The sequence below is a fragment of the Schistocerca nitens genome, chromosome 1 (assembly GCF_023898315.1).
Source record: "Schistocerca nitens isolate TAMUIC-IGC-003100 chromosome 1, iqSchNite1.1, whole genome shotgun sequence".
Taxonomy (NCBI): Eukaryota; Metazoa; Arthropoda; class Insecta; order Orthoptera; family Acrididae; genus Schistocerca; species Schistocerca nitens.
In genome coordinates this window covers 713,185,517-713,762,232 of record NC_064614.1, presented here as the reverse complement: position 1 = coordinate 713,762,232, position 576,716 = coordinate 713,185,517, and the positions used below count along the sequence as shown (strand labels likewise).

The 576,716-nt window shown below is 42.1% G+C and overlaps 1 protein-coding gene and 1 pseudogene across 1 annotated transcript; one reads left to right on the top strand and one right to left on the bottom strand.

Moving 5' to 3' along the window:
* The first annotated feature begins 209,779 nt into the window (after positions 1 to 209,779).
* Positions 209,780 to 508,014, top strand: LOC126196724 (fatty-acid amide hydrolase 2-A-like). Its single transcript, XM_049934590.1, has 11 exons — positions 209,780 to 210,122; positions 324,504 to 324,697; positions 344,512 to 344,722; positions 354,942 to 355,159; positions 381,016 to 381,127; positions 413,317 to 413,474; positions 422,875 to 423,018; positions 432,418 to 432,519; positions 448,258 to 448,425; positions 479,956 to 480,141; positions 505,706 to 508,014. Exons 1-11 carry the CDS (start codon positions 209,780 to 209,782, stop codon positions 505,889 to 505,891), a joined length of 2,022 nt encoding a protein of 673 aa, XP_049790547.1. The 3' UTR covers positions 505,892 to 508,014.
* On the bottom strand, positions 490,458 to 490,575 carry LOC126212631 (5S ribosomal RNA; annotated as a pseudogene).
* Positions 508,015 to 576,716: the final 68,702 nt, after the last annotated feature.

The window sequence follows — 576,716 nt, the reverse complement described above, 5'->3', positions numbered from 1 at the left end:
TGTGTGTATATATATCTTGTAACCTGACTTGTTCCACATCATATCGATAAAATAATCATGAAAATGATCTAAGGAACATGACATAACTAAACTAAACTGCTTTAAAGTTTTCTTTGTCTCTTCAATAGTTACTTTAACTGTTTTACATACTAATTCATTGCAATAAGTTAAGTTATTTAGCATGCCTTGTTATGCACCACAGTCAGACAGGCTACTAACTACTGGATAAACATTTAACCTACCAAAATGTTGTCTATTAATGTATGTGTACTGTTCTCATGTACCATTCTGGCAGGAAAATTAACAATAGAATTTATGCCATAAGTATTAAGAATATTTCCAAGTCAGGGGATATGTTTCTATATATTCTAAATTATATTGTAGATTTTTAAATATTTGCACATAAAGCACAATATCAGCTGAACAGCATGGTGCTGCACCTCAAGGTTTCTATGCACACTCACCCTTATGATCGGAAGATCTTTTCTCTCTTCCTTTGGCACAAATTCCTCCACAGATTGAAGCCTAAGCCATCCCCAATGGATACCAATCAAACTAGGTATCATTACAATGGCTACCAAGTTCCGGTTGACAAAGCTTCTTAATTTGGGGTTAGAAAACATTCCTGCAATGTTATCAATATAGTAAACAAATACGATTAAATGAAAGATACACAAACACTACAGTTACCACACTCAAAGGTAAATTGGAGATATAACTTTAATACTAAAAACACTGAAAATAAAATGTTGTTCTAAGAATTTACATTACACACACACATACACCACAAACAAAAAGGATCTAATGAGTTGATATCATAAATACAAATGGGAAAAACACTAAAGTTTATGAGCACAGATAATGACAGTAGATGTACCAGTTGATGCTAATGAGATATAATGTCAAATATTGAGGCATTAATTTACTATCAAGACAAGGTATCAAATGTTACTAAATTAATAAATTGAGTGTTGAACTTAGGAACAAGAAAATTATTTCACTTTGTACCCAAAATCTACAGAACATGAGATATAACAAAAATCTGAGAACTATTTGTAATAATCTCTCTTTATTTGTTTTCGCAAAAGACAAGGGTGTCTAAAAAGTAATTCTACCCAAATGTTCAGTAACTAAAGCAAGTCTAAAGAAAAATCATGAAAACCTAACTGCATTTCAGGACTTACTGACAGCCTTTTTTAGAAACAGATGTGTGTTAACAATTGCCACAAAAACCAGCTTTCTCTACCTAATATTATATGAGCTCCACTTCAAACTTGGGCACTTTTGTGAATGCTTCAGCAGTTAAGCAATAGGATTTTAATGCTCTCACTTGTAGGAGTTTTTCTTTCTATCTCATACTGACGCTTCTAGGTCCCCTACAGCAATTGTTATCTGGACTAGACAGACCGTCACCTAATCTAAAAGACCACTGTGTGCACCATACACAGTAAGCTACCAGGGTAGTAGCCTCTGATGGGAAGTGCATACATGAACTTTGCAGTTCTCTACCTTATGGCATACAGCCACAATGACACAGCCTTCCTTATCACAGAATTTTCAAAGTCTCTGGTTCACTCCTTCTGCTCAACTCAAAAGCAGGGGGCCACAATCAGTTCTGGGGACAATACTGCAGATGGTAATCTTTGTTGAAGCTCCATGTGGAAAGTTGGTTTTCTCAAACTTATTTGTCAGTCACTGGAATGACCCAAGTGCCGTTTCCCTAGGGTGTACCATGTTCCTGCTGGATTCTCACAATGTGACTGAAAATCAAAAAAGTATAATATCTATTGGTGTTAGGAAATGCTGGAAAAAAAACCCACTGAGGAAATGAAAAATTGATGTAAAACATTGTATGAACAGAAGATGAAATTTGTATACACTCATATGAGCTGAAAACCAGCCAACAACAAACTGCTTGTATGCTTCATGACAAACCAAAAGCACTTGTTTCTTTGGTTACAATGGCCATATTACGACCAGCAATTTAGAAGGCCAAAGAAAAGGCAATGCTGAACGGTATAAGATTCATTTGCCACAAGTCGTCATTGAAATCAGGAAAAGGAACCAAAAATGTCACATCATTCTTCATCATGATGGAGAAAAAAACATCAAATACTCCTACTCAACTTATTTATCATCTCATGACTTCTTTTTGTTCTCTTCCATTGAACCAAAAATATGTGGTCAATGATTTTCATTACTTCAAGAAGTTCTTGCATCTTCCCAAAATTGCAATTTGGGGTACCAACACCTGAGTGGGGAAAAATGTTTCCAAAATTGGTTTGAATTGATGAAAAAGTGCATAAATTTGAAACATGAAATTTTGAGAAGGAATAAAATTATTTGTAACAAAAAATTTGTTTCAAGTTTTTCGTAAAAAGTAAAAAAGCTGCCTTTGTAATGCACTTGCTATGGAACTCTGCTATATTACTGGACTTTCACATAATTATGTGAACTGCAGTATTTTTGCTGGACCATATAAAGTACCCCTCATGCTTACTGCGACAGTAGCCACACTGTACAGTACATTTTTGTTCATTGTGATTCCATAAACACCTCCCCCCACAAGCATAAAACTGGAATTGAATAACTTACGTTGTGAATGTGTATCAGAACAGTCAAAGATGAAGCAATGTAACAGTCCAAGACAAAGCAATAGAACAGGCCATTCTGAACAGTTGGATAAGTGCCGGAAACAATATGAAACCTGCTTACAACAGAAAATAGAACTGAAACAACAGCACCTCACACTTCAGGAGAAGTGCCACAAACAACGAGAGGAAAATTGTCTGCAACAACTGCAGCCACTTAGCAGCTCCAGCAGCAGCAGCAGCAACAACAACCAGAAGTATCACTGTCCCAGCATATTCATGAACACTGTCCCATGTCCTGCACCAGCACTTGCCTTGCTTGATGAGGTTAAAGAAGAGTAGGATACATCTATCCATCACCTCTGGCAGCATTTCAAAATATTCCAGGTAACTAACTTGCATAGTCATGAGACCATTAACATTTCTTGAACTTATCCTTAGGTTTTTTTTCCATTATGTAATCTGCAGTTGAGTCAGCATGAGATAACCCCTGAAAGTTGTAGTGTGCTGTGTGCAGCAGGTTCATAGACCTATGTAAACCAATAACATAATGCGATTTTGTAAATATCACTATGGCGATGCCTCAGTGTTGTCACGGCTCTGTAGATGGTTACTGTTTTTACCTGCAACCATTAGTGAACTACAGTTGAAAGCTGGCAACAGTGCTGCAAGCTGTCAGGGACCTCCTTATGCCATCTCATCTACAGCTCCCTGTGTATATTCTATATTTACATCTATTAGGTTTCACATAATTGCATATTGGATAAAATTTCATCAGAATCCTGCTCAGATTATCAAGGACTGAATTTCAAAATGCATTTTTACTTGCAAACAGTATTACATTAATACTATTTAATAAGATGATGTGTTCATGCAAGCCTTAAAACTATATGAACCTTTATTAGAAGATGTACTTTGAATCACACAAGCATTTGAACTAGCACTGACTAGAGATAAAACAGATTCCAAATTTCACTCTGACAGACAGTGTCACTTATCCATTTCCTCACCTGGAGAGCCAAATAAATCACAGTACTGTTTTTTGCACCAGCTCCTGTGCTCTCAATGATCAGCAAAGAATATATAAACAAGTTTACAGATAAGTCACTATATCACACCACATGCCTTACTGACAGTCACAACAGACAACTTCATTTCAGTAGTTTCAGATACACCTGAAGATAATTCCATAATTTTTCTTATCCATCCATAGATGGATGTGTTATATTTTTGGCATTAAGTAATGAGGTCGTCAGTACACGTTTTCAATATATTGGCACCAATAGTTACGAGACTGTACTGAAAAGTAATGCCTTCAATTTTTTCCTGTTCTCAATATCAGTCGAGGTATTACATGCCTTGCACATTATTCAGTTGACTTTCCTGCTTTGCTGAAGCAAATTGCAACTCTCTGTCGCTAGAAGGCTCCAAATTGTAGCATGTAACATGGTGATGTGTAACAGAACTATATTAGTTTGTGAGAAAGTGCTTTAATTGAGTTTTGCAAATTCGAAGAGTTCGTCCACACTTTGAGCACCCATTCCTTCAACATGACAATGCCATATGACGCACAAGTGCTGCAACATTTGCATTCGAAGTGTTGGTCATCGTCTATACAGCAACAACATGGTCCCATGTGATTTTCATTTGTTTCCAAAACTTAAAGAACATCTTAGAGGACTTCAATTTAATAGTGATGAAGCAGTGCAAGCAGAGGTGAGGTGGTTCCATTAATAAAGTCAAACATTCTATAGGGACAGTATCAACAGACTTGTTTCTCGTTGAGAGAAACATGTTTGTTGCCAAGGTGACTAAATTGAGAAATAAATATGTACACATGAAGAATAAAAATGTAGAACGTTAAAAAAAGTGTTTTATTAAAAAAACTTTAAGAGTTTTCAAGTAAAAAAATTGGAGGTATTACTTTTCAGCCTTGTACAATTGCTACCAATCAGTCATACACAGAATGTTTTGAGACTCTCATAAAGAATCAAATTATATATCAAATCAACATGTCCTCTCTGCTACTTGACAAGTACCAATTGTCAAACATTTTGGTATATAGCTAGTTTCTGTTAAAACTGCTACATGATGCAGGTACAAGCTGGAAAAAAGGAGAAACTCTTCATAGCACTTCTCACTGGCAACACAGGTATTAAATTGGAGTTCAATAAAGGAAAAGGTTTTACTGTAATGAATGAAGAACCATATTTTTACCTACGAGCCCTCTGGTATCTTAAGTAAACCTCAGGCTAGTGTCATTAGTGGAGTGTGGGGACCAGATCCAATTTGTCTGTTCCTCTGGACACAGACAAATACATTTTAAAATATGTATTGTTCTAACAGACATGACTTTGTGGAGTCCCTCAGATCTGGCAGTCAAGTATGCTTTTCATAATAAATGAGGTCCAGAGACCTCCTCACTGATTATCTACAATTTAAAACACTGTCCTTCATTTTCAACACTGGCAAATTAAAAACAGCATGAGAGTGATATACAAGAACACAGTCAAAAATTAAAAACCTGTTTTATCAACACACTCCTCCACCTAGCTGGGGATGCTGTGATAAGAAGGGATAAAAATGGAAAATACATCCATGAACAAGGAACACTGAATTGGGGAACACTCTATGGGCATAATACTATTAAGAGCAATTGCAAACAATGTCAGGTTTAAAACAAGACCTTGAAGAATACTGTTCTCTTGTTCAAAATGACTAGACAGAGCACTGACAAATCTAATCTAAAATAACCTGGGAAGCGGAATGACTGTACGAAAACTGGAAGATGTCCTTGGATGTACGAAACACAAAGATGTTCCCAACAGGCTTTCTGAACACAAATACATTTAAAAAAAACTAACTATTAGGTGGTGCCCATATATGGAAGCCTGTTATATTGCTGCCTCCAGTGGGGTTAGATTTTTGATGGTCAATCAATATCTCCTGACCCCATGCTGAGAGTGACAAACTGTCTGGCAGGTTACATCTAGACAAGACCATCTGCACCGATGTGTCTGGGCTATATCTCTCAGGTCAGGCTCTAGACTTTCACACTACAAGACTAGCTGGGCATCTCCCACTTCTTCCTGAAATCCTGAATGGTTTCCCATGCAACTAATGTGATAGTTTGCACTGTTCACAGGAACTGTTGCGATAATCTCTGTTTACTGTCCTACCAGGAAGCTGCTCGGCAATTGGTCTGTATTTATATCTCCAGATATAGGTGCAGATTCGCCCTCGCCCACAGTCTCACGCAGCAGAATGTCATTCATCACTTCACCAGGGAACACGCTACCTTCACAGTTGATGACTATTGAATGGAAGCTTCACTGGGTGGAAGATCATCCTTGCAGTATAATGCAACCATTCCTGCATAGTGTCAGGTTCTTCTAATATAGCATGTAGTCAGCCTTGTGTAGGACATAATTTGGGGGCATTGTTTTGATTGATAGATGTATCCAGGAACAGAAATGGTCACTGGAATGCAGACTGTCAGTCACTCATCACTGGGCAGTGTATGCATGTGCAAACAAGGGCAAAAAAGCATATAGAAAGATTAATGGATGGAACGACTCCATAGCAATGACAATTTTTATGCTCTACCCAATAATCAGATGATATATATCTTCTGGTAATGAGAAGCTCTCAACTGCTCTGCCCTGGGTATAGACAATAAAAGAGCTCCTCAGCATAGTGTGTTGCTTAAATCTCAAATGTATATGAACGGTTGGGGGGAGTTGTGTGATGGGGTTGCTGCCAGCCTTGTGATGTACTAATTGATAGAGGGGCAGAAAGTCATTCCATGATGGACATACACTACGGCAGTGATTACTGTGGTAGTAAGAGGGAGAAGCTGTCTCTCTACTGAGGTCATCTTTTCTTTTCGGTGCACACTATATTCACTTACCACAAAGCCATCAGTCAGTGCTGAAATTTCGGTTCCTCTGTGTGTGCCATGAAACCACTGCTGTTCCACTGAAGTATGGGAGCTATTTCTATGTCAAGGTGGGGATCAAAGAATTTTGTAGTTTCTGAAGTGGAATTATTACATTCATCAGACAGAATGAGATCTAGATAGTGATGGTTTACAAATGGCTCCTCTCCCTTTCCCCCAGCACTACAACCTCCACCATTACCACTACATCTCACAATACTTGTGAATAATAACTTTTAAGAATAGGGTGTGGAATGCTAATATGGAATTAGTAGCATGCACAGAGAATTCAATTCAGAATGCAATTCATACCACATTTCACCTAATAGTAGATAATGAGAACATAAAAATAGACAGCAGTACAAATGTTCACAGGCTTCCTTTCCTTTTATGCCAGTGTAACACACATGACAAAAATCACAAATGGTAGGCACAGCCTACAAAGATCCCATGGGAATCATAAGACAAAATGAGGTAATATCACCAAAGTTAATGGCACATACATATTCATGCCACCACACACTGACTGAAAATGGAATAGCAAAAAACCATAACTGAAGGCAGAGTGAATATTACCCTCTTCCACCCATTTTATTACTAATTAGCTGAGCCTATATAAAACTCTAGAAAGTTCTTAGTAAATAAGTTCAATAACTGTTGGTTGGTTTGTAGACTGAAGTTACAACACTGTATGGTTATCAGTTCCCCAATAACTGTAAAAAATATTTTAGGCTCAATGCGTATATTATGGAGACTCAATACGTATAATATGGTATCTATGTCACACTTCCAACATTTTGATGGATTTGGTTGTTACAGATCGTGAACCTTGTAAACAAATTAAAATAACTGAAAACTGAAATAGCTTGAAAAAGCCTATCAAACAAACAACTAGTTGAACAATGATGGCTGGCTGGCTCTGAGCACTATGGGACTCAACTGCTGAGGTCATTAGTCCTGAACAATGATGGCACTAGCTTATATGCTAAGATTTCACTAGCTACATAACAGGCCAACCAAGTCATCTGGGCTTCGAGCTCATTGTTGGGTCATACCAGTAACTGGCACAGAAGGATGAGAAGACCAGCCTTGGGCGTGGAAGTTCAACGAAGCTCACAATTTGCGGCGAACACCTGGTTCCAGCGGCCAATAGCGGTGCCCCTGATAGCGTACTTAAGCGCCTGCCTCTCGCTTAGCCAGCCAATCTAATCTCACGTTCGTCTGTTGACACCTCGCCTCGCGATAGACAGCTTACTTCCTTGTTCTGTGTACAAATGGACGTGTTTGTTTCCTTGTGACTCCGTTGTACGATCTTGTTGTATTCGTTCTGTCCTTCATTGGTCCTCTCCCGCTGTGTTGTTGTTGGCGAGCCTCTCCGCGGGTCCCGCCGCGCTTTCAGTCACTGCTACCCCGCGACTGTCCTGGTTGCAGTTACAACATTTTGGCGACGAGGTAAACGGTGGTCGTTGTTGCTATGGAGGCAAAGTTGGTCAGTCTGCTGGAGCAACAGCAGCAGCTCATGCAGCAGCAGCAGCTCCACTTAGACATCTTACAAAAGTCGCTGCAGTTGCTAACGGACAAAGTCGATGCCCGGGACGCGTTACTGCAACAGCTTCAGAGTCCTCGGGTGTCCGATGCTTTCCCACGTCCGCCGTCGTTTTCACCCTTTAAGAGGGTTAGGACGTCAAACGGGCTGACTTTCAGCAGGAGAGGCACCACAGGACATTTTAATTTCCACTGCCTATACTTTTACAAGTAAATTCATAAAAATTTGTCAGCATGACCAGGAAGGATTCAGGATTCACTCTCGTAGCAGCGGAAGTTCAAAAATATAACAAATTTTTTTTTACATGTGAAATTTCATCATTTTTTCACTTACTATTGGCTGCATTTGTTGCTGTAGGTACACTTTTTTTCATAAGTAAGAGAGACTGTTTGATGAATTTTGCACAGCATACAAACCATACTTACAGGTGTCTGAAACTCTAGAATCTATTTAATTTATGAAAAAATGAATGAGCTGTTATGTTTTAAACTTTATGTTAAGAAAAAAATCAAATTTTGTAGTTAATTATCTCAATTTTTACCACAGTTTTTAATAGATTTGGAAAATTCTAGAGTTTCATACACCTGTAAGTCTGGTTTGTATGCTGTGCAAAATTCATCAAAAATGATGGAATTTAACAAAAAAAGTTATGTTTTTGCACCTCCACTGCTATGAGTGTGAATCCTGAATCCTTCCTGGTCATGCTGACAAAGTTTTATGAATTTATTTGTAAAAGTATAGACAGTAGAAAATAAAACGCCCTGTGGTGCCTCTCCTGCTCCAAGTCAGCCCGTTTGACGTCCTGCCCCCCTTAATGACGCTAACGAGGACTGGGAAACCTACTTACATCGGCTGAAACAACAGCTCATGGCTTTTCAAGTCACGGACGACTTCTTGCAGCAGTAGTCGTTTTTGTCTTGGGCCCCTCCGGACACGTTCTTTCTTCTCTGCAAGTAGGCACCATTGTCTGATCCTGTGGCTCTCTCTTTCCAGGAGATCTGCCTTTTGCTGACAAACTATTATTCCCAATGCTACCATGTGGTCGCCTCTTGGCTGGCGTTCCATCAGTACCATAAAGAGCCTGGTCAGTCGTATCGTTCCTAGGTCACGGACTTGCAGGGTCTCAGCCGTCGATGCGATTTTACGTGCACCAATCAGCAGTGTAAGGCTTTGTATGCGGACTCCCTGATCTGGGATGTGGTGGTTCAGCTGGCTCCTGTTCCTGAGGTCCGTACTGCGGCGTTGAAACTCAACAACCCCTCCTTGGAAGAGATTATCTGGATTGCCCACTCCTTGACATTGCTCAAGTGGATAACGAGTGTTTTATGGCGCGAACGCAGGTGGTGGCGATCACGGCATCACGGTGTGTTCCGCCCTCGTGACGCTGACGTGGCCCGGCCGACAGAGGCCATCGCCATCAGGACTCCTCGTGTTCCGATGTCTCTATGGCATTGGCGCCTTCGGTCGCCCCTCATCGCCGGTCGCGCGGCCCAGTTCCATCTTGTCCACAGTGCTTTACTGCCCATTCGCAGGCTGATTGTCCCCACTGCTGGAAAACGTGCATGCTGTGTAACAAGGAGGGCCACATCCGATCGGTTTGTCGTAGTCGCTCGACTTGATCCAGTCCTGCCCCTCTTGGGCCTCAAGATACCGTCCATGCTCCGAAATCGGTCGCCCCCCAGGATGACCCATCAGCGCGGAAACTTTTCCTCACACCCCGGATTTCACAGAGGATGTCAGTTTTCAGGTCGACACTGGGACCACCGTCTCCCTGATTACTATGGTGACATATACTCAGCTGGGCTCTCCTGCGCTGCCGCCTCCCTCTCGCCGTTTGGTCACCTACGGAGATGGTTCCATTCCCCTTCAAGGGCAGTTCGTTGGCCAGGCAACGTACAAGCATGTTCCCCGGCTCCTTACCCTCTTTGTCGTTGACCATCCGTTGGCCTCTAATATTTTTGGCCTGGATGCGTTTCAACTGTTTGGCTTTCCAATTTCCGACAAAGTTTAGGTCATTTCCACGGCTGTTCCATTTCAGGACTTGGACGCTCTGTGCTCTGCTTTTGCACCGTTTTTTGCACCGGATCTCTGATGTGCTTCCGGCTTTCAGGCGCACATCACCCTCCGGCCGGATGCACAACCTCGCTTTTTCCGGGCCCGGCCCCTTCTGGTGGCTTTACGGCCAGCGGTCAAGCAGTAACTTGATCGGCTCCAGGCCGCTGGTGTGCTGTAACCTGTAACTTACAGTGCATGGGTGACACCACTGGTTGTCATAAAGAAACCCAAAGGGTCCCTTCGGCTGTGTGGGGACTTCGGCGCTAGTCAATGCACAGTCCCTCGTTGACACTTCCCCAATCCCCGACAGGAAGACCTTCTTGCCAAGCTTGCTGGGGGAGAGTATTTTTCCAATATCGACCTGGCTGAGGCATACCACCAGTTTCCCTTGGATGCCGAATCTCAGAACATCATGGTTATCAACACACCTCTCAACCTCCGGGTGGATCGGCGGCTCCCTCCCCCGCCCTGGACTCTGGATCGGCTGTCATGGATACCTCGGGCGTCCTTTCCTCCCCACCAATTGCGGTTGATATGCCCAGTTCATCTTCCCACTGCCACCCAACTCGGCACCGTCTGGGGCGTTTCCGCCCCTACATGCAAGTTTCAGGGGGGAGGGATCTGGTACTGCGTGCCGCGGAATTTGAATCCGCACCAGACGTCATGGACGTCGAAGACCCTTAGAGGTCTCTGCACCATCACGCCCTAAGCTGTGGCAGTGCGCGCCTCCTGGCCCGCTTTTAGTGTTGGTTGGTTGGTTGTTTGGGGGAAGAGACCAAACAGCGAGGTTATCGGTCTCATAGGGTTAGGGAAGGATGGGGAAGGAAGTCGGCCGTGCCCTTTCAAAGGAACCATCCCGGCATTTGCCTGGAGCGATTTAGGGAAATCACGGAAAACCTAAATCAGGATTGCCGGACGCGGGATTGAACCGTCGTCCTTCCGAATGCGAGTCCAGTGTGCTAACCACTGCGCCACCTCGCTCGGTCGCTTTTAGTGTGAGGGCGCCACAGTGGAACACCTGGTTCCAGCGGCCAGTAGTAGTGCCCCCGATAGTGTACTTAAGTGCCTGCCTCTCGCTCAGCCAGCCAGTCTAATTTCGCGTTCATCTGTTGACACCTCGCCTCTCACTAGACAGCTTACTTCCTTGTTCTGTGTACGAGTGGACGTGTTTACTTCCTTGTGACTCCGTTGTTCGATCTTGTTGTATTCGTTCTGTCCTTCATTGATCGTGTCCGTCCTCTCCCATTGTCTTGTTGTTGGCGGGCCTCTCCGCGGGTCCCGCCGCACTTTCCGTCATTGCTACCCTGCGACCGTCCCGGTCGCAGTTACAACACTGAGAACTGTAGGGTCCCCCTAAATAAGTCATGTGTGCACTACACATCAGAGGCTGCTACTCAGGTAGCTGACAATGTGTAGAATGCACAAAAGTCTTTTTTTTAGATTAGGTGACTCTCCATCCAATCCAGATAATGATAGCCGTAGGAAACCCAGAAATAACAGTTTGAGATCAAAAGAAATGCCACCCACAGGTGTGAGAATTAAAATCCTAATGGTAAACTGCTGAAGCATTCACAACGAAGTGCCAGAGTTTGAAGCACTTATGAAAAGAAGTGAGGGTCACATAATACTGTACACAGAGAGCTAGTTGAAACCTGAAATTAATAGCAGTGAGATTTTGGGGGAAAAGCTAGGTGTAAATCGAAAGGGTAGACAAATGGGAAATGGGGGTGGTGTATTTGTCACAGTAAACAAGAAACTCAAATCTACTAAGATAGAAATTGACCCTGTTTGTGAAACTGTTTGGGTAAGACTCAGTATCAAGGGTGGACATAAACTTCTAATTGAATCCTTCTATCACCCACCAGACTCATCTCCTGATGCAACCGAAAACTTTACAGAAAACTGCAGTTGACTTGTACGTAAGTCATCCAATCATACTGTAATCATTGGTGAAGACTTTAATCATCCAGCAATTAATAGGGAAAATTACAGTTTTGTTAGTGGAAAGCATGATTAGACATTCTAAGAAACTTTACTAAATGCCTTCTCTGAAAACTATCTAGAATAAATAGTTAGGAAACCCATTTATGATGGAAATACATAGGATCCAATTCCAACAAATAGACCTGACCTCTTTGAGGATGTCCACTTCAACACTGGTATCAGTGACCATGATGTGCTAGTGACAAAGGACAACTAAAACAAGAAGAAAGATATATATGTTCAGTAAACTAGATAAAAAAATCAGAAGTGTCATATCTCAGTGAGGAAGGTTAAACTTCCAGCACAGGGCATGAGCATTTAGGGAAACTCTGGCTTGAGTTTAACAGAATACTTGACCTCATACAGGAGAGATGTACCTATTAGAAGAGTTCATAATGGGAGAGAATCTCCATGGTATACAGCCATTCTCAAGAAACTTCTAAACAAACAGAGACTATTGCAAACAGGTGTAAAACGAAGCATAGGGCTATAAGTAGAGAGAGGCTGAAAGAAATGTAGCTGACTGCCAAGAGAGTAATGTATAATGTGTTCAATGACTAATGTAACAGAATACTGTCAAGTGATCTTTCACATAACCCAAAGAAATTGTGGTCATATGTACAGGCTGTTAGGGGCACCAAAGTCAGCATCCAGTCCCTAGCAAATGAGACAAGAACTGAAATTGAGGGTAGCAAAGCACAAGCTGAAATGCTTAACTTCATTTTAATATGTTCCTTTAGAAAGGAAAAGCCAGGAGAATTGTCTGAATTTAATCTTCATACAACTGAAAAGATGAATGAAATAAGTATTAGTCTCAGTGGTGTTGAGTAACAAATGAAACCATTACAATTGAACCAATTTCCAGAGCCTGATGGAGTTCCAATAAGAGTCTATATTGAATTTGTGGCCGAGTTAACTCATCTTCTAACTATAATCTGTCATAGATTCCTCAAACAAACACATGCCCAGTTCTTGGGGAAAGGTACAGGTCACACCCATCTACAAGAAAGGCAGTAGAAGTGATCCACAAAACTACCACCCAATATCCTTGACATTGATTTGTTGTAGAATCTTAGAACGTATTCTGAACTCAAATATAAAGTGGTATCTTGAACAGAATGGCTACTTCAAAGCCAACCAGCATGGATTTCAAAAACATCGATCATGTGAAACCCAACTCGCTCTTTTTTCACATGTCATACTGAAAGCTGTGGAACAAGGCTATCAGTTACATGTAGTGTTTCTTGATTTCTAAAAATCATTTGACTCAGTACTGCACCTGCGCTTATTGTCAAAAATAATGATCATATGGAGTATCAAGTGAAATTTGTGACTGGATTGAGGAATTTTTGTTTGGGAGGACCCAGCATGTTATCTTGGCTGGAGAGTCATTGTCAGATGTATAAGTAACCTTAGTTGTGCCCAGGAAAGTGTGTTTGGGAGCCTTGTCCAGGCTGTATATTAATGACCTAGCAACAATATTAATAGTAAAATCAGGCTTTTTGTTGATGATGCAGTTACCTATAATGAAGTACTATCTGCAAGAAACTGCATAAATATTCATTAATAGAGGGAAACATTCCACGTGGGAAAAATATATCTAAAAACAAAGATGATGTGACTTACCAAACGAAAGTGCTGGCACGTCGATAGACACACAAACAAACACAAACATACACACAAAATTTGCAACAAACTGTTGCCTCATCAGGAAAGAGGGAAGGAGAGAGAAAGACGAAAGGATGTGGGTTTTAAGGGAGAGGGTAAGGAGTCATTCCAATCCCGGGAGCGGAAAGACTTACCTTAGGGGGAAAAAAGGACGGGTATAACTCGCGCGCACACACACACACACACACACACACACACACACACACACACACACACACACACACACACACACACACACACACACACACACACACATATATCCATCCACACATATACAGACACAAGCAGACATATTTAAAGACAAAGAGTTTGGGCAGAGATGTCAGTCAAGGCAGAAGTGCAGAGGCAAAGATGTTGTTGAATGACAGGTGAGGTATGAGTGGCGGCAACTTGAAATTAGCGGAGATTGAGGCCTGGTGGATAACGGGAAGAGAGGATATATTTAAGAGCAAGTTCCCATCTCCGGAGTTCGGATAGGTTGGTGTTAGTGGGAAGTATCCAGATAACCCGGACGGTGTAACACTGCGCCAAGATGTGCTGGCCGTGCACCAAGGCATGTTTAGCCACAGGGTGATCCTCATTACCAACAAACACTGTCTGCCTGTGTCCATTCATGCGAATGGACAGTTTGTTGCTGGTCATTCCCACATAGAATGCATCACAGTGTAGGCAGGTCAGTTGGTAGATCACGTGGGTGCTTTCACACGTGGCTCTGCCTTTGATCGTGTACACCCTCCGGGTTACAGGACTGGAGTAGGTGGTGGTGGGAGGGTGCATGGGACAGGTTTTACACCGGGAGCGGTTACAAGGGTAGGAGCCAGAGGGTAGGGAAGGTGGTTTGGGGATTTCATAGGGATGAACTAAGAGGTTACGAAGGTTAGGTGGACGGCGGAAAGACACTCTTGGTGGAGTGGGGAGGATTTCATGAAGGATGGATCTCATTTCAGGGCAGGATTTGAGGAAGTCGTATCCCTGCTGGAGAGCCACATTCAGAATCTGATCCAGTCCCGGAAAGTATCCTGTCACAAGTGGGGCACTTTTGTGGTTCTTCTGTGGGAGGTTCTGGGTTTGAGAGGAGAGGAAGTGGCTCTGGTTATTTGCTTCTGTACCAGGTCGGGAGGGTAGTTGCGGGATGCGAAAGCTGTTGTCAGCTTGTTGGTGTAATGCTTCAGGGATTCCGGACTGGAGCAGATTCGTTTGCCACGAAGACCTAGGCTGTAGGGAAGGGACCGTTTGATGTGGAATGGGTGGCAGCTGTCGTAATGGAGGTACTGTTGCTTGTTGGTGGGTTTGATGTGGACGGACGTGTGAAGCTGGCCATTGGACAGGTGGAGGTCAACATCAAGGAAAGTGGCATGGGATTTGGAGTAGGACCAGGTGAATCTGATGGAACCAAAGGAGTTGAGGTTGGAGAGGAAATTCTGGAGTTCTTCTTCACTGTGAGTCCAGATCATGAAGATGTCATCAATAAATCTGTACCAAACTTTGGGTTTGTGTGTATGTTTGTGTGTCTATCGACGTGCCAGCGCTTTCGTTTGGTAAGTCACATCATCTTTGTTTTTAGATATATTTTTCCCACGTGGAATGTTTCCCTCTATTAATTTATATCATTAACTTGAACCCAACAATTACGTTTGTTATTGTCACTGTTGTATTTCGAAATATTTTCTGTCATCTTATTTTCTCTTTTTGTTTGTGCCAGTAGTTTCACTTTGTATTCACCTTCTCCTTTTTACCGTAATCTACTATACAATTTTATCCCGCCTATATAGACCCAATAACACGTCACCCACTTCCAAACCATAACCAAAAAATTTTTTTTTCCGCTTTCAACACTACCGCTGCTATAAAATCCACCGTTTCTTGTCCACAAACAGTTCATTTCACCTATTAAACAACCTTTTCGTCTAGTTCTGATAACTTTCGCTTTATTTCCATTTCCGTTCTTCCCACATCACTGATAATTTTTAGCCGCTTCCCACAGGTTTTAACGTCATTATTTCTTCGCCAGACAATTGTTAGCCTCATTTTCATAATCTGCCACCACAAAACCACTCTTTTTAATACATTTACACGCCGTTTTTTCGAAATTTTCCCGAATCTCTCCACCCTTTAACGTGTTTTGGCGGCAACACAACCACCTAACCTATGTGCACATCGTTCCCTACCAACCCAAGTTCACCACAGGATCAACATAGCCCAGCTTTAACCAACACTTTTTCGCCTTTTTTCACAACAGATCTCCAGTTACTTTCTCCAGTTATTTTCATTTTCATCTCAACCTCATGTTACACTTTCCACCTTCTAATACCATGTCACCCACACAACACCCCCACAACGACCCCATTAAGTTTTATTTACATTCCCTCCGCAAACATGCCTTCACCCTAGCCAGATTACGCTCGCATATTTTATTTTCTCAGGCTTGTCTGACATTTGGCATTACCCCCAAAGGCCTCACACTTAAAGTTCCAATCTCTGGCTGCAACCCTTCTTTCCATCAGTCCCTATACCAGTTCCAAACTGAACAATCCATTGCCCTCACCCACCTAATCCTTCACCTACACATCAACTCAGCCAATGAACACACCCGTCAACTCCTATCCATAATAAAAGTCCTCAATCTTTCCTCTCCCACATCCACACCGGCTGTTCAGAGCATCCTCCTACAGGCCAACTGCAAATTAGAACAGCATGCCACCCTTCACCTCAAAAAACTATCCAATCTCCTGGTTTCCCACCTCCGGAAAGGCAACTCACTCACCCTTCACAACCTTTCCAGCAAACCTCAACCTCCTCTCATTGCACACAAACCCAGTCTCTCCCATCTACTCAACCTCCCACTTCCAGCTCCACTCCCTCCAAAACCTCAAAATTCTAATCAACACAATCTGGAACCACAACACCCTAATTCAGTAGTTAACCTTTCCTCCAAACCTCTCTCCCAATCCGAAACCTCTGTCCTATCCAAAGGCCTCACCTTCAGCCCCACTCCCAGATTCAACCAAACAGCCCTCGTCAAAGATTTACTGTCCTACACTCGTACTCTCTGCTGGAAGTATCACTTTGCCACGAAGAAAAATGATCCTAATCCTACTCCTAATGATCCAACTCCCCAAGACACTATCCAAATTGAACCCTGCCTGGAACAGTTCCGTCCTCCGTCACAGCGGGACCCACCTCCTCTTCCTCAAAATCATCCTCTCCAAACCTTCCAGGAATTTCTGACTTCCTTGCCTCTCAATCCTTCTTAAAAAAACCTTAATCCTACTCCCAACATCACCACTGCTGAAGCCCAGGCTATCCGTGATCTGAAGGCTGACCGGTCCATCGTCATCCTTCCGGCGGACAAGGGTTCCACGACCGTGGTACTTGATCGTTGGGAGTATGTGGCTGAGGGACTGTGTCAGCTTTCAGACAACACCACATACAAAGTTTGCCAAGGTAATCCCATTCCTGATGTCCAGGCAGAGCTTCAAGGAATCCTCAGAACCTTAGGCCCCCTACAAAACCTTTCACCTGACCCCACCGACACCCCGCACCCCTACCTTCTTCCTAAAATTCACAAACCCAATCATCCCGGCCGCCCCATTGTAGCTGGTTACCAAGCCCCCACAGAACGTATCTCCGCGTACGTAGATCAACACCTTCAACCCATTACATGCAGTCTCCCATCCTTCATCAAAGACACCAACCACTTCCTCGAACGCCTGGAATCCTTACCCAATCCGTTACCCCCGGAAACCATTCTTGTAACCATTGATGCCACTTCCGTATACACAAATATCTCGCACGTCCAGGGCCTCGCTGCGATGGATCACTTCCTTTCACGCCGATCACCTGCCACCCTACCTAAAACCTCTTTCCTCATTACCTTAGCCAGCTTCATCCTGACCCACAACTTCTTCACTTTTGAAGGCCAGACATACCAACAATTAAAGGGAACAGCCACGGGTACCAGGATGGCCCCCTCGTACGCCAACCAATTCATGGGTCGCTTAGAGGAAGCCTTCTTGGTTACCCAAGCCTGCCAACCCAAAGTTTGGTACAGATTTATTGATGACATCTTCATGATCTGGACTCACAGTGAAGAAGAACTCCAGAATTTCCTCTCCAACCTCAACTCCTTTGGTTCCATCAGATTCACCTGGTCCTACTCCAAATCCCATGCCACTTTCCTTGATGTTGACCTCCACCTGTCCAATGGCCAGCTTCACACGTCCGTCCACATCAAACCCACCAACAAGCAACAGTACCTCCATTACGACAGCTGCCACCCATTCCACATCAAACGGTCCCTTCCCTACAGCCTAGGTCTTCGTGGCAAACGAATCTGCTCCAGTCCGGAATCCCTGAAGCATTACACCAACAAGCTGACAACAGCTTTCGCATCCCGCAACTACCCTCCCGACCTGGTACAGAAGCAAATAACCAGAGCCACTTCCTCATCCTCTCAAACCCAGAACCTCCCACAGAAGAACCACAAAAGTGCCCCACTTGTGACAGGATACTTTCCGGGACTGGATCAGATTCTGAATGTGGCTCTCCAGCAGGGATACGACTTCCTCAAATCCTGCCCTGAAATGAGATCCATCCTTCATGAAATCCTCCCCACTCCACCAAGAGTGTCTTTCCGCCGTCCACCTAACCTTCGTAACCTCTTAGTTCATCCCTATGAAATCCCCAAACCACCTTCCCTACCCTCTGGCTCCTACCCTTGTAACCGCTCCCGGTGTAAAACCTGTCCCATGCACCCTCCCACCACCACCTACTCCAGTCCTGTAACCCGGAGGGTGTACACGATCAAAGGCAGAGCCACGTGTGAAAGCACCCACGTGATCTACCAACTGACCTGCCTACACTGTGATGCATTCTATGTGGGAATGACCAGCAACAAACTGTCCATTCGCATGAATGGACACAGGCAGACAGTGTTTGTTGGTAATGAGGATCACCCTGTGGCTAAACATGCCTTGGTGCACGGCCAGCACATCTTGGCGCAGTGTTACACCGTCCGGGTTATCTGGATACTTCCCACTAACACCAACCTATCCGAACTCCGGAGATGGGAACTTGCTCTTAAATATATCCTCTCTTCCCGTTATCCACCAGGCCTCAATCTCCGCTAATTTCAAGTTGCCGCCACTCATACCTCACCTGTCATTCAACAACATCTTTGCCTCTGCACTTCTGCCTTGACTGACATCTCTGCCCAAACTCTTTGTCTTTAAATATGTCTGCTTGTGCCTGTATATGTGTGGATGGATATGTGTGTGTGTGTGTGTGTGCGCGAGTTATACCCGTCCTTTTTTCCCCCTAAGGTAAGTCTTTCCGCTCCCGGGATTGGAATGACTCCCTACCCTCTCCCTTAAAACCCACATCCTTTTGTCTTTCTCTCTCCTTCCCTCTTTCCTGATGAGGCAACAGTTTGTTGCGAATTTTGTGTGTATGTTTGTGTTTGTTTGTGTGTCTATTGACGTGCCAGCGCTTTCGTTTGGTAAGTCACATCATCTTTGTTTTTAGATATATGCATAAATATTCAATTAGATAAGATTTCCATGTGGTGTAGAGACTGGCAACTTGCTCTAAACATTCAGAAATCTAAAATTTGCATTTCAAAAAATGAAAAAACATAGTATCCTATGATAATAATATCAATGAGTCACTGCTGGAATCATCTAACTCATACAAGTACCAGGGTGTAACACTTTGAAGGGATATTAAAGGGAATGATCACACAGATTAAGTGGTGTGTACACCAGATCGTAAACTTCGGTTTATTGGTAGAATGCTGGGGGTAGTGATATCAATCTACAAAGGAGATTGCTTACAAATCATCCATGCACCCAGTTCTACAATACTGCTCGAGTGTGTGGGACCAGTACCAGATAGGACTAACAGGGGATACTGAATGTATATGGAGAAGGGCAGCACGAACGGTCACAGGTTTGTTTCATCCATGGAAGAGAGTATCACAGAGATACTGAAGGAACTGAAGTGGAAGACTCTTGAAGGTAGATGATGGAAACTACCCAGAGAAAATTCATTAAAGTTCCAGGAAACAACTTTAAATGATAACTCTAGGAATATACTACAACCCCTTATGTATCACTCACATAGGGATCATGAGAATAATAGTAGAATAATTACTGCATGCGGAGAGACATTCAAACAATCATTCGTCCTACACTCCATATGTGAATGCAACAGGAAGAAATCCTAACAACTAGTACAATGGGCTGTACCCTCTGCCACACAAGTTGCGGAGGTTTGGAGAGTATAAATGTAGATACTTCATTAGTTTCATTATTAATCAAACTTTCTGCTTACAAGAAATACTGCATAAATTGTAAGGGAGTGGAAGTAATTTACATTTAGTTCTATGTCGCAACTGCTTTTAGTGAGTGCATGAAAGTAAGTTACTTATGAAACAGAAGACAAAACTAGTTTCTATGTACGCTGGCATAACACAATGAGAATGGGTGTCATGTGAAAGGCCCTGGTAACGTGCATCAAACATATGACTCATCAAGAAATTAAATGATTTTGTCTACTCCATTTGTTTCTATCTTAGGACATATTACACTGAGACACCTGGGCAGCCACATTATTTTGACTTCACATATTCATCAGGCCCAAATAACACAAAAACAAAAAAGCATTTCTTTTTTTTATTTTATTTACACATCAAGTTCAGTAGGACCAAATTGAGGAACAAATCTCCAAGGTCATGGAACATGTCAGTACATGAAATTGCAACATAAAAGTAATAACAGAAAAAAAATTTTTATGAACCAGAAAAAAGTCAATCCATAATGCAATCAACAATACAACAAGAATCAGCTTAACTCTTCAAGGAACTCCTCGACAGAATAGAATGAGTGCCCCATGAGGAAACACTTCAATTTCGATTTAAAAGCTCGTGGATTACTGCTAAGATTTTTGAATTCAAATGGTAACTTATTGAAAATGGATGCAGCAGTATACTGCACACCTTTCTGCACAACAGCAAGGAAGTCCGATCCAAATGCTGGTTTGATTTCTGGAGGGTATCCTTTTAGAATGGGAAGAATTACCCCAAAATATAATACCATACGACGTGAGTGAATGAAAATAAGCAAAGTACACAAATTTTGTGTCAAACGATTACTCACTTCAGATACCATTGGAATAGTAAAAATGGTAGCATTCAGCTTTAGAACAAGATCCTGAGTGTGGGCTTTCCACAACAGTTTACTATCTATATGAACACCTAGAAATTTGAACTGTTCAGTTTCACTAATCATATGCCCATTCTGTGAAATTAAAAAGTCAGGTTTTGGTGAATTGTGTGTTAGAAACGGTAAAAACTGAGTCTTACTGTGATTTAGCATTAGTTTATTTTCTACAAACCATGAACTTAGGTCATGAAATGCACTAATTGAAACAGAGCCAATGTTGCACACAACATCCTTTACTGTCAAGTTAGTGTCGTCAGCAAACAGAAATACTTTTAGAGTTACCCATAATACTAGAGGGCTTATCATTTATATAAGTGAGGAGCAGGAGTGGCCCCAACACTGGTCCCTGGGACACCACCTACATGACCGTACCCCACTCAGACCCCACATCACAGCCATTCTCAACATTGTGAATAATGAACTTTTGCTGTCTGTTGCTAAAGTAAGAGGTGAACCAATTGTGAGATACTCCCCGTATTCCACAATAGTCCAACTTCTGGAGCAATATTTTGTGATCAACACAATCAAACGCCTAAGTTAAATAAAAAAATATGCCTAGCGTTCGAAACCTTTTGTTTATACCATCCAGTAGCTCACAGAGAAAAGAGAATATAGCATTTTCAGTTGTCAAATGACTTAAAAGGCCGAACTGTACATTTGATAGCAAACTGTGTGATATAAAATGATCAATTATCCTTACATACATGGCCTTTTCAATAACTTAAGCAAACACTAATGGCATAGAAATAGGTCTAAAATTGTCTACATTAACCCTTTCCCCCTTTTTATAAAGTGGCTTTACTACTGAGTACTTTAAAGGAAAAATTACAAGTATGGCTAAATACAGGGCTAACATATTCTGCTAGGCTCTCCATCATATCCATGAGAGTCCTTAGTCTCGAGTGATTTAATTATTGACTCAATCTCCCCCTTGCCTGTATCACAGAGGAGTATTTCAGACATCAATCTCGGAAAGGCATTTGTCAAGAAAGTTATATGATTCTCTGTAGAAGCTAAATTTTTATTGAATTCACCAGCAATACTTCAAAAATGATTGTTAAACACTGTACATACATCTGATTTATCAGTAACAGAAATATTTTTACTACGAACTGACTTTATATCGTCAACCTTGAGTTGCTGACCAGACACTTCCTTCGCAACTGACCATATAGTTTTACTTTTATCCTGTGAATTAACTATTCTATTTGCATACCACTTACTCTTTGCCTTCCTAATAACATTTTTAAGCACTTTACAACACTGTTTGTAATGGCCTACTGTAGCTTGATTGTGATTGCTTCTAACATTTTGATACAATTCCCACTTTGTTCCACATGATATCCTTATCCCACTAGTCAGCCACCCGGGTTGTCTATTACTGCTAGCACCCCGTTTAGAATGTTCTAATGGAAAGCAACTCTCAAAGAGTATGAGGAATATGTTAAGGAAAGCATTATATTCATCTTCTATGTTATCGGCACTATAAACATCCTGTCACTCTTGTTCCTTGACAAGGTTTAAAAAAACTCTCTATTGCTGTTAACTTTCCTACATAGTTTGTAATTATATGTGACATCTGTTTGATTACAAAAGCATTTTCGTGTTAAAATTTGTGCATCATGGTCTGAAAGGCTATTCATCTTTTGACTAACTGACTGGCCATCTAGTCATCAAAAATTAATAAAAATATTGTCTATGGCTTTGCTACTGTCCCCCTGCACCCTAGTTGGAAAGAACACAGTCTGCACCAGATCATATAACTATAGGAGATCTACTAACATCCTTTTCCTTGCATCATCATATACAAAATTTATATTCAAGTCACCACATGTAACTAATTTCTGTTACTTCCTACAATGTGATTCTCTAGCTTGAGCAGAAATGCTCTGAAGTCAGAGTTCGGGGACCTATAAACAACAACAATTAGAAGTTTAGTTTCACTAAATTCAACTGCCCCGGCACAACATTCAAATATCTGTTCAGTGCAGTGCTGTGATACGCCTATGGACGCAAATTGAATACTATTTTTATGTACATAGCCATTTCCCCACCCTGCAAGGAACTCCTTGAAAACCAGTTGGCTAATCTGTATCCTGGCAAAGGAAGCCTCTGAATTGTCAAGTTATTTAACTGGTGCTCTGATACACCAGTAATTTCAGAGTCAACATCTACAAGTAGTTCAATTACTTTATCTCTATCTCTAAGACCTCTTATATTTTATTCAGGCCCCAAATCACATTTCTGACAAGTACCTCTGACAGTTTAGTTGAACAAGTTCCACACACCCAGCTGTGGTTATTTTATTTATTTATTCAGCCATAGAAAATTCAGAACAATACTATTGAACTGACACATATATTACAGAAATAATATAAACATGTATGCAAGCAGGATAGGGTTAGGTGAGGACAGAGCAGGATGCAAAATGAAAATGAACAACTTATGATAATGTAAAGGACGAATCAAGATGATTACTATAGGAAACACTGGTTGTCTGTGTTACTTACCTACTTGCCTCTATCATTTCGGATCCCTATTCCTTCCCTTGTAAATATCTAGATTGGTAGCTATGTACTTGTAAAACGTTGCAGTTTTTTGAAGTGGGCCTATCAGTAAATAAATTGCGTCTACTCTGCAAAGTTTAAATTTCTAGTACTGATGTTTCTTATTGTGCTGTAAACAAAGCCCCACAGCAATTTTGCAACATCTAATATAACTGTGTGTAATGTTCTGTGTTTAGATTTATACATCAACTCCAACACAGTGGTAAATGAACGAAAGAATAAATGAAAGATTACAATACAGTTGGGGCAAGGCCGACGATAACATTATTCTATGACGAGAACAAATTTGCGCCAGTGATTAAGAGACAACTCTCACACACCTTACCGTCCATTTCTCGAATGGTAATACAGTGAGTGCTTGCAGTAATAACACGCAGAGTCGAAAAACTAGTGTAATGATAGAAGCAATGCAAAATGTATCCACTGCAGTCACATGGTGTATAACAAAAAAATTACTTAGTTCAATAGAAGAACCAAGCGGACCATATTAATTAGTGTCGAATTTCGGTGGAGTCGAATGACCCTTCACCATTAAATATTATTAAAATTTTAATTTACACCACAACATCTTCGAAATGCTCGAAGAGTAACTCGTAAAAACTAATATGTGCATGTGCCGTAAGTGGCATAAAAATAGTAGTTATAATTACTCAAGATTTTTTTAATACTTTTGATCACAATACTCCTGACGTTTCAGACGACTTCAAATTTAGCACACGACAAAGCACATGAATGAATACTAATAGATATGCTGTTAGCAGTGATGTAAGTAAAAGAGCAACAATGTATTTGTACTCTTTATTTTTTTTTAACTTGTATTTTAGATGTAACACAGCACTTGGTCGCAATGGTAATATTGTTTAGCGAGGCCCTTGATTACAGCTTTAAAATATTTTGATGAGTCACAATTTTGCTGAATAATAATATTTTGCCCGTCTTCGAGCAACGATCTGCCTGCGCAGTGACCACATCATATCTGCGCAGATAGATCGTTGCGTGTGGAGAGGAGATTTGCGCAGATATGTGTGCAAAGCTGGAAGTTGCAGCTGAGGTAGTAGTAGTAGCTTTATTCATCCGTAGATCTCTTTTTACAAGGATATAGGAAATGTCAAAGTATTTTCAAGCTCAGACCAATTTAAAATAAGCTAATTCGTATTTACAGACTTCTAGTTACCGACAATCATTAAATTTACTCCTCTGTACAATACTTTTTTGTAAATAATTAATTAAATAATGTAATGCCACACTGTTCACTCATATCCCACTATTCACTGCACACACTATACACACATTGTATCATAACACTTCACTCACTAAACACACACTGATGATCTCTGGGCCATTTTCTGTACTGCAACTTCCCATTTTCTATCCTGAAAAACTGAGTCAGCATCCCTCTGTAATGAGCGAGATGTTGAGCTCAGAAAGAACAAGAGGTGTTAGTATTGTGCTATGCATAGCTTGGGGTAAGGTTTTCTAAAGAAGGAAAAAAACATAGTGTCAAGGTGTTATGTGGAATGTTGGCTGTTTTATAATCATTATTATTGTTTATTTATACAACAATTTTTTTCCCAAACCCCTACTGTTTTAAAGGTAATGGCCTTGCTGCAGTGGATACACCAGTTCCCGTCAGTTTACCAGAGTTAAGAGCTGTCGGGAGTGGTCGGCACTTGGATGGGTTACCATCGGAGCCGCCATGCGCTGTAGCCATTTTTCGGGGTGCACTCTGCCCTGTGACGCCACTTGAGGAGCTACTCGACTGAATAGTAGCGGCTCCGGTCAAATAAAACCATCATAATGAGCGGGACAGTGGTGTGCTGACCACACGCCCCTACCATCTGCATCTTCATCTGAGGATGACACGGCGGTCGGATGGTCCCAATGGGCCATTTGTGGCCTGAAGACGGAGTTCTCTACTCTGTTTTATCCAAGTAATCCTTAAATGTATAAAACGTATTGTGTAACAGGTACTTTTTAGCTGCCTTCTTAAATAAGTGTGTTTTTGCAATTTAGAAATGGTGGAAAAATCTAAATTTTTCAAATGACTTTATTAAATTCTATAGTGTTTCCTGATTACATTGATATATACTTTATAATGTTTCAAATGATAAATAACCTATATACCAAATTTTAAAGTTACGGTCATGTATGCTGCAACACCCCCTTTATTTCTATTGCAGACACCAGTATTATTTCGAAAATAACTGTGAACATTCTGTTTCCAGAGATTATACGTATGATACATGGTATATGTTGGTAACTGTGCATGTTTGTAGTGTCTGTAAATGATTATCTTTGCTAGTATTTACTTTGTTTCGCTGAAGCAGTTTGTTCATGTGTTACTGAATGTTTCTTGCCCAAGTGCTACAGATACTTGTGGAAGTACATATCCTTTAGTGTGCAATAAATGCGAACTATGCCACACATCAAGAAATTCAATAAAAGCAAATTCTGTGGTAACCAGTTCACAAAAAAAGCACGCCACACTGTTGATAGTAACCTATGTATCAGTTCTTCATGGAAGAAGCTCCCGCATGGCACGCCTCCTGGTGATGCAAATTTTTATGTTAACAATGACGATGTTTCTAATGGATTTGTTGTTGTTGATGTGGGCATCTTATCTTCTTTGATAAAGGAAGTGGCGAAATGTAAACAATGTGATCCGCGCAGATAGATCGTTGCGTATGGATAGGAGATTTGCGCAGATATGTGTGCAAAGCTGGAAGTTGCAGCTGAGGTAGTAGTAGTAGCATTATTCATCCGTAGATCTCTTTTTACAAGGATATAGGATATGTCAAAGTATTTTCAAGCTCAGACCAATTTAAAATAAGCTAATTCGTATTTACAGACTTCTAGTTACAGACAATCATTAAATTTACTCCTCTATACAATACTTTTTTTGTAAATAATTTATTAAATAATGTAATGCCACACTGTTCACTCATATCCCACTATTCACAGCACACACTAAACACACAGGCTGTCTGGAAATAACTGAATAACAAAGTAGCAGGAATGGTTTAGCATCAAAATTAGTTGTTGTATGCAGATACTGCAATAAATCTACCTCGGAAATGACTTCTAACACTGTGCATAATTCATATGATGTGAATTTGAAGTTAGTGTATGCAATGTGTGCAGTAGGAACAGGATAAAAGGCTGCTCAAACGTTTTGTGGTTTCATGGACCTCCCTCCTCCTACCCTTAGGTTCAGCAAGTATATAAAAATACTTTTAGGTGTCTTGAGGGTTGTATCTAAAGCTTCTATGAAACGTGTAAATATTAGTGGAACCAGGGACATTGCTGTTGCACTAGATGGAACATGGTAACATCGAGGACATTTTTCCTTGAATGGTGTTGTAAGTGCTACTTCTCTGGAGAATGTAAAAGTTGTTGATGTTGATAGTGCTTATCTAAATTCTGCCACACTAGCCATGGTAACACTGAAGGACGTATTGAACATCAGTGTTCTAAGAATTATGATGGTTACAGTGGAGGTATGGAGTGTGACGGAAATCTGAAAATATTTGAGAGGTCTGTGCCCATTTATAATGTTAGATATATGAAGTACCTAGACGATGAGGTCTCCAAAGCTTTCAATGAAATTAATGAGTTTAATGTTTATGGTGATACCTTGTTAACAAAACTGGAGTGTTGTGGACATGTGCACAATAGAATGGGTGAGGAAGCTACGAAGAGAAATGAAACTTGCTATCTGATGGAAAATCTCTGTGTGGCCGAGGCAGATTGACAGAAACTGAAATAGACCTTCCTGAGAGTTATTATGGACTGGCCATTAGACGAACTGCACCTCTGACTGATGTTACAGCAATGAGAAAAGCTGTATGGGCCATCTACTTTCATGGCCACAGATGAGCACCCTGTTCATGGACTTTGCCCTAAAGGAGCAGATTGTTGGTGTAGCTGCCAAAAAGCCAAAGAAAGTGGTCAATACCATCATAAACATTGTCTTCCTGAGCTTGTTATGAATGAAATAAAACTAATTTTTAGAGACCTGAGCGACCCTGTTTTGCTTAGTAAATGTCTTCACGGGGGCAGTCAGAATACAAATGAAAGTTTCAACCATTGTATATGGGAGAGATTACCCAAGAATGTTTTTGTAGGGCTAAATACATCAAAAGTTGTTGTGCCAGATGCAGTGATATGTTTCAATGATGAAATGGTAGGAAGGTTGGAAGGCCTGAGAAATTTAGGCGTAAATGTGGCTCTAATATGGGAGATCAATTGCTTGCATGTGACAGTCAACAGGTACATGAAGCTGAAAGATTCGCTCTTCAAGTTACCAAACAAGCAAGAAGTGCTAAAAGGGATGCCAAGAGGAAGCTTGAAGTTGAAGAAATGCTGCAGGATGAAGACTATGCTTCAGGAATGTCCTGAGTCACAGTTTAATTGGACTCATATCCTCATTTGCAATTTCCTGCAAGTTGTATTTTACAGAAATCAGGCACAAATATAGCTCTAATTCTTTCTGTAACTTGTAATAGTCCGTGCTTATGTAGTATATCTAAGCTTTATTGCAGAATTAACTAAATCATTGAAAAGTAATATTTTTATTAGGAAAAAAATTATAACAGTTAAAATGTAAGATGTGATATTTTTTATCCTTGTAATATACATAATAGGTGGAATTAAACAGTTCTAGTACCTCAGCCATCATGTCATGCGTATCTGGTAAAAATCTGGTCTCCTTCAAATGTAAAACATTGCATTAAATGGATACCTCAATTTGATGAAGTATTTTGGAAAAAAATACATCGATTTTTTTGTAATTTTTAATAACCATATGCAGGTTCAAAAATATTCAAAATACTTCTAATTTGTCTAGAAAGTGTTTTGAATTACCTGACATCAATAAAAAATTTGTAAAACATATACATTATAAACAGTGCTTGGTAGAAATAAGGGTTGATTTTTATATAATATTGAGCCAGAAAAGTACCCTGTATCCTTAATCTCTTTTGGTAATTTATTGTACAATTTTCTTTCTTGGTAGAAAATGCTGTTTCAAGTTTTATGTTTATTTTTTCTTGGGTAATGTTGAGTCTAGCTCTTGTCCCATGGTCATGGACAGAGCTATCTGTGCAGTAATTACCAATGTTATTTTTTATGTGTACAACTGACTAGTAAATGTATTCACACAGAGCAGTTGAAATCTACAGTGTTTTCAACAGATATTTACAATGAGCTCTACTACTATTTTTGGTTATTGTTCTTATAGCTCGTTTCTGGAATTTGAAAATTGTGTTCTTCAACATATGTTTACAATGAGCTCAACTACTATTTTTGGTTATTATTGTTATAGGTCTTTTCTGGAGTTTGAAAATTAGGTTCATATTTTGTGCATTTTTTCCCCAAGAAAGAATGACGTGGCTAAGAACTGAGTGTACATATGAGTAACATGTAACTAAAAGACAGTGCATGTTACACACTGATGATAGAATTCTAAGGCATAACATGTTGATAAGATTCTGTTTGCAAGTACCTTTTGTGTGTTCACACCACTTCAACTGAGAATCAATATTCATTCCTAGAAATTTTGCATTTGTTACACTTTCTATAGAAGTGCTATCCACATTTAATTTAACATTGTTATTTTTCCCTCTTCAAACTGAAATTCATGGCATTAGTTTTCTTCATGTTCAATGTCACTTTATTGCTTATTGACCAGTCATAAACTTCCTTGAGAGGTTCATTTGATTTCTGTGCAAGGAGTTCTCTTCTTTCCTCAGTGACTATAATACTGTTGTCATCAGCAGCATGAGTAACACTACTGGGAAAGTCATTGACGTATATTAGGAATAGTATTGGTCCTAATATGCTACCTTGTGGAACCCCTATATTAATGTATTTTGGTTCTGATAAGTGTTTTACTAAATGTTTAGATCTATTTGAAATACGTGTTATCTGGACTCTTTGTACCCTATCTGCTAACGGTATGATGGAAACCCATCATTAGCTACCCCTCTTATTCCTAATTCTTCTAATTTATTTAATAGAATCTTGTGGTCGACTGTATTGAAGGTCTTTTAAAGATAAAAAGAATATGCCTGTGACACACTCATCTTTGTCTAGAGCATCAAGTACAACTCTTGTGAATTCTACTATGGCTGACTCTGTATTTTTACCACTTTGGAAACCAAACTGTGATTCGCTTAAAAGATTGTATTTATTCAGGTAATTTATTAATCTGTCTTTCATAGTTGCTTCTTTTATTTTTGAGAATGATGATAGCAAGGAAGTGGGCAGGTAATTTTCTATGTCTTATGCATTACCTTTCTTAAGCAAAAGTACAACTCTTGTTTGTTTTAACTGCTCTGGAAATATCCCTGATGTAAAGGGTTCATTTATTATATTTGTTAAGGGGCCTTGTATAATCTCTATGCATTGTTCCAGTACCCACATTGGTACTTCATCTAAGCCTACTGACTTTATTTTTTAGTTTTTGAACAGTTTTATTGACTTCATTCTCCATGGTTGTAAATAACATCATTGTATTTAGTGCAACATTATTTACAGGTGTTACAATTGTTTTGGGGAAGTTTTGCTGTAACTTCTCTGGAATACTTGAAAAATGCTCGTTTACATAGTTCGCTAAGTGTTGCGGAGCATTTATCACCTTATCACCCTCCCTTAGCAGTATGTTATTCTGCCATTGTTTGCCTCTCCCCATTTCCTTTTATTCTCTGCATTATATATTATTTTCTGATTAAATGACTTTTGCAGCAATCAGTACCTTCCTATTGATATTTTTGTATCTATGATAGAAATTTAAAAATTCTGAATCATTGCCATTCTTTTTCATGGAACTGAGGCATTGAAGTGTTTCGGAGAACTTCTTAATACCTGCTATTATCCATCCATTTTTGCGGAATGTTGATACAGACATGCATACTTTTGGAAATGCGTTTTCAAAGTTCAGATTAAATAATGTGGAAAATTTTGAGAATTTCATATTCAAATTGGTTTCCTTATACACTTCATCCCAGCTTTGCTTTGCTAGTTCTTTTGTGAAATCTTTTATTTTGATTTCTGATAGATGTCGTTTGTAGGCTTGTAGTTTAGGGAATGATTCGATGCCTGATTTTACTGTTGTTATTTGACAGAGGTTTGAACAGAATTGCTCAAATGTGTAGGTACAAATCATGTTTGCCCAGACAAGTTGAAGTATGTGGACAGGAGATCGGCGCAAATCTGACGCTAAAACGAGGTTGAGTCAGCTGTTTGTTCAGTCAGGTATTTCTTGTCTGTGTATGTAGAGTGAATTTTAAAGCAGCTGATACACGTCATTGTTTAGACAGTTCATTGCCGAATTTATTGTGATGTGCAGGAGTCATACATATTTGTGGAAAATTCAAAGCAGGGAATACAGCGGTAGTGATAACAAGGCAGCTGATTATGATTCTGTAACTGAGAAATTACGAGTGGTCGACAATACAGCAAACGGGAAAACGGCTTGTAATTAAAAATATTCATTGCAAACTGTTTACTACAAAGAGCTAAGCAAAATAATGAATTTTTTTCATTATTTTATCTTTGTATTATTTAAATTTAGCTTGTTTTCACTGAGTATTTTCCTGATCTAATGTGAACTGTGACAATTTAGGGAAAAAAGCTCTTATTTTTTCTGATAATGGAAGATCTTGGAACAGTGCCTTCAAAGACATACTTACTATTAGACACCTTTTACTTTATAATATAATATGTGGTTCCTTTTAAGAGTGTTTTAGAGGTAAACTGTGGAATTCACTACTACAATATTACAAGTAATATTTTCCGGGTATACTATGAATCCCTGTCTTGATTGCAGAATGGAATTTTATATTCTGGTGCAAAAGTTGCTGGTAGGCTTCCACTTAAAAAACAAATTGAATTATAGCTCATTGGCGACGCTTATACCTTCTAAGAATATACTGTGTCTCGGACGATGTCTAAAACTGTATAAATGTTGTCAGTAACTTGTCAGAATTGAAGTCCTGTACTTTATTTGCCTTTATGAAATCATCCTTTAGGACAGTGTAAATAACTCCCGTATGTTGAGTTTGATTTCACTCAATGCTTGTTTCGAAACAGTAGCAACAAATTCTAGATCCTTGTATTGTCAGAAATCTTAACATCACCATCAGTCACTCATGTGGAGAAATTTCATTATTATACTAGAAGCTACGAATGTCAAAGAATAATTATACATTTCTAAATCCATACTCAAATAATTATGCTAGTCGTTGAGTACGCCCTGCAGCTCATGAAATAAATTTATGTGCGAAAAGTGCCTTTGCTTAAGCAGCCACTGTGTAGACCACTTTTATCTGTCTTCCTGTTTCTCACATTTTGTTTGTTGTAACACAAGTTGCGAACATAGACTGTAAAAGAATTTTCTACATTTCTTAATAAATGAAATAAACTTTGAGGTTACTGTGAGATTGCAGACTCTTGCCACTGAAATTTCTTTTCTATACCGACGGATGGCGGATGCGCAGTTAATTGGCACTCAGGTCATATGAACAAGCTATATTTGGAGCAATGTGTTGCATGCACAGACATGTGCGCAGACAGATCGGTGCGTATAGGCTGGCCGTAAAGGTCGATTATGATGGGGGAAACAAAGTGACAAAACATAAAATTACTTCGGGGCCAATTCCTCAGGCGACCTACATTTATATCTGCATCTATACTCTGCAAACCATCGTGAAGTGCATGGCAGAGGGTGAGTCACATTGTACCAGTTATAAGGGTCTCTTCCTGTTCCATTCTCGTATGGAATGCGGGAACAATGATTGTTTGAATGCCTCTGCATGTGCGGTAATTATCTTACACTCACGATCCCTATGTGAGCGATACATAGAGGCTTGTAGTATATTCGTAGAGTCACCACTTAAAGCCGGTTCTTGAAACTTTGTTAAGAGAATTTCTTGGGATAGAGTCTTCCAGTTCAGTTCTTTCAGTACCTCTGTGACACTCTATCACGGATTAAACAAACCTGTGAATATTTTCAATATTCCCTATCAGTCCTTTCTGGAGCAGGTCTCACACACTGAGCAATATTCTAGGACGGTTCACGCACGTGATTTATAGGCAATCTCCTATATAAATTTATTCCTACAAAGTACACCCAGGTATTTGCACGAGTAGAACGATTCCAACAATGTCTCGTTGATAATATAGTCATAGAATACTATGTTTTTTCGTTTTCTGAAGTGCGAAATTTTACGTTTCTGAACAGATAGAGCAAGTTACCAATCTCAGCACCACACTGAAATCTTATCAAGATCTGACTGAAAATTTATGCACCTACTTTCAGATAATACTTGATTATAGATACCTGCAACCATCTGCAAAAAACGAGATGTTGCTATTCATATTATCTGCAAGGTCATTAATATACAACATGAACAGCAAGGGTCCCAACACGCTTTGCTGGGGTACACCCAAAGTTACTTCTACATCTAACGATGACTCTCCATCCAAGATAACTTGCTGTGTCCTACCTACCAAAAAGTCCTCTATCCAGTCACAGATTTCACTTTATACTCTATATGATCGCTTTTTGAAAATAAGTGTAGATGTGGTACTGAGTCTAATGCTTTTCGGAAATCAAGAAATACTGCATCTACTTAATTGCCTTGATCCAAAGCTTTCAGTTTCTCCTGTGGGAAAAGAGCAAGTTTGGTTTCACATGATCGATGTTTTCTGAATCCATGGTGGTTCGCTTTGAGGACGTTATTCTGTTCAAGGTACCTCATTATGTTTGAGTTCAGAATATGTTCTAAGATTCTACAACAAATCGATGTCAAGGATATTAGACAGTAGTTTTATGATCACTTCTACTACCCTTCTTGTAGATGGATGTGACCTGTGCCTTTTTCTAAGAACTGGGACCTACGATAGATTACAGTTAGAAGAGGGACTAACTCAACTGCAAATTCAGTATATCTGAGAATGATTCCACTAGGGCCTGGAGCTTTGTTCAGTTTTAACGATTTCAGTTGTTTCTCAACACCATTGAGACTAATACATATTTCAATCATCTCTTCAGTGGTTTTTGTTGTTCTGGTCTCCAGTCCAGAGACTGATATGATGCAGTTCTCCGTGCTACTGTATCCTGTGCAAGCTTCTTCATCTCCGAGGAACTACTGCAACCTACTTCCATCTGTATCTGCTTATTTTATTAATCTCTTCGTCTCCCTCTACCATTTTTACCCTCCACACTTCTCTCCAATACTAAATTGGTGATCACTTGATGCCACACATCATATCCTACCAACCGATCCCTTATTTTACTCAGGTTGTGCCACAAATTCCTCTTCTCCCAATTCTATTCAACACCTCCTCATTAGGTAACTAAACTTCAGCACTCTTCGATAGCGGCACATTTCTAAAACTCCTATTCTCTTCTTGTCTAAATTATTTATTGCCCATGTTTCACTTCCATACATGGCTGCACTCCATACAAATACTTTCAGAAAAGACTTTCTAACACTTAAATCAGATTTCTCCTCCTCAGGAACACTTTCGTTGCCAGAGCCGGTCTACATTTTATATCCTCTCTACTTTGACCATCATCAGTTACTTTGATCCCCACATAGCAACACTCATCTACTACTTTAAGTGTCTCATTTCGTAATCTAATTCCCTCAGCATCACCTGAATTAATTAGACTACATTCCTTTATCCTTGTTTTGCTTTTGTTGTTGTTCATCTTATATCCTCCTTTCAAGACACTGTCCATTCCATTCAACTGCCTTCCTTGGCTGTCTCTGACAGAAGTACAGTGTCATCGGCAAACCTCAAAGTTTTTATTTCTTCTCCATGGATTTTAATTCCAACTCCAACGTTTTCTTTTGTTTCCTTTACTGCTTGCTAACTTTACAGATTCAATAACACTGGGCATAAGCTACAACTCCCTCCCCAACCACTGCTTCCCTTTCGTGCCCCCTGACTCTTATAACTGCCATTTGGTTTCTGTACAAATTGTAAATAGTCTTTTGCTCCCTGTATTTTACCCCTGCTACCTTCAGAATTTGAAAGAGAGTATTCCGTTCAACATTGTCAAAAGGTTTCTTTAAGTTTACAAATTTTGGAAACGTAGGTTTGCCATTCCTTAATCTATCTTCTAAGATAATTCGTAGGGTCAGTATTGCCTCACGTATTCCAACAATAAAAACTGATCTTGCCCGAGGTCAGCTTCTACCAGTTTTTCCATTCGTCTGTAAAGAATTCATGTTAGTATTTTGCAGCTGTTACTTATTAACTGATAGTTCGGTAGTTTTCACACCTGCTGATACCTGATTTCTTTGGGATTGGAATTATTATATTCTTCTTGAAATTTGTGGGTATTTCACCTGTCTCATACACCTTGCTCACCAGATGGTAGAGTTTTATCGTGCTTGGCTCTCCCAAGGCTATCAGTAGTTCTAATGGAATGTCTTCTACTCCTGGGGCCTTTTTTGGGTTTAGGTCTTTCAGTGCTCTGTCAAATTCTTCACACAGTATCATATCTCCCATTTCATCTTCATCTACATCCTCTTCTATTTCCATAACGTTGTCCTCAAGTACATCTCCCTTGTATAGACATTCTATATCGTCCTTCCACTTTTCTGCTTTCCATTCTTTCCTTAGGACTGGTTTTCATCTGTGCTCTTGATATTCACATAGGTGATTCTCCATAGATCTCTTTATTTTCCTGTAAGCAGTATCAATCTTACCCCTAGTGATATATGCCTCTACATGCTTACATTTGTCCTCTAGCCATCCTTGCTTAGCCATTTTGCACTTCCTGTTGATCTCATTTTTGAGACGTTAGTATTCCTTTGCACCTGCTTCATTTGCTACAATTTTATATTTTCTCCTTTCACCAATTAAATTTAGTATCCCTTCTGTCACCCAAGGATTTCTACTAGCCATCGTCTTTTTACCTACTTGATTCTCTGCTGCCTTCACTATTACATCTCTCAAAACTACACATTTTTCTTCTACAGTATTTCTTTCCCCTGTATTTGTCAATCGTTCCCTAATGCTCTCTCTGAAACTCTCTACAGCCTCTGGTTCTTTCAGTTTATCCAGGTCCCATCTCCTAAATTCCTACCTTTTTGCAGTTTCTTCAATTTCAGTCTACAGTTTATAGCCACTAAATTGTGGTCAGAGTCCACATCTGCCCCTGGAAATGTCTTTCAGTTTAAAAGTTGGTTCCTAAATCTTTGTCTTACCATTATATAATCTATCTGAAGCCTTCCATTGCCTCCAGCCCTCTTCCACATGTACAACCTTCTTTCATGATTGTTAATCCATGAACTACGAAAAAGTTATGTTCTGTGCAAAATTCTACCAGGCAACTTCCTCTTTCATTCCTTACCCCCAGTCCATATTCACCTACTACTTTTCCTTCTCTTCCTTTCCCTACTACTGAATTCCAGTCCCCCATTACTATTAAGTTTTTCGTCTCCCTTAACTATCTGCATAACTTCTTTTATTGCATCATACGTTTCTTCAGTCTCTTCATCATCTGCGGAGCTAGTTGGCAGATAAACTTGTACAGATATTGTGGCAGGTGTGGGCTTCCTGTGTGGTTTGGCTACAATAATGCGTTTGCTATGCTGTTTGTAGTAACTTATCCTTGTCCCTATTACTACTCCTGCATTCTCCCTATTTGATTTTGTATTTATAAGCCTGTATTACCTGACCAGAAGTCTTGTTCCTCCTGCCACAGAACTTCACTAATTATCACTATATATAACTTTAACCTCTCCATTTCCCTTTTTACATTTTCTAACCTATCTGCTCGATTAAGGGATGTGACATTCCACGCTCCCATCCGTAGAACGCCAGTTTTCTTTCTCCTGATAACGACGTCCTCCTGAGTAGTCCCCTCCTAGAGATCTGAATGGGGGACTATTTTACCTCCAGAGTATTTTACCCAAGAGGACGCCATCATCATTTAACCATACAGTAAAGCTGCATGCGCTCGGGAAAAATTACGACGTTGTTTCCCATTGCTTTCAACTGTTCGCAGCACCAGCACAGAAAGGCCGTTTTGGTTAATGTTACAATGCCACATCAGGCAGTCACCCAGACTGTTGTCTCTGCAACTATTGGAAAAGGCTGCTGCCCCTCTTCGGGAACCATATGTTTGCCTGGCCTCTCAGCAGATAGCCCTACATTGTTGTTGTACCTGCGGTATGGCTATCTGTATCACTGAGACACGCAAGTGGCAAGGTCCATGATTCATGGGGGGGGGGGGGTGGGAGGGGGGGGTATGAGACTTAAATTGGGGCAATTCTCCTGTGTTATCCTTTGTAAAGGAACATATGAAAACAGAGTTAAGAATTTCAGCTTGTGCTTTGTCACCCTCAGTTTCACTTCCTGTCTAATTCGCTAGGTACTGGACACTATCTTTGTTACTGCTAACAGCCTTTACATACGAACAAAATTTCCTTGGGTTCTGTGAAAGATCATCTGAAAATCTTCTGCTATGGTAAACATAGAAGTCATCACACATTGCTTTCTCGACAGCCAAACGTATTTGATTGGGCACCTCCCTATCTATAGCCTACACTTTGTTTACATAGAATTGGGTGGATACAATGCTCTGTATTTTCTTGCTTTCTGGAATATGTTTCTAGTTTCTAAAGCCACTTGCAGTATGCAATGGTGTTTTTGTAGTGTTGAACACACTTGAGTGAACATTGATATTATGGCCACATTCAAAGTTACCGCCAAACAGGGAAGAACTGGCAATGCAGGAACCATCTACATAGATGTAAGTGAGGCTGTGCCTCTAATTAATCAGAATGAAGACAATGAGACCTTAAACATGGATGTGGACAGCACAAATTGTAAGTTGAAAAGCAAACGCTTCTCTGATGGAAATAAAGATAAGTGACAGGCAAACATAGTGAAATTACTGTATAAAACTGTCGAAGGGACTCAACAGGTATTGCAGTACAATAATTTGGAACACTGTGGAACCAGATACCGGTTGTACTGCTATGTGTAATGAAACGTCTTCCAAAACCGATATAGAAAACATGCTCAATACTTTCTGTGGTCAATAGTGCTGATTCACTTAGAATAACAGATGTAGAACATATGTGCACAGGATATAAAAAAAAATCGAAGAAAGTGGACTCATCAGGTTCTTTTTACATATATGTAGAGGGAAAGGCCAGAAATGTTGGCAATATGCACCTAATTGCGTTGGGAAAATAATTTTTCAAGCAAAACGAGAGTACAGAAGGAACATAAGAAACATCAGACCTGTAGGGAGAAATAGAATTAGAATAGACCTAAATTCCGCCAAGCTGCAAACCACTTAGTAGAATCGTCACTGTTTCAAAGTAAACAGTTATTAGCCTACATTCCAGCGCACAGATTAACCTGGCACAGTGTAATATGTAATGTTGATATGAATGTTATTGATAAAGAATTATTTCGAGCCATAGATCACCAACAAAAGTTCTCAGCATAGAAGGATGACTAAGCTTTTTTTACATGGAAATTCTTTGACATCTTTTTCAAACAAAACCTGTGATTTGACTGTTGATTCCCAAAACTTACGAGAACATGTAAGAGTGTACGGGATGATGTGTCAAGTCCAACTATATGTAGCAATAGCCAGACAATGTTTCAGTTACCTAAGATTCAAGCATGTTAGTAGTCAATGTGGTTCTCAGAAATGTTGTGAACATTGTGATGATAATTATTTAGCAGATGAGATCTCTAATTCAAATCCCATATGCGTTCTTGGTAAGAGTACAAGGAGCAGATAACAAATAAAAAAACTTCTGCTAGCTCTACATTCCATACGACAAAGCTAAGACTCTAGTAACTCACATACCTTAAGCAGAAGTATCGAAGGCTCTGTGGCTGAGAGGAGGCGAGCAAGCTTGCACCAGTTTACTTAACGTACAACACAGGTTCACAACATATCGGCAGCTCTGGTAACAAACAATATATCCAGTAACTTCTACTGGACCATGATTCCCAGTCATTCATCGTCAAAGTGAACTACCATTACGACCCACTGCAGTAAATGCATACTGTCTACGATACCATCAGTTCCCTAGCCAGAATGAAATAAATACAGGCAGCATTTCTTCTTCAGATGTGCCAAACAAATCACAAATTACTGAAGAACTTGTGAACCTTGTTTCCGCACTTATAAGAAAAGGCCCAACCACTGAACATGGAATCGATAGACTCATTAGCTATACAACAGCCTAATACTTTATCTTAGAAAGGAAGAACATTTAATGAAAATTTTATTGTCGAATGCCCACTCAGCAGTCTCAAATAAGGACGCTTTAGAGCATGAATTTATTCTAAAAAATATCAGTATCACAGTGGTTTGTGAATCGTGGTTCAAACCAGAATCAAATGTTTAGTTTAAAGGGTATCATGTTCTATGCCAAGACAGAAATTATGGAAAAGAAGGCATAGCTCTGTTAATAAGATCTGTGTCTTCTGCTGTACAGTATAAAGGTTTTACTAATACACATAATTTCTAAGTGGTAGCAGCAAAAGTACATTTATCATCTCATCATTTATAATCTCAGTGTATATTCTGCCAAGATCTAAAATAACAATAAGAGAATGGTACTCTTTATTTAATAAGTTAAGGAATGAATTTAATTGATTTACATTAAATGATGGGTCTCTGGTACCGCTTAGTATGCCACACTGGAGAAAACCGGCAGGTGATTTTTCTGTTTGTTCAGTATCGCTAGCAGATAGTTTGAGTGGAAAGTTAACTCATATCCAATCGGCTCCGATCATTTTACAGTTGAAATATCAGTTATGATTCCCCCAATTAATGTTGTTTACAAACCAAAATCGAGATGAAATGTAAAGAAAGCTAACTGGACTAGATACCAAAAACTTCTAGACACAGAATGTAGAACATTCGATCTCTCAGAAGGATGCCATAGTGTGTACAGTAAATTTGTATATAAGGTCAGTGCAGCAGTGTCCGCCTTCATTCCTAAGTAGAAGGCAACAAGAAATCCAAAATTTCGAACTGCACCATGGTGGCATGCTAAGTGTTCACGTGTAGTTGCTTATTGTAAATTACCATATACACATTACAAGCACAACAACATGTGGGAAAATTTTTGCAACTATAAGAAAGAGGACGCCAAAGCTAAACAATACCTTAAACTCCAAAAGAAATCTTCCAGGAAAACATATTGTGAAAGAATTGCGAGAAATACCTCTCTATCGATGGTCCACACAATGATAAGGAGAATCACCAATAAAACGCTTGTGGCAAAAATCTTTAAACAATTAGCTTGAAGAGTTAGAAGATATTACAGCACCTCCATCAGCAGAAAGGGAAACATTACAGTTCAAAAACAGCATTCATGAAAAAGCAAAGGCATCTAGCGAGTTTGTTACAAAACCTTTTACAATCCAAGAATTATAAATGGTGCTTAAATGTTCTACATCCATGACACTGGGAAATGATCAAATAAATTACCCTACGATATTCATCTTACTGAGAGCAGCAAAAAACACACTGTTGAAGTTCTTTAATGCAATATGGGCAGAACGTGAAGTTCCTCATGAATGGACCACACAAATCATTGTACCTATACTAAAGCCCAACAAAGATCCTTCAAAGCAGATTCATATCGTCCACATGCACTGTCATCATGCTTAGCAAAGACTTTTGAACGACTTCTTCATAACACCAAGAAATGATCAAATAAATTACACTACGATATTCATCTTACTGATAGCAGTAAAAAAACACACTGTTACAGATCTTTAATGCAATATGGGCAGAGAGTGAAGTTATTCAAGAATGGATCACACAAATTATTGTACCTATACTAAAGCGCAGTAAGCATCCATCAAAGCACATTCATATTGTCCGCATGCACTGGCATCATGCTTAGCAAAGACTTTTGAAACAGCTTCTCAAATTACGTTTCGAATGGTCGTTACAACATAATAAAATTTTATCACCGTTACAGCATGGCCTTTGGAAAGCACTGATGGACATTCTCATATGGACACTGAAAGAACATTCAACGAGAAACGTTACCTTGCAGCTTTATTCTTGGCTACGTCGGGAGCATATGACACTGTTGATGTTTTTTAATTTTGCACAAGTTAGACGACTTAGGTGTCTGACACATTTGCCTTCTTTTTCTTCAAAATTATTTACACCATAAATCCGTTTATATTAGAAAGTAAGACACCAGTTCATATGGACCTTTCTTATCCTAAGTCCCCTCTTATATGCCTTAGTCGTAGCAGATCTGTAGAACATAGACAAGTTCCAACTTTCAGTTGTAATCAAGGCTATAATAAAAATGACAAGGTAATGTTAATCAGAACACTGGGAGGAGTTGTGATCTAAATAACAATAGATTTATTCATTCTTAACATCACAAGACAAAAAAATGGCTAAAGAAATGGCACACAAACATATTTTTATGCACAAGCGCTTTCAATGACATACGATCGAGGGTGAACAAAAGTGAGCAGATGGGGATCAATAACGACACTAACCAGAACTAATCACTTTACCTGACTTCATTATGTGAATCCATGGTATGACCCAAAAAATACGCAACTACCAAGCACCTATACTCTACTATTCCATAAAGAAAGATATGGTTCCAAAGAACAGTGTGCTGACAAGCATATATTGGAGCCCTACACCACTTTACCCTTCTGCAAGTCATGGAAGCACACCGCGATGCGCTCGGCGACTGGAGTCATGGACGGCAGCCATCTGTTATTAATGGTGCGCGCCCGAAAAATTCAAGTATGCAATCTTGCGTTCCGGTAATTCGGAATGCAGGTACTTCCATATGAGTCCTGGGATGGAACCACAGCCCTCCCCTGTAGCGTCCATTTCGAACTTTCCAAATAACGGCCATAAACTCCCTAAAAGCCTCGTGCCTTCAGAAATATGTGTTTTAGCACAGTCTGGACGTCTGGGCGCCACTGACCTGTCCCACAGAAATTACCAGATACACACAGTCGTCTCATCGACTTCCTGCCTAACAAAGGCCCATACTCTGCTTTATTGCCGGTCATCAATGCTCTGCCCATAGCAGCAGGGACTCCTCGGTGCTAGTCAGCCTACCTGGACGCGGCAGCCGACCGACTGGAGCCATCCAACGTGTCTGGACAATCAAACAGAGGAACTGGTCAGTCCACACACGTTTTCACCCAGGTTCAGCAGAAAAAACACTCCCCTCGGCCCTCAGCCACCGTACGCTTTTATTGCATCGTTTAAATCGGCACCCTATTCCTTTGAATACAGGTAAAGCTTACTGTTATTACTTCACTAGACCACACAAGCAAGAGCGTTAATTACAGCCAACCATTCCATCATATGAATGAAGTCAGATCGTATCCAGGTATAGCAACCAAGTAACAAAGATCATCTTCCCTAAGAACATTAAGCGGCATGACGCAGCATCAGAAGTGAAAGTGTCCTTGCAATCTCTCGCATATTTGGCCCGACTATTCATGTGCTACAATATGCAGATTATGTCTGCATACATACAGTATTCATCAGCCTGGAACTGTGTTGCTCATGGATGAATAATGCCGCTAATCTACTGTCTAAATGGTTGCTGTGGAATGGTCTCAGTCTGCCATAATCAAACTCTTCTGCAGTTTTTTTACAAAAAAACACCGAACATACCCGATGAAAAAATAAGCCTGGGACCTTTTATATTTAATGTACAAACATCAGCAAAGGTACTGGGGCTTTTTCTGGATAGCAGACTAACTTGGACAGAACATGTGAACCATGTAAAGCTCTGCGGTGGGAAGTCCAACCAGACACACTACTTATCTAATTGTGTAGGCTTCTGCGGCCTGAGTCAGTCGACATAGAAGTTTTCTGGGTATAGTACCGCATCATAGTGTATAAAATTACTGTTTCTGAAGGAATACCAAAGTTTCGACCACGGTTGCAGCGGCCTTCTTCTGGATCTGTGGTGCATTCTAGCTATGCGGTGTCCCTTAATCTGTATAGCTAGAACGCACCAGCAGACGCAGAAGAAGGCCGCTGCAACCGTGGTCGAAACGTTGGTTTTCCTCCAGCAGCAGTAGTTTTATACACTATGATGTGGTACCACACACAGAAAACTTTTATGTCGATACTACTTATCCTGTATCATAGACTATTATGCTCTATAATGGACTAAGGAGGTTTTCTATTTGGAAATGCCCCACAAAATTTATTAGAAAAAGCAAATGTACTTCAGTACCAAGCTATCAGACAGTGCCTAGAAGCAACGAAGTCATCACCAACTAATGCCCTTCTGATAGAAGCCACAGGATTGCCTTATGATATCATACAGAACTACTTGCTAAAAAGTTTCTGCTTCAAAGGTCCATAGTAATTAATCATTGCATCATAGTTAAAGCTAAGCAGTTGGCAGAAAGAAGATATTCAGACGAATATAAACGAACACCACTGTTAGTAACAAACTTCTGATGTCTCAGATTTCGTTCCCTTTGGGTTGGAAGGACCGAATGTCACCAGCATGCACTAAAGAATATGAAACAACAATCTGCTAACATGAAGTTTTTTATCCACCAGATAGAATGGGGTTCATACAAGAGGCAGAGATAAAGCTCTGACATATAAAATAATGAATTTGTAACTGAATTTTGTAACTTAATATATGTATAAAGGGGATGTGTACTTAAAATTTAACTGAAGTCACTAACCTAACCAACTGTAATGGCTGTATTGTTTTGCTACAACAAGCCAATAAAATTAATTTTAAAAAATTCCTCAGGAATCAGAGTTGCAGCTGAAGTAAGTACTCCACAGGAAGACGTTTACTTACTTCACACAGTCTAGCAGACAAATATGTGGCACTTATTACTCGCAAAGAAAGTGAATAACAAGTTCTCACTCTTTTTTCAGTTGGAGCTTGGACCAGAGCCTTTAAATTGACAATTTTGATATTTGACGTTTGGTTGTGTTCAGAAACCAGTACTTAGTTACTGAGCCAATCCATTACAGTCACCACACAGAGTGGCCGCGCAGTTTAAGGTGCCATGTCATGGATTGCGCGGTCCCTTCCGCCGGAGGTCGAGTCCGCCCTCGGGCATGGGTGTGTGTGTTGTTCTTAGCATAAGTCAGTTTAAGTTAGTTTAACTAGCGTGTAACTCTAGGGACCGATGACATCAGCAGTTTGGTCCCTTAGGAATTCACACAAGTTTCAACATTTTTGAAGATTACAGTTAAAATTACAACCAGATTTTGTAGTTTTGTAATGCTTTGCTTAAAATTAATACTAAAAGAGTAAAACCGTGAAATAAAGTATTTTCACGTATTTAATTGCTGTAACAAAGAACAGAAAACAATTGCCTGAAATAATGTAGAATACGTTACTATAAAGTACAGACCTGCCAGTTTAGCCAAGAGCGCTAATGCGCTGCTTCCTGGACTCGGGTAGGCGCGCCGGACCTGCATCGAATCTGTCTGGCGGATTAACGACGAGGGCCAGTGTGCCAGCCAGCCTGGATGTGGTTTTTAGTCGGTTTTCCACATCCCACTAGGTGAATACTGGGCTGGTCCCCAGGTTCCGCTTCAGTTACACGACTCGTAGACATCTGAACACGTTCACACTATTCCACGGATTACACTGGACGTAGACAGCTGGGGTACACTAATTCCGTCCTAGGGAGTACAGGGTGGCGGCAGGAAGAGCGTCTGGCCACCCCTTAACATTAACCTTGCTAACTCCTATCCTAACCATGCCGACCTTGCGAAACTGCGAAACTGCGGGATACAGCACAGGCAAAAGAAAAATTTACCATAAAGTGCAGGCGACAACCCTTGTCCAAGTCAAGGTTTCACGGGAAGAAAGTTTTGACGTTAACGTTCGTGGAAAGGGATGGTACCATTGTCTGATAACCACACTTAAGGGCAATTCACACTGTCGGTCATGCCAGGTCAATTCAGGTAACATGGTTTCAACTAGGGTAACCTACTGTTCACAAGACTTGATGCAAACGTGACGAAATTTTGACATCACACGCTCTAACGACTTTATGCAAACGTGACGACATTTTGACAGCACACTCTGTGTCGAGATTCGTGATCATTCGGTTCACACAGTGGAGCAGCGAAGGGGGGAGGGGTGGCATCCATGGCCTCAGGGGCCACAATTATTGGGAGCGGCAGAAAGCGGCCGAGCTCGATAATCCTGCCGGGGCCACGGTCGTTAGACCAAATAAATGTATTGTCATCAAACTACACAGGTACTTATGCTTTGAAGGCAACTGGAGTAGTGGAGGTGCTTCAAAACAGAGGTGTGAAATTTGATCGAAACAAATATGACATAGACCAGCGCTACTTGAGCCCTGACTGTTATTTTGAGTACAAAAAGAAAAAAAGTTCCAGTATTTTGCCAGAGGCAACATTTACTGATGATTTCCCGACAGGCAACAGCAGTGTGATTGGTATTGGCAGGTTTGCTAAATCATACGTTGCCACCAGAGGCTCTGTTTGAATTATTGTCTTATTGTCCTTCAAGAAGTCAAAGTCGTGACAGTGACAGCCTTTTCGATGTTTGGAAGAGTGGTGCAGCACTGATACTGTTTATTTCTTACTCATACATCCATAAAATTTCACATGTACCTAAATTTTTTAGCTATTGTGAAGCCAAATTTATTTGTTTTACATGGCTCATTGAATATATAGAGGGATTTAGGTAAATATTCGTTTTGTTCATTTTTACACTTTTCAGTAGCTTTGTGGCTGTACCCACACAGAATGTTATTTATTCGTTTTGATGTAATAAACAATTAGTAATAAAATTTTACTTGCATGTAATGTGTTAGCGGTATTATTTTTTATTTCTGTCGTGGTTTTGTGTTGTTATGGCTCATCTAACAATGAAAAAGGTAAGAGAAGTGTAGCGTTGTATCGAAATTATAAGAAAGCAAAGAGGAGAGTACCAGAAAAAATGAAGTGGCTATAGTAATGTTTAAGTAAATTTCTTTGCGTACACCAGAATCTACAGGCAGTGAGAGCTTTTCGGAAGACTGAGCTGCCCAAAAACCAATAAGCTGAAGAAGTACTAGTACCCGACATAGACAAGTTACCAAATTCTGTAACTGATGCTACTAATTAGTCAGCTTCACGTGGTTCTGATGCCACTGGTGAAATTATGACACCTGAACAAACAGTAACCACATCAACTGGATCATAATTCGGCGGAAACGATATTGAATATGGCCTGAAAATATAGATTCAAGTATTTGATTGCTATTAATACAAGGTCCCAAAATCTTTCAGCATATTAATACACACTTCGCTGAACAACAAGCAGTACTACGCAGTGTTCAACCAGAGTCAGACACGGACTCTATCACATAGAAGACATTGTCAAGGAAAGGGCTAATGCGAGAATGGTTTACGCGCACACTGACAACTTGGGTGGCTTATTCTCCTACAAAGGCGTCATGGATTTGCTTCTGTTGTTTTTTCCAGAACGCAAACTCACCAAATATGTCAAAGTTTTACTTCTCTGATGGGCTTAATACTTGATGGTAGTTGGACCCCTGAGTCGAACTATGAATAAAGTACTACACATAACCAAAATATTTGGAAAAGGATATGTTGAAAACAAGACTTCAAAATGGGCAGACTATTGGAAAAAAGAACAATAAGTCATGGCAGAAGAAATGAAAATATTGTATGAAATTGCAACCGAATGTCTGATTCAATAAGATGGCTGGAAAGAGAGCATGTGGCTTCATGAGGCCACACAGGAGGTGACGCGAGCGCCAATAGAGGCAACTTTTAAGAACTGGTGCTTCTACTGACGAAGTGCTGTTCTGTTTTCTGAGAACATTTAGTAAGAATAAAAATGGGCCAAAAATTTCTTTTACTTACATGTCAGCAGAAATTCTAAACTAGTTAATTGAAAATTTAGGGAATAAAATTCGCCAAACCATTCTGTGATGTTCGGCAGTACATCAAGTATTCACTACAAATAGCAAACAAGCCAAGTATTACGATATATGATGATTGCGAATCGGGAAGCATGAGTAGTGGAATCTGTTATACATTTCAGTGAAACTACAAAAGAAATATCCAAACAAACGACTCACTGAACCTAGTTTGCTCGCATGCACTTTCGAGGAGATGAATTCAGTGACTTTTTTTCAGTACATTGGAACATTGTTATGCTTTCGTTCCTATGTCTACTCAGCGATGGGAATTTCCGATTGCTGTTACAGGCAAGAGTTTGAAGAGTACTCAGAACACAAGTTGGATCACAAGAGGTGATGCAGAAAATATGACTCGAAATCATTACAAAACCATTTGGCATTGCTACAGGAGCTAATAGAAATAGAAGAAAGCTTGAACACGTGAACAGACGCAGAAAATTAGTTAATGATGATGCAATCATTTGAGTTTCTATGTACCTTGTGTCTCAGGCAACTGGTACTGCCTGAAGCAAATGATACCCAAAATCATTTGCAAACAGAGGACTTAACGTTCATCAGTTTTTTCAGAAAAGGAGGGTCTTACAGATGGTACTGGAAGATAAAGGAGAGGAATTCGTAGACGAGACCTTAGGTTACGCTTAAAGTTTGTGTGAAAAACTTAAAATTTCTATTGAACTTCCAAACTGAATAAGGAGGAGGCACATTTGCGGCGACGGAAGCAGAGTGCCGGCTTATCACATGAAGAAGATTTAAAATGAAAAAATGTTTTCTTCATTAGATAGAGTAACTGCTGGAATTCGAAAAATTTGGCCTTAAAAACAGCGTTCCTAAGGCTTCCAACAACACTGGGTGTCGATTATGAGAAATACAACCTGGACCAAGCTCCTCAGCGCTCTGACAGAGAAGAGTGTGAGCTTGAGTGCAGGCATCTACAGGCTTTCGTAGTTACAACAGACTCTAAGAAACAATGTATTGACTCTGGTCCATTGCCTTTATGACAGTTTATCTATGAGTACAAACTTGAAGAAAGTTAGCTAACATGGTTTTACACTGAAACGCCAAAGAAACTGATACAGGCATGCGTATTAAAATACAGATATATGTAAAAAGGTAAAATACGGCGCAGCGGTCGGCAACGCCTATATAAGACAACAAGTGTCTGACGCAGTTGTTAGATCGGATATTTTTGCTACAATGGCAGGTTATCAAGATTTAAGTCAGTTTTAACGTAGTGTTATAGACGGCGCACGAGCGATGGGACACAGCATCTCCGAAGTAGCGATGAAATGGAGATTTTCATGTACGACCATTTCACGAGTGTACTGTGAATATTAGGAATCCCTTCCGCAGTTTGCTGCAAATTTCAATGCTGGGTTATCAACAAGTGTCAACGTGCGAATCATTCAACGAAACATAATCGATATGGGCTTCCGTAGCCGAAGACACACTCGTATGCCCTTGACGGCTGCACGACACAAAGCTTTATGCCTCACCCAGTCCCGTCAACACCGACATTGGGCTGTTGATGACTGGAAACTTGTTGTCTGGTCGGAAGAGTCTCGTTTCAAATTGTATTGAGCGGTTGGACGTGTACGAGTTTGGAGACAATCTCATGAATCCATGGACCCTGGATGTCAACAGGGGACTGTTCAAGCTGGTGGAGGCTCTGTAATGATGTGAGGCATGTGCTGTTGGAACGATGTGGGACCCCTGATACGCCCAGACACGATTCTGACAGGTGACACGTATGCAAGCATCATATCTGATCATCTGTATCCGTTCATGTCCATTGTGCGTTCGACGGAGTTCGGCAATACCAGCAGGACAATGCGACACCCCACACGTCCAGAATTGCTACAGAGTGGCTCCAGGAACACTCTTCTGAGTTTAAACACATCCGCTGGCCACCAGAGTCTCCAGACATTAACATTATTGAGCATAAGTTGGATCCCTTGCAACGTGCTGTTCAGAAGAGATTTCCAACCCCTTGTACTCTTACGGATTTATGGACAGCCCAGTAGGATTCATGGTGTCAGTTCCCTCCAGCACTACTTCAGACGAAACTCCACCCGAACAGGCCATGAAGGCCCAATGGTACCGACCGGCCGCCGTGTCATAATCAGCCCACAAGCATCGCTGGTTGCGGATATGTAGGGGCATGTGGTCAGCACAGCACTCTCCCGGCCGTATGTCAGTTTAAAGAGACTGGAGCCGTTACTTCTCAATGATGTAGCTCCTCGGTTTGCCTCCGGCTGAGTGCACCCTGCTTGCCAGAAACGCTCGGCAGACAGGATGGTTACCCATCCAAGTGCTAGCCCAGCCGACAGCGCTTAACTTCGGTGATCTGACGGGAACCGGTGTTACTGCTGCGGCAAGTCCTTCGGCTCCCTCCAACACTACTTCAGACATTAGTCGAGTCCATGCCAAGTTGTGTTGCGGCACTTCTGCACGCTCGTGGGGGCCCTAAACGATATTAGACAGGCAGGTGTACCAGTTTCTTTGGCTCTTCAGTGTATAACGCCGAGTATATTCCTCAAAGCTGCCATAAGTGATGATAGTTGTGAGAGGAGCTTCTTTGAGTTGAAACTGATAAAAAAGTATTTAAGATCAACGTTGTCTCACTTTGAAATGAACAATTCTAGGTACTTTCATAGTCAAACAAGGGGCACAAACTAACATTTACGAATATATTAAACAGTCTGCATTGCAAAAAAGGTGTAGAATATAATTTCGATTTTGGAAAAACGTTTTATTTTGAATTCATTCGAAATGTGAGGTATGTTCAAAAAGCAAAGCTACTTTTTATTTTTATGAAAAAAATATTTAGTTGTTCATCAATATTCATGTTGTCCCCTTCAAAGTAATCCCCATTGGATAAAACAGACTTTTGCCAATGCTTCTTCCAATCCTCAAAGCACCTCTCATAAGCACTTCTTGGTACAGCCTTGAGTACTCCCGGTATTGTAGTTTTTATTTCCTCAATCGCTGAAAATTTTCGTCCTTTCACAGATCTCTTCAGTTTCCGGAACAGGAAAAAGTTGCAGAGGGCCTAATCCGATGAATACGGTGGCTGAGGCATGATTGTCGTGTTGTTTTTCGCCAAGAAATCTCTCACAAGCAACGATGAATGAGCAGGTGCATTGTCGTGCTGCAAAAGCCATGAATTGTTTTTCCCCAACTCCGGAGGTTTTTTGCGTATTGCTTCTCGCAAACGGCGCATAACGTCAAGGTAATACTCCTTATAGACCGTACGACCTTCAGGCAAAAATTTATGATGCTCTAAGCCACTGTAATTGAAAAAAAGTGAGCAAACCTTTGACATTTGACGAACTTATCGTGCTTTTGTCGGTCTTGGCTCTCCAGGATGCTTCCGTTGGGATGACTGGGCTTTGGTTTCGACGTCATAACAGTAAACCATGTTTCGTCACCAGTTATGACCCGTTTGAGCAAATCAGGATCATAATTGACGTTATTCAAGAGGTCCTGTGCGATGATCATGCGACGATTCTTCTTATCAAAACTGAGAAGTTTTGGAACAAACTTTACTGACACACGTCTCAAGCCCAAAACATCCGAAAAAATTGCAGGGAACGAGCTGACCGAGATGCCAACACCCTCAGCAACTTCTCTTACGGTAATTTCACGATTTTCCAAAACAATTTTCTTCACAGCTTCGACGTTATCACCTGTTGTTGATGTGCTGGGGCGTCCAGATCGAGGTTCGTCATTGGTATATTCTCGGCCATCTTGGAAGAGCTTGTACCACTTGTAAACATTTTTTTGCTTAGATCATCGTATGCGACTGTCAACATTTCAATTGTTTTAGAGCACTTGATTCCGTTTTTCACACAAAATTTGATGCAAAATCTTTGCTGCCTTTTTTACAATAATCGAAAATCGCCGAGCACACTAAAACACGTCTGACCTTTCTATCTGACAAAAACAAACGAAGTACGCTGTACACTTGAAACTGTGAACTTGTGTTCGGGACATATGTACCAACATAACAAAAATATATCGATGGTTGAATGAACGTCGCTCGTGCAGTTTGAAAACTAACCTTACTTTTTGAACAGCCCTCGTAGTAACGGAGAATCACAGATTTTTTTGGCTTTTCAATTCTTTGCATGCATTTTACAGTCCGTATAAGGCAAGTCAGAGCTTATGTGAACTTGAGGTACCATGCTGATCCTGAATATGTTTGGAGTGATTGCATTTTACAGTCTGTGTAAGACAAGTTAGTGTTTCTGTGAACTTCAGATTTCATGCTGATCCTGAATACGTTTGGAGTGATTGCTGTATTTCAGGCTGATTAGTGAATACGTTTTAGTGTTTACAAGGCGATGTCTCATAGCCTCATATCACATGTCCTCTCTATAAGGGAGAACACAAAGGCACTCACAGATATTACTAGGAAATTACAGGGTATGAATATAATGTTGCAATTAGATAAATATATGTTCAAGATCCTCTTAAATTTTTCGTTGCACTATGAAAGCGCTCCCCACTGCTGTATATATCAATCAAATCTAAGTTATATCACGTTAATATTTATACTTGAGTCAAAATTTTGTGTAAAAAGGAAAATATTATCAGGGCATTTTCACTTACATCTTGTCAGTTACGTATCCACTTTAGTTCAAACAGGAGTAGAAGGCCATCAGACATCAGAATGTACACTCTAAGACACAAAAAAAGACGCAACCTGAAGGAATTATCAGAATGGGGCAGAAATCGGTAGTTGCGATGTCATGTAAAGACAAATAAGTTATTACAATTTCAGAAAAATTGGATGGTTTATTCAACAGAGAGAGCTCCAGAAATTGAGCAAATCAATAATGCATTGGTCTGCCTCTGGCCCTTATGCAAGCAGTTGTTTGGCTTGGCATTGATTGACAGAATCATTGGATGTTCTTTGGTTGTTATCTGTGGCACCCTGACAGCATGGTGGTACATCGACGATGTGATTGGTCAGTAAGGTTGCCAGATGTCTACCCAGTTGAAAGGGTTTGGAGCATTACAGGCAAAGCCCTCAAACCATCTCGCGATTTTGACGATCAAACACATGATTTGGACAGAATTTGGCACGATAGACCCTCAGGAAGAGACTGAAAACTGTAGCAATCAAAGCCAAGGCGAATAACTGCTTGCATGAGGACCAGAAATAGATCAACACTTTATTGACTTGTTCGATTTGTGAAGCTCTTTCTTTTGAATAAGTCATCCAGTTTTTCTCAAATTGTAATAATTTGTTTTTCTGTACACATTCATAAAATATGCTGATTTTCGTCCAATTGGGATATATCATTTATGATGTGTTTTCTTTTTGTCTTAGAGTGTATTTACAAAATTCAGACAGGAAGGATATATGCAACATACACAGAAATGTAATGTGTTCTGTAAGGTAGCGTATAGTTTCCCATTAAGGCGTCCCAAAACAAGTTTAATAATGTTCATTCCGTCTTTTTATTATCATTATGTTTTGTTCATATTAGTCAAAATACCGAGATCAATGCCACCACTCCTGAACACAGCACGTCGTTTTACACAGCAGAACTTCAAGATACAGTGAAGTTCGAAATAATGGTTGAAACAGCTTTTTAAATTGCTCGTGTGTAATAGGGTCAAGAAAAACGATCGATTGCAAGCAATATCGCTGGCATGAGTGAGGGGTCCTAACAAATTGCTTCTATAAAGCAGAAACATGTTACAAATAATGAAATAATCTCATTAGGAACTTATATAAAGAATGTTCCTAATTTTGATGGCGATAGTTCAGCTGTTGAACAGGCTCTAATTAAATTATAACTGCATGTGATGAACTAGTTTTATTTCTTGTAAAGAACAAAGTCTCTGGATGCCATCGCCTCCATGAAAGTTTATGGTTCATCAATGACAGCTACATAAGCTAATAGTTTTGGAAATGAAATGGAGTACAAAGTTCATCATGGTTTCTAAGATTAATTCCTGACTGAGCAGCCTTCTCAGTAGCATAGGGTCATTGCCTTGCACAAAACAGGTTTTTGAACTTCATTTCATTCTGCTTCTGTCAGGAAGTTGTAATCTTATATAATGTTGTTGGGCCTGAGTTCTGTGGGATACCTTGTGGTATTTTCATTGGAAACTACCTCTCATGGAACAGTTACCTTCGTTGTTACAGGATCATATAGCCTATAATTATTACTCTAGTCACTGCAACTAACCGTTACCATCTTCTTTGATTGATTGTGAAATTTGGATCGAAACTGTTTTGGAGTATGCATAAAGCATTCATCACCAAATATCCTCACGTACTTTAATCAGGTTTTCTTCCTGAATCATTTCTCATAAGGCACCTCATCACAATTAGGCTTGCACAGACATTTTAATGTTTAAACTGCTGTGTTGACAGATTCTGCTCAAAGGGTGTCTGGAAGACTCGAATCGATTAGCGTTGTGCGAGCACTTTCCACTATAGATCTGATTTCATGTTCAGCTTTAACATTCTGCTGTATATAGTCAAATGGTTTCATGGATGATATGAGTCTTCTTGAAATGATTATGAAGATGATGTTAATAAACTTTGTCCCATTATCAGTCCTGATAACTTCAAGTTAATCCCTTTTCTGCCTTTCCACCAACTGCTAAAAATCCAAGAACACAGGAGCAACATCGATTTTGTTCCTGAGAAAATATTCAAACTTATATGAAGTATAGTCATCTTTAAATACAACAAAACAGTTAGTTCCAGATAACGATGTGTATAGCATCTTCACACATACATCAGCATGAAAAAGTTCTCCTGGAGCAAAGGCATGAGTCTGAAAACATGATCTAGATCCCTTCCTACATAGCTTATCATACTTACATTACTCACAGAAAAACATACATAAAGCATTTCATGTTATTTCTGGAATCAAACCATAGTCAGTATTTTCTTCAAATTTTCAGAATTTACATGTCCCAACATCTTGTACCATAACAGAGCTAAGTCACATAATGCACAATTTGAATGTTCCACTTTGTCCATACAAAATAACAATCTGTAACATTGATTTCCAGCTCTGACATAACTTGCCACTAGCCTCTCACTAAATACCTCAATCTTATTATTGTTAAATGTGACATCCAAACCTTTACTAATTACGGCTCCCACTGAAAAAAGATCTTTTCCTATTCAAACCAGAAACCATGTATCTTTCAATGTATGATGTTCACATACACCATTTACTAGTGCATTTAACTTTATACTGCTCCAATAACTTTGGCATAGACAACTGTGTTACCTCGGACTTAGCCAATAGTTTTGCTTATATAATGGAATTATCCCCTATCTGAAGAGGAACTTGGAACTTCCCAAGTGGTTTAAGCCTTAACAACCATTCCCAATGTGATGTCAAGTGATTTGATGCCATGCTATCAGCAAGTCAAACATTATTACAATTAGGAGCCAAGATGTTTCTGATTTCTGTGTTCATAGCTTCTAATGAATTGTTTATTGTAATAATAGTACTCAAAATTCTTCTTATTCACAGAACTTTGGCTTAAATTGGTTTGCAAACACTGATCATTACCTTTACCCCATTTCTGACTACCATTAATGCAGTCACTGTTCATAAATCTGAGACAAACACTGCTCTTCTTTCAGTAATCTTGTTGCTAAATTATTGAAGGTGTGCCTGATTTCATCACACGATTCTCAAGCTGTAAGAAACGAACCAATTTTTGTCAGAAGCCCATCTAAAACCTCAAAAATCTTCTCTCTAATTCCCACTGGTTCACCGGCTTCTGCAAGAACCTGTGCTAATGCTTCAACTTTACTAATATGTTGTGTAGTAGTATCACAGAGTGACTTCTTACAACTAAAGAACTGTTGTTTCAGCCCTAGTTTATTTATTGTAGATCACTGTTCATGAATTATCTGAAGCTTATTCCATATGCCATTTGCTGCAGCACATGAAATGACAGTACACAGCTGGTCAAATTCCATAGCAGAGTAAATAAAAAGCATTGCTTTTTCACCAGCTCGTCCCACAAGTACTCTCATCTGTGCCTTCAACTTCAGTCAATAACATCTAGCAATTTCTCGCCTCGAAATATAATTTCCGTTTGATACTAGGAAATTAAACCCTGGATACTGGAAAGCTGTGTTCGATCTATCTTTTACCTTTTCACTATCCAAGTAAAAACCTCAATTTAATTGAATGCACTTTGAAGATTTAATCTAAACAAAGAAAATAATACATTACCCCAGTACATTAACACGTTGTTCTGGGCCCCTGACGTGTTGGACAGACTGTAATTATATTATAACAGCGTATGATAAACTAGTTTCATTTCTTGAATAAAATGAAAGCACTTAAAAAAATTAAAGACAAGAGCATTTCCTTGAAAAACGTATGCAAAGGGAAAAAAGACTGTGTGCTGGTCAGAGTGGCAAAGATAATTTTAAAAATCAACAGAAAAGACCAATTCACACTGACCATCATGTCATGTCCCATCAAAACATTCTGCAACGCGTTTCGAAAGGCAGCACACACACTGGTCATAATGTCACATCACATTACATCACAGTACCATCAAGGTCACTTGGGAAGAAAGTTTTGATGGGTGACAGCATCTGTGTTGATCATGTGACCTCCAACCTCATTTCCTCCCAATACACAGCCTTGCACTCATCCTCTGTACTTTGTTTTGTCATGTTTTTCGTGGTTTGTATCATTTGTTATTCTAAGTCTTTGTTACTATTTATTTTTGTTATTTGTTGTAAATTCTTTCATTTTTGCTAAAATTTATAATTTTATATTTAATGAGGAAATATTAATTGAGGCAGTAGTTTGAATTGTATGACATGAGTGATGGGAGGCACTTAGACTCTGTTAGGAAAGAAGCAGTGTGGAACGAATAAAGAATGTGTGAGGTCTGATTCCAAAACATTTTAAACTTTCTCACATTTGTGCTGTAATTGTCATTTGCACATACGGATTTTCGATAGCACTTGTAAGCAACGTACTCGTTACTACATTTATAAAAAGAATTTTTATACATTCCAGTGTTTAATATTTTACAATGAAATGAATTGCAACATGACACAAAATTGAAGTGAGAAATGTACTATGAGTAGAATCAGCTTGATTAGTAAGTGGAATTTATTTCTTATTGTCATGTATTTGTAATGTTTAGTAAAGAAAAGACTGAAGCCTTCAGCCAATGCAACAGTCACAAAATGCTTTTTTTCTGAAGTGTACATCAAGTAATGTATTTCAGTTGTTTGTTTAAATACGTACTTGGGGCAGGCTTATATGGTACATTGTTCAGCGGCTCTGTGGAGTATGTGTGAAATGATTTTACAAGAGTCAGTGGTCAATATTTATGTGGTTTCTCTAGCTAAACCCAGTACAAATAAACCACTTGGAATATTAAATGCCAAATACGAGATGTACAGAAAAGCTAGAAATCTTGAAGGGAAAAGTATTAAGGGAGATACAGGTAATGCCAAAAAATCTGCACTGGTCTGGCAACTAAACTTAACATGAAAGAAACTAATTTTTTACTGAGTGTGATTGCAGTTCATAATACTGTGCTCATTTTTGTAATTCTAGGTGCAATTTGACATAACAAATGAAGAAATTGGTGCTTCAATATTCTAAAATATTTATAAAATGCATATTCCTAGTCCTCAAGCTCCTTGTAGTGTGTGTGCAATTCCCCTTCTGTAACAAGTCATGACATCATTTTCCGATCCACAGTATTTTTTGCAATATTTTGCTCTTCTGTCTTCCTCCTCTAACATACAAGCTGTCCCTGCAAGCTGCATATGAGTCCGATAAATGGCATTTTTGTACAGATGTGGACTCCACCATCCATACACACAAACTACTGTGTTGTGTGTACATACTTTTCACATAAAAACAGATGAGAAAGCATTTTTCAGCCATGCAAGCAGAGATAAGGTGATCTGAATTGATTTGATGTGATGGATAGTGTAAATCTATCCTGATGTGGTGGTGCCACGACAGCCAGTGTCAACTGGCCTTTACTCTTACAATAATAGCAATAATAATAATTTATAGTCATTAGGACATTACAACAGTATGCAGCATCATTCATAAAAACCAAGGTTTTCAAGTAATTTTCCAGATTACAGAAACAGTTGACACCATTTTATTTGAGCTGTCATTCTATTGATTTTTCGATATATAGTATCTGATTCATGTTTTTGCGATTTACACAATAATTAAGCACTCTGATGATCTTCTTCCTCGCTCAGAATTAGTCAAGTTTGAATTGATAATTTACATTCTTCTTGGTTATTTATGAAAATTAGTTTTTCTACAGTTGTCGCTACAGAGTATAAAAATAAACTTGTTTTATTATATAGCTTCCTAAAATCAATGTAATATCATTCATAAGAGATGTCATTTGAATTTGATTAATTTACAAACTTATATAATGTAATGCTTATGATGTGGTATGTTTCATTTAAAAATATCTGAATTAGCCTGACACAGATATCTTTTATCTTGAAACTTCTTGGCAGATTAAAACTATGTGCACGACCGAGACTCGAACTCGGGACCTTTGCCTTTCACGGGCAAGTGCTCTACCAACTGAGCTACCAAAGCACGACTCACGCCCGGTACTCACAGCTTTACTTCTGCCAGTACCTCGTCTCCTACCTTCCAAACTTTACAGAAGCTCTCCTGCGAACCTTGCAGAACTAGCACTCCTGAAAGAAAGGATATTCCAGAAGCTGTGAGTACCGGGCGTGAGTCGTGCTTCGGTAGCTCAGTTGGTAGAGCACTTGCCCGCGAAAGGCAAAGGTCCCGAGTTCGAGTCTCGGTCGTGCACATAGTTTTAATCTGCCAGGAAGTTTCATATCAGCGCACACTCCGCTGCAGAGTGAAAATCTCATTCTGGATCTTTTATCTTTATTATATTTCCATTTTTTTTATGTACAGAAACATATTTTATTTATACATATCTTAAATCTTGAAAATGGAAATTATCATACAACTAATTTGATTCACCAAATGTCCTGGATGCTTCTAGAGCAAAATGTAATTCATATATACTGTGAAATTGATGCCAAAAGCATGCACATGGTCACTTGTAGTTCTGCAATTCAGAAGTTCATTTCACAAGATTCTTTGCTATGAAGCTCACTAAACAATTAAAAAATATGTATTAAATCTGCGTGTGAATACAGTAACATATTATTTGGAGAACATATCTGATTTTTTGTTTATGGAATTGCATAAAGTGGAAATAAGAAGTGTTTGTCAAGATCATAATATTATACTTCAGTCTTGTCTGACAACTAGGATCATATTTGAGACCTGAGTTTCTCCTGGCGTATACAATTCTCAAATAACTTCCGGGAATTCAGCCAGGTAACACTTTCAGCGACCGCCATTTTCAAGGCAAACTGCAACGGACAGGCAGCGTACATGCAAATTTAATACCTCGGTTCTCCGACAGAAGCAGGAAAGATAACCCACACACACACACACACACACACACACACTGAACACTAGTGCCACCAAAGATGACCAAAGTCAGAGCTATCGATAGTGAGACTAGGAATTCGCAGGTGAGGCAGCATTGACTCTGTTCCTCTGTTTTTTGACAAGGGAGAGAGCCGGATTCCAAACAGAGTTTAAACAGAAACCTCCATCCCTGTTAACGAGGTTGCCCGCTAATTTAATCTCAACTGCCTCCCTAATGACACCGTCCCAATAGCTGGACGTGCATGCCAATATCTCAGTGTTATTATATAACATGGGGTGACCAGTATCCAAGCAATGTTCGGCAATAGCAGATCTATTTGGCTGCTGTAATCGTGTGTGCCGTTTATGCTCAGTACATCTGTCCTCCACGGTCCTGATAGTTTGACCAATATATGCCATGCCGCAGCTACAAGGAATACGATATACACCCGCCTTACGCAGTCCAAGATCATCCTTAACGGAACTCAAAAGTGCTCTAATTTTAGATGGAGGTCGGAAAACACATTTCACATCGTATTTCCGTAAAATACGACCGATCTTATTGGACGTGTTTCCTACGTAAGGCAAAAAGGCAGTAGACTTAGGTGTTGACTCAGAATTATCATCAATCACCCGATGTACAGTTGGTCGATAGCGCAACGCACGTTCAATCTGTCTATCACTATAACCATTTTGACGAAATGTAACTTCAAGATGGGACAGCTCAGCTGGCAAAGTCTCAGCGTCAGAAACGACATGTGCCCTGTGTACCAAGGTACGAAGTACCCCTTCACGCTGAGCCAAATGGTGACAACTATTAGCTTGTAAGTACAAGTCGGTGTGAGTACGTTTCCTGTAGACTGCATGTCCCAATGATCCATCATCCTTCCTCCTAACCAACACGTCGAGAAAGGGAAGGCAACCATACTCTTCCACCTCCATTGTAAAACGAATGTTCGGGTGGATCCAGTTCAGATGACATCCACTTACTTTTAATGACCAGTATTACGAGCAGACAGATGGAGTTGCGATGGGTAGTCCGTTGTCTCCTGTGATCGCAAATTTATTTATGGAAGACTTCGAGGAACGTGCATTGGAGTCGGCGCCTTTAAAACCCGCCTGATTCTTTAGATACGTTGACGATACATTCGTTGTTTGGCCTCACGGTAGGGAGAATTTGAATGTCTTTCTAGAACATCTGAACTCGATCCACCCGAACATTCGTTTTACAGCAGCCAAATAGATCTGCTATTGCCGAACATTGCTTGGATACTGGTCACCCCATGTGATATAATAACACCGAGATATTGGCATGCACGTCTAGCTATTGGGACAGTGTCATTAGGGAGGCAGTTGAGATTAAATTAGCGAGCAACCTCGTTAACAGGGATGGAGGTTTCTGTTTAAACTCTGTTTGGAATCCGGCTCTCTCCCTTGTCAAAAAACAGAGGAACAGAGTCATGCTGCCTCACCTGCGAATTCCTAGTCTCACTATCGATAGCTCTGACTTTGGTCATCTTTGGTGGCACTAGTGTTCAGTGTGTGTGTGTGTGTGTTATCTTTCCTGCTTCTGTCGGAGAACCGAGGTATTAAGTTTGCATGTACGCCGCCTGTCCGTTGCAGTTTGCCTTGAAAATGGCGGGGTGTTCTCCCGCCGAAATATCGGCGGTCGCTGAAAGTGTTACCTGGCTGAATTCCCGGAAGTTATTTGAAAGGATCATATTTATTTTTAATAAGGTTCTTCAGTAGAAACAACATCTGGACGCTTTTGCACAATTTGAGGTTAAGTAAAATCATCAACATATAATGACTGCTCTTATGAACTTTACTACAAATATTGCAATAACTGAGTACTAAACTACACTGCAGTAAGAGTGTTTAATGAAATTACAATTAAAAAAAATAAAAATTTAAATAGTTACTTTTTTTAAAAAAAATTGTTTTTTGTTGTTTTATCTTCCTTTCCTTCTGTATGTACGAACTTTGTTGTAGAACCTCTTATTTACGTGTGATAATAAAAATTCATTTAGACAGAATTAAGTACATTTAAAATTACGTGAATTCATATTAACTGATTAAGAATATTTAGTTGAGAATTAAATCCTTTACATAATTCGGCCTTGGCACACATTTTCTAAATGCAGTGTTTTTTTTAAATATTTACTGAATTCTTTCCCGGCGTTAGCTATGGAACACCAGACTGTCTCTATTAGCAGAAAATGGTTAAATATTGCCAAGCCGACATTTAATTATCATTGATGAAACACACTTCACTATACATTTAAGTTATTTGAGAGAACCAACAAATTGTCAAATTTCAACGTTAACTATCCGCCTATGAATGCACAAATGTGAAACTAGTAATAAATTCTGTCAGTCTCAGGATCGCTGTAAAAGAAAAACATTTTCTTAATTCACTGCTAATTTTTATCTGCTCCCGATTTACGGATTTGGTTAATTTTTCTTAGCGGAACAATTTTTTAAATGTGCAGCCGCTGCAAATCGTTCGGTCGCGGCACAGCCCAGCAACACCGCTAAAAATACTGAAAATTCTTTAAAGAAATATTATAGATGACATGGGCAAGCTAATTTACATTAGTAATACACACTTTTGATAAATTATAATGTATTTAGACCACAACAATAATTCAACTTACATTAGTTTGTAATTTCTCCTCTAATGGCGGCTAAATCTAGATACAGACAAAAGAAGTCTACCCATTCATAAAATGCTACGTCACAGCTTCCTCTCACTCTCAGCTGTCGAGGAAGACGACAAAGAATGCACACTATGTATTCCTATTTATATCACTATCAACCGTTAATGTCTCTTTGCAATCTGCGGCTGTATTTTACATTTTTGTCATCGCAGATATTGACACATTTCGTAATTACATTATGAGTATAGAAATATTACAATCATAAATACATTGAGAATATTACTACAGAAAATATTACAATAATAACGAATGTCCTTTACACAAAATTAAATAATATTTTTTGTTGAATAATTACAGTATATAGAAATTGCTTCATAGCGGCGTATATAGTACAGTTAAATTTTAGTTTATTAATAGTGTGAGTGTTGCCAGGGAACGTTACATTGCCCCCTGGCAGCATTTGGCAAAGAGTTTCTATACTTTGACACAATGGTGCCAGTAACGTTCTTTACAATTCTGTATTTTTTTTTTATGGAATGGCTCTTTTAATTAGTCCCAGGGTTATATATGTTCATGGCTCCCCCATTTGGGCGAAGGCAGACAGGAAACCTGGGCAAAACTGTGCCGGAGCCCAGCCATCCTAGTTGGTTTATGATTAATCTTGTCTCTTTAACAGTCATTCTTTTGAATTGATTTAGCAGTTTGTCATCAACGGTTACATAATATCACAGTCACATACAGTTCAACGAAAGTTTTTTGTGTGTGATTAACAACTCGTTATTATTAATTTTGCGATATACTGCAAGGTCACTTGTCCTTGGATATATCACTTAGTTTTTTGAAATCATTTAGCACAGCGTCACTTTTTATAATGTTCCCACTACCTACGTGTTACAAATCCATCTCCTACACTTGTTAGTGTTCATTTCCTCTTATCAGTTTACGGGTATACATAATAAATGTTCAATGTTTATCAAAAATGGAGTCATTGATATTTTATGCAGTTTGTGTAAATATTTTGGAATATGTCAATAATGCTGTAGTTGGTGAGCGGTGCAGAGTGATTGTTGAGCGGCGCTGGGCGCGGCGCGTCGGCTCCGTGTAGGTCACCGCCCCCGGTGTTGACAGCTACGGCGCGGAGAGGCGTGTGGCTGGCTGGTCTGCTACGGGCTGCTGCGGCCGCTGCATGGCTGAGGTAGCCGGATGCGCGTTGTATATCAGCTCGCCCGTGTGACATCTTCTTGCAGTGCTCCAGCAAACATGCAACAAGTTCACAAACAGTGTACTGTCCTTATGGGCATTTTTCCTGCTGTGGGAAAAAACGCACACAGTTATTGGCAGTTATTATTCAGTAGGCCTTCACTAGTCTGGTTTGCACAATGTTTCGTTGCCACAGTAACACGTTTTATGGGCACACAATATTTTTTCACCATGTCATGACTTGTCATTAGTCACACGCAAGTTTTCACCTTAGGACAAAATGTATCTCTGTAGTCAATGCGCTTTCCTAACGTCCCTTGACACACAAAGAGTTATAGTTTGGCACTAACTTGGTGCACCGTCCGTTATCGGCTCACTGTTCGTGTCGTGCTGGTTCCTTGTCCACTTGCACACACGGCGATGATACAGTTTCTTATTGCTTGTTCAAAACAACCTCGTGACGTATTGCTGCAGGTTTAACAGTCACTGTCTGTCTCTGCCACACAATACTGCACTTTTGTTTAAGTTTTTTCAGTTACAATGTCCGTTGTGCAATTTTTGTAACAGCACATTCGTAACTTCTTTGCTCGCTCTTTACCAAGGTATGTGATATTTGCGTACATGGTAACAAATATTAAAATTTCGTATTAGTTTGCCCAAAAATCATCTATATTTATGTTCGAGTAGATTTTATTTGTGAATTCCAGCCGGATTCAGGCATATTGTTCAATAACTCATTTGAAATTATGTCTCACTTTACTTGCAAGGTCCTACGTAACTACAGTGTAGTCTCTGTAGGCTAAAATTGACTTGGACTGTATCAGGCTAGCTCCTTTTTACTGATTGGATCTGCACATGCTTCAATTGAAGCTTCTTTGTGCGTAACCTTGCGCTACTTAAATTTGCAATAAGTTTGCCTCCCATGGTGCTCTCGGGTCACTACTGGGTGCATTATTCTCTTTGATAACACTGGTTTGAAAATAAAGTTCTCAGGGTCTCATATTATTGGTATTATTCTGGGTTCGGATCTGTCAATCTGACAGCTACATATATACACATATACATATAATAGAAAAGATTGTACAAAGAAATATTTCAAGTTTGACACACATATAGAATATTATGCAGTACACAAACTAAACTACTAAAATGTTCCTCCTGACTGATCTCTGTCACAATTTAACACTATAAATATTTGCACTAATCAGGTTATCTGTGCAGACATTTAGAGCATGTTTAAGCTAACACTAATTAAAAAAAGACATAACACAAATATTCATAAACAAAAGAGAAAGTCAATCATATTCTTATAACTAAATACTTCTACACTAGTACATTATCTCTACAGATCACACATCATTAATGTTCATTCATTTTCAAAAGAATGGTGTCCCTTTTTTTTTTTACACATAACACATAGGACTATTAGTCCTTTACTGTAGGAATATTTTCACAACCTTACGCGGATACAGTCCCCGTACTCTCCCTGAGTGGGGATCTGCTAAGAGATAGCTACTATTTCCTTCTTGGACTTAGGAATGGAGTATGAGGCTCGACAGTAGGTTTTGTGAGGCTTCACCTCGATATTGTATTGATACCCCTTAACAATTCCTGGTCGTTCTGAAAATACATCTGCATAGTTAGATAATAACTGTACCAAATCCTGCTGTTGCATTGAGTACAAATTTTCGGACTGTGATACTTTGTTCACAAGTGCGTCCACATTTGCTTTTAATTGATGATTTTGTACGTCTGGATAATAGAGATTTTGTCCTAGAGAATGATTGTCTAAATGTAGTATCCACTGATTCCTACATTTTATGTTAATAGCATTACAATTAGGCACAGGTACCGCTTCAGATCTGAGCATGGACAATTCTATCCTCCTACCCGCGTTCATCAAACTTAATTTTCCCCGAGAAAGGTCGATTACTGCGTCCCTTTCTCTCAAAAAATCTACCCCCAAAATGCAGGCTACCTTTAAACCCTTTACTACCAGGAATGAGCACGCTATGGCTTCTCCCCCTATATACATCTCTACCCGCACTTGGAGTTTAATTATTTGTCGCTGTGCACTGATGGCTCCAGTGACTTTACAATTATTCACAGGAAAAGTCAGCATACGCTTTTCTTTCCCCAGTACTCTGAATAAGTCCATACTCATGACACTGACAGTAGCACCTGTATCTACGATTGCTTGCACATCAATATTGTTAATTTTGATCTCTATTATCGCTTGTACTTTGTCTTTGTGCTCCTTTATGCACGTGGGTGATTCAGTTATTAATTCATGTCCCATCTGTACCCCGTCATTATACCTGAGGATACAGATTCCCGATGTTTTGTTCTGTGTCGGGCTGCTCTCACTCCAAACCTCAGCCGACGATGGAGAGCGTATCTCGGCTGAATCTAGTTTGTTGGATTATTACTGGTGGATGGGTGTGGCTGCTCTGTGTCGCTGACCTCCACTATGTGTAAGTTGTGTTGCATCGGCCGCCAAGGTTGCGCAATTGGCGCATTTTGTGGTGGCGGTCGATTATTGTCATATCTTTCGCTGTTTTGCCGGTCCGGACTGGGCCTCTGGTTCTGTGGCCAAGTTCGGTTTGCATCGTTATAGGTATTAGTGTTCCACGGCCCCCTGGCATTTTTCCATCTACTGTTGCTTGGTGGGCCTGTTTCATATCGGTATTCTGACCTCCTTTTCCGGTCATTATTCACCGGCGGACTTATGCCGTTCCGGTCTCTACCTCTATTCCCGTTTTGTACATAATCTTGTCTCCTATTATTACCTCCGCCGTTTCCATTATTTGGTGGAGGCGTGTTATTTCGACCATTTCTGTAACCGTTTCCGTTACTTCTAGCCTGTTCAGAGGCTGCCTTAACATCCTCCTGAATCAGGTCAATTGAGTCCAGAACAGACAAGAAATGTTCCATGCCGTTCTCCGGTACGTGTATAAGTTTTTCCTTTACGTGTATCGGCAAGTGTGATTTCAGAAGTCTGATCAAATCCCGGGATGAAATCTGCTCGTCCCAGTAACGGGTCTTATTAATGTACTTCTCAAAATATTTTCGCAAATTGCCTAATCGTGGAGAATACGGCTCTGGATTATATACCTCTTTCCGTAATCTCTCCTGAATACATGTTGATCAATATTTGGCCAAGAATGCCTTTTCAAATTGCTCATATGTGTCGCAACTGTCAGCTGCTTCGGTTGCCCATAATGCAGCATCTCCTTGTATGTAAGACATACATCTGGGAAAAGCAGTATCATGCCACAAGAACATTATTTGTGAAAAAACGGTGGCAGATACAGAAAATTGGACCTTAAATTGTCATTGCCTGGGAAATTTCCATATATTTCAATGTATCAAATGTGTTTTTGTGTTTAGTTTTACAATATTCGTAATTCCTTTTGTCAAACATTGTTTTGAATTAGGCACTCATTTCGAGGGTGCATAGGGCAGCCATCTTTTATGACATGGAGTGGGTTCTAAGCGACACTAAGAGCCAGACGTGCCGCGAATCTGGGAGCAGTAGTGGATTGGTAGCCATGTTAGAAAGCAATCAAATGGAGCACAATATAGTGGTTTAGGACAGCAGACAAAAGGTTCAACAACAAAGTTAGGAAACTACTGCGAAAGCAAAGAGAGCTTCACTCCAAGTTTAAACGCAGCCAAAACCTCTCAGACAAACAGAAGCTAAACGATGTCAAAGTTAGCGTAAGGAGGGCTATGTGTGAAGCGTTCAGTGAGTTCGAAAGTAAAATTCTATGTACCGACTTGACAGAAAATCCTAGGAAGTTCTGGTCGTACGTTAAATCAGTAAGTGGCTCGAAACAGCATATCCAGACACTCTGGGATGATGATGGCATTGAAACAGAGGATGACACGCGGAAAGCTGAAATACTAAACACCTTTCTCCAAAGCTGTTTCACAGAGGAAGACCGCACTGCAGTTCCTCCTCCAAATCCTCGCACAAACGAAAAAATGGACGACATCGAAATAAGTGTCCAAGGAATAGAAAAGCAACTGGAATCACTCAACAGAGGAAAGTCCACTGGACCTGACGGGATACCAATTCGATTCAACTCAGAGTACGCGAAAGAACTTGCCCCCCTTCTAACAGCCGTGTACCGCAAGTCTCTAGAGGAACGGAAGGTTCCAAATGATTGGAAAAGAGCACAGGTAGTCCCAGTCTTCAAGAAGGGACGTCGAGCGGATGCGCAAAATTATAGACCTATATCTCTGATGTCGATCTGTTGTAGAATTTTAGAACATGTTTTTTGCTCGAGTATCATGTCGTTTTTGGAAACCCAGAATCTACTCTGTAGGAATCAACATGGATTCCGGAAACAGTGATCGTGTGAGACCCAACTCGCTTTATTTGTTCATGAGACCCAGAAAATATTAGATACAGGCTCCCAGGTAGCTGCTATTTTCCTTGACTTCCGGAAGGCGTTTGATACAGTTCCACACTGTCGCCTGATAAACAAAGTAAGAGCCTACGGAATATCAGACCAGCTGTGTGGCTGGATTGAAGAGTTTTTAGCAAACAGAACACAGCATGTTGTTATCAATGGAGAGACGTCTACAGCCGTTAAAGTAACCTCTGGCGTGCCACAGGGGAGTGTTATGGGACCATTGCTTTTCACAGTATATATAAATGACCTAGTAGATAGTGTCGGAAGTTCCATGCGGCTTTTCGCGGATGATGCTGTAGTATACAGAGAAGTTGGAGCATTAGAAAATTGTAGCGAAATGCAGGAATATCTGCAGCGGATAGGCACTTGGGGCAGGGAGTGGCAACTTACCCTTAACATAGACAAATGTAATGTATTGCGAATACATAGAAAGAAGGATCCTTTATTGTATGATTATATGATAGCGGAACAAACACTGGTAGCAGTTACTTCTGTAAAATATCTGGGAGTATGCTTGCGGAACGATTTGAAGTGGAATGATCATATAAAATTAATTGTTGGTAAGGCGGGTACCAGGTTGAGATTCATTGGGAGAGTCCTTAGAAAATGTAGTCCATCAACAAAGGAGGTGGCTTACAAAACACTCGTTCGACCTATACTTGAGTATTGCTCATCAGTGTGCGCACAGAGGCTTTCAGACAGTCGTTCTTCCTGCGAACCATACGAGACTGGAACAGAAAAGGGAGGTAATGACAGTGGCACATAAAGTGCCCTCCGCCACACACCGTTGGATGGCTTGCGGAGTATAAATGTAGATGTAGATGTAGATTGTGTGAAATTGTGAACAGACTGCCATGATCGCAACATATGAATTTTATAGTGAAGTGTTGTAGCATCAGTTGTCAAAGGCCGCCCTTATGTAAAAGCCCCTCAGACTGCATTTTAAGTGTTTACTCAATATATTGAAGACAAATAAACTACTTTTTCAAATTATAAATAAATGTGAGTGACGTAATTATTTAAATTTCACTGCAATACCTGCCTGCATTGTTTTGTTATATTTTATTTTAGCTTACAAACTGAGTTTGTGACAGGTATTAGCTGGCACCCTATGATGAAAAACTTAGCCAGACATTTGAGACCACCCACATCTCTGGACCACTCAATTAAGCTGAACATAACAAATATATATTTTGGTGCAATAACCTGTGGGGGCTCAAGCCAAACTATTCAAACTTCAATGTGTAGGGCCCAGTACAGTTGTAACACTCAGAGGATCACAAGCTCTTTTTCTGACATGGGTATGGCAAACTCAGTGCCTTAAAGTTCAGCAATATAATTTTAGTACTTTCTGTTCTCCAACTCATCCGTTTAATAGTTCATCTGAACGGTGCAGTTATCTTCTACTGTCAGTCTGTCTTGTTCTATTTTCTTGAAAATCATTTTATAAGTATATATAGGGCTAAAGTAATAAAATCACAGTGCCAGGAAAAATTACTCTGAAATGCACATGCTTAAACAGAAAATTTTCTGGGATATTGTTTGTTACTGTTTATGGGGAAAAACTTTTTAGATATAAATGTACATTTGTTGCATTTTGAATTTTTACTCTGTCTTTGGAAATGAAATTTGGTTTCATATAATGAGAAGTCAGACTAGAAATATTTTACTGTTTTATTGTAATGATAGATGTTTTTAATGAAGAGAAAATATCTAAAGTCTTAGCAAGTGAAAAACGTTTGTTGGAAAATGGAAATAGTACATTTTCTTGCAAACAATGTTAACTTAGGTATGTTTATTGTATCACTGTGAGAGGGAAGTTTAATACAGGAGGATGGTTGTCAGACCAAAAGACTGAACAAATTATCCAGTGAGATGTTCGAAAGATCAGATGCAATGTAAGGTGTTTTTTGGTTCAAAGTACATACTGTGTTGTTATGGGTGAGGTATGTGAATTGCACTCAGAGTACTTTTATACGGTAGGTATACATACTGAGTTGTGTGCAAGTTGTGGAGACATATTTAGTCTTATTTACGGTATTATTATAAGGTTTCTGAAGGTTATTGAATATGTTAAAAAGAAATTTTTGTAGTTTTTATTATGATTACGATGATCCAGAGATGCTGATGTGTTAAGGGCTTAGTGGTGCTCTGTTTAGTGATTTATTTCACTCTTACTGTATTTGCGACAGTTTGCTGCATATGGTTCTAGGAGATCACTAAGGCTATATGTTGACATAAAGTTTTGATCTGTGCTTATAGTGAAGATTTCTATTAGATGTTTGCAGTGGTTCTAATATATTTGTGGTATTTTGTGGAATTTCTGGTGGAAACTTTATTAAGATGACACAGTACTGGAATGAAAAAAATTCTATTATGATTTATGTGACGTACCAAACATAATGTTGTTACTGACTATAAAAAGTTAACACATAAGGAAAAACTTAGAAACTCTCTGATATACTTAATGGACTGAGATAAAAAATGGGGGATTATTCACTACTAAACAAAATTGGGAATTTATCTAGTTTAAAAATGTCAGAAATATTCATTGTTACAATAAAACTGAAGAATCTGACTGATACATTTTGCATTCTTAATATTATAGTGTGAGATTATTTAAAATTTTATATAAAAAGGAAAATAGGCAAACTTTACTGCTTTTTACAATATTTTCATTTTGTGTGGGCTAGGGGATGACGTCAGTTTATTTAAATGAAAGATAGTGACCACTTGTAGGCATTAGTCACCAACTCAAGCAGCAGCAGCCAGCCAATACAGACGCAGCTACATGGAAGTAACCGATTTTGTGACTTTTACTAGTTTATAACTAGGAGCGAAATTCATAATACCATCTGTATGCTGTAATAGTTTAGTTTCTTGAGTTTCTGCCTGCTAATTGCATATCTGATAGCCACAGTTCTTGCGTTTTCGTTTGCATCAGTAAGCAAACTGATTTTGTGACATATTACAAGTTCCTAATCAGGGGCGAATTATTTTGTTTCATCTGAGTGCTTTGGTAGTTAGGGTTTTCAATCTATATGTATTAATCTGATTTATTAGACACAGCTCCTGCATTTTCGTCAGTGTCTACAGTAGAGTAGAGCAACACATGCCAATAGGCCGTTTATGTGGCTAGTTTAGCTTTCCATGGTCTTTAGTATGGACAGGGACTGCGATTGTTGTGTGTGGATGCAAGCCGGGTTGCTGACACTTCGCTCTCAGCTCCAGGCTGTGATGGCTTCGGTTACACAGCATGAGGCTGCAGTGGATGGGCACCACTGTTGTGGGCCGGCCTTGGAGATCCAAACGACGTGCAGCACATCAGAGTCCTCCGATCGGTCCTCACCAGTGGCCAGCCCAGTTATTGCTCTCACTGAGGTTGACCCCTCACCTGTGATCGAGTGGGAGGTCGCCCCGGGGCATAACAGGCAGCGAAAGACTTCCCAGGCAGGCGCACTTAAGGCCTCCCCGGTTTGTCTGACAAACAGGTTCCAGGTGCTACATGTGGCTGACACTGTCCCTGGGTCAGATGCTGTCGTCTGTCTTGGAGGAAACCTCTCAGCCTGCAAGATCTGGATAATCGCAGAGCGTGGGATTATTGATAGTTGGGACCGCCAACGTTAGGCGCATTATGAGGCCCCTTAGGGACATGGCTGCCAAGAAGGGAAAGAAAATCAATGTGCACTCCATGTGCATACCAGGTGGTGTCATTCCAGATGTGGAACAGGTCCTCCCAGATGCCATGAAGAGCATGGGGTGCAGTCAAATGCAGGTGGTGGCTCACATTGGCACCAATGTTGCGTGTCACTCTGGATCAGAAAAGATTCTCTCTGGTTTCGAGCAGCTAAAAGAAGTGGTAAAGGCTGCCAGTCTTGCTTGCAAGGGTGAAAGCAGAGCTGACCATTTGTAGCATAGTCGACAGGACCGATTGCGGATCTCTGGTACAGAGCCGAGTGGAGGGTCTGAATCAGAGGCTCAGACTGTCTGCGACCATGTAGGCTGCAGATTCCTCGACTTGCTCCAAAGGGTGGTTGGGTTTCGGGTTCCGCTGAATGGGTCAGGTGTCTACTATACGCAGGAGGCAGCTGCATGGGTAACAGGGGCTGTGTGGTGTGGAATGGGCGGTTTTTTAGGTTACAGGGTCTCGGGAAAACACAAGAAGGGCTTCAGTCACAAAGGGTGGAGGTCGAACACAGGAAGAACGTAGATACAGAAACCTTTGGTATAACAGTTGTAAATTGTCGTAGCTGTATTGGGAAAGTACTAGAGCTCCAAGCGCTAATAGAAAGCACTGATGCTCAAGTCGTTATAGGCCCTGAAAGCTGGATAAAGCAGGAGATAAGTTCAGCCGAAATTTTCACGAAGTAGCCAATGGTATTCCGAAAGGATAGGCTAAACACAGTTGTTTGTGGCCTGTTTGTTGTTGTTAGAAGTAGTTTATCTTGTCGCGAAATTGAAGTAGATAGTGAATGTGAGTTTGTATGGACAGAGATCATTGTTGGCAACCGGAATAAAATAGTAATTGGATCCTTATACCGACCTCCCAATTCAGATGATACAGTTGCTGAAAGGTTCAAAGAAAACTTGAGTTTAATTTCAAACACATACCCAACTTATACGATTGTAGTTGGTAGTGACTTTAATTTACCCTCAATATGTTGGCCTACACGAATAGTAAACTGTTGTGAAAACACACTTGACCTCTTAGCAACAAATAATACTTAGTTAATAACAAGTGTCAAAAAAGATACAGGGATTATTGAACACTGGGTTGTCATAACGAGCTGATATTCCTTGGTACACAAAATGGGTCAGAACACTGTTGCAGAAACAACAAAACAAACATGACAAATTTAAACAGACCCTAAATCCCCAAGATTGGCGATATTTTACAGAAGCTCGAAATTTAGCACGGACTTCAATGTGAGATGCTTATAATAGTTTCCACAAAGTAACTTCGTCTCGAAACCTAGCAGAAAATCCAAAAAGATTCTGGTCGTATGTGAGGTATGTTAGCGGCAAGAAACAATCAATGCCTCCTCTGAGTGATAGCAATGGAGATACTATCGAAGACGGTGCTGCCAAAGCAGCGTTACTAAACACAGCCTTCCGAAATGCCTTCACAAAAGAAGACGAAGTAAATATACCAGAATTCGAATCAAGAACAGCTACCAACACGGGTATTGTAGAAGTTAATATCCTCGAAGTACTGAAGCAACTTAAATCACTTAATAAAAGCAAGTCTTCAGGTCCAGACTGTACACCAATAAGGTTCCTTTCAGAGTATGCTGGTGCATTAGTTTCATACTTAACAATCACTTACAACCATTTGCTCAACCAAAGATCCGTATCCAAAGACTGAAAAGTTTCACAGGTCACACCAATATTCAAGAAAGGTAGTAGGAGTAATCCACTTAATTACAGGCCCATATCATTGACTTCGATATGCAGCAGGATTTTGGAACATATATTGTGTTCGAACACTATGAATTACCTCGAAGAAAACTGTTTATTGACACACAGTCACCATGGATTTAGAAAACACCATTCTTGTGAAAGACAACTAGCTCTTTATCCATATGAAGTGTGGAGTGCTATTGACAAGGGATTTCAGATTGATTCCGTATTACTGGATTTGCAGAAGGCTTTTGACACTGTACCACACAAGCAGCCGGCTGGTCCCGGCGGAGGTTCGAGTCCTCCCTGGGGCATGTGTGTGTGTGTATGTCCTTACGATAATTTAGGTTAAGTAGTGTGTAAGCTTAGGGACTGATGACCTTAGCAATTAAGTCCCATAAGTTTTCACGCACATTTGAACATTTTGAACACACAAGCAGCTTGTAGTGAAATTGTGTGCTTATGGAATATCGCCTCAGTTGTTTGACTAGATTTGTGATTTGCTGTCAGAGAGGTCACAGTTTGTAGTAAATGACGGATAGTCATTGAGTAAAACAGAAGTGAAATCAGGCATTCCCCAAGATAGTGTTATAGGCCCTTTACTGTTCCTTATCTATATAAACGATTTGGGAGACAATCTGACAGTTTTAGGTTTTTTGCAGATGACACTGTCGTTCATAGGCTAACAAAGTCATCAGAAGATCAAAAGAAATTGAAAAACGATTTAGAAAAGATATCTCAATGATGCGAAAATTGACAGTTGACCCCAAACAACAGAAAGTGTGAAGTCATGCACATGAGTGCTAAAAAGAATCCGTTAAACTTCGGTTACATGATAAATCAGTCAATTCTAAGGGCCATAAATTCAACTAAATACCTAAGAATTACAATTACGAATAACTTAAATTGGAACACATAGAAAATGTTGTGGGGAAGGCTAACCAAAGACTGCGTTTTATTGGCGGGACACTTAGAAAATGTAACAGATTTACTAAGGAGACTGCCTACACTACACTTGTCTGTCCTCTTTTAGAATACTGCTGCATGGTGTGGGATCCTAACCTTATGGGATTGACACAGTACATCGAAAAAGTTCAAAGAAGGGTAGCATGTTTTGCATTATCGCGAAATGTGGGAGAGTGTGTCACTGAAATGATACAGGATTTGGGCTGCACATAAATTAAGACGTTTTTCGTTGCAACAGAATCTTCTCAAGAAATTTCAGTTACCAACTTTCTCCTCCGAATGCGAAAATATTTTGTGGACACCGACCTACATAGAGAGAAACAATCAGCATGATAGAATAAGGGAAATCAGAGCTCGTATGGAAAGATATAGGTGTTTGTTCTTTCCAAGTGCTATACGAGGTTGGTATAAAAGAGAATTGTGAAGGTGGTTTGATGAACCCTCTGCCAGGCATTTAAATGTGATTTGTAGCGTATCAATGTAGATGTAGGAGTTTACATTTAACTGAAAACTAAATGCTGCACCTATTATTCAAATATTTTTCATGTTTTTAAATACGGTTCAGACATTTTATTTCGTCACAAATTATTAACCAAAAATGTCTGAAACTGTTTTACAAGGGAGGAAAAAGAGATTGTATTCATGAGGCCTATTACATTTTCATAAAAACATATTTGTTATCCTTTAAAAAAAAAGAGAGTACAAAAAATCATAGAACAAAACATTTTGTGAACTGAAATATGTAGGGCGATCACTACACTGTTGTGATTACAGTTTCTTGAGAATATTACCTACCCCAGCCAGGTGATTTCACTTCTCCTTTCTTGAGTCAGTCGATTCTTTGTTTGTTCGGTCTTTGGATTAAAAAAATTATATAATTAACTTTTATAAAGATTTTCTGAATCTAACTTTATTTCCAAATAGTAGCCAAATGGAATATCTTCAAATTATCAATATGCCTGGTTATCATGTCAGTAATATCCAGTTGTATTTTGTTCCATTTTGCTTGAAATATTCTTTGTAGACAATATCTTTTTCAGTTTTCTTTGAAAAAAAAAGAAAAAAAGCTTCTCAGCATATTAGTCAAATCTTCATCATCGATTCTATATCTTGTGTTGTTATAAAATTTTATTACAATGACTTCAACAATGGATTTCTTGAATCATAATTAATAATCTTTTTATACATAAACATGTGTAAATTTGGTAATTTATAGGAAAACTATTAATTTCGAAATAATTGTTCCAAAACTATGGAAAATTATTTTGAATATGTTATTGCTTCATTAAATAAAATACGTCTGGAAGATACTTTAAAGATATTGTATAGCAAATAGATTTATTTGTTCTTGTTGTTGTATAAATCAGTAATGAAGCATGTTACTAACTTATGAGATGAGAATTAGAGTAAAAACATATAAAAAACTGAAGGTGTTACGAAATCTCATCCAAATTGTTCCAAACATTTACATAGTTGAATGAACAATAAGGTTCATATTGCTGGACGTGAGGTCCGCAATTATGCAAAACACCGCTTTTTCTCAGTACCCAAACATGTTTTGAAACCACTGAGCCATCATCAGAGGGTTTTCATTTTTATTTATTCTGCAATGTGAACATTTTTGTTAAATGATTATAAAATTATGTGCACATTTAGTTCAAACAACAGATCGTTTCTTTTTGTAAATACCTTTACATTTGGTGTACATGAATTTTCTGGATCACTTGTGTGTCAGTTACTACAGGTAGCTTGTCATCTGCAACCAAATGATGTTGAAGAGAAAGTTTTTTGCTGGGAGTTAACCTATCTTCTAGGATGTAATTTAGTTTGTCGCGATGTTTTCGCGCCTATCTTCGTTTTTACTGTCGTTTTCGTGTGGCAAGCACTTCCATTCTCCGCATCATGCTAAGGTGTTGTGATGCACACGTAACGATAACAAGTATTTTCCACAAATAACGTAGTAAAACGCTTTACACTTCACCAAAACACAATGTTATTGTGGTTTGTTGTGTGTCCCAGCCCAGTCAGTGTTCATTTGTTCACCAGAGAGTACGGTGCCAAATTTGAATTTTGTTTGTATTTTATCTTTGTGTGTGCATGTTGGTGTGTGTGTGTGTGTGTGTGTGTTTTCTGTGCGCTTCTTACAAGGGAACCTCTCCATCGCACCCCCGTCAGATTTAGTTATAAGTTGGCACAGTGGATAGGCCTTGTGTGGAAGTATGAAAAAAATGAGACAGATAAATAAACTGAGTAGTCCATGCGAAAGATAGGCAACATGAAGGTGAGTATAAGCCAAGGAGCGCCGTGGTCCCGTGGTTAGCGTGAGCAGCTGCGGAACGAGAGATCCTTGGTTCAAGACCTCCCTCGAGTGAAGAGTTTAATTTTTTTTTTATTTTCAGACAATTATTATCTGTCCGTCCGTCCGTCCGACGCGAGGTAATTACGCCGGGCATTCTACGGATCGGAGCGTGGAATGTCAGATCCCTTAATCGGGCAGGTAGGTTAGAAAATTTAAAAAGGGAAATGGATAGGTTAAAGTTAGATATAGTGGGAATTAGTGAAGTTCGGTGGCAGGAGGAACAAGACTTTTGGTCAGGTGATTACAGGGTTATAAATACAAAATCAAATAGGGGTAATGCAGGAGTAGGTTTAATAATGAATTAAAAAATAGGAGTGTGGGTTAGCTACTACAAACAGCATAGTGAACGCATTATTGTGGCCAAGATAGACACAAAGCCCATGCCTACTACAGTAGTACAAGTTTATATGCCAACTAGCTCTGCAGATGATGAAGAAATTGATGAAATGTATGACGAGATAAAAGACATTATTCAGGTAGTGAAGGGAGACGAAAATTTAATAGTCATGGGTGACTGGAATTCGTCAGTAGGAAAAGGGAGAGAAGGAAACATAGTAGGTGAATATGGATTGGGGGGAAGAAATGAAAGAGGAAGCCGCCTTGTAGAATTTTGCACAGAGCATAACTTAATCATAGCTAACACTTGGTTCAAGAATCATAAAAGAAGGTTGTATACCTGGAAGAATCCTGGAGATACTAATAGGTATCAGATAGATTATATAATGGCAAGACAGAGATTTAGGAACCAGGTTTTAAATTGTAAGACATTTCCAGGGGCAGATGTGGATTCTGACCACAATCTATTGGTTATGAACTGCAGATTGAAACTGAAGAAATTGCAAAAAGGTGGGAATTTAAGGAGATGGGACCTGGATAAACTGAAAGAACCAGAGGTTGTAGAGAGTTTCAGGGAGAGCATAAGGGAACAATTGACAGGAATGGGGGAAAGAAATACAGTAGAAGAAGAATGGGTAGCTCTGAGGGATGAAGTAGTGAAGGCAGCAGAGGATCAAGTAGGTAAAAAGACGAGGGCTAATAGAAATCATTGGGTAACAGAAGAAATATTGAATTTAATTGATGAAAGGAGAAAATATAAAAATGCAGTAAATGAAGCAGGCAAAAGGGAATACAAACGTCTCAAAAATGAGATCGACAGAAAGTGCAAAATGGCTAAGCAGGGATGGCTAGAGGACAAATGTAAGGATGTAGAGGCTTGTCTCACTAGGGGTAAGATAGATACTGCCTACAGGAAAATTAAAGAGACCTTTGGAGAGAAGAGAACCACTTGTATGAATATCAAGAGCTCAGATGGCTACCCAGTTCTAAGCAAAGAAGGGAAGGCAGAAAGGTGGAAGGAGTATATAGAGGGTTTATACAAGGGCGATGTACTTGAGGACAATATTATGGAAATGGAAGAGGATGTAGATGAAGATGAAATGGGAGATAAGATACTGCGTGAAGAGTTTGACAGAGCACTGAAAGACCTGAGTCGAAACAAGGCCCCGGGAGTAGACAACATTCCATTAGAGCTACTGATGGCCTTGGGAGAGCCAGTCATGACAAAACTCTACCATCTGGTGAGCAAGATGTATGAGACAGGCGAAATACCCACAGACTTCAAGAAGAATATAATAATTCCAATACCAAAGAAAGCAGGTGTTGACAGATGTGAAAATTACCGAACTATCAGTTTAATAAGTCACAGCTGCAAAATACTAACGCGAATTCTTTACAGACGAATGGAAAAACTGGTAGAAGCGGACCTCGGGGAAGATCAGTTTGGATTCCGTAGAAATGTTGGAACACGTGAGGCAATACTAACCTTACGACTTATCTTAGAAGAAAGATTAAGAAAAGGCAAACCTACGTTTCTAGCATTTGTAGACTTAGAGAAAGCTTTTGACAACGTTAACTGGAATACTCTCTTTCAAATTCTGAAGGTGGCAGGGGTAAAATACAGGGAGCGAAAGGCTATTTACAATTTGTACAGAAACTAGATGGCAGTTATAAGAGTAGAGGGGCATGAAAGGAAAGCAGTGGTTGGGAAAGGAGTGAGACAGGGTTGTAGCCTCTCCCCGATGTTATTCAATCTGTATATTGAGCAAGCAGTAAAGGAAACAATAGAAAAATTCGGAGTAGGTATTAAAATTCATGGAGAAGAAGTAAAAACTTTGAGGTTTGCCGATGACATTGTAATTCTGTCAGAGACAGCAAAGGACTTGGAAGAGCAGTTGAACGGAATGGACAGTGTCTTGAAAGGATATAAGATGAACATCAACAAAAGCAAAACGAGGATAATGGAATGTAGTCAGATTAAATCGGGTGATGCTGAGGGGATTAGATTAGGAAATGAGACACTTAAAGTAGTAAAGGAGTTTTGCTATTTAGGGAGTAAAATAACTGATGATGGTCGAAGTAGAGAGGATATAAAATGTAGACTGGCAATGGCAAGGAAATCGTTTCTGAAGAAGAGAAATTTGTTAACATCGAGTATAGATTTAAGTGTCAGGAAGTCGTTTCTGAAAGTATTTGTATGGAGTGTAGCCATGTATGGAAGTGAAACATGGACGATAACCAGTTTGGACAAGAAGAGAATAGAAGCTTTCGAAATGTGGTGCTACAGAAGAATGCTGAAGATAAGGTGGGTAGATCACGTAACTAATGAGGAGGTATTGAATAGGATTGGGGAGAAGAGAAGTTTGTGGCACAACTTGACTAGAAAAAGGGATCGGTTGGTAGGACATGTTTTGAGGCATCAAGGGATCACAAATTTAGCATTGGAGGGCAGCGTGGAGGGTAAAAATCGTAGAGGGAGACCAAGAGATCAATACACTAAGCAGATTCAGAAGGATGTAGGTTGCAGTAGGTACTGGGAGATGAAGAAGCTTGCACAGGATAGAGTAGCATGGAGAGCTGCATCAAACCAGTCTCAGGACTGAAGACCAGAACAACAACAACATGGGGACGCTACACCTAAACAAACATCGCATGGAAGAGAGAGTATTCCTGCCAACGAGGCTCCCTGGCTGGCAGTTGACTGTTCGCTACTTTGGACGAGAGTGCATTAAATACGTGAGATGAATCCAGTAAATATAGCGGACGGACGAACAGATAATAATTGACTGAAAATAAAAAATTAAACTTTTCACTCGAGGGAAGACTCGAACCGAAGACCTCTCGTTCCGTAGCTCCTCACGCTAACCAGGGGACCATGGCGCTCGTGAGCTCACACTTTCCTTGATGTTGGCTATCTTCGATGGACTACTCAGTTTGTATATTTTGCTTATTTTTTTCATATTTCCACACAACTTCTTCCTGTTTTCTCGATTGATCTGTGTTCAGTTTTTCAAGGCCTATCCACCGCGCCAACTTGTAACTAAATCTGAGGGGGGTGCGATGGGCAGGTTCCCTTGTTAGCTGTGCGTGTTGTCTTTTATGTGGTATTCGTTTTGTGTGTAAACGGTGCGTCTTTGCAGATTTTAGTGCATCTATTTTCCTGTGTGTGTGTGTGTGTGTGTGTGTGTGTGTGTGTGAGTACACTTTATCTGTTTGTGCAAATGCAAATTCTAAAAGCAATTTCAAAGGTAGGAAAACACATAATCAAGGGCAAGGTGGATATCCACATCAGTGAGAGCAAAACCAAATACCACCGCATATCAACCAGAATATAACAAGAAAAGAAAACAATAATTCTGCACAACAGGAAGAAAACAATCCGCCCCAAGGTATAATAAAAATTGTAATGTGTGTATTCGTAAGGTAACAGGTGACGAACGTCGAGGACCCTCGCATCAAACTACACATGGACGCAATTTGATCTTCATTGTTGGCCATGAGATGGAGTGAGAGCGACACCCGTTATGCAGAAAGCGAAATTAGTGTGTTGGGCTACAACGAGGGTATCAGAATAGAACAGGATTTGTTGACGGAACAATGTAAATGCAATCACCCAACACTGAATTGATACAAGCAGTGGTTGCGGCACAAATCTGTCAGGTACCACTAAATTTAATTACTGATACCTGTGCTTCAATGAATGTTATGGATAAGCAATTCTTCAAAACCATAAGTCAAGGTAACAAAATATCGCATTTCCAGTTAGCAGTTGTAAAATGACTAGTGCTATTGACATACAGTTACAACTTATAAAGCACCAAGTACAGATGGAGATTAAAATAAGAGAAGAAGCGATTACATGCTCTTTTCTTGTGGTAAAGTGTCTTGTGGTAGCTTGCATACTTGGTTGCGAGTTCTTGCATAAGAGGAAAGCAAAAATTGATCCCTCAAGTGGAGAACAAAGCATTGAGAATAGGGTAGGAGAATAGCTCTGGAAATGGTTCGGACAAAACCAATCCATGGTAAATAATGCCAGACTGTTCAAGTAAAATATGAATAGCTGAAGGTATTGCATATCACACATGAACTATCCAAGCGAGAATATTATTACTCAGACAAGGAATAGGAATTACTTGCCAAGCTACAACTGATAATCTCCAAAGTTAAGGAATCTGAATAGTCAACCATAGAACAAAAGAAGATCTCAATCAATTACCAACCAAATATGTATGTGTACTTTCTGAGCAATCTGGGATAATCAACGGCTACACATACCATATAGATGTGGTACCTCACAAAACCATCTGCCAAGTTGCTTACTCCATCTTATTGACAAAAAGCGAAGTAGTTACAAAAGAGATTATAAAAATGATTCATAGAGAATAATTGAACCATAAATGTCACCATATAGAAGTCCTCTAGTCGCCACAGCTAAGGCAGGGACAAAATTAGGCTAGTTCTGGATGCTTGCTATATTAATAAAATCGTAGTCCTGGTTCATACTAGGCTGGAAAACCTGGACGAGCAGATACAAAAATTCTTTGGTATGAAACATTTTACCTTACAGGACCTCTGCTTATCGTACTGGCAGATCCCACTATCAGAAAATTCAACTAAGTATACTTCTTTCATTTTTAGTGGGAGGAGCTATTAATTCAGAGTGTTGCTGTTTGGGTTGAACACTAGTGCAGGAGTATTTATAACTGCACTAGACTCAGTACTGGGTCCAGAGCTCTTAGATAAACTGACATTGTATATAAACTATCTTTTAATAGCCACACCCACTTGGCAGGAAAACATGGATATATTAACAATGTTGAAAAAAATTGCTGACTTAAAAAAAATCCAAGTTCTTAAGTCACATTATTTCACCCAGTACCCGACCCTAAGAAAATGATTGCAATAGAGTACTAAAAAGCAAGTGAAAGCCTTCATTGGCTTACTTTCATTTGTATGACGTTTTATGCCAGATTAAGTAATGAACAGTGATGCGCTACTAAATCTGTTACAGAAAAATTCGCTGTGGTTTTGTCGGCAGAGTCCCAGCAAGAATTTGTGAGAATGAGGCAAGCACTGTTAAACGCAAAAATCCTGTACCACCCCAAGATGGAGAATGATTTTTGCCTTGCTACAGACGTGTCCTCTTGTTGATTGTGAGCATGTCTGTTTCAAATAGAACAAGTGAATGATACGAAGGAGATATCAATAACCAGTTTTGCAAGCAGGGTCCTTTCTAGTTTGGAACGGGCATACACAATGAAAGAATTAAAAGCATTATCTGTAGTGTGGGCTATCAGGAAATTACATTACTGCACCTATGCAAAATGAATTAGAATCTTTTGCTACCATCAGATATTAAGCTTTTTATTAACATGTAAACTGTTGCATGCTATGTTAGTCAGATGGGCCTTAACACTGCAAGAACACCAGTTTCAAATAACAAATGCATTATCTCGATTACCGAGAGGTTTACTGACTTGAACAGAACTGATGGAGCAAGCAAGGGAATATAAGGTGTTGTTGATTGAGGAACAAACATTTGCCGGCTGTTGTGGCCAAGCGGTTCTAGGCGCTTCAGTTTGGAACCGCGCGACCGCTACGGTCGCAGGTTCGAATCCTGCCTCGGGTATGGATGTGTGTGATGTCCTTAGGTTAGTTAGGTTTTAGTAGTTCTAAGTTATAGGGGACTGATGACCTCCGATGTTAAGTCCCATAGTGCTCAGAGCCATTTGAACCATTTTTGAAGAAACATTTAAGGATAAATTCGCTCTCTCCTCTGTTTGATTTCGATATTAATGGTCGAACTTATCTGTTTTAGTAATCATGAGTGTGTGTGTGTGTAAATCTGTTAAATATTTCAATATATGATTACAGAACATTTGTTGGAATTATTTAGGTACTGCAAAAATCGTTGTATGTTAAATTCATTAAGTTTTTTCAGCATTTGGCATTTTTAGTTGTTCATGTATCATCGCAGACGAGCTGCAGCAGCGCCATTACGAGGCAAATGGGACTTTAAACAAACCGTGCAAAAGGCTGCACGGTCTGCAACGAATTAAAATGTTTCATTTTCAGAATTGCAGAGAAGCTGAGCAGTTCAATTTTTTAAACATTTGCTTACTGAATTTTGGCGTAAAGACCAACTTGATACTTGGCTCTTATAATATACACACTAAAAAAAGTTTTGCGTCACCCTGGTTCCCAGAACTTCTGAAGATAGACATTGACTGTGGATATTGTATCACAGACACAGTCCCTTTGACTGTTCAGAGATGTCATTAAACCCGCCCAAAGATGTAAACAGCCATGCATTAGCAGCGCCTATTAGACGGAGGGGGTCCGACAGCCAATCAGTTCCAGCCATTCCACCAGGAAGGAGGTACACGGCTCGCGTTGTCTGTAGTTCAACCATGCCTAGACGGTCAATACCGCGGTTCGATCGCGTCCGCATTGTTACTTTGTGCCAGGAAGGGCTCTCAGCAAGGGAAGTGTCCATATGTCTCGGAATGAACCAAAGAGATGTTGTTCGGACATGGAGGAGATACAGAGAGACAGGAACTGTCGATGACATGCCTCGCTCAGGGCTACTACTTCAGTGGATGACCACTACCCACGGATTATGGCTCTGAGGAACCCTGACAGCAACGCCACCACGTTGAATAATTCTTTTCGTGCAGCTACAGGACGTCGTGTTATGACTCAAACTGTGGGCAAGAGGCTGCTTGATGCGCAACTCCACCCCCGACATTCATGGCAAGATCCATCTTTGCAACCATAACACCATGCAGCGCAGTACAGATGGGTCCAACAACATTCAGAACAGACCGCTCAGATTGGCATCAAGTTCTCTTCAACAATGAATGTCGCATACACCTTCAATCGGATAATCGACGGAGACGTGATTGGAGGCAACCCAGTCAGGCTGAACGCCTTAGACACAATGTCCAGTGAATGCAGCAATGTGGAGGTACCCTGTTGTTTTGGGGTTGCATTAGGTGGGGCCGACGTACGCCACTGGTAGTCATGGAAGGTGCTGTAATGTCTGTACGATACGTGAATTCCATCCTCCAAACGATGGTGCAACCATGTCGGCAGCATATTGGCAAGGCATTCGTCTTCATGGACGACAATTCGCGCCGCCATCGTGCACATCTTGTGCATGACTTCCTCCAGGATAACGACATTGCTCGACTAGAGTGGCCAGCATGTTCTCCAGACATGTACCCTATCGAACACACAAGGGACAGATCGAAAGGGGCTGTTTATGGACGACGTGACCCACCAACCACTCTGAGGGATTCACACCGAACCACCATTTAGGAGTGGGACAATCTGGACCAACAATGCCTTGATGAACTTGCGGATAGTATGCCATGACGAATACAGTCTTGCATCGATACAAGAGGATGTGCTTCTGGGTATTAGAGGTACCGATGTGTACAGCAATCTGGGCCACCACCTTTGAAGGTCTTGCTGTATGGTGGAACAACATGCAATGTGCGGTTTTCATGAGCAATAAAAAGAGCGGAAATGATGTGAGAGAGGACAAATTACTCTCTCACATATTTTTCGCATATGGAAAACTATTGAAGATTTCATTACAACCTGACGCACCTTGAGTAAGACCCTAGAAAGTTAACGGCCTCAGCAGATTTTGATGGAGCGTCGTAGGGCGCTAAAAGCATGAGGTATTTTTATGATTATTAGCCCCCCAAGAACCATGGACCTTGCCGTTGGTGGGGAGGCTTGCGCGCCTCAGCGATACAGATAGCCTTACCGTAGATGCAACCACAACGGAGGGGTATCTGTTGAGAGGCCAGACAAACGTGTGGTTCCTGAAGAGGGGCAGCAGCCTTTTCAGTAGTTGCAGGGGCAACAGTCTGGATGATTGACTGATCTGGCCTTGTAACACTAGCCATAACGGCCTTGCTGTGCTGGTACTGCGAACGGCTGAAAGCAAGGGGAAACTACAGCCGTAATTTTTCCCGAGGGCATGCAGCTTTACTGTATGGTTTAATGATGATGGCGTCCTCTTGGGTAAAATATTCCGGAGGTAAAATAGTTCCCCATTCGGATCTCCGGGCGGGGACTACCCAGGAGGACGTCGTTATCAGGAGAAAGAAAACTGGCGTTCTACGGATGGGAGCGTGGAATATCAGATCCCTTAATCGAGCAGGTAGGTTAGAAAATTTAAAAAGGGAAATGGATAGGTTAAAGTTAGATATAGTAGGAATTAGTGAAGTTCGCTGGCAGGAGGAACAAGACTTTTGGTCAGGCGAATACAGGGTTATAAATACAAAATCAAAAAGGGGTTATACAGGAGTCGGTTTAATAATGAATAAAAAAATAGGAGTGCGGGTAAGCTACTACAAACAGCATAGTGAACTAGCTCTGCAGACGACGAAGAAATTGAAGAAATGTATGATGAAATAAAAGAAATTATTCAGATAGTGAAGGGAGATGAAAATTTAATAGTCATGGGTGACTGGAATTCCGTAGTAGGAAAAGGGAGAAAAGGAAACGTAGTAGGTGAATATGGATTGGGGCTGAGAAATGAAAGAGGAAGCCGCCTGGTAGAATTTTGCACAGAGCACAACTTAATCATAGCTAACACTTGATCAAGAATCATAAAAGTAGGATGTACACATGGAAGAAGCCTGGAGATACTGACAGATTTCAGATAGATTATATAATGGTAAGACAGAGATTTAGGAACCAAGTTTTAAATTGTAAGACATTTCCAGGGGCATCTGCCCCTGGAAATGTCTTACAATTTAAAACTGTGGACTCTGACCACAATCTATTGGTTATGAACTGTGGATTAAAACTGAAGAAACTGCAAAAAGGGGGAAATTAAGGAGATGGGAACTGGATAAACTGACTAAACCAGAGGTTTTACAGAGTTTCAGGGAGAGCATAAGGGAACAATTGACACGAATGGGGGAAAGAAATACAGTAGAAGAAGAATGGGTAGCTTTGAGGATGAAGTGGTGAAGGCAGCAGAGGATCAAATAGGTAAAAAGACGAGGGCTAGTAGAAATCCTTGGGTAATAGAAGAAATATTGAATTTAATTGATGAAAGGAGAAAATATAAAAATGCAGTAAATGAAGCAGGCAAAAAGGAATACAAACGTCTCAAAAATGAGATCGACAAGAAGTGCAAAATGGCTAAGCAGGGATGGCTAGAGGACAAATGTAAGTATGAGGAGGCTTATCTCACTAGGGGTAAGATAGATACTGCCTACAGGAAAATTAAAGAGACCTTTGGAGAAAAGAGAACCACTTATAAGAATATCAATAGCTCAGATGGGGTCCGCAGCTCGTGGTCGTGCGGTAGCGTTCTCGCTTCCCACACCCGGGTTCCCGGATTCGGTTCCCGGCGGGGTCAGGGATTTTCTCTGCCTCGTGATGACAGGGTGTTGTGTGACGTCCTTAGGTTAGCTAGGTTTAAGTAGTTCTAAGTTCTAGGGGACTGATGACCATAGATGTTAAGTCCCATAGTTCTCAGAGCCATTTGATTTGAAGCTCAGATGGAAACCCAGTTCTAAGCAAAGAAGGGAAAGCAGAAAGGTGGAAGGAGTGTATAGAGGGTCTATACAAGGGTGATGTACTTGAGGACAATATTATGGAAATGGAAGAGGAGGTAGATGAAGATGAAATGGGAGATATGATACTGCGTGAAGAGTTTGACAGAGCACTGAAAGACCTGAGTCGAAACAAGGCCCCGGGAGTAGACAACATTCCATGAGAACTATTGACGGCCTTGGGAGAGCCAGTCCTGACAAAACTCTACCATCTGGTGAGCAAAATGTATAAGACAGGCGAAATACCTTCAGACTTCAAGAAGAATATAATAAGTCCAATCCCAAAGAAAGTAGGTGCTGACAGATGTGAAAATTACCGAACTATCAGTTTAATAATTAACAGCTGCAAAATACTAACGCGAATTCTTTACAGACGAATGGAAAAACTGATAGAAGCCGACCTCGGGGAAGATCAGTTTGGATTCCGTAGAAATATAGGAACACGTGAGGCAATATTTACCCTACGACGTATCTTAGAAGCTAGATTAAGGAAAGGCAAACCTATGTTTCTAGCATTTGTAGACTTACAGAAAGCTTTTGACAATGTTGACTGGAATACTCTCTTTCAAATTCTGAAGGTGTCAGGGGTAAAATAAAGGGAGCGAAAGGCTATTTACAATTTGTAGAGAAACCAGATGGCAGTTATAAGAGTTGAGGGACATGAAAGGGAAGCAGTGGTTGGGAAGGGAGTTAGACAGGGTTGTAGTCTCTCCCCGATGTTATTCAATCTGTATATTGAGCAAGCAGTAAAGGAAACAAAAGAAAAATTCGGAGTAAGTGTTAAAATCCATGGAGAAGAAGTAAAAACTTTGAGGTTTGCCGATGACATTGTAATTCTGTCAGAGACAGCAAAGGACTTGGAAGAGCAGTTGAACGGAATGGATAGTGTCTTGAAAGGAGGATATAAGATGAACATCAACAAAAGCAAAACGAGGATAATGGAATGTAGTCGAATTAAGTCGGCTGATGCTGAGAGCATCAGATTAGGAAATGAGACACTTAAAGTAGTAAAGGAGTTTTGCTATTTGGTGAGCAAAATAACTGATGATGGTCGAAGTAGAGAGGATATAAAATGTAGACTGGCAATGGCAAGGAAAGCGTTTCTGAAGAAGAGAAATTTGTTAACATCAAGTATAGATTTAAGTGTCAGGAAGTCGTTTCTGAAAGTAATTGTATGGAGTGTAGCCATGTATAGAAGTGAAAAATGGACGATAACTAGTTTGGACAAGAAGAGAATAGAAGCTTTCGAAATGTGGTGCTACAGAAGAATGCTGAAGGTTAGATGGGTAGATCATATAACAAATGAGGAGGTATTGAACAGGATTGAGGAGAAGAGAAGTTTGTGGCACAACTTGACTAGAAGAAGGGACCGGTTGGTAGAACATGTTCAGAGGTATCAAGGGATCACCAATTTAGTATTAGAAGGCAGCGTGGAAGGTAAAAATCGTAGAGGGAGACCAAAAGATGAATACACTAAGCAGATTCGCAGATTCAGAAGGTGTAGGCTGCAGTAGGTACTGGGAGATGAAGAAGCTTGCACAGGATAGAGTAGCATGGAGAGCTGCATCAAACCAGTCTCAGGACTGAAGACCACAACAACAACAGCTCATAGAAATAGAATGTTGGGAGTTGAAAGCAATTGGCGGCGAGCCCATCCCTCAGTAAATCTTACCAGACAGGTCCACAGCCGTACAGGGAGACAGGGCAGCCCCTAGTGGAGACAGGTCTCCAGCAGAACATTGCTGCGATATCCGCCGAAGCCCGGGCTGTGGGCGACGGTCTGAAGGAACGCGTCTACAAAGTGGAGTCATAAACCAGGCATGTGAGCAGAACCACGCGTAATAAAAATTCACACGTTTTCATGTTCGCCGATCGTGCAAATAGGCCAGTAAACCACTTCCATCGGCCACCTCAGTTGTATAAGAAACTTCGGCGCCTGAGAAACGTTTAGAGATAGAATCTTTATTACACCTCATAGCTAGGACTAACAAGCTCCATGGCACAGGCGATTTACATAAATATGTTGTAACTGTTCACCTGTTGCTGTGGGAAGTGACATGGCTTTGGAGGAAATCAGCTCTTACCAATCTGCGAAAAGTTAAAAAAGTCAGAAATTGGCGGTTTCCTTTTTTTTTTCCGAGGCAGGTTTCTTAACTCTTGCCCTGGTTCGGCATGAGTTTGTTCTGTTGTGTGCGAAGGGAGATTTAGTGCCTCTAGAGCCTTGTGATTGGCTCAAGATAGGGTGAAGCCGGTGTCGTTCGTGCACTTTGCGGGAAAACGTAATTTTTTTCTGGAGTGGTGTGAAGCACTTGGGTGTGGGACTTTGGTCTGGTAAGCACTTCTGATCGAGGCTCTGGCACGTGTGGTTGGTACTTGGGACCTGTCCTGAGACTGACTTCACTTGCGAGTATTTAGACTGGGGAGCCTGTGGTGAAGTTCTTACTGTACTGAATGTGTGACTTCAAACGTCTCGGACTACTCGTTTGCCGAGGGCACACTTATTCGTTTCTGGTTTACCAGTCTTGACGTTTGGTATCCTTGAGCGCTCTGTCGTATAAGTGAGCCAATTTGGTCCTCGGTACAACCAGCGAACGGGTGTGTCACACACTGATACCTACTGTGATGTCATGGCTCTGGTATGGAGTAAATTGCGATCCGTCTCCCTGATCGCTAGACCGTGATGTTTTTGCATTTCTTTCGTGGCCGCGATCGATTCACAGGTGCCGCCTCCACGTTTCACCTCCGCCGCACACTTCTCGCCAGCTGCAAGTTACATCACGCACGAAGCAAACAGGGTAACATACTGCCGCTCCGTCATTGTCAGGGTGTACAGATCTCAATCGCCACTTGCTCTCAGCTGCACCTACGTAGAGAAACTGCAGTAGATTTGTTCATTCAAAGTCTGCTAAGCGTCAGATCAATTCAGATTGCGTAATCCACATTTTTAGGGTCAGAGTTAAACCGTCTTTGCCAACCCAGGATCCTTGTCCACTGTAGTCTGAAACCACCTGTTAGTTGTTTACGGTATTCTATCAATAACTTGTTTAGCATAATCTGTGTCTGTTTTAAAGAAAAAACAAATGTCGTTAGAACACTAAAACTATGCCAACACAATCAGTCATTTAAACAGTCCCCACTAGGGTTAACTTTCAGATGTTAATGTTGATCTCTGTTCCAATTTTCTGTACAGGTTCCGTAACTCTCGGAACCGAGGTGACGCAAACTTTTTTTGATTTGTGCATTTTTGTGAACAGTAAAGAGTTTTGCTAAAATTGTCTGACTGCAGAAACAAGAAGTGAATTTCACCGTTCGGACTACTGACAAAATCTGAAATTATTTTAGGGGGCCTGTCTTCGGCGACAAAAAATTGTTTTAATGGAATACAAAGCTTAAGAATTCTCTCAAGTGCGGGCATTCAAGGCAGCTACCGTATCCTGTTTGTGGGTGAGATACAAGAGCCTGATGATTGACATCGATGTATGAGGAAAACTCTTTCTGTCCTTATCTGAAAAATAATTGAATATTTTCATGAAGATTATTTCAACGTCGACGTTGAGACTCCAGCAGCGCTTGATAGAGTGTTGTGGAGAATGTGGGCAGGGCATCCAATTCCTTCTACATGTTTTCCTAGTTCTACTTCAGTTTTGTGAAAAACATTCCTCTGGTCGCGTCGATGAAGCCCTCCGAAACTGGTATTGATACTGTCTCCACAAAATGTGATTAATTTCTCTTATGGAATTTGCAGTCGTCTTAAAGTGACAAAACTTTGCAGTTGTCTCCGATGTTTCGTTAATCAGCGAATCAAAGTTCAACAGTATCGGTAAAGTATTGAATCGCCAAAGTATTGAACAACAAAAGGAAACATCTGTTCAGCCGTGTGGTTCGACGCGTTGGTGCTTGTGCTGTCAAATCAAATTTCTTGCAATTGTTATATACATTAGGACACGGAGTGCGGTGCAAGAATATTTTTAACAATCGCTGTAGCTTCGGTCCTGGCTGTAGACTGCTTTGCGGTGACTTTGGGGTCAGGATATACTGCGGCATTCAGTTTTAGAGTACCATCAATAGAACTGAAGGATTGACTATGCTTGAGGACTTTATAAGCTGTTGTTAGTTCTGCAGCAGCAACGAGCAATTCTTCCTGTGTATCTTCTTTAACCATTAATATAGAAATGGACTTTTATGTCGATGCTACCGCGAATCTATTTGTACGATTCTTCCTTATCTGTGTGAGATGAAACAGCTATAATTCTCACACAACGCTTCCGAATCCGGGCGCCCGTTCTTGAAAAAAGATCACTCTTTTGTGCAATCATCCGAGAAATGACACTTTATCTTTCCATCCTTAGACATTTTCGTAAGCTTTTGTTGTGGTCTTCAGTCCAAACACTGGTTTGATGCAGCTCTCCACGCAACTCTATCCTGTGCAAGCTTCTTCATCTCCGAGTAACTACTGCATCCTACATCCCTTTGAATCTGCTTACTGTTTTCATCCCTTGGTCTCCCTCTATGAGTTTTACCTACCCCCCACGCTTCCCCCCAGTACTAAATTGCTGATGCCTTGATGCCTCAGAATATGTCCTACTAGCCGATCCATTCTTTTAGTAAGATTGTACCACAAATTTCTCTTCTCCCCAATTCTACAGTAGCTCCTCATTAGTTACGTGATCGGCCCACGTATTCTTCAGCATCCATCTGTAGCACCACATTTCACAGACTTTTATTCTCTTCTTGTCTAAACTGTTTGTCCATGTTTCGCTTCCATACATGGCTACACTTCATAGAAATACGAGGGTTGGAACTTAAATATTGGCAACTATTTATTCACAACCGATACAAAAGAGTTACATGTTTGCACCTGTTACTGTCCTTCAAAGTAGTCAACAGCGTTGTGTAGAACCCGTTGCCTCTCGTGGTCGTGCGGTAGCGTTCTCGCTTCCCACGCCCGGGTTCCCGGGTTCGATTCCCGGCGGGGTCAGGGATTTTCTCTGCCTCGTGATGGCTGGGTGTTGTGTGCTGTCCTTAGGTTAGTTAGGTTTAAGTAGTTCTAAGTTCTAGGGGACTTATGACCACAGCAGTTGAGTCCCATAGTGCTCAGAGCCAACCCGTTGCCAGCGATGTGGAAGGCGTAGTATACCGTCAGCAGAGCCTGTCCTGTTGATGGTGCGAATGGAGCGTATTCGTGAGATATGAATCGAAGAACAAGAGCCTAACAATGAGAAAAAGACCCAGTTTTTTTCCCAATTTGGAAAATATTGTTCCGAGCTTGGTCCAGGTACTGAAGTAACGCCATCTGCAACAGTTCTCAGCACGGAGGGCTAAAAACCGCTGGCACATTATTTTTGTTTTTAGAAGTGTAGGTTACATAGAAAATGTTTGAAAATAATTGTTTTCCTAACAAAACTACAGAATCTGTGTATATTTCTAATATCAAGATGCATAGTGATTTTTTTTTTTTTTTTTTTTTTGACGTAGCCTAGCCGAAATGAGCCCCTTGGAGTTGTAACATTTGTAACAGTTATTGTCCACGTAGCTGGGTTCAGGATACGGTAGCGACTCGTCCCGATATATCGGGACTGTAGATCTTTTTGTCCCGACATGAGGACAAGACCCAATTTTGTCCCAATTTGGAAAACACTGTTCCGAGGTTGGCTCAGGTACTGAAGTAACGCCTTCTGTTAGCACAACATGTAAATGAATCTTCGGTTAGTTTTATTTATGTCAACATATTTATGTTGACAAGGTCGCCTCACAGATAGCGTTCTATGTTTTGTATCCTGTATCGGTGATGTAAGCACCTTCTAGATCTAGCACATTCATTCGTGAAAATACCGGACTTTTCCGGTAGTGCGTAGCTGGACTATTTAAGCAGCGCCACGCGGAAGATTCTAGCATTGGTTCAAATGGCTCTGAGCACTATGGGGCTTAACACCTGAGGTCATCAGTCCCCTAGAACTTAGAACTACGTAAACCTAGCTAACCTAAGGACATCACACACATCCATGCCCGATGCAGGATTCGAACCTGCGACCGTAGCGGTCGCGCGGTTCCAGACTGAAGCGCCTAGAACCGCTCGGCCGGCTTCTGGCACTTCCCATTTTAATAGCGATCTGACAAACACGAGTCTTTCTATACGTAATATGAACAAGGAATGGAAGTTAGAAATTTTTAAAATGTTTAAAGCGGATGTACAGGGCGTGAAGCGTATAGTGACGTGTAATTCGAAAGTGTTGTTAGTCGACTATTAATCGTCTAACAAACTTACCATAGCTTATGAAATGTCCCCCCATGAACCATGGACCTTGCCGTTGGTGGAGAGGCTAGCGTGCCTCACGAGTGCACGCGTATTTTAAAGTAAACTGCATGTTTATACCTGCTTCCAGTCCTGAGAAAAAATTCGGAGTGCTATAACTTGAATGCATCTCGTATTTACCACAATAGTGCTACTTAATGGCAGTCTTTAAGACTGTGCCGCATAGTGTTCAGCTTAACTATCAAAAGGTAATTTTTGGCTCCTAGCCACTTAGAATATAATATGTATGCTGATATTTCAGCCAGTGCTCGGAGTGTTTTGAACTGGAGTGTTCCTACTGTCTTCACTCCATCAAAGGTCGCTCGACTTCTGTGTCAACAACATTTTTCTTTTTAGCACAGATATCGTGACGTCTGCGTCTACATGTGTACCACGTTTGCTCCGAAAGTCACTGTAAAGTGTGTAGTGGAGAAGGTATGAAATACCTTCATTGCTCCCATTCATTCTTGTATTGTTCGGAAATAAAATCAAAGGTAAATGGATACTTGTGTGCCTGCACACAATTGCAATAATATGTCTTCTTCGTTGGCAATTGACCAAATACAGGACGACGAAATAACACCGTTTTGCAGTCAGCTCAAACAGTGGTTCTCAAACTATCAGTCAATAGCGTAATACTGCTACGTATATGTGAAGCGTGCGCCTCGGGCATTGCGTAGAACGTTTAGCTTTGAAATTGTGAGGCTATTTAACCACTGAAATATCTGTAACGGCTGACGTAGTAAACACATCAATTACTATCAATCACTCTAATACCGACAGCGATAATTTTCTGAGGACACAATTTTTTTGAGAGGGTCAAAAGCAGGGCCGCATTCACACTGAAGCGCCAAAGAAACTGGTATAGACATGCGTATTCAAATATGGAGATATATTAACAGGCAGAATACGGCGCTGCCGTCGGCAACGCATATGTAAGAGTACAAGTGTCTGGTGCCGTTGTTACGTCGGTTACTGCTGCTACAATGGCAAGTTATCAAGATTTAAATGAGTTTGAACGTGGTGTTAATAGTCGGCGCACGAGCGATCGGATACAGCATCTCCGAGGTAGCGATAAAGTGGGGATTTCCATAAGACTATTTCACGAGTGTACCGTGAATATCAGGAATCGTGTGGAACATCAAATCTCCGACATCTCTGAGGCCGTGTACCCTTGATGACTGCCCGACACAAAGCTTTACGCCTCGCCTGGGCTCGTCAACACCGACATTGAACTGTTGATCACTGGAAACATGTTACCTGGTTGGACGGGTCTCGTTTCAAATTGTATCGAGCAGATAGATGGACGTGTACGGGAATGGAGACAACCTCATGTTTCCATGGACCTGCATGTCAGCAGGGGACTGTTCAAGTTGGTGGAGGTTCTGTAATGGTGTGGGGCGTGTGCAGTTGGAGTGATATGGGACCCCTGATACCTCTAGATATGATTCCGGCAGGTGACACGCACATAAGCATCCGGTCAGATCACGTGCACCCATTCATGTCCATTGTGCATTCCGGCGGACTTGGTGCAATTTCAGTAGGACAATGCAACACCAAACTCGTCCTGAATTGCTACAGAGTGGCTACAGGAACACTCTTCTGAGTTGAAACACTTCCACTGGCTGCCAACCCCCCCAGACATGAACATTATTGAGCATATCCGGGACGCCGTGCAACGTGCTTGTTCAGAAGAGATCTCGACTCCCTCGTACTCTTACGGATTTATGGAGAGCCCTGCAGGATTCATGGTGTCAGTTCCTTCCATTACTACTTCAAACATTAGTCGAGTTAATGCCAAGTCGTGTTGCAGCACTGCTGCGTGCTCGCGGGGCCATATACGATCTTACGCAGGTGTACCAGTTTCTTTGGTTCTTCAGTGTAGTTATCTATAGATAGCTGTGCTGAAGCTGCGGGTCCTACCAGGGGTTATCATGTGAAAAATAACAATCAAATTTCAGAGCAGTTTCAATAACAATTTCAGAGCAGTTTTCTATTAAAAGCCTGCGAAGCCGTTCGAGGATGGTTCGATAAGTCTGGTAAAAAGCAGGAAAAAAAGCAGCGATCGTCCAGTTTTTCCATCCCATCGGAAAGCAGCTTCTGTGAAACTCTGCAAAATATCCGTTGACGGCAACTACCACTTCCTCATTTGACGAAAATTTCTTCCTAGGAAGCCAAAGGTTCAAGTTAGGGAACAGGCAGAAGGCACTTCGTGCTAAGTCTGATGAATGATGTGGGTGACGAAACAACTCAAAGCCCAGTTCATGTAATTTCTCTATTGTTTCGCTGATGTGTGTGATGGTGTATTATTCTGATGGAAGACCACTTTTCTATGTGCCAACCTTGATCTTTTATCAGACAACGTAAGTTTCAAACAATCCAACAATGAAGCTGTGGTGTCACCGCCAGACACCACACTTGCTAGGTGGTAGCTTAAATCGGCCGCGGTCCATTAGTACATGTCGGACCCGCGTGTCGCCACTGTCAGGATCGCAGACCGAGCGCCACCACACGGCAGGTCTCGAGAGACGGACTAGCACTCGCCCCAGTTGTACGACGACTTTGCTAGCGACTACACTGACGAAGCCTTTCTCTCATTTGCCGAGAGACAGTTAGAATAGCCTTCAGCTAAGTTAATGGCTACGACCTAGCAAGGCGCCATTTGTACCATTGCATGTATCTCAAGATAGTCTCACTTGTATCATCAAGAATGCTGTATACCAAAGGACGATATAGAAGTTAAGTGTTCTAGTAGCTACGTTCTTTTCTTTATCACATTCATCACGTATCCTGTTCCAGACTTAACGCCAGACGGCGTGAGTTGACGCGTGCCCTTTCGGCTACTTCACTGTGGACTGGCTGCCTTGTCAGTCCACTACAGAAGCATAATAGGGTAAAGCTATATTTCTACCATTCTCCAAGTAATCTATGAGGATTATTCTTTGGGAATTCCAAAAAACAGAGATCATCATCTTGTCAGCTGACAAAATGGTCTTTGCCTTCTTCGGTGCACTTTCAGCAGCCTTTGTCCATAGTTTTAACTGCCATTTTGAGTCTGGCTTGTAATGATACATCCAGGTTTCATCAAAAGTCACAAATGGTCGCAAAAAGTCATGTGGATTGCGATTAAACATCGTCAGAAATGGTGCTGAAATGTCGTGCGGATGCGCTTTTTGTCGACCGTGAACATCTGCGGCACCCATCCTGCACTCAATTTGCTCACAGATAATTCTCGGTGCAGTTTATTATACAAACGCTCAGGGATGTCTATAACCTTAGAAATCTCACGAACTTTTATACGGAGGTATTGGAGTACCATATAATGGATTTTACCAGTTGGTTCCTTTATGACGATCTCAACGGTACGGCAGGAGCTCTCCTCGTCTTCGGTTATCGTCAGACCAGTCATTACTCCAAAAGTAATTGGTCTTCAATGACGGTACAGAGTCCGCGTGAACTTCATCCAATTCTATTTTGATTTGTGTGACAGTCCTGCCCATCAAATCAAACGTTTAATAACAGTACGAAACTCGGTTTTCTCCATTTTCAATCGCAGTCGGCCCACTGACCAATACAGATGGGTCAACAATGAACTGTATGCTGCACATTGTTTAAATTATTTTTACGATCTTTCGAATAACTAAGCTTAGAAAGCACGAAGGCGCAACACAAATACTCCATTCTTTCATGGAAATTCACCAGACTTATCACCCCATATTCGTCTTTAAGGTTTGTTATTTAAATGTATAAAATTGTACTTGCACGATTTAGCGCATTGACGATATCAGAAAAAGAAGAGAATTGAGATCAGTGGGGTATGCAATACGATTTATTAATATCGCTAGAAATAACTATACCTATTTTAAAAAAGGACAGTAAGTTGATATCTACGTTCATGCGAAAATCTGTATTTCAAATTTAAAAATAACGTCTTCCAACTATAAACAAGTGGTATCGGTATAATTACTAAAACAAAAATATTTTTAGTGAAAGATATAAATACATTCGTATTTTTAAGAAGGCATTTATCTGACTTTTGAATTTCCCATTAAAACATTAAAGGTGGCCCGCATCTCGTGGTCGTGCGGTAGCGTTCTCGCTTCCCACGCCCGGGTTCCCGGGTTCGATTCCCGGCGGGGTCAGTGATTTTCTCTGCCTCGTGATGGCTGGGTGTTGTGTGCTGTCCTTAGGTTAGTTAGGTTTAAGTAGTTCTAAGTTCTAGGGGACTTATGACCACAGCAGTTGAGTCCCATAGTGCTCAGAGCCATTTGAACCATTAAAGGTGGTCGTGGTCGCGTGACTGAACTCACGAGTCAGTAAACCATCCGTCAGGTTTTTTTTACGTTACCCACAACACATCGTTAACGAATAGAAGTATCTGAAAACGTTTTCTCCGATAACACTGACGGACAGGAGGAAAATATGGACGTACTTCATACGTAGCCCTTTGCTGATAAATGTACTTCATCTGTAAATCAGACAACATTTTTGGCGTCAGACAATAGTTGGGTTCCCTTCACTAATTATTTACTTGGAGAATGTCTTCAAGCTGATCACTTCAGCAGCTGATTCCGCGAAGTACTTTTCTCTTAGTCTCATTCCAAAGTGACTCCCCGAAAACACCCAACTTTTGCACCTTGCTTGTGTTTTGCAAATAAATATGATTCTCCTAAGTGGTTGGCTGTGAGTGCATTCGTTCCTTCACCTTCACCTTGTTTTTAGCTACAGACGTAATAGTAATAATGTTTCCTGTAGTTTCAGGATGACCCAACAGATACTGGATGCATTTTGTTAGCACTATTTATACCGAGAGAAAAAAAATCGTAACACCAAGAAGGAGTTGTGTGACATAACCGAAAGCTGGTAGGCGTGCTTCTACATGCGAAAGATGATGTCCATCAAATTTCGCGTTAGATACACGTTGTAAAGGTCGTGAGCGGTGGTTATCTTTGAGATTGGACCTGGTGGGTTGATGTAGTAAAGAATTCCTTTAAGGCCACAAAGACGCCACTATCAAGACCTCACTGAGTTTGAACGAGGTCGTGTAATAGAGCTAACAGAAGCTGGATGTTCCTTCTGCGATATTGGAGGAAGACTGCTGGCAGCGGTGGTCACGAGAATGTACGGGGGCTGGAAGATCGGGCTCCAGACGGCCACGAGCCATTACCGAGGGAAAGACCATAGTGTTCGGAGTATGGCTCTGGCGCATCGTACTGCAACTGCAACAGCGGTCTGAGCAGCAGTTGGCTCTACAGTGACACAACGAACTGTTACAAATCGGTTCTTCAAGGACAGCTCCGAGCCAGACGATCTGTAGCGTGCGGTCCACTGCCCCCAAACCACCGCCATCTGCATCAGTGATGTCAAGCGTGTGCTCATTAGAGGGCAGATGGAGGTCTGTTGTGTTTTCTTATAAAAGCTGGTTCTGCCTCGGTGCCAGTGATGACATTGTGTTGGTTAGGAGGAGGCCAGTTGAAGGCTTGCAGCCAACCTGTCTGCGTGCTAGTCACGCTGGACCTACACTTGGAGTTACAGTATGACTTGCGATTTCGCAGGAGCACTATCTTGGTTATCCCATGCAACCTGAATGCAAAGTTGTCCGTCAGTCTGATGATTCGACCTGTTGCGCTGCCATTCACGAACAGCATTTTAGGGGGTGTTTTCCAATAGGATAACGCTCGCTCACATACCTATCTTGTAACCCAACATGCTCTACCGAGTATCGAAATGTTATCTTGGCGTGCTAGATTACTAGATCTGTTTCCAATCGAGCACATAATGGGACAACATCTGACACCTTCAGCGACATCCAGAAACAGCGTTAACTGACCCTGTACTGACCGATCAAGTGCAACAGGCATGGAGTTCCGTCCAATAGACTGACATCCCGCAACTGTACAACAAAATGCATGTACGTTGCATGCTTGCATTCAACATTCTGGCGGTTACAACGGTTATTAATGTGCCAGGACTTCATATTTGCAACAGCTTATCTCGCGCACACATTAACCTTTGATCTTGCAATGTTAATCACTTAAATTACCTAGGCAAATGTATTCCCGAAATTCCTTCCCCTACATTATTTTTTGGTTTTGCAATCTTTTTCCACTTGTGTATTTTACTTTCAATATAAACTTAGCAAGGGGCACAGTAATTTAGTTTATATATGTTACTTTTAACTAGAGTATATCTTGCATTAGCGGTTAGACTAATAGCAGCACTGTTAATTTTCCCATTTAGATTTTACAGAGTTCTTTTGAGAGGAAACATCTCCTGTTGCGATACTTGCGAGACTCTAGACTATTTTCTATTTTCTATAGTAACCTTTTTCTCGATAACGGGCTGATTGTCAGCCTAACTGGCTCGTTCCCTATTTTCAACTAGTTGCTGGGCTTCCATGCTGACTATATCCTAACAGCGTAAAGCTTACTGGCAGCTGCCGCAAAAACAGTACCTTGGTCATGTCCATACTCTGTGTGATGGGTGGATCGCCCCATTCTCTACACGGGGTGTGTCTCCTAAGAGTCGTCAGCTGCATTTTATCTGATGTTTCAGCAGATTTATGCAATTTAGTTTTTGTGTTGCGTAGGTGGAGTCAGCCAGGGCAAACAGTGTTCATCGCATCTGTCATGCTGCGTCCAGTGTCGACGTAAAGCGTCCGTTTGTTTCCCGTTACAGACAAACTGATTTTTAAGGCGAAATTTCACATGTCCATTCTATAGAGCGGTCCCAGATTAGTCTATTGCAATATTTTTTTCATCGATATGTATTAACAGGGACAGTAAAACTCGAAGAATAAGCAGTATTCCAGCAGCGACAGAACTGCCCTGTCCCGCACGGACTGCTAGCGCCAAGGAGGAAGGGCTACTAAGTCGCTGCTATTGTTGTTGGGTGGTAACTTCGTATGGGACCAAGCTGCTGCGGTCGTCGGTCCCTAGGTTTACACACTACTTAACCTAACTCCAGCTAACTTACGCTAAGGACAACACACACACACCCATGTCCGAGGGAGGACTCGAACCTTCGACGGGGGAGCCGTACGAACAGTGGCAAGGCGCCTCAGAGCGCGCGGCTGCTCCGTGCGGCTGGATTTCTGTTTATTCTTAGTGTTTCACTGTCCCTGTTAATACATAATGATAAAGGAAATATCGCACTAGACTAATTTGAGAGCGTTGTGACGAATGGGCACGTAAAATTTATTTTGTTTGTAACGGGAAACAAACCGACGCTTTCTGCTTACACCTTGGTTGCCGAATGAATGACGTGGCGAACTGTAATTGTTTGGACTGACTCCAGCTACACATTGCAAAAATAAAATTGCAAATATCTGCCGAAATACCACAGAAACTGCACCTCATGACTCTTTGGAGAGACACCCGGTATAAGCCGCTACTCGTGATGTATCACAGCGTGCTGCAGCTGTGAAATGATGATCAGATACCTAAATGCCAGACGACAGCACGCCATGTAGACAATATACACTGAAGCACTGCACAACTTATACAAGCGGCGCTAACTCCGTGTAAGAGCAGCCCAAATAGACTGCGCATTAAGGGGGACCTGGTCAGAAAAGGGAACAGCGTCTCCATGTGGGGCATTCTTAGTATAGGCAACCAAGCATTTACAAGAGCATTTGGTGTGGAAATAGGACAGAGACTGCGCCGGCAACACTTGCCTCTCTCAGCAAACGGTACATCACGCACACCGACCGAGGAATTGCAGAGCTTAGAACACTAGACTCGTATTCGGGGTGACGACGATTTTCTCCGATTTTCGTAATTCGCTTAAGGCGAATACCGAATGCGTCTGAAATGACACAGTCAATTTTCTCCCCGATTCTTCCCTAACTCGCTCTTTCGCCTTCTATAGTGACCTCGTCGAAGGGACGTTAAACCATAATCTTCCTTCCTTACTCCTTAAGATATATATTTTTTTATTTTTATTTATTTATTGATTTATTTAAGCTGGCAAGACTAGGGCCGTTGTAGCTGCCTACTGCACATCCTCGTCCGACAGCAACCGGCATTTATTAAAGGACAGAAGCACTGGGCATTCGGGAGGACGACGGTTCAATCCCGTCTCCAGCCATCCTGATTTAGGTTTTCCGTGATTTCCCTAAATTGTTTCAGGCAAATGCCGGGATGGTTCCTTTGAAAGGGCACGGCCGATTTCCTTCCCAATCCTTCCCTAAACCGAGCTTGCGCTCCGTCTCTAATGACCTCGTTGTCGACGGGACGTTAAACACTAACCACCACCACCACCAGAAGCATTGGGAGAGATTGGGAGTATACGATACATGCTCGAGTGTTTCCCACGTGTTTTCGCGTAACTTTAGGTTTGCGACATTTGCGATGTGGGGATGTCCTGTGCAGAATCGCGACCACCACGTAACTTGACGCAGCATTATACAAAGGTGGTTTCTGATAGACATGGTGGCCTGAACAGATTCTTCTTTCTCCAGTGGATGTCTAGCAGCGTGGGTCCATCAGCAGCCAAGAAAAGAATAACAGCACACTGGTCCTGTTTGAACGCATTTGGTAATAACATCGTTGTAGTTCACATTTCCGCATCTACCACACGCACGTCGTAAAGAGACAAATGACACACTAATGCCTTGCCTACATATCGGAGCTTATATACCCGGATCGGAGTCGCACTGTACTGGATGTATGCTGCAGCAACGCCCTCAAACGGAAACTTTTTGATGGCCCCTTACACGATAGTCCGCAGCTCCTGGACTGTACTCCATACACCGAGAGAATTCTTACAGTTGATGTGGCCTTGGCGCATGTGCTTCGCGCATACACGACAGCCAATCAGATAGCGAGCTTTTGTTTACATTACTGTGTTGCCATTGTGCTGGGTGACCGCTGCTTTCAGTCAGTTGCGCCACTTGCTATGTTCAGGTTTGTGTGAACATACACTCCTGGAAATTGAAATAAGAACACCGTGAATTCATTGTCCCAGGAAGGGGAAACTTTATTGACACATTCCTGGGGTCAGATACATCACATGATCACACTGACAGAACCACAGGCACATAGACACAGGCAACAGAGCATGCACAATGTCGGCACTAGTACAGTGTATATCCACCTTTCGCAGCAATGCAGGCTGCTATTCTCCCATGGAGACGATCGTAGAGATGTTGGATGTAGTCCTGTGGAACGGCTTGCCATGCCATTTCCACCTGGCGCCTCAGTTGGACCAGCGTTCGTGCTGGACGTGCAGACCGCGTGAGACGACGCTTCATCCAGTCCCAAACATGCTCAATGGGGGACAGATCCGGAGAGCTTGCTGGCCAGGGTAGTTGACTTACACCTTCTAGAGCACGTTGGGTGGCACGGGATACATGCGGACGTGCATTGTCCTGTTGGAACAGCAAGTTCCCTTGCCGGTCTAGGAATGGTAGAACGATGGGTTCGATGACGGTTTGGATGTACCGTGCACTATTCAGTGTCCCCTCGACGATCACCAGTGGTGTACGGCCAGTGCAGGAGATCGCTCCCCACACCATGATGCCGGGTGTTGGCCCTGTGTGCCTCGGTCGTATGCAGTCCTGATTGTGGCGCTCACCTGCACGGCGCCAAACACGCATACGACCATCATTGGCACCAAGGCAGAAGCGACTCTCATCGCTGAAGACGACACGTCTCCATTCGTCCCTCCATTCACGCCTGTCGCGACACCACTGGAGGCGGGCTGCACGATGTTGGGGCGTGAGCGGAAGACGGCCTAACGGTGTGCGGGACCGTAGCTCAGCTTCATGGAGACGGTTGCGAATGGTCCTCGCCGATACCCCAGGAGCAACAGTGTCCCTAATTTGCTGGGAAGTGGCGGTGCGGTCCCCTACGGCACTGCGTAGGATCCTACGGTCTTGGCGTGCATCCGTGCGTCGCTGCGGTCCGGTCCCAGGTCGACGGGCACGTGCACCTTCCGCCGACCACTGGCGACAACATCGATGTACTGTGGAGACCTCATGCCCCACGTGTTGAGCAATTCGGCGGTACGTCCACCCGGCCTCCCGCATGCCCACTATACGCCCTCGCTCAAAGTCCGTCAACTGCACATACGGTTCACGTCCACGCTGTCGCGGCATGCTACCAGTGTTAAAGACTGCGATGGAGCTCCGTATGCCACGGCAAACTGGCTGACACTGACGGCGGCGGTGCACAAATGCTGCGCAGCTAGCGCCATTCGACGGCCAACACCGCGGTTCCTGGTGTGTCCGCTGTGCCGTGCGTGTGATCATTGCTTGTACTGCCCTCTCGCAGTGTCCGGAGCAAGTATGGTGGGTCTGACACACCGGTGTCAATGTGTTCTTTTTTCCATTTCCAGGAGTGTATGTGCATTCCGCCACTTCTGAGTTTCTTGCGGTGTGTATAAGTGGAAAAGTGTGTGTAAGTGGAAAATAGCTGCCTGTAATACAGAGAAGAGGGCTTTTGGGAAAGGAGCTATGCTGAAATCCCAAGTACGCGAATTTTTATACAGATGGTGTGTTTACTTTAAAAGAGAAAGAGACAATGGTAGGCCTTTGATATCAGTGAGTAAAGTGGCTGACAGAGAGGGAGAAGCATTGTACATCTCTACAGCAACAGTGAAGAGAGTCACAAATGATAAAGAGTCCTCCAATTCAGCTGCGAGCCCTGTTATTGTGACGCCTGGAAAACCAAAGAAGAGATCATGTCGTGTAACTGAAACAGACAACTCTGACGAAAGTGCTATCAGGCAACACTTACACACTTACTACAGCAGGAAGGAATATCTGACACTTAAAAAGCTGATGGAATCACTGTCCGACAGTGGTTTGTTCACAGGCAAAACGACAAGTCTCTCCATTGTTTTGAAAAAATTGGGGTCAGTTCGAAAAAGTTTTCGGGACGAAAGGTATTAATGGAATACAGAGACATTGTAGCATGGAGATGTCGTTTCCTGCGCGAGTTGCTAGCAGTGAATCCGAAAAATGTAATATGGATTGACGAAACATGAGTCAAAGTGAATTATGCACGTTCTGTGTCGCATGAATAGACGACATGCGCCATGGAACTATGAGTGTGCCAACTGGTAAGGGGGGCGACTAATTATAGTTCAAGCTGGCTCTATGAGCGGTTTTGTGCCCGGTGCTATGATGATGTTTCAGTCAAAAAAACACTGTCAACTACCACGAGAAGATGAATGCAGATACATTCAAAGACTGATTCGTTACTCTCGTTTGCTACCAAACGTCAGTTCTGGTAGTGTTTTTGTGATAGACAATGCGCCGTACCATTCTGTACAATTAAATACGGCACCAAGGGCTGCTGAAAGGAGAGACAAAATAGTCCGCTAGTTGAAAGATGATAAAATAGGCTTTGAACAGAATATGCGGAAAGCGGAACTTCTGAAATTAACGAAACGATACAAGCCGCAGAAGACGCATTGTGTAATTGAAACATTAGCAGAGAACCACGGCCACAAAGCTATACGTCTTCTACCGTACCACTGCCAAACAACGCAATTGAACTCATTCAGGCTTCAGGCGGGGTGAAACAAAACCATTACGTTGCGAGACACAGAGAGGCTGGTAAATGAGGCTGTCACACGAATAACGCCAGAAAATTGGAAGAATGTCGTGAACCACGTGTGGAAAGAGATTGCAAGGTCAAACTTAGAAGAACATGTAATGATCTTGGGGTTTCCGTTCTCTCGCACGAAAAAAAGAGGTAACGTTCTCATTCGATATTTTACACATAACATTTGCGCAATTTGCTTTATCTTCTTAGTGTTGAAAATCTGACTGTGTATAATTTTTATTTTGGCTTGAACCATACTCATGGTAATATTTTGATGATGTTACCACCGTTTGACCGTAATTATTTTTAATTTATTGCTATACGATCCAGAGTTCGGCCATAGGCGATTTTCAAGTACAGTAATTTATTTACGTGTCAAAAGATATCAGACTGGTATGAAACACAGCGAAATCTGAACTGTATAACAGTAAAATCGAAATTGTTGCAGTCGCATGGCTGCGACAGCATTAAAGAAAACATTTATGTGTGTCCAGTATGAGATTTTCACTCAGCAGTGGAGTGTGCGCTGATATGAAACTTCCTGGCAGATTAAAACTGTGTGCCGCACCGAGACTCGAACTCGGGAACTTTGCCTTTCGCGGCCAAGTGCTCTACCAGTTCGGTGTTTATTATTTGCTTTAAATACACACTGTGACGGTCGTGAGCGTTAGTTACCAATTGAGATTGGACGTGGTTACTTGGAGTTAGTAAAGAACGCCTTTCAGGCGGCAAAGACGCCTCACTGGCAAAAGGGCTACAAGAAACTGGAAGTTTCTTCTGCGATATTGAAGAAAGACTTGGCAGGAATGTAGCCACTCTCCATGAGTGCTGGCAACGGTGGTCACGAGAATGTACGGTCACAAGGAGACAGGCCTCCTAACACCCACATGGCACTACCGAGAGGAAACACCATAGTATTTGGCGTATGGCTCTGGTGCATCGTAATGCATCTGCAGCAGCAATCTTAGCAGCAGATTGCACCACAGTGACGCAACTAATTGTTACAAATCGGTTACTTCAAGGACACTCTCTAGCGTGCATTTCTTTGACCCTAAACCACCGCCATTTGTGATATCAGTGATGTCAATGCTAGAGCTCAGTGGAGGGCAGGATGGAGATCTGTTATGTTTTCTGTTGAAAGCTGGCTCTGCCTCGGTGACAGTGATGGTCGCGAGTTGGTTAAAAGGAGCCAGTTGAGGACCCGCATCCAATCTGTCTGCGTGATAGACCCACTAGACCTGGGTGCGATTCTGTATGACAGCAGGAGTACTCTCGTGATTATCCCACGCAACCTGACTGCACACAGGTGATTCGACCTGTTGTGCTGCTATTCATGAACAGCATTCTATCCAACAGGATAACGCTCGCCCACGTACCGCTGTTGTAAACAAACATGCTCTGCCGAGTGTCGACATGTTGCCTTAGCCTGCTCGATCACAAGATCTGTTTCCAGTCGAGCACATATGGGACATCACTGGACGACAATTCCAGTGTCAACCACAACCAGCATTAATCGTTCTTGTATTGACTGACGTTTGCATGCTTGCTTTCAACAGTCTGGTGATTACACCGGTTATTAATATATCAGTATTTCACATTTGCAATGTCTTATCTCGCGCTAACAGTTACCTGTGATGTTGTAATGTGAATCACTTAAATATGTTACCTAGACAAACGTATTCCCGAAATTTCATTACCCTAAATTTGATATGTTTTGCTGTTGCGATTTTTTCCGTCGGTGTAGTTTAAATTCGTTCATGAGTACAACAATCTAGAGGAAGGTTACAGGAAGATATATTTATACTACGAATGTTAGCAGCAAAGGACATGAGAGAAGGGCTAGAAGAAGTGATAAAACACAACCAAGAAAGATAGGGGAAGACAAGGGGACGTAACTGAGAAATGAAAAGAGAAAAAAACGTAACGGAAAGAAGACCGGACCATGTTGTTTACTGTTTGACACAGGAGAAAAGCTGCCCATACACGATTACCTTTAGGAAACGTCGTGGAAGCAGCAAAAGGAGTGATTCACTTCTTAAAAATACAGGACACTGAATTCTTCGCAGAGGCAGGGTAGATCGTTCCACAAGTGAACGACAGCAACAGAGAAGATATTTGCGAAGATTTTGTTTAACGGACAGCAACAGCTATGATTCTAGATAAGTGAGACCTTGTGTTTCGGTTATGATGAGCTGACAGGTAGGTACTTAATGACCGATGCTAGGTACTGGGGTACATGCGCACTGAGGAACCGATGAAGTATACATAGTGTATGGTAGTCACATAATTTCACTGGCCGGAACCTACCTAGCCGAGCGTAATGAAGCAGTGATATGGTTGCAGAAATTAACCACGTATAAATGACTAGTTTTCTCATTACTCATTACCCAAATTACGCACCTGCTCTTTCCAAGATGCACGCTACTTAAAGTGTGCACATGGCAACTCTACTGCCAGTTGAGGGATGAATGCTATCACGGTTGCGAGCGAGTGCGTCCGGCCGAATCGGCGGACAATAAGCTTTCTAGTTGATACTTCACAGCGAACCGGTTCCTCGTACCATGTCAGTGTTGGATACCGTCGACTTCCCGTCTTCCTCAACCACTGCCGCCTTCCTCTTCCTGTTAGCCTTCAGCAGTCAACTACGACCTCTGCGCCAGGTTCCACTGTTTCAATTCAGACCGTCAGGACAGCAGACAACGACCTACAAGCCGCCACCAAATCACATCGCTGTCCATATGTCTGCCTAGCAGAGGCGTTGTTCTGTTCTATTACTAGTCTGATCTGTAGACCAACGAAAAATTGACGTCAGTTTCCAGCATGAAACTATGACTCCGCAGAGGAATGTGCACTTCCTCGGGGATTAAAACTGTGTGCGAACTGGTACTCCAACCGGCCTTTTGCTGACAATGGACTAACTAGCAGGGCTAGTCTGACATGGCTAACAACCAGCCCTTATACACTATCTGATCAAGCGTATCCGAACAGTTATTAGTGGACATTAATATTATTATTATTATTATTTATGAATTCTCCCAATAACGGAAGACATTAAGCAAATGACATTAAGCAAATGACAATCAACTTTTTTTCTGGTTCTTCTTGTTGCTCCAATAGATCTTCATTCTTTTTGAGAAGGCTTGCTTTCGCTCTTCTGACCACTTCGGTCTGTACTGTTTTTGTTTTGGTTGCTCTGGTAAAACTTTCCACTTCTCTACTTTGTGCTTAAAAGTATCTCTGTCTGAAATATCGGTTGCTGTTATATCCGCGTTGGTGAGGTCTTTTCTAACTTCGATCATCCAAGGTGTTGAAGCTTTAAGTGAGGTTACGTAATTTATTAGCTTTCTGGTCAAACGGTTTTCTGGTAATCTGCTAAGATGACCAAAGAATTTCAGTCGCCTTTTCTTAAAATCAATTTCTATGTTTGAAAACTTTTCTGTTGTTTTGATTGTTTGCAGTCTGTAGCCATCTTTAGTCTGTCTCGCTCCTAAAATTTTCCTAATGATTTTTCTCTCTTCTTTTTTGATGTCTTCGAGTTCTCGCTTTCTGTTCAGTACTAGTGTTTCACTTGCATAGAGGACTGTTGGTTTTATGACGGTATTGTAATGCCGAATTTTAGTTTGTCTTGACAAGGATTTCTTGTTGTAGAGGTTGTGGACTAACCAGAATGCTTTTTTGACTTTTTGTAAACGATTTTGCTGTGATACTATTTCTTGGCCTGTTGGTTCAATGTATTCTCCGAGGTACTTAAAATACGGGATTCTATTGATTTTGCCATATTTTGTTTTTAAGCTTGCAATTTCTACTTTTGAACATAGGAATTCAGTTTTTTCAAATGAGATTTGTAGCCCAACTTTCTCAGCACATTCTTTGAGTGTGTCAATCTGTTTAATGGCGGTCTGCTCATCCTCCGCTAGTATTGCTAGATCATCTGCAAAAGCGAGGTATGGAATGTAAAGATTGTTTTTGGAAAAGCCAAGTGAAATTGGTTTCCAACACTCATTTTTCCGTAGTTGTTTCTCCCATTCCTCCATAACTTTGTCAAGAACGATGTTGAACAAAAGAGGAGAGAGTCCATCGCCTTGTCTCACACCTGTCTGAATGCCGAAGGGCTCCGAAATTTCTCCCATGAATTTTATTTTAGACTTCGTGTCAGTTAGTGTTTGTTTTATTAGTTCTCGTGTCTTGTAATCTAATCCCCTTTCTTCTAAAATTTGAAATAATGAGGGTCTATCTATTGAATCGTATGCTTTCTTAAAGTCTACAAATGTGCATACTAATGGCTTTTGTCTGAGAGCTCGCATTTTGACTATGGTTTTGAGGTTAAAAATTTGTTCTGGGCATGACCTGTTTGTTCTAAATCCTGCTTGGTATTCAGATAATTTTGATTCTAGTTGTTCTTGTGTTCTCTTCAGGAGACAGGCTGACAAAATTTTATAGGTGACTGGTAAAAGCGAGATCCCTCTATAGTTGTTCACATCTGATTTGTCACCCTTTTTGTGTAGTGGGTGAATTAGTGCGATCTTCCAGTCATCTGGGATTTTTTCGGTTTGCCAAATATTTTGGATAATGTGTGTGATTTCTCTGAGTGAATTTGGACCTAAATTTTTCAGGAGTTCAGCTACAATTCCATCTTCACCTGATGCTTTGTTATTTTTAAGCTTCTGGATATGTGAATAAATTTCTTCTTTTGTTGGTGGTGCTGAGTTTTCTGATACGGTTTCTGGTTGTATTTTCGGAAACCTCTCCTTAGGTTCTGGACAGTTTAAAATTATTATGGGTTTAACTCTGCTGTGTACGCTTTCAATGAGGCGTCGGAATGTCTGTGGAGGAATGGCAGCCCATTCTCCCACAAGAGACGAAACCAAACAAGGTATAGATGTTGGAGGCTGGGGTCTGGAGCGAGGTCGACGTTTTAACTCATCCCAAAGGTGATTCATTTGCTACAGATCGAGACTCTGGGCGGCCCCGTCCACCTGTCCATTTCACGAATGTTATTGTTCACAAACCATTGCCACACCGATGTTGCTTTATAACAGGGTGAAGTCACATGCTGACATAAATAATCATCGTCTTCGAACTATTCTATTGTATGCAGTACACAATGCTGTAAAATGTTTTCTTATCCTTCCGCAATTACCGTTTTCTTAAGCGCAATAAGGTGACCACATCCAAAACACGGAACCCACCTCCACAGCATAACATCACCTCCTCCATGCTGTACTGTTGGCACTACACACGAAGGCAGGTACTGTTCTCCAGGAATTTGCCAAACCCAAATCCTTCCGTTGGATCGCCGCCGAGTATAGAGTGTTCATCACTCCAACTCACTTGTTACAGCCAGCTACTATCCAATGGCGTCACCATTAAACCACATTAAGCATCGCTTAGCACTGACCACAGAAACGTGGCTTATGAGGAACTGCTACACCACTGTACCCCATGTTTTCCAACTCCCCTACTCACAGTCATTGTCCTAGCTGGACTACTGATAGCACTTTGGAACTCACGAGTGATTCGTTCCTCCAATTTCATGCGATCTTTTACAACCACCATCCGCAGTGCTATACAGTCCTTGTCCGTCAGTACATGAGGTCTGCTGGTCTTTGTTTAGCTGTGATTGTTCATTCACGCTTCCACTTTGCAGTTACATCAGCCGCAGTCGAATTGGACAGATTTAGAAGGCTAAAAATGTCCCTGATGGTTTTTTTACTCAGGTGACATCCCATGACCAGTCCATTATGTTGTTGTTGCTTCCCTGCTTACACCACAATACTCCTCGTTTCTTCATCTACTGGCGGATCCACCTCTCGTGGTATCTAGTGCTCGGTTCCTCATTACTTGGCGTTCGGATAGTTTCCCGATCACGAAAACTGACGATGGCCGCGAGAGCGGTGTATCGACCACGGGCCCCTCCATATCCGCATCCAGTGACGCCTATCGACTGAGGATGACAAGGCGGTTGGTCGGTACCGTTGGGTCTTCCAAGGCCTGTTCGGACGGAGTTTAGTTCGGATACTTTTGATAAGATAGTGTAGATCCAATTTCCCCAGTATCAGTCACCTATTTCCTGAACTAAAAGAAGCAGTCTCACATATGTTGAGGACTGCGACTACTGGAAGAAAGGATATTGTGGAGAAATGGAGGCCGGCCGGAGTGGCCGAGCGGTTCTAGGTGCTACAGTCTGGAACCGCGCGACCGCTACGGTCGCAGGTCCGAATCCTGCCTCGGGTATGGATGTGTGATGTCCTTAGGTTAGTTAGGTTTAAGTAGTTCTAAGTTCTAGGGGACTCATGACCTCAGAAGTTAAGTCCCATAGTGCTCAGAGCCATTTTTTTGAGACATGGAGTAGACATAGCCTAGAGGTTGTTTCCAAGTTCCGGATTAATATCTTAGTCCCACTTAACGTTTATACCTTCCAGGAAGTTTTGAAATAGCTCCAGAGCCAAAGATTTATTCAACCCTTAGACTGAGGATAAGTTATTTCTGCGCAATATTGTTTGTTGCAGGTGTGCTAGCCCGGAAAAGTAAGCAGAAGAGTTCCTGTAAAGTGTGGAAGTTGGGAGCCCGCCCAGTTAGCCGTTCGGTCTAACGCACGGCTTTTCGGATTGAGAAGAAGCGTCCGACACGAATCCACCCGGCGGACTTGTGTCGAGGTCCGGTGAGGCGGCCAGTCTTTTGATGGTTTTTAGGCGGTTTTCCATCTGCCTAGGCGAATGCGGGCTGGTTCCCCATATTCCGCCTCAGCTACACTATATCGGCGATTGCTGCACAAACAAGTTCTCCACCTACGCGTACACTACCATTACTCTACCACGGAAACATAGGGGTTACACTGGTCTGGTGTGAGACGTTCCCTGGGGGGCTCCACCGGGGGCTGAACCGCACAATAACCCTGAAAGAGTGGCTTGGTGTGGGGCGGCGGAGGGGTGAAGTGGATTGCGGTAGTCGTCTTGGGGTTGTGGACCACTGCGGTTGCGGCGGGGACGGAGCCTTTCCGCCATTTCTAGGCCCCCGGTTAACATACAATACAATACAATTGGAAGTAGGGAGAGAGGTATTTGCAGATACGAAATTATGAGGGGGTAAGGTGGGGGAATAATTTAGTGAATCGAGCCTAGGACAGAATGGTTCCATGTTCGAGTCCTTGTTCGGCACAAAGATTTACTTTCCCAGTCTTCTAGGCGGGCTGAAAGGAGGGCGCAGAGAAGTATATGGCATATAGTGCCACGTGGACGGGCCGGAAATCAGTTTTTCGAACGACTGAAGAGAATGCGAGGGGTGTAGCAGCGTGTTCGTGGTCCCCACCAGGTTGTCAGGTAAACTAGTCCTACGTCTGTCTAGTAGCCTTGGTAGCTGCGTACTTTTGCTGGATTACCACCTGAAAGTTCCGCTATAGGAAAGAAAAGCCACAAGCTTCTTTTTTAGTTCAAAATTGAAGTAATCTTTAATCACGTTTTTAACATACTACAGGTGATGACCAGGTCTCTTACTGTCCCTGTAATGTTTACAGACAGATAGTACGAACATGAGCGGAGCTCAATTGTTCTCATCTCGTCAGAAAGCAAAATTTCACACAATACGTACATGAAGTGGTTGTCCCTTTGCGTTTCCACTTTAGTCACATCACCAAAAGTCGAAATGGGTAGCTTTAGAAGGGTATAAATGTCAATGATGTGTTTGTTTACTGAGGTAACAGACAACTGAGTAGAAAAAGTCACAGAATGTTTACTATAGTGACAAACATTAACAGTTCAGCCCTGGTAGCTGAGTGGTCAGCGCGACAGACTGTCAATCCTAAGGGCCCGGGTTCGATTCCCTGCTGGGTCGGAGATTTTCTCCGCTCAGGGATTTGGTGTTGTGTTGTCCTAATCATCATCATTTCATCCCCATCGACGCGCAAGTCGCCGAAGTGGCGTCAAATCGAAAGACTAGCACCAGGCGAGCGGTCTACCCGACGGGAGGCCCTCGTCACACGCCAGTACATTAACACGTATTTTGATGTCTATTGTTCATAACCGTAAAACATGTTCTTCAGCTTGACTTAAACGAACAGAGAGGCAACACAAACGGTTCTTGAGGCTGGGACATAAAACAGACTAGCTATAGAAGTTGAAGGCTAAGAGCGAAATGAAAAGAACTGAGAACAGATCGACCATGAACAGAATGAGCGAGAACGCAGACTGAAGCAAGAGTGAAAACTAAAAGCTGACTAACTGAAAATGGTGCGACCCAGTCTAGGATATTACTGAATTTTGTTAATTTATATTAGTTTATATATTCTATAGTTCAGAGAGTTCATCTGTTATTGGCTGTTGATTTGTAAATTATGTTTCATTTGTATATTATTTCTTATGGGATATATATATATATATATATATATATATATATATATATATATATATTAACCCTTTTGGTCACGAATTATTTTTTTCCTGAAAAGAAAAATCATGGCTTTGCCATCTAGTTCTTCGAATTTTTCAGATTTATAAAATATTCCGAGGTGCCCCCCAAAGGTGGATTCAACGCGTCCCCAAATGACATTGTGTTCAAGTGGGTGCAGTAGAAGTCGAAAACTCAAAGTATCAAACGTATCTCGGAAATTTACAGTAATATGGCTATAATTGGTACTTAAAGTTAGACCAGGTGAAACCTTTAATTAGCAATGTTTTCGAACTAATTAAGTTTGGGTTTATATAAATACTTTACTGTAAAGAGGAAAAATAGCTCTTTAATTTGGAAGTCGTCTTTTTTTCCGAATTTATCTATTAGCTCATAAGATTTTCTTCCCCATGGCTATTTAAATAACTTTTGATTGCCATAATTTCTGATGAAACCAATTACCTCATTACAACCATGGCAACATACTGAATGATCTGAATACTAAAGCTTATGGTGAGAATCTGTTTCTACCGTTTTGATAACAATCATGCTATGTATTTAATTTAGGGACTTTAACATCGGAATTTTGAAAAGAAAGTTAGCAAAAATTTTATATAGACCTTAACACATGAAATAGGAGTGCATACAGAGCAGATTGGTGGCAGTTGGCGTGCTTCGTCACAAAGCGTCCATAGTGTATGCAGTGATGTAGTGCAAAACTGAATTTTACATTATAGACAATCTTGAGAAAATTGTATTCAATCAAAAGAACATCTAGCAGCAGGGACCAACGGAATGAGGCAGCGCAGACACGGTGTTAAGACAGTGATATACTCGGGTGAATTGTTTGCTACGTCCGACTGTCCTCATTTGTCAGTGGTTTTTCTAGGTCATTTCGGGCAAACGCAAGGCCGGACCGACCAACTGTCCCAGCACGCAAAGACATACGTATTACTCTACGCGTATGTATATTTGAGACATCTATTTTCATTGTATTGTGATAACAGATCCTATGATATTGTGAATAAAGAAATAAATAAAACTTTCAAGTTAAGATTTTAAGGTCAAAACGACGTCGGCTTTAACTAGTTTCGTGGCCAGATTTTTACACTTTTCGTAAATTTCGAATTATAAACTACTAATGGTATTAACAGTCAGCGGTAAGTAGCCGATTTACACTGTTATATCTTGTATTCTTGTTCGATGAGGTATGAATACTCTTTCTTTAAATTAACTTCACTTTCATGAGAAGGAGCACTGATATATTTACGTAATGATCTTGATTGAAAAACATCGGATCTATACTCGAGCGTTCTTCTCGATCGTTGTCGAGTCTGTGGCTTTATCTGGGAACCCCACGATAGGATGTTAGGTCAGTTATGTAAATTAACTATGTCTCGGTTGTTGTCGTTTCGCTAACAGTGAGATTGGTTTACACATTTCTCTACTGCTGTCGCTTGCAATCTATCCTTTTCATTCCAAGATTTTCTTTTCGTCTGGTAGTTTCGTCTAACCAGATTACAAATTCAGTATTTTGTCGTTACGTCAGTTCAATCAGTCATATCGAATTAGAACTGGTTTTATGGTCTGTTTTTCCTAGTTAGCAAGCAGAACGTGTAGGTCACATGTAAGTGCCTCGGAAGCTGCGCCTGACACTTGCCCGGTTCTCCAGTGGCGCTGCCGCTGCTTCTCGCGTCCCTGATAAGCTGACACCTTGTGCTGTATGTCGACACGCTTTACCGAGAAGTGCGGATCGGAAGTTGTGACACTATAGCCAGAGCGGTAGTCATCCACTTCCTTCTCTTGTCAATTCACATACATTCGTTGTAGCGTCAGGTTCTTGGCCACTGCGAAAAGTATCTTGCGGTGTAGGTGGATAGCACTAATATCTCTGAAATCTACCTTTCGAGTCGTTCCAGCTGAGCTGAAATTCGTTGGAGGATTAATGAAAACGTCTGTCATAGAACATCCTAACAGGCGTTTCAGTGGAGAAAAAGGTAAATAGAAAAACTACAGTAGTCTCTTTTCTAATGTTTGGGAAGCACATTGCAGTTTTTTCGTTCATTGTGAATGCCACAGCATGGGTGTGAAGTTTTTATGAAAATTTTCGAGTTATATTTTTTTTGCATACAAGCAACAGATACAGTTTTATCTCTTTTTTCAATGCTAAATGATTTACTTTTAGCCAGAATCGATCATTAAAAATACAGATCGTAAACGCTAAGTAAAGCGTGAATGCATTTAGCATTCCACCGTTTCCGAAACATTTATTTCATCTGGCAAGGTAGGGCCTCCAGGACGGGTTATACATCTAACGGTACACTATGATAATAATAATTATAATAGTAGTAGTAGTTGTTGTAGTAGTAGTATTTCGACAACCTCATCATTCCTTTTATAACATTCTATGAACGCCTACACTTTACATCCAAAAGTAATGTGTGATATGGTCTCCTTTTCACGTTTCCTGCGGCCATTATCCATTCCTAGCTCCTTCAAGACACTTCTGCGAAGAGGAACAACCAGAGGTACAGTCGTGGACAAAACGAGCGAGACCCCTCGCCTTTTCGTTATGCTGATCCGCACGGCTTTAAAGTCTGCTACACAGCATAACAGGCAAGGCGACGAAGTGCTACCAACATACTATGCGCAGGCGTGAAATTGACAAACTATCTGAACTTTTTTAGACTGTATTCCATAATTTGTAAGACTATATTAATGCTGATTAGTGTGTTAAATACAACACGTAAATATAAGACAGAACTGAAAGAACAAACGCTAATTGGTATGAACTGGACAAATAAAAATGAATTTCAACTTATCGAGATGACTTAACTGTTTCAGTAAGACAAAGAACCCCAGATCGTTACGAAGTAGCAAAATATTATCCGCATTCGGCCGCGAAACGGTCTGTGTCAACGTTCAGACCAGTCATACTGGATTACCGTTGCTGACCTACCATGAAAGTGTGCAAATTTAGCAATGCGTGAAGATTCATAACGAAATTCAGTTAAAAATCATTCAGTGCCACACTTAAGTCAATTCCATTATTGACAGAAGCGGAAAAAGTAGGCAGTAACATGTATGAAATTCTACAAGAGTGTCATATTGACATGCATAGGGCGCCAGTACAGAATAAAGGTAGCGATAAAACGTATTGGGTGCGCGAGAATTTCTTAAAATTGCTTTACTGATATTCTACCTGCCTCCATAGAGATTAGAACCGAAAACAAACCAGACCTTCCTTTCACTATGCTAGCAGACAACCTAGGCAAACAGCCCTCTATTATTACCCCAGACATGAACAAGCAGGCAATTTCGAAATGAAAATCTGCAGTTTCTGTTGCATAGAGCTTTCTGGACTCAAAAACATGAATTTTCTTCCTTTATGTCACCGCTTATGTGACAATCATTCGGGATGTTTATCGAAATAACAAATTACTGTTATTAGAGAGTAAATTTTGTAGGATAATTCTGCACCACCCCAGGAAATAAACGGCTACATAGCTGCCAAACGTATTCTGCATTGTTTCGAATTCTCCACTAGACTCGCCACAGCCAGAAAACGTTCATTAGCAGAAGTGTTTCTTAAGCTAGCTAGCAATGAGAATGTTCGTACTTCTAAAACGCGGTGGCATTAATACTGGGATGTGAATTACCACGTGTATAGGCAAATACATTCTATTTGCATTCCTGTAAACGTGATTTGGATCGAAAACGTAGCTACGACTAATATGCTTATGTATCGACAGCAACTAGAACATTTCGAATAAAGAGTAGCGGGTGTTATTTATGCGGCCCTCATCTTCAGTGTTTTCGTTGTTAGGATTTCGTCACCTAAACCGGTAAAAACGGAACCCTACTAGTCTCACTTTCTTGACCGTCTATCGGTCTACCCAACCCTTAAAACCCGTTTACCTCCAGAACGGGTGGACATAATAAGCGGAAATGTATCGCACTTCTTGCTGTAACCGGTCCCATGCTGGTGTAAAAAAGTGAGCTTCTATGTCAACGCAATCAAAAGATACGACGGTTTATGTAAAGAAAATTTACGCGAAAGGTCAAAAAATGGCTTCAAGAACTATGCGACCTAACTGCTTAGGTCATCAGCCCCTAGACCTAGAACTACTTAAACCTAGCTAGCCTAAGGGCATCACAGACATCTATGCCCGAGGTAGAATTCCAACCTGCGACTGAAGCAGCCGTGCGGTTCGTCACTGAAGCGCCTGGAACCGCTCGGCCACCGCAACGCGGCGAAACCCTACTCACCTCATGTATAATGATAATATATACTGTCTAGTGAGGATAAACTGTATTCGCCAGCAACTCAGATCGTTTGCTCACGGAACTTTTACGAAGCTACATTCAAAATTTGTCGAAGTCGTCTGCAATATCCATTACAAACACCCTAGGAACTTCGTATGCGATATCCACTTCTGAAGACGCTGGCAGATACTGCAGTACTATAACAAGTAGGTGGGAATTTATTGTTATTAGTCCACGCATGACACTTTATTTCAATATCAATTTAACGCGCCTAGGTGTTTGTATATGCCTGAAACTATTGAACAAAAAGTAAATAAACAACAAACGAGCCGGCCGCGGTGGTCTCGCGGTTCTAGGCGCGCAGTCCGGAACCGTGCGACTGCTACGGTCGCTGGTTCGAATCCTGCCTGGGGCATGGATGTGTGTGATGTCCTTAGGTTAGTTAGGTTTAAGTAGTTCTAAGTTCTAGGGGACTTATGACCACAGCAGTTGAGTCCCATAGTGCTCAGAGGCATTTGAATCATTTTGAAACAGCAAACAACTTCGATGTTTAAATCAAATGAAAGTCACATGTCGTAATTAAAACATAATTTCGTCGTTACATCTACATGACTACATCAACAGGATTTCTTGGCAATCCGGACTTACGTGCCTGGCAGAAGGTTAGGGTTATTTCTCTACCGTCCCACTCATTAACAGTGTGCGGGAAAAAGGACCACTTAAATCTTTTCTTGCGAGCCTTGAATTACATTATTACTATGGTTTCTTCCTGTGTTCCCGAGGAAATACCCCGATCTTGCTGAAACTTCGCTCAGTGAAAGCGGGGACAAAATAAGCGAACACGTGTCTCGGCTTATCTGCTTACACTCTACCGCTTCTGAGAAAACGACGGTCAAAGTTTTCAATGCGCTGTTACTATAGTGTAGACACCTCTTAGCGGGTAAGCATTCAACTGGAGCGGTGGCTCTGCGGCTACCATAGCGATTTCTGAACTTTGCGCTGCGAGTTCGAAACCCGGTTTTTCCTTTTTTTTCCCCTCACTCTCTGAATTATCTACGAATGTTTATTCCAATTTATGTTGAAACACTGTTGTCGTTATTCGTCAGTTAATTTACTGTGTAAAGAAATAAGTTAAAAAGGGAACACACAGTGCGTAGTGGGGCGATCACTCTGTTGTAGAAATAATTCAGAAGCCAAGATCGCTTAAATATTGTTTACTGGATAACCGGTTTCAACACACTAAAGGTGCCATCATCGGATCTGAATGTAGATTAACATTTATAAAATATTTGGTTATAACGATACATGAGGCAGCCCAGATGATGTTAGATCAGCTTGTCTCATTCGTTTATTACTTTTTAATTCATTAATTACACATAAAGTTAATTGGCGAATAATGACAACATTATTTCAACATAACTTAGAAAAAAACATTCGTAGATAATTCTGATAGAGAGGCAGGAAAATAAAATAATTAAAAAACCCAATATGGTATCGAACACGGGAATCAGTGTTAAGAAGGAACGACGGTAGCCACCGCTTCAATTGCGTTCTCGGCTGCAGAAGGTATCTACACTAGAGCAACAGCGCGTTGATAACTTTGATCGTCGTTTTCTCGCAAACGGTCGAGTGTCTGCAGATAAGCCGAAACACATGTTCGCTTGTTTTGTCCTCTCCTTCACTGAGCAAAGTTTCGGGACAATCAGCCTATGACATTTGGCGAGTTCCCCTCGCTCGTCGAGTCGCTTCTTACGCCCGGCGAGAATTATGTATGCCTCCGAGTAAACTGCGCCACCTGGAAACACGGCGAGCGGGGATAAACACGTTTTCCTTCTTATAAGGCAACCTTCTACAGATAATATTCACGAAGTGTTCTTCAGGTTGCCTCAGATATTTCAGAAATGTTTCTTGCCTCAGGCCTGCCGCATATGCAAAACGTAAACATTTCATTTCATGTAATATTTATCAGGATAAGACATGACAAGAGTGGACCAGTCACTTCTGAGAAAAATTAGAGATTCTAAGTTGCTCCACTATGTAATGACACGGGTATGGGCTTGCGATCTGTCTTTTATGCCATCGATTTCCGTGTTACACATACTTGGCCACTGCGTTGCGGCTGCCATCTTGGAGGAGGCAGTCTGTTTCCTGCCAGCGCTGTTTCCGCAGCCAATATTAACCGCGACGAATCATTCAGTCAACGCTAAATGGCCCATCTGGCTGAGGCAGACAAGGGCGCTATAATACTCCATGCAGAGGGATCTTCAAATGCCGACATAGCGAGAACTATGGGTCTTCACAAGTCGACGGTAGCCAGGTGGATCAGACGAAAGGAAGAGAGTGGTAACTTGAATGGGAGGCCTCATGGCCGTCGCCGCAAAACAACGCAAGCTCAGGATCAGCAGATACGCCGTTTCAGTGAGAACCACCCATTTGTCAACGCACGACAAATCAGCAAATTCATGAAGCTTGGAATGAGTTACTTGAATCTCCTAGTTCTGTGGCTCGAGGTGTGGGCTCAATGCCCAACAGACTTCCAGCTGTTGTGGAAGCCAAAGGAGGCTATACGCGATTTTTTTTTACAGACTTATGTTTTATATAATTTCAAGGAAACGCAATAAGTGGAATGGGGACAAACAAATTAATTCACAGCAAGATATGTAATATTTAATTTGATAAGAGAAGAAATACTCACCTTATATATTCATTCAGTCTCTATAAAATACGTGACACACGTGTGTATGCAAGAAGGGTACAAAACAGTTCAGCACAAAATAAAAATGTTGAGGAGAAGCTCCCCGATGAAGACGTAATTGCAGAACAAAGGTTGGGCTAGAAGGAGAGGTAAGGAGGCCCGAAAAAGCAGAACAAAATCAAATACCCAATAGACTTTGAGTAGTTGTCGCAGCAAAGGGCGGTTGGTATATGCGATTCGGAGCAACTGTACAAGAATAGTTTTATTTACTGATTTTTGAGGCTTTATTTTGTGACGGCTAAACAGTGCTGCATCATGAGACCCGCTATTTTTCCACATGTGGCTAAACATCAGAGCTGAAAAAATTTTGAGAGGTACCGAAGTTCTCTGGAAGAGTAAAGTGTTTTAGACAAGAAGATGATTTTTAGTTCATTTCATTTTAACCATTCACACTATGCTTCGACATTCTAATCTTTGATTTCATTTTATTATTACGTATCTTTCCTTCAGTGAAAGTCAACGGTAGTAAGTTTCAAGATATGAAGAATAACTGGAAGTTTTTAATTTGTGGAATAGCGTATTTAACAGTTCATATTTTCAACAAATCTGTAGTTATAGGACATATTAAGAAGCAAGTAAAAATGGCACTGTGGAAAGATCAGGTTGGCCTCTAAAGGGTAACGACGGTAAAATAGCAAATACTAAACAATGGGTAACAACTATTGTTGATGGTGAGTAGCCGTAATCGATATGTCACTTTTCCGTAATTGTATTTCTGATGTTTATCGTCAATCCTAGGACTGACATCGATACTCTGTTTTACGTAAAGAATACAACCTTCAAAATTTATTTAGCAGCGCAGAATATTAAATCACAGTTTATAGATCAGGAACCTAATCCAACTGCCTTTAATTTTATTCTCACGGATGACATTGGGACAGTAAATAACAAGAGAAATAACAAAACTCTCAGAATCAATATATAGAATTCAAGTGTCCAGTGGATTCAAAAGTTTGCTATAATAGCGATTAATTGCTTTTACAGACTCCTTCATGCCTACATTTTCTATCAGACAATGTTTGAAACTAGGACTAAGAAGGTAAACAATTTTTCCACAAATTGTCAAATTGGAAGTCGGAGAGACAGTTACATAAATTACGATGACAACAAACGTTTTTCAAGTAAACTGATCACAGGAGGCATCCAACGCATTTATTGTGAGTTACATGCACAGTATGTAAACTGGCAACGCCACCAACACACAATACCACTAACAAGGGAACATCCCCATCGCACCGCCCTCAGATTTAGTTATAAGTTGATACAGGGGATAGGCCTTGAAAAACTGAACACAGATCAATCGAGAAAACAGGAAGAAGTTGTGTGGAAGTATGAAAAAAATAAGCAAAATATACAAACTGAGTAGTCCATGCGCAAGATAGGCAACATCAAGGATAGGGTGAGCTCAGGAGCGCCGTGATCCCGTGGTTAGCGCACGCAGCTGCGGAACGAGAGGTCCTTCCGTCAAATTTTCCCAGGAGTGAAAAGTTTAATTTTTATTTTCAGACAATTATTATCTGTCCGTCCGTCTGTCCGATGCGAGGTAACCGCGCCGTAGTATGATGACGCTACACCTAAAAAACATCGAAAGACATGACGTCAGTCGACTATAGCGCACGGAAGAGAGAGTATTCCTGCTAATGAGGCTCCCTGGCTGGCAGTTAACTGTTCGCTACTTTGGACGAGAGTGCATTAAATACGTGCGATGCATTGCGTGGGCAATATGAATCCAGCAAATATAGCTCGTGACTCCAATAACAATGTCAATGAATATTTTCCGAACTGTAAGGCATCGGAAAGTTCCTTAAGGGATCGAACGATTGTCGAACATTTGTATGATTATTTCCTACATTTGTTGAATAACAGTACGTGTGGTGATGATTGTCTGAAAATAAAAAAAATCAAACAACTAACCCGAGGGAAGCCTTAAACCAACGACCTCTCGTTCTGCAGCTCCTCACGCTAACCACGCGACCACTGCGCTCCCGTGCTCAAGCTATCCTTGATGTTGCTTATCATGCACACGGACTACTCAGTTTGTTTGGTTTGAATATTTTTTTCATAGGTCCACACAACTTCTTCCTGTTCTTCGAATGATCTGTGTTCAGTTTTCAAGGCCTATCCACTGTGTCAACTTATAACTAAATCTGAGGAGGGTGCGATGGGGAGGTTCCCTTGTTAGCTATGAAACAACTGTAGCAAAACGGAGCATCCTCGTTATCCATGTGATGGATAAGACGACTAATTCGCAACATAAATGTCAATGTAAGCATCAGTTTCTGTTGGAACGTGCTTCCCGGACCAAATAACATACATTTCCTACGTCTTCAATGCGAATCATGTAGCAAATGTAATTTAAAGGACATAAAAATATCGAGTGAATTTACTAAAATAATTATGAACCACTTGAATTTGCATTCAACAGGCAATGTTCAGAAGTCTGGTGTAGGAGTACTGCATGCTCTAATTCGAAACAACAAAAATCAACAGAGTAACTATTATTGAACGTCATCAGGTCACTCATCGAGCATTCCTATGCAGTACTGTTACTGGTGACGTGTTATGATGCCTTTATCGTTAACTTCCTAAGAAGAAATGAAAGGCTGAGCCCCACCAAAAGACGTAAACTCGAGGAAAGAGTTGCGTGAACATATTATTTTACATCTGATAAATCCAAAAGTGTGTTTTGGGCTACGAATTCTGCCCCCAGGGTGTGTGCAACACAGCTGGAATTTGTTGCCAACAACTGAGACACCTTTCGGTCACAGTGTAAGAAAATCGAGCAACAAAATTACATCACCTGTGCTACTGCATGATAACGCACTATGTTGATTTGAGAAACAAAACTATCCAGGAGATTGATAGGAAAGTCGTCTCTCAGGCACATTTGTATTGATAGGGAAGTCCTCTCTCAAGCACTTGTCCCTCTCGTCATATATTTGTAAAATTTTACCTTTCCCACTCTAGATCGATCAACCGTCAAGGCAATTCATTTCTAGACGAAAATACTTTTAAAACTACTCTGGTTTATTGACATCGTTAGAACAAATAGGTTTCTACAGGCGTAGAATTTGTAAACAACTTTAGCATTGTCATATCGTTTTAGATATCGTGAAAGAAAATTCTGCTGCTAATTAATTTCTCTTTGATAATTACTGTTGCGTTTAGTAAACTAATGGAAAATGCAATTAAAATATTCACTGTACTAATACAAACTAAAGTCAGCTTAATACAGAAACATCACGACGGCAGTCTATCTTAATAAAGCATTAAGTTTCTGTGAGACAATTGGGCTTATTTTAACACGAATTAGTAGGATATTACAGACTTTACACTTAGAAAAGATCTGTATTTATTTCATTTCCTGTACCATTCGTAAGTGTTATGAAAATGGGGCTTTTCATAGATAAAATTATGTATTCACAACAACAAAAAAATGTCGGCAGAAAACAAAAGTGGCATTATGAATCTGGCAGTACCGTAAGGTTTTCACTCTGACACTAAGAGTTACTGAAAGTAGCAAGAAGAATTTTGCTCGAGCGTTGTCTTACGATTCCCTTATTAAGTTTTTATCTGCCTGCTTGTAGCTGTGCTACAAAAGAATTAAAAATCTGGCTTTCAGCAAGTCTCGAAAGGCGAACAAAAGCAGCTTGCACCTGGTTACTAAGCATGTTACCTGGGGACTGGTTTTTTCTTAAAGCGGGAAGACATCCTTTTGTGGTTCAATTGGCAAATGTCAGTCAGACGTGTGACGTTAGTCTAAGCGTTTCGGTGTGTTGAATTTGTACCAATGATTTTTCTACACATTTTTTCTGTCCCAAATAGAGTTGAAGTCTCCCATTAGTATTTTCACGTCATCTTGGTGAATTTTGCTCATGGTATTTTCGAGTGTGTTCCAGAATTTTTCAACATTGTCGGTGTTTTTCTTATATTCGATGTTGGTGGGTTCAAATGGTTCAAATGGCTCTGAGCACTATGGGACTTAACTGCTGTGGTCATCAGTCCCCTAGAACTTAGAACTAGTTAAACCTAACTAACCTAAGGACATCGCACACATCCATGCCCGAGGCAGGATGCGAACCTGCGACCGTAACGGTCGCGCGGTTCCAGACTGTAGCGCCTAGAACCTCTCGAACACTCCGGCCGTCGATGTTGGTGGGGACACGTGCATTGATGAGTGTATATGTTTTACTGGGGCTCTGAATGACCATAGTCATAAGTCGCTTGTTGACGGGCCAGCCGCGGTGGCCGAGCGGTTCTTGGCTCTTCAGTCCGGAACCGCGCGACTGCTACGGTCGCAGGTTCGAATCCAGCCTTGGGCATGAATTTGTGTGATGTCCTTAGATTAGCTAGGTATAAGTAGTTCTAAGTTCTAGGAGACTGATGACCTCCACTGTTAAGTTCCATAGTGCTCAGAGCCATTGGAACCTTTTGATTGTCGATCGGTGTGAATTCTTTGGCAGAGTTGATAGATCGGTGTTCGAGAAATACGATGCCGAAGATTGGTACGCCTTTCGTTACCTTTTGTTGTATTCTGCTCTTGAAGATGCAATGGTTTCCCTAATACACGGTTTCATTGTCAGTTAGTCGTGGTTCTTGAAGTGCAAGGATGAGAATTTTTTGTCGGTCCATTTCTTTTGTGAAATTATTTAGTTTTCGTGTTTGGATCAAGGTATCGATGTTTACTTTTAAATGCATGTTTTTTGCTTGTAGGGAAATTTACCAGAGATCTTCGATATTCTCTGTCGTGCTAACCTGGACTCCCCAGAATCCGAAAATCTAACTGCCGCCTGTCGACAGCCGGGTTGTGTACCACCTGGGATAAAGTTGACTTTGCTTGCATAGTTTACGTTTGCTTGTGTTTCATTGGTTGTGCTTGGGTGATACCAGGACCGGACAGGACCAGAGGGTGTTGAAGCCTTTGAAAGCAAATATTTTCAGCCAAGCTCATTGAGCTAACACGGTGACCAGAGTAACGGTGATTTTCACTCAGACGTGTCTGGATTTTGCGTTCAACGGATTGAGTAGCCGTTCAGGATTGTGTTAGTATTTGGTTCACCCCTAGTATTTGATTTCCTCGGTACCACCCATATGGGGGAGGGTTTCCACTATCCGCCACACGCGATTATTATTATTATTATTATTATTATTATTGTCATTATGTCTCAGCAAATCCCATATGGTGTATCTTCCCACCACTGAAATAGATGTGTATTGTTCGATTCAGTATTTCCATCACATAAATGTGGTTTATAATTACGTTACATTGCTACTAGTAGACATATTTCTCACTTTTTCTTAGACAGTTGCTACCTGTTACTCCATCATAGGAATTTATGTGCGAAGCATTGTTGAAATACAGACGTTCAAATTATCCAATTTCTGTAATTTCATTTCGATACCAGATCGTTCTAATCGGATTCAGCCAGGTAGTCTTAATGTGGATATCCGACCACGACTGTCATCATATGATAGACTGTGTAAACCACATTCTTTATCGGACTGTTGAATATAGATCACTTATCTATGACAGGACCTGAATTCTTAAACACTGTGGAAAATAATAATCCGATGTGCTTATTACAAATACGTTATTCCAATATAAATATGTGAACTAACGAGATAACAGTTTATTTACAGGAGCAGAACTAATGTTCAAATGTTCAAATGTGTGTGAAATCGTATGGGACTTAACTGCTAAGGTCGTCAGTACCTAAGCTTACACACTACTTAACCTAAATCATCCTAAGGACAAACACACACACCCATGCCCGAGGGAGGACTCGAACCTCCGCCGGGATCAGCCACGCAGCTCATGACTGCAGCGCCCCTGACCGCTCGGCTAATCCCGCGCGGCTACTAAAAGTATACTCGTCCACAAAACCCATGTGGACAATTATCTGATAATCGGTCAAGCTTTGCTTTGTCGCAGCTCTTTAGGATACAAGTCCATTTACTTTCAGGCTCTTACATACAATTCTTGCAATGCAAGGTAATTGAAAAAACTCATCCACTCGACGCCAACTGAGGAACTGACTGGTGCATGTGTTGTTCAACACACAGTAGTTGTCACCCTCACTGGAATCAATGAGTGTGTGCGTGTGTGTGTGTGTGTGTGTGTGTGTGTGTGTGTGTGTGTGTGTGTGTGTGTGTGTCTGAGTGAGTTTTCGTGTTAATGCACAATCTGAATCAATACTATTAACATCAGACAGACAACCGGGCATCAAATATGACTGTAAAGTATGTTAATGCGATGGGAAGTTACAAACTGAATTTTCACCTAACCCACGTCCTGCATATTACGTTAAGTAAGATGTATTAACTCCATAGTATCGTTAGCAGAGAGTGCGCTCTTGTTGTCGAGGCCTGCGACAAGCGCAGCGATCAGCACTGCCCAATGCCGCCGCGATTTGTTTATGTTGGCTGAGCGTGGACACTGCAGCAGACGCTTCGCCATAAACAGAAAGAAATCACCTTGGCTCTGACTGCAGTGAGCGGATATCACTGCCTGCGTGTTCTTATAGTAACCAACGTGAGACTCTACTCACAGGTGCCATGGAGCAATTGCAACGGGTATCATGTCATTAGTCATGAGAATATTAACCAGTGATGAAATGTCCACTCTATTTGAATCCTAAGAAAATAGGAACCTTCTCACAAAGGAATGTGAGGTGATATCAAAATTTATCCAACATACAAAAATTAACTGCAGCGCTTTCATGTATGCAGTAGTAGCACACAAGGAAATAATATGTCTTGGAAGCGTATATTTCATTTCCTCTTCTCATATTAACGTCCTTGTTTTAGAATGAAGTGAGAAAATTAACGCGAAAAACTTAAGTTCCTGAGAAGCATATAAGTCATTTCCTCGTCTCATATCATAGCTTTTGTTTTAGTTTGAGGTGAAAAAATAAACAGTTTACGGCTCTGAAACATAATATGACACCAGATTCTTATCGTAGGCGCTATCGGAAACGCAAAAAGCAGGGAGCTGTCCATTCTTTTGTCCTAAAGAGCTGCGACAAAGCAAAGCTTGACCGATTATCAGATAATTGTCCACATGGGTTTTGTGGACGAGTATACTTTTAGTAGCCGCGCGGGATTAGCCGAGCGGTCAGGGGCGCTGCAGTCATGAGCTGCGTGGCTGATCCCGGCGGAGGTTCGAGTCCTCCCTGGGGCATGGGTGTGTGTGTTTGTCCTTAGGATGATTTAGGTTAAGTAGTGTGTAAGCTTAGATACTGATGACCTTAGCAGTTAAGTCCCATACGATTTCACACACATTTGAACATTTGAACATTAGTTCTGCTCCTGTAAATAAACTGTTATCTCGTTAGTTCACATATTTATATTGGAATAACGTATTTGTAATAAGCACATCGGATTATTATTTTCCACAGTGTTTAAGAATTCAGGTCCTGTCATAGATAAGTGATCTATATTCAACAGTCCGATAAAGAATGTGGTTTACACAGTCTATCATATGATGACAGTCGTGGTCGGATATCCACATTAAGACTACCTGGCTGAATCCGATTAGAACGATCTGGTATCGAAATGAAATTACAGAAATCGGATAATTTGAACGTCTGTATTTCAACAATGCTTCGCACATAAATTCCTATGATGGAGTAACAGGTAGCAACTGTCTAAGAAAAAGTGAGAAATATGTCTACTAGTAGCAATGTAACGTAATTATAAACCACATTTATGTGATGGAAATACTGAATCGAACAATACACATCTATTTCAGTGGTGGGAAGATACACCATATGGGATTTGCTGAGACATAATGACAATAATAATAATAATAATAATAATAATCGCGTGTGGCGGATAGTGGAAACCCTCCCCCATATGGGTGGTACCGAGGAAATCAAATACTAGGGGTGAACCAAATACTAACACAATCCTGAACGGCTACTCAATCCGTTGAACGCAAAATCCAGACACGTCTGAGTGAAAATCACCGTTACTCTGGTCACCGTGTTAGCTCAATGAGCTTGGCTGAAAATATTTGCTTTCAAAGGCTTCAACACCCTCTGGTCCTGTCCGGTCCTGGTATCACCCAAGCACAACCAATGAAACACAAGCAAACGTAAACTATGCAAGCAAAGTCAACTTTATCCCAGGTGGTACACAACCCGGCTGTCGACAGGCGGCAGTTGGATTTTCGGATTCTGGGGAGTCCAGGTTAGCACGACAGAGAATATCGAAGATCTCTGGTAAATTTCCCTACAAGCAAAAAACATGCATTTAAAAGTAAACATCGATACCTTGATACAAACACGAAAACTAAATAATCTCACAAAAGAAATGGACCGACAAAAAATTCTCATCCTTGCACTTCAAGAACCACGACTAACTGACAATGAAACCGTGCATTAGGGAAACCATTGCATCTTCAAGAGCAGAATACAACAAAAGGTAACGAAAGGCGTACCAATCTTCGGCATTGCATTTCTCGAACACCGATCTATCAACTCTGTCAAAGAAATCACACCGATCGACAATCAAAAGGTTCCAATGGCTCTGAGCACTATGGAACTTAACAGTGGAGGTCATCAGTCTCCTAGAACTTAGAACTACTTATACCTAGCTAATCTAAGGACATCACACAAATTCATGCCCAAGGCTGGATTCGAACCTGCGACCGTAGCAGTCGCGCGGTTCCGGACTGAAGAGCCAAGAACCGCTCGGCCACCGCGGCTGGCCCGTCAACAAGCGACTTATGACTATGGTCATTCAGAGCCCCAGTAAAACATATACACTCATCAATGCACGTGTCCCCACCAACATCGACGGCCGGAGTGTTCGAGAGGTTCTAGGCGCTACAGTCTGGAACCGCGCGACCGCTACGGTCGCAGGTTCGCATCCTGCCTCGGGCATGGATGTGTGCGATGTCCTTAGGTTAGTTAGGTTTAACTAGTTCTAAGTTCTAGGGGACTGATGACCACAGCAGTTAAGTCCCATAGTGCTCAGAGCCATTTGAACCATTTGAACCCACCAACATCGAATATAAGAAAAACATCGACAATGTTGAAAAATTCTGGAACACACTCGAAAATACCATGAGCAAAATTCACCAAGATGACGTGAAAATACTAATGGGAGACTTCAACTCTATTTGGGACAGAAAAAATGTGTAGAAAAATCATTGGTACAAATTCAACACACCGAAACGCTTAGACTAACGTCACACGTCTGACTGACATTTGCCAATTGAACCACAAAAGGATGTCTTCCCGCTTTAAGAAAAAACCAGTCCCCAGGTAACATGCTTAGTAACCAGGTGCAAGCTGCTTTTGTTCGCCTTTCGAGACTTGCTGAAAGCCAGATTTTTAATTCTTTTGTAGCACAGCTACAAGCAGGCAGATAAAAACTTAATAAGGGAATCGTAAGACAACGCTCGAGCAAAATTCTTCTTGCTACTTTCAGTAACTCTTAGTGTCAGAGTGAAAACCTTACGGTACTGCCAGATTCATAATGCCACTTTTGTTTTCTGCCGACATTTTTTTGTTGTTGTGAATACATAATTTTATCTATGAAAAGCCCCATTTTCATAACACTTACGAATGGTACAGGAAATGAAATAAATACAGATCTTTTCTAAGTGTAAAGTCTGTAATATCCTACTAATTCGTGTTAAAATAAGCCCAATTGTCTCACAGAAACTTAATGCTTTATTAAGATAGACTGCCGTCGTGATGTTTCTGTATTAAGCTGACTTTAGTTTGTATTAGTACAGTGAATATTTTAATTGCATTTTCCATTAGTTTACTAAACGCAACAGTAATTATCAAAGAGAAATTAATTAGCAGCAGAATTTTCTTTCACGATATCTAAAACGATATGACAATACTAAAGTTGTTTACAAATTCTACGCCTGTAGAAACCTACTTGTTCTAACGATGTCAATAAACCAGAGTAGTTTTAAAAGTATTTTCGTCTAGAAATGAATTGCCTTGACGGTTGATCGATCTAGAGTGGGAAAGGTAAAATTTTACAAATATATGACGAGAGGGACAAGTGCTTGAGAGAGGACTTCCCTATCAATACAAATGTGCCTGAGAGACGACTTTCCTATCAATCTCCTGGATAGTTTTGTTTCTCAAATCAACATAGTGCGTTATCATGCAGTAGCACAGGTGATGTAGTTTTGTTGCTCGATTTTCTTACACTGTGACCGAAAGGTGTCTCAGTTGTTGGCAACAAATTCCAGCTGTGTTGCACACACCCTGGGGGCAGAATTCGTAGCCCAAAACACACTTTTGGATTTATCAGATGTAAAATAATATGTTCACGCAACTCTTTCCTCGAGTTTACGTCTTTTGGTGGGGCTCAGCCTTTCATTTCTTCTTAGGAAGTTAACGATAAAGGCATCATAACACGTCACCAGTAACAGTACTGCATAGGAATGCTCGATGAGTGACCTGATGACGTTCAATAATAGTTACTCTGTTGATTTTTGTTGTTTCGAATTAGAGCATGCAGTACTCCTACACCAGACTTCTGAACATTGCCTGTTGAATGCAAATTCAAGTGGTTCATAATTATTTTAGTAAATTCACTCGATATTTTTATGTCCTTTAAATTACATTTGCTACATGATTCGCATTGAAGACGTAGGAAATGTATGTTATTTGGTCCGGGAAGCACGTTCCAACAGAAACTGATGCTTACATTGACATTTATGTTGCGAATTAGTCGTCTTATCCATCACATGGATAACGAGGATGCTCCGTTTTGCTACAGTTGTTTCATAGCTAACAAGGGAACCTCCCCATCGCACCCTCCTCAGATTTAGTTATAAGTTGACACAGTGGATAGGCCTTGAAAACTGAACACAGATCATTCGAAGAACAGGAAGAAGTTGTGTGGACCTATGAAAAAAATATTCAAACCAAACAAACTGAGTAGTCCGTGTGCATGATAAGCAACATCAAGGATAGCTTGAGCACGGGAGCGCAGTGGTCGCGTGGTTAGCGTGAGGAGCTGCAGAACGAGAGGTCGTTGGTTTAAGGCTTCCCTCGGGTTAGTTGTTTGATTTTTTTTATTTTCAGACAATCATCACCACACGTACTGTTATTCAACAAATGTAGGAAATAATCATACAAATGTTCGACAATCGTTCGATCCCTTAAGGAACTTTCCGATGCCTTACAGTTCGGAAAATATTCATTGACATTGTTATTGGAGTCACGAGCTATATTTGCTGGATTCATATTGCCCACGCAATGCATCGCACGTATTTAATGCACTCTCGTCCAAAGTAGCGAACAGTTAACTGCCAGCCAGGGAGCCTCATTAGCAGGAATACTCTCTCTTCCGTGCGCTATAGTCGACTGACGTCATGTCTTTCGATGTTTTTTAGGTGTAGCGTCATCATACTACGGCGCGGTTACCTCGCATCGGACAGACGGACGGACAGATAATAATTGTCTGAAAATAAAAATTAAACTTTTCACTCCTGGGAAAATTTGACGGAAGGACCTCTCGTTCCGCAGCTGCGTGCGCTAACCACGGGATCACGGCGCTCCTGAGCTCACCCTATCCTTGATGTTGCCTATCTTGCGCATGGACTACTCAGTTTGTATATTTTGCTTATTTTTTTCATACTTCCACACAACTTCTTCCTGTTTTCTCGATTGATCTGTGTTCAGTTTTTCAAGGCCTATCCCCTGTATCAACTTATAACTAAATCTGAGGGCGGTGCGATGGGGATGTTCCCTTGTTAGTGGTATTGTGTGTTGGTGGCGTTGCCAGTTTACATACTGTGCATGTAACTCACAATAAATGCGTTGGATGCCTCCTGTGATCAGTTTACTTGAAAAACGTTTGTTGTCATCGTAATTTATGTAACTGGCTCTCCGACTTCCAATTTGACAATTTATGGAAAAATTGTTTACCTCGTTAGTCCTAGTTTCAAACATTGTCTGTCTGACGGAAAACGTAGGCATGAAGGGGTCTGTAAAAAGCAATTAATCGCTATTATAGCAAACTTTTGAATTCACATGATACTTGAATTCTCTATATTGATTCTGAGAGTTTTGTTATTTCTCTTGTTATTTACTGTCTCAATGTCATCCGTGAAAATAAAATTAAAGGCAGTTGGATTAGGTTCCTGATCTATAAACTGTGATTTAATATTCTGCGCTGCTAAATAAATTTTGAAGGTTGTATTCTTTACGTAAAACAGAGTATCGGTGTCAGTCCTAGGATTGACGATAAACATCAGAAATACAATTACGGAAAAGTGACATATCGATTATGGCTCCTCACCATCAACAATAGTTGTTACCCATAGTTTCATATTTGCTATTTTATCGTCGTTACCCTTTAGAGACCAACCTGATCATTCCACAATGCCATTTTTGACTCGCTTCTTAATATGTCCTATAACTACAGATTTGTCGAAAATATTAACTGTTAAATACGCTTTCCACAAATTAGAAACTTCCAGTTATTCTTCATATCTTGAAACTTACTACCGTTGACTTTCACTGGAGAAAGGATACATAATAATAAAATGAAATCAAAGATTAGAATGTCAAATCATAGTGTGAATGGTTAAAATGAAATGAACTAAAAATCATCTCCTTGTCTAAAAGACGTTATTCTTCCAGAGAACTTCGGCACCTCAAAATTTTTTACACCTCTGATGTTCAGCCACATGTGGACAAATAGCGGGTCCCATGATGCAGCACTGTTTAGCCGTCACAAAATGAAGCCTCAAAAATCAGTCCACATTCCATTTACTGCGTTTCCTTGAAATTATATAAAATATACGTCTGTAAGTAAAAAAAAAAATGACGAAGAAGAAAGAAACAAAGCTTGAAACAGCTGATTGGTGAAGCCTCCTTTGGCTTCCACAACAGCTCGAAGTCTGTTGGGCATTGAGCCCACAACTCGAGCCACATAACTAGGAGATTCAAGTAACTCATTCCAAGCGTCATGAATCACATCAGAAAGCTGTCGGCGAGTCGACGGTGACTGCCCTTTTCTCGTATTACTCTGACCATTTCTGCCCAGATATTCTCAATGGGATTCGTGTCAGCTCCTTTAGGTGGCCATTCCGTTACAGTAATATTACTATGGTCGTCGACCCGCCTCTTAACCACACGTGCCATATGAATAGACGAGCGATCTTGTTGGAACATGATCTGATCATCGCCAAATCTTGCTGCCACAGCAGGCAACATCACGTTCTCCAGAATTGATATGTAATTGCGCGCATCGAATCTTCCTTCCACTTCCCACAGGAGCCCACACCCTTCGGCCGATATCCACGCCCATACCGTTACCGACTACAAATGGCTCTGAGCACTGTGGGACTTAACATCTGTGGTCATCAGTCCCCTAGAACGTAGAACTACTTAAACCTAACTAACCTAAGGACATCACACACATCCATGCGCGAGGCAGGATTCGAACCTGCGACCGTAGCGGTCACGCGGTTCCAGACTGAAGCGCCTCGAACCGCACGGCCACACCGGCCGGCACCGACAACCTGCCACTCCTTCGGCAACTGTAAATATATTTTCGATTATACCTAGCACATTTAGGCCGGTAAACTAGTACTTTTCCGGATGATGCCGTAGAGAAAACTTTTTGGTGCGTGAAAATCACTCGCCTCCAAAACTGGAGAGGTTTGTCGCCATTTTCAGTAACAAAAGCAAGGCAAGCTTCTCTTTGGGAAACAGTCAATGTCTCTTTCACAGCAGCGCTTCTTGCTCTCAGTCCACCTTCCCTTACACGAGGAGTGACGGTCTTACTGCTAACATTGAGACCCAAAGTTTGCTGAATTTGTCGTGCGTTGACAAATGGGTGGTTCTCACTGAAACGGCGTATCTGCTGATCCTGAGCTGCTGTTGTTTTGCGGCGACGGCCATGAGGCCTCCCATTCAAGTTACCACTCTCTTCCTTTCGTCTGATCCACCTGGCTACCGTCGACTTGTGAAGACCCATAGTTCTTGCTATGTCGGCATTTGAAGATCCCTCTGCATGGAGTTCTATTATAGCGCCCTTGTCTGCCTCAGCCAGATGGGCCATTTAGCGTTGACTGAATGATTCGTCGCGGTTAATATTGGCTGCGGAAACAGCGCTGGCAGGAAACAGACTGCCTCCTCCACGATGGCAGCCACAACGCAGTGGCCAAGTATGTGTAACACGGAAATCGATGGCATAAAAGAGAGATCGCAAGCCCATACCCGTGTCATTACATAGTGGAGCAACTTAAAATCTCTAATTTTTCTCAGAAGGGACTGGTCCACTCTTGTCATGTCTTATCCTGATAAATATTACATGAAATGAAATGTTTACGTTTTGCATATGCGGCAGGCCTGACGCAAGAAACATTTCTGAAATATCTGAGGCAACCTGAAGAACACTTCATGAATTTTATCTGTAGAGGGTTGCCTTATAAGAAGGAAAACGTGTTTATCCCCGCTCGCCGTGTTTCCAGGTGGCGCAGTTTACTCGGAGGCATACATAATTCTCGCCGGGCGTAAGAAGCGACTCGACGAGCGAGGGGAACTCGCCAAGTGTCATAGGCTGATTGTCCCGAAACTTTGCTCACAAGGGGAGGCCGCCAAATGTGAAATTCAGATTCGATTCATACTGCGCATAATAAAAGCTCATGGCCAGAGGTGTAATGTGGCAAAGCACCAAGATGCACTTCTCAGCTGTTGTCGAGAAAATCGACAGTTAGAAGAAACCGTTGCGGTGAAATACTCTCTACGATTAATAATTTTCTACAGCGTCATGGCGCAGCGGTAAGCGCTCGAGTTCGTAATCCGAAGGTCGCCGGATCGAATCTCACGCCATGCAACATTTTTTTATTATTATTATTTTTTTGTAATTCAAATATATATATATATATATATATATATATATATATATATATATATATATATATATAAACTATTAATGAATTGCTTATGCATGCTGGTGAAGGCGGATCGCTCTCCAATTGTACCGCCTCCATTTTACCGTTTGTTTAACAGGGTGTACCAAAGCTCTCACGTCCGCACTGATTTTCGACGGTGTTATAAGTTGTGCTAGGGACCGCATCTACCTTCTTTCGAAGTTAGCAGGCAACTACGCTGTTATGCGGCGGCTCGTTTCGGCCCATTCAACATCTGTCCTTCAAGTGTAACGAGCGATTAACGGAGTTTATATTTCATACCTGCCACAGCAAATTTGTGTTCGTGGGGTTTCTATTCTAATTCGAACGTTTGACTTACGCTATACGTATTCGTTTCGGAATATCGTTTCTACGTCTTCCGCTAACTATACGTGGTTAACATTATGAAGACAATTAATAACATTTGTGAAATACAAATTTGTTTGCGGAAAACATAATGATGTTCGAAGTCGCCAGTTTTTCCACGACAAACGACTTTCAACAACTTATTATATGCATAATTGTTGCAACCTGTTGCCGGGAATTATATATATATATATATATATATATATGTGTGTGTGTGTGTGTGTGTGTGTGTGTTTATACACACATTTGAATTACAAAAAACAAATACTAAAAAAAAAAAGTTGCATGGAGCGAGATTCGATCCGCCGACCTTCGGATTACGAACTCGAGCGCTTACCGCTGCGCCACGACGCTGTAGAAAATTATGAATCGTAGAGAGTATTTCACCGCAGCGGTTTCTTCTAACTGTCGATTTTCTCGACAACGGCTGAGAAGTGCATCTTGGTGCTTTGCCACATTACACCTCTGGCCATGAGCTTTTATTATGCGCAGTATGAATCGAATCTGAATTTCACAATTGGCGGCCTCCCCTTGTCAGTGAAGGAGCGGACAAAATAAGCGAACTTGTGTTTCGGCTTATCTGCAGACACTCGACCGTTTCCGAGAAAACGACGGCCAAAGTTATCAACGCGCTGTTGCTCTAGTGTAGATACCTTCTGCAGCCGAGAACGCAATTGAAGCGGTGGCTCAGTGGCTACCGTCGTTCCTTCTTAGCATTGATTCCCGTGTTCGAGACCATATTGGGTTTTTTAATTATTTTATTTTCCTGCCTCTCTATCAGAATTATCTTCGAATGTTTTTTTTCTAATTTATGTTGAAATAATGTTGTCATTACTCGACAATTAACTTTATGTGTAATTAATGAATTAAAAAAATAATAAACGAATGAGACAAGCTGATATAAAATCATCTCGTCTGCCTCATGTATCGTTATATCCAAATGGTTTATCAATGTTAATCTACATTTAGATCCGATAATGGCACCTTTAGTGTGTTGAAACCGGTTATCCAGTAGACAGTATTTAAGCGATCTTGGCTTCTGAATTATTTCTACAACAGAGTGATCGCCCCACTACGCACTGTGTGTTCCCTTTTTAACTTATTTCTTTACACAGTAAATTAACTGACGAATAACGACAACAGTGTTTCATCATAAATTGGAATAAACATTCGTAGATAATTCAGAGAGTGAGGGGGGAAAAAAGGAAAAACCGGGTTTCGAACTCGCAGCGCAAAGTTCCGAAGTCGCTATGGTAGCCGCAGAGCCACCGCTTCAGTTGAATCCTTAACCGCTAAGCGGTATCTACACTATAGCAACAACGCATTGAACACTTTGACCGTCGTTTTCTCAGAAGCGGTAGAGTTTAAGCTTATTTTGTCCCCTCTTTCAATGAGCGTAGTTAAAAGCAAGATCGGGGTCTGACACTTGGCGTGCCCCCTCGTAAATTGCGTGCGTTGGGATTCAGTAGACAGAATGCGTTCACTTTCCTCGACTACTCATTGACATGTTTGGAAACTTTCTTTGTTGTAGTTGCACTTTGCATTATGAGGGCTGGTTTTCCTGATGAGGATCTACTTATGGACTTTGCTCCTAATTTACGTTACTGTGTAGTAGACCTACTGCAACTACTTAAACCGGAAACGTTTGTTTGTTTGGATACTCCGCTTCTTAGTTGCTACATTTCGCTAAAATATTTTCCTTTTTTTCAAAACGGCAAGTTAAGATGACCACTGCAACATGGTAAGATCAGTAACAATTTAATACTTTGAAACAGTTATGTGTGGTGTACGAGGAGTCTACTGTTGTTGACCGAGGAATACATTAAACACGAAAGCTGCGTCCAATAACAATAATTAACTTTCGGTTACATGACAAAACACAAGTCGAAGCACTGTCAGTTCATCTCAGTACCCAGTAAAACTTAAACTGGAAAGATCGAAAACATACTTTTGTGGGGAAGGCAAACGAATGACTGCGTTTTATTGGCCGCACACTAAGAATACGCAACAGGCCAACTGAAAACACTGCCTACACTACGTTTGTCCGTCCACTGCTATAATATCCTTGACAGACGTGATTGACTGTGCACGCAAAAACGTCCAAGGAACGGTAGCACGCTTTGTAATGTCACGAAATAGGGGAGAGAGGATCCCAGATTTGATAATCGAGTTGGGGTAACATTCATGAAAACATATGCGTTTTTCGTTGCCACGAGATCTTTTCACGAAATTTCAATCACCACCATATGTTCTGAATGCCAAAACATTATTTCCTAGGGTACTTACACAAGAAGAAACCATAGTAATAATGTAATTCAAGGCTCGCAAGAAAAGATTTAAGTAGTCCCTTTTCCCGCACACTGTTAATGAGTGGGACGGTAGAGAAATAATCCGAACCTTCTGCCAGGCACGTAAGTCCGGATTGGTGGTGGTGGTTAGTGTTTAACGTCCCGTCGACAACGAGGTCATTAGAGACGGAGCGCAAGCTCGGTTTTAGGGAAGGATTGGGAAGGAAATCGGCCGTGCCCTTTCAAAGGAACCATCCCGGCATTTGCCTGAAACGATTTAGGGAAATCACGGAAAACCTAAATCAGGATGGCCGGAGACGGGATTGAACCGTCGTCCTCCCGAATGCGAGTCCAGTGTGCTAACCACTGCGCCACCTCGCTCGGTTAAGTCCGGATTGCAAAGAAATCCTGTTGATGTAGTCATGTAGATGTAACAACGAAATTATGTTGTAATTACGACATGTGACTTTCACTTGATCTGAACATCGAAGTTGTTTACTGTTTATTTACTTTTTGTTCATTAATTTCAGCCATATACGAACACCTAGGCGCGTTAAAGTGATATTGAAATAAAGTGTCATGCATGGACCAATAACAATAAGTTCCCACCTACTTGTTATAGTACTGCATTATCTGCCAGCGTATTCAGAAGTGGATATCGCATACGAAGTTCCTAGGGTGTTTGTAATGGATATTGCAGACGACTTCGACAAAGTTTGAATGTAGCTTCGTAAAAGTTCCGTGATCAAACGATCTGAGTTGCTGGAGAATACAGTTTATCCTCACTAGACAGTATATATTATCATTATACATGAGGTGAGTAGGGTTTCGCCGCGTTGCGGTGGCCGAGCGGTTCCAGGCGCTTCAGTGACGAACCGCACGGCTGCTTCAGTCGCAGGTTGGAATTCTACCTCGGGCATAGATGTCTGTGATGCCCTTAGGCTAGCTAGGTTTAAGTAGTTCTAGGTCTAGGGGCTGATGACCTAAGCAGTTGGGTCGCATAGTTCTTGAAGCCATTTTTTGACCTTTCGCGTAAATTTTTCTTTACATAAACCGTCGTATCTTTTGATTGCGTTGACATAGAAGCTCACTTTTTTACACCAGCAAGGGACCGGTTACAGCAAGAAGTGCGATACATTTCCGCTTATTATGTCCACCCGTTCTGGAGGTAAACGGGTTTTAAGGGTTGGGTAGACCGATAGACGGTCAAGAAAGTTTGACTAGTAGGGTTCCGTTTTTACCGGTTTAGGTGACGAAATCCTAACAACGAAAACACTGAAGATGAGGGCCGCATAAACAACACCCGCTACTCTTTATTCGAAATGTTCTAGTTGCTGTCGATACATAAGCATATTAGTCGTAGCTACGTTTTCGATCCAAATCACGTTTACAGGAATGCAAATAGAATGTATTTGCCTATACACGTGGTAATTCACATCCCAGTATTAATGCCACCGCGTTTTAGAAGTACGAACATTCTCATTGCTAGCTAGCTTAAGAAACACTTCTGCTAATGAACGTTTTCTGGCTGTGGCGAGTCTAGTGGAGAATTCGAAACAATGCAGAATACGTTTGGCAGCTATGTAGCCGTTTATTTCCTGGGGTGGTGCAGAATTATCCTACAAAATTTACTCTCTAATAACAGTAATTTGTTATTTCGATAATCATCCCGAATGATTGTCGCATAAGTGGTGACATAAAGGAAGAAAATTCATGTTTTTGAGTCCAGAAAGCTCTATGCAACAGAAACTGCAGATTTTTATTGCGAAATTGCCGGCTTGTTCATGTCTGGGGTAATAATAGAGGGCTGTTTGCCTAGGTTGTCTGCTAGCATAGTGAAAGGAAGGTCTGGTTTGTTTTCGGTTCTAATCTCTATGGAGGCAGGTAGAATATCAGTAAAGCAATTTTAAGAAATTCTCGCGCACCCAATACGATTTATCGCTACCTTTATTCTGTACCGGCGCTCTGTGGATGTCAATATGACACTCTTGTAGAATTTCATACATGATACTGCCTCCTTTTTCCGCTTCTGTCAATAATGGAATTGACTTAAGTGTGGCACTGAATGATGTTTAAGTGAATTTCGTTATGAATCTTCACGCATTGCTAAATTTGCACACTTTCATGATAGGTCAGCAATGGTAATCCAGTATGACTGGTCTGAACGTTGACACAGACCGTTTCGCGGGCGAATGCGGATAATATTTTGCTAATTCCTAACGGTCTGGGGTTCTTTGTCTGTTATCTGGATAAGCTGAAATTCATTTTTATTCGTCCGTTTCATACAAATTAGCGTTTCTTCTTTCAGTTCTGTCCTATGTTTACGTGTTGTATTTAACACACTAATCAGCATTAATATAGTCTTAGAAATTATGGAATACAGTCTAAAAAAGTTCAGATAGTTTGTCAATTTCACGCCTGCGCATAGTATGTTGGTAGCACTTCGTCGCCTTGCCTGTTATGCTGTGTAGCAGACTTTAAAGCCGTGCGGATCAGCATAACGAAAAGGCGAGGGGTCTCGCTCGTTTTGTCCACGACTGTACATATCGAAATTCTAAGGAATGTATGAAAGCTGCACGAAGTGTGACGATCGAAAGGAGACCATATCGCACTTTACCTCTGGATATAAAACCCTGGAATATTTGAAAAGGCATGATGAGATCACCAAAATAATTCACCACAAGGTGGTACTGCAGCATCAATTAATGCAAGACTCTTTTCCATTCTACATATACAATCCTCGAACTGTTGTCGAAAAGCCGGCCGGAATGACCGAGCGGTTCTAGGCGCTGCAGTCTGGAACCGCGCGACCGCTACGGTCGCAGGTTCGAATCCTGTCTCGGGCATGGATGTGTATGATGTCCTTAGGTTAGTTAGGTTTAACTAGTTCTGAGTTCTAGGAGACTGATGACCTCAAAAGTTAAGTCACATAGTGCTCAGAGCCATTTGTTGTCGAAAACAAATTTTCAAAATTTACTGGATCCACTGCATACAAACTGAAAACACAGTTCTTTGTGAAATTATGATCAATACAGCTCAATAACAAATCCCCCTTACAGCCAACTCCGTACACAACATCCATAATTTGCAAACCACCTGGAATGAGAAGATGACATGGCAGATGAGTTGAAGGTCATTCGGAAACAGAAGCCTATACACACCATCCCTGTGGTAGTGCCGGACATCGTTATTGTCCTAAAAGGCAGTTGTGTTGAACACTTACAGAATAGTGCACTGTGTCGTTGGAGAAAATAATAAACTTGGTTGTCATTTAAACGTTATCATTACCACAAATATTTTTATAGCTAAAAATCACCATAAATGCTCAAATATATGCTGTTATGACTAAAGCGATACAAAAACATCGCATAATAACATAAAAAAATATGACACAAAAATATTAAAATGAGGTAAAATGTCTGTTGTAAAATAAATCGGTAAGATAATGAACTATTTATTTAAGAATAAAATGCACATGGAAAGCAAGCTAAGCAAAGGAATTTGATAATTTAGTACGCTCTTTATTAGTATTATCAGAACATACACTCCTGGAAATGGAAAAAAGAACACATTGACACCGGTGTGTCAGACCCACCATACTTGCTCCGGACACTGCGAGAGGGCTGTACAAGCAATGATCACACGCACGGCACAGCGGACACACCAGGAACCGCGGTGTTGGCCGTCGAATGGCGCTAGCTGCGCAGCATTTGTGCACCGCCGCCGTCAGTGGCAGCCAGTTTGCCGTGGCATACGGAGCTCCATCGCAGTCTTTAACACTGGTAGCATGCCGCGACAGCGTGGACGTGAACCGTATGTGCAGTTGACGGACTTTGAGCGAGGGCGTATAGTGGGCATGCGGGAGGCCGGGTGGACGTACCGCCGAATTGCTCAACACGTGGGGCGTGAGGTCTCCACAGTACATCGATGTTGTCGCCAGTGGTCGGCGGAAGGTGCACGTGCCCGTCGACCTGGGACCGGACCGCAGCGACGCATGGATGCACGCCAAGACCGTAGGATCCTACGCAGTGCCGTAGGGGACCGCACCGCCACTTCCCAGCAAATTAGGGACACTGTTGCTCCTGGGGTATCGGCGAGGACCATTCGCAACCGTCTCCATGAAGCTGGGCTACGGTCCCGCACACCGTTAGGCCGTCTTCCGCTCACGCCCCAACATCGTGCAGCCCGCCTCCAGTGGTGTCGCGACAGGCGTGAATGGAGGGACGAATGGAGACGTGTCGTCTTCAGCGATGAGAGTCGCTCCTGCCTTGGTGCCAATGATGGCCGTATGCGTGTTTGGCGCCGTGCAGGTGAGCGCCACAATCAGGACTGCATACGACCGAGGCACACAGGGCCAACACCCGGCATCATGGTGTGGGGAGCGATCTCCTACACTGGCCGTACACCACTGGTGATCGTCGAGGGGACACTGAATAGTGCACGGTACATCCAAACCGTCATCGAACCCATCGTTCTACCATTCCTAGACCGGCAAGGGAACTTGCTGTTCCAACAGGACAATGCACGTCCGCATGTATCCCGTGCCACCCAATGTGCTCTAGAAGGTGTAAGTCAACTACCCTGGCCAGCAAGATCTCCGGATCTGTCCCCCATTGAGCATGTTTGGGACTGGATGAAGCGTCGTCTCACGCGGTCTGCACGTCCAGCACGAACGCTGGTCCAACTGAGGCGCCAGGTGGAAATGGCATGGCAAGCCGTTCCACAGGACTACATCCAGCATCTCTACGATCGTCTCCATGGGAGAATAGCAGCCTGCATTGCTGCGAAAGGTGGATATACACTGTACTAGTGCCGACATTGTGCATGCTCTGTTGCCTGTGTCTATGTGCCTGTGGTTCTGTCAGTGTGATCATGTGATGTATCTGACCCCAGGAATGTGTCAACAAAGTTTCCCCTTCCTGGGACAATGAATTCACGGTGTTCTTATTTCAATTTCCAGGAGTGTAGTTAACTTATGGTGTGGTTTATTGTACGTCGCCATTTTTACATCAACTTATGAACTCTGAGTTACAATAAAGAATAAATTCCTTTTCCAAATTTTTAAATAAAAACGATTTCATACTGTCAGCCGACAAGCCTTGTTGTTGTTGTTCTAGTCTTGAGTCCAAAGTCTGTTTTGATGGAGCTCTCCATGCTACTCTATCTTGTGCCAGCCTCTTCATCTCCGAGTAACTACTGCAACCTACATTCTTCTGAATCTGCTTACTGTATTCATCTGTTGGTCTACCTGTACGATTTTTATCCTCCACACTTCCCTCCTGTACCAAATTGGTGACGTCTGGATGCCTGAGAATGTGTCCTACCAAGCGATTCCTTCTTTTAGTCAGGTTGTATCACAAAGTTTTCTTATCCTCAATTTTATTCAGTACCTCCTCATTAGTTACGTAATCGGCCCATCTAATCTTCAGCATGCTTCTGTACCACCACATTTCAAAACCTTCTATTCTCTTCTTGTCAAAATTGTTCATCGTCCATGTTTCACTTCCATACATGGCTGCACTCCATACAAATACTTTCAGAAAAGATCTCTGACACGTAAATCTATGCTCTTCTTCAGTAACGCTCTTCTTGCCATTTCCAGTCTACATTTTATATCCTCTCTACTTCGACCATCATCAATTATTTTGCCTCACAAATAGTAAAACTCATTTACTACTTTAAATGTCTTGTTTCCTAATCTAATTCCCTCAGAATCATCTGATTTAATTCCACTGCATTCCATTATCCCCGTTTTGCTTTTGTTGGTGTTCATCTTATATCCTTTCAAGATATTGTCCATTCCGTTCAATTGCTCCTCCAAGTCGTTTACTGTCTCTGACAGAACTACATCGTCATCAGCAAACCTCAAAGTTTTTATTTCTTCTCCCTGGACTTTAATTCCTACTCCTAATTTTTCTTTTGTTTCCTGTACTGGTTTACTCAATACACAGATTGAATAATATCTGGGACAGGCTACAACCCTATTTCACTCACTTCTTAACCACTGCTTCCGTTTCGTGCCAATCGACTTTTATAACTGCCATCTGGTACCTGTACAAATTGTAAATAGCTTTTCACTCCTTGTATTTTACCCCTTCCACCTTTAGAGTTTGAAAGAGTGTCCCAGTCAACATTGTTAAAAGCTTTCTCAAAGTCTACGTAGGTTTGCCTTTCCTTAACTTATCTTCTAAAAGTCGTAGGATCAGTATTGCCTCCCGTGTTTACATTTTTCCGGAATCGAAACTGATCTTCTCTGAGGCCGGTTTGTACCAGTTTTACCATTCTTCTGTAAATGATTCGTGTTAGTATTTTGCAATCGTTGCTTATTAAACTGATAGTTCTGAAATTTTCGCGCCTGTCAGCACCTGCACCTTTGGTATTATAATTATTGTATTCTTCTTGGAGTCTGAGGATATTTCGCCTGTCTCATACATTTTACTCACGCGATGGACGAGTTTTGTCATGGCTGTCTCTCCCAAGGGTATCAGTAGCTCTCACGGAATGTTGTCTACTCCAACGGCTTTGTTTCGGCTTAAGCCTCTCAGCGCTTTGTCAAATCCTTTACGCAATACCGTATCTCCCTTCTCATCTTCATCTACGTCCTCCTCCATTTCCATAATATTGGCCTCAAGTTTATCTCCCTTATATACATCTTCTTTATACTCCTTTCACCTTTTTGCTTTCCCTTCTTTGGTTAGGACTGGTTTTCCATCTGAGTTCTTGGTATTCATATAGGTGGTTCTCTTTTCTTCAAAGGTCTCTTTAATTTTCCTGTAGGCAGTATCTACCTTATACATTCATACATTTGTTCTCTAGTCATCCCTGCTTTATCATTTTGAACTTACTGTCAATCTCATTTTTAGACCCTTTTTTATTCCCTTTCACCTGCTTCATTTATTCAATTTTTATATTTCCTCTTTCATCGATTATATTCAATGGCTCTTGTGTTACCCAAGGATTCTTACTAGCCCTTGACTTTTTACCTAATAGGTCCTCTGCTGCGTTCACTATTTCAACTATCAAAGCTACCCATTCTTCTCCTACTGTATTCCTTTCCGCTGTTCTTGTCAATTGTTTCCTATAGTTCAATTCTTTTATCTTGGCGGCTCGCGCATGCCCGTCTAGACGCGGGAGATTGCTGCGTTGCCAGTTGCACACGACGCACACGTCAAGAGAAGCAGCGCCATGGTATAGCATAGTTCGCAAGCTTACGTTTAGGGGGGAGCGCGCAGTTTATGAAGTAAAGCCACCAAGGCCGCATTAACCCTTTCGCTGCTACAAAGACGTGCTCCGTGCATTCCGCGCTGTGCGCGATTTTGTCACTGCACTGCTCGCCTGTGCAGACACATGGTGTTCCGACTGCTTTGACACTCTTATCATTCGAGTCCACAAAAACTATTTGGCCCGAAAATTTGATTTTTACATATCTTTTTGACTGATACCTTCCCCCCATAAATGACTTAATTTTGTTTCGATGTTCAACGCAGTTATTATGCAGCATTAAATATTGTAAACCATTGCACGAAATTTTGAAGAGTTTGCAGAGGAAAAAGTCCATAGAGTATACTTTTGTATGGTCGATTTTAGTTGCCACAATGTTGAGAATAAAATGTGGACAAGATACCTAAATTTCATATAAAATTTACTGTATAACAATATCTCATTTAATTTAAGTACCACATAGGTGTCGTATGTAATATTGAGAAATATTCCATCTTTCGCGACTGTAACAAAAGTTTTATTTACACCAGGCACATTTGGCTTTATTTTAAAGCACTTCAATCAAGCAAAAGGAAGTAGACAAAATACATTAAACAAAACTGTGGGCTTACAAAAACATTGTCCGCAGCTCGTGGTCTCGCGGTAGCGTTCTCGCTTCCCGAGCACGGGGTCCCGGGTTCGATTCCCGGCGGGCTCAGGGATTTTTCCTGCCTCGAGATGACTGGGTGTTGTTGTGTCGTCTTCATCATCATCAGTCAACCCCATTACGGTCGGAGGAAGGCAATGGCAAACCACCTCCACTAGGACCTTGCCTAGTAAGGCGGCACGGGTCTCCCGCGTCGCTCTCCTACGCTCTTTAAGGAAGTATGGGACTCATCATCATCATTCAAAAACATTGGGACTCGAATATACCGTCTATCAGTGAATTGCTCTGTGCTATGTCAATATAATTTTTGTGTGTGGCACACACAAACAGCATTTATTTGCTAAAACACTGATCAGCCGACACGAACGTTGAATATTGTGTTACCGCAGCCCAAAACTACGAAAGGTGACTTGGCAATGGAGGAGACAAAATACTGTCCACTGAAGATGCTTCAAATGAGAGAAACGCGTCTGGTCTAAATAAGCCGCTTATTACAGTTGCTGAAGAGGAATATATTTCAATACCATTGGTAAAACTGCGACTGTGGAACAAAAACAAGAAAGAGAACATGAGTACCATTGTGTATGTGCCATACCTTTCATTGGTTGAAGTGCTATAAAATAAAGCCAAACGTGCCCGGTGTAAATAAAACTTTTATTACAGTCGCGAAAGACGGAATATTTCTCAATATTACATACGACACCTATGTGGTACTTAAATTAAATGAGATATTGTTATACAGTAAATTTTATATGAAATTTAGGTATCTTGTCCACATTTCATTCTCAACATTGTGGCAACTAAAACCGACCATACGGAAAGTATACGCTATGGACTTTTACCTCTGCAAACTCTTCAAAATTTCGTGCAATGGTTTACTACATTTAATGGTGCACAATAACTGCGTTGAACATCGAAAACAAAATTTAGTCATTTATGGGGGGAAGGTATCAGTCACGAATATGTGTAAAAATCAAATTTTTGGGCCAAATAGTTTTTGTGAAATCGAATGATAAGTGTGTCAAAGAAATGGGAACACTATGTGTCTGCACAGGCGAGCAGTGCAGTGATGACAAAATCGCGCACAGCGCGGAATGCGGGGAGCACGTGTCTGCAGCAGCGAAAGGGTTAATGAAGAGACAAAGCACTATAAATTTCAAAAAACTGCATCAAACGATTAAAATTTGTGAAGTAAGACACTTCGATATTGTTTTTAAAAAAAGAAAACATTTTGCTCTGCACAAGGTTTTAACTCATAACCTTTCCCTTTGTAGCCCAACACCTTAACCATTACGCTAACGTTGCTCGTCGACCCCTACAACTCACGCAAAATACCAACAAACATTGTTGGTATGACTATGAATTACTCATGCTTCGTCGAAGTACAATAGGAAATAAACAATTACCGCTGTTCTTAATTGCGAAAAAGCGGTTCGTGAGATTGATACAAACGCCTTTCCTTGCTATCGCCTGAGTTAGGAGTCTTATTGCTTGTTTGGTTTAAGTAATTAATAGAATATGAAGCAATTGGTATAAAGAATGCTTTTTCCAAACTTTCTATAAAAGGAAGTCTGCTATCAAGACATTGCTTTTGTTCTATTACTTTATTTATGACTGAACGTTTCTAAAAGTGGAGCCACTCGTCCGTGCTCTGCACTGCAGTCGAGATCTGGCAACGTCGTTCTCTGTTCATTGGCTGACTGTGTTTTGTGACGTCACATGCGCAGAACGAACCTAAACTCGGCCGCCAAGTTTTTTCACTTCTTCCTCACTTTTGCGACAAAAGCTTCTAATTTATTCAGCATTTGTTTCACTTGTTCCATCCGCTTCACTAACGGTTCTTCTGATTGCTCCAAAGCACTTATGGCAGAAGGAATAAATCCAAAATTTTACTTTGTGTGCGATAGTATTGCTTGAAATTTTAACATTAGACTTTACTTCTTGAGCTAGTCCAATAGAAGTGATTTCACTGCTGTCAAATGAATCAATCATGCTTTCCACAATGTAGAAGTTCTGGCAGTAATAGTTGCTGACATCGATCCAGGGACCCATCATGTCACACTGGGAGATGGTAGCAAGGAAATGTCTGGAGCTAACAACTTAAATGCTACAACACGTGAAGCGGCTTTGAAAAATACGTTTTTGTCACAACCAATTAATTTTGTCAACATCACTGAATTTACTACGAATCTCTTCTGCAATTCTGAGTAGGGCGTGAGCTTAACAAGTCACATGCGCCCTTTTATTGTATAATTTTTTTAGGCAATTTTCACGATATAAAGTGCACAATCCGTTACGAAGACTGGTACATTTTTTATTTGCAATCTTTCATCCGATTTGTTGCATCGGTCTGTATGGCATTCATAGATCTGTCGAACAATTTCCAGTTTGTTACAAACGTTTCGTCTGAATAACCTTCTCTCAAAATTTCCACAATGACATTTGCTATACATCTTCACACAGAACGTGGTTTCATGAATTGATACCCATATTTTTTTATTTGCAACCAGTCATCCGATTTGTTGTATCGTTATTTTGTAGTTTCGGATTACATGGTTCTTTCTTAAAGTGGAAGAATCAGGAAAAGATATGCCTGTGTATACTTTTTTTTTAAGGATTAAGAAAGGTTGGGATGATTCATCTTTCACAAGGGAATTGCAGCACGAAGGCAAGCTGTACAAAGTTCTTCACAGAATGGTGAATAAGTTTGTCAAGATTCCTTGAGGAGGATTTGCTGTTTTTTTTTTTTCATTTCCAGTCCATTATGTTTGTGTTTTTCTGTTGCCACATGCTAAACTTAAATGACTTCTCCTTAGTTACTCTTACGTCGCACAGTTTACAATGTAACATTTTACCAAAAGTCGTAAATACTTCTCATCATACTGAGATAACGAAATTTTGTAATTTTACTTGAATACATTGCTTCACTTTTAGAAATTATTTCTGAACTATACTGCACAGACTCCCGACTTCAACAAGAATGGGTTAAACAACTACTTACTAATAGAGTAACAATAGGATACACAAACTCACTGTTGTGTAAGAATGAAATACAGATCGTGAATTCAAACGAAATAGGGGTATGAGGGTAGATATTTGCCATTTTCCAGGAAACAAATGAAGTGTGCAATTCTGAGAAATGTAATGCACAAGAAAGAAATTGCATAAGAAAAGTTGTGACCACTTACCAAAATATGTTCTACCAGAGAAATGGCCAATATGCGTAAATATGACTTAACAAATTACAGTAATTCATTTAGCTTTTTTTTTTTGAACACACATAGATAGTAGTTCACTGATGGACAGAAGAAGATCAGTTAGGATGTGGTGAGAGGGAACTTGCGCCGATGACAATAGATAATGGTTTAATCTTCTCTTGAATGCAGAATGGTTTCAAGTAAAACACGAGTTACAGGATAGTTTGTTCGAGAGTCGCGTGGTTGAAATTAACATGAAGATGCAGAAATATTCAGTGTTATGCAGAGATATAGTCAAGATGCTGGACGTATCAGATATGGTACTGCAGTTATGGAATGATTGTAAGTGTCTGATATGTTTGATGAGAGGGAATGAGCAGACCAGTAAGAAACCAAAGAAATTTGTCGGCGTTTAAAATCTTTCTTTGATGTGGTAAATAATTCAGGGACTGAAGGAACGTAACGACAACTTTGTACTTGCTTATAACGTTAGCACATTCACATTTTATTTCTGTACAAATATATATACGTTGGAAATTGGATGGTCACGTAGCCACCTAGAATAGAAGTGGGAATTTAAAATGGCCGTGATGAGTTTTATGATGTTTTTAGTAACCAGCGAGGCATGTAAGAGGGCGACAAGATTCGTTTTTAGCTTTCCTACCTTTTATGCATGGGTTCAATGTAACTCGACATTTCGCCACCATTTATTATACCCCCTCTCCCGAGAAAGAGGGACAGGTGTAGCATACGTCCGGTATTCTTGGAAGTGAAGTGCTGTTTTGCGCGAAACGTTCAGCAAGTATTAAACACTGATTGGAATTTACGTTCGACAGTACGTACGCATTATTAATTTGGTAATTTCTATTCACAATATTGCGTGTGAATTTGCGGCTCCTCTAAGTAAACCACTAGTCGTTTTTAATTCTATGCTTCATTACTAACAATTCATTGTAGTATGTTATCTTCACAGTCACAGAGTTTTTGAGAAAAACATTACGAATTTGAACTGTAAATTCTTCACAGCTGAAAATAAGGAAATCAATCCATGTAAAATCATTCTTGATTTATTAATGAATGGTAGTTCTTAAATCACAAAACCGTAACAAATGTTCAAAGAGTCCACTTGATTCTCGACATCAAACAGCAGCAAAAGTTGGATGACTCGACTGTCTTTTGTATGGAAACGCTTTTGAATACAGAAATGCAGTCTTATGTTCATTACCACACATGCGGGCTTAAATAAAAACCATAATCTGACCACGGAATGAATATACTGTCACGGACAAATCGAGCTCACTGCTACGACTCACGTGGCCTATTCGAACAACTCATCCAGAATTAATCGCATTTTGCTGTTATATCATCTACTCTTGTCATCATTTTAGTATTTTAAAACATTCTGTTTATGTGTTTAGTTTGTATGTGGGAGAACAGTCTCATAGCTGTTGCCAATCTTTTCCGATAGGAAGAATGAAGTAGTAAAAAAGACGCAAAAGCAATTAAATGAGGGAAAAGTGTCAGCGCTCAGGACACATGCAGTTCGTATTTGATGTGTCTAATAGTACGAGATATTTCACATTTGTTTATATATATATATATATATATATATATATATATATATATATATATATATATATATAATAGGAAGTGTGTAATATGTGCAGGATAAAATATTTGGTCGGATCACCAAAGTGTGCCCCAATAAGAGTGACTCTGATTCTTGTGCTGTCAGCCGTATCTGAATTCGAACACATGTACGACAGTCGCTATGTTCGCGCTAGTACTCGAAAGAAGTCGATCATGTTCACAAATGTATCCGAATTCTGTAGTAGTCATGCTAATAAAATGAAACCAATCCATTTGACTTATTTTAGAGGTTCCGTATAACAGGGCAAAAACAATGAAGCGGAATACTTTATACAAGTGTCTTTTAGATATCAGTATTGTAGGGACCCCATGAATTCCCAATTTCCCAAAAAAGGGATCATGGACGAACAAAACCAAAATATCTGATTAATTCCTAGGGAGTGCATCAGTAAAAAATCTGTGTACTAAGAAAAGTTCAGAGCATAATTTTAAGCAGAAAGGAGGAGATTCATACTACCATCTGAGTACAGTTCCACTTTTAAAAAAATGTTGACACGCGAAACAATGTATTTGGTCATTATCTTCCAGTTTTCTTTTTTTTTTTAAAAAAAAGAGTCTGTCACGGATTCACAGCTTAACATTGAGTAGATGACACGCAAACCTAATAGTGTCCATTGAAACTTTGGAAAGAATATATATAAAATGATCATTTCCATTGCATATGAAAACAGGAACCTTGTGGAAGTTATTCCTGTTCTTTTTAATTCGAAAAAAGCATTTTCTATACTATGATGCCAGTATTTTATATAAACAGTAGTAAGTTCTTCATATTGGCGTAAAATATTGTTTTCATATAATTGTGCATTTAATTTCCTTTCGAATATACAACAAATAATATAGGTTAGTTAGCTTACGGTTTCTGTTACTTTATTGAGAAAATATTTCATCATTAGATCGAATATTACAAGTTTTTCATAATCTAATCGAAACTCTAGTATGGAACATACATTCTTTCTGTTTAGATAATATGGCAAGTCTTATGATGAAGGAGGTGAATGTGGACCACCCACATCCAAAGAAAGCAAAACCAGGATAAGTGCGAGTAGGACTCAGGAATCAAAGGTTTCTTATAAATTTAACTGTGTGTATAGATAGTTCATCCATCCCAGGAATCGTATAATCTCGACGGTTTTTGCCTGTTATCGATATTGATACAGGCAAGACATATACTACCCATTCCTGAGAACATACAAAATTAGCAACAGATCTGAAATATAGTTACAGAGCAAAGTGTAAGATGTATGACTACACAATAAAAGCAGATATTTTGAGTTCTGATAATTAAGGGAAAGTCTGAAATATACAAAAATTGATAGCACTTTGTATGGGCAAAGTAAAACAATCAACGTTTTTTTAGATATAGAAAGTATAACAATAATAGAAACCCTAATCAGAGAGGGCCTTCTCACTGTACAATTTCAGTAATGGATCAGTTACACTGTACAACACACTTTTTGCCCTTTTGCATAAAAATAGATGATTATGACTGGTTTTCGTATGCTGAATTCAGATTTGTTTCTAGTTCTTCTCCATCACATACGGTTTCTCATAGATTTCAATTTTTTATCTGTTACGGAAATATGATTTACTTTAACTGAAATAAGTTTCAGTTCGCATACAATAAGGAAACTTTTTCTATATTTGTATTCTGATCTCTGTGTTTGTCCATGTTGTGTTAGCTACAAGTCACAATTCTGCCTGACAAGGGAACCTCCCCATCGCACCCCCCTCAGATTTAGTTATAAGTTGGCACAGTGGATAGGCCTTGAAAAACTGAACACAGATCAATCGAGAAAACAGGAAGAAGTTGTGTGGAACAATGAAAAAAATAAGGAAAATATGCAAACTGAGTAGTCCATATCAAAGATATGCAACATCAAGGATAGTATGATCTCAGGAGCGCCGTGGTCCCGTGGTTAGCGTGAGCAGCTGTAGAATGAGAGGTCCTTGGTTCAAGTCTTCCCTCGAGTGAAAAGTTTACTTTCTTTATTTTCGCAAAGTTATGATCTGTCCGTTCGTTCATTGACGTCTCTGTTCACTGTAATAAGTTTAGTGTCTATGTTTTGCGACCGCACCGCAAAACCGTGCGAATAGTAGACGAAAGGACGTGCGTCTCCAATGGGAACCGAAAACATTTGATCGCAAGGTCTTAGGTCAACCGATTCCTCCACAGGAAAACACGTCTGATATATTCTATACGACACATGACAGGAATATGTTGTCGACCCACCTAACTTGTAAACTTGGCGAATGGGTAAAAAGATTCTTCTACCTTGCCCGATTTAGGTTTTCTTGTGGATGTGACAATCACTCCCAAAAAAGTGATGAAATCACAAGAGTTTGTCTCATAAACTGCAACAAATGAATGCAACAGTTTCACAGTCGCACAGTTTTCCCTGTGCTCTGTCAAAACATATGTTTTTAACGTTTTCAAATTTTTCCGTGTGTACACCGTCAAATCCTGCATATGTCCAAGCATATCTGAACATGTCCTGGAACTTTGAAGAGCGAAGTTGATTGTGTGTGTGTGCCTGAACTTTGATAATTGTCTGAAAATAAAAAATTAAAATTTTCACTCGAGGGAAGACTGGACCTCTCGTTCCACAGCTGCTCACGCTAACCACACGACCACAGCGCTATGGAGCTGGTACTGTCCTTGATATTGCCTATGTTGGGTATGGACTACTCAGTTTGTATATTTTGCTTATTTTTTTCATAGTTCCACACAACTTCTTCCTGTTTTCTCGATTGATCTGTGTTCAGTTTCTCAAGGCCTATCCACTGTGCCAACTTATAACTAAATCTGAGGAGGGTGCGATGGGGAGGTTCCCTTGTGAGTATACAGAATGGAAACTGGTCTGCAATCCATGTACCAAAATTTAGTGCGCATACTGCCGTGTTGAAACAGAGTAAAGAGCTGTGTCTGAATCCAAAGGCGAACTGATTCTCAAAGCTTTAAACATGGCTGGGTTGTCAGCGAGCGTTACTAGGTAAAATTAAAACAACTGCAGCCCTCGGTCGCAAAAATGAAGTCTTTTTGACCTAGGTTTCGCCCACTTCTAAGAGTCCCTTTATCAGAAATAAAACATTTAAAACTGGCATGTCAAACATAAAATAAATATGAAGCGATAACGCTTTAGTCACGAAATATTAAAATAGAAAGCATAGAGGCAGGCCACTAAGGGCTGCAACACATGTCGAGCTGCGGTAGCATCAGACCGAGGCGTCCGCGTTAGCAATTGCGGACAGGTGAACGTTATACCAAAAGTGCCATTACAGAATTACAAAGGGAGCTGAATAACTCAGCGAACAGAAAAATGCTATGGGAAATCCGTTAGCTGGTATCCTTGCTGACGTTTTCAAATGGTTCAAATGGCTCTGAGCACTATGGGACTCAACTGCGGAGGTCATTAGTCCCCTAGAACTTAGAACTAGTTAAACCTAACTAACCTAAGGACATCACACACATCCATGCCCGAGGCAGGATTCGAACCTGCGACCGCAGCAGTCACGCGGTTCCGGACTGCGCGCCTAGAACCGCTAGACCACCGCGGCCGGCGCTGACGTTTTCATTAACTCTCTAGAAGAAACGTTGAACTGTTTCTCAGCCACAGCGCTAGGCATTCTCTCCTATTTCAGATATGTCGATGATATTCTAGTCATCTACAAAGGACCTGTTGACGGCGTTGACCGTATTTTCAATCTCTTCAATGAACTTCACGAGAAAATATTCTTCACCAGCGAACTCGAAAACGAGGCCCGTCAACTGAATTTTCTTGATCTGACACTTACAGTAGAAGAAAATAAAATCTCATTTAATGTTTCTCGTAAAGAAACATGTACCGATCAGATCGTACCTGCGTCTTATATGCACTCAGTCTCATAAGAACGCTTTCTTTTACTCTGCTATCCAAAGAGCTGCTTCTATTCCACTCTCGAAAGAAAAATTTGAGGAAGACATTAATATAATCAAAACGGTAGCAGTTAATAACGAATACGAACCTGCCATAGTGGATATCATTCTTAAAAAGAAAACTATAAAAAGGGTTACTACACTGGACACCTCTATCATTGAATCCAGCCTAAAGAAGTAGTTTTTTTCTATGCCTGTCTTGGGCCCCATCTCATATCAGATCCAACGCGTTCTTCGTAATAAATACAACTATAATGTCGCCTTTTCAACCAATAATAGTTTGAAAAAATTTTATTCATAATTTAAAATCGACCCGATCCCCTCTGAAAAACTCTGGTGTCTGTAAGATTCTTTGCGACGCCTGCTCTTCTTACTACATAGGACAAACAGGACGTGACTTTACAGTCAGATACAAAGAATTCCTTTTAAGAAAAAATTGTACTAACACCCAAAATTCGTCTTTTACTGACCACCTTCTGATTACAGGTCAAGCGCCTAAAGCTGTTCACGATATCAACATTTTGCACACTGAGAAGAAAGGGCGTAGATTAGATGTTTTCGAAGAATTAGAAATTTTTAAACATCTTTCTGTAAATGATCGCCTCATTCTTAATGAGCAGCTACAATTACGTAATAAAAGCTTCTTCAACGGTATGAAGCCGTTACTGGATATTTGATTTCGTGTTCCCTCGTGCAGTTACAGAAATATTTCTTCTATCTAAGTCGATTCATAACTGTTTGTTCTTTAAATGGTTTATATTAACTTCATTTCGTGTTATACCGTTTTTGTATTCGCTGAGTTATTCAACTCCCTTTGTAATTCTGTACCGGCGTTTATCAGCCTTTAAACTGTGCTTCTAAAATCTTACGTAGACAAATTGTTACCATGTATGCTGCTTTCAGATAAAATATTGCCCCTTACGTCATGTATTACACATTTCACCTGTCTATATTTGGAATGTTAAGTAGCCGGTTTGTATTTGCGGCTACTAGATAGCACTTTTGGCATATGTATGTATGTGTATAATGAACTGGGGACCTAGAAACGACGGAGAGGCTCCGTCCCCGCCGTAGCCCTCAGTGGTTCACAACTCCACAACAGGCTACAGCAGTCCACTCACCCCACCGCCGCCCCACACCGAACCTAGGGCTATTGTGCGGTTCGGCACCCAGTGGACCCCCCCGGGAACGTCTTATTCCAGATGAGTGAAACCCCTATGTTTGCGTGGTAGAGTAATTCATGTACATCCACTCCGCAAGCCACCTAATGGTGTATGGCGGAGGGTACTTTCGGTACCACTATCTGGTCCCTCCAACCCTGTTCCACTCGCGATTAGTGCGTGGGAAGAATGATTGTCGGTAATCCCCTTTATTGGCTCTAATTTCTCGAATTTTCTCCTCGTGGTCAATACGCGAGATGTATGTGGAGGGGGGGGGGCAGTAGTATGTTGTCTGACCCCTCCCTAAAAGTGCTGTCCCGAAATTTCAATAGTAAATCTCTCCGTGATGCACAACGTCTCTCTTGTAACGTCTGCCAGTGGAGTTTGATTAGCATCCCCTTAACGCTCTCTCGCCAGCTAAACGATCCCGTGACGAAACGCGCCGCTCTTCGTTGGATCTTCTCTATCTCCTCTATCAGTCCTACCTGATAGGGATCCCAGATAGATGAACAATACTCAAGAATAGGGCGAACGTGGAGACAGTGTTTGCGCAGCAAACGCCGACATAGTGTAACAGAGGCGGAATAAGGACTTTTGGTATAACGTTCACCTGCGCGCAGTTGCTAACGCGGCCGCCTCAGTCTGATGCTGCCGCAGCTCGACATGTGGTGCAGCCCTTAGTGGCCTGTCTCTATTGTTTTCTATTTTAATATTTTGTGACTAAAGCGTTATCGCTTCATATTTATATTATACGTGACATGCCAGTTTCAAATGTTTTATTTCTGATGAAGGCACTCTTAGAAGTGGTCGAAACCTAGGTCGAAATAGACTTCATTTTCGCAACCGAGGGCTGCAATTGTTTTAATTTTGCGAACTGATTCGTATTGTTTATTTTATTAACTGTGCATTTTATCCGCTGTGCTTACCTACAAATAATCAGTTGGTTGATGTACTGCCAGAAATATACGATGAGCAGCAGTAAGAGAAAAGACCACACGGACAAGTAACGAACAGTTCGCACAAAGCGGATGATGGCAGTACATGAGAAAAATCAGTTTTCCGATTTTATTGATACAAATAGTAAAAATCCATCAAAATTTAGAAAGTACTGCATGTAAATGAAGCAAAGCTACATCAGCTCCTGGAGAGTTTCAGTAGAGATTCTACTTTTCCTTTAAAAAATTAAAAACGACTTGTTTCGCATTTTCAGTACTGTATACAGTACATCCCATTCGATTCTGAGAAACCTATCTAGCACACAAAAATGATTTCTTTCGTATATCACAGCTTGATGTAGAAGAGTACTCCTTTCGATGTTGGTCATAGTTACTGTGATGCTAAATTTGCTAGTACTCTGCAACATATAATTTGCATTGAATAATGTGGTAGCTAGCTTATTTACGTTTGGTTCATTTTAGATGATATACCGCTGTGAACTAAATGTAATTAACATATTGAAATTGCTTTAAAGTGGAAGGAAAGCCAAATCTCGCTACAGTAAGGAGAAATTAGGAGTGTTTGAAAGCGCTGCAGGTTGGCACCACGTACAAGTAGCCTGCAGCTCGGTCGTGAACAGAACGTGCAAGTTGATGCTCGTTTCTCAAATTAGTGATTGCGAATTATTGTTGTACTCACTGCCGGAATCCACATCAACAGTTACATGATGAAAAAGCTGAAACACATCTCATACTTAGAACTGAGCTTGACAAACGTTTCTTTGCGACACGTATCAATGGTTTTTTATTAAACAAAAATGTCTCATATTACATAACGTGTTGGAGTGAAATCATAGGTCTGGCTCTAATTCAAGACATTTGCATAAATTATATTCTAATGCAGCCTGCTGTGTTCATTTAAAGTAATACCAATATTAATTCGAAGTACATTCGCTGAGTGTGAATATCTTGGCATTAGCTGTGTTAGGTATATATATACTACTATTAGTGACATAAAAAAATTTGTGCTGTGCTGGGACTCGAAACCGGATTTCCCTCTTATTTCGAGCGGTCGCCTTAACCACATCAGGTATCAGTGCACGCGAGTATTTCGAATTAATTTTGGATGGCTGCCAATCGTAATTAATAACTATTCATCCAGACATCGGGTTGAAAATACTAATGAAAATTCCAGCATTGGTACAAACACTGAAACTCTTGGAGCTGTTTCTATTGAAGTGAAGTTGAGTTATCGGATCAAGGTCCCAGAAAACAAAAAAATAAGAAGTGAAATAAAATTGCTGCATGGAAAAATACCGATATTTAAAAAGCAAAGTAGTTTCATTGTCATCTGAAGCTAAAGGCAGCGGCTGTTCAAAGCTTACACTAGTGTAGAGAGTTAATACATTTAAACGCTTATTTGACAAGTTTTAACTAAAGATGTATCACAATTTGTTTCATTAGCGTTTCCTTTCGTAAAAGTTTTCATTTAGTCATTCATTATTTCCGTTAAGTAAGAATGTTCATTTCAAGGCATAGCAATCAGCAGCTATCGTTTTGCACTCACTCAATTTCAATATGGTGTCGACTGCAACGCTTGTCTGCAAACAAATCAAAGCACCCGCCCTCTGGTTTCGTTGTGTACTCTGTAGGGTTACAAGTTTTCGAAATGCCAAAAAGAGGGTATTTTTCCATATTTTAGGATTAAAATGAGTACACTTCCTATTTCTTAAATTTATTAAATAAGAACCAAAAAATAAAAACATTACACACATCTCACACATCTACACTACTTAGATTATTTTTTTACTGAATATTTTTTAAAACTTCCTTTTAAGTGGCTTGATTTTTCAGATGTATCGTGGTCTTACGTGGAAGAATCAATCAAATTTTTGTTGAATTAAAATAGTAAAACTGACGATGAAAAATGCTTTGATCAGTTTTCAAGTTAAAAAAAAATCATAGCCACATATAATGTAAAATCAGCGTGGCCAAATCAACATGGCACATAAAATCCTTCACCTTCGAAGCATAATCGTCATTTTCCATTTGAAATAATTTTTCTTTCAATTGAAACATACAAAATCAACACCAACACGACACATAAAATCCTTCACCTTCGAAGCATAATCGTCATTTTCCATTTGAAATAATCTTTCTTTCAATTGAAACATACAAAATTTTCATGTTTGCTGTGTTGAACACCACGATGGGAATCCAGAATATTCGTGACATCTATAAGGGAGTTTTCTTCCTCTTTTATGTTGCCAATATCATTATGATAAATGCCAAATAAGCCATAGATACATCTCATTGATTGGGTCTATAAATTCGTAAGGGCTATCGGGGGTTTGTTTTGAGATAGAAAGAAGGATTTCAGAGCGGGAAGCATTTCCGTAAGTCTCTGAATAGCTGGAAATAGGGACAGCAATCGCGTCTTGCTATGGCTGAGAAGTTGTTGGTACTCTATTTCGACAAAATCACAAAATTTCTTTAGAACGCAACACGACCAGTATATACTGGAAAATGGTTATATATTTTCATTAAAAATCCTTCTAAATCAATTTCAAGGAGATTAGTTCCGTGCTCAATGCAGTTAAGGACATGAGCAGGGCATCCCACTCCAACCAATACCTTGTTAAGTACTCTCTTTATGGTAGAAAATACGTTATATCCATCACCCCTTTTAATACCACTGAACATTGTGTTGCAATTATCAGCACCAAAGGCCACACATTTACCCTTAATTTTAAACTTTTTAAGCATATCAGTGATACATGATAAATAGTTTAAGCAGTTTCATTTGGTCTACTTTAAATACTAAGAAGTTTAATTTGCAGTGCTCCATTTCTGTAATCAAAGTAATGGTCAATAATGGGGATCATTTTAATATTCCCATGGTTGCTAGCATGTGTCAAGACACCAACAAAAGGAATGCACTCCGATCTTTAATGATGCATTCTACTGAATGAGGTGCTAGAACTGAATTCACTATTGCTTCAGTTTTGGTACGTCTACACAATTTTTTTTTTGTTGTTGTATGGATGAATCAGGGAAAATAGTACTGTGGTACAGTCCATAGGTTTATAACTTAATGTGATCAGCAAAAATTCCTTCAGCTGCACTTACTTTTTGGTCCAGTTCTGTAAAAACATTACTCTCTTTTCATGACTTACTTGCACTCCAACACATTTCATATGGTTTTTTTCTGTTTTCATGTGCGCTTCCAGATCGCTGGCGCCATGATTTGCTGTAGATTCATAGGTCCCTGGGCAACAAACGGTACATCTTGCTTCCAATTGAAGTCTTCCAGGACGAAAGCTTGGTTATTATTCTCGGAATTTATCGGTAAATGCAGACTTCCTCTTTGACATGATGAGAAATTATCTTAAAAGTGAAATCGACAATGATCCAAACGCATTGTTCAGCTACCGCATGAAAAAGTCCTCACTTACAAAACTGAACTATATTTCTGTGCCGCAAGATATATTTTGAAAATCACGGAACTTAGCCAATAAGATGAATACGGAATACGGAAAGTAAGGATGCAGCTGTGTGATCCACAAGTTCGCTAAAAAGACGTGCATCACACAAAAACAAAAAGCACGTAAACATCACAGCTATCTTTTGACCATAGATACTTCCTATGGGCGAAGCAGCTATCTCTAAGCTAAAAAGATAGAAACATGATTTGTACGCAGTATAAATCGATATTTTCTGTTTTCTGAGCGCAACAGATGGATTTTAAGCTAATATCAAACGACGTAATTTAATGACCATAATAAAAAGTGCGCAAATTGTTGACGATACGAGATGAAAACAGAAATCAAAAGATCTTCATTTCCAAAATTCAAAAAGGCAGATATTAGTAGAAATCGCAAAAATGTATGTGGACGCTGCATTAAACGTCGAAAATGAGGAAGACATGTTCACGTAAACGCGGACATCTGGTAACCCCCCCTAGTGTTCTGTCTATTCTGAGATCCTGCCTTGTGCTGCCACTTGGTGAATTTTCATACAATTTCGAAGAAAGACTTGTTTCTCCATTGCAATGGCAGTTACTACTGTATTTTATGTTATGCTTTTATGGAATTTGTGATAAACGTCTGTACAAAATATTTAGATAATGGGTAAATACTTCCAATATGTTTTTTTACGTATATTGGTTTATACAGAGTGAAAAATCAAAAGCATAATATTTTTCCTGTAGTTAAGATGGCATACGAGTTGCATTTTGGCAGCAGAGTCGGGCACCAGTATAGGACTTTTGCTCCACATCTTTTCTGTGGCACATGTGCAAGTAACTTCTCAAGTGGCTGCAGGGTTTTGCGAGTATCAGTACTCTTTATGGTGTCAACGATGTGCAGCAAATAGAAATATCATAACACTGACTGCTATTTTTGCTTAACCAAAGCGAAACGATATTTTGCAGAATCAAAACACGCTAGTCACTATCCAAGCCTGCCCTCAACCGTGCGGCCAGTTCCTCACGATGCTTCTTCGCCTCTTAAGCCAACAGATGATAGCACCATTGATGAACAACGTATGGAGATGCTAGCCGACAGCAGTGGTAACGAAACAGCGGCACAACCCGTGTTGGTCCGGATCCGGAATATTTGTCACCACAATCAACATCACAGCGGCATAGCCCGTGTTGGTCCGGATCCGGGACACTTGTGTACTACAATCAACATTATCTCAATGCATTACCCAGGGAGAACTTAACGACCTCTGTAGGAAATTGTATAAGTCACAAGCACTATCTGAGTTACTGGCTTCGTGACTGCAAGGATGGAATTGCTCGCTCAATGTGTTGAACTGATTTCATGTAGGAGGCGTCAGAGTCAATTTCAAACCTTTTTCTCTTTCTCCAACGAGTATGTGTTCTGTAGTGACAGCAGTGTTTATTTGAACACTGCTTTATGCTTACAACTCTGAAGAATGGAGACTCTTTACTAATCCCTCGAAATCAAATTTAAAGGCAGTTCTCCTTAACAATGGTAATAAATACCCCTCAGTTCGAGTCGGATACTCAGTTAGGAAGAAAGATACTTATGAAACTATGTGACACTATTTCAGCTACTTACTCTATGATCTGTATAACTGGCAACTGTATTGAAAGGTCTCTGTTGGATTCCTTTCATGTTTGATTTCTTAAATCTGATGTCATTTATGGAGTAAATTCCTCTCCTAAATTTACTGTGGCGTTTCTGACTATCTGGGAGGAGACTGAGTAGTGGAACGTGTTACTTTTACACACAAACAAGAACGATCTGTCACACTACTACACTTTAAAACAAAGTTTATATGTAATTCTTATATGTAATTCATGTCACACAGTCTCATACGGAACCTACATCCGCTTTCTTTTATATACTGTGTATGATAAGATACTGTCATCCCCCTTCCCTTCTGTGTGAGAGGATGAATGATCAAATGTGTTTGTAGTTGCATGCTTGAGGGTAGCAGACAAGGCTGTCTGCTAGAGAACAGTAGGACCAACGTTGGAACAGGTAGCTACGGTTCCTAAAAGCAGAGAGGTTTCTATTCTTAGTATGGTCCGGTCCGTCCGTTGTCAGGTTGGTATAGGAAGCTGCCCCTCTGGCCCCTTCCGTTTGTCTTTGTGAGCGACCCTCAGGGAAGCACGCTCAGTAGTGGCAGTTGCAGTCTGGCGGTAGGCAGTGGCAGTCTGGCGGTAGCGAGCGTCTGAAATGGTAAGATCTCCGGCTAAGCGCGTGTCTGCTAAGTCCGTAGGACAATGGATTTGTTAAGTTCAGCCTAACTGAGAATTTAATCACTTTTATTTCGGGTTAGCTTTAAAATATCTAATGCTATCTTAAATTGCAGCGGAGTGTAATTCTCGTGTCCAGTTCAGATTATTTCGCGGTAGTTGCTTTGTCATTACTTTATGAGTAAAGTGGAACCACGTGTTGGTCAGTAACTCTAACTAAGATCAATCTTAAATGCGAATGCTTGTGTGATTATAACGTCTCGTCCTGATAATATTTTCAATATAGCAACTTTTCATTATGTTCAACCCGCGTGGGGTGTACTTTGCGAGACCAGGACCACGTGCTTATATAACTGTTTGACCCATCAGGTTAACAGTAAGACGTTAGTAACCAGTTCGAGGTTTTTCTTTTGTAATTTGCTTTTCGATCTAATTATTTTATTATCAAAATTACTGTGGAGTTATACGCTTTCTGTAAACCAAGTTGACCACGTGAAGCATGTGGTGGAATCATCAAAGTAGCCATCAGCTATTCTTCTTGGGAAGATTTCACAAAGAGTTAATATGAATTTAGTATACCAGTGTGTGGTAATTACATGACGGACAGGATTGTGCTACGAACGTAATTTCTTTGACTGAAAATTTGAATCTGTTGGTTGTGGTTAACTTTCTCTTGCATGTGTTTCAATGTTCTTTGTGTGTTGTTTTATGAATCCAGTGTTGTATCCAGCCTCCCAATCTTGGCTCCATATTTTATGTGTTCCGTAAGATTCCAATCTCACATTTTCACAATCGTAAATAAGGCACCAGCTCAGTTATAACTCACGTATAATATGCTGAAATTTAAATGAACAATCTTAAAATAAATTTGCAAATATAAACTGATTTCTTTCTTTTTATTCAAATTCTCCTTTTTATATATAGATATATTACCGGTTGTTGTATGACTGTAAAAGATTATAATCAATGTTAGTCTGATTGGTAATGTGGTAAACCTAGACTAGTTACCTGCTGAAACAGTTGCCCAGTAAACGCACGATTAACTTCCCCAGACAGCGCACGGCTTTTAACCCGGTTTCATTGTCAATCAGTACCTTTCATCATACCAAAAAATAAAGCAGCAATATTACAGTATGCAGATCTGAAAGTAACAAGGCTATTGACTGATCTGCAACAAGGTTACACGAAGTACTGCCGTTTTCTGTGCGAGTGGGATAGTCGCAACAAGAAATAACATAACGTATATAAAGAGTGGACATCGCCCACGCAGCATATTAAAATAGGATTTATGAAAATATGTGCAAAAGCTCTATACACAGAAGGGAAAGCTTCTACACGCCTGAAGACAGTTTTCCAAGATCGGCGGTGCAAAGATTAATGAGGGAGTATTTATTGGCCCACGAATACGGCAGCTTATGCAAAATACAGATTTTACCAACACTTTACGTGAGACTAAGAAAGATATTTGGAATCCTCCATTCAGTGTGCGTACTTTCTTTGAAATCATAAATCTGATGACTATAAAGAGACTGAGAATAAAATTATGTCTCTAACGTACGCAGTGTCATGCCTCATCAAAGTTACATTTCCTTGGTTACCATCTTGACTTTTTGCCTCGTAATTTTGGGAATAAAAATCATGAACGTTGGGGACGTTTTCACCAGGGCCTTCTAGTAATTGAAAAACGGTTTGTGAGGCGGTGGAACAGCAGCATGCTGGGAGAATGGTATGTGATGGGAAATTTTTATTTTCAAATCCATATTCCCCATAACCATTTACATGTACATCTACACTCTGCAAACAACCGTGAGGTGCGTGGCAGAGGGCACGTCCCATTATACCAGTTACTAGTGTTTCTTCATGTTCGATTCGCGTACGGAGCGCTGGAAGAACGGTTATTTGAAAGCCTCTGTGCGTGCAGTAATTATTCTAATATTAGCCTCACGACCCGTATGTGAGCGATAGGCGGGGGAATAGAGTATATTTCTAGACTCACCATTTAAAGGCGATTCTTGAAACTTCGTTAATAGGCTTTCTCGGAATAGTTTATGTCTATCTTCAATAGTCTTCCAATTCAGTTCCTTCAGTATCTCTGTGTCACGCTCCCACGCATTAAACAAATCTGTGACTATTCGTGCTGCCCTTCTCTGTGTACGTCCAATATCCCCTGTTAGTCCTATTTAGTACGGATCCCACACACTTGAGCGGTATTCTATGATGAGCTGCACTTGTGATATGTAAGCAATCCCCTTTGTAGGTTGATTGCACATGTCTAGTATTCTACCACCAAACCGAAGTCTTCCACCTGCTTTACGCACCATTGAGCCTACGTGATCATTCCATTTCATATCCCTACAGAGTGGTATACCCAGGTATTTGTACGAGTCGGCCGATTCGATCAGTGACTCATTGATATTGTAGTCATAGGATATTATGTTTTTTCGCTTTGTGAAGTGCACAGTTTAACATTCCTGAACATTTAAAGCAAGCTATCAATCTTTGTATCACTTTGAAATATTATAAGGATCTGACTGAATATTTATGCGGCTTGTTTCAGATAGTACTACATTACAGATAACTGCATCATCTGAAAAAGGCCTGATGTTACTGTTAATATTTTCTGCAAGGTCTTTAATATACATCATTAACAGCAAGGGTCCCAACACACTTCCATGGAGTACATCCGAAGTTACTTCTAAATCTGACCATTACACTCCATTCAAGATAACATGCTATATCCTCCCTACAAAAAAGGTCCTCAATCCAGTCACAAATTTCACTTAATGACACATGTGACTGAACTTTTGACAATAATCGTAGATGTGGTATTGAGTCAAATCCTTTTCGGAAATGAAGAAACAGTGTATCTACCTGACTGCTTTGATCCAAAGCTTTCAGTATGTCACGTAAGAAAAGTGCGAGATGGGTTTCACATGATCGATGTTTTCGGAATCCATGTTGGTTGGCACTGAGGAGCTCATTCTGTTCAAGTTACCTCATCAAGTTTGAGCTCAGAATACATTCTAAGATTCTACAACAGATGGATGTCAAGGATATCGGATGGTAGTTTTGTGGACGCTTCAACTACTCTTCTTGTAGAAATTTGTGACCTGAGCTTTTTTCCAAGAAATGGGCACGGTTTTTTGTTCAAGGGAGCTACGATAGATTATATTTAGGAGAGGGGCTAACTCGACGTCAAATTCAGATTAGAATCTGACAAATATTCCGTCAGGCACTGGAGCTTTGTTCAGTTTTAACGATTTCAGCTGTTTCTCAACATCACTGAAACTAATAATTATTCGTTCATCTTTTCAGTGGTACGAGGATTAAATTGGGGCAGTTCTCCTGCGTTTTTCTACGTAAAGGAACGTTTGAAAACGGAGTTAAATATTAAAGCTTTTGCCTTGCTACTTTCAGATTCAGTTCCTGTCTCATTCGCTAGGACCTGGACACTAACCTCGTTGCCACTAACAGCCGTTACATACGACCAGAATTTCTTTGGTTCCTGTAAATGATCATTTGACAATATTTTGCTATGGTAGTCATTGAAGGCGTTACGCATTGCTCTCCTGGTAAGCGAAAAACCTTAATTTTATTCAGAGGGCAGACAAAAAGGTTGTACGATGTTGTCAGACATTGTCAAGAGTTGATTTCTAGCTTCAGATATAGTGCAGTTACTGCGAATAAAGCGAAACAAGACAATAAGTTCTGTGAAATAAGTGTTTGTTGACAGACATAAAACCGCATGTTCAAATTAGATACAGAATACAAAATATTTAGTACTAATACTAGAGTTCACTTTCATAAGCTACCTTGATGATGAAGACAAAAGAGTTGTAAACTGATTTAGAAAACTAATTCAAATCATTGAACCCAATGTCCCTGAGACTGCTGAGAAAATAACAACTGCTCAACATCCGTATGTAAAATTAGGGGAAAATTTACAGAAAGCCAACATTTCATTTTACATTTACATCAGGTGGCTATAAAATATGTGGGAAATACAAAGATCTGACGAGATGATGTCATTTAGCAAGATAAAAGTCTAGGTGCGAACGACAGAGACTATTAAAAATATGTCACATTTATCAAACATGGCGGTTCGGAAAAATCTTACTTCATCCCAAACACGTTGGTTGTTGATGCTGGTAGACGTGGAATGAATTTCAGAAAATTTCGAACTACTCATGTTTTTTTTGTGAGTCTGACTAGTAATAAATCAACAAATCCCTGAGCGATTCATTTATTAAGTCGCTCTATCTTTCTTGTTTATGGGTCCTTACGAAACGTTTAAATCTGAACAAGTCCCAGAAAAGCGTTACGCACACAAATAGGCAGATGTCCCACCAACCTTCATAAAACGAAATTACGTAGTGAGAGAATCGTAGGAATGCACAGCATCAACCCAACGACACTGAATACTTTGTTCCCCATTGTTTTTGAGAGTTGACAGGGTGCAGTAGATACAGAAACAAAACTTCGTGACATCCAATACAACACAATACCTCAAATAATGATGCGCAACGCTCAAGGTAAAACTTCATCTAGTGATGAAGAAAAGATTTCAATTTCTGACGACATTTTCCCACTAATCTCCGTATTGACTCCACAAGAAGTAAGACACAAGCTCCTCGCAAATCCTTCTCGAAACAAGAACAATATGGAATATACGAGATAATGGCCATGACTTTCAAGAACTCGATGATAAATAACATTAATGCGTCATGGTTGAACAATTTTCAAACAGCAATAAAAGTGCTAGTGATATTAGATTACGTATTATTCTCTTTTCGCGTTTTAGGGGTGATTGTAGGATAATATCCAGCAAAATTAACTTAATTAAAAGCACGCAAAGAAATGCATTATTTAATCCAATTCTAAACGGCCCATTGCTGTCGAATGAACACATCAAGGCAAAAGCATTTATTGCCAGAACTCCAGACCAACTCTAGCCAAAATCAAACATAAAACCTAGACATGAAACTCTCTAACGAGACAAGAAGAGGTTTCAGAAAGGGGGAATATCTTATTTTATGCCACCACACAAGACGGTGATCTTACGTTATATTCTGACCTTCAGATATCTTTACCACAAGAGCTACAACTGAAGGTGGTCGCAACTTGAACCACCTGTTTCGGCAAGGTCAACAAAATTGGCTGCGTTCCATTTGCACGCACACGTATCACCGGTGTGCTAGGAATACTGAGCGTACTGCTTTTAGTTGCAGGGGTCCAGATTTGTGATTTCGTTCCCGTCGAAAAGCTATGTCATTCTTCATTAGAATGTACTATATTGATGTGTGACCTACTATTTCTGTTAGCGTCCAGCTTTAATGGTCGATACCAGTTCAAGAAGCTTCCTATAGTACCTAAGTGTGACCAAGAAATTGTAATAAACTACCAGTAGTGTCAGGAACTCTACACCAACTGATTGCCTTTGGGTCGTCTTATTGCGTACTGAACCCCGTTCGTAGTTACCCGACAAAACTCACGATTTCCCACAACTGAAGGGATATTAATGTTAATGCTTTTCAGTTCTTTCCGTACTGTTAAACTTTTGAAGTGGTACACTGAGTATGTGGCTACCAGGAAAAATAGATGAGAAAGACGAGAGCTGCTGCCTGCTTATTAGTAAATGGATAATGCTTGAAAGTCTGCCCCAGTTGAAGCTGCTTACTTTGTCTCCACCTACAATTTTTATCACTCACACGTCCCACCATTACAAAACTGACGATGCCTTGATAGCTTGGGATGCATCTTACCCATCGAACTCTTGATTTCGCCAAGTTGTGCCATAAATTTGTTCCCTCTCGATCTACCAATCCAATCTTGTGTTTTTTTGTAACAATACATTTCGTAAGTTTCTGTTCTTTTCTTGTATGAACTGTTTATCGTCCATTTTAACTTCTGCACAATTCTTTACTCCAGCCAATAACCTTTAGGAAAGACTTCCTAACATTTGAATTTATTTTCGACATTAATAAACTTCTGTTTTTCAAAAATGCTGTTCTTGCTAGGGCTAGTCTGCATTTTATCTCCCCTCTCATTCTACCATCGTCTCTTATTTTGTTACCCAAATAATAAAACTCATATGCTACTTTTAGTATCTCATTTCAAGATCTCATTCCCTTAGTACCGCCTAACGCACAATTTAAAAGTGCTAATTTCATTTAAACATACTTCTTTCCTTGTAATTTTTTACTTACGCGGCAGTTTATAATTTATTCACAAACTTGTCGAAGTGTAATGCAGTCCAGCAATTACGAAAAATATTCTTTCAAAAATTACAATACTTCTTTGAGGACAACCGCCAACGAGCCTGTCTCGTTGTACACAGATCAAAAAATGGTTTGCATCATCTCGGTTCCGGAAGTTCCGGAAGATGTACAGAAAATTGGAACAGAGATCAACATAAACATCATTTCCGCCGTTAACTTTCTAGAGTTTCGCTCAAGGTGCATCAGGTTCTAATGAAATCTTTAATAGTTTTCCATATGCGAAAAATATGTGAGAGAGTAATTTGTCCTCTCTCACATCATTTCCGTTTTTTTTATTGCTCATAAAAACCACACATTGCATGTTGTACCACCATACAGCAAGACCTTCAGAGGTGGTGGTCCAGATTGCTGTACACACCGGTACCTCGAATACCCAGTAGCACGTCCTCTTGCATTGATGCATGCCTGTATTCGTCGTGGCATTCTATCCACAAGTTCATCAAGGCACTGTTGGTCCAGATTGTCCCACTCCTCAACGGCAATTCGGCGTAGATCCCTCAGAGTGGTTGGTGGGTCACGTCGTCCATAAACAGCCCATTTCAATCTATCCTGGGCATGTTCGATAGGGTTCATGTCTGGAGAATATGCTGGCCACTCTAGTCGAGTGATGTCGTTATCCTGGAGGAAGTCATTCACAAGATCTGCACGATGGCGCGTGAGTTGTCGTTCATGAAGACGAATGCTTCGCCAATAAGCTGCCGATATGGTTGCACTGTCGGTCGGAGGATGGAATTCTCGTATAGTACAGCCGTTACGGCGCCTTCCATGATCACCAGCGACGTACGTCTGTCCCACATATATCCACCCAAAACAGCAGGGAACCTTCACCTTGCTGCATTCGCTGGAACAGTGTGTCTAAGGCGTTCAGCCTGATCGGGTTGCCTCCAAACACGTCTCTGACAATTGTCTGGTTGAAGGCATATGGGACACTCATCGGTGAAGAGAACGTGATGCCAATCCTGAGCCGTCCATTCGGCGTGTTGTTGGGCCCATCTGCACCGCGCTGCCTGGTGTCGTCGTTGCAAAGACGGACCTCGCCATGGACGTTGGGAGTGGAGTTGCACATCATGCAGCTATTGCGCACAGTTTGAGTCATATCACGACGTCCTGTGGCTGCATGAAATGCATTTTTCAACATGGTGGCGTTGCTGTCAGGCTTCCTCCGAGCCATAATCCGTAGGTAGCGGTCATTCACTGCAGTAGTAGCCCTTGGGCGGCCTGAGCGAGGCATGTCATCGACAGTTCCTGCCTCTCTGTATCTCCTACATGTCTGAAAAACATCGCTTTGGCTCACTCCGAGACGCCTGGACACTTCACTTGTTGAGAGCCCTTCCTGGCACAAAGTAACACGGCGATCGAACCGCGGTATGGACCGTCTAGGCATGGTTGAACTACACACAACACGAGCCGTGTACCTCCTTCCTGGTGGAATGACTGGAACTGATCGGCTGTCGAACCCCCTCCGTCTAATAGGCGCTGCTCATGCATGGTTGTTTACATCTTTGGGCAAGTTTAGTGACATCTCTGAATAGTCAAAGGGACTGTGTCTGTGATACCATATCCATAGTCAACGTCTGTCTTGTAGAATGGCCGTTACTTCCATGGCCGGTTCGTAGTGTGATTTTTTAAAAATTTATTGCATATTAATAGATGCAGTAACTCAGTCAATATTTTTAACACCACAGTGTTGCATTTGGAATTGTCTTATTGGACTGAAGCATGCCCGTCCATACCCCGAGGTTACGAATCACCTCACTTAACGTATCAGAAAGTTAATAAGTCAACTACATTGCATCGGACTCGCGGTGCAATGTATCATCTACGGACGCAAAGCAAATCCTTAAGGTGAAATCGTGTTAGAGCAGGAAAAACCCATAGAACTGACTAGTGCGCCCCCCACCACTGACTTGTCGGCTGGCGCCCAGCCATTATTAAAAATATTTTGGAGTACTGTACTCGAGGTGGGGATGTGATTCAAACATCAATTGAAGAAGTCGACGGAAAATACTGCTAACCTACAACAACTTCAGTTTGAGTTATTACATGTTATATCTAAGGTTAATTATAAAATAATGCCATAAATACAATAAAACAAAACAATGTCTGAAGTAGATAGCACTTTCTAGTGCGACAAATGAACAACTCATTGCCAGCTCGTGCTGCATTAAAAACACAACTACAGATTGGTTATAATTTAAGTGCAGCTACTCACAGACAGACGTGTGGTTCCTCAAGAGGAGGAGCAACCTTTTCAGTAATTGCAGGGGCAACAGTCAGGATGATTGACTGATCTGGCCTTGTAACATCAACTAAAACGGCCTTGCTGTGCTGGTACTGCAAACGGCTGAAAGTAAGAGGAAACTACAGCCGTAATGTTTCCCGAGGCCTTGCAGCTCAACTGAATGGTTAAATGATGATGGCACCTCTTGGGTAAAATATTCCAGAGGTAAAAATCGTCCCCCATTCGTATATCTGGAAGAGGACTACTCAGGAGGACGTCGTTATCAGGAGAAACAAAATAGCGTTCTACGGATCGGAGCTTCGAATTTCAGATCCCTTAATCGAACAGGTAGGTTAGAAAATTTAAAAAAGTAAACGAATAGGTTAAAGTTAGATATACTGGACTCACTGAAGTTCGGTGGCAGATGAATGCAGGGCTATAAATTCAAAACCAAACAGGGGTAGGAGTAGGTTTAACAATGAATGAAAAAATGGGAAACCGGATAAGCTATTATGAACAGCATAGTAAACGCATTGTTGTAACGAAGACAGATACGAAGCCAACGCCTACCACAGAAGCACAAGTTTGTATGCCAACTAGTTCCGCAGATGAGGGGAGATTGAGGAAAATGTATGACGACATAAAAGAAATTATGCAGATGGTTAAGAGAAACGAAAATTTAATAGTCATTGGGAACTGGGATTCAATAGTAGGGAAAGGAAGAGAAGGAAAAGTAGTAGGTGAATATGGACTGGGGATAAGGAATGAAAGAGGAAGCCGCCTGGTAGAATTGTGCGCAGAGCATAACTTCTTCATAGCTAACACTTGGTTTAAGAATCATGAAAGAAGGTTGTATATGTGGAGTAGGGCTGGAGGCTCTAGAAGGTTTCAGACAGATTGGATAATGGTAAGACAGAGATTTCGGAACTAGGTTTTAAATTGTAAGAGATTTCCAGGGGCGGGTGTGGACTCTGTCCACAATTTATTGGTTATGAACTGCAGATTAAAATTCAAGTAACTGAAAAAAAGGCAGGAATTTAAGGAGATGGGACCTGGATAAACTGAAAGAATTAGAGATTGCAGAGAGTTTCAGAGGGAGCATTAGGGAACGATTGACAAGAACTGGGGAAAGGAATACGGTATAAGGAGAATGGGTAGCTTTGAGAGATGAAATAGTCAAGGGAGCAGAGGATCAGAAAGGGTAAAAGACGAGGGCTAGTAGAAATCCTTGGGGAATGCAAGTGGTATTGAATTTAATCGAGGTAAGGGGAAAATATAAAAACGCAATAAATGAAGCAGGTGAAAGGGAACACAAACCTCTTAAAAATGAGATCGACAGGAAGTACAAAATGGCTAAGCAGGAATTGATAGATGATGAATGTAAGGATGTAAAAGCATTTATCACCTATATGAATATCAAGATCTCTGATGGAAAAACAGTCCTAATCTAAGAAGGGAAGCAAAAAGTTGGAAGGATTTATAAAGAAGGTCTATACAAGAGATATGAACTTGAGGGCAATATTATGGAAATGGAAGAGGAGGTGTAGCTGAAGATGAGAAGGCAGATATGATATTGCGTGAAGAATTTGACAAAGCGCTGAGAGACAAGGCCCCAGGAGCAGACACCATTCAGTTAGTAGAGCTACTGATACTCTTAGAAGAGTCAGCCATGACAAAACTCTTTCATCGGGTCAGCAAAATGTATGAGACAGGCGAAATACCCCCAGACTTCAAGAAGAATATAATAATTCCAATTCCAAAGAAAGCAGATGCTGACAGGTGAGAAAATTACAGAACTATCAGTTTAATAAGTCACAGTTGCACAATATTAACACGAATCCTTTACAGAAGAATGGAAAAACTGCTACAAGCCGATCTCGGGGAAGATAATAAAAATTTTGAGTAGGAATTAACGTTCAGGGAGAATAAATAAAAACTGAGATTTGACGATGACATTGTAATTCTGTCAGAGACAGCAAAGGACTAGCAAGAGCAGTTGAACGGAATGGACAGTGTCTTGAAAGCAGGATTTAAGATGAACATCAACAAAAAGACAACGAGGATAATGGAATGCAGCTGAATTAAATCAGATGATGCTGAGTGAATTAGATTTGTAAACGAGGCACTTAAAGTAGGAGATGAGTATTGCTGTTTGGGAAGCAAAATAACTGACGATGGTCGAAGTAGGGAGGATATAAAAAGTAGACTGGAAATGGCAAGAATAGCGTTTCTAAAGAAGAGAAAACTGTTAACATCGAGAGTAAATATAAGGGTTAGAAAGTCCTTTCGGAAAGTATTTGTAGGAAATGAAACATGGATGATAAACAGTACAGACGAGAAGAGAATAGAAGCTTTTGAAATGTGATGCTACAGAAGAATGCTGAGATTAGATGGCTAAATCACGCAACCAGTGAGGAAGTACTGAATATAATTGGGGAGAAGAGATACTTGTGGTACAACCAGACTTGAAGAAGGAATCGGTTGGTAGGACAAATTCTGCGGCATCAAGGGAGCCCCAGTTAATTAGTGAAGAGAAGTGTTGGGAGTAAAAATGGTAGAGGTAGACCAAAAGTAAGCAGATACAGAAGGATGTAGGCTGCAGTAATTATTTGGAGATGAAGAGGCTTGCACAGGATAGAGTAGCATGGAGAGCTGCATCAAACCAGTCTCTGGACTGAAGACCATAACAACAACACTCACAGAGGTCCAGTGTGAGCTGTAATTATCGCATGGCAACGAAACATCGTACATATTCTAATGCGTTAATGCAAAACCGACTTACACTGGAAAAAATTGTTTCCAATTTTGGGCACCAGTTGCAAATTTGGCTCTTTGATTGCAAGAAACACGTATAGAAATGTTCCATCGTAATGGATGAGGAACGGGACGTGGGCAGAAAAATTAAAACAAGTGAGAAAGCATAACGTCGACTTTATAATATACCGCCACTTACGCAATTCGTTCAATATGAGCACTGGAGACGTCGTTGAGATGCTTTACAGCCGCAGATTTGCGCCTGGTGGCTGAAATTGAAAGTAATTTTTTCTTGCATAAACAGGTTCCACATTAACACATATCAACCAAGTTCCGCTAAGATACTATACACAATACCAGACCTCCGTGAGTGGCTGTACTTTGTTTATAACCATCTGGTACTATAATGATCAGGCTACTCTACTAAACTGAGGTTTAACACCTTCTTCCGACGCCTCCTCCAATTTTTGGACCAACATTGAACTCCTGGAAATATATTCTTTCGAAGGATGCGAGTAAGAAATGTCACCGCTGAGGTCATTAGACTTAGCATATAAACCGTTATTGTACGAGGCAGGAACACAAAACTGTTCTTTGTCTTTTGAAGTGAGCGTTGATCTTAAACAGATTTAGGGAAATTCGGGAACATGGAAAGCTTGATGGCCATACATGGATTTCACAGCGTTTCTCCCTTATGAGATTGCACCGCTCAACTTTCTGCCAATGCTTTCGTTTCGGTATTCTTTCGAGCCTTTTTCCTGAATGCGGCGTACTCTTCCGTAACTCTGTCCGTACAAGTAAGCAGTCGGCCAACTTACGGTTCCAGAATGAGCTGTGGGCAGTTTTCCATATACGCCTCTGCAAACGCAGTGCTGAGCATGTAACTACGAAGCACCTGCGCTTTACAGCTCTATTTACATTCAGCAATGCTGACTCGCTCCTCAACTGGCAGCGATCTCGCTCTCTTCTTATGTGTAAATGACAGTGTTACTGATCCAGACAGAACACGACTGCTGTAAAAGTCTGTTGGTGAGCGGACAACCAGTATTAACTAGATGAAAAGACAATCATGGCGTTCCCAGTACGTGTAAGTGCAATCACTTGTCTAAATTGTGTCATGAAACGCCTCAACAACATTGGCGTAAGTTATAACATGAAATCTTGCAGGAGGCTTGTGACTATAATGTGAATTCTCAATATTGGTTGACACTGAAGTTGCGAATGTTATTACATGACGCTGTACTATTTTTATATATAAATTAATTCCCAGTTGGCTGCAAAATATTTGATTTAGCTTGTGCTGGTTATATTCCTTCACTACAAGCTTGTTTCGGCTACATACCATTGTTAAGTTACATACCTGTGTTAAATTAATATTGTTTACTTACGTCAATGTTTGTTCCACATACTGTTGTTCTGTAACTTTACTTATGGTGGAGTGATGTTCATAATGCATCTTGGAGAGAATATTTGACTGGTGATGCGCTGTATGAAGCACGTAATTTCGTCTGCATAGAATACTATTTTTGACAGCTACAACAGCCCTCGCTCCTACGACGCTTACGTTTACGGAATAAATTGTATCTCTGAAGGTCAGAGATGGTTGTTGTGTATCATAGATTTTAGGGTTTATTGTTCTCATGTATCGTGTGGTCATTCGTTTTCTTTTTTTAAATAATTTTTATATTTCAAATCAGTTTGTTTGTTGAGGATGTCTTTGGAATATTTATTCGTATGTGTGTAAATTTCCAGTTCTTCCAAAATATTTAGGTACCGTACTGAATGGAGAATCCTTAAACCATTTTCGATGTGTTATGCTGTTTGGTTTTGCCGCTTTAGGTGTAAGTAGAAGCTTGACTGATTGTTTTCACAGTATCACACTGTTCTTTGAAATCGAATTGTAAAACTTCTTCCCATTTGCCCAATGTAAAACTTAACCCAGTCGTTACATGAATTTTTTTAGACTCCTGGATTGGAATAAATGTGTTTTTTTATATTTCTTGACCTTAGTTTTGTCCTTAAATTATTGTTTGTGCGAAATGCATGTTTGTCTCCAAGTTAACAACCAAAGTCTAATATCTATTATACACAACCACCATCTCTGACCCACAGAGATGTAATTTACACTGTAAACATATAGAATCTAGGAGCGAGAACTGTCATTATCTGTGAAAAATAGTATTCCATACAGAAGAAATTACATAATTCATACAGCTTGTCGCCAGACAACTATCCGCTTCTAGATGTATTGTGAACGTCACTTCACCTAGAGGTACGTAAAATTGTAAAACAACAATAAAAGGAACAGATATAACGGTAAGTAAATTATATTAATTGTAACATCAACAGGAACACTTGACAATGGTATGCGAGCCGAAACAAACGTGTAGTGAAGAAATAGGACCAGCACAAAGCACCTAAAATATTTTGCAGCTAACTGGGAATCAGTTTGTGTAGAAATTTATATTTTGACCGCATATATACTGCAGGCCCAACACAGAAGATGCTATCCTATATATTAAGGCATTTTGTATGAATTTATGACGAGCTACGACCGAAACGTACCAAACATAATTTTTAACATGTGATCTGTTGATTTTAACCGGCCCATTACAGCTATGGTGAAAGAAGTGCTCAATATTATATGTTCTGTTAGTGTTGCCTCTTTCTCAGTCCACAGCGGGAGAGAAATTTATCCACCACAGCGTGTTGCAAACTACTGGGGCTGGTCTTCTGTTGGGCGTTGTTGACCAGCACTCGTCTCTATCACTTGCTTCTGGCGGTGCTTTGTATCTGTTTATTTGGCCTGCGGCTTTAAACCTTGTAGTTTTCTCTTGACTTGTATCCACCACGTGCTACAAAATCCAAGGCCACATTTGTACAACTAAAATGGGAAATGTGATCTAAGAACATCGAAAATCCGGAGTTATCATTATAGAAACGAAGTAGTCAGTAATTCGCACGTATTCCGTCTCCTAGGTCAACAGTCAGATTAACGACTACATTAATTTAAGATTCATACCCATATGTTCACACACAGTTATTCCAAAAAGTCGTTCCTCTACAGGAAGTCACTGCAGCAGCCGTTGGATCTTTAGCCGCACGCGTGTTTATTCCTAAGGGCTTATTCGGTAATAGTAGAGAGTACTTCACATTGAAATGGTCTCTCATGAAGCTGGTGCCTTTGGTGTTATATAGTAACAGACATATCGCTGAGAAATCGTACTGTTAGTGTCAAAATTTTATATATCCCGTTGTTGAAATGCTGGTGCACGACTAACGTTAGGAGTAATGATTTTATACTATGCTAGTCAGGAGACAACGCCGCTGACAATGAAAACTGATAGAAAACTCCTGTTGTTGATGTTTTCTGTAAATCCGTGAACGTTTGACGTTTACCCGTGTAGGATCGTAGGCGATTGCCGTGTTCGCCTATATTGCAAACTTGGTCCCGCCACACATGCTCTGGAGATAGTTCCCTTTTCTTGAATCGCACCCACTACATGCTAGGAAATCCAAGCGCCCAGCTTTGCAACTGCAACTGCGAAATGCGCTGTGAGAACTTCGATGTTCCTGTGTTATCATCATAAAAATGAAGCAGTCAGTTATTCACAGGTATTCTGCTACTTCGGTTGTTAAAGACACAGCTATTATCCTGAACACAACAATGTGATAAACAATATATACGAAAATATGTTTTGTGTTTTGACGACTATCTCGTAGTTACTACAAAAACTCGGAGCAAACATGGCTGCCGGTGTCGGCTAGCTGTTCATCGCGTGCGAAGACTGCTTAAGAAACCGGCCACTGTGTCAAGGAACACGAGTTACCTCTGGCCACAGGTTCCACTTTTGCCTGTCTGTTACAACTGCACGATTGTTCAGCGTACCCTTTCGAATGAAAGCATCCTCGCTGGCACAACGTTGCCAGTAAAGGCCACAAAAAGGGAAACTGGTGTACTTTGGGAAAATGTTACATAATACGACAATCCACCGTGCGCATCATCTAGATAGCTTGACCGTGTCGAAGACATACGGTTACAGTAGGCGGATCTTCTCACGCCCACCCGTAATAGCAGATAGGGTTGCCAACTTTTTTTAAAGCAAATACAGCTTTTAGCAATATTTAACAAATAACTGTCATTGGTAAATAATTTCACAGCACCTTTGCAGCCTACATTAAAGTTATGTAAGTAAATAATTCATCTTATATCACATTCAGAGACGCTATCTTTCTTTCTTCCCACTACTTAATATTAATCACAGAAGAAACCTCTCTTTCTGATTCTGAAGTGGGGGGAATCAACAGTAGGAAAGATATACACAAAAAAGATTTTTCCATTCACCTCCCTATACCCGCCGAAGAAATTTTAAACGTAACTCGACATAATTTGCATTTTCCATTACATTCGTTTAGTGGACCATTAGTTAACCAAGTACCATGTCAGATTTATTATTAAGTTTTATATTTCTGCAATCGTCTTGTCTTCTGGAACGCAGTCTCTATGTTTTCTGCGCATTTGTTCGAGGTAATAATTCATCATGTATTTTATCCGTTTCACGATTAGGATTACGTTTTAAGGACGTACCCAGTTTACTAAATTTGCCATTATGCATGATTCACTATTACATAAAGCTATAAAATCGAAGAGTCTCCCTTTATTGCTCTCAGAACGCCTCATACAAAACAGACTGAAACACGCAACACAATGCTTTCCTATGCTACAATAGTGCAACATCTGTTAAATCGTTAAGGTTGGCAGCAGTCGCGTCGAGGAACACATGTTGCGATTGCAGTAGTGCCGATATGCACCGTACAATACTTCTGGAGGCCGTTGGCAACTTTCCGTGGAATAAATAATTCGTAGAGAGAGTTAAATTACTTCACGCTGTCTAACAGATCCAAATGCGGTATTTCCTAATTACGATGAATATGAAATTAACTGGTTCTCACTCTTCCTAAATTGAAACTTTGACATCGACATTACTGACATTTACGGTTAGATTGCGTTCAAAAATGGGCACTCAGTTCATGGTTCAGTCACTTAGTCGATCCATTATACGCAAAATTATTATCAACTTTTGTCGTCTTTTAATGATTTACGTAAAATTAATCTCAGAAAAATCAAAATAACTACAGAGACGAGCTGCCCGAAACAATGTATAGAATTTTATTATAAATTAAAAGAATGTGAAGCAGAAGCAATAACAAAGATACTGATCACAACACTGAAGAAGAGGGTGGCTTGTGCAAATCTCAAAACCAACCAAAGATGCAGACAAATGAGACGATAAATTTAATGAAAAAGAGAAGAAAAATGAAAGTAGAAACAGGTAAAAATAAGAAAGAATATATAGAAATGTGCAACGCTCTGAGAAAGAGCATGAAAGATGACATTAAGAAGTACGAAGAAGATACGCTAAAAGTCGGTCTTGAAAATAAATCTAGTTTATAGATAGCCAAGCGGAAACTTATGACTGAAATAAATACGCTAATAGCATTAGATACAGACCAAGCCTGAATTACACGTACGAAAGAAATACTCGAATACATTAAAAAATGTTACAGCAATCTGTACAGTAACGTCGATGATGATATCTTAATCATAGTCGAATTGGATGCCTCTGTTTCCGAAATAACAGAAATACTCACCTCAGAAGTCAATGATACTACAGACAAGATGAAAAATGGAACCGCTCCAGGTAGTTAAGACCTCTCAGTCGATATTTTGAAGCTATTGCTTGGAAAATCTATAAAGCATTTAGCTAAAATATTTTCAAACAGTTTGCAAAGTGGAAAATTACCAAGAGATTGGAATATAGCCAAAGTAACACTAATACACAAGAAAGGTAGTACAGAAAACATAAATAACTGTCGACCTCTCAGTATTCTGTCCATAGGGCACAAAGTTTTTACAAGTATTTTGACTACCAGATTGAGCACTACACTTGACCTGGTCCAGCCCATTGAACGAGCTGGTTTCCGCGCTGTGTCTAGCACAACTGATCACATCCTCACATTACGCGAAACAATTAGTAGGACAAATGAGCCCATCCACCTTTTTGCCTACGCTTCATAGATTTCGAAACGGAGTTCGACTCGATCAGCCACCCAGCTGTGTTTGAGGCCCTAACAGAGCAAGGAGTAGAACAGGCCTATATTAACGTTTTATACAACACATACAAGACTTCTACAGTGTTTGCAAATGTAGTTGAAGTACCCTATAAATATCCTATCGAAAAGGGCATAAAACAATGTGACCCTATATCTCCAAAATTGTTCTCAGCGATCCTCGGAAAAGCGATATCTAAATTAGATTGGAAAGCAAAGGGAACCCAAATTCTGGAAAAGAGATTAAACAACCTGTGGTTCGCTGAAGATATTGTGCTATTTGCAAACAGTACAGAAGAACTTCAAATACTGGTTAGTGGGTTTACGTCAGTCTGATCTCAAGTTGGTCCAAAAATGAACTACACTAGACTCTCGCTAACCCGGCCCTCAGTAGTCCGGCCTCTCAGTAATCCGGCGCACATCCAAAAACACGTGCAAAATGTTCAGATGGCTCTGAACACTATGGGACTTAAATTCTGAGGTCATCAGTCCCCTAGAACTTTGCACTACTTAAACCTAACTAACCTAAGGACATCACTCACATCCATGCTCGAGGCAGGATTCGAACCTGCGACCGTAGCGGTCGCGCGGTTCCAGACTGTAGTGCCTAGAACCGCTCGAAAAAAAAACCACGTGCACAATGAATTATCGTGCGCAACAATGCTTAGTTAAACAATGCTTTATATACTGTATTTGAAATTGTAGCTGTCTTTACAGTTCGGAATCATGTCTTCTAAAAGGAAACACGTTACACTAGACCTCAAGCAGAAACTCGAAATTTTAGATAAGTTAAATCAAGGTTCTTCGCAGAAAGCCATTGCTGCTGAGTTTACTGCTGGGCGAGCAACTATTTATGACATCAGAAAGAAAGAAGATGTTTTTCGACAGTACTCAAGACAAATGGATAGTGAGTTAGGAAAACGGAAGGTTATGCGAAAGAGTGAGAATGAAGAACTGGACGTAACTGTTGATAGATAGTTCATGCAATAACGCAGTAAATGAATTCCAGTCAATGGCCCGATTATAAAGGAAAAAGCAGCTGCAATTAACAAACAACTTGGCGGCAGTAACTTGTTTGCAGCGAGCGGAGATTGGCTCTCAAACTGGAAAAACGACTTGGCATTCGGCAACTGACAGTCACTGGGGAAAGTAGCTCAGCTAACGATAAGGATCCTGATGAGTTTGTAAGCAAGATACGGAAGATAATAGAGGAAGAAGATTTAACTGCTGATGCCTTGTATAATGCTGATGAAATAGCACTCTTTTACAAGATGGCCGGCCGTTGTGGCCGAGTGGTTCTAGGCGCTTCAGTCTGGAACCGCGCGACCGCTACGGTCGCAGGTTCGAATCCTGCCTCGGGCATGGATGTGTGTGATGTCCTTAGGTTAGTTAGGTTTAAGTAGTTCTAAGTTCTAGGGGACTGATGACCTCAGATGTTAAGTCCCATAGTGCTCAGAGCCATTTGAACCATTTTTTTACAAGATGCTTCCTTCAAAAACATTAGCTGCCAAGAACGAGATGGAAGCTCGTGGTTACAAACAGCAGAAACAGCGCGTAACATTAATGACGTATTGTAATGCAAATGGGAGTCATAAACTACCGCTTATGGTGATTGGAAAATCCCAACATCCACGTTGTTCTCAACACGCTAACATAAGTACGTTCAACACACTGACATAAATACGCTACCAGTGCAGTATTGCGCTCAGCAGAAAGCGTGGATGGACAGACAAATATTCTCTCGGTGGTTCCATGAAACGTTTGTACCCGCAGTGAGAAAAGAGCTAAAGAAGAAAAAGCTTCCACTGAAAGCTATCCTTATAATTGACAATGCTCCCAGTCATCCTTCAGATGTTTCTCTAAAGTCCGATGGTATACAAGCACTCTTTATCCCACCCAATGTGACAGCTCTAATTCAGCCCATGGACCAGGGAATTCTGGAATCAATTAAACGTCATTATCGACATTCACTTATCGTCTCCTTGCTGAAATGACGTGAAAACGACTCCATCGAGACTATGCTGAAAGCGTGGAAAGCAATTAACATACGTGGTGTTGTTTTCCAAACAGCCGAAGCATGGGATAAAGTGGAGAGCGCTATCATAATGAAAAGCTGGAGAAAATTGTGGCCATCTATTGATGCCGAGTTGGATCCAGTAGTGAGTGACAAGCGAGGAGCCAGTCAATTCGGAATTATCAGTTACTTTGTGACACTGACATGCTCCACAACCTTCCAGGAGGAGAAGAAATTGATGATGAAGCTGTTACTAAGTGGCTGAATGAGGAAAACTGTGATACGGATCAAACTTTAACAGATGAAGAAATTATCAAAAGCGTGCTGGAGAGAGCATGAAGATTTCTCACACTGCTGGTGCTGAAGCTGCCGAAGTTTTCCTGGAGTACATTATGCAACAATCAGATACATACAGTACAGATGTAATGCTTGTAAAACGGTTGCGTGATAAAGCGTGCCACAGTCGCGTATCGTCATTGCGACAGTAAAAATTAGGGACATGTTTCATAGTGAGTGATACGACTGTATAATTATGTACAGTATACACTGAAGGACTAAGTTTTCTTTGAAAATTAATGTATTTTTGCAATTAATGAAGTATATCCTCTGTTTTAAAATTGTATCCTTCGGTTTAATAAAGTACAGTACACTATATCCCCTATGTTTTCAAAATAAATAAAAACCAAAATAAATGAATAAAATGAATTTCAGACACTCAATAATTTGGTACTTCCGATAATCCAGCACCCATATGTGCAAGGAATGGCCGGATTAGCGAAAGCCTAAGGTATGATAAAACGAAAATCATGATGAATGAATGGACATCGAAGGCAGATATATCTGTTGGCAGTATGCAGCTTCAAAGGGTCACAGAATATGTCTATCTGGGTCAGCTGCTAAATATGAAAGGAGACCTAAAACAAGAAATATTTCGATCTATTAAATTAGGCTGGCAAACGTATGGAAGATATTCCTTAGTTTTGAAATTCAAGATGTCGGACGAGCTGAAGACACCGGTCTCTGACCATTGTATACTGCCAGTAATAACATGTGTTTGTGAGACTTGGACATTAAATGAGTTCATTGTCAGAAAAGTAATAATAGCCGAAAGAGGAATGGAAAGATCAACGTAGGGCTCCAGAAAGAAAGCAACTGATATCAAAGCCAGATAGCAAAGGTAAGTGAACACTGTGAAATGGCAGTGGACTGGTCATGTCGCTCGGTCAAAACAAGAACTAGATTGAAGCCAAATTCACCAGAAAAAGACCAAGGGAAAGAACACTGCACAGATGGGACATAGATACAAAGAAGAGAGCAGGACTGAACTGACAACGGGAAGCTCAAGATTGGCAGAAATCGAGGAATCTGCAGGGATCATACGCTGCACGCCGTCTCGAAGAAGCCACATCACCAAGTGTTCGAATTGGCTGTTGATGATGATGATGATGACTTTATTATTATTATTCACGTACGGGCTCAATACGATCACACGACGTACAATCCATCAATGTCGCTTTTGATGGTTAGCCTTCCTTTATGTCCAAATTTGTTTCATCCTTTCAGAATGAAGGCTCTTCCAATCAAGTATCTTTTGTCTGAATGTTTTTCTATCTGTAACGCCAGCCTGAGCTATACCGGCTGCTGTAACAGCTTGGCTCAATTTTGGCTTTACTTCTGATTTCGTAGAATTCTACTATTTGTTTCGTCAATCTAGGGGATGTCATTCTTTTAACGCGCCCATAAAATTTAAGTTTTCGCTTTCTCATGTCACACTATATGTCTGTGTATTCTTCTATTTCCGTATTATTTTTCAGCCTATAAATTTGTGCTTCAGTACTTTTGGGACCTAATATTCTCCTAATAACCTTTCTTTTTTCTTTTGAATTTCTATCTATTTAAAATTAAATTTTCTGCTCCACAAAGACATACAGGTTTGATTACAGCGCTGTAATGCCTAAGTTTACTGAATTTAGAAAGTGATTTTTTATTATAAATATTTTGTGTTAATCTGAATAAGTTGCCATTTTTTGACAGCGAACTTCGTTTGCAGCTTTTTCCAGACCTTTTTCTTGTATGATTTTGCCCAATTATTTAAACTGAGAAACCCCTTTTATATTTCATGTTCAAAAACTTTGGTGCTTGTTTGTTTCATGTCATACTTTCCGTTTTTTCGAAAGATATTTGTAGTCCTACTCTCTCCGCAACTTGCTTCAAGAATTTCAAAAAATGGCTCTGAGCACTATGGGACTCAACTGCTGAGGTCATTAGTCCCCTAGAACTTAGAACTAGTTAAACCTAACTAACCTAAGGACATCACAAACATCCATGCCCGAGGCAGGATTCGAACCTGCGACCGTAGCGGTCTTGCGGTTCCAGACTGCAGCGCCTTTAACCGCACGGCCACTTCGGCCGGCTCAAGAATTTCAATTTGTTTTTGAGTTGTGGTAATGTCCCTAGTTAAAATTGCCAGATCATCTTCAAAGGCGAGACAAACTACTCTAATATTACTTCTACCTAACGTAGTTGATTGATCTATATTTTGACTCGACTTTTGCTCTCGCCATTCTGTAGTTACCTTTTCTAAAACACAGTTAAACAGTAATGGGGAGAGTCCATCTCCGTGTCTACACCAGTATTTATATCAAATGATTCAGTAATTCCTCCCATGAATTTAATTTTAGAGCTGGTGTCGGTTAACTTTCCCTTAATCAGTGTAAGGGTTTTATTATCCAGCCCTTGTTCCTTTAAAATGTGGGAAAGAGATTCACGATCAACTGAGTCGTAGGCCTTTTTAATATCCACAAATGTACATACAATATTAATACCAGAAATCCTTTGATGCCTAAGGATTAGTTTTAATTTAAGAATTTGTTCCGGACAGGATCTGTTAGGCCTAAAACCAGCTTGGTATTCACCAGTTTTAGTTTCTAACTGTTCTTGGGCCCCACCAAGTAACATTGAGAGAGAATTTTGTATGTGAGGGGGAGAAGAGAGATTCCTCGGTAATTAATAACATCGGTTCTATCCCATTTCTTATGATTTTATCATAAATTACGACCCTGATAGCAGAACTGCGCGCCAAATACTTCTGTCCAAGAAAGAGAAATACGAATGCAACTATACACACACAGTTCTCACGATATTATAACTGAAAACTGCGAACAGGATTCTAAGTGCACATCTTTGGCATGTACTTAAGTCTATCTTATTATAAATAACTAGTGACGTGTCTCAACTTCGCTCAGGTAGCACTAAATATCTACTGGAGCATAACTTCCTGGCGTAGCAGTAATAAATTACATACAGGAGTGGATATAAAGGCTAGGACAGACAGATGTGGCCCAGCCATGCGAAATATTCTCCATCAGTATTGCCATGTATTACAGGCAGATTGCAGCAGTGTTGGCGGAAACACTATTGCGGCCATACACTACTCTAGAATTGTAATTACATACACAAACGTTCCTCGTCACGAGTCTGTCGATTAGCGAATACCATATCAATATCCCTACAGCAGTTCCTGAGATTAGCCTTCTCACACAGGCAGAAAAACACGGCGAGGGACTTTGATTTAGTAGTCATTCATAGAAGATACATGGAAAGGAAAAAACAGGTTTCTTACAGTTGTTGTTGTTCTTATACTCTGTTCATTATAAGAATAAACCTGATGTAAACATAAACGCTATGATTGGTCAGCAGCCGCAGCCCTCGTACACTGGTGTTGTTACGCTCTTGGAAGTAGGTGCAACTTATGTATTAGATATTTTATTATTGTGTCACTGTAAATGAAACTTCAAGACATTCTGATGAATTAACAGCCATCAACGTTTTTCTTAATCGTACTTTAGCTACGCAATTTTTATTTCAAAAATCGTGTACAATCACAGTCTCTGTAAGTGCTACTTGTGCCCACTGTGTCTCGCTGTTCGTGTTTACCGTGAAAACGGATGACACTGCTACCTCCTTCGTAGTGAAACACGCGCCCGGTACACCGTTAATGGCCGGAAAGAAGTTGTTCTTAATGTTTTTCCCAAGATTACAGAGAAAAACCAGCCTTGACGTTTTTCGAGCAACACTGTGTACTAAAAAGACAACTTAATATTATATGCGTGGCGTAATCGTAGCGTCGTTGATTGATGATCGGATGTGCTCATGAGTGCCGGTTCGATACCCGTTATAGCCAACAGTCTTTCCGGTTTGAATAATCAGTCATTTAAATATGAAATTCATCAAATACATAGTAATTAATTCGTACTTAACCATCATTTTTCAAGAAAAGTGCACGTCTTCTAGTTTCTAATTACATATCGGGTGCAAAATTCTGGTTTTCATTGCAAATACACATTCTTAATTATCGATATTTTATAAAAGATTTTTAAAGTTTGTTGAAGTTAAGAAAACATTACACAGTTAAATTTTTTGGAGAAAAATGAAAAATCAAATACTCATTGTTTGAATACGCCCATTGTTTTGTAGAACAAATGTGGTCTCACACGAGCTAGAGTGATAACCGCTGTAGAAACATGGAAAACATTAATCTTCATGGCGTCTAGCATACTGTACAAATGACGCATTATTACAATTGTTACCTTAACACTGTAATCTGAGCTCAGTAAAATTGATCTGGAACCAAGTTAAGGGATTCGTAGCGAGAAATAACAAGACACTTCAGCTGCCAAATGTACTGGGACTAATGCCGAAGCTTTGTGACACTCACTACCGAACGATGGCGAAATGCACAACAGCACGCCATAAAAGAGGAAGAAATGAGGATTTTTTGGTGGCGCAGTACTGAAATATATTCCTCGGAGTCCGAAATGGAAGGAGTTCAGAGATTACCAGACTACTGACTATAGTACCTTCAGTGGCTTCAATATTTAACTGCATGGTGAAATCCCAGCAGTGCGGTTTTACACCGCACATAGCTCATGCAGAAAAACTATCCTTGTTAGTCAGGAATTTTCATCACTCTTGTTTTTAATTACAATACTATGTTAGCTAATATCAAGAGCATGTTACGTTTTCCATCAGATCGCTTAAGAAGCGTATCTCTTGAGTTTTACCATTATTTCCTTGTGTTTAAAAATGAAATGACATTCAGAGCTGCATTTTTCTCTGTTCGTCCCTTTTTACGTCTTTCCTGCAACTGTTCATATCACTGCAGGTTAGTAGGCCCAGGTGGCTGGCCAGTGCCGGCCGCGGTGGTCTCGCGGTTCTAGGCGCGCAGTCCGGAACCGTGCGACTGCTACGGTCGCAGGTTCGAATCCTGCCTCGGGCATGGATGTGTGTGATGTCCTTAGGTTAGTTAGGTTTAAGTAGTTCTAAGTTCTAGGGGACTGATAACCACAGCAGTTGAGTCCCATAGTGCTCAGAGCCATTTGAACCATTTTTTTTTTTTGGCTGGCCAGTGCTGTCCAAGTTGAATACACCAGAAATGGTTGTCCGGGATTATCGCTGAGTCGACGTACGCGTAAAACACAGCATAAAACGTATCCTCGTTATCGTACTAGACTGTACCCCAGACAGTTTGGTTTCAGCTCCACATGAAACAAAATCCAGTGAGGTTCCAGCGAACGCCGAAGAATACACAGTGTAATGTTTACATGAGGTTTATTCTTATGATTACCGGAATATGGTCAAATGAATATTATAAGCCGAATTCTACGGCAACTTTGTTTTGTTTATCTCACTTCCTGTTAAGTTCCAGTGGATAACAGTAATTCTACGGCGTCTTGCCCTTTACGTTCCGAAATACAGAATCACTATATAGGGTGCTTCCTTTCCTAATTTAACAATGTTCGTCGCATCAAAAGTATAAGGATTCTCTGTATAACCAGAGACTACTTATTTTTTGAGGGCATATTCCGAAAATATGGTAAAAGAAGGTAGGCGTTCCATTAACTCGATCCGTGATGCAGAGAATTTTCAAATAAATTGCCTTGTTATTGTTGTACGCATAATTCTGCACATATGTAACAAACTCAGTAATTTAACAGTAAGCCAAATTAATTCTGCGAATTAACTAATGAAATTTGTACGATAAAGGCTCATCTGTGCTTTTTGTAGCGTAATCTGTGGTATCCTGCCAAACATCGTGCTCTACAGCTATGGTTATTTGTAGAACACTACGTTCAACAGAAAGCTGAAGATAGTGAAATAACTTCTTTTGCACTTTGAATGGATCCCGTTTTCGTTCTGCCTCTGCTTCGACTGGTTTATCTTAATTATCTTTTCTTTCCTTGTTTAACCGGACGACAATCACAGGTTTCACTTACACTGGTTTCAACTGGTAATTATCAACAATCTGCAAACATATTAACAAGAAAAACAAAACTAAACGTAACCAAAACTGAAAGGGAAAGATTAAAGTTATCATAACCCGTGTTGCAGCATAAGAAATCCCACAGTACAGATTCGCAAGCATTGTGATAATGGTACAACATAAAGTATCAAAGAGCTTATATACAGACATAGAAGAAAATAGTGCATAGCAATACAAGCCATCTATCGTTAGAAACATAAGGTCATTACATATTCTTAGTGTATGTATATAAAATATTACCATAAGAGTCACAAGCAACCATTGACAACGCATTTATTTTAGGCGTTCCTACTTTTATCTTTTTTAACTGTTTCCTTTTAGATATATTTATTAACATTTTTATATGCGTTAACACAGAGGGGATGTGTAATGGTAATATAGTTTTATCGTTAGATGGCATCGTTTGAGATGCGCTTTTGTCTTCTATGTCTATGTCGAAGCTCTCTAAGGTGTAACGTTAGCAGAATGACGACGCATTGCTACAAGGCTAGGTATGAACATTATAATATTTTTCGTTTATAGCATTATCGTTCTTGTCTAGTTTTGCTTAGCTTAGTTTTTCTTACTTAGAGATAAAAAAGATGACTGTTGATCATAGTAGTTCGTAAATTCGTCACTAGTCACAATTTTGTGCTGCCACCTTAAGCGACATCAAAGTTGTGGCCGCATCGCGCTAAACCAACAAAAGAGGTTCGGCTTAGCGCGGCGCGATCGGTATGGACGTCAAACCGCGCCACTCTGTGCAACAACGAATATGTTCCGCAATGTTGGTACATCAAAGGAAACGATTTGTTAGTGCGCGCTCTGTTTGTACGGCGTTTCTCGTTTTCCATTGTCACTGAAGCACGCCCGTGCTCATCGGAGCATCGCTGCGCACCTACATCAATCTGCTCCGTTCTGCGCCTCGTGGTTGTGCGTTGCGCAGTGGGAGCCACGATCAAAAATGCCATTCACATTTTCTTCTCATTGCGTTGTACGACAACAGCCTTAATTTAATTGATATTCCTTGCTACAAATATGTATCGCATTTGGAGATGTCAGTCTCTTTAAAACGCATTCACGATTCCATGTTACATCCATGTCAAAATGTACACCACAGTAGCTGATCGGTACGAGTCGCACACGTTCGTGAGTAGTCATTACTGAAGGACAAACAATAAAACATTTCTCCCTCTCACATCCTCCAACACGCAGTGGCCGCGCTACTTAGCCCTCTGCCCCTGAGGTAAGCGGCCAATTTTGTTTAGCTCAATGTCGAATTCACCAACGTCGCTGTTTTGGTTATTTGCTACTGAGATAGAACGCTGCGCGTTTCAAGGGATATTAATTGTCACCTTTCTTGATTCGGCCGTTAGTTGCTAGATGCATATTACTGTTTAAAATATGGCTGAGGACGCAGAGCTGCACGAATACCTGATTCGGGCCGCGGCTCAAAGTTTGACGACCACTGGTTTGCCTATAATTCGAACCACGTGTCGTTCCTAGTGAGTCCTCAGGTCATTAAGTTGACGCTGGGTTAAAGGCAGACTGAAAAAAAAATCCGTAGTCACATCGAGATTCTATCCCATGACTTCTCGGTTTCTGGGCATGTCCTTTACCACCAGGCCGGACAAAAACGACGTAAAAAGTAATTAGTACATCAATCAGAGGTTTCTCCGGTTTCTGGGCATGCCCTTTACTAGGCCTGTTGATACTTTTAAAAATATCGGAAACCCGCTATATCGAAGTATAAAAAGGTACCACTATCGTACCTTTTCACTTCGAAAAAAATTATCGATCTATCGACGGATTAAGAATCGATGTACGGGCCAAAAAATATCGGCTGCACATTGTAAATATACTGCCAATTTTAGAGTTGTATATTTAAATATTGATTTATTATTAGATATTCTGTACACCAACAAGCTAGCATCCTCTTTATCCCCCTTGGACAAGGAATTGAAAGAAAAACGATGCACGTTCAAAAAAAAAAATGTTCAGGTGTGTGTGAAATCTTATGCTAATCTTATGCTAAGGTCATCAGTCCCTAGGCTTACACACTACTTAACCTAAATTATCCTAAGGACAAACACACACATCCATGCCAGAGGGAGGATTCGAACCTCCGCCGGGATCAGCCACACAGTCCATAAGTGCAGCGCCTTAGACCGCTCGGCTGATTCATGTTCACGTTTGGCGATAACCACTTTTCTAACAATGGTAACTGCGGCTAAGTGGCGCAATAAAAGGTGTCCCATGGATCCGTCGTTCGGTTTCGTCGCGTATCGGATTTGTTCGTAACACTTCTTGTCGACTTCCCTGGTTTTTTATTTCTGCAAACGCCAGCGACCTAGCAGTTGTAGTGTCAAAATTGCATGGTGAAGTTAAACGATGCAGCTTCTGTTGGTAACACCGAGCGCCGATTACGTCAGTATTTCCTCTCACTTCTCCGCACACCGCAAATACCAATCTTGTCAGTCAGATTTTTGTACATCAGTTTGAGCAATTGTTGTTGAAGAATGTCGATGTAAATAAAATAACACACTAGTTGCGTTAAAATTGGGTTTAGCGCAACGGGTATGCTATTTCATCACATCGGATATCTTGTTATTCCATTCACATCGCCAGCCCCCAGTGCAATCGGACTTCACTTCTCCACTCCCCAGTGCAATCGGACTTCTTCTTTGTGCCATCTACACTTGCTTCACACAGTCAAGGAGGAAGACTGGACGTGACGAAACCTCGAAAAGTAATAAGACTCCTTCACACAGTGAAAGTAAAATTATGTTCCACAATTTCAAAAGAACAACTTCAAATATTTATCGAAAGTGTGTAAAGACTGCACTAGCTGCCCCTGAGAGGTGCAAGTTTTATGGGGCATTCACATAGCATGAGTGATGCAGCTTAACAGTATTCAAAGTAAATTAGATTGATGTCTCATATGCAGTCTCCTTGCGCAGACTCAATATACGCAGTCAGCTTCAGAATATGCATTGCAATTCTGCAAAGCAACTTCATTCCGTTATATCGAGATAGTTTAAATTACTCGGGTGGTTCCACTGAGATAATGCACTGTCATGTGAAAGCGATTTATTATTGATTATTAGGTACCCCTTTGAGTTCGGCTAGGTAGTTCTTTAAGGCTGCCGTTGAAAGTTCTAGACATTTATTCTGTCCATTGGTATAGTGCAGCTAACACTGAGGAGAAAGTGAACCATTAAGAATGATTGTCACCGAAGCATTTCACTTACAAGTATACTTTTCCCCTAGGCTCTGACTGGTATGTGGTAAGGGATATTAGATTTCTTTTCATTCGATCCCAGACGGTACGCGGGAAAATCGATCACCCATACACTTGCGAATGTATTTTCATCTATTACAAATTTAAATATTCTTGATCATAACCCTATAGCAACAACTGGTTTCGATTAACCAACAACATTCTTCAGATCATACTTTCGCCAAAATTCACTCTTGAGACACCAGATAGTATGAAACACCACAACACCGTTATCATGAGTAACTTGTGAAAATATCCCAAATCCGTCAATAGCATGTCTTTCGGAGAATAGAACCAGGAGAAAATTCTGGTTCCGGCTCTGTACGCCAACAGACATGTTCTGCTCTAAGATATTTTGAAAAGTTATTTGGAGTAACGGTGTTCGTTAATCAATGAGATCGATTATCCAGTGAGCAGCAGCGTACCAAGAGTGTAGCAAGGACATAGGCAGCGAGGGGGCCCAAAAACTGATCGAAATAAAAAACAAGAAAGAATGACGGTTTCAGAATAATCCGGAGAGATATTTGGGTCCGCCTTATCACTTGAGTTCTTGCATTCTGCGCAGTAGAAAGGGGCCATTCTCTCGGCCCAGCGGCTGTAAACACATGCTGTTGCTACAATGTCATTTCTACAGTCTCATTTCGTGCAGGTAGTGTAACAGTGAAATACTACTACCGAACAGACGTCTGTCGCTAACATAGTTCATTTAGTAATAGTATCTTGCCTCATACATCTGCTGCCTACATAGATCGCCCATGTCCAAGTCTTTGCTGCTACTTCGCTATGCTATTGTAGGGCTTCAAACGTCGGCGAACGGTTTCTAAAGCAAATTTAAAGACCGAAGGATTCTGATTTTCGCCCATTCCTGTCGAGGACTGTAGTGAGACGTGACGTTGGAGGAGGCATGCAAAATGGCTGGAGGAGATTAGCACTTAACTTGCCTTACAGCCAGCCCTCTTGCTGCTCCCAAATTTCATTTGTAAACACTAGCGGCGTCACAAATCAAAGATGACCGACGCCAGAAGTTATCGATAGTGAAATGAATAATCAACGGGTGAGGTAGTATTATATCTGTACCTGCGTTTTTTGTCAAGTTAGAGAGCAGAATTTAAAGAAAAACTGCCATCTCTATTTATAAGGTTCCTTGTGAATTTAATTTCAATTGCTTCCTTAATAACATTATCCCAATAGTTGGAAGTGCATGCGAGAATCTGTGTTGTTATATTCCATGGGATGACCGGTGCCAAGACACTGTTCAGCGATACCGGATTTACTCGGCTGTTGTTAAGTGTGCGTGACGATTATACTCAGTACACCGGTTCTCCGCAAAATGGTTCAAATGGCTCTAAGCACTATGGTACTTAACATCTGAGGTCATCAGTCCCCTAGACTTAGAACTACTTAAACCTAACTAACCTAAGGACATCACACACATCCATGCTCGAGGCAGGATTCGAACCTGCGACCGTAGCAGGGGCGCGGTTCCAGACTGAAGCGCCTAGAACCGCTCGGCCACAGCGGCCGGCGGATTCTCCGTAGTCCTGGTGTCTGACCAATACATGACATGCCGCAAGTACAGTGAATACGTTAGACACCCGCCATAAGCAAACCAAAATTACCCTTCACAGAACCTTTATGAATCCTGTTCCATCTCCACAGTGGAATAAATATTCGGATGGATTGCATTCAGGTGTTCTAAAAAATCGTTCAGATTCTCGTTACCAAGAGGCCAAACAACTAAAGTATCGCCTACAGACCTGAAAAAAAAAAAAGAACACGCAGGTTTCAATACCGCCCACTCCAAAGCACGTTTCTCGAAGTTCTCGACAAAAAATTGGCAATAATAGACGACAACGGGCTTCCCAACGCAACTCCATCTGTCTTCTCGTAGTACTGGTCACTGTTAATTCAACACCAGCTCTAACCTCAATCAACCGTAACGAATGAGACAGACGAACACGAGTGAAAAAAGGGACCACATCAAAACCTGCTAGAATATCAGTCATTCAAATGATGCAGTCCCTCTAATCGGCGTAAGAAATCCGCCGAGTTCTTAATGTGATACTCACACCGACCTGCAATAGGGCTCAACAGAGTAGCAGTGTGTTTTGATATAGGATACGTCGGAGCACTAACGATACAATCGGACGAAGAGGAACCCCTTCTTTGTGAGCCTCCAGAAGGCCGTATAACCTAGGGGGAACAGCACAGTAAGCACAGCGACAAGAACTTTTCTCCTTGAGGCTGTGAGTATTTCTCTCAACACTTTTTGTGATATCAGCGCCGATCCTGCGATAAACTGAATAAGACAGTAAACACTGCATCACATGTGTTCCTCAGTCTGATACGTTACAGTTGATTGAGGTTGGGTTTGGCGTTGAATTAAAGAACCTATTTCGATATGTTTTGCCTTTCACTTACTTTTTATTCAGTCACCGTACTACGAGCAGACAGATGGAGTTGCGATGGGAAGCCCGTTGTCACCTCGACAGTTGTCAATATTCGGCCCAACGTAAAGGGGTACTTCGTACCTACGTTCACAAGGCGCATGTCATTTCGGATCCTGAGAGTTTGCTAGCGAGTTAGCCCATCTCGAGGTCACCTTTCGTCAGAATGGTTATAGTGAAAGACAGATTAGGCGTGCGTTGCTCTATCGACCAGCTGTACAACGGATGACTGATAATAATACCGATGTGGTACTTGCCTTACGCAGGGAGCATTTCGAACAGGATTGACCGTGTTTTCCGAAAATACGATATGAAATGCGTTTTTCGACCACCATCTAAGATCAAGGTCCTTTTAGGTTCCGTAAAGGATGACTTCGGATTGCTTAAGGCGGGTGTCTACCGTGTTCGTAGCAGTTGTGGATTGTGACATATTGATCAGATTGCTAAAACTGTGGAGAATCGGTGTACTAACCGTAAGCGTCACATGGGCTTACAACAGCCGAGCAAATACGGCATTGCAGAACATTCTCTTGGCATCGGTCATCCTATGGAATTTATCAACAAGGGGATTCTCTTGGTATAGTGTTATTAAGGGAGCAGTTGAAATTAAATTAGCAAGTAACCTTACAAATAGAGATGGTGGTTTTTGATTAAATTCTGCTCTCTTTCTTGTAAAAAATCAGAAGGAAAAAGATGATGCTACTACTCTCGTTGATTATTAATTTCACTATCGATAATCTCTGACGTCGGTCGTCTTTGGTTTGTGATGGCGCTCGTGGTGTGTGTGTGTGTGTGTGTGGAAACCGAGGTTTTAAATTCCTTTGCATAGCGCTTACTTGCTGTAGTTTTGCCTTGAAAATGGCAGTGTGCACCTGTCGCCCTATCGGCGGTTGTCGACGACGTCACCGGGCTGTATTCCCATAAGTTATTTCAACATTGTATACCCCACGAGAAACTAAGGTCTAGCAAGTTTGAAAAATGTTACGGAGGTTGTTAGTCGTTGTGTCTACAGACAGATACTTCGTTTTACTTTCAATTTTATTAGGAAGTTTGGCAATATTTACTAGCGTGATGTATTTAATGTGACGTATGCCATATTTTTTCGGTATCGTTAATTTAAATAATATTTTTAATCAATGCTTCATTTTTATTAAAGCTAGTTATAAAATTATAAAATCTGCGGAGCACAAATGAAGAAAGGGGGTGCAGCTTTTGTAGCTCTCCCAGTGGCACAAAATTTCCGCCGTGCGGCACTGCTATTTGCTGTTGGATTATATTGCGATCGAGACTATTACAATTTGTAATAAATATGGGTATCACTGTGTCTCCTGCACCCAACGATGTTAAGTTTTGCCCATATTTTTATTATCCTTGTCATTGAACGAATCATATTATCTTTGATTCATGTTCAGCGTGGAGCCACGGTATCTTAAAAGAGAAAACCTCGTGTTGAACTTTTTCTTTTTTGTTATTTCCTCCATTGTAGTATCTCTTTAACTCCCATCTACCAACAATACAAATTATTCACGAACAGCACAATAGCAAGTGAGGTGGGGCAATAATAAGAAGCTGGATTCGCATTCGAAAAGACGGTCCAGGACTCCACGATTTCAAATCATGAAGGCAAGTGCCGGAATAGTTGTCTTGAAAATGAAGACAGAGACCATTTCTTTTTTTCATCTCGAATGAGGTTGTCATCGAACCGACGTGAAACTCGGATCTTTCCTTTCTTCAATCCATCAACACTGCTGTTGTCTCACATATGGGAACTGCATGTACTTACGAAATGTATACTACATCTCGCGAACTGTGGACCACGTTACAGATCCGTGGTAAGCTACGTTGTATTTGTTCGGCTGGAAGAACAAACGTACACAGCTGGCCGTCGCAGATCGGATGGACTCACTTTCGGACGTTAACAGTGTGCCAGTTAATCTAGCTAGTCTCCTACTTTCGACCATTACACTTACAAAAAAACAAAAGGTTCAGGCATTACATTCCACGGATTGACGTTATTGAAGTTATTTTCCCTGGTTCCCTTGTTATATTCAATGAGATTTCAAAACCTGAACAATCGTAACATTATAAAACAATTGCATAAATGTCCCTAGCTTTCTGCCACGACATTTCGATCCGGAATCATTTGAACATCTCGAGTGCAAAATTGAGTTGGGCGAAGATTCTGCACCGAAATATCGTAGTAGCAAATTATAGAAGTCACATTGCTACGCTGATTTCCTCTGGTGATGGGCGGCGTGCGACAGCTGCGTTAGCCGTGCTGCATTAAGCACAAACTCCGAACTAGCCGTTGTCGGAAGTATTTGTGCAGCTTTGTTCAATGACACTGACGTCCTCCGTTGTGACCGGTTTATAAGTTTCTCGTTCTTTACTAAAGTTAGTATCCAAATTTATTGTCAGTTTGCGTAAAGGACATTTCTGTAAACGAGGACCACCGGCCAATAATCCATTATGGCACATTTACATAACAGGCTCTGAAAAATAATATCGTAATTCCTTAGCAAGTTGTTTGCAGTAGTTGTACATTCTCTTGCTACAAATGGCAGAAACGAATTTAATAATTGAGTCTTAGAATGCTTTTTGCCAAGATTTCTTCCACATGGTGGGATATCGTTGTAGTGTCTTCTATATACATCTTTATTCCGTGTCACGAGTTTTCTGTACTGAAAATATTAGTGCCCAGTCAGTAGACTCTTCATTACAGCTTCGTTAAACCAACATTAAACAAGTAAAACACATCATTACCGTACTTTAATTGACCTCCAAGTTTACGTTTTTGTACTGACATTTAAAACAGATACTAAGTTTGCAGAATCAGTCCTGAAAAAGAAATGAAATAAGAGTTCCATCAAGTTTTGAAACGGATGTTAGTTATTTTGTTCATATTCATGTCCACGGAGAAGTTCACGTGATTCTGTACTCAATAATACTGGGTGTCTCACATAAAACCGATACGCCTCACGTACCGATTAACCATCTCTAGTCGAATTGCTTGTGAAATGGCAACACTGTCTCGAAAGTTGGCTACACTGCATCTCTAATAAACAAGTCACTACATGTTTTTAACTTTACTATTATCTATTATTTTTTACTTAGTTGATTATTACTTGAATCTGGGGCGCGAGGCGTATCTGTTTTATCTGGGACACCCTGTACATTCAATTCACTGATACCTGTGTTATTACAGTTCTATGTCAGCGTTTTCTTCGAGTTACTGGCGTGCATGTCTGTCTTTAGAGACAGACTATGTAAGGTATACAGCGTCAGTCTCTTGCATTGCGCAAACTGCTCACACATGCACCGGCATTACAATAATCCCATTTGGTATTATTCCACTCATCTTTGTGAGATGTTGTTTCGCTGGTATCGACTTCCTTTTTCTTGATGTGTGACTAAACCAACATCTCGAAGTCTTTCTCTTTTAACCCCTAGCTTCCCATGTCATTTTTTGTCGCCCTCTGCCCCAGCTATATTTAAATAGCCATAAAATTGCATTCAGCAATTTCAATGGAACACATCAGTTTTCATTTTAAAGATTACGTTAATAGCACACAAAAATATATTAACATAAATTTTAAAATTTTTATTTTAATAAAAATAACGCATTTGGGCAGAAAACTGCACAAAATGAACATAATATTACATGATGATGTTAATACTATGAAAACTCAAATACCCTGCACTCTAAATTTTACTTTTTGCTATATTTTTTTGTTTATTGTACATGTGTTAACAAAAAGATGAACTCTGATAAAACATTCAACAAAATGAAAATTACAATAGTTTCCTCCCCAGCGATTATATTTGCAGTCGCTGGAAATTATTGTACAGGGTTCAACTTAGATTCAGATGGTTCAGATGGCTCTAAGCACTATGGGACTTAACATCAGAGGTCATCAGTCCCCTAGACTTAGAACTACTTAAACCTAACCAACCTAAGGACATCACACACATCCATGCCCGAGGCACGATTCGAACCTGTGAGCGCAGCAGCATCGCGGTTCCGGACGCTTCAAGTTAGATTGGCTTCTTGCAGCTATAGCAAATATAAAGCGTCTTTCTCTTCCTTTTTGTCACAGGTGGAGCGCGTTTTGCGTTTTTCCTGTCGTTCTACGGCGACTTCTACTCTTGGTTCTTTGGCACCCAAAACACGGTGAAGGGTGCACGAATTTTATGGCGCATGTGATAGTTGTTGACTTGCTTTATTATCTGTGATTTTACCAATCAATTTGCAAGCTTATTCAAAAAATTAAAGCGGCTGACCTGAATATTATCTTCGTAGGAATCGTGAAGGAAAAACGTATACATCCCATTTATGTGCAACACATTGATAAATTATGCTATGGCCATCGCTGGAAGAGGCTCCGTCGACCAGCGATATTTGTTTCGACCAAAATTATTTACAGCAGACACTTTAGCTAGAGATTCAGTCTTTACCCCTCTGTCTTCATTATTTTGATCACTTATTTCATTCAAGAAATTCACAGGTGGCAAAACAAATTCTTCTTTACTTTCTCACTGTTCCTGTTCTGAACTATGTTCACCTTCAATTACACTGTCACTATCTGATACGACATAACTTCCTAAACTGTCCTCAAGACATTTTAAAACAGTATCCTCAAAGTCAGGATCTGTAACACGTACAGTAGACGAAGACTTGACTACTGAATCCATAACGCAAAGTCACACGTGCAATCTCTGAGACCGCTAAAATAACACGAAAGAAGCGGTAATAGTATACGTCCACGTCACGTTCAAGTAGCCACTGACAAAGGAAACCACGCAGGCTTCGGGAAAGAAGAAATAGACAATGTTGTAATCTTCTACCCCACCCTTATGCATTAAGAACTGAGTAACAATAAACGCTAGCGACCTGTGAGACCACACGTGCGACGTTAAGAGTTAATGTCTTTCCATCGGTCAGTGTTAATTTTCCCTTTTCGGGCGTTATTCTCGCTTTGAATTTTACTTGTAATGAGGCTCACTTTGCTACTGTCGGCCATGTTTGCGTTTTGAAGCGTTTTTTCGGCGGACAGCGAGCAGAACGCCTGAATACGATCGTTTGTAGTGCTGCGTATGGGCGGATACTGTGAGAGATATTATCACGAGCATAACAGAATGGCGTAAACAGCTTTACTCCGCCGGAAATTCAACATCCGGAAAAATTGTCATACTTACAGAGCTATCCACGCACACGCCTCCATAATTTCAATCTTTTTTTGACTTCCATTATCGTTCTGAATGCGTACCACTTTCGTGCACTAACTCGCTATTCTCGTCGATGCTCGTTAAGTGATTACCTACGGAGATAAAGAGGGAACGTCTACATCTACGTCTATATCTGCATCTTCATCTCTAATGTGCAAACCACCGTGAAGTGCATGGCAGATGATACGTCGCATTCTGCCGGTACCAGTTATTAGGGTTTCTTCCCATTCCATTCACGTATGTAGCGCGGGAGGAAGCATTGTTTCAATGCCTTTGTGCCTGCAGTAATTATTCTAATCTTATGCTCATGATCCCTATGTGAACGATATGTAGTGTTTGTAGTATATTTCTAGAGTCACAATTTAAAGCCGGTTCTTGAAAATTTGTTAACAGACTTTGTCGGGATAGTTAACGACTATCTTCAAGAGTCTTCCAGTTCAGTTCCTTCAGTATCTCACTGACACTCTCCAACGGATCAAACAAACCTGTGACTACTCGTGCTGCCCTTTCTGTATACGTTCAATATCCTTTATTGGTAAGGGTTCCACAATCTTCCACAATACTAGATACGGTCGAACGAATGATTTGTGAGCAAACTCCTTTGTAGACTGATTGCACATCCCCAGTATTCTACCAGTACACCGAAGTCTACCACCTGCTTTACTCACGGGTGAGCCTATGTGATCATTACATCTTGTATCGCTACAAACTGTTACATCCAGGTATTTGTATGAGTTGGCTGATTCAAACAGTGATTAACTGATGTTATAGTCATAGGATACTACTTTTTTCGTTTTGTGAAGTGCACAATTTAACATTTCTGAAAATTTAAAGCAAGTTGCCAATCTTTGCACCGTTTTGAAATCTTATCAAGATATGACTGTTTATGCAGCTTCTTTCAGATATTAGTTCATTATAGATAACTGCATCATCTGAAAAAAAGTCTGAGTTTACTGTTAATATTGTCTGCAACACGAACAGCAAGGGTTCTAACAGACTTCCCTGGGGCACACCAGAAGTTCATCTTACGTCTGACGATGACTCTCCATCCAAGATAACATGCCGTGTCCTCTCTACCAAAACGTCCTCAGTCCAGTCACAAGTTTCACTTGATATCCCATACAATGGTACTCTTGAAAGTAAGCACAGATGTGATACTGAGTGAAGTGCCTATCGGAAAACAAGAAATACTGCATCTACCTGGCTGCCTTGATCCAAAGCTTTCAGTATGTCATGTGAGAAAAGTGCGAGTGGGTTTCACATGATCGATGTTTTCGGAGTACATGCTGGTTGGCATTCTCATCATTTTGTTCAAGACACCTCATTATGTTTGAGATCAGAATATGTTCTAAGATTCTACCACAAATACATGGAAAGGGTATTGGACGATAGTTTTTTGAATCACTTCTATTGTCCTTCTTGTAGACGGGTGTGCCTTTGTCCAAGAACTGGGCACAGCTTTTTATTCGAGGGATCTGTGATAAATTATAGTTAGAAGAGGGGCTAGTTCAGCCGCAAATTCGGTATAGAATATGATATGGATTCCATCGCGCTTTGTTCAGCTTTAACGATTTTAGTGGTTTCTCCACACCGTTGATACTAATGCTTATTTCATTCATGTTTTCAGTGGTACGAGGATTACATTGGGGTAATTTTTTGGGGGTTTTCGTTTGTAAAACAACATTTGAAAACGCAGTGAAGCCTGTCAGATTTTGCTTTGATAACCTCAGAAGAAATATTGAATTTAATTGATGAAAGGAGAAAATATAAAAATGCAGTAGATGAAGCAGACAAAAAGGAATACAAACGTCTCATAAATGATATCGACAGGAAGTGCAAAATGGCTAAGCAGGGATGGCTAGAGGACAAATGTAAGGATGTAGAGGCTTATCTCACAAGGGGTAAGATAGATACTGCGTACAGGAAAATTAAAGAGACCTTTGGAGAAAGGAGAACCACTTGCATGAATATCAAGAGCTTTGAAGGAAACCCAGTTCTAAGCAAAGAAGGGAAAGCAGAAAGGTGGAAAGAGTATATAGAGGGTCTATACAAGGGCGATGTACTTGAGGACAATATTATGGAAATGGAAGAGGATGTAGATGAAGATGAAATGGGAGATATGATATTGCGTGAAGAGTTTGACAGAGCACTGAAAGACCTGAGTCGAAACAAGGCCCCCAGAGTAGACAACATTCCATTAGAACTACTGACAGCCTTGGGAGAGCCAGTCCTGACAAAACTCTAGCAACTGGTGAGCAAGATGTATGAGACAGACGAAATACCCTCAGACTTCAAGAAGAATATAATAATCCCAATCCCAAAGAAAGCAGGTGTTGATAGATGTGAAAATTACCGAACTATTAGTTTAATAAGTCAAGCTGCAAAATACTAACGCGAATTCTTTACAGACGAATGGAAAAATTGATAGAAGCCGACCACGGGGAAGATCAGTTTGGATTCCGTAGAAATGTTGGAACACGTGAGGCAATACTGACCCTACGACTTATCTTAGAAGAAAGATTAAGGAAAGGCAAACCTACGTTTCTAGCATTTGTAGACTTAGAGAAAGCTTTTGACAATGTTGATTGGAATACTCTCTTTAAAATTCTGAAGGAGGCAGGGGTAAAATACAGGGAGCGAAAGGCTATTTACAATTTGTAGAGAAAACAGATGGCAGTTATAAGAGTCGAGGGGCATGAAAGGGAAGCAGTGGTTGGGAAGGGAGTGAGACAGGGTTGTAGCCTCTCCCCGATGTTATTCAATCTGTATATTGAGCAAGCTATAAAGGAAACAAAAGAAGAGTTCGAAGTAGGTATTAAAATCCATGGAGAAGAAATAAAAACTTTGAGGTTCGCTGATGACATTGTAATTCTGTCAGAGACAGCAAAGGACTTGGAAGAGCAGTTGAACGGAATGGACAGTGTCTTGAAAGGAGGGTATAAGATGAACATCAACAAAAGCAAAACGAGGATAATGGAATGTAGTCGAATTAAGTCGGGTGATGCTGAGGGAATTAGATTAGGAAATGAGACACTTAAAGTAGTAAAGGAGTTTTGCTATTTGGGGAGCAAAATAACTTATGGTCGAAGTAGAGAGGATATAAAATGTAGACTGGCAATGGCAAGGAAAGCGTTTCTGAAGAAGAAAAATTTGTTAACATCGAGTATAGATTTAAATGTCAGGATGTCGTTTCTGAAAGTATTTGTATGGAGTGTAGCCATGTATGGAAGTGAAACGTGGACGATAAATAGCTTAGACAAGAAGAGAATAGAAGCTTTCGAAATGTGGTGCTACAGAAGAATGCTGAAGATTAGATGGGTAGATCACATAACTAATAAGGAGGTATTGAATAGAATTGGGGAGAAGAGGAGCTTGTGGCACAACTTGACTAGAAGAAGGGATCGGTTGGTAGGACATGTTCTGAGACATCGAGGGATCACCAATTTAGTATTGGAGAGCAGCGTGGAGGGTAAAAACTGTAGAGGGTGACCAAGAGATGAATACACTAAGCAGATTCAGAAGGATGTGGGCTCCAGTAGGTACTGGGAGATGAAGAAGCTTGCACAGGATAGAGTGGCATGGAGAGCTGCATCAAACCAGTCTCAGGACTGAAGACCACAACAACACCCTCAATTTCAGTTCCTATCTCATTCGCTGGAGACTGGACACTAATTTTGGTGCTACTAACAGCCTTTACATACGTTCAGAATTTCTTTGGGTTATGTAAAATATCGTTCGACAATATTCTGCTTCTGTAGTCATTGAAGGCATCACGCATTGCCCTCTTGACAGCCAAATGCGTTTCATTCAGAATCTCTCTACGCTTTGTTGTTAACTTATTATGCAGTAGTCTCTGTTTCTTTATAAGTTTCTTTAGAGTGACTGTATACCATGGAGGTTCACTCGCATTATTAACTGTCCTGCTGGGTACATATCTATCCAATGCATGGTCAACGTCTTCTTTAAACTTGTGCATAGTTCCTCTACATGCTCCTGCCTTGTGCTGAAAGTTTCACGTTCGTCACTGAGATGCGACACTTCAGATTTTTTATCTAGTTTACTGAGCGTGTATATCTTTCTGCTTGTTTTAGTTGTCCTTTGTACTGAGGTAATCATTGCTGCCACGACCGCGTCGTGGTCACTGATACCAGCTTCAATATGGACATCCTCAAATAGGTCAGGTCTATTTGTTGGCATTAGATCCAATACATTTTCATCATGAATGGGATTCCTGACTATCTGTTCTAGATCATTTTCAGAGAAGGCATTTAGTAATGTTTCGCAGAATGACTTATCACGCCACCTTACTCAGTGGAACGCAACTAGGAATTTATTTTTCCCTTTTCAACATTAGTGTGGTCCTACTGCCTTACAGTGTTGCAAACTGTCGTCTCCCAATATCTGGACCGATACATGTGGGGAAAACTTCCAACACCAAACATCGCCTGTGGAGTTCCCAAGGCAATCCATCTGTCGCATTGTCGAAGAACGTGAGCGGAGAGCATACTGTTGCGGTCCTCATCCTAACACCCGTATATCTTGAGTATACGTATAGCTACAGCTAACCAGCTTGTTCGGTCAGAGGGTTAACTGCCTCCTGTAAAAAAAAAAAATAAAAAAAATTAAAAAAAATGAGTTAATGGATCAACGATGAACTTGAACAAGTGTCATGGGACGTCCGCCCCGAACAAATACAACGAACCATAACGAACAAAATGAGATTAAAAAAAAGTGGTCAGGGAGACGGACTGCCATGCCAAGGGGCCCGGGTTCGATTCCCGGCGGTGTCAGAGATTTTCTCCGCTCAGGGACTGGGTGATGTGTTGTCCTAATCATCATCATCTCATCCCCATCGACAAGCAAATCGCCTAAGTGGCGTCAACTCAAAAGACTTGCCACCAGGCGACCGACCTACCCGACGGGAGGCTCTAGCCACACATTTCATTTCATTTTTTCCTTCTACTTACGTGCACAATGGTGCATTTATTTACAGACAGGTTGGTCTCTAATCACTATAAAAATTCGTGAACGTAAATTGTGGTGTAGGCAACATTTTTAAAACGTACTAATTCATTTCCAGTGTGTAATTCAGTCCATGAAAATGGCGTTAGGTGCGTCAGCTGTGAGAAATGGTGAGGTACATGATAACGTTGCACACTAGTATGTAAATTCGAACCCCGACAAAACAAAAGTGTCCTTGGAAATTGGACATTTGTGGTAAGGTCTTATGGAACCAAACTGCTGAGGTCATCGGTCCCTAAGCCTACACACTACTTAATCGGACTTAAACTAACTTACGCTATGGACAACACACACACCCAGGCCCGAGGGAGCACTTGAACCTCCTACGTGGGGAGCCGCATGGACCATGACAAGGCGTCTTGGACATCGCGGCTACCCCGTGCGGCTGAAAGTGTCCTTTGTATTCCGGTTACAGAACAGTTATGAGTACACGAAAAGGGTGTAACAAAAAGGCGTTACCAAACTTTTAGTAAACATTCCGCACTCGTAGAGGAATAAAATTTGTTGTATGGGCGCGAGTCCCCAAACGTTTCATTTCCATATTAGAGCTCATTTTTTACTTCTCGTTATAATCGCATTAATTATAGCAGACACAGCGCAACAGAACGTCACAGCATTACATGAAACGTTTTCTTACATGAAATGTTCAAAATACCAACTTGTTTACGCTCTGTAAGATTGTACAATAAGTTGTAATACATAGGTTCACTGCCAGTATTTGTTGTTCCAATTGAACGAAGGTAATGTTGCCAGGTGATTCAGAACATTGCTCTACTAGCATCAAGCATGAAGCATCAGCTGTTCAGTATTCATCACAGACTGTACAGGCATATACTGTAGCATCAACTGTTCAGCGTTCGTAACGGACTTGGTTTCTGGTACACTGCAATGGACAATGGAGGCGTACTCAAATGCGAAGTTGGCAGTTGCCCATTTGCTGTACGGATTAGCAGATGGTAATGGTCGTGGCGCTCAACGTTTGTATCGGGAGAGATTTCCAGAATAACAAGAGGACGTTTACAGCAATCGATCGTAGTCTTAGGGAGCAGGCCTATTACTAGGGACTGCAGGAGGCCTAGAAGCATGACGCCTCAATTGGAGTAGAAACTTCTTCGTGCAGCCCTGGTGTCAGCGTATGACAATTAACTGCGACTAGTAATGTTGGCCACATGACTGTGTGGAGAGTGCTACATGAGAAACTGCCGTATCCGTACGATGTATTGGTTGTGCAGGTATTATCAGCAGCTTACTTTCCTACACAGGTAACTTCTGCGAATGGTTCATTGAACAATGTGTCAACCCTCACTTTAGTGTAAGTGCGCTGCGCACGGATGAGGCTTCACTTCAAAGTAGACAGTTAATGTGCTGAGGAGCTGCAGAATTTGAGCTCTAACACGAAAATAAAGCGTTTCCGAACCCATGTCCGTACAACACATTTTCTTCTTCTTCGTGTGAGGAACGTTTGCTGAAAGTTTGGACACACATTTTGTGACACCCTGTATTTAAGAATATTTGAAAGAAGTCATATTCGTTATAAAAAGAATTCAGTTTAGATTAAACTGTCAAATTACTAGTCAGCTTGCCTATTTACATTAAGGCTAGTTTGAGATCATACTTTTGAACACTAGTGGCCTAAACCATTCACTTTTTCTGTCGATTACTACATGAGTTGCCCAAAGGCCGACTGCAGCGAGCGTACGGCGGCAACAGGTAAGTAATGGATTCAGAATCGTCGCGGACAGTCACGTCATCACACATGCCAGACACAGAACGCCCAGCCGGTGTCTGTGGCAGGTGTGTTACTAAGCCTTACCGGAACTCTCCAGAAGCAGTGCTCGAGCAGAAGCCAAAAGCAATCCGTTAACCACAGTAATACTTTCCGAAAAGGCTCTTCTGTTCTTCCCACAAAGCTCCTTCTAAACGTCGAACTGGATGTATTTCATTTTGACTGACCAGCTTATGTCTTTAATACTGCCCGAACAATTGTTTCATAAAATGAGCCTAATGACCTGCATTGTCCACTGTTAACCCATTCATCTAAATGTGTCTTTTAGGGACATTCAGTTTATTCTTATCATGTTTTTCTCCTAAGAGTGCGAGCTAGCTCACCTGTTCGATATGCGGGCACTCAGGGTCATGAATTTTTAAAATCGATTTTACAGAAAACTTCAATTAACGAGCCTGGGTAGCCTCCGCGCGACCCATCACGGGCAATGATCTCCCATTCCGGTGCGTCTGCAATAACACGATACTATGATTTAAGATGTACATATGTGCAATCAGCATGAGGGATTTTTTTCGAAAATATATGCGGTTGTCCTTAGAAATTGCTGTACATGGAAAGATTATTTTTTGTTGTAAAGAATAGAATCTATATAATGCCCTTTCAGCAGAACAATGGAATGTATTGTCATTGAAGAGTACTAGTGAAATTTTCTGCGAAGTATTTGTTTTTAAGATCGCTGTGTTCATTTAAGGAAACCGCCAATTTACAGGATTTTACTATGTTACATTATGTATAATTACGATACAATCAAAATTTATAAAGAGAAGGGCAAAAGAGAGTAGGAAAGAAAGACAAAGAAAATAAATGAGGCAAGGAGTTAACAGTTTTTTCAACATTGTTTAACGGTTGTGGTCTACATGAACTCGGTGAGAAGTAAAGGGACAGTTAGCATTATTTCGAAAGGTACGCCATTATGTATTTGAAACTGGCGAAATTTGCAACTTCTCTGATTTTACGGGATACTTTACTCCATAATCTAGTGCTGCCATTACAGGAGAATACATAGAGAGTTTTGAGGTTATGTTCTGGGCAAAAATTCAGCACAAGCGTTGCCTTAGCATCAGTGTTTTCTTCTGACAGACAGAACAAAATGTAAAAAACGTGAAGTTGGTTGACGTACGTAATTTACACAACAAACAATCTGATGTCAACATATTCCTAATGGGCATAAAATGTGTATGTATATATTTCGGAAACAATAAAAGAGAAAGCCACTGAACATGTCAATAACTATCAGAAACATGTTTGGGGGAATAAAGCACAATTGTGTTCCTATAAGGAAACGGACCCTTTTAATTCATTAATTCTACTAAGCAGAAATTTAAACTATTATTACGACATAAAAAATTAGAAGATGCAAGAACTTTTCATAAATTCAATGTCCGCTGTGCAATATCTAAAACAAATATTACTGTAAACACAAACATGTATATATTTCACTGATGATGCCTTTCAGGTAATAAAGAGGTAATGCGCGTGCCTCGAAATGTACTTTTTATTCACTTGTAATTAGACGAACCCACAGTGATCGTTATTAACATAACTTTACAGGCAACTGAGGACGACAGAACATCGAAAGTTAAATATGTTACTACAGGATAGCTTGGTATAAAGTCTTGTAACATGACAGGAAACTAAAAATAATGTATAATGTAAGGATTTGGTCTGTCGTAAATGATTTTGGTGTAGGAATGCCGTATTTAAGGTTAGAGATTTGGGATTGTGTTTGTGAAGGAATTGATAAATCAAACAAAAGCGTGCGATGATTGAGCTTACCTTAAACAGTACTCAGTGCGACGCTGAACAGCTGGCGGGAGTTGTCGATGTTTACGCCATGTTGGAGCACGTCGAAGTAATCACACATGGGTAAAACTAGCTCGTGAGACATTTCTCTGTTGATGTCTCTGAACAATAACATTTTGTTTCTTTGTAAAATATGATATGAAGAATATATCTTTAGCCACACAGATACAGCATCGCCACTCCAATTTAACTGCTCGCCAGTTATTACATCAAGACAAGCCATCGTGCAGTGGCGCTGCCACTAGTAACGCAAGAAATTTTTACCGCTAATATTTGGCCAACAAGAGTAGGCGATTTGCTAGCGTGAAGCTTCTGTTCATTAGACTATGCGTGAGTGTCCCTCCGTATCAGTCGCCTTGCTGATCATTAAAAGTCAGTATCCGAGTATAGAACAAGGAACTCGTCGCACTTTACTTTCTTCCCTGTTCCCTCACAAACTCAGCTGAAACCACATTAAGTTGACATGAGTCTCTAGGCATCTAAACACATTCGTTTGAATAACGCGACTCACGTAACTAATGACATGTAGTACCACATTTCATCACAGTTACAGCACTTACACTGTAGTAAATGCTACCCGCTGAAGTTTGATACACTGAAGGCGGAATACGTTTCTATTCTAAAGTGTGGTAAAACGTTGTTACTGGTATACTGTCGAACTGTTTTGGATTCAAGCTAGGGCTCTGAGCATGCCAAAGTCGCCTGGTATTCTTCAAACCATGATGCAATGTTCTTAGCTTTCTGGACAGGAACTTTTGTCAAACGGATACAGAGAAGGTCCGAGAAGCAGTGCTGCTTCTTGGTGGGAAGCATGCTATTTTTCAACTTACTTTCTTAAACACAGTGCTGATTACGATATCCACGGTGTCTTCGTCGACCACCTTCGGCGCCGCATTTATCTCCGCAGAAGAGACGTTTAAACAGACTGCCGGGAGCCACTGCAGGAGAAGGCTCGCCACACGCCACCACGCGATTCCTCTGCGTGTCTTTTTAAGCCGCCTCACTCAGAGCTACGTTTCAGATTATCTCAGAACATCTTCAGACTACTCTCCGATCAGACCGACTCTTAAAGACGACAGGCAGTGAGATCTTACGAACATAGCAAGACGCTAGTAAGACTATACGAACCTAGCTTGATGTTACAGTGTTACTCGAAGCACTATGGTACTACTACGACCGTTAGTGACTGTTGCAAATCCAGTAGTAGTGGTGCAGAGAGAGAGAGAGAAAGAGAGACAGTGAGAGACAGCAGAGAGATAACAGGATACAGAGTTCTGTGTGTTTTATATCGAGTATCTTGTAGATAAATACATTTATGATTTAATCATTCTACAATGTTTGATGTGTTCTAGAGTGTTCATTCACCTTGTTACATCGACGGACACAACACATTTTACCGTTGAACAAAACTAATGGTTGAAGTCCAGTGTAAACAACACCAGATCAAAACACCGGCGAAGTTCAGGGTCAATAAAAAACTTAGAGGTAGACAGTCCTAATGTCCGTCCACGTTCACCTGAGTACTATACCATGTCTTCGTGAAAAGTCCTTCCACTGCGGCTCAGTGAAGTGATGACGTTCTCTTTACTTATATCAAAGATGCTCCGTATTGGTTCGCATGCGAAGTAGTTTCTGTACAGCAGGACAACCACAGAAGTCGAGTTCTGTTGCACGGCGATAGAACGGTCTGTCGCTGAACTATGTTATCTGATCTACAGTAGTTCTCAAGGATGTGAGACTAATGGTTTTTATAGATCGATGGGAAGACCTATGTGTTCGTTTCTAAGTCCGGACACAGCAACAAATGAACTTAGTTCTCCTCTGATGTGCTTAACAGAAGACATGAAACTCCGCATGACCGTCAACATACGTACCCCACAAATCGCTGTGAAATGTATGGTAGAAAGTAGTAACATAGTAGCTCGTGTTATGGCTTCTCGTTCCTTTAGCGTATGGAACGCAGGAAGAATGAATACTTAAATGCCACCTTGCACGCTGTAATTAGCGTAATCTTGTCTTCCGGGTCTCTACAGGAGCTCCACAGGAGCTGGAGTCTGAAGGATATTTCAAGAGTCTTCAATTAACGCTAATTACAGAAACTGTATCAGTAGACTTTCGCGAGATATATTGCTTCTATCTTCAAGCGGCTGGCAAATTAGGGTTTTAAGTATTTCTATGAAACTATTACGGGTGTCAGACGACGCTGTGACTATTCGTGCCGTCTTTCTTTGTTTACTTTCGACATCCCCTGCTTGTCCTGTTTGATATTGGTCTCTCACACTCGAGCAATATTCTGAGCTGGGACGCCCATGTGCTTTGTAAGCATGTAAACGTAAACGTTTCCAGGTAACGAAACGGAAGATACATCAGAGAAGGCCGAAATACTGAATTCGGTATTCCGAAATTGTTTCTTCGCGGAATACTGTAACGCGGTCTGACCTTTGAGTCGTAGCACGAACGTCGAAATAGCTGATATTGAGATAACCGATCGTGGTATAGAAAAACAACTACAATCGCTTAGTAGTGGAAAGGTGTCAGGAGCACACGAGATACTCACAAGATACTACAAAGATTATACGAAAGAACTTCTTTCCCTTCTAGCGGTAATTTACCGTAGATCGCTTGAGCAACGAAGGGTACCTAGCGTCTGGAAGAAAGTGCTAGTCATTCCCGTTTTTAAGAAGGGTCATAGGATAAGAACACAATGTTACAGACCTGTATCGCGGACGTCAATCTGTTGCAGAATTACGTAGCCTGTCTTATGCTCAAGCATTATGACGTTTTTGGAGAATGAAAATCTCGTCCATAAAAATCAACATGGATTTCGCAATAAGGTCCCGTGAAACTGAGCTCCTCTGTTCCTCCACGAGGTCCACAGGGCCGTAGACAACGGTGCTAAGGTTGATGCTGTGTTCCTTGGCTTCAGGAAGCCATTTGACACCGTCCTGAAGTGCCGTTGAGGGGAAAAAAAAAGAAGCTTATCGAGGAGCAGATTTGCGATCGGATTCAAGGCTTCCTTGCAGACAGAATTCAACACATCGCTCTTAACGGAACAAAATCGACATATGTAAAGGCAATTTCCGGAGTACCCCAAGGAAGTGTGTTAGGATCGTTACTGCTTACAATATATATAAATGACCTCGTAGGAAGTGTCGGATACTCTTTACAGCTGTTCGCAGGTGATGCGGTTGTCTGTAACAAATAGCAACGCCAGAAGACAGTAACGATTTGCAGAATGACCTTCAGAGAATTGATGACTGGTGCAGGCTCTGCCAGCTGACCCTGAACTAAGAAATTGTAATGTATTGCGGATATATAGGAAAAGAAGTCCACTGCTGTACAGCTACACTATTGATGACAAACCGTTGGGAACATTATCTGCCGTAAAATATCTAGGAGCAACTATCCAGAGCGGCCTTCAGTGGAATGACCATATAAAACAAATAGTCGGAAAAGCAGGTGGTAGACTGATATCAATAGGAAGAGTCTTAAGTAAATGTAACTCATCCACGAAGGAATTGGTTTATAAGGCGCTTGTTCGACCGATTCTTGAGTATTGTTCTGGTCGTGCGGTAGCGTTCTCGCTTCCCACGCCCGGGTTCCCGGGTTCGATTCCCGGCGGGGTCAGGGATTTTCTCTGCCTCGTGATGGCTGGGTGTTGTGTGATGTCCTTAGGTTAGTTAGGTTTAAGTAGTTCTAAGTTCTAGGGGACTGATGACCATAGATGTTAAGTCCCATAGTGCTCAGAGCCAGTATTGTTCACCTATCTTGGACGTGTACCAGGTAGGACTGATGGAAGTGATAGCGAAGAGAGAAGATAGAAGAGCAGCACGTTTCGTTACAAGTTCGTTTAGTAAACGTGAAGGGTCACAGCGCCGCTCAGCCAACTCCAGTGGCAGACACTGCAAGAGAGGCTTTCTGCATCATAGTATGCTCTACTGTTATAGTTCTGAGAGCGTGAGTTCCTGGAAGAGTCAGCCAATGGGCATCTTCCTCCAACGTATATCTTGTGTAAAGTACAGATACACGGCTTACACGGAAGCTTACCAGCATTCATTCACCACTCGAACGATTCGCGACTAAACAAGAAAACGGGGAATTGAGACTGGTACACAAAGTACCTTCCGCCACACACCGTAAAGTGGCTTGCGGAGCGTAAGTGTAGATGTAGAAATGCGACTCTGAGATGAAGAGCTCCCGTTGTGCTGCACTCAAGCTTTCGCCCTGAACTCATTCCGAGAGACATTACGTCTGTAATGTTGATGCACGTAGCCGCGGATGATGTCGCCCAGGGGAAGTTTAGTAGAGTGCCCGAATTTTTTTGATCATATAGGATAAGTACACGTCGAGGGGACGAAATATGTTAAAAAATACGCTATCATCGAGACAACTCCGCGACGAGTCACAGTCTTACGACAGGTGCCTCCGTCATTGCGACAACCATCCGCCAAGCTGTGCTGTCCTGAGCAGCGTAACTGGGCCATCAGACGGAAAACAGGAAGACCGAGAGTGTCACGTCACAATATTGCCCACTGTGCGTACGACGGTGGGCAAGGCCGCAGAAAGCGAGAGGCAGCGCGCTGCCGCAGGGAAGGCCAAGGCCGAAGCCGGCAGCGGCGGGTGGCGGGCGAGCGCACCGGCGCGGCTCGGCAGTCGTCGCTGGCGGACACCGCAGGCCGGAGACGCGCCGTGCTGCACACGCGGTGAGTTACCTGCCCACTTACTGCACCTGCCGCTGGCTGTCGCTCAGCACTGGCCGACTGGGCGGACACGAACTCCACGGCTCAGTAAAGGTCGAGGAAGGATCTGCTAATCGAATTCCGCAACTTGTCGCTCAGCTAAAAGAGCCGGCATTTCACCAGACAGGTGCGTCTGGGAACGTGATTTGTAGCTGGCGGCAGATACGAGCGTAGTAGTGCAGTGTCTATCGTCGAAAAAGGATATTACTAGAGAATCCTTTTACACATGTACTACAGTGATAATGAAGATGGAGAATCTTGTATAAGTACAGTAACGTATAGCAATGTATAGCGAAAGGCGCCAGACTATCTTCGTCGAGAATCTTCAGACTTTGTTGGAAAGTGAAATATAATGGTGATCAGGGTTGAGGATGATAGAACAAGAACTGTAACGCCTAATTTTTTAGAATAGGAAGTGATCATGTTTTGTCTGTGAGCGCCGGTTCAAATGGCCCTGAGCACTAGGGGACTTAACATCTGAGGTCATCAGTCCCCTAGAACTTAGAACTACTTAAACCTAACTAACCTAAGGACATCACACACATCCATGCCCGAGGCAGGATTCGAACCTGCGACCGTAGCGGTTGCTCGGTTCCAAACTGAAGCGCCTAGAACCGCACGGCCACACTGGCCGGCTGTGCACGTCGGAAATCATACTCCTGATTCATCTTCGGTGCAAGAAACTGACGGGAAATTGGTAACAAACGGAACAGAAAGGAAAGGAATTAGAGTGTGAAAAAGGCAAGTGACTTCATTATTACTCCTCTCTAATCTATTTCAATCATAAAGTCGTAGGAAATAGGTTTATTAATTTAAAGAGCGTTATGCCAGAAGATCCGTTATCTGCACAGTTCGCTGTTTACCTCATAGAAAACTGTACAGATGAGGAAACGCATCCTTCTCTCTTTGTGGTTTTGGCAGACGTCCTCTGCACTTTGGAGAACGACAAATGCGTGCCAGAGTTTTCATTCTCGTTTTAACTCTTTGTCTGAATTACTAGAGAACAAATAGAACCTTACAGCCGGTTAAATAACGTTGACTCCTGTTCTGTTCCAAAAAGTGACAATAAAACTAAATAAAGACAATTCTTCATCCTGAATGAACTAGTGCCATCGCAAAATGGTTCAAAATGGCTCTGAGCACTATGGGACTTAACATCTGAGGTCATCAGCCCCCTAGAACTTAGAACTACTTAAACCTCAATAACCTAAGGACATCACACACATCCATGCCCGAGGCAGGAATCGAACCTGCGATCGCAAAATGGTGAAATGGATAGACTGAACTTACTGAAGTGTGGTTCCTACAAAGTTTAAATGTTATAATTAGCTTAAAAGTAGCTACCGAATGCAAGTAATTTCAGTTGGATCTGTTTATTATATAATTTCTTTTCTTTAAACGCTTTTTCGTATCCTTCTGTCAGTTAAGGTGTTTAAGACATCAATTTACCTTTTAGTAAACATCGTGTTAAAAATGTAATAATGTTCTTTAGATTAACATTGTTAAAAGAAGGAAGATTAGTGTTTAACGTCCATTCTTGACATTGCTTGACTGCTAGAATACAGCTTACAGATGTGTTGTGTGGAGTGATGAAGAGAAAATCAAAGTTCTGCTACTAGTTAAATAGTTCGGATACTGAGGATATGGACAGTTTGCGATAAGATGCAGAGTTCATGTTTTTGGGCTGGTAGTAAAAGTTGCTAATTTCATGTGAGGAGGTATCACCACTCTCGATAGTATGTCTGCGTTACTAGCAGCACGACACAATGCCCATTTTAATTCATGAACGATTCAAGACATTGAAACGACGTTTTAGGTGAATGATATTACGAAACGGGCCGTTATTTTGTTCCATGTTTGCTCCTCTTGGCTTTTGCATCAACCAGGATACTGAAGCAAGTACAATTTTTTTTTTAAAAATGGAACGACATACTTTTCCTTGATAGAATTCGAAACTAAGGTGATAAAGCACTTGTTCGCTTTTTAAAGTTACGCAGAAATATACGAAAAAAGTGCTAAAACTGGGAGACAAGCTGGCCGGATTCGGCTGTTATGGTCGATGCGCGGTCAAGTGGGGCTCTTCGCCAGACTCCGTCGTGGAAAGTTTTTCGATTGTTCGCTTTTCAGAATGAAAGTTGTTCACATACACAGGAGTACGCACGCACATTTAAAATACATCTACATGATACTCCGCAAGCTACCTAACGGTGAGTGGCGGAGGGTATTTATGGTACCACTAATTCTTTTTCCACTTCCCTATTCCACTCGCGAATGGAGCTTGGGAAGAATGATTTTCGGGAGGCCTCTGTATTAGCTCTAATATCTCGAATTTTCTCATCGTGATCATTTTGCGAGATGTATCTGGGAGGAAGTAATATGTTGTTCGATTCTTCGTGGAAACGTGCTCTCTCGAAATTTCAGTAGTAAACCTCTCCACGAAGCATGACGCCTCTCTTTTAATGTCTACGAGTGGAATTTGTTGCGCATCTCTGTAATGCTCTCTCGCCGACTAAACGAACCCGTTACGAAACGCACCGCTCTTCATTGGATCTTCTCTATCTCATCTATCAGTCCTGTCTGATAAGGAGCCCAGATTGATGAACAGTACCCAAGAATCAGTCGAACAAGCGCCTTATAAAACACTCCTTTCGTTACATTTTCTTGAGATTCTTCTTATGAATCTGTATGGCATCTGTTTCTCCTACAAGTTGTGTTATGCGGTCATTCCACTTAACTTTTCCTACTGATACGCCAGAAGTAAGAATATTATTCCACTTACGAAAAATAGTAGCTGCCCCTTTATAGTAAGTCGTATGAAGTAGAGGCAAGAGGAATTGTGTTTTGTAGCGGTGACCTTATCGTCCAATTACATATAACGTCGGAGGCTGCCATGAGAGCCCCTATTGGTTGTGTTTACTCTGCAATAGCCGATTCCAGTTGCCTTGGCTTTCAGTTTAAGGGGAGCCGGAGGTGCCTATGCTGCCCATGTTAAAGTCACTAAGTTTGAGGAACATTTATGAATAAACTACCAAATAGAAAAATTTGAATTTTTTTTACATATAGAGTGGTTTAGTATTGCAGTTATGACAGAGGGATTTTGGAGTATCTTTTCTAGTTTCCTTCCAATTTTTTTTTTATTAATGATCCAAATTTTTTTTACAAATAATTGCTTTATAATTAAACTGAAATGAAACTACTGAACATATTGCCAAATGGCTGTGTTACAATGTAAGTTTGACCACTAGGAGTGCTGTATAAAAATTTCATCTCTCTAGCTTGAGTGGATTTTGAGAAAATGTTCCTTATATTCGAAAAATTCTAATTTACGGGAAATGGCTATCAAAGTTTCTCAATACATTCCTGCACTATAGGATGGATTATCAGGGTCTTCTTCTTCATCCTCCAAAAGCTTCCTCTTCTGTTTTCTTTTCTGGCCTGTTGTTCCATCATACTTCATATGCCTTTCTCTTCTTTCTGCTCCTCTTATCCTTTCTCTGTCAATATTTCTTAGTGCTCGTAGTGTTCACCCCAGCTGTAAATCCTAATGCCTTCAGAACTTAACACTTCACACTGTTCCCTTGGTTTTAGGTTGCAATTGCATCATAAATGCCAAAGTGCAGTGTTTTTATGCTTACAAACACCCTTTGGAATCACTTTCCAAATCAAATTGTTTACGCTCTCATTAGGATTCTGCGTCTTTCCATGTAGACATTTGTTTAACAATTCTGGCTGTGCTGAGTCATGAAAAATTGGTTTTATTGTTCCCTCCTGATTCTTGTACATACTGCATATTACCAGCTTTACACAAGAAGTATAATACTACCAACAACAGGCGCAACACTGAACTAATTCGAAACGGTAAACAGCAAAGAGACGATGTTCCGCGCTCTTATTCATTGTAGTATCGCAACTTGGTATTAGTGTTAATTTTCTTTTCCCTACGTTCTTCCTCTTCTTATATACACGGTTACTAAAAAAATGGTTCAAATGTCTCTGAGCACTATGGGACTTAACATCTATGGTCATCAGTCCCCTAGAACTTAGAACTACTTAAACCTAACTAACCCAAGGACATCACACAACACCCAGTCATCACGAGACAGAGAAAATCCCTGACCCAGCCGGGAATCGGACCCGGGAACCCGGGCGCGGGAAGCGAGAACGCTACCGCACGACCACGAGTTGCGGACACGGTTACTAAAACGTGGCATCGTAACCAGAACAAAAGTGTACGACAATATTAAATGGAGCAAGATGTTCGAAATTCTGAGGAAAATAGGAGTAAGCTGTAAGGAAATACGGGTAATATTTGTCACAGAAAACAATGTAGCCAACCCTTGCACACTCGCTGTATGCGTAACATAAGGCGCTGTATGCGTAACAGGCCGAGAAAATCCCAAGCAGTTCGCCAGGAAGTCACGAGAGGGTGTTAGATGCATTCAGCGGCCGCCCATTTCCTCTGCAGGCGTGGGGAAAAATGGTAATAACTCCACTTCTAGGGCGAGTGGAACAATAATTCAAAGTTTACATTAAAGAGGAATGTTCCAATTAATTTTCGGTAGCAAAAAAAATCGTAATTTTTTGGATTTGACCACCTCCGGCTCCCCTTAAGTGCCGTTCTGGTATAATTCTGCGAAAAGTTTCAACCGCAAAATTAACAAGCGTTCTGTGACTGTACTTGTCTTTTGAGGAGCTTTTGAATGATATTTTTTTTTAAAAAAAGGATACATACTTGCTTCAGTGTATCGGATACTACCAGAATTAAGATTTGTTACCAACCAAGAAAATTCCGTGCCCCTCTGCCTACCATGATTTAGTGAAAACTTGCTTCGATATCTTGATTCGTTAACGAAATAAAATGGGTGTTATATCTTACACAGTGTCTTCAGTGCTATTTCATCTGCGTACTGGGGGAGAATAAATGACTGTCTGTATGGATCAGCAGACGACCTAATCTCTTTATTTTATCCTCAACAATTTAAAATAACTAAACTTGCCGAATTATTGCACAAAGTAGACACACTACGTGACAGAATACCCGGGAGCATTTAAAAGTCGGACATATTGCTAGTAAACTTACTACGAACGACTAGTGTTTTCTACAAGCGAAAGAAGTTGCATCGAAAGAAAGATATTTCAAGTTCTTGTTTGTGTGTGAAACCTTCAGAAGACATAAAACATAACTTCGACGGACAAGTGTTATGCAGTGAAATGAAAGCGCATATATTTAGTGAGCAGGAGACCCATGTTCGAATTCCGGCCTTGGTACAAATTTTTATTTGTCGCTTTAGTCTACATACATACATAATAAAAATAAAACGTATTTGTGTCTGCTAAGTTTTAATATCATTTGAGTTTCGTTACGATGCCTCGCACCGTCATCATCAAGTGCAGCGGTATGTATCTACATGACCGGTATTGTGTAAGTGTGGATAAGGCAACGACTGTAGACACTACCTCTATCTTTAAATACACTAAAGCCTAACATGCCATTGGACCACCTGTAGCTTGTCGGTTATTCCACGCCGACTGACAGCATACAGTCTATGAATTTCTCTGAATGAACACTGCAGCTGTCGACGTACTGTACCACAATCTGTTATGGCTGGCTTGCCGACGGGGGATAAAATCTTAACAAGATACTCTGTCCCTATATGCGACCACAAAAAACCTATAATTTTTAAATCCCCTGCTTTGCTGTTCCATTGCAGGCTTTTAAGATCGTTCATATTCCTGTCAAACCAGAGTAATTCTAATAATTCGGCCGTTGCACCCTTGTAGGTTTGTTCCCTCGATAGGAAATACCATGACGTGCAGCCATCAAGGATGCATGTGAACATTCACTGGCCACATATCGCGTCCAATCGCGTATGAGAATGCGGCGCCTCGGAATCCTTGAGAATCATAGTAATAATTATGTTCCTGACGCAAATAGCTGTTGTGTTTTTATATAATTTAAATATGGGGTAGATTATTTTTGCGTGCTGCGGCTTTTACAATACTGGAAATGTCAATATTTTAACAAACCCTGCAGCATATGAAGTAAGTAATACAGTGTTCAGTATGTATCGAGTATTATTGTTCAGGATGCTGTATATGCTAACTTTATGTGCTACATGGACACACTTCAAATTGAAATGAAATCTAGAAACAGGTCGTGGAATAAACAAATATACTGAATGTGGCTGTTCATTAAAATTTATGTATTTCCTAAATTACCATTATACGGCCACACCTTTCTAAATGTTTCAATACAGCATGGAAAGAATTAGGATAGTTGTTACATCATTATTTATTGCCTCTATTCCATGCCACTGTGACCAGAAGCGCTGTTGATACATTTTAATATCGAACATCAAATTGGCCGCGCGGGATTAGCCGAGCGGTCTCGGGCGCTGCAGTCATGGACTGTGCGGCTGGTCCCGGCGGGGGTTCGAGTCCTCCCTCGGGCATGGGTGTGTATGTTTGTCCTTAGGATAATTTAGGTTAAGTAGTGTGTACGCTTAGGGACTGATGACCTTAGCAGTTAAGTCCCATAAGATTTCACACACATATAAACATTTCGAACATCAAATTCAAATTTAGAACTACACTCATCAGTTCTCTGAGATCCGTATGTCGCATTCTAAGGAAAAATGATTCTCTTCAGGAATCCTTTAAACAGTACATTTTTCTCATCGATTAATTCTTGGTCCCTGTTCTGTTACAGTAGTTCAAGTTTTAGTTTGCTTTAACTAATATTTTTAATTTGAACGAAAAAATACGGAAAAAACTAACAAACAGGAAAATAGAAGAAACAGAAAAATTCTGTACACTGTTAAAACAGAAACATTCTGCACAATTTTCTTTATGTAAAAATGTATTTACGCACTGAATGCATTTGTCACCAATTGTGATTATTTTTGTCTTTTCCGCTATGTTACATTTGTATTAATTGGAGCTATAAAACTGCCCAGAAAGTGCAGCAATATAACTGTAAAGAAAGAAAAGGGTTAACACAAAAGATAGAAGCTATTGAATCGTATGAGAGAATACTTGTTATAAGGCGTATAACAACTGGGTGGTCTACCTCTTCAGACATTTCTTCCATTGAATATTACGGACTTAAATAAATTGAGAATGGCTCTCTAGAAATAGCGGACATAATACTCCACGGTAAGAACACCACTGTAGTCTATGTGTTCTTCCATTGGTATAATAAAGTAATTCTCTTCTAGCTCGGAGACTATTCCAGCAGTTCGCAGGAACGTAATGAAAAACTTCACTGATTTCTAGTACCGTTTATGGGCAACATACAGCAATCATTGACTAGTGCAAATTTCGTGACTAAAGTTAACGAAAAATAGTTTCGTTCAGAACACAATGATAACGTGCGAATTAAATGGGTAAATGGCAAAAAATCTACAAATTTTAAGTTTCACCTTATTCCAAATTATTGTGTATACACAGACAAATTTTCAGGATCTCTAGGGCTATCAAAAGTTTCATGGATTTTGTTGCCTACCATTTCCTCAGACAGGCGGAACACGTACTGAGAAGCTCTTTACAAAAGTTTCCTAAGTTAAAACTTTGTTATAGGCCTGTGCATGACATCTACATGCATTAATGTCACTATCATAATTTATTACATCAAGCCTGGTATAAGAGGCACATCGTGATAACACAGCTTTGTTTTCTCGCGGTGGTCTTATCCATGAGGTTGGACTCCTTTCTTCTAGCGGCTCTCGTTGCAGATGATTTAGCATCACTTTAACACTCTCAAGCTCGTTAAATACGTTTGTCACGATTCGTACAGCAGATCTTCCGACGATCTGAATGTCTCTTACCGTGCCGATGGTAATCAGTTCACAAGCAACTGAACGATTGTAGGGATCGTGTGCATACGAACACCTAAGCGGTATATCCGCAGTCGATTGACGTAACCAGCTATGCGGCACACGGCACCTCGTTGCACGTTAGACAAGGTAGTTCTACCTCACTTTTTTGTCGTTATTTTCCTATTGGCATTGCAATTACTTCCTTAATGGCGTCTAGTAATTTCATTTTTATTTCTCCCTCTCGGTACTTTTCCTTCTATCTTCACAGCGTTAGCATTGTTTCTAAAGTTTCCAGTTCTCGAATTTCGCCTTTCATCGTATTCACTATATCTAGTTTTGCGTGATACTGCCTCACACTATCTTCTCTTCTGTAGAGTTAAGATCTGGATCAAGTTTTCTTATCTTGAGCTATTTATACTGCATTACATATTTGCAGTGAGTGGATTCTGATGTTTAGTAGAGATCTTTTCGTAGCAATCAACCTACAAAAATACCTTTGTCGAAAGCGGACCAGAAGTGTTGAACACAGTATTCTGTGCTACTATAAATGCATAGTATTACGGATTCTTCTCTCACACATTAATGAAGCACTGGTCGATTTATCGACTTTCGTGTGACGTCCTTATTTTGCAGAAAATATAGACTTGTTGTTGTACTTTTTTTCAAATGTCTTATGAAGAACAATACTTTTCTTTCGGATATGTATATTAAAACTTGTCGATAGATTGCACGAATAGATAACGACGACCTTTGTATTATGCTGCGATGACCATAGCAGGATTCTTGCTTCCTCCAGCTGTTGCTTTCGCAGCATGTCTAAAGTAAACGACGTTTCATCGTTTCTTTTCTTCCTTACATTAAAAGATGCCTCTGTTTATTAGCATGTTCTCCATCGCTCTGTATCTCAATATTATCTCATTCTCTGTTCTACCTAATACACTTTACGTAGTATTTTACCGTCTAGTTCGGTATCCTCCTGCAATCCAACAACTATGATTAATTTTTCCCGATTCTTCCACTCTTACGATGCTTGTTTCATACGTACGGTTTCTCATTTACTTAACACGATTAACTTTCTTTTGCTGAAAATCCCAACTAACGTGCAGGTCAAATCCTAATGTCTACCAGACTTCTCGCTCTCTATTTGATGACGTCAGGGTTTCTCCAGTTATTCTAATATTTCCTTTCGCAGTTTTGATGTTAGTATGACTGTTATTGCTCTTCTCGTTACTTTCCATTGCTGATCAGTGAAAAATAGTTTGTCACTTGCATTTAAAAGTTCTGCTTGTTCTTTAATTATAAATCTCATTTGTAAATCTTAGTCCTGGGGCAAATCCCCGTACATTTTTATTTCTCTTATGTACATCCTTTACGGCTGAAACTTAAGTAACAAAGATGATGCACTCAACCTTGTTTGATGCAATTTTTGCGCTTGCGTGTCTTTCTTGGTTTCGAACTTTTACCACTACGACTTCTGGTTTTGCAGATGTTATCAATAACGTGTTTGTAACTGTGTTTGAACTTCATTCTTCTCATCTTTCCAACTTCAGTATCCAAGGTTCTCTATAAGTTCAGAAAAACCTCGTCTACATCCTAGTACTTCTTAAACTTCTCCAACCATTTCTAAGTGAAACGTCAGAATCACTTGTGTGGTTCCTTTACTTTATTTAAACCTGGAATGATTTTAGACTAATATGGCTCATTTTCTCCCATTATTCTATACGTTATTATCGGTAGAAATGTGGAAGAGTAGCCTTCAAAGTGACAACCTATAATTTTGCAAATTCTGTAGTTTTTATTGTTCAGTAGTGGTTTACTTGGCAGAGAAAAACAAAACTTTGCTGTAAATGCATGACCTGTTTCATTGACAGTGGCACAGTTATGTAGTAAGGAGTACATTGAATACTATACCTTGTCTGTTTCATGTAGTGTTGTGGAAAGGAGACGAGAAGTTGTTCCATATACTGTATTCGGCAATACTGTTTCTCCCCTCAGTGCCTCAGTTCTAGGCGAATTAAGAATTACCTTCGAAGTTCCAATGCCAGTTTGAATTCGCTAAATTATAATAACTTTCTCTGCGTCTTCAGGATTGTAATAGCGATTACTTGCATGACAGTGAAACGGACGCCTGCACTGTTTGATTTTCATTGTCGTGGATGTTTAGACAGTGGTCAACTTGAAACTTCCTAGCATGTGCCGGACCGAGACTCCAATTCTGGACCTTTGCCTTTGTTAGAGCACTTGCCCGCTTAAGGTAAAAGTCCCGAGTTCCAGCTTCGGTCCAGCACACAGTTTTAATGTGCCGGGAAGTTTCATATCATCGAACACTTCGCTACAGAGTGAAAATTTCATTCTGATTACTCAACTTCATTGACTGGGAACTAAATCAGCTCTAAACTTTTTAGATTGAAATATGTTCATATTAATCACCAGACAGAACGTTTTTCGATTCGTATGATACAGTCCTAAAGAACGAGACGTAAAGCAGCATTTTGTGGAATTGTTGTATGTGCTCGTCTAGTTTGGCTACGCGTTAACGTTACGACGACCTGAATTGAAGAATGAAGGAGGATTGGGTCATCATTAGAGACGGAATAAGCTCCTGCACTTTCATTCATTTCCATCGAGTTGTTAATACGTTATGTTACTTTATCTCATCGTTAAGTTTTGCAAAGCAGTGTAGATTCTCGAGAAAAGTTGTTGCGGAAGTACTTGTGAAGAAGGGCAAACCACAGTGAAGCGAATGGCAGAGAATACTTAGCATGATACTACATGTTCGGATTTCTTATCGTTGCAATCGCGTATGGAGAGCGGGAGCAATGACTGCTTAAATGGCGCCGTGCGTTCTGTAATTAGTCTGACCTTGTCTTCACAGTTCGCAGATGAGCGACGCGTAGGGAGCTGAAGAATAACCCTAGATTGTTCGCTTAAAACTGGCTCTCGAAACTGTCTATGTAGTGTTTCGTAAAATATATTGCGTCTTTTCAGGCCTCTGCCAGTGCACATTTTCCAACATTTCCGCGAATTTCTTCCATGAGTGAAACAAACCGGTGACCATTCGTGCAGCCCTTCTTTGTGTACTTCAATATTCCCTGCTAGTCCTATTTGGTACGTGTTCCACGCACTTGAGTAATACACTAAGATGAACACACATGTGACTTGTAGACTGGCTTCATTTTACAAGTATTCTGTCAATGAACCGAAATCTGCCAATTCTATTACCTGAGACTGACAACGAGCCTATGTGATCATTCCATTTCATATCTTTACAAATTCTTACGTCCAGGTATATGTATGAGTTGACTGATACCAACTTTCACTCAGTGAAGCTGTCAGAGAAGACGAATTATGTGCACTTTGTGAAGTGCACAGTTTTACATTTCTGAACTTTGAAAACTAGATGTGCCTGTATACTTGTGCAGTTTTTACCAGGCAGTACGTCATCCATACATATTATAAAAATGTATGTTCCATATCTCCTACTAAACCACGGGACCGATTTCAACTGCACTCGGTATACATCTCACTCACTGTCTGGAAAGAATCACTGTGGGGTTAAGAACCACCTACCTATCAAAGGGGTGGGGGCGAAAAGTCAGAGTAGCCCCATGACGTGTGAATAGACATACTTTTGTCGTCCAGTATTTGACAATGAGAGCACTTAGTAACCTGCAACAAACTTTGCACATGATTTCAAACTTTTACGAAATTTTCTGTTGCTGGCAACCCCCACAAAATTATGAAAGGAAAAGAGTTTGACGCTTACTATATTTTCACTGTTCATGTAGTATAACTACCGCATGAAGCCTGGCGCTTCAATTTGTTACTGCTTTTGTACTAATTGTATTCTCAACACATTTAGCAGACAGCATCCACATATGTCGCTGAATATACTTACAAAAATATACGCTGTATGACACCTAGTTCAGGAGGTGTTGTTGTTGTTGTTATTGTTGTTGTTGTGGTCTTCAGTCCGAAGCTGTTTTGATGCAGCTGTCCATGCTGCTCTGTCCCGGGCGAGCCTCTTCATCTCCGAATAACTACTGCAACCTACATCTATCTGCATCTGCTTACTGTATTCATCTCTTGGTCTCCCTCTAAGATTTTTACCTCTGACATTTCCCTCCAGTACTAAATTGGTGGTAGCTTGATGTCTCAGCACTTTTCCTATCAACCGATGAAGTTGTGGCACAAAAATCTTGCCTCCCCAGTTCTGTTCAGTTCTTCCTCATTAGTTACGTCATCGGCCCATCTAATTTTTTAAAATTCTTCTATAGCATCGCATGTCGAAAGCTTCTATTCCCTTTTTATCTAAAATGTTTATCGTCCATGTTTCACTTCCATATTCCAGACAAATACCTTCAAAAAAGACTTCCTAACACTTATATCTATATTCGATGTTAACAAATTTCTCTTCTTCAGAAATGCTTTTCTTGTCATTGCCAGTCTACATTGTAATACTCCGTTCTTCGTTCATCATCAGTTACTTTGCTGTCGAGATAGCAAAACTCATCTACTACTCTAAGTGTCTCGTTTCCCAATCTGATTCCATCAGCATCGCCTGATTTAATTCGACTACATTCCATTATCCTTTTTTCGCTTTTTTTGATGTTCATCTTACATCTCCTTTCAAGATACTGTCCATTCCATTCAACAGCTCTTCCAAGTCCTTTGTTGTCTTTGACAGAATTACAATGCCATCGTCAAAGTCCAAAGTTTTTAATCTCACTCTCTTTTCAACCACTGCCTCCCTTGCATGCCTGTAGGCTCTTATAGTGCCCTCTGGCTTCTGTACAAGATGTAAACAGCCTTTCGCTCCCTGTATGTTACCTCTGCCACCTTAAGAATTTGAAAGAGGGCATTCCAGTCAACACTGTCAAAGCTTTCTCCAAGTCTACTGATGCCATAAATGTAGGTTTGTCTTTCCCTAACCTATCTCCTAAGATAAGCTCGAGGGTCAGTATTGCCTCATGTGTTCCTACATTTCTCCGGAATCCAAATCTGATTTTCTCCGAATTCTCCTTCTACCAGTTTTTCCATTCTTATGTAAAGGATTCGTGTTAGTGTTTTTGCAACCGTGACTTATTAAACTGATCGTTCAGTAATTTTCACACTTGTCAGCAACTGCTTTTTTTGGAAATGTAATTACTACGTTCTTGTTGAAGTCTGAGAGTATTTCACGTATCTCATACATCTTGCACACCAGATGGAAGAGTTCTGTCACGGCTGGTTCTCCTAAGGCTATCAGTAGTTCTGATGGAATATCGTCCACTCCCAGAGCCTTGTTTTAACGTAGATCTTTCAGAGCTTTGTCAAATTTTTCTTGCAGGATCGTATCTCCCATCTCATCTTCATCTACGACCGCTTCCAATTCTATAATATTGCTTTCAAGTTCACCTTCCTTGTATAGACCCCTCTACACACTCGTTACACCTTTCAGCTTTCCACTCTTTGCTTAGAACTGGTTTACCATCTGAGCTCCTGATATTCATACTGCTGCTTCTCTTTTCCCCAAAGGCCTCTTTAATTTTCCTATAAGTGGTACCATCTCTCCCCTAGTGAAATATTCTTTTAATCTTTTACGTTTGCCCTCTCACCATTCCAAGTTAGTAGTTTTTCACTTCCTGTCACTCTGAGTTTTTAAATGTTTGTATTCCCGTTCGACTGCTTCATTTTCTGCATCATAAATTTTCTTCTTTCATCATTTAAATTTAATATCTGTTGTGTTATCCAAGGATTTCTACTAGGCCTTGTCTTTTTACCTATTTTATTCTTACTGCCTTCACTACTTCATCTGTTAAAACTACCCATTCGTCTTCTACTGTATTCGATTCACCTGTTGTAGTCAACCTCTGCCTAATGCTCTTTCTGGAACCCTCGGAAATCTCTGGTTCTTTCAACTTACCCACGTCTCCTCTCCTTAATTACCTATCCTTTTGCAATTTCTTCAGTTTTAATCTAGAGTTCATAACCAATCAGTTGCGGTCAGAGTCCATATCTGCCGCTGGAAATAACTTACAATTTAAAATCTGTTCCGAAAACTCTGTCTAACTATTAATCATTCTGAAACCTTCCGGTGTCTCCAGGTCTCTTCCAGATATACAAAATAACAAAGTGTAGGCGATAATTAAATTATGTTCTCTGCAAAAGTCTACCAGGCTGCTTCCACTTTCATTCCTTTCCCCCAGTCCATATTCACTTACCATTTTTCCTTCTCTTCCTTTTCCTACTGATGAATTCCTGTCCCCCCATGACTATTAAATTTTTGTCTCCATTTTTGTCTTCATTAACTATAAGAATAATTTCTTTCATCTCATCATACATTTCTTCAATCCGTTCATCATCTGCGTAGCTAGTTGGCATGTAAACTTGTATTACTGTTGCAGGCGTGGGTATCGTGTCTGTGTTAGCTACGCTAATGCGTTCACCATGCTGTTCATAGAAGCTTACCCGAATTCTTATTCTTTTATTCATTGTTATACCCACTCTTACATTACCCCTATTTGACTTTGTATTTACGACCTTGTATTCAACTGACCAGAAGTCCTGTTCCTCGTGCCACCAAACTTCACTAATTCCCACTATGTCTAGCTTCAACTTACCTACCCATTTCCTTTTATAAATTTCTTATCTACCTACCCAGTTAAGGGATCTAACGGTCCACGCTCCGATCCGTATATTGTCAGTTTTGTTTCTCCTGTTGACACCATCCTCCTTAATAATCCCCTCTACAGATCTGAATGGGGAACTGTTCTCCTCCGGAATATTTTACCCAAGAGTATACCATCATCATTTAATCATAGAGGACAGCAGCGTGTTCTCGGGAAAAATTATGACTGTAGTTTCCTTGCTTTCAGCAAGGCTGTTATTATTGATGGTACAAGGCCAGATCAGTCAATTATCCAGACTGTTGCCCCTGCAACACTCAAAAGGGTGCTAATGCTATTCAGGAACCACACGTTTGTCTGGCCTCTCAGCAGACCCCTCTGTTGGGGTTGTATCGACAGTACGGTTATCTGTCTCGCCGAGGGACGCAAGCTACCCCACCGACGTCAAAGTCCATGGTTCATAGGAAGTAGTTTAGGATATTGATGGTTTGCACGATGCGGCAGTTTTTCACGTATCTCAACGTTTATGAGATCATATGAAGAGTTCAGGAGATATGATGTCATAAACAGGCGTGAAAAACTGCCGCATCATGCATGACATTTTAATTTATTACTTCTTTACTACTGACGCTACTCACAATGCGTTCGCAGACAATAGCCACATATACCACTTGATATACCTGCGAAATTATATCATCGTACAGGTCATGGTTCAGGATATAAGACCTCATGGACATTAAGCTGCGCGAAAATGAAACTGCAGGACGAAATTCGTTAGAGGTACAGATGAAGTATGCATACAGATACGTATGAAATATGTTAAATATATGTGGAACATATCTGACACGTGTGTACGTGGGGAAGGCCACGGTTTAAAAAGCTCATCCTAAACCCCTGGAACTACTTCAACTAAATTTGGTACACATATTAGATATGATCTGGAAAGAAACAGTGTGGGAGTAAGAACCATCCGCGTCCTATTGCGGACAAGCGTGATAATGTGGTGAGAGAAGGTCGAAGCAGGAGATGGACAGCGAGGGAGGAGGAAGAGATTTACATAGAGAGGAGGAGGAGGAGGAAGGGGGGGGGGAGGAGGAGGAGGAGGAGATGTTGAATGATAAAATGGACAGAGAGAAGGGAAGGAGGAAATGGAGATGGACAAATAGAAGATTGGAATAAACAGATACCCAGACAACTCCAGGTACTCAGATAGTTATAGATAAACGCATCAGCTGCGAAAAGTCTGTGGTTACTATGAATATTGTATGCCAGGTCGTTAAGATCCAACATAAAGTACCAGTGAGCAATACACTTCACTGGCGCGATTCCGATTCTACTATTTTTGTTGTCCGCTACTCGCAGTCTAGTGGCTAGCATTGCTGCCACGGGATCACGGGGTATCAGGTTCGATTCCCGGCTGGGTCTGGGATTTTCTCCACCCGGAGACTGGGCGTTTGTATTGTCCTCATCATTTCATAATCATTGTGGGGAGTGGCAAGACTGGACAGTGAAAAGATTGGGAATTTGTACGGGTGCTGATGACTCTGCTGATGAGGGTCCCACAAACCAACTATCATCATCATCAAAAGTTGGTGACTCGCCATATAAGGAAACGTGTTGCTGACACCAAGAAATTTTCAAGACAGTCACATATTTAATTATCGTCGTAGAACTGTACATAATTATTACCTACCTTCCACAGGCACTGCAATTCACGTGCATCTCTTCTAAATCTTCGAAGGGTAATGTCATTAATTGCTGCGTGTAATGTCATTAACTACTGCATGACGAAAGTGTCATGTATACGGGGAGACTATTCACATGAATATTGTGGAAATAAAGATTTTGTGTTTGGGATTTTCCTCAGCGCCCGTGTTGTTTTAGCTGAGATACGAGTATGATTAAAAAAAGCCAGCCCGGCTAGCCGCGCGGTCTAACGCGCTGCTTCCTGGGCACGAATCCGTCCGGCGGATTAGTGTCGGCCGGTCGGTGCGGCCAAGTGGTTCTAGGCGCTTCAGTCTGGAACTGCGCGACCGCTACGGTCGCAGGTTCGAATCCTGTCACGGGCATGGATGTGTGTGACGTCCTTAGGTTAGTTAGGTTTAAGTAGTTCTAAGTTCTAGGGGAGTGCTCAGAGCCATTTGAACAATTTTTTTGGATGAGTGTCGAGGTTCGGTGTGCTAGCCAGCCTGTGGATGGTTTTGAAGGCGGTTTTCCATCTACAGGGATCAGTGTTGGGGCCACTCCTGTTACTTGTTTATATAAGTGATATGCCCTCTAGTATTATGGGTAACTCTCAAATATTTCTGTTTGCTGTGACGCTAGTTTGGTAGCCAAGTATGTTGTGTTCAACGCTGGCTCGGTTTGAAATAGTGCAATGTATGACATAAGTTCATGGCTTGTAGAAAATACACTAATGCTAAATCACAGTAAGACTCAGTTTTTACAGTTTCTAGCACACAATTCAACAAAACCTTAAGTTTCATTTTCACAGTATGGGCATGTGGTTAGTGAAACTGATCAGTTCAAATTTCTAGGTGGTCAGATAGTAAACTGTCGTGAAAAGCCCACGTTCAGAATCTTGTTCAGAGACTTAATGCTGCCGTTTTTACTATTCGAACGGTATCTCATGTAAATGATCGTTCGACATGAAAATTGGTCTACTCTCCTTATTTTCATTCGCCTATGTCGTATGGTATTATATTTTGGGGTAACTCTTCCCATTCTAAAAGGATATTTTTGGCTCAGAAACGGGCGGTTCGGGCAACAAGCGGTGTAAGTGCGCGAACCTCTTGTCGACCCCTGTTGTCTAGTCTGGGTATTTTGACATTGGCCTCTCAATCCATATATTCTTTACTGTCGTTCCTTGTTAACAATATCAGCTTATTCCCAAGAACTGAAGTTGCTACTCGGCAGAAATCCAACCTGCATTTGGATCGGACTTCCTTAACTCTTGTGTAGAAAGATGGGACCGCTGCATCTATTTTCAATAAGGTACCACAAGAATTCAAAAATCTTATCAGTAATCCACGCGCTTTCAAATCGAAACTGAAGAGTTTCCTCATGGGTTACTCCTTCTATCCTGCTGAGGAGTTTCTTGAAAACGTAAGCTGATTCTTATGTTATATTGTTGATTGCGTTACTTAAACTTATGGCTTGACTTATTTGGGTCTATAAACATTTTATTTTTATCTGTTGTTACTTTTATGTTGTAATTTTATGTACTGACACGTTCCATAGCCTTCGAGATTTGCTCCTCAATTTCGTCCTACGGAACTTGATGTGTACATAAAATAAATGGAATAAATATGTATGGCTGTGAATTTTTGTAAGATCAAAGATTTAAACTAGGTACATCCAAAGGGTCTCTCAGTCGGCTGTGAAAGCTGACACTTATTGAAATTCGATATAAGACCTACGTGATAGGAATTATTTGAAAAAATGTGAAGCAAAACCATTATTTTATTTAAAACAAAAGGTGTTTAAAAATGAATGACCTAATTTTGGACGGTATTCAGAATGATACATGAGACGTGCCGGCAAGGAAATGTGTGTTGTTTGAATGGGCGTGGCCTAGAGTTCCAAAAACTCACCGTTGGATGTTAATCAGTGCGTTTTCTCAGTTTGCAGCCTATCAGGAACAAGATAGCGTCCGCTCAACACAAGACGTTTGTATGCTGCGGTTCGCAAAGAATGAGTCAGTGTTTCAGTCCAGCGTGCTTTTCGTCGGCATTTTGACATTGATCCGCCAGCACCCAAAAACATTCTTCGTTGGTATCGCCCCCATGAACCATGGACCTTGCCGTTAATGGGGAGACTTGGGTGCCTCAGCGATACAGATAGCCGTACCGTAGGTGCAACCACAACGGAGGGGTATCTGTTGAGAGGCCAGACAAACGTGTGGTTCCTGAAGAGGGGCAGCAGCCTTTTCAGTAGTTGCAAGGGCAACAGTCCGGATGATTGACTTATCTGGCCTTTTAACAATAACCAAAACGGCCTTGCTGTGCTGGTACTGCGAACGGCTGAAAGCAAGGGGAAACTACAGCCGTAATTTTTCCCGAGGGCATGCAGCTTTACTGTATGATTAAATGATGATGGCGTCCTCTTGGGTAAAATATTCCGTAGGTAAAATAGTCCCCCATTCGGATCTCCGGGCGGGGACTACTCAAGAGGATGTCGTTATCAGGAGAAAGAAAACTGGCGTTCTACACATCGGAGCGTGGAATGTCAGATCTCTTAATCGGGCAGGTAGGTTAGAAAATTTAAAAAGGGAAATGGATAGGTTAAAGTTAGATATAGTGGGAATTAGTGAAGTTCGGTGGCAGGAGGAACAAGACTTCTGGTCAGGTGACTACAGGGTTATAAACACAAAATCAAATAGGGGTAATGCAGGAGTAGGTTTAATAATGAATAGGAAAATAGGAATGCGGGTAAGCTACTACAAACAGCATAGTGATCGCATTATTGTGGCCAAGATAGATACGAAGCCCACACCTACTACAGTAGTACAAGTTTATATGCCAACTAGCTCTGCAGATGACGAAGAAATTGAAGAAATGTATGATGAAATAAAAGAAATTATTCAGATAGTGAAGGGGGACGAAAATTTAATAGTCATGGGTGACTGGAATTCGAGTGTCGGAAAAGGGAGAGAAGGAAACATAGTAGGTGAATATGGATTGGGGCTAAGAAATGAAAGAGGAAGCCGCCTGGTAGAATTTTGCACAGATTACAACATAATCATAGCTAACACTTGGTTTAAGAATCATGAAAGAAGGTTGTATACATGGAAGAACCCTGGAGATACTAAAAGGTATCAGATAGATTATATAATGGTAAGACAGAGATTTAGGAACCAGGTTTTAAATTGTAAGACATTTCCAGGGGCAGATGGGGACTCTGACCACAATCTATTGGTTATGACCTGTAGATTAAAACTGACGAAACTGCAAAAAGGTGGGAATTTAAGGAGATGGGACCTGGATAAACTGAAAGAACCAGAGGTTGTAGAGAGTTTCAGGGAGAGCATAAGGGAACAATTGGCAGGAATGGGGGAAAGAAATACAGTAGAAGAAGAACGGGTAGCTTTGAGGTATGAAGTAGTGAAGGCAGCAGAGGATCAAGTAGGTAAAAAGACGAGGGCTAGTAGAAATCCTTGGGTAACAGAAGAAATATTGAATTTAATTGATGAAAGGAGAAAATATAAAAATGCAGTAAATGAGCAGGCAAAAAGGAATACAAACGTCTCAAAAATGAGATCGACAGGAAGTGCAAAATGGCTAAGCAGGGATGGCTAGAGGACAAATGTAAGGATGTAGAGGCTTATCTCACTAGAGGTAAGATAGATACTGCCTACAGGAAAATTAAAGAGACCTTTGGAGATAAGAGAACGACTTGTATGAATATCAAGAGCTCAGATGGAAACCCAGTTCTCAGCAAAGAAGGGAAAGCAGAAAGGTGGAAGGAGTATATAGAGGGTCTATACAAGGGCGATGTACTTGAGGACAATGTTATGGAAATGGAAGAGGATGTAGATGAAGATGAAATGGGAGATACGATACTGCGTGAAGAGTTTGACAGAGCACTGAAAGACCTGAGTCGAAACAAGGCCCCCGGAGTAGACAGCATTCCATTGGAACTACTGACGGCCTTGGGTGAGCCAGTCCTGACAAAACTCTACCATCTGATGAGCAAGATGTATGAAACAGGCGAAATACCCTCAGACTTTAAGAAGAATATAATAATTCCAATCCCAAAGAAAGCAGGTGTTGACAGATGTGAAAATTACCGAACTATCAGTTTAATACGTCACAGCTGCAAAATACTAACACTGATTATTTACAGACGAATGGAAAAACTAGTAGAAGCCAACCTCGGGGAAGATGAGTTTGGATTCCGTAGAAACACTGGAACACGTGAGGCAATACTGACCTTACGACTTCTCTTAGAAGAAAGATTAAGGAAAGGCAAAACTACGTTTCTAGCATTTGTAGACTTAGAGAAAGCTTTTGACAATGTTGATTGGAATACTCTCTTTCAAATTCTGAAGGTGGCAGGGGTAAAATACAGGGAGCGAAAGGCTATTTACAATTTGTACAGAAACCAGATGGCAGTTATAAGAGTCGAGGGACATGAAAGGGAAGCAGTGGTTGGGAAGGGAGTAAGACAGGGTTTTAGCCTCTGCCCAATGCTGTTCAATCTGTATATTGAGCAAGCAGTAAAGGAAACAAAAGAAACATTCGGAGTAGGTATTAAAATCCACGGAGAAGAAATAAAAACTTTGAGGTTCGCCGATGACATTGTAATTCTGTCAGAGACAGCAAAGGACTTGGAAGAGCAGTTGAATGGAATGGACAGTGTCTTGAAAGGAGGATATAAGATGAACATCAACAAAAGCAAAACGAGGATAATGGAATGTAGTCGAATTAAGTCGGGTGATGCTGAGGGAATTAGATTAGGAAATGAGACACTTAAAGTAGTAAAGGAGTTTTGCTATTTGGTGAGCAAAATAACTGATGATGGTCGAAGTAGAGAGGATATAAAATGTAGACTGGCAATGGCAAGTAAAGCGTTTCTGAAGAAGAGAAATTTGTTAACATCGAGTATAGATTGAAGTGTTAGGAAGTCATTTCTGAAAGTATTTGTATGGAGTGTAGCCATGTATGGAAGTGAAACATGGACGATAAATAGTTTGGACAAGAAGAGAATAGAAGCTTTCGAAATGTGGTGCTACAGAAGAATGCTGAAGATTAGATGGGTAGATCACAAAACTAATGAGGAAGTATTGAATAGGATTGGGGAGAAGAGAAGTTTGTGGCACAACTTGACCAGAAGAAGGGATCGGTTGGTAGGACATGTTCTGAGGCATCAAGGGATCACCAATTTAGTATTGGAGGGCAGCGTGGAGGGTAAAAATCGCAGAGGGAGACGAAGTGATGAATAAACTAAGCAGATTCAGAAGGATGTAGGTTGCAGTAGGTACTGGGAGATGAAGAAACTTGCACAGGATAGAGTAGCATGGAGAGCTGCATCAAACCAGTCCCAGGACTGAAGACCACAACAACAACAACAACATCGCCAAGCAAGAGAGTCCATTTCTCAACGACACACTGCCACAACGCTGGAAAGGGCGCACGGGACGCCGAGACACTGCCCTGCATTCTTGGCCTCCAAGATCGCCAGACGTGACGCCATGCGACTTTTTCTTGAGGGGATATGTGAAGGGAAGGGTGTTCATATCCCCTTTACCTCGTGACACAGAAGTGAAGAACAGAATAAAAGTCGCCATAACTACGTGAAAGCAGGTACATTACGTAAAACTTATGACGAATTTAGCTATCGTGTAGATGTTGTTCATGCTGCTGCTGGCGGACACATACAGCGTTTAAAGATTTTGTGAGTATATTGCAATTCGTCCCATGTTTGTAGAACGTTTTTAACAATAAATATGGAGTTTTGAAATCAAGTAATTCTTTCATTGAGTTAACGAACTAAATAACAAATTACAAAATTGTGCAGAAAAGAAAAATGAACTTAGCAAGAAACAGTAACCTTTGGTGACGTGTTTCAACAGCATGACTGAACAAGATAATACTGTGTTACACAAGCATAATATTACAAGTGAGACTCGTGGTGAGACTAAACCGATAAGCCAGACAACTATAATCATACGAAGTAAAATTATAGGGTAAGTGCTACCGCTGTAATTGAAATAAAGTACAATATGGGGAATATAAGTAGAAGCGATAATTTTCAACGCGTTCTGGATCGTTTGTTACTAGTGGAGAATAAGGGAACTGTGTCTGATCGTTTGGTAGTAAATATGAGCAAGTAATCATGTGTGTGTTAATTTCCATTATTTCAAGATTGTTCATCTTCCTCCCTTTGTGGATATTGTGCAGGACTTTTTCATATCGCTGTAAAGGTCAATGAAAATAACTTTACACAAATATCTGCAACAAATGGAAATAAAAACTCAAGTGTTTGCTAATATTTGGATAAATGTGAAATTTACAATCAAAAGTATAAATGAATGATTCAGATAGACGTGGCTAGTTTATAGCTGACTAAAAACGGATGAATGTGTCAGTCTGACAAATGAATTGTAGTCAGTCTACTAGTTACATGATTACTGTTCACCAATCAATAAACGCTAAATCGGTTGTAAGGAGCTCATCTAGATGACCACACAACAACCCAGATCAACAGGACCGTTCTCTTAACGAAAGTGTCTGATTTCAGGTTGGGAAGTGACAGCATCCACATCTACATCATACTCCACAAGCCACCTAATGGTGTGTCGCGGAGTGCTATGTTGTCCGACTCTTCCCGAAAAATGATCTCTCGAAATTTCAGTAGTAAAGCTCTCCATGATGAACAACACCTCTCTTGTAACGTCTGGCAATGGAGCCCACTTCCTTCGTGGATGAGTTACATTTTTTTAAGATTCTTCCTATGAATCTGAGTCTGGAGTCTGCTTTTCCCACTATTTGTTTGATGTGGTCATTCCACTTAAGGTCGCTCTGGATAGTTACTCCTAGATATTATACGGCAGATACTATTTCCAACGATTTGTTATCAATAGTGTAGCTGCACAGTAGTGGATTTCTTTTCCTGATTCTAAAGCATTAAACGTGGTCCACACATATAGATTGACGTCAAAGATATAGGTCTGTAATTGTGTGCACCTATCCTACGGCCCTTCTTAAAAACGCGAATGAGCTGCACTTTCTTCCAGTCGCTATGTGCCTATCGCTCAAGCGATGTACGATAAATTACTGCTATAAGGCAAGCAAGTTCTTTCGTATAATCTTTGCAGCATCTCCTTTCCACTACAAAGCGATTGTAGCTGCTTTTTAATTCCGCGATCGGTTAACTCAATATTTGCCATTTCGACGTTCGTACTACGATTGAAAGGAGACACCGTCTCACGATCTTGCGCGCTGAAACAATTTCGGAAGACCGAATTCAGTATTTCGTCCTTCTCTCTGTTATCTTCCGTGCCAGTATGGTCGTTGATTGAATGAATACATGATTTTGACCCACTTACTGACTTTACACACGACCAAAACCTCTTAGGGCTCTTACTCAGATCGGTTGACAAAGTTTTACTTTCAAAGCCATTGAATGCTTCTCTCATTGCTCTCTTTATGCTCATTTTCGCAGGTTTTTACTTCTCTTGAATCTGAGATGAAATTCTCTTTGTTTACGGAGCAATTTCCTAACACGGCTATAAAACCATGGTGGATCTTTCCCATCCCTTAAGACCTTTCACGGTACATATTTTTTTAGGGCATACTGCACGATGCTTTTGAATGTTTTTCCATTTATGCTCCCCACCTTCGTCCTCATCACCGAATATTGATGCTGACTGCTCAGATACTCCGAAATTTGTATCCTATCACTGTTAACAAGCAAAAATACACTCCTGGAAATGGAAAAAAGAACACATTGACACCGGTGTGTCAGACCCACCATACTTGCTCCGGACACTGCGAGAGGGCTGTACAAGCAATGATCACACGCACGGCACAGCGGACACACCAGGAACCGCGGTGTTGGCCGTCGAATGGCGCTAGCTGCGCAGCATTTGTGCACCGCCGCCGTCAGTGTCAGCCAGTTTGCCGTGGCATACGGAGCTCCATCGCAGTCTTTAACACTGGTAGCATGCCGCGACAGCGTGGACGTGAACCGTATGTGCAGTTGACGGACTTTGAGCGAGGGCGTATAGTGGGCATGCGGGAGGCCGGGTGGACGTACCGCCGAATTGCTCAACACGTGGGGCGTGAGGTCTCCACAGTACATCGATGTTGTCGCCAGTGGTCGGCGGAAGGTGCACGTGCCCGTCGACCTGGGACCGGACCGCAGCGACGCACGGATGCACGCCAAGACCGTAGGATCCTACGCAGTGCCGTAGGGGACCGCACCGCCACTTCCCAGCAAATTAGGGACACTGTTGCTCCTGGGGTATCGGCGAGGACCATTCGCAACCGTCTCCATGAAGCTGGGCTACGGTCCCGCACACCGTTAGGCCGTCTTCCGCTCACGCCCCAACATCGTGCAGCCCGCCTCCAGTGGTGTCGCGACAGGCGTGAATGGAGGGACGAATGGAGACGTGTCGTCTTCAGCGATGAGAGTCGCTTCTGCCTTGGTGCCAATGATGGTCGTATGCGTGTTTGGCGCCGTGCAGGTGAGCGCCACAATCAGGACTGCATACGACCGAGGCACACAGGGCCAACACCCGGCATCATGGTGTGGGGAGCGATCTCCTACACTGGCCGTACACCACTGGTGATCGTCGAGGGGACACTGAATAGTGCACGGTACATCCAAACCGTCATCGAACCCATCGTTCTACCATTCCTAGACCGGCAAGGGAACTTGCTGTTCCAACAGGACAATGCACGTCCGCATGTATCCCGTGCCACCCAACGTGCTCTAGAAGGTGTAAGTCAACTACCCTGGCCAGCAAGATCTCCGGATCTGTCCCCCATTGAGCATGTTTGGGACTGGATGAAGCGTCGTCTCACGCGGTCTGCACGTCCAGCACGAACGCTGGTCCAACTGAGGCGCCAGGTGGAAATGGCATGGCAAGCCGTTCCACAGGACTACATCCAGCATCTCTACGATCGTCTCCATGGGAGAATAGCAGCCTGCATTGCTGCGAAAGGTGGATATACACTGTACTAGTGCCGACATTGTGCATGCTCTGTTGCCTGTGTCTATGTGCCTGTGGTTCTGTCAGTGTGATCATGTGATGTATCTGACCCCAGGAATGTGTCAATAAAGTTTCCCCTTCCTGGGACAATGAATTCACGGTGTTCTTATTTCAATTTCCAGGAGTGTATCTTCCTTCCTATGTTAACATTCTTTGTAAGACTCTTCGTCATAGATGCTATCACAACCTTACGGTCACTGATACTTCCTCCATCTTAACTGATTCGGTAAGATCTGGTGTGTTTGTTGCCAGGAGCTCTAAGACGTTACCCTCACGAGTTGGTTCTCTAACTATCTGCTCAAAGTAATTATCGGTCAAGACATCCAGAACAATGTCACACGAATGCCTGTCTCTGGCACCACTTTTGAATGTATGACACTCCCAGTCTATACCTGTAAAGTTGAAGTCACCGCCATTGCAATGATATGATCAGGAAAGTTATTAACGATATTCTGCAAGTTCTGTCTGAAGCTCTGCTACTAGAGCTCCTGACCCAGGTGGTCAGTAAAAGCATCCGATTACCATTTTTGACCGACCTTTCATACTTAACTTCACCCAGATTAATTCACAATCGGAACTCTTGATAACCTCGTTTGATTTTATTGAATTCTTTACTGCAATAACCACGCCGTCACTCTGGCGATTAATTTATCCTTACGATAAATATTCCAGTCTGAACTTAGGATTTCGTTGTCATTAACGTCCGGTTTCCAGCAGCTTTCTGTCCCACCTATGATCTATGCATGATAACCTTCAGTAAACGACACTAATCCTTGGATCTTTCCATGGATGCTCCTGCTGTTTACTAAAATCATATTAACCTTTTCTATCTCTTATCTGTGACGACGAACATCCTCTGAGGACATAGTGGCTAATTTATCAGGCATATCATCTTTAATCTCACGGGAGGGTTTCACTAACCTAAAAAGCCTCTTGTGCAGGCCACACGAACATTTCTACCCCAGTAGCCGGTTCATGTGTGCAGCCCAAGCATGAAGTATTAAAGTGAACCCTACAATTCTGCACCCGATAGCGGAGGTCAAAAAATTCGCATCCGATACCGTCGCAGAGTCTCTGAGCCTCTGGTTTAGACGTTCCACTCAACTCCAAACCAGAGGACCGCGATTAACCCTGGGCTTAATGCTACAAATAGACAGCTTAGCCAGCACCCCGCGTGCGATGCTCGTTGCGTTCACCAAATCAGCCATCCGCTGAAAGGAGGCTGGGTGCCCTCAGAAGCCAAGCGGCAGGAGTCATTCGTGCCGACGTGTGCCACTTTACGTAGCCGTGTGCACCCAGTGTGCTCGATAGCCGCCGGCTGGGCCTCCTCCACATCACGGACGACATCTCTCAGCAAACATACCGAGTGTACTCTGGCATTCTTTCACGCCTTGGCTGCTATTTTCCTGAAGGGCTCCATCACCCGCCTATCACTGGAGCTCGCAATGACAAGCATACCCACCCTCTGCACTTGTCCGGACTGTGGAGGAAAATCAGTCGCTGGCCCAACAGACGAGGCATCCCGTGCTGTATTAGAGCTATCATCAACGCTGAGTAGCATCTAATACCTGCAGCTAAGGCGTAAGGAGCCAGCCGCACGACCTGTTCCCTCTTTCGTCTTCCGCGTAGTGGCTCGCAAACCAACCCACTCTCGAGTGAGGACGGACCTGTCAGAAGTTGCGCGTAAGATGATGCAGGGACACCTGGGTTACCATGGGATTCCAACGGCACCAGTGGTGCCGCCGGTCTCGCCACCAGCGCCACGGCGTCGCCGCAGCTTTGAGCACCAGCCAGAAGCATGTCGACGATAGACGTCGCAACTTCCAGCTGTTTACGGACAGCAGTCTGTTCTCTGTGTGTCCACTCACAACCAGCGCAGTCCCTAGCCATATCGTAGTGTGTAAAAAACAGATATAAGAAATCAAATCGCTTTTAGAACGTACGCAAATTATAACTAGGAGAATAAAGGAACACTACAAACTGCTCTGCAGATTTCTCACTATACCCCGAGAAGGCAAGCTCTTAAGCATAATAAATTTCTCTACTGAAATGAATGTATCTGTAGTTGTTTGACACTAGAAACTCTGCTTACCCAAAAGCTACACTACTGGCCATTAAAATTGCTACACCAAGAAGAAATGCAGATGATAAACGGGTATTCATTGGACAAATGTGTTACACTAGAACTAACATGTGATTACATTTTCACGCAATTTGGGTGCATAGATCCTGGGAAATCAGTACCCAGAACAACCACCTCTGGCCGTAATAACGCCCTTGATACGCATGGGCATTGAGTCAAACAGAGCTTGGATGGCGTGTACAGGTACAGCTGCCCGTGCAGCTTCAACACGATACCACAGTTCATGAAGAGTAGTGACTGGCGTATTGTGACGAGCCAGTTGCTCGGCCACCATTGACCAGACGTTTCCAATTGGTGAGAGATCTGGAGAATGTGTTGGCCAGGGCAGCAGTCGCCAAACACGGATGCGACCATCATGATGCTGTAAACACAACCTGGATTCATCCGAAAAAATGACGTTTTGCCATTCGTGCACCCAGGTTCGTCGTTGAGTACACCATCGCGGGCGCTCCTGTCTGTGATGCAGCGTCAAGGGTAACCGCAGCCATGGTCTCCGAGCTGATAGTCCGTGCTGCTGCAAACGTCGTCGAACTGTTCGTGCAGATGGTTGTTGTCTTGCAAACGTCCCCATCAGTTGACTCAGGGATCGAGACGTGGCTGCACAATCCGTTACAGCCATGCCGATAAGAGCCTGTCATCTCGACGGCTAGTGACACGAGGCCGTTGGGATCCAGCACGGCGTTCCGTATTACCCTCCAGAACCCACCGATTCCATATTCTGCTAACAGTCATTGGATCTCGACCAACGCGAGCAGCAATTTCGCGATACGATAAACCGCAATCGCGATAGGCTACAATCCGACCTATTTCAAAGTCGGTAACGTGATGGTACGCATTTCTCCTCCTTACACGAGGCATCACAACAACGTTTCACCAGGCAACGCCGGTCAACTGCTGTTTGTGTATGAGAAATCGGTTAGAAACGTTGTAGGTGTCACCACCGGCGCCAACCTTGGAAAAGCTAATCATTTGCATATCACAGCATCTTCTTCCTGTCGGTTAAATTTCGCGTCTGTAGCACGTCATCTTCGTGGTGTAGCAATTTTATTGGCCAGTAGTGTATAACGCAATAATCTAAACTATATGCTGTGTACCAGCACGAGATTTAAACTTAGTGGCGTGACGTGGAGCTTCTCGAGGCGGGAAAATAACACTAGGAAGCTTACACAACGATATACACCGAGATTTACGCAAAAAGAAAAACACAGAGTAATTTGCTAACCGCTAGTCTACACAATAGAATACACAGGTATAGTTCACTTCTTTGCAAAAACACGTGAAAAAAAGGAACTAAACTAAATTACTGTTTATCAGGCAAATGCTGCAGCTACCACTGCTCTTGCGTCCGCTTGCCTCGGCGTGTTTTGATCTGGCGATGACGGGAATCTTCTCTGATTTTGGAAACCTCCGTGAAAGGAATACTTTGGGAAGAAGCAGTACATGTACGGAGTGGAATGGCTTTAGATGGAACCTCTGGATGCCCATATTTACTATAACTACCCAAGACCGTATAGATGCTACCCTTTATAAGCAAATACGAGGGTTGCCCAGAAAGCAATGCCCCGCACTTTTTTCTTCAACTGTTCTTTATTGAACATAGTGAGAATTACACGCACGGAAGAATAATGTTTTATCTACACATCCTACCCTTTATAAACAAATACGAGGGTCACCCAGAAAGTAATGCACCGCAATTTTTCCTTCAACAGTTCTTTATTGAACATAGTGAGAATTACACGCACGAAAGAATAATGTTTTATCTACACATCCTATTTTTCCACGTAATCTCCATCTCGTTTTATGGCCTTCCTCCAACACCAAAGAAAGCGTGTGTGCCGTGTCGGTAGCGATCCTTGTCCTCGTGGTGGAGCCAGTACTTCACTGCGTGGGTCACCTCCCCATCGTTCTCAAAATGTTTTCCACGAATGGCATCCTTAAATGGCGAATGACAACATCAGCTCGCTGCAACATGTCAGGTGAGACAGCCGTGGATGTTCCCCCCGAACGCTGCACGTTGTGGAGCTCCGCCGAACCGCCTTCTGATGACCTCACCCTGCGTGCCCAGCGACTAACTGTACTTCTGTCGACAGTAGGTGCTCCATAGACTTTGCACAAGCGTTTGTAATTATTTCCCACAGTTTCTTTCTCTGCAGTGAGAACTTCACTGACGGCATGTTGATTGTAACGTACATCACCTACAGACACCGTTTTTAAACTGTCCAGCAGCTACACTATCTGTCGGAGGTGACGGAAACTTGGTGCACTCACTCAGAAGACTTAAAATAATACATACGTAACGTTTCGCATTTGTAGCATTGTCTTCGGCTGAGAAAAAAAGAAATTTGGTGCATTACTTTCTGGGCAACCCCCGTACTTTCATCGGAACAACTGGTTGTTGACGTCATCGCGCAACACACGTGACTCAGTAGAAGGAGTGGCCAGCTCGATATGTTCACCGTAAGCCTGTAAAACATGTCCGGAATGCTTCTTGGCAAGAAGGATGACAGGCACTTTCTATGGAGCTCGTGCACATCTTCATAACCGCGTAACTCATTTCTGAACATGATAATCGCGGTAATGACATTCCCTATTTATGTATCAAAATCACAGATATATTTTTTACTTTTCATAAATGTTCAGAGTTCAAAAAGAATTTCTTTGCCTGTAACTGTGTTTTAATGTGTGAAAACGTTGGATGTGTTTATGAGATCGCACAAATTACTTTTTCAGATGACGCTATTTTTCTTCACTAGTGTAGTGTTATGTCTTTCTTTGCACGCTGTGTGGTTTTTTAGTGGATATAGGAGCGAGGAACAGATACTGTTCATGAACAGAGAACTCTTATATTAATTTATTTTACACCAGTATCAAGTGCTAAAAGTAATACATAACTTTGTTGTTGTAAATTGCGGTGTCAGTTGTTAACAGTAGATTTGTATGTAGATATATATACAGGTACTAAAGATCTATAAATCTGACATTCTTCAATACAATGTCTATTCAAAAGATGTTGAGCACTGGCCACTATGAAACTCTGTAAATGTTATTCAACTGGCAAACATACAAAATGGGTTCGAGTGCGCGAATGTTCGGACTTAAGTACACCCGCCTCTGGAGCTCCGGAGAGGGAGTGCTTGCATCTCAGTGGCGGCGGCGAAATCGTACGTAGCGCGCCGTCGTGCCGCGGTTCCGGCTGTAGGAAATTCGATAGCGTTAACTGCCGGCACGCGTATTTGAAAGTGTGGCCGACCGGATAGTGGCAGATACGGTATGTAGTTATCAGTGCAACAAATGGTACTGAGGAAATGACTGCTGGATTGTCTGACTGCGATCACTTAGTAAAATTTCTAGATAATGTTTGCAAAAAGTAATTAGCTATATTTTCTGAGCTTTAATAGTAGCGAAAGGTGGACTGACTGTCCCGTTTCATTGAGAACAGTTAATCCACCTTTAATTTGTTGTTGTTTAATTTATACGTGGATCCCATTTTCAAGGATATTGCTCATGTCGTAGTATTAAAATTTAAGAACAACAAAAATAACATAACTCATTTATACAGGAAATTACATAATTTAAGGTAGAGTCTGAGAAGAATGGAACAGGTAATCGACTGTGCCTTTCAAGTGGGAACCATCCCATTTGCTTGAAGTAATTTAGGGAAACATCGGTAAATTCAAATCAGGATGGCCAGTTAAAGTTTGGAATCTCTAACCTCCCAAATACAAGGCCAGTCTGTTCAACACAGTGCTACCTCACTCTGTTTATCCTCAGCGTACAATACGGTTCTGCAAAGAAGTTATTTAGCAATGTAAAAGGCTAGTCCTACACTGTTCATTCATTTCTCACTACCAGTCACGGCACACACTATAAACACATTATTTTATAATGTACCAGTACATACACTGTCAGCTAACATCAGGACCATGTTTAGTTTCCATTTCCCATTTGCTAGCCTGAAAAACTGAGTTAGCATAATGAGTGAGAAATTGAGGTCAGAGAGATTTGGTTGATCGATTGGCGGTTAAGGGACTTTACAGCAAGTTCATCAGTCCCAGATCAGAAAGGGAATAATTGTTTTAGTATTATACATTGCATAACTTCGGGATTAAAGTTTTCCAAAAAACAAAAAATGAAAGGAAAATTGTCATTTATAGTGGAACAGCAGTAAGACAACTGAGCTTGACGAGTATTTCTGGCACATTGAAAACTATGTTCAGTTTTTGACCTGAACTCGCTATTTTCCTTTTACGTGTAACGGTTGTAACAGTCTTAACAAATCAACGATCCCCTCCTGTTCCCTGACAGAGACGTAAATGTCTCGACAGATCATGTGGTAATAATATTACATTCGAAGGACAATTGTGCGGTTTCAAGGGACGGGTACCTATCAGGAAGATTAATTTAAATACTCGCTCGACTGTAGAACATAAGATTTTTTGTGGTAGCGCTTCCTAAGTAGTTTTAATATGGTGCTATTAAAGCTACATATTCTCGACAAGTTGTGCTGCGTAAATTCACTCTTTTTAAGGAGTATCGAGTATAAGCAACAGAAAACAGTAGTCAAAAGAGAGACAAGAAAAGTAAAACTACAAAACTGGGAACATTTTATGAGTGAAATGGGATATGTTATACTTGCGAAACCAGCAAAAGCCTATACGATGCTGAAACAATTTAATAAAGATGAAAGAGACGTGGTTCAAATTAACCCCATTTCAGAAAAAGAGTCGTTGGATTATTTACGAAATCTATGGACAGGTGTTGAGGAGAACGTGATAATCGCAGTTGGTGACAAGCATGTTGATCTTACATATGTAGAAGAACTAAAGTTGTGTTACAAACATGTAACAACAGAAAACTCACCCGGGAAGACAACCTCAATGTGGAATTATTTAAATATGCTTCGGAATCATTATCCAAAAACCTATTGAGTTTTGCAAATACTTGTTGGAAATACAGCAGCATACTAGAGGATTGGTAAATAGCGGTTGTCATCCCATTATCTAAAAAAGTGGATCTCAGAAAATGTGACACTTATCGAGGTATTAGTCTTACGAACTCTGGAGATAATATATAAGCAAAAATAATAGGAAATAGACTTAAGCTACTTTCGGAAACGTTTCTTCCTGAAGAAAATAGTGAGTTTCGGATGCGAACATCTTGCTAAGACAGTGCTTTTCCAGTCTGCCAAATTATTGAAAAACATAGGGAATATAATCAGTCCACATATATAGCCGTTATCGAATTTCAGAAAACTTTTGATAAACTTAACAGAGTTAAATTATGGGAAATTTTAGAAATAATGGAGTACTGAAGCATGTAATAAGTGAAATTCAAAGTATGTATATACACAACAAAATCAAAGCTCAAAAAGGAAGTCCGTTTGTGAGAAAAATCTCTCGGGAAGTGAGACAAGGGTGGCCTTTATCACCCTCATTATTTGATTTAGACATAGGTGATGTAGCCGGCTGGTGTGGCCGAGCGGTTCTAGGCGCTTCAGTCTGGAACCGCGCGACCGCTACGGTCGCAGGTTCGAATCCTGCCTCGGACATGGATGTGTGTGATGTCCTACTGTTAGTTAGGTTTAAGTAGTTCTAAGACATAGGTGATGTAGCCGGCTGGTGTGGCCGAGCGGTTCTAGGCGCTTCAGTCTGGAACCGCGCGACCGCTACGGTCGCAGGTTCGAATCCTGCCTCGGGCATGGATGTGTGTGATGTCCTTAGGTTAGTTAGGTTTAAGTTGTTCTGAGTTCTAGGGGACTGATGACCTCAGATGTTAAGTCCAATGGTGCTCAGAGCCATTTGAAGGAGTAGGATTGAGGCAGCAGAGATGAGACTCCTAAGACCTCTAGCTGGTTCAAATGGCTCTGAGCACTATGGGACTTTGAGGTCATCAGTCCTCTAGAACTTAGAACTACTTAAACCTAACTAACCTAAGGACATCACACACATCCATACCCGAGACAGGATTCGAACCTGCGACCGTAGCAGTCCCGCGGTTCAGGACTGAAGCACCTAGAACGGCTCGGCCACCGCGGCCGGCACCTCTAGCTGTTTACAAATGTATTGATCGTATGTGAACTGGTGTCAAAAGCATACTTCAGAAAATGGAGGAGTGTAGAAAGAAATGGTATGAACAGATTCAAAGGATGCCAGTAGAACAAATATCTAAAATAATATACATTTGTACATCTCAAGGGAAAAGGAATGTTCGGCGTCCTAAGAAGAGATGGAAAGATCAGCTGCAATCTACTTGCAACTGAAACAGACAAGGATGCCTAAACCAAAACTGGATATAATGATGATGATGGTGGCAGATACAACATTCTGTGTAGGACTGCTTTCAATGAAGAAACAACACTGTTCCACAGAAAAATCCCTAAGTTGTCACCAGATATCGAATCCGGTATCTGAGCATCAGTGCCCACCGTCGTCGATCGTTTGACAACGGAAGCAGGAACTCAAATTGTGGAACGGATGCTCTCGTTGGGACTGATGTATCAAATGTTGCAGTTCAATTATTCTCGTCATTCTCTTGTCGCAATACCAATATCCTGTTCAACTCAGGAGATGGTACTGGATGAAGGTTCCCATTACTTAGGCCGACATAGCGTACAAGGGCTAGTGGAAAATTCTTTGTTTCGAAAATGGCGCAGGAACGTCAGGGCTAGAGCCGCTTTCACTGGACATAGGGACGCTCCGCAGGCGTCACCTGTTGCGCTGTGTTGTTTGTCCGACCTGTTCGCACTCGGCGCCAGCGCAGTCGGCAGGCAGTGTGACGAAAGCAACAAGTATGCCTAACTTTTTTCCTCGCCTCAGCCTCCGGTACGAGATTCTCGACGCACGCTACATGTTGGTCTGAGTATGAGGGCCGTGGGTAATTACCTGCTGGCGTCGTCTACAGCCACTTTACTCCATAAGAGACTAATCAATCTGTTCTTCAATTAGGCACTTGGTGGTCCTTAGGTAAGTTGAAACACATGACTTCGAGCACGAGAAACAGAAGTAGTCAAAATTAGCATCTATTGTAGAATGTTGCAACTTATATCCTTTGCTGAAACCAGTGCTCTCGAAAAATAAGGAAATAAAAGTACAGCGGCAAAATAAAACAAAGTAGGACAAGTCCTGGCGCACGCAAGACTTGCCGTCCCTGAGGACCGTGAAGGTTATTCGCGTCCCTGCCTCAATTACAGCGTCCTGTTAAGCTCCATGGCATATTCTGTATTAAGCAGAAATCTGGAAGCTGCATCCTCAGATACTCAGAATATTTTCACGGAAAGCTAACAGAAGCGCGCTCTAGAAGTTAAGACGTAAATTTCTGTTGCTAAACTGATTTCGGGAAATAGTTTTATGTCACACAGGCCGTTGTATGTCAAATCTGTACGCTAGCTAGAGATTCATCAAGTTATGCCACAGCAGTCAAACTTAACGGCACAAAATTTTCCTACATCCATGTTGCAATTTATTTATTAGTTCCTTTCCAATTAAACGTAGCTATTTTGCGTACGCTGTGCATCATCCACATGTATTTAAGTTTAGAAGATGTTTAAGTCTTTGACTGCGTAAGTTTGTTTAATAAGTCATGGTTGCAATATGCTGACAAAAATTATTTCCGTAAAAATGGAAAAATTGGTAGAAGCCTACCTCGGAGAAGGCCATTTTGGGTACCGGAGAAATGTTGGAACATTCATGCTATCGTTATTTCCTCAGAATATCTCGCATGTATATATGTGTAGTAGAGCGTACTTTTTACTGGACCATATATTCTAGTTTCTTCTCGCTCCATGCACTGATTGTTTGATTGTTGTGCGATCTGTTATTAAACTAATACTTCCCTGAAACATAAGACGTAGATCGTGTCGGGAGAACTGGCTCTCTGAATTTTCTAATTCCATTTTCACGAAATATGTTTCTTTTTACTGCGGGGTAAATAAGTTTGCGGTCATTCGCCCTTAGCTTCTTATATACACTCAGCGTTCTTGTTAATCTGAGCTGATGCTAGAGTCTCACGTACTTGAGCAGAATTCAGGTGCAAGTATTTTGTAAAATTTTTTTTCATAGACTGTAACGTGTCGTTTACGGATATTGAGGAAGCAAGCGTAATTTAATACCGATACAAAACACCGCTGCAGCATGGGGCGGAATTTTCATGTCACTAAGACGAAGCAGTTGCTGAAAGGTCTGAATATTACCGAACTACATGTTTAATAAGTCATGGTTGCAATATGCTGACAAAAATTATTTCCGTAAAAATGGAAAAATTGGTAGAAGCCTACCTCGGAGAAGGCCATTTTGGGTACCGGAGAAATGTTGGAACATATGACACGCATACTGAATCTACAATTTATCTAAGATTAAAGAAAGGGAAACCTCCGTTTATAGCTTTTGTAGACTTAGAGAAAGCTTTCGACAATGTTGACTGGTATACTCTGTTTGAAATTCTGAAGATAGCGGCGTAAAATACATGGAGCGGAAGGTTACATACAACATGTTCAGATACCAGATGACAGATGAAATAGTCGAAGGGCATGCAAGGGATGCAGAGGTTGAGAAAGGAGTTAATCAGTGTTTTGGCCTATTCCCGATGTTATTCAGCCTGTAAACTGAGCAAGCAGTAAAGGAACGAAAGAAAAATTTGGTGGTGAAATTAGACTTCAGGGAGAAGAAATAAAAATTTCGAGGTTGGACTTGGGAGAACAGATGCTGAAGGAATATTGGGAAACGAGACACTTAAAGTAGTAGATGAGTTTTTCTATCTGGATGGTAAATAACTGATTATGGCCGAAGTAGAGACTGTTTTCTGAAGAGCAATCAAAGTTCTACAACTCTCAGTGTAGTGAATTAAAAATTCTAACTACTTAACACTGTCCCCTGCGTCTAAGCGACGATAGCATCCCTCATCTAGTAGTTGTGGCACAAGTATAAGAGTGTGGGTAGTTAATCGGGGCCCGCCTATTTATGTTTCTTTCACCTACTGTTACGTCAGTCAACGGACAGCGCGCCTCTTCTGGCCTGGAGCATGCGACTGCAATCGATGACGCTTCTACTGAGGCACATGGTGGAAAATAACATTTCCAGGCAGGTTCAAGTTTGCCAATATCCCACCAATAAACAGAAATATGCCATTTGGATTTACGTACAACTGAGACTATGTTCAGGGAAGTATAAGCTTTATAAATAAACCCGCTAACTTAGTAACATGAGTAGTAGCTGTCTTACAACCCGTAATTCTCTGTCATATTACTTTTTTATGACTGAATAAAAATGGGGGAGAAAAGTAAGTGTTAATACAACCAGAGGGGGTGCGGACAAGTGGGTGGCCAGACAATATGAAATGTTTGACTGAAGTGTAGAAAACTGAATGAGACGAGCCTATGACTCACGCAAATCTGTGTAGGCTAAGAAAAAGACTGGGCCCAGTGCTGATCCTTGTGGAGTCTCTCCCATTCTGAGGTTATCGGGTCAAAACATTCACCTTTTTGCCATTAGTTACTTAGTAGCGTGCATCTTCGTCTACGAATGAACCGTCAGATATTTGTAATCTTTATCTTCGCTGCCATGTCGTTCTTACGTTCCAGTATACTATCAAAATAAGCAGTTTTATGCATTTAATTGCTACAGTATAGTTGTGTCTTGCTGTTACTTCGAAATGTGTAGACCATGCTTCATGGTATCAGCCCACGTCAGTTTCACCCGAAAACTTCTTAGCCGTGAGTACGACGCCTTCGGTAAGTGATTGTTGCTGTCGGAGTGAAATCTGTCAATGGACATTGGGCTCTGTACAGAACAAATACGTCCAACCAAGAACGACTGTATGAGCTTGTGCAGCGACAGTAAGAGAAGGACGAGCGACCGGAGCGAAGACTGACGCGCGGCTCGTATTCCTAATCGAAGTTGACTATCTGGTGGGAAGCAAAGATAAATGCATTTATTATCTTTAGAGCCATCCGGTGTGGCCACTGCCACGAAGTTGCTCAACGGTATTTCCTGTCGAGCAACATTCTGTGAAATTCCTCGTCCTTGGAGGGCGAAGGCACGCAACTGGTGCTGCAGCAATAACAGCACGGCGCGGCTGCCGACGAAGTGACTGGAGAAAAGACCTGCTTATGCAGACATCAGCGTGAGAATTTATTTCCTTTTTCTGAGCTAAGCCGGAAACATTCGCGCGGTTATACTATTTTGATAAAATTGTAGATTCGTTCACACCCGTTGAGATCAATAGTTTGGTTTAGCAAAGTTATAAAGTATTGGAACCTGTTCATCACACCACAAGGATTTTTCGCTCACGCAATTCTTGTAACGCACGAAATACAATAAAATTTATTAATGACAGGAAAAAAAGTACAATACCTACGTTTTTAGCTCTTACACTGTGCGATCTAAACTGTATTAGAATTTGCCCTTTTTGATGACTGTACCCTATCAGGAGAAAGAAAGGATCTAAGTATGGTTCTGAGCACTATGGGACTCAACTTCTGCGGTCATCAGTCCCCTAGAACTTAGAAATACTTAAACCTAACTAACCTAAGGAGATCACACACATCCATGCCTGAGGCAGGATTCGAACCTGCGACCGTAGCGGTCGCACGGCTACAGACTGTAGCGCCTAGAACCACTCGGCCACTCCGGCCGGCAAAGGATCTAAGTAAAAAACATTTTAAAACAGTGCTCCCCATGTCTTACAAGTGTGCTCCCCATGTCTTACAAGTACACTACAAACTTTGTATCGAACGTCATTGCGTTGCGTTGTATAAGTCAACCACGATTGCGCTCTTTTTCTTGGAAATGTTTATTCAGGAGACACAATCGCAATTATTCCAAGGTATATCTGTTTCGGGCGTTACAGCAACCCTTTCCAGATTGCATTAACGTCACTACATGACAACTACATCATTACGCTGCAATTCACATTTAGATGCCTGTCAGAGAGTTCATCGAACGACAAAAAGGCTAGTTCTCTATCGTTTCACTCTCGGACAGTGCGCGGGAAAAACGAAAATTTAAATCTTCCCATGCGAGCTGTGATTTATTTTATTACGATGATCATTTTTCACTATGTAGGTTTGTGACAGAAAATAGTTTCGCATTCCGAAGACAAAGTTGGCGATTGAAATGTCGTGAAATGATCTCGTCGTAACGAGAAAAGCCTTTGTTTTAATGAATGCGTATCATACCCGTGACACTATCTCCCTTCTTTCGCGATGATACAAAACAAGTTGCCCTTCTTTGCACTTTTTCTACGTCCTCCGTCATTTCTGGCACGGATACCATACCGCGCAGCAATACACCAGAAGAGGAAGAACAAGTGTAGTGCAGGCGGTCTCTTTAGCAGACCTTTTGCATCTTCTAAGTGTTCTGCCAATAAAACACTGTCTTTGGCTCGCTTTACCCATAACTTTATCTACATGGTAGTTCCAAATTAAGTTATTCATAATTGTTGATGAATTGATAGCTTTTGGATTTGTAGGATTTATCGTGTAACCGAACTTTAACAGGTTCCTTTTAGTACTCATGTGGAGGACCTCACACTTTTCATTATTGAGGGTCAGGTATAGATGCCGACGTCGCAAGCAGAAGATCAGAAGATAGAGAAAGTGTATAAGGATACTGAACGGGTAATTCATTACGTAAAGGGACATGAAAATCTAATAGTCACGGGGTAGTGGAATGCGGTTGTGGGGTAAGGAGTAGAAGAAAGAGTTACGAAAAATATGGGCTTGGTACTAAGAAAGACTAATTGAGTTCGGCAATAAACTTCAGCAAGTAATAGCGAATAAATGAAATAATTATCTGCTGTGTAAGGGAATAACGACAATGAAAATTTGTGCCGGACCGGGACTCGAACCCACATTTCCTGCTTTACGCTAGAGGACGCCTTAACCGCTTTGGATATCAGTGCACGACTCACGGCCAGACTAATATACGTCGTCACTCCTTCGTCAAAACCTGTTCTCATACACACATTAAGTTATTCTCGTACAGGAGAGGACATTTCAATTGAAAGCCGCTGCCTTGGTATCGGTGGATAAATACGATATTGTAGTGCCTGTGTTGTTAAGTGCGACGATGCAATGTTCCTTCGTATCTGCATGCGTGTCCAAAGGAACAATGCATCTTTATTCTCAATGACACAGGCTCTGCAATAACGTAAATAGCGAATACTTTGTTCAAGAATCACAAGAGAAGGAGGTATACTTGGGAAAGGTCGGGAGTTACGGGAACATTTCATTTACATTACGTCATGGCCATGAAGAGATTCCGAAATCAGATATCGCATAATAAGGCGTACCCAAGAGCAGATTACAATTTAGAAATCATTAAGAGTTAAGACTACGCAGGAAGAATCAGTGCGCAAAAAGGCGAGATGCCGAAGTACTAAGTAATGAAGAGACACGCCAGAAGTTCTCTGAGGCTATAGCTACTGCGATAATGAATAGCTCAGTAGATATTTCGGTTTAAGAGGAATGGACATCTCTAAAAATGGCAATCACAAAAGTCGGGAAGAAGAACATAGGCTCAGGAAGATAACTACAAAGAAACCGTGGGCAACAGAAGAAATACTGGATCGACGAAAGAAGGAAATACAAAAAATGTTTAGGGAAATTCAGGAATTCAGAAATACAAGGCAGTTAGGAATAAAAAAACAGGAAGTGCAGGGCAGCTGAAGCAAAATGGCAGCATGAAGAATGTCAAAAAATTGAAAAAGAAATGATTGTCGAAAGGACTGAATCAGAGTACATAAAAGTCAAAACAACGTTCAGTGAAATTAAACACAAGTGCGGTAACATTAAGAGTGCAACGGGAATTCCGCTGTTAAATGCAGAGGGGAGAGCGGGTAGATGGGAAGAGTACACTGGAGGTCTCGGCGAGAGGGGGGAATTGTCTGATGACGTGACTGAAGAAGAAGCAGGGTCGATATAGAAACAATAGGAGATCCAGTATTAGAAACAAAATTTAAAAGAGATTTGGACGACATAAGTTCAAATAAGGCATAAGGGATAGATAAAATACCATAGGAGTTTCTAAAATCATTGAGGGCGGGGAGTGGCAACAGAACCATCGGACTTTGGCAAAAACGTCATCCACACAATTCCAAAGATAGCAAGAGCCTACATGTGTGAGAATTATTGCTCAATCAGCTTAACAGCTGATGCACTAAAATTGCTGCCAAGAATAACATTGAGGTTCTGTTAGGTGTCGATCACTTTGGCTTTAGCAAGGGTAAGGGCACCCGAGAGGCAGTTCTGAAGTTGCGGATTATATGTAAGCAACATTGAAGACAAATCAAGAAACGTTCAAAGGTTTTGTTGACCTGGAAAAAGCGTTAGACAGCGTAAAATGGTGCAATATCTTCAAAATTCTGAGAAAAATAGGGGTACGCTATAGGGAAAGACGGGTGATACACATCATGTACCAGGACCAAGAGGGAACAATAAGAATCAAAGACCAACGATGTACTCGGATTAAGAAGCGTGTGAGACAGGGATGATCTTTCGTCCATACTGTTCAATCCATAAATTGAAAAGGTTTTAGAGTGGGATTAAGATAGGCCTTAGTCTGAGGAAGAAATTTCTAAAAATGTACGTATGGAGCACAACTTTGTATGGTAGCGAAACATGGATTGTGAGAAAACCGGAGCAGAAGAGAATCGAAGCATTTGAGATATGGTGCTACAAAAGAATGTTGAAAATTAGGTTGACTGATAAGGTAAGGAATGAGAAGGTTCTCCGCAGAATCGGCAAGGAAATGAACCTGTGGAAAACTGACAAGAAAAAGGGACAGGATGACAGGACATATGTAAAGACATCAGGGAATAACTACCATAGTACTACAGAGAGCTGTAAAGGGTAAAAACTGTAATGGGAGACAGAGATTGCAAGTAATTGAGGATGTAGGTTGCAAGTTCTGCCCTGAGCTAAAAATGTTGGCACAAGAGAGAATTCATGACGGGTTTCGTCAAACCAGTCTAAAGACCAATGACTTAAAAAAAAAAAAAATTCGAGTGCCAATATATGTGACATAACTGGCAAAATATGTGAGATAAATGGCCATGGCTTATGACTGAACTGATTTAGAAGGTTAAAACCCTTTCACCGACAATAGACCTTATACACTCCTGGAAATTGAAATAAGAACACCGTGAATTCATTGTCCCAGGAAGGGGAAACTTTATTGACACATTCCTGGGGTCAGATACATCACATGATCACACTGACAGAACCACAGGCACATAGACACAGGCAACAGAGCATGCACAATGTCGGCACTAGTACAGTGTATATCCACCTTTCGCAGCAATGCAGGCTGCTATTCTCCCATGGAGACGATCGTAGAGATGCTGGATGTAGTCCTGTGGAACGGCTTGCCATGCCATTTCCACCTGGCGCCTCAGTTGGACCAGCGTTCGTGCTGGACGTGCAGACCGCGTGAGACGACGCTTCATCCAGTCCCAAACATGCTCAATGGGGGACGGATCCGGAGATCTTGCTGGCCAGGGTAGTTGACTTACACCTTCTAGAGCACGTTGGGTGGCACGGGATACATGCGGACGTGCATTGTCCTGTTGGAACAGCAAGTTCCCTTGCCGGTCTAGGAATGGTAGAACGATGGGTTCGATGACGGTTTGGATGTACCGTGCACTATTCAGTGTCCCCTCGACGATCACCAGTGGTGTACGGCCAGTGTAGGAGATCGCTCCCCACACCATGATGCCGGGTGTTGGCCCTGTGTGCCTCGGTCGTATGCAGTCCTGATTGTGGCGCTCACCTGCACGGCGCCAAACACGCATACGACCATCATTGGCACCAAGGCAGAAGCGACTCTCATCGCTGAATACGACACGTCTCCATTCGTCCCTCCATTCACGCCTGTCGCGACACCACTGGAGGCGGGCTGCACGATGTTGGGGCGTGAGCGGAAGACGGCCTAACGGTGTGCGGGACCGTAGCCCAGCTTCATGGAGACGGTTGCGAATGGTCCTCGCCGATACCCCAGGAGCAACAGTGTCCCTAATTTGCTGGGAAGTGGCGGTGCGGTCCCCTACGGCACTGCGTAGGATCCTACGGTCTTGGCGTGCATCCGTGCGTCGCTGCGGTCCGGTCCCAGGTCGACGGGCACGTGCACCTTCCGCCGACCACTGGCGACAACATCGATGTACTGTGGAGACCTCACGCCCCACGTGTTGAGCAATTCGGCGGTACGTCCACCCGGCCTCCCGCATGCCCACTATACGCCCTCGCTCAAAGTCCGTCAACTGCACATACGGTTCACGTCCACGCTGTCGCGGCATGCTACCAGTGTTAAAGACTGCGATGGAGCTCCGTATGCCACGGCAAACTGGCTGACACTGACGGCGGCGGTGCACAAATGCTGCGCAGCTAGCGCCATTCGACGGCCAACACCGCGGTTCCTGGTGTGTCCGCTGTGCCGTGCGTGTGATCATTGCTTGTACAGCCCTCTCGCAGTGTCCGGAGCAAGTATGGTGGGTCTGACACACCGGTGTCAATGTGTTCTTTTTTCCATTTCCAGGAGTGTATTTGTCATAATTCTGAACTTCGTACGTCTACTTGTTCCTGCAAAAAAGGGTTCTTAACCATCGGGCAGACGGACAGGCAGACAGACGGACAACAAAGTGATCGTATAAGGATTCCGTTTATCCAGGCTGTTGCACTGCACCCTAAAAGCCACTTTTCGCTCCACACAAATATCTTGTACAAATCATTTTGCAATTGGTTTTGATCTTCCGATGAATTTATAGACGGTAAATGACAGCATCATCTACAAACAATACAAAAAGGCTGCTCAGATTGTGCCTAAACCGTTTATATAAATTAGAAACAGATGAGAGGCAGTAATACTTCGTTGAGGAAGACAGTAGATTAACAAAATTACTGCTTTTTCAACTACATGCTTCATTAAAAAATTGAAGTCAGATTTTTTCAGTATAGATTGACGATCAGACAGTAGCGGCCCCCATCCTTAGCTGGCGTCGGTGTTGTGTGCAGGCAAGTATTGTCACTTGGCTTACTAAATGGCAGCAGACGCAAAACGCGTACAACGCAAGACAAACAACGTAGTATTAGATTACAAGATAAAGGCGAAATTCAGGAGCTTGTCACATTGTTTTACTGTACATGAATAATATGATGAAACGATATGAAATGAAGAAACACGTGGAATTTGAGCGATAGAGGTAAATGGAAGGCTGAAGAGTTGCTGGGAGGATTCTGGATAAGTGTCTTGAATCTGTTAACGAAACTGCATATAAGACGTTAGCGAGACTAGTTCTAGAGTACTGATCCAACATTCGGAGTCTTTACTAATTGAAGACACTCAGACAAGGCTTGTTAGGACAGTAAAACAGAGATGTATGTGCAGCGGTCGCGGTGATGTTCGGACTGCATGAATGGTAATCATTGGAATGAAAGTGACATTGCTCTCTCGAAACCGTGTTGGATTACTTTAAGCAACAGTTATTAAAGTAAGACATTGCAACAGCGTTGTTGCCTGATTATGAGAGGCTAGGGCATGTGAACGTTTCTGTTGTCTTTAGGCAGGACTGGTTTGATCCTTCCCGTCACGATTTTTCCTCATATGCCAGCTCTTCATCTCAGAGGAACACTTACAGTGTCCTCATTTATTTGTTATATATATTCCAGCATGTGTGTTACAGGTGCGAATCCATGGTCAAGTCCTGGCGGTGCGAAGAAGTCACATTTTGTTCTTGATTCAGGGTGATTTTCATAATCTGTTTAACTTCGGTGTCTCTGTTGCGGGGAGAGTGGATGAATCTGACGCATGTGTACCCTACATATTTTTTGTTGTTGTTCAGTTTGTAGACTATTTTCGCTTTAGTTTATGCTAGTCCACATTTAATTTCTCCAGTCTCCGCCTACAAATGCAATACAAGACTGATTCCTAGGATGCTGATAATAGCAACAATAACAACATATAAATTATTTTAATATTATGGTAGTAATCTGTTTAAATCAGTGGTTAATACATAACAAGAGTATAAGATCAGACAAACTGCATTTCAGAAAAATACATCATTTGTAAAGCGCTCATCCGAGAGACGTAAAATCTGCAACAGTAATAACATTCATAACTCTGACGAGTTCGTAATTTACAGTGTGTACTCACCATTCTGTGTACACTATGTATCAAAAGTATCCGGACACCTGGCTGAAAATGAGTTACAAGTTCGTGGCGCCCTCCATCGGTAATGCAGGAATTCAGTATGGTGTTGGTCCACCCTTAGCCTTGATGACAGCTTACACTCTCGCAGGCAGACGTTCAGTCAGGTGCTGGAAGGTTTCTTGGGGAATGGGAGCCCAGTCTTCACGGAGTGCTGCACTGAGGAGAGGTATTGATGTCGGTCGGTGAGGCCTGGAACGAAATAGATGTTCCAAAACATCCCAAAGTTACTCTGTAGGTTTCAGGTCAGGACTCTGTACAGGCCAGGGATGTTATTGTCGTGTAACCACTCCGCCACGGGCCGTGCATTATGAACAGGTGCTCGATCGTGTTGAAAGAAGCAATCGCCATCCCCGAATTGCTCTTCAACAGTGGGAAGCAGGAAGGTGCTTAAAACATCAATGTAGACCTGTGCTTTGGTAGTGCCACGCAAGCCCCCTCCATGAAAAATACGACCACACCGTAACACCCCCGACTACGAATTTTGCTGTTGGCACTACACACGCTGGCAGATGAAGTTCACCGGGCATTCGCCATACCACACCCTGCCATGGGATCGCCACATTCGTCACTACACACCAAGGTTTATAGAAAAAGCAGGTAGGCCATTCTGGCCCCAAGCGAGTAAAAAACTCCCAGAAGCCCTTGCGCGCCTTGACGTCACGGAGAGGACGCTGCAGTGCTGTGCATTCGGTGGAACACGGAAGTGGTAGTGTACATCAAATAAAAGTAATTTGTTTTGAGACAGTCGTGAGCAAGGGTCACTGTAACTGTGCCGTGGCACATTGCATTAACACTGCTCGAACGACGACGGACGTTATTTATCAAGTTTTTCGCAAGGATGAGCACTTGCAACGTGAATGGATAGTTCGATGCAAATGCAAAAACAAAGTGAATCTGAAAACTGCACGTGTGTGTTCAGCTCATATTCGGCCTGAAGATTATGAACGGGATCTGAGAAATGAGCTTCTAGGGCTACCTTCAAGAAAGAAGTTATTACCAACAGCAATCCCCTGCATAAACATTCCGAACTGACATGGAGAAGAAATTGCGGAAAGCGGTGATGCAAACGAAAGGGTAAGACGTCTGCACATACATAACACTTTAAATAATTGAAACTGAAAAATTATCGTAATACAAACGAATTCACATAAATGCAACGCTTTTTGATGCATTACTATATTGCTTTACGGGAGTGAATGACTCGCTATATTGTATAGGCAATAAATAATGTTGCTCAGGTGTATTTGCTTTTCCTCCTGGATATAAAAGCTTCATTTGTCGTAGAAATAGCCGTTATTTTTACGTATTCTCGATTTGTTAACTATTTTAAAGCTAGTATATAGTTCAAATGACAAAATCAGCATATTTCGCGTAATTTGTTTATAGTTACTTCTGTAAGAATAGCTGATACTGACCAGTTGACTTCGTAGCGTAGTGGTATTTTTTCTGACTCGCATGTTGGAGGTTATGGGTTCGTATACATGAATTTTTATTTTACATATTATCAGATTAAGCTATTGTAGCCGCTTATGTCACTGATATTTAATCGCTTTTGTCAATTTATCTGATTTTTAGTGAGACATTAATGCAGTTGCATAGTACATAGTAAAACATTTTGGGAATAGTAGGCCTACTCAGTAAATAATTTGGAGGTCTAAATAATTTTAGGAATAATAAAATTAATATTAAATTCATTCCTTAGGGATCCGGAAGTCGTGCACAATGCTGTGGATCAAGAAGTTTGCAAAAGCGGGCTTTGACGACTTTAGAAACTGTCACCGAAAAAAAAGAAAGTCGACCGAGCCACATTTACAGAATGCGTTCATGAACTCACTGAAGTAGTGAATAAGGATTTGGAAATTAAGGAACTGAGGGCCGAGATTGAACTTTTTAAAAAACTGAATGCACAGAAAGAAGCGCCACTAAAAAAATGTGATGCAGCCTTACGAAGTAAAACGAACGATCTCCGACGCGTTCTTTCGTTGAAGCGGGCAGAAAAGTCATCTGACGCGAAAGTAAAAGTCAAGTTGCACAAAAGGGTAAATAGTGTATTGTCAAAGTGTTTTACACCGGCGCAAATAAGATGCCTATTAAACGAAAATAAAAGGGTAAAGTGGAATTCAGAGGACATTGCCCACGCAATGCATTTAAGAGCCCTGTCACCTAAAGCATACACTTATTTGCGAAAGCGAAATATTCCTTTGCCGTGCAGGGCAACCCTTCAGAAATGGACGAAGGAATTTAAATGCAGACCGGGTATTCTTGAAGATATCCTGTGTTTATTGCAAGCCAAGTCACACACTTTTACTACTCAAGAGAGACTAGCAGTTCTGAGATTTGATGAAATGAATGTTGATGGCCGCATATGTTACGATTCGTCTGAAGACGTAGTAGTCGGACCACATTCCAATGTACAAGTTTGCATGATACGTGGGTTGTGTAAGCAGTGGAAACAACCAGTTTACTATGATTTCGACACTGTGATGACAAGTAATTTGCTTCAGAGCATCATTAAGGCAGTTGAGGAATCAGGAATCAGTGTTGTTGCTGTGACGTGTGATATGGGCAGAAAAAATATAAAAGTTTCGAAGGAACTGTCTGTCGATACAGAGAGAACTTATTTCGTAAATCCAGCAGACGACACCAGTAATGTATGGGTTTTCTTCGATGTACCACATCTTTTAAAGTTATTACGGAGCCATTTCTTGGATACAGGCATTACGCTGCCTCATGGATCCAAAATATCTAAGGCAGCTATACAGGAACTTTTAAAGCACCATAAGAGTGACTTAACGATAACACACCACATTAATGAAGCGCACTTAAACGTGACTAGACGAGCAAGGCAGAATGTACGGATGGCAGCGGGCCTATTTTCACGACGAACAGCTCAGGCTTTGAAGTATGTTCTTCATAAAGACGTTGAAAGTAATTTTATTGAACTCGTTAACGACGTCTTTGATGTATTGAACTCTATAGTTCCAAAAGATGAATGCTCACCCCTGCGTAGTGGGTTTGGAATGAATCTCACAATTCAAGAAAATACTTTGAAGAGATTCTTAGATATCTGTTCAGCAATGCGTGTTGGTGACAAAGAAAGAATGTTGCCTTTCCAAAAAGGTTTCATAACTTCAATAAAATCTCTCTTTCTTTTCGATAGTCTGTAAAGTATGAAAGTTCGCTATATATTAACTTGTAGCCTGAATCAAGATTGCCTGGAAAACTTTTTTTTTTCTAGGGCACGAGGATTAGGTATATTTTATAACAATCCTACAGCTTTTTGGAGTAAGGAAAAGGATACGTCTCCTTATACTGACGGGTAATGCAAGTGATATTTCTTTCTCTGGGAACACACCAGTTACTAAACAATGAAACACAGAGTCTTCCCAGTGTGACGTCGACCCGGATTCTGCATCCATAAGTTTCATTACCAGTGAGCTCTGTGTAAATGATGTTGATGAAGCGCCGCTACGAGAAATCCCAGAAACTGTGAATGTGGAAGAAAATTTACTGACAGATGTGGTAACAATGGGGGATGACTCTGTAATCTCAGATGTTCTTCCAGATGCGGTAAAATACATTGCAGACTATATTGCATTTAAGTGCCACAACAGTAATAAATCACTAGTCTTTCCAGCAGCAAACGCCGGCCGAAGTGGCCGTGCGGTTAAAGGCGCTGCAGTCTGGAACCGCAAGACCGCTACGGTCGCAGGTTCGAATCCTGCCTCGGGCATGGATGTTTGTGATGTCCTTAGGTTAGTTAGGTTTAACTAGTTCTAAGTTCTAGGGGACTAATGACCTCAGAAGTTGAGTCCCATAGTGCTCAGAGCCATTTGAACCATTTGAACCAGCAGCAAATAGTGAAGGAGATCATGCTGCAGGTTGCTTTTCACGGAAATGGAGCGTCTAAACAAAAAAATGTGGTAAAGTCTCTGTGCTGTATTTTAAAACAAAAGTTTCCTGAGGTTAATGAAGCATTTATTACTCTTTACGTAAAAGCGAGAACATTTATAAGGATTAGTCATCTCAATCAAGAAGCAAAGTTGGAAGCAATGAAGAAATTTGCCGCAAAGAGGAAGCAGTTATGGATTGCATCGTCGTCTGGTAAATGGCAGTAGAAACAGACTACATTAACATTTGTTTCTTCATCAAACGAGTGAGTTATTTTTCATCTTAATTATCATTTATTTACTCTTAATGTGTACAAAACCTGTCATGCCCCTTGTTTTGACTTGTACAGATGCGTATCGAAAGAAACAGAAAGTAAAATGAACAAGTAACATGGCACTGAGTCTGTGGTGCGGCGCCTTTACCGTGTAAGCATACGGCTGCACTGCGCTAGGGTCCTCGTCGTGACGTCACGGCACTCCACCCAATAGCAAGCGTTTTCGCCTGAGTGCCCCCCCCCCCCTGGAAAAAGCCTGTCATCCCTGTATGTAGAGGCTGTCCCTGTGTTACAAAACATTGGCCAGGCTTGGAATCCTTGTTCCAGACTGCAGATTTAAATGTTCCCTTGTCCTTTGAGTCAAAATCTAACCTGAGGTTGTTATGTTCAGCCCGATTTGCAAGGTTCTCGCCATTTTCGTCAGTATCGCTGTATTTCCAATTGCTGTGATGGCAATATATACACTTCGATTCGAGGAAATGGGAAGAACATGATCTGGCCAGTTATATGCTGGAAGCTTGTAGACATTTGTTACGATAACAACTTCAAGTTTAACTGAGACAGTCTCAATATTTTGCACGGAGTTTGCAGATATCAGATGCGTATTTTCAATGTTACTGCGTTGCAGGTAGCACAGCCGTAGATCTGGCGGTATGTAGTTCCCAGGACTACACGCCCTCTTGAATACAATCTTTGCTCGTTATCTATATGAGTTTCTTGAATGACTGCCTCATCTACATTGTTTTCGCGTAGCATACGAAAGAGATGTTGTGATTTAGATCGGCTGAGCCCTTCAACATTGAGCTGTAAAATTCGAATGTTATGGCTCAGGTGTCTGCTGGTTGGTTCTGAGAAAACCGTTGTGAAGCAGTTTCGCGTTCATGTTTAAGCCAGGAGATCTGTAGTAGATAAGTCTGGCTGCCAGCTCTGTTACTCGTTTAATACCACCTAGGGGATACGTGCGGCTATGGTGCTGTGCGGAAGCGAGTATCTTCATCCGCCTAAAGGATTTGTGAACTAATTTGACAAAAAAATGCAATGAAATACACATACTTGCTAAATTGCAGTATCTGCCCTCCCAGCCAGGATGATTTATAAACTAGTTGCATTTGTCGTCTTGCACCACCTTGAATAGTACGAATGTAAGATAATTTAAAATAAAAAAGTTTATCTCTGATGTGTTCGAATGACTAACTGTTATTATTATTGTTGTTGTTGTTGTAACTGATAGTTGCAATAATTAGGAAGAGGTAAACAGATATCGTACGCCGTTTTTGTGCCAGGTATGAGAAGTGGCAAGGAAGAAAGGAAAATATGGGAAAACTCCGCCCGAACAGGCCATGAAGGCCCAACGGTACCGACCGGCCGCCGTGTCATCCTCAGGCCACAGGCGTCACCGGATGCGGATATGGAGGGGCATGTGGTCAGCACACCGCTCTCCCAGCCGTATGTCAGTTTACGAGAGCGGAGCCGCTACTTCTCAACCAAGTAGTTCCTCAGTTTGCCTCACAAGTGCTGAGTGCACCCCGTTTGCCAACAGAGCTCGGCAGACCAGAAGCTCACCCATCCAATCACTAGCCCGGCCCGACAGCGCTTAACTTCGGTGATCTGACGGGAACCGGTGTTACCATTGCGGCAAGGCCGTTGGCTAAAATATGAGAGGGGATTAAAATAATTTATGTTTTAGAAGAGGAAGCGACGGAAAATGTTTGAGAAACCCTGCCAAAGAGAATCCAAGCAAGTTAAAATGTGCATGGAATGAAGGTTTTGATTTTACAGAGGTGCACTTTCGACAGATTGCTATTTGCTGGTTACTGTTTGGTTTTTATATCACAGTGATGCTATTTTTAAGGTTCCGTTCCTCAATCTATATAAACGGAACCCTTATAGATTCATATTAGAACAAATAAGCCCACGGTCACAAATATTAAGTCAAAATTGACCAGGTTTCTACGCTACTATGAGCGTCGTCTTCAGAATTAAACTAACTGTTCTAAAACATATTAGGTATAAAATACATTAATAAAATTCAAGTTTATACTGACTGGAACGAGATGCAGTACTTACAAGACACATTTTAAAAAATCTAAGCCGGAAAGGCGACGTCATGAATAGTTGTAAATAAGATGGCGAGCCGCTAAGGGCTGCTCGTACTTGAGTGAACAAGGGTTGCAACAAGACTCTATTAATTCTGAAGACGACGCTCATAGTAGCGTCGAAAGCTGACCAATTTTGACTTAATTTTTGTGACCGAGGGCTTATTTGTTCTATTATAATTCTGATACGGTCACTGAACCTTAGCAGCTATGTTCAAAGTTTTACTTATAGAATCACTTTGTCTGAACGTTATAAACTCGTTTTCTCATGAACGGGTAGACGAATTAAGTTTAAATTTGCCACATACTACTGTCTATAGCCCCTGGTGGTGTAAAAACTCATTAAAACCGATAGCATACGAACCCGTTGACCTAGACTAATGAAATTTACAAGAAACAATGCTTCACAGTGCAAGTAAGGGAAAAAAATAAAATTGTTAATTTGTAATTATGTAACTCAAAAAAATTTCTTTTCTCATTTGTTATCCGTCTTCAAACATAAAATTAAAACACTCTCAAAAGTATTGGAATTCCCGGGACCAATATCTTGCAAGTATCGATGTAGATAATAGGCAAAAATGGTAGAGATTTTCGATGAACTGTTTGTAAGCATAATTAAACTAGTACTGATCCATCAGATCGCAAGTCCTATTCGCACCGGGCCAATATTTCCTTTTAGTTTTGATGAGGCTTCTTCATGCATTCCTTGCTTTTGGAGTTAGACTAGTTTTGACCGTGGAGATGGGAGCAGATACTTATACTCCATCCCCACTTTCGGTCTCATTTAAGTTTAACACTTCGAATACAAGGAGAAAATTAGAAATGTAGTTTGTTTTCTCCTTCCCCCACAACCTCTAAAGTCGCTGAAGGAAAAACAGTATTTATTTGAGCGGCACATATCTTCTTTCCAAGTTTCTGAGAGGTTACCTGCCATTATTTTGATTAGTCATCTGTCCCATTACTTCCACTGATGGCTAGCCAGTGGTAAAAAAGGTTGTCTGCTTTTGGAAACTCCAAAAGCACAACACATTACCATGGATAATACATTGTACTAAAACTGTTGACATTTAAAACAGCTTCCAGTTGTGTAGGAGTAGATAAATGCGGGCCATATGGGGTTTTGCAGGTGGATCTTGTACTATTCTTCCTGCAAAACTGTTGCACGTCCAGGTAACGATGATGGAGACGGCTGGTGGTCAAGCACACTTTTCTCCAAAGCAGACCACAACGGCTCAGTAACGCTGCGACCTGGTAACTGTGATGGTCGGGGGAGATGCCTCAGTTCATCCTCGTGCTCACAAAACCAGTCATGGACGACGTGAGCTGTGTGAACAGGAGCGCTGTCGTCGTGGAAGACAGCAACACTGGGAACAGACATTACGCCACGGGATGGGCCTGATCAGCCAAAATGGTCACATAATCCTTGGCAGTAATGCGAACTTGCAAAGTAACCACGAGGCACATGGCACACCACAATATGTCTGCATAAATCTCATCGAACACCCCCGCCATGTTTTACTCTTGGGAGGTAAACTTGGTCAAAAATTGGAAACAGTGTGAAACAAGACCCATCCAACCAAATGACATTCTCCCATTGCCTCATAGCCCAGGTTTTACGGCTTCGGCACCACGTGTTCCTGATACAAGCATTTGCATCACTGACGAGTGGTTTTGGAATCCTTGCTCCACCTGCAGTGCCCTTATTATACAGCTCCCTCCTTGTTTTGTTGCCGGCACGGTTCGCGAGTGCGACTTTCTGTTCTGCAGCGACTTTTGCTGTTCTCGTCCTGTTATTTTTCGTCACAATATTCATGAATGACTGTCTCCCCCGATCACTTTGCACTTTCTTTTGTCCGTATCTTGACTTAACGAACGATGTTTTCCCGCTTTCCTTGTATGCGGTATAAATCTCCGATACGATGCCAACTGGAACGCCAAACCTAGGTTACGGAAGCCCTCACCATACGAGCACCATCAATTTGCCTAAGCTCGAATCCACGTAGCTGCGACGTAATGCCCTCACAACTACACAGCACCATTCTGACACACGATTGGCACTTGCAACGTATTGAGGACATTGCACAGATGTTCTTCGTGGTCAAATACAATTACGCAATCTGCAGACCTGACTGCCATTTATTTCTGTTTAACCATGCATTTCTTGCAGCGTTTCGATCATTTTTTACTCTGACATGTTAGCTTTAAATCAATTTGATTTTGAAGCAGTAAGGGACGTATGACATTTCTTTTGGCATGTCTACAGTTATTTGCATGATACACGGTTTTTTGTCTCTCATTTTGTATCAGTTCGCCAGCGTGTTTATATAGTTGTTTCACCTACGTTAATCTTTGTGACCTCTGAAGTAGGGCGAGCAGGGGTACACGCCTTGGGTATGGCTTATCTTTAACGGAAATTTTGGGCTTAAAAATTGTGTTCAAGCGAGGGGAAGGTGGTGAATGTCGATTCTGATGGTTAAAGTTACTGTAGTGAATCTTTCTTTGGGTTGTGATACGTGGGCTTTAGCTGTGTACGAATTATTTTAACTACCTGCTGTGCTTCCATAGCAGTAGGATGGTAATTCTGTTATATGATGTAAATGTGGATTGTGTGTTTCTGCTTTTCGTTGATCTAGGTTTTCACACAATCTTAATCTTAATTCTATACCTGTGTTTCACTCAGGTGCTGTATGATAGTGATTGAAGGTTAACTGACTCATGCCTGCTTTGGTGAACTTATTTGAAACTCTGCATGGTATTCGTAATCTTGGTTTTCAGTGTTACCGCGAATCATCTGGAGTATGTAATATAACGTTCTCTCTTCACCTCGTATATTTGTCAAACTGTAGCAGTAGCTCAGGGAAGAGTGTACAGTACTCGCCACTTTAGAATATACTCTAACCTCATTGATAGAATAGATTACATCGTCCTTCGTCTCGCCATAAACTCACGGAGGAGATCGGACGCATTGTGACCAAGTTGTCGGGCGATATTATCGGGCGATGTCCGGTTACCGTTTGTTTTATACTATCATCAGATAATTTAGTTGAGTTGAAGTAACAACATGAAAGCGTCGCACATCAACCAACGTTGTATACTTGATTAAATTTAGCTGTAACAATCATAAATAACATTAAAGCGTATATTGATAAATTACTGTTAATACAATATACAGATTATGTTTCTATGATTTTTCTGTTGTTAATGTGCACATTGACTCTTTCCGCATCCCAGAAGGCTCTTCTTGACGGGGTCTGCAGAACACGTTGTATGAATGAATGAATGTGCGCTTAGACATAACAAACTTATCTATTTCCAGGTGGCAGTACGTTGTTCCATATGGAAACATCACTATTGCTGTGGCTTAAGACAGATGTGGAGTGTATTCGAGAACTGGTTATCAGTGACTAAAATTAAATTTTCCTCGCAACTTTCTCGATAGCTGGACGTGTGCACTTTGTACACTACTGGCCATTAAAATTGCTACACCACGAAGATGACGTGCTACAAACGTGAAATTTAACCGACAGGAAGAATAAGTTGTGATATGCAAATAATTAGCTTTTCATAGCATTCATACAATGTTGGCGCCAGTGGCGACACCTACAACGTGCTGACATGAGGAATGTTTCCAACCGATTTCTCATACACAAAAAGCAGTTGACCGGCGTTGCCTGGTGAAACGATGTTGTGATGCCTCGTGTAAGGAAGAGAAATGCTTACCACCAAGTTTCCGACTTTGATAAAGGTCGGATTGTAGCCTATCGCGATTGCGGTTTATCGTATCGTGATATTGCTGCTTGCGTTGGTCAAGATCCAATGACTGTTAGCAGAATATGGAATCGGTTGATCCAGGAGGGTAATACGGAACGCCGTTCTGGCGTTGATAAGAGATGGAACTGATCCCCCATGGTACACAAAATAGGTCCGAACGCTGTTGCAGAGGCAACGGAAAAAGCATGCGAAGTTAAGAAGAACGCGAAATCCCGAAGATTGGCTAAAATTTACGGACGCGCGAAATTTGGCACGGACTTCTATGCGAGATGCCTTTAATAGGTTCCATAACGAAACATTGTCTCGAAATTTGGTAGAAAATCCGAAGAAATTCTGGTCGTATGTAAAGTACACAAGCGGCAAGACGCAGTCAATACCTTCGCTGCGCAGTCCCGATGGTACTGTTACCGACGACTGTGCCACTAAAGCGGAGTTATTGAACGCAGTTTTCCGAAATTCCTTCACCAGGGAAGCCGAATGGAATATTCCAGAATTTGAAACACGAACAGCTGCTAGCATGAGTTTCTTAGAATAGATACCTTAGGGGTTGCGAAGCAACTCAAATCGCTTGATACGGGCAAGTCTTCAGGTCCAGATTGTATACCGATTTGGTTCCTTTCAGATTACGCTGATACAATAGCTCCCTACTTAGCAGTCATACAAAACCGCTCGCTCACCGATAGATCTGTACCTACAGATTGGAAAATTGCGCAGGTCGTACCAGTGTTTAAGCAGGGTAGTAGGAGTAATCCATCGAACTACAGACCTATATCATTGACGTCGGTTTGCAATAGAGTTTTGGAGCATATACTGTATTCATACATTATGAATCACCTCGAAGGAAACGATCTATTGATACGTAATCAGCATGGTTTCAGAAAACACCGTTCTTGTGCAACGTAGCTTGCTCTTTATTCGCACGAAGTAATGGCCGCTATCGACAGGGGATCTCAAGTTGATTCCGTATTTCTAGATTTCCGAAAAGCTTTTGACACCGTTCCTCACAAGCGACTTCTAATCAAGCTGCGGGCCTATGGAGTATCGTCTCAGTTGTGCGACTGGATTCGTGATTTCCTGTCAGGAAGGTCGCAGTTCCTAGTAATAGACGGCAAATCATCGAGTAAAACTGAAGTGCTATCAGGTGTTCCCCAGGGAATCGTCCTGGGACCTCTGCCGTTCCTGATCTATATAAATGACCTGGGTGATAATCTGAGCAGTTCTCTTAGGTTGTTCGCAGATGATGCTGTAATTTACCGTCTACTAAGGTCATCCGGAGACCAGTATCAGTTGCAAAGCGATTTAGAAAAGATTGCTGTATGGTGTGGCAGGTGGCAGTTGACGCTAAATAACATGAGTTCCCAAAGAAATCCGTTGGAATTCGATTACTCGATAAATAGTACAATTCTCAAGGCTGTCAATTCAACTAAGTATCTGGGAGTTAAAATTACGAACAACTTCAGCTGGACAGACCACATAGATAACATTGTGAGGAAGGCGAGCCAAAGGTTGCGTTTCATTGGCAGGACACTTAGAAGATGCAAGAAGTCCACTAAAGAGGCAGCTTACACTACACTCGTTCGTCCTCTGTTAGAATATTGCTGCGCGGTGTAGGATCCTTACCAGGTGGGATTGACGGAGGACATCGAAAGGGTGCAAAAAAGGGCAGCTCGTTTTGTATTATCACGTAATAGGGGAGAGAGTGTGGCAGATATGATACGCGAGTTGGGGTGGAAGTCATTAAAGCAAAGACGTTTTTCGTCGCGGCGAGATCTACAGTATTTACGAAATTTCAGTCACCAACTTTCTCTTCCGAATGCGAAAATATTTTGTTGAGCCCAACCTACATAGGTAGGAATGATCATCAAAATAAAATAAGAGAAATCAGAGCTCGAACAGAAAGGTTTAGGTGTTCGTTTTTCCCGCGCGCTGTTCGGGAGTGGAATGGTAGAGAGATAGTAAGATTGTGGTTCGATGAACCCTCTGCCAAGCACTTAAATGTGAATTGAAGAGTAATCATGTAGATGTAGATGTAGATGTAGATCCCAACGCCCTCGTATCACTAGCAGTCGAGATGACAGGCATCATATCCGCATGGCTGTAACGGATCGTGCAGCGACGTCTCAATCCCTGAGTCAATAGATAGGGACGTTTGCAAGACAACAACCATCTGCACCAACAGTTCGACGATGTTTGCTGCAGCATGACTATCAGCTCGGAGACCATGGCTGCGGTCACCCTTGACGCTACATCACGGACAGGAGCGCCTGCGATGGTGTACTCAACGACGAACCTGGGTGCACGAATGAAAAAACGTCATTTTTTCGGACGAATCCAGGTTCTGTTTACAGCATCATGATGGTCGCGTCCGTGTGTGGCGACATCGCGATGAACTACATTGGAAGCGTGTATTCGTCATCGCCACACTGACGTATCACCCGGCGTGATGGTATGGGGTGCCATTGGTTACACGTCTCGGTCACCTCTTGTTCGCATTGACGGCACTTTGAACAGTGGATGTTACATTTCAGATGTGTTACGACCCGTGGCTCTACCATTCATTCGATCCCTGCGAAACCCTACATTTCAGCGGGATAATGCACGACCGCATGTTGCAGGTCCTGTACGGGCCTTTCTGAATACAGAGAATGTTCGACTGCTGCCCTGTCCAGCACATTCACCAGATCTCTCACCAATTGAAAACCTCTCGTCAATGTTGACCGAGCAACTGGCTCGTCACAATACGCCAGTCACTACTCTTAATGAACTGTGGTATCGTGTTCTGCATGTGCAGCTGTACCTGTACACGCCATCCAAGCTCTGTTTGACTCAATGCCCAGACGTATCAAGGCCGTTCTTACAGCCAGAGGTGGTTGTTCTGGGTACTGATTTCTCAGGATCTATGCACCCAAACTGCGTGAAAATGTAATCACATTTCAGTTCTAATATAATATATTTGTCCATTGAATACCCGTTTATCATCTGCATTTCTTCTTGGTGTAGCAATTTTAATCGCCAGTAGTGTATACTGGAAGGAAATTATAGCGATGAGTTGGCAGCACTTGGGTCTTAGAACTTAAGCTTACGTTTGTTATTCCACTAAATGGGTGTGACGTAACAGAAGCAGCAGAGCAATAAAATTCTGTTTCTGGTTAAGCATACATCGCCACTACTCTAGGGAATGCTGCGGCAAACGAACTGTCAAGATAGGCTCCCTAATGCTACGGGACTGAAAAGGTTCCAGGACTTTCAGGTGTTGTGGCGTAACAAGCTCGCTACGCCACACTGAGAAGGAAGCCGAAAGGCACGCGTACACACACGCCGACTGGCGTCAAGTCTGGAACAGGATACGTTATGACTGCTATAAAGAAAATACGTAGCTTTTGGAATATACTTAACTTTTAATGCTTCCTTTGGTACATCTCTCTTGACTATACAAATGAGACTCGTAAGATACATGCACTGTGACAATTGGCGCCTTGCTAAGTCGTAGCCATTAACTTAGCTGAAGGCTATTCTAACTGTCTCTCGGCAAATGAGAGCAAAGGCTTCGTCAGTATAGTCGCTAGCAACGTCGTCGTACAACTGGGGTCGAATGCATGTACGTCTCTCGAGACCTGCCGTGTGGTGGCGCTCGGTCTGCGATCACACAGTGGCGACACGCGGGTCCGACATGTACTAATGGACCGCGGCCGATTTAAGCTACCACCTAGCAAGTGTGGTGTCTGGCGGTGACACCACATCAGGTAAGAGTTTTGGTTGCTAAGTAAGGTGAAACTAACGTTTCGATCCCTTCCCTCAAGGTAGCCACCATCAATTCATCCGCTGTTTTCAGGGAGCCTACTGGAGAGGAATATACTTGTTGCGATTTCCATGTGGCATTGCCTATTCCAGCATGTACGATCATCTCTGTGGAACCACGTTCGTGTGCGATGGATGCCAAGTCTGTTTATTAGGAACCAAACAAAATGTGAATCTCCCTTCTGTGACTTGCCACGCTCTTCGTTGAGATATTTGATGCTGTTTTGTAATCTGTTATCACTTTTCATTAGTCATGGTAGTGGCAGTATGAATGTATGCCTCCCTCGCTCATTCATTGAAGGAATGAGTTTGTTTTCCGTCCTAGAAATACTGAGAAAACATACTGCTAAAAAATGGCCATAGTGTCATCCGTACATGTGGTGCTATCATCAGACCAGTTCACGAATTTACTTCGCGAATCAAATCACGAAACCTTCTGTCAAAATTCAGAATGAAATGCGTATTAGCTGTACATTGCACACCAACTCTATTGGTATTTAGTGATCCGGTTTGAGAATTTTCAATCAATACGATACTAAAAGAGCTGACACAGAACTGCCAAGAGTGTGTGCTGGAGGACTCACAAAAACTTTGGAAGAAGAGCATTGAAAAAGATCGTGCAAACTTCGATGCAAGTTAGTGAACATATTGGAAAAAATCAGGTTAATTCTTCATTGATTAGTCATATTGTATGCTCACTGGCCTCCTTTGTACGTAATGTTTGTTTGGATGACTAGTTAGTGATACAGTTTCGCCTGGAATGATAACAGCATACTCACAAGCGATCAGTACGTTGTGAGAGAACGGTTTACAGAGTTTAACTGCCAATAAATATAAATGTGTCCAAATGAGGAATGGCGGAGGACCAATTGAGACTGGTATTTCAATATCAGTAATATCCAGAAACATAACAGAAAAATACTCGATGTAAGATGGCACAAAAGTTAGTGATAACCCATTTTTAATTAGATCCTAACCACAAAAACTAAAAACGAACTTGATGTGTAATGTGCTTGACAAAAATGGTGTATGCAGTTACATCCATGACACGCTACTGTACAGTATTTCAAAATACACAGCGAACGTAAGTGCAAGCTTCCGTTGTCACACGGCTATCGCAACGCGACGGGCTCTCTCCTCTGACAATTTTCCGTTCGCTGACACCTAATGGGTGTCATTAGGAGCAGCTGGAATATTTGTATCGCCCGCAGCAGCCGGTACTGACAGTGAGACAAACGGCTAAACGTGTTCGTGATGTTACTGGGAGTCATTACGACTCTTATGTTCTACTCTTGCATTCATATTGTAGTTCCGGTGACACTTCGCAGCGGCGTGGAGAAAAAGCGTTGGAATTTCTCTTTCTGGCAGATACTGCAGAACAATGTGAACGGCAGATAAATATAACGCACCGTACCCCGAATACGCCGCGTCATGGCAAAAAGTTTTGACACCAGATTAATAAAAAATAGAGCAAAGCTAAGATGGTGGTTCTAATGCTTCAGGTGTTCTACATAGTCTTCTTCCACCTGAGTGCGACACACAAAACGTTCATAAAACCATGTGAAACTGTGAGAAAAGTCGGTCTTTGGGATGTTGTTAAACTCGCGCGTCGCTTTAGCTTGAACGTCGCCCATGTTGTCAAAGCGCTGACCTTCCTGTGAATTTCTGCACTTCCTTGTTTTGTGGTAGGTTAGTATTAATGACATAAAATTTCGGCTCGTATGACTTTTTTTCGGAAAAGAGTTGAGCGCGTTTTGCATTTCAGTCAAGTCACGGCAGACGTCCAAGCGTCGTTTTCGTTCGGGACACGACACGAAGTTTGCACTAACTTTTCTTCAAAACATTCTGGAGATTGTCTTGAAACCTGATTTATAGATGTTGCTCCATTGCGATTTGTGACACAACAACATTGACAAATTACGGCCACACGTCCACTAAGTAGCACGGTCTGCTCACAACTGACTGGTCGATTGAACATCTGGCGTTAGTTCAAGCTGCCGCCGTACCTAATTGCGCCGTCGTTGCTTGTACGTCGGGAATAAAATCGGTGTCTGAACTTTGTGGACGGATGGTGTATTTCCTAAGGCTATCTTGCATTTCGTCTGTTAAGGACTCCATAATAGGTTTTCCTTCTTCGCATACGGTGCAGCAATACATACAGAATTGGATCCACAATAAACTTAATCCGGTTCAAATGTTTCCATAATTTTATAAAAGGTTTCTTTTAAGTAGCCCACATTTGGTCCGTCTCGCAAGTCTTGAACTATCAGTGCGGAACTGGTTACCAGTTCCAGACCTCGGTAACAGATCATCACAGTCCATTTGGTATACACTATGGGATGCAGACTTCTCCATGCATTACAGTGTTCAGTCACATGCACGCATGTTACTACTATATAGCCTACTTGCTTTCTAATGTGATCTACAAAACTCGCATTAGGTTAGGGAGACCAGACGTCCGGATTAATCCGGACATGTCCTCCTTTTTAGCTCCTTGGCCGGGGTCCGGGCGGATTTTTACAGTGTCCGGCTTTTTCTCAGAGTTGAGCGTAATACAGTTAAATTTACAATTCGTCGTGTTCTATTGCTCTTTTCTTAAATACTTTAACTATTGGCACAGCCTTCGTGATAAACACGCACGGAGGCGGTGTTAGTAGACGGCACAGGGATCGTCGATGTTATCGTTGATCTAACTATAAGCGAGTGCAAATATCGATTATTTAAAATTTTCGTTTCGTATCTTCGCTTTGTATTGGCTTGGCTTCCTGTAGTGCACGTGTGATTTGTGAGTGTAATTTTTAACCGAGTGAGTTATGTAAAATATTTGGCTATGCCTAAACGAAAGTGTACATTTTCTGATGTCCTTTCCTGCAAATATCCGGCTTTAAGAAAGGGAGAAATGAAATAAAGCGGAATGTAAGATACGTGGAGCTGGAACGTACGTCTCAGTGGCCAATAAAGGTAAGAAATAACTCGACAGATTAACTGTCATGGTTTTATTTCATTGTTTCATAGTCATTCAATTTATTTGTATTCGGAAGGTTAAAGTGCTGTTTACATGTCGTCAGCTGCTGCTTGAATTGTAGATATTAGTAGCGGTGCGTCGAATGAATGGAGGTGAATGGTCTTACGTTTTTCGCTTTGTAAACAATTCCGTGTTGTTGATATAAGCCGGCCGCGGTGGTCTAGCGGTTCTAGGCGCTCAGTCCGGAACCGCGCGACTGCTACGGTCGCAGGTTCGAATCCTGCCTCGGGCATGGATGTGTGTGATGTCCTTAGCTTAGTTAGGTTTAAGTAGTTCTAAGTTCTAGGGGACTGATGACCACAGATGTTAAGTCCCATAGTGCTCAGAGCCATTTGAACCATTTTTTGTTGATATAACAAAGCAATTGACGCCACACTGTCACCACAATCAATGTTTTTAATTTTTTTATATTGCTCAGTTAACCACCACCTTACTGTTAGTAACAATTAACTACTAGTTTTACCGGTAATTTCCGGCAGTCACGTGACTTGTCGAAAGCTGACGGGTGGTATCCTCATCTGCAGTTGAACCGTTTGATGTGTCCTCTTTTTTCTTCCTTTGTCCTCCTTTTTGAAGCTGTTTGTCCTCCTTTTCGAACAATTGCATCTGGTCACCCTGCATTAGGTCGTCTTCTTAATCATTTCTCTTCTTGGAATCTAGAAAATAACTACTTTGATCAATCCATACTTTAAATAAATCACTAGTGTAACGATATCTATTTTTCAAATTAGGAGATGGTTATTTCCTAACATTAAGCTAAACACTTATTTGCAGGTGTGCGGCAGGTCTGACAGTTGCATTTCCCTGCACCATATATCGAAGAACGGTCACGTCGTCGTGAGCTATCATCTGATGGGGTCACAGTCCGGTTGGAAAGAAAGATAAAAAGGAAGATTAGGATTTGACGTCTGATCAATGAAGAGGTTATTAGAGAAAGCACAAACTCTGACTGGGTGACAATGCGTCGTTTTGGACTTTTAGGGAAAGCACAAGGAACTTAAATCTGGATGGCCGTCCTCCCGAAAGCGAGGCCGCTGTCTTGCCATTGACTATCTACAGGCGGTGGACAAAAATATGGAAACACCAACTTCACAACACATTACCATGCCTAATATGAAGTAGGAACACCATCCAGTCGTCTAGGAATGGATAAATGCATCTCCTGCTTGGTTTTCAGGAGAATCTTATTCCATTCTTCCTGTAAAACAGTGCCCAGTTAAGGTAACGATGATGGAAGTGGATAGCGATCACATACCCTTCTCTTCAAAGCAGACTACAGAGGCACAACAATGTTGTGGTCTTGTGATTGTGGTAGGCCAAGAGAGAGGGGAGAATTCATCCTCGTGCTCACAAATCCAGTCGTGGACGATGTGAACTGCTTGAACAGGGGCCCTGTCATCTTAGAACACGGCGACACCATTCGGGAATGAACATTGTACCATGACGTGCATCTGATCTGCCTAAATGGTCACTTATTCCTTGGCAGTAACGCAACCTTGCAGACTATCCGTGGAGCCCGTGGAATACCACGATGTGGCTGCCCATATCATCAGCAATCCCCTTCGGCCATGTTTCACTCTTGGGACGTAAACCGGCCCGAATTTGCAAACAGTGTGCAAGAAGGCTCATCCGACCAGGTGGCCACTTTCATGCCTCCATACTCCATGTTTTATGGCTCCAAATATTGCTCCGGTACCACGTGTTCCTGTTACTGGAATTTGCATAACTGATGAGTTGTTTTGGTGCTGACAGAGTTGGCGAATGCGACATTTATTTCTGCAGTGACTTTTGAACTTGTCAGCCTCTTATTTTTCACCACTATCTTCTTGAATGACCGTCTGCCATGATTACTCAACACACTCTTTTGTCCGCATCCTGGCTTACTGGATGACGTTTTCCTGCTTTCCTTGCAAGCGGTGTAAATCTTCGATACGGTACCTCTTGAAACACGAAACTGTTCCGCTACCTTGGCTAGGGAAGCACGCACCATACGAGCGCCAACAATTTGTTCACGTTCGATTTCAGTTAGCTCCGACATATTGCACTCGAAACTATACAGAACATTGTCAAAAAAATGGTGCAAATGGCTCTGAGCACTATGGGACTCAACATCTTAGGTCATAAGTCCCCTAGAACTTAGAACTACTTAAACCTAACTAACCTAAGGACATCACACACACCCATGCCCGAGGCAGGATTCGAACCTGCGACCGGAGCAGTCCCGCGGTTCCGGACTGCAGCGCCAGAACCGCACGGCCACCGCGGCCGGCACAGAACATTGTCCTTACCAAGACTGATACATGAAACTTTGACATATATATGCAACGGGGCTTTACAATTATATGGTATTCCGCTTTTAAAAACAACGAACTATCACCGGAGGAGGTAATCTACGCTCCATGTACCTTTAAGACATTCCCTTTCCTTGTTAACATTGTTAACTTGTTTATGACGTCTCCTTGCTTCTCCAAACAAAACGGTCTGGTAATTTCTCCCCACAACGCGTACTGGAAAATACTTCTTATTACTTAATTACCTTAGCGCCCCTGCTTCGCTCGCATGGATTGTATGGGTCTGCATTGATCTTCTTGGTTTTTCTTTAATCGAATTTGTATAGTGTTACGCCCATTGGTCATGTGGAAAGCTACCAATGTCCAAACAGTGCATTTAGTCTATGCAAACTAAGCTGCAGACAGAGTATTAAAATTGAATGAAGCAATTCTTCATATAAGATTTACACACTTAAAAAAATTAATTAAACTTATATACCCTTATGCACTATTGTTCATCTAGAAATCCACATTCTAGAACAGTGTACCCGGCCACCTCAGAGGGATATTCCTGTACATGGAATCGTTTTTAAACGTGGTATCTATGTCGTCGTCAGTAATGATTAGTTTGTGTAATAATTACAATAAAAATCATTTTGTAAACACATACTATACCTACTGAAAAATTAATATATTAAAGATCTGTTTCTTTCCGTGCAATTCTGGCAAAGCCGATTTGTCGCGGTAATTGTTAAATAGCTTTCTTTGATTTAGTTCACAAATTACAACACTTTGTAAACTTTTCATGCTAATTAAGGCCATAGAAGCATGATATTTTCACATTGTACTTCTGACCAAAAAGCGATTCTAGGAGCTGGAGACTGGGGTTTTTGTTCATCCTGCCTTTTGAGATCTTGTGGTGATATTTCCATAGAAACTTTCACCCTCTAACATATATTTCTTAATTTCTAACCGAGAAATGAAATGCCATTTTTTTCAGATTCAGCTTTAAAAATGTTTTAATATAACGAAATAGTTTCATGAAAATTTTGATGCCCTATTTCATCCCCTTAAGGGGTGGATGTCCAAAAACACAGAAACACGTTCTTTTTTTATTTCTATCTCAGAAGCCAAACACAAATTATCATAGATGTAGCTTTAAAATGATTTCATAATGCAATATTTTCACAAAACTTTTAATTCCCGGTTTTGAATTTCCAAATACACTGAAACACGTAATTTTTTTTATTTCTGACCGATAAATTAAATACCGATTTTCGTAGTTTCAATTTCAAAATTGTTTTAATAGCGACATATTTTCAAAAAACCTTTCATTCCCTATTTCACCCCATTAGGGATGGAATTTCGAAAAACTTCTTCTTAAACGATGCCTATAGCGTAAGATGAACGCCCTCTGCAAATTTAAAGTTTCTGTCTTTAGCGGTTTGGGACGGGTGATGATGAGTCAATTAGTCAAGACATTTCCTTTCCTGTGTTAAGATAACGTGCGTCTTTGATCGCCGTGGTAACGTAAACTATTATAGCATGATAGTGCCCTCTGTTATTTTCATTAATTTTCATACTCTTCATATGTTTTGTTAAAACATTTTCATGAATTTTGTTGTTATTTTGCGTTTTCTGCAATGAAACAATTTTAATCAAGTAGCACACTTCCCGGAGACTTTCTCCCACTGTTGTGAAACGTTCCAAGTTTCTCGAAATCACGATCACATGTTATACTCCGAGCCAATTCAGTGAACTGTAGTTTCACAAGGAGGGTCGCAGACGGGATAAGCTAGTAGATTTCAGAGCAGTCTAGGAAGTGGCATGAGTCGTCATGTACGGTGGCCAATGTGGAGAAAGTGGCTACAGTTCACGAGGGTCCACACCGTCACATCTTACAACCGGATTTCAAAATGGATAAAACGAACCTTGGAAACCATCTGTCGACTTTGACCAATGGCATCACAAGCCTGGCAATGCAATAAAAAACTTTCATTTCGTATAGCGACCATAAAGCCACAAACAACCGTTCTCGTGATATGGGAACGTTAACTTCAGTTACGGAATCGTACAAATTCAACAATAACGAATATTGAACGTAACGAGACAACAGCGGGAATTTTGGAGTTTTGAGAGAGACACATTAAAATATTAAATAGAAAAACCAAAAAATCACGAAAATCTAATAAATTCTGACCAAAACAACAAGAAAAAAACACGATATAACGATGGGTATAAAAGACGCAAAGCACAAAATTAGCTCAAACCAACTATAACTGTGTATCAGAAACATCACTTGACGTATGCAGTTCAAGTAAATATCCCGATACAAATAGCAAAAAACCTTGAAAAGCGGGAATTCACAAAACGCGATACAGAGAACACGGCTTCACTTATATAGCTCAACTGAAAGTCCTGATACAGAACGCTAAAATCGCGAAAAGCAGATATCATACACAGTGAAGAGGACCAGGCGATGATTATTTTATTCTGTCTTTGTGGATCGTGTTGTCTGTCCTCGCCTCAACTAATTCTGCTAAATCTCGGTTTATCACTTTCAGTTATTAACATTGCTTTCTTTAACTTTACGTTAAAGGATTCCATCTTCGTTGGTAGTTAAATTTTTGCAGACTTACGTATTTCCTAATCGTCGAAGTGTCAGCTATTTCAGTGATATTAGTATTGTTACTCACTGAATAGTATTGATTTCATTACGTGACAGGTTGTTCTCATTTGAGGAAAATGAGTCTCTAAAGGATTATACATTCATAGGAAATTCCAAACTCTCTTAAATTCTAATCGTTGTTTACGCTCGTTAATGAACAAACAAAGGTAATGTATAAGCTCTTAACTGATTACCGTAAGCTCGTTATCACCTGGTTACGTAGTTAAACTTGCAGATTTAGTAGCGCAATCACTCCATCACATTTGTCAAAGCCCTCTAAAAGCCCAATACGAACTACAAATACAGCATTACCTGACAGTATTAGTGCCTCAAGCAAAACAAATCAACGTACTGCTCAAGTGTAACGTAATGACGGGCAGTATCGAAAGTTCAAGTTCAGCCCTCAAAGCAGCTAGTGAGGTTTCTCTTCCGTCAGCGAATATATTCGCTAATGCATTTCCAGTGTATGCTGTCATATTAAAATAATAGATTACGTGAATATGTGGTCCATATATCTTCCGATTTCGCCTTATCGATGAACCATATGCAAGTCTGTAGTCCTGCAATGCCATAATTGTCTGCATTATGGACACTGGAGCAAACAGTGTAGGAGCCAACAGATACACTATGTGATCAAGAGTATCTGGACACCTGGCTGAAAATGACTTAAAAGTTCGTGGGACCCTCCATCGATAATGCTGAAATTCAATATGGTGTTGGCCCACCCTTAGCCTTCATGACAGCTTCCACTCTGGCAGGTATACGTTCAATCAGGTGCTGGAGGGTTTCTTGGCGAATGGCAGCCCATTCTTCACGGAGTGCTGCACTGAGGAGAGGTATCGATGTCGTTCAGTGAGGCCTGGCACAAAGTCGGCATTCCAAAACATTCCAAAGGTATTCTATAGGATTCAGGTCAGGACTCTGTGCAGGCCAGTCCATTATAGGGATGTTATTGTCGTGCAAACACTCCGCCACAGGCCGCCAATATGGACAGGTGCTCGATCTCGTGTTGAAAGATGCGATCGACGTCAATGTACGCCTACGTCAATGTAGGGCTGTGTTGTGATAGTGCCAAGCAAAACAACAAGGGTGCAAGCTCCCTCTATGAAAAACACCTACCACTCCATAACACCACTGCCTCCGAATTTTACTGTTGGCACTACACACGCTGGCAGATGACGTTCACCGGGCATTCGCCATACCTAAACCCTGTTATCGGATCGCCACATTGTGTACCGTGATTCGTCAGTTCACACAACGTTTCTCCACTGTTCAGTCGTTCCATGTTTACGCTCCTGAGACTAAGCGAGGCGTAGTTTGGTATTTATCGGCATGATGTGTAGCTTATGAGCAGCCGCTCGACCATGAAATCTAAGTTTTCTCACCTCCCGCCTAACTGTCATAATACTTGCAGTGGATCCTGATACAGTCTGGAATTCCTGTGCGGTGGTCTGGATAGATGTCTGCCTATTACACATTACGACCCTCTTCAACCGACGATTGTCAGTCAAGAGGCGAGGTCGGCCTGTACGGTTTTGTGCTGTACGTGTCCCTTCACGTTTCCACTTCATTAACACATCGGAAACAGTCGACCTAGGGATGTTTAGGAGTGTGGAAATCTGACGTACAGACGTATGACACAAGTGACACCCAATCACCTCACTACGTTCGAAGTCCGTGAGTTCCGCGGAGCGCCCCATTCTGCTTTCTCACGATGTCTAATGATTACTGAGGTAGCTGATATGGACTACCTGACTGTAGGTGGCAGTACGATTCACATAATACGAAAAAGTATGCTTTTGGGGGAGTCCGGTTGCTTTTGATCACATAGTGTAGGCCGGCCGCTGTGGCCGAGCGGTTCTAGGAGCTTCAGTGCGGAACCACGCGGCTGCTGCGGTCGCAGATTAGAATCCTGCGTCGGGCATGGATGTGTGTGATGTCCTTAGATTAGTTAGGTTTAAATAGTTCTAAGTCTAGGGGACTGATGACCTCGTATGTTGAAACGTCCCCTTAGAAAAATTTATGAATGACTGTACTGATAAACCTCTTACATTATTTGTTTTTCAAACAGCTGAGCAAAACTGAACGTACTCAGACATTACTCTCTTTATTTATTCTGATCAACACTAAACTGACACACAATATTTTTAGCGCAATGCAATCTGACTTTTAATAATCCCTACAAAAGAATGGCCCTGACTAACAATAACTTATACCTTTCATGAATCACCTCACAAAAATCTTAATTACTCGAACTACTGCAATACAGCGAGCGCCAATACTGCCAGATAAATAAAAGATTCTAACTACGGAAGTCACTAACTACTGATAGGCATAGTTAGCAAATGAAAGATTTTGATAAAGAACAAACAATGTATTTACCTTGTTGGCATGATAAAGTTTTACGAATCAACGCTTCCGATATGTTATTCACAATAGGCCGTCTTGACGGGCCATTATCGTATATAGTTCACAATATGTCCAGTTTTGACTTACTGCCATCATGAGATCTATTTTTAAAAAACCGGAAAAAACTAACGTAACAGTAATAGCTTCAATTGGTCGAAGACTAAATGTACAGAAAAAATCTAAGAGCACATAACAACACAGCTGACGGCCATAGCTTAACATTAACAGCAATCTGTACGAGTATCAACGTTAAATATTTTGTACACGTGATCAAGTGCTAGCATCCTTAACTTATGCACATACGAATAAGTGAGAGAGCGATAGTGATGAGATGACGTAAGTGTCCAGCATCACAGATGCGTAGTTTAAAATAGGATATTCATAGTCATTAACAATTACCGCCTCCGCAGTTAAGGCCGATGACCTACGCCTGTGCGGTGGCTCACCTCTCTGAGGTAAGCTAGTTCGAATCATGGGAAATTTTCACTGTCAGTCTGTCCGGCAAAGCGAAAGGGACGGTGGCGTTAAGTTCCTGATCAACAATATTTCCGTCAGTGTCCTGGATTAACTTCCAGACCTGTCCTCTGTGTCTCATGAAGTGAGGGCATGACATTGTTTCCAGAATGACTTTGTTGTTGGTAAACGTCCGTCGGATGGAGATGTTAAGCTTGGCGGCCCCCAAAGTGCTATTCGAGACGGGTAGGATATGTACAGGCCCTGGCTTCCACCACCACATTTCCCTTCGTCCATAACATCACACACCCAACTCTGCACTGTCCACGCACTCATTGCGGTCAGGCAAACAACACAAATACACACTTGACAGGTCGGAGGAAGGCAACGGCGAACGACCTCCACTAGGATATTGCCAAGAGCGGCGACGCAAGATTCCTGCATCTGCTCCCCTACGCTCACTTCCTGACTATGGACACAGCTTTGACTTTTTTGATAGCCTTTATTTAAAATGGTTCCACACAGCTAAACTTCGTGTCTAACAGTAAAACATAAAATATAATACAGCATGTAGCAACAAAATCCAGATTTAAAATCAGAATAAAACTTGCAAAAGTGGTATACAATCTACACTCCTGGAAATTGAAATAAGAACACCGTGAATTCATTGTCCCAGGAAGGGGAAACTTTATTGACTCATTCCTGGGGTCAGATACATCACATGATCACACTGACAGAACCACAGGCACATAGACACAGGCAACAGAGCATGCACAATGTCGGCACTAGTACAGTGTATATCCACCTTTCGCAGCAATGCAGGCTGCTATTCTCCCATGGAGACGATCGTAGAGATGCTGGATGTAGTCCTGTGGAACGGCTTGCCATGCCATTTCCACCTGGCGCCTCAGTTGGACCAGCGTTCGTGCTGGACGTGCAGACCGCGTGAGACGACGCTTCATCCAGTCCCAAACATGCTCAATGGGGGACAGATCCGGAGATCTTGCTGGCCAGGGTAGTTGACTTACACCTTCTAGAGCACGTTGGGTGGCACGGGATACATGCGGACGTGCATTGTCCTGTTGGAACAGCAAGTTCCCTTGCCGGTCTAGGAATGGTAGAACGATGGGTTCGATGACGGTTTGGATGTACCGTGCACTATTCAGTGTCCCCTCGACGATCACCAGTGGTGTACGGCCAGTGTAGGAGAACGCTCCCCACACCATGATGCCGGGTGTTGGCCCTGTGTGCCTCGGTCGTATGCAGTCCTGATTGTGGCGCTCACCTGCACGGCGCCAAACACGCATACGACCATCATTGGCACCAAGGCAGAAGCGACTCTCATCGCTGAAGACGACACGTCTCCATTCGTCCCTCCATTCACGCCTGTCGCGACACCACTGGTGGCGTGCTGCACGGTGTTGGGGCGTGAGCGGAAGACGGCCTAACGGTGTGCGGGACCGTAGCCCAGCTTCATGGAGACGGTTGCGAATGGTCCTCGCCGATACCCCAGGAGCAACAGTGTCCCTAATTTGCTGGGAAGTGGCGGTGTGGTCCCCTACGGCACTGCGTAGGATCCTACGGTCTTGGCGTGCATCCGTGCGTCGCTGCGGTCCGGTCCCAGGTCGACGGGCACGTGCACCTTCCGCCGACCACTGGCGACAACATCGATGTACTGTGGAGACCTCACGCCCCACGTGTTGAGCAATTCGGCGGTACGTCCACCCGGCCTCCCGCATGCCCACTATACGCCCTCGCTCAAAGTCCGTCAACTGCACATACGGTTCACGTCCACACTGTCGCGGCATGCTACCAGTGTTAAAGACTGCGATGGAGCTCCGTATGCCACGGCAAACTGGCTGACACTGACGGCGGCGGTGCACAAATGCTGCGCAGCTAGCGCCATTCGACGGCCAACACCGCGGTTCCTGGTGTGTCCGCTGTGCCGTGCGTGTGATCATTGCTTGTACAGCCCTCTCGCAGTGTCCGGAGCAAGTATGGTGGGTCTGACACACCGGTGTCAATGTGTTCTTTTTTCCATTTCCAGGAGTGTATTTACAGAAAATCTTCGACATGGGGTATGTGCATAGTTCTAGCCATTATACACCAAACAATAGCCGTTGCCTACACTCTGCGAGGCAGAGCCATATTAAACAGAAAATGGCTTCACGAGGAGAGGCTGTCCATATAGTATCCTGCGGGAAGCCTCCAAATGCGAATCATATAGCTCCTGCAGGAACAACTGTCTCACCTCCGGTTATGCTTGTAAAACAATATGCTACCTAACCTCCCCCCCCCCTCCCCTCATTTCTCGCAGCAGATATTTAACTGGACAACACTTTGGCTGCAGACGCATCGAAAGGCGCGGAAGAATGGAATCAATTCAGCATCATACAACGCCTATCAGAATTTTTTGTTACCAGACCAACACATTGTGATTCTGCCCGCCCTCCAGTCAGTACCGTGGCAATCCGTATACGACACACATTCATAAAATACTGGAAAGCTTCTAAATCGATGATAAATGAAACACTAATGCAAGTAGTACTGACAGTATTACGAGGAAATTCATCCATTCTGTTACTCTCCAGTACAGAGCAATATCATAAAATTTCTCATTGCCTCGTTTGTGGCACCTTCCTCCAGTATTTCTGAAACTTACGGGAAGACTGGATAAATGCCTACCACGGTAGTCCCAATTAAAATTCTGATAGAATACAAACCTATCCAGCTACCTCCGTGGGACATCCCTGTGGAGGTTATTGGAATGATCGCCCGTTCACTGAATGACCAAACAAATGTTCTCTCAGTTTATAGATCCTCCCAGTACCACCATAACAACCGAACAAGTAGGATATCTTATCATTTCGTTAACCACCCAAAACCAGCCATTGGCAATCTAAGTGCCCATCGTCCAACATGGCATCTATTTGGTGTAGACAACGCTGGTAATATACTGGTCAGCTCAATAAAAAGCAAAAGATTATTGATGTTAACTGATGGTACGATCTCGGGACTTGACAACCCACATCAGTGAAACCAAACTTCTTAACAGTTTTTCCGAACGTTACTCAAAAATCATAGTTTGAGAAAGTGTAAGACGTGTAAACAAGGAAATGGTAAACTCAGACAACAACGATAAGCGTTCTAGAAGAAATTTAACGTGCCATCACACCAGATTCAGTTGACTATGCCATCAAGAAACCCGAAGAAGACAGTAATGCTTAACGAAAATCAACAGAACTACAGCTCAAGACAAAAGTACGGCACCCAGTTCAAAAACCTTCCATTAAGCAGTGCTACATCTGCAGCACAAAGACATAATACACATAATGAACGTACTATAAATGTGTGGTCGTGTCAATCTTATGTCCCAGAGATGATGACAAATCATGTCACAAAAAAAAAAAAAAAAAAAAAAAAAAAACCTGAGAAGCTTACCAATTGCGCAGGTTGGCTAGCAAACAGGGTTTCTTTAGTGGAAATCCGGTGAACATTCACTCAAGATTTTGGATTTATTGATTCAAACTTTATGACAGTCAAAGATTTCATCCCTTGGTAATCGAAAGATATGCAGTGATAAAACTTCAACTCAGTTAATCACTAAATGTATTATTCATTAAAAACCTCAACACACCGGACGAAGTTCCTGCAGAAACAACAGTAACTACACTGAGGTGGCAAAATTCATGGGATAGTGGTATCACATACACAAATGGCAGCGCTACCAAGTTTTATTTTTTCAGTCGTCAGTCGTCTGACTGCTTTGATGCGGCCCGCCACGAATTCCTCTCCTGTGCCAACCGAGTAACCCTTGCAACCTACGCCGTTCATTATTTGCCGGATATATTCCAATCTCTGTCTTCCTACAGTTTTTACCCTCTATAGCTCCCTCTATTACCAGGGATGTCTTGCCGTCCTGTCCCCTCTTCTTGTCAATGTTTTCCATATGTTCTTTCCCTCGCTGATTCTGCGGAGAACCTCCTGGTTCCTTATCTTATCAGTCCACCTAATTTTCAGCATTCTTCAGGAGCACCATATCCTAATGCTTCCATTCTCTTCTGTTCCGGTTTTCCAATAGTCCATGTTTCACTATCACTCAATGCTGTGCTCCACACGTACACTCACAGAAATTTCTTGCTCGAATTAAGGCCTGTGTTTGATACTTCTCTTGGTCATGAATGCCCTATTTGCGAGTGCTAGTCTCCTTTTAATGTTGTCCTTGTTCCGTCCATCATAGGTCATTTCGCTGCATTGGTAGCAGAACCCCTTTACTTCGTCTACTTCTTGATCACTAATTCTGGTGTTAAGTTTCTCGCTTGTCTCATTTAAGCTACTTCTTGTTAATTTCGTCTTTCTTCTATTTACTCTCAATCAATATTTGTACTCGATGGACTGTTCATTCCATTCAGCAGACCTTGCAGTTTTTCTTCACTTTCACTTAGGATAGCAATGTTACCAGCGAATGTTGTCATTGATATGCTTTCACAATGAATTTTAATTCCACTCTTGAACCTTTCTTTTATTTCCGGCATTGCTTCTTCGATGTATAAATTGACAGTAGGGGAGAAAGATGACATCCCAGTCTTAGACACTTTTTAATCCGAGCACTTCGTCCTTGGTCTTCCACTCTTACTGTTGCCTCTTAGTTCTTGCACATGATATACAGGGTGATTATAATTAAAGTTAAATTTTCAAACCACTGTTGAAATAGCACTAATGGTCAGGATGATGTCAAATTGCAACGGAATATTATTGGATGGAATATTATCGTATGGCAGAAGAAAAATAAATAGTTACAAAATGTAGCAATATACGACGCTTAAGCATTTAATAGTGGGTACAAATGACAAATGAATCATACAACAATGCCTAAGGTGTACGTTTGACGTTAAACAAACTGCACTACTCAGTGTGCATGGGTGTACAGGTGTGATGCTGTTACGTAAGTCCATCCACCACGCAAGATCATATCACATCGGAAGCGAAAAATCTGTTTTTGTTTGTCCTGAGGCCAAAAACCGCATAAAAAGCATCACTCACATCGGTTTTTAACTATCCTGAGGCCAAAAACCGCATAAAAAGCATCAATCAAAATCAAATCGGGTTATTATTTTCCGTGTGACTGGCGCAAAACGTGTTCAATATGCTGTACACCCTTTTCTGCAACAAGTTGAAATCGAGAAACGGCATGTTCCACAACTGATCGAAGTGTTTCCGGGGTCACGTTCAGAACGTGTTGCGCAATGCGTGCCTTCAATACAGCTAAGTTCGCAATCAGAACACTGAACACAACATCTTTCAAATAGCCCCAGCCAGAAATCACACGCATTAAGATCGTGTGATCGGAACGGCCAGGCTGTAGGGAAATGGCGGCTGATAATTCTAGCATTTCCGAAATGGCGCTTCAGCAGCTGCTTAACTGGATTTGCAATGTGCGGAGGTGCGCCATATTGCATAAAAATGATCCCATCTACACATCCACGCTGTTGGAGAGCTGGAATGACGTGGTCGCGCAAAAGACACTCATAGCGCTTATCAGTGACGGTACAGGTAACAGGACCGGAAGCACCTGTCTCTTCGAAAAAATATGGTCCTATGATAAATGATGCCGTAAACCCGCAGCACGCAATGAACTTTTAAGGATGAAGTGGTGCTGGTTGATTTGCGTGTGAATTTTCCGTTGCCCATTTTCGACAATTTTGTTGAATTGACAAAAAATGGCTATGAGCACTATGGGACTTAACATCTATGGTCATCAGTCCCCTAGAACTAAGAACTACTTAAACCTAACTAACCTAAGGACAGCACACAACACCCAGTCATCACGAGGCAGAGAAAATCCCTGACCCCGCCAGGAATCGAACCCGGGAACCCGGGCGTGGGAAGCGGGAACGCTGCCGCACAACCACGAGCTGCGGACATTGAATTGACATATCCTGTTAGATGGAAGTGGGCTTCGTCTGTCCACAAAATCTTTCACCGCCAATAATTGTCCACTTCCATGCAAGCAAGACATTTTAAAGCTAAGGTCTCTCTTGCTGGCAGGTCAACAGGAAGCAACTCGTGGTTAATTTGCATGGATAGCAAAGAAGGATGTTTCGTAGGATTTTACGCACCGTACTCACGGCTTTGTCCAATGTTCGGGCAATTTTCCGTGCACTACACGTTTGCACAACACCACTCGTCTCCTCCTGCATTGCTGTGGCCACTGCTTCCACTGGCGTCGAATCAATTCGTTTCATCCCTCTATCAGGTTTCACACCAAAAGAACCCGTCTTTTCGAATTTCCGAATCTTTTCTCCAGACCCAAGGCAGTCATCGGACCAATGCCTTGTTTCAAACCCTTCAGTGTCCGGAACTTCTGTAGAGAGACAGTTATCATTCTTGTAATACAGCTTTACGAGCAGAGCGGGATCCTGTCTCAGTCATGGAGAACGTCGCAGACGCGAAAGGAGGAAAAGCCGTCTACCCGGTGTGTTCATACCAACTTCAATGGATCGTGCGAAAGACAGCTATTTTCATTTACGTATTCTGACACATACAGTACCATCTATTGATCAATTTTCACACTTTTTTTTTCTTCTGCCATACGTTTTCCCTCTTCTCCGATAATATTCCGTTGCAATTTGACGTCATTCTGACGAGGGGTGTTACTTCTACAGCGTTTTGAAAGTTTAACTTTAATTATAATCACCCTGTATATTATCCGTCTTTCCCTATAGCTTACCTCTACTTGCCTCAGAATTTCAAACATCTTGCACCATATTACACAGTCGGACGCTTTTTACGGTTGACAGATCCTATGAACGTGTCTTGATTTTTCTTCACCATTGCTTCGTTATGAAGCGCAGCGTCTAAACTGCCACTATGGTTCCTTTACCTTTCCTAAAGCGAGAGTGATCGCTTTCTAAGGTATCCTCAATTTCCTTTTTCATTCTTCTGTATATTATTCTTGTCAGCAAGTTGGGTGTCTGAGCTATTAAGCTAATTGTGCAATAATTCTCGACCTTTCAGCTCTTGCAATCTTCGGAATTGTGTGGGTGACAATTTTCCGGAAGTCTGATGGTATATCACCATTCTCATACATTATACACACCAACATGAATAATCGTTTTGTAGCCACTTCCCCCCAACGATTTCAGAAAGTCCAATGGAATATTATCTACTCCTTCTGCCGTATTTGATATTAAATCCTCCAAAGCTTTTTTAAGCTGTGACTCTAATGCTTGACTCCCTATCCCTTCCGTGTAGACTCCTGTTTCTTCTTCTATCATGTCGCGAGATAAGTCCTACCCTTCATAGGGGCATTCAATGTATTCTTTATACCTATCCGCTCTCTTCTCTGCATTTCACTGTGGAATTCCCATTGCACTCTTAATGTTACCGCCCTGTCTTTTAGTTTCACTGGTCTTGTTGCTGAATCGGTCGTTCCGACATTCGACTCGATTTCTTCACATTTTTTCATACAGCCATTTCGCCTTAGGTTCCGCGCACTTCCTGTTTATTTCATTCCTAAGTGACATTTATCTCTGTGTTTGCCAGAACATTTTTGTACTTCCTTCCTTCATAGATCAGTTACCGTCCTTGTACCTATATTTTTCATCCCATCTTCGGTGACTGCTCTTTTCCGAAATGTCCATTCCCCTTCAACTGAACTGTCTACTGAGATATTCATTATCGCAGAATCAACGGCCTCAAAGAACAACCGTGTCACTGTACAATCCTATCAATGAGCTATTCACAATAACTCATTCTTTGCTCTACCTTCCTATTCATAACGATTCCTATTCCCCATATACCATTGTCTGCTGTTGTTGATATTCCATATACTCATCTGACCAGAAATCCATGTCTTCCTTGAATTTCACTTCACCGACCCCACTATATCTAGATCGAGCTTTGCATTCCCTTTTCAGATTTTCTAGCTTCCCTACCACGTTCAAACTTCTGACATTAGAAGTGCCGACTCGTAAAACGTAAAACTATCCTTGGTTGTTCAATGTTTTTCTCGTGCTCACCTTCCTCTTGGCAGAACCCTTGAGGCGATCCGAATGGGGAGCTAATCCGGAATCTTTTTCCAATGGAGAGATCATCACGACACATTTTGTTAATAACAGGCCACATATCCTGAGGGTACACGTTACGTGTCTTTAATGCAGTGGTTTCCACTGACTTCTGAAACCTCATACCGTTGATCATTGCTGATTCCTCCACCTTTGAGGGCAGTTTCCCACCGCAAGGGCAAGAGAGTGCTCTGAACCTCCGTTCGCTCCTCCGCTCAGTTTGACAAGGCCGTTGGCAGAATGAGGGTGACTTCTTGCACCCGAAGTCTTCGTTCACCGTTGTTGATTATTTTTATTCCAAAATTAAGCAGTGGCGGGTTTGTAAGCTGGGGCCGAGGACGTTTTGATTACTGGTCAAAGAAGCTACCCCTAACCCAAGCGTACACGAGGTATGAAACAGCGGTGCATTGGCAGAACTCAAATGGTTCAAATGGCTCTGAGCACTATGGGACTTAACTTCTGAGGTCATCAGTCCCTAGAACTTAGAGCTACTTAAACCTAACTAACCTAAGGACATCACACACATCCATGCTCGAGGCAGGACTCGAACCTGCGACCGTAGCGACCGGGCGGTTCCAAACTGTAGCGCCTAGAACCGTTCGGCCACTCCGGCCGGCGGCAGAACTCACATTTATACACAAGTGATTCTTGTCATCTTCTATTTACCTCGACTCTTGTTCTATCCATTTCATTTTTTGATATACGTTGATCCACGGTTGAGAATATATGGGCTATTTAGCTCCGACCCATATATAAACTTTCTCGTATTCGTATGCGCATGTGCATTCAAGTAACTTCCCTTGTCTTGCGCATGTGCATAGATAGCGGGTAAGGCTTGTAAGTGAGCGACCGTTTGTAGCTGCAGTTTATGGCGGGTCATGGCCCATCGAACATAGGCCGGTGTGAGGTGGAGCGTACACCATTAAGTTAAGTAGTGGTTTTGACGTTGTACATATGTACCGTTTGTGTTTTCCTTTTCTTTTTCGTTTATAAATATATACTTATGGTGTTCTTTTAATCATTGACAGAGGTCTTCTTAGGCACTTGTGGGTTTTATTGTTGTTCTGAAGAAGGTGTAGTTATCTACGCCGAAACCTGGGTTAACATTTAACACTAGGTGATTTTTTCGCAATCGAGGCGGGTTTTTAGTTTTTTAATATATTAACGAACGATTGCTGACGCGCTGCGATGTTGAAGGTTCTGGAATGGTAGTTGGCGATAACGCAGGGGACATTCCATTTCGGAAATCGTTAGAAAATTCAGTATTCCGAGGTCCAAAGTGTCAAGAGCGTGCCGAGAATACCAAATTTGAGACGTTACCTCTCACCACGGACAACGCAGGGGCCGACGGCCGTCCCTTATCGACCGAGAGCAGCGGCGTGTGCGTAGAGTTGACAGTGCTAACAGACTAGCAACCCTGCGTGGAACAACCCCAGGAAATAAATGTGGGACCTACGATGACCGTATCCATAAGAACATCGTCTGCAGCGCCTCTCCTGCGGCCGTGACCACGTCGGTTGGACCCTACACGACCGGAAAATCGTGTCCTTATCAGGTGAGTCCCGATTTTAGTACCAACTGATGGTAGGTTTAGAGTACGCTGTAGACCCCACGAAGCCAAGGATCCAAGTTGTCAAGAAGGCACTATGCAGGGTGGTGGCTGCACAATGGTATGGCCTCTCCCGCCGGAGGTTCAAATCCTCCATTGGGCATGGGTGTGTGTGATGTTCTTAGCATAAGTTAATTTAAGTAATTTGTAGTCATCCATGGACTTAATTTTTCCAAACAAAGATGGAAGTTTTATGGACGACAATGTGCCATGTCATCCGGCACAACTCTTAATGATTGCTTTGAAGAACATTCTGGCAGTTCGAGCGAATGGTTTGGCCTCTCATATCGCTCGACATGGATCCCATCGAACATATATGGAACATAATCGAGAGCTTAGTTCGTGCACAAAATCCTGCACCGGCAACGCTTTCGCAGTTATGCACGGCTATAGATGCAGCATGACTCGTTATTTCTGCAGTGGACGTCCATCGATTTGTTGAGCCAATGGAATGTCAAGTTTCTGCACTATGCTGGGCAAAAGGAGGGCCGACACGTTTCAGGAGGTATCCCCTGACTTTTGTCACCTCAGTATATTAATCTACAGTTATATCTTAAAAGTCAACATTTTCCTTCAACACCTTGTAGATGAAACAGTATAAGGCATTACAACATTAAAACAAATCTCGATGGGTCACTACCCGCAATATGAAGTTATTAAAGGAAATCCTAAAGTGTTTGCCAGAAATTTATCTTTAGCAAGTACCTATAGGTTACCGTATAAGGTCAGGTTTAGCCACCTTTTTAGTAGTACATTACAGGCGATAAATAAAAATCGCATAACTTCCAATCTCAGAACTACGTGCTGGCACCAACGAACGTCTACTAATCATTGGCAATTACTTACAATAACACAAAGTAAGAACAAAGCAGTAAAATACCCTCGAAAACTTAAGCCGGGAAAATTCGTGTACCACCATACCCGGACATCCAGCTCATATATTACAGGGCCGGAGACAGAATATGCACCATCCCACTGGATAGTCAAGAGCGGACAAACCCGCCACAGACCGCTTGGAATTACGAAAAAATCTAGTGCTAGCACGAAAAACTTCTGCACGCAGTATTATCAGACTTCTACAACAAACAAAGAAGTGGAATTAGCTAAGTTAAATATCATACACTTTAACACGTGCGCCTAATTAGTAGTTGCAGTGTGCACAATGGGCGAAACACAACAACCAAAAAGGTTTTTTTTACAAATATCATCCTTGGCGACGAAATATGTCAAGCCTCCCAAAATAGTTCTTTCGCAATTTCAACACTTAGCGAAGAGATGTACAAGCAACCTCTTGAACAAAGCGTAGGTGAGATTAGCACTATCAATTAAAGTTTTTAAATGCCGCCAAAGACATAAATTCAAAATACTATAGCGAAGGTACTGTATGACACGCCTAATGAGCCGCGACGCCAGCACAGTCTCCCAGAGTTCAAAGCTCCAGAGCTCCAGCCCACCGTAGAAACAGCCGTCCGAAACTGCTACGGAACGCCTCGCTCCTCACAGGACGTCCACACACTGCTCCTCATGAAAACAAGGCGTGTAATCCGGTCCGTGGTGCTCGTTCATTCCCGCCGACTGCACCGGCCTCCCGTGCTACGCACAGAGCTCTCGCCGGCACCAGAGTCCGCACCTGGTAGCTCATCTGCCACTGTGCCCAGCCACCGCCTTTCATCCAGCATGCTGCGCTGCTTGAGACTCTTTTCCTCGCTCTCTCCAGCAACCCATCAGCGATGTCGCTGGAGACGATTGCGCCCGCTATAAAATCGATCGGGACGCACAAGGAACGTCTTAGCCAACAGACTTGAAATGTCATCCTTTCACCAATGCAACCTTGGTTCCTTCGGTGACCATTCAGCCCACGCTTACAGAGGACGAATATTTATTAGCAGTTTACTCAGATATCACAAAAGCGTATGACAGTGTTTCTCTATAGATGCTGCTCAGAAGCTCAAAAAACCGACATTTCAAATGCCTTTGAATGAAATTTCTGTTTCTTTTTATGTGATAGGTACCTGGTAATTACAAAGAAAAAAGATATTGTTGGTGCAAGAAAAATAATTAAAGGTCTTCCACACGGTTCTGTCCTGTCTACTTGCTATTCACCCACAGCAGATAAGAAAATAATTCAAGAAACCAACGATTCATACTAACATAACATCAGTGATAACCTTACAAAGCGTCACAAGAGGATAGACACGGCAACGATATAATTCAACAAATGATTACTTAAAAACAGAATCGAAATTTCATTACACAAATCGTCTGTGCTTTCATATTCAAGACTTAAGGCAAACGAACAAAATAACATGACATAAGGTGCATTCACATTCCTTCTCAAACGAGTCATGAAATACCTTGGACTCCATATTGACGATAAACAATAATGGGACCAAATAACTGTGAAAGAGCTACGACGTAGTGTTCGATGGGGTACAGCTCAAGAGTTGTCATCAGTTTTTATTGTGCCTTTATCAGACACCAAACGGACTGTGCATGCCTTTGTTATGGCTCAGACCTAAGCATATCCATTTCACACAAGTCAGGCTACTAGAGATGATACAAGAACTCACGATTAAGTGTTAGGTTGACAGATTTGACACAACATTAAACTTTCACCTCATCAGAAGTGCATAAAGACGTCTTGCAACTACAGAGAAGCACTTCCGCAATTCAGAATCTGTATAGTTTCGTGCTGGTTGTATAGTCTGCTACCTAAAGCAAAAACCAGTCTCCCAGAGTTCAAAGCTCCAGAGCTCCAGCCCACCGTAGAAACAGCCGTCCGAAACTGCTGCGGAACGCCTCGCTCCTCACAGGACGTCCACACACTGCTCCTCATGAAAACAAGGCGTGTAATCCGGTCCGTGGTGCTCGTTCATTCATTTGGTGTGACGTCATAAGCGAGTGACTGCGTGTGAGATCGCTCTCTAAGTTTTCATATATTTTTAGGTTCCAGATACATATTTTAACGGTTTTTGTGATAATATTTACTATATGAGTGACGTATTAGTGGTTTCTTCATTCAGCTCTGCCTTTCTTCTGTTGTGACGTGATATTTGTGAGTGTTTCGTATCGAGCAACTTAACCTCTTGCCTGTGTTTACATTCCGCGCTGACCAGTTGCAGCTGTAGCGGCGCATCGAAAGCTAAGTACTAATTAATTGTTTGTGCATAGTGATTTATTTAGGAACTTTAGTAGTCTTCAACCGGTGTTCGTGGTGTTTTCTGGTGAAATAATTTCAGAAGAACCTTTTGGGAACTGTTTACAGCTCGTTACTGTGTGATTAGACGTTTGATTCTCTTTCTGTATTAGTCTTTTGTTATATTCACATTTGTTGTTTATTAATACTGTTAATAATAGTAGTTACTTCCCTTGTAGAGTAAGTTTGTGATTATTGTAGTCAGGTTTTTAGCATCTTCTTATTGTAGTAGCGGAACTTAGAAAAAGTAAAATTTTACAATGAGTGAGAAGTGTGGGCTTTGCCGTAGGTTCGTGAGTAGTGGATTGCGGTGTGACACTTGTTCGAAGTATTTTCACTGGGGGGAATGCAGTGGGGAAGCCAGTGGGCATTCTGGTGAGATCCTCTCCTGGAACTGCAGGTTATGTAGCAAGAGTAAACTGATAGAGGAGCAGGAGCGTAAGATCTGTGCCCTTCAGGTGCAGTTGAAAAACGCACAGGAGGAGCTAGATAGGATGAGGAGGGAGAAGGGGGTTGGGGAATGGGAGCTGGCTGTTGGCAAGAGATCTGCTAGGAGAAGAAGATTTTCAGATAGTTTTACTATTGGTGTTTACAATAGATATGACCAACTGTCAGAGTCTAGTGGAGAGGAATCTCTAGTAGCTGTAGATGTAGGAAGTATGCAGCAGACCTCAGTAGTTACTGTGCCTAGAACAGTTGCAAAATCGAAGAGGAAGAAGAAGGTTCTGCTGTTAGGTAGTTCACATGGCAGAGGTGTAGGCCAGCAGTTGCAGGAAGTGCTGGGAAGTGAGTACCAGGTCACCAGCATTGTGAAGCCTAATGCAGGGTTGGCTCAGGTGACTGTTAACATAGGGGGGTTATGTAGGGATTTTACTAAAGAGGATCAGGTAGTGATTGTGGGTGGGGCTGGTAATAGTATTGGTAGGGATGGGGAGTATAACATAGATGGTGACCTGGAAAAGATAGCCACTCAGACTGACAACACGAATGTGCATTTCGTGGAACTGTTTCAGCGTCACGATCGGCCTCATCTTAATACAGCCGTCAGGCGTAATAACATGAGACTTGGGGGTGCGCTGATGACAGAAAGCATGGGTCACATTTCAGTGGTGTCGGTGGAGTCTATCAGCAGGACGGGTTTCACTAGACACGGCCTGCACCTCAACAGGTATGGGAAGGGGAGGTTGGCAAAGCTTATAGGTGACAGCATAGGTGGGGTTGGTAGGATCACTCATGGGAAAATTCCTGCAGTAGTGTGTGTTAGAGCTGCACCTTTTTTAGATTGAAGTCAGCTGATAGGTATTCCTGCTTAAGGGAAGTCTCTCTAACAAGGGAATCACTTTTGACAAAGCTTAGGTATCCGAGTAATGAGGGAATTAGTATATTTCATCAAAATATACAAGGTATTAGGGATAAAGTTAGTGAACTGCTTATAGATGTTGACTCTGAAATTATTGGTATATCTGAACACTTCTTAAATAAGGAGATAATTCAGAGGCTTCCTTTACCAGGATACAGGTTGGCTGGCTGCTTTTCGAGGAGCTCTTTGCGGTGTGGGGGAGTAGCCATGTATGTGAAAAACGGCATCGCATTTGAGTCAATTGATGTTTCAAAGTACTGCACTGAAAAGGTGTTTGAATGTTGTGCAGGTGTGGTTAAATTTAACGGAGTTAAACTTGTAACTGTTGTTATTTATAGATCCCCAGACTCCGATTTCACAGCATTTTTGCTAAAGCTAGAGGAGGTTCTTGGTTCACTTTATAGGAAATACAAAAAGTTAGTTATATGTGGTGACTTCAATATTAATTGTATAAGTGATTGTGCAAGGAAGAGGATGCTGGTAGACCTCTTTAATTCATATAATCTTATGCAAACCGTATTCTTTCCAACGAGAGTGCAAGGGAACAGTAGAACAACCATAGACAACATTTTTGTTCATTCCTCATTACTAGAAGGGCATTCTGTTAGAAAAAAGGTGAATGGCCTTTCAGATCATGATGCGCAAATTTTAACTTTAAAAGATTTTTATGCTGCAACTCGTGTTAAATATAGTCATCAGCTGTTCAGGAAAGCTGATCCGGTTGCTGTAGAGACCTTTGTAAACCTTATAAAGGAACAAGAGTGGCAAGATGTTTATAGCGCTGAGACAGTAAACGATAAATATAATGCTTTTCTAAAGACCTTTCTCATGCTCTTTGAAAGTTGCTTTCCGTTACAACGTTTAAAACAGGGTACTAGCACAAACAGGCAGCCTGGGTGGCTGACTAGAGGGATAAGAATATCTTGTAGAACAAAGTGGCAATTATATCAAAACGTTAGAAACAGTCAAAATCTAAATGCAGCAGCCCATTACAAACAGTATTGTAAGGTGCTTAAAAATGTTATTAGGAAGGCAAAAAGTATGTGGTATGCAGATAGAATAGCTAAGTCTCAGGATAAAATTAAAACCATATGGTCAGTCGTAAAGGAAGTTGCTGGTCTGCAGAGACAGGTCGAGGATATAGAATCAGTGCGTAGTGGGAATGTCCGTGTTACTGATAAGTCGCATATATGTACAGTATTTAATAATCACTTTCTGAATATAGCAGGTGAACTAAATAGAAACCTAATTCCAACAGGGAATCATATAGCGCTCTTAGAAAAAAGTGTTCCGAGACTGTTACCTGAAATGCTCCTCCATGATACTGACAAGAGGGAGATTGAGTTAATAATTAAATCACTAAAGACCAAGAACTCTCATGGATATGACGGGGTATCTAGCAGAATACTGAAGTATTGTTCTATGTATGTTAGCCCAGTACTTAGCCATATCTGTAACTTTTCCTTTAGGAGTGGTCGGTTTCCTGATCGATTAAAATACTCGGTAGTGAAGCCACTTTATAAAAAGGGAGACATTGATAATGTTGACAATTTTAGACCTATTTCTATGCCATCGGTGTTTGCTAAAGTTATCGAGAAGGTTGTATATACAAGGTTACTGGAGCATTTAAATTCACATAATTTGCTGTCAAATGTTCAGTTTGGTTTTAGAAATGGTTTAACAACTGAAAATGCTATATTCTCTTTTCTCTGTGAGGTTTTCGACGGATTAAATAAAAGGTTGCGAACGCTAGGTGTTTTCTTTGATTTAACGAAGGCTTTTGACTGTGTTGACCACAAAATATTACTGCAGAAGTTGGACCATTATGGAGTAAGGGGAGTAGCTTACAATTGGTTCGCCTCTTACTTTAAGAACAGAAAGCAGAGGGTAATTCTCCGCAATATTGAGAGTGGTAGTGATGTTCAGTCCCAATGGGGCACTGTTAAGTGGGGCGTTCCCCAAGGGTCGGTGCTGGGGCCACTGCTGTTTCTTATTTATATAAATGATATGCCTTCTAGTATTACAGGTGATTCAAAAATATTTCTGTTTGCTGATGACACCAGCTTGATAGTGAAGGATCTTGTGTGTAATATTGAAACAGTAACAAATAATTTAGTTCATGAAATAAGTTCGTGGCTTGTGGAAAATAATTTGATGCTAAATCACAGTAAGACTCAGTTTTTACAGTTTCTAACTCACAATTCAACAAGAACTGACATTTTAATCAGACAGAATGGGCATGTTATAAGCGAGACGGAACAGTTCAAGTTCCTAGGCGTACGGATAGATAGTAAGCTGTTGTGGAAAGCCCATGTTCAGGATCTTGTTCAGAAACTAAATGCTGCTTTATTTACCATTAGAACAGTATCTGAAATAAGTGACACTTCAACACGAAAAGTAGTCTACTTCGCATATTTTCATACGCTTATGTCGTATGGTATTATTTTTTGGGGTAATTCTTCTGATTCAAAAAGGGTATTTTTGGCTCAAAAACGGGCTGTTCGAGCTATATGTGGTGTAAGTTCGAGAACCTCTTGTCGACCCCTATTCAAAAATCTGGGAATTCTGACATTGCCCTCACAGTATATATTTTCTTTAATGTCGTTTGTTGTTAGCAATATTAGCCTATTCCCAAGAGTTATCAGCTTTCACTCAGTTAATACTAGGCAGAAATCAAATCTGCATGTAGAATGCAGTTCCTTGACTCTTGTGCAGAAAGGAGTGCAGTATTCTGCTGCATCCATTTTCAATAAGCTACCACAAGAACTCAAAAATCTTAGCAGTAGCCCAAACTCTTTTAAGTCTAAACTGAAGAGTTTCCTCATGGCTCACTCCTTCTATTCTGCCGAGGAGCTCCTGGAAGAGCTAAAAAATTAAGCAAATTCCAGTGTTACATTGTTGATTGTCTTCATTTAAACTTATGACTTGTCACCTGAATATGTTTTTTTTTCTATATTTCATTTTATCTGTTTCTAATATCGTGTTATAATTTCATGTATTGACTCGTTCCATGACCATGGAGATTTCTCCTTAATTTGGTCCCACGGAACAATAAATAAATAAATAAAATAAAAAAACTAAATATTCGCATACATATTCTCATCATCTGTAGTAAGATCATTGCATATATCCTGACTCAAAAATTATCCCTTGAAGCTAAAATAAAATCATCATTGTCGCTGTGCAGTTTATGGCAATGAAAATGACGATGCTTGGATTAAGGACGCATTGTACTCCAAATCAATAAATTACGACAAACCATCACCGTATGACTTCCTGTGTACCGAGAGAACACAAATTAGGACAAACTACTTTATCATTGCAGTGTAAAGGAATATATTATGTAGCAGTGGTCCCTATTCTGCCAAAATATCTTTGGTGTAAAAAATTCCATTGATGTTTTCATACCAAGGATGTTTTGGCAGATTAGTGAACACCGCTGCAACAGAACTTCGAAGTGACATCACACCTTAGATTTAATCATATGATTGCGACAGCGCCTAAACAGACTCAATACGGCTCCATCTCTCTACCGTAATTGTCGATCCGAGGGATACTGCAACCGTATTTTCTTCGGCTGCCCCCAAATACAGCGTAAGATCGCAGGAAATAGTGTCGTCGAGGACCGAACTAACAACAGTCATAAAAACCTTATCGGCGACCAATGATGTAACCATATACGTCTAGCTATACAGCTTCTTAGTTGAGAATCACACAGAGTTACAAAGTTTCAGCCATATAAAACAGCATGTGAATAACATCTGTTGCTTTATGTAATAATTGTTTTTGTGTAATTATGCTATATGAGATCGTCAATTCCCGAAACAGTCAACCCATATATAGCTTCCTTCCGGCGTAAGAAGTCATCCTCGCCTCGTCAAAGAGGATGAAGAAGCAGACAGATTTTGGGGGCACTCTCTTGCCCTTGTCGTGGGAAACTGCCCCTAAAAGGGGAAAAAACAGCAATTATCAACGGCATGAGGATGCAGAATGCAGTAGAAACCAATGCATTAAAGACACACAGTGTTTATCCACAGGACATGTGTGAAAAAGTGTCTTGATGATGTCTCCATTGGCGAAAGATTGCGGGCATGTCCCTCATTCGGATCTTCCGGAGGAGACTCCCAAGTGAAGGTGACCATGAGAAAAAGACTGAATAACAAACGAAAAGATAACGTTCTACGAAGCGGGGCGTGCAATGTAGGGCGTTTGAACGTGACAGGGGAGCTAGAAAACCTGAAAAGGGAAATGCTAAGGCTCAGTCTAGATATTTTGAGGGTTAGTGAAGTGAAATGGAAAGACGGTAAAGATTTCTGGTCAGGTGAGTGTAGAGTAATATCAACAGCAGCAGAAAATGGTATAACGAGAGTAAGATTCGTTATGTATAGGAAGATAGTACAGAAAATTCGGTGACGATTTTGTTCTCATCAGAATCGACAGGAAACGAACACCGACATCAATAATTCAAGTATACATGCCAATATCACAAGTAGAAGATAAAGAGATAGAGAAAGTTTATGAGGAAACTGAACAGGTAATTCAGTACGTAAAGGGAAATGAATGTCTAATAGTCATGTGAGACTGGAATTCGATGATAGGGGAAGGGGAAAGTTAGAAGGAAGGGTTTCGGGGGAATATGGGCTTGGTATTAGGAATGAGAGATGAGAGATACTAATTGAGTTCTGCAATAAATTTCAGCAAGTAATAGCAAATACTGTGATCAAGAGTCACAAGAGAAGGAGATATACTTGGAATAGGCCTGGATATATGGAAAGATTGCAGTTGGATTACGTCATGATCAGGCAGAGATTCCGAAATCAGATACTCGGTTATAAGGTGTAACTCAGGAGGAGATATAGACTCAGGCCATAATCTAGTACTAATGAAGTTTAGGACGAAGTGTAAGAGACTGATCAGGAAGACTCAGTGCGCAAAGAAGTGGGATACCAAAGTACTAAATCATGAACAGATATGCTTGAAATTCTGTGAGGCTATAGACACTACAATAATGAATAGCTCAGTAGGTAGATCAGTTGAAGAGGAATGGAAATATCTAAAGAGGGCAACCGCAGAGGTAGAAAGAAAAACACAAGTACAAGGAAGGTAATTGCAAGGAAACCACGGGTAGCAAAAGAAATACATCAGTCGTATGACGACCCAAGGCAGTACAATAATTTTCACGGAAATTCGGGAATATAGAAATACAAGTCACTTAGGAAAGAAAGAAATGGGAAATACAGGGAAGCTAAAGCGTAATAGCTGTACGAAAAATGTGAAGAAATCGAAAAAGAAATGATTGTCTCAAGGACTGACTCAGCATGTAGAAGAGTCAAAAACACATTCGGTGAAATTAAAAGGAAGGGTGGTAACATTAAAAGTGCTATGGGAATTCCACTATTAAATGCAGGGGAAACAGCGGATAGGTGGAAAGAGTAAATGGAAGGCCTCTGTGAGAGGGAGGAATTGTCTGGCGACGTAATAGAAGAAGAAACAGGAGTTGACAGAGAAGAGATATGGGATCCAATATTAGAATCAGGACTATAAAGAGCTTTGAAAGACTTAAGATCAAATAAGGCAGAAGAGATAGGTAACATTTCATCGGAATTTCTAAAACTGTTGGGTGAAGTACAACAAAACGACTATTCACGCTGGTGTGTAGAATATGGGAGAATGTCGATACACTATCATTTTCTCTGAAAAACATCACCCACACAACTCCGAAGACAGCAAGAGCCGGGAAGTGAGAAATTCATTGCAAAATTAGCTTAACTCTTCATGCGTCGAAGTTGGTGACATGAATAATATACAGAAGAATGGGAAAGAAAATTGAGGATCTGTCAGATGACGATCAATTGGGCATTAGAAAATGTAAAGACACCAGAGAAACAGTTCTGACATTGTGGCTCATAATGGAAACAAGACTGAAGAAAAATCAAGACACGTTCATAGGATTTGTCGACCTTGAAAAAGCGTTAGGTAATGTAAATTGGCGCAAGACGTTCGAAATTCCGAGAAAAATAGAGGTAAGGTATGAGGATGGCGAGTAATATACAATATGTACAAAAACCAAGTGGGAACAATAAGACGGGAAGACCAATATCGAAGTGCTCGGATTAAATGTGTATAAGACAAGGATGTTGTCTTTCGTCCCTACTGTTCAATCTATACATCCAAACAGCAATGACAGAAATAAAAGAAAGGTTCTAGAGTGGGTTTAAAATTCGAGATAAAATAATAGCAATGATAAGGTCCGCTGATAATAACATTGATGTCCTCAGTGAATGTGAAGAAAAACTAAAACATCTTTTGAACGGAATGAGCACAGAATATGGATTGAGAGTAAATCGAAGAAAAAGGAAGGCGTGAGAAGTAGCAGGATTGGTGATCACGAAGCAGATGAAATTAAGGACTCCTGCTACCTAGGCAGCAAAATAAGCCACTACGGACGGAGCAAGGAGGAGACAAAAAGCAGACATGTACTGGGAAAAAGAGCCTTCCTGGGGAAGAGATGTCTACTAGTATCAAGCAAAGGCCTTAACTTGAGGAAGAAATTTCAGAAAATGTACGTTTGGAGCACAGCTTTGTATGGCAGCGAAACATGGACTGTGGGAAAACCGGAACAGAATTGAAGTATCTGAGATGTGGTGCTACAGAAGAATGCTGAAAATCCGGTGGACTGATAAGATAAGGAACGAGCAGGTTCTCCGCTGAATCATCGAGAGAAAGAATATATGTAAAATACTAACAAGAAGAAGGGACGGGATGGTTGGACATCAGTTAAGACATCAGGGAATAACCTCCATGGTACTAGAGGGAGCTGTGTAAGTTAAAGACTGCAGAAGAAGACAAAGATTGAAATGCATCCGGCAAATAATTGAGGATGTACGTGGCAAGTGCTATTCTGAGATGAAAAGATTGGTACAGGAATTCTTGACGGAATGCATGAATTAGAAGACTGATGACTTAAACAAAAATTTGCGCTTCCACGGAGGCTTACTAGCAAAGTCTTTTTTTTTCTGCGGATCGTTCGCGACTGGAACAGAAAAGGGAGAACTGACACTTGTACACAAAGTACACTCTGCCAAACATCATAAGGTGACTTGATGAGTAAAGATGTAGACAAAACATTATGTACCTCCAGTGGTACACTATATGTAGAGTTGAATAAAATACAAAATATCTTATTGTGTGCCACTTTCTGTGCTTGCAGTGCATTTTTTTACGTGTTATTCCCACTGATGAGTGTTCCTGTCATTCCAAAACAAAAATATTGCACTGGATCATAATATGAAGTATACGTCTGATGCTGTAGAACCTGTTTATCCTGTGACCATCTGAGGCATTATCTTTTCATCTTCTTTAGGGCCAGCAGCGTAATATATGTCTGATAACGACATGATTGTTACAGTAGATACACTGGACGTCACATCAGTCTAGGCGTGAGTACAAGACAGCTACTTTAATTTGAATGACATTCGCTTCCATACCTGTTCTCACCAAAATTGTAATTGCAGGTACTTGAAAATGGCGATTAAGCCGAAACAGTCTGTCGTAAATGTAAATAAAGATTACTCATTATAAGCAGCTACTTGGTGTATCTACTGTAACAATTATAAAGGGAAGTTCCTATTGGGACCCTACAACGCTTAGGAGGCGACGGACGTGGGCTGTCTTGAGTTTAGCAGTGGTCGTAGCGTTGGGAATTTTTATTTCCGGTTGTTATAACAGTTTTTCTACGACACATAGTTTATTTAATAAATTGTATTTCTCATCACTGTGGCGTGATTTACACCTCTGTATCATCCGTGCAGCCTCCCAACAAGTGAAAAATTTCCTGAAGGGATTGAAAAATACAAGTTAATTAATTGCTCAAATGTGTGTGAAATCCTATGGGACTTAACTGCTAAGGTCATCAGTCCCTAAGCTTACACACTACTTAATCTAAAGTATGCTAAGGACAAACATACACACCCATGCCCGAGGGAGGACTCGAACCTCCGCCGAGACCAGCCGCACAGTCCATGACCGCAGCGTCTCAGACCGCTCGGCTAATCCCGCGCGGCAAATTAATTGCCAAAATAAAGAAGTAAGATACCGAAAGAACGCTATAGAGTTATACTCATTAATACATCAACAACTATCAGTACATGTATTCGTCAGGATGATTAAAATCTGTTTGTTTTGCATCGAAGAAAGCGCTCTCAGTTAGGAAAAGGGGTCTGCTCCAACGTCAATTAAATCTGATTCCATGGTTTCCCCCCCCCCCCCCCCTCCCCTCTTGTTTAAAATTTTTAATCTGCGTCTATATCTAAATACATTCGCCACAAGCCATCGTACGGTGCGTGGTGGAGGGTGCCATGTATCACTACTAGTCATTTTATTTCCTGCTCCCCCCGCAAACAGAGCGAGGGAAAGACGACTATCTATGTGCCCATTTACGACCTCCATTTCTCTTCATTATCCTTGTGGTTCTTACGCGAAGTGTATGTTGGCGGCAGTAGAAACGTTCTGCAGTCAGCTTCAAATGCTGGCTCTCTAATATTCTCAATAGTGTCCATCGAAGAGAATATCGCCTTCCCTCCAGGGATTCCCAATTTAGTTCACAAAGCATCTCGTTAATACTTGCGTGTTGCTCGAACCTGTCGGTAACAAATCTAGCAGCGCGCCACTGAATTGCTTCAATATCTTCCTTTAATTTGACGTGCTGTGGATCCCAAACACTCGAGCAGTACTCAAGAATAGGTCACACTAGTGTCCTATAAGCGGTCTCCTTTACTGACGAATCACACTTTCCCAAAATTCTGCGAATAAACCGAAGTCGACAATTCGCCTTGCCTACCACTATTATCAAATGCTTGTTTCATTTCATATCGCTTTGCAACGTGACGCCCAGATATTTAAATGACGTGGCTGTGATACCTACAAAAGACTTTTGCATTCTGTGCATGGTATAGAAAACCCCTGCTGTCTTCCTTGCTTCTGCAAAGCGTTTCACGCCATTATCTGAAACACAGTATCTATATCACTCTGACGAATGCTGCAGCATCGAATGATCATATATCCTCATATTGTTTTTGCATAAAACAGTTAACAAATGGCCGTCCTGTGTATCTGTCAAATATTATCCTTATTGCGTAATAAAATACTGCAAATGGTAGGTCGTATTAGACTGTTTTAGAGAAAGGTGCACGGGATTGATCAGAAAAGTGTGAGCTACCCTTACCTTCTGACCAACCACTTTATCTGTAAGCTGTACTGGCACCATCGTAGAATTTTTATGGAAGTTACGTCACACAGGGAGCTGCTGTTTGGATAAAGTAAGTACTTGTACTAAAACCACAAGCGTCGGTTTGGTCTCAGCAGCATACACACCACACAGTTTGTCGCTATTTGTTCCGTGCAGATGTAGCACTTGTTGGCTGAAAACAACATTCTTTGTATGTGGTTTCCTACGCCACTGGTGGGGTGTAATGAAGTCATCACGAGAAATAAAAAGGGATACCGTTAATTAGTATCTGTTCAAGGCATCCAAGTACACTGTTCTCCTGTACTGGAAAACGTATATAGAACTACCACTACGGTAAGTACGCCTGCCGTCACTCCAACTACATACACACATATAGAAAATTATGTACATGTGTGCGTGTGTGTCATATGTTCTCCTAAACCACTGGACCGATTTCAACGCAGCTTGGTATACATATTCCTTACTATCAGGCAATATCACTGTGGGGGTAAAAATCACCTACGTGTTATAGTTCAGGAGATACGACATCATAAACACTGAGATGCGTGAAAAACCGCCGCATCATGCATGAAGTCTAAATTTATTACTTCCGTGCTACTAAATCTATTCACAATGCATTTCGCAACGTTATCCACATACATCGCTAAGTGCACCTACGAAATTATATGTGGGTACCACCATAGTTCAGGCGATAAGACGTCAGAAGCCCTGAAACATGTTAAAAACTGCCGCGTCAAGCGCCGGCCGGAGTGGCCGAGCGGTTCTAGGCGCTACAGTCTGGAACCGCGCGACCGCTACAGTCGCAGGTTCGAATCCTGCCTCGGGCATGGATGTGTGTGATGTCCTTAGGTTAGTTAGGTTTAAGTAGTTCTAAGTTCTAGGGGACTGATGACCTCAGAAGTTAAGTCCCATAGTGCTCAGAGCCATTTTTTGCCGCGTCAAGCACAACATTTAAATTTGTTACTTATTTGCCACTAACTCCATTCCCAACACATTTCGCAGAGAGCATCCACATAAGCCGCTGAATGTTCCTATACGTATTTCTTTGTACGACCGTTTCATAATTTCAAAGGTGTTTTCACGAATACATGGAAATGAAATTTTTTCGATATTACACTACAAGCACAGTTCATTTTTTGTTTTCGTTTCTACTATAAAATTGGCAAAATAAATACCAGGGCAATGCAGTGTTTCTCAGCTAGTATATTATACAAAAATCACTCATGATATGGCATAATTTAAAGCTTCTACTCTCTACACCAACTAACGATCAAACTAGTGGTACACAGACTAAATTGTAATCACTCGTTTATGACAAATGACCCATGATGTACCCCAGACCAAACCCGAATCAAAAATGACTTCCTAGAGCGTTAAATTTCAGAATTAGATTTTTCGGCAACATTCGTGTCTTCGTCTACTATTGCCATCTCGAAAACATGCCAAAAATGGCTTATAAACATCTCTTCATTCGCATATGTGACCGTGGCATATTTTGTTTGACAGATGTTAATGAAGTATTGATTTCTGACGCTGAAACTGCAAGCTTATTCAGCCGGGTCGTTACTAACTCCTCCCGATCTTCCCAAGAGGATGGCTGACCCCTCGCAGTGTGCCTTTCGGTGCAGATAGGCATCTAGGCTGTTTTGTGGTTAACATTTATGACGTCATAAGATCAGCTGGGTCGTCCACGAACCTATTAATTTCTCTGGGTCATTTAGTAGATATAGACGTGACATTTGTACAACTGACACTGAAGTATTAACATCAAAATAAAAAAAAAGCAAATAGATCTGAATCTGAACAATAAACAGCGCAGGTTTGATGGTTCGAGCTGTGACTATTTGCCACTAAATAAAAGAACAGATAGTGTTACAGATGCAACAAAACCTTCACTTTTCATCGAATGCCCGTCTGCGGTCACACTATCGTGATGCTACACAGTGGTAGCCATTTTAGGAGACCAAGTAGCAGTCCGTTGTATCTTCAAAGAGGCACTTCCATTGCAATTTTAGAAACTATTTCTGTTATTTATTACTTTGTGACTGACAACCAACATCACTTTCGTGACTTACATGAATTTACAGAAAGGAAAAGGTTCGCCCCGTAGTAAACTTCTGTATGCGCATGTTTAATTAATGGTGGATGTCGTTTCTAGTGGTCCAGTCAAGTGTTGTGCAAAGCAAAGACGGTCAACACTCCCTAGACAAGGATGGAATACATATGATTAAGGCACCGCTCAGTTACCAGCGCTGGACCCAGTCAGTAAATACTGGATTATTACTACTCTGAAGGTCTCGGCTTCATTTCAATGTGGATGCTATGATTTTTTTATTATTCATTGCGTCTTTCATCTCTGGCAACAACCTGTTACCGTGAAAAATGCCAAGCTTCATTAGGGCAAGAGCTCCACTTTAAACTGGTTAAGCCAATTCTGAGATTAGATCAGCATTACCTGTTAGTCCCTGTTAGTCCTATATGATACTGGTCCCATATGCTTGAGGAATAATCAAAGATGAGTCTTTAGTTAGCAGTTTACTTTGTAGAAGTCCTCTTTAGATGTTCCTGGAGCATGGCGCTTTACAAACATGTAATTAGTCTCTTTTTCCATTCATTCGAAGGTTGCACAGTTTAATCATGAAGTCTCTGTCTCTCTAGTATTCCAATGTTACTGGAAACGTTATGAGGGGTCTTTCAAATCTAATTTACATTCAAAAAGTGGGCACTATGAAAAAGCACATGACGCTTCATATCAAATGCGTCACGGAAACTTTTACGACTAATGATCCTCTGTTGGCAATGTGAAGTATCGTGTATCCATTTAATACGCGACGTACGTGTTTGAAAATTTGCTAACTCGTTCAACATTTCGATGCGAAATTCATTTCGCATATTATTGCTACGGAGAAACACAGTACCGCGAGCAAACTGCAAAGGCTGCACAGACATGCATCTGTTCGCACTAGACGATCGAGCTGATTTTATTATGACGTCATGAACGCTAGCCAATCAGACCCAATACCGCACTACTCCGAACGGCAGGTCTCGGCTAGTCTCCACTACCGTCAAAGCACCCGTCCACGACCAAACAACTTGTCAAACTTTACTGTGTTTGTCAAATATTTGACGCTTGATGTGTTTGTCAAATATAGAGCTTGTTGGAAGTGTTCGGGAGAAGTTTCCAATAACGACGGATTTGACAAGATGGAAGACATTGTTTGTGCTGATGTTTCACAGCGCATGTTTAGGGAAGATGAGTTTCATTACAATTTATCTCATTTTATCGAGAGTTTCCACAACTATGGAAACTACATTAAGGATAAAAACGAAACATCACTGGTAGCTACCAAAATGGAAGAGGTGTCACCTCATTCCTGGGCTTATACTGCGTAGGAAGAAAAACATTATTCTAAGCAAAACGTACAAACGGGAGTGAAATAAAATAAAAAATGTTCGAAGCTCTCTGGTTCTTCCATGGGAGATGTATATGTTCCCACGTTGTAGTATTTTGCCGGTCGCGGTGGCCGAGCGGTTCTAGGCGCTCCAGTCCGGAACCGCGCTGCTGCTACGGTCGCAGGTTCGAATCCTGCCTCGGGCACGGATGTGTGTGATGTCCTTAGGTTTAAGTAGTTCTAAGTCTAGGGGACTGATGACCTCAGATGTTGAGTCCCATAGTGCTCAGAGCCATTTGAACCATTTTTTTGCAGTATTTTAGTAAACTGTTGGAGGACGAAGTAGAAGAGAATGAATTTTCGAATACTTGTGTCTTCCTTCTCAATATGATGGCGAAATAACTCAGCTATGTGTCTTCCTTCTTAATGTGATGGCGAAATAACTCAGCTATTAAAAGTTTTACTGTCAATTCAGAGAAAACTGAAGTAATTATCAGGTGCTCTTAGTTTCAACCACTCCCTGGAACCACGGCTTGTTTTCTAAATCTTATTTATTCACAGTGCTGAAAGTCAGTGCAAGAATATATCGCAACACGATCAACGTCTGCCCGCATCTCGTGGTCGTGCGGTAGCGTTCTCGCTTCCCACGCCCGGGTTCCCGGGTTCGATTCCCGGCGGGGTCAGGGATTTTCTCTGCCTCGTGATGGCTGGGTGTTGTGTGATGTCCTTAGGTTAGTTAGGTTTAAGTAGTTCTAAGTTCTAGGGGACTAATGACCATAGATGTTAAGTCCCATAGTGCTCAGAGCCACGACCAACGTCTGCTTCAAAAGTGAGGTTAAATTGACAAGCTAGTTGATATATGTAGGGGCTTGTTTGACAGAGCCGTTGATGGTAAAGAGCGAATTTGACAAACAAATTTTATCATGTACGGGGGCCTTAATATCTGTTGCAACAGATGACGTGTGTGTGTGATTGTACGCGGGAACGGTTACTTCTTGTCTCTCAGCTGCAGCCCTGTACTCGTAACCATACTACTAAGAGTTAATAGCTCTCACCCGGATTTAATAAAAAAATATGGGGTGTGTTGCGACGGTAACTGTCACAACGTGTTTTACATCAGACACTGGAGCTAATTGGCCAGTTGGAGGTGGTGTTTGATGGGGAGGGACGGACTTGGCGAAGTTCTATTAAAGTCAGAACGGCGTTCGTTTCCATTGGCTATTTTAAGTGCTGCGATTTGAGTCAGACTTTCTACTGACGTATCTCTAACTGTTACGTTGTCTTCTTGGATATTTCTGCAGAAGTTGCGAGATATCAGTTTGGAGGCCGTGTGATGACTGTTAGCGGTTTACATTGCCCGGTCCATACAATGAACTCTTCATCTTTCCGAAAGCAGTTGGATTGCTGCGGGTCCCTTATCGTTGGTGCTGGAGAAGTTATTATTTTAGCCCTGCCTCTCGAGTCAAAGCGAGTCTAGCGACATTTATTAAGACCGTTTTATAGTTGTAACAGTGACGATAATTGATACGCGCAGGCCGATAAATATTTTCTTGGGATTCAGTGGTTCAATATGTTGCACAGTTCGTATCGCGTGGTGAAAATTGATAATAGCCGTGGATACGAGTAAGTCTTCCTGAGACAGAGAGAGAGTGACGGCGAAATCTGCTGGCACATACAGTACTCTCCTCTCGAAAAACATAGAAAGGGAAGATTGGTGCATCATGTGGTGGCCAGGAACTTTGCACATCATCTCTCCATGTTTTGCTGACCAAATACTGATAATGATAATATCTTCCACCGATATTCGAGCAAACAACCTCCGCGTTCAGCACCAGCCCATCATCGTGCGTCAACAATCTGGGCTACAGAGCCAGGTAGCAAACATTAGATGAGTTTATTACAAAGAATCCTACAGGTAATACACACCATGCTATCAGAATTCCACAAGCAATCACGCAGTATCATTCTGCAATCACTGCTTGACTCGCGCAGTGCACGTAGATCTTTTGTGACCCTATGTAATCTAGAAAATCTCGTATTAGCACAAGCCAAATGTCGTCAGACAATGTAACAAGAACCAGCCAAGATTGAAAAAAGTAAACGACGACAGACACAAGAAAAGGACCTGATTTGATCCATTAGTAACTGTTTGTGAAAGACTGTGATCGTGAAAACAATAGGTCTGTTTGTAAATACGACGGGCGTTCTATAAGTAATGCACATTTTTTTTTTTTTCTGAAAGCAGCTTGGTTTCATTCAGGATTCCAGTACGCCGTATTATTCCCCACTCTTTGGGCTACAAAACCCTATTTTTCAACATATTCTCCGTTCAATACAATGGCCTCACGCCATCTTACTGGGAGGGCCCGTATGCCCGCGTTCTGCTTCCTGCGGATGTCGGAAGGTGCGAGATCTGGGCTCTAGCGTAGATGAGGAAGAACAGACCAGTGAAGATTTATGAGCTCCTCAACGGTGCGTGGACTTGTGTGAGGCCTCGGGTGTCACGGAGAAAGAGAAGTTCGTTTGCATTTTTGTGGCGACGAACACGCTGAAGTCGTTTCTTCAGTTTCCTGAGGGAAGCATAATACCCTTCAAAGTTGTTCGTTGTACCATGAGGGAGTGCATCAAATGGAATAACTGCCGTCAGAGTCCCAGAAGACCGTCGCCTTGACTTTAGCGGTTGAGGGTGCGGCTTTGAACTTTTTCTTCGGAGAAGGGGTGGTGTGGCGTCACTCCTTGGATTGCTGTCTTGTTATAAACCTATGTTTCATCGCCTATGACGCCGTTTGACGAAAAATTGTCATGATCAGCCTCGTAATGCACAAGCAATTCCTCACAGATGGTTCTTCGTTGCTCTTTATCGTCTTCTGTTAGGCGGCGAGAAATCCAGCGAGCACATACTCTTGAGCATACCAGCTGGTGGACGAATGTGTCAGCACTAACGTCAGAGACATCCAGTTGCACAACGACGTGTTTGTCATCCGTCCACCACTTCGAATGAGACTGTCCGCACTTTCCACCACTGCACGAGTCGCAGCTGTGTGCGGCCAACCGGAACGCGGGAGACCGAACAGGTTTGTGTGGTCTTGTTGCGCTGACGACAGAGACACGCTCAGCGACTCACCGTGCTTCTGTTCACTGTCAGATCGCCTTAAACATTCTGCAAGTGCCTATGAATATCTACGATTCTATGGTTTTCCGCCAAAAAAAAAAAAAACTCAATGACAGCTCTCTGCTTGGAACCCATCTCTTTTTCAGACGTCATTTTGAATGCTACTTCTAGCGCCACCACCTGTCGAAACTTCATGAAACTCGAGGGGCTGAAGCGAGAATATTTCATTACGGCCTACATCAAATTCGTATTTTTTCAACCGAAGTTCACCGAAGAAAAAACCTACTGCATTACTTATTGAAAGGCCCTCTTAACTTTTCTGCTACCAGTCACGATATTTCTTTATTTATGTTTTACACGACGCGTTTCTGGGAATTATTCCCATTTTTCAGTTCATTTTTTTCTGTGTATTATGCCATTTTTTCGTAAACTTTTCGATGTGTGAGGTTATGCATTGTTTCGTAGACTTTATTGCAATATGGAAAAACGTGCACTTTGTAGTTGATTTTCGATACTCGTATATAGTTAGAGACGAAATTTGGGAGAATTAGTACTTACAGTTTTCTTATGTCCATTTGTGATGAGTTTCATGCATATTAAACATAAATTTTCTATGCACGGTATGCATCAAAAATAACAAACTCACACAAAGAAACAGTTACAAAGACGTTTTCAGATGCACTCAACAGAGATAACATTATATGTCTTCTAAAGATTGTGATATTCTTTTGTACAGTCTGGATCACAATTTGCTTGTATCTATTTACAATGGTGCCTATTTTTATATTTTACTATTTTTTTTAAGTATACAGTCTAAGCACTTGAAGAAATTCACTGGTTCACTTTCAGGTTTATCTTCATATTTTCTTTAATTTGAATATATCTTCAGTTCTTCTAACTGATCTTTTTTATGCCCTTTATTTACTTGGTGGAGTACTTTCACATTTTGTTCTACTTTTCCAAATTGGTGTCCGGTATTGTGTAAGTGCGTGGTTGTTGCTGATGTGTGGCAGTTGTGTCTTTAGGCTTTTTGTGCTCTGTAAACCTGGTGTTGAAATCTCGGTTTGTTTCTCCTAGACAGAACATGGATTATCAGTGGCATGTTACTTTGTATATTCCATAGTCTGAGTATGGGTCATAATTACACTTTTTTATGTATTAGTTTTTATTGTATTTTGTTAGATATAGCAAACCTAATTTTCACTTTGTGGTTTTTGAAAATATTTGCAAACTTCTGTGATTTATTTCTAATTTTTATGATGATAAATACTCATTTGTTATCGTCTTTTTCTTGGGTGGTGTGGTTTGTGTCTGGGACTTTCTTCACTTCATCTAGGATTGAGTCAACCATGGAAACAGTGTAATTATTGTTGACTGCAACCTGTTTCACTATGTTTATTTCCTGTTGCATGTTTTCTCGTTTCAGAAGTATTTTAGTTATCAATGTAGCAATGACCTGTGTGCTGCCTGTTTATTGTTTACATCCTCTGTTAAGAAATGTAATGGTATCTTTGTTGACTAAATCTAAAAACGTCTTTCTAGCTGATTGTTAGTTTCAATGTATACTGTGCACAGAAAACTGTGTGTGCTGTTTAAAAAATGTGAAACTCTGCGCAAAGGTACGATAAGAAAACTGTAATTACGAGTTCTTCCAAGTGCCGTCACAAACTGTATAAAAATCGGCAATAAAGTAAAAATTGCACGTTTTTATATATTGCAGTAAAATCAACAGAACATGCAGAACCTCACACATCAAAAACATTACGAAAAAGCGGCATAGTACAGAGAGAAAACGCACTTGAACATTGGAATCATTTCCCGAAACGCGTCGAGTAAAACGTAAATAAAAAGCGAGACTGGTAGCAGGAAAGTTATTTACAAAAAAACCAGTCAACAAAAACATGATCCGTTGATCATTTGGTCTGCATATTTCCTGCTGTTAATCCTGGAGGCTAGGTTTTTGATCTTGACAGCAGCTGTTTCGTTGTATTCCGTTGACCTTATAAGTAATCTCGAAGCAGAATTGGCACTAAGGACTATGTGCACATTTTAGGTATTCAAGCGAAATATGTAGTATATGTGTTAATCAGGATTCAATACACCCCGTCACCATCGCTTCAATTCATGCTCCTGTCTCTACTCGGAGGTGGTTTCAGTACATAGCTGAACCCCTGTGAACCAGAAACATCATCTGAAGTGTCATCCGTAGTGGTTTTACTATCGTAATGTAACTAACGAGGAACCTATTGCTGTGAATATCATTTTATTTTTATTGTTTAGATAATCCATGTACATCAACGTAATATAAAGACTTTTCAGTTTTTGGCAGTATAGTGTGCATTAGTTTGCACACAATTTTACACCCTTCTCTGTACTGAGCGACGTGGCGCAGTGGTTAGCACACTGGACTCGCATTCTGGAGGACGACGTTTCAAACCCGCGTCCGGCCATCCTGATTAGGTTTTCCGTGATTTTCCTAAATCGCTTCTGGCAAATTCCAGGATGGTTCCTTTGAAAGGGCACGGCCGACTTCTTTCCCTAATCCTATGGGACCGATGACCTCGCTGTTTGGTCCCCCCCCCCCCACCCCCACCCCCCTCCCAACCAACCAACCAACGCTGTTCTCTACGCAAATTCTGTTACGTGATTCACTGACTAAAAAAATCGCAGCACCAAAAAGTAATTTATATAGAGTAATGATATTTCGGCATTTGTCTAGGTAACATACTTAAGTTATTAACATTGCGAGATCACAGGTTAACGTAAGTGCGAATAAGCCATTGCAAATATTAGATGCTGGTACATTAATAACCGGTGTAACCGCTGGAATGTTGAATGCGAACTTGCAAACGTGCATTTATTGTGTTGTATAAGTGTCGGATGTTGTTTGTCGAATGGAGGTTAGTGCTAGTTATGTACGACGCTGGTGTTGTCAAAAAAAAAAAAAAAAAATCAGTCCCTAAGCTTACACACTACGTAACCTAAATTATCCTAAGGACAAACACACACATCCATGCCCGAGGGAGGACTCGAACCCCCGCCAGGACCTGCCGCACAGTCCATGACTGCAGCGCCTCAGACCGCTCGGCTAATCCCGCGCGGCTGGTGTCGTCCTCCAATGATCTCCCACATGTGCTTGATTGGAGACAGATATGGTGATAGAGCAGGCCAAGGCAAAATGTCCATACTCTTTAGAGCATATTATATTACAACAGCGGTATGTGGGAGAGCGTTATGCTGCTGGAAAACACCCCATGGAGTGGTGTTCATGAGTGGCAGCACAGTAGGTCGAATCACCAGACTGACGTACAAATTTGCTGTCAGTGTGCGTGGAATAACCACGAGAGTGCTCCTGCTGTCATACGAGATGGCACCAAGACGTTAACTTCAGGTGTAGGTCCGGTGTGTTTAGCAAGCAGACAGGTTGGTTGTAGGCCCTCCACTGGCCTCTTTCTAGCCAACACACAGCCACCACTAACACCGAGGCAGGAATAGCTTTCATCAGAAAACATAACAAACCTCCACCCTGCCCTCCAATTAGTTCGGTTGACACCACTGAAGTCTCAAATGGCTATGGTATGAGGTTAGTGGAATGCACGTTACAGGGAGTCTGGCTATGAATCGTCCTCCGTAAACGTTTGTAACAGCTCGTTGTGTCACTGTGGTGTCAACTGGTGCTCAAATTGCTGCTCCAGATGCAGTACGATGGGCCAGAGCCATCGCCAACCGCGATGATGGTGATCTCTCTCGGTAGAGCTAAATGGCCGTCCGGAGCCCGGTCTTCTAGCGACCGTACATTCTCATGACCGCCGCTGCCAGCAACCATGTACAGTGGCTACATACCGGATACATTCCTGTCAAGTCTTTCTGCTATATTGCAGAACTGATATCCAGCTTCTCGTAGCCCCGTTTAAAGGCATTCTCCACTAAAATCGACTCACTATGTCCAGTCTCGAAGATAACTAACACTCACGACCATTACAGCACATATTTGAAGCAAAAATGAATTTCATCCACATAGCGGCGCTACTAGGGCCACTCTTGTGTTACCAGCTTGAAATCTTTCAGATATAGAAACACACCTACGATCTTTCGTTTTGTGACACAACTCCTTGTTGGTGTTGAAATTTTTTTTCTACGTTATAGTTCCGTTCCTACTGCCCGATGACATAGATGCACAGCTTTATGGATGTTCCCAAGTTTCTCCTAGCGTTGGCGTCGAAATTGTTCTTTCACATAACCGAAAAGGCGATACTCGGAAGGTACCAACAGTAGGGAATGCACTTAGGACTTTTTCCACAGTGGCGCGAGCACTGCCAAGTCGCGCGTTATCCTTTTGTGGAGTGATTTTCTTCACAGGGCGTTTACCGTGAAATACACAGCGGAGCTTCAATGCTGCATGGGTGTAAGAGCCTGCATTTATGGTCTGCCAATGTTGGAGAAGTCCAACGAGAATACCACCTCTGAATCCCAGAAAACCCTTACCATAATTTTTCCAGCAAACCTCGCTGTCCTTGCTATTTTTCTGACAAATGCAAATTGTATTATCCGCACTGTGGAAGTTTTTTTCAGGTTCAGACTGATGAAACTAGTTTTCATGTACGGTAACGGTACCCGTCGACAATCGCGTCCTTCATTTCGAAATTACTGGCAATATTTTGCAGCGACAACACTTCTCTGAACTTCGTAGTATTCGGCCAGTAAAAGTAGGTCCCCAACGTGGAAGTGAATCATTTCCTGCACTGCACTCTTTCTTGGTGCAGGTTTCATTGCGGTATCTTTCACAGTGACACGTATGCTCTGATGAATTTGTCGTATCTTCCCATGTCACGTAGTGTGCTGCCAGCTAAAGGGCTACCGCTACGAGGCTCATCTTGGATGTTCGTGTATCCACAGAGCGTTTCTTCCACTTCCTAAGACTGGTGACGCCCATCCTCACATCTGTATATGGACGCTAAAGCTTGAGACAAATAAAAGTAGCAGATTTTTTCCTCTTTAACAAGCAATTCATTGACAGCAGACTGTATAAGCGAAACACTGGTGTCGGTCATTTTGTAAATATTGCCTCTGATCACATGGCAGAAGTAAATGACGTCACAACGTAACAATACATTGTTAAAATTTGTTGACTACTATAAGGCAGTCGCATTTATACTTTATTGGGATTGCAGCTTTAACATTACTTTCAGCACGATACTTCTAAGATGGGAGAATTTCTACAAATCGACGATTACGGGGCTAAACGCTGTACCACTTCTCGTCCGTTCAGGTCTCTCCATGATTACTTATCTATGGATGTATTGAGTGAACCAGAACTCCACCGGCACCGGTAGAGGGACTCGTGGTCCTCGGTGGTTCATTACAGCCTAATTGGATAATAATGTAATTATCGTGGCTGTTCAGTTTCGTTGCCAGCTTGGTCGCCAAACACCTCGCGACTTCTTCTTCTTCTGCGGCCATATGAAGAGCTCGGTCGATACTCACTTGGATTTGGTTGCTAGAAACGTCGCAGCCGAACAGTGTTGGTCGTGAGAAAAAAGTCGACGGTACGTCGTTGCTCACTCTTCCATGATCATTGTGGTCGACGTATAGGGACATTTATATTGATAGAAAGGATTGATCACAGTGAAATAAAAATATAAGGGTTTCGTCTGAATTACTCTGTGCTTTTGGGTGTATGTTTTGGCGATTGCATATTAAAGGTTTCTTTCACTACCTTGAACTTACACTGCCTGACGAAAAAAGTGATCCACAAAAAAGGGGAGCAGGACATGAAACGAAAATTCACTGATAGAGAGGACGTGTAATGTTATTTCAATCATTGCAAAATCGAGTGAAATTTACAAAGAACTTGGTAATGAGCTTACTTATTATTATGAAGGTGCACCATCAATTGGACTGGATACACGCTCTGATTCGCTGGGCAATGGTGTCATAAAGCCGTTGAATTATCTCCTGAGACAGACTGGCTCGCAGCTGTTGTAAATGGTCCTTGATATGCTGAACATTAACGCTGCCTTGAAGTTGATGTCCGAGCTAGTCTCACACGTGTCCAATGGGGAGAGACCCGGGGATCTTGCTGGCCACAGTAGTAGTTCGACATCGCGCAGAGATTTCATAGAGACACGTGCCACGTGCAGACCAGCTTTGTTCTGTTGCAAAATGGGACCGCAAGACGTTCGCACGAGAGGATGTCAGTAACGTACCGTTGCGCCATCGTAATTCCCTCAGTCACTACCAGCCCTTGAGCCAAATTCGTACCCGATGGCTCCACCAGGAGACTACAGAAATGGAAGAATGGGACCTCTCCCGAGGTCGCCGCCATACTCACCGGCGATGGTCATACAGGGTACTGTAGAACCGCGATTCATCGTTAAACACAGTGCAATCCTATTCATTAGAAGTCCATGCTTCCCGGTCACAGCACTGTTCAAAAAGCGTGGGACAGTAATTCCCTAGTCCGGCTGCTGCTAGTCTCCGACCAATGGTCACGCTGCAGAGAGTCTATTAATTGTTCTCGGATGGCAAATGCAGACGTGGAAGGGTTGCAGTTGACCGGAGCCTAGACGCCAAGAATGCCTGCTCTCACGTCCCCAAGCCGTCCAAATCGCGCCACTGTCACATCCGAATTCCCAGAAAATTTGGATACTGCGCGATTCGACTAGCCAAATGGAGACCCACGATGAGGCCCCTTTGAAAATCCGGTACATTCCTATAACCCTTGCATACACGAGTACACGGCGTCTGGAAGTCCTTCGCAGTGATCAGTTAATATCTGACGCTGTTACAACTCCTGGATACATTACCGGTCCTGGTAACAACGCTAAAAACGTACAACAGTAATGCTTTCTGACTGACGCTCTACCTGTCCCAGAGAATTGAAACTCTGTCATTTGCGTACCCTTCGATGGCGTGTACATGTATGAAGGTACAATGATATCCGACCATGTCTTCTGGATGCTTCACTAATTTCTCAGGCAGTGTATTTCCACAGAAACAAAGGTAATTGGAGTAATATACCGAATGTATCACAACTGCGGTATCAATCTTTGACGAGCCAGGGCGACTAAGGGTATTTTGTATCAAAACACTCAGAAAATATTTTTGAACTCCCTGCGATGTCTTGACGGTGGAATTGGGGTTCATCTGGCATAAATATTTTATCTTCGCGCGAAGCGATGGAGGCTACCCGTGTTTTTTGCGGTCGACTGTGTATCATGTCGTGCAGAAAACAGGAGGCGATCTTGCGCCATCCAGAACGAGCGACCGAGGCAACAGGTCGTCAAGGCCGCTTGCGGAATCGTGGTCCACACACACACACACACACACACACACACACACAGACGCACACACAAACCGTGATCGCCAGTCGGCAGATTCGTGGACAGCCTTCGCTGTCAGACAGCAACTCAGTGAAGTGTTACAGGATGGAAGCACCTCCTAGAAACCGCCAGTACACATCATAATCAATTTTAGCTCTAGTTTCATCTGTGATATTGCAGTCATCCGCTGCGATTTCTCATATTTACCATTTTTTGGACGAATAATGAATGACGTACGTCATACGAAAAAAAAAATTACTCTAAAATTCTACACCTCTATTAATGCTTTATTTCAGCTGCTGTTCCGCATTCTAACTGCAATATTTGTACGTTTGGTCATAGCCACATGTAAAAGAAATGACACTTTTGATTCTATATACAGGGTGGTCCATTGATCGTGACCGGGCCAAATATCTCACGAAATAAGCGTCAAACGAAAAAACTACAAAGAACGAAACTTGCCTAGCTTGAAGGGGGAAACCAGGTGGCGCTATGGTTGGCCCTCTAGATGGCGTTGCCATAGGTCAAACGGATATCAACTGCGTTTTTTAAAATAGAAACCCCCATTTTTTATTACATATTCGTGTAGTACGTAAAGAAAACTGAATGTTTTAGTTGGACCACTTTTTTCGCTTTGTGATAGATGGCGCTGTAATAGTCACAAACATATGGCTCACAATTTTAGACTAACAGTTGGTAACAGGTAGGTTTTTTAAATTAAAATACAGAACATAGGTACGTTTGAACATTTTATTTCGGTTGTTCCAATGTGATACACGTACCTTTGTGAACTTATCATTTCTGAGAACGCATGCTATTACAGCGTGATTACTTGTAAATACCACATTAATGCAATAAAGGCTCAAAATGATGTCCGTCAACCTCAATGCATTCCTCTCAACAGCGAGTAGTTCGCCTTCCGTAATGTTCGCACATGCATTGACAGTGCGTTGACGCAAGTTGTCAGGCGTTGTCGGTGGATCACTATAGCAAATATCCTTCAACTTTCCCCACAGAAAGAAATCCGGGGACGTCAGATCCGGTGAACGTGCGGGCCATGGTATGGTGCTTCGACGAACAATCCACTTGTCATGAAATAATTATGCCGTTCAGTACCACTTCAACCGCACGCGAGCTATGTGCAGGACATCCATCATGTTGGAAGTACATCGCCATTCTGTCATGCAGTGAAACTTCTTGTAGTAACATCGGCAGAACATTACGTAGGAAATAAGCATACATTGCACCATTTAGATTGCCGTCGATAAAATGGGGGCCAATTATACTTCCTCCCATAATGCCGCACCATATATTAACCCGCCAATGTCGCTGATGTTCCACTTGTCGCAGCCATCGTGGATTTTCCGTTGCCCAATAGTGCATATTATGCCGGTTTACGTTACCGCTGTTGGTGAATGACGCTTCGTCGCTAAATAGAACGCGTGCAAAAAATCTGCCATCGTCCCGTAATTTCTCTTGTGCCCAGTGCAGAACAGCACACGACGTTCAAAGTCGTCGCCATGTAATTCCTGGCGCATAGAAATATGGCACGGGTGCAATCGATGTTGATGTAGCATTCTCAACACCGACGTTTTTGAGATTCCCGATTCTCGCGCAATTTGTCTGCTACTGATGTGCGGATTAGCCGCTACTTGGGCATCATCCTTTTTTGCAGGTCGCAGCTGACGTTTCACACGTGGCTGAACACTTCCTGTTTCCTTAAATAACCTAACTATCTGGCGAACGGCCTGGACACTTGGATGATGTCCAGGATACGGAGCAGCATACATAGCACACGCCCGTTGGGCATTTTGATCATAATAGCCATACATCAAAATGATATCGATCTTTTCCGCAATTGGTAAACGGTCCATTTTAACACGGGCAATGTTGTTGTTGTTATTGTGGTCTTCAGTCCTGAGACTGGTTTGATGCAGCTCTCCATGCTACTCTATCCTGTGCAAGCTTCTTCATCTCCCAGTACCTACTGCAATCTACATCCTTCTGAATCTGCTTAGTGTATTGATCTCTTGGTCTCCCTCTACGATTTTTACCCTCCACGCTGCCCTCCAATGCTAAATTTGTGATCCCTTGATGCCTCAAAACATGTCCTACCAACCGATCCCTTCTTCTAGTCAAGTTGTGCCACAAACTTCTCTTCTCCTCATTAGTTACGTGATCTACCAACCTTATCTTCAGCATTCTTCTGTAGCACCACATTTCGAAAGCTTCTATTCTCTTCTTGTCCAAACTGGTTGTCGTCCATGATCCGGGCAATGTATCACGAAACAAATACCGTCCGCACTGGCGGAATGTTACGTGATACCACGTACTTATACGTTTGTGACTATTACACCGCCATCTATCACAAACTGAAAAAAGTGGTCCAACTAAAACATTCATATTTCTTTACGTACTACACGAATATGTAATAAAAATAGGGGTTCCTATTAAAAAAACGCAGTTGATATCCATTTGATCTATGGCAGCGCCATCTAGAGGGCCAACGATAGCGCCACCTGGTTTCCCCCTTCAAGCTAGACGAGTTTCGTTCTTTGTAGTTTATTCGTTTGATACGTATTTCGTGAGATATTTGGCCCGGTCACTATCAATGGACCACCCTGTATATTGGTTTTCCTGCAAAGTATTGGTGTTGATTAAGTAAAGGATATTAACAGATATGGACAGCATAGCATTACAAAAAACTCAGTTTTTCAGAGCAGAGTATTAGACACAGTATTAGTTTGGGGTTATCTATCTTTGTGATCACTTTTAGCTGAAAGAATTTTTGAAAAGATATTCAGTTACTTTCTGACCCTGGGCAAAGCGTAAAAATCTGCTCACTCGTGCTTATTGTTTCGTTAGATAAATGGTTCATCTAGTGGGATATAATATCTGCACAATCCTCAGTTAACGACGCTGATCAATGCACTAGAGCCGTTTTTTTAATTAGTTACTATTATTATAAGGACGACTATTGCATTGAACTGATCACATGGCTTCAGAAATAAATACATGAAACCATAAACGAGGGAGGAAATAATTTAGCGTTTCTGTGTGAGTGTGAGCTTTATAAAAGACACAAATATATCTAAAATTAAAGAGGGGACATTGCTACTATCTTTTGTTCTGTTTAACTTTTTCTAGTTAGCGAACAATGTTGAGTCTGCCGATATACCCAGTTTCGGGCATCCGTGAAAGAAGACTATTTATCTCGAATTACAAGAAAAAATCTCATTGAGATTATATACACTTGCTGTGTACTTCTTAGACACATCTCAGTCCTTTTTTTGGAATTTATACAGGCTTAATTATATAGCTGATAGAAGGGTTGATGGATGCCTTTCTGGACCACATATTTACACCTGTTTGTCTCTTTGAAGTTCCCTCTGTGGCACGTTAAGGCTTCTTCTACTCACATGAAACAGCATCAAGTATTGCTGGTGAAATAAAGACGGAAAGGAACTCCGCTAGTTGAAGTAGTATAAGAGGTACTACTTGAGGTCTCATTCACAACGAGCTAATTGAAACCAGAGCATTAGCTCGGTTGTTAAGGACGCTACATCGAATCGACCAATGCCTCGTTTTTCATGGTCCGTCAGCACAGGTTTTACTGAAACTGTTTCAAAGCTTTCGTAAGACCTACGAATACCAGACAACATTGAGTATAATAAAGTTTAATTGAAACAGCTGTCTTGTAGTTCTTTTCTGCGTCCAGAACCACTGCTGGTTGGCTACGGGGTATGTTAATAGTGAGTCACGAGGAACAAATATTAACAAAAAAAGGCACAAATTGAGAAGAAGTTTAAACCAAACGATTTAGGAAGTTTTTTTGCTCTTGTATAAAATTTTCATTTATAACAAGATTTGCTTTCGTAATAACTTGGTCAATCGTTTACATAAAATTCTTTTTGAATAACACATGTTAATAGAATTAGATGAAGAGCCCCAAACACATGAAAAAAATATTCATCATACAACTTCATTTTTAGAAACAATGGTCATCTGAATGTCAGTATAGATTTAAATGATATTTGTATAGAGATTTAAAGGATATTTGTATTCTGCCACATATCAATTTTGGCCACTAACAAAAAAAACACATAAAAATGCTAGAAGGGTGTCATGGAAAAAAGCACAATGATTGTTTCGCTGAGAGATCGCCTTCTTAGTAGACACATACAATAAAGAGGCAAGTGTGACACACGCAGAAGATATATGTTCTGAAACTCGTGTGACATGCCCTACTTGTCTCCGTCTCTCTATCCCCTCTCCCCCGCGAATCAAATTTATATACCCCCTCTGTCTGCGTCTAGTGTTATCGACGTGAAAGAGTGAGAATGTCCGAATCGTGTACCAGTGCTAGGACGTGAGTACCAGTGTGGTATTCACCTTGTGGGATGTGAGAAACCGCGGAAACCAAACCAAGGATGGCCGGCACACCGGATGTCGTCGTTAATCCACCGGACGGATTCGATTCGGAGCCGGCGACACTCCCCGAATCTCGAAAGTGGCAAGCTAACGTGTATGTCTATCCCACGGGGTTCGGACAAAAACCAAATCACGAAAATGGAAAACAAATCTGACACGTTCATAAGACGCAAGTAGAACAGGCACACTTCAGTAAATTGACCACAGCTACACCCTTCACGCTGCAAAAAATAACAGAAGGAGTGACTTTCACGAACTTAGATGGAAAGAAACATCATTCCATCATTTAAGTGTTCGAATAGTAATAGTCTTCAAGTCTGCATTCAAAGTTGTGGTGTTAAATGAAGTATTGATAAGGGGGAGTGCACACTTCCATTTTATATCGTATAAATTACGACCACGTCAGACTTGTGAGATTTTATTATAGTTCTTAAATCAATTGTTTTTTTTCCATATGTGCTTCTGAAATTTTCGGTCGAATGCTTTTCTTTCGATTGCAATTTTTTGGAGGTTATGTTACGGTGATGTACCCCACTGACGTAAATATATTATTGTATTACTGTTTTATATATTTATTGTTAATATTATTGAAGTATGCTAACCCTCTAGTCATTTTGAAGCACTGTAGATTCTAGTGTAGATGGTGAAGAGCTGGTAGCAGGTGGTCAAGTCATCTTTCACTGCTGACGTAAGTCATTACGCTGGAGCAGTGTGTGTGTGTGTGTGAGTGTGTGTGTGTGTGTGTGTGTGTGTGTGTGTGTGTGTGCCAGTCGGTTGTATGGAATCGGCGCAGTAAAGTTGCGTCAATATGGAAACGAAACAGTATGACAGAAAGAAGTTGTATCTTGACGAGCCCATGACCACACCGTGAAAAAAGCTGCCCTGTTTGTTACTGTGTCAGCGTGGACTGTCAAACCTGTGTACGAGGAATGATACAGCACTCGCAGTCACGAAACACTGCGTCAGAATAGTAGTGATAAAAGTATCCTAGCCAACAAGGACCAGAGACGACTATCGTATCTGATCCATGACAATTGGGTTGAAACCCGATAGGTATTACTGCTGTCAGTTAACGCAGGTCCATCTCAACCAGTTTCGAAGCTAATCTATCGAAAAGAGCTGCATGCAAGGTAGCCTTGGAGTCTAGTAGTCCGTAAAAGGCCATTGTTAGACAGCGACATGAACAGCTTCAGTGGGCCAAACCATGCAGAAACTGGCTGGTAGCTGATTGGAAGAGTGGAGTGTGTTCCGATGAGTCGCGATTTGCCTCTTTTCAAATCTGCGTCTACATATATACTCCGCTAGCCACCAAGCGGTGTGTGGCGGAGGGCACAATAAGCGCCAAAGTCATATTTCCCTCCACTCGCGGATCGCGCGAGGGAAAAACGACTGTCTGAACGCCTCAGTACGAGCTCTAATTTCCCTTGTCTTTGAATGGTGATCATTGCGCGATTTGAAAGTTGGTGGTAATAATATATGCTCTACATCCTCGGTGAAGATCGGATTTCGGAATTTAGTGAGCAGCCCCTGCCGCTTGGCGCGCCGTCTATCTGCAAGTGTGTCCCACTTCAAACTTTCTATGAGGTTCGTAACGCTCTCGCGATGGCTAAATGTACCAGTCACGAATCTTGCCGCTCTTCTTTGGACCTTCTCAATCTCTTGAATCAGACCCAACTGGTAAGGGTCCTATACAGACGAACAATACTCTAAGACTGGACGAACTAACGTATTGTAAACTATTTCCTTTGTTGAAGGACTGCATCGCTTCAGGATTCTACCAATAAACCGCAATCTAGAGTTCGCCTTGCCCGTTACTTGTGTAATCTGATCATTCCATTTGAGATCATTTCGAATAGTCACACCCAGATACTTGACTGATGTTACCGCTTCCAAAGATTGGGCATTTATTTTGTACTCGTACATTAATGGGGATTTTCGCCTTGTTATATATACGCAGTAGGTTACACTTACTAATGTTGAGAGTTAACTGCCAGTCATTACACCACGCATTTATTTTATGCAAATCCTCATTGCTTTGTTCACAACTTTCGTTTGATACTATTTTCCTGTAGACTACAGCATCATCGGCAAACGTCTAATGTCGCTGTCAATACCACCAACTAGATCGTTTATGTAAATCGTAAAAAGCAGCGGACCTATTACACTGTCCTGGGGCACACCTGAAGTTACGCTTGTTTCTGTTGAAGTCAACCCGTTCAGGACGACATACTGCTCCCTGTCTGTTAGAAAATTATCTATCGAACAGCATATGTCATCGGAGAGGCCGTCAGCGCGCACTTTTTGGAGCAAGCGACAGTGCGGAACTCAGTCGAACGCCTTTCGAAAGTCGAGGAATATGGCATCAACCTGGGAGCCGGTATCTAGAGCCTGTTGCATATCATGCACAAAGAGGGCCAGCTGTGTCTGGCATTACCGCTGTGTACTAAAACCGTGCTCGTTTCTGCAGATGAGCTTCTCAGAGTCCAGAAAGGTCATTATGTCTGAGCACAAAATATGCTGCTTGATTCTACAACAGATCGATGCCAGTGAGCCGGCCGGAGTGGCCGAGCGGTCCTGGGCGCTACAGTCTAGAACCGCGCGACTGTTACGAAAAAAGGTTCAAATGTGTGTGAAAGCTTATGGGACTTAACTGCTAAGGTCATCAGTCCCTGAGCTTACACACTACTTAAGCTAAATTATCCTAAGGACAAACACACACACCTATGCCCGAGGGAGGACTCGAACCTCCGCCGGGACCAGCCGCACAGTCCATGACTGCAGCGCCTGAGAGCGCTCGGCTAATCCCGCGCGGCGCGCCTGCTACGGTCGCAGGTTCGAATCTTGCCTCGGGCATGGGTGTGTGTGTTGTCCTTAGGTTAGTTAGGTTTAAGTAGTTCTAAGTTCTAGGGGACTGATGACCTCAGAAGTTGAGTGCCATAGTGCTCAGAACAATTTTTTTTATGTCAGTGAAATTGGTCGGTAATTATGTGCATCCGAATTTCTGAGGCCCCCACTGTCCAATGCGGCTTTTAATCTGCCGTGTAATTCAGGCTGGACTTGGTAATGTGATGTTTAAGGTACGTATAACGTACCGTGATGTTTGTGTCAACATTCTCGGACACCGGGATATTCAGTGAGAGTACGCTGTGAACATCCCCCGTTCCAAGATGGTGACCACCGTGTTCACAGGATTACATGCATACGATCACCATTTGATGAGCACACAAACACCCTATCGCTCCTAGACTGGAATGCTGATCACCTCTTCTACATCCCCTAGGGCTATTTTGGGACAGTGGGTGAAATGCACCCAACAATTTGGGTAGCTCTGTAGGGCGAAATCATTAGCGAATGGCTTCATCTGGAATGGCATACCTGAAGAAACAAGTGGACTGTCAGCGGAGTGAGGCAACTATCAAAGCTGGAACAGACGAATGTTTTTTTGTGTTAAGCAGGACTGTGGCCGGTGTTGCAGAGAGCGAGCTGAGGATGCTGACGTGGTGGTCGCAGTGGGCGCTGCGGCTGCTGATGCTGGCGGCGCGGCCCGTCGCGCTGGCCGTGGTGCGCGCGCGCCTGCTGTTCGCGCCGCGCCGCGCCGTGCCGCCCGTATCCGACCCCGTGCTGCTCGTGCCGGCGCACCAGCTCGCCGCCGCCATCCGCAGCGGAAAGGTGCGTCTGACGGCTCTTCTTTTCCTGCTCGACCCGACTCGCTTATACTTCCTTCCCTCATCACAGCCGCGCCTGTGACTTCGACCTGTTTGCTACTGTCGTCACCAGTTTCCGTCAGCAGCGGAAAGAGCGTTTTGTTACGCCTGAAGATGATGCACTGTTATCTCCCTAATGCTGCTAAACAGTTGGTGGTTCAAGTCAACTACAATGGCTCGAGGGCTTGTGATTTCTCGTGAGAGCCACCGTTTTCTGATGTGGTGGTAATAGAGGATGCCAGTAAAATCAGACATACCTGTATACAAAAAGATAACACATTAACACGAACTGTGCAGGAACGCATTGTGAACACCACCGGCATACTCGCCTTCTCCAACCCACCAAGTTCGCAATCGCCGAACATTGTATTTCCACAGACCATTCCATGAATTACAACGACACAAAAATTTTGGCCCATACATCAAACTTTTGGAGCTCCATTATCAATGATATGTGGAAATAAGATTGTCTGACAACGAGACTCTCATCAATCGACATAACGGTTATCAGCTAAACTCTGCTTGGATTCCTGTTGTAGAGAAACTTCGTAGTCGACGTAGTTATCAGCATAACTAGGGATATGGCAGCAAGAGAGGGGAAGAAAACCAATGTGCACTCCGTGTGCATACCGGGGGGAGTCATTCCAGATGTGGAAAGGGTCCTTCCGGATGCCATGAAGGGTACAGGGTGCACCCATATGCAGGCGGTCGCTCATGTCGGCACCAATGATGTGTGTCGCTATGGATCGGAGGAAATCTTCTCTGGCTTCCGGCGGCTATCTCATTTGGTGAAGACTGCCAGTCTCGCTAGCGGGATGAAAGCAGAGCTCACCATCTGCAGCATCATCGACAGGACTGACTGCGGACCTTTGGTACAGAGCCGAGTGGAGGGTCTGAATCAGAGGCTGAGACGGTTCTGCGATCGTGTTAGCTGCAGATTCCTCGACTTGCGCCATAGGGTGGTCGGGTTTAGGGTTCCGCTGGATAGGTCAGGAGTCCACTACACGCAGCAAGCGGCTACACGGGTAGCAGGGGTTGTGTGGCGTGGACTGGGCGGTTTTTTTTAGGTTAGATGGCCTCGGGCAAGTACAGAAAGGGCAACAGCCTCAAAGGGTGCGGGGCAAAGTCAGGACATGCGGGGACCAAGCAGCAATCGGTATTGTAATTGTAAACTGTCGAAGCTGCATTGGTAAAGTACCGGAACTTCAAGCGCTGATAGAAAGCACCGAAGCTGAAATCGTTATAGGTACAGAAAGCTGGCTGAAGGCAGAGATAAATTCAGCCGAAATTTTTACAAAGGCACAGACGGTGTTTAGAAAGGATAGATTGCATGCAACCGGTGGTGGCGTGTTTGTCGCTGTTAGTAGTAGTTTATCCTGTAGTGTAGTAGAAGTGGATAGTTTCTGTGAAATATTATGGGTGGAGGTTACACTCAACAACCGAGCTAGGTTAATAATTGTCTCCTTTTACCGACCTCCCGACTCAGCAGCATTAGTTGCAGAACAACTGAGAGAAAATTTGGAATACATTGCACATAAATTTTCTCAGCATATTATAGTCTTAGTTGGAGATTTCAATTTACCAGATATATACTGGGACACTCAGATGTTTAGGACGGGTGGTAGCGACAGAGCATCGAGTGACATTATACTGAGTGCACTATCCGAAAATTACCTCGAGCAATTAAACAGAGAACCGACTCGTGGAGATAACATCTTGGACCTACTGATAACAAACAGACCCGAACTTTTCGACTCTGTAAGTGCAGAACAGGGAATCAGTGATCATAAGGCCGTTGCAGCATCCCTGAATATGGAAGTTAATAGGAATATAAAAAAGGGAGCAAGGTTTATCTGTTTAGCAAGAGTAATAGAAGGCAGATTTCAGACTACCTAACAGATCAAAGAGAAAATTTCTGTTCCGATACTGACAATGTTGAGTGTTTATGGAAAAAGTAAAACTGTGAGGGACGGGAAAAACCCACCGTGGTTCAACAACAAAGTTAGGAAGCTACTGCGAAAGCAAAGAGAGCTTCACTCCAAGTTTAAACGCAGCCGAAACCTCTCAGACAAACAGAACCTAAACGATGTCAAAGTTAGCGTAAGGAGGGCTATGCGTGAAGCGTTCAGTGAATTCGAAAGTAAAATTCTGTGTACCGACTTAACAGAAAATCCTAGGAAGTTCTGGTCTTACGTTAAATCAGTAAGTGGCTCGAAACAGCATATCCAGACACTCCGGGATGATGATGGCATTGAAACAGAGGATGACACGCGTAAAGCTGAAATACTGAACACCTTTTTCCAAAGCTGTTTCACAGAGGAAGACCGCACTGCAGTTCCTTCTCTAAATCCTCGCACAAACGAAAAAATGGACGACATCGAAATAAGTGTCCAAGGAATAGAAAAGCAACTGGAATCACTCAACAGAGGAAAGTCCACTGGACCTGACGGGATACCAATTCGTTTCTACACAGAGTACGCGAAAGAACTTGCCCCCCTTCTGACAGCCGTGTACCGCAAGTCTCTAGAGGCACGGAACGTTCCAAATGATTGGAAAAGAGCACAGGTAGTCCCAGTCTTCAAGAAGGGTCGTCGAGCAGATGCGCAAAACTATAGACCTATATCCCTGACGTCGATCTGTTGTAGAATTTTAGAACATGTTTTTTGCTCGAGTATCATGTCGTTTTTGGAAACCCAGAATCTACTCTGTAGGAATGAACATGGATTCCGGAAACAGCGATCGTGTGAGACCCAACTCGCTTTATTTGTTCATGATACCCAGAAAATATTAAATACAGGCTCCCAGGTAGATGCTATTTTCCTTGACTTCCGGACGGCGTTCGATACAGTTCCGCACTGTCGCCTGATAAACAAAGCAAGAGCCTACGGAATATCAGACCAGCTGTGTGGCTGGATCGAAGAGTTTTTAGCAAACAGAACAAAGCATGTTGTTATCAATGGAGAGACATCTACAGACGTTAAAGTAACCTCTGGCGTGCCACAGGGGAGAGTTATGGGACCATTGCTTTTCACAATATATATAAATGACCTAGTAGATAGTGTCGGAAGTTCCATGCGGCTTTTCGCGGATGATGCTGTAGTATACAGAGAAGTTGCAGCATTAGAAAATTGTAGCGAAATGCAAAATGCAGGAAGATCTGCAGCGGATAGGCACTTGGTGCAGGGAGTGGCAACTGACCCTTAACATAGACAAATGTAATGTATTGCGAATACATAGAAAGAAGGATCCTTTATTGTATGATTATATGATAGTGGAACAAACACTGGTAGCAGTTACTTCTGTAAAATATCTGGGAGTATGGGTGCGGAACGATTTGAAGTGGAATGATCATATAAAATTAATTGTTGGTAAGGCGGGTACCAGGTTGAGATTCATTGGGAGAGTCCTTAGAAAATGTAGTCCATCAACAAAGGAGGTGGCTTACAAAACACTCGTTCGACCTATACTTGAGTATTGCTCAACAGTGTGGGATCCGTACCAGATCGGGTTGACGGAGGAGATAGAGAAGATCCAAAGAAGAGCGGCGCGTTTCGTCACAGGGTTATTTGGTAACCGTGATAGCGTTACAGAGATGTTTAGTAAACTCAAGTGGCAGACTCTGCAAGAGAGGCGCTCTGCATCGCGGTGTAGCTTGCTTGTCAGGTTTCGAGAGGGTGCGTTTCTGGATGAGGTATCGAATATATTGCTTCCCCCTACTTATACCTCCCGAGGAGATCACGAATGTAAAATTAGAGAGATTCGAGCGCGCACGGAGGCTTTCAGACAGTCGTTCTTCCCGCGAACCATACGCGACTGGAACAGAAAAGGGAGGTAATGACAGTGGCACGTAAAGTGCCTTCCGCCATACACCGTTGGGTGGCTTGCGGAGTATAAATGTAGATGTAGAAAGATGGAAATCGACCTGATACCGATACGCCAGGCTTTCACAGTGGAGGGCGCGAGGCGCAGCGCACGGAGCCGTTATGAACGCGCACGCTGAGCAGCGCATGCGGACTGTCACCTCAGTACGGTTTTAAATAGCGGAGCAAAGCGCGTACTCAAGCCTCCGGTCTCCAAAAAACCCCAAAAGCGCGTCATTGCCGACTCTGCTCCCGCCACTTCCCACAAAAGTCAACACCACCTCCCCCTCCTCCTGTCGTCTCCATGGGCACCACCCCTCCTCCAGCCACCCATACCCCGGCCCCCGGCCCCTCCACCCACTCCCAATCCTAAGTTCCTCGACGCTCGTACCCTCACCATGGAGATACGAAAGTACTGACCTGGTGCTCCCATCTCCCAACTCATTCCCCGCAGGGACTCAGTCCTTATCAAGTCCCCATCCCCATCCTTTCACACAGACCTCCTGCGAAAACTTCCATGAGTTATGTTTGGCCCCCACGCCTCTCTGACACCCTTCCTTTCTGCTTCCACTCCTCGTCAGCCCCAGCCTCCCCGTCGCCCCCCCCCCCCCCACCTACACCGCTGTGATCACCAAGCTCAGCCTGGTGATCGCAGAGGATGAAAGTGTTGGCAGAACTGAACTCCAAACCAGACTTGGATATCCGCTCTGCCCGCCGTATCCACAATGCCTCTGGTCCCACCTACCTCATGTGGGTATTCTCTGAGTCCGCCCCATCCATTGACCATCTCCTCACCCAGGGTGCCCTGATATACCTCTGTCGCCACCTTGTTGAATCCTCCAAATCCCATCCCCAATCCTACCGTTGCCAGCGGTGCCTGATGTTCAATGACCACCTGACTCCCAACTGCAACCCCCCCCCCCCACCTGTCCCCATTGCAAGGCCTCCCACTTTCTTAAGAACTGCCCCAACCTCCCTGCTCCTCCTTCCTGTAATACCTGCAATGTCCCCCATCCCACCTACTCCCACAAGTGTAAAGCTAAATCCCCTCCAGCCACCCCTGAGCTTACAGTCCCAGTTCGTCCCATCGATCCCCCTGTCCATCCAAACAATTCCCTCCGTCCACCCCCCATGGCCGAGTACATCATCCGGTTCCTTACCGTTGTACTCCAAAACATTCACCCTTTTCAGCGCCCCCACACCTTCCAACAAATCTCCCTTGCTGCTCGCTCCTTTTTCCACCTGAACACCTTCGCCACTTACTCCCACAACCAAGCCCACTTCACCTTCACCCGCCTCGACACCCTAGTTTAAGACTCTTCCATTCCCTCTCTTCCCCCCCTCCTTCCCGCCATGGCGCGGCATGAGTATCGCATCCTCTTCCAGAACATTCGCTCCTTCTGCTCCAACAAATACCTCCTCATGCACACCCTCTCCCACCACCAGGTCGACACCTTCCTCTTGAACGAAACCTTTCTCCAGCCCCATCATTCTATCCGCACCTCTCCCTATATCCTCCACCGCTCTGACGCTCCTGGTCCTTGTGCGTAGGGTGGAGGCGCGATTGGCCACCTTAAGCATATCCCCGTCCGGCCACAACCTCTCCTTAATGACCCCACTGAATTCCTTAGCGTCTTCTTCCCCTACCTCACCATTACCTGTGCCACCATCTATGTCTGATCCACTGCTCCTCTTCCTTATCACTTCATCTCGCACATTGACCACACCTTCTCCACCTATGTGATTGCCGCCAACCTCAACATCCATAGCCGCACTCCTGCTGCCCTTTGGCGGTGGCATCAGTTCCTCTCCACGATCCAAGGTGACCTTGTTCCCCTTCCCCAGCACACCCGACCCGAAAGTGACACCACCCCCGATGTTGTCATTGCCTCCGCCAACCTCCTTGGGCATATCGCTGTTGCCGTCCTCGACCCCACAGGTAGCGATCACCTCCCTGTCCTTCTCCCCATAACGTCTGCTCACCGCCCCCCTCTGGCTCTGCACCCTGCACCCCCTCCCAAGGTCGTCCATGACTATCACCGTGCCAACTGGGATGCCTACCGGGACTCCGTCTCTACCCGGGTCGAAAGCCACCCTCTTACCTATCGCTATCCTGACGACATCATCCACGCCACGTCCTTCCTTCAGAAGGTAATTACTGACGCCGTGGAAGCCCATGTTCCTACTAAAACCATCCACCCACACCGTCCCACTCTCCCTCTGTGGGCTGTCCTCCTCCTCCGTGAATCCCACCGCCTCTATCGCTCCTTCCTGCGCACTCGTGACAGGGATACACTCCAACGCCACCGGCAAATACAGCGACACGTATGGAACCTTATTACAGCAACGAAACACCGAGATTGGCGCCAGACCTGCACATGACTCAACGCCACCCTCCCTATCAACTCCTCCAAGTACTGGTCCGCCTTCCATCGCCTTACTGGTTCCCTTTCCGCTTCCCCCTACCCCCTTCTCCATAACGATCGCCCACTTCCTGACAACCTCAGTAAGGCCAACCACTTCGCTTCCCACCTTTCCGAGGTCCTCTCCATCCCCAATGATCCCCACTTTGATTATTCTCTTTTCCCCACCGTCATGGAACGTGCCGATACCTCGGTCGCTCCACTTGCTCCTAGTCTCCAGTACTTGGGGCAGTTGCCCCCCTCCGACATAAACACTCCCATCACAGCACAAGACATTAAACTTATCCTCCAGTTCAAATGCAACACGGCCCCTGGTCACGACTGTGTCACCTACCGTCACCTTCGAGAAAGCCCCTCTTCCTTCCTGACTGTCCTCGCCCATCTCTATAATGTCATCCTCTCTACTGGCTTCTGCCCTGACCTGTGGAAGACCTCCCGCATCCTCTTATTCCTCAAACCCAACAAACCCCCATCTGACACCTCTTCCTATCGTCCCATCTGCCTCACCTCCGTCTTCAGTAAGTTCTTTGAATCCATCCTCTCCCACCATATCCATCAGCACCTTGCTCAACACCACCTCCTCCCCCTTACCCAGTGTGGCTTCCGACCCTCCTTCTCTGCTGAAGACCAACTCCTCAACCTCGTTCACCTTCTGTCCCTCCAGCTCAACTCCCGCCACTCTGCCATTTTTGTTTCCCTTGACCTCCAAAATGCCTATGACTGTGTATGGCATCCCGGTCTCCTCTTTAAACTCCAAACCTACGCCATGCCTATCAATTTTGTCTGTCTGGTCACTTCCTTCCTCTTGCACCGTCCTTCTTATGTCACCCTCCACAACACCAACTCCCGTATCTTTTATCCCACGGCTGGCGTCCCCCAGGGTTCTGTCCTCTCCCCTCTCCTTTATCTCTTGTATACGGCTGATATGCCCAAGCCACCCCCACCAGTCCACCTTCTCCAGTATGCTGATGACACCACCTTCCTGGCTCTCTGTCCTACCCCCTCAACAGTCCCAACGTACCCTCAAAACCCACCTTAACCAGTTCACCACTTGGTGTAACCAGTGGTTCCTCTGTCTCAACCCCTCGAAAACCCAGGCAATCATCATAGGCTGCACCACTCTCTCCTTTCGCCTCCATGATTTCTACCTCACCCTTTATGGTCGTCCCATCCAGCTCACCTCCACCCTGAAATACCTTGGCCTCACCCTCGACCGACACCTCACCTGGACCCCTCATCTCCAGACCGTCCAGCAGAAAGCCCATTCTCACCTCCGCCTTCTGAAACTCCTGTCTGGCCGGACATGGGGACTGCATCCTTCTACCATCCTCCACACCTACAAATCCCTCATCTGTCCTATCCTCTGTTATGCCAGCGTTGCCTGGATCTTCGCCCCCACCCGCTTTTACAAGGCCCTCCAAATCCTTGAACGCCATGCGCTCCGCCTTGCCTTCCGTATCCACCTTCCTTCCCCCACACGGCTCCTGTATGAACTGATCCCCTTCCCCCACCTCCTCCTGTTCCTCCAACATCTCCACATCCTTTACATTGTCCGCGGGCTTGATCCCCCCCACCCTCTGGTTTCCTCCTTCCTCTCCACCCCCTGCCCGTTGCCGTGCCTCTATCGCTCTATCCCTCCCTCTCTCCACCTCCACACCCTCCATCTCCTTCATCAGGGCAATTTCCAACGCCTCCCCCTCCTGGATGACGAACTTCGCCATGACATCTACCCTTCCTTCCAACTATAACCTGGCCTTGTTCCCCCCCTCCCCAGGGCCCCCTTTTTCCTCACCCCTCCTTCTCCCAGAGCGGATTTTCCTCCTCCCCCCCCCCTGAGACCCTGCACCCCCATACTTGCCTCTTTCCTTCCAACATCCCTCCCTACCTGGCCCTCTCCAGCGCACTTCCCCGCCCATCTCCCCCCTTTCTTCCCCTCCCTCCCTCCCTTCTTCCGGTCTCCCTCATCTCCTTGCACCTGGCAGATTCTCCGTTTTGATCATCGTCAGTGTGCCACATCAGTGTTGTGTTTAGTGCTGTTTCTCCTGTGCGTCAAGAGGTGTGATTTTAATTGTGTACTGCCCTGAGGTTCGCCGTCAGTGTTTGTTATGTGGTATGCCATCCGTCGATACTTTTTATGCTTCAGTCATACTGTGCCTTGTGTTCTTTTAATTGTCGCAGTGTGTGGCTTTTTGTGTGCGCTACTTTTAAACAGTTTTTTATCTCCATTTTACAGTCACCCCGTTTTTTGTCTATTGGCTTCCATGATGTTCCCCCTTTTTTATATCTGTGTTCACCATATTCTCTCTTTTGTTATTTTTAAATGTCTTCTATTGTTTGTTCCATGTCTTTCAGCTGAAGAGCAGCGCATATGCTGCTGCCAGCCCGCCCCGATGGGGAATTGAAACACAATAAAGAAAAAAAAAAGCGTACTCGCCAGTACTACTACAGTGGCACTCACCTGAAGATGGCCAGAAGACTCTGCGCCGAAATATCGTGGCAGGACGTTACTGATATCCGGCAGTTCTCCCGTGGTTTTATGGAACAACACATTAACAAGTTTACTTGCAATATTTATACGTTGTAACTGAGACATAAATAATCTTTAAATGCTGTAGGTTCCTGTCGTGCTGAGCTATATACAAGGTCCAGTCACATTGCTGTGACCGTTGCCTATATTCGACGTTAACGTCTCCCTCTTTTATGCATTGTCTAAAATAAAAATCAGATCAACTATTTACTAACAAATACACTAAGTTCACTTTAAGCACTTTATTTTCGATTTATATTCAGTCACTGTATGACTTTGATTACTCACGTTTTACTGTTTGTTTTTATTCACTCACTGCACTAATTGTTGTGTTCCACCTTACGTCACTCATAAGAAACTGACGTTCGAACCCACGACGAGTCTTGGATCATATACCCCTACCAGAGGCTAGGCACCCTTGTGGCGAATTCCGGAACATATCAAAACACTTCGAATGGTCCACAATGCTCCAGAACATTCCACAACATTCGAGAGTATTTTGGAATGTTCGTCAATGATCTGGAATATTTCAGGATGTTTCCAAACATTCTTAATTCTTCCGGAATGTTCCAGTCTATTCCCGAACATTCCAGATCGTTGTGGAACATTCCGGAACATTCTGGGATGTGTGGAATGCTCTCGAATACCCTCGAATGTTCTAGATATTTCTAGAGGGCGAAACTTTCACGTCCTTATATCTTCAAAAGCACGCCTTCAGGTAAAAACGGGAACCTTCTTCATGGATGGAGGACTGAGGGCTCCTTTGGTCGTAACGGGACTCGTTTCTGAGTTTTAGCGACACGCACATTGTACACTTAATTTTATAATATATAATGATGACGAACTACAGTTTCAAATATTTTATATTCTTCATTTTTCATGTCATCTTGATTATAGAATATCAAACATCCTAAACAGTGAAATTTACAAGCTTGCTCCACTATTTTAATGTAAACTACCAATTTTTAATGCACTGGATATTTTCCTTTGACTAGCTTTACTTTAGCTTTGTTAAATATACATCCAAGTTGTTTGTTTGAAACCGAGCTGAAGAGCCGATACTAAAAAATCGTCCTTTGAAGTAAGATTATTTTAAGTAATAACGTAATAACGATATATTATAGTAGCTAGTCTAATCTGCCCAATAATAGCTGCTATAATGTTTCTCTGGGCTAATTTTTATGAATCAATAAATGATTGTAACCATTCCTTTCTGTAAGTAAGTAAATAATTCCCCATAATATGCTAACCATAACTGAAGTTAACTGAGAGGTCAATTAATAGTCTTTTTTATTGTCAGTCCGCAACTCTTTGCAATGCGCTCTGTGTTGTATAGTCAACAGGCAGCTTGAATGTTACCTCGAAATTAGGTTTAATGTACCATATCGTCTCCGAATGCGAATTCCTTAACGACTGGACGTGCACCACTAATAATTACCAAAATCAATTAAGACATGTTTGGATGCTTAAAATAAAACTCATATTATTGTAATTTTTCCTCCTATCTACGTGATTATGTAGCTCTCAATTCGTTCGAGCAATCAGCCATTCATAATATGAAACACAGTCATAGCTCATTCACTCAAATGATTCAGCAATTTTACTTGTTAGAATGAAATCAGGCGATGATTCTTCTTCCCTGCAGGCTCGTGCTTTGCGGCAGTCTGCCAATCTGTACAAATAAAATGCCTCGTAATTTTGGGAGCGTTGTATAATCAGTCGGGAAACCTCAGATCAAGCGGATATTTGGCTTTGATGAAGTTCAACATTCCGAAGAAGTAATGGAGCTCTTGGATTATTAAATGCAGGTTCGTATCCAGTCTTTCGGAAGTTCCCTTCTGATTAACAACTACGCAATATATCGATGAATATCATTAATTCTCAAATGTCAAATACACACCTTTTGTATGAAGGAGCAATATATATATATATATATATATATATATATATATATATTTCCCTTTTAATCGTACAGTTCGTCTCAGTTATCTTTTGTCATAAATCTCAATATTCAGATTACAATTCTTCAAACCAAGCTCAGGCTAATCGGCACGAAGACGTTCTCGGAAGCTTTTTTCTTCTAACAACCACCAGAGAGAGTACTACAAAGAATAATTATGCGCTCATGGCATAGCTATTGTATGAAACTACTTTGCGGATGGATTCTGCGAGTATGAAGATAGAAAATTAGTAAACGTCATTCAAGGGTAGAATTGTATCAGAATAATTCATCGAATATAAAGAGATATTACAATTGCCCCTCGCAGCGAGCAAAGTTAATGATAATACACTTTGCGAGTTAACAGGAAAAATTAGTTGGGTTGTTTATTCAAAAGAGGAATATTTTGAATTAATAGAATTTTACTATAGAGAGTATGGGTTTCATGTTAAGACAGTAAGTTACGAGAATACCTGAGCTGTAGCTTTTACATGTACTGGGGTATACCCGCATCCCGAGTACATAACCAGGGAATATGTAGATTGGTGTAATTACGGAAAAGGTCTACCCATTTGGGAACTGGCCTTCACAGGGAACCCCTGGAAAACACGGAAGAATAGACCCAGCTCAGGTATTAAAGAAGATAGGAAAGCCTCAATCCAGTAATTTTGAAATATATAGAAGCTCCATAGATTAGATTGAAGGAAAAGTGCCTCATAGCCAAAAAAATTTTACAATATTGCTTAAAAAAATTTTCAAAATTCTTCTTTCGACGATGTAGCCGGCGATCTCGTTGTGAAGTCGATGGAACAGGAACACTGGGTACGGACAGCGTGTAGGCGACGTACAGCGTTTGGTGGAGGCGGCACGGAGGACAGGCAATGGCTTATGGTACAGGACAGAAGCTCGTAATGTACCGTAGAAACAACAAGATGATCTCAGGAACAGATGGTCAGGGATGTGAACATGGAACAGGTTTAAAGTGGAATAAGAAAAGGTTCTGACTGAATAAATCCGCCGGCCGCGGTGGTCTAGCGGTTCTGGCGCTGCAGTCCGGAACCGCGGGAATGCTACGGTCGCAGGTTCGAATCCTGCCTCGGGCATGGGTGTGTGTGATGTCCTTAGATTAGTTAGGTTTAAGTAGTTCTAAGTTCTAGGGGACTTATGACTTAAGATGTTGAGTCCCATAGTGCTCAGAGCCATTTGAACCATTTTTTTGAATAAATCCCTGGAAGAGAGTGGATTAAGGCAACGAAGTCCATATTTCATCGTTGAACTCAAAATCGGAGTGGATTCTTATGTTCTTCCATCTGTACTAGACTGGAACATGCATCAGTCCTGACAACTGCGAATTTTTTTTGTAGTCCTCAATACCAATTACAACTGCTGAGTGTCCAAAATATTGCCAAATAGACTGTGGGTATTTAAATTTTGTTGTAGATCATATCGAGTGTATTCATCTCAAAAAAAATTTTTTTTTAATCTAATCGTTTTGTTATAGTGCAGGTGGAAGTAGAGCATTGAATCTGTCCGAGGTTTGCTTTCAATTACGAAATTATGGATAAAATTTAAGTTTACACCTGATGAAAAATTTTAAACATAGGCATATGACACTGACTCCACAAAAGGAATAATTTCTAGAAAAAATTCTCTGAAAAATTTTCATTATTCTTATAATTAATTGATTTATAGATCCACTTGCAAATAAACATCATTAATGATGACGCATGTTCTTTTAACAAATCATCCACTCGCAGAATCTTCTTCATTCTCTCATGAACATTTATGGAAATATATTTCAACAATTATGTCCATAATATGAAACACACAAACTGCTGTTCTTAAAATGTTAATTAATATTCTTAACTTAATTCTCCTGGTAGAGAAGACATAATGAAAAATCTAAAAATTATAATAATTTTCTCTCGCGCAACCAGAGAGTTCCTTCAATTGTTTGCAGCAGTGACATTATTGACTGTTGCTCCGTTTCACAGTTCATTTGTTTTCTCGCGCGAACAGCGCACGTCATACACACAGCGTATTTACCTAAATATCCCGCACTGTTCAAGTTTCACACGCAATTCTCACATTAAGTGCCGTGTCTTGAGGAAATGTATATGCACTTTCATTGTCTATCACTATGGCCTCTGCTCATAGTCCACACTTACAAACCCTAGTAATTAACAAATTCTTCTACCTATCTTAAAATTTCGTGCTAAACTATCACAGGAGTAATCTCACTGTCTCTTAGCCTATCACAGGAGTAATCTCACTGTCTCTTAACCTATCACAGGGGTAATCTCACTGTCTCTTACCCTCTAAACAACATAAACACCTTGATATTTATATACACATTCGACTCAGTCAAATTCCACTCTAAATTCTTCTCCATATTTGGTATCACAGATCTACGATCCTTCAAAAAATTTCTTAATATCATTGTGCAGGAATAATCCCTTTATTCTTTTCGATTCGGGATATGCCAACAAGTATGATCCAGGATTTCGTATATTTACAATAACATATGGTCCGGTATAAATAAGATTCCATTTCTTTATGTTCTTCATCAGTTTCGAGGAATGGATGTGTCGCCTCAATAAAACCTTTTCTCCGAGATGAAACGTCTGAATCCGTTGAATCCGTTTATCATACGTCAATTTCCGTTGTATTGCCTTTTTAGTTAAATTGACAAGTGCGAGTCGAATCTTTTCCTCCCATTTTAAATTCTGGTCTTCATACTTTTCTTACGTTGCCTCCATGTTTTGGAACGACTTAGAGCGGAGAACAATATGGACTAGTTGATGGCTCAATCAAGTTCCATTCTAACATTCTATTTATCTCCCTTTGAACAGATTGTTTTAAACGCCAGGGGATCGGATAGTGCGTGTAACAGTAAGTCTGATGTGGCTTCACTTGTAGGTGACAAATATGCCCTTTAATAATTCCTGGTTTCTCATCAAAAATCTCTTCATATGGCTCTAACAAATAATGAAGCTGCTGCCTTTGTTCTCCGGTAAGCTGATTTGATTCACTAGCTTTTATCATTGTTCTTTGGTTTAAGTCCTCCTGTTGTATCAAATCCTTTGAAAGCTCCTTCCAACGAACGTTTGTAGTGTCAATTAATTGAATTATGGCACCGCGACAATATTTCTCATGCACCGTTTCCTTTCTATTTAAATCCAGTGCTAATTCTTCTCCATTTAATCTAAATTTAACTATTCCTTCCAAAAAATCAATCTGACAATCGTACTCCTGCATACTCCCAATACCAAGAATACAGTCCACTAATAACTTCTCCACTACAAGGAACGTGCATTTTATTGCTACATTTCCCATTTTCATGTCTAATTGTGTTTGTATTTTGACATTGGGAGAGCGTGCTCCAACAGCTCCAATGATTTTGCAGTTCCGTACCGGCAAAATTGGTACCTTCTTCTTCCTAATAATTCTCCTAAAAAGAGCACCTGAGATGACATTGGCGGAAGCGGCGGTTTCTAATATCACATTCGTTGGAACTTCCTCTATTTCAACAAATACTTCCGATACTGGAATACTCGATCTGTCATTATGACACGTTATTAAATCCTTTGTTAACTCTTCAGTCAACAGCTCACAATCATTATATCTTAACAATTGTAATTTTACTGTTTCGCCCCTAACAGATCCCCTGACCGCTCCTCTGGGGCACGACGCGGTCATGTTTAGTTTGACTGATTGTTGGTCCGATTGGTATTTGTCTCTTCAGCTACTTCAGTGACTATCGGTTGTTATGGTGAATTCGGTCTATATTGTCTTGCTTGATTCGTGTAATTATTGTTGTTGTTCTGCTGGTGTTGGAAGAACTGTCCTGTGTTGCCATACATTGGATTATAACGATTAAAATTCCTATTGTTCCTAAAATAGCCCCTCGCTGCACCATTACTAAAGTTTCCATTATGGTAATAATTATTGTTTGCATTTTGTCCATTTCTAAGTCTCCTCGGAGAGTGTAGTTGGTTATGATTATTGTTACTGCTACCATTACTGCCGTTCCCATTCGAGTTGCAGCTCGGATTCGCTTCTATTTCTCTTCTTTGATATGACATTTCTCTTGCCCTTTTATTGTCCTCCTCAATTATATCAATATGATCAAGCGTAGTCATAAATGAGTCTATATCCTTATCATTTATATATAACAGCTGATTCCTTATACTGGTGGGTAGTCTGGACTTGAGTATCCTAAGTACATCCGGCAAAGGAATCGGTACATCCCAATACAAAGATTTATTAATGTATTTCTCAAAATATCTCTTTAGAGATCCTCTAGAAAATGAGAAAGGCTCAGGATATAATACTTCCTGCCTAAGTCTTTCTTGTATTCCAGCAGACCAATATTTTGCTAGAAAAGCCTGCTCAAATTCTTTGTAACATTTATAAGAAGATGTTTGTTCGGATGCCCACAATGCTCCTGATCCTTGTATATATCCAGATAAAAAACTAATCTTTTGCCATTCTGTCCAAGATCGTGGAAATAGACCTCTGAAACTTCGAATAAAGACTACAGGATGAACATTCTTTTTGTCAGGGTTAAAGATTTGAAATTGTCTCTGTTTAATCATCTTTTCCTCAACGGTACTACGATTCCAAATATCATCCTGTTCGTACTCTTCCCTGTGGCTATCCGTTATATCGAATCTAACTTGTGACGTTCCAGTTCTGTGTACATCGGATCTTGACGTGGACGGAATGTCACGCGTAGATTGAGAGTTTTATTTCCTACTTCTCGCTGCTTCTAAATCCTCCTGCGAGAGATTTAGTGATCTTTCGATATTTCCTTTGTTGAAAAAATTCTCCTCAGAACTCTCTGAAATTGACTGTAAAGCTACTTTCACAGTTTCTTCTATCGTTTGCCGCTCTAATGTCATTTCTGAAAACTTTCCCGCAAGTACATTCATTCTATGTTCCACTGTCGTCTGTTTTTCCTTCACTTCGTCAAATTGCTTTTTTAGATTATCTTGGGATTCTATAATTTCTGGTATCATAGCTACGGAACACTGTATGTCCTCTTGAGCTTGTATTACTTGAGGAAACGGTTTTACTTGTTTTTGTATCGTGTCAATTTTGACGGATACATATTCGGTTAGTTCCGCTTTTAATTTACTATTGTTTTGTTGGCATTGTTGGCGGACCTGCTCAATTTGAGCAATAAGATTCTGTTCGGTCCTTTCTGCCTGTTCTTTTATTTCCTGTGTCTGGGTATTTAATCTCTGATCTAATTCGGTAAAGATTGATCTTAATTGATTTTGTAATTCTGTTTGATTTTCGGTTAATTGATTTTGGAGTTCATTTTGTATAACGGATAAGTCTCGTTTTACCTCCGTTTGGCCTTCAGCTAATAGAGAAAACTGTTGCATAATAACCACTAATGTGTCAACAACACTCTGATCAGCTTTTGCATGAATGTTTTCTGAACCAGCGGGATTATTTATATTGCTACCGCTAGCCACAACAGTCTCAGAATTGCTATCCGTGGCCTCTGCTTCTGCGCAAACAGCTGAAGGCTGTTGCACTTCTCGTTGCTGATTCAATGACATTTTAAATGCCGCTCTAGTCAATACCATTAAATAACTGTCAATATCAGGTTCTAATCACTAAATACAGTCTCAAATTTACTGTCGTAGACACACTTAACTTTCAAATTACTTCACAGATGGTATAAAGTTCAATGTCCAGATACGAAAATCACACAATATACAGTTCTACAATCTAACTACTATCTGGAAAAAAGTTCTTTCTAAATTGATTTCAAACTATTTTAACTACAGGATAAAAAAATTAGATTTCTCTGGCCTTGTTCTGTAGTCTCGGTGTTGTCCAATAGTTGAAATCGTTTCTTGGTATCAGCAATCTTTTACTATGGGCACCGAATCTCTCTTCAGATTAGTTACCTCTCGTTCTCGTTGGTTTTCATGAAACAAAAAATACATATATTATATAACAATCCAAGAGAGTCCTATCACACTGGCGCCACTGTAAGTTTTCCTCCTATCTTCGTTCGAGCAATCAGTCACTCATAATATGAAACAGTCATAGCTCATTCACTCAAATGATTCAGAAATTTTTCTTGTTAGAATGAAATCAGGCGATGATTCTTCTTCTCTGCAGACTCGTGCTTTGCAGCAGTCTGCTAATATGTACAAATAAAATGCCTCGTAATTTTGGGAGCGTTGTATAATCAGTCGGGAAACCTCAGATCAAGCGGATATTTGGCTTTGATGAAGTTTAACCTTCCGAAGAAGTAATGGAGCTCTTGGGTTATTAAATGCAGGTTCGTATCCAGTCTTTCGGAAGTTCCCTTCTGATTAACAACTACGCAATATATCGATGAATATCATTAATTCTCAAATGTCAAATACACACCTTTTGTATGAAGGAGCAATATATATATATATATTTCCCTTTTAATCGTACAGTTCGTCTCAGTTATCTTTTGTCATAAATCTCAATATTCAGATTACAATTCTTCAAACCAAGCTCAGGTTAATCGGCACGAAGACAATCTCGGAAGCTTTTTTCTTCTAACCACCACCAGAGAGAGTACTACAAAGAATAATTATGCGCTCATGGCATAGCTATTGTATGAAACTACTTTGCGCATGGATTCTGCGAGTATGAAGATAGAAAATTAGTAAACGTCATTCAAGGGTAGAATTGTATCAGAATAATTCATCGAATATAAAGAGATATTACATTATGAACTCCATCGTTTCATCTCGGACAATGAATAACAGCAGAAAGCAAATCCGTGATCGGGCAGCGCACAAGATTGCCGCTGCAGTGATCCTATATTCCCTGGTGTATGACATTTTCGTAACTTATTTCATAATATACTATATGGCCCCTGATGGTAGCAGCCAACCTTTAACTCAGGAGAAGTTTCTGCTACCATTCTGCCCGCGTATCGTGGTCGTGCGGTAGCGTTCTCGCTTCCCACGCCAGTGTTCCCGGGTTCGATTCCCGGCGGGGTCGGGGATTTTCTCTGCCTCGTGATGGCTGGGTGTTGTGTGCTGTCCTTAGGTTAGTTAGGTTTAAGTAGTTCTAAGTTCTAGGGGACTTATGACCACAGCAGTTGAGTCCCATAGTGCTCAGAGCCATTTGAACCATTTTTTGCTGGAAGAAAAGCGTGACACAAATCTGGGTTGTTTCTTCTTACATTTCTTAAAATACAATTGCGTTGCTCAGGATTGGAATTTTTTTATCTCCAGGAATATTCATTTGCTTCCTCATTTTGACACGGCTCAAGGAAAAACTTGGAAAAACCCGAGCAAAGCCTACAACCCAGAGTTGTACAATGTAACCCTGTTGCGGGAATCCAGGTAATGTTGCTAGCAGTAGGACGTAGACAGTGCGGTAAATGGAGATTTGTATTAGTCCGGGAAGTGTGCACGATAGGCGACATGGTTAAGGCGATTGCTCACGCTAAGCGGGAAATCCGGGTTCGAGTCCCAGTCCAGCACAAATTGACATGTGTCACCTGTAGATAATACACTGAGGTGATAAAAGTCATGGGATGCCTCCTAATATCGTGACGCACCTCTTTTTGCCCGGTGCAGTTCAGCAACTCGATGTGGAATGGATTCAACAAGCTACTGGATGTCCCCTGCGGAAATATTGAGGCATTCAGATCTCTACAGCCGTTCATAATTGCGAAAGTGTCGCCGGTGTAGGATTTGGTGCGCGAACTGGCGTCTTGATTACGAAAAAAATGGCTCTGAGCACTAAGGGACTCAACTGCTGAGGTCATTAGTCCCCTAGAACTTAGAACTAGTTAAACCTAACTAACCTAAGGACATCACACACATCCATGCCCGAGGCAGGATTCGAACCTGCGACCGTAGCGGTCTCGCGGCTCCAGACTGCAGCGCCAGAACCGCGCGGCCACTTCGGCCGGCCGTCTTGATTACGGCTCACATATGTTCTATGGGGTTCATGTCGGGCAATCTTAGTGGCCAAATCATTCGCTCGAATTGTCAGAATGTTCTTCAAACCAATCGCGAACAATTGTGGCGCGATGACATGGAGCATTGTTGTCCTTAAAGATTCCATCGTTCTCTGGGAACATGAAATCCTTGAGTGGCTGCAAATGTCTGTAAGTAGCCGAACATAATCATTTCCAGTCAGTGATAGGTTAAGTCGGACCAGAGGACCCAGTTCATTCCATGTAAACAAAGCCCACACCATAATGGAGCCACCACCAGCTTGCACAGTGCCTTGTTGACAATTTGGGTCCATCACTTCGTGGGGTCTGCACCACACTCAAACCCTAATTCAGCTCTTATCCAGCTGAAATCGGCACCCATCTGACCAGGCCAAGGTTTTACAGTCGTCTAGAACCCAGGAGAGGCGCTGCAGGCGATGTCGTGCCGTAGCAAAGGCACTCGCGTCAGTCGTCTGCTGCAACAGCCCATTAGCCCCAGATTTCGCCCCACTGTCCAAACGGATATGTTCGTCGTACGTCAACATGGATTTCTGCGGTTGTTTCATGCAGTGTTGCGATTCTGTTAGCACTGACAACTCTACGGAAACGCTGCTGCTCTCAATTGTTAAGTGAAGGACGTCGCCCACTGCGTTGTCCGTGGTGAGAGGTAATGGATGAAATTTGGTATTCTCGGTACACTCCTGACACTGTAGATATCGGAATATTGAATTCCGAAATGGAATGTCCAGTAGGTGTAGCTCCATCTACCAATCCTCGTGCAAAGTCTGTTAACAGCCGACGTCCGGCCATAATCAGGTCGGAAACCTTCTCACATGAATCACCTGTGTACAAATGACAGCGCGGCCAATACACTACCCTTTTGTGCCTAGTGTACGCAATACTACCGCTATCTGATTATGTCCGTGACTTCTGTCACCTCAGTGTATGTACATACTGGGTCTCCATACCTAATATAGAAGGTGTCAAAGAATTCGCAATTGCGAATAAATTGCGTAATTTATGAGTAAGAGCATGTCGACGGGCGTGTGAGTGACGTTGGTGCTTGTGTGCAGCTGTCTAGCGAGCGCGCGGTGCGGGCGTACAGCGAGCGGGTGCGGCTGGTGCAGCCGGTGGTGAACGCCGTGGTGGAGGACCGTCTGGCCGCCGCCCTAGAGGAGGCGCGCCGCGTCGACCACCTACTGGCCGTGGGGGCGGCGCCGCCCCCGGAACAACAGCCTCTGCTCGGCGTGCCGCTCACCGTCAAGGGCAGCTTCGCCGTCGAGGGTACGTGTCTTCCAAAAGTCATGCAGTGCCCCTCCCTGACGCCTTCTTCGTGAGGACGATGGTTCAAACCCAAGTCCAGCCATCCAGATTTACGTTTTATGTGATTTCACAAGCTGCAACATGGTCGCGAATAAAACATTGAACCGGATATAGAATAAATTTCCTTTACTTTACGTCTATGGTCACAAATTTTTTGTCATCAGACTACTGGCTTCGGTCTGTTTGATAAAAACATGTCCTAATGTACTGCTAATTTTGTGTTTAACATTTGACGATGCCACTATGGCTGCAGTACATTAGGACAGGTTTTTATAAAACAGATCTGAAGATTGTCATTACAGACGGAAACCGGTAGTCTGATGACAAGAAATTTGTGACCACAGACGTAAAGTAAAGGAAATTTATGTGATTTCCCTAAATCGCTGGCCGACCAGTGTGGCCGTGCGGTTCTAGGGGCTTCAGTCTGGAACCGCGTGACCGCTACGGTCGTGGGTTCGAATCCTGCCTCGGGCATGGATGTGTCTGATGTCCTTAGGTTAGTTCTAGGCGCGCAGTCCGGAACCGCGCGACTGCTACGGTCGCAGGTTCGAATCCTGTCTCGGGTATGGATGTGTATGATGTCCTTAGGTTAGTTAGGTTTAAGTAGTTCTAAGTTCTAGGGGACTGATGACCACAGATGTTAAGTCCCATAGTGCTCAGAGCCATTTGAACCATTTTTTTGTCCTTAGGTTAGTTAGGTTTAAGTAGTTCTAAGTTCTAGGGGACTGATGACCACAGATGTTAAGTCCCATAGTGCTCAGAGCCATTTGAACCATTTTGAACCTAAATCGCTCCAAGGCAAATGCCGGGATGGTTCCTCTCAAAGGGCACGGCCAATTTCCGTCCCCCTCCTTGACCCAATCCGAGCTTGTGTTCTGTCTCTAATGACCTCGATGTTGATGGGACGTTAAACCCAATCTTCCTTCCTTCTCCTTCCTGGCGCCTTTTCACAAGGGACGTGTTTCACATCGTACGCCAAAGATGGTTCCCATCATGGATGGTGCACGTTTAGACGCGAGAGTTAGTTAGTTACTATCATGGTCCATGGATCATCTTGTACGATAAATCGTAATGAGGTGGAACGAGTCATTTTACGTTCGCATCGGAAATTAATTTGTACATATGGTAACGTTCTGAACATTTCTAAGTTTCTTGCCAAAACAAAAAATGATATACAGATATTGTTAGTAAGTCCTTCACGTTACAGTAATAGAATTCTTCTACGGTCTAGAATGAATTGGCAAGGAAAAACCGTCTCAGTTTATTTTAGAATTTTACTTTGCTGTCTGTCAGACGTTCTATCTGGATAAGTGATCAAAAACTTTTTTGCAGCATTTTGCACCCCTTTCTGTGCTAAAGGTATCATTAATGTGGAGTAATAAAAGTCATTTTTCCTTCTGGTATTGTGCTTATGATCGTCACTGTTCCTTTTGAACTGTAGTGGATCATTCACAACAAATTTCGTGAGGGAATAAACTAATGTGAAGCAGTAGTCTGAATGCCCAACTCCTTAAACAGATATCTACAGGATGATCCTAGGTGAGCGCTAAATATTATTCTTACAGCACAGTTCTGAGAAATGAAGACTTTCTTTCTTAAAGATGAGTTACCCTAGAACATTATCCCATATGACATACATGACATTATTAGATGCAACTATGCAAACTAGCCGGCCGGGGTGGCCGAGCGGTTCTAGGCGCTACAGTCTGGAACCGCGCGACCGCTACGGTCGGAGGTTCGAATCCTGCCTCGGGCATGGATGTGTGTGATTTCCTTAGGTTATGTTAGTTAGGTTTAAGTAGTTCTAAGTTCTAGGGGACTAATGGCCTCAGCAGTTAAGTCCCATAGTGCTCAGAGCCATTTGAACCATTTTTTTATGCAAACTACGTCAACTTACTGACTTGTCTCTCCCCAAGATTTGTTGTGATTCTACGTGCAAATGTGACTGAACTATGTTATTTTAGGAGTACCAAAATGTTTAAATTCTCATAAATATGGAAACCTAAGAATTTGGAAGTTTCCCCTTATTTGTTATTATCTCGGCACGTGTTACACTTCTCATTGGTGTAGTACTCCTATATGTGCAGAACTGAATATGTTGTCTTTTTTAAAATTGAGAGTGAGAATATTCGTAGAGAGCCAGTCAACGAAACTTTTACTAACAATGTTTACCATTTCTTCTGTTTCTGTATGTAGGCTTGGATTGGTTACAGTACTAGCGTCATCTGTAGCAAGAAATAGTTCTACTTGTTGTATATTATGTTGTAGAGAGTTTAAGTATATGAGGAACATTAGTGGACCTTACACTAAGCCTTCGGAAACCCATAAGTGATTTCTCCCTAGTCAGAATTACAGCCTTGGACTACACTGGTTGAACGACTAAGAACAACTTTCCGCATCCTTTTAGTCAGATATGACATTATCCATTGGTTGGCTGCATCATCAGTCCCATAAAACTTCAATTTACGTATTAAAATATTGTGATTGACACAGTCAAATGTCTAGGTCGCAGAAAATACGAACCGACGCTGATTAATGCTCGTAAAACCTATGAAGTGAACATTTAGATGGTATTCGCAGTAGAGCAACCCTTCTGAAATGCAAACTGTGATTTACTCAGGATATTATTGTTGCTAAGATATTATTCTAGAATACATCACCTTCTGAAAGATTTTGCAAAATGATGTCAGCGGAGAGACAGGTCGGTAGTTATTGACATCTCTCTTATCACCTTTCTTAAAGGGGAGTTTAATAACGACACATTTCAGATTCTGAAAAAATGCCTTGAGTTAGTGATACATTACGTATTTCAGATAAGACCGGGCTTATTATATGGGAACAAATCTTTAGCACTCTGTTAGAAATACCATCGAAACCATGTGTGCTTTTATTTTTGAGCCGGCCGGTGTGGCCGAGCGGTTCTAGGCGCTTCAGTCTAGAACCGCGCGACCGCTGCGGTCGCAGGTTCGAATCCTGCCTCGGGCATGGATGTGTGTGATGTCCTTAGGTTAGTTAGGTTTAAGTGGTTCTAAGTTCTAGGGGACTGATGACCTCAGATGTTAAGTCCCATAGTGCTCAGAGCCATTTGAACCATTTTTTTTATTTTTGAGAGAATGTGTAATTGTTGTTAATTTCATAAGAAAAACTTGGGGATACATTCATATGATTTAATTTTATAAGAATCACTTTTTCTATATCCCGCTGTGATTTTTCTCTTTAACTGTTTGTCCCCGTCCTTTCTACTAGTAGTACTCTGTAGTCAAGATTTATGAGCCCATTGATGCTCTACGCCATCAACATGGGTAATATGAACATAAGATTAATATAACTAGTGACTTGCTTTGGTTTTGCACAGGTAGCAATAAGTATCTACGGCGAGACGGCTTGCCTAGCTTAGCGCTAAAAAATTATATACACAAACCTTCCTCGTGAGTCAGTCAGTTTATTAGTGTAAACTACTAAAATCTCTAGAATAATTTCTGAAACTAGCCTTCACACACAGACAGATAAACGTGCTATTGCCAGCGTATGTATTAATTCCAGTCTTATATCAATCCATCTCCTCCGGGCCCCCTCTCTCTCTACGTCCGTCACCTCCACTCCCTTTCCTTCTCCTCCCCTCTCTTTCTAACCATCTCTTCCTTCACCCTCCCTCTCTGCTCATCTCCTTCTCCACCCTCTCTGCCCATCTCCTCCTCCAACCTCTCTCTATCCATATCCTCCTCCCCCTATCTGTATCCATCTCCTCCTTTCCCTCTGTATCTCTATCATCTGCTTTCCTCTTCCTTTCCACGTCATCACACCCACCACAATAGGAGGCTGCTGGTTCTTACCCACACAGTATTTCTTCCCAGATCGTGTGTACAAAGTCTGGTTGAAATCGTTCCAAGTGTCTAGGATGAGCTTTCTATTCGTACACGCAGTTCACCTGTATCTCTAGCGAATTTCACCTTGCATCTGCATTTTCACCCAGCTCAATGTTTACGATATCGTATCCCCTGAAAAATGTGTCGTGCAGTGATGTAATTTTGCAGGTACATTCACTCGCAAATGTGGATGCTGTCTGAAAAAGATGTCGCGAATATAGTGAGTAAGGCAGTAATAAATTAAAACCGCGTGCTCCATACGGCAGATTTACTGCATGAACCGCGAAAATGTAGTAAGCGATAAAACTTTTTCCTTGCATCATTTTCTGGGGATCAACGAGAAGAAGATTCGTAAAGATTTGAAATTATGTTTAAAGTCTGTTGTAGGTTAATAAGTGGTCTCATACTCAAATATTGAATAAATAAAGTATGGGTATTCGCGAGTCGTGGGCTACGCTGCTTTTTCACCCTGACCCCCATCCAGGGCGCCCACACGATAGTTTGTAGAGGCCGGGGGGGGGGGGGGGAGATGAGAGGGGGAAGGAATACCTGTGGGAATGGAGTATTTTTAATATTTTGAAGACGAATGGCGACTTGTAAGTAGCCATTAAAAAGATCCAATTCCGACCCTGTTAAATACCGGAGTAATACCGACACTTCAATCATTTTCTTGAAAGAACAGCTCCTGAATACACTATATTTTTTCCTTTCCCTGGGAGCTAGCGGGGTGAGGCGAGTGGGGGGTGGAGGCAGTTCCCTCTCCTTTGATAGATGGATGGTTCATATCACTACAGCGGTTGTCCTCAGACAGTAAGTGATTTGTGTTCCAAGTTTGGTTAAAATCGGTTCAGTGGTTTAGAAGTAGTTGTGGATCATACATACATCCATGTTTACAATACACAGATGGAAAAGAAGTCCCATCATCAAGAAGGAGATAGACGAAAGTTAGGTGTGTTTCAACATCTGAAAGATGACATATATTCCAATTTCACGAGATAGACGAAAGTTAGGTGTGTTTCAACATCTGAAAGATGACATATATTCCAATTTCACGCCAGTAGCTTTAGAGTGACGCTAGTAGCGCCACTACGAGGAAGCAACTCAGGTTTGCTTTAAATACTCTGTTGTAACGATCATGAGGGTTATTAACCTTCGTGATTGGACGTAATGAGTTGATGTCAGTCAAGATTGCCTTTAAGACGACGAAGACACGATTATCAAGAGTTCACTGAGGTTGAACGAGGTCGTGGAATGGGACTACGAGAAGCGGGATGTACCTTCCATGGTATTGCAGAAAGGCTTGGCAGGAATGTATCCACTGTACGTGATTGCTAGCTGCGGTGGTCACGGAAAGGTATGGTCGCGAGAAGACCGGGCTGCGGACGACCATGTGGCGCTAACGAAAGGAAGACCGTGGTTTTTTGCGTACGGCTATGGTGCCTCATTCTGCGTCTGCAGCAGCAATTTGAGCAGTAGTTGGTACAGTAGTGACACAAGGAACTCTTACAAATCGGCTACTTCGAGGACAGCTCCGAGCCAGACACCCTGTAGAGGGTGCTCCATTGCGTGTGTGCCGTTTGCGACTTCAGTTGTGTCAAGCGACAGCTCATTGGAGGGTAGATTCGAAATCTGTTGCGTTTCCTGATAAACCGGACGCGCCTCGGTTCGATGCCAGCGACGGGCGTGGATTGGTTAGAAGAAGGACAGGTGAGCGCCAGCAACCAACCTACCTGCGTGCCAGACACACTGGTAGCTACAGCTGGAGTTATCGTCTGGGGCGCGACTTCGTATGACAGCAGGAGCACTCTCGTGATTATCCCACGCACCTTGACTGCAAGTCTGTATGTCAGTTTGGTGATTCGACCTGTTGTTCTGCCATTCATGAATAGAATTCCAGGGGATATTTTCCAACAGACTAATGCTCGCCCACATAAGCTCGATCACCGATCTTTTTCCAGTCGAACAGATATCGGAATCATCGGACGGCAACTCCAGCATCATCCACAAACAGTATTAACTGGCCTACTAAGTGCAACAGGCATGGAACTCCATCCCACAAACTGACATCCGACACCTGTACGACACAATACATACACGTGTGCATGCTTACATTCAACATTCTGGCGATTACACAGGCTATTAATGCACCAGCAATTCACATTTTTCTCTCGCTTACCCGTGATCTTGCAATGTTAATCACCTAAAGATGTTGCCTAGAGAATTATATTCCTGAAATTTTATTACTCTACATAGATTATTTCTTGGTGTTGCGATTTTTTTCGTCAGTGTATGTATGGATATAGTCTAGCGGCCCTCCCCAGCTTCGCACGGGTAGCAGGACGGCTTGTCTGGCGTAACCGTAATTTTGCTTACTTGGCGCTTTGTAGAGTTATGATTAAAAATATGAAAACACCATTAGTTAACTTAACACCATCACATTCATATAAATTAAACGAGTTAAGCAACACACGCCACTTGCTGGCTTACTGCAGCGCCAAAAGGCGTGAGCGGACTGCCCGACGGCTACCCGCCCACAGTGCGAGCTGTACATCAAGGGCGTCGCGCCTCCACGGCTGCACGTTCGTCAGCGGGGCAGTTGCGCTTGTCCGACACGAGTATCAAAATCCTGGCAGCAGATTCTGAAAGTAGCCTTCACATACAGACAGAAAAAAACCGCGGTGTGCGACTAATTAATCGTACTTCAGCCAATTTGCACCAAATATTTATAAATTACTTGCACGAACCTTCCTCGTGAATCGGTGTATCTGTTAGTGGAAACGTTATCAAAATCCCTACAATCGTTCCTGAGATTAGCTTTCGTATATAGGCAGAGAAAATCGATGGCATAATTTAATTTGCGATATGCATAGAGATTGAATGTTCCTACATATGTATGCATTTTCGTAATAATACCTTCGTGACGCTCAGTGTCCTGGCGCAAGTCCTTTAGCTGGACGTCACTTAGGCGATTTGCGTCTCCCATCCATTTATCCAACCGGGAAAAGGCGACGTGAGTTGAAAGTGGAATCCGGAACACGTTTCGTGCCTGGCGACTGTCCACGTCATTGAGAGAAGAAAGCTAGGTTAAATGACGTCATTTTAAATATCTCATCTTTTTGTCAGCGTTTACTGTCGTCTCAGTTGGTCTTTACTTGTCCCTTGGCTGAAGAGCAGGTTTAATGTACCGCTGGCGCCCCCCTCCAGCCCATATGGGACGAGGGAGGACGAAATAACAACAAAGACAAAAAGATGTATAAATCTTCGCCAAGCTTTGCTGCTCTCTGTAGTTGTGGCATCTGTCTGCATTAAAACTTTTCATGTTAGATACCGCCTCCGCTGTAACTGACCGGCTTATAGCCCCTATCATAGATAACAGACAACTACATTTATATTACACACTCATTATTAACGTAATTGTGTATACATAGATCTTCCCCATGAATCAGCTAATCTATCGGTGAAAACAGTATAAAAATCCCCATAATAGGTTCTGAGATTAGCCGTCACACAAATACTGGACGAACGCGATGGATCACTAATCTACGAGGCAGTGCTGAAAAGTAATGCCTCCGAATTTATTTATCTGAAAGCTCTCAAATCTTTTTAAATAAAACAAACATTATTAAAATTCTGCAGGTTTGTTGTTCGTGTCTACATACTTATTTCTCAACACTCTGGCGACGAACTCATTTCTCCGAAAGAGATACCTGTTTATTGGTGGAGTCACTGTAGAATTATTTAATTGGATGGGTAAAAAATCTACTCACTGAGCGGCGGCGGAGCACACACATAAAAGACGGTTGTAGTTGGCAAGCTTTCTGTTGATGGAACCACAACCGCACCTCTTCCTGCACAGGTTCACCAGTCTCAAACGAAAGTCCTCGGCGGTGTCCTTTTAAGTTTGAGAACCAGATGAAAATCGGATGAGGCTAAGTCGGGATTGTCAGGAGGATAATCGATGACAATGAATCCAAAGCGTCGAAATGCAACAGGTGTCGCAGTGCTCGTGTGCATTGTCATACTGAAAGAGAGGGTGCTCCATGTGGTGACGAAATCTTCTGCGATTAGAAACTTAATTACAGCACGCTGTTTCTCATCCGCCGACGTAGTTACGGTGCACACCGCCATGTTGCAGGCTACAACTCTGATCTCTCTAGCAGCGGATGGCTGGAAATATGTAGACATGAAGAATAAAAATGTAGAATCTTAATATGTATGTTTCATTTCAAAAGTTTTTAAGAGTTTTCACATAAGAAATTTGGAGATATGGTTTTTTAGCACGCCCTCGTAGTAATATCTGCGGATATAGCTCAATTGAAGCTCTTTGTGCGATCTGGTTTTATCTTTATTTCACTAATTTCGAGTTCGGGAACAGTAGGTGTTTACAGCATATTTTTTCTACCATGTTTCATCACATTTCTGTAAAATTTATACATCTACTGTGAAGTTCAAGCCACTGAGGTGAGGAAATTCACTTTCAAATGAGGATTGTAATGATTTGTAATCAATTTTTAGTCAGTCTGTACAAGTCGGTGCTTGAGCAGTGGGGAATTATCTGGTCTACTGGCTGGGAATTCGGGTGATGGAAAAAAATCTAAATCAGCGGTTTCTTGACAGTTTACACTTAGTGAAAACGAGATGAAGTGCAACTTGGTCACGTCGTCAGCTGCAGCGTATGCATGGTGTAAGTAGGTAGTGGTTAAAAAGTTTATTTTATAATGGAGAGAGCTATTACTGGTAAACAGCGATTTTTCATCAGTATGTGAATGGAAGTAATGAGAGTCAATTGTGGCAGTGTGATAATACATTTATTTTGTTAGGGATATATGATATAAAAACTTTGCATTCCGATTTTGTGTCCCAAAAACGCATGTAGGACGGAAATTCCTCTTTATAACAATAATTTTAGGTCAGATTAGTTTTAATATTGTAACGTCTTAAAAATACAATTATTGGTGGCTACCAAACTGGCGGTGACTGTTATATAGGCTCCTTTATTTGAAGAAGGATACCAGTATTGCAGACAGACCTTCCTGCGGTACCTCCTAATGTCGTGTCGGACTTGCTTTTGCTAGACATAGTGCAGCAACTCGACGTAGCATGTATTGAACAAGTCGCTGGAAGACCCCAGCAGAAATATTGCTGTCTATAATTGTGGAAGTGTCACCGGTGCAGGATTTAGCGCACGAACTGATCTCTCGATCATGTCCCAAAAATGCTTGACGAGATCCGTGTCGAGAGTTCTGAGTGGCATTCGCCCAAATTGTCCAGAACGTTCTTCAAACCAGTCGTGAACAATTGTGTCCTCGTGACACGTTTGGGGACATGAAGTCCGTGAATAGCTGCAAATGGTCTCCAAGAAGCCATTTCCAATCAATGATCGGTTCAGTTGGACCGGAGGATCCAGTCCATTCCACGCAAACACAGCCCACCCCATTATGGAGCAACCACAAGCTTGCACAGTGGACTGTTAACAACAGGGATCCATGGCTTCGTGTGATCTGAGCCTGATTCGAACCCTACCTTGAGCTCTTACCAACTGAATTCGGGACTTATCTGACCAGGCCACGGTTTTACAGTCGTCTAAAGTCCAATCGATACGGTCACGAGCCCAGAGCGGCGTTGCGGGCGATGTAGTGCAGTCAGCAAAGGCACTCGCGTCGGATGTCTGCTGCCATAGCCCATTAACGCCACATTTCGCAGCACTGTCCTAACGTGTACTTTCGTCGTACATCCCACATTGACATTTCGCAGCACTGTCCTAACGTATACTTTCGTCGTACATTCCACATTGATTTCTGCGGTTATTTCACGCAGTGTTGCCTGTCTGTTAGCACTGACAACTCTATGCAAATGCCGCTGCTCTCGGTTGTTAAGCGAAGGCCGTCAGTCGCTGCTTTGTTCGTGGTCAGAGGTACTGCCTGAAATTTGGTATTCTCGGCATACTCGTGACGCTGTGGATCTCGAAATATTTAATTCACTAAAGATTTCCATGCCACTAGTCTCAACTACCATCCCGCGTTCAAAGTGCGGTAATTCCCGTCGTGCGGCCGCAATAACGTCGGAAACCGTTTCACATGAATCACCTGAGCACAAATGACAGCTCCACCGATGCACTGCCGTTTTAGACATTGTATACGTGATACTACCGCCATCTGTATAAGTGCATACCGCTATCCTATGACTTTTGTGTGCTCAGTGTATGTCATCATCTTATATGAAAATAAAATAAAACGACTGAAAAAAAGAGTACATTTTACTGACTGGGGGTCGCAGAGCACGAGATTGAGAACTGGTTGTGTACATATTGGCAGGGCTGAGCCACGCTTGCGGACGACTGACGCACGCGGCGGTGAAGGCGGACCGCGACGCGGAGGCGGTGAGCCGCCTCAGGGAGGCCGGCGCCATCCCGCTGCTGGTGAGCACCACGCCCGAGCTGGGCCTCTGCTACGAGACCTATGAGAAGATCCACGGCGTTACCCGCAACCCCTACGATACCAGACGCACCCCCGGCGGCTCATCTGGCGGCGAGGTAGGTGGCTTTGCAGAAGGTGCTCTAAGCATTAGCATTAGTCTTGTAATTTGCATCGATTTCACTGTGTCTATTTGGTGGAACATGATTACACTGAGAAACACGTTTTTGACCATTGTTTACTATGAGAATTATTGTTGCTCTTTTTAAAAACTGTTCACTGCAGTGAATGTCGCTACAAAGCCTTTCACAGGTTTTAATAACTTACATGGTAATTGATAATTCATTGTTCTTGAAGTGATTTACGTGAAAGAGCAGCAAGTTTTTCTTACTCAGCCTCCAACCTTTATAGTTGTTACCTAAGCTCTAGGAAACTAATGTCCGTTTTGAAATTTTCTTTTCGTATGCTACAATTACTGAAAATTTGTGTTTCAAAATCCATGCAGAATAGTACGGCCAGCAGATGCCGACTCATCAGGGTATGTCTCGGGAGAGTGCTATTGGTGGGGGTTGCAGGCTGGTGCTGTAGGGGAAATGCCAAGTGCTGGAGGGGAAATGCCGTTCTAAACTGAAGCCTAGGCTCACATTTTTTGAAAATATTAAGTGGAGCCCCACCACGCCCTCACCTGCATGGTGATCAGTCAAAAAGATCTGTCACCTCAGCATTTGTTAGTATGTAAAAAGAATTTCGCTGAAAATGCAGCGGTTTATTTTCGCCTGTCTTTGTAGTGTCACAAGTAGCGAATTTGGAATAAAACCCATGTTTCTCTTGTCGCCATGTTAAAATTTGCTTCTTTTGCCAAAACAAAGCGGAGTTTACACAATGTCACCACACTGACATGTTATGAAGATGCAGTTGCGAGAGAATTCTGAAACAGTGGTTTATTAAGTTTATAAGTGAAGAACTGAGGATAATAAGGTCAATAGCTTATGAAAAAGCACATGCCCAGAACAAAAATGAATTATAATGTTTAATTCGCGAAGTACATATGAAACATCATCCAAAATTGTGCTAAACGCATTCTCTGAAAATTATTTCGATCAGTTAGTTCATGAGACCACACGAATAGTAAACGGTTGTGAAATCACACTTGACCTCTTAGCAACAAATAATCCTGAGTTAATAACGAGCAGCAAAAAAATGGCTCTGAGCACTATGGGACTTAACTTCTAAGGTCATCAGTCCCCTAGAACTTAGAACTACTTAAACCTAACTAACCTAAGGACATCACACACATCCATGCCCGAAGTAGGATTCGAACCTGCGACCGTAGCGATCTCGCGATTCCAGACTGTAGCGCCTAGGACCGCTCGGCCACCCCGGCCGGCAACGAGCAGCAAAACGAATACAGGGATTAGTGAACACAGTGATCGAATATTGTAGATTGAATATTGTAACCCACAAATCCTCCAAAAATAAACGAAAAATATGCCTATTCAAAAAGCAGATGAAAATTCACTTGACGCCTTCCTGGGAGACAATCTTCACTCCTTCCAAATTAATAATATAAGTGTAGACCAGATGTGGTTTGAATTCAAAGAAATAGTATCGGCAGCAATTGAGAGATTTATACCAAATAAATTAACAAACGACGGAGCTGATCGTCCTTGGTACACAAAACAGGTCAAAACACTTGCAGAAACAAAACATGCCAAATTTAAACAGACACAAAATCTCCAAGATTGGCGGTCTTTTACAGAAGCTCGAAATTTAGCGCGGGCTTCAATGCGAGATGCTTATAACAGTTTCCACAATGAAACTTTGTCTAGAAACCTGGCAGAAAATCCAAAGAGATTCTGGTGGTATGTGAAGTATGTTAGCGGCAAGAAACAATCAGTGCCTTCTCTGCGCGATAGAAATGGAGATACTATCGAAGACAGTGCTGCCAAAGTACAGTTACTAAACAAAGCCTTCCGAAATGCTTTCACAAAAGAAGACGTAGTAAATATTCCAAATATTCCAGAATTCGAATCAAGAACATCTGCCAACATGAGTAACGTAGAAGTAAATATCCTCGGAAGAGTGAAGCAACTTAAATCACTTAATGAAAGCAAGTCTCCTGGTCCAGACTGTATACCAATCAGGTTCCTTTCATAGAATGCTAATGCATTAGCTCCATACTTAACAATCATATACAACCGTTCGCTCGACGGAAGACTGAAAAGTTGCACAAGTCGCACCAATATTCAAGAAAGGTAGTAGGAGGAATCTACTTAATTACAGGCCCATATCGTTAACGTCGATATGCAGCAGGATTTTGGAACATATATTGTGTTCTAACATTACGAATTACCTCGAAGAAAACGGTCTATTGACACACAATAAACAAGGGTTTAGAAAACATCGTTCTTGTGAAACACAACTAGCTCTTTATTCACATGAACTGTTGAGTGCTATTGGGATTTCAGATCGATTCTGTATTTCTGGATTTCCGGATGGCTTGTAGCGAAATACCACACAAGCGGCTTGTAGCGAAATTGCTTGCTTAAGGAATATCGTCTCAGTTATGTGACTGGATTTGTGATTTCCTGTCAGAAAGGTCACAGTTCGTGGTAACTGACGGAAAGTCATCGAGTAAAACGGAAGTGATTTCTGGCGCTCCCCAAGGTAGTGTTATAGGCCCTTTGCTGTTCTTTACCTATATAAACGATTTGGGAGATAATCTGAGCAGCCGTCTTAGGTTGTTTGCAGATGAGACAGGATACATGACCAATGTATCCTGCCGACCAGGGAAAGAGGCGTGACTGTCTCTGAGAAGAAGGTGGAACGTTCACGGTGGCGACCCGAACCAGATGGCGCATAGACATTGACGCTCCTGACGCCACTAAAAGTGACAGCCATACCTTAGGCATCAGGCAGATAGGCGACTGCATCAGCGAGGATGCCGTCACGTGAGAGGATCGCCACCCCGCTACCAGTACGGGAAGCATGAGAGACATGTGCTGTAAAACCATAGGGAGCACAGAAAGTTGCAACGTGCACCTCCTGGAGGAAAGCAACGTCAACGTCTGCAACATACAGCATCTCATGGAGTGAAGCCAGTTTGTGATGTTCGCGAATGGTATTGACATTGACCTTGGGTATGGAGTAAGTCTGGAAAGCTGTCATCGCCAAGAGGATAGGTAGTCCAAACACGGGGGAAGCACAGGGACCTCCCTGTTAGGCCCCTCTGGAAGGGCACATCAGGCTGACGGGGAGGGAGCTGACCCCACCAAGGGAGGTCCATTGCTCTGTACACCTTGAGAACGTCGATCCTCAGTATAGACGTCGTCTGCCCAGGAGACAGGCGCCTCTCTGGACCGGTTCAGCGGAACACTATCATAGGTACGACCACAGGTAGGGTGAGAGACAGAAAGGGAGGCGAACGCACCAGATGCAGGGGGAAGGGGGGGGGGTCGGTGTCCGAAGGTGGACGCTGACTGGAGATGGAGGCAGGGAAGGACGTCGCGTCGTCAGGTGTCACGGCGTCAGAGGACAGCGTACCATCAGTAGCAGGGTCGTCATCCTGTGCACTCGTCCAATGGAGGCAGTCATCAGGAGTGTACAGAATTGACTTTTCCATTTAGTTGGCTGTCGTCTGAGATGTGGCCAGATAGCAGAAAACAACCAATGGAGACGGGACAGACAGCTTGTGCCTGCTGACGGTCATCATTCATTTGTAAAATGTTCAAACGTGTGGCAATTCCTAAGAGACCAAACTGCTTAGGTCATCGGTCCCTAGACTTACAGACAACTTGAACCAACTTAAACTAAGAACAACACACACACACACACACACACACACACACACACACACACCCATGCACGAGGGAGGACTCGAACCCCCGGCGGAGGGCCCGTGCAGTCCGTGACATGACGCCTCAAACCGCGCGGCCACTCGGCGCGGCAATCATTTGTATTTTCTCTGGCAGGAGTGTAGGCGACACAAGCGAAACGTCCATCTCGTCGTCGAGAGGAGTCGACGCCGGTGCCGACTGATTCAAATGGGGCACAGCAGGCAGCATCGCCGCAGACGCGTAAGATGAGGTAACACAGTGGTCGTTGTCGGAAAAGCGACGTCACCGATCGGCGTCTGAACCATTCTACTCGGAGACATTCAGAACGGTCATGGCTTTCCCGGCCATAATCTGAACAGGTGTGCGGCTGGCCATCGTACATGACGACAGCCCTGCAGTCTTTCGCCAGCTTTATCTACACAGTAATACTGAGGATCGAAAAATGGATTCCGAGAACACCTTCTGGTGGGAGACGCATTTGATCTCATATAAAACTTTCTACTTCATACGGCTTCTGCCGTTCGTGAACCAAAGGAAAAGTTAATTCAGATTTGGTTTTGCGGTAAGAAAACGCCATGATGGTCGATGAAGTCGGACTCTTGAGACAGCCGCTACGCAGAAGTAAACAAACGCGCGCTCGCTCGCAAGTAGCACAACAGGGGATCGTAAACAAGGCGTGCGTCTCACCATTGCGGAAGGAAGACTGCCACTGAGTTATAGAGGCAGATAGCTTAAGGACTGGTAGTTTATGTAATCAGCGGAACCAGGATCTAAAAGTCTGGACATAAAAAATGGCTTGAATTTTCAGGCCTTAGGTAAGTATTATGACAGGGCCGGCCGGCAAGCCGGAGTTCACGCAGGCTGGGCGTGTGTGCCGCGCGCAGGCCAAGGCACGGCCTGTCTCGGCTTTTCTCGGTGCTTCTTGAAGTACCCACAACAGCGCGCCATTTCATTGACTATCGTGGCATTTTTCGGTCGGCACAATTTTCCTGAGTTCGGCAGAAACGTCACTCCTGGCTATGTGTACGTGGTATGAAGACGTTCACTGGTCCAGGGCTGTGTACACAAAAAGAGGTAGTCTAGAGATCTATCGTTACAGGCCTTTAAAAATGAATAGCACTGACGGAAGAGAGCGATGAGAATTTTCAGTATACACTATGCAGTCACATAAACGACGGGTATAGCAAGTTTGCTGCTATACGACATTACAGTACCATGTAGAAGGTATTTAAAGACTTAATTGCCAATGAAAGAGCAAAAAATTTCGATCGGTAGACGGGCTTCATTGTTCTGTACATCAAGAAGCACTTTGTGTTAAATTTTCAGGCGTGGAGCACACGAAAAAGCTGCAGGTACGAACAGTAAAATTTCTAAAGCTGAACGCGTTATTCCACTGTCAGTTGCAAAAATTTTCCATGGAACTGAACGAAGAGTTTGGAGACTATGTATTACTGCAGAGTATGTTCGTTAGGTCAAGGTGCATGCCTGGATACAATTTTTCGATTTAAGCTCGCTATTGTTAAATTTTTGAAGGAAAAAGGTGTGGAGGAACGAAAATTAGAACATCCAGAATGGACTGCAAACCTTACATTTTAAGTGGACGTGGCTACACACTGACACAGTAAAATACTGCAAGGTGAGAAATAACTTCTTTCCGATTCGATTGGAATGCACTTAAAAAGAAAAGCTCGTTGTAGAAGCGACACATTTAGAATCTAGCGCTAAAGATAATGTGATGTTTGAAGAACTCATCGTCGCCCTTAAAGAGTTACAAGAATAGCTTCCTAAACGTTTTGAGGGCATTGCCAATCTTAAATCCGTTTTCGAAATGTGTTTGAGGCCGTTAGCAGTTTCAGTTGAAAGTGCTCCTGTGGATATGGAGATATAACTGATTGATATGCTGGATAATTCTCGTTTCAAATTGTCCAGGACAGTCTACATTGGTTTCCTTGGGTAGGCTTTCGATGTCTCCATAATGTGGTTGTAAAAGTACTACAATATTTCGACCACGATATGTAGCTGAAGCGCGAGTTTTTCGATTATGAAACTAAATGAGTCACGATTACGTGGCAACCTAAGTGCGTGAATCTGTGAAATTGTCTGTGTATGCCCATATGCCGACGGTTTTTACTAGATAAAACTTATATTCTGTTTTCAGCACGCCAAACATAATTAAATAATAGTGAAAATTTGTTTTGTTTTTGATGTATATTGTTGAAAAGGAGCAAGTCACATGCAGTGCAACCGCATTGCCATTTAAATGAGGCACGTTCGCAGTTTCCCCCTCTTCCCCGCCCTCACGATCAGACTGCGTGGCGTGACGGTGGCGGAAATATGCCAGCCGGGTCGATCGCCCTGGCATTCGTGCCAGGGCTCATCCCGAAAGCCGAAATCTTGTTCACCACTGCCTTATGACACAGCTGTCAGTCCAAAAAACATTGGATTAATGAGAAATAATGAAAAGTTCAGATGGTGACTTTATTTAATGCTTAATGTGTTCTACATAGCTTCCCCATATTTATTTACAACGCACAGAACATTCGTAGAACCATGTGAGACTTTTGAGAGTCTCACATGGTTGTACGAATGTTCTTTGAGACATTATTCAACTTGTGCGACACGTTGTCTTGAATGGCGGTTATGGCGGCAAAGGTTGATCCTTGATGTGTATAGCTGCACTCTATCGTTGTTGGTTAGTCTCGTCATCCTTAATGATTTTGTACAGGAACGAATTGTCCGTGTTTTCATTTCCATCAAGTCGCGGCAGGCGTCCACAGATCGTTACTCTTCTTCAAGAGTAAAATGGTTCAAATGGCTGTGAGCACCATGGGACTTAACTGCTGAGGTCATGAGTCCCCTAGAACTTAGAACTACTTAAACCTAACTAACCTAAGGACATCAGACACACCCATGCCCGAGGCAGGATTCGAACCTGCGACCGTAGCGGTCACGCGGTTCCAGACTGTAGCGCCTAGAATCGCTCGGCCACTCCGGCCGGCTCGAGAGTAAAGTGTGCGGCACAAACTTCGCACACACTTTTTTCTTGTTCAAAATATTCTGGGTCTTGTCTTGAAACTTGATTTATAGATGTTGCTCAATTGCGATTAGTGACGCAACAACATTGACAACCACGAAACGAACAAGCGGGAGAACGCGAGAGGTGATTGCCGCTATTGAATCTACAAAGTGATTCATATTAACGTTTAAAAACCCCTGAAGATGTAGATGAGGCTGAGATAAATAATGTAATACAAGGCAAATGGGACTGCAAATGTTGAGAAACATCCCAAAAGTGCCGGCCGTGGTGGCCGAGCGGTTCTAGGCGCTACAGTCTGGAACCGCGCAACCGCTACGGTCGCAGGTTCAAATCCTGCCTCGGGCATGGATGTGTGTGATGTCCTTAGGTTAGTTAGGTTTAAGTAGTTCTAAGTTCTAGGGGACTGATGACCTCAGAAGTTAAGTCCCATAGTGCTCAGAGCCATCCAAAGAGTGGATGACAAATGTTGATCATGTGACGGCACAATGTGACGTACATCGCCGCAAGTGCAGTGGTTGGGCTTGTCGATCCTGTCATCGCCCGTAGGGGGCTGTGTCCTCGACAAAAAAAAAAAAAAAAAAAAAAAAAAAAAATGGCTCTGAACACTATGGGACTTAACTTCTGAGGTCATCAGTCCTCTAGAACTTAGAACTACTTAAACCTAACTAACCTAAGGACATCACACACATCCGTACCCGAGGCAGGATTCGAACCTGCGACCGTAGCGATCGCGCGGTTCCAGACTGAAGCGCCTAGAACTGCTCGGCCACCAGCGGCCGGCTGTGTCCTAGACATCGCGTCGCCCAGCTACTCTTAGTTCTTTCATTATCCGATGTGACTCGCTAGTGCTTGCGGGAGTGGTAATACAAGACAACGATGACTCGTTTATATTTAAGAAAACATGGTAGCTTACTGGAGAGATGTGCAGCACTTCCCAGTACCAGCGAGGGTAGTACCGAGAACCTCAATCGCTGCGTATGCGACGAGGTACCTCGTCAATTTTTGGGTTATTTCCCGACATTTGCGGTACCATGTGTCTTATATTAAATTACTTGTCTGAGCGTCATATACTTCGCTACGCTAGTTTTTAAAAGTTTATAAGAATCACTCTGTATAGAGCTGACCGGCTAACCCAGTGCATGGTGCAAAGTTTCAGTTCCAGGATGACTATGTAACGGCTTCCAGGGGCAACAAAACTGATTAAAAAAAATATTTCATATGATTATTGATTATTGACAAAATTAAAATAATGTCTTAATCTACTTATTAAGAGGTATAATCTTATGTTAAAGGCTTATGATATCAATGCAAGTATTAGAGAGGAAAAGTATGTATGTCCTGAGGCAGCGTAATAACTGTGGGCAATTTACCCAGACAATACACATCAGTATTTGGGAATGAGAGAGCTTAGCGACTTGCAACAAACTTTATATACATAATTTCAAACTTTTACCAAACTAATTCTCGCCGACACTTCCCACAAAATATCTTCGGAGAAATGTTTATTGTTTACTGTATTCTCTCTGTTGATGCAGTAAAACGTCAACGTCAAACATTGTGTTTTAACTTACTACTTACTTACTACTAATTTATTCGTAACATATTTCGCAGACAGTGTCCACATACACTACTTGATACACCTGCAAAATTATGTAACTGTATCACACATCGTTCAGAAGATAAGCCGTCATAAACGTTGAGATGAGCGAAAAACTATATTTTCTGTAAATGGAGCGCATCTTACCTAGACTATACTCATACAGCGTTTCATAGTGAGAGCAACTTCCGACAAACTTTACACATAATGTCAAACCTTTTTGAAACTTTTTCTAGCTCACTTCCCACAAAATAATGAAAGACAAATTACCGCTTACTATGTTTTCTATGTTTATACAGTAAGACATCAGCATCAAGCATGACGTTTTAATTTATTACTCCTTTGCTGCTAACTGTATTAGCAATGTATTTTGCAGACAGTAGGCAGGTATGCCAGTGAATGTACTTGCAAAATTATATTATTGTAAGAGACAGTACGGAAGATGCAACTTTTTATACATAGGAGTTCGATTCTTTAAAGAACCGGCGTCAGAGTTTACTGGTGGAAGTATGAATTGGCGCGCCAAGGCAGGTAAGGGCCAGTCAGCGGGCGAGAGGGAGGGCAGATGTTGAAAAAGTGTTCAGGAAATAGGTGCTTGGCGGTTAACAACACGTCACTGGAAGTCGCACGGATGTTTCGGAACGTACAGTTCGCGCGTGCGTTGAGGAGGTCCTTAGTCCATCATATTTTTTCTTGGATACAAGCGCGGATGTGTTCAGAAACTCTGTCGGGACTTTCATATATCCCACCTTTTTTAAAGTGAACGTATTTCAAATTGTTAGCAATGTCCAAAAGTCGGTACATTTAGCCTCCCGCTTGACCTTTTTAGCCTAACTGGTGTCGTAGGGAAAACACCGTAATATTTTCAGTCCGTGCCTGCCTAAATGATGGTTTCTCACTGGGTCCATCATTACATCATTAATATGCGCATTCACCTTCCGTCAAAACAGGAACTACGATCTAAAGGTGGTTGCAGTCCTACTTGAAACAAATAAAGTCAATAAACAGTTCATGTCGTTAGACTTCATTGTTTTTTTGCAATAATTGTGTGTTCTTGTTCTTATGGTAAGTCTTTTTGTATTTTATGTACTCAGCTATAATACCAGTTTCTAAATATTACAGAATATTAAACATATACACGTAAATAAAGTTTTTGCAAATAATGCTAACGTGTTTTTTTTCGTGGTTTCAGTCGGAACCTCAGTACCACAAAACATTAATGACTTTTAAGTATGTTGTGAGTGTCTGAAGACAGACACATTACTGTAAAACTTTATAAATTGGTGTTGTTACTTTGAGATACTCTTACATGTAAGTTTTTTTCAATTGTTGTTATGTTTACATGAAGGAAGAAGGTAAATATGCTTGTACTTTGAGTGCAAACAGGAGTAACCTTCCAGTGTTACCAAGAGATAGCCATCTCCAAAGAGGCGAAAGTGCAGAATTTACAAGTGATAATGGCGGTACACGCCTCAGGCGGAAGGGCAAACGCTGTGTCACACAACTGTCTGAGTAGTTAGTAACTAATGAAACAGACTCTGAGCCCAAGAAAAGAAAGAGATGGGAGCATAACTACAATCAACCGTCCAAAAATTGTCAGGGATTACAAGAAAAACATGGAATTCGTTGATAATGTAGACATCTTGAAGGCAACGTGCACCCTTCACCTCAAAAGCAGAAAATAATGGCCAGTACGTTCCCAAGTGGTCATTGAAATCTTTCAGGTCTGAGTTAGCTACCGAAATTATTGGGACATATTTATCACCCCTTTTGGGGGGGGGGGGGGGGAAATAGCCCAAGAAACCATTTCAAGCTGTACGTCTCAAGGGCAGTGCGTACTTATAAAGCAACACACATGCCTGTGAAGAGCACTTCTAGACGTTGTACCTATTGCAGCAGGAAGAATACCAAATGAGCAAGATAGGTACGTTCCACATGCAAAGTTGGATTATGTGTGATGAAGGGAAGAGAGGGCTTTCAACAGTATCAAAAGTAGTGCTTTCGTTTTTGAGGACTAAAGGTGAAAAACTGAAATAATTTTTTACATGTTTGAAATGCAGGGTCACCATACAATTGTATGTTATGGACTCTGCTTTTTTGACTGCATTCTCGATTCTGTTTATTTTGTAGAAGTACTTCTGTTCAATGTATAGCACATACAATTAAACATTTTGATATGGGATAAATGAAAAGTTGTACAAGTCTGTTGAGGTTGGTTTTGCTACACTGGTTTCACACCGAAACCACCGGTTTGCCGCGCGAGGTAGCCGTGCCGTCTAGGCGTCTTGTCACGGTTCGCGCGGCTGCCCCCGTCCGAGGTTCGAGTTCTTCCTCGGGCGTGTGTGTGTGTGTGTGTGTGTGTGTGTGTGTGTGTGTGTTGTCCTTAGCGTAAGTTAGTTTAAGTTAGATTAAGTAGTGTGTTAGCCTAGGGACCGATGATCTCAGCAGTTTGGTCCCATAGTCCTTACCACAAATTTACAAAAACTTTACCACCGGTTTATGTCCTAGCAACACATCAAAACTAAAAACAAACATTGCATTCCAGTTTACCCGGTTTAATTCTATAAGAAATATATAATTTCAGTTCAGAATTAAACAATAACGTAATTACCGAGCGAGGTGGCGCAGTGGTTCGACACTGGACTCGCATTCGGGAGGACGACGGTTCAATCCCGCGTCCGGCCATCCTGATTTAGGTTTTCCGTGATTTCCCTAAATCACTCCAGGCAAATGCCGGGATGGTTCCTCTGAAAGGGCACGGCCGACTTCCTTCCCCATCCTTCCCTAATCCGATGAGACCGATGACCTCGCTGTCTGGTCTCCTTCCCCAAACCAACCCAACCCCAACCCAACAAACCGAATAAATAATAACGTAATTCATTCCTCAAAGGGTGAAATCTTACTTGAGACGAGTCATAACACTCCTAAAAATCGGAACATCGCGTGGAAATCGGGATATCTGACAACACTTGCAGTATCTGACACTTTTTCGAAGTTATAATAATATCTGAAAATTGCATGAGAACACTCCTTACACTAAGCGATACTGTGGTACGCTAGTTAAAAGAGTTATTAAACTGTGGCATAAGAATATACTCGTGTTTTAAATATTTTCTCCACCTTTGTATCTGGTCCTTTGGTATGGAGGGTTGTATCGGACATGAAATTGCGGTGTGTAAGAAAAGTCATTTTTGTTGCAAAAAAGGTTTAATTGAAGCGTAAATGGTTGTAAAGCTGAACGTGTCCATCAGTTCACTAAATTTATCATAGTATCTGTCAACTTATTCCTGACTGAAACCTGTTGCTCGCTGCAAACTCGTGGATTTAGCTGTCCTCAGCCTTAAGCCTATATGACTTTTCATGAGATCATAGTAAAAACCCGTATACTATTATAGCTTTATTTATGCTCATCGTATTTGTACACTAGACTTGAGAACTCGTTTTTACTCAAAGGCATAAGCTGGCTATATAAATTTTTAACATGTTCGTCAGTGAATGTTATCAGAAAAAAAAACTTATTAGTTCCTAAAACAGGTTTCATGGTCACCTCTGCTTTTCGTAAAGCTATAAGTCGGTTACGTAATGTACTTCTTGGATCTGAATATTCCTCACTCGCTTCCAAGGTAGTGATTTCAAGAAGTCTGCCTTTTCTAAGCATCTATTCATGTCATTTTCATCCCATTTATGTCCTGGCTTCTCTCCGTCTTTGCCTGCTAGAAAACTTAAAAATACAAGTTTTTTAATGCTCTTTTGTTCGTTACAAACTGCAGTTACTTTGCTCTCTACAACCTGCACGTACCGCTGTGTTAGATTAACATTCCATTTGTTATTACTTGGGATATACATTGTCACAACCTAAAATATAGAGAACAATATCAGTTATATGTGAAGATACAATAAACATGCAACTTTACTTACTTGCAAACTAAACGCCGCACTTGAATATTAAATTCGTGCATCCAGATCTGGTTTGCGGCCAAAGCGACACAAGTGACCGCTTGGGACGACGTAGTGAGAGTGGCGCCAGAGGCGCTCTTATGGAGCATCCCTACATAGGCTATATTATAATTAACGCTGAGCACAAACAATTTGCACCATCGTTAGATTTAGATTTATTTTTAACGGAACGACAACTAATGTATGGGATAGGAATTTAAGGGAGGGGGGGGGGGCACCAAACGATACGTCGCTTGTGTGGAAAAATGTTATTGAACCGGTCCCCCATGCACCGAAAACCTCACTAAAGACGAATAACTTGTTGACATTCAGAAACGTTCTGTTGTTTTGATTCAGAATCACTTGACTGCTATTGTTCAAATGGCTCTGAGCACTATGGGACTCAACATCTGTGGTCATCAGTCCCCTAGAACTTAGAACTACTTAAACCTAACTAACCTAAGGACATCATACACATCCATGCCCGAGGCAGGATTCGAACCTGCGACCGTAGCAGTCCCGCGACACTGCTATTGTTCCTCCATAGTTCAAACTGCAGTGGCGTGACAGGTGGTGCCACCATTATAGTCACAATCATAGAAAAATAAAATAAACAGCTGACATGTCTATTTACAGTAGGGAACGACCTAACCGATATAGAAAGTTTAGTCAGTATGAAGGAGTAGAGAGGAAAAGAAGGCGATTTACATTAATTTATCGATATTAATACCTCTATGTTGCTGGCAAAAGTAAGATACAGAGGAATGTAAGAGGAAACTGAAGATTTTTTAGCTGACGCTCAGTTTGGCTTTAGGAAAGGTAAAGGCACCAGGCAGGCAGTTCTCATTTTGGGACTGATAAAGGAAACAAGAGTTAAGGATAATCAAGACATTTTCATAGGATTTGTTGACCTAAAAGAAGCATTCAGCGATATAAAATGGTCCAAGATTTTCGAAATTCTCAGGGAAACAGCTGTAAACCACAGGTGAAGACGGGTACTATACAATGCGTACAAGAACCAAGAGGCAAATATTGGAAAGGAAAAAAAGGGGTGAAGAGCTCGGATTAGAAACGGTATAAGACAAGAAGGTAGTCCCCTCAGTGAAAATGAGGTCGGCATTGCAGGACCTGTTACATGAAAAGCATCTAGTCTAATGTGCACACACACCCGATTGAGATTAAGGGAGAAAAGACGAGGTTAATAAAGAGTAGTGAAAATGAGATTACAGATATTTTTAATATCAAAATTGAAGATCACGAATTAGGCAAATTGAAGAAATTTTGATACCTTGAAAGCAAAATAACACTAACGAACAAAACAAGGGAGACATAAAAAACAAACAGGCACAGCAAAGAGGGCATTATTGGCCAAAAGAATTCTACTAGTATCGAACATGGCCTTAATTTTAGGAAGAAATTTCTGGGTGTACATTCGAAGCTTAGAATTGTATGGTAGTGAAATATGGACTGTGGAAAAACTAGAACGGTGGAGAGTCGAAGCATTTGAGATGTGGTGCTGCAGAAGAATGTTGAAGATTATGTGATAAGGAATGGAGAGGTTCTCTACTGAATAGGCGAAGGACGGAACACATTGAAAACACTAACAAGAAGAAGAGACAGAATTATGGGACAAGTGTTAAGGCATCAGGGAATAACATCCATGCTACTAGAGGTTGTTGTACAGGGTAAAAACTGTAGGAGAAGACAGAGATTTGGATACATCAAGCAAATAACTGAGGACGTAAGGTATAAGTGCTACTCTGAATTGAAGAGGATGGCGCTGGCCGCATCAATGAAAAAAAAAGTGGTGATTGATCTCTGCGAGTGTGGATTGAATTACAGCTATCAGCCACTTTTAATGCCTGCAATATTTTAGGCAACGACGCTTTTCATGCTTTCGCCCAACACCAAATTATGTGATACATTTATATTTGCGTTAGTGTGTTTTTATCTATTGCATTTTAAATGCTGCAGTTCCTCTGTAGAAAATAGCAGTTCGTTTAGCTAGCACTTTTTCTAGGTCGCTATTTAGTTTCATTGGAAGTTATATGTGTCTTAGGTAGAACTTTACAAGCAGCTTAAAGCATGGGCGAGCAACTGGCGACCCTCAGGTCGGATCCAACCCGTGACTGGTTTCAATCTGGCCCGTGGAAGAAATTCATGGGAGATAGAGAGAGAGAATCACTCGCTCGGATGTTCGCCATTGTTGTGTACGACTTCATACACAGTGGCAAGGAAAGGTAGGCTTCAGAGTGGTGCGGCAACTGCCATCGTAGGAAAGCTGGGCAGCAGCAGAAATAAGCGAACAATTTAACACAGTAAACAGAAGATTCACTTAACGTCTTGCTCCAAGTGTAAAAAGGCGCACTGCAAGTAATACAGCAAGAAGTAGAGTCCAGCTCATACAATGGCAACAAGGATGAGACTCGGTGTACTAAGCACGTACGGTGGTGTCAGCGAAGAGGTTCCAAGCCCAAGTGGGCTGTGTGGCTGCCGCCGGCCGTCTGTTCCACGGCGGCAGAGAGGCTGCTTGTAGTCCAGGACCGCTGGAGGTGTGCACCACTGGGTCCGCCAGATCCCGCATGACCGCTGTTGGCATCAGACAGAAACTTGCCATTCTGTTGCTCGCATTATTCTACTTCGACTGCTGTGTAATAGAGCCCAAATATGCGAAATTCAGGCGATTTAGACTTCTAAATTTTCTAAAATAAAAAAAAGATGACCTAATTCATTTAGCATTACAGAAGCAACCCATGCCTATGCGATCACTCATCCAAAATGTTTCTGGCAACTATTTACGATATGCTTGCTAATAGTGTTTGTGGATATTACCACATTAAAGTTCAAACACACTAATAACATACCTGTGACAAAAAATAACTAAGTTACTCCTAATTGTTTGCCGACTGGGACTATCTGTCTGATTCTGATATTTTCCTTTTCTATTCTTTGCCGTATTAACATTAGTAAATACTTCTTGTACATTGTGGACGTATTAGAACACTACAGCAGTTGAAACTGAAGATAATTTATAATGAATTAGCTGCAGCCAATTGTTTTTAAAGACATTTATTTTTCCGTGATAACTTTCAAGACGCCTGGCAATCCATCTTCAGATGTTTACATTTATCTGTGTGTCGTGAACACTGTTTTGTTACTACCTTTGTTGCAGAGTTTTGCAACAGAAGTTTTAAGATAGCTATTGTAAAACATTTTAAATAAAGAAGCAATGTCCATGATACGTAAATAAGTGTAAACATCTGAATGTGGGGTGAAAATAACATGAACATACTCTCAGAAACGCGTGTCTTGAGGCACAATTTCTTGGCGTGGCATATCGGGAAAGGGACGACATTCAAATCGGTGCGTTACAGCGTAGGTGTTAACGTCACAGGTGCTTTCGTTTTGACTCCATGCACAAGACGCGCTGCTGTCACGTCACGTGACGAGCCGGTCTGTGAGCTTAAATAAGTATGTGAATCACACCCCTGAGTTATCAAAAGTTGCCCATGCCTGCCACGAAGTATTAACAGCTACGGCAGCACAACGCAGGACACACAAAAAATTTTATTATGCTTTCATTTTGCTCCCTTTTGTTCTCCGATAAGTTAAGCGATTCCAAAATGTGTGTTCCAGTCAAGTTCGTTAAAACTCATTTCTAAATATACCGATGCCACTAATGTAGGTTTGCCAATTTTAAAACTATCTAGCATGATGAAACGTAGTAAAGAACTTTACTTAGGACTGTAGATAGTATCTGCTAAACGAGATACAATGGCGTGAGACGTTATTACGACAAATAAAACTGGCCCGGAGAACAGAGTCCCAGAGAACGATGAAAGACAGAAGATGAAATGAAATACAGTACTAATCTGACAATAGCAGATGTACAAAGTGACTATCACTCATTTTTTGGCACTCTTGGGCACTGGTCAGCAAATTGCTGAAGGCAGATCGAATCTTGACTGTTGGAATTGCAGTCTCATCTGACATGTTCTGCTGCAGTTCTTGAAGACTATGAGGATTGGTGCGATATGCGTTATACATGAGGGCTCCCTGACATATCAGGTGACCTGGATGACCAGACAGGGGCGCGAGCAGACTGACTTCTGGCAACACCTCTATCAGGCGTGAAGATGATGATAATGTTTGGTTTATGGGGCGCTTTACTGTGCGGTCATCAGCGCCCGTACAAAAATGGTTCAAATGGCTCTGAGCACTATGGGACTTAACTGCTGAGGTCATCAGTCCCCTAGAACTCAGAACTACTTAAACCTAACTAACCTAAGGACATTACACACATCCATGCCCGAGGCAGGATTCGAACCTGCGACCGTAGCGGTCACGCGGTTCCAGACTGTAGCGCCTAGAACCGCTCGGCCACCCCGAGGCAGGTTTAGAACCTGCGACCGTAGCGGTCGCGCGGTTCCAGACTGTAGCGCCTAGAACCGCTTGGCCACTCCGGCCGGCGCCCGTACAAAGTCCCAATTTTTTTCACAGTCCAATTTTTTGAACGGGCCAATCTAGGCACTGTCACGAATGAGGGGGACAACACAAACACCCAGTCCCCGGGCAGAGAAAATCCCCAACCCGGCCGGGAATCGAACCCGGGACCCCGTGATCCAGAAATAGCAACGCTAGACACTAGATCACGAGCTGCGTGAAGATTGTGTAAACGTGCTCCGAGGTGTGGCCGGTTGTATGGACAGTTGCTCCATTCTGTTGGAAGTAACTACAGGTCTTTTCCTCCTCTGTTAATGCTGCCACAGATTCACGTCCAATCGCATCCACTTGTCCGGGCCACTTTTACTTGCTCGACCCTGTAGATGTGGCCAGTGAATAACAAATCTATGTCACGTGCACTGACGAAATGTGAGGAGAGTGATAAGTTGCCCGTACGCATTTAGTTGTCTGTTGTAATGGCGGTGTACAAGTAGTTCAGTTGGAGAAACGGATAATTGTCGGTCTGCGGGTCACAAGGGCACTATTTCATAAATGGTTGCGTTTGCTGCCTGTTCGCATGTTCCTGCAGTGAAAGTTTTTCGTGATCTGTTAATTGTGCCAACAGTAGAACGGCTCCCATTCGTCTCTACGGGAACAGTTCACTGTGCATGAAGGACGGGGGGTAGTCTTGAAAATATAAGGATATAGTTGAATTAAATCAGGCAGAAATATGATTAGGTAATTATACAAGAAGAGTAGTAGACGAAGTTTTCTACTTAAGCAGCAATACAACCTGTGACGCCAAAATCGAGAGAATATAAAAATGTAGATTGGGAGATGCAAGGAAAGCATGCCTGAACAGAGAATTTGTTAACATCAAATATAAATTTGAGTGTTTAGAGTTTAGGATCATTCCGTGATGGTGTTACAAACTTTCAGGGATACTGCAGAAGGATAAATGTATCAATTTGAGGCAAGGGACCGTGGTGTGCAAAAGACCGAGCTGAAAGTTACAAGCGGAGATCGTTCTGATACCTCTGACAGTGAAACACATTTACCGGTACTGTTGTTGCTACGATTGTGGGGGGATAGCCAACTTTTAGAGATAGAAGTATGAACGAAAACAAGGAAAAAAAATCCAATAAACACGGGCATCAAAATGCGTATCACAAGAGCCATAGGTACTTTTTCAGTATAGAGATGTGTTTCACACTAGCGAAGATGAACAAGCGCTCACAGCTCTTGTGATGTGCGTTGTGGAGCCATTGTTTACTAGTCATTTTTTTCTTGTTTTCGTCCGTACCAACAGCCCTAAAAGGAACCTATCCGACAATTTTACCAACAGCAGTATCTGTATTTGTAATCGCTTTCAGAGCTATCAGAACGATTTTCGCTTTTAACTTTCGACTCGGTTGTTTCTGGACCAGGGTCTCTTACCTCAAATTGTACATTTACCCTTCTATATCACTCTGAAAGTTTGTAACATCATCACTGATTCACCCTGCATAGACGTCAAAAGTGGACCACAAATAGCTCAGAAACGAAGGATACAGAAGCTTCTTAAATGTGGTGCTATATAATAATGCTGAAGATTAGATGATGAGTTCAAGTAGCTGGAAAACATGTACTGGATCGAAATGGCGAGAAAAGAGTTTTACGGCACAACTTGACTACATGGAGGAATAGATTAACAGTACATATCATGAGGAAACAAGAGTTGAATGATGTGGTAATGAGCGTGGAACGTAAGAACTGTAGAGGGAGAGCAAGGCTTGTAGGAAGACATAGAAACAATTCGGATGCGGACTGTTATATTTGTTACTAGGGGGACTGCTGTATTTGTTACCAGCAGGCTCGAACAACACGCAAGTGTTACGGAGATGCTCCGGGAACTCAAATGGGAATCACTGGAGGGAAGGCCACGTTGTTTCCGAGGAACACTATTGAGAAACTTTAGAGAACCGGCACTTGAAGCTGGCTGCCGAGCGATTCTACTGCCACCAAGATACATCTCGCCTAAGGATCACGAAGATAAGCTACGAGAAATTAGGGCCCACACGGAGGCATATAGACAGTTGTATTTCCCTCGCTTTATTTGCGAGTGGAATAGGAAATGAATTGACTAGTAGAGGTACAGGGTACCCTCCGCCACGCACCATACGGTGGCTTGTGGAGTATATGGGTACAAGTAGATGCAGAAGGCTTGCTTACAGTAAGTAGGTGCAAATGAGTGTACATCAAACCAGTCTTCGGACTGGAGGCTGCAACAACAACGTTATGTGCTCGACACTACTCTCCGCTTTTGAAGGCCACGTGAATGTAATACTACCAGCTACTTAATAAATGAGAGGAAAATTCCGTGTATGAGGCTTTCGGTGAGTGTTAAGATGCTCTAAGGAACTGCAGTCCATAAGTCGGCTCAGTTGCAGCCAGTAGGGAACCGGGTTTTCCATTCTGTTCTTGCTTTCACATACATGTGAAAACCACGGGAAATTTTAATCTCGATGGCCAGATGAAGATTTGAAGCTCGTAAAAGAAAAATTATAGCTTGAATCTCCATTTAGTGTGACTCTGTAATTAACCTCAAATTTTGAGGCGCAGCTCGTAGTTAAAGGCTCTGAGGCTAAGCTGCCCACAATATATATTGAAATACAGTTTTCTGTTCTGGATAACAGAATTTAAATGATCAAGGAAACATCTCAAGTATTTCTGACACGAATTTAGAGAATGACACTCATCTTCTTGTAACTGTTAATATTTAATATCAAGTGATGTTTTTCGAAGAGGTTTTTAAGGCTGCGCCTTGTTCTATAGAGGACAGCTTTCAAGGGCCTTCCGAAGGCTCACGCGCTTCAGCCTAGCAACAGGTCACGTCTACATCACAAGCAAAACTTGGGAGACGCCATATTGGATTTCTTACTAATTATTTGATCCCCTTTGTTAAGGAGTTATATAACTGACATCCTACGAATATATGCCACTTCAAAGCACTATCACATTAAGGAGCTTCTGAAAACGCGTCGTTATTGGTACGATTTGTTGAAAGGAAATGGCGGCAAACGTCAAGCTGGTGGGAAAGAATTTTGTATTTCGTTGTTTTCGAATTATAACTTGCGTATCATGAAAGTGTGCCGTTTCGAGGCAATGACACATTGAAAATGTCTGAAAAATTCATCGTTCTTGGTACTATTTATTATAATTAAACGTATGTTAATAAAATACCGGCGATTAATACCTTTAAGGGGTCACGCAATATAAGACCCATCAGTGCAGCAGTGTACTGTAGTCTAGTGGATGGAGATGCGGACTTACAATGTGACGCAGAGATGTTTCACATCCTCCGTTCTCCAATTTTTTTTTATTTAGCTTTGCGTTTTCTGAAAGATTGTGCGACTTTCTTATTAATTTAATAGATGTATGCTCTGTAGTATTTGATGTTATGTAAATAGAAGAGCTCTCTCTCTTTTTCTCTCTTAGGAGTGACTTTGTTCCATAGTGTGGACGTGTCAGAGAATATACCTACGAACTGTAAGATTGCTTTCGACGTCTCTCCCGGATTCGATCGCAATTCAGTATTTATTTATGAAAAAATCACAATCACAGCGCAAGATCGCTCCTTACTGCACACACAATCACAGCAGCAACGTCACTTCGTCGATGCGCTATTTCACGAACGGCGCGTATTGAACGCACAATAAACATTAAATGTCTCAAGTTTAGAGCTGAAAACACGAAAGCTTGAAGAGATGTTAACATACACAGCATTAAAGATCTCTCCAAAACGTTTCTTTTAGCACGATTTGTTGTGGTAAAATGGAAAATGTAACGTCTGCAGATAAATATGCTATCTATAGATCTTAACTTAGAGTTAGGGAGGTTGGGTTGTTTGGGGGAAGGAGACCAGACAGCGAGGTCATCGGTCTCAGCGGATTAGGGAAGGACAGGGAAGGAAGTCGGCCGTGCCCTTTCAAAGGAACCATCCCGGCATTTGCCTGGAGCGATTTAGGAAAATCACGGAAAACCTAAATCAGGATGGCCGGACGTGGGATTGAACCGTCGTCCTCCCGAATGCGAGTCCAGTGTCTAACCACTACGCCACCTCGCTCGGTCTAACTTAGAGTTAAATTTTGGTGTTATTTACTAGTTGTTTATGAAACGAAAAGGCGATACAATATGTAAACTATTGCTGAAATGTGATATTGCATGGTGAAAGACTGATCTGTAGCGTAGTCAGAGGTCTAGGTTAGTTCCGATCGATAAAATCCGTAGCGTTCTTCGAATGGAAACCACGGTCCGCGCCTGCCTCAAAATACTGTACCTGGAAGCAGAAATAGCGCTGTCAATGTAGACCAAAACCGGCCAACTGTAGGAAAAAATTCGGGTCGTCGCAAATTTTTGTACAGTGGTGGGATGGTGTACTATGAACGAGTTAAAAATCCTGACAGATGAGGTGTGAGCATTGGTGACGGGTGGGGGGAGTTGAAAGGCCAATTTTACATTTTTCGTGAATAACTCGGAAACCACAGGTTCAAGCGAAAGAGTTCCACAGCAAAGAATTAAACTATTTAAAATTTCCTACAAAAGTTTCCTATTATCTTTTTCTAGGACTAATGGTTTCCGCGTCGCAGAGGATGACAAAATTGCAGATTATTAAAAATTGTTTTTTAGCGGGATACAGTTAATGTTTATGTGAACTGGGTTATAAACAGATATTAAATGTGTGTACCATATCTAAGAGCGTAGAGCCGTATTAAACGTTCTGTTGCGTTCTAATGAAGGAGGGGGGGGGGGGGGGGAATTCTGTGTAGGGTAGAAGCGCGAGTGAAGGTAGGTCACCAAAGTGGGCATGCACTTCCCTCTTTCATAGGTCTGCAAATTGAACGGCGAGTAGGCTATTCCTCACTCGGCCTACCTCACTACGTCACAAGAAGGAACAACAAGGTTTTTGATGAAGTTATACCGGCCCTCCACAGCAGACCTTATATGTGGATAATTCGGAAAGTTAGTTCCGATCGGTCACGAAATGGAAACAACTGTGAAGATCCGACGAAGCTTTGCACAAATGTGTTGGGCGGTGTCTCTAGTATGCCCGTAGAACGTGTCACGTCGCTCTTTTCAGTTTCACGTCGCTTTTCTCAGTTATGAGCTCACGGTGAGTACGTAAAGATGCCTAGAAAATAATGTCTCCCGCCAAGTACGAGTTCCTGGTGAGAGAAATCGCCTGATGTCATTCAGCCTATATACGTAACTGTCATACGGCTCCTGCTGCGTGACAGTTCTCGGCCGAACGTTGCAGGGGTAATAAAGATGCTGCTGCAGCGTTTTCGATGGGAAGTGTTTGATAACCCACAATACAGCCCGTAATGGGCTCCTGTTGAGTTTCATCTCCTATCACTCGAACTGCTGGGTGTAAAGACAACGTTTTGGCAAAGACGACGAGCTGCAGATCAGCGCAGAGAATTGGCGGAAACCAAAGGCGGCTGTCTTCTAAAGCGAGGGTATGGGAAAGTTGGTACAACGCTACGACAAATGACTAAGTCAGAGAGGTGTCTATGTAGAGAAATGGCTGGAAGGTTTAGTTAACTCTTGCAAATAAAACATTTTTGATTTTCACAGAGGTTTCCATTTCACGACCGATCGGAACTTACTCTTCGATAGTCGTCGTATACCACTGACGATGTAGTGCGCAGACATACCCGATGGGCGTTTATTTCCACAACGCATTTTAACAGAATGTGGAATGGAGATTTGAGTCACTAATAATATTAACGCATATCGACAGAATCTACGAAAATCTCTGCTCACCGTTCTAAACTACTAGAGGGTAACTGATTGTTAGTCATGCTGTACGGCGGCTGTTGTTCTTCAGGGAAAGGCAACCACCCTCGCCACGAACGTTGCTCGCTTTTCTGTTTACAAGTAGACTACACACCCTCAGCATTTCTTGTCCGCTTCTCTTATGTTATTCACATTTTTTTAAAGGTCCTGGTTATATAGTGGAGCCGTTGTCAGCTAATTGAGTTCTTATCTGCAGTTGTTACGTGTGGCTTCATGGAATGACAAGCGCATGGTGACAGTGGCAAACAAACTTTGATATTATCAATCCAACTCATCCAATAATGCGGTTTCACGTCAGCCGAAAACACTGATAGAAATTAAAGAACCAAGAGTCATTTACCAATAAAGTCAATTTATGGATAGAACTGATAGGGCTGACCATATATTTGACTCTATACAGTATCAATCAGGGGTACGAAACGTTGCTTCCGCATTACTGTGGATTTTGTCGACGTAGCCTAACACAACGCATGGCAGCAGCACAGGGACGATGGTAGTAAATTGGGCCACATGACATTTCGTCGTAGAATCATCACTAAACTAAAATTGCCGTGTTGCTATGCAAAGAGGAAGTCCATCTAAAGCCGCAAAAACTGATTCTAGATGCAACAACCTGGAACACTGAGTTTCAGATTTGCCACTAGATCCTATTTCAATAAAGAAGATTGAAATTCACTGTCGTCAACGTCAGAAAAAAATTCAACAGTGTCCATTAAGTGTAGTGTTCCACTTAATGTTTCTTGTTGCATACCGTTCCTTAAAAAACAGTTATAGATGCTATTCATAATGAGATTTTCACTCTGCAGCGGAGTGTGCGCTGATATGAAACTTCCTGGCAGATTAAAACTGTGTGCCGGACCGAGACTCGAACTCGGGACCTTCGCCTTTCGCGGGAAAGTGCTCTAACAACTGAGCTACCCAAGCACGACTCACGCCCCGTCCTCACAGCGCTTGCCCGCGTAAGGCAAAGGTCCCGAGTTCGAGTGTCGGTCCGCCACACACTTTTAATCTGCCACGTAGTTTCATAGATACTATTGATTTGAAGTTTACGTAGTGGCATTGTGTTAAGCACATGTATATACAGCTGTTCTGCTATCCTATGTTTTAGTGTTGTAAACGAAGGCATAGACTTCCTTGGAGTAGGATTTAGCTCAGCTTTAATATTTGTTGGACTGAGACCTCTAACCCTAGATTACTAAACCGTCATAAATTTACGATGGTTTAGCAGCAATGTAACATGTCCCCCATGTACTGCTCTAAGGTTAAATGAAAGTAATATATCACAAAACGTTGACCAGTTTTATCCATGTCGACGAATTCATTGAGAGCATTCAATATTGATGGCTACCAAACAAATGCGATACCTAATTCAAAATTCACACTTAAATGTTATAAAATGTTGGTACTTTATACTATAGCCATTTGTTAGAAACAACAACTGATGTCTACACGTTCAGGTCGGATACTTCTGGAGCAACCCTCGCATGACTATGCAGTATTTATTTTTAAAAAAAATGGCTCTGAGCACTATGGGACTCAACATCTTAGGTCATAAGTCCCCTAGAACTTAGAGCTACTTAAACCTAACTAACCTAAGGACATCACACACACCCATGCCCGAGGCAGGATTCGAACCTGCGACCGTAGCAGTCCCGCGGTTCCGGACTGCAGCGCCAGAACCGCTAGACCACCGCGGCCGGCTTGTATTTATTTTAAAAAGGCAACTTATGTCTGAGGAAGGGAGGTGAGTAGGAGTTAATTAATACTCTGAGGTGACCAAAGTCATGTGATACCTCCTAACATCGAGTCGGACCTCCTTTCAGCCGGCATAGTGCAGCAACTCGACGTAGCACAGACTCTACAACTGGAAGTTCCCTGCGCAAATACTGAGCAATATTGGCTCTGTAGCAGTGATAACTTCGTAAGTGTAGCCGGTGCAGGTTGTTTTGAACGAACTGACGTCTCGATTAAGTCCCATAAATATTCGACGGGATCCATGTCGGGGGATCTGAGTGGCCAAGCCGTTCGCTCAAATTAACCGGAATCTTCTTCAGACCAATTGCGAACAGTTGTGGCCCGAAAAAGTGACAGCATTGTTTCGCAACATGAAGTCCAAGAATAGTTGCAAACAGTCCCCAAGTAGCCGAGCATAATCTTTTCCAGTCAATGATCGGTTCAGTTGGACCAAAGGGCCCAGTCCGTTCCACGTAAACAAAGCCTACACCATTATGGAGCCACTACCAGCTTGCACAGTGCCTTGTTGACAACTCGGGCCAAGGCTTCGAGAGGTTCGCGCCACAGTCAAACGCTACCATCAGCTCTTACCAACTGAAATCGGGACTCATGTGGTCAGGCCACGGATTTCCAGTCGTCTAGCGTCCAACCTGTATGGTCACGAGCCCAGGAGAGGCGCTGCAGGCGTTGTGTTGTTAGCAAAGGCACTCGCCTCGATCGTCTGCTGCCATAGTCCATTAACGCCAAATTTCGCGCACTGCCCTAACGGATACTTTCTTCGTGCATTCTACATCGATTTCTGCTCTTGTGTTGCTTGTCTATTAGCACTGCTGATCTCGGTCGTTAAGCGAAGGCCGTCGGCCACTGCGTTGTCTGTGTTGAGAGGTAATGCCTGAAGTTTGGCATTCTTGGCACACTCTTGACACTGTGGATCTCGGAATATTGAATTCCCCAGAGATTTCCGAAAGGGCATGATCAATGCGTGTAGGTCCATCTACCAGTCAGCGTTCAAGGTCTGTTCAAAAATGGTTCAAATGGCTCTGAGCACTATGGGACTCAACGTCTGAGGTCATCAGTTCCCTAGAACTTAGAACTACTTAAACCTAACCAACCTAAGGACGTCACACACATCCATGCCCGAGGAAGGATTCGAACCTGCGACCGTAGCGGTCGCGCGGTTCCAGACTGTAGCGCCTAGAACCGCTCGGTCACCCCGGCCGGCTCAAGGTCTGTTAATACCCGTCGTGCGTCCATAATCACCTTGGAAACCTTTCTACATGTATCACCAGAGTACAAATGAGGGCTTTGTCAATGCACTGTCCTTTTATACTATGTGTACGCGATACTGCTACCATCTGTAGACATGCAGATGACTGTCCCATGATTTGTGTCACCTTAGTGTATGTCGCTCGTGTGGGAAAATGTTCTCTAACCTGCCCTGGGATAAAGCTGGTGATCTAGTGGCATTAAACAGCAAACTTGCTGCGACGTTGCTGGGGTGTGCAGGCCGCTTAGCCAGCTCCTGACTCACCATGTTTCCTCGCTGGTCCGCAGGCGGCGCTGCTGGGGTCCGCGGCGTCAGTGGTGGGTCTGGCGTCCGACGTGGGCGGCTCCGCGCGCCTGCCGGCCCTCTTCTGCGGCGTCTTCGGCCACAAGCCGTCGCCAGGTGAGTCCCTGCCGACACAACAGCTAACTGCGGCTCCGCTTTTCTGCACCGTCCCGCTGTGTAGGAACCATCACGTTTATACAGAGTGTCCCAGCAGAAATTGTCATATTCGGAGAAAACACAGGAACGATAATCTGAAACAAAAAACTTCATACGGACGTATGTCCTACTACCAACTGTTTCCGAGACAGACTACACTTCATGCAAATTTGGTATTGGTCTAGTGGCGGGCACGTATGAGTCTTAACTACCCGACCTCGTTGACGTTTTATCCTAGCCCGACCTACCTCATTGTTTCCAAGACTCTTTGCTCGACATGCGTGTCTGCCATTAAAGTAGTTCGTTGAACGCGCACTGACCATGGTGTTTTTTTTTAATAAAGTGGTGCCATGGATTTGAGTGTATCAGAAGACGCAACCGTTAACTGTGGTTGTACACACGCTAGTTAAAAATTTCACATGCCTACTGTAATGCTGTATGTTTGCGGCTTCTACGTTGGTATACTTCGTTCATCATAAGAATAAAGCAGATGCTGATTGATCAGCAGACATAGCACACGTTCACTGGTGTAGTTAACGTTCTTGGAAGTAGGACCTACTCACCTAGGGTGTTCGGAAAATCCATCCCGTTACAGACTTCTAGGACTTGTAGAGGGAAGTGAGTGCATATGATTGTTAACAAGAACCCATGTCCGGAAACGTACCGTTTGCGTGCCACAGCTTTTTGAAAACATGTTTGCTAGGTAGGTTTGCAACCGGGTAGTCAGGGGTAGTTACGTCAGATTGGCTGATGTCATTTTGACGTCTGTTCTACATCTCTTACCTGGTTCGAGCCACATTCAAGTGTCTGTGAGTGTTTGAGGTGGTATGGAGTGTTGGAGATGGTATGGATGTTGTTGTTGGCCATGCACAACATGCCAGACGGTGCTGCAAACAAAATCAATTTCTCGCGGAATGTCTCGTGTACTTGACGAGTTCCCTTCAACATGGTGCAGACGGTCTCTTCCAATTTTGTGTGTGGCGTCTCGTTATTGCACCACAATCACGCCTGCTGACGGTGAAAGTATCCCTTTCTCGAAACCGTTGCGTAATAGTGGTGAAACGGGTTTGCGATGGGGTCGGACGCTGTGCTTAACGATCTTGATAAAGTCGACAAGCAGCTCTTCCATTACCAAGAGCTTCGCCATACAGAATCACCTTGTCTAACACTCGCAGGCACTGACTGAGACTCGAACCAGTCAGAGAGGTAGAATAGACGTTAAACGACATCAGCCAATCCGATGTAAGCCACCCCTCCCCCCCAACCCTGTTGCAATACTGCCGAGCAAACATGTTTTCAGACGGCTGTAGCACGGAAACGGTACGTTACCGGACATGGGTTCCTATTCAAAATATTCTGTACTCACTCTCCTCTACAAGTCCTAGAAGTTTATAACGCGAATTTCCGAATACCCTGTATGTTAGATATCTTATTACCGTAAGTGAAACTTTAAGATGTTCTAATGTATTAACAGCCATCAACGTTTTTCTTATTCATCTTTAAGCTTTGTAGTTTTTATTCAAAAATCATGTAAGGTCACAGTTTCTGTAAACTCTAGTTGTGGTCTGACTGTCGCGCTGTTTATACGTAAAATGAAAATGGCAGACGCTGCTTTCTGCACCGTAGTGAAACACTTGCGTGGAACCCCGTTAAAAATGGCGAGAAACAAGTTGTTCTTAAATTTTTCACAAGATTACAAAGAAAAACTTGTCTTGGAAGATTTTCAGGAAGCTATATTTGCTAAAGTCAAGGCGTTTTCAGTAAACGAGATTTGTAACTTAATCGGTACCGTTGGCGAATGTTTGTATGTAGTTTTCTAAGTCAAAACTCACAGCGTTGTTTTTCGTTCAGTTCTAGTAATGACACCATTTAAATACAAAATTCATCAAATATATGCTAATCAACACATATCTAATCATCATTAGTATTAAAAGTAGTTATCGATATTTTATAAAAGATATTTAATAAAGAACATTTAAATTAACAAAATATTGCAAATTAAATTTTTGGCACAAAGATGAAAAATCAAACATCTTTAACTTGGACTATGTCCGTTGCTTCATACCACAGATGTGCTCTCACATGAGCCAGAGCGAATAAGCGTCGTAGAAACATGGAAAACGATAATTTTCACGGTATGGAGCACACCGTACCATTGAAACCTGAACCCAATAGCATTGTTCTACAGCCAACTTTCTGGATTTGTCGCGAGAAATAAGAAGACATTAAGCTACCAGATGTATTGGACCTAATGTGTAAAGCTTTGTCACACGTCGCTGGCAGGATGCAGAATAGCACGTCATAAAAGAGGAGGGGAGAATGTGGCACTTGGCTGGCTCCGCGGATTCTGTTGCTGGTCGCCTCGTTATCAGCTTGGCAGAGTACAGTTCCAGTACTGACATGTATTCCTCGGAATCGGATATAGATGGGGTTCTGAGATTACCAGACGACTGACTGTAAGCCATCCGTTGCCTCAATATTTAACTATACGTTGAAATCCCTGCCATAGGTTACACGTCACACATACCTCACGCAGAAAAATTACCCTGTGTTTACGTTGTTAGCAATTTTCATGACTCTTGTTTTTAATTACAATACTATGTTATCAAAGAAGGAGAGCGTGTTATGTTTTCAGTCTGGTCCCCTGAGGAGCGTATTACCGGAGTTTTGCCGTTACATCATTCTATTTAAAACTTAAATGACTTTCGAAGCTGTAGCTATTGTTTCTCTGTTCGTCTCTTTTTGATGCCCGCATCTCGTGGTCGTGCGGTAGCGTTCTCGCTTCCCACGCCCGGGTTCCCGGGTTCGATTCCCGGCGGGGTCAGGGATTTTCTCTGCCTCGTGATGGCTTGGTGTTGTGTGCTGTCCTTAGGTTAGCTAGGTTTAAGTAGTTCTAAGTTCTAGGGGACTTATGACCACAGCAGTTGAGTCCCATAGTGCTCAGAGCCATTTGAACCATTTGATCTCTTTTTGATTCTTAATTACAAAAGTTACAGGCGCCGATAAAGCTGTTGTCCCATATCATCTCTGAGCCGATATGCTCGTAACGCACAGCATAAAACGTATCCTTATTATCATATTTGGCCGTACTAGAGACATCTTGGCTTTCGTTCAATGTGGAACTAAATCTAATGAGATTCCAGTAAACACAGAAGAACGCGTAGTGTAATGTTGACATCAGGTTTATTCTTACGATAAACTCAGTATTGCGCTGCAGCTCCTGCTGTCGAAGAACACCGTCGGCGCTTTCCCACACATCGAGTTCCTGATCGTAGAGTGTTTACCAGAGTCCTCATTGCGTTATTCTTCCGAGTACCCATTTATCTTCTGATCCTGTAGTTCAACACCCTTTGCAGAAACGGCAACAAATTGTTGAATGGTACAAGGTAGTGACGTGTATGATAATGCTTAGAGATGAATGTGTTATAAATAAGTATTTTTCAATTGATACTTCGTAAAATCCGGGTTGCAAGGTTTACTTACTGCTGCAAAAGTGTACGTGTGTGAACCTGACAATGTATTCAATAATACAGAAAATAAATAACAATTTTCATCAAATATGTTGTACCTCGAAAGCAAGTTGGAATAGGACAAATGTCCATATGAAGTTTTTATGTTCAAGTGATCATTCATGTCATAAGCCTGAATATTGACCATTACGTCCCATACCCCCTCTGTAACAACAGGTGACGCTGCTTTATCATTTCGCTTGCTCCGAAGTAATGATTGACGCGGCGATCTCCAATAAATGTAAATGTCGTGTGACTAGGGCCTCCCGTTGGGTAGACCGTTCGCCGGGTGTGATTTGACGCCACTTCGGCGACTGCATTCTATATCCTCTCTACTTCGACAATCGTCAGTTATTTTGCTGCCCAAATAGCAAAACATATTGACTGCTGTTATTGTCTCATTTCGTAATGTAACTCTAACATCACCTAATACCATTTGAAACGTCCCCTTTGAACAATTATACACGACTGGGCTTAAACTGACACACAATATTTTTTTAGCGCAACGCAATCTGACTTTCAAAAATCCCTACAAAAGAATGGCCCTGACTAACATTAAACTATACCTTTCACAAATCACTAAATCACTTACCTCACAAAAATCTTCGTTACTCCCACTACTGCAATACAGCAAGCGCCACTACTGCCAGCTAAATAAAAGATTCAAACTACTGAAGGCACTAACTACTGATAGGGATAGTTAGCAAATGAAAGATATTAATAGAGAACAAACAATGTATTTACCTTGATATCATATATAAATATAGCAGTTCATGACAAATTTCAAAACTCCGCCATCTCTCTCCCCACATCCACCACTGCTGGCGGCTCACCTCCAACTGCGCAACGCTATGCGCTGTTCACAGCCAGCTGCCTAACACTACAATGGCGAGTATTACAACAATGCAAAGCAGCCACAGACTGCACACAGCACAGCCAGTGATTTTCATACAGAGGTGGCGTTACCAATAAAAAACCTAAACAGCCTACTTACATAGCGCCCATGCTCCCCACAAAAAATTTTACAAATTTTTTTGGGCACTGGCCAATACATATTCGTTAAAATTTTTCATAATCGTAATTACAATAACAAAGAAATCAAATGCACACACTTATTGATACAATGTTGGTCAAAAGCTAAAATTTTCTCACAGTCCATAAAGACAGTCCTGATCATTCATCACATTGCAGTGTTTTTCTCAAAGTCTGAGCAGTAAAAGAAAATGCACACGGAAGTAGTGGATTTCCATGCAGTCTTGAAGAAGTATCGTTGTCCTTCCAACGGAAAGACAGTGCTGATTCTCGACATGCAGACAGGTCATGGGCCACAACAGAGCAAACCCACAGCGGAGTCAATCGAAGTTTTGAAGAATATCGTTTGGTAGGTCATCACAGAGCAGACCCACTGTAGTCCTGGTAGAGATTACGGTATTGGTGGGCCACCAGAGGTGCAGACCCACTGCAGTCCTTGTAGAAATAATGGTATTGATGGATCATCAAAGATGCAGACCCACTGTAGTCCTTGTAGAGATGGCCAGCAGCCATCCGTTGTGACTGTGCAGGTGCACAATCACCATCGAAGAGTCTTGCGGACAATATAGCAAGTCCATAAACCACCACTTGTGCACTCACAAAGTTTTTTGAATTGTCCTGAGAACCAGCAATGCTGTTAACCAGTCCCTTGCTGAATTATTAACACACGTGCAAACACTAACAGTCCCTACTTCTCACATATTGTCCATATACTATGACCAATAGAAACGTGTGTAGTGAAATGTAACTTAATTTGAAGAACTGGTGTCAATTACAATATTAAATTTACAACATAAGAATACAATAACAAAGATACCAAATACATCAGTAAAGAACATAACAATACAAATAACATTTGCGGTAATAGGGGCTTTACAAAAGAATAGAAATAAACATATACATCAGTGTTACAGGAATTATGACATAAGTAAACACATAAAGATCAGAAGAACTTTTGAAACATCACCTTCACATGTGAGCAACAAACCAGAATAAATAATGTCTAAACATCTTTACAAAGTAAATAACATAGTATTAGAAAAATTCTACAACATAGGTCTTATCAGATAAACAACTAAAGACAGGAAGTACACAAATACACAAGGATACACAAACACATAGCATAATAACACAGGGGGAAAGGACAGGGTTTGTTTTCAATATAACATTTGGTACTGCAGTATTTTGCGAACAAAACCTTTTTTGTTCTTGGAGATCTCCCTTCATTCATCATTATTCCCAAAAAGTCCTATCTATACCTCCTTTTTGTATTCCAACCATATTTCTTTCAAAATAATTATGGCTCATTGTACAATACTCATTTTGGCCCAAAACGTTTTCATATACCTTGTCAATGCATTGCTTCCAATTCATCATAGTTAGTTTCTTATATAGTCTACCCCCTCTTAAGCTAACTTAAATCTACTGAGCTCAGATGCTAAACTAAGGGGCGAGGCAATGCAGCAGCACAAAACAATTAACGCAAACAGCAATGACAAAAAATGGACATTGGCAAACAATTGCAATATTACGACTAATATAAGGCAATGAGCAGCAAACAAGAAAATTAAATCAGTAGTAAACTGGCTTAGCAGAGTAACACAAAGTCAAATTCAGTAACACTATGCCTGGCAAACAGCAGCTTATATCTAAACATGACAAAGCTCAAGCAGAAAAAAATATTACACTAAAGATAACAATTCAGAGAAGGGAAATGTATAATCACATCTTAATGTCTAAGTAATTAAAGTGATGCACCACAACAACTTATTGTAAGAAAAATATTACCATGTACTTGAAAAGAAAATTATGTGTGCAGTTACTGTTACTAGTCCCTTCTTATTGTTCTTTCCTTTCCAAGTGTTCCTTTTTTTTTTTAGGAATGTGGATTACAAAATTATTAGTTAATAGATCTGTTGACAGAAAGTGTTCACATTAGCAAATGCATTTTATTTTATAAAAGCAATGCTACAACACAGCTGGAAACTAGATATCAAATGAAATAAGCAACTATGAAAAGCAAAGCATAAAAATATCATTCAATAGTCATGTGACATTTCATAAGTTAGTAGAAATTCTCTCAACTCTCGTAGAAAGACGCTTGTCATAATCAGGTGTGCAGATGTAAAAATATTTCTCGTCATTTCATTAGGCATTTCTGTAAATATCATAAATTAAGAGCTCCACAGTGTCAACATATGTTTTCAAGTTCGACCGTGTCGTTTTTGCGATGCTCTCTACAAAGAAACGTCAATAGCGAGGATAATGGCCTCCCTTTTTTTTCTACCTGTGTCGCTGAAAAGGGCCCGCAATAATGGCTTTTTCTCCAGGCGTCTGACACACCTGGCCGCTCACAACGAGTTACTTCACGGTCACTTACCTTTCTTAACGAAATATTTACGACAGCAGTTTTCGCTACAGCGACAGTCTCATATAAAAATTTCATAGGTCAAGAATTTGCGTTACAAATCTGTAGAAACAAAATCGTATGAATATAACAGTGTCCAAAAAATTCTCGCCGGCATTGTGATACATTCACGCATTTACACACATTTCATAACTCTTAAAGTACGATTCTCGATTTACAACATCCTTTTTCACCAGTCAGAGTCCCTACCTTCTATTCATTATTCATATACATATAAACACGTAATCACATTCCTTATATAGCATCATCTTATTGATCATAAACATACCGCAACAGCATAATACACATCGTCGTCGTAAAAATAGCATCATAACACCTCAGTCAAATCTCAAAATCGTCGTAGCTTCCTCCAATAATTTCAAAACCTAAAAAAATTCTCTGCTCATGTCAAAAGTGTCATCTGCCTCAAACGCACTTTAAAATCATGATCCCATACCAAATACATCATTCAAAGCTCTCATAGTACCACAATGGCTCTGAAAAAATATGAACAGTTCACAAAGTACTGACAAAATGCAATTTCATAAGTGTGAAGTTATTTAACTGTGTAATTACGTAAACATCTGTCACTAATGTAGTAAAAAAAATGTTTGTTTTTTTTGTTAAATAATCAGATAGCTGTGTAATTTATGTGTTAGAGAAATATGGTACCGATGTGTAAAGTTGTATAAGCAAATACCATAATAGCTAGGGCTCCTTGTGCTTGCCAAACACATGGTACACAAAGTAGGCGTGTACCCCCCTGAGGAATAATGTAATTATACCCTCGGGTGTTACAGATTACAGCAATGGAATGAAATGTATCACGGAAAACCCTTGTATCATTGCACTTCAAATATCTTAAAAAAATGTTTTAAGTGCGAAATTAATCACTCAAATACGTGTACTGTAGCGCTACTCTGTGCGTCATGTTGTAAGATAATGTCTGTGGAAGTCTCGTATTTATCGTCCTCCGAAAGCTAAGTTCTGCAGAAGTCAATGTACTTACCTCATGATAAACAAAAGTGAAATGCTTTGTGTCTAGATATCGTAGTTATTACGCTTATTGTTGTGATGAAGAAAGTACTGTACTGTAACGTATTGTTGTGCCACGAAAAAGGCTGTCTCATTGTAGCTATACCACAAAAGTTACTACTAAAACATGTTTTACTTTCCAGAAGAATTCAGAAAAATTGTGCAGATATAAAACAGATACACTGCAAAAGCAACATTGTAAATTGTCACTCATTAGTAGCGTCGTGATAACATCGTGTAGTTGTCACATAAACTAACCACTGTGTCCTCTGGTATCTCACAGAAAGTACTTTAAATCCAGAATGTATTTTCAAGTGAACCAAAATGTTGCATTAAAATCTCAAGTTAAAAAAGCACATTATCTCTCAATAAACGGTTTTACGTGTGAAATGTGGTGTAAACCTTTGCTCTTCCTAGTACGCAGAGTTTCACCTTTAACGCAATTATCAAGTGGTATACGTCGGTAAAGAATACTGGAATTTTTCTCAAGGTTAGCGTCTATGTTATTTTTCCCTGAGCCAGCTGGCGCACGCGGCTGCCTGCTGTGCGGGTCATTGTCTGTCTCTTTGTTGGCGCGCATCGTTATTGGGGTTTGGAGACCTAACTTCTACAAATTCACCGTGACGAGAGGGCCCTGCCCTGTTTAAATCCCGCCAGTTCTGATGCAATTCAGGTCTGTCGTTACGATCACATCGTCTGTCGTCATGTTGGTAGTTCCTGTAGTTTCTTTCTTGTCGGTTAAGTGGTGGAGAATTTCTCCCTGAATCGTAACTGCGCGCTGGACCGTTGCGTCTAAAGTTATTCTGTCTCCTGTAATAATAATTATTTTGGTTCCCATATTGTCTGTTTCTCTGATTGTCTCTGTAATAGTCATTACCGCGGAGAGGTGATCTTTCCTTGTAATTATTACTACTCTGCCAGTGGTTGTCATATGGGTGGTGTCTGTTTTGGTCACGATTTGCATTGTAAGAATAGCCTTGTCGTGTCCAGTTATTGTTTCTGTCGTCACGGAATTGTGACGTATGTGACCTGTAGTGATTGTTTTCCTGTTTTCGCATCCGGCGACTGTCTGTGTCAATTTCTAATTCTTGTAGGAGTCCCTGAAAAGCTTCAATGTCGTCTTTGCAACGTCCTGCTAAAATAATATGCCGTAAATGTTCAGGTAATTTGATTAAGCAAATTCGGATGAGTTCTGAGGGGCTGTATGGGTTTGAAAGATACTGATTCTTATGCAACATGTCTTCAAAATATTTCATAATACTGGAAAATTCAGATTGTTCGAAACGTTTCATCATTATGATGCTATGTTTTACTCGGTCTTGTGTAGCTTGAGACCAATACGCTGAGAGGAAGGCATGATAAAATTCTCCTTCACTGTGACAATCGTGAATGACCGATCGCATTCTTACAGCTGGTTCATTCTCCAAGTAGCCACACATAAATTCTAACCTGTGCTCCAATGACCAGTTGGGAGGAAAACAATGAGAGAATTGATGGAGCCACGCTTGTGGATGAATGTCGTTGGCAGAATTCTTAAATGTTTTGAATTTACGTTTAGTAATAAACAGCTTATAGTCAAAATCATCGTGTCGGCGAGTAGCATATCTGTCATTGTTACGTCGTGTCGGCGGTTCCATCTCAAAATTCGGTGCACCTTGCCAATTTCTTTCATAATTTCCGAAATGTCCTGTGTTATTATTTTGTGGTTGTTCCGTATTTCTAAGTCCCTCTTCCCGTGTTGGGGCGCGAGTGTCCTGTGAAATACGTAATTCTTGTATTACCTGTGTCAGCTGATCTTGTACTTCCCGGATTTCTCTTTGGTGTTGCGTATTAATTTGATTCAGATTTTGTTTCAGTTTCCTAATTTGTTCGCACTCTTCTGTCTCATTAAAGACTACCGGTTTTGTGTCGTTCAGATTATCATCTACCTTCGTAGATAAGTTAGTGAACTGATCCGAAAGTTCGGCTACTTTCTCCGATAGTGAACACATTTCCTCAGTGTGTTTTTCTGAACCAAGTGTCAGAGTGTCCATTTGTGTTGAAATCGAATCTACTGTGTCCTTTAAGTTTTCTTGAGTTTTTGCAAGTTGCGTAACCGAATCGGTAGATGCAACTGAGTCAATTTTAGCCGACAAGGTCTCATGATTTTCATGAACAATGGTTTGCAGTTCTTTTATGGCTGCTTCGTGATTCTGTAATGCATTTTCATGCCGCGAAAAAATAGATTGAAAATGCTCACAAATTTGTGTTTTTACGTCATTGCAGACCTTTTGACATTTCGATTCAATGTTATGTAACTCAGTAGTTAAATCTTCACGTGTTTTTTCAAGTGTGGTGTCTAACTTTTGAAGATTTTGTTCCATTGTGTCTAACTTTTGAAGATTTTGTCCCATTTGTTTCTGATTTTGTTCAAGTGTTGTGTCTAACTTTTGTAGCTTTTGTCCCATTTGTTGCATTAACTGTAATAACAATACACTGGTGTCTGAAACATGTTCCTCAGTGCTTTTCGGCAGTGAATTTGCACCGGCAACATTGACATTTTGACAAGCAGAAAATGTGTCTTGACTTATTTGAGAAAACGGTGAGGACCCAAAACCTGAATCTGCAGTATTTGCAAGATTGTGTCCTGTCATTCCCGATTCCTGAGGCGAGCTGTTGCCGACCGATCGATCGATAATGCTTCCCTGCTCACTATTTGTTTCCCTGTCCACGCCATTGTTTGCCGCAAGCTCCATTTCCCTATGCACAATTACCAAATTACTAATTTGAACATCAGTTAATTCATTACTCGGTGGCGCTAACACACTGCTTTCGTTTTCACTGTCATTTCTCAGTTTACTTTGGAGCCTAGTGTTACGTTTTTCACACGCCATCATTGTCACAGTATTTCACACGACAACACAGAAAAACACAATTTGAAGAGCAAAAATAAGAGAACACATTAACATAACACTGAAAATAATATCTAGTTAATTGCAGCTGCGAAATACTTGGTGCAAATCTACATGCATGCCACAACTGTTTTACTGTACAACAATGAAAGACTGCAACTACAAAGGAGATTCTCTCTACAATTACGCGCTAGCAATAAACAAAAGCTACAACTAATTACACAAACTACAAGAAAAAATCAGAAGATTCCAGTGAGGTATCCTAGGCTAAGGGTCGACATATGAAACGTCCCCTTTGAACAATTATACACGACTGGGCTTAAACTGACACACAATATTTTTTTAGCGCAACGCAATCTGACTTTCAAAAATCCCTACAAAAGAATGGCCCTGACTAACATTAAACTATACCTTTCACAAATCACTAAATCACTTACCTCACAAAAATCTTCGTTACTCCCACTACTGCAATACAGCAAGCGCCACTACTGCCAGCTAAATAAAAGATTCAAACTACTGAAGGCACTAACTACTGATAGGGATAGTTAGCAAATGAAAGATATTAATAGAGAACAAACAATGTATTTACCTTGATATCATATATAAATATAGCAGTTCATGACAAATTTCAAAACTCCGCCATCTCTCTCCCCACATCCACCACTGCTGGCGGCTCACCTCCAACTGCGCAACGCTATGCGCTGTTCACAGCCAGCTGCCTAACACTACAATGGCGAGTATTACAACAATGCAAAGCAGCCACAGACTGCACACAGCACAGCCAGTGATTTTCATACAGAGGTGGCGTTACCAATAAAAAACCTAAACAGCCTACTTACACATTCTACTATATTCCATTACCCTTCTTTTACTTCTGTTCATGTTCATCTTATATCTTTTTTCAAGACAGATCTGTTCCTTTCAACTGCTCTCCCAAACTCCTTTGCACTTTCCGACAGAATTACAATGTCACAGGCAAACCTCAAATTTTATTTCTTCTCCATGACCTTTAATTCCCCTTCCATTTTTCTCCTTGGTTTCCTTTGCTGCTTGCTCAATATATAGACTCAATAACATAGCGGATAGGTTACAGTCCTGTCTCGCTCCTTTTTCAACCACTGCTTCCCTTTCATCTCCTTCAGCTCTTTTACCTGCACTTTGGTCTCTGCACAAGCTGAAAATAACCTTTCGTTCCCTTATTTTATCGCCACTACCTTTAAAAGAAATTATTCAGGTAGTGAAGGGAGACGAAAATTTAATAGTCATGGGTGACTGGAATTCGAGAGTACGCAAGAAATACAGTAGAAGAAGAATGGGTAGCTCTGAGCGATGAAGTAGTGAAGGCAGCAGAGGATCAAGTAGGTAAAAAGACGAGGGCTAGTAGAAATCCTTGCGTAACAGGAGAAATATTGAATTTAATTGATGAAAGGAGAAAATATAAAAACGCAGTAAATGAAGCAGGAAAAAGGGAATACAAACGTCTCAAAAATGAGGTCGACAGGAAGTGCAAAATGGCTAAGCAGGGATGGCTAGAGGACAAATGTAAGGATGTAGAGGCTTATCTCACTAGGGGTAAGATAGATACTGCCTACAGGAAAATTAAAGAGACCTTTGGAGAAAAGAGAGTCACTTGTATGAATATCAACAGCTCAGATGGAAACCCAGTTCTAAGCAAAGAAGGGAAAGCAGAAAGGTGGAAGGAGTATATAGAGGGTCTATACAAGGGCGATGTACTTGAGGACAATATTATGGAAATGGAGGAGGATGTGGATGGAGATGAAATGGGAGATATGATTCTGCCTGAAGAGTTTGACAGAGCACTGAAAGACCTGAGTCGAAACAAGGCCCTGGGAGTAGACAACATTCCATTGGAACTACTGACGGCGTTGGGAGAGCCAGTCCTGTCTAAACTCTACCATCTGGTGAGCAAGATGTATGAGACAGGCGAAATACCCTCAACTTTTGACAATGTTGACTGGAATAATCTCTTTCAAATTCTAAAGGTGGCAGGGGTAAAATACAGGGAGCGAAAGGCTATTTACAATTTGTACAGAAACCAGAGACGATGGGTATGATAGGGAAGCAGTGATTGGGAAGGGAGTGAGACAGGGTTGTAGCCTCCCCCGATGTTATTCAATCCGTATATTGAGCAAGCAGTAAAGGAAACAAAAGAAAAATTCGGAGTAGGTATTAAAGTCCATGGAGAAGAAATAAAAACGTTGAGGTTCACCGATGACATTGTAATTCTGTCGGAGACAGCAAAGGACTTGGAAGAGCAGTTGAACAGAATGGACAGCGTCTTGAAAGGAGGATATAAGATGAACATCAACAAAAGCAAAACGAGGATAATGGAATGTAGTCAAATTAAGTCGGGTGATGCTGCGGGAATTAGATTAGAAAATGAGACACTTAAAGTAGTAAACGAGTTTTGCTATTTCGGGAGCAAAATAACTGATGATGGTCGAAGTAGAGAAGATATAAAATGTAGACTGGCAATGGCAAGGAAAGCGTTTCTGAAGAAGAGAAATTTATTAACGTCGAGTATAGATTTAAGTGTCAGGAAGTCGTTTCTGAAAGTATTTGTATGGAGTGTAGCCATGTATGGAAGTGAAACATGGACGATAAATAGTTTGGACAAGAAGAGAATAGAAGCTTTCGAAATGTGGTGCTACAGAAGAATGCTGAAGATTAGATGGGTAGATCACATAAGTAATGAGGAGGTATTGAATAGAATTGGGGAGAAGAGAAGTTTGTGGCAAAACTTGACAAGAAGAAGGGACCGGTTGGTAGGACATGTTCTGAGGCATCAAGGGATCACCAATTTAGTATTGGAGGGCAGCGTGGAGGGTAAAAATCGTAGAGGGAGACGAAGTGATGAATAAACTAAGCAGATTCAGAAGGATGTAGGTTGCAGTAGGTACTGGGAGATGAAGAAACTTGCACAGGATAGAGTAGCATGGAGAGCTGCATCAAACCAGTCTCAGGACTGAAGACAACAACAACAACACCTTCAAAATTCAAAAAGTGTGTTTCAATCTACATTGTCTAAAGCTTTTTCAAAATCTACAAATCTTACAAACATAGGTTTCTCTCTCTTCAACCTATCTTGTAACATAAGCCGTAGAGCCAGTATTTCCTCGCGTGTTACTACATTTCTCCAGCACGCAAACTCTTCTTCTCCGAGGTCGGCTTCTACCAGTTTACTCATTTTTCTGTAAATAACTCGGGGTGGTATTTTGTAACCAGTTCGGTAATATTCATATTCGTCAACACCTGCTTTATCTGGAATTTGAACGATTACATTCTTCTGAACACTGAGGATATTTCACCTGTCACAAGTATCTTGCACACCCGATGGAATAATTTTGCCCTGTCCGGCTCTACCAAGAATCTCGATAATTCTGAGGAATGTCGTCTACTCCAGAGGCCTTGTTTCGACTTATATCTTTCAGTTCTTTGTCAAATTCTTCTGCGATATTGTATCTCCCATCTCATCTTCGTCTACTTGCTCTTCCCTTTCTATAACATTATCTTCAAGTTCATTTCTCTTGTAGAATTCCTCTACGCATTCTTTCCGCCTTTCAGCTTTTCCTTCTTTGCCTGGAACTGGCTTGTCTTCTGAGCTCTGGACATTCATCCACGTGCTTCTCTTTTCTCCAAAGGTCTCTTTCGTCTTACAGTAGGCGGTATATATGTTTCCCATAGTAATACGTTTCTGCAGCATTGCATTTGTCCTCTACAGATTCCTACTTAGCCATTTCCACTTTCGGTTAGTCACACTTTTTAGTCGTCTGTATTCCGTTTCGTCTGCTTCATTTGCTGCAGTTTTATATTTTAACATTTCGAAATAAAACAAATTATGAACACGAAAACAGCCCTCCGTGGTTGTGTTGGTACAGATGAAAGGAAACATAGTTTCTCGCCTCTTACCGCAAAATGCCATTGTACAGCGCTAGTTTTTGTTTATGCCACGACATATCTCGTGTTGCGTTGCGTCATAGAGTAAACAAAATAGGACTCCATCTAGAAAGTCGCTGTTGTGCTTAACACGCAAGTGAAAACCATTCCTATGCTACTACACAATAGTGCATTTGACAACCGTAGAGGTTGCGCTAGTGAGTTATACAGTTTTGAATTTAGAATAAGTTCCTTATAGTTCTGACAAAAGGTAGGTTTCCCATCTTTTTAAACTTAGGGTAAAAGACTTTTTGAGAATTTCTCCCCGTTTTAAACTCAGGACAAGCGAATCTATGACCAGCGCACCACTTTAAATTTACAACATGTGGATCTATCCAGAATGAGATTTTCACTCTGCAGCGGAATGTGCGCTGATATGAAACTTCCTGGCAGATTAAAACTGTGTGCACGACCGAGACTCGAACGCGGGACCTTTGCCTTTCGCGGGCAAGTGCTCTACCATCTGAGCTACCGAAGCACGACTCACAACCGGTACTCACAACTTTACTTCTGCCAGTACCTCGTCTCCTACCTTCCAAACTTTACAGAAGCTCTCCTGCGAGAGTTTGGAAGGTAGGAGACGAGGTACTGGCAGAAGTAAAGTTGTGAGTACCGGTCGTGAGTCGTGCTTCGGTAGCTCAGATGGTAGAGCACTTGCCCGCGAAAGGCAAAGGTCCCGAGTTCGAGTCTCGGCCGGGCACACAGTTTTAATCTGCCAGGAAGTTTCATGTGGATCTATTTTTAATTATCCCAACGTTTTAAACATAGGAGAATTTGGCTTCAAACTTAATGTGTCGACCTGTTACATCAGATGATTGGGAATGGGAAACTGTTTAAACTGTGATGTCTTATAGGTGATGGGAATTGTTTCAACTTAAGATAACTGGAATTTAAAAAAAAAAAAAAACAAACAACAAAGGTCCCTAGTCCCAGTCTCTGACTGGCAAACAGTTTTAATCTGCCAGGAAGTTTCATATCAGCGCACACACCACTGCAGAGTGAAAATTTCCTTCTGGGAACTGGACTTCGGACAAGTTAATTTTAACGTCACAGGAGTGAGGAAAAACAACGACTTTTAAATTTCCTACCATTTTAAACTTAGGACCGGATTATATAATTAGCACAAGCGACCTGCCAACTACGCAGACTCTGCCCATATCCCTCATATTCACCGTGTTGGATTCTGATGTCATAGGGCTTGGGAAATTTGACAACTATGCAGGCTTCCCCGTTTCTCCAGGTCTTCCATCTTGAATTGCCATCGTGGATTCTGACATCGTAGGGCAGTGCTCGTATTCCCAGAACTGCCATCTTAGATCACAACGTTGGACTTTTTGAATTTCGCACCAACAGGACAATGCTCCATCTTGTATTTTTTTAAATTTTCCACCCTTTTACAGTTAGGACAACTGCTTACTTCCACAGTGACGTCATACCCTTTTGCATTTAGAACAACTGCTTATTTCCACAGTGACGTCATATGAGTAGAGGAAAACGCTGTAGTACAACTTGGCTATTTTTGAACTTCCTGCCATAGGGCAGTTGGCCCTATGAGGTCACAGGAGTGGGTATCGGTAAATCTGGAACGATGCACGACGGAATGGATGATTCCATTGAGGACACGGGCATCTGGCAAATATGCAGACTGGGTGCGAACCAACCCAACCCACTACCGTTGTCATGTTATTGTGCAGACCAGCATTTCGTCCTGCTGCATGTCGCCGTTTACATGTGTAAATTCGTCCCCCTCATACAGAAAGTTTGTCAAGAATCTCACTGAGTTCTATTGGGGAGGTCAGAAATGATACATTTACTGATAGTAGTCTGAATATGAATTCACATTGTCCGGTGTCGGTGAATGTGGACAGGTCATTATAGCGACGCAGCATTTGATTCCCAATATGCTCGGCTGTGGCCGATACAACTCAGTTCGTCAAGTCCCGTTTTCTCTGAGTTTGTGAATACGTTAACTGTTCTTAGCATTGTTACTGATCATGTTCATAACATGTTTGTAACTATATTCGCTTCTATCGTCCACGTCCATACTAGCGACAAACACTTCTGTGTGTGTGTTCGCATCGACTGAAACTGGCGGGAAATATTTTATGTTTCACGTATTCGCTTCATGTGCAACGCTATGTCAAGAGAATGGGATGAATTAATGACATGTGGTGCTGCATTAATAATACTCGATAATATAAGCAGACAAAGACGAAAGCGAAGATATCGTGTTGGACGAAAACACACTATAGAATACGTGACGGGAAGAATATGCCGCGAGAGCTTAATGTGGAAGACGGCGTTACTTTCGCTGACTTCGCTAGGGTTTCACCGTCTTGTTTTGAACGTTTAACGTATATGAAAGAGCCATTAGTTTCAAATTAAGACACAAATTTGATAAAAGAAACATTCTCTTGAACAAAGACTTGGTCTTACCCATCAATTTCTGGCAATAGGAGAGTTTTTTCAAAACCTTGGATGTTTAACCCATATTTAAAAGGTAGTCGTATGTCTAATACTTTCAGGAGTTTGTAAAACCACTGGTTGAAGGATTATGCAAAAGCAATTTAATTATCGTATGTAAATGACATCAAAGCATATGCTTATTGTATACTGAAATACTTATAATACATTAATATATAAAATCAAGAGATCTTCATTATCAGTAACAACCACATTTTTGTTAGTAATGTCACAATCGGGTCTAAGGAGTGTGTCAGGGGAATCAACGGTTGTTGTTGATATCCCAGTCATATCCGTCCTCACTGATGATTGGTCCTTTCTCTTCTATAAAATCAGTTCCGCTTCGAAGAGAAATTGGCAGATTACCTATACGGAGACCTCAATTTCTTCTCTACGTCACTGTTGACAGACAGTGTACTCACCACGCTCAGACTACAGACGAACACGAATTGCGTCTGTTTCAAAGTGAGGTTAAACTTACAAACATTGTTGGAACGTGTACGGGCTTTCTTGGCAAATCCGTGGCTAAATAAGAGAGACTTTGTCAAACACAGTTGATCGTTTACGAGGGTCTTAGCAGTTCTTGTAAAGAAGAAAACATTTCTTGAAGCCAAAAAATCACCTTGTAACATAATCTAACAAATATTACTTGCAACTTAGTTAAAATTGTATTTTTTGTATCTCTTTACATTTTTCAAAGACATGCATGCATATTTCCTGTTCTGCCCACGCACAGGGCAGAATGGGATAAGCTAATTTTTTAATGAAATTGTTGTGTAAACGTAGAAATTATTGCATAAACGTTGAAACTATTATGAATATCACGTTAAAACTAAGACATAAAGTTTTTTAAGGAACAATTTAAACCTAGAATAAGGAACCTTCAAAACATTAAGTATAAAATATTTTACTGTTATTTTGAAAGATGTAAAATTATTTTAATGCTAAATAACCATCAACAACTGCTAATCTTTCAGACAGTATATATATATATATATATATATATATATATATATATATATATATATATGTGTGTGTGTGTGTGTGGTTCGCAGCTCGTAGTCTTGCGGTAGCGTTCTCGCTTCCCGCGCGCGGGGTCCCGGGTTCGAATCCCGGCGGGGTCAGGGAATGCCTCGAGACTGTGTTTGTGTGTCGTCTTCATCATCCTCATTCATCTCCATTACGGTCAGAGGAAGGCAATGACAAACCACCTCCGCTAGGACATTGCCTAGTCGGCGGTGCGGGTCTCCCGCGTCGTCCCCTACGCTCCTCGGAGTATGGGACCTCATCATCATCATATTTGTGTGTGTGCGTGTGTTCTTCCGGACATGTCCGAAAGAACAGGCACCATTTTGATTGCGAAGTCACTATGAATCAAGGCACGTAGAAATTAGACATTATTTGCCAGTGGGCATTGATTTATATAAATGGGACAAGTTGAAAATTTGTGCCAGACTGGCATTCGAAGCTGCGTCTCCTGCTTACAAGGCAGTACACTGACCACTACGCGATTTTGCATGCATTGTCAAAAACAGCGCGTTCTGCATGTAAACTAAGACTTTCTGAAGATGAAAGTTTTTCATCGAGCCAATAAAAAGTTTGTACCGAGTGAAACCAGTGTAGCAATTATTGGCGCCAGAAAAGTATAACGCAGCAATCGTAGAGCTAACACTTTACGCTCGTTCACAGTTTTCTTTTCTATTCCCTCCAGTATAAACGCTTGTTCACAGTTACAAGCTTGAGAAGATTGTGGAATTACCTGCGAATGCTAGTTCACTTTAGTTTAGTTTCCATTCCCTTCGTTGCAAACGGTGCCTTACAGAGTTGCTTCGGTGAATGTCCGGTAGCTCACTAAGCCAGTCGATGACATGCACCAATGGACAACCGATCTGCAGCACGATGAATACACCTTAAAAGGAATAAACATAATGAGGAGAGGAGAAACGATCATAGCTTCGAACTAACACAACTGCCTGTACGAGAAATTGGTGTTTACGCCGCTCCAGTTAGCTGTAATGTAACACTCTTTACTACAAAAAAGAGAGTCGTTTTACGATAGAATCTTCGTTTGCAGTTTGTCGATAGTGGCTGTGAGAGGACGCTGTATGTGTAGTGAGCCTAGCCCGTGGTTTTATAATCACAGTCCTGCCAGGTTATTCGGCAGATCACGGGCCTTAACGAAAGATATCATTTTCTACGTACCAGAAAAGAGTTGAGATACTGGCTGACAAGTATATCGAAGGAACGGTATGACTTCGCACTTTGAAATTTCGCAGACACGGCAATTCCTGTTGGGAATATTCGCTTTTTGAACTAGTTTACACATGCAATAAAGGAAGGTGTACATCGTCTCATCTCGTCTGACAAAATAAGTGGTAAAGCTGTTATCAACCTCCAAGTTGGTTCCATAAACTTAGTGCTATACTACACAAGTTGTGTTGGCCATCTACAGTTCACTGTGGAACCCCAGCATACTTCACTGTGGTATTTTCCGGATACAAAAGACGCTGCTAAAACTGAAAAGTTTGCTGCGGTGTACTGCGAAGGCTAACCCCGACGCAATTTCAAACCCTTGGATTTGTAGTCTGGCACTTACACGCGGGATAACCAAAACTTACGTGGGGCTCGAAATTAAAGTTACAGTGCCTAATGCTCGTGGATTTGTTGTCGAAGTGTTTTTTTTATATGCCTCTGAACTTTGTATAAAAAAATAAAATAAAAGGAGAAAGGAAAGGGTATAATACTTTATTAAATTTTATTTGTTGTTCATTTTGTTCTTTTTTTGTTCTTGTGTATTTATTTGGATTCGAACGCAGGTCTCCTGCCCACGTCTTAATTTTTTTTTTTTTTATATCAATGTGCGAACAGTCACAGTTAACTAAGCCTGGAAAACTAAAACAGAATGAAGACGCCATCGAAGATATGAAACATAAATGGCATGAAAAGAAAGCTACCACGTCGTAGTGAGGCTTCCCAGCGACTGCGCCCACTGATAAGATTATTCAATATATGGTCGTTTGCAGTTCGTTCTGACCTCATCTGCCACTGCCTGGAACATTCCAGCTACACGGCGGCCTGTGAAAGGCACTCCACAGGTAGTTTGCGAAGCACTGTCGATATCTGGTATGCCCGGAAATAGCATGATGTCTTTCTTGCAAATAGAGCCAGAAGTCAAGGAAATCCTTGTGTCCGTCACGACAGAGGTAATGGACTGCATGTCCACGTATCCAGGTGACAGAGTTGGTTCGAGTCTTGGGGTAAAATGTCTCATCCGGAAACAATAACGTGCGTGCAGATATATGCTCCGGCCTAACTCGCAAGAGATAAGCCAGCATCTGCCGCACTAGGTGCCAAACCAGCTCTCCACAGCTGAGGCGGTGCTCGTCAGAATCTACTGTATTACAACCCACACAATTGGGAGATTCTGCCATGTGAATATTGTAGAGACGTTCTTGCGTCACGAGCTTCCCATTAACGACGACGTACCATTGAGAAACAACATCGGAATCAAGCATGGCATCGTGTACAGTCTTCCACACCACGCGCCACCGTACGTCAGGATATTTTAGTTCGACAACATTTAGGGGGCGGCGTTGCAGCATGTCATGATATAGGCGTCGAGTTGTGGCCATTTGTGGTGTCGTGAGCGCGACACTGCAATAACTTTGTTCTAAATAGAAACGTCCTATATAAAAGAGGGGCGCTGGGATGTCCTGTAGTGGCACCGGCGCTCTTAGTGAAGCAGGGCGTAGCGCCGTCAGAAGCAGACTCGTGAGGCTCGTAGGACAATGGCGCAGCAGACATAAATGTGATCTAACATAGAGGGCAATGGCCCTATCGTGGACGTTAACTAGGCAGAGACCACCTTTTTCCTTGGGGAGGGTAAGAGATACGTATCTGATCTTCAGTAACATACCAGCGGTGACGAAGTATCCCAGCGCTGCCATAATGCTACGAGCCAAGGGCTTCGGAATGGGTAGCGTTTGGGCGACATGCGGTATGCGGGACGCAAGGTATACATTGGCATAATACGCCCGCTGAACGATGTTGAGGGATCGCAAGCGCTGATTTGCAATTCCGGCCCTAATTTGGTTAAGAAGGCGTCGATAATTGAGCGTCGTCGCGCGTCGCATGTCGTTCATGAAATCTAAGCCCAAGCAGCGTACAGTATCACTGAATCGTAAGGGGGCAATGTGTTCCTGCGGTAGCCCAATCCCGATGCTCAAGGCGACGGACTTGTCAACGTTGATTTGGCTACCAGAAGCTGTACCGTAGGTTGCAATCCAGTCCAAAGCCGCGGCCATATCGTCAGCTCCTCGTATGACGATCATCAAATCATCCGCATATGCGGTGCAGCGATAGATGGAGCCGCCGAACTGTATCCCAGCGAGCCTGTCTCGGAGACCACACAACAAGGGTTCTAAGGCCAATGCAAATAACAATGTTGATAATGGACATCCCTGTCGTACTGATCGGCGGATCGGCATGGGTGCCGTCAGTCTTCCATTGACAAGAACTCGAGAAGTTGCACCATGTAGTAGGCGTGTCAACACTGTGATAAAGGGGTCGGGTTATTCCATGCACCGTAGAACGGCCGTGAGGAAAGTATGGCCCACACGGTCAAAAGCCTGGCTAAAGTCGATAGACGCGAGGGCTGCCGGCAAACGTCTCACCCGTGCAAGGGAGATGAGATCTCTGTAACGACATAACGCAGTTCTGATGTTATTGGGTCCCCCCAAGGACGTCTGGTCGCCGGACAAGACGTGCAATAGTGTGCCGCGAATACGTTCCGATAGCAGCCTCGAAAAGATCTTGAAGTCGCTGTTCAATAACGTTAAGGGACGAAAGTCGCGGACATGATTCCGTCCCTTCGGCTTATGGATGGGGACAATCATACCTTCTAAGAATGGTGCAGGCAATGTTATACCCGGGGACATCAATTCCTGGCAAATTTCAATCAAACACGGTAGCAACAGTTGTTTAAAGGCTCGATAGAACTCTAATGGTAACCCATCGATTCCTGGTGATTTACGGGGAGCACCTTTACCAATGGCGTCGAGCACTTCCTCTTCTGTCACTTCTCCCAGTAAAGTCTGTACCATGTATGGTGGAACTGTACCGTGGACATGTGCTGAAACGGTGTCTACCGTCGCCATATCAGGGAGCACTGCTGAATAAAGTTGAGCGTAATGCCCATAGAAGGCTTCTGCTATATCTGCTTGTTCTACCACATGTCGACCGTCGTCGGTTATCATGTCGGTTACCAGTGCCCTACGGCGCCTCCTGCGTTCTATGAGCACGTGGTGCATAGATGGCCTTTCTGATTGTATCATGTCTGGAGCACGCGACCGTATAACAGCGCCTTGTAAATGATGGCGTGCTAAGGAGACGAGCTGCGCTTTCGCGCGATTGACTGTGATCTGCCTGTCAGGTGAGGGCTCCATAGCAAGACATTCCCGTAGGACGGTGTAATAAAAGTTTTCCGTGCTTTTCCTCCATGCCGCTGCTTCCCGGCCGTAAGCCATGAAGGTGCGTCTAAGAGCAGGCTTCGCACATTCAATCCACCAACTGAGGGTCGATCGGTAACGACCACGACGCCGTAAGGACGCGTTCCACGACTCTTCGACAGCACCTTTACATGCTGGCTCGTCCAGATGGGCGACGTTCAGTTTCCAGAGGGGCCTACTGCGCCACACACGTGCAGGTTGAAGGGCAATGGTGCAAATATAAGCTGTGTGGTCGGTGAATGCAGTGGGCCAGAGCTCTGCTCCTCTCGTCGCCGTCGAAAGGGTGCTTGTGACGTAAATCCTGTCCAACCGACTTGATGAATGGCTTGTATAATGGGTGTAACCAGGAGCTGGGCCATGGATGTGGCGCCACGTGTCAATCAGGTGGAGGTCACGCACTAGCATTTCCAATTCCGCACACGGGACGTGATGTGGCTGCTGATCAGATGGAGATAATGTACAGTTAAAATCTCCTCCGATCACCATATCGTCTATGTGGCCCATAAATAGACGTGTAATATCTTCCGAAAAAAAGCGGGCCCGATCTCTCCGTCTCCCTGATCCTGAAGGGGCATATACATTGATGAGTCGTACACCGTTGACAGTTACTGCCATGGCTCTTGCACTCGGTAAGTACAGTACGTCCGTAGCCGCCAAACCGTCCCGTAGCAGAACAGCCACACCACAATCGGTAGAAGAGGCGTGGGAGATGTGGGCGGTATATCCGTAGAAGTCAGGGAAACTAGCGACACATACTTCCTGTAAGAGGGCCACGTCGATGTCTGCCGCATCAAGCATGCGTTGGAGCATTGTCAGTTTGTGTGGTGCCCTTATCGCGTTGATGTTGATTGTGGCAAGGCGAAAGGTGTGCTGCCTAGCCTCTTCACCTAGGGTAGACGCCATGGCAATAAAAGCTAACCGCAAGAGATGCCGGACCCACCAAACCCGTTACAAATTATGTCTTTCACGCTAGGAGTGGCATCCCCAATGCCGCCCCCTCCCGTGTCACCCGTGCCCTCTTCAGGAAGTTCCTCAACATCGTCCGACCACAGTGGGTGCAACACGATGCTGTGTAGCTGATCGGCACGTAAATCTCCCTCACGTACGTCGTCTTTGGTAGAGGTAGACGGCGCGCCATCCATCGACGCGATCTGCCGCGTTTGTGGTGCAAGAAGTAACTGGGCACTCGTAGTATGGGCAAGTGAACCGTCTACACCACTTAAATCCTCAGCAGGCGCAGCATCCATGCTGTCTGATGAGATGTCATCTTCTTGACCGGCCGTGTGTAGGAGGCAATCGTCAGAAGGGGTCCGCCGACGTCGCTTGCGTCGTCGGGGCGAACGTTGCTTTCGAACGTGGACATCCGTATCCGAATGTGGGAGGCAATCCAGCGTCGTATCACCTTCCGCTAGGAAAGCCGCGGTCGGGACAATGTTCGCGTCCACGTCCATCGCGTTCTGAATGTTATGTTGCGTCTGGAGTCCGTGGGACTGTTGCTGCTGTTGTTGCTGTGGAGGGGGCGACACATGGGTTGGCACCGAGGGTCCTTCCTCTTCCTCCCTTGGTACTTCTGGCGTCGATGGATGTGTCTGATCGCCCGTTTCGTCCTCAACTATGGTGCGCATCGTCGTCTGAGCGTACGTGAGGGGCAGGATTGTCGTCCCCGTCGGGGAAACGGAGTCTCCCACTGGTATCTGCGTAATTCTACGTTGTAAGCAGCTCGATCGAACATGGCCTTCCTGCCCACATCCGGAACAGGTACGCGGTTGACCGTCGTACATGATGATTGCACGACAGCCACCGATGTTCAAATAGGACGGCACATGTTTCTTGAGCTCAAGTTTAATTTGGCGCACACCGTTGTAGATCTTATACGTCGAGAAAGTTTGCCACTTTTCTGCAACGTGGCTGATAACATTGCCATATGGTCGGAAGGCGTCCTTGACAACTTCCTCTGGGACCTCGAAAGGGAGCTCAAAAACTCTTACAGTCCTTAGGCCCACGCCTGCATGATCCACCGTCACTGCACCGATATGCCCGTCAGAATGTTTGAATCGGAGAGAGTTCGAGTATTTAGAAACCACTGTCGCGCAGACCTCTGCACTGGTCATTTTAACATAAACCACGCTCGCCGCTATAGAAAAATGTATTCCGACGACAGTCGCCGGATCTAAACGTAGATCGTCGCGAATGAACTGTTCTATTTCATAGGCTCGAGGACGCGCGTGATCTGGTTGGAAAGTAACTTTGATCGTATCGTGGCGCCATGTGTGTGCCATAATCGCACTGAACTTGGAACAAATAGAACTCGCGCCGCGAGAAGGTAAACACAAGCAAGCGCTCACGGTCGCGCACGGCGGGGCGCAGCGGACGTCCTGGCCCCACCGCAGCCGAAAGCAGACTTACTACGTGGGGCTCGAAATTGAAGTTACAGTGCCTAGTGCTCGTGGATTTGTTGTCGAAGTGTTAAGTGGGCCAACGAAGCGCCCTATTGCCAGCCCGTTGGCTACTTACTAGCTGTGTTCGTGTGACCATTAACTCCGACTTCGAAGGTTCAGTATCATGTTCCGTCAAGTGTTTTTGGAACTTTATACGTCACCAACAAGCAAGTGGTAGATACATAACACTGAGGTCTCTGATTAAATATCTTTATTAATTTCTGGGTTATTTCAAAAAATGTGAAATTTAACGGAAAACCAGCAAAAGTGTATAATTTAACCCACCTTTGTTTTAAGTTTCTCTGAACTAACTTACAAATCAGGACAGACTACTTTTACTTAAAACGGAACATGTTTTGTTGCGCAATAGTTAGTCTACCGTCCAGTAGTGGTCTGCTACGTACGCCGGCTTTAACAGCACGAGGGGGAAATCTCACACTCTCGGTGCTCAGGTTAATTCCCATACGAGTAGCGAGTGAGAATTCGTACTTGCTTCCCCAAAAGACAGTGTGACATGAGGACTGCCTAAAGTTTGACGGAAGATAATTTGTGATTTTTATTAACGAAAATGGGTAAGATGGATACTGCCTACAGGAAAATTAAAGAGACCTTTGGAGAAAAGAGAACCACTTGTACGAATATCAAGAGCTCAGATGGAAACCCAGTTCTACGCAAAGACGAATGGAAAAACTGGTAGAAGCCGACCTCGGGGAAGATCAGTTAGGATTCCGTAGAAATATTGGAACTCTTGAGGCAATACTGACCCTACGACTTATCTTAGAAAATAGATTAAAGAAAGGCAAACCTACATTTCTAGCATTTGTGGACTTAGAGAAAGCTTTTGACAATGTTGACTGGAATACTCCCTTTCAAATTCTAAAGATGGCAGGGGTAAAATACAGGGAGCGAAGGGCTATTTACAATTTGTACAGAAACCAGATGGCAGCTATAAGAGTCGAGGGGTATGAAAGGGAAGCAGTGGTTGGGAAGGGAGTGAGACAGGGTTGTAGCCTCTCCCCAATGTTATTCATCTGTATATTGAGCAAGCAGTAAAGGAAACAAAAGAAAAATTCATAGTAGGTATTAAAATCCATGGGGAAGAAATAAAAACTTTGAGGTTCGCCGATGACATTGTAATTCTGTCAGGGACAGCAAAGCAGTTGAACGGAATGGATAGTGTCTTGAAAGGAGGATATAAGATGAACATCAACAAAAGCAAAACGAGGATAATGGAATGTAGTCGAAATAAGTCGGGTGATGATGAGGGAATTAGATTAGGAAATGATATGCTTGAAGTAGTAAATGAGTTTTGCTACTTGGGGAGCAAAATAACTGACGATGGTCGAAGTAGAGAGGATATAAAATGTAGACTGGCAATGGCAAGGAAAGCGTTTCTGAAGAAGAGAAATTTGTTAACATCGAGTATAGATTTAAGTCATTTCTGAAAGAATTTGTATGGAGTGTAGCCATGTATGGAAGTGAAACGTGGACGATAACTAGTTTGGACGAGAAGAGAATAGAAGCTTTCGAAATGTGGTGCTACAGAAGAATGCTGAAGACTAGATGGGTAGATCACGTAACAAATGAGGAGGTATTGAATAGGGTCAAATGTATGTTGGCTGTTTTGAATCTTTATGGCTATCTCTAAGAAACTTAACTGCCTATTTTGCTCTTTCTGTACTGCAATGTGTATTTCATGTGAACAGAATTTATGTGTGTGTGTGCGTGCGTGCGTGCGTGCGTGCGTGTGTGTGTGTGTGTGTGTGTGTGTGTGTGTAGCTGGTCAATTGTCCTGCTTGATTCCTCTATCAGGCACAAGATGACATCCACATTTCTAGTTCAGTATCGGATGTTGCACCTTTAAGTTCTTCATTTGTGTGCCTGTATTGTCCATAGTTGCTTTACAATTTCTGAGGGTATTTTCGTTCTGTCGTTGCACCTACAAGAAACTTCTTGTAGTTGCAACGACAGACCGGAAATACCCTCAGGAAGATGTAGGTATTTAGCAGTAAAAGTACCATGTTCTACGTGGTTCATAAATATGTTTGCTATCCTTCCAGACACTAGGAATCCCATTGGTAATTCTTCACTTTGTAAACAGAGTTCATTACTGAACTGGAAATAGTTCTGTTGTGTTATTAGCCATAGTAGCTTGACTGTTTCTTTGATGTATTCATATGGAAGTGTACTGTGTGTCTTAAGATTTTGTTCTATAATGTTTATTGTTTCAGTTATTAGTATACTTAAATACATATTCTCTACATAAAATAACATGAGGGTGGCTATATGTGGAACCTCTACATCTTTTATGTAGCTTATCACAAGTGTGGTGTTTCTTGCAGTAGTATGCTCTTGTAATTTGTAGTTTTCTGATAAGATTTTCAACGTGTATGTTGCTAGGGGGCATGTGGGAGCATATCTACAACTCACAATGGCTCGGTCGGGGAGGTCTGTCTCGTGTTGTTTTGGTTAACATCGGAAGGATGGATCACTGGGATTTGTTAATAGTTTTCTTTTTTTTGATTGTCTTGTAGCGTATTTTCAGTGTCTTTCAGAGCACTTCTCAACTTTGTTTGGAATCTGTTAGTTGAATCTGATTTTCGTTTGTAATTTTATTTATTGTGATGAACTCTTGTGTTTTACTGATATATTGCTCCTTATCCATGAGAACCACTGTGTTTCCTTTAGCTGCCCTTGTAATGATGATGTGTTCCTGCAGTTTCTTTTTAAGTTTTGTCGGTGTTATGAAATCTGTATTGTTTTGATTTCCTATGTTTTCCTGCACCTGTGTTATTATCTTTTTGATTTCATTACCGACTGGGTCTCTCGTCAGATCAACGTTTATCTCATTTTGTCTCCTTTCCTGTGCGAGAAAGCTTTCTGATCCAACTACAAGGATTTGTATGTATTTTTCGTCTATTTCATCTACATCTACATCTACATTTATACTCCGCAAGCCACCCAACGGTGTTTGGCGGAGGGCACTTTACGTACCACTGTCATTACCTCCCTTTCCTGTTCCAGTCGCGTATGGTTCGCGGGAAGAACGACTGTCTGAAAGCCTCCGTGCGCGCTCTAATCTCTGTAATTTTACATTCGTGATCTCCTCGGGAGGTATAAGTAGGGGGAAGAAATATATTCGATACCTCATCCAGAAACGCACCCTCTCGAAACCTGGCGAGCAAGCTACACCGCGATGCAGAGCGCCTCTCTTGCAGAGTCTGCCACTTGAGTTTGTTAAACATCTCCGTAACGCTTTCACGGTTACCAAATAACCCTGTGACGAAACGCGCCGCTCTTCTTTGGATCTTCTCTATCTCCTCCGTCAACCCTATCTGGTACGGATCCCACACTGATGAGCAATACTCAAGTATAGGTCGAACGAGTGTTTTGTAAGCCACCTCCTTTGTTGATGGACTACATTTTCTAAGGACTCTCCCAATGAATCTCAACCTGGTACCCGCCTTACCAACAATTAATTTTATATGATCGTTCCACTTCAAATCGTTCCGCACGCATACTCCCAGATATTTTACAGAAGTAACTGCTACCAGTGTTTGTTCCGCTATCATATAATCATTCAATAAAGGATCCTTCTTTCTATGTATTCGCAATACATTACATTTGTCTATGTTAAGGGTCAGTTGCCACTCCCTGCACCAAGTGCCTATCCGCTGCAGATCTTCCTGCATTTCGCTACAATTTTCTAATGCTGCAACTTCTCTGTATACTACAGCATCATCCGCGAAAGGCCGCATGGGACTTCCGACACTATCTACTAGGTCATTTATACACTCCTGGAAATTGAAATAAGAACACCGTGAATTCATTGTCTCAGGAAGGGGAAACTTTATTGACACATTCCTGGGGTTAGATACATCACATGATCACATTGACAGAACCACAGGCACATAGACACAGGCAACAGAGCATGCACAATGTCGGCACTAGTACAGTGTATATCCACCTTTCGCAGCAATGCAGGCTGCTATTCTCCCATGGAGACGATCGTAGAGATGCTGGATGTAGTCCTGTGGAACGGCTTGCCATGCCATTTCCACCTGGCGCCTCAGTTGGACCAGCGTTCGTGCTGGACGTGCAGACCGCGTGAGACGACGCTTCATCCAGTCCCAAACATGCTCAATGGGGGACAGATCCGGAGATCTTGCTGGCCAGGGTAGTTGACTTACACCTTCTAGAGCACGTTGGGTGGCACGGGATACATGCGGACGTGCATTGTCCTATTGGAACAGCAAGTTCCCTTTCCGGTCTAGGAATGGTAGAACGATGGGTTCGATGACGGTTTGGATGTACCGTGCACTATTCAGTGTCCCCTCGACGATCACCAGTGGTGTACGACCAGTGTAGGAGATCGCTCCCCGCACCATGATGCCGGGTGTTGGCCCTGTGTGCGTCGGTCGTATGCAGTCCTGATTGTGGCGCTCACCTGCACGGCGCCAAACACGCATACGACCATCATTGGCACCAAGGCAGAAGCGACTCTCATCGCTGAAGACGACACGTCTCCATTCGTCCCTCCATTCACGCCTGTCGCGACACCACTGGAGGCGGGCTGCACGATGTTGGGGCGTGAGCGGAAGACGGCCTAACGGTGTGCGGGACCGTAGCCCAGCTTCATGGAGACGGTTGCGAATGGTCCTCGCCGATACCCCAGGAGCAACAGTGTCCCTAATTTGCTGGGAAGTGGCGGTGCGGTCCCCTACGGCACTGCGTAGGATCCTACGGTCTTGGCGTGCATCCGTGCGTCGCTGCGGTCCAGTCCCAGGTCGACGGGCACGTGCACCTTCCGCCGACCACTGGCGACAACATCGATGTACTGTGGAGACCTCACGCCCCACGTGTTGAGCAATTCGGCCGTACGTCCACCCGGCCTCCCGCATGCCCACTATACGCCCTCGCTCAAAGTCCGTCAACTGCACATACGGTTCACGTCCACGCTGTCGCGGCATGCTACCAGTGTTAAAGACTGCGATGGAGCTCCGTATGCCACGGCAAACTGGCTGACACTGACGGCGGCGGTGCACAAATGCTGCGCAGCTAGCGCCATTCGACGGCCAACACCGCGGTTCCTGGTGTGTCCGCTGTGCCGTGCGTGTGATCATTGCTTGTACAGCCCTCTCGCAGTGTCCGGAGCAAGTATGGTGGGTCTGACACACCGGTGTCAATGTGTTCTTTTTTCCATTTCCAGGAGTGTATATATTGTGAAAAGCAAAGGTCCCAGAACACTCCCCTGTGGCACGCCAGAGGTTACTTTAACGTCTGTAGACGTCTCTCCATTGATAACAACATGCTGTGTTCTGTTTGCTAAAAACTCTTCAATCCAACCACACAGCTGGTCTGATATTCCGTAGGCTCTTACTTTGTTTATCAGGCGACAGTGCGGAACTGTATCGAACGCCTTCCGGAAGTCATGAAAAATAACATCTACCTGGGAGCCTGTATCTAATATTTTCTGGGTCTCATGAACAAATAAAGCGAGTTGGGTCTCACACGATCGCTGTTTCCGGAATCCATGTTGATTCCTACATAGTAGATTCTGGGTTTCCAAAAACGACATGATACTCGAGCAAAAAACATGTTTGTGTGCTGACGTTGTGTTTCAGACCTTTTTCGTGCAGTTTTATTTCTTTTGTGTGCAAAACAGTGTCAGCAAGGTTGACCCGTCTTGGATAGAAATGATGTTTCTCGTTGGAATGGATATCATTTGTGGCTGTGTTAGGTATTTGTTTAGCTTTTAAATTTGCAATATTTCTTCTGTGGATTTTTCATTTTTTCCATAACTGTAGATGTACGATTTTCTGTCTTGCTAACGAAATGGGGGAAAACAGCGGCGTTATACAGAACTTTCGTAAGATTAAAATATGCGTTATGTAGCACCACATATAAGGTTTTGCTTTTTGTCATAAGGAGACATGATTACGTTGCTTAGCCAATTTTTTTGTGCTCTTTGTTTTGTTTTGTGTGCACTGGCGGAACTGTGTTGAACCTGTATTTTAATGTATTTAGGTATTATATTATTTGATCTGTAGATGTTGTTAAACTTTGTATATTCGACAGTTTTATGCAGGTTGAGATGTATCCTTCTAAACTTCTTGTGAGGGCCGCTTGGAAATGCCTGACAAGACGTCCATACTAGTTCATGTGCATGGCCATTTTCCGCAGCAGCTGTTGAAATCGATTATTATTCGTTTCTACGTCTTAAGCTTACTGCAATTTAATTCAAGAGCAGACAGCCTTATAGGGCAACCACAGCTGTGAGCAATCACCTTGAGTATTAATAAACCGCTTCAGCTGTATTTAGTCCTTTATTTTTTTTTGATCACTACCGGTTTCACGGCAATAAAAGCCACATATTCAGGTGAACATATAACTAAAACATGACAGCTAAAAAGCTCGGAAATTTGTAACCAACATTTGTTATTCGTCAGGAGCCGCCTGTTCGCGATTGCATATAGACCTCAGAAGCGGACCTAGCCACCCCATTGGAATCCGGCTGTTTTATTCCATGACATATACCGTCTTTTAGCGGTGTTCTGTTCTGACGGACAACGAATGTTCGGTACAAAGTTCTGAGCGTTTTAGTTCTACAGTTTTAGTTATATGTTCACCTGAAGATATGGCTTTTAGTGCCACAAAACTAAAAATGAAGGACTAAATACAGCCGAAGCGGTTTATTAATACCCAAGATTAATTAAAGAGAGTTTCACACATGCTTAACGTGAAATATTTAACACACTAACTCGTTTGTAAGGTAATCAGAACTCGGAACCAGTTTTATACAAGGGAATCCAGTTCTTTAAGGAATCGCGTGTTCTCTCGTATTCTGCTACGAACGAAGGTGTGGTGTGTGAGACAGAAGTTGTGGACAGTGTGGACGTGTTGTGCCGCAGGCGTGGTGCCGCACGAGGGCCACATCCCGTCGGGCTCGGACAAGCGCTGGCCGCGCTTCTTCTCGGCGTCGCCCATGTGCCGCTACGCGGGGGACCTGCCCCTCATGCTGCACGTCCTCGCCGGGCCCCTCGCCCCGGACCTGCGCCTCCTACAGCCGGTAAGGCGCCAGCGTCTGCACAATTACGTATCCTCTAATTATTCATTCGTTTTATTCACATTTCTCGATAACAACAGTAGGCCGTTACAGATCACATTTACGTATGTGTAAACCTCTGGACAATAAGTGAGTGTGCATTTATTCCTACGCTGAAGCTAAACGCAACTTTTTATCGATGTCTGTAGATTCCTACCACTATGACGATGATGATGATGATGATGATGACGATGATAATGATGATGATCCTTTGGCATTGACGGTGGGGATTCCCCACCTGGGAAAGTTCGGCCACCGAGTTGCAAGTCTTTTTAGTTGACGCCACATTGGGCGACTTGAGTTTCGATGATGATGAAATGATAATGAGGACAACACAACACTCAGTCTCGAGCGGACATAATCTCCGACCTGGCCTGGAATCGTACCCTGGGCCCGCAGCAGACCTCTCAGCTAAGGGGCGGACTCCTACGATTACCACGCTATAATTTCGATGTCTACCAACATGCTACTTTTCATGCAGTTTTCATACAGCATATTTCCCAATTCCGAATAAAATCGATGATATTGCTTCGATTTACCTTCCGCCATGCATTGGACAGTGGCTTCTGGAGCATATTTGTAATATGAATGTAGAAGCTGTTTTTAACTGTTTTTAATGTATGCATCTACATCTACATACATACTCCGCAATCCACCATACGGTGCGTGGCGGAGGGTACCTCGTACCACAACTGGCATCTTCTCTCCCTGTTCCACTCCCAAACAGAACGAGGGAAAAGTGACTGCTTATATGCATCTGTAAGAGCCTTAATCTCTCTAATCTTATCTTTGTGGTTTTTCCGCGAAATGTAAGTTGGCGGCAGTAAAATTGTACTGGAGTCAGCCTCAAATGCTGGTTCTCTAAATTTCCTCAGTAGCGATTCACGAAAAGAACGCCTCCTTTCCTGTACAGACTCCCACCCGAGTTCCTGAAGCATTTCCGTAACACTCGCGTGATGGTAAAACCTACCAGTAACAAATCAAGCAGCCCGCCTCCGAATTGCTTCTAAGTCCTCCCTCAATCCGACCTGATAGGCATCCCAAACGCTCGAGCAGTACTCAAGAATAGGTCGTATTAGTGTTTTATAAGCGGTGTCATTTACAGATGAACCACATCTTCCCAAAATTCTACCAATGAACCGAAGACGACTATCCGCCTTCCCCACAACTGCCATTACATGCTTGTCCCACTTCATATCGCTCTGCAATGCTACGCCCAAATATTTAATCGAAGTGACTGTGTCAAGCGCTACACTACTAATGGAGTATTCAAACATTACGGGATTCTTTTTCCTATTCATCTGCATTAATTTACATTTATCTATATTTAGAGTTAGCTGCCATTTTTTACACCAATCACAAATCCTGTCCACGTCATCTTGTATCCTCCTACAGTCACTCAACGACGACACCTTCCCGTAACCACAGGATCATCAGCAAACAGCCGCACATTGCTATCCATCCTATCCAAAAGATCATTTATATAGATAAAAAACAACAGCGGACCTACCACACTTCCCTGGTGCACTCCAGATAATACCCTCACCTCCGATTGAACACTCACCATCGAGGACAATGTCACCTGCTTCATTGATTGTATTACAACGATCATGATTACAATTACGTATATTAGAGTGATGCATAAGTTTTCAGTGTTTTTGTTTTGTATGTTGGTATCCAGGTAGCTATTGGTTTATTTATTGGTTGTCATTTTTTATTTGCATTTCACTGTTGCTCTTTTAGTTTACATATTGTTATTTTGTTATCTGACGATAGTGAGTGCTGCTGTGGACGATAGAAAACGGGGCGCCAAGTGGAGAAATCGATACATTTCCGATATGTTCTTTTGTTTGAGTTCAGTAGAAGCGTGACACCAGCGGAGGCAGCCAGAAACATTTGCGACTTGTATCGGGTTAATGCCACCGGACAGAGCAAGGCACGAAAACGGTTTCCTTGTTTCAATAAGGATCGTTTTGACATTAGTGACTCTACATGTTTACGGAGACCGTCTGGGATTGATGAAGATCGCTGAAACGCATTAATCCACAACTATCCACGTCAGTGTACTCGATAACTGCAAATGTAATGAAATTTAGTGCTTTCACCATTGTGAGACATTTCATACAATCGTGTGTATGAGCATGCACTAAGCCAAAATCACAAAAATCGGAGGGTGGCCGTGTCTGCATCTCTGCTTGCTTGTCATCAGCTGACACATACAGGACACCGATCATTCCTATTCTGTATCGTTACTGGTAGCGAGAATGACGCCTTTATAATGACGCAAGGAGAAGAAAATAATGATTGAGCCCAAACAAAGCAGCAACTCAACGTACAAAGACCTGCGCGAATCCGCAAAACATTATTTTATGCATCTGGTGGAACAGCGACGGCGTGATGTACTACGAATTGCTTCCTCGAAGTCAAACCATCACTGCTGATTGAAACGTCTTGCAGACGCAGTCCGAGAACAGCGATCAAGAAGACCGCTTGAAGTGATGGTACTCCATGATAACGTCCGCCCGCATTCTGCCAGACTGACAAAAAACCCTATACCATAGTTGTATTGGGAAGTCGTTTTCCACCCACCTTATTCACCTGATCTCGCACCATCAGATTTTCACCTTTTCCGCTCTCTATCGAACAACCTTCAAGTAACTTCCTCTCCGGATGAAAATGCGCTCCTAACATGGCTCTAAGAGTTCTTCGCCTGAAAACTACTGTATGTGATTTCTACAATCGCGAAAGCGAAATGTTACACAGCGCTGACAGACTGTTGTAAAGAGTGAAGGAGAATGTATTATTGATGACTAAAGTCTGCATTATATGTATCTGTAGCGTTTATTAAACTTATGGGAAAACGCAACGAACTTCACGCACTAACCAGTTACTACTACTACCACTACGTATACTATTGATACAAATATTAGCACCCCCAGTTACTGCTGCCATTATCATTATTATGTTAAATCAACAACTCCTACGAAAATACATGTACTGGTTCAATTCGAGTAATATGTTCCTACTACAATTACTGTCAGTAATGTCTTGCTCTCTGAACTTAGAGCATAGTTAAGTAATATATTGACTCGTTCAGTGCACTGATTTCTCCTCACTGTAGTATGAAGTACACACACACACTCTGTGGTTATTCGTTGTATTTAGTGTCACTGAGTTCATTGTTCTTTCTGTATATGATCGACCATCTTGTCAGATCCAGCAATAACTTGAAGTATTCACATCGCAAGGAGACGGATCAAAACGGATCACTTGTATTTACATTAAGAACCATCGATTCATATCGGACCCGTCTCTTTTCACTGTTCTGTCACTGAGCTAAGCCATCCTGAAGTAATCGTGATTCTTTTTCTTTCCCTGGAACTGTCTACCGGTTTTTGTAGTACAGTAATTCGTGACTTGATCACTGTTCTTTCCCTTATCTAGATTCGTTTCCTGCGTAGATTCATGCTTGAGGATGTTAGCACAGTAGAAAATATGGAACGATAATGCACCGATGCTTTCTACGGAGCAGGATGCTAACGTTTGAGATGATCTTGTGGTCTGGAGGTTAAAACAGTCCTTTCTCGACGGCCACTAGACTGTTCCTGAGCGGCCTAACGAATTGACGTATTTTTTATACTAGTAATAATTGCAATAACAATAATTCCACGAGGCTCAACCGTCTTGCGCAATTCTTTCAATTGAACCACGCTTCTGCGACTTGCATAACCCTAACCTACCCCAGTAATCCTACCAGAGAAAGGGGGCCTACCGTTAAACGTGTGAACCAAACTACTTATAGTTTCCAGCGGATATTTACATAATTGAGAGATGAAGACTAGGTTGGAGGAAGACTGAAATATTACGTAAATCAGCCGGGATTCGATCTCGCTACCTTTCGTTTTCCAGGACGCGTTTAGACTCACATTCGGGAGGACGGCAATTAAAATCCCGCTCCTCTACGGTCACCCAGATTAAAGTTTTCCGTGGTTTTCCAAAATCGCTTCAGGAACGTGCCAGGATATTTCTTTTGAAAAGGACACAACCGATTTCCTTCCGCATCCGAGCTTCTGCTCCGTCTCTAATGGCCTCATTGTTGTCGGAGAGTAACCAAAACCCCGTTCTGTACTTCTGCGAACGCTTTCCACTTGCTGTTGCCCTCTTGTGGTTTTCTTCGTCATTGCCAAACGGGCAAAAATAAGACGCGAGGTAAGACGTAATACATTAATATCATGTCACTCGGATCACCGAAACAAGCACTTCATCAGAGTCGCGTTTTCGAATTACGCTCTAAATAGAAATCCACGGAAAACGTCGAAAGTAAATGTGAATTTGCAAAAAGAAATACAGTCGCAGGTCTCTCAAAGTCTGCGGAAATAATTTAGGAAATATGCCGTCACCAGTGAGAAAGGATAGTGCTGGGTCACAGCAAAGAGTCGCAGCTATAAGTTTATCGTAGGAACCGATACAAGACAGACATCACTTTTAACATATTAGCATTTAACTAAACAAGGACTTTATTTAACATTTTACTAATGACTATACATCTATTGCACTATTATTTTTGGTCATCAGTCTTAAGACAGGTTAGGTGTGGCCCGCCACGAATTTCTCACCTGCGTTAACCTCTTCATCCCACAACGGGAGGCCATGACGTTGGGATCACGGATTTACTTCAATCTTTGTGCTCTTTTAGTAGGTCTTTAAAACAATGTAACGTGGAAGTACTAAAGTGAAATACTCAGGCAATTCCGAGAAAATCGCGAGAGAAGTTTTGCGCGTCTATTATATTAGTGATATATCTGTGCGAAGTTGCCGGCCGTAAGAAGTCATTGTGGTCAAGGCTGCCCTCTGTAATAAAAAAGTGAGTGTTTGGGCTAGAACGGTTGTCATGGGACGTCCGCCCAGAGCAATTACGACGAACAATAACGAATAAAATGAGAATAATAAAAAAAGTCGCCAGCGTTCGCACTTTGCAAGAGGGTCACGAACGAGACGACTGTTCGAATCCTGGTGACACTTGTTTTTAATCTATCTTTTTTTCATCACAGGTCACGTTATTTAATTTATGTGACATTTGAGAGACACTATAATGAAAAAAACCACGTGTATTTTCATGAAGTTGTAATGAATTTCATATTTTATTTGGCTATTTACTATTTGTAATTAAATTTTAAAGGACGAGGGGCAGGCTTGGAAAGCCCAAGCCAAACCTCAATAAGTGCTGATGCGAATGACGTTATTCAGAATCAGTAATACAGTAAGTCACAATGTGCCAGACCACAAGAGTACTGTACAATTACTCGCCGGATGAAATCTTGACATTACACGTTGCAGGATAGTATGCCATATAGACATCAAAAACATAAATTGAAACTTCGTGAAATACAAGTGTTTTTTTCATTATATTACCTCTCAAATGTCGTATAAATTAAATAATAATACTAGTGATGAAAACAAATAGATTAATAATTAAGTTTGAGCGGTGGTCGAACTGTCGCCTCATAGGCGTTCGTCTTACGAAGCTCGAACGCTAATCACATAAGCCACACAATACACTCCTGGAAATTGAAATAAGAACACCGTGAATTCATTGTCCCAGGAAGGGGAAACTTTATTGACACATTCCTGGGGTCAGATACATCACATGATCACACTGACAGAACCACAGGCACATAGACACAGGCAACAGAGCATGCACAATGTCGGCACTAGTACAGTGTATATCCACCTTTCGCAGCAATGCAGGCTGCTATTCTCCCATGGAGACGATCGTAGAGATGCTGGATGTAGTCCTGTGGAACGGCTTGCCATGCCATTTCCACCTGGCGCCTCAGTTGGACCAGCGTTCGTGCTGGACGTGCAGACCGCGTGAGACGACGCTTCATCCAGTCCCAAACATGCTCAATGGGGGACAGATCCGGAGATCTTGCTGGCCAGGGTAGTTGACTTACACCTTCTAGAGCACGTTGGGTGGCACGGGATACATGCGGACGTGCATTGTCGTGTTGGAACAGCAAGTTCCCTTGCCGGTCTAGGAATGGTAGAACGATGGGTTCGATGACGGTTTGGATGTACCGTGCACTATTCAGTGTCCCCTCGACGATCACCAGTGGTGTACGGCCAGTGTAGGAGATCGCTCCCCACACCATGATGCCGGGTGTTGGCCCTGTGTGCGTCGGTCGTATGCAGTCCTGATTGTGGCGCTCACCTGCACGGCGCCAAACACGCATACGACCATCATTGGCACCAAGGCAGAAGCGACTCTCATCGCTGAAGACGACACGTCTCCATTCGTCCCTCCATTCACGCCTGTCGCGACACCACTGGAGGCGGGCTGCACGATGTTGGGGCGTGAGCGGAAGACGGCCTAACGGTGTGCGGGACCGTAGCCCAGCTTCATGGAGACGGTTGCGAATGGTCCTCGCCGATACCCCAGGAGCAACAGTGTCCCTAATTTGCTGGGAAGTGGCGGTGCGGTCCCCTACGGCACTGCGTAGGATCCTACGGTCTTGGCGTGCATCCGTGCGTCGCTGCGGTCCGGTCCCAGGTCGACGGGCACGTGCACCTTCCGCCGACCACTGACGACAACATCGATGTACTGTGGAGACCTCACGCCCCACGTGTTGAGCAATTCGGCCGTACGTCCACCCGGCCTCCCGCATGCCCACTATACGCCCTCGCTCAAAGTCCGTCAACTGCACATACGGTTCACGTCCACGCTGTCGCGGCATGCTACCAGTGTTAAAGACTGCGATGGAGCTCCGTATGCCACGGCAAACTGGCTGACACTGACGGCGGCGGTGCACAAATGCTGCGCAGCTAGCGCCATTCGACGGCCAACACCGCGGTTCCTGGTGTGTCCGCTGTGCCGTGCGTGTGATCATTGCTTGTACAGCCCTCTCGCAGTGTCCGGAGCAAGTATGGTGGGTCTGACACACCGGTGTCAATGTGTTCTTTTTTCCATTTCCAGGAGTGTAGATGCGTAAAACTTCTCTTGCGATTTTCTCGGAACTGATAGAGAAGTACATCTTAACTACTTGCACATTATGTTGATTTAATGGCCTACTAAAGGTGTACAAAGTTTGAAGTAAATCTGTGATCCCAACTTCGTGGCCTCCCCTTGTCAGACCGGCACTTCCATGTACTCATTTATTTAAACAATGGGTAATCCAGTATGGAATAATGGCAATATTATGAAAATGATAGAAGGTTACTCACCACATAGTGGAGATGTTGAGTCACAGACAGTAACCAGAAAAAAAGACTGCTAAACAAGTAAGCTTTCGGTCAAAAGGACTTCTTCTGAAATGTACAACATACATACGTTCACGCAAACACAACTCACACATACAAGACCACTGTTGTTGGATATATTCCTATCTCTGTACCGTACAGAATTTATCCTCCACGGCTCAGTCAAGTATCAGGGAAGGTATCCTTGACCATGCATCACTAGAGGAATTAAAGAATTTTCTGAAAGGAAAGGGGTATGTAACTGTTGGCAAGAACAAATAGAGATCCAGTAGTAGTTGCAAACTACAAAAACTACTCAAAACAACTAAGAAAGGTTAATAGAATGTCAAGTAACAAGCATATGACAGAAATCAGTTAAGTCCAACAACAGACTTAAAGCTATATGGAATGTAGTAAAACGAGAGACTGGACAACCAGCTACAGAACAGGATAACATTACTACTGAACTGAATGGAAGAGCTATGAATGATGAGTCACAGGTAGCAAGAGCATTTAATAATCATTTCTTAAATATAGTAAACAGCATAGGGACGAATAGTTCAAGAGAAAAATCACTACAGTATGTTGAAAAATTAACTCTCATAAAATTTAGTCATATGAAAGTATCCCCAACTTGTCCTACTAAAGTTAAGAACATTATACACTGAAAAACCAAAGAACTGGTACACCTGCCTAATATCGTGCAGGGCTCCCCCGTGCACGTAGAAGTGCCGCAACACGACGTGGCATGGACTCGACTAATGTCTGAAGTAGTGCTGGAGGGCAATGACACCATGAACCCTACAGCGTTGTCCATAAATCCCCAAGAGTACGAGGGGTTGGAGATCTCTTCTGAACTCTGTTGCAATTCTGGATGTGTGGGGTGTCGCATTGTCCTGGAATTGCGCAAGTCCGTCCGAATGCACAATCGACGTAACGGATGCTGTCAGAGTTGTATATAGACGAATCAGGGGTCCCATGTCTCTCCAAATGTTCAAATGTGTGTGAAATCTTATGGGACTTAACTGCTAAGGTCATCAGTCCCTAAGCTTACACACTACTTAACCTAAATTATCCTAAGGACAAACAAACACACCCATGCCCGAGGGAGGACTCGAACCTCCGCCGGGACCATATCACTCCAACTGCACACGCCCCACCCCATTACAGAGCCTCCACCACCTTGAACAGTCCTCTGCTGACAGGCAGGGTCCATGGATTCATGATGTCCTCTCCGTATCCTAATACGTCCATCTGCTCGATTCAATTTGAAACGAGACTCGTCCGATCAGTCATCAACAGTCCAATGTCGATGTTGACGGGCCCAGGTGAGGCGTAACGTTTTGTGTCGTGCAGCCATCAAGGGTACACGATTGGGCCTTAGGCTCCAAAAGCCAATATCGATGATGTTTCGTTGAATAGTTCGCACGCTGATATTTGATGACCCAGCGCTGAAATTTGCAGCAATTTGCGGATAGGTTGCACTTCTGTCTCGTTGAATGATTCTCTTCAATCGTCGTTAATCCCGTTCTTGCAAGATCTTTTTCCGGCAGCAGCGATGTTGGAGATTTGAACTTTTACCGGATTCCTGATATTCACGGTACATTCGTGAAATGGTCGCACGGGAAAATCCCCACTTCATCGCTACCTCGGAGATACTGTGTCCCATCGCTCGTGCGCCAACTATAACACCACGTTCAAACTCACTTAAACCTTGATATCCTGCCTTTGTAGCAGCAGTTTCCGGTCTAACAATTGCGCCAGATACTTGTTGTCTTATATAGGCGTTGCCGACCGCAGCGCCGTATTCTGCCTGTTTACGTATCTCTGTGTTTGAATACGCATGTCTATACTGGATTCTTTAGCGCTTCAGCGTGTGATATCGATATTGTAATGTTGACTCACTGGGAATGACTGGTTAGATGTGAGAGAGGGCGTAATGGCTGTAATGGCCGGGTGAGTATATCTCTAAATAAAATAAATATTTCGGTGGCATTCGCTTTTTTGTATTATACCACGAAATTGTGTTACCACTTAAATGTACTAGTGCTCAGCGTCCACAGTTGGCGGCGTCCTCAGGCAACTGCTGTGTATACTGCTGGTGGATGACGACTGTGCTGTGGTGTAGGTGTCGGTGCAGTCGGTGCGCGTGCTGTACATGGAGGACGACGGCGGCGGCGTGCTGACGGACTCGGTGAGCCGCGCGCAGAAGGATGCTCTGCGCAGGGCAGTCGCCTGGCTGGACTCCGTGAGGGACCGCCCGGCCCAGCAGGTACGTCACCACATATTCTTTGTTCATGACGTCGTGTCGTGTACCTGGCCTCCCTACTTCCGAATTAACTGAAGTCGGTCGACTTCGGACCACGAATGTTTTGTGATAGCCACAGCCAACATCAGCGAGCTAAAATAAGTAAATGTGTGTGCACTATCTAGAAAGAAGCGACTGTCTTGCTGTGGTGTGCCAAACCAGTAAGCGTGTGTGGTGTCACCACTGCGTGAGGTAAGCGCAGCATTTGCCCCCCCCTCCCTCCCTCGTCCACACACACACACACACACACACACACACACACACACACACACACACACACACACACACACACACACACTCCCCCTCCCCCCCCCACACACACACCACAAGAGCAACGAAGGTCCAATGACGGATGCACTCCACACGAAGCAGTATGTGGATGATGGGAAGTTATTGATGCCTCAAGTCGGTTGCTCTGACTTCGACCAGTAAAGTGGTCCTGCCAGTAAGGTGCCATAAGGTCATCGCATTGAACGGAGATTATGTTGAAAAACGGGGTTTTGTAGCCAAAATAATGGGGTTTAATGTGGTGTATTGAATTCCTGAATAAAACCAGTGTACTTTAGAAAAAAAATATGTGTTGCATTACTTACTGAACGTTACTCGTAGAAACATTACAAATACACTGCTTTCTATAGAATTTAACAAGAAGTTAAACGGGTATTGTATTAAAACCAAAATTTAGTTACGCCATTATGCACACTTAGTAGTGCTTCTGTGATCTAGTTATTCACTTAGTTATTGTAATTTTTTCACCAACTGAAATAAGTAAGGTCGCTGAGCACTTCCAGGTCCCAAACGGAGCTAAATTAAAAAAAAAAAAAAGTACCACGTCGTCATGCAGCCCATCATCGACCCACCCAGTCACACACACACACACACACACACACACACACACACACACACACACCACACACACAAACAGAGAGAGAGAGAGAGAGAGAGGGAGAGAGAGAGAGAGAGAGAGAGAGAGAGAGGGGGGGGGGGGGGGAGAGAGAGAGAGAGAGAGAGAGAGAGAGAGAGAGAGTCTATTCAAAGTGATATTAATCTATTAGTAAATTTTTTATTTTAAGAAATACACCAATCAGACATTTTTATGTATTCTTATTTATTCCATTACGCGTGAGTACATAGTTAAAATATAGACAGCAACTGCATGCTGCAGCTCGCCTGTGCAAAATCAACAATTTTGTTCAGCTACTACACTTCGCGAGATGTATATTTACGATATATTACCGGTTAAGTTGTGCTTGCTTTCTACCCAGTCGTATGTTGTTCCAGTTTTCGCATTTAGAGATGTGGCACAAATGCATCTTCACTTGTATCTCACACAAAAAACAGCACAGTGTCCACCGGAGTGCCGACTGATATCTTTGTTACATGAGAAGATCATATCTATGGTTAAACTTACATTTCACTTACAAATTGTCAATAAGGAGGTAGAATAAGGGAAAATGGCGTTACAGACTTACACGCTGCATATTGCTTTGCAGCCGGCGCCGCATTGTTGGTAAGCCCCAAAACACTGGCTGACTACTATTCAAAATTAGCATTGTTGTTTTAAATAGTTAATATTACAGCGCTACAACGAATAGCACAACGTTAGGAATGCATTTTCAGTTATTTTTCTAGTCTTAAAGGCATATTTGATTCAGTAATACGACGCATTTGACCTCGTTAATATAACTTTCCTTTTGTTACACGTTTCTAATAACCAAGAAACGAAGCACGTGATCTGAAAATGTTCCTTTCGTTATCCAGCATTTTCCTCAATACAGAACTACGAAAATGATATTTCCGTGATTGGCGACTCCATGGCGTGTTGTGTGCACCACGACCAAAATAGTGGATAGAATTGGAAGGAAAATCAGCAATGGCCGTATTTTGTTGTTTTATTGTCAGCAAAATACGGCCAATGCTGATTTTCCTTCTAAGGATATTTCCTCTGTGTCCTCTTTCCGAAAAAGCTGGGAACATATTTTGCTACGTCTGGATGATTTGCAATATTCCCTTCTCACAGGGGTCTACCTGAGCGCTCTTCGATTGATAGGAAATCGAAAGTCTAATTACAGAATATTTTGAACATGGCTGCACTACAGCAACGGTTACAGAACAGCAGGTGTAGTAGACAGCCAACCAATTGCAATAAATGGTAGTTTTCAATTAACCTTTACCATGGTTTCGACGGATTTCAACCAGTATATCTCAGAAGAACAAACCTGCATCCAATGCGGTGACCAACTTACAAACAAAACGTCATGGACCCATATTACTTATCGGACAGAAACTACTCCCTACAAAAAGTGTAAGAATGTCAGAAACAATACAATACATACCAACATAGGACAAGTAGTACTTATAAACTTCACTTCAGCAATCAGTCAGTAGAGCTATCTCCACATGACATTTGTCGTCAATGGTCTGAATGTCCATACGTAAAAGTTAAGGTCAGTAGAATCAAGGGCTTGTCACATCAGTAAAACCGGCTTATCAAATCAGTAAAACCAATCTCTTAAAATAACATGCTATGTTAATAGCTACATCCCGACTGAGGGGGAATGGAGAGTGTGGATACGAGGGAAACAAATCCTGAGGCGCATGCGCCGATAAACATGTACGCTTGGCGGTCTAAGCAGCTAATAACGGTAAGCACATTGAAATTACTAACAGAAATACACCATGCGAGTCGACAAGTATAGAATAGAATGTTGAAAAAGACAAATGCTTATAATATACTACGAGGGTTGTCCGGAAAGTAATGCACCGCATTTTTTTCTTCAACAATTCCTTATTGAACATAATGAGAATTACATATACGAAAGAATAGAGTTTTATCTGCACATCCTATTTTTTCATGTAATCTCCATCACTTTCTATGGCCATCCTCCTACCTGAAACAAGACTGAGTGTGACCTGGCGGTACCAATTCTTGTCCTGATGGCGGAGCCAGTACTTCACTGTGTGAATCAACTCCTCTTCGTCCTCAAAATGTCTTACACGAACGGCATCCTTTAATGGCCCAAACAAGTGGAACTCCGAGGGGGCTAGGTCAGAGCTGTAGGTTGGATGGGGTAACACTGTCCAACCCTGTTTTGCGATGTGTTCAGCAGTCCTCAGCCTTGTGTGGGGCCGAGCGGTATCGTGTTGCAGCAAAACATCTCCTGGGTTGTTGTGGCGCCGAAGTAGTCAGAAGCGCGTCGTGAGTTTTGTTAATGCGTTGACATATGCTTCTGAATTAATGGTATTGCCTCTTGGCATCACTTGAGTGAGGATCACACCTTCACAGTCCTAGAGCATAATGACCAAGACCTTACCAGTGGAAACAGTTGCTTTGAATTTTTTCTTCTACAGGAAGTTTCGACTGTTGTTTTATTTCGGGCTCTAAATGGTGAACATAGGTTTCAGGTTTCATCACCTGTTACAGTCCGGGATAAAAAGGCCTCCCCCTCAGCTTCAAAACGTTGCAATAAATCAAGACAAATATTTTTTTGTGCGATTTATGATCCATCGATAGACACTACGGGATCCATGTTGCACACACTTTTGAATACCAAAGAGTGTGGACAACTGCATCCACGCTTCCTTTACATGCAGCGCGAACTGCCGAGTCGAAATGCGTCTGTCCTCGCGAATGACTTCATCAGCTCGCTGCAATATGTCAGGTGTGAAAGTCGTGGATGGTCTCCCCGAACGCTGCAAAATCGTAGAGCTCCGCCGAACCGCCTTCTGATTACCTCACCCTCCGTGCCTAGCAACTAACTGTATTTCTGTCGACACCAGATGCTCCATACACTTTTCACAAGCGTTTGTGAATATTCCCACAGTTTCTTTCTCTGCAGAGAGAAATTCAATGACGGCACGTTGCTTGTAATGTACATCACCTACAGACACCGTTTTGAAACTGTCCTGCATCTACGCTATCTTGCCCATATTATTATATTGGTCAGACATTCAGAGCTGAAAGGGAACGATACAAAGAGCTTCTGTTAGGAAAGAAAGGAGCTAACATACATAACTCTACATTCACTGAACGTCTACTGATTGCCAACCACACACCGAAAAATTTGGAAGACAGTTATTCTACGCAGAGAAATCAAAGGGCGTACGATGGACCTTTGGGGAGAATTAGAGATCTATAAACATCTTGAGCTCACAAATGGGAGTTTATTAAACAACCAGCTGCATGTCGCCTATAGACAAGTTGTCGATGGTTTCAAACCCATACTGTTCGCAAAAAAAGGCTTCATACGACAATCGCCGTAGCGTTTGCGAGTAGTTCATTTCATCAGAGTTCTATTATACAATTTTTGTGTATACAGTTTCTTTTGTCAGTTTTATGCTGTACTAAGCTATTGATGCCAACCACTTCTGTTACGTTTGCCACTAATCGGATACCTATGAATTTTTGCTCTTTACTGTCGTTATGTTTAATAACCTGTTTATAAACTGACATTTTTACTTCACGTATGATGATGTACCGGCGGTGATATTAATTTCATTGCTGTCATTATGCTTGTAATAACATACTTATGTACAGACATCACTATTTCCGCACGATAATATGCTGGTAGTCCTATAATGGTCTTAACTTATGCTACGAGGATTGCCCAGAAAGTAATGCACCGCATTTTTTTTCTCAGCGGAAAGCAATGCTACGAATCCAAAACGTTAGATATGTATTATTTTAAGTCTGCTGAGAGAACGTGCGAAGTTCCGTTACTTCCGACAGATAGCGTAGATGCAGGACAGTTTCAAAACGGTGTCTGTAGGTGATGCACATTACAAGCAACGTGCCGTCATTTAGTTTCTCTATGCCGAGAAAGAAACTGTGGAAATATCCACAAACGCTTGTGAAAGCCTATGGAGCATCTGGTGTCGACAGAAATACAGTTAGTCGCTAGGCACGGAGGGTGAGGTCATCAGAAGGCGGTTCGGTGGATCTCTACGATTCGCCAGTGTTCGGGGAAACCATCCACGGCTGTCACACCTGACATATTGCAGCGAGCTGCTGTTGTCATTAGCGAGGCAGACGCATTAAGACTCGGCAGTTGGCGCTACATCTGTCAATCAGCAAAGGAAGTGTGACAGCAATTACCCGCACTCTTGGATATTAAAAAGTGTGTGCAACATGGGTCCCGCAGTGTCTAACGGTGGATCACAAATCGCACAAAAACATTTGTCTTGATTTATTGCAACGTTTTGAAGCTGAGGAGAAGGCCTTCTTGTCCTGGATTGTGACAGGTATGGAAATGAGCGTTTGGCGTCATTGGCCGGGAGGCCCCTGGCGGTGCAGGTCCGGCCGCCTTGGTGCAGGTTTTATTACATTCGACGCTACATTGAGCGACCTGCGCGCCGGATGCTGATAAAATGATAATGAAGACAACACAACACCCAGTCTGTGAGCGGAGAAAATCTCCGACCTACCGGGGAATCGAACCCGGGCCCGTAGGGCAGCAATCCGTCACGCTGACCCCTCAGCTATCGGTGTGGACGATTGTGACAGGTGATGAAACCTAGTATCACCATTTAGAGCCCGAAATAAAACGACAGTCGACGGAATGGCGCCATTCCCACTCCCCAAAGAAGAATAAATTAAAGCAGCTGTTTTCGCCGTCTAGGACATGATCACCGTGTACCGGGACTGTGAAGGTGTGATTATCGTTGATGTGATGCCAAGAGGCGGTACCATTAATTCAGAATCATATGTCAAGGCATTAACCAAACTCAAGACGCGGTTCTGGCGACTTCGGCGCCACAACAACCCAGGAGATGTTTTGCTGCAACACGATAACACTCGGCTCCACTCTAGACTGAGGACTGAGGACATCGCAAAACAGGGTTGGACAGTGTTACCCCATGCAACCTACAGCTCTGACCTAGCCCCCTTGGAGTTTCACTTGTTTGGGGCATTAAAGAATGCCATTCGTGGACGACATTTTGTTTCGCGCAGGTGGGAGGCCATAGAAAGAGATGGAAATCACGTAGAAAAACAGGATGTGTAGATAAAACACTATTCTTTCATACGTGTAATTCTCATTATGTTCAATAAAGAATTGTTGAAGAAAAAATGTGGTGAATTACTGTCTGGGCAACCCTCGTAGATATTATATGCATTGGCTTTTGCAACATTTTATTCTATATTTGTTGATTCGCATGGTGTATTTCTGTCAATAATTTCAATGTGCTTACGGTTATTAACTGCTTAAACCGCCAAGCGTACATGTTTATCGGCGCATGCGCCTCATGATTTGTTTTCCTGGTATCCACGCTCACCATTCTCCCTCAGTCGGCATGTCGCTATTAACATAGCATGTTATTTTAAGAGATTGGTTTTACTGATGTGACAAGCCCTTGATCCTACGTACCTTAACTTTTTCATTTGGACATTCAGACCGTTGCCAACACATGTCATGTGGAGATAGCTTTACTGATGATTGCTAATGTCAGGTTCGTAACTACTACTTGTCGTATGCTGGCGTGTATCATATTGTTTTTGACGTTCCTAAATTGTTGTAGAGAGTAGTTTCTGTTCGATATGTAACATGGTCCATGACGTTTTGATTGTAAGTTATGTTACCGCATTGGATGCAGGTTTGTCCTTCCGAGAAAGACTGATTTAAATCCGTCGAAACCATGGTAATGGTTATTTGAAAACAATCATTTAGTGCAACTAGTTGGCAGTTCTATTACACCTGCTGCGTACAGAAATAAAACCACTAAAGTGAAAGTAACTAGTGCAACAAAAATTATTATACGTTATAGCAGTGCCTGTGTTGTTCAGAAGTGCGATGCAATGTTTCTTCGGACATAGCTGCATGCTGCTCTTAATAGCATAGACACTGAAATATTGTATTGTCCCGCCCATACCAGGCAGCGACTTTCAGCTAAAATGGCCTCCCCTGTAGGTGAATTACATAATGTGTGTGAGTGTGCAGGTTGTGACGCAGGAACGACGACATATAGAAGTTTGCGTCTGGCCGTGAGTCGTGCACGGGTAGCCAGCAGGGTTAAGGCGACCGCTCGCGTCAAGTGGGAAACACGGGTCGAGTCCCGGTCAGGCACAAATATTCACTGTCGCCACTCTATTATACAGCTGATGGTTGTTCATATTCGCAACCTGTAATACAATTCATGTAGAAAATTCTTGTGTATAAAATAAAACATTGCTCGAACGAGTTCACTTAGGAATGAAATATGATTCCTTCGTACTTTATGGACTATAATGAGAACGACTAGTACACATGTAAACGATGAAAGCTGGCACTTTTTATGAGAACTCTCTTAACAAGAAGCTAATTTTTGAGGCTACTAACATGGTGTAACCTGGCTTCACTTTTGTGACGTCATGACAACTCTATGGCTTTGAAAGTACTGTTAGTAGTTTAACCTTCTATATAACTAAAACGAAACAGACTTAAATTGCTTAGAATGGATGCGCTGAGTACTCTGTATGGTTATTTAAAGAGTGCGGTACTGAGTGTCTAATTAGACTATAAAATAAAATAATGTAGTACCTTTTAAATAAAATAATTAATATTACATATTTTACTCACAGTTGGAGTGACATTTACAAACAATAACATGACTTAGAACTACTATATGCATTGGATAGGCTCACATTGCGCTATGTTTTTTATTACTGTACTTAGTGTATGGATTAGTTATTGTTGATATTTTTTAATATTTGATTTTCATGTATTACTGTTGTTCAACTGGTACGTTATACTTCAAAACCTTTAGCGTGAACATTGTCGTTGAAACAATTAATAAAATATTACGGACTGTTAAGCCGTGGTCGGATGGATTTCAGATTAAAACCCAAAGTTTCGTCCCCATATGCAGTGAAAATTTTCAAGGGGGGGGGGGGGGGGACGACACCTACTTTTTGAATGATCCATTCGCACCCCGGCTCGGTATTGACTGCAGCAAAATTTAGTTGACACGTGCTCCCATGTATTGGTGTGACGTCACGTGCCTTGAATATCCGAGCGTAATTTGCCGTTTTGGGTTGCCATCGTCCGCTGTTGCTATCACCCCATGGTGGAAGACGCGTACACATCTTCTTCAGCACCGGGATCCAGATGTCATTCAATTTCATGGCCCCTCCTTCCTACTGAAATTCCTAGGGTGTTTAACAATATCTGTGGCCTCTCCGAACAGCCTTCCTTGGTATCCGCTCATAGCGGCCAGTACTTCAAAATGAATGTGGCAGTCTCTTGGCTGCAAAACACGTTGCGCAACAGCTGATCCATCAGTTTCTCCCCTGAAGTTGCTCTTGTCCTCCTCTAGTGGTTTTTTGACCTTTTTTTTGTAGTAGGCACGTACACCTACCCAGAGGTATACGGAATTTTATAAATTTCCACTTCTTCCAACGGTTTGCGAGCATCCTTGGCCAATTTTAGGTGATCTTGTATGTTATAGCTGCGTTGCTATATTATCACGATGTTCCGTTTTGTCAGGATTTTTCCTATGCGGTCAGTAACGTCCATAACGAAAAGCAGGAAAACTTTCGGTTCCACGGGCTAATGGGCAACGCTATGGTTTTTTCGCGGCGGTAATAACGCTCTTCGTACCTCATCGGACGAATAACCGTTCTTGAGCAATGCATTGTTGCGGTTTTTCAGTTCCGCTTCAAGCACCTCTGGTTTGCAGATGCGTACGACCCTTCCACGACGCGGTGATACAAACAGCCGACGACGACGACCGACAATGGCCAGTTGCGTTGGGGTATTCAAAGGAGGCCCACGAGGAAGACAGGTCGTGGCGCATACGACACAGACCGCGACACTGCAGGTCATACGAGTGCAAGTAGCCGTCTCCGGTGGGGAGCGAGTAACTGTTTCAGACGAGTTTACCATTTAAATGCATGCTAGCTCTCGATAGCACATGACGAAGGCCTTTAGTGAGTACCATTTCGATTACAAATTGATTTTCCGTGGACCTTGCACGGAGCCGAGCGTTCGCGAAGTATGGTGGACTAGCCGACTAGTGTGACATCACAAAATCGTCGCAGGGCCCGTATTTCTCGTGGGTCCCAATATAAAGCATTTGACGTCACTCCCCTGCGTGGAAGCACACGTAAAAGGAATTTTGCTGCAGTAAGCAGCGAGTCAGGGTGTGAATCGGACACTCAAAGAAGCTACGATCCCCTTGGAAACTTCCTCCGCCAATGAGAACGAAACGTTGGGCTTTAATGTGAAATCCATCTGACTACGGCGTAATAGCCCAGAATATTTGATTAATTCTGACATTTCTGGCCGTGAAAACATACAAATCGCCATTAATTCAAGCAAAATGGTATACTTTATATGTAGGTGACAGGAGCGGGTTCAGAATTTTAATTTGAAGCTATGTCTGTTGCAGGTTCACATCAAGGGTCTGCGGCACTCGGTGCGGTTATCGGCGCCCCTCATGATGAGCATGCAGCTGCACCAGCATCCGCTCATGAAGGCGGACGACCCCAACGTAAGTCAGCCAACATTTCTTCTGCGGACCTCTTGACTTTATCCTGAAACACATGTACACGACTAAGACTGAGGTGACAAGTCATGGGATAGCTAAAAAATGGCTCTAAGCACTATGAGACTTAACATCTGAGGTCATCAGTCCCCTAGACTTAGAACTACTTCAACCTGATTAAGCTAAGGTCATCACACACATCCATGCCCGAGGCAGGATTCGAACCTGCGATCGTAGCTGCAGCGCAGTTCCTGACTGAAGCAGGACTTCAGCTACATCCCAAAAAACAGGGAAGTGTTTGTGGCTTTGGATAGTATTTGTGATGTGTGTTAGGTATTCTATCGCTTTGCCCGTGAACTCTTGGAGGAACGGTTCTGAATGCCATAGAGACCAGGAGCTTTCCTAGCTGAGGTTCGCTTAGTAGCCCAAATGAATTCGTGTGCGCTAGCACCAAAAAATTCATTACACGAGTAACCTCCTGATCCGTTTCAAGTGTGAATACTGGGTCTGGTGGAACCAGATTCGGTGTGAATGACGCTGCTTGTTTTCTGGCCCCGAGCTCTGCCTTTTCCACTGCAAAGTATGCGAGGTTTTGATCCTGCTGTGTGGTTTAAATGTCTGTATTTTCTCCCCTCTAATACCCTGGAGCCTGTTAATGTGCAGTTTGTATAATGGGTGCCTGGTGCACTGCCAGTATCTCCTGAGACGGTTTGCCATTGATATGAGGCTCACGACTTCCTGGGACAGCGTCGTTGAGTGGTGTTGTGGTACGAGAACCAGAATGGTGTCAGTCATTGGGACTTAGACATCAGTGGTGAGTGCTTCGATAGCTACATCACCTACAACTACGACCACCTAGCGTTTCCTTGAGCAGAGCTCAGTTGACATGGTTTGTGGTTCTATGTTCTGTAGTGTCTCTTCCGTGTGCAGTATAACTGGCAGCTGGTCTCAGGCCAGATCATTTTCAACTTGAACATTGAGTGTATTGAGTGTGCTTATGATACCCTTATGAGGCCTAGTATATCTATCACATCTGTGTGGGCCTGAGTGTGAGTACATCCAGCCCTAGTATGATGCTGTTTCGACCTAATGAGTGTTCGTAAATTTTTTGCCGTTGGAGCTACCTATTTGTATTCGTGTTCCAGTCTGGGTGTTTCACACTAATATCTCCAGTAGCAATTACTCGATGTGGATGTTGAGTACCGTGCTGATATCGCAAGTTACGATATTGTTTGGCGGGTTATATAGCGATAACAGTACAGTGTAGGCTTCGTTAAGCTTGACCCCAATGTAGCTGTGGCCTTCATCCTTTCGAGTTCAGGGAGCTCTATGTTCGTGCGTCCTATGTCTCCGTGTAATGATTGCTGTCCCACCTTCCGCCCTTCCGTCCTGTAGCCTCGTGGCTGAGTACGAAAGGCACAGTAAGCATAGTGGTATTTGTTGTTTGAGTAGTGTCTCATTCATAAGAGAGTGATTGGGATGCCATTCCACTCCACGAACGCACCTAATTCAGTCCTCTGTTTGTGGGTCTCTTTGGTGTTCCAAACAGGGTCTCTGTCAGAGTTCTGTTGTTTGCGTAAGGTGGCTGACGTGCTGTATTGTCCATGAAAGGGTGTAGGAAGTGCAGTGAGTGAAGTCTGTACGACAGCCATGTGCTGGCAGGGTGCAGCAGCCATGAGCTGTGTGCAAAGTGAGGTGGCGAGGTTTAAGGCTCTCATGAGGATCTTAAACAATGTGTGACTGGAGAATAGTCTATCCAATAAGCCACCAATTGTTAGAATATATTGTTGACATTGGCCGCTCTGTTGGTGGGAAGGTTTTTGGCAGCTGGTTCTGGTGTTTGCGTGGTGCATGGACGAGCTTGTGTGTTGGTGTGGTGCGTGTCTCTTCTTAAGGTGCATATGTTGCTGCTATGGTGGTGGGGAGGGGGGGGGGGGGGGTAGTGTGGATCAGGGTTTTGCTGTTTGACTGTGTGGCTGTGTTTCATTTGCCTGTTGTTGGCGTGTTTGTTGTGGGGCGGTAGAGTTCCCTCTTCTGTTTTGGTGTTCTTCCTTCTCCTCCACTGAGTTTCAGGTTGCCTGTGGGTGTGTCTGCTGTGGTTGCGTGAGCGTGGCAGTATACAATTTCGCAGGGTGGGCTTGTGTTGCCCTCTGGTTCCTCTGTTGCAACTGATGCAGGTGCAGTGGGTTGTGTTGTCTGTGTGGACTGTGTGTTGTTGAGGGTGCTGCTTGTGTGCGTGTGACGGGCGTTGAGGGTCCTCTGCCCTCCCCTCACCGCTGATGTCAGCTATTACAACAGTAAAGAAGACCTCACTTCTTACTCGAGCAGATAGCGAACCAACTCGAGAGGGTAACGTCTTGGACCTCCTGGCAGATCTGAACTTATCGAATCAGTTAACGTAGAGGAAGGTATCAGTGATCATAAGGCTGTGACAGCATCTATTATGATGGGTCCTAGAAGGAATGCTAAGAATGGTAGGAAGATATATTTGTTCAGCAAGGGTGACAGGATACAAATTTCAGAATATCTCAGCAGTCAGCATAAAATATTCGGTGATGAGGACGAAGATGTAGAGAACAAATGGAAAAAATGCAAAGGCATAGTTCAATATGCCCTAGACAAGTATGTTCCGAGTGAGGTTTTCAGGGATGGGAAAGATCCACCCTGGTTAAATAACCGTGTTAGAAATGCGCTACGTAAACAAATAGCACTTCATCTCAGATTTAAGAGAAGTGCAAACCTAGCCGACAAAGAAAAAGGTGAACGAAGTGAAAATGAACGTAAGGAGAGCAATGACAGAAGCGTTCAATGATTTTGAAAGTAAAACGTTGTCAACCGACATGAGTAAGGGCCCTAAAAGATTTTGGTCGTATGTAAAATCAGTAAGTGGGTCAAAATCATCTATTCATTCTCTCAGCGACCACACCGGCACCGAAACGAAAGATAACAGACAGAAGACCGAAATACTGAATTCGGTCTTCCGAAGTTGTTTCACCGCGGAAGATTGTAACACTGTCCCTCCTTTCAATCATCATGCGAACGTCGAAATGGCAGATACTGAGATAACCGATCGCGGAATTGAAAAGCAGCTACAATAGCTTAGTAGTGGAAAGGTTCAGGACCAGATGAGATACCTATAAGATTCTATAAAGATTATGCGAAAGAACTTGCTCCCCTTCTAGCAGTAATTTATGGTAGATCGCTTGAGCAACGAAAGGTACCTAATGACCGGAGAAAACCGCAGGCATTCCTGTTTTTAAGAAAGGCCATAAGACAGATTCACACAAATAGAGACCTATATCGTAGACGTCAATCTGTTGTAGAATTATGGAACATGTTTTATGCTCAAGAATTACGACGTTTTTGGAAAATGACTATCTCCTTTATAAGAATCGACATGGATTCCGCAAACAGAGATTCTGCGAAACTCAGCGCGTTCTGTTCCTCCATGAGATCCACAGCGCAGTGGACAACGGCGCCCAGGTTGATGCCGTGTTCCTTGACTTCAGTAAGGCATTTGACACCGTCCCGCATTGCCGTTTAATGAAAAAAAAAATACGAGCCTACGGGGTATCGGAGCAGACCTGCGACTGGATTCAAGACTTTCTTGCAGATAAAACTCAACACCTCGCTCTTAACGGTACTAAATCGACAGATGTAAAGGTAATATCCGGAGTACCACAGGGAAGTGTGGTAGGACTGTTGTTGTTCACAGAATATACAAATGATGTAGTAGAAAGCGTCGGATGCTCTTTAAATCTATTCTCAGATGATGCAGTTGTTTATACCAAAGTAGCAACGCCAGAAGATAGTAAGAATTTGCAGAACGACCTGCAGAGAATTGATGAATGGTGAAGACTCTGGCAGTTGACCCCGAACGTAAATAAATGTAACATATTACGCATACATAGGAAAAGAAATCAACTACTGTGCAGCTACACTATTGATGAGAAACAGCTGGAGACAGCGTCTGCCGTAAAATATCTAGGCGTAACTATCCAGAGCGACCTTAAGTGGAATGACCATATGAAACAGATAGTGGGAAAAGCAGACATCAGACTCAGATTCATCGGAAGAATCTTAAGGAAATGTAACTCATCCACGAAAGAAGTGGCTTCTAAGGCGCTTGTTCACCCGATTCTTGAGTATTGTCCATCTATCTGGAATCCCTATCAGGTAGGACTGATAGACGAGACAGAGAAGATGCAACGAAGAGCAGCGCGTTTCGTGATGGGATCGTTTAGCTGGCGACAGAGCGTTACGGAAATGCTAAACAAACTCCAACGGCAGACGTTACAAGAGAGGCGTTGTGCATCACAGAGAGATTTACTATTGAAATTTCGGGAAAGAACTTTTCAGGAGGAGTCAGACAACATATTACTTCCCCCCACATACATCTCGCGTATTGACCTCGACGAAAAAATTCGAGAAATTAGAGCCAATACAGAGGATTACCGTCAATCATTCTTTCCAAGCACTATTCGCGAGTGGAACATGGTTGGAGGGACCATATAGTGGTATCGAAAATGCCCTCCGGGACACCCCATTATGTGGCTTGCGGAGTATGATGTAGATGCAGATGTAGATTGGGGAGGGGGTTCCGGACCTGTTATGACCATTACTTGATTGTTTTTGACGTTTTTGCATCTCAGTGCCTCTTTGTACGCTGTGTACCCCCTGTAGTTGGCTACATGAGTATATCACTTTGGTGCACTTGCCTCTGCCTGTGTTTATTCCCCCAGGTGCTCGGCATTTGGTTGCTGGGTATGGGCTTGGCGACCTTGGTTTCCTGAGCTGGGGGCTGGTAAGCGCCATCAGCCCTCTGTAAGCTCCGGGCATGCTTCAGTGACTGCCATGTCGTGCAGCAGTGGAATGGTGTGTGTTTTGGAGAACAGGGGCCTTGGATTCACGGCCTGGACTGCGAGGAAGGTACACATGAAAACAAAAAGTCCCTCAACCTCAAGGTGTGCTACGTGTTGATGGGGTACCTTGCTGTTGAGGTATATCAGTCTGTAGCGGGTAACCATGGGGCACCTGCCCCCCCCCCCCTTTCCCCTAGTTGTATAAGGCTTCCTCAGGCATTCAGGTACACTGCGTCATCAGCTGTATCGTTAGCATCTCATGGGATCCCTACGGAACGGTCTCACCAAACTACTACTCTTGAGAGGACGGGTATACCATCAGGTAGTACATACACCCACTCATCAAAGAGAGCTCCATTGGTCAGTATTCCCCACAAAGAAATCTCAGAATCATAGTAATAGGACATTAGTGTGCCATAACACTTTCATTGTAATCAAGAGAACAGGGGGAACGTTTGAGAACGTCTCGCCTTTCTACATTCACAAGGCGTTGGAAGGTATTTCTGAGTCTCTAAAAAGTGTCAAACGACTTTGTAATGGAACGCTTCTAGCTGATACTGCTAATTCAAACCAAATATCTAAGCTTCTGGAATGTAAGACCTTAGATAACCACCCAGTCGAGGCTGAGTTGCATAACATCCTTAACTTTAGTAAGGGTGTGGTTGCCTGCTCCAATATAATGGAGGTGGACCCCATCGAGTTACGTGAAGAATGGAAAAATATGAGCGTCACAGAAGTGCAGAACTATATGAGGAGAGTCAATGCCAAATTGGAAAAATCGGCAACATTTATTGTAGCGTTTAGCACTCCGGAATCATCTGAACATATTCTTGCAGACTCCGGAATTTTCAGAACATATCCCTGCAGACTATATCTGTCTTAAGGTTCACCTGTTTGTTCCTAACCCAATGTGATACTTCAAATGTCAAAGAATTGGCCGTACCACATGAAATGTAATGGGAGGGCTACGTATGGCAATAGTGGAGGCTCAGCTCACGAATCAAGCAATTCTTCTACACTTCCTCTGAAATGTGTAGACTGGTCTGGGTATCACCCAGTGTGGAGCAGAAAGTGTGCAATTTACAACGACAAAAGGAAAATACAGGAGCTGAAAGTCAAGAGACGCATACCCTATGGTGAAGCTGAAAAAGCTTTCAAAGATATGGAACCTCCGGTTTTTACTACGCCCATCGCCAGGTGTAATGCCTCCACACAAACTCAGACCACAGATTCAAGTACAAGCACATGCACTTGTCGGTGTACCTGCAGGGGAAACGCTAGACTTGAAACCAGAGTCATTCAGAAGCCATCGGCAATGGGCTTACCACCTAAGCCACACGTCACTGCCCACCAGAAAGTGGTAATTAAACCATTCTGATGGGGACTATGCTCTTGAGGATATGGACTTCCAACTGGGGGAACCAGAGAGCCAGGAACTGGCTAATATCCCCCATGACCACCCCAGTAAATCACCGCCTCTGAGGGAGAAAGAAAACAACCACTGTTAAACAATGGCTTCCACGGGACTTCTGTGTTGCAGTAGAATTTAAATGGATATCGCTCATAGTTGGAACAATTGTAGCTTCTGGTCCAAGAGAAGCCCTTCTGCATCTGCTTGTAAGAAACGCATCTTAAAGTCGCTGACACATCTGCATTACAGAGTTACCACCCTTACAGCAAGGACGATATTACTGGAAACAAGTCTAAAGGTGGAATGACTGCATCCATTGATGACAGATGCCACTCCTCTCCTGTCGCTCTTACCACAACCATACAAGCAATACCCATGAAAGTTCCAACACCCTTTAATATCACAGTGTGTTCTTATTATCTTCCACCTAATGATGCTTTGGATGCAGATGCACTGACAGAAATCTTCTGGGCACTCCCGCGCCCATTTCTCATTGTGGGGGATTTCAATGCACACAATGTGCTGTGGGACTCGGCTACCACTTGCTCCAGCGGTCGGATGATCAAGCCACTCGTCCTTCTGAGAATATCTGCCTTTTGAATGTGGGTCAGATGACATACTTCTCCACAGCTACAGGGTCTTTTTCAGCCATTGACCTTTGTTTTTGTTCCACAGCTATGGCAGATTCAGTTCAGTGGGAAGTGGTTACAGATTTACATTCTAGTGACTTCTTCCCAGTGTGGACCCGTCTACGACTAGGACAGTGGCTGACAGGAGACTACAAAGATGGATGATACAAAGAGAAAATTGGTTGCAGTAGAGTCGACAGGCCACTTTTGAGCAAAAGGATTGTGCACAGGAGATGGTGGCCCATATCAATTGTGAGATCCAATGGGCTACCGCAAAGTTCATCCCCCAGTCTAGTAACCACCTCAGACGATGGCCTGTAGCTTGTTCGAATGACGACTGTCGACTGGCAGTCAAGGCCAGACAAACAGCTCTGCAGAACTTCAAATACTGACCAACTACAGAAAACCTTCATGCCTTCAGATCTGCGACAGAACATGTGAGACGAGTGATAAAAGAAAGGAAGAGGGTTTCTTGGAAGGAATTTATGACTTCCATTAATCGGTCCACTTCCACTGAACAAATTTGGGACTCAATAAGACGGACTGCAGGTAAGGGCAGTTCACCTCAGGTTTCTGCTGAACACTTTTTGCTGTCACTACGACATCTAGACAAGCTTCTGCCTTTCAGGTGTTCCGTAGGACTGCTGAGATGAGGAAGCTCAATTTCTTCTCGCGTAATGGAGGAAGTCTACAACCTTCTGTTCTTAATGTGGAAACTGGAATCAGCTTTGTCTGCGGCCAGAGACACTGCTCCAGGACCTGATGAGATCCATTATGCCTTGCTTCGTCAACTGTGCCCTGAAATGAAAAGACAGTTCCTCTCTTGTTTCAGTCAGATCTGGTTTGATGAAAAGTATCCCACAACTTGGAAGGAGGCAATATTAATTCCACTCTGGAAACCAGGCAAGGACCATAGCACCCCTAATAGTTACTGGAGTGTAGCCCTTACTAGCTGTTTGGGTAAGACTCTTGAACGCACGGTTAACTGCCATCTCGTCTGGCTACTTGAATCCTGAGGTCACCTGAGCCGCTCCCTCTGTGGTTTCAGGCGCTACTGTTCCACACTTGACAACTTAATTCTACTGGAGATGGTAATGCAGGAAACCTTCTTAAGCTGGAACCAGTTGGTTTGTGTGTTTGTTGACTTCGAAAAAGCATACGACGCTACTTGGAGGTACCACATCCTTCACCAACTTCATGAATAGGGACTACATGGACACTTGCCACTTCTTATCCAATCCTTTCTCAAGGACCAGCGTTTTCGACATCGCATTGGCGATACCTTGTCTGACTGCTATGTTCAAGAGAGTGGGGTTCCCCAATGCAGTGTCCTCAGTGTCACATTGTTAGCTATCAGTGCCATTTCCTCTGCAGTCAGGACCCCTGTCAAATACTCTTTGTCTGTGGATGACTTTGCATTCTTCTACTCTTCCACTGATCTTACGACGACGAGGCTGGAAACCTGGGCCAGGACAACTGGTTTTCAGTTCTAACCAGAGAAGACTATACGTGTCACTTTTAGTTATGCTCATAATGGGGGACAATATTTTACGTTTTCAAGAAACTATGCGCTTTTTGGTTTATTATGTGACTCGAAGTTAATTTGGCTCACACAGCTGAAGGACCTACGAACAAAGGGCTTTAAGTCATTGAATATTTTGAAATGCGTTAGCAGAAAAACATGGGGAACTGACAGTTCCGCCTTCTGCAGTTTTATAGGGCATTCGTTTGATCACGTTTAGATTATGGCAGTGTAGTCTACGGATCAGTCCTTACTTACTACCGCATGATGTTAGACGTTGTCCACCAAGAGGGCATTCGGATATCGACTGGAGTCTTTCGTACCAGTCCAGTTCCGAGTTTATGTGCAGAGGCTGGTGAACCATCGCTCTGGATTTGGCGACATATCCTTGTGGCTCGACAGGCACTGAAAATCTCAGTATCACCTCAGTCATTGACATTTAGTGCAGTAGTCCAACCCACCTTTGAACGGCTGTTCAGCGATCAGCCTCTTTTGACCAAGCCATTTGGGATACGTGATACAGACTATCTCAAGGATCTGGATCTATCAGACATTCAAATACACAGCCATGGATGGAACACGTTGTTGCCTTGGTGTCTTCAGATGCCAAAAGTGATTGTGAGCTTGACACAGTACAAGAAAACTTGTACTCCAGATTATATTTTTACAACTTTATTTTCGTCCGTTTTAAGTATGTACCACAGTTTTATCGTTGTTTATACAGATGGCTCCCTGTAAGAGAATATCCTCAGCTATTGTGCTGTTTTCCCCAACAGGGTTTTTAAAATGCATCTTTCAGAGCTATTTACAAATTATGATGCAGAATTATATGGGATTCCGATGGCACTGGAGATGATTCACAGACATCAAGATACAAGGTTTCTTGTGTTTCAACTGGCTTAGTGCACTACAAGTACTTCATCAAATATATCCAGTTCACCAGTTGATTCAACTCATCCATGCGTCATTTCAGAGGCTCCAACACTGTGCCAAGGAGATGATCTTTTGCTGGATACCTGGCTACATCGGGATACAGGGAAACGACATGGTTGACAGAGCCGACAAGGAAGCATGTCGGGATGGTGCTGTCCATCAATTTCCCATCCCATTGCATGCCATCATCTCATTTTCTCACAGACTCATCATGTGTCAGTGGGAGACTGAATAGTGACAGGTGACAGAAAACAAACTGTGGTCTCTCAAATCGACCACACAGGCATGGCGGACTTCATGTCACCCTCACTGCTAGAAGGAAGTTCTGTTTACCAGACTGCACATCAGACGTAGGCCTTTAACACATGGCTTCCTCCTCCGGAGAAAGAACCCTAATCTGTGAGTTTGTGGTGTGCCACTTTCAATTCAGCATATTTTGGCAACGTGTGTCCTACATATTGATATTAGGGAAGCCCTCAGTCTTGTGGGAGATCTGTCCACCATCCTCGCAGATGCTGATTTCAGTGTTACAAGAGTGGTGAAATTTTGTGAACTGTCAGGCCTCATCCCTAAATTGGTGGGGAACGGAGGCAGACTTTAACATATTATAAACTGCTCTGCATGTGGGTACAGCCTTCATCCCCACCCATGAGATTGGCATGCAGACTTTGAAACGCGTACGTTTCATGGGCAGCGATGGCGAGCCACAGAATCTCTGACCAGAGAGCATGTAGTCAGTTCTGTTGCGGTCGAGTTACGAGACAGGGCAGTTGCGAGGCAATAGTGCGAGAGTTCAGTTCAGTTGCGAGCTAGCGGTCGGAGAGTAGTGCCGAGTGCGAGATGACGTAGTCGCGGTCTAGATGCGAGAGAGTTTAGTTGTGTGTGAGGAGTCGGCGGGCGTCGACATCGCACTCTGGTTATGATTCAGGACGGGGTATATTTTTATTAAATAACGTATTCAAGCAGCATTGCGCTCATCAGATAATCTAATGTATATTTATTGTAATTAACTTTCAAGAATCGCCCCAATAATAATTTTGATTTCAAAGCAATTTTTACAAAAAAAAAAAAAAAATCATTTGATTCCCTTGCATTTCCTTAAAGAAAATTTTCAGTTAAATTAAAAAAAAATTATTATTGCGATGCATTTCCTCCAAGCTGTGGCGCAGAATAAGAGCAGGTACAGTTTTACTAAGATAAGAATTTCAGTTTAATTTTTGCACAGGGCCAAAGACCGACATTTCGGTTTAATTGAGTTTTGATTATCACTGTACTTTAATTGTCATGGGATTATCTTTCATTATTTTATAGGAACTTATACTTGAGTCAGATTGCTATTTTTCATTTACTGTCATTATCATTAAACTTGTCTGGGGAGCTTACAGTTAGCTCTAGGTCCATTATACATTTCTTGCGCGGAGGTTACAACTTTTCGTCAGGACGCTGATGATCGTGCTGTTGAGCGCCCCTCACCCCAGTTCATCATCATCATTTGTCTCTGTTTATGAGTTGTTGTGTGATAGCGAGCACATTTGCAGCAACAGGTTGCCAGATGACAGTGTTTGGCCGCATGGCCAAATTATTGGCAATGGTGGCAGTGTTGGGGGACTTACGATGGTTCATGTTCTTCTACAGACATGACGATGCAAAGGAGGAGATGTACAGTCGATAGGTCGAGGGAGTTGGTCATGTTAGCTAGTGGGTGCTACACCATGTATTTGGATATGTTTCTGCATCTCCAGTACCCCATCATCAGATACGTGCTTACGTATTCCCAGCCAAAGGCGATGAGTTCCTCTTGTAGCGCAGCGTTTTTAGGTATAGGTGTCCAGTCCCTTGATCACAAAACGCTGCGTTTTCTCATCAGCAGTTCTTCTACAGACACGACGATGCAAAGGAGGAGATGTTTCTGCATCTCCAGTACCCCATCATCAGATACGTGCTTACGTATTCCCAGCCAAAGGCGATGAGTTCCTCTTGTAGCGCAGCGTTTTTAGGTATAAGTGTCCAGTCCCTTGATCACAAAACGCTGCGTTTTCTCATCAGCAGTTCTTCTACAGACACGACGATGCAAAGGAGGAGATGAACAGTCGATAGGTCGAGGGAGTTGGTCATGTTAGCTAGTGGGTGCTACACCATGTATTTGGATATGTTTCTGCATCTCCAGTACCCCATCATCAGATACGTGCTTACGTATTCCCAGCCAAAGGCGATGAGTTCCTCTTGTAGCGCAGCGTTTTTAGGTATAGGTGTCCAGTCCCTTGATCACAAAACGCTGCGTTTTCTCTTCAGCAGTTCTGTCCACTTTCCTTTCTTTAAAAAAGTCAAGTAGGTCTTGGTACTCATCCATTTTTGCACTTTGTCCCCTGAAAGTTTTGTATTTTATGTTGTGTTGGCGTGCGTACTCGCGAATTCTTTGTTGAGTGCTTTTAGATTCCTGTAGTGTATATGATGACTGGGGGAAAACCAGTTTGTGTTGCGTATTACATAGCTGTGGGTTGGTTGCTGTTTTGTGCTTGTGCAGTACTATTTGTGTTGTTGTCCATTCTGTTCGTGGCTGGAGCTATAGCTATTGGCAAAAGCACTGTGCAGTTCTCTTGTGAGTTTGTGAACTCACTTGTGTGTATGTTTTGTCTTGCTTTACGTTTCGGACGTGCCAGCTGCCTTGGTCCATCTTTGTGTCTTTGTTCTTCCTCTGTGCTCTCTGGTGCCAACAACTCTTGTTCCTGGAACCTTATTGGTGAAAGTGAGGGCATACTTGGTACTTTTGCTGGTGGTGGTGTGTCTGATAGTTGTGTTTCTGTTTGTGATGTGACGTCACCACCCGTCAGTCGGGCGAGGATCTCTCATTTCCTGCCGTGTGGAGTAGCCGCGTAGTATGAGGCGCCTTGCCATGGTTCGCGCGACTTCCCCCCGTCAGAGGTTCGAGTCCTCCCTCGGGCATGGGTGTGTGTCTTGTCCTTAGCGTAAGTTAGTTGAAGTTAGATTAAGTAGTGTGTAAGCCTAGGGACCGATTACATCAGCATTTTGGTCCCATAGGAACTTACCACAAATTTCCAAATTTTTTCATTTCCTCAGGGCGACTACTTCCTGATGGGTCGTGAGCAGCACGATGATGCTGACGGGAACAGGTTGCATCTCCGCCACTTGTGCCACATGCGAACCTCCAGCACCTGCGCCGCATGCGTCATGCTGTGGGTAGTGGGATAGGATCTGCTGTGGGGATCTGCCATTTCCCCAACACAGTGTTTTTTGTTGGGAAGTCATGTCAATTTTGCTTTTTCTTCGTGAGAGAAAAAGAATGTATAGTGTGCCCCTACAAAAGTGGGGAGTCCCTATGATCTAACTGCGCAAGGTGCAATGCAAGGTGCGAGAGAATGTGGGTGGAAGAGAAAAGCCTATAGCGCACAGGGTGGTCTGACGTGACAGAGCCTCTGACACTAACTTGCTCTATCACAGAACGGGAGATTCCCGCAGGGGAAAATCTTCAGAAAATGTAACTCATCCACGAAAGAAGTGGCTTACAAAATACTCGTTCGACCGATTCTTGAGTATTGTTTATTGATCTGCGACCCTTGCCAGGTAGTACTGACAGGAGAAGTGCAGAAGATACAAGGCAGGGCAGCGCCTTTCATCACGGGATCGTTTAGTCGGTGCGAGAGTGTTAAGCAGATTCTCAACAAACCCATCTGACAGATGCTACAAATGAGATGTTGTGCAATACAGAGAGGTTTACTATTGAAATTCCAGGAGGGTACGTTCGTTGACGAGTCGGACAACATATTACTTCCTCCCACATACCTCTCGTCAAAATGACCGTAAGGGGAAAATAGGAGCAATTAGATCTAATATAGAGGTTTACAAACAATCATCCTTGCCACACGAATGGAACGGGGAAGAGGGGATTAGACATTGGTAACAGTAGTAATATCCACCACACACTGCAAGGTGGCTTGCAGTGTATGCATATAGATAGGTTAGAAGAAGAACGACCGCTCTTCCGCCACATCCACAAGTAATAAAACAACCATCACGGGACTGGGAAAGATTCTGGAAGAATATTCCCACTGGGATACTTCCGTCCAATGTCTGTAGCGACTGGTACACTCTGGTTGCTGCCTCCATAACCACAAAACAGAATTTGAAATTTTAAAAAGCATTCTACCAGCTGAGCATAAACAGCGATAGGTATAAAATGTTAAATTCAGCAAAACAGTCTCAATAGCAACAGACGTTTATTTGGCTACAGGTTTCGGTCTATAATTTAGATGATCTTTAGGCCGTAAGCACCAAGATGGCGGCTGGTGGAGGTGGACAGAGCGATATCCATAAGAACACGGACGTCAGCTGCCGTCCACGGCCACCAGTCGCCATCATGGTGTTTACGGCCTGAAGATAGTCTAATTTATAGACCGAAACATATTTTACTGAATTTTAACAAAAGAGAAGGCTCACCGGCTACGTGTGGCCACCTCGCCTTTTTGGGCCTTGTGTCATGTAATAGCCCCCTCCACAAACATCTCCTCTTGCAGTAATCAGTAAACAGATACAGAGTCATACGTGCAGAAAACTGGCAGGAACTATACACCATTTAAATTGCTGACAATCTGGGGCAAATTAAAAGTAAAATACATCTGCAATTTAAAAACTCACAACCTTTACTACATTTCACTTTGTCTAAACCTATCTACTTATTGTCAGCCTTGTAAGAGATTTATAATCTTATTCTACTAATCTAAATATTTTAAATTATTCAGGGTGTCCTAGGAGGAATGGTCATATGACAGGAAGGATCATTCGGAGCAAGAAGTCTAATTAATATGAGCTGTAAAATGCATACCGCAAGAGCTATTAGTACTTCTTCATCTTCGATACGTTGAAACGAATATCTTCTACTACAAGCTCTTTACATTCCATATTTTAAGAGGAGGCAGTATTCACCAAAACAAGAAGAAATTATCTGGTAAAAATAGGCTCTAAAATGCATACGCTATGGGATATGAGCACTTGTTCAGCAGAAGAAATATGTTCTACAGTAACGAAAATGAACAAGTGCTCATAGCTCTTAATCTTAATGAATGCTCTTTAGAGCCCATGTTTACTGGACTACCACCTCTCAAAATATGGAAAGCAAAGAGCTTGCAGTAGGAGAGATTTGTTTCACACTATCGAAGAAGAAGAAGTACTGAAACTTCTAGGCAGATTAAAACTGTGTGCCGACCGAGGCTCGAATTCTGGACCTTTTCCTTTCGCGGGAAAGTGCTCTACCGCCTGAGCTACCCAAACACGACTCGCAACCCGTTCTCACAGTTTTAATTTTGCCAGTGCCTCGTCTCCTACCTTCCAAATTTCACAAAAGCTCTCGTAGTTCGCACTTCCCCGCGAAAGGCGATGGTCCCGAGTTCGAGTGTCGGTCTGGCATTCAGTTTTAATGTGCCAGGAAGTTTCATATCCGCTGCAGAGTGAAAATTTAATTCAAGAAGAAGTACTAATAGCTCTGTCGTTATGCATTTTTGAGCCCATGTTTACTGGACGTGTTTGCTTCGAATCGTCGTTCCTGCCATCTCCCTAAATATTGTTGACCTTTTCTCCTGGGGCACTGTGTAACAATTCAATATTTTAGACCACCGGTTTGGTCTAGTTATTCGATATAATAGTTCCGTCATCCAGTGCTAAAATGAACTAATGACCATGCCTTAAAATGTAAGGTGAGTTTTGTTCTGCAGTTGGTTTCAATGGTTTATTAGGAAAGAAACGGAATGCCAAGGATTGTGGTACAACAAAAATCTACGATTGCTGACGTTATCTCGAAGTGTTCGAATAGTGGAATGATTTCGAGTTTCTAGGCAAGTTGAAGATTTCATTTGACGCACCGTATTCCGGGGACTTCAACCATTCTCCTAAAGAAATTTAGGGAAACCACTAAAAATATAACTTAGGTTGTCCGAAGAGGGATTTGAACTCCGATCGCCTCTTGAAAGCTCGTCCGGCGAGCACATACGGACAAGCTAATCCTCATGTCGTAAACAGCGCCTTTAGGTATACTGAAGATCCATAATAAACCTGGGACTGCATAAATTCATTATAAAATATTAATTATGAAAGAACTGTAGGGAACAATGAAAATTTTTGGATCATGGAGTGAATTGCGGAAATTGAGGCTGTACGGTCAGATACGTCGTAGTTTATTCACGTGCTATTACGAGTACGTAATATACTTGATTTACGAACTTTGCGTCTGAACAATTACGGCATAAACTCGCCTGATATTTCCACAGTAAATGCCGGAAAGGTACAACGGTATTTTGTTAACGAAATAAGTTTTATACACTTTCCTGTAATCATTTAGGAAATAACATAACACTATTGTACACTTAATTGTTGTAGGACTGCGAGAACCTGGCGCTGGCGCTACTGAAGATGATGGTGTGCCGCCTGCCACATAACATGTACGTCTTCCACTACTCCTTCCTCAAGAAGTGGGTCAACAACCTGCCCGAATCAACGTTACGAGGGCTCGCCGATGAAGTGGACGAGCTACGTCGAGAGATTTGTGTAAGTACTTTATAACACATCTCTTCTGCCGAAAGCAGTTTCATCAGGAGCGCCGCTTCTAGCTCCAGAAAATCCTCCTAACTGAAAGCTTTTATGTCTTGTTTCTTCAGTTTTGTGAAATTTATCTTGGCAGATGATTTTATGTTCTGGTACCGCGTGGTTACTTGAATTTTTAAGGCATGATTATGTGTTGTCTTTCACAACACCAACTCCTTTATTACGTTAGTACCACTGTTTCTTCTCCACACTGCTAAACTGCGGATTAAACAAGACCCACTTGCACAGCAACTGTAATACTGTAATATATTATAAAGACTTTAAATACAAGGGAGTCGCCATTAGGTTTTACTTCCTAGATAAAAAAAGTGCTATTGCTCTTCATCTCAGAGCAGCTAATCAATTTTCCTAACAGCACATACTGTCAGTTGGAGGAAGTACACTATACATATTGAGAAGTCATGGTCATTCTTTTACACTGTGAGGTACAATAAACATTCATCGATATCTGTTGTAAATATATTTATTACGACGTACTGAGAAAGATATTTTAGAAACACTAAAAAGGATAAACACAGGGGGCAGTCAGAAATATGGAAACATAGAAAACAGAAAACATTACCATGACATGGTAAAGGGTCGGCAGATGCTGGTTGAAGTGATCGCTATAGCAAGCAGAAATCTACTAATATCAGTACTGCTGGCCACTGCTTTGACCAGAACCGAGCTGGAATCTTTCTACACGTCGGTCAGGGGCCTGATGAAGGCGTAGTAAACCGCCAAAACTGGCAGCAAAAAAAAATAATAAGTTTGGAAACTAGACGGCTGAAAGGTGTCTGATTTGACATCCAAAATACCTTAGTCTTTTATTTTAGGTTGTTCACAGGCGACCCGTCAAACACGGGCCGAATCGATTGGCCGTGTCTGAAGCCTTCCCTTTGTTAGCTCCCACGTAAACCATCCACAGCCACACAGAACACTGTTCTGACCACTTTCGACGCTTGCAACTTAGTAAGGACATTGCACATGTCTAATACAACAGATCAAATAAACCTGCACAACCTGCTAACTTGCCTAGCATCTACGTTTATGTAAGCCACGCCTATATCGCGGTATTTCCAAATTTGTATCCCATCGCTGTAAATAGCAACAGACTATCTGCATACACTGTGTGATCAAAAGTATCCGGACACCCCAAAAACATATGTTTTTCATATTAGGCGGATTGTGCTGCCACCTATTGCCAGGTACTCCATATCAGCGACCTCAGCAGTTACTCGACATAGTGAGAGAGCAGAATGGGGCGCTAACCGGAACTCACGGAGTTCGAACGTGGTCAGTTGGTTGGGTGTCACTTGTGTCATACGTCTTTAAGTGTTCTAGGCTCCTAAACATCCCTAGGTTCACTGTTTTAGAAGTAATAGTGAAGTGTAAACTTGAAGGGACACGTAAAGCACAAAAGCGTACCGGCCGACCTCGTCTGTTGACTGACAGAGACCCCCGACAGTTGGATAGCGTCTAATGTGTACTCTATCCAGACTATCCCACAGGAGTTCCAAACTGCATCAGGATACACTGCAAGTGCTATGGCAGTTAGGCGGGAGGTGAGAAAACTTGGATTTCATGGTCGAGCGCCGTTTGGTGTGACCGAGCGGTTCTAGGCGCTTCAGTCTAGAACCGCGCGACCGCTACGGTCGCAGGTTCGAATCCTGCCTCGGGCATAGATGTGTGTGATGTCCTTAGGTTAGTTAGGTTTAAGTAATTCTTAGGGGACTGATTACCTCAGATGTTAAGTCCCATAGTGCTCAGAGCCATTTGAACCATGTTTTTCATGGTCGAGCGGCTGCTCTTAATTCACACATCACGCCAGTAAATGCCAAACGACTCCTCGCTTGGTGTAAGGAGCGTAAACAATGAAAAACGTTGTGTGGAGTAACGAATCACGGTACACAATGTGGCGATGCGATGGCAGGGTGTGGTATCACGAACACTCAGTGAACGTCATCTGCCAGCGTGTGCAGTGCCAACAGTAAAGTTCGGAGGGGTTGGTGTTATGGTGTGGTCGTGTTTTTCATAGAGGGGGCTTGCACCCCTTGTTGTTTTGTGTGGCACTATCACAGCACAGGCCTCCATTGGTGTTTTAAGCACTTTCTTGCTTCCCACTGTTGAGTAATTCGGGGATGGCGGTTGCATCTTTCAACACGATCGAGCACCTGTTCATAATGCATGGCCTGTGACGGAGTGGTTACAGGACAATAACATCCCTGTAATAGACTGGCCTGCACAGAGTCCTTACCTGAGTCCTATAGAACACTTTTGGGTTGTTTTGGAATGCCGACTCCGTGCCAGGCATCACCGACCGACATCGATACATCTCCCCAGTGCAGCACTCCATGAAAAATGGGCTGCCATTCCCCAAGAAACCTTCCAGCGGCTGACTGAACGTGTGCCTGTGAGAGTGTAAGCTGTCGTCAAGGTTAAGGGTGGGCCAACACCATATTGAATTAAAGCATTACCTATGAAGGGTGCCAGGAACTTGAAAGTCATTTTCAGCCAGGTGTCCGGATACTTTGGTCACATAGTGTATCTTAGTCTAGGTACCCATCCATATGTGATACCGCAATTCCACGAATTTGGGACTGTTGAAGAGATTGAAAATTGTCGTAATGAGCCTTGTGTGGTCCATTATTCAGATGTATTGGAAGAATTAGATTGTTCGCTTTCAGAGAGCGTCTGGTATACACCGCATATTGTAAGTTGAGCGTGGTATAGGGGAAATGAACTACGTCCACAAGCCGGCCGATGTGACCGAGCGGTTCTAGGCGGTTCATTCCGGATCCACGCGGCTGCTATGGTCGCAAGTTCGAATCCTGCCTTGGGCATGGATGTGTGTGATGTCCTTAGGTTAGTTAGGTTTAAGTAGTTCTAAGTCTAGGGGACTGATGACCTCATTTGTTAAGTCCCATAGTTTTAGAGCCATTACGCCCACAAGTAGCGTTGGTTAAACTCTGAACCTTTGAGCTATGCAATAGGTATAAACCTTATGCTCCAGAAAACAATTTGGGAACGGAATCTGACCTGTAATGTTTCCTACAAATACTCACACACACATTTAAAAGTGGAGTTGCCATAGCTACCGTTGAACGTTGTTAATTGAATAATCATTCACCAGAATGTGATCAAATATTAAGTAAGTATTTTTCTCCTGCTTATAGCTTCCAGCAGTGCAAGTGGGGATGTTTCCTCAGTTTTGTAGTCATTGAATTTATGGATAAAAGCGTAATTCATCCATAACATAATTTATGGTCATCATTTTCATCTAACATCATAGTATTGTGCGAAATCCTTCCGCAACACATTCAGCAAGCAGTTGGGCTGCCAATCGAATCAATCCGAGTTACAACAAGATGGCGGCCATGCAACATGGCACCGTATCAGTCAAAACTGAGAAAGAAGTCACTCTATTCAGACAGAAATGATTCAGGGAGAAGTTCGTTAATAAACACCCGTATTGTTGCCAGATGCAAGAAAATTAATTTAGAAGCCCATATGCGTTCTCAAAGCAACAGATAAAAAAGTAAAATTCACAGTGAATGATCGGAATATTAGAATGCTGGCACACGACTTTCACCAAGGCACTACGTATCATCATTTAGGAGAGGAATCTACAGAACGATGGACTGAAAAGACAATGTGCGTCACAATAAACTGAGGTGACAAAAATCGTGGGATAACCCCTAATATCGTGTCGAACCTCCTTTTGGCCGGCGTAGTGCAGCAACTCGATGTAGCATGGACTCAACCAGTCGTTGGATATCCAGTACAGAAATATTAACCCATGCTGCCTCTATAGCCGTCCATAACTGCGAAAGTGTTGATGGTGCAGGATTTTCTGCACGAATTGACCTTTTGATTATGTCCCATAAATGTTCGATGGGATTCATGTTGGGAGATGTGGATGCCAAGTTATTCGCTCGAATTCTCTAGAATGTCCTTCAAACCAATCGCAAACTGTTGTGGCCCAGTGACATGACACAAGTTTATCCACAAAAATTCCATAGTTGTTTGGGAACATAAAATCCATGAATGGGCTGCAGATGGTCTCAAAGTAGGCGAATATAACCGTTTCAGCCAACGATCCGTTCAGCTGGACCAGAGAACTTAGTCCATTCTATGTAAACACAGTGTAGACCATTATGTAGCCACCACCAAATTGCACACCGCCTAGTTGTCAGCGCTTATCAACTACTATCGGGATTCATCTGATCAAGCCACGGTTTTTGGTTCAATGCCCTGCTGTTAGCAAAGGTACTCGCGTCGATCGTCCGTTGCCATAGGTCATTAATGCCAAATTTCGCCACACTGTCTTAACGGATACGTTCGTCGCACGTACCGCATTAATTTCTGTTTCTTGTCTGTTAGCACTGACAACTCTACACAAAAGCCGCTACTCTCGGTCATTAAGTGAAGACCGTCGGCCATTGCGTTGCCCGAGGTGGATGGTAATTCCTGAAATCTGGTATTCTCAGCACACTCTAGATACTTTGGGTCTCGGAATACTGAATTGCCTAAAGATATTCGAAACGGAATGTCCGCCCGCCCGGTTAGCCGTGCGGTCTAACGCAGTGCTTTCCCGGCGGGAAGGCGTGCCGGTCCCCAGCACGAATCCGCCCGGAGGATTAGTGTCGAGGTCTGGTATGTCGGCCAGTCTGTGGATAGTTTTTAAGGCGGTTTTCCATCTGCTTCGGCGAATGTGAGCTGGTTTTCCTTATTCCGCCTCAGTTACACTATGTGGGCGATTGCTGCACAAACAAGTTCTCCACGCACGCGTACACCATAATTACTCTACCACGCAAACATTGCGGTTACACTCGCCTGGTATGATCTGGTATGAGACGTTCTCTGGAGGGGGAGGGGGGGGGGCGTCCACTGGGGCCCGAACCGCACAATAACCAAGCGTTCGGTGTAGGGCGGCGGAGGGGTGAGTAGACTGCTGTAGCCTGTTGTGGGGTTGTGATCCACTGATTTGTTTCTAGGTACCTAGTTCCATACAATACAATACAATACAACGGGATGTCCGATGCCTCTAGCTCCAACTACCATTCCGCGTTCAGCGTTTGTTAATTCCCGTCTTCGGTCATAATCATATCGGAAGCCTTTTCACATGAATCACCTGAGTACAAAAAATGACAGCTCCACCAATGCACTGCGCTTTCATACGTAGTGTGTGATACTACCGCTATCTACATGCGTGCATATCGTTATCCCATGGCTTTTGTCACCTCAATGTATATACATACTGGAGGTGTCTTCTAAGAGAGGACAGGCACAACTTCTGTGGTGTTTGCAGTTTCATTCTTGCAGAGTGTAGATAGAGTGAACCCAATAAATACTACTCATCTCTTATTTCAAGCGTCTCCCAGTGTCAACAGAAAGCGTCGGTTTGTTTCTCGTTGTAAACAAAATGATATCTAAAACGCAAATTTACGTGTCTATTCGAAGGTGAGTGTGACAGTGAAGTTATCTGGTCGCGCGTAACAGGTCTAGTTGAAACGAAGTTAATTGGCTCAAATGGCTCTAAGCATTATGGGACTTAACATCTATGGTCATCAGTCCCCTAGAACTTAGAACTACTTAAACCTAACTAACCTAAGGACATCACACAACACTCAGTCATCACGAGGCAGAGAAAATCCCTGACCCCGCCGGGAATCGAACCCGGGAACCCGGGCGCGGGAAGCGAGAACGCTACCGCACGACCACGAGCTGCGGACACGAAGTTAATTGTTGGATGTTTTTACTGGCCATTCGATTGCGTTGTGACAGTCCTAGATTCATTCAAAGGAAGTCTACGGTCAGTTAATACCCATATCATGACTTTGGGGGTTGGTTGGGATGTTTTGGGGAAGGAGACCAGACAGCGAGGTCATCCGTCTCATCACATTAGGGAAGGACGGGGAAGGAAGTCGGCCGTGCCCTTTGAAAGGAACCATCCCGGCATTTGCCTGGAGCGATTTAGGGAAATCACGGAAAACCTAAATCAGGATGGCCGGACGCGGGATTGAACCGTCGTCCTCCCGAATGCGAGTCGAGTGTTTAACCACTGCGCCACCTCGCTCGGTCTATCATGACTTTAATCTACCGAGTATAGAGTGGAATTTCTGCGGTCTCCCTGATGAATGTATGCAGGCCCGAGTGAGAATGAACGTTTATACCAAGGCTGGGATTCGAAAGTAGGTATCCTGCCTGCTCACTAGGTAGATGCGCTAACCGATACCCCACCATGGCGAAGTGGCTTTGTACAACTGCACGGACTATCCTAGCATGCCTCCCTCCTCAGCCCAAATTACCATTCGTGCCTCATCCCGCTTGGTATCCCCCCTAAACTCGAACACCATTGCAGAGGCTCCCCAACTGTAATGGGACAGCATCTTAGCAACAAACGACACGGGGGATCCTGCCTGAAACCCGGGCATAGTGCTTTAATCAAATGAAACTATATGGTTCCAGCGACCTTTTCAAGTCTCAAACATATCTGATCTATATGTGCAGATAGGAGCGACGAATTAAAATTTGCACCGAGGCTGGGATTTGAACTCAGGTCCCCCGCTCATTAGGCAGATACGCTAATCACTGCACCACCCAGGCACAGTTTCTTTGCACAACTACACGAACTACCCAGGGTTTCAGGCAGGATCCCCCATTTCGTCAGATGCTGGAATTTGGACTGAGGAGGGAAGCATGCTAAGATAGACTGTGCCTTTCTATAAAGTCGCTGTACCAGGGTGATGTAACGGTTAGCGCATCTGCCTTGTGGACAGGAGACCTCGGTTCGAATCCTGGCCTCAGTACCAATTTTGATTCGTCGCTCCAGTCAGCATATGTACATCAGAGATTTTAGAAACTTGGGAAGGTCTCTGGAACCATGTGGTTTCATTTGGTTTTTGGATTCATTGCACGGGATGCAGACAGACTGTTGTGCGAACTACTTTTGAACAATTTTTCTGAAAACTGTTTTGGGCAGCTACTTCGGCAGCACATGCGCAATGGCAATATCTTAGACCTCTTAGCTACAAACAGGCTTGAACTTATTGATAGTCTTAGTATAGAGACGAGGATTAGTGATCAGCCGGCCGGTGTGGACGAGCGGTTCTAGGCGCTTCAGTTCGGAACCGAGCTGCTGCTACAGTCGCAGGTTCGAATCCTGCCTCGGGCTTGGATGTGTGTGATGCCCTTAGGTTAGTTAGGTTTAAGTAGTTCTAAGTCTATGGGATTGATGACCTCAGATGTTAAGTCCCATAGTGCTTAGAGCCATTGATGTCATTAAAGCAACCATGGTTACGAAAGTTAATAAATCAATCAAGAAAGCTAGGACATTGCTACTGCTAAAAAGAGCAGATAAGCACTTATTAATATCTCACTTACACAGTGAATAGACATCACTTAGTTCCATTAAGATGGACATAGGGGAATTATGGGCAAAGTTTAAGCCGATTGTAAATCGTTGTCTGGAGAATTACTTGAATAGTAAGTGGATTAAGGACGGAAAAGGTCCACCATGGTCCAATAACGAAATTCGAAAAATGCTGAGGAAGCGGAGGCTGTTGCACTTTCGGTTCAAAGGAGAACGCACAAATAACGACAGGTAAAGGTTAGTAGAGATTCGTGCGTCTGTGAAAACATGTATGCGCGAAGAATACAACTACCACCGTCCTACCTTAGCAAAAGATCTGGCACAGAACCCGAGAAAATTCTGGTCCTATGTAAAATCGTAAAACGGGTCAAAGGCTTCCATCCAGTCATTTGTTGACCAGTCTGGCGTGGCAGTTCAAGACAGCAAAACAGAAGCCGAAGTTTTAAATTTCGCTTTTAAGAAATCGTTCACGCAGTAGAATCCTACAGACATACCGTCGTTTGACCATCGCACAAAGTCCTATATGGAAAACATAGTAATAAGCATTGCCGGCATGGAGAAGCAATTGTAAGAGTTGAAAAAAATACGTCACCGTGTCAGGATGGGATCCCAATTCGGTTTTACAAAAAGTACTATACGGCATTGGCCCCTTACCTAGCTAGCAATTACCGCGAATCTCTCACCCGGCACAAATTCCCAAGCGATTGAAAAAGAAGAAGAAGAAGAAGAAAGTAGGTGACTCCTGTATACCGGGTGTAAATTTTAAGCTGACAAACCAAATTAACTCGAAAAATAAGCTTCAAACGAAAAAATGTGTAGAATCCAAAGTTGATTATTTTCGAGGGGGACATCTGCTTCTGCTAAAATTAGCACGCCACCCCAGCCCCCTTTGGGTGGGGCGGGAGGCAACTTTAAAATTTCAAATGCGAACCATCATTTTTTATAGCAGAATCAGATTCTACATAAAAAACTACGTACATTTTGTCTTATTTGTTTTGATTCTTGGTAGTTGGCGCTGTAATTCAAGAAAATCCATGTTCTCATTTTTGCGTGGAAAATGGCTACGAAGAAATAAAAAATACTTATTTACTTCGTAAATTTTGATTCGCTGAAACTAAAACTCTCCCTCTCTCTCTATAGGGTGGGGTTTGAGATAGAGGAATTAGAGTTTTACAAATGTTGAGCCAAATATTAATTTTTTCCGCAGATTCGGATAAGTTTTGGGTCAACATTAGAGGTTTACAAACGTTGACCCAAATATTACTTTTTTCCACAGATTCGGATAATTTTTGGGTCAATATCTGTAAAACTCTAATTCCCCTATCTCAAACCCCACCTTGCGGGGAGAGAGGGAGAGTTTTAGTTTCAGCGAATCAAAATTTACGAAGTAAATAAGTATTTTTTATTTCTCCATAACCATTTTCCACGCAAAATTGAGAACATGGATTTTCTTGAATTACAGTGCCAACTACCAAGAATCAAAACAAATGTTTAAGACAACATGTACGTAATTTTTTATGTAGAATCTGATTCTGCAATAAAAAATGGGGGTTCCCATTTGAAATTTTAAAGTTGCCTCCCGCCCCCTTGAACATATTCTCAGTTCGAATATAATAAATTTTCTTGAGACCGAGAAGGTGACGTCTGGATTTAGAAAGCATTGTTCGTGCGGAACTCACCTTCCCCTTATCTCACATGACGTACTGTAAGCTGTGGACGAAGGGCTAAGGCAGATTCCATATTCCTAAATTTCCGGAAAGCATTCAACACGGTGCCCCTTTGAAGACTGTTAACGAAGGTACGAGTATATGGCATAGGTTATCAGATATTTGAGTGGCTCAAAGACTCCTTTAAGTGACAGAACCCAGTATGTTGTCCTCGACAGTGAGTGTTCATCAGAGACAAGTCAGGAGCTCCCCAAGGAAATATGATTGTGACCGCTATTATTTTCTGTATACATAAGTGATCTGGCTGACAGGGTGGGCAGCAACCTGCGATTGTTTCCTGATGATACTGTGGTCTACGGGAAGGTGTCGAAGTTGAGTGAGTATAGGAGGATACGAGATAACGTATACAAGAAGTGATGTGATGAATGGCAGCTTGCTGTATAAAAATGTAAGCTAATGCAGATGACCAGGAAAAACAAATCCATAATATTCAGATACAGCATTAGTATTAGTGTTCTGCTTGACACAGTCATGCTGTTTAAATACCGGGGCATACCGTTGCAAAGCGATATGAAACGGAAGGAGGATGTGAGGATTTTGGTAGAGAAGGCGAATGCTGCACTTTGGTTTACTGGGAGAATTTTAGGAGAAAGTGCTTCTCCTGCAAAGGAGACCGCATATAGGACGCTAGGGCGACCTATTCTTGAGTAATGCTCGAGTGTTTGGGATCCGCGCAAGGTCGGATTAAAGAAACACATCGAATCAATTGACGATTGCGCTACTAGATTCGTTACCGGTAGATTCAAACAATACACACGTGTTACGGAGATGCTTCGAGAACTCAAATGGGTATCCCTGGAGGGGGGGGTGAAATTCTTTTCGAGGAGCACTATTAAGAAAATTTAGGGAACGAGCATCTGAAGGTGATTGCAGAACGATTTTAATGCCGCCAAAATACATTTCGCGTAAGAGGCACGAAGAGAAGATACGAGACGTTAGGGTTCATACGGAGGCATATAGATAGTCGTTTTCCCATAGCTGTATTTCGGAATGGAACAGGAAAGGTCTAGTAGTGGTACAGGGTAACCCCACTACGCACCGTACTGTGGCTTGCGGAGTATCTATGCAGATGTAGATGTCGATGCGGTCCAAAATTAGCATAGTACGATATTTGCTTTAGAGAAATGTGTTAAGAGGGACAGTAAAACACAGTAAAAACTTTGTTCTCCGTGTCTTCGATGCCCAACTTAGCCCTTGTCGTGTGTCGCTCTGACCCGCGCTACGTAATACAGCCGAGCTGCAGGGCTATTCAGTCGCTCCTGGAAACCTGTTCATTATTCATGTTTTACTGTTCCCGTTATCACATATTCCTAAACCGAATATCGTACTAGATTAATATGGAACTCCTCTGTCGAATTCGCAATTAAAATTCCGACGTAAAAGTCGTTTTATTTGTAACTGAAAACAAACCGACGCTTTCAATTGACACTGCGCCATCCATGAAACATATGACGAGCGTTACTTGTCTAGGTCCACTCCATCTGCACATTGAAAAAACGAAAGTGAAAATAGCACACAATCAATTTTCATGTCTCACTCACTATAAGCTAACGGTTTTCGAGTTACTCAAGACAAACACGTTTGAAGGTCACTTCTGTACGTTTTTCTTGAATAATTAGAGAACTACAACCTCTAGCGACAACGTATGCCACTACAAAATTTACCTACATTAAATTTCATATAAAAAGATCCTGTTAATTCTTCCAAGCGAGACAATATGAAACTCTTGGGTGTGGTATTTGAAGGTGTTGCGGTTGCATAAAATATATAGATAAGGGCTGCTGAATTACCCTGTGTGTGTGTGTGTGTGTGTGTGTGTGTGTGTGTGTGATTAAAGTTCCAGTTTCAAAACGCTGTAGAAAAAGAACCACTGCTCAGAATGAAGTCCAGTTTAACAGTATATTACTGATGCAGGGAGAACTTCACAGAACAAAAAATTTAACGAAAATTTTACCAATAGATGGCGCTGTAAGTGCTTTAACGTAAATGCGTCGGCTACAAAGGACAGATGAATCGCAATACGACGCCTGTAGTTTGAGTTGCACGTTACACTTTCCTTACTGTTCAATGTTCAGCCAACGTCGATCCACATTTGGAGGTAAAAATCGGTTTTTAACTGTCCTGGTGCCAAAAACCCCATAAAAACCACAATAACGTCGGTTGTTAACTGCTCTACTGCCAAAAACAGCATAAAAAATAAATGACACTAGTATATAATCGCCGTAGGGAAAAAAAACTGCATAAAAAGCAAAATGCCATCGGTTTCCAGTTGTGAAACTGGCAGAAAACATATTCAATATGCTTTCCATCGTTTTGTGTCACAAGCTGAAATCGAGAAGCAGCGTGTTCTACAACAGATCACAGTGTCTTGGGGTTCACGTTCAGTATATGTTGTGCAATGCATGCCTTAGATTCAGCTATGATCGTAATTGTAGCACTGAAAACAATAGTTTTCAGATAACGGCACAGCCAGAAGTCACACCTATTAAGATCAAGTGCTCTGTACGGTCAGGCTGTAAGGAAATTGTGGTATCACGTATCGATACCACGCCATGGGCATCGCGAAACTGGCAACGGAATTGCAAGTTCCGTCTAGACGCTGATGGTGGTCATGCAGGACGAATGGAGCACGCCCAATGATCTACGCCTCGAATGACTGTACTAGGAGCGCCCGTTGCCGCTACAATATAGGACGATTGCTGTTGAAGGGTTGGAACGATGTTGGTGCCAAAAGACTGTCATGCTGTTTACCAGTGATGGTATGGCTAACAGGACCCCAGGACTCGTCTCCTCGAAAAAATACTGGCCTACGATAAACGATGCTGTCAATCCGCACCACACAGTCACCTTTGCAGAATGAAGTGGTACAGAGTGATGTGCGCGCGGTCCGCCCATATTCTACAATTCTGCGTATTGAGATGTCCTTGGAGATGGCAGCGGGCTTCGTCTTTCCACAGAATGACCGATGCAGGAAGATCTGCAGCGGATAGACACTTGGTGCAGGGAGTGGCAACTGACCCTTAATATAGACAAATGTAATGTATTGCGAATACATAGAAAGAAGGATCCTTTATTGTATGATTATATGATAGCAGAACAAACAGTTACAGCAGTTACTTCTGTAAAATATCTGGGAGTATGCGTACGGAACGATTTGAAGTGGAATGATCACTTAAAAATAACTGTTGGTAAGGCGGGTGCCAGGTTCAAATGGTTCAAATGGCTCTGAGCACTATGGGACTTAACATCTGAGGTCATCAGTCCCCTAGAACTTAGAACTACTTAAACCTAACTAACCTAAGGACGTCACACACATCCATGCCCGAGGCAGGATTCAAACCGGCGACCATAGCAGTCGCGCGGTTTCGGACTGCAGCGCCTAGAACCGCTCGGCCACCGTGGCCAGCGCGGGTGCCAGGTTGAGATTCATTGGGAGAGTCCTTAGAAAATGCAGTCCATCAACAAAGGAGGTGGCTTACAAAACAGTCGTTCGACCTATACTTGAGTATTGCTCATCAGTGTGGGATGCGTAGCAGGTCGGGTTGACAGAGGAGATAGAGAAGATCCAAAGAAGAGCAGCGCGTTTTGCCACAGGGTTATTTGGTAAGCGTGATAGCGTTACGGAGATGTTTAGCAAACTCAAGTGGCAGGCTCTGCAAGAGAGGCGCTCTGCATTGCGGTGTAGCTTGCTGTCCAGGTTTCGAGAGGGTGCGTTTCTGGATGAGGTATCGAATATATTGCTTCCTCCTACTTATACCTCCCGAGGAGATCACTAATGTAAAATTAGAGAGATTCGAGCGCGCACGGAGGTTTTCCGGCAGTCGTTCTTCCCGCGAACCATACGCGACTGGAACAGGAAAGGGAGGTAATGACAGGGGCACGTAAAGTGCCCTCCGCCACACACCGTTGGGTGACTTGCGGAGTATAAATGTAGATGTAGATGTAGATGGCCATCCATTGTCCAATTTCATGCAAGTAAGAAATTCCAAAGGTAGCTCAGCAAGGAGCAACTTCTGAACATGGGTGATTCTACATGCATATGGATTATTATGAACCATGCTCACAGGTATGTTCAACATCTGAGCAATTTCCCATGCACTGCATGTTTGCGCACCACTCTCGACCCCTCCTGCAGTGCTGTGGCCACATTTTAGACAGATATCGGATCAACTGCTTTCCTCCCTCTGCCACACTGCACTTCAAAAGAACCTATGTTTTCGAATTTTGTAATCATTTTCTCCAGACCCAGCAGACGTCGGACCAGCGCCTTTTTTGGCACCCTTGAGTATCTGTAACTTCTGTAGGGCTACTGGCTCACAGTCACCATTCTTGTAAAAGAGCTTTACCATCAGTGCGTGATCCTTCATGGAGACTGTCATGTCGGGCATCTCAGAAGCAAACTGACGAACAAGTCCGTCTGTTGATGTGCATATTCTGACGCTTACAGCGCCACCTATTAATCCAAATTTTCGTCAAATTTTTTCTTTGTTTTCGGTGTTACCCCCTGCGCGTGAATGATATGCTGTTCAAATTTGACGTCTTTCTGAGCAGTGGTTCTCTTTCTACAGCTTTTTAAATTGTGGACACTCTGCTTATACACTCCTGGATATGGAAAAAAGAACACATTGACACCGGTGTGTCAGACCCACCATACTTGCTCCGGACACTGCGAGAGGGCTGTACAAGCAATGATCACACGCACGGCACAGCGGACACACCAGGACCCGCGGTGTTGGCCGTCGAATGGCGCTAGCTGCGCAGCATTTGTGCACCGCCGCCGTCAGTGTCAGCCAGTTTGCCGTGGCATACGGAGCTCCATCGCAGTCTTTAACACTGGTAGCATGCTGCGACAGCGTGGACGTGAACCGTATGTGCAGTTGACGGACCTTGAGCGAGGGCGTATAGTGGGCATGCGGGAGGCCGGGTGGACGTACCGCCGAATTGCTCAACACGTGGGGCGTGAGGTCTCCACAGTACATCGATGTTGTCGCCAGTGGTCGGCGGAAGGTGCACGTGCCCGTCGACCTGGGACCGGACCGCAGCGACGCACGGATGCACGCCAAGACCGACGCAGTGCCGTAGGGGACCGCACCGCCACTTCCCAGCAAATTAGGGTCACTGTTGCTCCTGGGGTATCGGCGAGGACCATTCGCAACCGTCTCCATGAAGCTGGGCTACGGTCCCGCACACCGTTAGGCCGTCTTCCGCTCACGCCCCAACATCGTGCAGCCCGCCTCCAGTGGTGTCGCGACAGGCGTGAATGGAGGGACGAATGGAGACGTGTCGTCTCCAGCGATGAGAGTCGCTTCTGCCTTGGTGCCAATGATGGTCGTATGCGTGTTTGGCGCCGTGCAGGTGAGCGCCACAATCAGGACTGCATACGACCGAGGCACACAGGGCCAACACCCGGCCTCATGGTGTGGGGAGCGATCTCCTACACTGGCCGTACACCACTGGTGATAGTCGAGGGGACACTGAATAGTGCACGGTACATCCAAACCGTCATCGAACCCATCGTTCTACCATTCCTAGACCGGCAAGGGAACTTGCTGTTCCAACAGGACAATGCACGTCCGCATGTATCCCGTGCCACCCAACGTGCTCTAGAAGGTGTAAGTCAACTACCCTGGCCAGCAAGATCTCCGGATCTGTCCCCCATTGAGCATGTTTGGGACTGGATGAAGCGTCGTCTCACGCGGTCTGCACGTCCAGCACGAACGCTGGTCCAACTGAGGCGCCAGGTGGAAATGGCATGGCAAGCCGTTCCACAGGACTACATCCAGCATCTCTACGATCGTCTCCATGGGAGAATAGCAGCCTGCATTGCTGCGAAAGGTGGATATACACTGTACTAGTGCCGACATTGTGCATGCTCTGTTGCCTGTGTCTATGTGCCTGTGGTTCTGTCAGTGTGATCATGTGATGTATCTGACCCCAGGAATGTGTCAATAAAGTTTCCCCTTCCTGGGACAATGAATTCACGGTGTTCTTATTTCAATTTCCAGGAGTGTATTTATGTAAATTTATTGTGGGTGTTTTGATAACTCAGTTGGCACGCGTCAAATTATAGGACATATATGACCGTATCTTTTGACTGCATTGACATAGAAGGTTAACTTATTTGCACTGCCAAGGGATACCTTATTATTGGATATAAATTTCAGAACATGACATCTTTACCTGTTCTTAGAAAAAGGCCTCTTAACAGATGAACAGAAAGACAGATGAGCAACAAATGGCAAAAGAAAAGTAATTTTATGTGATATAATTACATATTATCAATTTTCGTTTTTTTCCTTTACTTGTAATGTGAGACTTCATTTATTGCAAATTTTATGATTGTGGGCCAACGGAAAGTACCATATAGCTTTTCATGAGTGAGCTTGCGAATATTAAAAAGCTTAAACTTTTCACACCAGCCAGGGACTACAGTAGACATTAATATATGACATAAATTTCAACTTGCTACTTCTATCCGTTCCGGAGAAAATCCACTAATTCCGTTGGGAAGGATGTCACAAGACCTTTCTATCCTCTCATGTGGCAAGCTGGACCACAGTTGTTGTAACTGGACCTTGATATCCTGGACACTGGCAGTCGTATGAAGTTTACGCCTGGGTTGGTACCGTATACGTTCTGTTGGAGACAGACCTGGGAATCTTGCTTGTCACAGGAATACCTCAACTTCATGCTGAAATTCATAGACACATGTGCCAGGAGCATTGACATTTTGATAAATGACACCATGATACTGTCGCCTGAGAAGTAACACATACAAACGTAGATTGTCCGGGATGTATCGTTGTGTTGTCAGATTCTCCTCTATTACTAGTAGCCGTGGAGTAACTCCACTGTGCTTCTCCAAAATATTGAAAGAATGGGACCTCTACTCAAGTTGCTGCCACACTTGTCAACTATGGTCATCCAGGAAAGTGTAGTACCGTGACTCATAGATGAACGCAGTTCATGTTTCCTCGTCACAGCAGCGTTGCAAACGCAGCCATTTGTGTTGCAGTGTTAACGGCACAGTACGCATCGAACGGCAATTCTCTCGTCCGGCTGCTGCTAGTCCCTGAACAATGATGCTGACAGATTTTTTCAGGAAGTCTGTTACTTGTTCTTGGCTGGCAGCTGCAAATATGGAGGGGTTGGCTACAATGTGCTTGGTGCACAACACGGCGATGCCCTTTTGTAACGGTCAGACGTGGTTAACTGGAATGTCGGCGAAGAATATGCCTGCTCTCATATTCCCACGTAGTTCAGAGTTGGGCCGCTGTCACATCTGAATGCCCCGCAAATGTGGATATTGCACGATACAACCAGCCGACCAAATGGAAACCCACAATGAGGTCTTCTGCAATCTCTGTCAGGTATTGATAATGCTTTCTCTATCGGGTACGCGGCATCTCCGTGTCTTTCATAGTGATCACGCAACATCTGATGCCGTTCATGCCCTTTACGTAAACTACCGGGCCTGGCAACAATACTAAACACGAACAACATTAATGCACTTTGGTGGCCGTCCTACTACAACACTCCCCTCCCTTTCCGGGTGGTAGACTAATTAAAGAATTACCGTGTTGCTAATGGCTTGATAAAAATTTTGGATCAGGCATCGAATCCGAAGTGAAAGTTTCACCCGGAATAAGTTAGGTGCTGTCATAACTTAATCGTTATTGTACAATTTACTTCAGGCAAAACGATCGGCAGAAATAAAAAAAATGTACAAAGTAATGCGGAAACTAGCAAGTGAAATCTTGGTTCCGAAACGATGAATTAATTTTCACCCTGTTTGGAAATTACTGTAAATGATCGGTCGCCAGCTCACATAGTGCGAGCGAAACCAATTAAAACTCTTGACTTCTAAATTAAATTTCGTTACTGTTGTAAGGTGTCCGGCAAATCCAACACCTTCCATGAAAACCCTGACATGATAAGCAAATCCGGCAGTATGTCACATAGCTCCGAATAAATCCTGACATTAAATTAACCAAAGTAATACGATCAACGAGTGAGCAAATGGAATACCACAGACTAACACAAGAACGCCTAAATGCATGTCATACCTTCCCACCGTGAAACAGACGCAGTTCCGAGGGAAGAAACGAGAACAGAAGCCGAGAGCAGAACCGTGTTAAGCTAGAAGGCCCTACGATAAGGGACAGACACCCACGTCGCCAGCCAACCATCAGGTCCACCCCCCAGCCCATGTTAAAAGATAGAGCCCTCCAGAAGAACAGTATAGATCTTACGATAACACTAAAAGGGCCACACCAGCTGCAAGTTTTAGCGTGAGACTTTTTCGCGTCTCTGTTACGTTGCAAACGTTAAAAACATTGCCCCACCACGAAAAGTAACCGCCAGGACCACCCCACAGCCCATGTTAAAAGATAGAGCCCCCCAGATGAACAGTATAGATCTTACGATAACACTAAAAGAGCCACACCAGCTGCAAGTTTTAGCGTAAGACTTTTTCACGTCTCTGTTACGTTGCAAACTTTAAAAACATTGCCCCTCCACGAAAAGTATAACGTTTCTCATTGGATAGACAGAATTTTTGTAGGCGGAGCTTAAGGTTAACATTGAGACCCTGATTGGTCAGATGAAAACACAGCCAGATAGTTTTTTTTTAAACCAACTTTGGTAAATTGTAGTAAGGAGAAGTTAGGGGAGAGTTGCTTCCTAGACGGCGAGGTGCGTGGAGCTGTGCCGCCCGCCACCCCCTGACGAATACCGACAAGGTAATGAACGCACGCGATGTCGCATTTTTGAGTGCATAAGGCTTCACTCAGAACGTCTCATCTGTTACATCCCCTTTTTACGTAATACTAGTGTCGATCGTCAATTAAACTTCGTCTCATCTGTTACATCCCCTTTTTACGTAATACTAGTGTCGATCGTCAATTAAACTTCGTGGTATTCACATTTGCTACTTGAAGTTAAAATCTGAAACGCGATGATTTTTCTTTTATATATATTTATTGAGAAGCCACATCAGCCACTGTAATTTACAAGTTAAATAAGTAATTAAAGATAATTGAGGGTCACTGTAGACCATTTTTGATGGTTTTCTCTTAATTTAAACCTAGATTATAGATGTGATATGGCATAGGTCATCCTTCGATCCATTATAGAACTTGGAAACCCATTCAGGGAATATTCGTTCACAGTTTTGTTGAACGCAGTTGGTTTTTATCATCCTGTATTAAAATATTTCCTTTTATCAATAGTGCAATTTATAAACAATATTTTGTGAGTAGAATAAAAATTCCAATGGTAAACTTAACTGCTTTTTCGACGTTATTTTACCACCTAACTAAAAATAGGAAAGCCTTGAACCCCTTCCACTAAATTTAGTTAGTATTAAGAGTCTTTTACAGGGACTGCAGTGGAGCTGACGCTTAAATCATTAAGTATTTGGTAATATCATCGCTAGTCTCACTGAACTCTTCTGAACTCTACATGTCATGTGTGGTCTGGCGTCTCCTTACCACCAACAGGTCCCTGGTTCAAACTAGTCAATTCCCTAAAAAACAAGCTCAGAGCGTCATTGCGCGAAAGTGGTAGGGAGACACGACGTAGAACAGACAGACACCACACAGAATGTTAGAGAATGGCGACCCTGCCAGGATGGTAAAATACCATGATTGAAGGTCGACCACATGCCTAACTAGGTCAGAAAAATATCTTGTTGAAAAAATTTTGTAACAAAATTTTTTTTCCTTCAGTTATAAATAGTCGAAAACATTAGCTGCAGCGATAGATAGTAAGAAACTATTCAATAGAACGTGAGACATTCTAGCAGAGACAATAGCATAATTAAGTTATGAATTTTAATATTGTTAGAATTAAGTTTTCTCTCCAATGCAAGCGCACAGGTGGCGGATACATCGTTGACAAGTTGGTTCTGACCCAACAAGTAAGTGAATGGATTGTCAAGTGGTGTGCAAAAAGTTTATGAAACGCGTGAGATCGTATGAGCGTATGTTGGCGCGAAGTAGGGCGCGTGAATTGCTTTTAAAACAGAAAATAAGGGATTGGGAAAGATTAGCAATGGCAGATCGAGACAATGACCGAATTGAGGTAGAGACCCAGCATGAAGACGGACAGAGAATAGAGGACAGTACAACAGACGATGCAGTATCGCGAGAAATAGGACATATAACGCACCATAACGAGGATAATGTACGTCAAGGCATAGAAAACATAAGTCAGCATACGACAGAGGAGCAGGAAAGTAGAGAGACAACCGATGAGGATTCTAACTTGCGTCTTGAATTCGTAGAACCCATAGTACAAGTAATCAGAGCTCCCTCACCACAGAGTACAAGGAATTCGAGCAGAAACGTGTCACCGCACAGTCAATGCAATCGGTTACAAATCAACACTTGGGCGAAAACACAGAGCGTAGGACGTTGGAAGAAAACGCAATTGGACCCACCAATCTTGCAGAATTATTACAATTAATGACGGAAACCATGACAAGACAAAATAAAGAAATTGCGAACCAAATTAAAATTCAGAATGCAGAAGCGACGAACCAAATTGCAGAAACCACGAGACAAATGCGTGAGATTAAAGAACAAAACAAAAAAATTCAGTTACACCTAAGTCATATTGAAGACGAGGCAAAAGAATCTCGAGAAGTGATAGGAAACTTAGTAACAAGTCACAATCAATTGAGAACAGATATTGACAAGGTACAAGCGGACGTACAAACATTGCGTAATGACACTCAGGACGAGATCAAAACATTACGTAACAACACCCAGGGAGAAGTCAAGAAACTAGAGCAACAGATAAACGTAATTACTAGACAAGCAGCAGGTACAGCGCGTGAAATTGTTGAAAACAGTGTGTTACACAAAAGTATCACAAAAACAGCCGTGAAAAGATATGATAACCGCATAGTCAAAATAGAAGCGCAAACGAAGCATCAATTTCAGATATTGCGAACAGAGTTGTTGCAAACCATTGAAGAGCGTAGTGAACAAGATCGAACAAGCACCGAGTCTGCAACCACATCCGTATCTGTAACAGCACCGGAAAAACAAGCAATTAACAAAGATATCATGCATTTTCGATTCCAATCACAGGCGGAAAATAACATACGTGAAATCAGACAGCCTGCACCGCAACAAACAAGTTTCGAAATTCTTGATGAACAAACGGCACCACAATCACATGCAGAACCACAAATTTATGTTTCAAGACAGTTTGGATCGAGCAATGAAGCAGCAACGTTAGCCAGCCAAGACACCGAACCAATACGTGACAATGGAAAGCCAGGTCGCGAAGAGTACAGTGCAATGCATTCAGCTACACGTTCACAACCGATGAAAGAAAATTATTGCGTACCACTCCAACGATACTACGCAAGGCTACGCGAAAGTTACAGTGGACAATATCCAATGGATCTACCACAACCGGAAAGAACGACGGTAGAAATGATCAGAAACAAAAGTGGCGAAGAATCGCGAATTTCATATGGAACTATGACGAAGTACGACAACGATCATTTCCTCACAGTCAGAAAATTTCAACACTTTCGAGAAGGAAACTCATTACATCCACGAACTTTTATTGATCAATTCCGAGTAGGATTACCAGAACACTGGACGCTAGCACACAAATTAGACTTTATATGTGCACACATGTCAGGAACAGTCGCAGAAACCATGCAGAATGTTGCAGCGACATGGCGATCGTACGAAGATTTCAGAGAGAAGTTTCTCTCACAATATTGGTCCAGCGAAGTACAGAACAGAGTGAAGTACGAATTATTACAGAACCCATATTTTGAAAATTCAACAGAGAAGAGCCCCGTGAAATTTTTCGAAGTAATGGCAAAGGAAAATCAATGCTTAGATGTACCATACAGTGACGGAGAGTTGATTAAATTATCCGCGATGAAGTTAGCATTGGCCGGCCGGTGTGGCCGTGCGGTTAAAGGCGCTTCAGTCCGGAACCGCGCTGCTGCTACGGTCGCAGGTTCGAATCCTGCCTCGGGCATGGATGTGCGTGATGTCCTTAAGTAGTTCTAAGTTCTAGGGGACTGATGACCACAGAGGTTAAGTCCCATAGTGCTCAGAGCCATTTGAATCATTTTTTTGAAGTTACCATTGAAATACCAGCAATCATTAGTAGGTCGCGGAGGCAATGACGTCGAAGCATTTAAAGGTATTCTAAGGGAATATTTTCGGAAGATGACGCAAGAAAAAGACGAAGCGCACGTGAAAACGAAAGCAAAAAGCAGTGGAATCCACAAGACACAGTACGAAGAAACAATAATTACGAAGCACGTGATAACTTCGCACCAAGAAACGACAACAGATTTAAAAAAAAAAAAAAAAAAAAAAAACGGTTATGGATTTAGAAGAGAATATGGCAATAACTATAATTCACCCAGGAACGGCAACAACTATTACAGAGGGAATAACGACAACCGGAACGGGTATTGGAGAACCAATAGACCGACAAATTATCAACAAAGAAACCAATATCAACAAGCTGAACAAGAAAAGAGAGTACAGATAGAAGAGGTGGAGGTAAGACCACCAAACCCCGAAAAACGTTCGAATTGACAGCTAAGCGCCCATGCCAAAGAGAATGACGCACCGACCCAGGACAATTGCAGCACCTTGAACAGAGAAGTAAATACCTTATCACGAGAAGAGAAGAAGGAAGAAACAAATCCGCAGGGACCAGATGAAAACGAAGACAGGAAAATAACAATATCGTGTTGGGACGAAATTAATTGGGAGAATACTGGCGAGGAAGATGAATTACCAGAGGCATGCACAACGAATGTAGGAGGAAAGGACGAAGTAATGAGTATTGCAGAGCTATTTGAGATGGAAACCAGGGAAAGCGAATTCAATGAGGATAATGCGCAGTCGTCAGAAGTTGAAAATAAGTTACTAGCGAGCACACAACCCAACGTATATAATGAAGGAAGTTATGAAGCGATAATTAGAGCATTTAGATGCGATTATGTGGAAGTAGCGACGAAGAAGGAGAAGATAGACGAGGATGATGAAAAAGTAGAGGATGTTGAAGAAAGTGTAAATGAAGTAAGAAATATAGAAGAGGAAATAAAAGAGAGAGAAGTAGCAGTCGAAGCTTATCCTACAGAAAGTTCGAATTCACAGGGGAAAGTCCTGAAAAGACAATTTTGAAGGCCATGGTAAAGCATGTCCCAGTCAATATTGTAATTGGGAGCGGAAGTGAACTGACCGCGATCTCAGAAAATTTATTCATGCAGTGTAATGCCAATGAGGAATTGCCAGTTCTGAAAACACGTAAGATTAAAGTAAGAGGTCCTATTAGAAACAATGCTGCGGAAGTTACGACACAAACAAGGTTAACTCTTTCGTGTCAAGGTCAAAAGATCGAAGCCAACTTCGTGATTATACCTAAACTAACTGTAGGTTTGATTATAGGTGCAGATTTTTTAAATGAGAGACGAGCGATAATAGATATGGGGAAAGGTAGCGTAACATTCGGGAATGTCACACTTCTCTTTGAGCAAAAACTAAAATTAGAAGAAATACGAGTTATAAACAAACAATTAAGAATGACGCGAGATAAAGAGGATGAAGAATTAGAATGGTATGCACAAAAGGGGGAATCGCCTCAACTCATGTTAGAAGTCCATAAAGAAATCGACGAAAAATTGCAAGAAGTTCAAGGTACTTCGGAACACAGTAAAAAAGAATTATAGGGTATTTTACGAGATAAAGCAAAGGTATTTTTATCTAACACTGGCAGTATTAAACACTTTCAGTACAAGTTTGAAGTAAAACAGCACAAACCATTTATAGTGCCACCCTATACAATCCCATTAAGCTACAGAAATAAAGTATTCCAGGAGATATCTAAAATGTTAGATGATGATATTATTCAACCAGCTACCTCCACATATAACAGTCCACTCTATATTGTACAAAAACAAGATGGGAGCATCAGGTTAGTGCTTGATTCCAGACAGATCAACACAATCATAATCACTGAGACAGATCGCCCAGAAAAATTAGAGGAATTGATACAAAACTTCCACGGTGCTAAGATATTTTCATCAATTGATTTACGGAGTAGTTTCTGGCAAATAGAATTGGCCCCAGAATGTAGAAAATTTACAGCATTTATCGTATTCGGTAGATGTTACCAGTTTAAACGATTGCCATTTAGTTTAAACATATCATCAGCAGCGTTTATTAGGGGATTTAATACTATACTCAGTTCTGAAATTTTACAAAAAATTACTTGTTATGTTGATGATGTGATTATAGCAGAACCCTTTTGGGAACATCACAACGACACATTAAATCAGTTTTTACAGATCATGAAAGAGCATGGGGTCACAGTAAATATAACAAAATCCAAATTTGGAAGGCGAGAGGTCAAATTTCTAGGACACATAATTTCAGAGAAAGGGGTAATGCCCGACCCAGAAAAACTAAAGGCAATCAAAGAATTCTGTACTCCATATAATAAGAAAACTCTCAGAGGATTTCTAGGTCTCACCGGATTCTATAAAAAATTTATTTGGATCGACTCTCTAGCAACACCGCGCCTATGTGCATTGACTGGAAAAAAACACGCCATGGGTATGGGATCAACAAGCCAATGAAGAATTTTTAAAAGTGAAAAACGCACTAACAACAGCACCGATTTTAGCACATCCTGATCTAACACAAAATTTTTGTATGGCCACTGATAGCGCGAAAACAGGTTTAGGAGTTGTTTTATTCCAAGAATACGAACAGGCAGGGCTAAAATCATATAGAACAATTGCATTTGCCAGTCGTGTATTTACAAAAAGCGAGAAAAACTATTCAGTCACGGAGTTGGAAGCATTGGCCATTGTATGGGGCTTCCAACGTTTTCGATACTTCCTATTCGGAAGAAAAACAAAAGTACACACTGACCACAAAGCATTAGAATTTCTGTTATCCGCCAAACTAACTCATGGGAGGTTATCCAGATGGATGTTAATACTACAAGAATTTGACTTCACTACTAGCGAATGTATTAGCAGATGATTTATCACGATGTCCACAGGGTGCATCCAATAACATAGGTTTGGAAGCAGCAGAAGACCAGTTAGAATGTACCATATGAAACAAGTACCTTTCGAAAACTACATTACGACAGTATTTAAAAACATAGGCAAAGAAGAGGACAAGTATCCCGAAATACTAGGAATCAAACACAAGTGGGGAAGTAAGGATTTTCCGGACATTCGACAGCACTATCTCGTAAAAAACAATGTTTTATTTTTTAGACGAACTGTTGCAACGAATGAATGGTTAATTTATATCCCAGATGAACTAATTAATAAGTACATATGGTATACACATTTAAGTAATGGCCACTTTGGACCAAAGAAATGCTTTTTAAAAATAAAACAAACAAGCCATTTTCCTAATATGGAAAGACGAATTAGAACAGTATTAGTCAAATGCAAAAAATGTATGAGGGCTAAACACGTCACTTGCCAAACCAAACCACCTATGTTTCCAATAATCCCTAAAAAATTAAAACAAATAGCTGCAACAGATTTGATGGGGCCCCTCCCACGCACAAAAAATGGATATATTTTCATATTTGTCGTTTTGGAACTTACTTCTAAATATGTTACCTTGACACCATTAAAACGGGCAACAGGTCTTACTATAAGTAAAGCATTTAGACAAGATTTTCTCAGACAAATAGGTCGAGTGGAACGAATAATTTCGGATAATGGCCCACAATACAAATCAGTGCAATGGCAGAACACGTTAAAACAAGACAAAATAAAACCCATCTCCATATCTAAGTACAAACCTAGCGTAAATCCAGCAGAACGATCTATGAAGGACATAGGCACTTTGTGCCGATTATATGCAGGCAAAAGACACAACACTTGGGAAATATACCTTAAAGATTTTCAAGAAGTAATAAATGAAATGCCACATAGCACTACACTACTACCTCCAGTTACTGTACTTAAAAATATTGAAGCCCCAAACATAACCATAAAAAACGCTAGATTTCCTATTGTACCACGTAGACAGCACAAACAAGTCATAGCAATAGCACTCTCCAACATAAGAAAGGCAGCCATTAAAAGAAAAGACAGAGGAAATAGAACAGCAATTAAAAGAACACTCTCAGTAGGCCAGAAAGTATTTGTAAAAACACACCATCTCTCCAGCAAACAGAAACACAAAATACATAAGTTTTACGCTGCATACAAAGGACCTGTCATAATTAGCTGAATTGCTCATGATAATGCTGTGGAACTAATGAACCCAAAAACAGGCAAAACCTTAGGCCTTCACCATGTGAGCCATATCCAAAAGTTTGAAGATTAATTTTATTACTGGTAAATAATCAGCACAATATTTCAAGATTATGTTGCAGATAAGATCGTCAGGAGAAAGAAGAATGAAGAGAGAGGAAGGTGGGAAAAAGAAAGTAGTTTCAATAAAAACAAAAACAAAAATAACACCAATAGTACCATAGATTACGGTGAAGGGATAAAGCGTAGATAGTCTAACAGCATGAAATACTAAAATGCTATACACCACGACACTACACAAAAATAAAAAACGAATTTGAGGATTCTTGTAGAAGTTAAGACTCAAAATATCTTAGAATTGTAACATGGAAAGGGCGCCAAAATTTGTAAAGCTTTTTAAGAAGGCGTAAAACAATGTAGGTACTAGACATATGTTGGATGATTATAAGCAAAACTTTTTGTAAGAACCATTGTAAAAACTCCAGCAAGGACCAGATGCAACGACCCACAATTTGCAACGCGAGAAGTATCAAGAAAGAAAAGGACGTAATTAGCAAGACACGATTCCTACAAGGCAGAAGTGTCGAGAGAAGGGAAAGGACAGCGACCAGTGCAGGGACAGACAAGCAAACACCGGACTTTCACCGCTCGTAAATCCCGGGACGCCCCCACTCAGCGGAGCGAGCAGAAAGCGGCCCGACGAGAAGACCACCTGGGCAAGCCACCACTGGCAAAAAAATATGTGTAAAAGTCACACCACTGCTATTAAACAGCACGCTGATGCACGAAACTGAAGAAAACGTCCACAAAGTAAAAATGACACACCCAAACAATTTATCAAATTGTTACTAAGAGGAGAACTTCAAAGCGACTAGTTATCAATAAATATTTCCATATTTTGCCTAGAGAAGAACCAAGAACCAAGTAAGAAGCAGAGAAAAGCAGGAAGACCAGAAGTTGAAGATTCGCAAGATTGAGACCAAGAAAGAAGATGGGTGAAGAATAGACGACATACCTTCTCAAATCCCTATCCTATTGTAAACTAGTCGTCTGCGAAGTATTACAACGAAAAACGACCGCTTTCAGTGACACATAACGATGACTTTCACGCATACAAAGCCAGTAAACCACGAGATTCTGCACTCACAGCTCCATTCCATTATGGGACCTCCACAACAGCAACACACACTTGCAAAGCCAACAAGGAACGACGAACGAAGCTGTACATCAAATACTTTCCCATATCCATCTCGCTCAAGTCCATCACCTTCGTGCAAAAACATTCGCCAACCTCATGCTTAAACATTTATAGGATTGTGTGAATGTGTGAAATCAAATTATGTGATGTAGGAATTGTGCAAAAGAAATGTGTGAAAAATTAAATAAGTTAAGCACACCAGACAGCTAATAAACTACAAAATAACAGTCATTGACTATGGACTTAAGTAAAAAAATAGACTATCGATAAAAATAAGTCATTAGTTCTGAAATGGACAGTATATAAAGAACAAAAGTAAGGCATAATAAACACTAAAACTATATGCCACTTATTTTCTCCTCATAAAAATGAAAGAATATATTTTACTTATTTTCTCCTTATAAAAACAAAGAATAAAAAATTATCTTGTTGGATGTTTTCCCTTTTTTTTAATATTTGTACCATTTGTTAGGATAATATCTCAATACTTGTGTATGTATATTTCTTTGTCAAAGCAATTCTTGGAAATAATTCTTATTTGTTAGTGTAACAATGTTGAAATGAGTGTCTAGAAAAAAAAAAACATTTTACTTGTACAAGATATTTAGAAAATGTGTTAGGAATAGATTTTACTTAATTACTACACTTATAAAAAACAATATTTCTAAGAAAATTGATGTGAAAGACTCCTCACTTTCGATAACAAACTTCTTAAAAAACATACTTCACACTTAAATAAAGAAAGAAAATAATTAAAAAATAATAATTATAATAGCATAAAAATATTCTTCTCTTGTCAATATAAACATATTTTTGAGAATAATATGGAAAAATATAAAAATATGAATTAGTAATACAAACTAGCATAGAACCAGGATAACGTGGCTGAACAGTAGGCAACAAAATTTAGATAAAGGAATAATTTTTGACTGACTTAGACAACGATTCAATCATTGCCTAACTTCAGTGCAAAAATTAATTTCGAAGGGTGGTGATATGTAAGGTGTCAGGCAAATCCAACACCTTCCATGAAAACCCTGACATGATAAGCAAATCCAGCAGTATGTCACATAACTCCGAATAAATCCTGACATTAAATTAACCAAAGTAATACGATCAACGAGTGAGCAAATGGAATACCACAGACTAACACAAGAACGTCTAAATGCATGTCATACCTTCCCACCATGAAACAGAGGCAGTTCCGAGGGAAGAAACGAGAAAAGAAGCCGAGAGCAGAACCGTGTTAAGCTAGAAGGCCCTACGATAAGGGACGGACACTCACGTCGCCAGCCAACCACCAGGACCACCCCCCAGCCCATGTTAAAAGATAGAGCCCTCCAGAAGAACAGTATAGATCTTACGATAACACTAAAAGGGCCACACCAGCTGCAAGTTTTAGCGTGAGACTTTTTCGCGTCTCTGTTACGTTGCAAACGTTAAAAACATTGCCCCACCACGAAAAGTATAACGTTTCTCATTGTATAGACAGAACTTTTGAAGGCAGAGCTTAAGGTTAACATTGAGACCCTGATTGGTCAGATAAAACACAGCCAGATAGTTTTTTTTAAACCAACTTTGGTAAACTGTAGTAAGGAGAAGTTAGGGGAGAGTTGCTTCCGAGATGGCGAGGTGCGTGGAGCTGTGCCCCCCACCGCACCCTGACGAACACCGACAAGGTAATGAACGCACGCGATGCCGCATAATAGCGCATGAGGCTTCACTCAGAACTGCAGAAGTCTCATCTGCTACATCCCCTTTTTACGTAATACTAGTGTCGATCGTCAATTAAACTTTGTGGTATTCACATTTGCTACTTGAAGTTAAAATCTGAAACTCGATGATTTTTCTGTTATATAATTATTGAGAAGCCACATCAAGCCACTGTAATTTACGACAAGTTAGACAAGTAATTAAAGATAACTGAGGGTCACTGTAGACCATTTTGATAGTTATCTCTTTTGTGAAACTTAATTTAAACCTAGATTATAGATGTGATATGGCATAGGTCATCCTTCGATCCATTGTAGAACTTGGAAACCCACTCAGGGAATATTCGTTCACATTTTTGTTCAACGCAGTTGGTTTTATTCATCCTGTATTAAAATATTTCCTTTTATCAGTAGTGCAATTTATAAACAATGTTTTGTGAGTAGAATAAAATTTCCAATGGTAAACTTAACTGCTTTTTCGACGTTATTTTACCAGCTAACTAAAAATAGGAAAGTCTTGAACCCCTTCCACTAAATTTAGTTAGTATTAAGATTCTTTTACAGGGACTGCAGTGGAGCTGACGCTTAAATCATTAAGTATTTGGTTATATCATCGCTAGTCTCACTGAACTCTTCTGAACTCTACATGTCATGTGTGGTCTGGCGTCTCCTTACCAGCAACAAGTCCCAGGTTCAAACTAGTCAATTCCCTAAAAAACACGCTCAGAGCGTCGTTGCGCGAAAGTGGTAGGGAGACACGACGTAGAACAGACAGACACCACGCAGAATGTTAGACTGTTGTAGCTTGTTGGCAGCCGTGGACAGTCGCAAAGGCACCGACACGCGCTCATTATCAAAACACAATGATAACCCAGAAAAATTTCAGTCATGAACGAAAGCATAATTGCAAATATTTCATGAAGTCAATTACTACTTATTTACTCCACCAATTAAGTAACAACTGTATTGTTTTTCTCAGTGTGATGCTAACTGCTATTAAACTATTTTGCAAAAAATAAACTTTTCGAAAAGAATAATTTTAGTATTTAAATTGACTGTTCTACAACAATAACTGGTTTTTAAAATGTTTATGGCGTTCGCTACTTTGACTCATTGTTACGTAAATTGATTATCATACAAAATTGTTTGAAAATGAAGCATTGTTAAATATACTGGTTTGTCAAATTACCTGTCAATAATCAGCACTTAATTAGGAAGTCCAAAAAAAGTAACTTTTGTGTTCACTTTCATTTAAATATTAAATAATTCGATAAACTTCCTTCTTCTTATCGTTTACTTTCATTTCATTAATGACACGCTCGGTTAATTATGGTTACGGAGAGAATCCTATCAGGTATTTGTTACTGAGGATTACACACCTTGACACATAGAAGTTGCTAAAACATTTGTTAATTGACAATTGTCCGCAGCTCGTGGTCGTGCGGTAGCGTTCTAGCTTGCCGCGCCCGGGTTCCCGGGATCGATTCCCGGCGGGGTCAGGTATTTTCTCTGCCTCGTGATGACTGGGTGTTGTGTGATGTCCTTAGGTTAGTTAGGTTTAAGTAGTTCTAAGTTCTACGGGACTGATGACCATAGATGTTAAGTCCCATAGTGCTCAGAGCCATTTGGACCAATTGACGATTCGCAACTAACACTGGCAAGCTTTTTAGAATTCTAAATGATAAACTGGTCGGGTCTTACTTCATAGTGGTGCGGTCGATGTGGCTAGGAGCCATTATACGACGACAATGTACTGCAATAGACTCTACACCACAATTAACTTTGGGCCCCAGCGCTCTTCTTAAACACTGGCTAACCATGTTGCTTTGCGCTGCGCCCAGTTACTTCTCCATATTATGCCTGGCTACGCCGTAGGCGGGATCTTGCAGTGAATCAAGTCTTGCGTCCTCTCGCAGAAGTATTTGTCCTTTGTGACCGACACGCTTACTCGCTAGTAATAGGCTCTCGTTACCACCTGACAGACGCTGCCCGACTTCGCCAAGCTCTTGCGCCGGCGACAGTACGACAATAACAATAACATGTTTGTTTACTTAACAATAACCTCTTTGTTTACACAGCGATATTCCCTGACTCGGTCAGTGCGTCTACTACAATTCTTTACATTCTCTTTCAGTGGATACATTCCACACGGGTAATTATTAAAACATATATACATCACAATAATATACACAGCACATTTACACAGCGTCCGGCCATCCTGATTTAGGTTTTCCGTGATTTCCCTAAATCACTCCAGGCAAATGCCGGGATGGTTCCTCTGAAAGGGCACGGCCGACTTCCTTCCCCATCCTTCCCTAATCCGATGAGACCGATGACCACGCTGTCTGGTCTCCTTCCCCAAAACCAACCAACCAACCAACATTTACACACTTCATTTAAATGTACATTGTTAATAAAGCAGAAAAAAATTTTATGTGGGCACTGTGATGTGTCACAGAAAATTGCAGCTATAATATACGTATCCGCCGCTGGCCTGTTTCTGTACGAAGTTGCATTAACATCCAGCCATACGTTCTAGGTTCAAATGGCTCTGAGCGCTATGGGACTTAACTGCTGCGGTCATCAGTCCCCTAGAACTTAGAACTACTTAAACCTAACTAACCTAAGGACATCACACACATCCATGCCCGAGGCAGGATTCGAACCTGCGACCGCAACGGTCGCGCGGTTCCAGACTGTAGCGCCTAGAACCGCTCGGCCATACGTTCTAGGTTCTTCGCTCTTTTTGTCAGGTAGTGTACTTATTACAGTGTATTGGAATACGTACAATTTCCTCAACAACGACGCAGAAATCATAGCTTGGAGAATGCATTAATTTTAACAAATTTCTTATTTTATTGGTATTCATTGACTTGCTCTTAGTCTGTTAAATATAGCTATTTCTTTTCTCGCGAGCGCCGAGTTGAGGAACCAAAGATAATGCGAAATTTTTTGCTCAATAGGCGCCCAATACCATGCTACAATCTATGTTCACTAACATTGTCCACTACATTTCTCTTGGCTGGCAGGTGCGCTATGACTGTCGGTAGGTGCTGCACTATTTTCGGCAGTTGGTCTGCTCATTTGTTCTCTATAACACCAACAAGTCCCAGTACCCACAGTACTCTTCCCAGACTTGTCCAACTGAAAACCTGAGTAGATTACACCCATGAAGTTGTGTGTCGCCGTGTTTGCAGGAGCTGCTGGGCGAGGACGGCGTGCTGCTGTACCCGACGGCCCCGTACCCGGCCAACGTGCTGTTCGAGCAGTTCGTGCGCTTCCCCAACAACGCCTACCTGGCCATCTTCAACACGCTGGGGCTGCCAGCCACGCACTGTCCGGCAGGCCTGGACCCCAGCTCCGGCATGCCCCTCGGCCTGCAGGTAAAGTAGTTACGCTCTGCTCTCCCTGGATCTCTGCTGTCGCGTGCATTCTCCTGTTCACACCGGACTCAGGTTAGCTGTAAACCGACGTCCTAATTCCTCTTCTGGTTGGCTACTGTAAACCAAGGCCGTGCCCTGACGCGAATGCCCTCGTGCTCACCCTCACTGCACACTACACCCACCTCCAGGTCAGGCTGTCTCAGCACTTGCAGGGGACAACGTGGAACCTGTGAATGGGCCACATTTAAATTGCAATGCAGTCGCACTGCAAATTATTTGGTCTTATATTTCACATTTCTCAACAACATATCAGTATTATTTAATTATTTTGGGCACGCTGAAGAATAACATAATTTTTATCTCGCATACGGACAGATGCAGGCAGTTTGATAGATTTTCCCACTCTAGTTGCCACGTAATCGTGACTTATTCAGTTTCATAATCGGAAAAAGATCTTTCATACAACTAAGTCGATCGAAATATTGTAGTACTTCCGCAACCAACCTTCTTATGGAGACGTGAAAACGCTATCTAAAGAAAGCAATGTAGACGTCCTGGACACTTTCAACGTAAAAAGATTTGTGAATAAAACGGAAATTACCTTGCAGGGCAATCAGTTACATCGCTGCAGCCACAGGGATCCTTTCAACTGAAACAGAAAACGGTCTCGAAAAAAGTTCTAAAAGAGGTGCAAGGGTCACAGTGTCCTGAAAACGTGTAGGAAGCTATCCTTGTAATTCTTTCAAGGCCACAATGAATCCTTCAAATCTCACATTTTCTTTAAATCATCTGTGTTTGTCAGAACGAGTTCCTTCTAGAACGCAAGTTTCTTTTTAAAGGCATCCTCACGTAATCAGAAGAAGTAGTTTCCCACCTTGCAGTGTCTTGCTCTGGGCAGTGTGCAGTCAAGTTTACTTAAACTGCGGCATCTGCAATCCATTCCACATGTTCTGATTTTCATTCCTTCCCCTCCCCCCCCCCTCCCCCCCTCCCCCTTTTGCTTCACAAATTGAACAATAACGAGTTAAGTCGAAAAATCGTTCCAGACATTCTCTTGACTTAACCAGCGTACACTGCAGTAATATACAAAGCCTCTATATTCTTGGTTCGGTTCCACCGAAAACCGTTCCGATTGACAATGAAATAATGCGTGTGACTTTAGAAATGTTACCATTCAGACAGATTTTAAGTTCTCCATATCTGAAAATTTAGCGCAAAGTGCTTTTTGATGGTAGCGCAAACAGTCGCTCGACATGTGAACGTCCTTCGTAACATAAACAGCGAAGTATAAACAGCGCTGACATCACGATTCTGCCGAACTGAAAAGGTTTGTACCGACCGAAAAATGCCACAACGCAATACTAAATAAAATGCCGCGCTGTAATGAGTACTTCCGGGAAGGATGGAGCAAAGCTGTTAGAGGCCATACGCGGCCCTCACATGCGGTCCGCCTTGCAGTATCAATTCTGGAAATGCGACCAGACTTCAGCTTCCACAATCGATTTTTCTTCAATATGTAAACGCTCTAACGCATCATCAACAAGTCGTGATTAGGTTTCTCGGCTTGTTTGAAATGTTTATGTGATTTTGTGTGGACTGAAGAATAGGAAGAAGTTCAACAGACTGGCTGTACCAACTGACTTTTGCAAACAAACTGACAGAATTGGTAACGTCATAAATAAACAAGGAATAAAACAAGGCATCTACATCTACGTGATTACTCTGTTGTTCACAATGAAGTGCCTGGCAGAGGGTTCAATAAACCACCCTCAAGGTTTCTCTCGAACGGCGCGCGGGAAAAACGAGCACTTAAATTTTTCTGTGCGAGCTCTGATTCCTATCATTTTATCGTGATGATCATTTCTCCCTGTGTAGATGGGTGCCAACAGAAAACTGGTGATTGAAATTTCATAAGAAGATCCAGTCGCAACGAAAAACGCCTTTGTTTTATTGTCACTCCATTTCACGTTTCATGTCTACACCACTATCTCCCCTATTTCACAATAATACAAAACGAGCTGCCCTTCTTTGAACTTTTTCGATGTCATCCGTCAGTTCCACCTGACGAGGATCCCACACCGCCCAGCAATACTCCAAAATAGGGCAGACAAGCGTGGTGTAAGCAGTCTGTTTAGTGGACCTGTTGCACCTTTTGAGTGTTCTGCCAGTGAATCGCAGTCTTTGGTTTGCTCTACCCACAAAATTATCTATGTGATCGTTCCAATTTAGGTTCTTTGTAATTGTAATCCCTAAGTATGTAGTTGAATTTACATCCTTCAGATTTTTGTGACTTATCGTGTAATCGAAATTTAGGGGGTTTCTTTTACTACTCATGTGAATAACTTCACACTTTTCTTTATTCAGGGTCAACTGTCACTTTTCGCACCAAACATGTATCGTATCTAAATCATTTTGTAGTTCGTTTTGATCATCTGATACCTTTACAAGACAGTAAATGACAGCATCATCTGCAAACAATCTAAGAGGGCTACTGAGATGGTCTCCTATGTCATTAATAAACATAAGGAACAATAGAGAGCCTGTAACATTTCCCTGGGGAACGCCGGATATTACTTCTGTTTTACTCCATGACTTTCCATCTGTTACAACGAACTGTGATCTTTCTGACTGGAAATCACCAATCCATTCGCACAACTGAGGCGATATTCCATAGTCATGCAGTTGGTTAGAAGTCGCTTGTGAGGTACGGTGTCGAAAGCCTTCTGGTTGAAATGGCTCTGAGCACTATGGGACTCAACTTCTGAGGTCATTAGTCCCCTAGAACTTAGAACTAGTTAAACCGAACTAACCTAAGGACTTCACAAACATCCATGCCCGAGGCAGGATTCGAACCTGCGACCGTAGCGGTCTTGCGGTTCCAGACTGCAGCGCCTTTAACCGCACGGCCACTTCGGCCGGCGAAAGCCTTCTGGAAAAATAAAAAATATGGACTCAATTTGACATTAGCTATCGATAGCACTCATTACTTCTTGAGTATAAAGAGCTAGTTGTGTTTCATAAGCACGATATTTTCTGAATCCGTGCTGACTATGTGTCAATAAATCGTTTTCTTTGAGGTAAAAATAGTTCAAATTGCTCTGAGCACTATGGGACTTAACATATGAATTCATCAGTCCCCTAGAACTTAGAACTACTTAAACCTAATAACCTAAGGACATCACACAAATCCATGCCCGAGGCAGGATTCGAACCTTCGACCGTAGCGGTCGCGCGGTTCCAGACTGTAGCGCCTAGAACCGCTCGGCCACTAAGGCCGGCTCTTCGAGGTAATTCATAACGTTCGAACACAGTATATGTTCCAAAGCCCTATTGCAAATCGACGTTAGTGATATAGACCTGTAATTCAGCGAATTACTCTTACTTCCCTTTTTGGGTGTTGGTGTGACTTGAGCAATTTTCCAGTTTTTAGGTACGGATCATTCTGTGAACGAGCGGTTGTCTATAATTGCTAAATATGGAGCTATAGTATAAGCATACTCTGAATGGAACATGACTGATATATAATCTGGACCGGAGGCCTTGCCTTTATTAAGTGATTTAAGCTGCTTTGCTACACCAAGGATATCTACTTCTATGTTTCCCATCTTGGCGCTTGTTCTTAACTGGAATTCAGGAATGTTTACTTCGTCATCTTTGATGAAGGAGTTTCGGAAAACCGTATTTAATAACTCTGCTTTAATGGCACTGTCATCAGTGACTTCGCCGTTGTTATCGCGCAGTGAAGGTATTGACTGTGTCTTGCAACTGGTGTACTTTATGTGTGACCAGAATCTCTTTGGGTTTTCTGCCAGATTCCGATGCAGAGTTTCGTTGTGGAAATTATTAAAAGCTTCTGGCGTTGAAATACGCGCTCTATTTCGAACTTCAGCAAAACTTTGCCAATCTTAGGGACTTCTCGTTCTTTTAAATTTGGCATGAATTTTTCGTTGCTTCTGCAAAAGCGATCTGGCCCGTTTTGTATACCATGGGGGATCAGTAGTGACACTTATTAATAACTGAAGTATACATCCGTACAGAAATGTTTGAAGAAAGAAGATCACATTGACATCCATAAAAATATGGCATTTTCCAACTTTAACGTAACAACTGTAATGATTTGTACTTCGAACAGACAATAGAGCATTTGAAGTAAGACACAAAGACCATAAAAAGCATAAAAATATGGCACCAGGCATTCAACGTTCTCAGAACACGTTCGACAAGATAATCACCCCTTATTTCAGTAAAAACGGCGGGAAAATAATCTCATGCATTAAGAAAAAGACCTCTCTTAACAATACAAGAAAATTTCCAAATTCAAAAAGCAACAAAAAACAAACAAATTTTAACCAATGAAACAACCATTAGTTGCCAAACCTTTTTGAAGTTAGTGAACTTCAAGTAGATAAATAATAATACTCCTCTATCCTCCATACAAACATTATGACCTATATCATATACACATCCACTCCGAACACCAGGTACCATAATTTTTACTTTAGTGAAGTGATAACTAGAATACACACACACACACACACACACACAGATACAGATAGAAACAGTCAGGTACATGGAAACACACAGTTTGTGAGCTTCCTGCTCTTCCTTCTAATTGGGATTATATGTTGTGTGTATCTTCAGACATGCCCTCAATAAAGTGCCCTCTTACACACAAAATTTGAATCCATGAAATCATACAATAATGCTGTCTGACTGCACCCAAAAATAAATATCATACAGGGTGTTTCAAAAATGACCGGTATATTTCAAACGGCAATACAAACTAAACGAGCAGCGATAGAAATACACCGTTTGTTGCAATATGCTTGGGACAACAGTACATTTTCAGGCAGACAAACTTTTGAAATTACAGTAGTTACAATTGTCAACAACAGATGGCGCTGCGGTCTGGGAAACTCTATAGTACGATATTTTCCACATATCCACCATGCGTAGCAATAATATGGCGTAGTCTCTGAATGAAATTACCCGAAACCTTTGACAACGTGTCTGGCGGAATGGCTTCACATGCAGATGAGATGTACTGCTTCAGCTGTTCAATTGTTTCTGGATTCTGGCGGTACACCCGGTCTTTCACGTGTCCCCACAGAAAGAAGTCACAGGGGTTCATGTCTGGCGAATAGGGAGGCCAATCCACGCCGCCTCCTGTATGTTTCGGATAGCCCAAAGCAATCACACGATCATCGTAATATTCATTCAGGAAATTAAAGACGTCGGCCGTGCGATGTGGCCGGGCACCATCTTGCATAAACCACGAGGTGTTCGCAGTGTCGTCTAAGGCAGTTTGTACCGCCACAAATTCACGAAGAATGTCCAGATAGCGAGATGCCGTAATCGTTTCGGATCTGAAAAATGGGCCAATGATTCCTTTGGAAGAAATGGCGGCCCCGACCAGTACTTTTTGAGGATGCAGGGACGATGGGACTGCAACATGGGCTTTTCGGTTCCCCATATGCGCCAGTTCTGTTTATTGACGAAGCCGTCCAGGTAAAAATAAGCTTCGTCAGTAAACCAAATGCTGCCCACATGCATATCGCCGTCATCAATCCTGTGCACTATATCGTTAGCGAATGTCTCTCGTGCAGCAATGGTAGCGGCGCTGAGGGGTTGCCGCGTTTGAATTTTGTATGGATAGAGGTGTAAACTCTAGCGCATGAGACGATACGTGGACGTTGGCGTCATTTGGACCGCAGCTGCAACACGGCGAACGGAAACCCGAGGCCGCTGTTGGATCACCTGCTGCACTAGCTGCGCGTTGCCCTCTGTGGTTGCTGTACACGGTCGCCCTACCTTTCCAGAACGTTCATCCGTCACGTTCCCAGTCCGTTGAAATTTTTCAAACAGACCCTTTATTGTATCGCTTTTCGGTCCTTTGGTTACATTAAACCTCCGTTGAAAACTTCGTCTTGTTGCAACAACACTGTGTTCTAGGCGGTGGAATTCCAACACCAGAAAAATCCTCTGTTCTAAGGAATAAACCATGTTGTCTACAGCACACTTGCACGTTGTGAACAGCACACGCTTACAGCAGAAAGACGACGTACAGAATGGCGCACCCACAGACTGCGTTGTCTTCTATATCTTTCACATCACTTGCAGCGTCATCTGTTGTTGAAAATTGTAACTACTGTAATTTCGAAAGTTTGTCCGCCTGAAAATGTACTGTTGTCCCAAGCATATTGCAACAAACGGTGTATTTCTATCGCTGCTCGTTTAGTTTTTATTGCCGTTTCAAATATACCGGTCATTTTTGAAACACCCTGTATATCGTCGCTCTGCGTAACCCGCTTTACAGAACATCTTGTTTTGAAACGTTGGATAAGTAATGAAATTCTAGATGTACCCATCTTGCATGAGGTAGTCCATCACCACATTTACATGAAAAACAGTTTCCGGAAGAGTGAACAGTAACAGCTTGCACTGCACGTGCTTGAACATTGTCCTGCAAAATGATGGTCAGGTCCTGCAGAAAGTGGCATCACTTCTGTCTCTAAGCTGGTCGTAGGTTGTGTTCCAGAAATGAACAGCACAGAGACAGTAGTGGTGACACTTTCTGCAGGATCTGACCATCATTTTGCAGGACAATGCTCAAGCACGTACAGTGCAAGCTGTTACTGATTTGTTTGACTGGTGGGGCTGCTAAGTGCTGTACCACCTACTGCACTCCCCTGATTTAAGCCCTCGTAAGTTCAACCCGATTTCTAAACTGAAGGAAACACTTCACGGAATTCGCTTCAGAACTGCTACAAATTCGTCGGGCAATAGACTGCGCCGCTCGAACTGTCAACTGGCACCGCTAAGAGTATCCTACGACTTTCGCGTCGCTGGCAACGAGCTATACACAATGCTGGTGACTACTTTGAAGATCAGTAAAACTTTGAAACACGTATCTATTTTGTACGAGCTGTAAATAAATAGTTGCCACTATTAAACTTCCAACCCTCGTAGTTTCTCACTATCGATTTTGCGATCCGGTGAAACGAGTTCTCCGAGCGTCATTTTTTTTACTCGAATGTTATCTGTGGATCAGTTGCTCCACAACACAATGAAATGAGCATATCAGTACTTTCGTAACAGTTTTAATGAAGACACTGTAAGATTCCTTATGGATGTCGGTGAAGTTGTAAAGAGGAGGAGGAGAGTTTATATACCATTCGAAATTGTTTTATTACACCAACTTGTGTCACGCGCGTTGTAGGAAAAAGTACAAAGTGATCAACTGTGGAAGATTACCGTACTCCATATTTTTGTAGACTTCGAATAGGACGGAAACTTCCGTCTAAGTGAAGACACGTTATTTTTCTGAGCATAAAATTAACAAATAGTCACCAGCCATTGTTTTGCAACTAACAGGGAGAGTGGGTATAGCAGTTTAGAAAGTAGCCAGTTATACTGTTAATAGGGTTGCTGCCAATCAGCTCTAATTCAGGAGACATATAAATTTATTTAATACAGATAAAATATGTTACTCTTTAGATAAGTGAAATACCTTCCTGGTCAGTCGAATACTACTTCTTCTCCTTAGTCCGCGCTATACGAAATTTGAAATAGCAAGTGGAACATGACAACACAATGAATGGCACGAATACTGATTGTGGTAGCTGAAATCCAGCAGCCAAATGCTCATTTCCGGAATCGGTATTGGAGTGTCGACCAAACGGGAGAGATATCGGGAAAAACGGTTTCGAGACCCTTTCTTAACGTATTGATTGTATAGGCTGAACCCGAATTCCATCGACACAATTTTGGAGGTTGTTCAAGAATATTCCTTTGAGTATTTTGGTGTAGCAGACCCTTGTCTACGTTATCTCTTAATGATGTAATTATGTTTTATTTATTTGTTACCACAATTACCTTTGCTTCTGTAGAAGTAGTTTTCACAACAATGATAAAGCCTGTAACAAGTTTCCACCAAAACATTCAACATAAAGCACAAACTAAAGCGACAACTCTGTGAAGCGAACTATTGTGATCTGGTTGCTGTCGCTGCGGGGAAAGCTCAGGACAGTCTTGTTGTGCTGCTGTTCCATTGCATTCAGTGGACACATACGAATGGTGCATATGAGCACCTATCCATACCGGTCTATGTCGCTATTTACGTGCAACTAACACTGCTGGAAAAATAACCACAGAAGAAGCTGCTAGCACTGACGTAAGTTTCAGGGCAAAGACTGTAGCAACAGCAAGTATCTCAAGTGAATTAAAAAAAAAAAAAAAAAAAAAACTCCTCCCGAACAGGCCATGAAGGCCCAACGGTTGCAAGCTAACATCCCAAAGATGTTCGGGCTCACATGCGGTTCCTCTTCGTCGAAATGTCATAGCTCAAACTCGTCTAGGGGTTGAACCGCACGTGTCGCATTACACGACCTAAATTAGACGCTCGTGACCCTTTGGTTAACTTTTCTGGCTGATGGCAAGTTTGCGAAATTGTATGAAACAAAGTTAATATAACACATAATAACAATAACAATAATATCGAGAACTAAATTAACGACCCATAAATGTGGGGACCACACAGTTGCGGGTTAGTTAGAATAACGTTCATTCAGAAAGAAAACTAATAGCGAAAGTGGTCGTATTTAGAATTACTATCACATTCGAGCACATATCCATTTGACGCAGTTCGATCATCACAATCTCATCGTGAAATACAAGTTATCTACGCGAAAAGTTACGGGTTCACACCAGGCGCGCGGCTACTCACCGCTCAGAGACTAAGTCCCGCGATACCACACAATGCGAAACTTTCTAAGTCGTTTCACTTCCTAACTGCCTAAAGACCGACTGTCCGCTTTCGCGTCTCAATCCGAACTGTTCACTTTGGTGTCTCCAGCCGAACTGTTCCCCGCGAGCAGAATATCCTCGCTAAACTGACTAGGGCATTTCCCTTCCCTGAAGCCGTCCATCTCATTGGCTACAGCTTATTCTACATTATTTTACATTTTAACATATTTAAATAATCAAAGCTTGACAACTTTCACGTTCTAAATAAAGCAACAATAATATCCATTACATAATAAACGTTAAATTCTTTTACATAAAACCAATACAATTTCCTTCTTAGCTTTGAATGCCACGGCCATTAGCCTTGCACCAATGTGATTTCTGATAAATAAATAAAGAACAAAAGTAGCTATTATGCACTAAACTTTACAACAAATATTCTATTACCTAATGATTCAATAAGGTGTCTCGCTGTCATCGTTCAATGTGCTTTGTGTGGAGGAAATGATGATCTGATGCTTAACTGAAAATACTGATAGTTTAAATTTACTATATATTTTAAACAAATAAAGTTACAGCGTTGATATTTATAGCATCTGTCATTTTAATGATGCGCTTCTATATGAAATGTCGATCGTTAAGATCGACCAAAGCGTTCAGATTTTACCATTCAGGTCTTTGTTACAAAACTTGTTACTTTCACTTCAACAGTAAAACCTAAGGTACTATAGATATGATCAATATTCAGGTTTTATTGGGTTCACCATAAAATTTTATGAAGTATGGTAGATTAAAATTACTGCTGCTTCATTCCCTGCACTACTACAGAATTAAATGGTTTTCATGAATGTTTCGCTTTATGGCCGATCTTAGGTCCGCCACAATTAACACTGCTACGTCTCCCTGGCCACAGTCGCCTTCTACTGGGTTTCCCCATGACGTAGGTTCTCGTCTGACTCAGTCGCACACTACAGCGCAATAGACGCCTGTGAATTTCCCCATCTCGTGGCGAATCTGCGCACGGTCTACGTCTAAATCTATATCTACATTTATACTCCGCAAGCCACCCAACGGTGTGTGGCGGAGGGCACTTTACGTGCCACTGCCATTACCTCCCTTTCCTGTTCCAGCCGCGTATGGTTCGCGGGAAGAACGACTGCCGGAAAGCCTCCGTGCGCGCTCCAATCTCTCTAATTTTACATTCGTGATCTCCTCGGGAGGTATAAGTAGGGGGAAGCAATGTATTCGATACCTCATCCAAAAACACACCCTCTCGAAACCTGGACAGCAAGCTACACTGCGATGCAGAGCGCCTCTCCTGGACGACAGGGTTCGTTTCACAATTCCTGAAGGCTGGCTCTTTCGGCCATATACTTAAATGAGAGCTAAATGCTCGTTAACTCACACGGTACTGACCGGCCAGCACATAGGCGTCACTGGATGCGGATATGGAGGGGTATGTGGTCAGCACACCGTTCTCGCGGCCCTATGTCGGTTTCCGAGACCGGAGCCGCTACTTCTCAACCAGCTAGTTCCTCAGTTTGCTTCTCAAGGCCTGAGTGCACCTCGCTTGCCAACAGTGCTCGGCAGACCGGGTGGTCACCCATCCAAGTGCTAGCCCAGCCCGGCAGCGCTTAACTTCGGTGATCTGACGGGAACCAGTGTTACCACTGCGGCGAGGCCGTTGACATCTCAAGTAAATGGAAGAAATATATTTCCAAACAAGAAACACAGCATATACCCTCGATATTTCATTTGCACTGCTGTGCTGAATTAGAGATGGGTCGAACTCGTTCACTCCCGTGAACTACTTCATTCATTTCACTCTTTGCCGTGAAGCGTTCAAATGAAGTAGTTCATTCACGAAGTACGGAAGCCTGGCGAAGTTGCCCAGTTCGCCGCTCAGCCGCGGCTGCGCTCGCTTCGCCTCGCTCGTACAATGAAGCTTCGTAATACTTCATAATTTTACCAACAGATGGCCGAACTGTGCAGTAACGTGCACGCAACGTTTTACGCTCTTACAGCGTCTGAGTTAACTTAAATAGAGCATGGTCGAAGAGGACAAAGGAAAGATAAACAGAGAAGCCTGTCACATATAAGGAAGGTATTACATTTAATCTTGCTCGAAATTTTCTCATGAAACGTCCAAAAAAGTCTTTATCTACCAAATGAAATATTATTTGTTGTATTCATGAACTGAAAAATAGGGCTACCAACGAAATGCAGTCCAATTTTATGTTCCTTGTAAAATTTAATCCAAAATAGAATGAGTATGTTTACCACTGTCACAGTCTATATACCTACGTTAAGTAATTATTCAGAAGTTTTCCTGTAGATTTTTTTTTGTTGAGAATAATAACCCTCCAGATTTAAAACGTAAACTGTCACCTGTAGTCATTGTTACGATTTCAGGTAAAATCCCTCTTTCAGTGTTATTAACAAACCTTTTATTTTCATGTTGGCTGTGCGTGCTCACACAGCCAGCCCCTTCGTTTATATCTTTAATATTCATTTGTCTGCAAGCGCTGCCAACGGTAGGCTACCCGTAGACGCGAAGTATAGCTGCACAAATGGTCACGAGTAATGTCAGCACTGCACTTAGCAGCTGACGCTGCCTTCCACTCGCCCCTCACCGCCCCAACCCGTCGTAAACCTATCGTTCCCCACAAACTCCGTGCGATTCGTAGACAGGCAACAGAGGGACGACTGAAGTGAAGTGGGTGACGTAGCGCCGATGTAGAGGGAGAGGGGAAGAGAGTGAGTGAACTAGAAAAAAGTGTGGAGTGTGCTATCTGTGAAGAGTTTGAAGTACCAGTTCATTGAAATTGAGTGGTTAGTTCACACTTCACTGAAGTGAAGCGTTCATTTAAACGACTCATTCACGAGCTCCCCAACACTACTTCATAATTTTACCAACAGATGGCCGAACTATGCAGCAACGTGCACGCAACGTTTTACACACTTACAGCGTCTGAGTTAACTTAAATAGAGCATGGTCGAAGGGGACAAACGAAAGATAAACAGAGAAGCCTGCCACATATAAAGAAGGTATTACATTTAATCTTGCTCGACATTTTCTCACGAAGTGCCCAAAAAAGTCTTTATCTGCCAAGTGAAACATTATTTGTTGTAAACTAGGGCTATCAACGAAATGCAGTCCAATTTTATGTTCTTTTAAAATTTAATCCAAAACAGAATGAGTATGTTTACCACTGTCACAAAGTCTATATACCTACGTTAAGTAATTATTCAGAAGTTTTCCTGTAGATTTTATTTTTGTTGAGAATAATAACCCTCCAGATTCAAAACGTAAGCTGTCACCTGTAGTCATTGGTACGATTTCACGTAAAATCCCTCTTTCAGTGTTATTAACAAACCTCTTATTTTCATGTTGGCTGTGCGTGCTCACACAGCCAGCCTCTTCGTTTGTATCTTTAATATTCATTTGTCTGCAAGCGCTGCCAACGGTAGCTTACCCGTAGACGCGAAGTTTAACTGCACAAATAGTCACGGGTAATGATGTCAGCACTGTAGGAAGCAGCTGACGCTACATTCTCCTCGCCCCTCACCTCCCCAACCCCTCGTAAACCTATCGTTCCCCACAAACCCCGCGCGATTCGTCGACAGGCAGTAGAGGGAGGACTGAAGTGAAGGGAGAAAGAGTGACGTAGCGCCGATGTAGTGGGAGAGGGAGCGGGGGAGAGAGTGAGTGAACTAGAAAAAAGTGTGGAGTGTGCTATCTGTGAAGAGTTTGAAGTACCAGTTCATTGAAATTGAGTGGTTAGTTCACACTTCACTGGAGTGAAGCGTTCATTTGAACGACTCATTCACGAGCTCCCCATCACTAGTGCTGATATTTTCTGCGTAATAGATAAATGAGCATAAAAACCTAAAAGAATTAAATTACTGTGGAATCACCAGTCCGTTGTACCAACACACTTGGAAAATATTCCTGAATAAACTCTGAAATTATAACTCGTATATTGCTCTCTGGTTTCCAGCCGAATGAGTTCGTCAACGTGTCTATGAATGTCACTCATATGATCCTCTGGTGAATTATCGAAAGTAGTGGATGGTGCGGCTATGGGGTTTCTCCTCATATCAAATGAGCAATCTATTCATGCAACATTCTGAGGAAAGTGGTATAGAGACCGCACGCCTCAAACCCGAACACTTCTGTATTATATGTGGATGATACCTTCATTGTGCGGCCACTTGGCAGGGATGCCGTGAATTTCTTGAACACATCAGCATCATCCATGAGAACATACAATTCACCATGGAGGTAGAGAAATGCGACTGCACCCGTTTCTTGACATTTAGTTACGGAAGAAGCAAAATGGCACGTTAGGTCCCTCTGTACACAGAAAACCGACAACAGACAGGTCAGACTTGCATGCATGCAGCTGCCACCACCCAGGCAAAGGCAGCACTGTTTTGAGAACCGCTTGTCCACAGTGATCGGGCCATAGCCGATCAAGAAAGCATGTCTACCGAACTGCAACACGTGAGGGAAGTCTTCCAGAGGAAAGGCTAGTGACACACAGATTAATAACCGCAGCTCCGAAATAACACAGGACCAGGATAAGCGATAATCGTTTCTCCCTCATGTGCGACCACCGACAGGAAATATTACAAGGATCTTCGAGAAATGTGATGCTAAAACCATCTTCCGACTATCGCGAAAGTTTAAAGATCTTGTTCGCTCGCCAAGGATCCACTGGGAATTCACATGCCGGATGTCTACAGCATTCAATGTGAGTTTGAGCTGCGATACATCGTACAAACCCAATGCTGCGTTCAGCAGCGCTGCTTGAAATTCGCCAGATATATTCATCTTGGGTAGGAAGCCAAAAGCTTGAGAGAAAGCCATAAGTTTGATTTTGAACGGGGAAGAGTGCTGTGCAGTGCGAGTGGATTTTGGGACGGCGTAATGAAGGGAGTCATCAAAATTAGGACTTATGATCACCTCGTGAACAAAGGTGGCGGCCTTCACATGAGCTCTGCTTGGGATTCGTTATTGGCCATAATATAGTGCGATCGCTCCCAGCCTAGAGGCATGACGGCGCGCGAGGTGATGGCTGACTCACTACACCGGAACTCGAGCCCGTTCCCTCCCACTCCTCGCCCATCCACAATCATACCATTCCTGTGACAGGGGGAGGGGCCAGCCCAGAGCTCTGCGTCGCCTATATAAACAGCACCAACATACCGTCACGAAGGCACAGTGCACACATCGAACAAGTAGATTGTATACTCATAAATACATTTCACAAACACGTTTCATTTTTTCTGAGACATATTGAATCACAGTTAGATTTAAAATAGTCGCCATCTCCTGGTTCTGATCCTAGTTTTCAGGAGGTTTCACTTGTGATTCTTGAAATTTTCCCGGCGTATCGAATATTCCACAAGATTTCGGGATTGCAGCCGGATCTCATCGACTTCTTTCCACAATATTTCGGCTGACAACCTTACAGCCATCTTCAGGCGAGTGTTTGACACTGGAGATTGCTAGTGCAAGTCGCTCTAAAAAAAATGGCTCCGAGCACTATGGGACTTAACTTCTGTGGTCATCAGTCCCCTAGAACTCAGAACTACTTAAGCCTAACTAACCTAAGGACATCACACACATCCATGCCCGAGGCAGGATTCGAACCTGCGACCGTAGCAAGTCGCTCTATTTATACGTAGAAGTACCGCAGGCGCGCATGCGCAAGTTACCGTAGCATGCGCGCCACCTGTCGATTCCAAGGCCCTCTACAATATTACTGCATCTATGGAGCGCAAACGAATGCGTGAAAAAAGTAAAACATGCACGCAGACGTGTCCAAAACAATAAAATGCAAAATTTCAATATTAAAATTAAAATTACTTGTCGCTCGACATGTCAGAAGCCATAAAAGTTTTCTTTTGGTTGAAATTAAAGAAATCAACGGGTCCCAGGCCTTATTCAATAAAAAGCCGCCATCACGATTAATGAGATTTTCCGCTAAACGTATTTCCACGGATTCCTTCACAACTGAATCCCAGAAGGATCTCGATGGGGCCAAGATTTTCGTGGCCGAATAATCCATAGTATGTCCTGTGGAAATACAATGTTCGGCTATGGCCGACTTACTGGGCTGTAAAAGGCGAGTGTGGCGCTCATGTTCAACGCAGCGGTCGTGTACTGTGCGTGTGGTCTGACCAATGTAGGCTTTCCCACACTCGCAAGGTATTTTATAAATTCCAGCCTTCCGTAATCCCAGATCATCCTTGGCTGAGCCCAAAAGAGCACGAGTCTTTGTAGGTGGCCGGAAGATTGCTTTCACACGATGTTTCTTTAAAATTCTGCCTACTTTCGATGAAATGTTCCCGACATATGGGAGAAATGCTCTGGACTTAAACACCTCCTTATCCTCTTGATCTTGTGGGTGGTCACGTTTTTTCTTCCTTAAAGCAGTACTGACCTGATGTAAGGTTGTCAGCCGAAATATCGTGGAAAGAAGTCGATGAGATCCGGCTGCAATCCCGAAATCTTGTGGAATAGGTTTCACTTGGTTGGAAGGCATATGCCAGAATGGTAATCCCCTTCCATTTATTCCCAATCTGGAACACCACTGCCCCTCTAGCAGTTCTCTTGGAAATGGACTGAACCCTCCCTGATTCAATACTCTAACAATCCTCTCTTCCTGTAGAATGGACTGTATTAAAAAGTCTTCCCGATATTTCACTAGAAGATGAGAGTGAAATCATCGAAAAGTCGCGACATTTTTACGAACGGATTTGGCTGGAAACTCGAGAGCTTTATATTAGTTCAGCTGCGAAGGAAGACAACGAGATCACCCACATTGTCGATGGCGTTAGATCTCACCCTCTAAAATGAATAAGTGGGTCCTCTTATGAACTCTAGGTGTCTTCTCTTCATAAAGAAAGGCTTGACATCGAAATAAATTCAGAACAGCTGGAAATCAACCATAGTAATTCCTGTACTTAAGACGTCAGAATACGAAACACTGTGAGAATTCTAGGGACATACTTTTACTCAACACTGGATGTAAAATATTTTCAGAAGTAATAACACAATACTTCTCAATAATTTCAGAAAACATCTTGTTAAGAAAACATCTCGCTTTGGGAAGGGCGTGTCCTGTTTGCACTACACGTCATCAGAGAAATAAATGAAAAGCATGTAGAATTTAACAGAGAAATATATCTGCCGTTTATTAATTGCAAAATTTTTGACAGTTTGACAATGTAGACGGGCGAACGTTTTAGGAAATATTAAGCAGGAGGGGCACTACTTACTAAGAATAGTTCATGTACCAACATACCAAAATTGCAGTTGTTGAAAAAGACTGTTAAAGTAATAACAAATGCAGGATGACAGCAGTGATGCAATTTAGCTCCGATACTTCTTAATATGTATGTTGATGTTATGCCGAGGCATTGGCTAAAAGAAATAGTTTTACGCCCGTAACTTTACCCATCGTAATATGTAATGACGACACTCTTTGCTTATGACCAACTTCCTACAGTTGAGAGCGAGGAGACCCTTCAAAAAGTCATTTATAAATTAAATATAATTGCCAAGGGCGATAATTTAATAATTTAGGTCCAAAAACCAGAGGTCATGTCTTGTAAAGCTCGAGGCTCAGTCCCAAGAACAGCTGTAATAAACGAACAGAAAATAGAGAGACTAAATTAATTCAGCTTCTTGCGAAATACTATCTCCTTCAGAATCTAAAAAACATATCGAAAAAACTGAAACATTTACTTGTATTAATGGGGCAGATACTAAACACAATAAAAAGATGAGGAGTGACACCATAGTAATGTTTTACAAAACACTGGCAATACCATCTATACTTTATGACAGTGAGAGTTAGATAATAAGAGCTGGAAATCGACAAGCTGCGGAAAGGAGGTTTTTAAGAAATACAGCTGACAGAGACTAGGACTTAAAACCATAAATTTACAGATCCAGGAGTATAGAAAGGTTATAGAGAGATTTCGTTACAGGAATTAATGCAAACAGAATGCCTAAATAAATAATACACCTTCGACCGACAGGGATGAGATCAATAGGCAGACCAAGAAAGATGTGAGAAAATCAAATAGTAAGACAATAGAGGCATTCAGCAGGATAATGTAGCAAGCAAATGTCTTACACTTGAAGAAAGTAGAAGAAGGGTCTGGAATGGAACGTTGGGGCTAAGTCCCTCTACTGGCTGCCTGTACATTCTTCTAGGCCAGTGATTCCCAACATGGGCTAATTACCCCTGAGGGGCAAAATGAAACTTAATGAGGAGTAAAAACAAAACGGTGCGACTGCGTTTCTTCCACAAAACTAAACTACTTTTAAGAGATCATTATAGTAATCACTATTTTGTACGGCTGTATAACTGATTACATAAGTTACCAATAATTTCGATTTTCTTTTAAAAAAATACGAGTACTAACATAAACGCATGGAACAAAAATGTAGCGGCAGCCGCCGGGCCGAGAGGATGCGCAGCAGAGCAGCAGCAGCACGGTAAATTAATTTAGTCTTTGTTTTTTGTACACGTGCTTCTGCAAAGAAGTGAACCGTGCGTGTGTATTTTACTGTGTAGACTAGTGATTAGAAAATTAATCGTAGTTTTTGTTTTTTGCGTAAGTCTTGAGAATATCCTTGTGTAGGGCGGCTTCCTAGAGTAAATTTTCGTGCAGTGAAAGTTATTTCTGTTTATTAGCTTGCAGTCTCAGAGTTCAGTGAAAAATCTGCACACCAACTTTTAGTGTTACCTTCTTCTCCTTTGGTATATTTTCAAACTCAGTAGCGCCATTTGAGACCTTATATCTATTTTATACAGAGTACAATATGGCTAGGGACTGTGCTTGTTGTGAACGGCCACAAGGAGAGTTGGCTGCTGTCCGTAAACAGCTGGAAGCTGCGTTGGCTACCGTCGACAAGCTTCTAGCTAATGCTCAAAGTTGCGGCGATGTCGGGGCGCCAGTGACGAGACCTGCGACACCTTTGGTGTCACTGGAATCCCCTGGTGGCCCAGACGTCATTGCGGCTTCCGATACGCAACATCTGACCGGCCCGTCCTCACTCCAGAGTGGGTGGCAGGCAATTGTGGGTTCAAGTGTCACTGGGCGGAAGACGAAAGAGGGAGCAGGCCGTGCCGCTGGTTCCCTAAATCTAAGCAACAGGTACGAAGTGCTACCCAGTGTTGATGATAACTCTTGAGACAGCACGGGATGGATCTCCTGTAGGGCCAGCGGTCAATTTTTCTGCCCAGTCCGGATAAGTATAGTGGATGGGTATGCTAGTCATTGGGAGCTCCAACGTTAGGCGGGTGATAGAGCCCATCAGGGAGATAGCAGGCAAGGGGAGAAAGAATTCCAGTGTGCATTCGGTATCGTACCCAGGGTTCATCGCGATCCTCTAGTTTGGAGCAGAGTGGAAGATCAGAGCCAAAGGCTAAGACGGCTCAGCGACGATAGCGGATGCGAATTTCTCGACCTCCGCTATCGGGTGCAGAATTGTAGGGCTCCCCTTAACAGGTCAGACGTGCACTACACGCAGGAAGCGACTACTAGGGTATCGGAGTATGTGTGGCATGGACATGGGGCATTTTTAGGTTAGAGGACCCCTCCCTTGGGAGCAAATACGATTTGCCTGTTAAATCAGCCACAGTGACCTCAGAGTATCTTGGTCCTCGCAGATCAAAGATAGAAAAGATTAATATGATTTTAGTAAACTGCTAGAGCATCCAAGGGAAGGTCCGCAAACAGAGATCCTGCGAAACTCAGCTCGCTCTGTTCCTCCGTTGGATCCACAGCGCAGTGGACAACGGCGCTCAAGTTGATGCCGTGTTTTTTGATTTCAGTAAGTCATTTGACATCGTCCCGCATTGTCGTTTAATGAAAAAAAAGAGCTTACGGAGTATCGGAGTATTTTTTTAAAAGACCTGGGATTGGATTCAAGACTTTCTTGCACATAGAACTCAACACGCGCTCTTAACGGAACTAAATCGACAGAGGTAAAGGTAATATCCGGAGTACCACAGGGAAGTGTGATAGGACCGTCGCTCTTAACAATATATACAAATTATCTAGTAGAAAGCGTCGGATGCTCTTTAAGACTATTCGCAGATGATGCAGTTGTTTATACCAAGTAGCAACGCCAGAAGATAGTAAGAATTTGCAGAACGACCAGCACAGAATTGATGAATGGTGCAGACTCTGGCAGTGGACCCTGGACGTAAATAAATATAACATACTGCGCATACATAGGAAAAGAAATCCACTACTGTAAAGCTACACTATTGATGAGAAACAGCTGGAGGCAGCGTCTGCCGTAAAATGTCTAGGCATAACTATCCAGAGCGACCTTAAGTGGAATGACTATATAAAACAGATAGTGGGAAAAGCAGACACCAGACTCAGATTCATCGGAAGAATCTTAAGGAAATGTAACTCATCCACGAAAGAAGTGGCTTCTAAGGCACTTTTCCACCCGATTCTTAAGTATTGTTCATCTATCTGAGATACCTATCAGGTCGGACTGATGAAAGAGAGATGCAACGAAGAGCGGCGCGTTTCGTCGCGGGATCGTTTAGCTGGCGAGAGTGAGTTACGGAGATACTAAACAAACTCTACTGGCAGACGTTACAAGAGAGGCGCTGTGCATCACGGAGAGATTTACTATTGAAATTTTGGGAAAGCACTTTTCAGGAGGAGTCAGACAACATATTGCATCCCCCCACATACATCTCGCGTATTGACCACGAGGAGAAAATTCGAGTAATTAGAGCCAACACATAGGCTTACCACAATCATTCTTCCGACGCACTATTCGTGAGTGGAACAGCGTTGGAGGGATCAGATAGTGGTACCGAAAGTACTCTCCGCCACACACGATTAGGTGGCTTGCGGAATATGATGTAGATGTAGATATGGAGGTTACTGCTTGTGAAACAAATGTATGAACATCTTCTTCCACACAAAGTCTACACATTATACACATGGTTTGTACTTTGTACCATGCATCTATGGCAGTAAAACTGAGGCATAAACATCAAATTTTAAGTATCTCACGAAAATGTTGCTCCAAGGTGTATGTGGTGCCCACATTGGATCGGAAATTGCTTAATTATTCACTTTGCAACAAATAAACAAACCGGCAGCGCAACACAATAACAGTTACGTAATGACTATTAGATTGCCGTAGGGCACACACGTTATTATTATTATTATTATTATTATTATTATTTGTGGCAGGTGTCATTCACAAAGCAATGATGGCCTGAAGTCTTTCAAAATGACGTACCATAAGGGAAAAAATTCTACTACGGGTACATTTCTTATATTATAAACTCTGTTTTTTTTGTAAGTTATTAAAATTATTAACCACACAGCCATCCGTGAAAGAAAACTACATTATATCTTATACGATTATCACAATGTATTATTAGAAAGCGTACACAATGTCATGAAAGTCGTTGTACAAAGTGATTTGTCTCATTTGCAGACGTCTCATGTAATCGGCACAAAAGTGTTATTTATCGAATTATAGGTAGGCTATCAAATGCTTATTGTTTGCTTTATTTAATATAACAGATATTTACATGCCATCAATGTCTACTTGCTTAACGGGTTACCAGTTTCATTACTCTTAGCCAACTCAAATGGCAGTTTCCTTACATCATTCAGTGTAATTCCAAATAGCCTGGATTCAAGGTCTTTAATGTGTTTTAATAGCTCAATTTCTAACTCTGTTGCAAATGTTTTCTGGAACTGGCCTAAACCTTTATCAGTTTCTAGAACTTCTTATTCCAGTGTTGTACTCTCCTTAAAGTAGCTTGAGGAACGCCGAACATTTTTTAGGCATGCTGCCAGCCCATCTTTTTGTTATTAAAAGAATCAATAGCCTTCTGCATGCTCTCTGAATCCCATGGGTAGCGATTACTCACTGAGAAAGAAAGATTCCACTTTTGCTGAAAATGCTCTGAATGAATGCCATTCATATGATATAAAGTGTGATATTCTCTATAGAGGAACTAAAGGCATGAAACTAGCATTACTCGAAATTCTGGCCATTAATAAGCACCAATCAAAGAATCCTGACCTGCTCCTGAACGACCAAGCATAGTTTGGTTACTTGTCCTTACTAAAGTAGCAGCAGCCAATCATTTTTCTCTCTGCATTAGATAATAAGCTTGTTATAACTGTTCCACACCGACATTCCATAAAAACTTCTTCCCACGGCACCGTCGTCCCCCCCCCCCCCCCCCGCCATTTTCGGCCTGTTCATCACATTCACCATTTTGTCCATATGACATAGTACCTATACCATTAGTCGCTTGTACAGCATATTCACTTATACATTCATATAGTTTTAATATTTGAATATACTGTAACATAAGATTTATTTGTTCGGAATCTTGCTGGGTATGTGTTTGTGTTTTGTCTCGATATAGTCATAAAATATCACATATATTTGTACAACAATATCTGTACAGCTATGAACTCTCGCTGAAGTTGTGTGGACTGTCTGTTTTGAATTAAGTTATCTGGCGATGGCCTAAGAAGGCGAAAGACGGTTTATAACTATTAAATAAATATTATCGTAGAACATTGTTACAGTGTATTCAAGTATATAATGCGTCTATGTTCCTCCAAGAACCGACGGGATATTTCAAAAATGCAATAACAATAATAATAATAATTAACTACTTGTTATATTGCCGTACACAGAAACGACTGGAAGGATAGGAAGCGTAAATTGTGGTTGTGACATACCTATGTCATTTTAGCCATAGTTGCAACATTCCGTGTACAACATGTGGACCTAAATACCAGAAATGTGCTTAAAATGCTTGTAAAGGAAGTGTTTCCTCACCTTCTGCGAAAAAAGTGTCGTAAATCAATTAATCCAGGTGAAGTATGCCACAGAAGAACAATTGTCACAATTTCTGAAATCCGATGTGAAGGGATTCTTCAGACAACACGTGAGCGTCTAAGGAAACGACTTCGCCGTTTCTGCTGTAACTGTCACCAACACAAGGACAAACGTCGTTGCATAAACTTCTGCCTCTTGTGGCAGTAACAAGAAACACGTGATAGTCATTTTACCAGACTACGTCATTTTAGAATACTTTTGCCAGTAGTGCACACATTTCAGCTTGACTGGTTTTAAACGTAACTGCAAGGTGTTGGTGAAACGAGTGTCACTAGGGAGAGGAGTGCTGCTGACAAGGGAACCTCCCCATCGCACCCCCTCAGATTTAGTTATAAGTTGGCACAGTGGATAGGTTTGAAAAACTAAACACAGATCAATTCAGAAAACAGGAAGAAGTTGTGTGGAACTATGAAAAAATAAGCAAAATATACAAACTGAGTAGTCCATGTGCAAGATAGGCAACATCAAGTATAATGTGAGCTCAGGAACGCTGTGGTCCTGTGGTTAGCGTGAGCAGCTGCGGAATGAGAGGACCTTGGTTCAAGTCTTCTCTCGGGTGAAAAGTTTACTTTTTTTATTTTCGCAAAGTTATGATCTGTCCGTTCGTTCATTGACGTCTCTGTTCACTGTAATAAGTTTAGTGTCTGTGTTTTGCGACCGCACCGCAAAACCGTGCGATTAGTAGACGAAAGGACGTGCCTCTCCAATGGGAACCGAAAACATTTGATCGCAAGGTCATAGGTCAACCGATTCCTCCACAGGAAAACACGTCTGATATATTCTATACGACACTGGTGACGGCATGTGCGTCACATGACAGGAATGTGTTGTCGACCCACCTAACTTGTACACTTGGCGAATGGGTAAAAAGATTCTTCTACCTTGCCCGATTTAGGTTTTCTTGTGGATGTGATAATCACTCCCAAAAAAGTGATGAAAACATAAGCGTTTGTCACATAAACTGAAAATAAAAAGTTGAACTTTTCACCCGAGGGAAAGCTTGTACCAAGGACCTCTCGTTCCGCAGCTGCTTGCGCTAATCACGGGACCACGGCACTCCTGAGCCTGCTCTTTCCTTGTTGTTGCCTATCTTGCGCATGGACTACTCAGTTTGTATATTTTGCTTATTTTTTCGTAGTTCCACAAAACTTCTTCCTGTTTTCTCGATTGATCTATGTTCAGTTTTTCAAGACTTATCCACTGTGCCAAATTATAACTAAATCTGACGGGTGTGCGATGGGGAGGTTCCCTTGTGTGGAAGCATGCTTTGTAACAACTGTCTAACCCCAATGTGGATAGTTAGCTTTCTTTTCTGTAAAGGAGTTGTATGTAGCACTCACAATGCACTAAAAATCGTGTAGTCCTTCTATAAAAACGGTTTTTACAAATAAATAATACCGATCTCCTCACTCACTCATTAGTTCGTGGTTTAAGAAAACATTTACAAAAACTAAATATCATTTTGTAAGAATGCGTGCTCTCGCGGCGATAACCATTAATAAAATATTCTGGGGTTTCAAGCCGTGTCAAGTGGTTAACTGCCCACGAGCTTTCGGCAGATATTTTGTCTGCCATTGTTAAGTGGTTAACTGTCATGTGGATGCTGCTGTTCTGCGGGTATAGCTGCGCCATTTCCGGTAACGTCATTGGTGCTCAGTCCCGCACCATATATGGTAATCTTTTGGTGTGGCGACCGCAGCGCCCATTTCAATTCCACAATCACGGGATACCAGGCAGTACGGCACCAGTGATATCACTAGCGACGGCGCAGCTATACAGGGTGTTACAAAAAGGTACGGCCAAACTTTCAGGAAACATTCCTCACACACAAAGAAAGAAAATATGTTATGTGGACTTGTGTCCGGAAACGCTTACTTTCCATGTCAGAGCTCATTTTATTACTTCTCTTCAAATCACATTAATCATGGAGTGGAAACACACAGCAACAGAACGTACCAGCGTGACTTCAAACACTTTGTTACAGGAAATGTTCAAAATGTCCTCCGTTAGCGAGGATACATGCATCCACCCTCCGTCGCATGGAATCCCTGATGCGCTGATGCAGCCCTGGAGAATGGCGTATTGTATCACAGCCGTCCACAATAGGAGCACGAAGAGTCTCTACATTTGGTACCGGGGTTGCGTAGACAAGAGCTTTCAAATGCCCCCATAAATGAAAGTCAAGAGGGTTGAGGTCAGGAGAGCGTGGAGGCCATGGATTTGGTCCGCCTCTACCAATCCATCGGTCACCGAATCTGTTGTTGAGAAGCGTACGAACACTTCGACTGAAATGTGCAGGAGCTCCATCGTGCATGAACCACATGTTGTGTCGTACTAGTAAAGGCACATGTTCTAGCAGCACAGGTAGAGTATCCCGTATGAAATCATGATAACGTGCTCCATTGAGCGTAGGTGGAAGAACATGGGGCCCAATCAAGACATCTCCAACAATGTTTGCCCAAACGTTCACAGAAAATCTGTGTTGATGACGTGATTGCATAATTGCGCGCGGATTCTCGTCAGCCGACACATGTTGATTGTGAAAATTTACAATTTGATCACGTTGGAATGAAGCCTCATCCGTAAAGACAACATTTGCACTGAAATGAGGATTGACACATTGTTGGATGAACCATTCGCAGAAGTGTACCCGTGGAGGCCAATCAGCTGCTGATAGTGCCTGCACACGCTGTACATGGTACGGAAACAACTGGTTCTCCCGTAGCACTCTCCATGCAGTGACGTGGGCAACGTTACCTTGTACAGCAGCAACTTCTCTGACGCTGACATTAGGGTTATCGTCAACTGCACGAAGAATTGCCTCGTCCATTGCAGGTGTCCTCGTCGTTCTAGGTCCTCCTCAGTCGCGAGTCATAGGCTGGAATGTTCCGTGCTCCCTAAGACGCCGATCAATTGCTTCGAACGTCTTCCTGGCGGGACACCTTCGTTCTGGAAATCTGTCTCGATACAAACGTACCGCGCCACGGCTATTGCCCCGTGGTAATCCATACATCAAATGGGCATCTGCCAACTCCGCATTTGTAAACATTGCACTCACTGCAAAACCACGTTCGTTATGAACACTAACCTGTTGATGCTACGTACTGATGTGCTTGATGCTAGTACTGTAGAGCAATGAGTCGCATGTCAACACAAGCACCGAAGTCATCATTACCTTCCTTCAATTGGGCCAACTGGCGGTGAATCGAGGAAGTACAGTACATACTGACGAAACTAAAATGAGCTCTAACACGAAAATTAAGCGTTTCCGGATACATGTCCAAATAACATCTTTTCTTTATTTGTGTGTGAGAAATGTTTCCTGAAAGTTTGGCCGTACCTTTTTGTAACACCCTGTGTAAGCACGGCAGCGTCATCCAGACGACAGCCTCTTGACAGTGGCGGAGATCACTGCCGGGAGCTCGTAGGCAGTTAACACGTGACGCTGCTTGAAAATATTTTATTAATGGATGTCGCTTATGTTTCGGCATTTAAAAACAAATGTCTTCAACAAAATTCTTAGTTAGACACTACAGTTGATGAATGTGGGGGAAGCGGAGGGAGGAGGAACCTGCTAACATCTTATTGCCGGTGGGGTGGTCGAGCAGTTCTAGGCGCTACAGTCTGGAACCGCGCGACCGCTACGGTCGCAGGTTCGAATCCTGCCTCGGGCATGAATGTGTGTGATGTCCTTAGGTTAGTTAGGTTTAAGTAGTTCTAAGTTCTAGGTGACTGATGACCTGAGAAGTTAAGTCCCACAGTGCTCAGAGCCATTTTTTTAACGTCTTATTACATTCAGGTGTAATGGATTCAGAAACGCTGGGAAGCACTGTATCGAGGGCCTCCCCATAACTGCAACTCTACGTGACTGTGTTACTTGCTCAGGTGGTGGCGGCGCCGAACCAGGACCGTCTGTGCTTCGCGGTGGCTCGCGAGTTGGAGGCGGGGCTTGGGGGTTGGCAGCCGCCAGCGCCCCACGCTGGCGCTGCTGCCGCCCCCACCACCGCCGCCGGCGACGCCGCCTCCGCAACCGCCCCTGCCGCCGCCACCGTCATCCCAATCGGCTCTTAGCGCCGCCGTCCGCCTTTGAACTGCCGCGATTGAACCACTAAGGAGCAACTCTGGCCATCGCCACTCACCTGTGGCTGTGCTAACCTTCCAGCTGCCGCCGCGCCCTCACAATGCGTCAAAAGAGTCGGTGCTAGCGTGTCTTCCTGTTCTTACAAGCAATAGTTTGAAAATTGTCAACGGTTTTCTCCGTTTTTTATCACGACTGATTGAGTTTTCAAAGGACTGCAGACTTAAAAAGCTCTCTGTCAGAGATTGCTTAGCGTAACGAAATACCTACTCAGCATCAAACACCATGAAATTTAGCGTTGCATTCGGGTGGCTTATTTGATTATGTGACTGGCAATAATCTCTTGTGAAGTTTCGAGAAACTACTTCTCATGAATTCACCACTATCCTGTTGGGAGCAATACGTGTGTTCTTTCTGCATCCTTCGCTCTTCCGTCTTCTGTATTGGCTATACAGATACGAATGTTACTCCTGTTTTACTGAGGAAAATAATCTTACACGATGACGTACGATACCCGCCCCTGCCTTCGAGGCCGCTAAAGCGTAGCTCTGTGACAGCGCTCGACTTACAGACAGCCGGTTTGAATTTTGATTCATCAGTATGTGGCCAGGGGACGTGGTGGAGGAGTAGTTATAAACATCAGGTTTAACATCAATGTCCTCAGTTCAAATTCCACATCTGCTCGGACTGCCACATACGAGGGATAGTAGTTTTTGATACCAATTCGCCTGTCGAATGGAAACTAAAGTCAGCAGTCCTCTGACATTTTTGGAAGTAATAATTACGCTCGTCATCAACTACAAAAACTTGACTCTGCACCTTATTTACACTACTCACGGCCACCTATACGAAATAGTTACGCAGTTCGCAAGGTTGAGAAAGCGAATAAAGGAAACCTTTCAGGTTTAGGTGGCTGCGTTTCTTGGATGCTCCACAGCCAACAATTCTACACATTTAGTTTTACCTTCTGACGATTTTAATTTAACAAATTATGACGATGTGAAAATTTGTTACGCTCAAAGAACTCATAGATCGACAAACAAAGAGAGGGAGGGACAGATGAACGAAGGAAGTAATCACAATGTCAAGAAGGTAAAGTCATTTTTCTACCTGAAAATACCGGTTGACAAAAATATAACTGACCGGGAATATTTTTGAGTCTAAAACAAAATAAGCTGGTCTAATTATTGAACAAGATAACTGCACTTTACACACAATTGTAAATCTTCCGATTGCAAATGATATTCTTGCTGTATAAATGAAATTGTCAAAGTTTCGAAATCGCTTTTCGGGACAACTTTAACTTGGTCGACCTGTACCACAATATCCTTCAGAAATTTCGAAAAAAAGACCGATTACACTTCTGAAATCTACGTGAGAAGCGGGCATAATTTTAACAATTTTAAAACTAAATGAAATATTTACCATGAAACGAAATAAAGTTCAACTTCCAAGTATTAAGGAATACGCTCCAGTATTTTGTGATCGCAGCTATAGTCCTGAAACTAACAGAATGCCCAGGAGCTAGTGACGCCAGTTTTTTTTTCTCGTGACTTCACTAGTGCAACAAAGTTTTGTGTCTTTACCAAAAGTTTCATAGCATCTAGCTGCTTCGTAATACGCAAATCCTTTTATTTTTCTGTTGCTTCTGTATTATTAAATGTATATAACTATTCTTTTGAAGATAATTTACATATTACTGAACACTATACTTTTCGTAAATTTTGTGTGCTCTCTGTACTACAGCACATGACTGATTAAGATAAAGAAACTGGTGACCATCTAACATAAAAGTCACTAATTGGCCTTCCAGGCCGAAGATCTATGACACGACGTGAAAACAGTAACAAGCAGTGGAGTTGTGTGCTGCATGGAAACGTATGCGGTGCACTAGACATTGAAAAGATGCGTACTCTTAAAATTTTGCACTCTCGATTTTCACTACTGATGCTGCAGTTGTGATAATATTGTGAATGAACAAAAAACTAGCATAGAATACAGAAGTGTAAAATGTTAACTGTAAACAAACAATGGGTCCATGTGTATCTGTAATTATGTACTAGATTATAGGAGCTTCAACGATGTGTAAAAATAACTGATGTAAATGTAAAAACTAGTAAATATCGAGATATACTTTCATTGCTGTTCTCAGATCTTATTTTATGTCCTTTCAAAGTCAAAGCCAATAATCTCCTGATGGAAAGAAATGTCAAGGCGTTTACCACGTAAGTACCTCTTGACTTTCATTTACAGACTTAAAAGGTACAATGGGATATTATATTTCGTTATGAACCCTAATGCCGGCCGCTGGTGGCCGAGCGGTTCTGGCGCTACAGTCTGGAACCGCGCGACCGCTACGGTCGCAGGTTCGAATCCTGCCTCGGGCATGGATGTGTGTGTTGTCCTTAGGTTAGTTAGGTTTAAGTAGTTCTAAGTTCTAGGGGACTTATGACCTCAGCAGTTGAGTCCCATAGTGCTTAGAGCCATTTGAACCATTTGAACCCTAATATTAAAAATTACACTTTTTTCCATGCTGTAATATGATACCACCCCATTAAACTTGGACGAAAGCACTAAAAAGTCACCGATGTGAACCAGTAACTCACTGCAAACTACAAGATAAAGGAGACATGATGTTAAATATGTAGGGGCTTTTATGAACTCTTCAAGTCTGAAAATGGTAAACTGGACGAAACAAATTAAAAGTGACAGATTAGTTTCTGTCGTAACTTCACTGAGAACTATATTCGCAGTACATTACTATTTGTCAAACCGTTAGTTTGATGCTAATTAGTTAGTTTGATGCTAGTAGACTTCTCTTGGCCAGGTATAGTCTGTTTTTTATTTCCTCCTTGCTCCGTCCATCATTGATTATTTTGCTGTCTAGATAGCAGAATTCCTTGACTTCGTTATCCACAATTCTGTTTTCCCCTCTTCTCATTTCTGCTTCTTTTCATTAGTTTCGTCTGTCTTCGATTTACTTTCAATCCATACCCTGTAGTCATTAGGCTCTATATACCATTCAAAAGATGCTGTAGTCCTTCTTTACTCACTGAGAATAGCAATATCATCAGCGAATCTTCTGATTCATATCATTTCCTCCTCAATTTTAATCCCGCTCTTGAATCTTATCGTCATTGCTCCTTCGATGTATGAGTTGAACATTAGGAAAGCAAGACTACATGCCTGTCTTACACCCTTTTCAATCCGAGCACTTCGTTTTTGGTCTCTCCCTCTTCGTTCTTGTGTATATTATGTATCACCCGTTGTTCCCTGTAGCTTAATCCTATTTTTCTAAAAACTTCAAACATCTTTCACTATTTGACACTGTCGAACGCTTTTTCCAGATCGACAAATCCTATGACCGTGTCTTGAGTTTTTTTAGTCTTGCTTCCATTATAAACCGCAGCGTCAGCATTACCCCTCTGGTACCTTTACTTTTCCTAAAGTCAAATTGATCGTCGTCTAAAAGATCCTCAATTTTCTTTTCCACTCCTCTATATATTATACTTGTCAGCAAGTTGTATGCATGAGCTGCTAAGCTGATTGTGCGGTAATTCTCGCACTTGTCGGCTCTTGCAATCTTCGAAATTGTATGGATGATTCCAGTATGAAATTTACACTCTGCAGCGGATTGTGCACTGATATGAAACTTCCTGGCACATTAAAACTGTGTTCCGGACCGCAATTCGAACTGGGGACCTTTGCCTTTCGCGAGCAAGTGCTCTACCGACTGAGCTACCCAAGCACGACTCGCGACACCTCTTCAAAGCTTTAATTCCGCCAGTACCTTGTCTCCTACCTTTCATACTCCACAGAAGCTCTCCTGCAAATCTTGCAGAATTGGCACTCCTGGAAGAAGTCTCCGCAATATCCTGTCTTTCAGGAGCGCTAGTTCTGCAAGGTTCGCAGGAGAGCTTCTGTGAAGTTTGGACACTACGAGACGAGGTACTGGCAGAACCAAAGCTGTGAGAAGGGCTCGCGAGTCGTGCTTGACTAGCTCAGTCGGTAGAGCACTTCCCCGCGAATGGCAAAGATCCCTGGTTTGAGTCTCGGTCCGGCACACAGTTTTAACCCAGCAGGAAGTTTAATGTGTGGATGATGTTTTTCCGAAAGTCAGATAGTGTATCACCAGACTCATACGTTCTACACAACAAGGTGAACAGTCAATTTGTTGCCGCTTACCTCACTAGGGGTAAGATAGATACTGCCTACAGGAAAATTAAAGAGACCTTTGGAGACAAGAGAACCACTTGTATGAATATCAAGAGCTCAGATGGAAACCCAGTTCTAAGCAAAGAAGGGAAATCAGAAAGGTGGAAGGAGTATATAGAGAGTCTGTACAAGGGCGATGTACTCGTGGACAATATTATGGAAATGGAAGAGGACGTAGATGAAGATGAAATGGGAGATACGATACTGCGTGAAGAGTTTGACAGAGCACTGAAAGACCTGAGTCGAAACAAGGCCCCGGGAGTAGACAACATTCCATTGGAACTACTGACGGCCTTGGGAGAGCCAGTCCTGACAAAACTCTACCATCTGGTGAGCAAGATGTATGAGACAGGCGAAATACCCACAGGCTTCAAGAAGAATATAATAAAAGAATATAATCATTCCAATCCCAAAGAAAGCAGGTGCTGACAGATGTGAAAATTACCGAACAATCTGTTTAATATGTCACGGATGCAAAATACTAACGCGAATTCTTTACAGATGAATTGAAAAACTGGTAGAAGCCGACCTCGGAAAAGATCAGTTTGGATTCCGTAGAAATATTGGAACACGTGAGGCAATACTGACCCTACGACTTATCTTAGAAGCTAGATTAAGGAAAGGCAAACCTACGTTTCTAGCATTTGTAGACTTAGAGAAAGCTTTTGACAATGTTGACTGGAATACTCTCTTTCGAATTCTGAAGGTGGCAGGGGAAAAATACAGGGAGCGAAAAGCTATTTACAATTTGTACAGAAACCAGATGGCAGTTATAAGAGTCGAGTGGCATGAAAGGGAAGCAGTGGTTGGGAAGGGAGTGAGACAGGGTTGTAGCGTATCCATGATGTTATTCAGTCTGTATATTGAGCAAGCAGTGAAGGAAACAAAAGAAAAATTCGGAGTAGGTATTAAAATCCATGGAGAAGAAATAAAAACTTTGAGGTTCGCCGATGACATTGTAATTCTGTCAGAAACAGCAAAGGACCTGGAACAGCAGTTGAACGGAATGGATAGTGTCTTGAAAGGAAGATATAAGGCGAACATCAACAAAAGCAAAACGAGGATAATGGAATGTAGTAGAATTAAGTCGGGTGATGCTGAGGGAATTAGATTAGGAAATGAGACACTTAAAGTAGTAAAGGAGTTTTGCTATTTCGGGAGCAAAATAACTGATGATGGTCGAAGTAGAGAAGATATGAAATGTAGACTGGCAATGGCAAGGAAAGCGTTTCTGAAGAAGAGAAATTTGTTAACACCGAGTATAGATTTAAGTGTCAGGAAGTCGTTTCTGAAAGTATTTGTATGGAGCGTAGCCATGTATGGAAGTGAAACATGGACGATAACTAGTTTGGACAAGAAGAGAATAGAAGCTTTCGAAATGTGGTGCTACAGAAGAATGCTGAAGATTAGATGGGTAGATCGTATAACTAATGAGGAGGTATTGAATAGGATTGGGGAGAAGAGAAGTTTGTGGCACAACTTGACTAGAAGAAGGGATCGGTTGGTAGGACATATTCTGAGGCATTAAGGGATCACAAGTTTAGTATTGGAGGGCAGCGTGGAGGGTAAAAATCGTAGAGGGAGACCAAGAGATGAATACACTAAACAGATTCAGAAGGGTGTAGGCTGCAGTAAGTACTGGGAGATGAAGAAGCTTGCACAGGATAGAGTAGCATGGAGAGCTGCATCAAACCAGTCTCTGGGCTGAAGACGACAACAACAACAACCCGATTCCGATGGAATGCTACCTATTCCTTCTGCTTATTTGATCTTAAGTCCTACAAAGCTCTTTTCAATTCTGACTGTAATACTGGATCCCGTGTCTCTTCCCTATCGACTCTTGTTTCTTCTTCTTATACGTCACCAGAGTAGTCTCCCCCACCGCCCGCCCTTTCATAAAGGTATGCAGTGTACTCTTTCGCTCTTTTCGCTCGCTCCTCTGCATTTAACAGTAGACTTCCCATTGAACTCTTAATGTTATCGCTCTTCCTATTGATTTTACCGTAGGTTGTTTTGACTTTAGCACATGCTGAGTCATTCCTTCCTACAATCAGTTGTTTTCGATTTCTTCCCATTTTTCATGCAGCCATTTTGTCTTAGCTCCTTGCCCTTCATATTTATTTCGTTTCTAAGTATCTCTGTAGTCCTGATTTCCCTGAACATTATTATACTTCCATCTTCCGTCGATCAGCTGAAGTATTTCTTCTGTTACACATTGTTTCCTCGCAGTTACCTTCCTGTTACCTGTATTTTTCATTCCAAATTCTGTGATTACCCTTTTTAGAAATGTCCACTCCCTTTCAACTGAAATGCCTACTGAGCTATTCATTATCGCAGTATCTATCCTGGAAAGCGTATTTCTTCATTCCTTGGTATTTCCGTATCCAACTTCTTTGCACATTGTTTCTTTCTGACTAGTCTCTTAAACCTCAGTCCATGTTTGATCATTACTAAATTGTGACATGAGTCTACATCTGCCCCTGTGTACGCCTTACAATACAATATCTTATTTCAGAATCTGCCTGATCCTGACGTAATCTAACTGAAACCTTCCCGTACCTCTCAGCCTTTTCCAGGTATACCTCATCCTCTTGTTATTTTTGAACAGACTATCTGCTATTACTACCTGAAATATACTGGCGAACTCAGTCTTTCTCCTCGCTCATTTCTACTACCAAGACCATATTCTCCCGTAACCCATTCTTCTAATGCTCCCCCCACAACCGCATTCCGATCCCCCTTGACAATTAGATTTTCTTCTTCCTTTATATACCGAATTGTGCGTTTGTTCTGTGGTATAATATAGGGCAAACACAATCCATCAGGAAAGGAGGTTCCCTGTAAATCACTCGTGCATCCCTTCGTAGATTACTGCTTCTGACACCTATACGATGTAGTACTAGCTGTGAGAACTGAACGAATACAAAGAAGAGCAGCACGAATGGTCACAGATTTGTTGGATCCATAGTACACCGCCTTAGAGACACTAGGGAACCTGAACTTGAAGACAAATACTAGTCATCCCACGGAAGACTACTTACGAAATTTCGAGACCCAGAAGTAACAGATGAACTTCGGAATATACAACAAGCCTCTACGTATTGCTCCCACTGGTACAGTGAAGACAAGATCAGTATAAATATAACGTGCGCAAAGTATCTAAGCAATCATTCTTACAGCTGCCCATATACAAATGCAACGGGAAGAAATCCTTATTTGTGGTGCAATAAGGAGTACCATTGCCATGCACATCACAGTGATTCGCAGAGTATTGATGTAGGCGTTAGGAATTGGCTGCAGAATCACTAATCAGTTAACGATGACTTTCTTGGGGGTTCAGCTTGGGCGTTATAGCACTGGCGGCTTTTGTGTCGACCTTCCCTTTCCAACTATACTGAGGTGACAAAAGTCGTGGGATACCTAATAATGCCGTGTCGGGCCTCCTTTCGCCCGGCGTAATGCAGCAACTTGAATGGCATGGATTCAACAAGTCGTTAGAAGTCCCTTGCAGAAAAATTGATGGATGCTGTCCCTAAAGCCATCCAAAATTCCGAAAGTGTTGCCGGAGAATGAGTGTGTATGAACTGACCTCTCCATTATGCCCCGTAGATGTTCGAACGGATTCGCGTCGGGAAAAGTCGGTAGCAAAATAATTCGCTCGAATTGTTAAGATTGTTCTTCAAAGCCATTTCGAATAACAGCCGCCCAGTGACATGGCGCAATACCATACATACATACATACATTCCATCGTTGTTTGGGAACACGCAGTCCATGAATGGCTACAAATGGTCTCCAGATAGCCGAACGTAACCATTTCCAGTCAATGATCGGTCCATTCGGACCAGAGATCCAAGTCCATTCCATATAAACATAGCCCACACCATCATGGAGCCACCACCAGTTTTCACAGTGCCTTGTTGACAACTTGGGTCCGTGGCTTCGTGGGGTCTGCGCCATACTCGAGCCCTACCATCAGCTCTTACCAACTTAAATGGGGACACATCTGACCAAGCTACAGTTTTCTACTCGTCTAGGTTCCAATCGATATGGTCACGAGCCCAGAAGAGGCGCTGCAGGCGGTGTCGTGCTATTGGCAAAGGCTTTCGCGTCGGTCGTTTGCTGCCATAGCCCTTTAACGCCGAATTCCGCTTCACTGTCCTAAAAGATACGTTCATTGTACGTTCCACATAGATTTCAGCAGCTGTTTCACGCAATGTTGCTTGTCTGTTAACACGGACAACTCTACGCAAACGCTGTTGCTCTCGGTCGTTACGTGAAGGCCGTCAGCCACTGCGTTGTCTGTGGTGAGAGGTAATGCCTGAAATTTGGTATTGTCGACAAAATCTTGACACAATGAAGACTGAGTTCCCTAACGATTTCCAAAATGGAATGTCCCATGCTTCTAACTCCATCTACCATATCGCGTTCAAAGTCTGATTATTCCCGACGTGCGGCCATAATCACATCGGATATCTTTTCACATGAATCACTGGAGTACAAATAGCCGCTGCGCCAACACACTGCCCTTTTATACCTTGTGTACACGATACTAACGCCATATTTATATGTGCACATCGCCATACCATGACTTTTGTAACCTCACTGTGTTTGACTCTAAGCACGTAAGCGGAAAAAAGCTTAGGAAAGGGTTAAAATTATATGTGTAAAGTTCGTTGGAAGTCGCTAGGTGGTCCAATTATGAAACACTGGCTCAATATAGTCTGAATAATTTGCGTCCATTTTAAGCAGAAGCTAGTTTTTCGCGCATCTAAATGTTTATAACGTCTTATTCCCTGAAGTAGGTATAAAATGATATCATTTTGCAGGTACATTCATTTGTATATGTGGTTACTGTCTACAAACTGTGGGCAGAATAGAGGCGGTAGTCAAGAACTAATAAATTAAAACATCATTCCTGATGTGGGAGATTTACAGCATGAATAGCAAAAATGAAGTAGGGGATGAACTTTTTTCCATACTTCATTTTGCGAGTGGAGTCAGTGATAGAGAATTTCGCAAAGGTTTGAAATTATGTACAGCCCGCATATTTGCGGGCCTTCAATTACGCTGCTTCTACTCACTTCCTAACTGTGAAACTTATCTTAATATGTTACACTTTTAACATTAGATTATGTCTCTTAATGGGTAGTTTATGACATATTTTAAAATTTTTAAGAACTGTCAGTAACTATGCAAAATATTCAATTTAAATCATTTGTTGCCTCCGGAAGCTGTTGAATAGATAATCGGCAACCGGTATTGGGTTCTGGGATACCGGTTTATTAATATACGCTGACGGAATATCAATCGCAACACTAAGAACGAGTTGTACGACATAAACTTCAGCTGGCAGACGTGTGTACCCAAGAATGCGTTAAGGCGACAGAAAAGCCATTACCAACATTTCACTGAGTTTCAACGAGGTCGTGTAATGGGGCAACGAGAAGCTGGATGTTCCTTGTGGAAAGATTTGCAGCAGGAATGTAGCCACTATATATTATAGCTGGCAGCGGTGGTCACGAGAATGTATGGTCGCAAGAGGACCGGACGCCGGAGAACCACGTGGTACTACCTAGAGGGAAGACCACGTTCGGCGTGGGGCTCTGGCGCGTCGTACAGCATCTGCAGCAGCAATTTGAGCAGTAGTTGTCACCACAGTGACACAACGAACTGTAACAAATCTATTACTTCTAGGACAGCTCCGAGCCAGACGTCCTGAAGTGTGCGTTCCACTGACCCCAAACCACCGCCATTTGCAACTTGAATGGTGTCAATCGAGAGCCCACTGGAAGCAGGGTGGAGGTCTGTTGTGTTTTCTGATGAAAGCTGGTTCTGTTTTTGTGCCAGTGATGACGTCTGTTGGTTATAAGGAGGTCAGTTGAGGGCCTGCAACCAACTAGAAGCACTCGGCCTAATCTGAGTTGTGGTCTGGGGTGCGATTTCGTATGACCGCATGGGCACTGTCGTGGTTACCTCACGAACCCTGACTGAAAACCTGTGCGTCAGTTTTTGTGATTCCACCTGTCGTGCTGCTATTCATGAATAGCATTCCAGAGAGTGTCTTACAACACGATAATGCTCGCCCACATACTGCTGTTGTAACCCAACAAGCTCACAGTGTGTCGACATGTTGCCTTGGCTTGCTCGATCACCAGATCTGTCTCCATTCGAACACATATGGGACATCGTGGGATGACAACGCCAGCGTCATCCAAAACCAGCATTAACAGTCCCCGTATTGACCGACCAAGTGCAACAGGCACAGAACTCCATCTCACGAACTGACATCCGGTACCTCCACAACACAATGCATGCACATTTGCACGCCTGCATTCAACTGTCTGGAAGTTAGTCCAGTTATTAATGAACCAGCATTTCACATTTGGAGTGGCTTATCCTTTGCTTAAATTGACGTGTGATTTTTCAGTGTTAATCACTTAAATAACTATCTTACATAGACGATTGTACACATGAAATTTCATTACTCTACATTAATATTTTTTGGTGTTGCAATTTTTGCCGTCAGTGTTAGATTTACTGGAATCTGGCCGCTAAATTTGGGCGGTTGTGTGTTTGTTTTTAAAGTTCGTCGTGTCATCTTCGGGGAGCAGATGGGATTACACAGAGTAGGTGAGAAAAAGTAATTTCGAAATGTTCATACTTCTGGCGAACTTGGTAGTAACGATACGTTTTTGTTAGTAGCTTTTAATATTCAGATACACATCTTTCATTTCAGTAGAGGAATGAGCACTGATCCGAAGAAGCTTTTTGCAGGGCAGATGGTTTCTAAACAACTGGGGGCTCCAGAGTTTGGATTCTCCGCAACGTCCATCAGATGCTACCTTCGAGTATAGATACGAATGTTTTCTTCTTTCTAGAGCAGAGAAATAGTCTGTGCTGAAGGCATCACACCTCTGCTGTATTTTGTCTAATTTAACAAGTGCTAACTTCATGCCTATGGTATAAGACGGAATCATAAACCTGTTGAATCGACGGATTGGAAACCGAGGTCGTGTCTACTTTTTGTTTTCAAATTAGGTTTATCGGCGATACGCATTGTTTGTTAGAACAGGGGTTCATATTCCATCAACAGAAGGCCTCGAGTTCTGAGTTACAGAAGGAGCCATGTTCATGTAAACAAGCGTATAGTGGACCTGTTCCAGTTAAAAAAAGGGAATAGACGATACGAAGAAAATTCTAAAACACATATCTGACGTGCAGAAGCCATTTTATAATAGTATATGCCAGTTACCAGTGAAGGATGGACAGGATTAACATGAATCATACCCACAATTGTCTGCTTTGCTCTCTTGTGATCGTATTTTGGATACATTATAAATAAACCTGTATGCTGATAACACTGTCTTTTAATACTATATTGAATATGAATAATACAAACTTGCATAACACTATCCTTCCGATTGAACAGAAAGCTATTTGCCTCATCAGGTTCGGAATAGGGTCGTCTCCAGTACATGCAATCTGGGCATAGTGGCACGATTTGAATGAATCAAGAGTGGTGTTACAGCTATAATGCGACGATTCTGTGGATCTCAAGAGTATATACAGAGTGAGTTTTGTTAACGTTTAAAATTTGTGGAAATACTCCACAAGTACATGACAAATGTTGAACATGTGACGTCGCCACATGAGGTACCTCGCCGCACGTGTAGCGGTTGGGCTTGTCGATCCTACCCTCGACGATAGGGTGCAGTGCTGCATATCGCTCCACTACGCTACTCGTTTTTCGAACACCTTTTGTAAATATGATCTGTTGTAAACGTGGAAGTTAAAAAATTATTGTCCTAGCTGTTTCCAAGCAAAAGCCGTTCTTATTTTGCGTTTCTTTCCTTTTATCCCTCCTTGTTTTATTACGGACTTTGTTTAGAAAAGAAAAAGTAGGTGATTTACTGATAGCGACGCAATTCGGAAGCTTATACTCAATTATTTGTGACGCAGTGCGTTGGGTATTTGTTGTACCGTATTGTACAATAAACCAGTGGAGATTGCGAGACCGGTAAGTAAAACAATGAATCTTACCTCAGAGTAAATACATAGTTGTCTAAAGCGTACATAAAAAAACCTCCCTCCCATATGCAAGTCTCGAACCCTGTGCCCCACGCGCTTTGGTCTCACACGTAGGCCCAGATCCACCCCGACGTGAATACTTGATTTGGGTTGGGATGGTCAGATGCAACGGAGCGATAGGCTCAGCCGCTGCGCGTGCAGTGAGATGCGTCATGTGGTGACGTCATATTTCTACATTTGTCATCCACTTTTGGGTATTTCCCATGTGTCTTATATTAAATTACTTGTCTCAGCTCCATTTACGTCGCTTCGGGGCTTTTTAAACGTTAATAAGTATTGCCCTGTACGTGTGTTAGTTCACGCGTTTGCCTCAGTTTACTATGTGACTGCTTATTCAAACAAATGATGTTTATAAAGCAGTCACACAGAGATTGAAGTCAACGTTTGAGTTGACACACAGGATCTATGCTAAGATTCACCGATTCTTCAAGTGACATCTTCAGTTTCGTTGGTTTGGAACGTAGACGTTATGCAAAGACAGAATTAAATTTCAGTCGCGCGGGGTAGCCGCGTGGTCTACCACGCCTCGCCAAGGTTCGCGCGGCACCTCCTGTCGGAGGTTCAAGTCATCCCTCGGGAATGGGTGTGTGTGTTGTCCTTAGCGTAAGTTAGACTGAGTAGTGTGTAAGCCTAGGGACCAATGAATGCAGCAGTTCGGTCCCATAGGAACTTACCACAAATTTCCAATCAAATTTTATTAATGACAGGCACTCATGTTATTGATAACATACTGAATAAGAAATTCGCCATACACACTTAACGTAGTAGCATACGAGACATGTTAGAAGCAAAAGGAAGTGTACTTAACTGCAGCAAAAGCTAACTGAAACAAGTTGAAAACTTTACGTGTTCCACTATTTAACAATTCTGTATTTCATGTGTTTTAGAATAAAAGAGAAACCATAAAAAATAACGGAAAAAAGGAAGGATGGAAATAAGACTAGGGTTTAACTTTCCGTCGACATTGAGATCATTAGACAAGGATTAATGATAATGAACTATCGCCTAAACTAGTTTGGGGAAGCAAATAAAGTGTTTGGGTTAAGGTGGACCCACAAACCCCTCAATGACACGGATAAATCAAGAGTAAAGCTAAGTTTATAACTGTTTTTTAGAGCATTGGTTTTTCTCTGTGTAAGAATATATATATTTGCTTCTTTTTAAATTGCAGGTAGCGTAAAACAAATGTCAGTGACTAATGAGACTATAATTGATGACAGTCAGTACTTAGTTTGACGTAAGAAATAAATTTAAAAATGAACGCTGTGTGTACTAATGAGCGCTTTACTCTCTTCCATGTTCCTGCAGTCGCTTCTTCGTGCTCTAATCTACGAGACTTGATGCTTGAATCATTGAACAAAAATGATTAGCAATGCGTGTACAAGGGCTTCCCTCCACTGATCGTGGACGTCAACTAAGAAATGGTTTTGGTTTCAGAGAGCCCCCAGTGTCCGTCACTTTTTGAAATACAGCACTAAATGTGCAGTGCGCCGTAGCGACATTACCAGCACCTCAAAACTATATATATATGCGGTCACTGGTACACAGCGTTCCAGAACTAATTTTCGTTAAGCTGCGTTGCTACTAGGCTGTGAAATGCGTTACGCTCTAGTACAGAGCCTATAACAAAGTCTGATATCTACAGTCGCTACATTCTCTGTGAAAGTTGTTTCCGTTTGACAGCTGGAACGGTACTAGCGCTCCAAGCGGTGAGAAAGGAAAGAGTGACATGAGTCATGAGAATAATGAAAGTTTTATTTATTTTCATAAATAAGTAACGAAAGAATGGTGTATTTTTGCGTTCCATGCGTTACTAAACTACAAAGAGACATTAATTATCGTGAAATATATGTAAAAACAGCCGATTTTCTCTGATTCAGTGACATAAGTACAGCTTGTTCATGAAGAAATTCTTTTGAATAAGTGCAGAATTGCGGACGGCGAGAGAATAGAAATACATATTTTATGCATGAAAAGCGTATATTTCTGTCGTCTCTTCCTACTTTAATAGGAACTTCCCGAGACACGTAAAAAAATTTTATGGAGCTTAATGATACGCCCATTATTACACTTCAGTCGACTTTCTGATAAAGGAATATTTTTGTAAATGTAATTCCTTTTGCTTCAAAGGCGAATATGCGGAAGATTCTTACCGTTTGTGGCTCAGATGTAGCAACAGTTGTGGAATTGGGTTCTTTCCCGTTTCGAAACAGTTTTATTGCTTTTTGTCGTTTTATTACATCTGTGCAACCTACCTTTCAGCTACAGGCGTGGTGACATATGGTACGTTAAATAATATCGCACAGGTTTCATACAACCACATTTAGTGAATTGGGCTGGATGTGTGTCGAACAAAACTTCGCCTTGATGAGTAGACTTATGACTTCTCTCTGTAGGTCGGGTCTACTGGTATTTACTGGCAATTTTTTTGTTAAAAATGAAAATGACATTCTTCAGTAAGTATCCGTATGTTACAAGAGAATCGCACATAAACTATCCTGTAGTTTACAGTTTCATCCTCTCTGGGTGCTTAGGCAACTAACAAATGACAAATGGAGTGTCATTTTTTAGTAATTGTCGACTTTTATGGCAATACACGCGCTCGCTATGGTAAAGACTGCGTTACAAATCAATGTAAACGATAGTACTCACATTTATCCGATATTGTACCCAGAACTAATGGCCGCTTGGCGCACTGCTATCGCTTTGGGTAACGAAAACTAGACAGTGTCGCGACTGTTATGTCAGACTGTGGCTTATAATCTCTCTACGCCAGAGTATGTCTGCAGCTTTTATTGAGGGATCTTTGGTATGAAACTGTTAATGTGACAATAATAGATCGTTATAGCGGATATTTTGCCAATTACGTAAAATGAGGTGGCTCAAATGCGATCATTTAAGGAAAGCACTAGAAGGTAAATAAATAATTTCTTGTCATTATTCCTTCCATATAACAAGTAAGCGACTTTTTTCAAATGCTCATTCTACAAAACAGAACGAAACTTTTAAAAATAGCTGAAACGCATACTTTGTCAACAAACATTTCCGTAACTCAGCGGAGTTTCTGGAATATGATGTTGAAAATTGCTTTCTTCTGCAGAACGCACATCTTTTAACGTACAATGTTTCTGACATAGCTTACGCAATAATAAGTAAAGTCCATTCTGAAGAGAGAACGTCAGATAAACTTTACTCGTTTCTCAACGGGTTCCCCGATATAGCTGCGTGAAACTACCGGGAATAGAGCATGTGATAGTAAATTGACTTTGTAATGTTGTTCACTGTGTTTTATTGTCGGTGTTCAAAAATACCACAAATTTCAGTGTTCTATAGCAACTGATGTAGACAAATATTGTCTTGCTAATCGAAGCCAGTATCTACATTTTCCGTTTAACATGAACACAAACATGTGAAACAGGAACATCCAATTTTTCCCTTTCTTGAATTTTTTAGTTTGTAAACAATAGACTGTAGGTTACTGCACTTCATAAATTATAGTTGGAAGTACGTAGTAAGAAAAATGGCAGCTATTTCATAAGTAAAGACTTTCCTGATAATTGATTATATGCTTAATGTCAGTTCTAGATATAAACACAGTAAAATTAATAATTTCTGGCATTAGTTTGTTGTCCATTGTGTAGTTAATTTAGCCGAATATGTTATCAATGCAACGACATTGTTGTAGGCACATTCATATGGTAGCATACTGCGTGTGATTCACACACACACACACACACACACACACACACACACACACTCACACACATGTTATACTCGTGTATTCACGCTATCTTCAAAGACAAAGAAATAAACATTTTCTCAGATGACAGAAACATAGCAGGCAAGAGTTTTGTCACCAGTGTTGTCAGAGACTTATTGATACCAATCTGGAATTTAAAAAAATGTCAAACAGCCTTTCACTGTCAGATGCTGCAATGGGATATAGACCGATTTTTACGTAGAATTTAATTGTCTTCGTGTGAAGTGACGCTTCTCTCCCGCGTTTGATGATTGTTTCAGTGTCGTTATTGTCGTCATACGTAATTCCACTATGAAAGCTAAAGAGAAAATGCTGAAAAGTAAATGCTTCCAACCCAGTTCGGACTTCATTGTTGAAAAGAGAATAGTATAGAAAATAGTGTCCGTCCCCAGAATATTAATCAGACGCTTTCTACGTCTCAAAAACCTGACAGCAACGAATTTACATTTGAAAATTGGTTTCAGGCTTTCCTTATGGATGACGGTCTTAAATGTTCCCTTGGTTTTAATTTTACTATTCTATTTCACGATTTTGCCACAGCGACAAGTTTCATGCAAGTCACTGTTTGTGGAAACTTATCTTACTTCAGCACTGTGATTCATTTGTACAACAGGATAATGACTTCAGATTTTACATTACAAAGCACCCTGGCTGCTCTCCTCCGAGTGGAGTAAAAGATCAAAATAAGTAACAAAGCTTTTAAAAAATAGTTAATTTTATTCCTAATACTTTGGTAAGCGAAATATAATCTTAACAATTTTTGCGAATTATTATTACATGGAATAGCTATTCGTCATTACATCCTTGCATAAAATAACTACTGCACACTATCCAAGGTATGTTTCAGTTATATGCAAATCCAAACTGTTTTCTGTGGTAATCTGTATTTAACTAATTAGATAGCTTACATTTAGAATAAAAACAGTAGAAATAAAATAATTAAAATACAGAATAGCCACAAAAAAAGTCCAATAATATACAGTATTGAAAGACAAAACTGCAACGAAAAGATGGTTTCAAAAAGGTACATAAGTGTGAACATCCACGTAAAACGTAAATTGCTAAGGAAGTTCCCATTTTTACTCGAATATGTTTCTCTTCGTTCTTTCATATGCAAACTGCTCTATTATTTTACAGAGAGCGGCTTTTCGTGCTCTTTCATTTTCTATGGACATATCGATACAACCACCTGTACTGTGAGAATCACTGTTAAGTGAGTGGCAGACGATACTTTTTATTGAAGCGCAAAGTAAAGTCTTGTTCTGTTCCATGCACACATTCTGCGTAGATTAATGACTGGCTGTACTGCTTTCAGCGAGATGTTCTTTCTACAATTTCATCTGCATTATCTCTAAGGGATGGACACATACGAGACCAAAGATTATCTGAAGTTTCTGCGCTAAAAGACAGTCTTGGAATTTTTCAATCACATTCTTGCGAGGCATTTGGTGTCTTGTATCGAAGGAAGGAAAATTAGAGTTTAATAGCCCATGAACAGTGAAGTTAGTACAGATAGAGCACAATCTCAGGTTATGGAAGGATGGGAAAGGAACTCGCCGGTCCTTTCAAAGGAACAATCCCGGCATTTACCTTAAGTGATGTAGGTAAATCACTGAAAACCTAAATCTGGATGGCCAGACTGGGATTTGAACTGCCATCTTCCAGAATGCAAATTCAGTGTCGGTGCTGATAGTAAACAAGAAGACCCACATTAAGCAAAGTAAAGAAGGTAGTCACTCATTTCTCGAGCGGAACCAAACACAGCGCCAAACGACACAAGAAAACAACCACCCAGTGTGTTGATGCCACATGCGTTTTGGCATTAGAGCCGCAAAGCGCACACATCTGGGCGCTGTAATAGGCACAGCAGGCCATTCCACAAAAGCGCTGAATCATAAATGAAAAGGCTATCAATTGCCCCAGAAGAACAGCTGATGATATAATCAAAATATACAAAGACATAAAGAGACAGTGTTCAAAATTGCCCCAGTTCTCAGCAGCAAATCAACCATGGCCACACTTGCAGCAAGTTAAGCATTTTTTTTACATTATTACGTCGTTTTTATTTGATGGACAGGCAAATAAACCGTTGCTAACCTGTCGACTTGGGTTAAGAAGTAATTATGCTACTATACAGTCAGAACGAAACTACCCCAGAGAGTATATCTCCTCACAATAGTGCAGACACCAGCATACCCATTACAACATATGGTGAATGTGAAGTAACAATTGGCATGGGTTTCAGTCAAAGGGTCAAATGGAGGTTCGTGCTAGCAGATGTTATTCAGCCAGTATTGGGTGTGAATTTCATTCACCACCAACGACTGGAAATAAACGTCCATACAGCACAGATCAAGATGGGCAGTAAGGTGAGGTAAAAAAAGATAAAAGTATTACCAATGCCACCATCTCACTCTATAATTCTGTTATACCAGAGGCCAGACAGGAAGTTACTGAAAGCTTAGATGAAGTAATACAGGCCGTAGAGCTTCATATTAAGATAACACTCGATCAACCAATCTCACAATGGTCATGGAGATTGGCACCCAATCGTTTTTATGTGGCAATTGTGGAATTTGAGGAAATTTTAAAAACAGATAGGCATGTCATACACAGATTCGACAGCCTGTAGGCATCATCATTACATCTAGTGAAGAAGAAAGATTGCACCTGCACGTCCTGTGGAGATTACTGTGTTCTCATTGCATGCACCAGTTGCAGCTTCCACCCAGTCCCTAACGTAAGTTATTCTGCAAATGTATTAGACGCAGCTGCAGTTTTTTAACTTGATCAGATGTGAAAAGGTTTATAACCAGATTGCTGTGGCAGAACGAGACGTCCCCAAGACCACAGTGACAACAGCTTTTGGTCTTCTCGAGTATCCACGCATGACATTTGGTCTAAAAAATGTCATCCAGACATGGTAGCATTTTGTAGATGAAGTGCGATGGGAACTTAATTTCTGTTTCATGTGTCTAGACGACATTTTGGTGTTTCCCAAGCTACTGCCATTACGTGAGAGATATCTTAGCGTGATGTTCGACATTGTATGAAAATATAGTTTGATACTGAATTAAACAAACTCTGTTCTGCGCCAAAAACAAGTAACATTTCTCAGCTATACAGTTTCTACCGCCGGTATTTGTCCACTTCCTTAAAAACATCACACTCAACAGATTTTCAGCTGCTAAGAAGATTCCTGAGAATCGCTAACGTGAGCAGCCAACACCTGCCAAGAGCAGCAGAGGTAGGCACAGGCACTGCTGATAGCAGCACTGATGGGTTATAACACCATGAGCTGACACCTCATCCCATGGACGCCAGAGATGCAACACACCTTTGAAAAGGTAAAAGACACCTTACAAAAAGCAGTTCTCTTGTCTTATCCAGTCCATAATGCACCATTAGCATTAGTAGATGATAACAAGCATATTATAGGCGCCGCTCTTCGTCATATGTTGACAAGTGTTAGTGTATATTAATACCAATTTGGACCAAAGAGCATTTTGCATAAAACTCTAGGATATAAACCAAGTATCTAATTTCTACGTATTTCCCAACCAAAAAATCTCATTTGCCTACATCGAAAAAACCAAATTCTCATTTTCTCATTTAAAGATTTACACATTTAATAAATATTATTTATATAAGAACCATCTGACCTCATTTTCTTGTATCTAAAATACCAAATTCTAATTTTCACATTTAAAAATTTACAAATACAATAAATTTTATTCTTTATAAATAAGAACTGTCACACATTACCTATCTATATCATCGACTGAAATTTAAATTTAAAATTTCAAAGGTACATTTTAACTGTAAATGTTTTAATAAAATAAAAATCATTTTTCATTCTACATCAATACAGGCAAAACGGTATGAACAACAAAGTTGAGTTTGTTAATAACTTAGAAAATTCTAGTAAAGGAGAGTATGGATTGAGTGATAGAGATTTAGTAGATTATTGCAAAGAAAATCGTTATTCAGATGTAACTAGGGAAGATCTGTTGGAATTTATGGATTATTTTAATAAGAAAGAAATAAATAAACAAATGAAAAAGAGAGCACTAAAAAATAAAAATAAAAAGGAACTTCGATACATTTAAAGAATTATTTCAACTTAATAAACAAAAACAGTCGATCTCATTTTAAATCCTGTTGACAATGTAAATAAGAATGATAAGGGTAACAAATAGAATAGAAAATTTTAAAAGAAATTCATAAAATTTGTAAAAGGAAATTAATGAAAAATTAGTCTTAACTTAGAAAGAGTCAATTAACCATTTTTATCAAAAATCTCAAGGTAAAATTAATAATGATAATGATTCAGTTAAAAAATCTTTAAGTGATCTTCTCAAAATCTGAAAACGAAAAATTTTGAAAATTATTCTAATCCTAATAAACAATAATTAATCGATATTATCAATAGATCTTAGGTTAAAATTAATAATAACAAGTAACTAAAGATAAAAAAGCTGTAGTTAATTTAAAAAATGCAAATCAGAAATGTATCCCTTATTCAATAAAATCAGCTTTACATCCAGCAAATGGTCATGTACAAATAATTAGTAATTGTAAAATATTGGATTAAAATTGATGAATTTTTTTGAACAAGAGAAATTAATATTCCTGTTCAATTACAAGATATTCCAAAATTTAAAAAGATATCAATGATTTCATTTAATGTTTATGCATATGAAAGCTATGAAGAAGGAAAAGTTATTGTATATCCTCTTTAGCATACACAAAATAAATGAGAAAAACATGTTAAGCTGCTTTTAATATGAGAATAAACTAATTAACATTAATTAGTTCACAAACAACTAAAAATGGTCATCAAATTTATTTATGTGTTCAATGTTTAAGATATTTTAATTCATAAGAAAAATTAGACATTCATAAAAATGATTGTAAAGAACATAAAGAATTAAAAGTAGATCTGACTGAAAATGTAAAAAAATTGACTTTCAAATTTATAATCATTTATTAAGGGCACCTTTTGTAGTTTATGCAGATTTCGAAAGTTTATTAAAAGATATTAAAACCTGTCAAGCAAATCTTGAAAAATCTGATATTAACCAATACCAAAAACATTTACAAATTTCATTCAGTTATTACATTTAGTATTCTTATGCTCATTATAAAAACCCAGTTACTTACACTGGTAAGGATGGAGCATAAAAATTTGTTGAAACGTAAAAAGAACAGTCTAGGGAAATTGCTAGAATAAATGAATGAAATACTCCAATGAAAATGACTACAGAAGATGTAATCGATTTTAAAAATTCAGAATTTGTTTTATTGTGAAAAACAATTTACTTTTGGTAAGGAGAAAGTAAGAGATCATTGGCCTTTAGCCAAAAAATATCGATGAGTTGCACATGCAGATTGCAATCTTAATCACCAAAATCCTGAATTTATACTAGTTTATAATTTAACGATTTACGATGTTCATTTATTTATAAAGACCAGCTGTAGATAGTAAAGATACTGATGCTATTCAAAATAATGAACAAAAACATATTTCTTTTAGTAAATGTGTGGAAAATGGATTAACATTAGCATTTGTAGATACATTTAAATTCATGGCTTCAAGTATTGACAAAATATCTTCTAAACTTATAAATGAACAATTTAGAGAAGCAGCAAAATATTTTGAAGGTGAACAATTAGCTTTAATAATTGAAAAAGGAGATTATCCCTACAAATATATGGGTTCTGAAGAAAAATTACAAGAAACAAAATTACCTAAAAAGGAATGTTTTATTCACAGCTTAATACAGATAATATTTCTGATGAAGATTATAAAAGTGGAAAAATAGTTTGGAAAGAAATCAATATAAAAATTAAGATAAATATACAAAATTATATAATAAATATTATGTTTAAATTTTAGCAGATATTTTCGAAAATTTTAGAGAAAGAAATATTAAATCTAATATACTTGATCAATCATGGTATTATACTGCACCAGATTATCTATGTTAAAAATGGCAAAAATTTGATTAGGCTTATTACATGATTATGATATTTTATTTCTTGAGAAAGGAATTCGAGGTGGAATGTCTCAAAGTATTAAAAGATATGCTAAATTAAATAACAAATACATGAAAAATTTTGAGCCAAGAAAACAATCCAATAATATTGCATATTTAGATGCAAACAATTTATATGATTGAAGATTGTCTCAATTTTTACCATTTCAAAATTTCAAATGGCTGGATCCAAAATGTTTTAACCATAAAAATACTTAAAATATCACATTCTTATAAATATAGTTATATTTTAGAAGTTGAATTAGATATCCAAAAAATTATATGATTTACATAAGGATTTAACGTTAGTACCAGATAGAGAAAAATTTATTAAAAACATTTAGTAATAAAGAAAAATATGTTTTACATTATAGAAATTAAAACAAAGTTTAAATCTTGGTTTAGAGCTAAAGAAAATTCATAGAATCATATCATTTGAACAATCTGATTGGTTGAAGAAATACGTAGATTTGAATATGGAAAAAAAGGCTGCCTACGATTTTGAAAAAGATTTTTACAAGTTAATGAAAAATTCAGTATTGGGAAAATCAATGGAAAATATTAGAAATAGACAAAATATTAAAATAATAACAGATTGAAGAAAATATATGAATTATATTTCAAAACCAAATTATGAACATACTACTGTATTTTCAGAAAATCTATTAGCAGTTCATATGAAGAAAATAATAATAATGGTCAATAAACTGGAATGAGTATTCTAGATATTTCAAAAATAAAAGTCTATGATTTTCACTAGAATTTTATGAAACCAAAATACAGTGGAAATATTGATTTATGTTTATGGATATTGCCTCATTCATTTATGATATAAGAAATAAATATTTCTATAAAGATATGAAATCAATGATTGATTACTTTGCTACAAGTGATTATCCAAAAGATAATACTTATCCACTTCCACAAGTAAATAAGAAAATTTTAGAAAAAAATGGAAGATGGAAATTGTGGAAAAATTATGTTACAACACGCTGGTTTAAGATTGTAAACGTATGCTTATAAAGTTGGTGATAAAGAAGAGAAAAAATCTAAAGGAGTTAAGGAATCTGTTGTAAAAAAAGAAATTACTTTCAATGATTAAAAAATGTTTAAATGACAAAATAAAACATTATAGAAAAATGAATTTGATTAGATCGTTTAAACATGAATTGCATACAGTTGAAAGCAATAAAATTGTTCTATGTTATGATGATGATAAACACCCTACACAGGGTGATTATAATAAAAGTTAAACTTTCAAAACGCTGTAGAAATAATATCACTTGCCAGGATGACATCAAATTGCAATGGAATATTATTGGAGAAGGGTGAAAACGTGTGGCAGAAGAAGAAAAGTAGACCAACAATTGATCAGTAGGTGGCGCTGTATGTATCAGAATAAATAAATGAAAACACCTGTCATACGCATGACCCATTGACATTGGTATAAACACACCAGGTACACTGCTTTTTCTCCTTTCATGTCTGCAACGTTCACCATGATTGTCGCAATGGAGGATTGCGCTCTGCTTATAAAGCAGAATTACAAGAATGATGACTGTGCACACGTTGCTCTGCAGAAATTTGGGACATTGAAGGGTTTGAAAAAAGGTGTTGGTCAGATGACTGCTGCATGTAGGTAGGAAACGAAATGATTCGATGTCAGTGGATGCAGTGGTCACAGAAATGGAGGATGAGATGAGTGGTGGTATGCAAACATGTAGTGCACAGAGAATTGCGCGAACATTGCACATACCTGTGACCATGGTGTATAAAATCCTACAAGACATCCTTCTTTGCTATCCATTCAAAAATACCCATGTGCACGAGTTGCTTCCTGTTGACCTGCCAGCAAGAGAGACCTTTGCTTTAGAATTTCTTGCCCACATAGAAATGGACAATCATTGGCCATGGTAGATTTTGTGGACAGATGAAGCCCACTTCCATATTTCTTGCCCACATAGAAATGGACAATCATTGGCCATGGTAGATTTTGTGGACAGATGAAGCCCACTTCCATATGACAGGACATGTCAATACACAGAATTGTCGAATATGGGTAATGGAAAATCCACATGCAAATCAGCCAGTACCATTTCATCCTGAAAAGGTCACTGTGTGGTGCAGTTTTATGGCATCATTTATCATAGGGCTATATTTTTTCGAAGAGACAGCTCATTCATGTATTGTTACCTGTACTGTCACTGGTAAGGACTATGATGGTCTTTTGCGCAATCACGTCATTCCAGCTCTCCAACAGTGTGGATGGGATCATTTTTATGCAAGATGGCGCACCTCCACACATTGCAAATCCAGTGAAGAAGCTGCTGAAGCGCCATTTCGGAAATGCTAAAATTATCAGCTGCAATTTCCCTATAGCCTTGCCATCCTGATCACCTAATCTTAATCTGTGTGATTCCTGGCTGTGGGGCTATCTGAAAGATGTTGTGATCAGTGTTCTGACTGCAAACTTAGCTGCCTTAAAGGCATGCACTGTGCAACACATTCTGAATGTGACCCATTTCTCGATTTCAACTTGTTGCAGAAAACGGTGTACAGCATATTGAACATGTTTTGCGCCAGTCACACGGAAATTAATAATCCTATTTGATATTGACTGATGCTTTTTATGCGGTTTTGGCCTCAGGACAATAAAAACCGATGATGATGCTTCTTATGCGGTTTTTGGGCTCAGGATAATTAAAACCGATGTGAGTGATACTTTTTATGCAGTTTTTGGACTCAGGACAATTTAAAACCTATTTTTCCCATCCGATGTGATATGATCTTGCTGTGGTGGATGCGCTTACATAACTAATGATATCGCACCTGTACACCCATGCGCACTGAGTAGAACAAATTGTTAAACGTACACCTTAGGCATTGTTGTATGAATCATTTATCATTTGAGGTCGACAACTACTAAATTATGATGCTTACAGCGCAATCTGTTGTATACTTTCTAATTGTTTATTTTTTTCTGCCATATGTTTTCCCTCTTCTCCGATAACATTCTGTTGCAAATAGATGCCTTTCTGACCAGTGGTGTTACTTATACAGCAGACTAAAAGTTTAACTTTAATTATAATCACCCCGTATTATGTAGATTGAATTAATAATTTACCATATTGTCATTATAAATTAAACCCAAATAAAATAAAAGATGATAAGAATGACTTTGTATGAGAATAAACAGCTGTACAGAAGATTAAAAGAAAATTAATTAGTTTCTAATATTCTTTTATGATATGGTAATTTTTTATGCTTTGGGAAATGAAATTTGCAAACAAATTTTCCTCAAAAACATTCACTTTTTGATAATCTTTTCCTTAATTTTTTGATGAAGTAAATATATTTTCATATCTATTGAATTATCAGAGTTATAAATACATTCAGAAGAATTTTTAATTTCCTTTCCACATTTTTCACAGATAACCGTTTTAATATACCAATTATGAAGACACTGAAATAAATGACTCACTTTGAATTAGAATGACAGTATAAGACTTGGAGGGAAAGCGCATTCATCTTGCGATGTATGTAACAAATTTTAATCATTTTGCAACAATTTTTTCCATCTGGCAGATAATATAAAAAGCCACATTGGAGGCTTGGATTTCTTTTCGGATGTAGCCGTATTAAATTCAGACATATAACCTTCAGATCGAACATGAATGTGATTTATGGCGACATGTCAATTCCTCGTTTATGTAAGAGATTGGAATTTAAATTACATGAAAGCACCTGTGTGCCACTAGTTAAAGAAAATCCTCAATACATTCCGACTTCTGTGAAAAAGCTTGTGAAAGCATCCAACATTACACTTACATCTACAGCAGAACGAAAACGCGGATATATTGCCATGAATCTAATGCTCTGTGGAGAAATCATTTGCAAATTCTGACTCTCACAAATTTACTTCTGATTTCAATAAATAGACCTCCAATGCACTGTTTCGATGCAGAATAATTTTCGACACGATGGATCGATTCTCAGAACTGCAGCACACTTGAGACACCAACTGGCGAACTCTCGGAATCTTCAGAACCAATCCCACTCATTTCGTCTGTTCGACTAAGTTCTGTATATTAAAACGCCAAGCATGTACTGTAGCACGATTTTGTAAATAAGCATTATTTGTTGTCTGCTTTTGAGATAGACTACATGAAGAAGGTAATCGCAAGTCATATATAGGTAATTAATAAGCATTACACACCAAATAAAGTGTGCAATATATTCGCCACTAGGACATCCCACCCTCATAGTGGTTAAAGCAAAAACCGTACATTCTATATGTTTGGAAATCTTCGACATGGCAGTTACATTCAGAGTAATCTGCTTTTTCAAACCAGTCATCTAGAGTGTATAACATGGCTTGTCTTAAGCGGTTTGTGTTGCAGAAGCCTGATTATTATAAATCTTAAATTATAGAAAAGTAGAAAACAAATACGTTGATAGTACTTTTACTTCTCATGAATAGCTGACATTAGGCCATAGCTATATTTTACTGTTGTTACCCATTTCAGAATACGCTACTTGGGACGATCTTTTAGAACTTGAAAGTTTGTCATTTTACAATATTATTTAAAAGATTATATTCGCAAGATAGTTTTGCCTATGAGATAACATTTAATCCGTAGGGCGTTGAGAATAACTTGGAAAATTTGCAAGCTTACAATCGTGCATACAGCGTATAATCAGTGCTCATGAGCAAACTCTTGAGCTAAGCCTCTAATAGAAGTGACAACCAGTTGTTTCAAACGGATGTTGCTCATAGAAACCGCATCAGGAAAGGCTCAATCTGAAGTCTTCCATAAGAATCTTAATGCTGAGTCCAGAAAAACTTTCTCTTGTATTCAAGTAACCAGCTTGCTTTTTCGTCTGGAGTATTTGTTAAAAGCAGTCGTCACGTTAGGTTGATGGATTTATCTTCTCACTATAAAGCAGTCCCTTTCCAAATCATCTTACTGTAATAGTCCATTACACCAACATCGTTTCCCAGGATCTGTACACATATATAAGTGATCTGGGCATTTGTGCCATGGGGTTTGCAACATAGCCTGCTCCTTGACTTGAGATCCCAGACAACCCAATATGGCTATTGATGTTGTGTTGATCGCGTTATTCAGGTACAGTGGCGGCTATTAAGGCAGTGGTGGATGGCTTTCGCTGTACTTCCCCGTGTTCTGTACAGAAACACTTCTGTAGTATTTTATGTCTCTTGTACAGTCACTCGTGTTTCTTTCAGTGCTGAATTGTCTCCCCCAGCGTCGAGTTACTGCGTAAGAGGGACTTTATTTCCATAAACAAAGTACTTTTCGTAATACAATTACTTTCCTTGTTTGATCTTCAGGAATAGAAACGTGCCAGAAACATGGGGCACAGTGAAAAAGACCGTTTAAAAAAGAAAATGATTTGACTGGTGGTATCCTATTGGCTGGGGTTGGAGTTATTTAGCTGCCGTTGATCCAGTGGCTGCCATACAACAAAACTTCGTTGTTCAGAGTGTTTGTTTCGGAAGCGGAAAGTAAATTTTTAACGTAGCTTAATTATTTTTTCCTGTGCAGTGTCACTGGTGGTTTCAAAACACTGTATTATACATTTGAGAACAAGATTAATCTAAAAGCTGACACAGGAAATAACATAATCCTTGACATCTTGGATATTCGAGACTCAAGCCAGATGTTCGCGTCGTTCTCGCACGATATTTCAACAGCATGCGTCACTGCCTTCTTCAGGTGCTACCTGAGACTGTTCCTTGGGTCGATCGAGTCCAGTATTTATCCCTGGAAGGAGCTGGGCGTTCCCTAATCGGTTCGCGCCGAGTCGAGTGTTCTGTTTGTGGTCCGCGCCCGCCAGACTCAACTTCAATGGACCCCTCCAGTCGCGGATGCTCCGACTGCCGTCCGCGCCCGTTTTGGCCGTCCTCCACGGTTATGGTCGTCATCTGAGGTGTGTCAGAGCCGATCTGAGATGTTGGGTACTCTGTCTCACGACTGTTACTATGATTTCGACTTCTGTTTCGTGCTGGGCGCTCCATAATCGGTCCGCGCCGCGTCGTGTGTTCCGTCTGCGGTCCGCGCCCGCCAGCCGCAGCTACATTGGACCTCTCTGGTCGCCAGTGTTCCGACCGCCGTCCGCGCCCGATGATCTGGGGTGTGTCAAATCTGGTCTCTAATGTCTGACACCTTGTCTCACGGCTGTTCTCTCGGTCTCCACTTCTATTTCTTGTAGAATCCCGCAGTGTCCTGCGTTGAGTTTTCACAAGCTCAAGCACTGGATTCCAAGCAGTGCTGATTTGGTATCCCGAGTCACAGTTGATTAGATTGTCTGTGACCTTAATGTCAATGGCTTCTTTAATGACACTGTCCCAAAATCTTGAGGTCTGTGTCATAATCTTGGTGTTATTGTAATCCATTGGATGACCAAGTTCCAGACAATGCTCTGCTATGGCTGATTTAGTTGCCTGTCTGAGTCTGGTATGTCTGTGGTGTTCTTTACACCTGATGTCCACAGTTCTGGTGGTCTGGCCAATGTATGACATCCCACTCTGGCATGGTATGTTGCAAATACCTGGCTTGCGTAGTCCCAGGTCATCTTTTACATTCCCCAGCATAGCCCCAATTTTGGTGGGTGAGCAAAATATGCTCTTGATGTCATATTTCTGGAGAATCCTGCTGATTTTGGCAGAGATAGGTCTGGCGTATGGCAGGTATGCCATCTTCTTTGCCTCTTCTGGTTCTTCTTCTGGATCCTTTGGCTGACTGGCAGGTTGAAGTGTCTTCTGGATATCTGTAGAGGAGTACCCATTCCTGCTGAACACTGATCGTAAGTGTTCTATTTCTGTGGCCAAACTATTAGGATCTGACAGAGTTTGTGCTCTGTGGACCAGTGTTTTGAGCACTCCATTCTTCTGAGCCGGATGGTGGCGACTGCTGGCTTGTAGGAATAAGTCAGTGTGCATAGGTTTGCGGCAAACACTGTATCCAAATGTGCCATCTGCCTTTCTCTTCACTAGAACATCCAAGAACGGAAGTAGTCCATCCTTCCCCATTTCAATTGTGAACTGAATGTTCGGATGGCAAGAGTTCATATGTAGTAGGAATTCATCTAACTTCTCCCTACCATGGGGCCAGATGACAAGGGTATCAGCCACATACATAAAAAAGCACTTGGGTTGATATGTGACTGAAGAGAGGGCCTCCTCTTCAGACCTTTCCTTAAATAGGTTGCCCACCACTGGTGATAAAGGGCTGCCCATCGCCATCCCTTCTGTTTGTTTGTAAAATTGACCCTCATATAGGAAGTATGTCGAGGTCAGTACATGGCTGAATAGGTCAAGGAGAGCACCATCGAACTTCTCTCGAGTAAGATCAAGTGACTCCTTCAGTGGTACCCATGTAAAGTGAGAAACCACATCGAAACTAACTATGATGTCTGTGTCTGTGATGTGTTGTTGGCTCAGCCATTGTAGGAAATCCTCTTGATTTCTGGATGTGATGCGCACATTTACCCACATGTGGTGTCAACATCTTCTTCAGATATTTCGCAGTAGGGTAAGTTGCTGTGCCAATATTGCTGACAATAGGTCTCAGAAGAACCCCATCCTTGTGAACCTTGGGGAGTACATACAGTCCAGGTGGTGCTGGCACTTTGGGACACAGCTTCTTGACAACTTGTTCAGGCAGGCCCATCTCCTTCAACAGAGCCCTGGTCTTTTTGTACAGTTGCTCTGTTGGGTCGCTTCCTGTTGACCTATATGCAGGATCCTCCAGAAGTTGTTGCACCTTTCTGTCATATTCTGTTTTCTTTAGAATTACTGTGGAGTTCCCCTTGTCTGTGGGCATCACCACAATGCTGCCATCCTCCCGGAGTCGCCTCAGTGCCACCCTTTCATCACCTGAAATGCTGGATTTGGGTGGCTTGGTGTTGGTGAGCGCCCTGCAGGCCTCTCTTCAGATCTCTTCGGCCACACTAGAAGGTAGTGTGTTGGCCACTTGCTCAACTGCACTGACGAAGGCTGTGACAGGCATGTTTCTAGGGGTAACTGCCAAATTAAGGCTCTTGCTAAGTAATTTTAAAGTGGTCTCATTGAGCTGATTGTCACTTAGATTGACCACCATGCGTGTGTCCCCAGTCTGTTGTACCTTGTTGTTGAGGCACTCAAACTTGGATAGTTGGCATGCCATTGACTTCCTGCTGGTGCATTTTGCTAGAGACCAGTGGACACCGTCAACCTGGTCCCAGTCTTGAGTTGTCAAGGAAGCTGCTATAGTTGGGTGAAGATACAGCAAATCCCTGGATGTCACATCCAGTTGGTGGTGCAAGTCGCGCACTGTTTCTGTAAAGAAGTTCGATGGGGCTCTCCTTGACCTATTCAGCCATGTACTGACCTCGATGTACTTCCTATATGGGGGTCAATTTTACTAACAAACAGAAGGGATGGCGATGGGCAGCCATTTATCACCAGTGGTGGGCAACCTATTTATGGAAAGGTCTGAAGAGGAGGCCCCCTCTTCAATCACATATCAACCCATGTGCTTTTTTACGTATGTGGCTGATACCCTTGTCATCTGGCCCCATGGTAGGGAGAAGTTAGATGAATTCCAGCTACATATGAACTCTTGCCATCCGAACATTCAGTTCACAATTGAAATGGGGAAGGATGGACTACTTCCGTTCTTGGATGTTCTAGTGAAGAGAAAGGCAGATGGCACATTTGGATACAGTGTTTGCCGCAAACCTATGCACACTGACTTATTCCTACAAGCCAGCAGTTGCCACCATCCGGCTCAGAAGAATGGAGTGCTCAAAACACTGGTCCACAGAGCACAAACTCTGTCAGATCCTAATAGTTTGGCCACAGAAATAGAACACTTACGATCAGTGTTCAGCAGGAATGGGTACTCCTCTACAGATATCCAGAAGACACTTCAACCTGCCAGTCAGCCAAAGGATCCAGAAGAAGAACCAGAAGAGGCAAAGAAGATGGCATACCTGCCATACGCCAGACCTATCTCTGCCAAAATCAGCAGGATTCTCCAGAAATATGACATCAAGAGCATATTTTGCTCACCCACCAAAATTGGGGCTATGCTGGGGAATGTAAAAGATGACCTGGGACTACGCAAGCCAGGTATTTGCAACATACCATGCCAGTGTGGGATGTCATACATTGGCCAGACCACCAGAACTGTGGACATCAGGTGTAAAGAACACCACAGACATACCAGACTCAGACAGGCAACTAAATCAGCCATAGCAGAGCATTGTCTGGAACTTGGTCATCCAATGGATTACAATAACACCAAGATTATGACACAGACCTCAAGATTTTGGGACAGTGTCATTAAAGAAGCCATTGACATTAAGGTCACAGACAATCTAATCAACTGTGACTCGGGATACCAAATCAGCACTGCCTGGAATCCAGTGTTTGAGCTTGTGAAAACTCAACGCAGGACACTGCGGGATTCTACAAGAAATAGAAGTGGAGACCGAGAGACCAGCCGTGAGACACGGTGTCAGACATTAGAGACCAGATTTGACACACCCCAGATCATCGGGCGCGGACGGCGGCCGGAACACTGGCGACCAGAGAGGGCCAATGTAGCTGCGTCTGGCGGGCACGGACCGCAGACGGAACACACGACGCGGCGCGGACCGATTATGGAGCGCCCAGCACGAAACAGAGGTGGAAACCATAGTAATAGTCATGAGACAGAGTACCCAACATCTCAGATCGGCTCTGACACACCTCAGATGACGACCACAACTGGCGCAGTGGCTAGCACACTGTACTCGCATTCGGGAGGACGACGGTTCAATCCCGCGTCCGGCCATCCTAATTTAGGTTTTCCGTGATTTCCCTAAATCACTCCATTCAAATGCTGGGATGGTTCCTTTGAAAGGGCACGGCCGACTTCCTTCTCCGTCCTTCCCTAATCCGATGAGACCGATGACCTCGCTGTTTGGTCTCTTCCCCCAAACCAACCAACCAACGAACACAACCATGGAGGACGGCCAAAACTGGCGCGGACGGCAGTCGGAACATCCGCGACCGGAGGGGTCCATTGAAGCCAAGTCTGGCGACCGCGGACCACAAACAGAACACTCGACTCGGCGCGGACCGATTAGGGAATGCCCAGCTCCTTCCAAGGATAAATACTGGACTCGATCGACCCAAGGACCAGTCTCAGGTAGCACCTGAAGGAGACAGTTAGGCACGCTGTTGAAATATCGTGCGAGAACAACGCGAACATCCGGCTGGATTCCTGAATATCCAAGATGTGAACAGATCGCCGGGAAAGCATGAAGAATTACAACATAATCCTTCCTCATTCACTTATTGTTGTACCGAAATAGTTTTGATTTAGCAAGGAAGTATGGGAACTGAAACAAGAATAAATGAGGTGCAGTGAAACGCTTCAGTCTAAAGAAGTAACCTAAATATGTATATTATAAACCAGACTATGAACGTTGATGTAAATCTTTTTAGCTGACCGTGACAGAACTACAGACATAGGATCATTTCCCGAACATTCAGTGAAAGAAGCCGTCAAACTCGTTCAGAAATGAATGAACGTTCGTAATGCAGCAACAATGAAAGGGATGAAATTCTTCAAAAGTTCGAAAGAAGAACGAACTTTACTCCTCTGTGTTAACCACTGAAATCATCTGTCAATAGAAAGTGTTAGAAACACCGAAGAACAGTGGTGTCACAGTGCTAACATTCCCACCCCATTCAACTCACAGACTTCAGCTCTAGATACTGATATTTTTGAAACGAGTAAGACATATTATAGTGCTGCTGTTGACAACTGGTGTATGAAATATCCTGGTCAAAAATTCTCCGTTTATAATGTTAGGAGATGTGTCAACATAACTCACCAAAAAGCCATGACACCAACAAACAATAGAGCAGCATTTCAAAAAACAAGATTTTCCCTTTTGATAAAGATGTCTTCACAGAAGCAGATTTCCTGGGCAGTTATATCGCTGTCTGGCCTTGTGATGTCAAGAAGGAAAAAGAATCACATTTGACTGAGGAGATTCAGTTAGAGGTTAAATGAACCCAGGTCATCAAATAAAAACTGGGAGAATATGTTTAGATTTTCCTGTGCCCACCATCAAGCTGATAAAAGAAAAAAAATGAAAAACCTACCTCTGGAAATGCAACAGTGACAGCACACTAGAGATGAAGGCACGCAAAGAAACTTCAATGCCAAAAGTAAAGTATCACAAGTGAAAAGGTCACTTTTTGCAAAGGAAAGTATGGTGACTGCGATTCAAGTAATGAGAAGGAATATGCGATCATCCTACACAATTCTGATAAGGTTGAAGAAGTGCTTTAAGGACGATTAACATCAGTGAAATCCGAAGACTTTGAGGACTGGAAGAAGTATGCAAAAGTATGTGACTATGTTTTGGTGCAATTTGAGACCTTCAGCAGAAAGAAATTCTACATTGGTTCTGTGTAAAACGTAAAGACACTGTAGATGAATGTGTAGTACATGTTTTCAGACCAGTACAAAACAGCTAAAGCATTTCTAATAGCACAAGGTGAAGGCCTAGCAACAATGCACCATAGGCAAATAAAAAGTGATTCTACCATTACCTACTCATTGTGGGTAAAGAAAAACAATGAAGTTTTTTTTTTTATAATTTGGAGCTTACTTTCCTCCCTTTAATATGGAATTAGATCATAAACTCACATCATAGATTTTTAAGTAACTAATATTGTTTTTATTTGATATTTGTGCTTTGTTCCTTACTGCATAATTTTCAATTTTTTTGTTTTTTGTATGTGAAGTTGAAGAAGCGTACTTCGTATAAAAATTAATGAAGTATTTCTGTATTGATAATGACCAATAACACTGATAACAATTTCTTGAATAAATATAAGAGAATGATACGGTTTTCATATTTAAAAATTAGTTTTTTCATTGTGACCATTAACCGTTTCATTGTGTCTGATCTCTGGAACACAGCGAAACAAATTTGCATTTAAGTTAACATAAAAATTATAGGTAGTGGAGTATTAGTCTAGGTTCTAAAATGGTCTCTTGTGATTTCGGTTAACTATTTAATTAAATTGTATAGTGACATAATATTATAATAAATAAAAAATTAAGTAACAGGTAATTTATATTTTTCGTTTTACTATACCCCAGTGCCTCCTAGAAACGTTTACCAAATTTAGCAGCCGTATTTCTGAAAAGTAGCTACAAGTTATAGCCACAGATGGTTTATGAGATTAGTGTAATATATTGAGGGTAACATTTTTTGACATTCCTTAGTAATATGGCCATTGTTCTTTGTGTAGAAGAATCGCGGAGGCCATCTGTGGTTGCTGTAGATAGAAACTTGTTTTCAGCTTCGAGAGTTGACCTGAAACATCTAATGTCCAACTCCAGGATTATAATTAACATTGTTTAATATTTTTTGTTTGATCTGAAATTTAAAAACCTCTCTCACACCGGCCTGATTTAGCTTCACTGATCAGGATAGTAAAAACTGCGTATATTAAGGGAATTTTCATTCACAAAGCAGGCTTATCACATTCACACAGTTCAATACTGTTCTATCCTGATTAAATTGAGCTTAACTTAAATTCCATAAGGCAGTGAAGAAATTTCGAAGTCTCGGTGCGCGAAAATTGTCGGTCGATCTCCTGAAAACATTTGTAATAATTATTAACTTTCGGTGATCACATGGGGAAGACCGGAGATCTGCTGGTAAGACCGTGTTAGCCCATTTATTGAAAGTAATAAACTGGATATCTTGAGCGTACAAAACGGCAGGTTCGTCCAGTGTAAATCAGACGTTCCCCACTGATCCCGTGCAACACAGCGTAGTAAGCAGATACTGTCAATAATAATCAGTTAAATACACTCCTGGAAATTGAAATAAGAACACCGTGAATTCATTGTCCCAGGAAGGGGAAACTTTATTGACACATTCCTGGGGTCAGATACATCACATGATCACACTGACAGAACCACAGGCACATAGACACAGGCAACAGAGCATGCACAATGTCGGCACTAGTACAGTGTATATCCACCTTTCGCAGCAATGCAGGCTGCTATTCTCCCATGGAGATGATCGTAGAGATGCTGGATGTAGTCCTGTGGAACGGCTTGCCATGCCATTTCCACCTGGCGCCTCAGTTGGACCAGCGTTCGTGCTGGACGTGCAGACCGCGTGAGACGACGCTTCATCCAGTCCCAAACATGCTCAATGGGGGACAGATCCGGAGATCTTGCTGGCCAGGGTAGTTGACTTACACTTTCTAGAGCACGTTGGGTGGCACGGGATACATGCGGACGTGCATTGTCCTGTTGGAACAGCAAGTTCCCTTGCCGGTCTAGGAATGGTAGAACGATGGGTTCGATGACGGTTTGGATGTACCGTGCACTATTCAGTGTCCCCTCGACGATCACCAGTGGTGTACGGCCAGTGTAGGAGATCGCTCCCCACACCATGATGCCGAGTGTTGGCCCTGTGTGCCTCGGTCGTATGCAGTCCTGATTGTGGCGCTCACCTGCACGGCGCAAAACACGCATACGACCATCATTGGCACCAAGGCAGAAGCGACTCTCATCGCTGAAGACGACACGTCTCCATTCGTCCCTCCATTCACGCCTGTCGCGACACCACTGGAGGCGGGCTGCACGATGTTGGGGCGTGAGCGGAAGACGGCCTAACGGTGTGCGGGACCGTAGCCCAGCTTCATGGAGACGGTTGCGAATGGTCCTCGCCGATACCCCAGGAGCAACAGTGTCCCTAATTTGCTGGGAAGTGGCGGTGCGGTCCCCTACGGCACTGCGTAGGATCCTACGGTCTTGGCGTGCATCCGTGCGTCGCTGCGGTCCGGTCCCAGGTCGACGGGCACGTGCACCTTCCGCCGACCACTGGCGACAACATCGATGTACTGTGGAGACCTCACGCCCCACGTGTTGAGCAATTCGGCGGTACGTCCACCCGGCCTCCCGCATGCCCACTATACGCCCTCGCTCAAAGTCCGTCAACTGCACATACGGTTCACGTCCACGCTGTCGCGGCATGCTACCAGTGTTAAAGACTGCAATGGAGCTCCGTATGCCACGGCAAACTGGCTGACACTGACGGCGGCGGTGCACAAATGCTGCGCAGCTAGCGCCATTCGACGGCCAACACCGCGGTTCCTCGTGTGTCCGCTGTGCCGTGCGTGTGATCATTGCTTGTACAGCCCTCTCGCAGTGTCCGGAGCAAGTATGATGGGTCTGACACACCGGTGTCAATGTGTTCTTTTTTCCATTTCCAGGAGTGTAATACGTGAACACACTTACTTTAGTTTAGTTCATGTATTAAATTCCTTCTCATACAGAATCTCATCAAGATGGCGACTAGCTCAACAATACATACATATACATCTTCGTTCTTTCACGGCTAATCGGCAAGATATGAATCATTCTTTTCATAAGAGAAAACATAGATAGCAGAGAAGCTATTCCATGGAGTAAATGCACGCTCCAAGGAATAATAGGGCTTGAAACTACTTTGCATTGATAATCATCGTATATTAAAGTTTAGGAATCGGTAAGATAAGAAGAGATATTTCGAGATATGTACTGAGTTATATAATTTATAAAATTTCTGAAAATATCGCGGAGAGACCGCTGCAAGAGACATTACAATTGTTGCAACATTGAATGACACGCCAAAATTGGAATATCTCAACGACACTTAAATACTGATTGAACATGTTCTGAAGACGACTCTTCCTTTGAGAGGGGACTCTTTTGAGCCTCTAAGGGCGATGTGCAAAATGGCATACTAATTTTTAATTTGTAATTCAAAGCTGAAATGGGCCACGTAAAACTGTGTAAATATAATTCTACATTACACCGATATTTCTGAAGTAAAAATGAATAAAGAGTTTAACATCAAATAATTTGTGTCACCATGAATTCATTATTTCATACATGCTTTTCCCAAGTCATTTTAGGCTATCCCACTACCTGATGGGACAAGATGACAAATCGTTTCTCTTAGGAAAGATATTTCTTTCTCTACTATTAAATTATTAGCATAAATATGCGACAAATAATATCTGGATTATGAGTTGAAACTTTGATCCTAACAAAGAAAAAATGTTTATTGATAAAATTTTAGGTATTTATATATTTATAATTTCACCAGCAATCAAGTTGTATGTTGTCCAGTCGTTTCGACAATTCTGTTTCTGTGGTCTTTCACTTGACCTACGGCTTGTTGCCATTTTGACTCAACATCACATTCTGTACAGGAAATGTTCCCAGAAAAACTTACTCCCGAGGTACACGTACCAGTATGTTAGCATTGCTGACCATGTGGCTTTGTGACAATTGCACTCTCAAACTGAGACTCCTTATCTTTAATATATTTCTCACTAGACATACTCTTACGAGTAAGGTTCTTGGAATTAAGTAGTTTATAAGTAACACTGAGTGTAATGTACCATCAGTCCATAAATATGCCCCCTATGCCTATCTAACAGCTCACTTAGCTACCTGAGCACACACACACACACTATTCAGACTGTTATGAGCGTTAGCCACTGTTTTTTAACTTTAGTTCCGTTGCCATTATAAAAAATATACTGATTGGGACAGCGTGATATTACTTCAGATAAATACGTTATGGTACTATCCACGCCAACGGGGCTGTTGCCCTGCTTTTATATATTCATTCCATTATCTCACTTCACAGACAGAATTCTTGTAAGCCTTTTTTGCAGGTGCCAACAGGCATAAGAAGAAACCTCACAGCTCGCAGTACTGTTGCCAGCTTTCAACTGTGAAGCGCAAACGGCTGCAGGCGACTCAGTTATAGTCGTGTCGGTTGGTGCTACTTCTTCTTCTAAAAAAGTTGTCATACCGCCCAAGACTTGCGGGAAGGCCGACAAGAATGTCGATAAGGCGCAGAATGTTTCCAAGGGCGACGAGAAGAGGAAGTGCAGAAGGAAGGCGAACTATGCCATCTAACTTTACAGGTTGCTGCAGCATGTGCATTCTGTTGCTGGCATCTCGTCCAACTCGATGAGCATCATGAACTGCTTCGTGAGCGACATTTTCGAGTACATCGTAGGCGAGGCTTTGTGAGAGGCACACTACAAACGCACGACCACCACACCCTGAGAGATCCAGAACTGCAGTGGTGTTTCTGCTACGTGGCGAAATTGCAACATCCTTGCAGAAGTAGCACAGTTCTGTACAGTCACGACACACTCTAAGCTGCTACCGTTTGACAGCTGGAGACTAGCGCTCCAAGTGTTGAGAAAGCAGAGAGTCGCATTCGTCGTAAGGTTAATGTTTGTTTTTAATTGTTTTCTACTTAATTAACGGCATAGTTCTTATATTTTTGTTTTCCAAGAGTTAGTAAGTTACCAAGAGACATGAATTATCTTGAAATACGTGTAAAAACAGCCAAATCACACTGATTCAATGAGATAAGCTACAATTCGTTGAAAGCAAGCGAATATAAACACATTTCATGCGTGATAATCACATATTTCTTTTGTTGTTTACTATCGCCTGCACTTTCCTTAACACTTAAAACATTTTTGTCGAGTCCAATGGTTTGCTTTTTCTTACACTTCACTCGACTTTCCAATAGACGAATATTTTTGTAAAGGTAGTTTCTTTTGCTTCAAAAGCGAATGTGTTAAAGATTCTTGCCGTTTGTGGCTCAGATATATCCAACAGTTGGTGAATTGGTTTCTTATGTGTTGGAACAGTTTTATTGCTTTGATGATTTACTATCACGTCTGTGTGGTTTTTCCTTGAGCCACAGTTGTGGTGGCTAATTTGATACATTAAATAATGTAGGAATTACATTCCATACAGGTTTCCAACGTTGCACATTCACTGATGTGGCTGAAAGTGTAACGAACAAACCTGTGCTTTTTTGGGTGGAGATATGATGTCTTCCTGCAAAATGTCAGGTCTTCTGGTGCTTACCAGCAATTTTTTGCTATTAAAGAAAATAGACAATATTCAGTCTGTACGTTAGAGACATTTACCGTTTCATATCTCCCAGGATGCTTAAGAAACTAAACAGTCACAAATGTGGTGCAATTTTTTAGTTCTTGCCTATTTTTATGGCACTGCATACACTCCCTATCCTATTATAAAAAATATATTATAGATCAGAATAAACGTTAGTATTCGTACTCATCCGATATCGTATTTATAAGTGTCGTTCGCTGCCCGCTTGGGGCGCTGGCATCACTGTGGGTAACAAAAACGAGACGGAATGTCGCGACTGCTATGTTAGACTGCGATAGTAGAGTCGCAGAGAGAAAATCTCTGATACCTGGTAGCGCTGTTGCCAGCTTTCTGCGGGCGGAAAGAGTTGTCGCTTCCAGAGCTGGGATAAAATGCAGCTGTGCCAAGCCCACTGCAACTGATCTTAATCAGGTGATTTACGCCTCCTTTTAGCGTACAACAAGAGTCCAAAATACTGCAGAGATCCCCTTAACTCATTACACCCACCCAGGTGCTGCATGTTGCACGGAACCGAAAGCAAGTATATACAGTATATCCGTGTGTTAAGGTACGTATTATGTTACACGGATCATGCCGCTTGGAACCGAAGCGTTCGCCCACACATGTGCTTCCAAGTGATTAAGACGTCTGCAGCTGCTCACTTCACAGCTCCTGCAAAGTGATTTCGACAAGAAAGATGGCCGAACGTAGTAAATTGATTAAAACAACACGTTACTGTATTAATCGAACAGTATGAACTGAAGCTGTGTCTTTTCGTCATCAGAAGTAAAGTTTAGCACAACGGGAACAAACATAATACAGCACTAAACGAAATATGTTGTACGTGCTGTGCATTACAAGAGCGTAGGCCGCAGACATCAGTGAATGAAATTAAAACAAGAAAAAATTCTGTTTTCACAGCATTGCCGAGAAGACGTGTCACTGACACTTGGAATAGAAGTGGTGCTGGCACTGTGGATGTCTATGAATTAAAATTATAGTTTTTTAACATTCATCGGTTCAGCAATGGGATGGAATCTAAGAGTAGCTGATCAATTGTTGGAAGATATAATTGTTTTTCTCATCAGCTGGCGCGGCTGCCCGGCTTTTTCAAGCCACAGTCGTGCCGAAGGCGGCCGCGGCCGCACCGACGCAGCGGAAGAGACAACGTCGGCGACGATGACGACGGGCGCAGACGAGCCCGGCCTAGCGGAGGGACAGCTCAGTAGCAGCTCCCCCCGCCAGGAGCGGGCACGACCGTCCAGAGGCGGACGGACGGGTTGCAGCTCGCGCTCCCGTGAAGAGCAGTGACATTCACCGCAGCACCGCCGTGGAGGAAGCCACGGCAGCCCTCACAGCCGTCATGGCAGCAGAGAGGGCTGCCTTCGCAGCCGCCGTGGCTGCAGAGAAGGAAGAGGCCTTGAGGCAGCTGCATGCAGTTCTTGCCCGAGGCCTGCGTCCAGTAAAGGGGTTCGAATCCCTGCGAACGCTCCTGGAACCTCGCAGGAGGGCGTTCCGGTGCCTGCCCCACCGGCCACCCCAGCAGCGCCACAGGGGAAGGGCGCCAAGAAGACAACCGCCGCCCCAGCGGCATCGCCGGCGACACCGAGCGCCGTGGGTTCGGCCCCCGCAAGGGAAAGAGAAGCCAAACGGGCAGCGTACATCGCTCATACGCGAGAGAACGGCCTGCAGCTCTGCGACGAATCTGCGGTGCAGTATGCCAAGCAAGCAGAGGTGCCCCAGGAGCAACTGCGGCAGAACTGCGCCACTCAGTAACAGGGGACGCTGACCAAAAGCGAGCTGCCGCCATTCAGCACCAGCCTAATGATGCTGTGCCAAGTCACCGACGACACGGCACAGCAGAGGGCACAAGGCAGCGCATTGCGTTAGTGTACTGGACTCCTTTATTATAACGACCAACGGCACTGACACGGTAGACTCTTGCACGATACCCACTATTAACATAAGCTACCTTTGCAAGAACTGTCGCAGCCAGCAAGACATCCGCTACTGCTCTTACTACCCAACCTAACTATCGCAGCGGTTTCTTTCCCTTGACACTCGCCTTGGCACTTTTTTCCCTCTGCCTTTAAACCGATACCCTCCGTTCGACTTTCGACACAATATATCTCCAGGTGAGCGCGTATTAATGGTTAACCTGAACCAGACGTACGCAAACATTGTAGAACCCACATCCTGCGACACCTCACTTTAGTGAAAACTAACCCTTATGCAAAGATAACAGTAGACATTTTGAGCTGGTCATCATACCGGTGTGGGTGTGGAGGGGATCCACCTCTAAAAAAAATATGGAGAGCGCATTGAAGCTCTTGGCAGACCATTTGCCTCTATAAACTATGAGATTGTTCCAGTATGTTTTGATGACTACCTACTTCTTGTACAGTGGTAAATTTCATGAAATGACCGATGAAATGGCCATGGGTTCTTCATTCTCTCTAGCAGTGCCTATATTCTTTATGGAGCATATCAAGGAATGCACCTTAAATTTGGCTCCATTTCGACCATCTTCATTTTATCTATATTATTACAACACGTTTATGCTCCGACAACATGGTGATGAACCTCTCGAGCAGTTTCTTGGTCCCTTGAAAAGTATGCAACCAAACATCCCGTTCACTGTCGACAGAGAGAGAGAGAGAGAGAGAAAGAAAGAAAAGGGAAGTTATTGTTTTCAAATGTTTTGGTACTGTGGAAGTTGGAAGGCACGGCCACTCTGTACCCGTGCACTCTGTTTTATATCAAATGACTCTGAGCACTATTGGACTATGGGACTTAACATCTGAGGTCAACAGTCCCCTAGACTTAGAACTACTTAAACCTAACTAACCTAATGACATCACACACATCCATGCCCGAGGCAGGCCTCGAACCTGCGACCGTAGTAGCAGCGCGGTTCCGGACTGAAGCGCTTCGAACCGCTCGCCCACAGCGCCCGGCCTGTTTTATATCACAGCAAGCAGAGTTTTCACCATACAATTCAGAAGAAAGCCGTTTCAAATATATTGACATACAGAGCTACAGCTGTTTCTGACAAGAACTGTGAGGGTTCCGAGATTAAACATCTGAAGTACGTGTTCTGAGCGAATGACTTTGGGGCGCGAGATATAAAGTTTCCATTGTCCAAGAAAAGAGAAGGCGAAAATCATTATGTGACGATCGACCTACTGTGCTCCTTCCTTCCTGCCGATTAAGAACAACCTTGGCCTGGCCTCAGGATCCCTGTTATTTATAAGACTCCTACTGATGCGACCACTATGCAGGGCACCAACGACACGTTACAAATTGGGAACATAAGAAATCAGCAGTTGCAGAGCAAAGGCTCCAAATAACCACATAATAACGTTTCATGAAACTAAAATCTTGTCTTACGTTCCTACATACTGGGATTATATTATTAAAAACGCTGCAGGAATTAAAATGTGCGGGGACAAGTTCAGCTGGGACAGCGGATATAATCTGATTGATGCGCGGAAGCGAGCTATTGATACTAGGAGGATATGTAGAATTCGCCACATTATTTATGCCCCTACTGGAACAGTGGCGCTAGCAGTTAGACGTTGACATAATGATGAAGTATGCCTATCAATCACAACACGTCTATTGGCCGACCAATCACAACACGTCTATCGGCTGTAAAAGGTAGCCATAACAACGGTTACGACAGTCAATTGCCCCTGACGAAGTCGACGGTGGTGATCATCGGAAGACTGAGGTTTTGCCACCATTTGATGCGGCAAGAAACTTAGAATTTATATACAGAAATTTCGAGAATCTTCAGTTTCACCTCATCCATCCCCGTTGAATCAGGCTTATATTGTACTCTCTAGCATCGACTTGGCGTACTGATACTTGCCTTCCTCCTCACACTCTCTCTCTTTCTTTTTCTACAGCCTTAATCACTTATCAATTGTAAACTGTTCTGCAGTTGGTCTCAGTATTGATTAATTCGGCTCATTCGTTCTAGTTACTGTAGTTTTCAGAAACATTAGTGCATCTCAATTAAACTAAAAGTTTTGCAGTATTGAGCTACTGAGCGAGATAGCGCAGTGGTAAGCACACTGGACTCGCATTTGAGACGACGATTCAAATCCCAGTCCTGCCCTCCAGATTTAAGTTTTCCGTAATATTCCTGAATCGCTCCAGGCACATGCCAAGTTACTTCATTTGAAAATGGTATGGCCAGTTTCATTCCTCATCCTTCCCTAATCCGACCTTGTGCTCCGTCTTAATTGCCTAAATAGCTTCAGGCCAGTGTCAGGATCGATCGTTAAACAAATTAGTACCACCTCCTATACCAACCCTTCTCCAGCTAGCAAATAGACCACCTGCAATGTCATGGAATATAACTTACATTTATTTCTGTTTTCCTCTTTTCAAAAGAGTGAAAGAAGTGTTATGAATATTACAGTTGAAAATCTCTTACTAGCTGCAGTAACTGCACTTAATGTGACTGAAGGAATGTTATGAATAAAGTGTATCTAGAATAGCAACCACTTTGATCCTCTGGGCATGAAGTGCTGCAGGTAACTCACTAGATTGGACTCTTTTCGTTAATTTCTTCCTTTAATTTGTAATTTAAAATAACTGTTTCAGTTATAAAGAGTGATTCCGTGATGATGTTACAAACTTTCCGAGATGATGGAGAAGGGTAAATGTATCAGTTTGATATACAGGATCCTGGTCGGAAACGACGTAGTCGAAAGTTGCAAGTGAAATTGTTCTGACACCTCTGACAGTGGACTTCTTCTAGTACAGGCTCTTTAGTTTCCATGTTTTGGAAGAAGGTGGTATGGAAAAAAAAACAAGAAATAATTGACTAATAAATACTGACTCTAAAATGTGTACCGGTACCTTAAGCGTCATGATTTTCTTTTTTTTTCTTTTTGTAGAGAAATATGTTACACAGTAACAAAGATAAACAAGGGCTCATACCTATTAAGGTATGCACTTTAATGCCAATTTTTACTGGATGTATTTTTCTTGTTTTGACCCATAGCACCTCATCCCAAAACATGGAAAGCAAAGATTCTGCAGCAGAAGAGGTCCAATGTCAGAGATACCAGAACGATTTTCGCTCATAATTTTCGACTCAGCCGTTTCTAGAGAGGGATCCCTTACCTCAAATTGATACATTTTACTTTTACCATTGTTCCTGAAAGTTTTTTACATTATGATGGACTCACTTTTTATGTGCTTAGGCTGACTAAGGATAAAATAGGTTTTTCTTACTTAAATGAGACATTACCATTACGCTAAAACTAGGTTTTTCTTATTTAGATTAGACATTACTGTAAAGGTAGGAACACAACCTTATCTCATTCTATGCAGTATTTGAAAGTGCAAAGCTAGTTTCAAAAAATTCTGAAATGCTCTTGATGGACTTTCCTTTGATGCAGGTGGTCAGCGACAGCAGGTGGCAGCGAGGCGGTTTACGAGCTTCTTGTGCGGTGCCATTCTGGGGCTTGGTGAGTGTTCGATTTTGCTCCACGTCCCGTGAAAAGTCAAACATTGCACGTTATTGTTTCTGACGGACATCTCTTTAGTAATGGAATCCACCAAACACCTGGAAAAATTATTTCTCAGCCAGTTACTTCGAAACGTACACTTTTGAAACGGCATAATTGCATGTTCTAGGAGAAATCTGCACTTAGCCAACTAGGGCTACACATCACACCACTGAGGAAATACACTCTTTAAACGATGAAGGGATCGTCACATTGCCACCAACGAACGGAAGATAAAGACGTAATGCACTAGCTCTGTTGTAGATGTGGTCTCTTCTATTGACGACACAGGCAACATCTTTTTATTGCGAATATCATTGTGTCATGCTCTGTCCTCTGAAGAAGAACGACACATGAAAAACGTTTCAGTCTGTGACAAGTTAGAGTGACGCATAATGTCCGCCCCTGGTAGATACTTTTGCAGTGCATGGGTGTGTTCATTATGGTCTAACTTGATGAAGTTCCAGTTTTACATATCAGATTCCATAGTCCGGTATAGGTCACTGACAACTCCTTGAAGGAACGTCATCTTTAAAGCAGTGAATCACAAACTTTCGAGATGACAGGACGTGTTGTGTCCTAAGGTCCGATATACATCATGAGTTGCGTTAGGGACTACACTATTAATGTAATCAAGGAATCTAGAGAGTGCTCCTCAAATAATGTCTCTTTTATTTCACAATATGTATGTCTTTTCAAATAAGTACACTGTCGCCCTTTTATCTATTGTCATAGGGAGTATGACTGAAAATGAGATGTGAGTGACAGCTACGTGAATGGTGTGGTTTTATGAAAGTAAGGGGGTTATGTCTGTTCCAAGACAGGCTGTATTACTGCCAGATACCCACCATGACAGAATGATGTATGACCCCTCTTCCCTCTCACAATCCTCTAAACCAGTTTCATTGCATATAAATGATGGGAAGTTTCAAATCAGAGACAGACTGCTGCCCATCTGGTTAGGGACAGTGGCATAGCCTGCACTGTTGTCATATTTTCCTAAGATGTCGATTTAGGATGGTGGAGCTATGAAGTTGGCGATCCAAGATGGTGGCACTAGCTCACTTGTCCTTGCTGCTTCTGAAGGATCCCTCAGAATCCCCCACTATCCCAATCCCTCTCCTCAAGTTCCAGCTCAAGTGGATAGACAGGTCCTTGTACACTTACGACTGACACTATGATTTATTATTACGTGATACGGTAGGGAGGGGATAGCAATAGTGAACCTCATTTTAAAAAAATGAACCCTGCACCTCCACAGTGTAATTGTTAGTTATCAAGAGCGTGCTTTGTTTTAAAAAAAGTCTCTCACGGATACCGCAGGGTTATATCTGTCATATTATTTACGTTTTTTCAAATAATAACTCATCTCGGATACTCCACAGATATAGTAGACATCCCCCATCGCCTTAATTTATCCTGTAATAATAAATCACAGTGTTAGGTGTAGGTATGTGTGAATGAGTGTTCTCTTCACTTTGATCTTGACGAGAGGGATTAGTTGGGCGGAGGGTAATCCTTCTGAACCATCAAGGGCAAATTTGTCATGATGGCCCGCCATCTTAAATTATGACAACACAGTTCCACTGCCTTGGATCACCGTCTTGGGAAATCTGACAACCATGTAGGCTGTCTCAGTATCTTCAACCAACATCTCTGGTTTTAAATTTGCCACCATTTATTCATACAGGAGTTTGGCTAGAGGATTTTGAGAGGGGACAGAGAAGGGGCCATGTGAAGGGAATTCATAAATCTATCTGAAAGGAGGAATATCTGGCAACAATGCAGCCTATACCACATTTGTCACATTTCACTTACTTAGAAACAATGAAGGTAAAATGGCAAGCAAGCAAACTGACATTAGACAGCCAATGTTTTTCTAAATAGCCAATATTGTCTACAACAAATGCCATGATGGAACATATGTACAGGAAGGAAGAGTTAGATTTTTGAGACACCTGAATAATGACATACAAAATGTTTGTGAACTAACACCTCAGAGCAGTTCGACCACCATTTCCTTTCCTGGGATAAAATATTTTTGGTGAGTGCACAGAGTTGTCCCAAAATATAACAGCGTAGGAGATAATAGGGTGAAAGTAAGTAAAGTAAACAAGCCGTCACGTTCCAATGTCAGAGACAGAGGAGACCGTTCTTATAGCTAAGACAGTAGTATACAGTTTCTGCATGAGATCTCGAACGTAATACTTTCAAGACTGGCTACGTTTCGTCACAATCAACTGCCTAATGATGTTCTTGATAAAGAACTATTTCTACACAAAAACAGGAGAAGGTGTTAAACCCTGTTGGAGAAGGTAAGCAATATTCAACTTGCCCGCAGAATATAATGCAGACAGCGCCGATGGAGCAACAGTTACACTGCTATCAAAAAGGACGTGTAAGAAGTGGACCCAGAACTGAGATCTGTCAAGGGATATCCAACGCAGTATTGCAGTACCGAATTTTGTGCAGTTTATATTGTTCACAGATGAGGTCTCTTTCAACAGCGATGGGGTTTTTAACTGCAGCAAGTGCCATGTCTGAAGTGATGGAACTTCATACGCTACTTTCGACTCAGATCACCAGCAGTTATTCTCTATCAAGTCGTTCGCTAAGTTTATTCGGGAATAACTAACAGGGTACTACTTGATAACACCCATTTTTACGAGGGTCAGTCAAAAAGTAATGCCTCCTATTTTTTTTTCTACGTTTAATTGTCAGGAAATTTAAATGCAATTACATAGGTTGAAAACCACAACATTGAGGATCATTTTGTCATTTTTCAATGTAATCTCTGCCCATCTCTACAGTTTTGGTCCATCTTTGAACAAGGGCATGTATCCCAGCACGGTAAAAATCACAGCTCTGCTTCCTAAGCCATTGACGCACGGATGTTTTGACGGCCTCCTCATCTTCAAAATGAATCCCACGATGAGCTTCTTTTAGTGGCCCGAACAGATGGAAGTCTGATGGTGCCAGGTCAGGGCTGTATGGGGGATGAGGCAAAACTTCCCATCCAATTTTGACAATCTCGTCAGAGGTGTGACGACTGGTGTGTGGTCTTGCATTGTCATGCAAAAGAAGAACATCTGCCATTGATTTTGTTGGGCGAACTCGCTGAAGACGTGCTTTAAGTTTTTTGAGGGTTGTGACGTATTGAACAGAATTTATTGTGCATCCCTGCTCCAAAAAATCAACCAGAATCACACCCTCTGTATCCCAGAAAACTGTTGCCATAACTTTCCCTGCCGATCGCACAGTTTTGAATTTTTTCTTCCTCGGCGAGCTTGTGTGACGCCACTCCATTGACTGCCTCTTTGATTCGGGTTCAAAAAAATGCACCCATGTTTCGTCCCCGGTCACAATTTTTTTCAGAAACTCATCTCCCTCCAAACGGAAGCGCTGCAAGTGTTGGGAGGCTATTGTTTTCCTTGCCTCTTTATTCTGATCGGTTAACATTCTTGGAACCCACCGTGCACAAACTTTTGAGTACCCCAATTGTTTAATAATCGTGATCACACTGCCTTTACTAAGAGAAATAATGCGACACACTTCATCTGCAGTCACCCGACGGTCACCACGAATGATGTCATCAACTTGCTGAATGTTGTGTGGAGTCACTGCACTCACCGGCCTGCCGCTCCGCTTTTCGTCAGTCAACGGTGTTTGCCCTTCAGCTTCCTTACAACGACGAACCCATCGTCTAACAGTGTTGACATCCACTGTCACAACACCATACACCTTCTTCAGTCTTTCATGAATGCGTATGGGCGTTTCACCTTCTGCATTCAAGAATTCAATCACACAACGCTGTCTCAAACGAACATCGATGTCGGCCATCTTACAAACTTCTGCTGTGCTGCCACCTGTTGACACAGAAAGTTACTACTGCAGTGGATTGCAGAAGAAGGTTTGAGGAATGGCGCCAAATTCAAATTTTTCACTTAACTTAATTTCTTTAAGTAGAAAAAAAATGGGAGGCATTACTTTTTGACCGACCCTCGTAATATTGAAAGTTATCTGTTGTTCATTCGAGATAGGTGTCACAGTTGCTGGAGACTGTACGTCTTGTTTGTCCACGAGAGGATGTGGTTTCAACATGGCGGTTAATTTTATCTATTCTTTGCGATTAAAGCCTATTATCTGGAACGCTGATGCAGCCCATACAACTGATACTTTTGTGTGTAATGACAAGTGTATGTAATAATTATTTTTAGGTGATACAAACATTACGAAGAAAAACAAGGTCCTAATTCCACAAAAATGCTATAAAAAACCTAATACTACAACAAAGAAACAAGTAAAGGTAAAAGAACTGCTTTCTACCACTACAGAGCGGCTATTAAGCACTTAACCAGTGACCCAGTTACTAATATTACTGTTCGACTACAGATTCTATTAGTAAAAGCATTATATTTCTGTTTCTATACATTTTTACTGTAGAATGTGGTGTCACCGCTAGACACCACACTTGCTAGGTGGTAGCTTAAATCGGCCGCGGTCCATTAGTACATGTCGGACCCGCGTGTCGCCACTGTGTGATCGCAGACCGAGCGCCACCACACGGCAGGTCTCGAGAGACTGACTAGCACTCGTCCCAGTTGTACGACGACGTTGCTAGCGACTACACGAACGAAGCCTTTTCTCTCATTTGCCGAGAGACAGTTAGAATAGCCTTCAGCTAAGTTAATGGCTACAACCTAGCAAGGCGCCATTTGTACCATTGCCTGTACCTCAAGATAGAGTCTCACTTGTATCATCAAGAATGCTGTATACCAAAGGACTAAGTAAAAGTTAAGTGTTCTAGTAGCTACGTTCTTTTCTTTATCACATTCATAACTTATCCTGTTCCAGACTTCACGCCAGACGGCGTGAGTTGACGCGTGCCCTTTCGGCTACTTCACTGTGGACTGGCTGCCTTGTCAGTCCACTACAAAGACTGTTTCCGCCTTCAAACTATCCTAGTCGACAGCCATTGTCTGCTGGATGCCTTGAGCGTAGGGCAGCACGTCAGCAGCGTTTCCATTGTGACAATCTATTCTACTATTCACCGTAGCTTGTTAGAATCCACATTACCGTACTTACTTGCACCAACGCGATCGACAGTCTTGAAAACCGTTTCATTCAGTAGTCGCCAATCTCAGCCGCCTTCTCTCACCTATGTGGAATGTTGTCTTGCCCGGATAGTAGCATGTAAATGCTTCCTGAAGTCCTCCTTGACCGTCCTGGATACTGCGGCTGCAAGACTGTCCAAGATGCGCCAGGTCGACACGTCCTCAGTGTTGCTATGGGATCCAGTGCCCTTAATGCCTGAAGAACATTACCAGTTGCATCTTCGTAGAGTATTAAATTCTACAACGACTGCTCCAAAGTGCCCACACTGCTGCAAGTGCAGCTATCATTCATCTGTCTTTTTGGTTTTGTCCAGATACACAACATGTGAACTATGGTGGGCCAGGTAAAGTAATTAGTTTGTTTGATGGGGGAATAAATCTCATTTTTAGTCTCTCCCTGACGTTAGCGATGAAATTAATGTTCTGTTCTCTGTGTCTGAAGTGTTTCATTCGTCTTGCCACAGCTGTAATATGCGATCTTGTGTTAATGTTTTCGTTTTGGCTTCAGTTACAAGTATCCTCCGTACTTCTGTTTGAATGACTTTCTTTAAGCAATACAGAAGTCAATTTTTTCTTGATTTCTGAGACTAATGGGCACATTCCTAGGAATACCAACAATGCTCCATTCGGTGTCATACACTAGACGCCCGTTAATCTCAGTAGCACACTTCGTTTAACTTTTATTATTAATTAAGTTAGTTTCACAACATGTAATCTTTGAGACACAATAACTGTACACGACAACGGACGCCAATATAGATTGGTGATATGACCAGACTCTTCTCAAGAGAAGTTAAAGTTGTCTATTACCGATGTTTATAATTTTATGAGCCACATCTGTACTTTCCTGTCTGCCCCCTTTATATGATAGTGAAATTACGACGTTCGTCGAGAAATACTGTTAGATATCTCGTTTCTATACTTCTCGTAATCGTTACATCGTTGATTCTATTTTAGGATTTCTATTTAGGTACCCTCTTAGCAGGAGTTACACAGTTTTGTGAAGTGCTATTTACAATTTGACGCTTCTGCATGTGGTATACTTGTATACACCTCCTCCATCCAGTCAATGACTTCCTACTTTAGGTTCTTGGCGGCTTTTCTCAGTTCTCCGATTTCCCAAGGCGTTTTCCTTCCATTGTCTGCAAGGATTCTCAGCGTTTGTAGTTACTCCACTGATATTATGATAGGGCTACCCGTCTTCCTCTTCACCGCTAATTAAAATTAAACCGCACTATCACAGTCCTCCACTATGATTGTTCCATACCAAGACGTTGAAAGCTGTCAACAACAGATGATTCCGACCGTGATGAGTTGTTAGTGCCGTTGTGTTCACTGTTATATGCTGATTCGTCATCTTCCTCGCCCGTATACGTTGTCACCTTCCACCATTCGTCTCTGTTGACGTCGTCAGATCTGACGCCGTCGCTCTCCATCGCGGTCCGATATGAGATCTCCGTCGCCATGAGCGTCCTTTGTGTTGCCAGTCATTAGAAATCGAGAAAGTTGTACGACAGCTCATGTAATTAAACATTCAGTTCCAGGTGTCTGCGACTACGGCCGATCGCCTCAGACTCAAGACTGTTGTATGGCAACAAACACACACACACAAACATTCACACACACACACACACACACACACACACACACACACACATCAGCAAACAGAATAGATTATAAACCGTACTGTCCTATTAATTCGTCACACGAACACCATTAAGACGACATGTAACAGACGTCAAACTGACATGAAGAACAAGGTGTTTCAAAAACAATATACGTATTACAGAGTATTTTGTCGTGAAAACTATCGATCACTGCGCCACGGCTCGGTTATGGGAGGGACGAGTACAGTGTCTAGTTTATGTTCATAACCCCTCTATGCTTGGTTATCATCACACGTTGCAAAATGGTTACTCCGCAGCGGAAATCATTCTCTGTTCTAGAGTTTGCGAAGTGTAACTCCGTGATTACAGTGCAGAGACGTTTCAGGCTGAACTACAAATTGATCCTCCAATTGCGTACGAATTCAAGTCGCTTTCCAACGTAGTCGTACAAAATCAACTCGTAGGGCCAGTGAGAAGTTACAACCGCCTACAACAACAATTTCGCGTGTTTCGATACGTCAATTGGTTATGAAGGCGTACAAATTAAAAGCAAGTTTGTTTGCAGCAAAACTAGTATCCAGACGGTCAGTGCGACGAAGAGTGAAGCACAACGAACTGTAGTCACGGCGACAATTGATGAGAGGCACACTGACGGTAGTGGGCCCAGTGACAACACTGGATACAGTGTAACGTGCAACCTTTATGCTTCAATGTATAACATTTGTGTGTACAGCTTATAGGCTGTAACATTCTGTACAATGTTCTAAATGTAATGTGAGTTTCAGCTTTCTAGGATGGAATGGAACTGAACATTCTAAATGTGACGAAGTCACTACGAATGAAAATTTAGTAGCTGTAATCTTTTCATACGAATTTACTGATTTTTATTCTCTAGCTGTTACCTGTGAAATTCGTATATTGAAACTATTACTGCAAATTTGTTAAATGTTTTCTTGTTATCTGAAACTTTATTTCTCCTTAGTTAGTAACATGAAAAACTGGTACTAACTGTAGCGTCTGCCTACAAAGACAACACAATTTTGCATTTTATGTCAACTTTAGTGAATCTAGAAAGTAAATAAAAATTTAAAATATTCATGAAATATAAATATCAATATTTTTGATGTGTTTACGTCATTTATTGCAATACAGTGTACAAAAATTACAAAATTAAGTATTAGTTTTTCACATGTAATAGTTTAAAAGGGTTGATTACTCTAGCGCAAAAGTCACAAAATGAAATGTTAGTGTTTCAAACGGAATACATTTACGGAAAAAAATCACAGCACCACGAAGGAGCTGTACTACATAAACGAAAGATGGCAGGCGTGTTTCTACATCTGAAAGATGATGTCCATGAAAATTTCGTGCCAGTCGCATGAGAGTGACCTTAGTAGCGCCACTATGAGGATGCAAATCACGTTTGCTTTAAATACGGGCTGCAACGGTCGTTAGCGTTAGTTACCGTTCAGACTGGACGTGGTGAGCTGATATTAGTCAAAAATGACTTTAAGGGGACAAAGACACCATTATCAACGCCTCACTGAGTTTCAACGACGTCTTGTAATATGACCATGAGAAACTGGATGTACCTTCTACGATATCGTAGAAAGATTTGGCTGGAATGTAGCTCAGTGCATGACTGCTGGCAGCGGTGGTCACGAGAATGTATTGTTGCAAGAAGACCGGGGTCTTGACAGCCACGTGGCACTACCGAGAGAGAAGACCATCTTTTTCGGCGTATGGCTGCAGCAGGAATCTGAGCAGCATTTGGTGACACAGTGACACAACGAACTGTTACTTCAGGATAACCCCGAGCCAGACACTCTGACCTAACCGCCACCATTTGCGACGTCAGTGGTGTCAAGTAAGATCTCATTGGAAAACAGAGTGGAGGTCTATTGTGTTTTCTGATGAAAAGTACTTTTGCCTTGGTGCCAGTGATGGCCGTGTGTTGGTTAGAAGGCGGCCAGTTCGGCCTTCAACCAACCTGTCTGCATGCTGGACACACTGGAGCTATGGTGAGCGGTGCGATTTCGTATGATAGCAGCAGCACTGTCGCGATTATCGCACGCGCCCCGACTGCAAAACTGTACGGAAATCTGATGAGTCGACCTGTTGTGCTGCCGTTCATGAACAGCCTTCCAAGGGGTCTTTTCTAAATGGATAACGCTCGGGCACATACCGCTGTTGTAACCTAACAAGCTCTATAGAAAATCGTCGCGTTACCTTTGCCTGGTCGATCACCAGATCTGTCTCAGATCTAGCACATATTGGACATCATCGGACGACAAATACAGTGTCAACCACAACCGGCATAACTGTCCCTCTATTGCCTGTATTGACCGACCAGGTACAACAGGGATGGGACTCCATCCCACAAACTGACTCCCTAGTCCTGCACAACACAATGCATGCATGTTTGCATTCAACATTCTATCGGTTACACCGATTACTAAAGTATCAGCATTTCACATTTGTAATGGTTTATCTCGCACTTACATTAGCCTGTGATCTTGCAATGTTAATCACTTAAATATGTGATCTAGACAAATGTATTCCCAAAATTGCATTACTTCACATTAATTAGTTTTCAATGTTGCGTTATTTTTCCGTCAGTGTAGTTTCTAAAGATCCACACAAGGAAAAAATTATATACTATATTTTCCTGCAACACTGTAAGTAACTGCATTTATCAAATTTCACATACTTGTATGCCGTCATTCTGTTGAGTGTGTTGGGACAATAACCACAGTTCCTTCTCTTTTCCAGCTTTTGGCAACTTTCAGTTTTGTTGGATCATCATCTCTTTGTTCTTCACCTAAAATATTTGATACTGTTTTCCAGAGGTCACTGGTTAAGTTTGGAATCTGGAGGACAATTGCGCTATTCTTTTGGTTCATTGTGTCACATGAACTATCTCTCAGCTGGTAGCTGTATATAAACAATGATATATATGAAAAGTAAGGAGTATAACACAAAAACTTACTCGTTTCAAGTAATATCTGTCTATCATACGGAGGGAAGATATTATCATTACCCTAGCATTCCTCTGTGAGACAATGTAGCTGACGATTATGGGCAAATAAAACAATATATCGCGGAAATGAAACGTTGATGCAAAGGTCCCGAGTTCGAGTCTCGGTCCGGCACACAGTTTTAATCTGCCAGGAAGTTTTTGAAACGTTGTTGTCCGCACTGTAACAAGTGCAGTTCACAAACGAAGTATAACTGAAATATCAGAAAAAATTAACGAAACACTTGGGCAAGCTAAACGTTAAGGAAATTATGTACCCGCCCATAAGATGGATGTCATTAACTAATGGCATTTTAAACTGAAAACTGCAATTAACAATCTTTCTTGGCTTTAATAGCTACCGATCACTCATAAGAAGTAATTACTGGTAAAGACATTACTCAATAACTTGCGTTTTGGGCGCTACAGTCTGGAACCGCGCGACCGCTACGGTCGCAGGTTCGAATCCTGCCTCGGGCATGGGTGTGTGTGTTGTCCTTGGGTTAGTTGGATTTAAGTAGTTCTAAGTTCTAGGGGACTGATGATCTCAGAAGTTAAGTCCCATAGTGCTCAGAGCCATTTTTGAGTAATTTGCCCTTCGACAATCAAGACTTTGCAATTTTAGCTGTTGTATGCTAGATACACGTGCGGTTGCTGATACTACTTTGGAATTATGCAGAAACAGATGAATATTCTTTGCTCCATAAACATACCAATGAACTATTCGGCATGGCACAGAAATCAGACATAAACTGAGCGATCAAAAATCTGCTCTGCTCTGTAACAATACCTGAAATACATTAGGTTGCTGTGGACCTGCTATGCAATGACTATTAAATAAGTCACGCTAACGTACAATGGGTGTTTGCATGCTAATGAAACAAATGCCCTGACTGTGCAGTGAGTGTAAGGACAGTTGTGCTAAGAATTTTTTTAATTGCCAAAAGGAAATATTGAAGTTCGAGATAAAATGAATCAAAACCTACTGCAAAATTATGCTTATATTTTAACTAAGAAAATAGCAACCGTTAATGAATTGAAATTTGCATGAAAATCCATGCCTCTCTTAAACAGCAATTTCGTTAACCATCACCTTGACACAACCATGGAAACAATTTACTGTTTCGCTATGTTGGATAAATTTTCTGAAGGAATGAACATGTGATGCATTTCATATTCTGGTCTGACTGTTTCTTGAACACATGTGTGGCAATTCTCAGACAGCTACTACGACAAATATTACCTAATCAAGAATATAGTGCTTACATAATGAATCACAATATGAATAATCTACTCTATGCATGTTACGCTAATATTAGCGATCGCAGAAAATGCAAAGTAATTGGCGCATATTACCTCATTCAGCATGTTCAGATATGTAAGATAGTGTCACAAAAACCAGTCTTCACATACTATAACTGCCAACAGTACAATGTAATGAGCTTAGCCATTTAGAAGCAAGTGATGTCATCTACTAGTAACATAAATACTGGTTGCCAAAGAAGAGACTGGCCATCGAGAAGCAAATGATGTCATCTACTAGCAACATAAATTCCGGTTGTCAAAGAGGTCCAATCCATTCATGTACTAGGGTACAAGATCATAAAAAATACAGCCACCTGTCTTCACAAGAGTACTTTCAAAAGCAGTCGTCTTTTCAGAAAAGTCTCAGTCATGTGTACGTCATCACAATTGGCGTATCCGTGAGTGAAGTCTCTGAGAAGAGCGAACGTTGACGGATTGCATTAGTCAACATCATGCGGGCCAAGCACCCAGTGTGATGAAATGGGATTCATTGAGAACGCAGTACGGTTACTTCTGGCTCCCATAGTCGATAATTTGGACAGAAGGGTTACATTTCGGACGTGTTACGGCTGTTGGCTGTGCACTATCTTCGAGATCTCTATGACGTTCATCTTCCAGCAAGATAACTCCGCACCGCATGTAGTCCATGCTGTCCTGACTTTCCTCGATACAGATGGGGTTTGGCTCTTGGCTTTAACGGTGCATTCTCCACATGTCTCATTCACTGAAAACATGTGATCATGAGCCAGTGAGAGACTGGCACAACACGTCTCGCCATCTCTTACAGCTGATGAACTCTGGTATACAACTGAAGCTGGATGGAATAACATATACGTATCTGCCATGCAAGCTGAATTCGACTAGAAGTCAATCCGGGTTAGAGCCGTCGTTGCTTGCAGAGATGTCAGCTCTGTGTACGAAATTTCGCAACCTCTATGTATCCTCCCCTATCTGTATATCACAAATTTAATCATTAATTTACTGTCCTTCCTGTTGTCTGAATTTTAGTGGCCAGCAGTGCATTTGCTTATAGACGGGGTCTTATGTTTTCCAGCACTTTTAAAAGGTAGCCGCCGTGCAGAAGGTAACTGTTTTCTTTTTTAGCTGTCGAGAGGATGTAAACAACTAGTACAAAATGTGAACTGTCAGACTCTGAAGAAAGATGATCTCGCACAATTGCTAATAGAAAAATCCAAGAACTGAGACTGTAGCTACACATACCCATAATCCCCAAACATACTCTCTTTGTCAGAAAAATTTCATTGCTAGTTTTTTTTATTTCTGCATTGCAGTATCAAAAAGGAGAAATGTTGCTTTTATGTTATATGGTATGTGCGTGTCCTTGAAATGACCTTGGCCATGTTTCCGCGCAAACTCACTAGGTGACAGGGCTATGCTTAGCAACAAACTGTTTGGCTTCTTGGCGCATAAGTTACGGTGGCACAATGGATGCTGATTGTGAGCAAAGAGTGAACATTAAGTTCTGCGTTAAGCTCGGGATAAGCCCTAGTGGAACGTGGACAATGATTAAGCAAGCGTATGCAGGCCAGACACTTTCAAGAAGTCATGTTTCGAGTGGCAAAAAAGGTTTCGTGAGGGCAGAGATCGAGTGCAAGACGATCCCAGAGCTGGTCGTCCATCTACAGCACATACTGATGCAAACGTCAAGCGGCTAAAGCAGTCATTGAAGAAGACAGTCGTGTAATTGTGCGTGCGATATCAAAAGAATTTAATTTGAATCGTGATGGGTATCATAAAATTTTACACAAATATGTAGGGAAACGAAAACTTACTGCAAAAGCCTAAAGAATTTCAGCTCAACTGCTGAATAGAGTCAGACCTGATCCCACATTTCTGCCAAAGATTATTGCTGGGAATGAAAGTTGGTCCTACCGGTATGACCCTCACACGAAGTGCCAAAGTGATGAACGGCGGAATCCTGGATCACCAGTCTTGAAAAACGTCAGACGACAACCTTCGAGAACAAAGACAATGTTGGTCGCATTCTTTGATAGTAAAGGGTAATTGCACCGTGAGTACGTTTGTCCAGCCCAAACAGTGAACCAAAATCTTTACATCGAAGTCTTGAAATGCCTGCGCCAAGCTATTCGCCGTAGCCACCCTGATTTGTGGAATTCTCAGGACTAGTTCTTACTGAATGACGATGGAAGACCTCATACTGCTTTATCTGTTAGCGAGTATGTGGCCAGACATTCTGTTGTTGCCATCCCAGATCCGCCATATTGGCCCGAGCTCTCGCCTTGCAATTGTTTCTTGTTCCCGCAAATGAAAAGGCGATTGAAAGGAAAGCTTCATCAAGATATCCAGACATCCAGCGGGATGTGAGAAATGACCTTACAGCATCTCAGTCGAAAATTTCCCTGCTTGCTTCTAAGACCACTAGAAACGTTAGCAACTGTGCATAGATAGCAAACGGGACTACTTTGATTGGAGCTAGGATGCTTACATGGCAAGTGTAATGTTCTATTTTTTTGAAAAAAACCTGTCCTGGAACTTTTCTGACACAGGGAGTATAACACTAGTGTACCCCATAAATATACTGAAACTAATAAAAACTTGTATATCACCTCTGTAAAGACGTCTGTCAAGAATTTTATTATAGTGAACTTTCAACTGTAGAGAAAACTTTTCAGAATTCAATATATTTCGATAATTCTGTTCAATAACATTTCCGGCTTGGCAGATGTGGTAATGATGAGTTTTCTGCGCAATGTGTTGGGTTTTGCCACAGGTCTGTGGTACCTGACGGTGAGCGACTTGGGCGGCGGTGGAGGAGTCGCAGGCGCGACTGCTGCTGCTATGATGATGGGTGTCGCCGCAGCTGTCTCCAGGCAGGTAATGCCTCCTTCACAGTAGCAGCCGCTACACCCACCGCACAAGTATTTCACAAAGAAAGTCACATTATGACAACACGTGCATTAGAGACCTGTAATTTACAGTAAATGGCGTGTTTCCAAGTTTTGTAAAAAAAAAAAAAAAAAAATGGTTCAAATGGTTCTGAGCACTATGGGACTTAACATCTTAGGTCATCAGTCCCCTAGAACTTAGAACTAGTTAAACCTAACTAACCTAACGACATCACACACATCCATGCCCGAGGCAGGATTCGAACCTGCGACCGTAGCAGTCGCGCGGTTCCGGACTGCGCGCCTAGAACTGCGAGACCACCGCGGCCGGCTCCAAGTTTTGCATCAAATTAGTAGGGGTGATAGATCGCATCGTGTGAAACAACTATTTTAGAGACAAAATGTTTACTGATGCTTTGTGACGAAGCTAGACATCCTTTTTTATTAGTTATGCCCCTGAGAGGTGGCACTGCGTAGGCACTCTGTAATGTGAGTATGCAATGCATGTTGCATATAGTCAACTACTACGATTAAAAACCCTGATTCAGTTCTAAAATGCGTTTTTCCACTTATAGACACTCATTCTTAATGTTTTCTTGTTGAAAATCACTATCTCCGCTGCAGAGTGAAAATCTCATTCTGGAAACATCCCCCAGACTGTGGCTAAGCCATATCTCCGCTATATCCTTTCTTTCAGGAGTGCTAGTTCTGCAAGGTTCGCAGGAGAGCTTCTGTAAAGTTTGGAAGGTAGGAGACGAGATACTGGCAGAAGTAAAGCTGTGAGTACCGGGCGTGAGTCGTGCTTCGGTAGCTCAGATGGCAGAGCACTTGCCCGCGAAAGGCAAAGGTCCCGAGTTCGAGTCTCGGTCGGGCACACAGTTTTAATCTGCCAGGAAGTTTCATATCAGTGCACACTCCGCTGCAGAGTGAAAATCTCATTCTGGAAGTTTCATCACTATCTCAGTTTCCTAGAGTAGGCAGAATGCAGCGCACCTGATTAGTAGATCCTGGTAGCTAGGTGAAATCTCTCATCGTCCAAGGCCGGCGAATACTAAAGGACGCCTAGTGTCGCGGGAAAGCATCAGCAGACATTTTGTCTCTAACAAAAGTTGTTTTTGGTGGTGTGATCTATTATCCTCAGACGTTTGATGCAAAGGCTTTGAAACGACCTGTATATCCCACTGATCAGTTTACTCCTATGCTAATTACGATAACACTGAAGTATGTAAAAACAACATGCTCAAAAAACATTCTGCACCACCTGCACATATGCTAATGTGTGTGGGTTTAAATTCGAAGGGAGAAAGGAAAGAATGTACAAATTGCATGAAACTAAAATATGGTTCAAATGGCTCTGAGCACTATGGGACTTAACTTCTGAGGTCATCAGTCCTCTAGAACTTAGAACTACTTAAACCTAAAGGACATCACACACATCCATGCCCGATGCAGGATTCGAACCTGCGACCCTAGCATGTACGCGGTTTCAAACTGAAGCGCTTAGAACCGCACGGCCACACCGGCCGGCCATGAAACTAAAAAGCAGTCTTAAGGCGAAATGAAAGCAAAACAATAATGTAAGTAAATGTAATTTGTTCGAATTTGCACGCCCACGAAATCAAAATCTACTGTGGGTAACGTCCTGCTTCACCCTGTGCGTTATTACATGCTTGGATCCTCCTTGGCACACTATCCACTGCCCATTAGCAAGACGTTGCTGTTCACACCTGTCCCACTATTCGGCGGCCTTCTCAAGGTCAGCCACTGTGTGTATCGACGTGGAGGGGGTGGATGGAGGGGGGGGGGGGGGGGAGGTTCAGGGACCTGCGATGACGCATTGCGTTTTTCATCTGGTCCCATTCATCTTGTATCAATTTCGTGCCAGCCAATATCACAGGTCAATCCATTCGGTTGATTTCTATCTCCTGGAAGGAAGTCTTAACGAGTGGGTGCGGTGAACTATTGAATTATCGTCTTGAGAAACAATCCCATTGCCGAAATTTTGACAGTAGTGTTGGACAGCAGACTGGAGAATCCTGCGCCGATATTCCACACTCCTTAAATTACTCTCGAAAGTGATGAAAGGTGCTTGATGTCCGTACATGGTACCAGCTCAAAACGTGATCGACCCAGCTCCTTGTTGGATCCTTGGAACTGTATGCCGAGGCATTCATTGCTACTCTGGCCGCCTCCACACTACCTTACAATGATCATCAGGCGTCAGACAAATGCCACACTAAACACTGAAGAGAATCTGACTCCACTGATCTAGGGGCTCCCTTGCTCAGTTCCTTCGCGTACCATCCTACACAAGAACCTTATCTATCTGGCCCCCATTAATCCGCATTTCCGGTTTGCCGAGGTTAACTCTTTCTTCTTCTTCTTCCTTTTTTTTATTTTTTTTTTTATTTTTTTATTTTTTTTTAATACGCGAAAATGTGTGGCATACTGCTGCTACGGTACAACAATATATGTACAGTTGCCGGCCGGAGTGGCCGTGCGGTTCTAGGCGCTGCAGTCTGCAGCCGAGTGGCCGCTACGGTCGCGGGTTCGAATCCTGCCTCGGGCATGGATGTGTGTGATGTCCTTAGGTTGGTTAGGTTTCATTAGTTCTAAGTTCTAGGCGACTGATGACCTCAGAAGTTAAGTCGCATAGTGCTCAGAGCCATTTGAACCATTTATGTACAGTTGTTATATTGGCACTGCAGGCAGCGTCGATATGGCCGGTCCCATGCTTCCAGCTACCGTTATTAAGGGCAGTGTAGATCAGTTCCTTACAGAGTTAAGAAGCTGTACCGGTAAGGCCCTTTTGTTCCGATGTTTTGAGTATTAGTACGTGAAATGGCTTTGAAGCGAAAGAAAGTAGCTGCGTGGAAAAAAGTTGGAAGTGCTAAACGGTACAGACAAAGGAGAACTGCTGAAGAACGTAGCTGCAGAATACGAGATAGAGACATTAATTGTATCAGACAGGAAAAAGAACTGTAAAGAAATTGAAGGCCTCCGCTTCAAAATGATGACTAAAAACAGTTTGCAGAACTGCAGTGCAATAAAGAAGCAAGAAGTGAAATACTGCATGAATCATTATTCGTTTGGTTCAGTAAATATCAAACATGTGATTTTTATGGTTGCATCCTCTTGGGATCAAGTTACTGAACTTTCGATTCTGAAGTCAGGGAAAACGGTATGACCTCCCATTTGTGATTTTACCGCTGAAGATTTTGAAGTTTTCAACACCTCTGAAATCCTTGAAATGTTAGCAAACAGAAAGACAGTGATGGTGAAGCGGGCAACGAAAGTGGCGATTGAGGGGAAGGAATAATGCCTCATGCAGGCCAACGGCACAAATGGATAAAGTCATGATTTACCTAGAACGTCAGCTGGAAACAACTTCGGCCAAACTGATGTTACTGAAACGTCTACGCGATCATGCTGCCCTCAAAGGCCACACAAGTTTGTAACAAAAGAAACTTACTATTTCAGTAAACAAACGTAAGTTCAAAACAGTAACTGCAGACCTTAAGTGGCCAAAACGTGTTTTTTGTTAATGCATGAATTAAAGATTTTTATGTTTTAGTACATATCAGAGTCTACTGGATTTAATATGATGCTGAAATGTGGATACTGAAAAGAAAGATCAAGGCTGGAGGCTTTTGAAATGTGGACATGGCGGAGTATGGAAAGTATAACTAGGACGAATGGAGTGAAAAATGAAGAGGTATCGAAACGATTGGGTGGGCAAAGATAATTATTGGATGTCATAAAAAGAAGAAAAGGTAATTGGATTAGACATATATTAAGAAAGAAGGAGGGGCTTATAAAACCAGTCTTAGAAGGGATGTGGAAGGAAAGAGGAGGCAAGGGAAGTAGAGATTTCAGAGCCTGGATAATGTGATGGACAGCTGCACATGCAGCAACATTAAGAACAAGTAATGGATCGCAGGAAATGAAGACTCAAAGGACCTGCTAATACAGAAGAAAACTGATGATGACGATAATGATGATGATAATACTCCCGGATTTTCGGTGATCCGGTCCCACCTAATCCGGATAAACGAGATTCTCGCGTATTGTGGAAGTTTGTACTGCTGTTGGTAATGACAGGACCTATTTCCGTTGACTCCTCTTCGGGGTACCTACAAGCCGTAATCCGTTGGTAGCGGTCATTACGAGGCAGATGTTCACTTTTTCGTGCCTCACAATAGCGGTTAAATCAAAGAGATAAAGTATACATAGAGAAGCCGTGGTACGTTGTTTAGCGCACCTCTTGGTACCACGCTGTGCTGTTAAGCGCCATATTTTCAGAAGTCAATCTGTGGTTGTTTGAAAAGCGAAATGGAACGTGTGCGAAATTCTAAGATAAGCTAGTGCGGAATTTCTTTTTGTTATCGTGCCTAACATTTGCACTGCGATTAAGTGCACGCACAAAAGCAATAAAACTATGAGTATGTTATTTCAGTTGAGTACTATTTAAAGATATTACCTATTAGTGGTTTTCTCGATTTGTGTTATACGCCAGCACAGAAAGAACTTTCACGTGTTTAACTTTTCGTGAATATGTGAACTTCTTATTTTACCCAAGATTTCGTTATTTCCTTACGTACTATTACTGGCAATGCCTCTTTGTTTTGACTTCCGTAAACATGACGGATGATAGGGTGAAATGTTCAAATTACATCCCTTTAGTGTACACCAATTCGGCTGGCAACTTACTGTTTTGGAAACCGGTCTACATCTACGTCATTTACATCTTACGGCGTGTAGCGAAGTGTACTTACGTACTAGTGTCACTTCCTCCTTTTTACGTTTCAGTCGTATAGAGTATGCTTCGCGGGAACTACGACTGTTCGTACGCTTCCGTGTGGGTTCGAATGTCCCTGATTTTATCTTGATAGTCTTTTCGCGAGATGTACATAGGAGGAAGCAATGTATTGGTTAACTCTTCTAGGAACGTACAACCTTGTAACTCTAGCAGCAGACAGCATCACGGTGCAGAACGCCTGTCTTGTACCGCCTACCACTGGAGTTAGCTAAGAAGCTCCGTGACAGTATCGCGCTTAGCAAATGAACCTGTAACGTAACATGCTGCTCTTCTTTGGATGTTCTCTATTTCCTCTGGAAATGTTATCTGGTACGGATCCCAGACTGACGAGAAATATTCGGTTACCGGCCAAACGAGTGTTTTGTAAACTACTTTCTTTGTTGATGGGCTGTATTTCCTGAGTATTCTTCAAATGAACCTAAGTTTGGCATCTGCTTACCGCGATTAATTTTATGTGGTTGTTCCACTTCGAATCGCTTCATACGGATACTCCTAGATACTATATGGAAGTAACTGCTTCCAGTGATTGTTTTACAATCGTGTGATCACACATTAATGCATCTTACTGTCTATTTACAAGCAATATGTTTATGCTGCGAATCAACTGCCACTCCCTGCACTAAGCGTCGATCCTCCGCAGGTTTTCCTGCATTTCGTGCAATTTTCTTGCGTTGCGACTTTTCTGTATACAACTTTATCATCTGCGAAATGCATCGTGGAATATCCGACATTATCTACTAGGTCATTTATATATAATGTGAGAAGTAATGGTCCTAAAATACACCTCTCAATTGAGAATGACATGCTGTGTTGTGTATCCTAGAAACTCTTCTGTCAAAGCATATAGTTGGTCTCATATTCCACACGCTGTTCTTGAATAAGTGACAATACGCGCATGGTGTAGGCCTGAAATGATCCTTGGATGTTCGCTGGCATGTTGTTGTTGTTGTTGTGGTCTTCAGTCCTGAGACTGGTTTGATACAGCTCTCCATGCTACTCTATCCTGTGCAAGGTTCTTCATCTCCCAGTACCTACTGCAACCTACATCCTTCTGAATCTGCTTAGTGTATTCATCTCTTGGCCTCCCTCTACGATTTTTACCCTCCACGCTGCCCTCCAATACTAAATTGGTGATCCCTTGATGCCTCAGAACATGTCCTATCAACCGATCCCTTCTTCTGGTCAAGTTGTGCCACAAACTTCTCTTCTCCCCAATCCTATTCAATACTTCCTCATTAGTTATGTGATCTACCCATCTAATCTTCAGCATTCTTCTGTAGCACCACATTTCGAAAGCTTCTATTCTCTTCTTGTCCAAACTATTTATCGTCCATGTTTCACTTCCATACATGGCTACACTCCATACAAATCCTTTCAGAAACGACTTCCTGACACTTAAATCTATACTCGATGTTAACAAATTTCTCTTCTTCAGAAACGCTTTCCTTGCCATTGCCAGTCTACATTTTATATCCTCTCTACTTCGACCATCATCAGTTATTTTGCTCCCCAAATAGCAAAACTCCTTTACTACTTTAAGTGTCTCATTTCCTAATCTACACTCCTGGAAATTGAAATAAGAACACCGTGAATTCATTGTCCCAGGAAGGGGAAACTTTATTGACACATTCCTGGGGTCAGATACATCACATGATCACACTGACAGAACCACAGGCACCTAGACACAGGCAACAGAGCATGCACAATGTCGGCACTAGTACAGTGTATATCCACCTTTCGCAGCAATGAAGGCTGCTATTCTCCCATGGAGACGATCGTAGAGATGCTGGATGTAGTCCTGTGGAACGGCTTGCCACGCCATTTCCACCTGGCGCCTCAGATGGACCAGCGTTCGTGCTGGACGTGTAGACCGCGTGAGACGACGCTTCATCCAGTCCCAAACATGCTCAATGGGGGACAGATCCGGAGATCTTGCTGGCCAGGGTAGTTGACTTACACCTTCTAGAGCACGTTGGGTGGCACGGGATACATGCGGACGTGCATTGTCCTGTTGGAACAGCAAGTTCCCTTGCCGGTCTAGGAATGGTAGAACGATGGGTTCGATGACGGTTTGGATGTACCGTGCACTATTCAGTGTCCCCTCGACGATCACCAGTGGTGTACGGCCAGTGTAGGAGATCGCTCCCCACACCATGATGCCGGGTGTTGGCCCTGTGTGCCTCGGTCGTATGCAGTCCTGATTGTGGCGCTCACCTGCACGGCGCCAAACACGCATACGACCATCATTGGCACCAAGGCAGAAGCGACTCTCATCGCTGAAGACGACAAGTCTCCATTCGTCCCTCCATTCACGCCTGTCGCGACACCACTGGAGGCGGGCTGCACGATGTTGGGGCGTGAGCGGAAGACGGCCTAACGGTGTGCGGGACCGTAGCCCAGCTTCCTCGCCGATACCCCAGGAGCAACAGTGTCCCTAATTTGCTGGGAAGTGGCGGTGCGGTCCCCTACGGCACTGCGTAGGATCCTACGGTCTTGGCGTGCATCCGTGCGTCGCTGCGGTCCGGTCCCAGGTCGACGGGCACGTGCACCTTCCGCCGACCACTGGCGACAACATCGATGTACTGTGGAGACCTCACGCCCCACGTGTTGAGCAATTCGGCGGTACGTCCACCCGGCCTCCCGCATGCCCACTATACGCCCTCGCTCAAAGTCCGTCAACTGCACATACGGTTCACGTCCACGCTGTCGCGGCATGCTACCAGTGTTAAAGACTGCGATGGTGCTCCGTATGCCACGGCAAACTGGCTGACACTGACGGCGGCGGTGCACAAATGCTGCGCAGCTAGCGCCATTCGACGGCCAACACCGCGGTTCCTGGTGTGTCCGCTGTGCCGTGCGTGTGATCATTGCTTGTACAGCCCTCTCGCAGTGTCCGGAGCAAGTATGGTGGGTCTGACACACCGGTGTCAATGTGTTCTTTTTTCCATTTCCAGGAGTGTAATTCCCTCAGCATCACCCGACTTAATTCTACTACATTCCATTATCCTCGTTTTGCTTTTGTTGATGTTCATCTTATATAATCCTCTCAAGACACTATCCATTCCGTTCAACTGCTCTTCCAAGTCCTTTGCTGTCTCTGACAGAATTACAATGTCATCGGCGAACCTCAAAGTTTTTATTTCTTCTCCGTGGATTTTAATACCTACTCCGAATTTTTCTTTTGTTTCCTTTACTGCTTGCTCAATATACAGATTGAATAACATTGGGGAGAGGCTACAACCCTGTCTTACTCCCTTCCCAACCACTGCTTCCCTTTCATGCCCCTCGACTCTTATAACTGCTATCTGGTTTCTGTACAAATTGTAAATAGCCTTTCGCTCCCTGTATTTTACCCCTGCCACCGTTAGAATTTGAAAGAGAGTATTCCAGTCAACCTTGTCAAAAGCTTTCTCTAAGTCTACAAATGCTAGAAACGTAGGTTTGCCTTTCCTTAATCTTTCTTCTAAGATAAGTCGTAGGGTCAGTATTGCCTCACGTGTTCCAGTAGTTCTACGAAATCCAAACTGATCTTCCCCGAGGTCGGCTTCTACTAGTTTTTCCATTCGTCTGTAAAGAATTCGTGTTAGTATTTTGCAGCTGTGGCTTATTAAACTGATTGTTCGGTAATTTTCACATCTGTCAACACCTGCTTTCTTTGGGATTGGAATTATTATATTCTTCTTGAAGCCTGAGGGTATTTCGCCTGTTTCGTACATCTTGCTCACCAGATGGTAGAGTTTTGTCAGGACTGGCTCTCCCAAGGCCGTCAGTAGTTCCAATGGAATGTTGTCTACTCCCGGGGCCTTGTTTCGACTCAGGTCTTTCAGTGCTCTGTCAAACTCTTCACGCAGTATCGTATCTCCCATTTCATCTTCATCTACATCCTCTTCCATTTCCATAATATTGTCCTCAAGTACATCGCCCTTGTATAGATCCTCTATATACTCCTTCCACCTTTCTGCTTTCCCTTATTTGCTTAGAACTGGGTTTCCATCTGAGCTCTTGATATTCATGGAAGTGGTTCTCTTTCCTCCAGAGGTCTCTTTAATTTTCCTGCAGGCAGTATCTATCTTACCCCTAGTGAGATAAGCCTCTACATCCTTACATTTGTCCTCTAGCAATCCCTGCTTAGCCATTTTGCACTTCCTGTCGATCTCATTTTTGAGACGTTTGTATTCCTTTTTGCCTGCTTCATTTATTGCATTTTTATATTTTCTCCTTTCATCAATTAAATTCAATATTTCTTGTGTTACCCAAGGATTTCTACTAGCCCTCGTCTTTTTACCTATTTGATCCTCTGCTGCCTTCACTACTTCATCCCTCAAAGCTGCCCATTCTTCTTCTACTGTATTTCTTTCCCCCATTCCTGTCAATTGTTCCCTTATGCTCTCCCTGAAACTCTGTACAACCTCTGGTTTAGTCAGTTTATCGAGGTCCCATCTCCTTAAATTCCCACCTTTTTGCAGTTTCTTCAGTTTTAATCTACAGGTCATAACCAATAGATTGTGGTTAGAGTCCACATCTGCCCCTGGAAATGTCTTACAATTTAAAACCTGGTTCCTAAATCTCTGTCTTACCATTATATAATATTATATAATGGCATAGTGAACACAATACACAAGTCGTGCTGTCCCGTTCACGACAGAGGCACAGCGCGCTCTTCTCAATTATACAGGGAATGGACGCGTTATTTTCACCTCACATATCTGCAGGCAGAGACTTCCAGTGGTTAAAAGAATTTTAATTAAGAGTGTTTCGGTCAAAAACCATGAACTGTTAATGTGGTGAGGGTGGTAATTTACTTCTCCATTAGCAGACGCATTTGTACGCTTGTTTTTATGAATGTTTCTAGATGCTTCTTGTAGGATACACAGAAAGAATTAAGAAAAATTGTTGCCTGTTCAGCTTTTCACACAGTTGTCCACAACGCCAGTCACTTTGTGTGCTAGAAATAACACTAAAAATGCTATAAACACATATTTATTCCTAAGGATAAGGTGGTGGAACATCCATACATATACAAAGGTAACACTAACATCCCAACGTGTACTGAGCAATAAAATCTTCGCAGATGCTTAAAGTGCTTTGTATATTTTGCTTGACTTTCTACAGTCACCATCACATGAAAGGAAGAAACACAAGATTAGAGTTTGAGACACGTCCTTAGGTGACATCTCTTCATGTTTTGGTAAAATTCCCCGAGATTTGAGAGAGACTGCCCTGACAATTCAGTACTGAAATTACGTACTCGAGCGTGCAATATTTCGCCAAGTTTGAGCAGTTTTACCTCTAATGAACTGGGACCAGTGATATAATCACTTTGTTAGTTACCACCCTAGCAGGCTAGCCTTTTTTCCGACGTTTTCGATGGTTGATATTTACTGAGGCGACTTCTGGAGCCACTTTAGGGTCCTACTAGGAAGAATGGAGGGAAAATGCTCGTTTTTTCTAAACGAGTATGTCAAAACGCTCTTTTCCTACGACCGCCGGGATGACCAGACGTGAACATAAGATATTTCCGTTTGAAAGATACTCTGATCAGCCAGAACATTATGACGGCCGACCTGCTATCATATAAACACTGCCAGGCGATAACAGCGTCACCTGGCGAGGAATTGCTGCTAGTCAGACACACGCTCGGTGCATGCAGTATCACTGAGTGTGCTGTCCTTGTATAGAATGGGGAAGGCGCGCGATCTGTCTGAGTTTGACCGAGGGCAGTTCGTGATGGGTCGGACGCTCGCCACGAGCATTTCGGAAACTGCTCGACTTGTCGGGGTGTTCGAGGAGTTCTGTGGTGAATGTCTTCTACAAGTGGCGAAACCAGCGTAAAACCAAGTCCAGATGTCGTGGGGTTGGGCGGCCACCTCTCATTACAGCTGTCGGACGCCGTAGGCTGGGAAGACTGGTAAAGCAGGACAGTCGGCGAACTGCGACAGAACTAGGCTCTAACGTTATTGCTCGGAAGAGTACAAGTGTATCTGAACACACAGTGCAACGGGCACTCCTAGCGATGGGCCTCCGCAGCTGACGACTCATGCATGTGCCAATGTTAACACCACGACATCGGCAACTACGACTAAAATGGCCACTTAACCACCGGCACCGGTCGTTGAAGCAGTGGCAGAGCGTTGTATGTCTGGCGAATCCTGCTATCTTCTTCATCATGTCAATGGGAGAGGGCGCGAATCCGTCATCTCCCAGGGGAACTTCCAACAGCGTGTTGAGTCCACGCCACGTCGAGTTGCTATACCACGCTGTAGTAGTTGTACTTGTAACGCCGGAAATGCAGATCCTCCTATTTCCATCTATTGTACTATAATTTTTATATATATATATATATATATATATGAATTTATGTCGATGTATAGTTGGTTTGTTTTGTAAATAATATTTGTATTTTTACGCTGGGTCATGCCTAGGGAAAACTATGCTATCGAACGATTACATCGATAGGTCGTGTGGAGAACCAAAGTGTTTAGGATCTTTGGTAGTGTAAACTCTGCCGCGTGGAGCGCAGGCAGAGCTGAGTCTGGCTGGAGTAGGGCGGTGGAGCAGGTGTGTTGAGTGACGCTCCCGCGAGTTGCCGCGCTTCCGTGATTTGGCAGCATGTAATTGCGCTCGACTTGCTATAATAGTTTCTGGCACGGTGTCGCGGACGGGAAACATTAGCAGGCACACATCAAGAGCCCGTTTCGCCTGGTGCCCGTGCCGAGAAGAAGGCGCGCCAACATCCAGCTTCTGCAACAGTGACGGCCGACAATGAGTGATTGTCGCCACCTCCTCGATCGACGTCTTCAAACCTTCAATCAACCAACAAGGAAGACTGAAAGCACGTAAAGTCTTAGAAATGTATGGCAGACCTCAGCTTTTCGGACTATTCCATTAGCATCACAAAATTACAGCAACTTAGCATGAACCTTTGTTGCTCATTGTCCCAATTGCTTTACCAAGCAGGGTCCCTTCCTTTTCCGGAATGAATCCGAGTGTCGTTGAAATTCAAACGCCAGCATTAAACTCCATTTCACTGCTTTAATTTCAAAGTCAGTTAAGGTATTCATAGCTGGCTACAATATTTAGATTACACAAGCACAAATTAAGAGTGCGAGTTTTGTTACCATATTTTAGCTTACCTGTGACTGCAGCTCAGCTTGGTACGTACTAAATTTTACTATTGTTAATTGTTCAAAATCATTTAATTCAAGTTCAAAGTTAACTCTCTTATTTCTAAATTGCGTAGATTCAAGTTGCTTTTGAGATGGTTGCTGAGGTAGCCCAAAACTAACCCTATTTTATTTAATTTCGTAGTGCTTCAGAAACAAAGTTCACTATTAATTTCAGTCACTAAATTAACTTTCAGTTTTCCGGTTTTATTAATTCTTTTGCTAAATTAAGTCAGAGTGCAGCGAAATTTATTACTTCTGACAAACATTCAGTTTTCACACAACACG

Excerpts from the sequence above, each read along its gene's own strand:
- LOC126196724 (XM_049934590.1), top strand. The coding sequence starts at position 209,780 with ATGTTAAAAAATACGCTATCATCGAGACAACTCCGCGACGAGTCACAG. Across the intron at positions 210,123-324,503 it reads CGCGCCGTGCTGCACACGCG|AGAGCGAGCTGAGGATGCTG; the intron begins GTGAGTTACCTG and ends CCGGTGTTGCAG. Across the intron at positions 355,160-381,015 it reads GCGGCTCATCTGGCGGCGAG|GCGGCGCTGCTGGGGTCCGC; the intron begins GTAGGTGGCTTT and ends GCTGGTCCGCAG.